General features: G+C 36.6%; 21 protein-coding genes and 4 long non-coding RNA genes across 41 annotated transcripts; 10 read left to right on the top strand and 15 right to left on the bottom strand.

Moving 5' to 3' along the window:
* Nucleotides 1-57,661: 57,661 nt before the first annotated feature.
* On the top strand, nucleotides 57,662-64,960 carry LOC128218480 (uncharacterized). Its single transcript, XR_008258384.1, has 4 exons — nucleotides 57,662-57,785; nucleotides 60,737-60,804; nucleotides 60,945-61,042; nucleotides 63,368-64,960. It is a non-coding gene; the product is annotated as an uncharacterized LOC128218480 (long non-coding RNA).
* Nucleotides 64,961-82,457: 17,497 nt separating this feature from the next.
* On the top strand, nucleotides 82,458-88,775 carry LOC128218441 (uncharacterized). The gene is made up of 4 exons (XR_008258378.1): nucleotides 82,458-82,579; nucleotides 84,569-84,636; nucleotides 84,777-84,873; nucleotides 87,183-88,775. It is a non-coding gene; the product is annotated as an uncharacterized LOC128218441 (long non-coding RNA).
* A 7,114-nt stretch (nucleotides 88,776-95,889) lies between these two features.
* LOC128217485 (cyclic AMP receptor 4-like) lies at nucleotides 95,890-96,873 on the bottom strand. The gene has a single exon (XM_052924641.1). It carries the CDS (start codon nucleotides 96,871-96,873, stop codon nucleotides 95,890-95,892), a length of 984 nt encoding a protein of 327 aa, XP_052780601.1.
* Nucleotides 96,874-100,813: 3,940 nt separating this feature from the next.
* LOC128218287 (cyclic AMP receptor 4-like) lies at nucleotides 100,814-102,758 on the bottom strand. Its single transcript, XM_052925926.1, has one exon. The coding sequence runs from the start codon at nucleotides 102,662-102,664 to the stop codon at nucleotides 101,675-101,677; it is 990 nt and encodes a 329-aa protein (XP_052781886.1). The 5' UTR covers nucleotides 102,665-102,758; the 3' UTR covers nucleotides 100,814-101,674.
* Nucleotides 102,759-108,103: 5,345 nt separating this feature from the next.
* LOC128215806 (leukocyte surface antigen CD53-like) lies at nucleotides 108,104-120,593 on the bottom strand. Of its 2 annotated transcripts, none has more exons than XM_052922409.1 (9): nucleotides 120,303-120,593; nucleotides 119,498-119,585; nucleotides 115,795-115,995; nucleotides 115,382-115,456; nucleotides 114,952-115,056; nucleotides 110,587-110,677; nucleotides 110,087-110,262; nucleotides 109,221-109,304; nucleotides 108,104-108,849 (listed from the first exon to the last, which is right to left on the bottom strand). In XM_052922409.1, the coding sequence occupies exons 2-9, from the start codon at nucleotides 119,561-119,563 to the stop codon at nucleotides 108,778-108,780; spliced, it is 870 nt and encodes a 289-aa protein (XP_052778369.1). In that variant the 5' UTR covers nucleotides 119,564-119,585; nucleotides 120,303-120,593; the 3' UTR covers nucleotides 108,104-108,777. The 2 variants fall into 2 exon arrangements, with proteins under 2 accessions (XP_052778369.1, XP_052778370.1); XM_052922410.1 differs by lacking the exon at nucleotides 120,303-120,593 and adding an exon at nucleotides 119,857-120,006.
* Nucleotides 120,594-126,558: 5,965 nt separating this feature from the next.
* LOC128217686 (uncharacterized) lies at nucleotides 126,559-135,513 on the top strand. 2 transcript variants are annotated; one of them, XM_052924999.1, is made up of 5 exons: nucleotides 126,559-126,578; nucleotides 127,013-127,082; nucleotides 128,165-128,326; nucleotides 129,303-129,395; nucleotides 130,320-135,513. In XM_052924999.1, the coding sequence occupies exons 2-5, from the start codon at nucleotides 127,049-127,051 to the stop codon at nucleotides 135,017-135,019; spliced, it is 4,989 nt and encodes a 1,662-aa protein (XP_052780959.1). In that variant the 5' UTR covers nucleotides 126,559-126,578; nucleotides 127,013-127,048; the 3' UTR covers nucleotides 135,020-135,513. The 2 variants fall into 2 exon arrangements, with proteins under 2 accessions (XP_052780959.1, XP_052780958.1); XM_052924998.1 differs by lacking the exon at nucleotides 126,559-126,578 and adding an exon at nucleotides 126,676-126,841.
* A 9,604-nt stretch (nucleotides 135,514-145,117) lies between these two features.
* LOC128217717 (Krueppel-like factor 15) lies at nucleotides 145,118-155,540 on the bottom strand. 6 transcript variants are annotated; one of them, XM_052925061.1, is made up of 3 exons: nucleotides 155,318-155,540; nucleotides 153,010-153,200; nucleotides 145,118-147,426 (listed from the first exon to the last, which is right to left on the bottom strand). In XM_052925061.1, exons 2-3 carry the CDS (start codon nucleotides 153,043-153,045, stop codon nucleotides 146,410-146,412), a joined length of 1,053 nt encoding a protein of 350 aa, XP_052781021.1. In that variant the 5' UTR covers nucleotides 153,046-153,200; nucleotides 155,318-155,540; the 3' UTR covers nucleotides 145,118-146,409. The 6 variants fall into 6 exon arrangements, with proteins under 6 accessions (XP_052781021.1, XP_052781020.1, XP_052781018.1 ...); XM_052925060.1 differs by having other exon boundaries at nucleotides 155,314-155,334; XM_052925058.1 differs by lacking the exon at nucleotides 155,318-155,540 and adding an exon at nucleotides 155,042-155,295.
* A 3,627-nt stretch (nucleotides 155,541-159,167) lies between these two features.
* On the bottom strand, nucleotides 159,168-178,987 carry LOC128218540 (protein DD3-3-like). 2 transcript variants are annotated; one of them, XM_052926228.1, is made up of 14 exons: nucleotides 178,856-178,987; nucleotides 177,963-178,125; nucleotides 176,274-176,354; nucleotides 175,621-175,792; nucleotides 175,059-175,238; nucleotides 173,604-173,793; nucleotides 168,624-168,787; nucleotides 168,001-168,148; nucleotides 167,181-167,288; nucleotides 166,417-166,582; nucleotides 165,878-166,061; nucleotides 164,531-164,602; nucleotides 163,911-164,082; nucleotides 159,168-162,537 (listed from the first exon to the last, which is right to left on the bottom strand). In XM_052926228.1, exons 2-14 carry the CDS (start codon nucleotides 178,113-178,115, stop codon nucleotides 162,330-162,332), a joined length of 1,998 nt encoding a protein of 665 aa, XP_052782188.1. In that variant the 5' UTR covers nucleotides 178,116-178,125; nucleotides 178,856-178,987; the 3' UTR covers nucleotides 159,168-162,329. The 2 variants fall into 2 exon arrangements, with proteins under 2 accessions (XP_052782188.1, XP_052782189.1); XM_052926229.1 differs by having other exon boundaries at nucleotides 178,775-178,896.
* On the top strand, nucleotides 178,878-192,336 carry LOC128218539 (protein DD3-3-like). The gene is made up of 14 exons (XM_052926227.1): nucleotides 178,878-179,265; nucleotides 181,506-181,559; nucleotides 182,494-182,586; nucleotides 183,440-183,535; nucleotides 185,146-185,284; nucleotides 185,494-185,622; nucleotides 186,147-186,308; nucleotides 187,018-187,220; nucleotides 187,457-187,699; nucleotides 188,175-188,345; nucleotides 188,632-188,867; nucleotides 189,342-189,555; nucleotides 189,863-189,980; nucleotides 190,369-192,336. The coding sequence occupies exons 1-14, from the start codon at nucleotides 179,186-179,188 to the stop codon at nucleotides 190,762-190,764; spliced, it is 2,334 nt and encodes a 777-aa protein (XP_052782187.1). The 5' UTR covers nucleotides 178,878-179,185; the 3' UTR covers nucleotides 190,765-192,336.
* Nucleotides 192,337-193,667: 1,331 nt separating this feature from the next.
* LOC128218538 (acylamino-acid-releasing enzyme-like) lies at nucleotides 193,668-212,268 on the bottom strand. Of its 2 annotated transcripts, XM_052926225.1 has the most exons (23): nucleotides 212,141-212,247; nucleotides 211,852-211,932; nucleotides 209,034-209,285; nucleotides 208,783-208,873; nucleotides 207,599-207,677; nucleotides 207,105-207,232; nucleotides 206,740-206,877; nucleotides 206,194-206,285; nucleotides 205,965-206,005; nucleotides 205,617-205,738; nucleotides 204,918-204,975; nucleotides 204,321-204,473; nucleotides 203,038-203,123; nucleotides 202,650-202,791; nucleotides 201,732-201,815; nucleotides 201,222-201,302; nucleotides 200,864-200,952; nucleotides 199,977-200,087; nucleotides 199,688-199,736; nucleotides 199,487-199,517; nucleotides 196,992-197,097; nucleotides 196,324-196,430; nucleotides 193,668-194,822 (listed from the first exon to the last, which is right to left on the bottom strand). In XM_052926225.1, exons 3-23 carry the CDS (start codon nucleotides 209,261-209,263, stop codon nucleotides 194,720-194,722), a joined length of 2,121 nt encoding a protein of 706 aa, XP_052782185.1. In that variant the 5' UTR covers nucleotides 209,264-209,285; nucleotides 211,852-211,932; nucleotides 212,141-212,247; the 3' UTR covers nucleotides 193,668-194,719. The 2 variants fall into 2 exon arrangements, with proteins under 2 accessions (XP_052782185.1, XP_052782186.1); XM_052926226.1 differs by lacking the exon at nucleotides 211,852-211,932 and having other exon boundaries at nucleotides 212,141-212,268.
* A 211-nt stretch (nucleotides 212,269-212,479) lies between these two features.
* LOC128217630 (actin-related protein 8-like) lies at nucleotides 212,480-243,316 on the top strand. The gene is made up of 13 exons (XM_052924897.1): nucleotides 212,480-212,583; nucleotides 212,792-212,959; nucleotides 213,716-213,826; nucleotides 215,523-215,627; nucleotides 215,936-216,109; nucleotides 219,573-219,683; nucleotides 237,378-237,493; nucleotides 238,117-238,267; nucleotides 238,834-238,972; nucleotides 240,340-240,437; nucleotides 240,630-240,888; nucleotides 241,385-241,548; nucleotides 242,620-243,316. The coding sequence occupies exons 1-13, from the start codon at nucleotides 212,524-212,526 to the stop codon at nucleotides 242,761-242,763; spliced, it is 1,800 nt and encodes a 599-aa protein (XP_052780857.1). The 5' UTR covers nucleotides 212,480-212,523; the 3' UTR covers nucleotides 242,764-243,316.
* A 2,586-nt stretch (nucleotides 243,317-245,902) lies between these two features.
* On the bottom strand, nucleotides 245,903-258,878 carry LOC128216537 (coiled-coil domain-containing protein 146-like). Its single transcript, XM_052923131.1, has 20 exons — nucleotides 258,773-258,878; nucleotides 257,199-257,358; nucleotides 256,910-256,992; nucleotides 256,355-256,564; nucleotides 255,817-255,874; nucleotides 255,205-255,381; nucleotides 254,695-254,768; nucleotides 253,622-253,849; nucleotides 252,937-253,123; nucleotides 252,284-252,379; nucleotides 250,647-250,772; nucleotides 250,165-250,298; nucleotides 249,662-249,826; nucleotides 249,322-249,546; nucleotides 248,998-249,062; nucleotides 248,611-248,774; nucleotides 248,101-248,229; nucleotides 247,679-247,816; nucleotides 247,139-247,387; nucleotides 245,903-246,641 (listed from the first exon to the last, which is right to left on the bottom strand). Exons 2-20 carry the CDS (start codon nucleotides 257,349-257,351, stop codon nucleotides 246,438-246,440), a joined length of 2,865 nt encoding a protein of 954 aa, XP_052779091.1. The 5' UTR covers nucleotides 257,352-257,358; nucleotides 258,773-258,878; the 3' UTR covers nucleotides 245,903-246,437.
* A 179-nt stretch (nucleotides 258,879-259,057) lies between these two features.
* Nucleotides 259,058-272,136, top strand: LOC128216442 (ruvB-like 1). The gene is made up of 10 exons (XM_052923007.1): nucleotides 259,058-259,279; nucleotides 263,042-263,128; nucleotides 265,102-265,318; nucleotides 268,085-268,242; nucleotides 268,452-268,601; nucleotides 269,048-269,111; nucleotides 269,660-269,858; nucleotides 270,491-270,593; nucleotides 270,780-270,871; nucleotides 271,611-272,136. Exons 1-10 carry the CDS (start codon nucleotides 259,139-259,141, stop codon nucleotides 271,768-271,770), a joined length of 1,371 nt encoding a protein of 456 aa, XP_052778967.1. The 5' UTR covers nucleotides 259,058-259,138; the 3' UTR covers nucleotides 271,771-272,136.
* Nucleotides 272,137-274,317: 2,181 nt separating this feature from the next.
* On the bottom strand, nucleotides 274,318-332,274 carry LOC128217628 (uncharacterized). Its single transcript, XM_052924894.1, has 43 exons — nucleotides 330,132-332,274; nucleotides 329,779-329,915; nucleotides 329,124-329,304; nucleotides 328,585-328,665; nucleotides 326,971-327,170; nucleotides 324,431-325,041; nucleotides 324,014-324,203; nucleotides 322,948-323,704; nucleotides 322,152-322,463; nucleotides 321,627-321,890; nucleotides 321,135-321,314; nucleotides 320,254-320,395; nucleotides 318,974-319,680; nucleotides 318,150-318,271; nucleotides 317,432-317,609; nucleotides 316,944-317,102; nucleotides 315,610-315,759; nucleotides 314,087-314,173; nucleotides 313,598-313,835; nucleotides 312,349-312,983; nucleotides 311,474-311,662; nucleotides 310,329-310,567; nucleotides 309,814-310,099; nucleotides 309,412-309,576; nucleotides 308,947-309,155; nucleotides 308,685-308,742; nucleotides 308,008-308,157; nucleotides 307,400-307,588; nucleotides 304,067-304,186; nucleotides 303,508-303,799; nucleotides 303,176-303,296; nucleotides 302,714-302,948; nucleotides 302,140-302,294; nucleotides 293,254-301,170; nucleotides 292,094-292,528; nucleotides 291,714-291,810; nucleotides 290,099-290,546; nucleotides 289,768-289,883; nucleotides 286,645-286,933; nucleotides 280,965-286,204; nucleotides 278,437-280,683; nucleotides 276,993-278,114; nucleotides 274,318-275,324 (listed from the first exon to the last, which is right to left on the bottom strand). Exons 1-43 carry the CDS (start codon nucleotides 332,134-332,136, stop codon nucleotides 275,011-275,013), a joined length of 27,969 nt encoding a protein of 9,322 aa, XP_052780854.1. The 5' UTR covers nucleotides 332,137-332,274; the 3' UTR covers nucleotides 274,318-275,010.
* LOC128217484 (uncharacterized) lies at nucleotides 332,142-414,829 on the bottom strand. The gene is made up of 95 exons (XM_052924640.1): nucleotides 414,812-414,829; nucleotides 414,566-414,770; nucleotides 414,111-414,375; nucleotides 413,500-413,697; nucleotides 413,101-413,305; nucleotides 412,628-412,787; nucleotides 412,236-412,507; nucleotides 411,608-411,806; nucleotides 411,301-411,450; nucleotides 410,386-411,075; nucleotides 405,717-410,240; nucleotides 405,307-405,468; nucleotides 402,446-402,592; nucleotides 401,861-402,080; nucleotides 401,223-401,364; nucleotides 400,715-400,957; nucleotides 400,213-400,430; nucleotides 396,619-396,794; nucleotides 396,332-396,480; nucleotides 395,852-396,043; nucleotides 395,398-395,545; nucleotides 394,932-395,072; nucleotides 394,482-394,646; nucleotides 394,041-394,278; nucleotides 393,415-393,780; nucleotides 391,789-392,117; nucleotides 391,344-391,571; nucleotides 390,878-391,045; nucleotides 390,056-390,596; nucleotides 389,614-389,782; nucleotides 389,136-389,300; nucleotides 388,700-388,928; nucleotides 387,532-387,722; nucleotides 387,140-387,242; nucleotides 386,145-386,890; nucleotides 385,782-385,911; nucleotides 384,917-385,057; nucleotides 384,553-384,698; nucleotides 384,158-384,269; nucleotides 383,800-383,979; nucleotides 382,670-382,833; nucleotides 382,344-382,547; nucleotides 382,038-382,055; nucleotides 381,234-381,383; nucleotides 379,583-379,690; nucleotides 378,854-379,006; nucleotides 378,306-378,465; nucleotides 377,883-378,073; nucleotides 377,398-377,587; nucleotides 375,711-375,856; nucleotides 374,747-375,248; nucleotides 374,353-374,462; nucleotides 373,425-373,583; nucleotides 372,942-373,115; nucleotides 372,531-372,666; nucleotides 372,018-372,136; nucleotides 371,296-371,416; nucleotides 370,408-370,730; nucleotides 370,064-370,181; nucleotides 365,976-366,168; nucleotides 365,402-365,618; nucleotides 364,672-364,921; nucleotides 364,342-364,464; nucleotides 363,333-363,526; nucleotides 362,867-363,129; nucleotides 362,388-362,565; nucleotides 361,555-361,783; nucleotides 360,728-360,929; nucleotides 360,285-360,388; nucleotides 359,770-359,954; nucleotides 359,499-359,588; nucleotides 358,065-359,226; nucleotides 355,589-355,822; nucleotides 352,671-355,115; nucleotides 350,955-351,313; nucleotides 350,464-350,662; nucleotides 349,430-349,613; nucleotides 348,785-349,017; nucleotides 345,293-348,628; nucleotides 344,878-345,020; nucleotides 344,613-344,710; nucleotides 344,216-344,413; nucleotides 343,718-343,949; nucleotides 343,146-343,315; nucleotides 342,641-342,818; nucleotides 342,055-342,226; nucleotides 341,370-341,591; nucleotides 340,896-341,115; nucleotides 340,034-340,172; nucleotides 339,524-339,760; nucleotides 339,095-339,215; nucleotides 337,441-337,620; nucleotides 336,722-336,853; nucleotides 332,239-336,371; nucleotides 332,142-332,195 (listed from the first exon to the last, which is right to left on the bottom strand). The coding sequence occupies exons 1-95, from the start codon at nucleotides 414,827-414,829 to the stop codon at nucleotides 332,142-332,144; spliced, it is 33,426 nt and encodes an 11,141-aa protein (XP_052780600.1).
* On the bottom strand, nucleotides 366,474-369,671 carry LOC128216782 (uncharacterized). Its single transcript, XR_008258136.1, has 4 exons — nucleotides 369,512-369,671; nucleotides 368,400-368,494; nucleotides 368,054-368,179; nucleotides 366,474-367,874 (listed from the first exon to the last, which is right to left on the bottom strand). It is a non-coding gene; the product is annotated as an uncharacterized LOC128216782 (long non-coding RNA).
* Nucleotides 413,177-417,184, bottom strand: LOC128216566 (uncharacterized). The gene is made up of 10 exons (XM_052923161.1): nucleotides 417,092-417,184; nucleotides 416,805-416,908; nucleotides 416,438-416,498; nucleotides 415,891-416,075; nucleotides 415,396-415,621; nucleotides 415,008-415,134; nucleotides 414,566-414,770; nucleotides 413,854-414,461; nucleotides 413,500-413,697; nucleotides 413,177-413,305 (listed from the first exon to the last, which is right to left on the bottom strand). Exons 1-6 carry the CDS (start codon nucleotides 417,171-417,173, stop codon nucleotides 415,079-415,081), a joined length of 714 nt encoding a protein of 237 aa, XP_052779121.1. The 5' UTR covers nucleotides 417,174-417,184; the 3' UTR covers nucleotides 413,177-413,305; nucleotides 413,500-413,697; nucleotides 413,854-414,461; nucleotides 414,566-414,770; nucleotides 415,008-415,078.
* A 511-nt stretch (nucleotides 417,185-417,695) lies between these two features.
* LOC128217483 (uncharacterized) lies at nucleotides 417,696-432,066 on the bottom strand. The gene is made up of 8 exons (XM_052924639.1): nucleotides 431,685-432,066; nucleotides 428,459-428,863; nucleotides 427,942-428,198; nucleotides 427,450-427,624; nucleotides 426,319-426,366; nucleotides 420,575-420,727; nucleotides 418,370-420,379; nucleotides 417,696-418,048 (listed from the first exon to the last, which is right to left on the bottom strand). The coding sequence occupies exons 1-8, from the start codon at nucleotides 431,983-431,985 to the stop codon at nucleotides 417,696-417,698; spliced, it is 3,702 nt and encodes a 1,233-aa protein (XP_052780599.1). The 5' UTR covers nucleotides 431,986-432,066.
* A 10,120-nt stretch (nucleotides 432,067-442,186) lies between these two features.
* On the bottom strand, nucleotides 442,187-508,995 carry LOC128217004 (retinoic acid receptor gamma-like). 2 transcript variants are annotated; one of them, XM_052923796.1, is made up of 10 exons: nucleotides 508,708-508,995; nucleotides 504,471-504,712; nucleotides 466,332-466,464; nucleotides 460,635-460,776; nucleotides 448,696-449,430; nucleotides 448,090-448,316; nucleotides 447,567-447,675; nucleotides 446,723-446,864; nucleotides 446,105-446,235; nucleotides 442,187-445,650 (listed from the first exon to the last, which is right to left on the bottom strand). In XM_052923796.1, the coding sequence occupies exons 2-10, from the start codon at nucleotides 504,668-504,670 to the stop codon at nucleotides 445,391-445,393; spliced, it is 2,079 nt and encodes a 692-aa protein (XP_052779756.1). In that variant the 5' UTR covers nucleotides 504,671-504,712; nucleotides 508,708-508,995; the 3' UTR covers nucleotides 442,187-445,390. The 2 variants fall into 2 exon arrangements, with proteins under 2 accessions (XP_052779756.1, XP_052779757.1); XM_052923797.1 differs by lacking the exons at nucleotides 504,471-504,712; nucleotides 508,708-508,995 and adding an exon at nucleotides 475,340-475,454.
* Nucleotides 467,257-468,321, top strand: LOC128217005 (uncharacterized). The gene is made up of 2 exons (XR_008258170.1): nucleotides 467,257-467,791; nucleotides 468,033-468,321. It is a non-coding gene; the product is annotated as an uncharacterized LOC128217005 (long non-coding RNA).
* Nucleotides 508,996-509,797: 802 nt separating the features above from the next.
* LOC128218179 (protocadherin Fat 4-like) lies at nucleotides 509,798-518,322 on the bottom strand. Its single transcript, XM_052925759.1, has 12 exons — nucleotides 518,182-518,322; nucleotides 517,826-517,996; nucleotides 515,704-515,868; nucleotides 514,479-514,637; nucleotides 514,164-514,289; nucleotides 513,727-513,903; nucleotides 512,886-513,082; nucleotides 512,510-512,610; nucleotides 511,556-512,227; nucleotides 511,071-511,211; nucleotides 510,332-510,573; nucleotides 509,798-509,911 (listed from the first exon to the last, which is right to left on the bottom strand). Exons 1-12 carry the CDS (start codon nucleotides 518,240-518,242, stop codon nucleotides 509,865-509,867), a joined length of 2,259 nt encoding a protein of 752 aa, XP_052781719.1. The 5' UTR covers nucleotides 518,243-518,322; the 3' UTR covers nucleotides 509,798-509,864.
* A 2,534-nt stretch (nucleotides 518,323-520,856) lies between these two features.
* On the top strand, nucleotides 520,857-530,658 carry LOC128217482 (uncharacterized). The gene is made up of 13 exons (XM_052924638.1): nucleotides 520,857-520,879; nucleotides 522,354-522,445; nucleotides 522,878-523,032; nucleotides 523,337-523,522; nucleotides 523,807-523,922; nucleotides 524,431-524,713; nucleotides 527,250-527,462; nucleotides 527,694-528,114; nucleotides 528,255-528,392; nucleotides 528,975-529,073; nucleotides 529,300-529,391; nucleotides 529,656-529,809; nucleotides 530,504-530,658. Exons 1-13 carry the CDS (start codon nucleotides 520,857-520,859, stop codon nucleotides 530,656-530,658), a joined length of 2,127 nt encoding a protein of 708 aa, XP_052780598.1.
* Nucleotides 530,659-531,351: 693 nt separating this feature from the next.
* On the bottom strand, nucleotides 531,352-543,765 carry LOC128217931 (BLOC-1-related complex subunit 6-like). Of its 6 annotated transcripts, none has more exons than XM_052925393.1 (7): nucleotides 543,335-543,593; nucleotides 542,960-543,063; nucleotides 537,768-538,579; nucleotides 537,065-537,303; nucleotides 536,282-536,365; nucleotides 534,663-534,739; nucleotides 531,352-533,912 (listed from the first exon to the last, which is right to left on the bottom strand). In XM_052925393.1, exons 3-7 carry the CDS (start codon nucleotides 538,444-538,446, stop codon nucleotides 533,846-533,848), a joined length of 1,146 nt encoding a protein of 381 aa, XP_052781353.1. In that variant the 5' UTR covers nucleotides 538,447-538,579; nucleotides 542,960-543,063; nucleotides 543,335-543,593; the 3' UTR covers nucleotides 531,352-533,845. The 6 variants fall into 6 exon arrangements, with proteins under 6 accessions (XP_052781353.1, XP_052781355.1, XP_052781356.1 ...); XM_052925395.1 differs by having other exon boundaries at nucleotides 543,400-543,593; XM_052925396.1 differs by lacking the exons at nucleotides 542,960-543,063; nucleotides 543,335-543,593 and adding an exon at nucleotides 543,679-543,765.
* On the top strand, nucleotides 539,794-567,102 carry LOC128217930 (uncharacterized). Of its 2 annotated transcripts, none has more exons than XM_052925391.1 (5): nucleotides 539,794-540,026; nucleotides 562,465-562,605; nucleotides 562,827-562,953; nucleotides 563,255-563,265; nucleotides 564,177-567,102. In XM_052925391.1, the coding sequence occupies exon 5, from the start codon at nucleotides 564,393-564,395 to the stop codon at nucleotides 566,994-566,996; it is 2,604 nt and encodes an 867-aa protein (XP_052781351.1). In that variant the 5' UTR covers nucleotides 539,794-540,026; nucleotides 562,465-562,605; nucleotides 562,827-562,953; nucleotides 563,255-563,265; nucleotides 564,177-564,392; the 3' UTR covers nucleotides 566,997-567,102. The 2 variants fall into 2 exon arrangements, with proteins under 2 accessions (XP_052781351.1, XP_052781350.1); XM_052925390.1 differs by lacking the exon at nucleotides 539,794-540,026 and adding an exon at nucleotides 561,963-562,090.
* A 400-nt stretch (nucleotides 567,103-567,502) lies between these two features.
* On the top strand, nucleotides 567,503-573,684 carry LOC128217481 (postacrosomal sheath WW domain-binding protein-like). Its single transcript, XM_052924637.1, has 3 exons — nucleotides 567,503-567,739; nucleotides 572,241-572,369; nucleotides 573,238-573,684. The coding sequence occupies exons 1-3, from the start codon at nucleotides 567,503-567,505 to the stop codon at nucleotides 573,682-573,684; spliced, it is 813 nt and encodes a 270-aa protein (XP_052780597.1).
* Nucleotides 573,685-576,716: the final 3,032 nt, after the last annotated feature.

The raw sequence follows: 576,716 nt of genomic DNA, 5'->3' as shown, positions 1-576,716 counted from the left end.
GCTCCCTAGTCCTTTCAAAAGGGCTACCGAGGGACATGCAGAGGTAGAGGCATGCTTTCTAACGAAGCATGGGAAACAACACAGGATTGCGAGGGAAAGTGTATTGTACCTTTGAGACTGTAACCGCAAAGTCGTCTGCTTTTCTGTGGGAATACATGCACCTACATACTGGTTTCTTACAGTTCACTGAAGTCTTTTGATAATTTAATTTAGTAAACAAATGTCTTGAAATGAAAAGAGCTGAGTATATAACATAGAATAAGACAAGCTTCTGAAGCCGTCAGTGGAACACTAGTTTTGTATGACGTCATTAGCTGTAATATCACTCTAAATATTCTAAGACACCCCCAAACTAAAAACAAAACATTGTAAAATAATGTCGGACATTTATATGCTGAAATATACATTGCCGATGTTTTCTGTTTCATTTATGAGTATAATCATATGTCATAATACTAATACACACACAATTTATTTTCTATAAGTCCCTAGTAGATTCGGGTTCCAGTAAACCCTTGTTTCACTGACCGTTCCCAGGCGGTTATCTTATCATTAATCGGTATTTTTAAAGCATTTTTTTATGAATGTGTGGTGTGCTTGCGGTGTTTGGTTTGTGTGTTAATATGTGTGTGTCTCTATAGTTCATTGTCGTTCAGGCCCTTGCTTTGTGCATCTGAACAGGGTTTAATTTTGAACTTTCGACTTCTGGGCTGGTCCCTGTAATTGCAATTGTGTTATTTGCAGAAACGAACATACGTCACAAGCCCGGCCAGAAACGTAACCCCGCATAGTTTTAATTGAATGTCATCAAAACAAATGGCGATCAATCATAGAGGAATCCAACATGAACCGAAAAAGACAGCAGACCAACACTTGTATCTACCATTATCTGAACATGTTATCATAAAACATGATGTAAAATACCTACTTTTGACAATACAAATCGCAACCTTTCTGCTCGTAGAGTTCCAGACGATTAATGGTCGTGCGCAGACTACTGTGTCCACCCTGGCCTTCTGGTTGCCACCGTAACGTACGTAATGGCGGTGATTTACAAGCACTCATTTCTCAAATTCAGAGAAATTAATTGGTACGAGAGGTGTTAATCATACCCTTGCGAAATGCAATAATTCATGTAATGAATGGTTACTGGTTTTTAACCAGTCATTTTACGCTAATTACGTAACTGATGGTTATTCGTATATTAAACAAAACGCCAACGTGACCCAAATTTGTGTTTGGATATTCAATTATTGCACGTGTATTCAATATGTGTCCTTATTAATCAACACGTTTTTGTTCGAAGAAGAATTTGTAAAGTACTCGAAATAATTAAAGGAAGATTGGGAACATATATAGATTGCATTGTGAAGTTGTGAGAATTGTAACTCTGGAGTACATTTTTGCCAAGTTATCTCCCCTTTTGGTTTGTTTTTACAATATGAAAAAAATGTCCAATCCATTACTCGACAACTTTTCGTAAGAAGTAATTAAAACTGTGAACATTCAACGATGCCATTGTGAAGTTGTGCACAACTGCAATAATTGGAACTCTTGCTCATATTGCTGCAGAGTTATTCCACGTCGATTTTCTTCCATCACGTTTGTAAAAACATAATATTATGGAAATGAATGAAACTCTGATACGAGGTACTGTGTAGTTGCTACACATGACAAGAATTCTAACTTGTTCGAACTTTCGTGCAATGTTATCTCCGCTTGTACTTTTTTGATTTTCTTGAAGCAAACTTTGTCGGATGAAATACTCAGAAACTGCTGAAAGGAATAGAAATATACTTTTGAAATTGATAGAATTTAACGGCGCAGGAATTGTAAGCAGTTGGCACTTTCTTGCAAAGTTCCCCTTTTACTTTTATTTTTATGTCTTCAAACATATTGTATCAAAAGACTTACAACCGAATTTAATTCAATTAAACTTAGCAGTTGCTAGATAACAGTTTGTTTTTATTTTTAATTAGTAGATGTTGCCTAAATGGACTAATATCATACATGAAGGTGTTTACTGTGTGTGCTGTCCTGGTGCTTCTTGTTGCCCTATGGTATTGTGGCATGGCAGTTTTACTCTCTGATATTTGCCTCTTGAGCTGTAGTTCATTTACACTTTCTTTATATTTTTCATAAAAACTGGAGTTTTCCAACTTCGGATCAGAAATTAAAGACAGCTCTTTGCCAATATCTAATGATCCTAAACGTTTCTCCCACAGAAATAGAATGATTGTGAGCCAACACAGAAAACAAATAAAGCACGTCTCATTCCGACGTGTTGTGGCAACAATGACAAGAAAATCATATATATTTTATTGAAAATCGAGCATTTTTATCAGCTTTGATAAAGATGAAGCCGTGCTATCAGGAACCGCACACGTATTTATAGCTCTTCAGAGCAATAAAGGGGTAACACCTAAACATACATGTTATTTAATACGTTTCTTATCACCAGAAACAAAATTATGGAAGTGAATACATGGATATTACTCATAAAGAATGGCTGAAACATCACTCAGGGTGCACAGAAAGAAGACAGTGAGTCTAACCAGAGAGAATTTATTGTGTTCGGGATCCATCTTAACAGGTGGGTAGCTAAAACTGCCTGAATGGAAAAAACACAACGTACGCAAATGATTTGTTTGTATTATGTCCGGATAGGATGGAATATGATTATTGCTCTAGATAAACTAATAAAAGTATATAGATTTACAATGTTCCCTGTAGTTTTGGACTGAAAATTATGTATTCCGTTGTTTGAAAAACAAGTTCAATTTTTTGTTAATTACTTCCCTTGTTTGTGCAATGTTTCAATTTTCTCATCACTTTATGAAGTCAGCTACGACGGATTGATTAAGACTTACCAGAGATTCAGGATATTACTACCTGAACACCTTGGTAGAAGAGAGCAGTTCATAAGAACAACAAACTGAGACAAAAAAGAAGGCACTCCGCTTACAAAAGTCTGGATATAATGTGATTATGAAAGGGGTTTAAAACTGTTTATTTATACGTCAATGCAATACATTCAGGACGTCATACTACGTCCAGGTAATACGTCGCGGTCAATATGGATGGTGATATCATTGTTACCTATTCAAACATTCAATGGCGATTTGGCACAACTCGGTAAACAATAGACAGCAATATTCCTGTAGTGTGGTTTTGTTGTCTACATTAGTTACAAATATACATCATTACATTATGCAATATGATGGCCATGGCAGTGTTCCTTAAGCAGTTTGATTCTAAAACGCTTGGTTTGTTAGAGAGCATTATAACCGGTAACTTAGTTTGTTATTCATTGTTCAGCCATGTGTCGCTTAATTTCTTTGTAGAATTTGTGAGGACGTTGCACTTTGTTTTGTTCAAGCAACCGTTGCGTCTGACTATTCTTACATTTTGGGTTAAAATCGGTAAATGAAGGGATAAGTGTGACGTCCGAAGCCCCAGTTGAAATCCCAATGGTTTAACTGGCCTTGCCAATGCAGTAACACAATGGCCCAATTTCTCGAAACTTCTTAAGTTTCTTATAACAGGATTAAGCTAAACTCACTAATTTTGTTTTCCTAAAAGTTGTGTTATATTTACTTCTTTAAGATTGTTGAGCCTTAAATAGGAATGATCTTTATGATAATTACAATAAACCATCTTTCATTTATCAAAATCAAATTTAAGTTTGCATTTTGGCTTATTGAAATAAGCTACTTAAGCCTGTTAAACTTAAAAAGTTTCGGGAAATCGGGGCATGGGCCCAATATCACAAAAATACTCCAGTCAAATCTCAGTCTCAGTCTCTACTCAGTTTATCACATAAAAGCATGATTCAAAAGCTCGTATGTTTTTAGTCTTTTTAAAACATATTTTCTCATAGAATGTTTTGATGAACACTTTATGTCAATATTTCGAAGAAAATTTATACTTGAGCAGAAACAAAATTGAGTAATTGTGAAAAAAACACATTGAGTTCTACTCGATTAATTTTTATGCTGTATAATATTTTTTCTTTACAATCTTGACCAATGTTTTCAATACACCTATTTTATGATAGAATGCGCTTAACACGTGCAAAACAAACGGTTGTTATTAACTTTTGATGTTATGTAGTAAACTGAATTGAGTCTGAGATTGAAATTTCACTTAAGTATTTTTGTGATGAGGCAAGACGGACCAATGCGTCGCTGTTTAATATAAATGTGTTGTCCTTTATACGTGTGTTGACATAAAACTAAATATAAAAGTAACATTCTGCTGCACATCACCCTGTTTTATCAATCTTAATTATTGACGAATAATTGCAAGACTGCCCTTTATTACTATGACAGTGCAATGAAATATACATAGACTCAGCTTTACAATCATGCTGTTTTAATAGGAATATACACAACCAACAAGAGGCACGAAGGACAACACCTTATATTGTTAACCTTTAACCTTAAACTAGCGTAAGAGTATACCAAGAATGTCTGGGTTATAGTCTTGGAACAGTTTGTAAAAAACAGGGCTTCCATGATTTGGGTTTAAGCTGTTTATAATGTGACATTGTCTCTATACATTGTGCCTTTCTGGTCTTGGTGCCGAAAAACAAGACCTTGGATTTCGTTCATTTTTATTTCTCTGCTTGTTTTTGTCGTGGGGAACAAAAGTAGTTCCGTATACATGTATGTTGTACTGTATGCCAGAACTATATAGAATGAATGTTATGTACGTCCATGGCGGCCAGACGACTGTAAACCTTTTTGAACAGCTTTTATAACCATCGTAACCTCTATAAACGAAGGCCTAAATTAATAAATTTAATGATGGCGAGCAAAAACGTATTTGAATATAGTTCATATTAAAATGATTTAGTAGCTCATTTAATAGGAAACGTCTCATGTTCGGTCAAAATAGTTCGTAATGCATCAACATCCCTTGGCGAAAACGGGTATGTTAGCTTCTTTAGCATTTGGGACAATTGCGAACGCATTTAATTATAGTTTTATAGGTGTAAGAGGGTACGTTTTATATTTTGTACGTGAAATCCGAGTACATGTTTAAATATTTTATAGAAATGGACTTCGAGGTGTTAAACCGATGACAAAGGACGGGACCTCAGCTTCCGACTATCCCTGGATAAATTTGGTGAACTGTTTATTGTGAATGCTATGTCCTGTACATGTCTAGTTTGGGTTGTCCGTTTCTAAAGTCCACACGTGATCTCCTGGGGACGTAAAACTATTTGCTACCATTTGTTTCCTTGCAGTTACTGTGAAAGTTGCCTTTGTTTCTTTAAACATTAAATAACTATGTTTTTTTTTGCTTTATCTGTTGTCGTTTTAGTTGCAATATGTTCAGTTCTAATATACACGTGCACTGGTATATGGACACAATTATAGACTACTACTTATTGTGCGTTACGTCATCCAGGTATGTATACACTGTACAAGTTGAAAAAGTACGTCAACGTCGCGATTTATGGGAGTATCAGTAAGCATACAAGTAAATATTTAAAGTTAAATTTCGCAAACAATCTTTAAATACAACTGTAAGTTGTCCATTAACGTGTAGCCATATGTACAAGTACATGTGCCACATTGTGACCTTCCACAATCATTATTGCTTCTTTCGAGAAATAAGCCATCGGTATCATATCAATCGAAATTCAAGATAGACCAAATGATATTACTCTATTGGGGTCAAAGAATCGGTGTGACCCAAGTATGCAAAGATACCAGAGAAAAGAAATAACAATGAGGTGCATCTTACAATAATTCAAAGATATAAATGAATGTCTTCATTGATTAAGTTGTTGTCTTATCATATATTTCAAAGAGCTCCCTGGGAAGGCTTGTTGCTTCTTCAATGTACCGTTACATTTGCACAAATTAAATATTTCTCAGCAAGTACGGACGCTGCTCCCAGTAGGAACATGGTAGAAGCTGATGACTTTAGGGCCATAAAGCTCGGGGAGGCTGATGTTATCGTGCAGCGTTCGGACAGGTATGACCGATGCTTTCAAAATTCATACATACTGAAGCATGATCAAAGCATGGTTATTATCACCGGTGAAGTTTATTATAAAGCCGCGAGAAATGTATCGAAATTAATGAGGTGCGTTTGCAAATAGAGAAACATGTGCAAGATGCGTTGAAAGACATCTCTGCTGTGGACGCTAGATTTATAGCCCGATGAGAACTTATTAATTCGAGAAATAAAAGAAATAATGGACACTACAAAGGTAAGGATGAACCTTGATTTTGCTTAATGACAGGAACATTGACTGCGGTTAAAATAATATAAAACGACTCTCGTTAAGGCCTAATTGTATTTACTATTTTGTTTCTGTTTCCATTTTATCAAAGCGATATTCTTCTGACGCCTATTTAATCTCCGATCTGATCACTAGAAAACAAACACACGCCTTGTTTGTTTCATTTGTGTCAATGAATTGTAAACAATGTTTCAAATATAAAATTGTTATTGTTTTAAACTTCATTATTGTTGGGAAAAAATGCTTGACATCGACTTTGGCAGCTAAGCTATTGAAACCGAAGCACGTTCAATATAGAACCACCCGCATAGAACTGATTTCTCATAAAACCATCTTGATTTCTTTACCAGATAGGGACCGGACTGGCGGTCTGCGGGCAGATGACATGCTTTTCTGTTCTCTAAGGCCCACATATACAGCAAGCCGATGACAGCTCCCAATTTCACACCTGCATCGTTTTGCAGATTGTCATCTTCCCCAGGTTGACTCTCATAAACCTGGGCTCCACCTAGGTAGATGTCGTCTGCACGCAATATGCATATTCATTCATGGCGTTTATAGTTGGGTTGCTGAATGGTAATCCAACTAGATGAAATATAGCATTTTGCCTTAAGAAACAGTTCAAATGTTTATACGTTTTTATATAATTTATTTCCTAACGTTTTTGTTTTATTTAACATTTCTTTCGATCAGTTCGTTTAATTTTAAAAAGGTTGTGTGTTCTTTACCATTATGAATGTTTTAGACAAAACTGAACAATTTGTTTTAATCTTAAGCATACCTTAAATCTCGTTTAGTTGTTGCTGTTTTTCTGTTGTTATTTATAATGTGTTCATCGATGTTAACTTTGATGTCATTTTAAAACTTACTTCTGAGTATTTTAAATTTGGTCGTACTTGTCCAATCAGAGCGCAGCTGTAAATGAACAATGACGTCATAAATCCGACCAGATCATGTAAAATAGTTTTTTCTCTACAGAAAACACTAGGTCAATGCAAAAACACTTGTATATATTATAGTTTGACTCTTGTGATAACTACTAATTCAACGAGACTCATGTTTTAATGTGTTCATCTGTTATTAATTTGCTGGGTACCTCGAAGTCTTAAAGTAGTGGGATTAAAAACAGACCCATTTTAAATGTTGCCATGGTGCTGTTGCTCTACATCTCGTACTTTTACAATGTAATTTACACTTCGTTTCTATTTTAGGATTTAAGTTTCATTTAATAAACCTGACCATTTGTCAGTGATCAGTAGAACCTGCAATAATCATTCCATCTCGATGTTCTAGTGGTTTGAGCCCGACGCTATCTGTACTTGAACAATATGATCGAGATACCCTCAACATGTTACCACCGCGAGATAACTTCCAAATGGCGGAAAATCCAGACAATGTTGAGTTTGATGGTTTCGATAAATTTTTATCACTTTAAATAAATGCACAGGTATTTTCTATTTTTTCGCATTCATGTATGGATGGTGAAACTTGTGTCCGCGATTGAGTGTATTGTGTTGCCTATTTGTTTTACTTTTTAAAGTGATAAAAATACAAATGGATATTGTTCCATTCAAAACTGTTGGCAAATTGAACAGAGCAAGTTAAACTTACCATTTGTTTTCCCGAAAGTGGATATGTTGAAGTGCTTTGATAATAAAAAAACAGGATAGTTTGCAGAATTTATTAATATAATTTGTCTTTTAAAAAACTATTTGTTCCAAAGAGAAATTCTTCAAATAAACGTTTCTTTGTTCACTTTTTATTTAAATATAAATACAACTAACAATGTGTGTACAGTATGATAACAGAAAACGTCACGTTCAAGAACTGATTCCAGTTTACAAGTATTTTGGATTCAATTTATCAAATTAAGTTTAATTATACTTATTTTACAACGACGGTAAAACAATTTATTAAAATATTATATTAATCACTGTTGTTTGTCCGAGAGAGTGTGGTCTTGTGTTGTGGGTGACTTTGCAGTGTCCGTAGTAAACGCACTTGACCGGTTTGGTGACCACAAACCAAACTAACATGCGTCCAGGCTAGGAATCGACCCGGGTCGCCTAGATGAGAAGCGAGTGCACTAACCACTGCGCTAATTTGTCAATATTAGACAAATATGTCAATATAAGTTCAAAATAACTAGTGTATAAATGCTTCAAACCTATTAACATTTGCTAGCCCTGAACATTTTTGCGGTATTATATAGACGTGTATATGCGTTCTTCTTGTTTTGTACGTTATTTTGTTCTTGCTTCATTTATCACGTATCTTATCGCTACTCTGTCATTATGCATTAAACATCCCTAACTTTCGCCATTTAGTGATACCATTGCATAACGTATTTTGTCTGGGTATTAATCTCAAATATCAACGTGTCAAAAAGCTGCTATTCTGTTAAATCTCAAAATGCTAAGGTTAACAGGTTATGCAATGTTTGTTATGGGACTGTTTCATTTCAAAATCTGAAATGTAAGTATGGTTGTTATAATATATGTATGTATGTCACATTGCGGAATATCAGTTGTTTTCAAGAATATTTATCCTTCTGGTTAGCATGATTTAGCTTTGGACACTAATGGACTACACGTTTTAGAGTGATCAATTTTTCATTTCAGATGTCAAATGTCGGCTCATTTACCCATGTTTTATATATCCAGGCAGTTCTTTTTCTGCTGAAGTAGTTGCAATAAGAAACAGCTAAAGTGAACATGTGTCAGAATGAAACAGTAATTGAAAAGGTGACTGATCAAAACCTCTACTATTTCCGTATTATGACTCTAGCCGATTTACCAGTTCTTGTGTCTACTAATTTCCATGTAAATTGTTTTCTGTCACCTCACCTTTCAGTTTATTAAAATAAACATGGTTTGGTTGTTTTTGCAAATATTTGAACCAGAAACGACCTTTTTTCCACTCTGGTTTGTGAAATATTTTCGATAAACTCATGTGTTCTATATTTGTTTCCAATTTACTTTATTTTCCATTTTTTGTCTTTGACATTTCTTTTCTAAATCATATTTATCTTTTCTAAGATCACATTGTACTGAATTATCATGTTATTTAGCTTATTTAAACTAAGTAACATTTTTTTATGTTTCTTTTCCACCTTTTTGTGGGGGTGGGGTGGGGTGGGGTGGGTTGAGGGGGGGCATAATCCATATTTAACAATTTTGTTGAAAAGGGCTCTAGCGGATAATTGTACATATAGGTAAAAAATAGACTTCTCTAGATAGTGGCACTGCGATCCAATCGGAATGACAAATATATGCACAGTAGCTGCAGAATATAAAATATATTATATAGCTTGAGTTATACATGGTCACATGAATTGGTGTTAGTAGTTTTATAACAATTAAAAAAAGTCAAGGTGTGATTCTTCTATGTATTTACCATTTTCTTATAAGCATGTCCAATGGGTTTTTTGCGTTGTATTTTTCTGTTTTGCTTCTATGATTATTTTTGTTAATCTGAAAGAATAGTCATTATAATGTCATTAATATTGTTCAACTCCGGAGCAAAAGGTCTGCCCAACCATGTAAGGCCATTCGTAGGAGAAGAAATCAATTCTATGTTATTGTGTAAATCATAGATCGCCTGTCATAACCAAATGTTCCTTTCATTGAGATAAAAGTTAATTTCATTCCTTTCTTTATGGATGTGTACAAGTTGCATGGAATCAAAGTGTAAGAAATGACTCCAGCCGATTTACCAAAGTTCTTGGGTCAACAGATAACGTGACGTCTGCAGCAAAACGGTTGTTGCGATAGCGGAAATGAGACATATCACTACGCGGTTGTCAATCAAGGACTACTTACAGTTCTGACCTATGAACAATAAATCAGAAATTCTCATTCAATCGAAAACAGTTCCGATATCAGTTTGAAAGGCGTTCAAACGGTGACATTATACAATATAGCTAATAGATTTGCACCGAAATCTGTGTGTAATCTGTAATCATAAAAATAGAACATGTCTTTATTTACTATGAAATATGACCACCTTGAAACAGTGCAGTGAACCTCGAGTTATGTTCCTGCTATTTTGCTTTGTCTTGTTTTGAATGTTTGTGCTTGGTTTGAATTGAAATCAGACAATGGGCGAGCATAAGTATGATAATATTGTGCAGCGCAGTCAGTAATTCTGCATATACTGACACTATTAAATTACAGAATATAAAAAAGAAAATATATTCAATAGAAAATTACAATTAGCGCTTATGCTTATTAAAGAAGACAGGACAAACATAGAAACCAACCTTTGGCACTGAACAAGGCTAAGGCAATCAGTCAATGACAAACTACGCCCCAATACAACATTCAGCCTGGTCGATGTTTTTTATTTAATTTTTTATTTATTTATTTTTATTTTAGTATAGTATTATTAATTTCAAGATATAAGCGCTTTACGAAATAGGAGTTTTGGTCTTAATATTGATGACAAAAGTTTGTTGTTGTTTTTTTGCAAGAGAATACATAAAAGAATAAACAAAACCGACGGTGCACTCACTCACTTTTCACTACTAAGTTGAACTATTATTGTGCTCAAAATTGTATGTTTAATGTGAAAAAACGTCGTATCAAATATAGCACCACCTATTTTTCCATTCCCCATTATGTTTTTGCCAATTGCGTGTTTAATAAATCTTAATTAGCAATCTGGATGAAAGCATTTATATGCTGTTTATTTTCTTCGTTGATAAATATACGATCTTAAGATTAATAACATAAATGAAATTATATTCATCACGGAAACATTGGTTTTGGTTCACATAATCACGGCTAATAAGTTTTGGTCCATGGGCACCCAAAATATATCAAGAAACTAATAAGAGTATAATTAACCATTATTGTGCTAATCACCTTTTGTAAAAAAATAAACAAATTACTTTGTTCGTGAACAAATTTGAAAGAAGGTGTGTTTATATATCGTGTGTTTATATTTGAAACATTATTCGTTATTTGTGGATACAGAAATGGTTCACGCGATGTTCAGCATGCAATCAAATTCACTTCCAATGAGTAATTCTTGGTCACCGACATGTCATACGTTGTGTTCTACACGCATGTATAATAATATTTGTCATGTCTTAGGTGTTCTTGAACGACTACATATTTAGCGTCGTATACAAATAATTGCCATAGAGAGAAACACTGTACATGCAAAAACAAGCTATTTGATCAAAAGCAATTTACAGTGTATAAATCAATTTGTTTGTTAAAAACAACTTGATATCTGACTGACCATTGACTATGTATCATCTGTGTTACATGGGTATTTTGCCTATTGTATTTGAAATGAACTCTAAATTGTATCAAATAATGTGTTAATCACGTCAAAGGATACAAAAAATAGATTCCTTAAAATGGTACATACTATTGTCACTCACATAACAGTAAAGGGCAACCAATTTAAAGCAACCTTTGGTTACCATTGTACACAATTATGTAGTTGACATGAATATCAAACACTTGAATTCTATATTTCCTTCAGATGCAGGAACACAAACATGGTAAATATGATGTTCATCCCGACAGATGCAGGAACACAAACATGGTAAATATGATGTTCCTCCCGACATTTTATGTATCCCAAAGTACAACTTTAATTTTCAACAAATCATGACTTCCACAATTATTGTTATGGCATTTGATACATTAAGAAGCCCAAGAGGGACAAGAGCAATGTAATTAATTTTGCGTTATTGTTCGAATAATTAGATAGAGGCCAAACTATGGGGTATGATTCATTTGGTAGAGATAAGGGAACTATTATGTTGTTATCATGATGCCGCTGTCTTCTCTCAACGAATTTGGTGCTGTCAATATTTGGTGCGTACGATGTCTGTAAACAGTGCTGAGGTCACCTCTGCAATGGAATACTTCTGTTTATGCCTAACATATCTACAAATCAACTTGATTTGTTACAAAATAACATTTGTATTGGTAGGTTTTAATTGTATGACAGAGAAAATATAAGGAATGTCCGTACTGTATGCTGAACTTTGAAATGATTATTTTGGCTATGCTATAATTAATCCGCCAACTCCATGTTCCGCCATTAGCAGGAAATTGTGTGTAACAATCAAACTCTTATAAATACTCATTACATGATGATAATTCGGATAATTATATGATATTTATTCGGTGTTTGGTGCAATGAGGCATTAAAAAGGTAAAATTGATGAATAATTTTCCACATTTGAGAAATTACTTACTTTCAGGTAAACAGAAGTGACAATAAGACTGGCTTGCGTTCAACAATTACATAAATATCAAATATTCCTTATTTTACACGCAGATTTTGTTTACAATCCGACATGATCCAAGTGTATTGCTCGTTTTAATTTTACTTAATTTTGTTGATATTCCGCACGAAATATGTTATAACATATCAAATATGTCATTAATGTAAGTGACAAGCCTATAAAACGATCATCGTTTCGCTCAACATATTTGCAAACCCCTCTCGTCAATTTTAGTACAAATTAATGTATATTTTTCCTGCTCTTGCTTTTTCAGACTGCCAATTTACGAGGCGTTATTTACATAATATAATATCCATTAAAGGACATTTTCATTCACATGTAACACGTAAATAATTACGGGCTAAGAATATTTGTTCGGTATATACCAAAATTAATGACTATTTATATTACTTTTCGACGCCAATGGTGTACACTTTTATACAAAATTTGGGAATAAATTTTACCTCACGACTCGTCTTTGGTCATGAAATTTGATTACCGAAATTGAAAACTTCAGACTTGAAAATTAATGTCAAATTTGAACTTTTTAAAGCAAAATAAACGTTTTTGTTTGTAGAACTACCGTTTGGTAGAAGGTGGCCAAACAATTCCCATATCAACCAATGGTTGATCGTTAGGGGTTTCGTTAACTTTGCTGAACAAACATAAAATAATCGTAATGCTGAGAATTATTTTATCAATTGGTCAGATGATTGCTGTGATATATCTATTGTGCATTTTTTAGTATCATTCAAAAATAATTTAAATATTATTAATATATTAAAAACAGTTACTTTGTTCAAATATTCCAGTTAGAATACTGCTGATAAAACAACTGTTACATTTAAAAGCATTGGGTGTTAAACATTAGCTCGGAAAAAAGGTTTCTCTACATTCTTAAACAACATGTATAATTTTTTTTGAAATATTGCACTCAAAAATAAATGAGAAATCACTAGCTAAATCAAATCAGAAAATATCTAGTTCTTCTTTGGCTCCCTTTGTGTGTGGTATAAGTTGTAAGAACATATTTTGTTCGCAATATTTTTTAATAAAGTCATTAATTTTATTTTGATTTTTTTGTGTTAATAAAATCGTTCCTTCATCATTTTGTTTGAATATTAACTGTGCATACATTACCATATATTTCAAGTTTGTTTCTTCTTTGTTGGCTTTGGGTTTTATGTTTGTCATTGTATAATACTAATGTCTTGTAGTATTGGAAACACTATATTTCTGTATGAAGAGACATATGGTACAAGTCAGTTAAATTAATAGCAAAATGTATTCATTCAGTTATGATGCTGTTTTTGTGTCGGCTTTGTGGATGTATTGAATGCGAAGAATATTGCGTACGGGAAACTTAAAACGACACAGAACACGTGTCCGAGCAAGAGCAAGCTGTGTTTTTTGAGGACACAGGCACATGGCCAAAGAAGAGCAAGCAGTTTGTGAGGACACAAACTTAGATCCGAATAAGAGCAAGCAGCTTGTTTTGTAAGGAGTGAAGCATTGGTCTGAAGAAGAGCCCAGCAAGTTGTTTTGTGAGGATACAAGAGACGGTAGTTTATTTTGTATAGACACTAATACGTATCCAAAGAAGAGACAGAGTTTAGTTTTGAGGATTCAAGTGGGCAAACATATACCTATTTTAAATGATATAATTACGTCCTCAAAAATGAGGAAGCAGCATATGTTTTAAAAATAAATGTGGATATGCCTATGCCACCATTAAATGTAAAGGAGGAAATGACACTTATCGGAAAAGCAGCCATGTTTTGTATGGTGAAAATATGCTTACACATTACACATGGAAATGGCATTTTAAACGACGCATTTGTCTAAATAAAGGCATTACATATTTGACCAACAAAAGTAGGTTACAATTGCAAATAATATGGCATTCGAAGCTACGCAAAAATGTCCAAAGAAGAAGGGTAGTCGTCCCATATTGAACTCGTCATTGGACCCGCGGAAGTAGGTTTCAGATGACCTCATTTAAACGAGGCAAACAACTTGTCCGAGGAATAGGAGTAGATATCAGACTCCCAGCCATGTGTTTTGTGAGGTCTCCAACATCTTTGTAAGACTGACACAGCTCTCTGGAACAATAAACCAATAGGCTCAATCATAATTCAGTCTCATTTACATAACATTGCTCGGCGCGCTGGCTTATCGGAAATTCATCTTGAAATGGGCCATCAATTTTCATTTGCAGCGTAGGGTTATCTTTAAAACACATGATAAAAATGCGAGTATTCGATTGCTTGAGTGGATATGTTGCAACTTCATTATTTGTAACCGGCTCCATTCCGGGTTTCTATTGCCATTAATGTTTTCGAGGATTTAATTTGTAGCAAGTAGTGGTATCCATTAACGATGGAAAAATATGGCCAAAGAATTATCCTGGTTGATTGTTTTTATTACTCTTCCCTTTTAATTTTTCAGTAAAAATAACTACTGAACAATATACAAAAAATAAATTAAAAAAATGAAGTTCAAGTTCACTACTTGTTATATGTATTTGCTATAATGATAAGATGTCTTAAAAAGAAATAGTATCGATATATGTTTCAATTGATATATTATGAGCATGTTGGTTGAATAGTATCATACCTTCTTGCGTATAACAGTGTATCCATTTTATTATGTATATACTGTAAAAATATTTGTTGAAAAATATTTGTTGATTAATGTCATTTCATTTTACACATGACTGACATTTTCACGTATTTTCTCCAAATGTGATTCTTAAATGTTTGCATATGTCAAGCGCAGGTACAGCCGTGCGCATGCGTGTCTCACAGGAGGTCTTTGGTGTGACGGAGCATGGAAACATGTCAAAAGAAACTGTGGAAAACTCATCTGAAACTTTTAGCATCTTTGACACAAGCTTGCATTGCTGTGTTCAATGAATGGCGGCAACAATGAAAGGAACGCTACAAAGAGGAAGCTGCTGGGTTAGGCGTTTAAAGTCGACGTCGCGGAGTCTAGAACTGTGTGCATTATGTCACTACCGCTTAGACAGGCGGCATGGTTACTGTCGTGTAACGCGTTCCGGTCGGAGATTGATAGTTTAGTATCAAAGTATAAATGTGTATGTTATAGAAATGAAACTGAATGAAAACAGCTTTTTAATTGTAATGAATTAACCGATTGATTGGTTTTTATATGCGCTTTTGTATACATTTTTCAGACCACCCCTAATTGAGATTGGACTATAACTTAATTTGCACATAATTATGCACATCGTTAAAATCACACTCAACTCAGACACAAAAGAATACACTAGAGATACATTTTAAGATTGCAAATATAAGTTTGATAATTAAATAAAGAAAAAAAAATGGAAAGATAAACGGTTACGAAACATATAACTTATTATCATCTTAACCCAGCTGCGATGCATCTGATTTCCTGCAATAAAAAGATAACTATTAAAATAGACCAATAAATAAAAAAAAGAAAGTACCGGTTAAAATTGATAATTTTATAAAATCACGAAAGATATTACCGTTATATTTGCATTAAAAACTCATGATAATGCTCTTTTATCGAAGCCAAAATCAAACCAAAAATTACTTCATTGCAAATTGTAGATAAAGACGCCTTTGAAATTACAAAGAATTCAAGCTTAGTTTGAGGAAACACAATTAAGATATACGCTTGTATGTGGGGTTTTATGTCGGAATATTTCATCAATGGTGTATTAATACTCGGATAAGGATCTATTTTCTTTCATCGTAGCTGTATTTTCAAGTGGGCAAGAGGAACCGCCGAAGTCTTGGAGTGAAAGAGAGATAACCATTTATTACACGTTTTGATCTATCGATAAACAGAAAAGATAAAGTAATAACTTGCTCCATGTAATGATACTTTAAATATGTGTTTCCATGTAATGTTTACTCGTAGACGTCGGTTATAAGCGTGCATAATTGAGTACCTTTTTATTTTAAAAAATATTGTTGTTGTTTATTTCTTTTTCAGAGCGAATGAGGAGACTGGAACACATGCAAATAGTGGGAAAAAAAGACAAAACATATCTTCTTACAAGCTAAATTGTCTTCATGTTCATGTCCCCCCCCCCGACTATGTTCAAGCTGTAACAGGGATGACGCTGAGCGACTTAATTACATATTAATCTAAAGAATGTCCACTCCGATCTCATTGACCGTATCAACGCGGTGGTATGCCGCCAACATTAATTTTACATACATGTTGATGTTCTTTACGCGAGCTGTACGCGGCGTTCTTCTTGTTCGTGTGTCCAATTTTACCCTTATATTATTAAGCCAGATCCGGACAGGACCTTCGAAAGGGGATACATTTAAAATGTAGACCACAGATATTCGTTATCGTAGTTGAATTACATAGCACTACATTGTTTACATTTGCTTACTGACATCCCACTCCAATGTAGTTAAATTGGTTCAGTCAAATATTAATATACTTCAATGCATTTTAGCTATACAGAGCAAATAAAATAAACGAGAGTTGTCTAACTGTATTCAACTCGAATTTACGTCTATGCACCAAAATATTACCGCTCGTGCGCGACTAATAAGTGTTCGACTCCTGTTTGACAAACTGTCACAGACCCAACCAGACGCCGGATTGGCGACATTCATAGCAATGATGTGTTCTTTGAATCCCCTTAAATACCATGTACATATGTCCCCACTTCGAGTCAGCGTCTGCGGCTGAAAAACTCCCATAAACATTTTCATCAGTTTTATGATCAATTTTGTGACTATCTCGATCATGATCTTTTCTTATCGATCAATCGTTCGGATTATTCTATAACAAATCTTTTAATATTTCAATTGACGCTGTATAATTCCATATCATAAACTAAAGAAAACAAGAATAATTTCGATAAATGGATGAAATGGTGTGTGTAAAATCGAGCTACTAAACTGAACATCAAAAGTATCGATATTTGAGTCGATCATTTAACAAAAGCATAAATACAGATTGAACGTTGGCTGGCGGCAGGTCTAGAGTATAAAACTTTATTTCTACTATCCAAATGATTTTTTTACACTTTTGACGCGTTTTTATCAAAATAAGCGATTTTAACAATATTTATGTGACTGGTAATAGGAGACAAACGCATTGATGTACACTTGAAAATTTTGCTAATGCATAGTAAAATTGCTGTAAAACAAGAAAACAAGTGTTGCGATTAAGTGTTTCCCTAATTTTTGAAGATTGTGCCAATTTCAGTATAAACAAATACATTGAATGGCCACAAACATTTCGAAATACTTAAAGTAATATTTTCCAAGATGTTATCTTGAAGGAAATAAAATAAGAACTCAATCAAAGACGAGTGGTACTTAACGAAAAGTGAAGATGTTTCGGTTTTGGAATGTCTAAGGACATTAAAAGGACTTGTAATTTCTTTTCCAATGGTTAGCTCGAAGGAACAGGTGCAGTTTCGGATCCCGCCTTCAATATAGATGTAATCGGCGGAGATATCAATATAGATACACAACCATCAAGGGGTTTTGGGCGAATCCAAACGTTTGATTCCAGCTTCCTTTAGTAAATTGGCAAACCATTTTAAAGAGCCTTTGCGCACAGAATTATAGCAATTACAAAACAAGTTCTAGATGATATTTGTATCAAGTAGTACGTATACATTCAAACCTTTGTTTTTGAGGTCGTGAGTTGAATCGCAAAAGTTTAATTAGACCCAATATTCTCATTAAAAGAACTTATTTTAACTAATCAACGTTTACAAAAATAATTGATTGGAGAGCACTAGAACCAACTAGAAGTTCCCCGACATTTTAGAGAATTTGGTTTACTAATTACACAAGAAGTAATCGGATCGAAGCTCCACCTGTACAATAGGGGATAGTGCTGTGGACATTCTCGGCTCGAGGAAGTCAGGACCTCTCTTAAAAAAACACTTATCAACTGAAACATAATGTACAAATTCTTTTCACTTATGAAAAAGGACAAACGACCTAACATGACGTTGATTAATGACTAGCTATATTATTTCCCTCGCAAAAAGTCGGTCTCACAATTGGCACCACATTTGACTTCTAGTACATTTGTTCTCTTTTTGTTATAACCTTCATACTCGGTGTTTTTGTTTATTACTGCCTATTGTTTTAATTCAGAAACCTGTTACAACGACGTAAAAATGTTTTAGTGCTAACAATAGCGATAAAATGCGATTTTCGTATAGATAAGAGCGATACAGATCGAAACTTCAGAGCTAAATGACCCATGGTTTCGAGAGGCATTGTTTTATCGCTAATCGTCATTAACACTAAGCTCCGTGTTTACCGTCAGTTATAACGCCTTGTTGAATTCTAGTCCTGCTTGGACGCTCCTGAATGAGGCAAGGTTAAGTCCTGTACACGGCAATAAGTAGAATTTGTAATTCTACACCCTCCTTTGCATAATTGTCGCATGAAGTTGTCTCATAAAGACCATCGAATAATGTAAAAAAGGTTTTTCCTCAAAGCTTGGAATTTACAGGTTCATGCAAGAGGCCAACGCCTTATTTAGTTGATTCTTTAACAAATTGCGCCATTTCAAAATCTGGCTTTTAGCTTACGAAATATAGTTAGCCATATCTTAACGAAGGTTACTGGCATTTCTATGATGCTTTCTTCTGCAATGTTTCCATCAATACACGAACGACCTTAGTTCACTTCCATGAAAAATAATGCAGTAGTTTTTCACAAAACAAAATTGCAATAATTGCATAAGTGAAATGAAAATTGAGGTAGTTACCTCTGTCAACGGGTATAAAGAAATTGTAATTATCTGTCTACGGGCTTTGTCAAGGTTTTCGGCATTTTATACTCTGAATTCGCTGGTTCCTGAGAGTACAAGGCACAGAGAATTAGTCATAAATCTCTGTGACACGAACCAGGGACTATTTTCTTTGACGACAACTCCGCCTTACTCCTAAATTGCCTGCATTCCCGTTTAGGCACTACAAGGGAAGTTGTATATCATGCATATTGTATTCAAATATTTTTTTTATTATGAATGTTATGACAAGTTATTATTTAGATAGCACTGTTCGGTTGGTACCCAAAAGTACCAATAACATTGGTACCATTGTAGAAACAAAAACTTTTACCTCCGAAGAGCATGAATTGGTTGTTGTAAATATGTTTTTCCTCAGTCACGGCATTTGTTAATTAATCAAAATAGTTTTTAAAACTACATGTAGGTACATTTTAGTTAAGCTAGTTCAAAATAAGACACAAAATTGCTATCAAAACATGTTTACGTTCTTATTCCTTTGTTTTAGCGTTTGCATGCACATTCACCATGATCGTATATTTGTTAAAATGCGGCATGCTTTTCTCTGGACGGTGAAAGGAAACGCCTGGTTCTGTGTGTATCATATTTGTATTTAATTGCGCAACTACGGGTGCGCCTTGAACAAATATATCACTTTCCAATCATGATTTTATACCTTCTAATTATGTGTATGTTTGCATTTATCTACCTTTCAGATTAAGCATTGATATATGATTTACAGCAAAGCGGTGCGTAATTATAAACATGTTCAGCTTTATCAGTTTAGTTTTGAGTGACATTTTTATCTTCAAGACTTTTAATATTATCTCTGAGTACCGTCCTGCTATTGGACATTGTTTGCTGTTTAGAATACGATCATTGATATACCAATAAAGGTCTTACTAACAAGTTAAAAGTCTTTTGCAGTATCTATGAAATCTTCATAATCTTGACTGTGTATGTGTGAAATTGTCAAAAAGACATTTAGACTGAACAATGGGAAAGTGGTATTTTAGAAGCCATGATCAGCAATATATCACGCCGTATCGGCACAATCACGCGGCATGGCCATAATAGAAATTAAAGGGCCATTGTCGGCTTTGGAAAGTCCAGTTGTGTATATTTCGGAATGAAACCATTACAAGATTAAACTATACTTCTTCAGTGTATGTACCACGTGATCAATTGCGTCATAAATGCAACGTCGGATGGCAATATTTTGCTTTGAATGAAGACTAAATACAGATAACTTTTCTTTTTCTTCACCATTTAAAATAAAACATAACGCAGTCTACGCCGCTTACAGAGCCCCACCCTCGTTTTTTTACCAGAGTTTGATAAAAAGTTTAGTTTCTGAAAACACTTTGACACCCCTTCTCACAAAACGCCGCCTGGTGAAGCATTGTCAAAACAAACAGTTTGGGAACAGGTTTGTTGAAACATTTAAGCGAACTCATCACCAGTCGTAATCAAACTACGTAAAAAAAAGCAAAGGCAGGGCTCTTTAAGCGACATTGAATGCCCTTAGTGAAGAAAAATAAAATTTATCTTTTTTTAAAGTCATTATAAGCAATATGTTGCCTTCCAACGTAGCATATATGACGTAATTTATCACATGGGATACAATATGTTGCCTTCCAACGTAGCAGATATGACGTAATTTATCACATGGAATACAATATGTTCCCTTCCAACGTAGCATATATGACGTAATTTATCACATGGGATACAATAAGCATCATATGTTTACAACTTTCGTTTTTACAGATGACAAGTTTTGTTACACGTTACAACATATCATTGTGAATGATGCTCGACTACACAACTAGAGAACACGGGTTCCACAACTACACAACTAGAGAACACGGGTTCCACAACTACACAACTAGAGAACACGGGTTCCACAACTACACAACTAGAGAACACGGGTTCCACAACTACACAACTAGAGAACACGGGTTCCACAACTACACAACTAGAGAACACGGGTTCCACAACTACACAACTAGAGAACACGGGTTCCACAACTACATAACTAGAGAACACGGGTCCCACAACTTCACAACTAGAGAACACGGGTCCCACAACTTCACAACTAGAGAACACGGGTCCCACAACTTCACAACTAGAGACCATAGGTTCCACCACTACTAGTGCCGCCGAAATAAAATTAAACGTTTTATTGTTATATTAAAAAAACTATTTTTATGTCTTAACTTTACACATTAATTTGTTTTACCAAATTTCCAGAAAAGGGTTTTATTTGGTTGCATAAAAAAGCAGCTAATGGGCCTTTATATGATGATTTTGTCCAATTATCTGCCACCACGACTTAATTAGGCGTAAGATTGTGAACTACTCACTTTTCATTTGTCTACAGGGGGCTACAACAGGCATTGTGCATGTATTGTCTTTGGGTAGGATTCATTTCACTTTAATATTTTTGACTTTAAGAAGACAAAGTATTAAGTTTAGTTCCCTTGAACTTTAAAACCATTAAAATTAGAAGGTCACCGAGATTCATTAGTACAGGACAATACTCTTCTTTTATTATACGCTTTGTGGTATAAATACAAATACAGGTTATTGTGTAATTCTTCTGACCTTTCATACCAAAACTTATATTTTCGTCGGATAACTCTTGAACATTTTTATAATGAAACGCAATACACTGTGAAAAAGTAGTTTGAAACATTTAGACCATTGCAAAAATTCCTGTAGTACTATTTTTACACTTTAATTATTGTATATGTATACCGGGTACTTGTGTACGCTTGTCCTTATTTGATAACCGTATGTTTTCCATTTATTTTGAAATTAGGTCATTGAAAAAATTAAAACATTCCTGCAGTCCTATTTTTACACTTTAATTATTGTAAATGCACACCGGGTACTTGTATACGCTAGTACTCATTTGATTATTATTTCCGTATAAAACTTAAATTGAACTAATTGTTATTTGTATAAGTATCATTGTAATGTAAGTTAATAAAACGATTGGAAAATCAGCTTGGAAAAATATTTACCTTAGATAATTAAAGATCAATCCGGAGTTATTAATATATAAATTTATTAAATTAATAGTATCGCTCAGAGGATTATGACTAAAATATCCCCTTCATAATTGATGAACACGCGAAAGTACTTCAAAACAGTACTTCTGTGACAGTTTCATTTTAATCTAAAGATTGATTTTGATATTTATTTGATCGTTTGATGTTTAAAAATGAAATAATATATCAGATATACTACTATTAATTTATATATTACTTTCAAGTATTTTGCTTCGGTAATATTAATAATACATTTTGACATTAAAATGACACATTGTAAGCTAAAGTTACTTTGATGTCGATTCTTCGTTGAATTGCATGGCGTGTTAGACTTAGAGAAAATCAAAATATGCAATTAGAATATTATTGATCAATTACCGTACCGCCCAACTTCAAAGACATAATTTCCAAGTTGTCTGACGAATTTCACCGATTGTTTTACAGATAAATAAGAGATAAAGATGCCTCATGATTACTTCCGAAGTAAAGTCGCCTGCATCACGGAAACGCTTGAAGATTTTAGCGTTCCTAATATCGTCTGCGTAAGAGCAAACGGACGCTATTTAAACGAGAGTCCATATTTGCCATGCCCTTCGACAGCTCCAAAACATGTATTCTAAATGAAACGACTTCGCGGTTTTAGAAATGACAATTAGCAACAACCGTCAAATTAGTAGCAGCATTTCTAAAAGTGCTGGTGCCATCTGCAAATAAAATAAAATCGTCCAAAATTGAACAAAATATCAAACAAGTCACTTCCCCCACCAAATAAGTTTATTGTATAATATGGCATCCGGAACTGCAATAAAAAATAAAATGGCAATAATACAATGGAAACTACAGATCAAATGCATAAGTAAAATCCCAGTTTAGAGGCGCAATGCTCAAAATAAACTGAAAGCGACAAACACGTAGAAACCAAACTAAGTAGCCAAGTAACCAGTAGTACCTACTTGTATGCTTAATACCTTCTTGTATCCACATGGAACGAGTAAAACATACGACAGTCACAAAATATCGCATATATTACGTTTACACAAAGTCTAAATATAGATTGTTTACCAATAAATGTTTAAGTTGCTGCCTCCGAATTATCAGGGCATAACACTGGCAATATCCAACAAAACACTGAAAACTGACAACAAGACACTGGCAACTGAGTATCAGTTTTGCTTCCCTGGAACATCTTAATCAAACGAAAACTACACGGACAAGACGAACAAAAAAGCACATATGTAGGCCTAGTTTTATGGAACCTGATGTTTCGATATTATGATCGTCCATGCAATAAAGGTAATTGTTGTTGTTGTTTTTGTTAACTCAATAAGTTTGGCGATGGGTACAGTAACTATTACTAGTTTCACTCTACCAAACCGGTTGAGGTTTCAGAAATGCAATTGTCATTCACAAAATGTTGTTACATTTACATAAAACCAACATACGACATCCTGAATGAAATTGATTAATGATATTTGTCATATTTTCACAAATTAACAAGTTTTGTTAAAATACCCAATTATTCCTTGCCGGTCCTTCCTTGCAACCAGCTTCGAGGCCCGACCCAGAGACGCTGGGCTAGTAAATAACCGACGTTATCTCGACAGCAAAAATGATTGATTATAATTATATTCACGAAATATAAACCAGAGCGCAGTCTTTCATGAAAATTAACTTTCAAAACTAATAAAGAGTAAACATGGCTGTTTAAGGGAAATCGTTTAAAGACATCCGCGCTATTCCGAAGGTAACACATCGTCTTAATAATTCATATTCGTCCAAAATCTAAAAGCAGTTAGTTATCAGCCAATCTTAAATCGTGCGGTAGGTTTTCTTTCACAAAATTTTGAAAATATTTTGTCGAACACGATTTGATATCTGTCTATCAGCACACTTTTGCCCCCAATCTGAATAAGCTCAAATCAGATATACCCTCATAATATAAGTAGAATTTTATGATTGCACTAATTCCATTTCTATCGGCGCAATCATCAAGATAGTCTTGTTGGGGAGAAGATAAACAGAGATTTTAACGATACTGATGATTTCCTTATTGACAATACAGGCAAAAGGTTACTATGATAGGATACATTTAATGACAGAATAATATTCGCAGTTCATGAGCTTTTTCAATTAATATATTTTTGTGCACGCGGTCTTTCAGTAGGTGGGACGGACTGCCTTTTTTAGGGCAGAAATTACCTTATATCTGATATAAATATTGTATTTAATATTGTGATTGTATCCTCTATGAAAATGAATTGAAAAAGGACTACTTATTCCAATATATTTATTCTGAAACAATTGTAAAAACTGCCGACAGAAACTATACATATCGTATATAAACAACTTCGCAACACACATAAGCCTTTTCTAAGATACCAGATTGCGTCATAATGCGGCCCGGTGCCGACTTCATTGTTGAGTCCAACTTTCTTCGTGATGAGCACGAAATGCCTCTGTTCAAGGCAGCACGCATGCGCGAGCTTGTAAACAACCAGTGATTAGCACGAACTGCCTCTATTCAAGGCAGCACGCATAGCACGCATGCGCGAGCTTCTAAACAACATGTGATGAACACGAAATGCCTCTTTTCAAGGCAGAACGCATAGCACGCATGCGCGAGCTTCTAAACAACAAGTGATAAGCACGAAATGTCTCTATTCAAGGCAGCGCGCATGCGCGAGCTTCTAAACAACACACTTAAGAAAAGGAATTAAAGAATAAGTTTAGACGTGTCGGATCATTTTCTTCTGAGGCTTTCTAAATGATTGAGTGTGGATCTGTCCGTCGAAACAAACGAAGCGAGCTAGAGCCTAAACACCAAACACATTTAATGGCGAAAATTTGTAGGTTAACTATGATGCAAAACATTAAATAACATATTTTTAAATGTATTTCAATTTTGCCAAATTTCCAAACAAGAAATATGTTTAAAAACATCCTCGATCGTGGTAAACCAGCGGTTGACAAGTAATCGAATGTGGTTTGAATATTTGACCACACCAGAGATTGTTCCTGGTTTAACTGTTGATCGGTTATGGATATTTTGGCATTGTTTACGCAGGGAATAGAAGAACAATTCTATTCAGTATTTGACAAAGAAGAAATAATTTCAATAACTTGCATACCGAACTGGTTTCACGTTGAGACTCTTTAACTGACCTTGGCCTATGATAATCGGTCAGCCAGATCTACCTCGAAATTGTTACATATTTTTAGCATTTTTCTCGTGGAGTTTAGCCTTAAACTATCATCTATCTTTCTTTTCATGGGAAATAGGTCGCGAAAAATAAATATTTTCAACTTTAAAACAGTGTTCAAACGATCGTATTCGATACCTTTCGATAATCTTTGATTTTATTCGACTTTCGTTGCAATGGTCAATACTATTTCTAGTTTCATTTTACAATATTTGCATTTCTAGTTTTATTTTTTAATGACCAATGAAAATTGTTCATTGCACAGGAAGTCATGATGAATTGTTATTATTTCTCTTGATTGCAGTAGCTTTCCTTGTATTCAGTTGATGCAAAGGTGCCATTCCTTTAACACTGGCGAACCTTAATAAGAAAATGCATATACATGTATGTAGATACAATCAACCCTACGTCTTTTTTGCTTCTCTCTGGACATCGATCCACTTGGTAATATGCAGGCGCGGGTCCAGGTTTCGACATTAGAGGGGGCGTAACTAAGGGGCGTGACCTTTTGACTTGCGCCCCACCCTCAGAAACGAAATGTATTTGGTTTAAAATGTTGGAAGGGGGTTTGGGGGTCCTCACCCCGAAGAAATGTTTTTACAATTTCTTGTCGTAAAAGGTGCATTTTGTGCCTATTTTATTACCTTTGTTCTCCTATATTGAAATAAGAAGTACCTGCCGTCCACGCCCCCCCCCCCTGAGTCCGCTAGTGACTCGTTCCAGGTGACTGTGAGGCGATGTCACTAACAAGTATATGCGCCTGTACATGTCAGTATGGCAGACCGGTAGAAAGAGAACGGCGGAGGAGAATGTCCGCCGGTTGTCAGGGCAACGTTGGAGCTTGTAATGCCACATGACCAGGTATGATGTGGTACACATTGAAGAGCTTTACGTCTTAGAGTGACCAACAAAGAGTGGCTAAAAAGAGGGATGCTACTTCTTGGTGTTGTGTTTTGTTTCAAACTTGCCATTTAGGACTGACGCAATGGTGTCTTGGAGCGCAGTTAGCGATGAACCTCCTAATAACATTAAATCTTTGCATACTTTCGGGTGATGGCCAAGGTCATACTATGTTAAAAAATCATCACGTATAACATTATTGTGTTATCGAATTTATTAAATTTAACATGTCGCGGGAAAACATTTGACAAGTGAAAGACAAGGTCACATTCAATTGTAATCCTGGTTCCTCCGTGGCAGCCTGAACATTGTTTGATTTTGTTTTTAACACATACTTGAATTCAATGTAATAAAAATCAGCACAAGTCTGAGTAAATTTTAACAAAAATGTACTTAAATTGTAATCCAACGGTGCAGTTTGTAAAAAGACCATGGTTTCAGTAAAAATAAAATATATTTGCTAGACCATACAAGGACAAGCCTTGTAACTTAAACTCTAATGCGTAAAATACTATTTGTTTCAACAAACCTGATGTTTTCACAGATGCTTTTCAATCTGTGTTGCAAGGCACTAGGTGTCGGTGGTTTTATTTATTTGGTTCATTAACCTTCTTAGGTATATGACTTTTACCGAAATTCTCTTCCATTTTAGCACGCGTCATCGTTAAAATAAAACATAATAGCACACAGTGCTTGGACGAGAAATCAATTACGGCATTTCTGGTATGACGTCATTTGGATATTATTTTTACGCGATTTTCCGTTGAAATATCAGTTGGTGAACTAAATGTTTTGATGAATTATAAGCATGAAATCAAAAAAAAAAAATCAGTACAACATTGCAATATTTTACCTAGTGAACACTAAAGGTACAAATTTCACTCGTGACAAAGCCACTCTCGGTGAAATATATCTTACACTGAAACAAACAATTATCTTCTATATAACTTCTACTGTCAGTAAAATTTGACGTTGTCTTCAAAAACAGTTTAAACAAAATAAATACTCCCCCCTCTTGCTGCTGAAGGCCCTTGGTCGATGGTTTGACGCCAGACGTCTATCAAATTCAGGAACAAAACGACAAAAAGCTTTTGACAAGAACCATTAGAACATTCCTTCCATAAAACAATACCGTTGCCATTGTTTCTTATCTATTCCTTCCATAAAATATTATGGTTGCCATTGTTATTTATCGCAAAATCGGTATAAGAAACGGGTCTTTCTCTGAGGCAGAACGAATTTATTTCGAAGTTCACTTTAATGTTTATCGTTTGTGTCCAATATTTTACTACATTAACGTTTAAAATGCCAATTGATTTTACTTGTATACAACATCGGAGACATCTTACATAACATTTGAGAAATTCCTATTCTTTATGCGCCATTTTAAAGAAACATTTTGAGTAGCAAGAACGAAAATGAATGCAAGAAGTGTAGTTATTTAGCACATTCATGTCATTTCAAGTACTTCCACTTTGTATGCACTTATTACGGTGCTAACACACACATAAAGAGCTACTCAGAATAATCGAGAAAGTGAATATAATTACCCCACCCACTTGAACGAACGAGGTTCTGAACGAGTCAACAGGTGATATAATAAATCTATTTATTAGTGTCAGGAGTGATTACCTGGTTAGATGTGACAGGGGAAATATTGAATATGTCTGCAAATGACCGCTAGGACGCTATTTGCCTGAATGTTTACTTCAGTTATGGTCCTTTAATTGTCTAGGAAATGAAAAAAGGACGATGACAGGTTAATTGCAACTATTAAAATAACGGGAAGGCATAGGAAGAATGATGAACAATATGTACATTAAGCATTTAATTACACGCGGTCAAAAAACGCCCAATATGTTTAATTATAAAAATGTTATGTAGTTGTTGGATATTGAATTATTTCTTCAAGAATATGACAAATAAAGTAATAGCAAGCGAAACAATCAGGCGTTTTTCATTTTGTTTTCAAAGAATGTTAATACACTGAACAGTGTAAAAGGGTTTTAAACGGATCTGTACATCTATAATCATACTTCTATATTCATAATCCGCATTTTACAGGTTTTACAGGGTATCATTAACTTAGTCATATGTATTTATATATAACAATTGATATCAAAGGGCTGGCGGGATTATATATATATAATGCATAATATATTATTTGTATGAGGGATTTGCCATTAGTTGCAAATTTAGGGCAACTGTTTTGTCATAGGTATTTTATTTGAAAATCTGGTAGATGGGAATTGGTCTCAAGCATTCAAATCGAGATAAGCTCTGTATATAACGGTTTGATATTTTATGGCCGCCTCCTCGGGGCATGCACGTGAATCCAAAAGCGTCATGGGGCGATGTCGATGAACACCACTTACAAGAAATGCTTCTGCACAGTAATAAAGCGGTCCAATGAAACAATTTACAGCACACCAAACATGAGCACTTTGCAGCCATTAATATTCGGAGTACTTCTTATCTTGTCATAAATTCGTTCGGATTGTTTCTCATCTTTTCCCCCACCTGTCCCGTGGTAACCCCCTTCCATGCGGTTTCCAAAGACTCTTTTTGAACTATTAAGGAACCTTTAATGTGTTCGAAAACGCTCATTGCCCCAGTGTTAATACCTTTAATCAATCAGCGATCCCTGTTTGATTTCGCCGGAACTTTTACCGTTAGATACGTATCTGTCATTAAAGTAAGGTGCTTCGTCGGGACGGAATTAAGAATGTTCTATTCTCTTAATTAACTCTGCCTCACAAATGATATCTTGGTCCGAATCAAGATTGGAACTGGTCTTATCAGATGGACAACGGTAATGGCTCATCATTTAAACACTTGAAGCTTTTCTGAAGAAGCCAGGATTTAGTTATTTTACTGTTGCTTTGCATTTCCTGTGGTGGTGGGGAAAGGTTATTTCAGGGTCCAACTTTTAAATTCTCCGGAATCTATAAGGCCGGTGAGTTATGATGAAGGAATAAACGAACGACAACAAACGAACGAACGAAAGAAAGAAAGAAACGAACGCACACTCGAAAGACGAACGAACAAACGATCGAACGAATGAATAAATGAATGAAAAATAATGAGAAAATAAATCATAAAGCTAAGTAAATGAACTAATAGACGCAAACCGATGACGAATTTCTGGCATATGCAAACACAGCTTAATCATGAGGGTAAAAAGATTTTTTTTTATCTTATTTATAAACTTAAGTTTATCAGTATAGCATTATTAATATGTTTGGTGTGCTGTAATTCTGATAAGATATCTGTCATGTAAATTACATGACATTAATAAATGAATGTAGAGATTTGTTTTATAAATAAATAAATTAAAGCAAATATCTCTGAGCTATCTAAGTGTGTTATTATTTTTAGCCTTGGAGTTCATTCATTTCCCCTTGGTTATAAATTACATAATTTCAGACAAATGAGATGAGGTCATATAAATATGACATTTTTATTCATATTGAACAATATTGCTAAAATTACCAACTATTAAAATGCAATCAGTGTAACGGAAGCAATGCTCTGCTTGCTTGAAGAGTACCAAATAAACTCACAAGGTTTTGTGGATTAAAATATTTTGGTAATTAGGGAAAATTTACGACAAAATTAAGAAAAACGTCATAATTAGTATTTCCATTCCTGTTTCACGTAATAAAAGAACTAACAGGACCAAATCACGGCATAATGATAATATAACTACCATTAACAATACAAAGTATTTATTATAAAAGACAATTTAAGAAAACTGTGAGAGTATGAAAATTTGAATTGAGCATAATTGTGATCGGCCAGTAATTTATCTAAATCTCCTGTCAATCAATCGTGTCACTTTCTTTATTTTAACGTGTGTGCGGAAAAATATCTGCACCAACTATCTGGGTGGCGCGTCATTATATTTTCATTACAAATGAATTAAGTTACGTGCTAGAATTTCTTTATGCACTGCCTGCCTTGCAGTAGGATAAAGAAAAGTATTACAAAGTCTGCATATTTGAAATGCAATACTGGTCGAAAACCACGATCAGATAAGTAAAATACTATATGGCAATTTTAACTGACATATTTTACATGTCGGGGTCATTAATTGACTGAATTATGAAAAAGACGATCAAATACATAACATCAATTGTATCAATGTTTTGTTTGATTTTGAAGTTTGTAAATTAAATGTGTGATTGATTGTTTTGTTTGAAATATGTATTAAACATCAGTATTTTTGCCGGTGATATTCTCCATCTTTTAACAAGTTTTTCATAACATTAATTTTATAAAGACTAAAACATTTCTCTTTTGATCAATATACATGTAACGTTCGATACAAAACAACACTTTATTTAATCGTAAATATTTTTAACAATGTCAATAACTGACAATAGCTGTGAAGCTTTTGAACATTTTGGCTCACGGTTGATACAGCGGCGATGGACACGAATACCATTGAAAGGTATAAGGGAGGTAACTATGACTTGCACAACTTACATCCTTATATTTTAAACATGAATACTGCAACTCGAATTCCAATAAAACACAGAAAACTAGAGACTAACCAAGTAGCCTAAACTTTTACTAAGATCATACTAAAAGGCAATACATTACAAGGTTAAATGAACACTAATACATAGACACAGCGTCACAACACATACTACAAGATAACACATAGACACAGCGTCACAGCACATACTACAAGATAACACATAGACACAGCGTCACAACACATACTACAAGATAACACATAGACACAGCGTCACAACACATACTACAAGATAACACATAGACACATCGTCACAACACACACTACAAGATAACACATAGACACAGCGTCACAAAACATACTACAAGATAACACATAGACACAGCGCCACAGCACATACTACAAGATAACACATAGACACAGCGTCACAGCACATACTGTAAGACAACACATAGACACAGAGTCACAGCACATACTACATGATAACACATAGACACAGCGTTACAACACATACTACAAGATAACACATAGACACAGCGTCACAACACATACTACAAGATAACACATAGACACAGCGTCACAACACATACTACAAGATAACACATAGACACAGCGTCACAACACAAACTACATGATAACACATAGACACAGCGTCACAACACATACTACAAGATAACACATAGACACAGCGTCACAACACATACTACAAGATAACACATAGACACAGCGTCACAACACATACTACAAGATAACACATAGACACAGCGTCACAGCACATACTGTAAGACAACACATAGACACAGCGTCACAGCACATACTACAAGATAACACATAGACACAGCGTCACAACACATACTACAAGATAACACATAGACACATCGTTACAACACATACTACAAGATAACACATAGACACATCGTTACAACACATACTACAAGATAACACATAGACACAGCGTCACAACACATACTACAAGATAACACATAGACACAGCGTCACAACACATACTACAAGATAACACATAGACACAGCGTCACAGCACATACTGTAAGACAACACATAGACACAGCGTCACAGCACATACTACATGATAACACATAGACACATCGTTACAACACATACTACAAGATAACACATAGATACAGCGTCACAGCACATACAACAAGATAACACATAGACACCGCGTCACAGCACATACTACATGACAAGACATAGACACATCGTCACAACACATACTACATGATAACACATAGACACAGCGTCACAGCACATACTGTAAGACAACACATAGACACAGCTTCACACACATACTTTATGATAACACATAGACACAACACCACAGGACATACTGAAAGATAACACATAGACACGGCGTCACACCACATACTACATGATAACACATAGACACAGCGCCACAGCACATACTGCAATACAACACATAGACACAGCGTCTCAGCACATACATCATGATAACACATAGATACAGCACCACAGGACATAATGCAAGATAACACATAGACACAGTGTCACAGCACATACTACAGGATAACACATAGACACAGCACCACAGGACATACTGCAAGCGACACAGACACAGTGTCACAGCACATGCTACAAGATAACACATAGACACAGTGTCACAGCATATACTACAATATAACTCATAGACAAAGTGTCACAGCACATACTACAAGATAACACATAGACACAGCGCCACAGCAAATACTGCAAGACACCACATAGACACAGCGTCTCAGCACATACTACAAGATAACACATAGACACAGTGTCACAGCACATACTACAAGATAACACATAGACACAGCGCCACAGCACATACTGCAAGACACCACATAGACACAGCGTCTCAGCACATACTACAAGATAACACATAAACACAGTGTCACAGCACATACTACAGGATAACACATAGACACAGCGCCACAGCACATACTGCAAGACACCACATAGACACAGCGTCTCAGCACATACTACAAGATAACACATAGACACAGTGTAACAGTACATACTACAAGATAACACATAGACACAGCGCCACAGCACATACTGCAAGACACCACATAGACACAGCGTCTCAGCACATACTACAAGATAACACATAGACACAGTGTCACAGCACATACTACAAGATAACACATAGACACAGCGCCACAGCACATACTGCAATACAACACATAGACACAGCGTCTCAGCACAAACATCATGATAATACATAGATACAGCACCACAGGACATAATGCAAGATAACACATAGACACAGCGTCACAGCACATACTACAAGATAACACATATAGACAGCACAACAACACATACTACAAGATAACACATAGACACAGCACCACAGGACATAATGCAAGATAACGAATAGACACGGTGTCACAGTAAATACTACAAGATAACACATAGACACAGGGCCACAACACATACTGCAAGCTAAAAATACACGCAGCGCCACAACACATACTACAAGACAACACATAGACACAGCGCTACAACACATACTATAAGACAATGCATAGACATAGTGCCAAAACACATATTACAAGCTAACACACCCACACTGCGCCACAACACATATGACAAGCTATCGCATAGACACAGCACCATACATACAGCGCCACAACACATATCACAAGCCATCATGTAGACACAGCGCGACAGCACATACTACAACACACCACATTTTCAAGCTAACACATACACACAGCGCCACAACACATATTACAAGCTATCACATAGAAACAACGCCACAACACATACTACACCACACCACATATGACAATACAACACATAGACACGGCACCACAACATATACAACAACACACCACGCACTACAAGACAACACATAGACACAGCGCATAAACACATACTAAAACACACCACATATTACAAGACAACACATAGACACATCACCACAACACATACTACAAGACACCAAACATTTCAAGACAACACAAAGACACAGCGCCACAACATATACAACACACACCACACACTACAAGACAACACATAGACACATCGCCACAACACATAACTACAACACACCACATATTACAAGGCACCACAAAGACACAGCGCAACAACACACATTTCAACACAACACATATTGCAAGACAACACATAGACACAGCGCCACAACACATCCTACAACACACCACATACTACAAGACAACACATATATACAGCTCTGCAACACATACTACAAGAAAACACATGGATACAGCTCCGCAACGCATACTACAAGAAAACACATGGGTACAGCTCCGCAACGCATACTACAAGAAAACACATGGATACAGCTCCGCAACGCATACTACAAGAAAACACATGGATACAGCTCCGCAACGCATACTACAAGACACCACATGGATACAGCTCCGCGACACATACTACAAGACAACACATATACACAGCTCCGCAACGCATACTACAAGACACCACATGGATACAGCTCCGCAACGCATACTACAAGACACCACATGGATACAGCTCCGCAACACATACTACAAGACAGCACATGTTGCAAAATTATACAATACCGTACTTGAAAATTTAACATGTATGGTCCAACTCCAAAAAAATGTCGTTTACAATTATTTTATAGAAATGCTGTTTAAGATCGTAAACATGACGCCCAGTAAGGTATCTCCCCATACCTGGTACACCTTAAGATCAAAGGGTATCGATCAAGGAAACCTAGACAAGAAGTCTACAACATACTCTGTGCTATTGATCCCTACATACAATATATTAATTTACAAAATAATGAATTTTTATTAATTATCTGACAGAAATAATTAAAACTTCAGACAAAAATAATTTTGATTGATTGGATTTGTAATCGAAATCGAAATTGTGATCGAAATATGTTGTCTTTTAAGTCATAATGAGAGTGAGTTCGTGTGGTAAAATTACTTCAAATGATTATACGTCTCGCCTCATACAGAAACAAATTTGTCCATGGTATGAGTGTCTGCTTAATACAGGGATTGAGTTTGTGTAGTGAAATGAATGTCCGCCATATACAGAGAGTGAGGTTGTGTAGTGAAATGGATGCCCGCCTCAAACAGGGATTGAGTTTGTTTAGTGAAATAAATGCCCGCCTTATGCAGAGAGTGAGGTTGTGTAGTGAAATGGATGTCCGCCTTATACAGAGAGTGAGGTTGTGTAGTGAAATGGATGTCCGCCTTATACAGAGCGTGAGGTTGTGTAGTGAAATTAATGTCCGCCTTAAACAGAGAGTGAGTTTGTTTAGTGAAATAAATGCCCGCCTTATACAGAGAGTGAGGTTGTGTTGTGAGAGAGTGAGTTCGTGTTGTAAAATGAATGTCCGCTTTAAACAGTGAAATAAATGCCCGCCTTATACAGAGAGTGAGTTTCTGTAGTGAAATGAATGTCCGCCTTAAACAGAGAGTGAGTTTGTGTAGTGAAATGAATGTCCGCCTGATACAGAGAGTGAGGTTGTGTAGTGAAACGAGTATCCACCTTAAACAAAGGGTGAGGCTGTGTAGTGAAACGAATATCCACCTTAAACAAAGGGTGAGTCTGTGTAGTCAAACGAATATCCACCTTAAACAAAGGGTGAGTTTGTGTAGTGAAACGAATGTCCGCGTGATACAGAGAGTGAGTTTGTGTAGTGAAACGAATGTCCGCCTTAAACAGAGAGTGAGTTTGTGTAGTGAAACAAATGTCCGCGTGATACAGAGAGTGAGGCTGTGTAGTGAAACGAATGTCCGCGTGATACAGAGAGTGAGTTTGTGTAGTGAAACAAATGTCCGCGTGATACAGAGAGTGAGTTTGTGTAGTGAAACGAATGTCCGCCTTAAACAGAGAGTGAGTTTGTGTAGTGAAACAAATGTCCCCGTGATACAGAGAGTGAGTTTGTTTAGTGAAATGAATGTCCGCGTGATACAGAGAGCGAGATTGTGTAATGAAATGAATGTCCGCCTAAAGAGAGAGTGAGGTTGTTCAGCGAAATGAATGTCCGCCTGATACCACCTGAGTGTGAGTTTCTTAGCCAACCAATTACAGTTTCAATAAATATCGCAACAATGCTTTTCGTCAATGTAATGTTTCAATCCGAATGCTCAAAATATTGTTAGGACAATTATTGGACCTTATTGCTGGTTCGACCTTCAAGGAAAAGTCATATGAATATCAAGAATATGTATAACCGAGTATCTTCGTTCTGGCTATAGAGCAGCATTACAATTGTACTAATGGTTTAAGAGGTCCGGACAAAGTTGTGAAATCCAGACATCCATCCATCCAGAGAGCACAACATCAGACCTTTGTCATGTGGAGGGAAAATGTGTCGTGACATATTCTGACAGTCAATGGAAACTGACCACAAAATGATCCTATGTCATATCGCAGTACTTTTATTTTGCTAGTGTTATTAGTTTCTATTTTGAGTCGTCGATGAAGACAATTTCTTTATGTTTACATGTAATCATAATACAACAACACAAACATACATTATATAAGCATCATCTTTGACAGTTGCTGAAGATATAATGATTCAACATTTTGGTAAAGTTAAGTCCCTATTTTACGTGCAAACACAGCCAGTGATTTTTTTGTTTTTTGTCTACCTCAACCTCAAAGTAGTAAATTTAAAAAACACACACGCCAGGAATCTATTTCGTGAAAAGGCATTGCAAGAGTTTGTATAATTGTCCACGAAAACGTCAAGCTATTAAGACAGAAGCGTAGCAGAGAAAACGTTATCGTATAGAGACAAAAATGGCAACTGCCTTTTGATAGGACATCCAATGGCTCGAGCCAGTCCGACACAGACTTGCAGACTTCGACGGAGCATGAAAGGTTTGTTTTCCATATCTTAACACATTTTTGTGAGTTTTACTTCGTTATTGTGTTTGGCCCTAAGACTCTCATCGACTTCATTTTTGTGTTAAGAAACGATTTACTATTGGTGATTCCTTTGAACAATAGTTGAACTTGTTCATTTAGGCAAACATGTAACACCTTACCATGGACATCATTTTTCATATTTTAAGTTGTGTGCTTTCTTTGAATGTCATTATACCATTAAAGCATTAATTATTTATGTGAAAGTGAAGCCATTTAATTTGTATGATACTGTTGACTGTGACCTTGACCTTGATCGAATGACATCCGACTCAACATAATGTCTTAGGTCAAACGGTACATTATATTGCGAATAACGTTTTTTTTGCAAGGACCTTCAACTTTGCCCTCAAAACTAACAGGGGCCATATAACGATCAAGGGCAACTTACCTTTCAATTTCATAGTCCAAGGTCGAACCGTTCTCGAGTCATTGTGCGTACAATGTTTTCATATGACTGTTGACCATGGCCTTGACCTTTGACATACTCCTGTCAAAACAATAGGGATCATCGAGCTGCCCTTGGAGTTTCAAAGTCTTAGGTCAAAATATCGATGTAAATTGACGAACTGGCCGACCAACTGACCAATCGACCTTTGCAAACCTGTATGCCAGCTTTTCAAAACTATAATGCTCGAGTCGATCCCGAATTGCCTTTCTAAAGATAAGTATGCTTTGCAACACCTTTGACATCATTGGTGAATTCTAAAAATCGTGTTTCTTCATTAATTATTTTAAAGCTTTATCAGGTTCCTCTTCATTGCGTGCTAGTAATGGCGTCAACCACACACGGAAAGCCATAAGCAGGGATTCGTCAATTTGTATTAAAACAAATTTGAAAAAACCATGATACCATCTTATGATGATTTCATTTACTACGTTTTGAAAGTCATTACTTCGGTTTTGATTCCAATCTGAATGCTCGAAGGCCGCTTATCTGCACCAATTAGGGTAGGTCCAATTAGATCTCAACCATCTTTGTCTATAATAGTTTAATGAAAAGAGTATTATTGGCAGTTTCTAATGATCTGTCGGGATTTTCCTGGCTCTTGTGTTCTGTATTATATGTGTCAATTTAGTTGAATTGTCTTTGAAGTAGCGGCGGATTTAAAAACTTAATGCTCCCTAAGAGATGTCACCATTTCTGAATACTACATAATTCTGTACTTGGAAATGGTTTTTCAATGAATTATATTAATTATTTGGTGCACATATTTGTCAAGTCTATCGTAAATTTACGATCTTGTGGTTTTATCTCAGCATATATTCATTTACTACTTTCAAGTCAATGCAACATGTCTGCCATTTACGATACTTACAACATGGTCAATTGCATAATTCAGATCTTACGCCATAAAGGTATAACATGACAGTTTGCACGTATTATTGTTCTGGTTTCTCGGTATTGACTCAGGCATGACTATGACATGAATGACTGCACGTGTTTATGTTCTGGTTTCTCGGAAGCACTGAACATGCCGTAATGATTCTTGCAAATTGAATAACGCTGAATCTTGTCGGAGCGAGGGGTGGGGGGTGGGGGGGGGGTGACAGTGATGCACTCATCATTGCTGCTAACGAACAGTTCCAATTGAAGCGCGACGGCTATTTTCATAATTTGAATGTACTTTATTAGTTCGAAGGATCTCTCCATCAGAATGCTGTCACATATTCACGACTTTCCCCTGCCGTATAGCATGGCCCTTGATGTATCCAAACCGTCAAACACACTGTATGTGTTCGCTGGAACTTAATATTGTATTTCAATATGCCCATGTTCGTCGATTGGAATGACAACTTGTCTTGTCACTGAAGATTTCAAAGAAGCGTTTGGAAACTTGTCTTAAGTCCTCCATGCGTCATAGTAGGCTTCAGCAATTTGACTTGTACCTTCAGGTTTCATAGTAGTGTTGGCAACATGGTTTATCCCTTTAAGTTTCATGGTAGGTTTTAGCAACTAGGCTAGTCCCTGTAGATTTTAAAGTGCAGTTTGGCAACTTGTCTTTGTCATCAGGTTTCGTAGTAGATTTTGGCAACTTGGTTTGTCCTTCAGGTTTCAGGGTAGTTTTTGCAACTAGGTATGTCCATAAAAATACATCACTTAAAAGGTTTGACATAATCTTCTCCCTCTGCTTGGCTTCTGGTAAATCTTTGCCACCAAGCACATGCACAAGGTCATGTTTGCTTGTAATTATCGAAAGGAGAGGGCGAAAACCTTCTTATATACAATTAATGAAGAACATTTTAAAACCTTTTCGCTTTCACATCACGCTATGAGCAAAGAGAAAACACGAAACACGGGTAACCCACATTCGTGAAGTCCATATCAGTAAATTCAATCTATGCAGCGACCTCCCACAACTTTATGGACATTGTCTGTTCGGCCATTGTTGAAGTGTTTACATACATCACAGGGCCATGATTTACTGTACCCAGGGGAGTCTGGTCGCGGCGTCACCTAGACCAACCCATTGTCACTTTTTTACTTCTAATTACACCCACAGTCTCCAAGCAAAAAATAAATTCTCGAAAACCAGAGGATGATTCTATCAAAACCTCGTTTGATCTATGTCTTGATGACATGAAAAATAGATGCATTGTTTTAATTAGAGGTATTTCTTGATCTAAATTTGTTTTACATTATCACAAACGAGATCAAATGCTGTTTCATTATCGGGCCGCAACATCACATATTCCTATTCCAAGATGGCAAGTTGATACTTTGATTATTTTCGATCAAAGCGGTATTAATAATGCATTGTTTATTTCATTTCACAAATGCTCGTAGACAATAATGCACTGATTCCATGAAAGACCGGGTGACATTGCTACAGTCGGTAAAGAGAATTAATACCATGTAGTCAGATTGCTATTTAAATATATTCAAATGTATTCCATTCCATAATGGACAGAGTAATCGAGCGGAAAACAACTAAACCATTTGCCGAGTAAAACATGGTAGCCACACCAGGGAAAGTTTCTATAAAAGCAATACCAGGACAGATTCCTGAGTCTGTTACAGTCAAATAATGTGGGCGGAATGCGATAGAACAAGGGGGTGTTTAAATCTTAATAAATTGCTGTAACTGTGAACAGAGGCTTTTTCCGCTTTATTGGTCGCTCGTACAGGAACAGAACCCTTGTGAATGAATAGAAATTGGGAGACCTCTTGGCACCATTATTTCGCAAGAATGATTCCAAGCAAAATTATGTCTTCTTAACAAACCCGAGGGAATTCCCAAATACATGGAATGGGCAAGTACCCGGCTTAGAGCGTTTCTAAAATGACGTCTGTGGATATTTAAGAAATTAGCTGAATTAAAACATAATTTAAAGTTAATCAGATGGATTGTATTGTCGGAAGCTATAAAAGAAAGAATGGGACGTTGTCATTTCTTGAATTTTCAACCAGCCATATAATTTCTCTGAACAAAGGGCAAACATTTGCAAACATTGAACGTTGATGTTTAATTATTTGTACTTGGTTCTTTTTTTATTAGCTTATAAGTACGTGTACATCGATTATGGCTAAGTGTTTAACTAATTGGTATTCCCTTTTTATGATTTTCTTAATTGTCCAAATATCATTTAAACATATAATAAAATATATATTTATGTTCTTTTAATTAAAACAATCAAAATAACCCGTGTCAAGGCATTTTCTGTATATTGTTGAAACACAGTTCAACTTAACAGGGAGTACTTTTTTATTATTAAGCGTGTCTGTGGCGCATCATTCTAATATCAAACAATGCCATCTGACAAAACGATTTCCAAACGAAATCTGGCGTTTGTGGAAATATGGAATACAAATTATCATGCGTCCAATATTCTAATATAAGATCATAGATAGAATGTTTTTCCCCGAGATTGCCATGATAACAGTCTCATCGGTTCCATGATCAAGACAATGTCGTTGGGTTTAGCGGTTCATCAAAATGTATTTCTTGGCAATCTGACTGCTTTACAAAATTGGAGCAAGACAATGCCAGCCTTTTACAATGTATATTGTAAACATATGTAAATATGATTTGTGAATGATTTGGTCCGACATATACAATCAGAATGTGTTTCTGTTCCAGATAATACTCATACAAATATATTTACGATTATTGAAATTTATAATTATTTTAACAATTATTGAAATTTATAATTATTTTAAAGCTGCACTCCCACAGATATACCATTTTTACAACTTTTTTTATTTTCTGTCTTGGAAAGAGCAATGTTTTGCGTAAATATCTGCTAACCAATGATAAAAGATTGCTGACAAAAGATCAGATCGCAGATTTTCCTATTTCCGTTCAAAAAATAATGTTTAAGGCTTAAACCGTTACTACCGGTTTAAGAAATATGCATAAAACATCAATTTTTTAACGTACATATAAAAATCTGCGATCTATTTTTTGTCAGCAATCTTATATAACTGGTTTCCATGGAATTTCGCAAAAATTGGCTCGTTCCCAGACAAAAAATAAAAAAAAGTTGTCAAAACGTTCGATCTGTGAGAGTGCAGCTTTAACGATAATTATTTTAACTGTTATTGAAACTTTATAATTATATTAACGATTATTGAAATTTATAATTATTTTAACAATTATTGAAACTTATAATTATATTAACGGTTATTGAAACTTGTAATTATGTTAACGGTTATTGAAATTTTTAATTGTGTTAACGGTTATTGAAACTTGTAATTATTTTAAATAGCTATTTTAACGATTATTAAAATTTATAATTATTTTAACGATTATTTAAACTTTTAATCATTTTCATTATTATTTAAAATTATAAGTATTTAAACGATTTTTGAAACTTATGGGAGACTATGTCAACCTGGCCATTGTTTCTCCAAACACCGTTAAACCTAATCCAATTGAATTATTTTCTGTTCATGTGAAAAGTGTTGATTTGTGATAATCATTATATAATTTCTGGTCATTTAGAATCATTGAAGCGGTATTGCTGATTCTTGGAAATAGCTTGGAGCTGACCTTGTTGCGTCCGATGCATCTCTGTTCTAGAATGCATTTACATTCTAGGCTTTTAACATCTGTTCACACGTAATTAACATCTAGGAAGCCTGTGCCACAGTTTCTTCTCAATTGTCACAGTGTCAGTCTATTATATCGTTTGATATCAATCATTGTTTTTATCTCAGAACTGTTTTCTTTTTTAATGGCACTAAATGACAATAAAGTTTCGATGATGAATCATTCTCACCATAGAGATAAGAGAGAGGACGGGAACCATCTCCATAACTATAAGGATTCAATTAACCTGTTGAAAGTGATGCAAAATGTTGACAATTATTATGGTTATAAATCATTTTTCATCGTTAATATTGAGAACTAATAAACAATTCCAAGATGATTGTTATATATTGGTGTCGAACTGTGTGTGCCTTTCAAGGGCTTTATACATTTTATTTGAAGGTTAACATATTCTGTGAATTTTCGTGAGAGTCGTCGAGTAGCACCTTCGTAATTTATTCAAAGAAAAGTTGAATTGTTTTATCATATGTAATGTCAATGGCCTCTTTCCCATTTTGCATGCAAGTAGAAGTGTTTTATCATATGTAATGTGAATGGTTACTTTTCCATTTTGCAGGCAAACAGAATTATCTGGTCATGAAGTGTGTATGGTTACTTTTCCATTTTGCAGGCATACAGAATTATCTGGTCATGAAGTGTGTAAGGCTACTTTTCCATTTTGCAGGCATACAGAATTATCTGGCCATGAAGTGTGTATGGTTACTTTTCCATTTTGCAGGCATACAGAATTTGTCTTGTTATGTAGTGTGTATGATCACTTTCCTATTTTGCAGGCATACAGAATTGTCTTATCATGTAATGCGTATGGTCACTTTCTCATTTTGCAGTCATACAGAAATGGAGAATTGTTTTATCATATGTTATGTTATGTAATGTAATTGGTCTTCCTTATTTCACAGGCATACTTCAACTGCATTAGTTACACTCACAGTCACAGCGGTTATTCTGGACACGTGTGACAGCGTGTAATTATTTTGACTGATTTTGAATCTGTTTGTGGCCAAATCCAAACTTCCGTTTTGATGGTTTTGTTTTATTAAACTCGTATATTTTTTGCTCTGTTACATGTGCATCTAATGGAGCATCAACCAGCGACGTTCGTCGGGGATTTAAAAGGTTACTCTAATGAAGTCGTAATTACAGACTTGAGGTTGATGTTTTCTCAAACTACCAGGGGCAGTTTCCAGCGAAAGTCTGTCGTCATATGTGTGGTTTTCAGAACGCATAAAGTTGTTACACCCCAGAAGCAAGATGTCGTCTGCTCTCTCCCAAGATTAAAAACAAAATCAAAGTTAATTTGAATTTGAAAAGATATTGTATGGCTCGTGCTTGGTTTCTGCTTCATCATAATCAATAGTCCTTTCACTTTAAAACGTGTTTTTTAAAACGAAAGACGTCGAAAGAGAGCTATTTATTTATTTTTATAATCTGCCGATTCTTTCATGATTTAGTAAATATGTACTGTGTATAGTATGATAATACACAATTGACGCATCGCAAAGGAAACCTTCTGCATCTAAAGCAAACAAGACCAGTGCCTTGTGAATGTTTAGTCTCGTGACTTACCACCATCAATATGAACTTTGTGTATTTGCTTTCCCTATTGTGAACATATGATGTCTTTGTTTCTCTCATGACTGCCTTTACACCTAACAAAGAACTACTTTGTAACTATTTTATATGTACTCATATATATATATATATATATTTTAAACGCGATCATGTCAAACACCAATTTCATTACTTGGCCCTTCCTGAAAAACATACACCAGTATTAAATTAATTTACTTACATTATAGCATATCATGTGTATTCTATATATTTATATTTAAGTGTATATTTGAATGATTAAGATACAAAACGCCTGGACATACAAGCCGTGACACGATTAATTGCCTGGCCATGGAACTCAAAGGTCCAAAATCCCATTGTCTGTGCTTAGCGTATGTTAATGTTTTTGATGTTATGGTCACTATCAAAATAAGTGAAAATAGTTGCAGGCTAAATAGATGAATATTGTTGTTTTTAAGATTGATTTCGAAACTCTGAATGTTTGTTTAGAAATGTCCCACATATTTGTATGCACACTATTTACAAGTTAATTAACGGAAAAGGGCAAACGCAATTAAGTATGAAATTTCGCCATCTAAAGCGCCTTTTGCATTGTTTAAATGTAAAAGGATAATCATTTATATATCCGAATGTCAAGGGCTTGATTTCATCACACACTATTAGGTCGCTGGGATGCCACAAATGTATTGGACGAGTATTTTGAGGATTTTTTTTTTAAATCTCACTTTTTGTGGGATTTGTGATTACTCTTTCCGAGTTCAGTGGGATACCAATGCGTTCTCAATCAGAAAGAACTTTTTTTTCTGTGAATTCAAATCAGTTGTCAAATGTGTCTTTGTTTGTGGCATTGGTTGTGTCTTTGTTTGTAGCATTGTTTGTGGCATTGTTTGTGTCTTTGTTTGTGGCATTGGTTGTGGCATTGTTTGTCTCTTTGTTTTTGGCATTGTTTGTGGCATTGGTTGTGGCATTGTTTCTGGTATTGTTTGTGGCATCGGTTGTGTCTTTGTTTACGGCATTTTTGTGGCATTGTTTTCTGGCATTGGTTGTGGCATTGGTTGTGGTGGTATTGTGTGTGGCATTGTTTGTGTCTATGTTTTTGGTGGTATTGTGTGTGGCATTGTGTGTGGCATTGTTTGTGTCTATGTTTTTGGTGGTATTAAGTGTGGTATTGTGTGTGTCATTGTGTGTGGCATTGTGTGTGGCATTGTGTGTGTCTATATTTTTGGTGGCATTGTGTGTGGCATTGTGTGTGGCATTGTTTGTGTCTATGTTTTTGGTGGTATTGTGTGTGGTATTGTGTGTGGTATTGTGTGTGGTATTGTGTGTGGCATTGTGTGTGGCATTGTGGGTGGCATCGTTTGTGTCTATGTTTTTAGTGGTATTGTGTGTGGTTTTGTGTGTGCCATTGTGTGTGGCATTGTGTGTGGCATTGTGTGTGGCATTGTTTGTGTCTATGTTTTTGGTGGTATTGTGTGTGGTATTGTGTGTGCCATTGTGTGTGGCATTGTGTGTGGCATTGTTTGTGGTATTGTGTGTAGTATTGTTTGTGGCATTGTTTGTGTCTATGTTTTTGGTGGTATTGTGTGTGGCATTGTTTGTGGCATTGGCTGTGGCTTTGTTTGCAATGATGCGGGTTTGTTTTTGGCATTTTTTTTGTTACAATGAGGCACTGCCTATCACATGGTTTGTTTCTTGTTTCGTGTCTACAGGGCCATACTCTTGTGTCTCTAAACAGGGTCTTCGTTAAATCTTTGACCACTTTGCTTGTGGTTGTGGTGTACATCTGATGGCTTTCTCTGCAATAATACCACGGGACGTTCCAATTTGATAACCACGATGGTCAATGATAAACGATTAAACAATAAAAACAGCTTGCTTTGTGCGTTGCCTTGTGTTTCGTCCGGGGGCGGGCATTTACATTCTCACCATAAAACACATTTGAGCTACTTTAATTTTTATTTCCATATCCTTGAAAAGGCATCCTTCATTATCAAGTTGTGTCCACTTGTTAAGTGACATATATTGACGTATCAACAATGACCACTTCATCTATTGACGTAGGTGGCCAAAAAAAACATAATAAACATGATTGTTTTATCTTCACCTATTTTATAACAACTCATCGAGTCACGTACAAAATAGTAATAATAATAATGTACAAATCAAGAACAAATTATAAGTTCATAAAATAAAGATATAAAATGTTTGCGACTCTATACTACCTTTATATATAAAAAAAACATCCTTTTTAAACTTTTAAAAATGTTCATATAATAATGACTTTGTTTAAACTAAGGTTATGAGTTCTGTTAAAATATTTCAAAAATAATATAAAAAAAAATGTCAATTGTTTTTGACGTGATTTAATTTTGGACATGTTCACCATTTTGCTGTGCTTTGATATCCGAATAAAAAGAACCATACAACATCATTGAATCATTGATTATATCAATTTAAGAATGGTTTATATTAAATTGTTCGGAGTTGGCTCAACGTAAAGAACATAAAAAAAAATATGTTGCATTTTGAGGACCAGGCAATATTAAAAAAAATCGTATTGTTGTTTTAAATGACAGATGAAACACCCGTCCTGATTCGACGTACTGTCAACGTGTCTATATTACAATGCCGTTTTACTTTTCGGATACGGCTTGACAGTTAATAATCTTATATACAGTTTGTGCGAACACAGTAAAGTAACAAAGTGTATTAAAAATCATAGTCGAACACATCATCTCCCCTTATCGTCTTGCATAAGCATATAGAAAATGCAAAGCCGAGTTTCTGAAATACAGAAAAATGGAATTTGTTTGTTAAGAAGCGCTGACTTAATTAAAACAAATACATACGTACTTTATAAATACAATAACTAAACATAGTATTTTATGGTTAAAACTAAGAATGTGAAAATTATAGAAGCGAAACAACAAACGTATCGCAATCTGTGTCGTTCCTACAAATTATATTGCGTTTCCAAGTCGACTAAGATACTGTAATGAAACGGTAGCCGGCATCCTACCATTGTTACTACAATCCCTCCACCAACTCCAATGTAATACGATGGAAGGGAAGTAACTACTATACAACATACCATAGTTAGTGTAAAGCAGTGTCGACCCTTGAAACTCTTATATAGACAAGGCGTTTTAGAAGTGAGTATTCATGCATATCACGTATGCCACATAACGATTATTTAGTCAATTACAGTCACGTTAGTTTAATTCAAAAAGAAACTCATGGATAATAATATATAAATGTTCACGTATTTCTACACACACGTACCTTGGTAACAAGTTGGCGGACGAGTTCGTTGGGACGCTGGTTTGCAGTCTATAGGGATACCCTTAGTAACAATAGTTGTTCTTTATGTCCCAATTTCTCAAAACATCTTAAGTCCCTTGCAACAGGATAAATAAGCTAAGCTCACTATTTCCATTTTGATATAATGCCACAAATGTAATGGCCGTCTATCAGAGTATTTTGAAGATATTTTTTTTGAAAATTTCACTATTTGTGGAACTTGTGATTACTCTTGCGATGCTCAGTGGGATAGCAATGCGTTCTCAACCAGAGAGAACATTCTTTTTCTGTGACGCTATTTTTAGTGAATGCCTATTGTTGAGACACGAGTTAATTATTTTGAATTACAGTCAAACGGCATCTTGGAATCGTTCTAAAACTCCAAGCGATTTTACTGTCAGTAGAAATTCAACATTTCATGATGTATTATCCTACTTTTGAAACTAAAATAGCCTGTGTTCACTAGATAGTTTGTGTTGGATTCGTATTGTATGTTCATTAGTTTGGCTTACATATTTTTTTTTAATTTGATCGTTTTTATTCTTTATTTAAATATTGCTGTTTTGAACAAGTGTTATCTGATTTACTACTTTGAAATCGGTTTCAAGGATTTATTAAACAAGATAAGATATTCTATGTATGGGTAGTCTGTCTTTGTCTGTGAAATTGTTTGTTGAATTGTTTGTGTGGAATTGTTTGTGGAATTGTTTGTGTGAAATTGTTTGTTTTGCATGGATTGAGTGGCTTTGTTTGTTGTTTTTGGCATTGTTTGTGGAATTGTTTGTGTTGCATGGATTGATTGGCGTTGTTTGTGGTTTTTGGTATTGTTTGTAGAATTGTTTGTGGTCTGTGGAATTGTTTGTGTTGCATGGATTGAGTGGCATTGTTTGTAGTTTTTGGCATTGTTTGTGGAATTGTTTGTGGTCTGTGGAATTGTTTGTGTGGAATTGTTTGTGCTGCATGGATTGAGTGGCATTGTTTTTTGGTTGTGGCATTGTTTGTTGGTTGTGGCATTGTTTGTGTGGAATTGTTTGTGTTACAAGGATTGAGTGGCGTTGTTTGTGGTTTTTGGCATTGTTTGTGGAACTGTTTGTGGTCTGTGGAATTGTTTGTGTGGAATTGTTTGTGCTGCATGGATTGAGTGGCCTTGTTTTTTTGGTTGTGGCATTGTTTGTTGGTTGTGGCATTGTTTGTGTGGAATTGTTTGTGTTGCATGGATTGAGTGGCGTTGTTTGTGGTTTTTGGCATTGTTTGTGGAACTGTTTGTGGACTGTGAAATTGTGTGTGTGGAATTGTTTGTGTGGAATTGTTTGTGGTCTGGAATTGTTTGTGTGGAATTGTTTGTGCTGTATGGATTGAGTGGCATTGTTTGTTGGTTGTGGCATTGTTTGTGCCTGTAAGGTAATGATCTTGTGCCTCTAAACAGGGTCTCCGTTTCGCTAAATTGTTGGTGGGTGTGGTGTACATCTGATGGCTTTCTCTGTAATACAACGGACCGTGCCAAGGTGGAAACCCTAATAGTCAATGATAAACAATTAAACAATAATAATTATGAAATGGTACTTGCTTTGCGCTTTGTCTTGTGTGTTTTCGTGGGTGCTTGGGGGTGGGGCGTACCGTCTCACCATTAAACAAGTTTGAGCTTCTTTAATTTTCGTTTTTTTATGTCCTTGCAAACGCATCCTCCCGCATCATATTTTGTCTCAGTGACATGTATTGACGCATGAACATGTCCTTGGCCAATCATCACGTTGTGTCCACTGTTAAATGGCATGTATTGACGCATGAACATTGACCATTTTGACCAATAGTCGTAAGTGGCAAAAAGAAATAATTATAAACATGTTAAAATATTCACCTTTTAAATTACAACTTATCGAGTAAAGTACAAAATAATAATAATTCTTAACAATACGAATACACATCCAAACAAGCATCAAATAACACATGTATGCCACTCTATTCTACCATTTTATATGATAAAATCCTTATTTTCCTTTTTTAAACTTTTGAAATCGTTTTAATAATATTGACCTATACTTTGTTAACACTAAAGTTAAAGGCACATTTATTAAAAAGTGCAGCTAAACAATATATATATATGGCGTAAATTGATAATGGATTTATTATCATTTTGCTCTGCACTGATATCCGAATTAAAAAGATATCGAACAAAATCATTGAATCATTGATTATATAAATCAAGAATGGTTATATTCAATTATTTGGAGTTGGTTTAGCGTTCAGAACGTAAAAGCAAATAAATATTAGTTGCATTTTGAGGACCAGGCAATGTAAAAACGTGTTTGAATGACAAAGGAAACACCCGTCATGTTTCTATGTACTGTCAACGTGTCCATGTTACAAAGCCATATTTCTTTTCGGTTTCAGCTGAAAGTTAATTGCACTACCTCCAGTTTGTACGAACACAGCAAAGAAACATAGTGTATTAAAATTTCAGTCACCTTCCTAAGTTCGTAGTCCTTGTCAAATAGAAAGTGCCATTCCGAGTATCAGAAATACAGATAAATGGAATTGACATGATAAGAGGACAAACGAGAACATGTCGCCATCCGTGATGTACCTACAAAATACCTTTTTGGTCGACTAGGATACTAAAATGAAAATGTCGCCGGCATCCTACCATTGTAACCACAGTCCGTCCACCAACTCCAATGTAATAAAATATAAGGGAAGTAACTATCACACAACATACCATAGTTTGTGTAAAGCAGTATCATCCCTTGGAACTCTTATTAGAAGTGTGTATTCATGCATGTCACCCATGTCACTCATGCATGCCACATTAATATAATTCGGTCCCTTACAGGCACGTAAGAAAGTCAGAGACAAGACCAATTTATGTACATGTATACGCATTTCTTCAATACACACACGTACCTCGGCACTAGTTGGCTGACGGGCGGGTCCACCGTTAGTACGATGGCTTGTCCAGAGACACCCTTAATGGCAGTATCTCCTTCTGACCTACACGCTTTTTTCCATACATTATACCAAAGTAAACAGTCAGTTATTCTTTATGTCCCAATTCCTCGATACATCTTAAGTCCCCACTATAACAGGAAAAAGCTAAGCTCACTACTTTTGTTTCCCTATAATTTCAGGGGGTCGAAGGTAATTTATTTTTGCGGAAATTTATATGCGGAACAAAATGGCGGTTGCACTTACCATGGGCACTGTATGGACATTTTTTGTATGTTTTAACACATTTTATGTCTGGCGTGGACGTTTTTTGCAGTTTTTGTTTTATGCAGAAACCACATAAGCGTGCTTCAATATAGGCGTTATTAAGACACAAGCTGTAAGACATGATACTATTTATAACAAAAGGCAATTTGTTTGTGTTATGCAAAATTACCTACCAGGATACACTTGTATACTATTCTAGCAATTCATACATATGCTAATTAAATCATTACTCTTTATATCAATGTATGAACTCTTGATGTAACACGAACGTCTCGCAATACGTCAAATTTAATAAGATGCAGACATTATCAGTCTGATTATGAACATATCAGTGAGTATCCCTCAGAGAAACTGATCAGATCATGTATGTATTTATATACAAACACAAGCAATCAATCGTTGGTCACACATATATTATATGAATGAAAACTTCAAGTGAATGCATAATACATATATTAAAAACAAATATTCCTTATTATAATATCCCCTTCAGGACATGTTCATCTTTATATTATAAATGTATTTAAGTACAAATATGTACGTATGTTCATGCGTGCTGTTACATTCCGTACAAACGTCTTCAAATCACTATTTGATATAAAGTCTGAATATACCGTTTAACTTCTTTTTCATGTATGATGTTGACTTACTTTTAAATAACAAGTATGACAACTGCGTTGCTTCAACTTTATTCCTAAAGCAAGGTATAATAGTATATGCATGTAACTTGCACATGAAACGGATACACATTTGTAAACAAAACAAATCAACTACAGTTTAAAAATATTATACATAAGTGAATCATGAAACAAAGTGGTAAGTTTTTTTTAAGAATTTGGTATTTCTAAGCATATGTTAGGGAGAATGAAGTTAATTAAATTTGGCCAAAATAATATTACAAAAAGTGCTATTTTTACAAGTACTGATCTATCTTTCGAGTTCATCAACATTTCAAATTTGTATACACGTGGGTGCTTAACATAGAAATGGTTAATATATTTTTTTCTGTCATTGTTAAAGTAATTACATTCCATTATGATATTCGTCACCAAACGAGCTATTATTACATAAACTACAAATACGTTGATTTCTCTCAATATTTAAAAATCGTCCTTCTCCTATTGGTAATATATGGTTCATAGTTCTGAATTGACATAAAATTAAAGCTTAAGTTAAAGGAATAATGTCAAGAATTCCTAAAATATATGTTGTGTTTTATATAATCTATAAACTAAACACTTAGGTGAATTTAGAATGGTGTTGTTTCAGTTTTGTAAAAACTGATCATTATTTCTAGACTTAAATAACAATGATTTAAAATGCGGTAAACTGACAATATTTTGAGACGTAAAGTATTCTGACATACCAAGAATATCAAGTGAGGATTTGAAATTGTCAAGTGCTACGAAAAAGTCTCTGCCTTTCGCCTATAAATAATGAGCAGCTAAAGAAGTAGTGTTCGGCATTTTCTTCAGTATTACAGTGACCACATAACGGAGATTCTCTAAGGTGATTATTAAACAAGTCTGAATTGAGATCACTGCAGTTAGTTTTTATGCATACATTTATAAATGCAATATCAATATCAAGAAATTGCTTTTAATTGTTCATACAATACTTATGATCAGTGACATGAAGATCTACAGTATGACTAGAAGTATTAACATTTGGGCTGTCCACTAAAGTACAGCTTTCAACATCAAACATATGTTTATTAACACTATGGGAATGATCAACACTTATTTCATCTGAAAAAAAGTGTCATTATGAAATGTTTGAGCATTTTCAATATAAGCAGTTGCATTGATATCATTATGAATAACATCTTGGGTAGAAATAGGACATTTGTCATAAGCATGACTAGAAACAGGAGATATATCATCATGGATATTTATGAACAAACTATCTGGGCTGAGATCATTAGTATGACATGGAGAAACAACAACAAAATTACTCCTAATCCATTACATTGTCTAATATTCAATTAACAAGTATTTGTAGAGCAAAATGGCTTAACGTTCAGACTATTTAAAGATATTGAACGTAAACAAACATTTTCATTTACAACAGATTTTGAATAAATATGTACACCAGAATCCTAAAATTATGTTTAGACTTAGGACTTTCTACATAATCAACATTGTTATTCAATGAACAAGTATTATCAGAGCAAAATGACTTAACAGAATGGTAAAGACTATTTAAACATATTGATCTTCTTCAACCGCAACCGTATGGAATAACATTATCCGTGATGTACGCAGCTTTGTAGACAGGAATGAGAGAGGACTTAAGCTTCCTTTTATGTTGGTAAATTCTCCTGATTACCTGTGCTATAAATATGTCTTAAGGCAAATAGATACGTGAAATTGACTTTCTAAAATAAAAACAATACACAAAGAAAGATAACTGATAAACCACTCATACAATGTACATCAAATTAATGAATAACAAGAGCGACGCCTGGTAATGGTAAATTTCTCTAATCAATGAATACCATTATATATAAGCTATCGCGTTAAAAAATGCACAAAAAAGATAAATCATATACAATGTACACCAGATTAATGGAAAAACAAGAGCGACGACTGGTTATGGCAAATTTCTCTAATCAGAGAATACCATTATATAGAAGCTATCGCGTTAATAAAAAAAATAAAAAAAAATAAACAATACATAAATAAAGATAAATTATATACAATGTACACCAGATTAATGGAAAAACAAGAGCGGCGACTGGTTATGGTAAATTTCTCTAATCAAAGTATTCCATTACTAGTATATTGAAGCTATCGCGTTAATAATAAAATAAAAAAAATAAAACAATGTACAAAGAAAGATAAATCATATACAATGTACATCAGATTAATGGAAAAACAAGAGCCACGACTGGTCATGGTAAAATTATCTAATCAAAGAATACCATTATATAGAAGCTATCGCATTAATAGTAAAATACAAAGATGCCATATACACACACACACGCACGCACGCACGCACGTGGAACACCCTTATGACTAGTGAAGTCGATCGCTTCATGGTGCCTGGATTTTCACGCTCCTCAACATACGCAAGAGGCAATGTATCAACTAGTTATCTCTGATCTTCGATTTTGGCTGTGAATCGTTCATTTTGCGATACATGACTCGAAATATGTGACTTTAATTCATTAATGGTACAGATACACAGTCTTCAGTTTGTGTCTTTGCTACAGATGTGTTCAAGTCCGAGGACCGTACAGAAACGCGATACTCACTTACATCCGTCTGTTTTGATCGCCGTCGTCTTAAAGCATCTGTAATGCCAGCTTTGTTCAGCCTGCTCCTCGTAGTTTCATCAAGGACATACGCAAGAGACAGTGTCACACCTAACAAAGGGTCGAAGAGTGTTTGAAGAAGCAACAGTGTAAAGCTGTATCCTGTTTGATCGTGCACTTGAACTGCTGCGTTTTGGATGCGATCTATGATAGGGAAAATGTTCACAATGAAATACAGGATTGGATATATTCGAAGTGTTTTTATTTCTGACTCCATCGCCGTCAAACTTGTTATAGAAGTTGAATAAGATCCCCTCCGACGTTTGCGAATTGTAATTTCTGTATGAATCATTGTATAGCCAAATAACACAATGGATAAAATTCTCCAAAAGTACCACAATCCAAACCGCCATCCATTGTCATTCCGCAACCAACACCAAACTCCAGCAGGCTGATACGCATTTTCAGAAAAGGGTAGCGCCATTGTGATAAAAGGCAACGCCCATAATAGGAATGTCAATATCTTTTCATATTGTTGTATGTTGATATCGTAGACAACACGAAAGTAGATTCCAAAGGCAATGTTCATAATCCAAAGTAAACATGCCCAAACGGAGAATTGCAATATCGATGCTTGGACCGTGCAAATTGCATTATCTTCAGACGGAATTCCTTGTATCACATACGCAACTCCATAGACAAGTGCTGCCAGTGATAGATGCATAATCATTCTTTGTGAATGTTCATTATATTTTTTGAACAGTACAACTAATCCTAATGTTAGAACTGAACCTAAAATAGATAAAGAAGCTGTTACTGTTTTAGCATACAGCAATGCTCGGCACTTCACTCTGTCAGTTGGAAACAGAGAGCATTCTGGCACTCCTGTCTGATTAAAATAGTTACTATCATTGGTAGACTCCATTTTGTTTATTCCATATATATAACTTTTCGTCTATATTATCTACTGAAAATCGGAACCGTTTGAAATGTTATGTAATCTTAAACAAGGAAGTAAAAATGATTATCCGAATTACAGCCAATGTCTGCATATGAGAAATGATTCGCAATGGTAATGCTATATTTAAGCTATTTTTCATCATCAAGTGGTACGGCGGGCAACCTTCACCTTATTACTGCTACTGCCAGGTCGATATAAAACGCAGCGATTTGCGCAGGCTGCGTTATGCAGGCTGCGTTTATAGGGTATAAAACGCAGCCGCGCAGCCAATATATAAGTGTAGGGAAAACACAGCTTTGTTAAAATACATTCTTACTGCTTAAAAAAGCAATAATATATTGATTTTCTCGACATCATATATTAAAAAATGGCGTATGGGTAGTATTGACCAAACACAGAAGTATGTGTATTGCCAATTAGGTTAGTTTAATTTTGGAAATATAAGATAACTAATTGTTCCTTATAGAAATATGAAAAAACGAAAAAGAACAGAAAAAAATATCAATGTTGTGCAACACTCGAAAAAAACTGCAAATCTCTCCAAATGCAAAAAGAAAAAAAAAAGAAGATAAGCTTTTGGACCGTAAATTATTGCGCGATATTCTTGTCTTCTATGGAATCCTAGAAGCAAGTTCCGGTCAAACAGAGCACGTTGATGTACTTTATTTTATGCAATTTGGCATATCCAGGTCTCCGTGTGGATAGGAAATGTATGTATATAAAGACCAGTCGATCCCGTCAGGGTTGAGCAAGCTTTTCTTTAAAGAAATCTATTGCGTCTTAGGCTTTGCGAGTTACAATTGGTGGCAGCGGTAGTGCGTTCGTACTACGTTGATGTACTTGATTATATGCAAACTGGCATATCCAGGTCGCCGTGTGGATGGAGAATATATGTATATATAAAGACCAGACGACCCCTTCAGAGTTGAGCATGCTTTTCTCAGAAGGGATCTGTTGGCCTTGTTGTTTGGCGCCACACGGTACACAGTTATGCTATTATATGCCTTTTTCCCAATGTTCACACTGATTTCTTTAAGTTATTATGAAACAATAACTTCTTATTGATAGACAGATCTAGATCGTTTTATCTCTGGATTTTCATAAAGATTTCAAATAATCTTCTCATGTTATGACACTTCATATGGCTCATTATATGTACTCATGTTTTGACATCACATAAAATAACATTAAATTTATTCTGATGTAAGCATGTACGGCATGTTATCAGTTACACCTTTTCTTCAAACATGCATGTATGTAAATGGTATACACCCTTTCAATTAATCGCTAAATTGACTTATAAGAGTTGCGCCCCTTACCGGAAATGACGTCGTTTGATGATTAAAAACTTCCCGATACGGTGATTTCTGCTTTGATTATCGCTGTACATTACAGGAAATCAATTATTTGCGCTGTATATATTGTCGAATTTGGTAACTTACTTTTAGTTTGCTAGTATGTTATTCTAACAATGAACGTCTCCAAATAAAACCAATACTGTATTTTATCAGAAATCCCGTCATCGATGGTGGTTGTGGATTTCGGATAGTTAATCGACTATTTCTTTTCCATTTGGATTTTAACGAAATAAATTGAATAATTTTGAGTGAAGCGGGAGTTGATTTTGGAGTAATATGTTTAAACACATTTGTTATATGTACCAAACAGTGCCATTCACTACCTTAAGCAATTTTATATTTTACAGCCATGATGCTAGCCTGATACATGTAGCAACGCAGAACCACAGCGCTGCATGTGGAATATGACAAAAATTATTGTCACACTGAATAATTGATTATGCACCGTGATGTAACCCAGATTTTGCATTAAATCTAGAACCATGACAGATGCATGCATATGAGAAAATACACTTGCTCAAATCAGCTATTCTGGCGAATAAATTACTTATATAGTATATTATTTTTAATGAATAGCTGGTTAAAAATTAGCCCTTCTGATGTTCTGGTTTAACAATGTTTGATCTGTGTGTGCTATAAAAAGTTCGCTGTAATCTAATGTACTGTTTTTATTTTACTTGAATGTCTAAGTGTGGTTATTATTTTACTGAAATTGTATATTCTGTAGTTGTTTCTCTGAAATCTGTATTTTCGATTACTATTTTACTGTCAGTGCTGCTGTCTGCTCATTAAATTGTCTTATTTTTTGGAGTTAAAAGTTTATGATCCTGGATTTAAAATACATAGTTGTGTATATGGTTTATGGTACCAATTATAATAATTTTCAACATATTCATAATAAACTCATATTCATATACCTTTTTTTAAAGTTCTTGCTAAACATCATTTTTCGCTTAAAAAGGCTGTGTTGCCAAAGTTCTTTGATACAAGTTCCATTTAAAGTGTTTGTTTTTTGTTTATTTTTAATTTGTTTTTAATTTATTTCCAATCGGTTTAATTCATAAATACATTGGCTATGCATATTGTTTATATGAATTAATGAGAACATACGATCACTTCTCGAAAAGTGTCAACGCTAAATGGCCGGGTGCCAATAAAGAAACACAAATGAAATGGCCCCTTCTATGACACCAGTGCAATAAACAGGAGATGCACACCAGGGGAGTATCCTGTTCAACATTCTTTAAACTAGGCCTTAAAATTTATTAGTTGCTTTTTCCACATGATTTATTTCAGCTGCAATACGTTGGGCCCTTTTCCCTTCAATATTAGTCATTTTGGCAGGTATTTCATCCTAGCACGCTCATGGCTTTCAGGAAAACGACATATATTCTGACTGCAAACAAAAGACAAAAATAAAAAAAAACTTTATCGGCTATCCTCAAATGACGTCATCAAAGAGCAGATAATTTTAAACACGGTATAATTGAAAGGGTGTATACAGTCAAACAATAACATAGATAACGACACAAACACAGGAAGCAAAAAAAATAAGTTAATTGACATGAGATTGTATAATAAAAATGTAACATATCACACATCTTAAAAGAATCCAAAGTCAGTTTGTTTAATTAATTATGCAATTTTATAAATACCCCGTTTTTTGTTAATAAATAGTGTACATTTCTTAATTATCTTTGTCATTATGTTAATTTTGTTACGAATGCCACTTAATAAATGAATCTAAAGTTTGTTTGTTTAATTAATGACACATTTATAGGCTGCACAAGTCGCTGCGATTTCCCTATATGTCTCTGTTGGCTGCGCAATTCGCTGCATTTGCCCTATATATTTATGTATTGCTCAACGTCAAGGTACTAAGTCACAGGCCGGGTCGAACTCGTATGGATGAAGGGAAAACATAACACAAGCTTTGAATGAAAATAGGGCATTTATTAATGCCATAAAAGTGTTTTCACGAAATATCGTAAAATAAAACCTAAGTGTCAATAGCAAGTGTATAATAACATTTCCCGAAATACATATCTGGGTGGAAAAACCGCCACAAGGAGAATCCTCCGCCGCCACCCATATTTATATTGGCTGCGTTAATCGCTGCGTTTTATACCGTGCTACTGCCTGAAAAGGGGTACTGTTTTTTGGATTTAACGATCGAATAAGCTTAATACTTTGTTCACGAGTTAACTGAATAGTATACAGTTCAGTACCTGTAAGGAAAAATGAATTAATATGCACGTTCCAGGTGATTATTTTTCAAAATTGTTAATATTACCCATTTTCGCGGCAAGCTGTTTTCTCGGTACATGTATTGTTTAGCAGTAGCACTTAGTCACCCCTACCTATTATCCACCAAACCTTTAGTGTAATACCCTGGTTAACACATTCTGCAAAATCAATGGATTTTTTATCCAAATAATAGTCGAACAAGGTGTTCAAATGAAGTTTTGACTTCAAAATGTGTAAACTAATGGACCAGCTAATTGTAACCATGGCCCCCAATGTCCGGGGGTATACCTAGAATAGTCGGGAAGATGAGCCATAATTTTACATTTCATGTGGCCCCGCTTGCCGAGTGAATGTGGTGGTTTTGTTTCGCGCCAAAAATAGTGTGGAATGGGCTTTACCTGGGAAATTTCCGGGGTGCTGGGGCATTTGGTAGGGATTTAACCAGCAGTTTGGAGGGGGGGGGGGGGAGGCACTTGCGAAATTTCATCTTGTTTCGTTTAGCATTTTTCTAAAAAAACAATCAATGTTTCTATATGCTTTAAGATCAAAATGTAGCACGCAAGGGAATCACGTCACAGGGTACTTGGGCACCTTTGCGGCCTCGCATTCATGTTGACCTACATTCAAGATATTTACAAATAGAAATTAAGCTTTACATTTGCGAATCAAATGTTTTGAATAACAGCGAAAACAAAATATAACTTTGCAGCTAAGTGTTTATTAAGATAGCATACTTATTAATCATTATTTCATATACATATTTTTTTCGCAAGGTTGACTTTTGGCAGGTTTTAACCAATCAAATTTTTTATGTTACTCTTTTTTTCAATTTGTCTTCAATTCAATTCAGGCTGAAAGCATTTATGTGTTTCTACATCCTTTCGTCAAAATTTAGCGACACATTTTAAGAATAGTGTATCAATACTTTTTAAGTGTTCAGTATTTGTGCCCTTCATACCATGAATAGACGGGAATCGTCCATAAAATGAACGATTTTTGACATAAAATAAATAGGATTGTGAACCTGTCCTTTGACAGATGTTAAATTTTTATCCAACAATATGTCATACAAAATGTTGGCTTCGAAAATTTAAAATTCTTTATTTATTTGCTATAAGTTGTTGCGATACTACGATTATCGAGTAAAATCGATATATCATCGCTATGTCGGCGACAATCGACAGTGGTTGTTCAATATCGATTTCGCTAATGTTACCTCCGGTAACAACGTATTTTTTGTTTTGTGGTAAAAGTAGAGTCAATGTCAGTTTTCCAGTGGGTCCGGCCTTACCTGCAATACCATGGATCCCGGCTCGATGCAATCTGTTTTTGAAACCTTGTTTGGTATCGTTTGTAATTAACTAATTTACTTTTTTGTGAAGTTTTATGAAACCAAGATATTCTAATGAAAAGTTCAATATATCAGGTTATTAAATGTTAAGGTTCACAAATATTCAATATTCTTTTACATAAATAAAATGCTAAGATAACTTATCTTATGCGGTGTGGCTCGTTTTGCAATTGATGTGCAATTATTAAGTATATGTTGTGTTGATATGTCTTTTCGTTAAGTTATTAAAGACATAAAAAGCATGACTATAGCGCCACATGTACTGATTCCAGGTTTAACAATTTAAATGATCATGATGATAAATATGTATAAAGAATGTATTCCTTACTGATAGTATGAACTTTCGATTATTGTCCGATAGTAAACCGAGATGCTTGGTCCGATTCGATTCGATTATCGATAGCAAATGGAGTCCGATTTTCAATCACTATTAAATAAGTTCTGAGTAGTACGAGGGGTGTCCGGAAAGTTTTGAGACTGCGTTCATACAAAAATTACCACTCATAGGATGCATTAAAAATTTTATCAGCTGTCAATTGTATCTAATATAAACAAATCCTGATAGTTTCAACAACATACTGTGAAGTGAACGTATAAAACAAACAATGCAAAAAATATAGGTTACAAGCCACGGAGCACTTCGTTGTCTCATTTCGTCACGTCATTTACAGTTTTTCAAAATACGTTCCTTCTGCACGTACACACTTACGGTGACAATCAACCCATTGCTTGAATATCTGTTCTAACCACCCTTTTATGATATTATGAACAACTGTTCTTTTTAGCTGAACGGATCCGCCAATTTCCCTCACTGTCCTCCGCCGGTCTTCTTGTAACATGTCTAGCACTGACTTTCACTCTGACTCAAGACTGGCGTTCTTCCACTCAACTTGAAATCGCACGGCATTGAAACGTATATGCCAGCGAAAAAGAAAAAGCCCTTGAACATGTTGGCTTTGATTTATACCGTGTTAGAAACGTATAAGTATTTGTAGGAGTTATTCCGCTGCCAACTCAGTGTTATCTTCGAAATACCTCTCTACTTCCGCTGATCGTTACAATCATGTCTACAGTTAGACTGCGTCAATAATTTACACAGTGATGCAGCTGACGTCATTCTGTCGTCATATGTTTTGACGTGACGTTTTGGCGTCTATTATTCAGACGAAGTAGTATATATGAATTTTGAATAGTTTTCAGAAAACGTCAATTTCAAAGTGCTCCGTGAAGCGCTAGATGGGCTGACTTCACAATCATTTCCTTCCTTATCATGAGATCATTTAATTTTATTTTTCAAAAGGAATCGCGTGAATAGTCTATATACACAGCTGTTTATTGTTTGTTGATTTATATTAAAAACATTTTGAAATATAGACACAGTCTCAAAACTTTCCGGACAACCCTCGAATTTACATTAAACTTTTGTTGAAATATGTCTTCACTTTTTGTTTTCATAATTGTCGAGGTCTTTCTAAAAATATATACAACAATCAAAAGCAGAATGCCATAACTCTATCTTGAATGATAGATTGGTTCTACCACATTGGCTTGACTCGTAAACCCTGTTGGCATATTTTTATTAAAGTTTTTCATGTTTCATGTGATATCCGTTTAAGATCCATTGATGTTGATGAAGTACTGCTGATGGGTATTGGTCTGCTGTAACGTTTGGATAAGGGGACAGGTATTACTTTCTTGTAATTTTCTAACTGCAGCAACCCTTAATAGCACTGAATAAAACTTGATTAATTATTGTTAAAGGAAAGTTATTAACTATTGCAGACAGTAAAAATATCTTAATTAAACAAATAATCTTAATTTTAGAAGTGTGAATGAAAAAAAAAACTGAGTATTGGACAAAGCAAAAAAAATGGAAACAACAGGGACAAGCAATGGGGCCAATGCCAGTAAATATTTAAAGGGTAAGTTGAATGTATCTTACTGCTATAGTTTCCTTCACTTTTCTACATGTACCGTATACTAAACAAAAATTAAAAGTACTTTGGCAACCTTTTTCTCTGTAACTTTGTTTTGGCGGGTATGTTTTACGGACTTTGAAACAAAATAAGAGAAGACAAAACTGAAAAATAGACTCATGTAATGTATTCATTTAAACAATTTAAAATATAATAATTATGCGTTTCCTAAACTGTTATCAACCGAGCTTGCATTAACATCATCTAATGCATTTTCCTTTGGGGTTTTTAAATATCGTGTATGCTTACTGTTTGCACGAAAAATAGTAACAATGTGTCACCAATTCCTTGACTAATGTAATTTGGAAAGTAGTTTTTAGGAATATTTATCCATTTCATGACACGTCTCAGTCGGATCTCATGTAAATTGTGAAGTGGATTAGCTTATTCAAACGTTCGGTTCTCCTGTACATTGCTAGCTGTACTGCGATAGCCCTCATCTGTACACCCCATCCTTCCTGCTACCTTCAAACGAAAATGAATTATGATTGGTTCAAATAATTAATTTAGAGATATTTAAACAAATGTTATCGTCTTATTTTTGCAATGCAATGTGCTAAAAGTTACTTCAAAATGGGAAATGTCTGTCTACTATACAAACGCCTATACCCTTTTCTGCAATTATTAATTATCAACCCAGTTTTTGATTTTCAAGTGTGACTTGATTTTCAAGTGTGACTAAAAATGGACTATCAAATTTCAATTGTTTAACTTATTTGAAATGTCACACAATTTGAACTTACAGCTTACCTTAGTTCTAGCTTTTTCAGAGTACAATAGCTAGATAATTAAAAAAGTGGTTAGTAAATACCACAGATATTTATCTTAAATGACCATGTGGAAAGAATCACAGTGATTCAATTCAATAAATTTCAACGAAATTTTGATGGTGAACTTAAATGTTTTGTCTTGAGTATTTGTGAAGAATTAGCTACTCTTGCCCACAGCGGTCATAACCTGGCTCAGGGAGAGCAATTTTTGATAAGCATACTAAGTGCGGATTTTTCTACCTTCTGTACCCTGTGCGTAGGAGCTTTCCTCTTTAAAAGCCACAAATATCAAGGGTAAACAGACACTGAATGAGAGGCTGATATCAGTGCCACAAGAAATTAAAAATTCCACAAGAAATTTAAATTCTGAAACAACAGAAGTTGTCATTAGTAAAGTTTGGGGTAACTACCCAAAAGTAAGAGACCACTGCGTGTTTAACTTTACAAGTAGTATATCCGTGAAGAAAGTATTGTTTTCAACATTGTCTGATGTACCGAAAATCATGTATGAGTCCCAATCAAATTATTTTGCAGACTGTACCGTTGTTTAATAAGGAAAACTATCACCATATAGTTCTATACCTTTGGTGAAATGAAATGGTGCCCATCTTATCAAAGTGCTATACTAATGTCAAAAATCGTGGCATAATCCCCGGCTGTTCATTTAAATTATCCTATGCAATAACATTTTCGTTCAAATAGTTTGAGTAATACAAAGTCATATTCATTTTGATATTGAACCAGTGAGCCTGATTCAGATATTGTTTTATTACTGGTATGAGATACAAGGTGGTTTGTAGAGATTTGTTCAAATTCTGGGTTTCAAACTGCAGGGCTTGTTCAAAAAAGTAATGCCTAGCAGCAGTATAAGAATTCGAAATTGTTCATCCAAAAGGCTTATTTCGATGACTTATATCTAACAGTATAATGATGTGATTTTTAGCTTCAAAGGTAAATGAAGAATTGCAATTGATTGTCACTCTTTATCCTTTTAAGGCATTAAAGAAAAAAAGAAATTGTGTGTTTCAGTGTAAGATTGCGGTTAATTTCACCTTGTCAACCCTAAAAGCAACTTATTAATTTGTGCTCACTTGTGATAAATATATTGCCATCTTTCACGGAAACAAACAATTATTGTGTATTTATATCATAAATAATCTTTCCATTATGTATTTACATCATTTATTATTGCTGTTGAAAGCAGATCTCTAAAGCAACGTTTTAAGTATTTAACTTTCTTTCTTTCATCACCAAATAAAAAGTTATTATCACATTGATGGTCATTAAATACTACATTTGTTAAATTTGTTGCTAAAATTGATAAAAGGCTAGCCTTGGGCAATTTAAGAAAACTCATTTCATAAATTATGTATTGCATTTGCACTCTTGTAATATCCTCCACATAATAACTTGTTTCACAATGTTGTAAAATAACAACTTGAAATGAAACTGGACAATTTGTTTCAATAATTGCAGTGTGACCTCAACTTTTTCTCTTCAGCATGTCCTGGAAGAAAGACACTGTAACACTTTATGGATACCTTGAACTGCTGCCCTTATTCTGGATTTTGTCTTTGAACTTCAAGAAACCATCATTTCCATTTGATACTTTTAAGGACTTTGGTATTCTCCTTGAGGCTGCCATGAGATAGTCGCCCAACTTCAGCATGCCATGATAAGACAATCATCCATCTGCAGTCTGCCACAAGATGGTCATCAAATCTGCAGTCTGCCACGAAATGATCATCCACCTGCAGCCAGCCATAAGTGTTTTGATTAACACATTACATCTGTTTTCTACCAGCAATTGTTATTTATTGAGTAGCCTTGTGAGAAAAAAAATGTAATGCAAAGCGTCGTACTCCATATCATTGGTAAGATACAGAATGGAAGTATAAGATTCAGTGCTTGAGATTTGTTCAATTTTATTGAATTGAAAACTAGGCTACCTGTCCTGGTCAACAAGTTTGTATTGTCTTGAATAAGGATCAACTATAAAGGCTACTACTTATATGCTATAATATGGTGTTCAACTGTGGAGCAATCATGAAATTATGTTAGGATACAAAAAGAATTCCTATTTGTGCATGTAAAGCAAACAAATAATACAGGAAATAATAAATACAAAGCTTCAATGCCATTTTTATTTTTTGTCACGTTTATATCTGAAAAGCTATTTAAAAAAACTGTTGTTTTTTTAATGGTTGAATTAGGAACTTTTGATATTTACCTTAACATCATTTTGAAGGTTCACATGGTACAAAATAATCCCAATAAATGTCTTATTGATAATGTATAAGTTTTAAAATAATAACAGATTACTTTACGCAGAATTTGTCAGGTATACTTTATACCATAGTTCCACCATGTTTTCATATATATACCTGTACTAACGTATATAGTAATGAAATTTATGAATGATTTCACCATCAAGAAATAATATCTTTTGTGATTTTTTTTTTTTTATATACAACTAGGGTAATATCTTTTGATGTGACATCCTGAATGAAAAGCTTTGGAAATGTGCAAGTTGTATAGCGACATTTTATGTATTGATACATATAAATAATGGAAGTCATACTATAAAGAAAATAACATTCCTGGTCATTAAATTTAATTTAAGTAGAAAATTACATTCCTTGTCATTCAATTTGATTAAAATAGAACATTACATTTGTGATGATGCTATTATTTTAAGAAGAATGCCATGTTGGTGAATTGTATTTGATTAGTAAAGTATATAACTTTGCATTTCTGAAATCAGATCTGAAAATTTGTCGTTGCACACATTATATTATGCAACAAGATTAAAGAGAATACAATCAATGCATTGTAATGTTGTTTAAGTTGAGTTCATGAAACGATGTAACAATATTGTATGTTATGTTCATTATTATGAGTTTGATTGTTAACTACCATATCATATATTTGTATGTAAAATTATATGCAATCACTAGAATGTAACGGTCAAGCCTTCTGGATGTTATTAAAATAAATTTTAAATATATTCTATTAGTTGCCCTACTTGACACTATATTTGCATAGTTGCCCTACTCGACACTGTTTGAATAGTTGCGTAACTGTTGAATACTCACACTAAACTTGCAAAGTTGCCCTTCTCAACACCATAAATACACAACTCGACTCTATAGCTGCCCAACTCTAGTATAAATTTGCATAGTTGCCTCGCCCTTCTCGACTTAACATTCGAATATTATTCGTGCATGGACCAACAACAAAATTAATTTAAATTTTCGAAATGAATAAATTGACATGGACAGATTGTGTTATTCAGAACATTTTTTTTTCGAGATTTCCAAAATACATATTTAAGCCATATTTAATTGTATTTATAATGAGCTGAATGCAACATTGTATGAAACCCGACAGCTTCCAACAAATGGAAAAAATGTTTCTTCAGATTTAAATATTATGATTCTTCTAAAAGAAGAGGAAATAAGATGTACGATATTTTGAAAATAAAAAAGAAAGAACTGAATGTGAAACTGTTGACTGCTACTCTTAAATACAATGCATATTAAAGACAATGTATATTCAAAGAACAAAATACAACGATTTATACAAAATATCAGGATAACAAATTTGTTATATGCTTTAAAATATGAATTCGGGCATTAATTACAAAACAGAAGGATAATGTGTACAGCAGTATGCCAAAACTCAATTTCATTGAATGATCTAAAGTCCGGATCGCGAAGTATTGTAATTAGAACCACGGTACCCTGAAATTACATGAGCAGTACAAAACAATTTTAATACTTTCCAAATTGCCAAATCTGACACAAACATACATTTATTAAAACACTTGTATTAATTATAGCTTAAATTAAGACGAAACATATGAACTGAAATATAAAAAGTGTATTTTATGTCAAATGTGCCGCTAGCTTAAATTGCTCTTTCAAAATTGTGGTAGATCTGACTTGTTGCGATTCTTTCTATCAGGTGCGAACCAAGAAACAGAAGAGAGCGATTGCTCGGCATGACTTGTAGTAACATGTGTGAGCAAGCTATACTTCATTTGCGTTTTTTTTTTTGTGTGTGGAAGAAACATAGTTTCCCATTCTTTTGTAAAACCGATAATTCTAACGCGTTTTTGGACTAACTTAGCATGATCCGGGGATAAGACAACCTTGTTCAATACATTAATTTAAAGGGGTTTTAAAACCCTACTATTTGCACTTTATTTGGTGATTTTATCTTTTAAGATCACAGTTTACGTCAAATAAATAGACTGGGGGCATTAAGACATGCTAACTCTAACAAAGTCCATCATACAAAAACACAAACATTTGGTAGCGGCTGACTCTGAGATCATCATATATCAAGAGTGTCCGTCCGTCCGCAACATTTGGTACCAAGATAGCCTTATTTGGTCAACAAATAATTTTTCAGTGAACAAACCTCAAATGAAGTCGAGTTCTTGGGACAGAAGCATGCCCTTGGAAGGGGAGTGAAAGGGAATAAAATATCCCTGAGCTGAAAACCTATGGTAGTTGGTCAGGGTCATTGATCAGGTCATGGTCATGTGATATTAACCTTAAAACATGTTCATAGAAGTTCCGCACCACCTTGATTGTTTATTTTTTAATGGCACAGGGTCCGTCAAAGTTGCCCCAAACATAATGTATATATGTATAGGGAATTTAACCAAACTGCGGTTAGGCGACAATTTAGGGTAAAAGGACATCGAGACCCACCGCCCTACCAAATTTAAAAGGATTGTTTTGTCAGCTCTCCGTTTTGGAGCTGAGTCTGAGACCATCCGCAAATGTTTGCCACACATACCGCACTACATGGCCGATTTCGAGCGATGGTCTTAAGACTGTTTTAGTTAAAAGTTATTTTAATGGGTTTAGTTTTGGTATTTTTTTTGTACCAATAGCATTTCAGTCAAAAGGCATATCATTCGCGTAAGTGCGTTCATCCGTTCATAGGTATCAAAAATTAGGTCCGCATTAAGGTTAAGAGGGCGCCTTTTTAGTATGTTATGTCTTTTCCGATTTTATTTTAAAAGATATATTAATGCGATTCATTTTATAAAACAATTATACTAGAATTTGATATATACAGTAAATGTGTCTTCTTTTGTTTGCCTGTACGTTGCCAATGTAACTATTCCATAATATATATGCGATTTTGCATAGACTTCCAAAGCTTTAAATCAGTTATATCTTGTTTACTATTTGGTGAATCGGCGAAAAGTCCTTGGGCAAAACTATTTGAATGCATTTTTTAAGTAATGCGAAGGTTGACGACGATACACGACATGTACAATATACATATTACTGGTTACTTTCCTTAGCAAAGCAATCGCACTCACAGCATCGTTTAAATATAAGAAGACGAAGTTCAAAGTCAGTGTTTATTTTTCAAAGAATTCAATAGTGATCACAAAAAGAAATGTTTTGATATTGACAATACTGTGACTTTGATACAACATAACATAACATAACGTTTATTTTCGATGTAAGCATATACAGCTTATTATTATACGCAAAATATTATTACAAACATGCATGAAAGATACAAGTCAATATATAATTATAACATTCATAATTCAGTGAATGACAAAATCGATATATCCAACATTTATCATTCATCATTTTATGAATACAAACAACTTTATGAGTAATCAACATTTTCAAAAACGTTTCAAATACAATTTTAGTATTAGAGAATGAACTAGTTTTGATGGTTTGCCTCCTCCATCCCCTTACAGCCAACTGTTTTCTTCCTTGTAAAGTCACTAGTTACAACACAAATATATCCGAACTCTAAATTAAAAATGTGTAACCCCCCCCCCCCCACCCAAACAGTTTGATGTTAACACTATCACTGTTAATTCAAATCTTTTTTTAGAAGCAAAAATGGCATTGACTCATCTTGCGTGTTGACTTTTTTATGCACTGAACAAAGATATAAAATAACTCGCAAATTTCAGAATTAATAATGCCAAAGCCATGACCGGAATGTAATAGAGCACTTGTGGGCCCATGAAACTTGTTAGGAAAAATCCATCATTTTTAAAGTAACCACTCTCACAATTTAAAAAATACTCCCGAATATTACATGCTAAGTCATAAAATACATCAGGTCTTTTACCAGGTAAGTGAAGCTGCTTGGTCTTTTCTTCATTGTGTCCTTGTCATATGAAACTCAAAGCAGTGACTACAGTCTGCACGAAACCATAAAAAATAAAGTACTTGTTCCCGTGGCTGAGCAGCATCATCATAGTCAGCATTCCTTCTGATTACCTGTTCTCCTTATCCTTGCACACTGAGAGAATGAATGCAGGAAAATTTCAAAGCCCTGTTTCTCCTTTTAAAATATTGTAAACCAATTATACTACTACCACTACCACAACGGTAAGCGCACTGGCTTCCCACCAAGGCGATAGTTTGATGGGTACTCAACAAGCCTGAGAAGTCGGCTTCCACCGGGTTCTTCTATTTCCCCCACAATCAAAGATCACACTCTCCTGCAACATCGTGCAAACGAACATGACATTGTATAATTTAATGAATTTTTCTTCACAAATGTAAAATAAATAACCTTTAAACTAAAAACTAACTTACGCTTTAACTTTATGACAATCATCATTAAAAAATGCGACTGGAGATATTTGATATCTGTATATTCTCCATTGCCATCCTTTAAAGGTTCCTCCTAGAGAACATCCCGCCAGCTCCGATTGTGATTTTTGAACATGAAGTTCTTAACAAACCTTGCCAACATATTCCAGCCTTGCACAGGTCACCGTCACAAGGCACTATGTAGTTCCTTTTAGTATAGGCATACCATACCATAACCGGCAAGCTGTCCTCACCAGCTTAATCAAAATACTTCAGCAAGTCCTTACCTTTGTATATTTCAACAACCGAGTTACTCACATATCCTTATCCTTTTTGAACAAACATGTTTCGATCATTATTTCCCATTGCCTTGCCTTTTTTCTATGAAACGACCATCACTTTCGCGAATTGCATTGTATTCATGTAACACAATTTGCTTCCTGGATATCTAAATCCACACATTCATTTGCAAATAAATTACAATCGTGAACATTCAACAAATAATTTTGTATTTGTTGACACTGTCAGTAATCTGAACCTTCTTCTTGTTTTTGGGAGCTGGTTCATGCCTGGTTCATGTCCAGGATCAGAAAGACTAGTAGTTTCTCCTCAAGCTCATTTCAACAGACTCAGGGAAAAAAACTTCCTTGGTAATTCCCACCAAGTGAGAGATTTATTTCTAATAGCGGTTGTGAATCAAGTCTTCTATTACAAATATGAATCAAACCTAGTTTTAACTTCAAACACCAGTAAATGATTTCGTCCCATGATAACACCTGTCATGCAATTTACAAATAATGACTGCTGTTGAACAGTACCACACACCTGTGATGGTGGTTGCATCTTGAATATGGAAAAGAAAAAGTGAGTTACCTATTGAGCGAAAATTCTACTATGTGTTTTATATAATAGTATAGTATAATAGTATATATATATAATTTATTTACATGTTAGCTCATATATGTGATTATGATAATAATATTATATATTATATTAACACATTGGCATATAGGTCGTGGCACGATCAGATGCGTAGCCATGGAGTCAAAAAGTTACTTTGATTAAAACGTCTATAATCGCATTCTGACAGAGTCTTTGACAAAAAATTAATGATAGTCTTTGACATAAAATTGATCACAAAGTATTTGACATTTACTTGATGACAGAGTCTTTGACAAATCTACCACTCCTCAGTGAACAATTGATCATTACCCTGGTCTTTTATGCGAACGGGTAAGTCCGTGAATGGGATGGTGATTGGTCGAGTGAGACCATGTCATTAGTAGTATTAAAACAACGAATATTGGCCAACAATATATACTCTACTTCGGGAAACTATTTGTCATTTGAGTGGTCTGCACGGAAGGGTGGTCTGCACGGAAGGGTGGGCCGTACCGGAGAGACCATGTTGCTAGTCTTATGGCACCAATACATGATGGTCACCAATGTATACTCTACCTTAACTGTTGAGCAATGGCCTGGTCTTCTATACGCACGGGTAGGCCAGTAACGGGGAAAAAGATTGGTCGAGAGAGAGAGACCCTGTCACTAGTGTTATGGCAACAAGACATGGTCGTCAACAATGTATACTCTACCTCAGGAAACAATTGTTCATTGGCCTGGTCTTCTCAGACGAGTAGGTCCGTAACAAGGATTACGGTCGGTTGAGAGAGACCGGGTCCTTAGTGTTATGGCAACAACGAAAGATGGCCTGCAAGGTATACTCTACCTAAGCAAATCAATTGGTAATTGGTATGGCGCTCGCGGGTAGGTCCGTAGCGGAGATGATGGTTGGTCGAGAGAGACCCTGTCACTATTATAATGGTAACAACACTTAATGACCATCAGTGTCTATTCTACCATATCTCAGTAAACAATGGGCATTGGTCTTGTCTTCACTAACAGGTAGGTCTGTTATGGGGAAGATGGTTGGCCGATACTGAGCTTATTACTAGCGTTATGGCATTAACACATATTGACCAATACTGTATACTTTTCCTGAGTAAACAATAGGTCGATGGTAGTATCTTCACGAACGGGTGGGTCCGTAACTAGGATGATGGCTGGTCATGAGAGACCGTACCACTAGTGTTATGCAACAACACATAATGGCCAATAATGTATACTCTACCCAAGTGAACAATTGATAAATGACCTGTTTTTCACGAACACCTGATTGATTTAGCTATAAATGAAATCAAACAAAAAGCATAATTAAAAAGACAGTAATGCCTTTTGTAACGTATCTATATAACTTATCCTATGTTGTTTTCCTATAAGAAATACAGTTTGGATAAAGATACGGTACAAACCATTATTGTCAAACACTTGCCCGACAACGATTTCCATTAACATTGTGTGCATTTCTATAATATGCTGTAAAGTTAATCGGCCATATTTTCAGTTTCAAAGGTCATCGAGCGACATAGGCTATTTTTTCTTATAAGTTCAATGGGAAATACACCGGCTAGGGTTTTATACAGCTTATATACCAGTCATTATTGTAGATTTTGTGATACATTTAAAGCGTTGTTTGTTTGATTTGTCTTATGTGAATCGAACATATATAAGCAGAAAGCTACCCTTTTCATGACAACTTTTGTTATTAGCTATCTGGGTAATAGTGCACAAGAGGCCTAACTAAAGAGGTAATCTGTTTTTATCCTGAATACAAAATACTATTTATAAATTCACAAGCCTCAAGCAATCAATCGTTGGTCACATGTATATGAATGAAGTCTACACATTAAAAACAAATGCATAAAACATTATATTTAGAACAAATATTTCTGATTATAATAACACGTTGAGGAGGAAACGTTCGTTTTTATATAAAAAATATTACAGTACAAATATGAGCACTTAATGTATGTGTAATATATAATGTCCAAGCAAGCAATTACAATCCGTGCACAGGCCACCAAATCATTATTTCATACAAAGTAATAATTTACCGTTTAACTTCGTCATGTATGATGTTGACATACTTTTAGATAACATTTTGAAATAACAAGTTGTGACCACCGCGTTGCTAGAGATATGTCTTAACTCAAAAAGATACGTGAACTTTACTTCGTAACATAAAGACAATAGACAAAGAAAGACAATTCATATGCAATGTCCACCAAATATATGGTAAAAAAGAGCGACGACCGATTATGGTTAATTTCTCTAATCAATTAACATCATTATATAGAAGCTATCGCGTAAAAAACAAAACAAAATGCAAGACACACACACACACACGTGCGCACACACACACACACACACACACACACACACACACACACACACACACACACACACACACAACTAATACACCAACACACAATTACACATCTGATCAATTTTTCTGAGTGATATCGTTCACTGTTACATTCAGGTCTAGGGCACCGAATGGAAACGTGGAACACCATTATATTCGGTGGCTTCGATCACTTCATGGTGCCTGGTTTATCATATTCCTCAACATACGCAATATATAAACTAGAAAGGAACCGATCGAAAAAGACATGCAAGTGCAACAATATGAAATTATCTCTGATCGTTGGCTATGGGTCGTTCATTTTGCGATACATGACTCGAAATATGTGTCTATAATGTGTTTATGGTACAAATATACAGTGTTAAGTTTATGTCTTTATTACAGATATTTTCATGTGCGGGGCCTGTTCAGGAACGCGGTACACACTTACATCCGTTGGTTTTGATCGCCATCGTCTTAAAGCATCAGTAATACCAGCTTTGTTGAGCCTGCTCCTTGTCGTTCCATCAAGAACATACGCAAGAGACAGTGTCACACCAAACAATGGGTCAAAGAGTGTTTGAAGAAGCAACAGTGTAAAAGTGTAACCTCTTTGATCGTGCACTTGAACTGCTGCGTTTTGGATGCGATTTATGATAGGGAAAATGTTCACAATGAAATACAGGATTGGATATATTCGAAGTGTTTTTATTTCTGACTCCATCGCTGTCAAACTTGTGATAGAAGTTGAATAAGTTCCCCTCCGACGTCTACGAATTGTAATTTCTGTATGAATCATTGTATAGCCAAATAACACAATGGATAAAATTCTCCAACAGTACCACAATCCAAACCGCCATCCATTGTCATTCCGCAGCCAACACCAAACTCCAGCGGGTTGATACGCATTTTCCGAAAAGGGTAGCGCCATTGTGATCAAAGGCAACGCCCATAATAGGAATGTCAATATCTTTTCATATTGTTGTATGTTGATATCGTAAACAACACGAAAGTAGATTCCAAAGGCAATGTTCATAATCCAGAGTAAACATGCCCAAACGGAGAATTGCAATATCGATGCTTGGACCTTGCAAATTGCATTATTTTCAGACGGAATTCCTTGTATCACATATGTAACTCCAAAAACAAGTGTTGCCAGTGATAGATGTATAATCATTCTTTGTGAATGTTCATTATATTTTTTGAACAGTACAACTAATCCTAATGTTAGAACTGAACCTAAAATAGATAAAGAAGCTGTTCCTGTTTTAACATACAGCAATGCTCGGCACTTCACTCTGTCAGTTGGAAACAGAGAGCATTCTGGCACTTCTGTCTGATTAAAATAGTTACTATCATTGGTAAACTCCATTTTGTTTAATTAAAATATATAATTTTTCGTCTATATTTTTTACTGAAAATCGGATCCGTATGAAATGTTTGCTTATCTTGAATCAGGAAGTAAAAATGATTAGCCGAGTTACAGTCAATATCAGATAAAATGCAATTTCAGATTATACGTCAATCCAAACAGTTGCGTTATCATTCATTATTTTGTGACATTCCTTTTATTTCCTTAATCACTAGGAGCTCATGGTTTATTTTCTATACTTGTTTGCTCTTGTTTTTTTAATTCTAAATAATCTAACCGACGTTACGTCAAGTCAAGACGATCGGCCCGACGTCAAGGTTTTTAACATATTTTTATATGGAAAAAAAGCAGCATTAAATGATACAGCGCCAATCTATGGTGGCACAGAGAGATGATATATATTAGAATTTTATTATATAATGGCAACAACTTACTCATTCCCACAACTTAGTTATATGCAAGTCGTGACCACGGCAGATTTAGTCGTGGAAACAGTTTGTAAGACAAAATTATGTTGTATCCACGATATAACAAGGTCATAGGAACAAGATTATAAGACGTTGCCATGGAATAAACAGTTTAGTATTGTTGCGAGAGATCATAAAATATTTTGGTCATTTAAATATACTGATATGATGTAAGCATCGAGAAGATACCCAGTTTTACAACCAAATAATGATAATAAAAAAATCACTAGTAACCAAAAACAAACGGATTTTAAATGAAATATTTGTACGTTTGAATCCAATTTTGCACAGGCACATCTTCTGTAGAAGGATGAAATTAATTCCATTATGTATATAGATGTTCTTTTCAATGCAGTTATAAGAACTCATTTAGTGTCTTTTTTGTATAAATGTTAGAATAGGTTTCGGAACGGACTTTCAAAATCCCCAAGGTAACTCTTTTAATTATCTTTGGATTTAACAAAAATATATTTTATTACTTCTTTAGTTCAAAAACAAAAATAATGATTGTTTCCATCGTGGGGTATCAATTTAAATTGGTTTACCTTAAGTGGTTTAAATTGATTTAGTAAAAAATCGCTTTCATACAGTAGACAAACTGAAGAAAATTATCGGTTTTCCGATTCAAGTGCTTGAATATACGTATCATTATACTAAATCGTGCCTTTTTAGAAAATTATACAATTTTGAGCAAAATAGTGCACATACTGATGAACTTTCACGAAAATACTGTTAGTAACTCGTGATTATTTTATAAGTGAAATAAACTGTAACAAACGCCAGCTCTTAAACATATCATTTTATTGAGTTGCAACTTTTTGAACAGAGAAAATATCGTGGATGACACCGCAATATATAACATCAATGTACTACGTACTTATTGTAATAAAATTCAAAACAAAAAATGGACGTATGTGGACATATGCGGCGGCAAAAAACGGAACTGCAAGGGTTCGCTTTAAGGCGCCAAGCAGTCCGTTAAAAATACAACCAGCCGAGATAAGGGCAGATAATTTGTATTTTTACCCCCCCCCCCCTTTGCTAAATATTTAAAGTTAAACTTAACGCAATGTTTGTACGCAATACACACCCTGCTGACACGCAATTAAAACGCAAAGCAAACTGTTTCCACAGCGTTTAAAGGTTAAACGCAAAAATTACTGGACACAACACGCAAGAACCTGCTGACACGCAATCAAAACGCAAAGCAAACTGTTTCCACAGCGTTTAAAGGTTAAACGCACAAATTACTAGACACAACACGCAAGAACCTGCAGGGTTACAAAACATAGGTGTTACCATAACACAAGAGCAACAACCTAAGGACTTGTATATTATATTGCGTTAAATTATCGTCTTAACATGTTTTTGCCCGTTTGTCTGTAACCACCAATTCACCGATGGGTATGGGGCTTAGCCCCGCCATCAAGTTTCAAGTTGGGAACAAACATAAAAAATATTGGATTTAACCAAAAAGATTATTGACTGATATAGTGATCATGTAGATTAAATGTTGCCCTACTCTCAGCTGGCTGAATTTTTCTTTGCGACTTGTAATAAAAAGAAGACATGTGAATGAGTATAACAACTTATGTTAAAAGACTGGCACTATATAAGATATAAACGAATCTCCCAGTCTTATCCTTGGCGCATATTGTAGTAATAGGTCCCGTTGTCTGTGTGTCACTCGAGGGGACAACGATCAAACACAGCGACGCCGTTTGTGCTCCTGGCAAGTTTTTTCATCTCCACGAACAATTCTCTCAATCATTATTACAACACCGAGCGCACTGAAAATACACAAGCAGAAAAAGGACAGCAAGAACACCGTTTAATGCCTTGATGCTGTAAGAAACTTTACTGTTTACTCTACATGTGAAAAACAATGGGGAGTGGGAGGGCGGGTGTAAATTTTTGTATGCTATCCTACAGACGACGAAAACGGAAAGGAAGAGCTATGACAGACTGGTTAATAATTTCAGCCTTAAATCTTGATATCTGATTACATTCGATCCCAGAATCGAAAGCAGTATATAAAAATTAATTGCACTTCCGACTGTCAGAAAGTGTAAACAAACGACCACAATGCGTCAAAATTACGAAGTTGTGTATTACTTCGACTACATAAACAATTCTTACAGGACTTAAATAGAGCGGTTTATTTCCTAAAAATAAATGTCGTTATGCCTATAAAGTCATAACGAATATTGTTTTATCGCCGATGCAACATAAATGACCATTTTATGGCGATTTGATATATTTTCAATATAACCATTTTATCTGGCTTTAGACACGGAAGCTTATGTATTGTCGACGTCAATATTTGTTTTCCTTTGTGTAATCGATCTCGCACAACCGTTTTCTGCACACATTGAAATAAATGGGCAAAACCAAATGGTTCCAAATAACAATTATTATGGAGACAGATATACACGTTTTTAAAAGTAATTATGCATTGTTGAACACCTCTCCTATGGTATAAAATCGCTTGGTGGACCATTCGCTAAAACACATTACCTACCAACCTTTTTTCCTGAAGGCATACAACATGATACCTCCGACCATGAAAACAAATAAGAGGAGCAGCATCAGTATAGAGAACTGAAACACATCAGTATTTGCAATAAAGCCAGTTATCCCGCCTTCAAGAATATAATACGATCCCGTGTAATCATACGAATGGTTCAGGTGTTCTCTTAAGTTGGAAATTATAACAGGATTAATGTAGGTACAATCAGTTCAAACATATCATTCTAACTTGAATTTCATTTACAAAAAGTTCCAATATTTATGCAAAAAGCTACAAAAACAAGCTCAGTTGCAAAAAGTTTAATCATAAACCCTTGTGTTCATCAAAAGTATTCTTTTTGTTGACCTGTGTCCTTCTTGACCTTAAACTGACGTGCATCAAAAGTTTTCATATTCCTATTTTCCTATTATGTGTTATTATTTTCATTCAGAAGAAAAAAAGCGAACTAGAGTGTGTGGATTATTAATATAAAAGGTTATATGTTTGTTTTCTTCTTACAATGAGAAGAACATATTTGACTTTTTTGATGGCCCAACAACATGGAAATATATAACCACACTTGGACCTCGTCTGAACTGCTGGTCCTCGTGTTGATACCTACCGCCTGGAATAGCACGTTTATTTTTACATTTGTACTTGCATTCAATAGGTATGGCGCTCGCGGTTGGGTCCGTAGCGAAGATGTTGGTTGGTCGAGAGAGACCCTGTCACTATTATTATGGCAACAACACTTAATGTCCAACAGTGTATATTTTACCATTCCTCAGTAAACAATGATCATTGGTCACGTCTTCACTAACAGGTAGGTCTGTTATGGGGGAGATGATTGACCGAGATTGAACATATTACTAGCGTTATGGCGTTTGTTTGTTTTGTCTCACGTGAATCGAACACACTTTAGAACAAAGCTAATAGTATTAAGTGTTAAACTTAGAAATAGAAAGTGCACAAGAGGCCTAACTCAACAGGTTATTTGATGTTTATTCCTGAATGCAAATGATATACTTTCAAACGAACACAAGCCTCAAGCAATTAATCGTTGTTCACATGTATATAAATGATGTCTACAAATTAATAATAAAATATTATTTATAAATATGTTAAGACCAAATACTCCTAATTATAATATCACATTGAGGACATTTTCGTTTTAATATAATGCATGTTTTACAGTACAAATATGAGCACTAAATGCGTGAATGATGTATGATGTCCATAATTTGATACAACGTAGTAAATGACTGTTAAACTTTATCATGTATAATGTTGACATACTTTTAACTAACGCCTTGAATCACAAGTAATGACAACCACATTTTTCTTAATATGCCTTAAGCTAAAATGATTCGTGAACTTTACTTTGTAAAAAAAAAAAAATACACAAAGAAAAATAAATCACATTAAATGTACACCAAAATAATGAAAAACATCATCAAGAGAAACGACCAGTCATGGTATTTTATTTTCTGTGAATACCATTATAGAGAAGCTATCGCTTTAATAATAAATTTCAAAAAAATGTTGCAAGACAACCTTAACACACACAGTTACGCATCTGATCAGTTTCTCTGAGTGATATCGTTAACTGTTACATTCAGGTCTAGGAAACGTGAAACACCCTAATATTCGTTGGCTTCGATTGCTTCATGGTGCCTGGTTGATCATGTTCCTCAACATACGCAATGTATCAACTAGAAAGGAACCGCTCGAAAAGGCATGCAAGTGCAGCAATATGACGTTATCTCTGATCTTTGGCTATGGTCGTTCATTTTGCGATACATGGCTTGAAATATGTGTCTGTAATTTGTTTATGGTACAAATTTACAGTGTTAAGAGTGTGTGTTTATTACAGATATGTTCATGTCCGGGGACGGTACAGGCACGCGGTACACACTTACATGCGCCGGTTTTGATCGCCATCGTCTTAAAGCATCTGTAATGTCAGCTTTGTTCAGTCTGCTCCTTGTCGTTCCATCAAGAACATACGCAAGAGACAGTGTCACACCAAACAACGGGTCGAAGAGTGTTTGAAGAAGCAATAGTGTAAAGCTGTATCCTGTTTGCTCGCGCAACTGGACTGCTGCGTTTTGGATGCGATTTATGATAGGGAAAATGTTCACAATGAAATACAGGATTGGATATATTCGAAGTGTTTTTATTTCTGACTCCATCGCTGTCAAACTTGTGATAGAAGTAGAAAAAGTTCCCCTCCGACGTCTGCGAATTGTAATTTCTGTATGAATCATTGTATAGCCAAATAACACAATGGATAAAATTCTCCAACAGTACCACAATCCAAACCGCCATGCATCGTCATTCCGCAGCCAACACCAAACTCCAGCGGGCTGATACGCATTATCCGAAAAGGGTAGCGCCGTTATGATCAAAGACAACGTCCATAATAGGAATGTCAATATCTTTTCATAACGTTTTATGTTGATATCGTAAACAACACGAAAGTAGATTCCGAAGGCAATGTTCATAATCCAAAGTAAACATGCACAAACGGAGAATTGCAATATCGATGCTTGGACCGTGCAAATTGCATTATCTTCAGACGGAATTCCTTGTATCACATACGCAACTCCATAAACAAGTGCTGCCAGTGATAGATGCATAATCATTCTTTGTGAATGTTCATTATATTTTTTGAACAGTACAACTAATCCCAATGTTAGAACTGAACCTAAAATAGATAAAGAAGCTGTTACTGTTTTAGCATACAGCAATGCTCGGCACTTCACTCTGTCAGTTGGAAACAGAGAGCATTCTGGCACTCCTGTCCGATTAAAATAGTTACTATCATTGGTAGACTCCATTTTGTTTATTCCATATATATAACTTTTCGTCTATATTATCTACTGAAAATCGGAAATGATTCGCAATGGTAATGCTATTTTTAGGCTATTTTTCATCATCAAGTGGTACGGCGGGCAACCTTCACCTTATTACTGCTACTGCCAGGTCGATATAAAACGCAGCGATTTGCGCAGGCTGCGTTATGCAGGCTGCGTTTATAGGGTATAAAACGCTGCCGCGCAGCCAATATATATGTATAGGGAAAACACAGCTTTGTTAAAATACATTCTTACTGCTTAAAAAATCAATAATATATTGATTTTCTCGACATCATATATTAAAAAATGGCGTATTGGTAGTATTGACCAGACACAGAAGTATGTGTATTGCCAATTAGGTTAGTTTAATTTTGGAAATATAAGATAACTAATTGTTCCTTATAGAAATATGAAAAACGAAAAAGAACAGAAAAAATATCAATGTTGTGCAACACTCGAAAAAAACTGCAAATCTCTCCAAATGCAAAAAGAAAAAAAAGAAGATAAGCTTTTGGACCGTAAATTATTGCGCGATATTCTTGTCTTCTATGGAATCCTAGAAGCAAGTTCCGGTCAAACAGAGCACGTTGATGTACTTGATTTTATGCAATTTGGCATATCCAGGTCTCCGTGTGGATAGGAAATGTATGTATATAAAGACCAGTCGATCCCGTCAGGGTTGAGCAAGCTTTTCTTTAAAGGGATCTGTTGCGTCTTAGGCTTTGCGAGTTACAATTGGTGGCAGCGGTAGTGCGTTCGTACTACGTTGATGTACTTGATTATATGCAAACTGGCATATCCAGGTCGCCGTGTGGATGGAGAATATATGTATATATAAAGACCAGACGACCCCTTCAGAGTTGAGCATGCTTTTCTCAGAAGGGATCTGTTGGCCTTGTTGTTTGGCTCCACACGGTACACAGTTATGCTATTATATGCTTTTTTCCCAATGTTCACACTGATTTCTTTAAGTTATTATGAAACAATAACTTCTTATTGATAGACAGATCTAGATCGTTTTATCTCTGGATTTTCATACAGATTTCAAATAATCTTCTCATGTTATGACACTTCATATGGCTCATTATATGTACTCATGTTTTGGCATCACATAAAATAACATTAAATTTATTCTGATGTAAGCATGTACGACATGTTATCAGTTACACTTTTTCTTCAAACATGCATGTATGTAAATGGTATACACCCTTTCAATTAATCGCTAAATTGACATATAAGAGTTGCACCCCTTACCGGAAATGACGTAGTTTGATGATTAAAAACTTCCCGATACGGTGATTTCTGCTTTGATTATCGCTGTACATTACAGGAAATCAATTATATGCGCTGTATATATTGTCGAATTTGGTAAGTGTGTTACTTTTAGTTTGCTAGTATATTATTCTAACAATGAACCACGTCTCCAAATAAAACCAATACTGTATTTTATCAGAAATCCCGTCATCGATGGTGGTTGTGGATTTCGGATAGTTTATCGACTATTTCTTTCCCATTTGGATTATAACGAAATAAATTGAATAATTTTGAGTGAAGCGGGATTTGATTTTTAAGTAATATGTTTAAACACATTTGTTATATGTACCAAACAGTGCCATTCACTACCTTAAGCAATTTTATATTTTACAGCCATGATGCTAGCCTGATACATAGCAACGCAGAACCACAGCGCTGCATGTGGAATATGACAAAAATTATTGTCACACTGAATAATTACATAATGCACCGTGATGTAACCCAGATTTTGCATTAAATCTAGAACTATGACAGATGCATGTATATGAGAAAATACACTTGCTCAAATTAGCTATTCCGGCGAATAAATTACTTATATAGAATATTATTTTTAATGAATAGCTGGTTAAAAATTAGCCCTTCTGGTGTTCTGGTTTAACAATGTTTGATCTGTGTGTGCTATAAAAAGTTCGCTGTAATCTAATGTACTGTTTTTATTTTACTTGAATGTCTAAGTGTGGTATTATTTTACTGAAATTGTATATTCTGTAGTTGTTTCTCTGAAATCTGTATTTTCGATTACTATTTTACTGTCAGTGCTCCTGTCTGCTCATTAAATTGTCTTATTTTTTGGAGTTTAAAGTTTATGATCCTGGATTTAAAATATATAGTTATGTGTATGTGGTTTATGGTACCAATTTTTTTTTTTCAACATATTCATAATAAACTCATATTCATATACCTTTTATTTAAGTTCTTGCTAAACATCATTTTTCGCTTAAAAAGGCTGTGTTGCCAAAGTTCTTTGATACAAGTTCCATTTAAAGTGTTTGTTTTTTGTTTATTTTTAATTTGTTTTTAATTTATTTCCAATCGGTTTAATTAATAAATACATTGGCTATGCATATTGTTTATATGAATTAATGAGAACATAAGATCACTTCTCGAAAAGTGTCAACGCTAAATGGCCCTGTGCCAATAAAGAAACACAAATGAAATGGCCCCTTCTATGACACCAGTGCAATAAACAGGAGATGAACACCAGGGGATTATCCTGTTCAACATTCTTTAAAGAAGGCCTTAAAATTTATTAGTTGCTCTTTCCACATGATTTATTTCAGCTGCAATACTTTGGGCCCTTTTCCCTTCAATGTCAGTCATTTTGACAGGTATTTCATCCTCGCACGCTCATGGCTTTCAGGAAAACGACATATATTCTGACTGCAAACAAAAGACAAAAATGAAAAAAAATCTTTTATTAAGATAAATGTCACATTTCAAATAAAACAAAAAAATATGATGATGTGATAACACATATTCGCGATTTGGATTGATCAATGTTTATGACAAAACAATCAAAGAACTCGCAAATATGTGACATACCGATTATTTGCTTCAATGTGCGGCTATTTATGTTAATTAATACATGAAACGTTTTCTTCTTCATTTAATTAACGTATTTCAAAAGACATCAAATCTTTTATATACCTTATATCGCATTCCACAACTGAAAATTGATCATCTTGATTCTCGCATAAATAGCGTTCTGGTATCGGCTATCCTCAAATGACGTCATCAAAGGGCAGATAGTTTTAAACACGGTATAATTGAAAGGGTGTATACAGTCAAACAATAACATAGATAACGATACAAACACAGGAAGCAAAAAAAAATAAGTGAATTGACATGAGAGTGTATAATGAAAATGTAACATATCACACATCTTAAAAGAATCCAAAGTCAGTTTGTTTAATTAATTATGCAATTTCATAAATACCCCGTTTTTTGTTAATATTTTCTTCAATAAATAGTGTACATTTCTTAATTATCTTTGTCATTATGTTAATTTTGTTACGAATGCCACTTAATAAATGAATCTAAAGTTTGTTTGTTTAATTAATGACACTTGAACTCCCGCAATAGGGCCATTAACACCTTTTCCCTATATGTCTTTATAGGCTGCACAAGTCGCTGCGTTTTCCCTATATGTCTCTATTGGCTGCGCAATTCGCTGCATTTTCCTATATGTTTATATTGGCTGCGTTAATCGCTGCGTTTTATACCGCGCTACTGCCTGAAAAGGGGTACTGTATTCTGGATTTAACGATCGAATAAGCTTAATACTTCACGAGTTAACTGAATAGTATACAGTTCAGTACCTGTTAGGAAAAATGAATTAATATGCACGTTCCAGGTGATTATTTTTCAAAATTGTTAATATTACCCATTTTCGCGGCAAGCCTTTTTCTCAGTACATGTATTGTTTAGCAGTAGCAATTAGTCACCCCTATCTATTATCCACCAACCCTTTAGTGTAATACCCTGGTTAACACATTCTGCAAAATTAATGGGGGTTTTATCCAAATAATAGTCGAACAAGGTGTTCAAATGAAGTTTTGACTTCAAAATGTGTAAACTAATGGACCAGCTAATTGTAACCATGGCCCCCAATGTCCGGGGGTATACCTAGAATAGTCGGGGAGATGAGCCATGTTTTTACATTCCATGTGGACCCGCTTGCCGAGTGAATGTGGTGGTTTTGTTTCGCGCCAAAAATAGTGTGGAATGGGCTTTACCTGGGAAATTTCCGGGGTGCTGGGGCATTTGGTAGGGATTTTACCAGCAGTTTGGAGGGGGGGGGGGGCACTTGCGAAATTTCATCTTGTTTCGTTTAGCATTTTTCTAAAAAAACAATCAATGTTTATATATGCTTTAAGATCAAAATGTAGCACGTAAGGGAATCACGTCACAGGGTACTTGGGCACCTTTGCGGCCTCGCATTCATGTTGACCTACATTCAAGATATTTACAAATATAAATTAAGCTTTACATTTGCGAATCAAATGTTTTGAATAACAGCGAAAACAAAATATAACTTTGCAGCTAAGTGTTTATTAAGATAGCATACTTATTAATCATTATTGCATATACATATTTTTTCGCAAGGTTGACTTTTGGCAGGTTATAACCAATCAAATTTTTTATGTTACTCTTTTTTTCAATTTGTCTTCAATTCAATTCAGGCTGAAAGCATTTATGTGTTTCTACATCCTTTCGTCAAAATTTAGCGACACATTTTAAGAATAGTGTATCAATACTTTTTAAGTGTTCAGTATTTGTGCCCTTCATACCATGAATAGACGGGAATCGTCCATAAAATGAACGATTTTCGACATAAAATAAATAAGATTGTGAACCTGTCCTTTGACAGATGTTAAATTTTTATCCAACAATGTGTCATACAAAATGTTGGCTTCGAAAATTTAAAATTCTTTATTTATTTGCTATAAGTTGTTGCGATACTACGATTATCGAGTAAAATCGATATATCATCGCTATGTCGGCGACAATCGACAGTGGTTGTTCAAAATCGATTTCGCTAATGTTACCTCCGGTAACAACGTATTTTTTGTTTTGTGGTAAAAGTAGAGTCAATGTCAGTTTTCCAGTGGGTCCGGCCTTACCTGCAATACCATGGATCCCGGCTCGATGCAATCTGTTTTTGAAACCTTGTTTGGTATCGTTTGTAATTAACTAATTTACTTTTTTGTGAAGTTTTATGAAACCAAGATATTCTAATGAAAAGTTCAATATATCAGGTTATTAAATGTTAAGGTTCACAAATATTCAATATTCTTTTACATTAATAAAATGCTAAGATAACTTATCTTATGCGGTGTGCATCGTTTTGCAATTGATGTGCAATTATTAAGTATATGTTGTGTTGATATGTCTTTTCGTTAAGTTATTAAAGACATAAAAAGCATGACTATAGCACCACATGTACTGATTCCAGGTTTAACAATTTAAATGATCATGATGATAAATATGTATAAAGAATGTATTCCTTACTGATAGTATGAACTTTCGATTATTGTCCGATAGTAAACCGAGATGCTTGGTCCGATTCGATTCGATTATCGATAGCAAATGGAGTCCGATTTTCAATCACTATTAAATAAGTTCTGAGTAGTATTTGCATTAAACTTTTGTTGAAATATGTCTTCACTTTTTGTTTTCATAATTGTCGAGGTCTTTCTAAAAATATATACAACAATCAAAAGCAGAATGCCATAACTCTATCTTGAATGATAGATTGGTTCTACCACATTGGCTTGACTCGTAAACCCTGTTGGCATATTTTTATTAAAGTTTTTCATGTTTCATGTGATATCCGTTTAAGATCCATTGATGTTGATGAAGTACTGCTGATGGGTATTGGTCTGCTGTAACGTTTGGATAAGGGGACAGGTATTACTTTCTTGTAATTTTCTAACTGCAGCAACCCTTAATAGCACTGAATAAAACTTGATTAATTATTGTTAAAGGAAAGTTATTAACTATTGCAGACAGTAAAAATATCTGAATTAAATAAATAATCTTAATTTTAGAAGTGTGAATGAAAAAAATAACTAAGTATTGGACAAAGCAAAAAAATGGAAACAACAGGGACAAGCAATGGGGCCAATGCCAGTAAATATTTAACGGGTAAGTTGAATGTATCTTACTGCTATAGTTTCCTTCATTTTTCTACATGTACCGTATACTAAACAAAAATTAAAAGTACTTTGGCAACCTTTTTCTCTGTAACTTTGTTTTGGCGGGTATGTTTTACGGACTTTGAAACAAAATAAGAGAAGACAAAACTGAAAAATAGACTCATGTAATGTATTCATTTAAACAATTTAAAATATAATAATTATGCGTTTCCTAAACTGTTATCAACCGAGCTTGCATTAACATCATCTAATGCATTTTCCTTTGGGTTTTTTAAATATCGTGTATGCTTACTGTTTGCACGAAAAATAGTAACAATGTGTCACCAATTCCTTGACTAATGTAATTTGGAAAGTAGTTTTTAGGAATATTTATCCATTTCATGACACGTCTCAGTCGGATCTCATGCAAATTGTGAAGTGGATTAGCTTATTCAAACGTTCGGTTCTCCTGTACATTGCTAGCTGTACTGCGATAGTCCTCATCTGTACACCCCATCCTTCCTGCTACCTTCAAACGAAAATGAATTATGATTGGTTCAATTAATTAATTTAGAGCTATTTAAACAAATGTTATCGTCTTATTTTTGCAATGCAATGTGCTAAAAGTTACTTCAAAATGGGAAATGTCTGTCTACTATACAAACGCCTATACCCTTTTCTGCAATTATTAATTATCAACCCAGTTTTTGATTTTCAAGTGTGACTAAAAATGGACTATCAAATTTCAATTGTTTAACTTATTTGAAATGTCACACAATTTGAACTTACAGCTTACCTTAGTTCTAGCTTTTTCAGAGTACAATAGCTAGATAATTAAAAAAGTGGTTAGTAAATACCACAGATATTTATCTAAAATGACCATGTGGAAAGAATCACAGTGATTCAATTCAATACATTTCAACGAAATTTTAATGGTGAACTTTAATGTTTTGTCTTGGGTATTTGTGAAGAATTAGCTACTCTTGCCCACAGCGGTCATAACCTGACTCAGGGAGAGCAATTTTTGATAAGCATACTAAGTGCTGATTTTTCTACCTTCTGTACCCTGTGCGTAGGAGCTTTCCTCTTTAAAAGCCACAAATATCAAGGGTAAACAGACACTGAATGAGAGGCTGATATCAGTGCCACAAGAAATTAAAAATTCCACAAGAAATTTAAATTCTGAAACAACAGAAGTTGTCATTAGTAAAGTTTGGGGTAACTACCCAAAAGTAAGAGATCACTGCGTGTTTAACTTTACAAGTAGTATATCCGTGAAGAAAGTATTGTTTTCAACATTGTCTGATGTACCGAAAATCATGTATGAGTCCCAATCAAATTATTTTGCAGACTGTACCGTTGTTTAATAAGGAAAACTATCACCATATAGTTCTATACCTTTGGTGAAATGAAATGGTGCCCATCTTATCAAAGTGCTATACTAATGTCAAAAATCGTGGCATAATCCCCGGCTGTTCATTTAAATTATCCTATGCAATAACATTTTCGTTCAAATAGTTTGAGTAATACAAAGTCATATTCATTTTGATATTGAACCAGTGAGCCTGATTCAGATATTGTTTTATTACTGGTATGAGATACAAGGTGGTTTGTAGAGATTTGTTCAAATTCTGGGTTTCAAACTGCAGGGCTTGTTCAAAAAAGTAATGCCTAGCAGCAGTATAAGAATTCGAAATTGTTCATCCAAAAGGCTTATTTCGATGACTTATATCTAACAGTATAATGATGTGATTTTTAGCTTCAAAGGTAAATGAAGAATTGCAATTGATTGTCACTCTATATCCTTTTAAGGCATTAAAGAAAAAAAGAAATTGTGTGTTTCAGTGTAAGATTGCGGTTAATTTCACCTTGTCAACCCTAAAAGCAACTTATTAATTTGTGCTCACTTGTGATAAATATATTGCCATCTTTCACGGAAACAAACAATTATTGTGTATTTATATCATAAATAATCTTTCCATTATGTATTTACATCATTTATTATTGCTGTTGAAAGAGCAGATCTCTAAAGCAACGTTTTAAGTATTTAACTTTCTTTCTTTCATCACCAAATAAAAAGTTATTATCACATTGATGGTCATTAAATACTACATTTGTTAAATTTGTTGCTAAAATTGATAAAAGGCTAGCCTTGGGCAATTTAAGAAAACTCATTTCATAAATTATGTATTGCATTTGCACTCTTGTAATATCCTCCACATAATAACTTGTTTCACAATGTTGTAAAATAACAACTTGAAATGAAACTGGACAATTTGTTTCAATAATTGCAGTGTGACCTCAACTTTTTCTCTTCAGCATGTCCTGGAAGAAAGACACTGTAACACTTTATGGATACCTTGAACTGCTGCCCTTATTCTGGATTTTGTCTTTGAACTTCAAGAAACCATCATTTCCATTTGATACTTTTAAGGACTTTGGTATTCTCCTTGAGGCTGCCATGAGATAGTCGCCCAACTTCAGCATGCCATGATAAGACAATCATCCATCTGCAGTCTGCCACAAGATGGTCATCAAATCTGCAGTCTGCCACGAAATGATCATCCACCTGCAGCCAGCCATAAGTGTTTTGATTAACACATTACATCTGTTTTCTACCAGCAATTGTTATTTATTGAGTAGCCTTGTGAGAAAAAAAATGTAATGCAAAGCGTCGTACTCCATATCATTGGTAAGATACAGAATGGAAGTATAAGATTCAGTGCTTGAGATTTGTTCAATTTTATTGAATTGAAAACTAGGCTACCTGTCCTGGTCAACAAGTTTGTATTGTCTTGAATAAGGATCAACTATAAAGGCTACTACTTATATGCTATAATATGGTGTTCAACTGTGGAGCAATCATGAAATTATGTTAGGATACAAAAAGAATTCCTATTTGTGCATGTAAAGCAAACAAATAATACAGGAAATAATAAATACAAAGCTTCAATGCCATTTTTATTTTTTGTCACGTTTATATCTGAAAAGCTATTTAAAAAAACTGTTGTTTTTTTAATGGTTGAATTAGGAACTTTTGATATTTACCTTAACATCATTTTGAAGGTTCACATGGTACAAAATAATCCCAATAAATGTCTTATTGATAATGTATAAGTTTTAAAATAATAACAGATTACTTTACGCAGAATTTGTCAGGTATACTTTATACCATAGTTCCACCATGTTTTCATATATATACCTGTACTAACGTATATAGTAATGAAATTTATGAATGATTTCACCATCAAGAAATAATATCTTTTGTGATTTTTTTTTTTTTATATACAACTAGGGTAATATCTTTTGATGTGACATCCTGAATGAAAAGCTTTGGAAATGTGCAAGTTGTATAGCGACATTTTATGTATTGATACATATAAATAATGGAAGTCATACTATAAAGAAAATAACATTCCTGGTCATTAAATTTAATTTAAGTAGAAAATTACATTCCTTGTCATTCAATTTGATTAAAATAGAACATTACATTTGTGATGATGCTATTATTTTAAGAAGAATGCCATGTTGGTGAATTGTATTTGATTAGTAAAGTATATAACTTTGCATTTCTGAAATCAGATCTGAAAATTTGTCGTTGCACACATTATATTATGCAACAAGATTAAAGAGAATACAATCAATGCATTGTAATGTTGTTTAAGTTGAGTTCATGAAACGATGTAACAATATTGTATGTTATGTTCATTATTATGAGTTTGATTGTTAACTACCATATCATATATTTGTATGTAAAATTATATGCAATCACTAGAATGTAACGGTCAAGCCTTCTGGATGTTATTAAAATAAATTTTAAATATATTCTATTAGTTGCCCTACTTGACACTATATTTGCATAGTTGCCCTACTCGACACTGTTTGAATAGTTGCGTAACTGTTGAATACTCACACTAAACTTGCAAAGTTGCCCTTCTCAACACCATAAATACACAACTCGACTCTATAGCTGCCCAACTCTAGTATAAATTTGCATAGTTGCCTCGCCCTTCTCGACTTAACATTCGAATATTATTCGTGCATGGACCAACAACAAAATTAATTTAAATTTTCGAAATGAATAAATTGACATGGACAGATTGTGTTATTCAGAACATTTTTTTTTCGAGATTTCCAAAATACATATTTAAGCCATATTTAATTGTATTTATAATGAGCTGAATGCAACATTGTATGAAACCCGACAGCTTCCAACAAATGGAAAAAATGTTTCTTCAGATTTAAATATTATGATTCTTCTAAAAGAAGAGGAAATAAGATGTACGATATTTTGAAAATAAAAAAGAAAGAACTGAATGTGAAACTGTTGACTGCTACTCTTAAATACAATGCATATTAAAGACAATGTATATTCAAAGAACAAAATACAACGATTTATACAAAATATCAGGATAACAAATTTGTTATATGCTTTAAAATATGAATTCGGGCATTAATTACAAAACAGAAGGATAATGTGTACAGCAGTATGCCAAAACTCAATTTCATTGAATGATCTAAAGTCCGGATCGCGAAGTATTGTAATTAGAACCACGGTACCCTGAAATTACATGAGCAGTACAAAACAATTTTAATACTTTCCAAATTGCCAAATCTGACACAAACATACATTTATTAAAACACTTGTATTAATTATAGCTTAAATTAAGACGAAACATATGAACTGAAATATAAAAAGTGTATTTTATGTCAAATGTGCCGCTAGCTTAAATTGCTCTTTCAAAATTGTGGTAGATCTGACTTGTTGCGATTCTTTCTATCAGGTGCGAACCAAGAAACAGAAGAGAGCGATTGCTCGGCATGACTTGTAGTAACATGTGTGAGCAAGCTATACTTCATTTGCGTTTTTTTTGTGTGTGGAAGAAACATAGTTTCCCATTCTTTTGTAAAACCGATAATTCTAACGCGTTTTTGGACTAACTTAGCATGATCCGGGGATAAGACAACCTTGTTCAATACATTAATTTAAAGGGGTTTCAAAACCCTACTATTTGCACTTTATTTGGTGATTTTATCTTTTAAGATCACAGTTTACGTCAAATAAATAGACTGGGGGCATTAAGACATGCTAACTCTAACAAAGTCCATCATACAAAAACACAAACATTTGGTAGCGGCTGACTCTGAGATCATCATATATCAAGAGTGTCCGTCCGTCCGCAACATTTGGTACCAAGATAGCCTTATTTGGTCAACAAATAATTTTTCAGTGAACAAACCTCAAATGAAGTCGAGTTCTTGGGACAGAAGCATGCCCTTGGAAGGGGAGTGAAAGGGAATAAAATATCCCTGAGCTGAAAACCTATGGTAGTTGGTCAGGGTCATTGATCAGGTCATGGTCATGTGATATTAACCTTAAAACATGTTCATAGAAGTTCCGCACCACCTTGATTGTTTATTTTTTAATGGCACAGGGTCCGTCAAAGTTGCCCCAAACATAATGTATATATGTATAGGGAATTTAACCAAACTGCGGTTAGGCGACAATTTAGGGTAAAAGGACATCGAGACCCACCGCCCTACCAAATTTAAAAGGATTGTTTTGTCAGCTCTCCGTTTTGGAGCTGAGTCTGAGACCATCCGCAAATGTTTGCCACACATACCGCACTACATGGCCGATTTCGAGCGATGGTCTTAAGACTGTTTTAGTTAAAAGTTATTTTAATGGGTTTAGTTTTGGTATTTTTTTTGTACCAATAGCATTTCAGTCAAAAGGCATATCATTCGCGTAAGTGCGTTCATCCGTTCATAGGTATCAAAAATTAGGTCCGCATTAAGGTTAAGAGGGCGCCTTTTTAGTATGTTATGTCTTTTCCGATTCTATTTTAAAAGATATATTAATGCGATTCATTTTATAAAACAATTATACTAGAATTTGATATATACAGTAAATGTGTCTTCTTTTGTTTGCCTGTACGTTGCCAATGTAACTATTCCATAATATATATGCGATTTTGCATAGACTTCCAAAGCTTTAAATCAGTTATATCTTGTTTACTATTTGGTGAATCGGCGAAAAGTCCTTGGGCAAAACTATTTGAATGCATTTTTTAAGTAATGCGAAGGTTGACGACGATACACGACATGTACAATATACATATTACTGGTTACTTTCCTTAGCAAAGCAATCGCACTCACAGCATCGTTTAAATATAAGAAGACGAAGTTCAAAGTCAGTGTTTATTTTTCAAAGAATTCAATAGTGATCACAAAAAGAAATGTTTTGATATTGACAATACTGTGACTTTGATACAACATAACATAACATAACGTTTATTTTCGATGTAAGCATATACAGCTTATTATTATACGCAAAATATTATTACAAACATGCATGAAAGATACAAGTCAATATATAATTATAACATTCATAATTCAGTGAATGACAAAATCGATATATCCAACATTTATCATTCATCATTTTATGAATACAAACAACTTTATGAGTAATCAACATTTTCAAAAACGTTTCAAATACAATTTTAGTATTAGAGAATGAACTAGTTTTGATGGTTTGCCTCCTCCATCCCCTTACAGCCAACTGTTTTCTTCCTTGTAAAGTCACTAGTTACAACACAAATATATCCGAACTCTAAATTAAAAATGTGTAACCCCCCCCCCACCCAAACAGTTTGATGTTAACACTATCACTGTTAATTCAAATCTTTTTTTAGAAGCAAAAATGGCATTGACTCATCTTGCGTGTTGACTTTTTTATGCACTGAACAAAGATATAAAATAACTCGCAAATTTCAGAATTAATAATGCCAAAGCCATGACCGGAATGTAATAGAGCACTTGTGGGCCCATGAAACTTGTTAGGAAAAATCCATCATTTTTAAAGTAACCACTCTCACAATTTAAAAAATACTCCCGAATATTACATGCTAAGTCATAAAATACATCAGGTCTTTTACCAGGTAAGTGAAGCTGCTTGGTCTTTTCTTCATTGTGTCCTTGTCATATGAAACTCAAAGCAGTGACTACAGTCTGCACGAAACCATAAAAAATAAAGTACTTGTTCCCGTGGCTGAGCAGCATCATCATAGTCAGCATTCCTTCTGATTACCTGTTCTCCTTATCCTTGCACACTGAGAGAATGAATGCAGGAAAATTTCAAAGCCCTGTTTCTCCTTTTAAAATATTGTAAACCAATTATACTACTACCACTACCACAACGGTAAGCGCACTGGCTTCCCACCAAGGCGATAGTTTGATGGGTACTCAACAAGCCTGAGAAGTCGGCTTCCACCGGGTTCTTCTATTTCCCCCACAATCAAAGATCACACTCTCCTGCAACATCGTGCAAACGAACATGACATTGTATAATTTAATGAATTTTTCTTCACAAATGTAAAATAAATAACCTTTAAACTAAAAACTAACTTACGCTTTAACTTTATGACAATCATCATTAAAAAATGCGACTGGAGATATTTGATATCTGTATATTCTCCATTGCCATCCTTTAAAGGTTCCTCCTAGAGAACATCCCGCCAGCTCCGATTGTGATTTTTGAACATGAAGTTCTTAACAAACCTTGCCAACATATTCCAGCCTTGCACAGGTCACCGTCACAAGGCACTATGTAGTTCCTTTTAGTATAGGCATACCATACCATAACCGGCAAGCTGTCCTCACCAGCTTAATCAAAATACTTCAGCAAGTCCTTACCTTTGTATATTTCAACAACCGAGTAACTCACATATCCTTATCCTTTTTGAACAAACATGTTTCGATCATTATTTCCCATTGCCTTGCCTTTTTTCTATGAAACGACCATCACTTTCGCGAATTGCATTGTATTCATGTAACACAATTTGCTTCCTGGATATCTAAAACCACACATTCATTTGCAAATAAATTACAATCGTGAACATTCAACAAATAATTTTGTATTTGTTGACACTGTCAGTAATCTGAACCTTCTTCTTGTTTTTGGGAGCTGGTTCATGCCTGGTTCATGTCCAGGATCAGAAAGACTAGTAGTTTCTCCTCAAGCTCATTTCAACAGACTCAGGGAAAAAAACTTCCATGGTAATTCCCACCAAGTGAGAGATTTATTTCTAATAGCGGTTGTGAATCAAGTCTTCTATTACAAATATGAATCAAACCTAGTTTTAACTTCAAACACCAGTAAATGATTTCGTCCCATGATAACACCTGTCATGCAATTTACAAATAATGACTGCTGTTGAACAGTACCACACACCTGTGATGGTGGTTGCATCTTGAATATGGAAAAGAAAAAGTGAGTTACCTATTGAGCGAAAATTCTACTATGTGTTTTATATAATAGTATAGTATAATAGTATATATATATAATTTATTTACATGTTAGCTCATATATGTGATTATGATAAATTAACACATTGGCATATAGGTCGTGGCACGATCAGATGCGTAGCCATGGAGTCAAAAAGTTACTTTGAATAAAACGTCTATAATCGCATTCTGACAGAGTCTTTGACAAAAAATTAATGATAGTCTTTGACATAAAATTGATCACAAAGTATTTGACATTTACTTGATGACAGAGTCTTTGACAAATCTACCACTCCTCAGTGAACAATTGATCATTACCCTGGTCTTTTATGCGAACGGGTAAGTCCGTGAATGGGATGGTGATTGGTCGAGTGAGACCATGTCATTAGTAGTATTAAAACAACGAATATTGGCCAACAATATATACTCTACTTCGGGAAACTATTTGTCATTTGAGTGGTCTGCACGGAAGGGTGGTCTGCACGGAAGGGTGGGCCGTACCGGAGAGACCATGTTGCTAGTCTTATGGCACCAATACATGATGGTCACCAATGTATACTCTACCTTAACTGTTGAGCAATGGCCTGGTCTTCTATACGCACGGGTAGGCCAGTAACGGGGAAAAAGATTGGTCGAGAGAGAGAGACCCTGTCACTAGTGTTATGGCAACAAGACATGGTCGTCAACAATGTATACTCTACCTCAGGAAACAATTGTTCATTGGCCTGGTCTTCTCAGACGAGTAGGTCCGTAACAAGGATTACGGTCGGTTGAGAGAGACCGGGTCCTTAGTGTTATGGCAACAACGAAAGATGGCCTGCAAGGTATACTCTACCTAAGCAAATCAATTGGTAATTGGTATGGCGCTCGCGGGTAGGTCCGTAGCGGAGATGATGGTTGGTCGAGAGAGACCCTGTCACTATTATAATGGTAACAACACTTAATGACCATCAGTGTCTATTCTACCATATCTCAGTAAACAATGGGCATTGGTCTTGTCTTCACTAACAGGTAGGTCTGTTATGGGGAAGATGGTTGGCGGATACTGAGCTTATTACTAGCGTTATGGCATTAACACATATTGACCAATACTGTATACTTTTCCTGAGTAAACAATAGGTCGATGGTAGTATCTTCACGAACGGGTGGGTCCGTAACTAGGATGATGGCTGGTCATGAGAGACCGTACCACTAGTGTTATGCAACAACACATAATGGCCAATAATGTATACTCTACCCAAGTGAACAATTGATAAATGACCTGTTTTTCACGAACACCTGATTGATTTAGCTATAAATGAAATCAAACAAAAAGCATAATTAAAAAGACAGTAATGCCTTTTGTAACGTATCTATATAACTTATCCTATGTTGTTTTCCTATAAGAAATACAGTTTGGATAAAGATACGGTACAAACCATTATTGTCAAACACTTGCCCGACAACGATTTCCATTAACATTGTGTGCATTTCTATAATATGCTGTAAAGTTAATCGGCCATATTTTCAGTTTCAAAGGTCATCGAGCGACATAGGCTATTTTTTCTTATAAGTTCAATGGGAAATACACCGGCTAGGGTTTTATACAGCTTATATACCAGTCATTATTGTAGATTTTGTGATACATTTAAAGCGTTGTTTGTTTGATTTGTCTTATGTGAATCGAACATATATAAGCAGAAAGCTACCCTTTTCATGACAACTTTTGTTATTAGCTATCTGGGTAATAGTGCACAAGAGGCCTAACTAAAGAGGTAATCTGTTTTTATCCTGAATACAAAATACTATTTATAAATTCACAAGCCTCAAGCAATCAATCGTTGGTCACATGTATATGAATGAAGTCTACACATTAAAAACAAATGCATAAAACATTATATTTAGAACAAATATTTCTGATTATAATAACACGTTGAGGAGGAAACGTTCGTTTTTATATAAAAAATATTACAGTACAAATATGAGCACTTAATGTATGTGTAATATATAATGTCCAAGCAAGCAATTACAATCCGTGCACAGGCCACCAAATCATTATTTCATACAAAGTAATAATTTACCGTTTAACTTCGTCATGTATGATGTTGACATACTTTTAGATAACATTTTGAAATAACAAGTTGTGACCACCGCGTTGCTAGAGATATGTCTTAACTCAAAAAGATACGTGAACTTTACTTCGTAACATAAAGACAATAGACAAAGAAAGACAATTCATATGCAATGTCCACCAAATATATGGTAAAAAAGAGCGACGACCGATTATGGTTAATTTCTCTAATCAATTAACATCATTATATAGAAGCTATCGCGTAAAAAACAAAACAAAATGCAAGACACACACACACACACACACACGTGCGCACACACACACACACACACACACACACACACACACACACACACACACGCACACACAACTAATACACCAACACACAATTACACATCTGATCAATTTTTCTGAGTGATATCGTTCACTGTTACATTCAGGTCTAGGGCACCGAATGGAAACGTGGAACACCATTATATTCGGTGGCTTCGATCACTTCATGGTGCCTGGTTTATCATATTCCTCAACATACGCAATATATAAACTAGAAAGGAACCGATCGAAAAAGACATGCAAGTGCAACAATATGAAATTATCTCTGATCGTTGGCTATGGGTCGTTCATTTTGCGATACATGACTCGAAATATGTGTCTATAATGTGTTTATGGTACAAATATACAGTGTTAAGTTTATGTCTTTATTACAGATATTTTCATGTGCGGGGCCTGTTCAGGAACGCGGTACACACTTACATCCGTTGGTTTTGATCGCCATCGTCTTAAAGCATCAGTAATACCAGCTTTGTTGAGCCTGCTCCTTGTCGTTCCATCAAGAACATACGCAAGAGACAGTGTCACACCAAACAATGGGTCAAAGAGTGTTTGAAGAAGCAACAGTGTAAAAGTGTAACCTCTTTGATCGTGCACTTGAACTGCTGCGTTTTGGATGCGATTTATGATAGGGAAAATGTTCACAATGAAATACAGGATTGGATATATTCGAAGTGTTTTTATTTCTGACTCCATCGCTGTCAAACTTGTGATAGAAGTTGAATAAGTTCCCCTCCGACGTCTACGAATTGTAATTTCTGTATGAATCATTGTATAGCCAAATAACACAATGGATAAAATTCTCCAACAGTACCACAATCCAAACCGCCATCCATTGTCATTCCGCAGCCAACACCAAACTCCAGCGGGTTGATACGCATTTTCCGAAAAGGGTAGCGCCATTGTGATCAAAGGCAACGCCCATAATAGGAATGTCAATATCTTTTCATATTGTTGTATGTTGATATCGTAAACAACACGAAAGTAGATTCCAAAGGCAATGTTCATAATCCAGAGTAAACATGCCCAAACGGAGAATTGCAATATCGATGCTTGGACCTTGCAAATTGCATTATTTTCAGACGGAATTCCTTGTATCACATATGTAACTCCAAAAACAAGTGTTGCCAGTGATAGATGTATAATCATTCTTTGTGAATGTTCATTATATTTTTTGAACAGTACAACTAATCCTAATGTTAGAACTGAACCTAAAATAGATAAAGAAGCTGTTCCTGTTTTAACATACAGCAATGCTCGGCACTTCACTCTGTCAGTTGGAAACAGAGAGCATTCTGGCACTTCTGTCTGATTAAAATAGTTACTATCATTGGTAAACTCCATTTTGTTTAATTAAAATATATAATTTTTCGTCTATATTTTTTACTGAAAATCGGATCCGTATGAAATGTTTGCTTATCTTGAATCAGGAAGTAAAAATGATTAGCCGAGTTACAGTCAATATCAGATAAAATGCAATTTCAGATTATACGTCAATCCAAACAGTTGCGTTATCATTCATTATTTTGTGACATTCCTTTTATTTCCTTAATCACTAGGAGCTCATGGTTTATTTTCTATACTTGTTTGCTCTTGTTTTTTTAATTCTAAATAATCTAACCGACGTTACGTCAAGTCAAGACGATCGGCCCGACGTCAAGGTTTTTAACATATTTTTATATGGAAAAAAAGCAGCATTAAATGATACAGCGCCAATCTATGGTGGCACAGAGAGATGATATATATTAGAATTTTATTATATAATGGCAACAACTTACTCATTCCCACAACTTAGTTATATGCAAGTCGTGACCACGGCAGATTTAGTCGTGGAAACAGTTTGTAAGACAAAATTATGTTGTATCCACGATATAACAAGGTCATAGGAACAAGATTATAAGACGTTGCCATGGAATAAACAGTTTAGTATTGTTGCGAGAGATCATAAAATATTTTGGTCATTTAAATATACTGATATGATGTAAGCATCGAGAAGATACCCAGTTTTACAACCAAATAATGATAATAAAAAAATCACTAGTAACCAAAAACAAACGGATTTTAAATGAAATATTTGTAAGTTTGAATCCAATTTTGCACAGGCACATCTTCTGTAGAAGGATGAAATTAATTCCATTATGTATATAGATGTTCTTTTCAATGCAGTTATAAGAACTCATTTAGTGTCTTTTTTGTATAAATGTTAGAATAGGTTTCGGAACGGACTTTCAAAATCCCCAAGGTAACTCTTTTAATTATCTTTGGATTTAACAAAAATATATTTTATTACTTCTTTAGTTCAAAAACAAAAATAATGATTGTTTCCATCGTGGGGTATCAATTTAAATTGGTTTACCTTAAGTGGTTTAAATTGATTTAGTAAAAAATCGCTTTCATACAGTAGACAAACTGAAGAAAATTATCGGTTTTCCGATTCAAGTGCTTGAATATACGTATCATTATACTAAATCGTGCCTTTTTAGAAAATTATACAATTTTGAGCAAAATAGTGCACATACTGATGAACTTTCACGAAAATACTGTTAGTAACTCGTGATTATTTTATAAGTGAAATAAACTGTAACAAACGCCAGCTCTTAAACATATCATTTTATTGAGTTGCAACTTTTTGAACAGAGAAAATATCGTGGATGACACCGCAATATATAACATCAATGTACTACGTACTTATTGTAATAAAATTCAAAACAAAAAATGGACGTATGTGGACATATGCGGCGGCAAAAAACGGAACTGCAAGGGTTCGCTTTAAGGCGCCAAGCAGTCCGTTAAAAATACAACCAGCCGAGATAAGGGCAGATAATTTGTATTTTTACCCCCCCCCCTTTGCTAAATATTTAAAGTTAAACTTAACGCAATGTTTGTACGCAATACACACCCTGCTGACACGCAATTAAAACGCAAAGCAAACTGTTTCCACAGCGTTTAAAGGTTAAACGCAAAAATTACTGGACACAACACGCAAGAACCTGCTGACACGCAATCAAAACGCAAAGCAAACTGTTTCCACAGCGTTTAAAGGTTAAACGCACAAATTACTAGACACAACACGCAAGAACCTGCAGGGTTACAAAACATAGGTGTTACCATAACACAAGAGCAACAACCTAAGGACTTATCGTCTTAACATGTTTTTGCCCGTTTGTCTGTAACCACCAATTCACCGATGGGTATGGGGCTTAGCCCCGCCATCAAGTTTCAAGTTGGGAACAAACATAAAAAATATTGGATTTAACCAAAAAGATTATTGACTGATATAGTGATCATGTAGATTAAATGTTGCCCTACTCTCAGCTGGCTGAATTTTTCTTTGCGACTTGTAATAAAAAGAAGACATGTGAATGAGTATAACAACTTATGTTAAAAGACTGGCACTATATAAGATATAAACGAATCTCCCAGTCTTATCCTTGGCGCATATTGTAGTAATAGGTCCCGTTGTCTGTGTGTCACTCGAGGGGACAACGATCAAACACAGCGACGCCGTTTGTGCTCCTGGCAAGTTTTTTCATCTCCACGAACAATTCTCTCAATCATTATTACAACACCGAGCGCACTGAAAATACACAAGCAGAAAAAGGACAGCAAGAACACCGTTTAATGCCTTGATGCTGTAAGAAACTTTACTGTTTACTCTACATGTGAAAAACAATGGGGAGTGGGAGGGCGGGTGTAAATTTTTGTATGCTATCCTACAGACGACGAAAACGGAAAGGAAGAGCTATGACAGACTGGTTAATAATTTCAGCCTTAAATCTTGATATCTGATTACATTCGATCCCAGAATCGAAAGCAGTATATAAAAATTAATTGCACTTCCGACTGTCAGAAAGTGTAAACAAACGACCACAATGCGTCAAAATTACGAAGTTGTGTATTACTGCGACTACATAAACAATTCTTACAGGACTTAAATAGAGCGGTTTATTTCCTAAAAATAAATGTCGTTATGCCTATAAAGTCATAACGAATATTGTTTTATCGCCGATGCAACATAAATGACCATTTTATGGCGATTTGATATATTTTCAATATAACCATTTTATCCAGCTTTAGACACGGAAGCTTATGTATTGTCGACGTCAATATTTGTTTTCCTTTGTGTAATCGATCTCGCACAACCGTTTTGTGCACACATTGAAATAAATGGGCAAAACCAAATGGTTCCAAATAACAATTATTATGGAGACAGATATACACGTTTTTAAAAGTAATTATGCATTGTTGAACACCTCTCCTATGGTATAAAATCGCTTGGTGGACCATTCGCTAAAACACATTACCTACCAACCTTTTTTCCTGAAGGCATACAACATGATACCTCCGACCATGAAAACAAATAAGAGGAGCAGCATCAGTATAGAGAACTGAAACACATCAGTATTTGCAATAAAGCCAGTTATCCCGCCTTCAAGAATATAATACGATCCCGTGTAATCATACGAATGGTTCAGGTGTTCTCTTAAGTTGGAAATTATAACAGGATTAATGTAGGTACAATCAGTTCAAACATATCATTCTAACTTGAATTTCATTTACAAAAAGTTCCAATATTTATGCAAAAAGCTACAAAAACAAGCTCAGTTGCAAAAAGTTTAATCATAAACCCTTGTGTTCATCAAAAGTATTCTTTTTGTTGACCTGTGTCCTTCTTGACCTTAAACTGACGTGCATCAAAAGTTTTCATATTCCTATTTTCCTATTATGTGTTATTATTTTCATTCAGAAGAAAAAAAGCGAACTAGAGTGTGTGGATTATTAATATAAAAGGTTATATGTTTGTTTTCTTCTTACAATGAGAAGAACATATTTGACTTTTTTGATGGCCCAACAACATGGAAATATATAACCACACTTGGACCTCGTCTGAACTGCTGGTCCTCGTGTTGATACCTACCGCCTGGAATAGCACGTTTATTTTTACATTTGTACTTGCATTCAATAGGTATGGCGCTCGCGGTTGGGTCCGTAGCGAAGATGTTGGTTGGTCGAGAGAGACCCTGTCACTATTATTATGGCAACAACACTTAATGTCCAACAGTGTATATTTTACCATTCCTCAGTAAACAATGATCATTGGTCACGTCTTCACTAACAGGTAGGTCTGTTATGGGGGAGATGATTGACCGAGATTGAACATATTACTAGCGTTATGGCGTTTGTTTGTTTTGTCTCACGTGAATCGAACACACTTTAGAACAAAGCTAATAGTATTAAGTGTTAAACTTAGAAATAGAAAGTGCACAAGAGGCCTAACTCAACAGGTTATTTGATGTTTATTCCTGAATGCAAATGATATACTTTCAAACGAACACAAGCCTCAAGCAATTAATCGTTGTTCACATGTATATAAATGATGTCTACAAATTAATAATAAAATATTATTTATAAATATGTTAAGACCAAATACTCCTAATTATAATATCACATTGAGGACATTTTCGTTTTAATATAATACATGTTTTACAGTACAAATATGAGCACTAAATGCGTGAATGATGTATGATGTCCATAATTTGATACAACGTAGTAAATGACTGTTAAACTTTATCATGTATAATGTTGACATACTTTTAACTAACGCCTTGAATCACAAGTAATGACAACCACATTTTTCTTAATATGCCTTAAGCTAAAATGATTCGTGAACTTTACTTTGTAAAAAAAAATAATACACAAAGAAAAATAAATCACATTAAATGTACACCAAAATAATGAAAAACATCATCAAGAGAAACGACCAGTCATGGTATTTTATTTTCTGTGAATACCATTATAGAGAAGCTATCGCTTTAATAATAAATTTCAAAAAAATGTTGCAAGACAACCTTAACACACACAGTTACGCATCTGATCAGTTTCTCTGAGTGATATCGTTAACTGTTACATTCAGGTCTAGGAAACGTGAAACACCCTAATATTCGTTGGCTTCGATTGCTTCATGGTGCCTGGTTGATCATGTTCCTCAACATACGCAATGTATCAACTAGAAAGGAACCGCTCGAAAAGGCATGCAAGTGCAGCAATATGACGTTATCTCTGATCTTTGGCTATGGTCGTTCATTTTGCGATACATGGCTTGAAATATGTGTCTGTAATTTGTTTATGGTACAAATTTACAGTGTTAAGAGTGTGTGTTTATTACAGATATGTTCATGTCCGGGGACGGTACAGGCACGCGGTACACACTTACATGCGCCGGTTTTGATCGCCATCGTCTTAAAGCATCTGTAATTTCAGCTTTGTTCAGTCTGCTCCTTGTCGTTCCATCAAGAACATACGCAAGAGACAGTGTCACACCAAACAACGGGTCGAAGAGTGTTTGAAGAAGCAATAGTGTAAAGCTGTATCCTGTTTGCTCGCGCAACTGGACTGCTGCGTTTTGGATGCGATTTATGATAGGGAAAATGTTCACAATGAAATACAGGATTGGATATATTCGAAGTGTTTTTATTTCTGACTCCATCGCTGTCAAACTTGTGATAGAAGTAGAAAAAGTTCCCCTCCGACGTCTGCGAATTGTAATTTCTGTATGAATCATTGTATAGCCAAATAACACAATGGATAAAATTCTCCAACAGTACCACAATCCAAACCGCCATGCATCGTCATTCCGCAGCCAACACCAAACTCCAGCGGGCTGATACGCATTATCCGAAAAGGGTAGCGCCGTTATGATCAAAGACAACGTCCATAATAGGAATGTCAATATCTTTTCATAACGTTTTATGTTGATATCGTAAACAACACGAAAGTAGATTCCGAAGGCAATGTTCATAATCCAAAGTAAACATGCACAAACGGAGAATTGCAATATCGATGCTTGGACCTTGCAAATTGCATTATTTTCAGACGGAATTCCTTGTATCACATAAGCAACTCCAAAAACAAGTGCTGCCAGTGACAGATGTATAATCATTCTTTGTGAATGTTCATTATATTTTTTGAACAGTACAACTAATCCCAATGTTAGAACTGAACCTAAAATAGATAAAGAAGCTGTTACTGTTTTAGCATACAGCAATGCTCGGCACTTCACTCTGTCAGTTGGAAACAGAGAGCATTCTGGCACTCCTGTATGATTAAAATAGTTACTTTCATTGGTAAACTCCATTTTGTTTTATTCCAATATATAACTTTTATTCTATATTTTCTTCTGAAAATAGGATCCGTATGAAATGTTTTGTAATGTAAAATCAGGAAGTTAAAATGAGTATTCGAGTTACACAGTGAATGGATGATGAAAAGTACAATGCATCAAATTATACATCAACCAAAACAGTTTTGGCAGATTCATTTTTTGTGACATTCCATATATTTCCTTATTCACTATGAGATCATGGTTTGTTTTCTATACTTATTTGCTGGATTATTTTACATTATAAATTATCTAACCGACATTACGTGAAATCAAGACGATCGGCCAGTCGTCGTCAAGGTAACACATATTTTACTCTTGCAACTAGCGGTAGAAAAGCAGATTTAATAACAGAGCATCTGCGGTGGCACAGAAGTGATATGTGTTAAAATGTTATTAACTCGTTCCCACGACTTGGTTATATCTATGTCGTGGCCACGGCATATTTAGTCGTGAAACAGTTTGCTAGTCGTGACCACGAGATAACTAAGACATGGGAGCGAGATAGTAAGTCGTGGCCGTCCCATAAAAACTATCATACAGGTCATCTCTATTCCACCGTAGCAATCGTTATTTGCCACATAAACAATTTAAGATTCTAGCCGTACACAGTTTTGTTTTTTTTTCAAAGTATTTTCTACACTCTACTTTTGCGTCCTGAAACGACCTCCCTCATGAGATTCGCTACTCAGAAAGCGTATCAGTATTCAAATCAAAAATCAGCGTTCTCGAAATTGAGACAACTGCACATTTCCTTATGTATTGTCCTCACTTCGCTGAACAAAGAAGATCTGAAATGGTTGAGAACCTTCAAGCTTTTATTTTCACTGACCGTCTTATGTACGGTAATTCCAGTCTTGACGAGCAGTCAAACTTGGCTATTTGCAACGAAGTGCATCGTTTTATTAAAGCAACTGATCGTTTCACTCCATATGTTGCGACCTTACTACCTTACTTTCTATCTTCTTCTCACTTTCCTTTAATACCTAATGTCTCAATAGTTTACTATAATAGCAAACAGAGCCCCTTCATGTTGCTTCAGCTCGAAATACTTCAGCAGCTCGCTACAGTACATTTGTAATGCAATCAGATACATTTTGTATAATAAATTGTGTATCATGAGTATCCGACTTCAATTGCACTAGTAACCTTCAGTATCCGCAACTATCTTTGTCAATGGATTAGCTTCTTAAATTTTACTTATTATTTCTCCAACCAGATTTATACTGACAAATATAGTTTCTCATATGTTAAAAATATTTGATAATTAATTATTTTATTTTCTCTATTAAACTATCGATAAACCAAATTACACAGTATATGCGTGTTTTGCTTTTCTATATATCATATGTTTATGTTGTAAATGTATATTTGTTATAAAAATAAATACTGTTTAAACCAAGATTCTAGCAATAGATCACAAAGTATTCTGGTCGTTGAAATATAGGGGCATGATGTAAGTGAAACATCGACAAGATGCCCACTTTTACAAACAAGAACAGATAAAATGCTTAAGCAAATCCATTAGGATTTCAAATTATTCTGTTTGTTTTCCTTTATAATTATGAAATTATGATTATTGGGTTAAGATATGTTCTTTTCAATGCAATTGTTAGAACTCATTTTGTGTATCACGTCTGTATTCTATTGATGTTGATAAGTTCCAGCGTGGACTTCCCATTTTCACTATCTTTTATTACTTCTTTTGTGCAGAAACAATAATAATGTTGTTGTTTTTTGTTTTGTTTTCAAAATATTTCCATCGTGTGGCATCAATTTAAATTTGTTTACCCTACGTGATTTAAAATACGACCTCGTATAAACCTAGGAATGGTTCAGGTGTTATTTTAAGTCGGAAATTATGTTAAAAGTTAAATGTAGGTACAAACAGTTCAAACATATAACTCTAACTTGAATTGCATTTACAAATAGTTTCAAAATTATTAAGAATTTTGGTTCTTGTTTCCTGTACTTGTGAACATCAAAAGTACCCATTAGCTTGACCTGTGTCAGTACATCGTTTTAACATCTGCCTTGTTCGACTGTTAACGGTTTTAAAGATGCCGTTTAAATTAACAGAAAATATGTTTACACATCACGCTCATACAATGGAATAATTCTCAGAAAAGATTAATATTGTGTAAGCAACAGGCCAGTACGAAGTTAAGTATAACAATGCCTATTATCTGAAACATCCCACTATCAGATTCGATCAACGGACAAATGTCTTCCGATGATACTAACTGTAGGAAACCACACGAGTCTGATGTTGGCGTTTATATGTAGTCTAATGGTATTATATACAATCCTGAAGCAATACGAAAGTGTATTACAATGAAATACAAAAATAATGGTTATTTACCGTCATAATAAGCATTCCTGCCCATGCACTACAGGAGTGTTATGTCCACGTATTTGATATATATTAACGATAAAAGAACAGGCAAAATCATATAAAGCCGATGAGTCGATTAGCGAAAACGTAAACGTAACACAGTTTTCCGTCTTCATTAGTAGTTATTTAATAAGTGAAAGATAAAAACACTGTACCATTTGAGTTGAATTGGCAGCTGTGTTGGTTTAATGCTTTGAATCGAATTGTGAAACTTCTCTGGAAATTACATCATGTATATTGATTTAATGGCACCGTGAATGAATCTGTAACTACTCATGGCCGCTGTAGAGTAATGAGCAAACATGGTCAGTGCATTGTGGCGTTTTCGTCTTAAGTCACATTTTTAACATTGGGAATGTGCCTACCTTATTGTAAACATTTGCTGTATCTTGACTGCCTTCAACCCCAACAAAAAAACTGATAAATGGTAACCTATTTTACACGTAACGTTATCATCGGGATGAACAAAAAGTCCGTTGGCCACAAATGCAAACGCAAGTAGTATTTTTGCTCGATTGATCGTCAATCCAGGTAAGTTTCTTATCGAAATTTTTGTTTTACGCGAGAGTTCGTAGAAGTGACATAGCGCAAAAAAGAATGCATTGTTTCAAGTGTGTGTGTGCGTGCGTGCGTGCGTGTGTGCGCATGCGCGTGTGTGTGCATGTACGTGCGCGTGTGTGTGTTTGTGTGTCTGTCTGTGTGTGTTCTTGCTTTTATTTCAGTGTAAGTACATCTTTGAATCGTTCTGAAATATACTGCATTTATTTTACAAAAAAGTATTTACAAACATGCAATCCTCAGAAAAAGTGAAGTCCCTATGGCTACCGTTTAATAACACCCGTCCCATAGTGTTTTTGCTAAGCAACCCGTAACAAACTATGCTGCACTGTAACACAAACGCATAACGTGATTCCGTGACGTCATGTTAAATTCTGACGTCATTTCACTGTTTGGTGGCCATTTGCTTTGAACGGTGCGGGAAAATGAACTTTGAACAAAGATCAGCTTTTAATTTGGGTGTGCAAAATGGGAAAGCTAACAAAGAAATAACGCTTTAAAGGGACTGTACACCAGATTGGCACCAATTTTTTTTTCTGCAACGAATCTCAGTACAATTATTTAATAGAATGTGTTACGCTTTGATATCATAATTAAAAAAAAATGTGTCGGAGACCGGGTTCGAACCCGTGTCGCCAAAATAGCAATCCAGCGCCGTATCCACTGAGCTACGACGGCTTACTCTAATACATAATTAAGCTATACACCTAACTCGGTTATATCACGTGATAACACCGACTAGCCAATCACGCATACGGAATGAATTCTACTAGGTAGACATACCCAGTAATCTTTTATAATGGATAAATACGAAATAACTGTTGAACTTAAATAAATTGTAAACTATGTGGTACTTCAGTTAGTAAGTTTCAATGCAATGTACACATTAACACCAAGTTTATGACAGTTTTCGACAATTTTCTTATTTTCTTGCAAATTGATCATCTGGTGCACAGTTGCTTTAAAGAAAACGGCAGGAAAGTGTTACCGACGATACACGGAGTGGTCGCCCAAAGTCGAAAACATCAAGTAACTGCTTGAAATGTACCACCGTATCACAATTCATGAAATTAGACACAGAGTTGACTGTAATGTTTGGACTTTTTACAACATCATTCATGATAAACTTCATATGAGATGAGTGTAAAAGATTGATCCTAGAAATGCTTTCGGATATTCAAAAGAAACAGAGAGTCGAGTGTTGTGAGCGTTTTGTTTGGCGATTGGATTGGGGAGTAGAGGCATTCCTAAGGCGCATAGTTACCATTGATGAGACCTGGATATGTCTTTACTGGCCAGAAACCAATGAACAATAAACCATGTGGAAAACACCAGGTTCCCTATCACTCAAGAAGGTTTAAGAAGAAATACATGTTCATGTTAACGAAGTGATATCCAGCCATGCAGTACCGAAAGGGCAAATAGTGACAGCGCAGTATAAGTTATTAAAGGATAAAAAATATTATTTCAATCATTTTTAAAACTTATAGGTTATTCTAAATTAAATATGTTGTATGTTAAAGAATCATTGTTTCCACCAGCCAAATTTAAACATGTTCACTCAAACCAATTTGTTGAATAAACAACAACAAATATTGTAAGATTAATTAATAGATCGTTAATCGGTATTGCATAAGGGCAATGCGAAAGAATCGAGCTGCGGAACTGTCGACTTTGCTTTTGCATCACGACAATGCACCCGTGCACAGCGTGCAGTAGTAACTCAGTAAATGATCGCCAAACTTTCCCAAAATGTACTAGAGTATCGTTTGTACAGCCCTGGTTTAGCATCATGTGATTTCTTCCTCGGAATACCTGAAATGACAGCAATTCGATGACATTGCGGAATATCCCGGTGCAGTTCAGTCGGCAATATTTTTCCTTCCACCTGACTTGTATGTGAATAGTTACTATGGGTGGGTGAAAAAATGTAAAACGTGCATCGTGTTTCGCGGAAAGAATTGAAAACTACTGAGAAATAAAAAAAACTGTCAATATTGAAGGACATGATATCAATGACGTTAGGCCTCAAAATTCCCGACACTTTTGTTTGAAAAAAAGATATTTTGAAAAAAGATCAATTTCTCAAACGTCTGTTTTAAATTTTAACATCATGTATATAGAATTTAAACAGCTTTTTTAATGAAAAAGCGATGTGAAATAAAGAAATGAGACCAGTTTCCCGCGACATTTTAAACACCCCTCGTATGTGTAGTCTTTATGACATAGTTTATCTCTCGTTAATTGTCGTTTATGACATAACCTTGTATCTCTGTACTGAGTCTACGCTCTGGAGTGTCCATTGTATCATTCATTTCGGATGGCCTACTCTTTGATTTCACCGTTCCAAGGCGATCATTTAGTTCACTTCACCATCACGCTTTGTTCACTGCTAAGTGACATGTATCGACGTATGAACGTATTGACCACGTTATACATTTTGTAAGTAACAAAAGAAGAAATACATATTAACATGTTTTATCTTCACCTATTATATCACAACACATCGAGTCACGTACAAAATAGTAATAATAATAATGTACAATTCAAGAACAAATTAAAACGTGCATAAAAACATGTAACTGACTAAACTACCATTTTATATTCAAAAACGTCCTTTTTAAACTTTTGATATCGTTTTAAATAGTATTTAACTCTATTTCTTATGTATGTTTAGACAAAAATGATATGAAAATGTCAATTGATGATAACGTTTTTGGTCGTTCATTAATTATGGACGTGTATATACATGTACATGTTTAGACCACTTACTTATATTCAATTAGCCTTCTTGGCGTAAATTAAATATGGACGTGTTTATCATTAGCTGTCCTTTGATATCCGAATAAACAGTACCAAACAACATCATTGGATCATTTTCAAGATCATTTATTTGTTCAATTGCAGTTTTTTTTTCAAAGTAAAGAACGTAAAAGCAAATAAATATTAGTTGCATTTTGAGGACCAGACAATGTAAAAACGTGTTTAAATGACAAATGAAACACCCGTCATGTTTCGATGTACTGTCAACATGTCAATGTTTCAAAGCCATATTTCTGTTCGAATTCGGCTGACAGTTAATTGTATTATTTACAGTTTGTACGAACACAGTAAAGGAATAAATTGTTTTAAAAACTCAGTCACATTCGTAGTCATCGTCTTCCCTTATCTTCTTGCATAAGCATATAGAAAATGCCATTCCGAGTATCTGAAATGTAGAAAAGTGGAATTAGTATGTAAAAAGACTGACTAAAATCAAAAGTAGTTCTTCATAAATATAATAACTTACTGCAGTGTTGAAAGGTTAAAATTGAGGCTTGAGGTGAGAGTGGTGATGTGGTATAGGCGAACGCCTCTCACCCAAGGGGCTGTGGCTTCAACCCCCCGCCCTCTCCCTTTAGGGGTACTTTCTCACGTACTCATATAGGACATAAGTACGGCGAAGGAAACGGACTCGAGGGTGATTTTCTTCACAACCGAACTAATAGAAATATGTATAACCTAAACCTGAGAATATGTAAAAACATTTATTTTTAAGAAGACTATGATCTTTTAATAAAAGTGCCGCCAGCATCTTACCATTGCTACTGCAATCCCTCCGCTGACTCCAATTAAGACTTTCAAGTTGTCTTTCAGCATATTGTTCAAAGATGTGTAGCACCCCTGTAAATTGAGAGAAAAAATGATGTACGGGAACTAAGTATTACACAACAAATGTTATTCTGAGAAAAGCAGTGTCATCCCTTTGAACTTTTTTTTTAAATCAATGTATCCAGATTTGCATTGTGGCGAAAACCTCAAATAGAAACTCAAGGACAAACCCAGTCTAAGTATACGCATCTCTTAAATACAACACATTCCTACGTAACCAGTTGACCGTCTTTGCGGACGGTCGTTGGAACAATAAACACTTAATGAAAATATCACCTACTGACCAACATGCTTTCTACAATACAGTATAGCTCAGTTAAGTAAACCGCCGGTCTGGTTGAGTTCCAGTAAAGCATTTAAGTCGTAGCTACAAAATATAAAAATATAAAGAAATATATAACAATTTGTGATATGTTGATTTTGTTTCATGCTCCAACTTTATCTTCAATCTTAATACTCAGTAAAAAATTTAGGTAATGACTAAATGATATTAAGAAAAATGCGATTGTACGACTAAAAACTTTATTGAAACAGGTGTGTACTGGAAGTGGTTCAATGGAAGCTAAACTGTATTCCAAATATAAGTTTTACTATATCACATTTAACATTTTGTAATTGGTCTGGTTTTCACGAACGGATAGGAATGTAACGGCGATGATAATTGGTCGAGAGATGCTGTCACTAACAAATATTGGCCAACAGTGGTATACTCTTTCTCAGCTATCTTTGGTTGGTCGGGAGAGTCTCTGTCACTAGAGCAACAACACATAATGGACAACAATTGATTATTATACCTCAGTAAATAATTGGTCATTGGTCTGATCTTCACCGACAGGTGGGCCCGTAACGGGGATGATTGTTGGTCGAGATAAGCCCTGACACTGGGTCACGTTGGGCGTATTTTCCGGGTCCACACAGCAGCTCAATGGTACGTATTCAAGTTGCAGCTTCCGAGATTTCTTTGCCAGTTCTGTTGGAAAGGGTTTTTTAATTAACTTTCGAAAGGTTTTAGATTGTACTATATGTATGAAATTATTCAGTTAAATATATTATTTTTTCCCCTGTATAATCCATTAAACGTTCTGCCTATTGATGAAATAACTTAAAAACAAATGATACTTTCTTTTCTTGATTTATACCTTTAGTGACATTTTCACTTTAACTACGAAGTTGGTATTTTCCTTTTAGAAATAGAAAGCTATAACTTCTACTTTTGAAGATACAAGCAAAACAAAACAAACCAACAAGATAGGGTTTGCGAAATCGACAAACCTTCCGTGTGTGTTTCGTATACCTGTGTTGTTGTGAAACCAGTCTGTATACGTTTTGTAATATGCCCAAGACTCTGTTGAATTGACTTCGCCTGTGATACCGCAACACTGGAACTAAAATATGAAAGCAGAAATAATGGCAAACTGGTGAATCTCAAAAGCTCACTCCGATTTCAATGCTAAGTATGCATAGCTGAATGAAAAAGTAACGCCGTTCGGCCAATACCATCATCTACAACCACATGCTTGACCACACCTAATCAGCGCGAAATGCTTGTCTTGACTTTATGTGCACTGGCGCAGTCTTATGTTCTTATTCCATTTCCATAACAAACTGTCAAGTTGTTTTAACAACTCTTGAAGGGCCATACGCTACATTTCCTCGACTGAGCCACTCGGGCCATGCGGTCTTATATAGCACATAGATTGCGACAGAATCTGTGAACAATTTAAAGTTTTTTGTTTGATTTTGTCTTCTGTGAGTTCAACTAACAAATCTTCCCTTTTCTTGACAGTTTTTGTTATCAGCTAGCTGAGTAATGAGAAGTTTTCAAGAGGCCTCATTCAACGCGTAATTATTATTAACAAACGATCTCGATAAAGCCGAAAATGTCCCTTAAAGCTGCACTCTCACAGATTTACCGTTTTTACAACTTTTTATTTTTTTTTGTCTTGGAAAGAGCAAATTTTTCAAACCAATGATATAAGATTGCTGACAAAGATGTTTTATGGCTTAAACCGTTACTAACGGTTTAAGAAAAATTCATAAAACATCGATTTTTGAACTTAAATATAAAAATCTGCGATCTCAATTTTGGTCAGCAGTCTTATATAACTGGTTTCCAGGGATTTTTGCAAAATTTGGCTCGCTCCAAGATAAAAAATAAACAAGTTGTCAAAATGTTCAATCTGTGAGAGTGCAGCTTTAACTCCATATGTTTAGTGTATGCCTGAGACGAAGTATAAACAAACTGAAACTGACATTATCATCTTTATTTGAGCGTAGTCGAATCCGTGATTTGTCATAGTAATATCAAATCAGTATGATGTTCCGTACAAAACTGAGCAGTATATGTAAGAAAGTCAAGATAACTATACATGGACGGATTTTTACTACACACGTGCTTTTACATTTCACTCGAATGCCAGAAAACCATTATTCAATACAGTGTATAAATTAATCACTAAACTACATAATGTATTCCGGTTTTGTTTTTAAACCGCTTTGAAAATAACATATTTATGACACCAGTGTTTTGTTCAGTCTTTGACATCAATCAATAAATCATAGACCAAAACTATATTGAACTGCATAAAAAAAAATAGTATGTGCAAAAAAATAGATAACATATATCAAAGTTAAGGACAACACAAGAACGACAATCGGTATTGGCTTAAAAAATCCTCAACAAAACGAAAAAAAATCGATAAATACCTTTATATAGAAAGTATTGCAAAATTAACAAAATGCAATAAAATATTACATGGAATGTATAACAAGTCATGGTCACATGCTCCACGCACACGACTACGTATCTGATCAGTTTCTCTTAAAGTATTATTCACTGAAACATTCAGGTCTAGACACCGTATCGAAACATGGAACACCCTGTATCCGTTGACTTTGATCGCCATTGTCTTCTGGCGTCTGCAACACCAATCTCTATAACATTCGCTAGATAAAGTGTAACACATAGCTTTAGGAGAAACTTTCTAGAATTTATACTGATCTATGACTTGGGCTGTTCAAATTGCGAAACATGACTGTGTGAAAAATATTTGTCGATGGTACAAATAAACACTGTTAAGGGTGTGTTTTTTCCACAGATATGTTTAAGTCCGGGAACTGTACAGAAACGTGGAAAACCCTTACATCCGTCCGTTTTGATCGCCATCGTCTTAAAGCATCTGTAATGCCAGCTTTGTTCAGCTTGCTCCTTGTCTTTCCATCAAGAACATACGCAAGAGACAGTGTCACACCTAACAAAGGGTCGAAGAGGGATTGAAGAAGCAACAGTGTAAAGCTGTATCCTGTTTGATCGTGCACTTGAACTGCTGCGTTTTGGATGCGATTTATGATAGGGAAAATGTTCACGATAAAATACAGGATTGGATATATTCGAAGTGTTTTCATTTCTGACTCCATCGTTGTCAAACTTGTTATAGAAGTTGAATAACGTCCCCTCCGTCGTCTGCGAATGGCAATTTCTGTATGAATCGTTATATAGCCAAATAACACAATGGATACAATTCTCCAACAGTACCACAATCCAAACCGCCATGCATGGTCATTCCTTAACCAACACCAAACTCCAGCGGGCTGATACGCATCATCCAAAAACGGCAGCCCCATTGTGACAAAAGGAAACGCCCAAAATATGACTGTCAATGCCTTTTCATGTCGTTTTATGTCGATATCGTAAACAACACGAAAGTAGATTCCGAAGGCAATGTTCATAATCCAAAGTAAACATGCCCAAACTGAAAACTGCAATATCGATGCTTGGACCTTGCAAATTGTATTATTTTCCGATGGAATTCCTTGTATCACATACGCAACGCTTAACGTAAGAGTTGCCAGAGACAGATGTATAATCGTTCTCTGTGGATGCTCATTATATTTCTTGAAAAGTACAATTAATCCCAATGAAATAATCGAACCTAAAATAGACAGACAAGCTGTTGCTGTTTTAACATACAACAAAGCTTGACACTTCACCTTTTCATTTAAAAACAGAAAGCACACTGGCACCCCTGTCTGATTAAAAGAGTTACTATCATTGCTAAAAGTCATTTTGTTTCATAAAGATATATGTTATAATCGCCAATGTTTTGAAATGAAACCCTTAAGAAAATGAAATGTTTCAGCAATAAGCTTATCTTAAATCAGGAAGTTAAATGGTTACAGAAATATAAAAACAATGCAATATCAGATTTTACATCAACTCAAAAAGTTTCGTTATTACTGTATTATTTTGTTATTTTAGTTTAATTTCCTCGATCGATAAAAGGGCAAGGCTTACTCTTCTTGGTTGCTCGGTTATTTAACTTCCTAAATAATGCAGCCGACGATGTGGGCAAACAACAGCGCCCAGGAGTGGAATTCAGCATATACCTTAAGTCATACTTAAGATCAAACATGATAGTCTTCATTCATGGTATAGTTCCGTTATTCAAATCACGCAATCCGATTAGCTACATCTTCTATGATCTAATTTAAATCAATAATAAATACCACCCCATCTGTTGAAAGTAGCATTTTAATTAGATTTTTTTTATATATCATACGAAGAGATATGTCTGTGAAACTGACTGTTATTGTTATACAACCATTTGGTTTTATCAAATATATCTAGTAGAATGTTTAATTCAGTAACAAAAAGTAGGACATTTCAAGATCATTCCCAGTGTGCGGAAAATCATTATCCATTTCAATCGGTTTACGCAACGTGATTTAAATTGATTAATTAAAAGATGCTCTCAAACTGTAGATAACTCTTTAAAATTTCCAAGTTCCTGTGGAGAAAATAACTGGTAATCAGATAAAAGTGCTGCCAGAGATGTATTTATTTTATCACATGCTATACCTTGTTCCCGGTTATAACTATTATATTATTTTTCTGTATTACACATGTGTCATTTAGAAATACTATTCCGTTGGTTTATAAGCTAAATTGAAAACAATTATTGCTTAATATTTCAGCAAGTCTGTGTGTACACTTAAAGCATCAGAAGCCTTTGGGGTGCATAAACAATCGGCTAGAAAATTGGAACAATCGAGTGATAAAAAATCAAGCTTGGAAAATAGGTTTTTGTATGAATCCATGGCAAGCGCAGAAATGCAATATTTGAAGAGAAAATAAGTAAGATTGTGCTTTATGACACATACTGGTGACATACATTTTTTAAAAATAAAGGAGAAGTATTACCAAGCAACGGTACATATTCATATAAACTGCATTTTGTTTGCTATCGATAACTTTTCTCACTTAATGTCTGTATCAAATCAAATAACGTCCTCCCCGATTACACCACTAAATCGTTTACCATTTTCTGCAGCAATGTAACTACACTAATAGCAATGTTCGTAAACAAATAAAACGTCACATTGTTTATTCATCGTTTATATTGGAAGGGAAACTAACAAAACAGTTTCATATATGTATCTAAACAAAACATCCCCCTACACCTACCAGTTTCTGCATTGAGTCCCATGCTTCTGTGACATCCCCAACACCTACCAGTTTCTGCATTGAGTCCCATGCCTCTGTGACATCCCCCTACACCTACCAGTTTCTGCATTGAGTCCCATGCCTCTGTGACATCCCCCTACACCTACCAGTTTCTGCATTGAGTCCCATGCCTCTGTGACATCCCCCTACACCTACCAGTTTCTGCATTGAGTCCCATGCCTCTGTGACCTGCTCGTCACTTGATCGGCCATAAGAATGGTTCAGCTGCCGTCTCAACTGGTCTAGTGTCATGTCTTCAATCTAGAAGTATCAGCAATCAACTTAATAACGGAATTATATTTTTCAGGTTTCAGTCTCAACCTTGATAAACAAATACTAACAAAAATAAGTTAACTTGCACCGTTTTCGTCAATGTGTAAAGGGCATATAGCTACCGTAGCAAAAACAGTATCCGTCTTGTTGCACAATTCGAACACACCAGAGGACGTTAAAACAATTTTAAGGGCAAAATAGTAGCATTCAATTAAGAAGTAGATCTTTCCGCTTTCATCGTTCGAATGATGCATTGAAATAAAGTATAGTTTGGAGATGAAATACAAAAATACGGATCACATTATCTACCAACCTTTTCTCTGAAGGCATACAGCATGATACCTCCGACCAGAAAAGCAATAAAGAAGAGCAGCATCAGTACAAAGAACTGAAACACAAAAATGATGGTCATAAAACATATCCTATGGCATAGAATACGGCCCATGGGATGCCTAAGAGTCTTAGTTGTTTTTTAATTGAAAAATGCTTTGTGTCGGTACAAACAGTTCAAACATATATGTTTGTAAAGGAATTCCGTAGACTTATAGTTTCAAAACTTATGTGCACTTCTCTGCGAATATAATGCTGTCTCCTATATCTATCTAAACAAATTGCAAGCACAATGCTAGACATTTGTTCTTTTTCTTTACTTAGGTTATTCAATAGTTTTTTTCTGTTTTTATAATGTATTTTTTATAATGAGTAATTGCAAACAATTATTCTCACCATAACAAGCATACATTTGACCTCTTTAATGGCCCCACAACAACCCAGAAAAGAAATGACCACAATGACCACCCCGGTGACAATGAGGACAAGTGATACAGTTGGTAGAAGGTTGCTCCCCAAGATGGAAGAGAACTTGGTTACGCCTGAACTGCTGGTCCGTGTGTAGATACCAAACCCGACCAGAGCACATCCGGCCACCTGGAATAACACGTTTTGTTTTCAATTAAGGAAAAAGATGAAATGAATGTATGTAACAGAATGGTCAACAAAGAATCATTTGTAAACATGCGATGCGGCTGGTAAACTCAACAATTTTATTTGCTAAGTTGACCTTGTTTTAATTATTGTTTATTATAAGACGCTGGAATAATTCTCAGGAAAGATGTATATCTTGTAAGCAACAGGCCAATATGAATGATAACACTGCCAATCATCTGAAACAGCTTATTATCTGGTCCGATCAATGGCCAAATGGCTTCCGATGTTTTAAGTGTATCTCAGTTGTGAACGATGCTTATATAGTATCAGACACTACAGGAATTGGATGTTTGCGTTGATATATGGTGTAACAAATGTGAAATACCAGTTATGATATACAAACCTGAGGCAATACGGTTGCGTATTACAAAATGCAAAACGAAAACACTGAACATGTTTCCATTGCCAGTTGTTGTCATAATAGGCAAACCTTTCAATATAGATAATAAATCGTCGTTATTTGCATGTTTTTATCTTGTTACCGGAGAAATACAAGTTGAAGTGTGTATAATTGTTTATAATTAAAACGATTGATGCTAATTTTAGGACACTTAAAGCATGCCATAATGTTTTTTTGTTATAACATATAAACGATAGCGCAGATAAAATGCCAAACTTTTCGATGTATTGGTAACAAGGATTTTAATTGTTTTCTATCCTCTGTGTATTTTTTAGACTCAGATTATATATAGATAGATCGAAGTCACGTGTTAACATGCTTGTGCCTTTTATATGTGTAAGTTTACTAAGTGTCTCCAACTCTGATATTCATAAGTTCAGTCAGTCAGTGGCGCTTTCGTCACAATATTTATGAGTTCATTTTACTCACTGTACTTCTGTCCAGTGTCTCACAGTTCTCAATTATTGTCAAATTTCAGATAAAACCATCATATCAGGCCCGCACAGTGGTATAGAAACGAAGGTGAACACAATTTCAAAGAGCTCATAATTAATGTAATGTCGGTATGTTATGTTCTGAGAAAAATAATTACATAGAACATATCTTCCTCCCTCTGACGATATATCTCCAAATATTAATGTTAAAAACTACAGAAACAAGCTCAGTAGCCCAAAATTTATACATAAACCCCGTTTAATGGCACAGGGTAAACGCCAAAGACATAATACATAAAACAAAAAATCACAAACAAGAAACATGGAACAACAGCATAAGACTTCGCAAACAACACAGTGCATATATATTATATAAAAAAAACTAGGCATGTTTATCAAGGATTGTTAGGTACCGCCTTAGAACGGTCAGTAAATCTTGAATTTACTGGGGGTTTAGACCAGTTTACGTGCACAAACCTCACTCCAATACCTATTAAACAGCCATTTTTGATTCTTTGACGTGGTTTTCTTTTACTTCATTTGACTATATTGTCCAGATGCCATAAATCAAAGAGATTGTTTGTATTGTTAGTGCATTGTTAGTCTCTTGTTCATTGTCTGGTTGGCCTTAACCTTTATATAGGGGATGTGTTAATTGTTTGGCTACTGGGCGTGTCCCCGTATCTTCCGTTGTTCTTGGCTTGTTAACACACTAAATCAATGTCGTCTGCAATGTTTATGCTGTGATTGTGCTTTGTGATTACGAGGAATCCTTCTGCCAGAACATCCATGACGTCATGATCATAAGTAGCAGAACTATAAATCTCTGGTATGCGTAATTAACTGTAAATTGTGTTTATAGGAGAATAATAAATATAGTATATGATCATGTACTTAGACTATGATGCTTAAACATCTGCAAATCTGGTCCCTTAATGTTCTAACCACAGAGATCCGAGAAAACACAATGAGATTTTGCATCCCTTTTCATTTTGAAAGAGATATAAGCTCCACTTAGAGTATACGACAAATATTCTGTTATAACACTGGCACTTGTTGATGTCTTAATAACAAAAATTGCTGTGGGTGCCACTTGGGTGTTTTGACCTAGGTTGGCAGTGCATGTGAAAACTTGCAGGCTGCTGTAACAATTAATGGCTTTAACGTTACTGTTTTGATTGATGATGTAAGTGAAAAATCAAATATTGCCGTTATGCCATTGAGTGAAATACTAAGCGTAACGCAGTTTTCCTTCTTAATTAGTGGTTATTTGGGGAAGTGAAAGATGAAAAGGTTGAACGATTGAGCAGATGCTAGATGAATCGACAGCTCTTGGGAGGAGGGGGGATATTTGAAACGAGTTGTTTCAAATTTAATTTAACTACTTCGAAAAGGGTATCGTATTATACATGCATTGGTAAGATTCCCCGGTGGTCGTTACTTCCAAAATATTAAATCATAAGAAACCTCATGAATGGTAACAAGAAGATAACATTATATTTCATTATCTAATCTTCGTGGTCGTCTTTAATACTGACCCAAATTCAATTCATGCAAATATGTAACAACAGCAAAAAAGTAACATTAAGGTATTTTTCAATTTCAACAGAGATCGACTCTGACAGATCATAACTGAAACGTGGTCCCTCGTCGAAACAATGTTTCTCAATGTTTCTAAATATTTAATATGGAATAAAAGTTAACTTTTTTTACTGACCTATGTTATATTCGGATTCTCTGATATCATAGCCCAATATGGTTGAGAGCATGATTAAGTGCTTTTAACTGGAGTGCCATTTCCTTTAGCCTGTGTGTGGTCTGTTGGTGGTATTGTTGTATGATTCCTTGCCTTTTTGTTAATAAGTGCGGTAACAAAAGTGGTTATATAACCCTCTTGAGCATCATCTTATGCGTGCACTCGCCGTCAAACAATGGGAAAATGTTCTGCTATTAGAGTATATTATATAATAATATCACTTCCTATTTGCGTATCAAGAATAAAATTGATAATTAAACAGCATCTATGAATATTTCATCACAAATATTTATGATTGGTTTCCGAGTTCTCTAAACACAATGATAAACGTAACTGTGATTTACTTATTAAATGTGAGATGTAGACATTATACTAGCATGTTTGCCATGTGATTGCTATAATAGCCGTTCAGCATAGCACCCAGATGTAGTCTTATCTTTACTGTTTGTTTTGTTGTTGTTTTTGTTGCTGCTTTTGTTGATGTTGTTTTATCTAGTTAACACACTAGTGTGTTCTCATACACTTATACAACAGCATAATATATGTATATACATAAGAGTAAGTATGTCCTTGCGTGACTATTTTGTTTTGTGCATATATCACTTGTTTATTTTTCACGTGTATTTTTAACACGGTATGTTTTTTGATTATACCATTCCTTTTAAAATGTTTCATTGAAATAAATAATGTTTAATCTAACACATGCCTAGTGTTTGACCCCTTCCATTCATTGACAATGTTTAGAAGGCCATGTGATCACACATAACTCTTATTGATATCGTATACATTATCTGACCTTGTTTGTTTATTTAACAGGTATCGTAAACTATTGTAATGTGAAAACTGTCTTACCAAAATAACAGCATTAAAGAGAAACAGGAAGTATTTTATAAAGCCTCCGATGCCTCGCAACCCCATCTTGATGTATAGTCTATATAATCTGAAAGGAAAAGGAAAGCGATAAGCTTATACATACATGTGTATGCATTAATATAGACGAGTCAAAAGTTACCGACAATATAACATACCGTTTAAATATATGGATAATAATTATAAATAGCAGTCATACTTAATGTAAATGCTATAAACATTGTGTTTCAAGACGTTTATGCATTTATGCATGGTACATGGTCCTGAAATGTTCGACAGAACGTACCAGATGTGCAAATTAATGTCCAATTAATCAAAAACTTCCTATTGGATTGACATACCAGAAGCAGACTATATCTGAAACTCTAGCATAGATATGGAACATTCACATAGTTATTTATCCTTTTTGACAGATTTTCAACAGCATCGATGAATGGCTGTATCCCAAACACACACGTCTCTCACAATGATCCATCACTTGAAACTTACTGGCAGAGAGCAGGGAATTCAGACATACACAACTCTTGCACAAGATAATTAGTTCCATATGCAACTACTTGAACGACGATAATTAAACAACATACCGAGGTACATTTGTCTGAAGTGTTACTGGAAATAGCATGTTGGAAAATGTGTACAATTAATATTGAGGAAACGAGGAGCATAAGCATTTCGATATTTACATCATATATACAAACATATAATACCCAGGATATAACAGTTATCTGTCATATTTGGTATTAGTAACTTATGATTAGTGACTTATAATTTAGAAAAGTCTACCTACCTCTTATTGTTGTCAAACTCAAGTTTTTAGCGTTCACAAAGCGTTTATCTCCATTCTGTTTAATCAATTAATATCCCATTACTGAAGTGAGCCTCATGGAACCTGGCCCAAGAAAAAATACAGATACAATCCACTAGGTGAGCAATATATGTATGAACTTCTCACATCTCTCATACAAATTGTACCCACAGAAACATGTGTATCTTTACAGAGTATCTCGCGCGTAAATCAAAATATCTATTTTGTATCAAGATTTTCCAAAGAAACGTTGCTATGGGAACACGTACGCACCGGGACGATTCAACAATCTGGATCGTGTTTATAAATATTGAGGGTTGCTCTTTCTTAGCAAGGATTTACCGATAGCTACGAAAATTTAAACTGTAATGAGTACAAACAAGACGTCTGAACTACTCGTAGTTACATAAAACCAGCTTCTAAGCTTCTTATGTTAATGCAAAGTTATGTTTGCAGTGTGTGTGAGTAATGCTCTTTAGAAAATGCGGCTTACTCAGTATGTGATTTATTGTAATGACATTGTTCTACTGCCAACTGCAGGCCTATTGCTAATAGCAATGACTTTGCAGTTCTTTCGAAATGCATTTATGAATAAGTCCCTTTTATAAATTCACATAAAACACCATTTACAGTATTTATATAAACTAAAAATAATGGTAAAGGTTATCTAATGCAATATGAATGTGGAAGTTTTCATTGTAAATATTGGCTGATGTCAATTTAACAAGAAAATAATGAGTTGCAATTCATATGCATGAATCCAAAACTCAAACTGAACGTGTTCGTGAAAATTGCTTCAGCTTATAACAATAGGGACTGAGGAATATCATATAATTCTGTATGCAAATCTCTTTTTGCAAGATCTTCCAAATCAGGGTTAAGCTAATATGAAAGGACGTATGAAAACAATGACAGTAAATCAAGCAGTATATCGATACTTATACATTTCGCCATGAGATTTCAGAAAAAGATATGGAACTTATAAAATCCGGTAAAATACAGAAAAAAATTATGCCACGCAGCACACTGCTATGCTGTGTAAAACATTATTGGAAAGATCGAGATGATTTGAAAGCAAAAAATACAGATTATCATGATAGCATTCTAGCTCGGTTTATTCCAAGACTGTAATCCAATTATGTACTAGTCAAGCTTTTTTGATGATGTGTGTTTGGTCTGTTTGTGGTGTTTGTATTCGTGTTTGTGATGTTTGTATTCGTGTATGTGGTGTTTGTATTCGTGTTAGTGGTGTTTGTATTCGTGTTTGTGGTGTTTGTATTCGTGTTCGTGGTGTTTGTATTCGTGTTTATGGTATTTATACGTCTGTGGCTCTGTTTCATTTTCGTTTTGGCCCTTGCGATGTGCCTCTCAGAGTCTGTTTTTGAACTTTCGACTACTGGGTTTGTCCCTGTAGTTTTCATTGTATTATTGATTGATACCAACGTTTCTTTTAAAACAATGAAAGGTATCACACTGTCAACTCTCTATAGCAACTTTCTTTTTCAAGAATAACTTATATGCATAAGATCCCTCAGAACCACAAAGAAAACAATTGAAGTGTTCGAATTACCGGCCGACCTTACGGTTGCCAAATAAAACTTAACGCCAGCTTTAGTGAAAGATAACTACGTTTTAAAGATACATCAAGGAATAGTCATTTTTCTCCTACAAAGTATGCCTTCTAATGAAAAACATATACGACGAGTTTATTAAGCGATATATCATGATGCAGAGAGTACTGTTAACATCAAATTGAATTGTTGAATGTATTTACATAAACAAGTTTGGGGACTCGCTACTAAACGTATCAAAACCATATGTTGATTTGGCATACGTGTTCATTCCATTCATTTTATTCAGGTATTTGAAGTTAACAATGAAAATGTATAAGTACATGAATGTTTGACTCTTCAATAGTTCTTAAACGTAAGACTTAGACAATTGGCAAATATTTGTAATATAGTTTGTCATACATGGGAACTTATATTGAGTTTGACGTAAAAGCTAGTGTACTGAATTCAAAATATATAACGAAATAAGATCAAAGTATGACAATGAAGTCTGCCATATACAGTACTAATAATAGGTATTTGAACATTAGTATAGCTTGTTTACTTGCGGACAACTACACAAGGCCGCTTACCAATATCTTAATTGAAATGTTAAAATCTGTTATTTATTACCTATAAATACGGATAGTTTCCGTGAGTCGAAACTGCGATCAGGGTAATATTGCATGAGATTGGGTATTTTATGCTCATAATTATATCTCATATATATATATTCATAAATTAGATCAGTTTCCGTTTTGGTTCCGAGTTTTTTTTTCTTCTTCTTCGTAACCAAATTCGTTCGCGAATGAAAAAGGGAACCAATTTGTTGAGATGTATTTGTCAAAAACTTATACTACTGATTTCTTCATTCAATTAAGAGAATTTTTTTTTGACTGACCTACAGATGAAGAACATGGTAAGGGTGCTAGTGGCAGCATTGTATATTTTTGAATCGCAAACGTTAGAAACATGGCAAAAGAGAGGCCATGAAAAGTGAAACTCATTCGCTACCTTTTGTAATCTAAAATGTGACCAGACTGAAAAAAAACATTTTATACATTAAACTCGAATAGGAGCAGAGCAACAAACTGCCTTTTTTGCAAGGCATGTTAATCAGTTGATGTAAACAGTGATATGGAAAGAGCAGTCAACGTAAGATAGACAAAATACAAGACGTATTCATTCAGACGAAAACGAACACTAGAACATTTTGTAAGAATTCTGATAGAAGGATTGTATTATTACTTTAGTGCCCTCTCATGTCAAATTCATGGAGAACCTTAGAAGGTCACAAGCGGGAGTCCATTGGTACAAAAACAGCAAACAGACAGACAGATGGTTATTCTGAGTATTAGAGGGACCATATTATAGATTTTCCAAGGTATCGGTTCCATCACATTGGGAGAGACACAGACTCGTTTCAGAACTGAGCAAAGACAGGCAGTGAGTAAAGTTAATTATAAAAATGCTTGTTATGAAGACATCAAATACTTTTTCAAAAATATGATAAATACAACACATGTGATATGCTTTTGAAATATAAAACTTGTCATCTGTAACATGTGTAGTAATGTTTTCTATTAATGCAATAAAAATAATAGTTTACATGGACGCAGAGCATGTACATGTACAATGTGAACGAAAGCTATATCCATGAGAAACCCCAACAGGACATTAGTGAAAGTAACTAAGCATATGACACACTGACGTCTTACAAAAATGTGTCCAACGGCAAATATGTTTGAAGACATGAGCACGGGAGTTGTCTTTAACAAGCAACTTCTGGTACATTGGTCTGTATGTTTGTTTTAAATCGTGGCGATTAAACGCCATTGTTATCGTGGTATGAAGCTCTAGCCCTCAAGTCGAGCCAAAGCATTTCTTTTTTGAAGTACTTGACAATAAACTTTCTGAATGACAATTGCTCTATGTGGATGCATGTGTTGAAAGTTACAAGCTTCGAAACAGTATACACTTATTTCACTTCGTTTTACCACGACTTCGGGCAACGGTTTTGACTGTTGACCGACCTGTCATGTAACAACTGTTTCATTGCACGACATTAAAAAAGGATTCATAATGAATTTATGCCATAAAAAACAAATGCTGCAAGTGCACGTCGCACTTGCAATCAGTACTGTTCATTATAATTCCGAGTGACTTCCCTTTGTTCTAGACAGAATTGAAATGAACACGCTGTCGAACGAACCGCGTAATTTAAAGCTCATTTCAAACTGAAACTTGAATGTTTAAAAGCTAAAAGTTATTGATACAATTGCACGTGCTCATGCCTTCTATAACAACAAATTCCTTCATATATCACCGGTTCCATGGTGTAATGGCATGAAGAAATTTTCCGATCATTCTTTTTATTATTATTGTTTCAATAAATTAAAAATTGATCAGATGTGAACCAAACTTTAATACTTCTTAATTTTATTTAATTGCTTTTGCAAAATGTTTGTTACAAAAGGCATGGTCACATCGATCCAACGGCGCATCTGTCATTACACGACAAAAAATGGGCAAATCGTGGGTAATCGGGGGCGGATAATACCACTATCCAATTAATAAATCTTCTTTGCATATCATAAATTTTATTCCATAATCTGTGTATGTGTCTTGTTTAGTTTCATTCTCAACTCAATCTATCCCCTTTATTAAGAGCTGGGTGAACATGAGTCAATCTTAAAAGGGTCAGTATGGAGCTACGTGCGACCACAGCTGAACATGAATAAACAAACAGGGGGAAGAGGGTCAGTGTGGAGCTACGAGCCATGGCAACATTAAAAGGGGGCTTAACATGAAACATTCTAAACAGGGGGGCATGTTGAGCTTTGGTCGAAGAAAGGAGTCACTGTCACATTCAGAGCGGGATGAACTTGAACCAGGGATGAATGAAGAAGACCATGACAACATTGAGAGGGGGATTAACATGAACACGTCTCAATAGGGGGACATTATTGAACTAGGGATGAATGAAGAAGACCACGACAACATTTGGGGCGGACTCAACATATACAAATCTTAACAGGAAATCAAACAGATTGGTGCTACGGATGAAAAAAGAAAAGCCCACTGTAACATTGAGAGCGTGAAGAGCATAGAAGTTTAAATAGCTGGAAAGTGTTGAGTTACGGATTAAAGACGGGAAAAACAGGTCTAAAAAGGTGGATAATGATGAGCAAGAATAAGCCCACTGTCACATAAATTAACCGGCAGATAATGAACAGTTCTAAACTGAAAGACAGTGTTGAGCTACGGAAGAAGAAAGGAGCCAATGGTAAAATTGAGGGCGTGGTGAACACAAGCAAAACTAAACAAGGGGCAAGTGTTTTGAGCGGCGGTTGAAGAAAGAGGCCAACTGTCATATAGAGAGCGGTGCGGATATAAACAGGTCTAGACAGGGGTCACTGTTGATTTAAACATAAAGAAAGGGTCCAACTGTTATTTTGAGAGTTTGCATAACATGAACAAATCTTAATAAAGAAAAAGTGTGGAGCTATGGGTGATGGAATCAGACCACTGTCAAAGTGAGAATTCGTGTTAGTTTCGCGAAACACTTTTGATCATTTTACCCCCCGAACAATGGTAGCATTGTTAAATGGATATTTTTGCTTCGGAACAGTTATTAAATTCCTGATTTTTGACTTACTATAACCTCTTATGATATGCGGTGTATGGAAGAACTACAGGAGATGTGCTCTAACTATACTCTGCATTCGTATATGGAAACAGTAGTTTATACTTTCAATGGTAAAGACTTTTTTATGGTGATAATGGTGGTGGCCGTCGTCGTCGTGGTAATGGTGCGGTTGAGGTTTTGAGGCCGTCCTGATAGCTTATTGGCCAATCGTCTGCTTCTAAGGCAAATGTTGTTGGCGCAAGTCCCGGTCGCTTTGTACTAAAGACGATATAAAGTGTTATTTGTGCTTTGATTGAAGAAGGGAGAAACTTAAGGTCTCATTACAGGATACACCTAAGAATTGTGACTCACATGAATTGGTGCCTGCCGTTTCTGGTGTATCCTCAACAATAAAGAAAGGTGACCCCACGGACCCCATTTGAAATACGTAAAGCGTACGTCCATGCTTTCAGCTTGTATTATTTCTAATTGTGATAATGATGTGTTTATTTGGCAGAGGGATCACTTAAGGTTGACGATAGCACGCAAAGGTTTTGATTGGTTCAGCTAGGTTTCGCTCACAGAGGTTAGGTAGTCAACGTTGTTTTAAAGATGTGTTTAAATTTAGTTATTTTACATATTTTTATGAACAAACATCTAACTGTGATATTACATTACAAATGCTTTACTGCAAGATAGAGCATTCGCTTTACTGCAAGGTAGAGCACTTTTGTAACATTCTTTAAATATAACAATAATCAAATTTATTTTAAATGTTAGAAGATGTTTTATTATTGAATCTTCGCATTTTTCACAAATTTATGTGTTCGATGTCTGACCCAATAGCGAGTCTTTTTAATTAAGCATGCATTTCTTATCCGTTCGATACATGTAAAAAATGTATGTATTGTCAAAGGTCATAATCAAACTCGTGTACATGGATTGAAGAAAACGAAACACATATTTTGTTTTAAATTTGTATGTTTTCAAACATGCAAGCATGCAGAACTAGTAAAATAACGAAATAACTGCAAGGCATACATTTTGCAACTTCTCATGTTGATGTTTTTGTATTAAAATGTACGCATAAAATTAAAGCATGTGATACATGAAGTACATTTCCTTCTGTGAAGTTTTGTATTTTCTGAAAACGGTTATCGATCATTACGTAGTCAGACAATAATTGTTTGGACGCCATGTTTAAAGTTTATTAACTTTGCATTGTTTGTTTTTGTTTAGTGGAACATTTGAAGTAATGAAACAATCGTTTTTAAATGAAAATGGAGTCTACATTATCCGTTTATATTATTAGGAATCAGATAAATGGATTATGTATACTATAGGTAAACAATTCAACTTAATTCCCTACTTTCGATTTCACTACTGTGAAATAATGATCAAACTATACGTCCACTGAATAGAATAGCTGTATTTCTGACTTGTTTAGTTTTAAAAAAAATGTTGTTTATTGTCGCGACCAAATTTTTTATACATAAAATGCTCTGTGCTTTTAGATGCAAAGCTGAAGACTGAACACATTTCAACAGACAATGGCAGAAAGCCAGGAACTCTCTTCCATACCAGGTAGACTAACAACGAATAACAGTAAAATATTGTAGAATTATAAACTTATCATTTTATGGGTAAAACATTTAATGTTAAGACAATGTGCTAATCAAAAGTCATCAGTAACTTAAAGATCAAAGTCGTAAAAATCACGGTTAATGACCTTCCACAAGGCAAAAAGTGGGTGGGGAATGCTTAAAATTAAAATATTTTAAAACAATCTTTTTCAAGAGTATATCTTATAACCATTACAAAATGTTTTGGTGTGATAAGGAATTGTGAAATTTTACGAAAAAGATTTTATCAGATTTTGCTCATAAAACATTTGCTGTGTTTACATTAAAGCTGCACTCTCACAAATGTACTGTTTTTACTTTCTTTTTTTGTCTTGGAATGATCCGATTTTTGCGTAAATATCTGCAAACCAGCGATATTAGACTGCTGACAAAAGATCAGATCGCAGATTATTTGTATACACTATTAAAATCCTGTGTACTTATGATACTATATGAATAATACTTTTTAAGCAATTTGCAGTTGGTACTAGTATATCACTTGCACTTGCATTCACTTATAATTGCAAATTGTTCTTGCCCGGCCTATCTGTATTATACAACTTGTTTAAATGGATAAACCATTGCTCTCTAGAAATATGTGATTATTTTTACTGTTACTGCGTGCTCGGCTTTTAACTGTTTTCAAAATCGCTTTGAATTTTTGAAACGCCGACCAGCTTATGAATACATCATGTATTGGTAGAACTTTTGGTGTAACATGTATTTTATATGACATCTTCACTGTTAAATAATTATTAAACATATCATATTATATTACAATATGTGAATCGCACATATTCAATGGAAACAAGCCTGTAAAAACCAACATTAACTTCCAACATTTATTTTTATCAATATATCAACATCTGACTCAAAATATTCGATATTTTTTGTTAGAAAGGTATGTTTTACCTTTTATGAACATGTTATAAACAACCAGTTTTATCACCACTTCCACAACTAAACCTCTGATTAGCATGATGTCTAAAACCTATGCTTTCATATCAAAAACGTTTTACTTAAACAAAAATTGCGATATTTCAGAACACCTTGACCTTTCAACGGAAAGCGAAATGCTCGAAATGGAATCATTATATAGGATTACGCAAAATGCAGATGCGGTTCTGAAACATGTTGATGCTGAGCTCAACGTAAGAAAACAGAAATGGGCATCGGAATTGGAAGACAGTCATCAAGCAAAAATAGGTATTCGAAACTTGATACGTAATTGTTAATACATGAATTCAATGAATTACAAAAAGATTAAGTGGCTGGGTACTGCATGTTTATAATTTATTATACGCGGGCAATCATTGGAGCCACAAGATTTTGTGATCCGTTGCAAATGCTCCAACGCGTCTTCCGTTGAACTACCATGTGTAAAAAAATGTACAAAAGGTGAGATATTTACGTTGTCAACATTAAACTCGAGCAAGTTATGAATGTTCTGGACGACCAGATTTTGATAATTGTTCAGAAACTTTCCGTTTAACACAACACATATCAATTCTATGTGAAACTTCGTTCCGCCATTATTATTTTTATATTTTACTCGTAACAAGCTCTGAAAAAAAGAGACCTTGCTAACCGTTGATGTCCATTTTCCACTCATTGGCTTTAACTCTTACTCGTTGGAGCATTTTCAATGCATAGCCAAATGTCGTTCTTCTAATGAATGTCCGCCGTATGATAGTAATGCTTGGACTCGTGCTTGATTTAAACATAAAATAAGGAAACCAGAAATAAATATGTATTGCACACCGGGTTTTTTTATTCCTTATCACATCATATCCTAGTGCGCATGCGCATGCGCATGCGCATGCGCAAATCTCTTTCCGCAATACGAAAATACGTTTTTTCGTCGATTTTAAATGCTTTAGTGAAGAAAACTTGTAAAAGCTTTGTTTAAAAAAAAATACTTTAGGTAAGGAAATAAAAGAAAAACCTATGTTAGGGATTGGATCACTTCTCGTTGCATGCGGGTCGAGTCGGTCTTGTGCGATATGGACTTATATTTCCTATTTTTTCCAGATGAATGTTTTATATTCATGCTGATTTAAAAAAAGGCCGTCAATCAACAATATTGTTTCATCAGTGCATCATGTATACACAATTACCCTTGCTTTATGCCTACAGATTTTGTATAGAAAGTATAAACTATTTTTAAACTGGTAATTTACAGGATCGAAGACGGTCATAATGGACTGTAGCAGTGTTGTGATTGGTCACTCAAACATTATCGTTCAAAACCAAGACAACTCAAGTGAGAAGAGAGGTAAGAATTCTCATACAAGGGCTGCTCAAGAAGTTCGTGGACTGTTTACATTTACGTAAAGTCTCTATGTATAGCATTCGACCTTCCATAGAATTATTATTTTTTCAATAACTGAGCTGGAGGGGAAGCAATTATTTTTTAATAAATAAGTATCAAAATTTAAAGAAGAAAATTTAACTTGCCCAACTCACAGTCATCAGTTCGTTCCATTTACAAAATAGTTCAATTTTGGCACCTCACTGAAAAAACACTGTGTTGAACTTCTTCGAAAAACCAATATCACTTTGTTTATATGATGTCTAATACTCAAATAGGTTATTTTTCTGAAATTGATTAGTTTGGAATAATACTTGCATATTAAAGCTTTTTATATTGCATATTATATATTCATTATATAAGATACTTTTTGCAAAAGGAGCAAAACTGGATGTTAAAGGGAATTTGGACATCATTAAATTCGTAGCATAGACTCATATTTCAATCAATGTTTGACATTTTTCATCAGGTCTGCCATTTTACTGGAATATCATATAGGCAGCATATCAGGGGACAAAACAAGGAAAATCTGACAGAAAATAAGAATACTTTAAGCATTTTGCTCAATCTAGACGATGTTGAACACCTCCTGGCCAAATACTATATAAATACGTCATATGATTTGAAAACTGACTAAACATGTCTACAAACTTCTCGAACCGCGCCTGTGTATGTATAGTGAAAGCTTTAACAGCAAATCCTTTCAGATGAAATAAAACAAAACATGTTGCAGTGATTGTTTAATTTGTCATGACTCAGCATCTTATTTGTACAGTGTATGTAAATGTGCATATTAACTTATTGTATATATCAAGATAAAGTATTTCAGCAGATATGTCAGAAATCGGACGGTGCATATTAAGGTGTATTTTGTGTGTGTGTTTTCAGAAAGACATGTCGATGATATGACGAAGAAACTAGCTGGTCTTCAAATTGTTTCAACTATTCTAGAAAGAGGTAATGGCACACTAGGGTTTTCAGAACTCGAAGAGGAGGTGGGAAAAGAACTAAAAATGCTAGGTTTAGAGTACTTTTCAAAAGTTAGCGGTTGGACTTTGCTAGACTTCTTGACTTTAGAAAAAGACAGATACAAATTACACAGGAACAAAAAGAAACGAATCAATGCGGTAACGCTTAGGGAGATTTATAGAAAGGTTCCAACATCAAAGATGCAATCTCGTTCGTTAGAAAAGCCGTCGTTTTCCGAATACGAAAGCACACACAAAACGGAGTCCGCTAATAACTCCGCGTCACGAAATACCACTGAATATATGAAATCTCTAGATGATAAGGAAGAGTGGACCGTGGTAAATACACAGCGATCTGGAAAACGTTCAGCAAAACCAGTTTCAGAGAAGAGAAATCCAGATGTTACAAACGATGAAGCTGATCTGTTTGATTCGACGTTTCTCCAACTCCCTTTTGAAGATTTCGACCCAGAATTATTCAAAACATTGATTTCTAGAGGTGAAGATGAAAGAACTATATACGTCGAGTCACTTAACACATACGAAACCGATCCTTTGACATTCTGTGTTGATATAGTAAGTTTGTGGAATACGCCTGTAGATGGACTTTCATATATTGTTGTTGGTATTGATACAGACTCTAAGCCTCACGGGGTAAAAAGGTGCATTGACAAAGACTTCTTCAAACGGCTTTTCCATCCTGAGTATTTTACAACGATGCCTTCGTTCACAACGAAGAAAATACTGTACAACTCAAAATCGTATTACATAGTTTCAATAAATGACAGCAAAGGTTTGGACAGCCCATGTGTTATCAAACTGCCTCTAGAAACCAAACGTATTGCTTTAAACAAAAATGAAATTGTAACTAGACAGCTTAAACATCCTGTGGCTTTAGAGGCATCTTCAAAAGAATTTCATACTATTTTCCAATGGTTCTCACGAACAATTAAGCAAGAAATTACTTGTCACAAAAATGAGAACAAAGAAGAGGTTCTTGTAGAAGATAAAGAAGAAGAAAACGAAGAGGAATTGTCTAACTTTTGGAAAGAAGTAAGTGGGTTCAAAAAAGGCAGTTTTCTTCTCTTAACCGGTGATGTACAAGACTCGCGACATACACACGCCCTTGGACTTCTTCCATGGATAGCGGTGTATGATTTCGATACCAACAGTCCCGAGACCGGGCTATTTAATAAATGTGAAGTATCGTTAGGAAACAGAAGATGTCTAAAGGTTTTAAGTTGGAATGACGATATCAATGATCCTTTAACAGAATATAGTACCAGGTGGTGTTTCCTCAGGGGACGGAAGGAAATAAAAGAATCGAGAACAGATCTGGAAAAAGATGAAACCGAAGAAAGCAACGCCTGGTTCAAGAAGGTGAAAGAGACAATCAAGACAAACGCCAAAAATCTGGACACGTTTTTGGAGTACCGAACATTAACAGTTATCATCCTTTGGCCGGAAAATGAGAAATTTGTGCAGTTTATGAACAAATTCTTAACCTGTCTCCAGTATGAGCTGACAGACTCCCCAAAAGTGTTACTTGTGAAAGATCGAAACGTTCCTAAAACAGATGAAGGACTGACTCCATTGAAAGCTATGGCAAATGACTTCGGTGACAATTTCCATTCGTTTGATATACCGTTTGGAGAATTTTGTGCTCAAATTGCGAGAATGATGAAAACCTATGGACCAGAAAACGGGTTTACCTTAGAACTACCATGTGCACCTGACACTAGACAAGTGAACACCAGAGTTGCAATTCAAGAAGAAAAAGCAGCTTGGTTAGCTGAAAACCTTGAAGTACTTTACCTTAACGCTCCATTTGGAAGTAACATTCCGGATGACAAAAAGCTTTCCGAGGAGCTAACGCTGTTTCGCAAGGGTGGAACAATTAACTGGTCTACAATGTACAATGTAAACTTCGAGAAAGCTGTAATAGAAAGGGACGCCCAAAGCCAACTGAAGAGACAAGTCCAAAAACGTCTTCAAGAGTTCAAATTGTCCGATGTGAGACTATTTCATTCACCAGGTGCCGGTGGAACAACGTTGGCCAGGGATGTAGTGTGGAGAATGCATTTTCATTATCCATGCGCCCAGTTGAAAAGCAGAATGGTTTTAAATGATGATGACACTCTTGAAAAGCGAGTTCAATACATTCACGATCAAACAGGTTTGCCACTTTTGCTTTTAGTGGACTCGGACGGTGGGCCTGAGGACTTTTATCTGAAGAAAAGATTAAGCAACACAATCACTTTATACGTTAGACGGTATTCACATGAACCTGGTAAAACATGCGATGGGCTAGTATTTCTACCAAATAAAGTGTCAGAAAGCGAGGCAACACAGCTAGTCCAAAGTCTTTCTCCTTGTTGTGACACAGAAAAGCAAAGAAGGCAATTGCAACGTTATCAACAAAAGGCCCGAGAGGGAAGAGCCCATTTGTACGACTTTGGTCTGACTGTCTACATGCATGAATATCGTGGAGTTGTAAGCTACGTCAGAAATTGCTTGCAACTAAATGGGAAATCTATTATTGAGCTCAAACCTGATCAAAAGTGCTTGGCATTTCTGTCGCTTGTCCTGTACTACGGCCATACTGGTATCCCCTGCCAGTTTTTCGCTCCACTGATCGGTTTTCCTCCAAATACTGCTTTGGATCTTGGCGACTTCCCTTCGAATGTTTTAGAATTTGCGGTTGGCGATAAAAACGCTTATCGAAAAGATAATATTCGGATATGCCACAGCATCATTGCCAAGGAAATATTGGAGCAAACACTGACATCAGTAATGAAGGAGAACGCAGAGGAGAGAAATGAGATGATAAGCGATGCTGCCTGCGAAAAGCTTTTTGATTTATGTACAGAGTTTATCAAGTATACCGGTAAAAGAAACAGCACCCTCAGCAGCTGCGTGCGAGATATCTTGACGAAAACATTTATTGTAAGAGCACGAAGCTTCAAAACAGATGGCGAAAGAACAAAGAAAAGAACAAAATTGTCTCGACTTTTAGAAGACATTCCACCTAGGCCACCGCTGTTTACTCAAAGAATGGAATTGCTGAACACTCTGAAGAAAACGTTTCCGAAAAGTCCGAGTTTTCACGCTCATCTTGGTCGCTTTTACGCGTACAGTAGGCTCGATGGGGAACAGCAAGCCGAGAAACTCTTTCGCGAAGCAGTGCGCTTGTGCGAAGAACAAAAACAAACCTGTATATCAACAACACCACTGGACAGAGACCGAGCATTTCTAGAAGCAGCCCATGTATACCACATGTTTGGTGTCATGAAGAAAAGTTCGGCTTCCAAAAAGACCTTCAGTGTAAATCTTGCTAAACTAAACAAAGTTATTCGGTGTGCAAATGAAGCAAGCGACTATTTCCATAAGAGTAGGATAAACACCCCTCCAACGCATGAAATTTACATATATGCTTTCACCGAAGACATAGAGATACGTCTTCAAGTTTGCGAAGCAATTCGAAATGTAATGGGGGAAAACTGGGCAAGCAAAGTCAGAAAAAATTTGATATTAAAATGTTTGCTAGAAACAAATATGGTGACCATAAGAAGGCTTGTTCACGAATGCTTTCTTAATCAATGGATGAAAGAAGAAGATGTGAAATCACTGATGATGATGATCGGAAGATACAACGCCATATTTTGTCATTTTATTGATGCAATGGACTTTTCCGGTCGAGTTTCTCCCGCGACAATGTCACTCTGTGATCGGAGGCTGAAAATAGCGGCAATGACTGTAAAAAATGGAAAACGCGACATCTTTGACTATTTGGATGCAGAAACCGACAGCAGCAAAATTGATGAGCTTGTTGATATGTACGAGCACAACTTCAGCGAAATGTTCAGACCTGGTTTGAAAGAAGAAGAGAAAATGGAACTTGAAAATGAAATGATTGCATGGTTGCAAACAATACGGCACACGAAATTTACAAGACATTATTCGATAGAAGAGGTCCTTCTTCAAGTACAAAAATGGGAAAAGTATTTAAAGACCGCCACGGCTTTGTATTACACATTCATATGTAATGCTCTCCTTGGCCTTGGTTATGATGGGATTTCACCAAACAAAGAATTCTTAGAAATTGCAGATGAAGTATGCTGTAATTTACGAAAAAAGCACGCAACGGTGATCAAGTCATCAATACCTCGTGAATGGCTGGGGAAAATAAACCAAGGCTTCAAAAGGTTAGTTTCGGCTGACCCGAGAATGGGACTCCCCGCAGACACTGTCTTTCAAATGTCAACCGATCTTGCTCTTTGTGTTGGTGTCATTGCAAAGCCGAAAACAGCAAGTGAAACGACCACAAATGCAGTGATTATTTATCCTGTCCGCACAAAGCGTGGGCAATATGATATACACGTCAGATTTGAACCCAAAGCTGCAAAACTTCAGGTTAGTACATGTTGTGAAAGGAAAGTTGAATTTAATTTGGCTTTCACGATCAAGAATGGATACGAGGCTTTTAACGTCAAACTTCTTAAGAGGTATGCATGCCTCGGATGTGGAACGTGGATTAGTTTCACAAGCGAAGAAAGATGTCGCCCTTGCTACAACTGCAACATTGATGTGTTCAAATTTGATTTGAACAAGCAAAGATAGACTAAGACATGATCTGTAAGGCTGTGGAATAGATGGAATAAGAAATATGAGCAAATATTTTAAAAGCCTTCACAATTAATGTAGCACGCATACAAGAAAGTAATTGTGCTGCACAAAATAAGATACTTAAACATCTGTATTTTATGAAATTATGGAGTGATTGCATGCATTCAAATTAATTTAACATGTTATGCAGTTGCCTTAAGTAGCCATATTTTACTGGTATTTGTTTCAATAAAATATGGCAATATATATGTATTCAACTACTGAACATCAAGAGTAAATATGTAACTAGTGGCAACGCCAATCATGAAATGTAGTTTTTGATGCTCACTTTGTGAAATACTTTGCTATCGTACTCTGAAACAACCAGTTATTATCTATACTGGTATAGTCAAGAAAATGGTGTTATCATGTTATTATAGATGCTTCCATTGTAATAAAACTATTGTTTTATAGTACGTGTACATAAAAATAAAAAGACTGTGATGTTACTGTTTCGTGTCTTTGTTTCACATGCTGCAGATTTGAGGTTTTTCTCATGTTTTCCATTATTTTTTCATTAAATTATTGATTTTTCCTTGCATTCGGTTTGATTCAAGTCAAATTAAAATTGAGTAAGTTATTGAATACATCTACACTATATACAGTCCTGATACTACTCAACTGTTTGTACAAAGTATAATGCCATAAATGAGTGCATAGAAATATTGTCTTGCATATTCACAATAGTTAAGCAATATTCGAGGTGCAGTCATTCTTTTCATCATATCTCAGTTATTCCAACAAGCGTACTATACAAAGTAAAGCCATCTTGTCAATGCACGTAGTTTCGACCGCTTTTTCGACTGATATTATTGAGTAATTTTGGTATCAATTTCGAAACTATAAATAAAAGCTTTAAGGGTCAGTCTAGGCATGATTTTATTTTTCAAATATATATTTTAGTTTTGATTGTGACATTCATGTCACGTAAACCTGACCGTCTTGATTTTAATATGTATTGTTTTTTCTACGCTCGAGGATAAGATGGTCCAAAAAAAGTTCAACCGTGTGGAAGTTTTTTTAAAGTATGAAAATATGCATCAATTTGCTCATATATTTGCACATGAAGTTGTCGTCAATATTTAGACTTAGATTCAGACATAGTCAAGTTTTGTATCAGCTTTTTTTTAAAAACAACAGGCCATTGAGGTCTATGATCAGTTTTAAGGGGCTATAACCCAGTCATGCATTCGGGTATCTGGCTGGTTTGCGAAATGAATCGTGATTACGCCAACATATACTGATTAAGTAAAGTAATCATCGGATTATAAATGGAAGTCCTTTTCTGTTTACAATTTAATTTATATCGATTTTGACAATTTCAAGAGTCAAAATCCAGTTATTAAATGTGGGTGTGGCTGGTTTTCGAAAGGGACCAAGGTCTCAGCAATATTTAATAATTGCGCTAGTTTGGTGAAATTCAGAGAATACGTTGAAGCCACGTTGTGTTCAGAAGCAGTATTATAGTAATTTCAATGCCCATAATCTATGCATGCAAGGGCGGGTGTGGCTGGTTTTCGAAAGAACCCTCATTAAGTCAATATATAAATTAAATGAAAATCAATCAACCCTCTTTAACAAAAACAATATGGAACACCAACTGACAAATCCATATCTGAGTACAGATTGTTTCTCTTAAACTGTATTTTCAACGGTGTGCTCCCACTTTCCTAACCGCTAATTTATCTTCCGGGCGAGGGAGATAAAACAAAACAAAAAATGCACTCTCTGAAATCAGGTTGTCTCTCTTGAATTTGAATATTAATGATAAAAAGGGACACAATCCAGTCATGGCTGGTTTTAAAAAAAAACGAAGCACTCATGGATATCTAACTAGTAGATAACTTTGATTTAATAAGACGATCAAAATGAATACTTTAATTGCTTTTACAAGCAATTGTTTACAGACGGACGCACGGATGACGGACACCGCGTCATTGCATAAATTCTTCAGGCTTATGGCCAGCAGAACTAAAATGTATTGTATATTCAATCAGATGTGGATTTATTCATTAATATCACCGGCTATTTCAAATGAATTTCTTGTCCTAGACTTGCAAGCAATTGCAGAACTCCGATATAATCATTTGCACACACGATTTACCTCCGAAAATAATACTGTGGAGTGTTAGTTATTATACACCGTCTTCATGGAAAAGACTGGTTAATCTCCCAAGTGCAGTAAACATCTTGAGCTTACCACTAGGTATGAGCTTTCAGAATGTATATAACCTATATGCAATGTTTGGAAGTAAGTAAACGAGCCGCCGATTTGACTATTTGACGTCACCATTGACCTAAAATTACTACTTGACATGAAGTGAACAACATCGCACGCAATATTTCGTGAAATGTACAAAAGCACGTTTTCTTAGTCAAAATGTACAGAAATTGAAAATAAAAGGTATGCAAGAAAAAAGAAGAAAAAACGACCATCTTACACACTTCCTTTCTCTGAAAATCATCTTTAAATGGAGTATTTATATATTGCAATCTTCTCTCTTTTTTTCAAAAATATATTTTCAATCGATAAAACTATACAATGACAGAACTAACAATATGCGCGTTTTTGCACGTGACGAGCGTACGGGCAATATGGAATTTTCCAGCACGGCCAACATCACCAGAAATGGCGCTATTCAATTTACGTTGACATACACAGTCATAGAGCCTTTATCGAGCAATGTCATTGCAGTCAGCCACATTGTTTATGCACTACTAAATTGTAACCACGCCCCCCCCCCCCCCTGGTCCGGGGGTATACCGTGTTTTTACCTTCCAGGTGGCCCCGCAGTGCCGGGTGAATGCGTCGGTTTTGTATTTGCGCAAATTATAGCGAGGAATGGGCCTTACATAGGGTCCCTGGAGTGCGGGGGGCATTTGGCGGGGATTTTACCAGCAAAGCGGGGACTTTATCCGGGGTTGGCTGGACCGAAAGTCAAAGTCCTAAACGTTAACAATGTCAACATTTTCTTTCCGTTAAATTTAAAACGCGTTGACTAATATGTTGTTCAAATCCACTCAGAAGATATTTGTTGTTTTCATTGAAGCCTTTGGAATAAAAATAAAATATCAACGCTATTAAATGTGTTTTGGTTTGTTCAAAAAATAGTCTTGTCCCGAGATAAACATACGCAAATGGAACCATGATACTTTTAAAAGCGGTTCACTACGTATACAATACAACATAATTAAAACAGTCGTCAAATTACAAACATCACACGCTAAATGGATGAATGCAACATGATCAAGGCTGAGGGCCAGATCAAATGTAGGTGATATTCATTTAGTTGGAAGATGATAAACACAAAATGAAGGAAGAAATGTTTACTTAATATCTTCCAAGTTATAGTTTCGGCAGTGAAACAGTATTTAAACAGATGAAAATTCACAATAACACAAACTGGTAGTCGATGTTTTTAAGTGTTGTAATCGTCATATTGATATTGCCGACCTAATCACATAAAGAGCTTTACATTATTTAAAAAACAAATTCAAACGTTTACCTTAGAAAACAAAGTAAATGTATCCGACTACAATTATGTCTTTTTGATTCCTGGTGACCCAATATTATTTTAATATCATTTGAAAGGGCTGTGAATGCAGAAAAAAAAGTCAAAATTGGACAGACAATAAAATAACAGACAAGATCTTTTGGCCTTGAGAAAAATCAACTCGGTAATTTCACATACGATTCAAGTTGACAAAGAGAGAAAAAACTACACACTTCAATTACATTTTGTTTAATGAAGGTTAAGTCATTCAGTTTACGCATTTGAAATCAGCAACTACCAGACATCAAAATCATACATTATATTTAATTGAAAACTAGCTTATTAGTGCATCGGATTCTGAAAACATACTTTACTGTTTTTAGAAAAAGATGAAAGATAAACATTTAGTATGAGATGACTCGCGGTGAATCGAGTTTAAAACATGCTGCTTTCACGTATAGTATTAACAGAAAAATTTCACTTAGATAGGAGTCAACATCGAGTAGAGATAAAATATTTATAGTGCAGGCATCTAGAAGATTCGTTAATGTTACTGTACCAATCTTGTTTTAAACTATCTGATAAAAGTCATTTGAACGTTTCAATGAATATCTTAACATCGCCAACTATCTGACTAACCCATACGAAGCCAAACCCAAATTTAAACAAGGTTTCATTAACCTCAGGAGCCAAAGTTCGCCTCCCTATAGCGTCTAGCCGTTTTAGCATACAATAACAATTTTGGGGATATCGATAATTCGGCATGATAAGTAATTTACACAAATACTTTAAAACTCTGCATGTATAGTCTAGAAAACGAGATGAACGGCCACATTCCCAACGAGCAACATCAGTATTGACAGACTAATTCTCTCCTAAAAACCTTTCACAATATTGATTTTAAACGCATTCTATTACAGGAGAATATTGTATACCCTATATTTCGGATCCATGAAGCAATACTGGTTTCACCATAGAATCAAATATTTTAAAGTTTTTACCATAGTTAAGACATCCAAATTTACGTTGAAAACCTTGGATAAAATTACCCGTCTTGGTAACTTCCATGGCTAACTTATTTAAGGCTTTGGACCATGACAACTTCGGCGTAAATATCAACCCCATATTCTAATAAAATGAAGCAAACATCAATTGGCGTGACACCGAGTGTTTCCTTGAATTCATAGTTTTTCAACATTCTTCTGTCAAACTGTTCACCAGAACATGCCACAATGTTCTCACAGCTCTATCGGTGTGTTGATTTGCGGCGTTTGATTTGCTTCTAAATAAGGTTGGACATCTTAAAGTACAACAACTTTTCTTCTTATCATAAACGTTATTATAGTATATCATCATATATCAACTAATTTGTACTATTTTAGCTGTAAAATATTTCTAGACATCATAAAAGAATTTTAATGGTAACACATTTTCATTTTAGTGAACATTTTAGTCGTAGAAGCATTTTAGTTATAGAACGACGGGATTTAGCTGCAGTTTTAAAAGCATTTTAGAAACAGGGCAGAGCCATTCAAAATTTAGAATCAGTTCAAATGCATAACCGCTTAAGCTTTGGACATTTCAGTTCTTGATACAGCTTACCATTCATTTCAGTTGTAAAAAGCATTGTGGTATCATTGTACTTGCACACTTATTAAGTTGTATAATTATTTGACATACAGAATAGTTTTAGTTGTATACTTACTTAAGTTGTAGATGAAATAAGGAGCCTCTCTTTGGTAAAAAACGAATCGTATAACCGCGTAAAAGCAAACTCTATATATTGACAATAAGAAATTCGGAAAAGCCATTTTAACGGTAAACAATTGCATTAGCCATAAACAAGACAAACTTGCTGCAGATGTATCTTGTTCTCTTGATTACATTATTACATTCAAACAACCTGGAGGAGCTAGCCTTGTACCAGGCAGTGGTAATATCAAATTAACTAGCCTACTTATGTATCCAGACAAGATATCACTATACCAAGTTACCTCTCGGTGCATGTAATCTAGGATGATCTTTGTTTATTTGTGACTCGATTAGGTTAGATTGTGTATAATAAAATAACGACGAAGTTCATAACAAAGGCCTTGAGCTTTTAAGGAAGGGTTTGTTTTTATAAAATGGGAACAATAAAATTACCAGGAGATGCATTGGTTTTTAATGTGACATTTTTCCAAGCTGCAGCACTATTATATTTCCGTTTACCGAGTGTGCAGGTTACCATATACTACTATGTTATCAAAATGTTAATTAGACACTGCCAATTGTCCATGACCTACATTTCATTCATTTGAAGTCGAAGACCGTTGAACAAAATGGGTGAGTCGAGATGTTTGATTTTAGAGTATAAATGTTAACCGATATCATGGCCATTTTCATGGTCGTCACTTCTGTAGAAACTATAATAGAATGCGTCCAAATATAATATTAAGATACTGTCGCTCAGGTCAAGATTAAAGTCGCTGTTGGTTGCTTGTATGTTAATTCCTACAAAACATATTTGAGGTTTGTTGTTTATAAATATGCATATCATGCGTTTGAATGTACTTTTGTAAAACAACTGGACCAGAAACCAAGATATGATTTCAAAATACTCGCTGATACAAAGACAAGTCAAACTTGATGAGTTCCAAGCATTGATAAACACATTTAATGTGTGTGGTGTTCCAAGAAGTGCGTGTTTTGCGCGTTCGTTTAATGTCGCAGCTTCTTTTATGTTTTTTCGCGCAGATTTTTATAATTCTGCGTATTTCATTGTATCATTAATTTCGATCAAATTCTTTGTGGTTAAGACGCCCATATTTCTCGTTACAGTTTTTTAATGTCATGACACTATTTCATTCATTAACCGATATGCCTTTAAATCTTTCTTCAATGTAAGGTACACATGCACGTTGATTTTCTTATCCTATAATTCTGATATAAACACTTAACACTGTCAGGTAACCACTTGTCGTATTAAATCATGAGTTTCGTCTGATAATGCACTAGTTAATTTGATGGGGGCACCTATACTATTACCTTTGGCATTTTAGCTGCTATATTTACGCTGTTGGGCTTCTAACGTTATCAACCTGCTAAATCACGCTGCTAAGCTATTAAATTGGTAACTTCATGTTATCAAGCTGCTAACTTTATAATGCTAAGCTGTCAAACTGGAAACTTCATGTTATCAACGAAGCTGCTAACTTCAAGTTGTTAAGCTGCTTACTTCATGGTGGTAAGCTGCCTGACTGGTAGCTTCATGTTATCAGGCTGCTTACTTCATGGTGCTAAGCTGCCAGACTGGTACCTTCATGTTATCAGGATGCTTACTTCATGGTGTTAAGCTACAATACTGGTAACTTCATGTTATCAGGATGCTAACTTCATGGTGCTAAGCTGCCAGACTGGTACCTTCATGTTATCAGGCTGCTTACTTCATGGTGCTAAGCTGCCAGACTGGTAATTTTATGTTATCAGGCTGCTTACTTCATGGTGCAAAGCTGCCCGACTGGTAATTTCATGTTATCAGGCTGCTTACTTCATGGTGCTAAGCTGCCAGACTGGTAACTTCATGTTATCTGGCTGCTTACTTCATGGTGCTAAGCTGCCATACTGGTAACTTCATGTTATCAGGCTGCTTACTTCATGGTGCTAAGCTGCCAGACTGGTAACTTCATGTTATCAGGCTGCTAATTGCATGGTGCTAAGCTGCCTGACTAGTTAGACAACTGCTCACTTCACGTTGCTAATCTGCCACACTGGTAACTTCATGATTATGATTATTAGGCTGCTAACTTCATGATGCTTAGCTGCCAATCTGGTAATTTCATGTTATCAGGCTGCTAACTTCATGGTGTTAAGCTACCTGACTAGAAAGGCAACTGCTAACTTCACGCTGCTAAGCTTCCATACTGGTAGCTTCATTTTTATCAAGCTGTTAACTTCACGCTGCTAAGCTGCCACACAGGTAAGGTAGCTTCATGTTATCAAGCTGCTAACTTCACGCTGCTAAGCTACCATACTGGTTGCTTCATGTCATCAAGCTGCTAACTTCACGCTCCTAAGCTGCCACACAGGTAGCTTCGTGTTATCAAGCTGCTAACTTCACGCTGCTAAGCTGCCATACTGGTAGCTTCATGTGCATGGTTCATTTATTCAAAGTAGCTGAACAAAGTTATGTGGTGTTTACATTTGGAATGCGAGACCTTGGGCTTTTAAATGTCGTTTTCGCTCAAATATATTGTATTTTGCAATATTCTCTCATACAATGTTTGTAAAATGTTCGTTTTTATTTTTCAGATTCACCTTAAGTGTATACACCCGCCACCCAACCCCCCTGTAAACGCTTCCATACTAAACTGTTCAATATATCATTCTTAATGCATTATTTCTTGTTTCAAACCATGCTTCACGGTGCAAGATTGATTATATTGTGCAAATTAACGTCATGTCATATCGAAATATTTAATGCGGTGTTGGCTGTGGGCGTTGAATAATTTTAAAAAACTCGTTGACGTATGTTTGGTAAAGACTCACTTATCGTGTAATCTTCTGCCAATATGTTCTCTAGTTCTATGCATTTTTACCGTTGAACTATTGTTTCTATTGATTTTACTTTTTGATCAGTGTTGCACCTGAAGCCATCCTGCAGGCTGTCATTTGTTGAAATTCCGTTTGCGAAATTGTCTTTCTACAATATGAATATGTTGCTTTTTGTGCCAAAATGTTTCAGACGCCACAATCTACAATGTCGTTTTGCTTCTTTAAGATATGTGTTCAAATATGAAATGGTATTGAATCAAATAGCGAAAAGAAGTGACTTATATTCACCTTTTGGCTACAAAAATGCCAACATCTCCCTTAGAAATTCCCTGTTAACTGTTGAAAGATAAACTATTTCGTAAAATTCGCTTTGATCTAAGAAAAAACACCAACAAACACGTGTATGAAAGGACACATATCGGTTATGCTTGCTTAAAACTGATCCAACATTCAAATTGACTACTAGTACTGTTTAATCTCAGGTTTAAACCTATGCTATTGCATTGTTGTGAAGTATGTGGTCAAATCAAATCAAATCAAATCAAAATCTTTACATATTAGATTTGTAAAATATATTTTAGGTGTTATAAACAAACTCTTAACTATGCCGTGTATGGAAAACACGGCAGATTTCCTTTATCTGTTTTACGTGTGAAAGGTTAGTCAAATTGTGTTTAAAACAAGTAGTCATTATAAGCAGATATAAAGTCTTGATTAAGAGATACTTGGTTCAGGCCTCAATATCTCCTAATTACGAGATATTGTCATATAAATAGGATTTAATTTCTCATAATCTCAAAATAACGAGATAGTTTCTCCTAATTAGGATTTAGCTTCTCATAATTAGGTATTAATTCATTCAAACATACAAACATACTATCTACTGTGACACTAGGACACTAATAAACCATACGTCACAACCGTCATTGCACTGTAAAAGTTGGGAATATTTTCTTTCGAAAATTATTAAGTGCAGATTAAAGATGATAATTTGACAACATATGTGTTTAAGATTATCTGCGCATATTAAAAATATAGTCCATAGGAAACGCACATAGTCTTCTTCAGATATGATAGAAGATCACGTTTTGTTATGTTGTATACTTAACAACAAGCTGAGATCTAACTATGTATTAAATACATCCTGCTCTGTCATCAATTAATATGCTGAAGTCGTTCAACAAGAAACTTGTTAAATGTAGCTAGATTCATCAAACTTAAGAATGCATCTTTTTCTTACAGTAGTTTTTTCTCAGTTGCCAAGGGAGATAGCTCGATATTTTTTCAGAGAGAGTAATGGCCACTTGGTGTCGTGTGCATATCTTCAATACTTTGTTTTCACGTGCAAAAGTCAGGTTTTTTTTTTTTGTTTCCGATTTGCATTATTTCGCTTATCTTATTTTTTAATAGTGAGGCTTTAATGTTGAAAAATTCTTGACTAACTTTTTAATTTTGATAAATTTGTGGTTGGTATATCGGGTCATGTTGCCTCTAAACATTACAATGATGTCAGTTTATTTGTTAAGAACATGCATGTCATTTTAAAAAAACCATAAATGTAGGTGTATTGCTAGAAGTTTTGTTTTCTGAATACCATTTAAAGTACATCAACTTCACATCTGAAATAGTATATGATGCTGTTCCAATGTTAACACTATAACGCATTCAGGTTGAAGTGGTATATAAAATATCTAATTTATAACATTTGCGAATATGCAATTACACATCTCAAAGTCCATGATATACTATCAATGATAATTTAGTCACTATATAAATGCGAGGAAGATATTGGCGTACAGACAGACACAAACTTTATCAAAATAAACCTGGTCAACTTGAATTAGTCAGATTCTGATTATCTCGATGTACATGATGTACCGGGTTTTAATCTCTGTACTCGATACAAGTACTAATTCCACGAACAATCAGTTAAGTTTGACAAAAATATTATTAAATTTATGATCTCTTAAACGTGTACCCAATTCAAGTACCAATGTCATTCACAGTCTTTGATTTAACAATAAAATATGTTGTTTTTTTTATTTCAAATTTACGTACGTAATACATAAACTCATTCCACGAACAGTCAGTTTGGTTTGACAGTTAGTTTTTCTCAAACAATGATATACACTTGTATGGAAATATACCTTTATCCTTCAAACGCATACCCCTTATATTTTTCGGATATTCGAAAACTATAACTAAAATGGTAATTTATAGCAATTTGACTTTATTTTGATCTTGTTAAGTCTTGAAATACGAACCGTACAGTTATTAATTTTCAGAACCAAGCTATACATTATATTGATGTCTAACCGCTTACAGCTTAGAGTTTAGAAAACGCAAAATAACACTTTTGTGGTAGAGAGGAGAATCAAAACTCTCAAACCAAAGATAATGTAATAATCTGTATCTTACACCACTACAGTGATACAGGAAAAGGAAACACACGTTACTACAAAGGGGAATGCTGTTCCGGAGACTTTCTAAGATTTCGACAGCAAAATAACAATTTTAACCAATTTTCAAACATTTCATGAACTTTACTGCGAGTGCATCATAATGAAAGACGGAAATGTGCGTTCAAGGGAAGTTGGAAACCATCTCTCTGTAATCCAAGAAAATTGATATCAGATATGTACGTGTGACTACAAACCATCACAATTATATGTAAACGTTCCGCACGCCTTTCTGCTCGGCACTGTTTTATTTGCTGGTATAAAAGACGAGCTGTCGCAACAAGCAGACTTTTCACTGTTTAATTGCACTTAAATTTGCGGCGGAAGAAGGTCTTAAGGGCCCCCGCAAGAAGTGCGCGTTTCCGGTTTGTTGTAAATATGTACCACTGGTGTCTTGGGTCTTTAATTGCCACACAATTACAGCAACATGCTAATTAGGCATTGTTGTGATATTTAATCCATGGCTTTATTTACATATATTCAAATAAGTGCTCCATCAATTAGTGCTCCGTGAATGTATGTTAACTATCATAATACGTACGATGTGTGTCATTAACAAAGAAGTTAGAACACGTATAAATTTACATGTGGATAAGTTCTTTCTATGAAGTTTAAAACATAAACACAAAGTTGCACACACTTTTAACGAAGCAATTGTAAAATATTAAAAAAGGTTTTAAATAAATTAATGTCAGTAATGAAAAATCATCAATTCATGGCACTGAATTACAAGTCTAATGCTGAAAGACCGTACATACACACACGCTACGCGTTAGAACTGAACTCAATAAATTTATCACAACAATTCAGTCAATCTGGAATGCCTCTTCAAATAATTTAGATATGAATATGAACAACGCTACAGGCCATTGCGTTTTCGATGAACTTTTAAATGCTTCGAAAGATGGTCCGATCTTGAGAACTTCTTTTCGCAAATTTTACACTGGTAGGGTTTTATTCCGGAATGAGAACGTTTATGGCGCGCAAGTTCATCCGAGCGTGAAAATCTCCATCCACATCCAGGCCACGTGCACGAGAAAGGCTTCTCCCCCGTGTGACGTCGTAGATGAGCCTTTAGGTGCGAGGATTTACTGTAAACTTTCGTACAACCGGCGTACGTACAATGGAATATTTTGTCGTCTGCTGCAGCCTTGGTGGCAATTGGATTCGCACGTTGCGATTGAGTTTTCATCGCTCTGACTTTGTTAACAGCATTTAAAATTGAGGCATTAGTTAACAATGAGTTAGCGTTCGTAAATGAGTATTGTTGGTTACTATGGTGATGAAGTTGTGCACGTGGTACGTTGTTTGGTGCGGGAGGACGGGGGAATTGGTCTATAGCTAGGTCTTGTGTGTTAGGGTTGTTAGGAGCAGGACCTTTGGCGGCGTAGGAATGCATTAAGCTTTGGAGACCCACTCCTAAAACAACAAAGTCTTTAGTCTCAGTCGGAAATACGTCACTATAGTCAGAATCAGAGTCACTACTTGTTCCGGTGGAGAGGCTTTCCCGTGGGAAATCTGCCAGCAAAGTGTTACAATAACTATCACAAAACGTGGTCACTTTTTCACTACTCTTGTTCACTATTAGTGGGCTCACACTGCTTGGTTTTTCAATGGAGTCCGCCAGACCTTGTGAAAACAGGTACTCTAGGTACATCTCATCATCCATCGACTCAGTGCCCCACATACCGGAAATGGGGCTGCTGTTGCGGAGGTCCTCCAGTTGAGCATCCATGTCTTCCCCAGCGGAGTTGAGCCGCTGCAGCGTGTACTGCTCGCGCTCTAGGCTCGCGCACAGCGGCAGGAAGTCCTCCATACGCTCCTGAACTGGAAACTCGCTGTGTTGGATTCGCACCGCCCGCATTAGGATGCCCGCCTGTAAAAGCAAATAGTTTGTGCTTTATAACAGTTTCGCCTGTAAGAATAGCAAAAACAACTTCACTATCCGACTCTTAACTTTTATAAATGTTCCACAAAGCCATACGTAGGAGCCGTGATTACGAACAATTACAAAGAATCATCTTTATGCCATTCTATTATTATTTTTTTAATTTATGATTTATGGTACAGTTTTGAATAATAATAATACGATTCAGAAAATATCATCATCAAAACTCACGGAGAAGTAAAAATACAATGAAAAGCAGATTTGCAGTTTTGCCCCTTCAGTCTGAACTCAGATTTCAGACTGTTCGTAATTATGGCCCCTGGCCTACTCCCTTCGAAATGAATCTAATAAGCCCATGAACTTACTATAGCAAAAAAGGGCATACATTTTGATTTCATTCTAAATACAATGTTATGATTCAACGCATTTAAAAGTAAACATATTCAGTACGTTATACAGACATCGCTAATGAGATGCAATCGTTTGTCAAACTGCATAAAAAGTGAAACTGTTATTGAGTCGTCTCTTTTTGCCTATTATCATAATTTGCACAATTTCAAATATGTTTTAAAGAATTGAAACGGGCTTAAGGGCTCAACGCGGTACAAAATGAAAATAATGCATATGCATTTCGTTGTTGTATAAATTGACATGAAATACAGCTATAAATGACCGTCGCTTTCTTCCAAATAAATAGCATATGCATGCTTAAAGAATGATTCTGCATGTGATATATATCTTTTGAAACACATAAACCATTAAAATGCAAAACCGAAAACAACATAGATAATGTTCTAAATAGGGAATGGGGAAAAATAACACACAAACCTCTGCAGTTATCCATCAGTTACATGTATAATACAGAATAAACGTTCATACTGATAAAATGAAACCTTTTTGTTTTAGCTGATGTCAATATAAACGGTATGATATATCTACCAGTAGTGTTGTATACGTTCGGTGATCAATGTTATACAGTAGTAGTGAAAACTTAATCTGTAAATCATTTGTATGTGCCGTTTAGTGTCACACGCGAAAAATCACAACTCCTCCAGCGAAAGTCTATTTTGCGAGTAAGAAGTATGAGAAAATAGCCAGCTTACCCCTCTCTCAAAACCCCCTTGATACAAACAATTAAGGAATTAACGAACGTCAAATACGTACTGATTGTTTTAGTACTTTAACTACTCGTAATAGTATTATCAATGAAATTGTAAGCGGCTGCTTTTGCAGCTCTAGCTACTATCAAGTGTGAGCCAAGTGGTTTATCGCATGTGAACCGGTCCCCACACGGAGCAAGCGAGCAGTACTACCATGTGACAGCACGACCAGAGTCCGGACCTGATTTGCATAGACCTATCTCAAATATCTACCTACATACATATATCCTCTCACATATCTAACCCACTGATAAGCTGATAGGCTCACAAGGTCTGACCCATAATGTATCATATCAAGTTTCAAATCATCAAATTCACATGACATGTGAGTGCCGTTACTGTGTTTCTACAGACTTTCAAAAATCTATCAAACATTGCCACCTAGCTAAACTTTGTTTAGTGTACAACTGGTTTTAAAAGTCAAGGACGAAAACTAACCAATAGCCCACAATGTTCATTAATTAAAAAAAATGTATTTAACAGTCACGCGAGTCTGACAAAATTGCATGTAAAGAAGTGAGCCATAAGAAACCGCTAATTAGAAAGATGTCATTTAGAATTTGCATTCTTTTCGTATCAACATTGCAATTGATCGACATAACTGAACGTGCGGTTAAAGGGACTCTCTAATAGTTCGCAGTTCTAAAATGCAGTTTTCATTAAATCAACAGCATGCTTATAAATTAATTTATTTAACGATTTTAGTTCAGAATAATGTTGATTTTAGCCGGAATATACCGGAAGGGGGGGGGGGGGGTAATTGGCTGCTCATGGCTTGACCCGAATCCCCTTGAAAAAAATGAAGGAGCCGAAATGGATCAGGGGGGGGGGGGACTTGGTTCGGTTGCAATGTTTTATCTTCCAAGGCAGGCTCAGAGCCTCAACTAAAACTTTTATCAGGCAGATCATAATCATAGCAGTATTTTGATAATGGCAGAATAAACCAGTCGTCCAGCAAATCTTATCAGTTCTAATTGGGAAAGCCGTTTTAAATTCAGCGTGAGGTCATACCTTTGCCCTTACCGCCCCGACTCAGCGGTAGAGCGTTCGCTTCGGGTGCGGAGTTAAGCGGTTCAAAACTCGGTCGCGCCTGACCGAACGACGTTTATATATGCTACCGGTAGCGTCCTTGTTAGGCGGTCGGCATTTAAGGGGAAGTACTTAGAAAATGGTGTACTCAGTACTGGTTCAACCCAGGAAAGTTGTATCCCGTGTATCGGTGCTTTACACCGAGCACGTTAAAGAACCAAGAGGCCTCTTCGCAAAGAGCTAGGGTATCGCACCCGGATTTCTTGTATCTCACTCTGTTTCTTCAAGTCTTCCAATGTCTGAATTTGACTGCGAATAACTGTCACTTCTATCTCATGTCACTTATGGCATTTAAACACACGTCATGGAGGGGTCAGGCCATAATGCAGCCATTAGGCGCGGGTAGACCTAAAATAAACAAACGACTTTGCGCTTTTGTATTGATGCGTGGCCTTCTATCCCATCTCAACTGCATTTCTTATGCAGTTAAAAAGACAAGAGTTGAACATGTACTGTAGAGACACTCCATGCAAACTTTCAGTAACGTAGGCTTATATTACTAGAAATTAGCAAGAAGTCATTTGCCAATCTATGAGAGAGTCCCTTTAAAGCATTTAACCTACTTGTGTTAGACAATTTTTACTACCTATCTTTAACTTACTTTGTATTTTTTGAGTGTCAATTTACTTGTAAAAAAAGTAAGATGATATCTTAACACACAACGCAATCATATGACGGCTATGGGCAACGTGATCTTGTGACTAAAGCTTTTTGCTACATAAGCACATTATTATGTTATTAACCAAGCGATATACTTGTATTCACATACCTATTCCATTACGCATACAGCAACATATCCGTTTCTGATCTAGTATTTTCTTTATGTTATATGAGGAAAATATAAAAGCACTTTTATAAAGGCTGTTCACATATGGTTGTGCAGTCTGGAAGGAACAGACCCAAAAACAGCTGATAAAATACAGTTCTTGCGAAGTTCTTGTTCTTCATCGTATATTCTACCTGACCGGGCCACACAATATAAGACATTCAGATGTCCATGGTCAAGTGTTCATCTGTACCTGCTATGCAACCACGAGGTGCCGTTTAGGTTAAAGGTCATCGAATCAAGAATATAATCTTAATTCTGAATGCAGCCTTAATTCGTGAAATAAATCTAAATTTAATTCTACGACCTGCTTCGGATAAAACTCAGGTATAAGGGTTTGTATGGTAAAGGTTGGTTTAACCCAAACAAATGATTCTGTTTTGAGTTGACAAGACCAGAATACTATACCTTTGCCACCGCTATGTTTGCGAGATTGTGGATCTACATGCAGCTACCACGTTTTAGCCTAAAATGTTATAATTATGGGAACTACCTTGTACGATCAATCACCCATAGTCGCTAATGTGTCAATCCGATCTTGTTCAGTTTAACTTCGTCTCGTCTAGACGTACAGTTTTCAACTTCAAAACAGTGTTGTAAAGGGGTGGTCGTAGCAATCTTTTGGCATAAATAACAGCTTTTCAAACGTCAAGGTCACTTGCGTTGACCTCAACTTTTATAATCGTTTTCCAGGCACTTGGCACTAAACACGGTTGCCTAGTTTAAAGACTAGTCATTTTGTGCCATTTAAAATTGCGTGCGTTGAAGCTAAAGATCAGTGTTCAAAACATAGTTTTTTTCGGGGGGGGGGGGGGACGATCATTGTTTTCTCAATTTATATTGAATCATTTTTTTTTAATATTAATTATATAATCAGTTAACCAAGTAAACAGAAATCAAGCAAGCCTTGTTTGAACTGCGTGCTACGTCGACCAAGAGAGTATGTGCGAATTAATAGGTCAGTTACATTGACCTTGTCCTTGACAGTGTTTAAAAACCATACTAGATATCGGGTTTAAACTCGAATCTTGCATACATGAATTAAGTGTCATTTAGACGAAAGCAACGTATGCAGTTTTGCATTTCATGTATCTAATTGAATCAATTAATTACTAAGTAATACTAGTACATCAATATAGTTAGTTTTTTCCGTAAACGTTATGTAAATAAAAATCAAGTGCAAACATTACTTTTTATGCAATGAGGCGTTTTATACAAAACCTGATTATGAAAAGCAAACAAGGAACTTCTCAACAAGATTCATTGGATATTTGAAATATTTTCCTGCACTTTGTCATGTACATATGAAGCATTCGTTATCCGCTGCCCCGGATATTATCAAGTTTCATTTACACCCTATCGTATCTATATCTGCACCTCACCATGAAAGATACATCACTAATAAAGGTAAATAGGTCAGCGCAACGGTGACATTCTTGAACATTTTAATTATCATATGAAAAATACTATAGTAAGTATCTGTATGATACAAAAAAAAATCAAAAGATTACTGATTTTGCTTGCGTGAAGAATTGTGTATAGTAAGAACTGACCAACAGGTTAGGCCAATTTCGATAAGAATGAAATGCTTATAATAAGTATAACTTGAATTGACTTAGAAATAAATCTCTCTTTTTTTAAAAAGTTGTTAAACCAATTATGTTGTATGGATGTGAAGTGTGGGGCTCTTTAAACAAAGGTAATACAAGTGCACCACAAGCGGATATCAATGCTTAGCCGTTTTTTCACAGTTGTTTAATGGCATAACACGACATATATTTTGGGTCACGTATTGTCAGTGATAACATGAGTACTTCTCTTTTTATGAATATATTGAACAGTCATTCTTTTCAGTTATTCAAAAGGTCAAAGTTGCATAATTCCATCGCCCACGACGATGATGACAATGTAACAGCATGAAAGCTTTTTTCATACAGACCCCACGTGAGAGCTATGCGGCGCACCGTAACGTGTATACTCTATAGTTCACGTGAGCTTTGTGCGTGAGATTTTCTTTGAAACCAATCCCCCCCCCCCCCACGAAATAGTTACCATCAATGAAAGAACAGGAAAAAGGGAGATAATTTCACTGGTGCAATTTCAAGGGAGGCAAATAGGGAATTATGAGCCACACGTTTCTTGTATCGTTACACGTAACGCATATAGCTCACACGTTACTCATATAGCTCACACGTAACGCATATAGCTCACACGTAACGCATATAGCTAACACGTAACGCAAAAAGCAGACACGTAACGCATATAGCTCACATTTAACGCATAAAGCTCACACGTAACTTATTTAGCCCGCACGTAACACCTTTAGCTCACGCGGAATGAGGTTAACAGTGTTACAAATATGACAATACATCGATCTGGTTTAGACATACATTAGCTGTATGCGGAATAAGTATGGCTTGTATACATTGATGTTTTGTTTAAAATGAAAAGCAGACTATAAATAAAAAAAAACACAAACATGATGTACGTTCTTACCTTAGTGGGCATGTCTCTCCTAATGATGATGGTCATCTACCCGGCGTCCACCCCGCCAAATAGGTGTGACACCACTAAAAATTCCTCAAGACGTGCGGCTGACCAGAATCCCGTGGTCTTAGTACTTGGTCTTGACCTTGAAACGTCACAGACTGATGTTGGCCTTGAACATGTCTGGCATACAGGTTAGGCTGAAATGATTGACATAAACAATACGTTATAAGCACGGATGAATGAAGTTTTAAGAGCTCATTTCAGGAAGTCGATAGAGAAATAAACATCACAGTATCCATTGAATGTTATTCTTTTTATCTTCCTTTTTCTTCCTTATCGTGTTTAGTTGAAATAGATTATTTGGATACGCCTTGCATACATGAACATGTATATAACATAAAAAAAAATTCAGATATAATATACTTTGTATATATACGTATAAAACATTACTTCCTCAATGTTACAAGTGTTTTTTCTACATGATATTATACTGAGATGGTACCTACCTCCTGCGATATCCTTATGACAGAAACTTAAGTACTTATTCATCCCGATTAGTTGCCTATTGTTTGAAACGCGGATGAAAAGACCACAAAGTTTCGCATGCTAGAAAGCATTACATTCCTTATGTTTAGCACAGATCAGTGTCACTGTGTTGTCATATGTTCTCTTCAAAGTTATACTTAATTAATCGTATTTCTTTATATCCCTGAATGCATTTCTAAACCGCTAATTAATGGAAATGAAGACCGACGTTAACTTATATACCACATCATTTCGCAAGACGCGGCGTCATGCACACCCTATAAGCTGGTCGAAAGCTAAACGTATTATTCTAGACAATATCTTCAACAAAATATTCCTCGTATAAGGAGAATGTAACAACACGTTTATTATTCAAATCATACAATCATGAAATGAGAGATCGTTGAAAGTTAATTAAAAAGGGAATACCAGAACTTCGCGAAATCACGTGCACCGATATTTGTAAAAAAATGAGACCTTAGATGTATTTTTTTTTTGGAGTTTGCATCACTCAAATCATATACGTCAACAAAACCCAACAAACCACAATTGTAACGTGCAAAAACACATTCCTTCTTATTAAGGCAAAAACAATATCTTCATTGAGAATAGTGGTTTATAAGCAAACCAACAGTTGAAAACAGTTTGAAACCAATGGAAGACATCCACAATCAACAGTAACCCAAACTTAATATGTACAGAAGTTGTACCTCTTTGTGTAATCGCCGTATAACTGGGAAAACGTGAATCCGGGTCCAAGCAATAATTGATGAACATGTTATCATTTAAACAAGAACAAAACTTTCACGACTCAGTAGTCAACAAATTTAAAAATAAAATCTTACCTATATTTCATAACGAGTCAGCAAAATATATACTTTTGATCCTCCAGTGCACATATTTGATATAACTAGACATAGATAGTCCCACTATTTACATCTTATTGTTTATTAACTGGATACCATTTAACGCTTGGTTGTTAAATTTGTATGTACTTTTGAAAGCACTAGGTTGCACACGCCAACATTAAACCTTACTAAATTAAACCACCCAATTGAAGAAGAGGCGATACATGTGATGCAGCATCAGAAACAATTATGTCCAATAATTATAAAGCCATCTTCATTACATTTCACACATAATTTCCTTAATCGTGACCAAGTTGTACAAAGGAGATAGAAAGTATTTCAAGAACAAGCATTGACAGTGTTTATATGAATGAGCCTTTCAGAATTCACAATTATGAAATTGTGAATCCCCATGTATCGTATAGCAGCAATGCCAGTGCACGATCATTCATTGCACATGATCTTACTATATACATGTACATCAAGTAGATGATGATATATTCAATACCGTGTTCAACAAGTATAAAGACGTTATAGCCATTAACTAACTGCAAGTGTTAATTAAATATCCGAGTCGATCTATATATACAATACTGAGTTAGGTAGAAAACGCTATATAGTCCAGTATAAATGAATCATTAATGTCTTACGATCGTATGACTCACATTCACATGGTAGACGACGATATTCCACATCTAGACGTGACCATGCTTCTAAATATACAGTGCTTAAACAATTTATCTACTTCACGAAACTTCACTCCTTTTTCTGCTCTTTCCTTGTATACATTTTAAACCATGATTGATATATACATGTATGTGAATTTCGAAATATTGAGAAAAAATAATCCGGTTATGTTGTAAACAATTCTTTTGTCACAGCATTCAATTAACATATTCTAATTATTATATTTCTGTAATGAATTGCTATCTCTTACGTACACAATCCTGATAAATCCATCATACTTATAACATCACTGCTTAACATATAGTGGATTTCAACATATTGTTTTAATAACGTTTCTACTTCGCTGATGTTTGTAATGAATTTGTATATAATTACATAAAATAAATTGCGACTTCACGCAATACAGGCTTTATAGCTTTCAATCAATCAACTAGTGTTTCCCGTTATATAATTATACCGTCCATGCTCACATTTCTCCGAAGAGAGAGCCACAAAACCCAATATTCACTTTGCATCGCCCCAGCCAATATATAAAGAGAATTGATCATTGCTATGATGGTGAAATGACCTTGACATTTGGCGCGGTGGAATATTTGCTTCCTTTCAATAAATACCACTTGGGGAAATGAGACTGTTTCGTTTCTCTGAGATGTTTCCTAGACATTTGATTGCATAGAATCACAGATCGAAAAAGGCCATGAATATTGAAGAGATAATCTACAGACGTGTTTTACACACATCACATCTATTATTGTTTGTTTAAGGACAGAGTGAACATTCAGATTACGTTTTTTTTTTACTATGAAACCTTTTTTGGTAAAAACAAATTTTGGTGTGCAATAGTCCAAAATTAAATATGAGCCATCTTAAATATTTAAACGTGAGTTCAAAATGAAGCTCACTTCGTCACGGCTATTTAATGTATGTTACGTTTACACACTTGGCATGTTACATTTCAGTATAAGATTTAAGTATTAGTCGTATAGAGGCAGCAAGTGCAGACTATCTATAATGTCAAGTATCCTACGTAACACACTCGTACCATGCACACAGGAACATAATTGTGACAGCATGCTTCAGTAGTGTAACAAACACATATAAGTATGTAGTATATACCGCCACACAACACTGACAGCCTGCCATTCATTTTCTGAAGTTCCTCTCGAAAATTCAAGTGGCTATTATGCTGGTTACAATATAATTGGCTATTAATACAACAATTATTGTCTGTTTATATATCATTAAAATAAAGAAGTTTTGGGTTCATTTAGAGAGCATTGGTACTATGTGCATCGGGTGAAATGTTCAGAAACATGGCCCACTAGTACCACGGGTCAATAACCTATGAACTACTTACTTATTGACTACGACCAGTAAAGTCTGAGAAAATAAATGTATGCAAGAGCGCCAACTGTCGCAAAATACGCTCGTCCTAACTTTAGGACACCGAGTTTGGTGATAATTGGTTCTACGATAGCCAAATTTAGGGAGCGGACACCGTCAATATAGTTTGTTTGCAATTTCGGTCATACCTGGAGTGACTATGATCGAAACTAACCGAAATATTCTGCCAATTAAGATATTGTCAGACTTTGGTGATGATCCCACAAAAGCTGCCAAAGTAATTGATCGAACAAGACCGATTTTAGGTAGTTTCCCTAATTAAAGGAGGCCGATACCTCTCGAGTAGATTGAGCAATATGGCTGTTATATTATGCCCATACACATTCGTACCAAATTTGGTGATGATTGGACCAATTCTTATTCAAGTTATTGATCAGACAATATCAATTGAGGTGAATTCGATGATTCAAGTGCGATGACTCTCGTATGATTCGAATGTTATGGCTGAATATCGATCTTGTACGAGATATTATGCCAATACACATGTTTCTACAGTTATTGATAGGATTAGTTCGATTTTAGGTAATTTCTAGAATTAAAAGGCGATAAATTTGATGATGTTGTTGAGTTTATAAAGGTCTGCATGCGCCCTATCGTGGCTGCATTATGGCTTAACCCCGCCACATCCCCAAGTGTGAATGAAACATATTTTTGATGCGAATGGGAACATTTGATGAAGATTGGACAAATGTCTTTAAAGTCATTGATTGGACAACATACTGGACACTACCGGCCCGCACACTCCATGTGAAACTATAATACGTCCCGTTCTATGAACAGGCGTTTAAAAGTGAGACAAACAAACTAAATGTAGGTGTAATTGAAAAAAATACCAGCTGATAACATTTTATCATTATTCAAACTTCTCATTGCAAAACGAAAATTAAATAATATATGTAACAATCTATAGGCCAAAGTCGGCATGTAGCAGAGCGGACCTATAAACCAGGGTGCCGTTTCAATAAAGACCGTAGGATTAAGATCGTGACATTTGAGGTCTAACTCCGTTTTTGGCGTACCAGGGTAACCTACGTTTCAATAAAAAAAATCGTAAGGACATTATCGCATAGATTCCGCCCGTAACTTTACGGTTAAAACCGGCGGACTGTTAAAGCTGCACTCTCACAGATATACCGTTTTTACAACTTTTTTTTTTAATTTTTGTCTTGGAAAGAGCAATTTTTTGCGTAAATGTCTGCACACGAATGATAAAAGATTGCTGACAAAAGATCAAATCGCAGATTTTCATATTTTCGTTCGAAAATTAATGTTTTATGTAAACCGTTCCTAAACATCATTTTTTGAACTTAAATACAAAAATCTGCGATCTAATTTTTTTATCAGCAATCTTTTATCATTGGTTTGCAGATATTGACGCGAAAATTTGCTCTTTCCAAGACAAAAAATGTTATAAAAACGGTATATCTGTGAGAGTGCAGCTTAAAGAAGCGTAAGTTTTAAGACTAATTAAGATATCTTATTTATATGGGCCCCTGGTCCTCGGTAGCAGGAATCGGCAGTTGGTATTGCTATTTCATCATTGTTTAAGACTGACGATATCAAACAGTTTTGAGATTAATCTGAAAACGGGCTGCACTACCAATTAAATTCATTAAATGGTCAAGATAAACTATGAACCGTTTATATTGTAACGAGACTGATAGCCAAATGGCCGTCTTTGATGTTGCCCATCCCTGGCTGTATATCTATTAACAATGTAAGTGAATTCTCTAGATAGGGTAACATGGACAGAATTGATAAAACATCGCTTGTATGCATTGTCACTGATAGTGATCAATATCCAGTCTAGAAACTGATTAGTCGACACAACAGTTAAACATCTACATTTATATAAAGAATTAACGATTTTACATTTTTCCACGCCCATGCGACAGTTTGATTGGACCTACGTCAAATAGATGTCTCTGGAGTTGAATCTAATTGAAACAGTGAAAAACATCTAGAATAATACAATGATACGAACATTAAAATTGTTACAAGAAGAGCACTGCAAGTGTATGCAAGTACTCGTCGGCCGATTTTATGTAATTTCTACAATTTAAGGTCGATAACTCTCCAGTGACTCTTGCGATATGACTAGATAATTAACTTGTTCAAGATAGTATGCCCATTCACATTCTGACAAAAGTTTGAGATGACTGGGCAAAGGCTTTTAACGTAAATGATCGGACAAAACTGATTTAAGGTAATTTCTGTGATTAAAGGGGAATAACACTCGAATGATTTGAGTGACATGGTCAGTTATCAAATTGTCCAAAATAGGCCCATACACATTTTGACTTAATTTGGTTATTGGGTAAATACTTCTCTAAGTTTTTGATCGGAAAACATACTGGACACGGAACGTCCGCCCACACGCACGCCACAAGTGAATATTCAATGATACCTCCCATTGTACGAACATTAAACTATTGACAACAAGACCACCTCAAGTGAAAACCAACACTTGAAAACATGTCGATGTTGGTCCAGGAGCAAAGCTCAATAGTTAACAAACTAGTGTTACGAACATTTCTGCATGCATGCATTAACAGTTTCGTTGATAACATGAGCACCAGGTCAAACTGCTATTGAGCTTGACCAATGTTTGAAAGACATCAAGCGGACACCAGCGCTATGACAATACCTAAAACAAGTCTCTGTAAACCAGACAGTAGTAAAATAACATAAGAAATAGTGTACAATAACACATTTATTGTAAAACTCAAGAATGGTTACATATTTCTGAGCCAGCAGAAGTGAATACATTGTTTAATTAAATAGAACGAAGATGAATCAACAAACGGAATGCTGGTGACATGTACTGGTGACATGTACGGAATGCTGGTGACATGTACTGGTGACATGTACGGAATGCTGGTGACATGCACTGGTGACATGTACTGGTGACATGTGCTGGTGACATGTACTGGTGACATGCACTGGTGACATGTACTGGTGACATGTACTGGTGACATGTACTGGTGACATGCACTGGTGACATGTACTGGTGACATGTGCTGGTGACATGTACTGGTGGCATGTACTGGTGACATGTACGGAATGCTGGTGACATGTACTGGTGACATGCACTGGTGACATGTACTGGTGACATGTACTGGTGACATGTACTGGTGACATGCACTGGTGACATGTACTGGTGACATGTGCTGGTGACATGTACTGGTGACATGTACTGGTGACATGTACGGAATGCTGGTGACATGTACTGGTGACATGTACGGAATGCTGGTGACATGTACTGGTGACATGTACTGGTGACATGCACTGGTGACATGTACTGGTGACATGTACTGGTGACATGTAATGGTGACATGTACTGGTGACATGTACTGGTGACATGCACTGGTGACATGTACTGGTGACATGTACTGGTGACATGTAATGGTGACATGTACTGGTGACATGTACTGGTGACATGCACTGGTGACATGTACGTACAGTCGAACCCCGGTGGCTGGAACTCCCTTGGCTCAAATTCCTTATTGGCTCCAACTGGATGTTATGGACCGAATTCTTACACTGAATGTAAGCATTCCCACTTGGCTGGATTTTTCCAAGACTCAAGGTATTTTTACTGGACCTTGGGAGCTCAAGTCAACAGAGTTTGACTGTACATCATTAATATCACTAATGCTTGATAAAGTTTGATGGATAAAATTTATACTGTTAAGATAAGTGAGAAGTATTAAAAAATGAAAAGGTTCTAACAAAAATGACAATGGTTGCATAAAATAACATTTTGTATACCACTTGATAAAACATTTCAGCATAAATGTCAAGATAAAAAACACCATCGTATCACAAATGATACAACTGATATGAGCAATCAACTCTTAAGATTACAAATGACAAACTATTATATGAATTTGCAAAGATATGAGATAAAAGAAATATTCAGTTTCACCAAAATTTAAAAACTCTCAAATTGAGTAGCTCTAAATGATATTCAGGGTTAGTTGTATCTCCAGTTCATATACAGTATATAAAGTATGTCTTTAATTGAATTTCTACTTGACAAAAAGAAAAAACATCCTGTTTGTATTAACAACATCAAAACTTTCATTCAACTTAACATTCACCATGCAAATTATTTGTAAAAATAGCAATAAAAAAACATATTTAAAAGCAAACAAGTTGTAAAGCAGGAACATAATTTAAAGTGAATTGCAAATGGTATAAGGTAATACATTGATTTCTTCATATGTTTTTTGGAATAATAAATTAATTTTATGACTAGAGTATATAATACAAGAAGGTTAAAATACACTTTGATATATATCTTTGTAAAGAAAACAAAATATTGTAAGGGATATCTTTAAACAAGTAAAATGAAATTAACTTATAATAAACAAGAGCGCAAAGGAGTGAAAATGCTTGTATAATTTCAGGCAATGAAGTGGCGTAACTCAGCAATTATTTAAGTCAGAGTTATAGTCCTTGGTTAACATGGGCCTATCATCGCTGGTAACATGTGCACCAAGTTTCATTTGCCAGTTTTCAAGTTATTGCCGAGTTTAAAGCTATTTAACGCTGCCGCGGCCAACAACAACACATACAGTTAAGCTAATAAACTCAATCTCTCTTGAAAAGTTGCTTATCTGTAATTTTGTGGAGAAATGTCATTCAACATGAAAGTCAAAAAAAATAAAAAATGCAACAGCGGCTGGCTATGAATTGCATTCAGAATGCATAAACTGATGCCAGTTTAAAGTGATTTCAGTTTAATAACACACATACTTGTATACCTGCCAACAATGTGGCAAAAAGGCATTGGCTCCATTATGGCAAAACAACATGCATAAATAACAACATGCAGCAGAAAAATACTTATTACTCATAAAAAAACTTGCAAATCAGAGTAACGAATGTTACTATTACTAACAAGTTGGTAATGACAATTTTAAGCACACCATGTCTGCAATAAAAAAATCAAGAGGAAGAAAAACAACATAGTCATATGATGGTGGGTGAAAATTATCAAATTATGATTTTGATTTGTAATGATATGTACAGTTTTGTTATTGTTCTCAATAATATTAAATTTCAATTATGCACATTTTGAGTACTATATATATGTCAGTTTAAGGTATCCTTTTTACAAAAACGTGAGGTTTGGATACATGGCAACATCATATTAACTTGGCACCATTTGATGTGTAAAGAAAGAATATCAAAAAATCATTTGGATTTTTTTTACATACAATCTTTTTTGGCATTCAAAGTTTGCAAAATCGGCTTTTTTTCATTCGATTTTAGTCAAATTAAAGAACAAAAAACTAAAAAAAAATTTTTTAACTGCAAAGTATGTTGGTCATTTGATTTTGGTAATTCATTGAACATATTAGCTATTGGCAAGCATAAACCTTTCAAAGGCATATAAGTTTAGCATTATTATCAATGACTTAAAAGAATGCCAAGCATATTTTGTATATTAGGTATCTTAACGAACAAAGTTATCACAAAAGCAATATCTATATGCAAAACTTAAGAAAAGTTAGGAATCTCATAGAATAGAATAAAGCATACAAAGAATATTCTTTGTAATATCTTTAACAACATGGCACATACAATTATTGGAGTATTGCACAAAAAATATTATGTGGTTAAAGTACAGAAATCGTAGGAACATCTCAGTTTCAGAATATATGAATTGTTTTGTTTAGTTGGAATACTCCTAATAACAGGAATATTTGGTCCTTCATGTTGGTACATTACATAGTTACACATGAGCAATTATTTTCAAATTGCATAGAAATCAACAATGAGAATGTTTAACTGATAGTTTCAATGCCCTTTTTCTTATATAATACATAGCTCCAATCACCATCTCCAAGCCTACTACATGACATGTATTGTCCCTTTGTTTGACCTGTTGGTAAAGTTATTATTCCGGGTACACATGTAATGGTATGTCCCAGAGCGGAACCTCAGTACGGCCCCAGGGTATGAGGCCGGGGCATTGTCTAGCGTCTTCTGGAGTTGGGTCTTTGTTTCCACGATATAGTCCTTGTGTTCTGACTCTGGGCATGAAGACTTTTTGAAGCACCTGGAATGAAAAGTTTGTAAGTTAGACACTTAAATATTCTAATGAGATGTTAGTTATGACAAATAATTATTTTAGTTCCATGTTTCAAGTCTTCTTTAGTACAGGCATACATCTCAAATGCATCTGAGTAATAAAATTAACATAAACTAGACCAATCATAGGAGTGATAAGGGCCAACAAATGATAACATATTTGAAAGGGGTTCATCTGAAGGCATGTTATTAAGAAAATATAAATATGTACTTTATGAAGATATTCATGTTACTTAAATTCATGAAGAAATGTCACATGCTTGAATGATATACCTGATATCAATCAAGAATTTCTGAGTACACAAAGGGCCAAAAATGTGACAATATTTTGGCATATGTTTCATAACTTGTCACAAAAGAGCGTACAATTACGGTGAGCAAGTCATGAAAGTTGAACTTATTATCTTGACTGGTTATTAAAAACCCATTAAATTTGTCAAAATTTTTAAGTATACAAAGGGCAATAATCCGACAACATTAAAACATAAGATACATAACTTGTCACAAAACAAGAGCTGTCACAGGGACAGTGCGCTCGACTATTCCGCCGCTTTTCAGTGTATGGATTAAAAAGTTTTGGGGAAACATGCATGGATCTCTGTTGTATTAGATTTCAATGCAATACATGATGTGCTGAGATATTTACATAAATTGAATTGGAAAATATTTGAGGTGGTACGCAAACTTTAACGTAAATTCTAAGTCCAAAAAGGGGCATTATTTTGTCAAAATGCTTTATAAAGTAACCTCCTCCTGTATATTTATGTGTGTTTTTTTCAATAGAAAACATAACCAAATAAACTATTAATAAACCTAATGAATTTACCGCCTAAACACCCCCCTGTCAGGACAGACTGCGGACAGACAAAGGTACAGACAGGGTGAGCACTATAGGGCCCCACTAAATTTGTTCAGGCCCTAATAATTCTGCAACAACAAAATGCGAATGCATAATTTTCATTTTATACCGCGTTGAGCACTTCAGTCCATTTCAATGTCTTTAAAACATATTTGAAATTGTGCAAATTATGATTATAGGCAAAAAGAGACGACTCAATAACAGTTTCACTTTTTATGCAGTTTGACAAACGATTGCATCTCATTAGCAATGTCTATATGATGTACTGAATATGTTTACTTTTGAAATTCAACCATAGCATTATATTTAGAATGAAACCAAAAAGTAGGTCTCTGTTCTGCTATAGTCAGTTCAGTGTCTTTACATGCATAAATACATGTATATGGTAAGTAGCATGCATCCTGATCAACCCCTAAATCCCTTTAAACAACATTTGAATGATCAGCACTTTACGGTTTCAAGGAATGGAAGTTCATTGATACCTATAATATCCTGAAGCTGACATTTCTAAAGCCAAATCTTTTGAGGAGATGTCAGTTTTCTTATGGTGAATCCAAACAATGTCGGCATTTTTCCACATGGTTGTCTGTTCGTATGGGAGGGGGAAATTGTCTTTCAAGTCCCCTATCTGAACCATGTTGAGTCTGTCAGTACCTGAAATAGAAGTGTTGCAGATTTATGACTGTGTTGTTTTAATTTTCTATCATGTTTTTAAGAAATATTTAAACTTAGAAAAGGTCTCACTTAATTCAGGATCTTATTCATTAAAAAAAAAACACATCTACATTTTAAACCTCTGGAACATCAATCTCATGAGATAAAGGATATAAAGAATACAGTGTATTTCATGAGTGGTCACAGAAAAAATATTTTCATGAGTGGCATAGTTGTCTGCAGAGTGAATTTAGCAAATGTTTTCAATTCACTCAAGCCAGAGTGAAATGATCAAGATATGAGATAGCTTAGTTTTGCCCCAAACCAGTTGTACCTGTTATTCCTTCCCTGTCACTTTTCCCCTGCCCCTTTCTTACAATATTGCAATACTGAGTCTTCTATATTATAATTCCCATATGAGATAGCACAGTATTGCTCCCAGGTATACCTGCTTTCCCCTCCCCATCATTCCCTGCTTGGCCATCCCCTGCTGGGTTACCATTCAGGTGAGTGTTGGACCCTGCAAATACATATGCATTTTATATACTAAGAACACAATGTAATATTTCTCTTTCCAGTGAACTATGTAATTTTATAACTAAAATATACTTTTGAGGTGGAAATTTTTAAAACTGGAGGTCTCACAGAATGTGATTAATACTCCCACACATCCAAGTGCCAAAATACCGGAACATGTTTCACTGCAGGTAAAAGTGTCACAGACTTGTCAATAATGTAGAGACATGAGGAAGATTGGAAAGCATTGTTTTGTAATACTTCTGGCATCTTCTGCCATTTTATAAAATAGAATCCAAACAAAAAACAAAGGTATGGACTGGACACAAATTATTATCAGAAAGGCTGATATAGCAAAACATACTAAGTTCAGCAAGTTGCTTTGACCTTGACCTCAAAGGTATGGACACAGGTCTTGTGCGCCATACATCCTTATACAAAGTTGGTCACTTCAGCTAAATAGATTTAAAATCTGACCATGCATGACAACAATATGAACAAGACACAAACTATCATCAGTCAGAATTATACATGCTAAACATACTCAGATCAAATTGTTGCTGTGACCTTGACCTCAAAGGTATGAACATGGGTTTTGTGCAACAACTGTCCTCATACTATGGTGGTCACTTCTGCCATTTTATTTAAAATCTGACAATGTATAACAAAGATATGGACCAGACACAAACTATCACCAGAAAGGCTTATATATCAAAACATACTAAGTTCAGAAGCTGTGAGCTTTATCTTGAAGGTCTGAAGTGTGACACATCCTCATAGTATGGTGGTCACTTCTGCCGATTCATTTTAAAATCAGACCATGAATGCTAAAGATATGTACCAGACAAAAATGGGACAGACTGACACATGGGCGTGACCATGCGAGTGATTCCAATTTACACCCCACTTCATTTGTAATACAATTACAATTTAATGTACTTATAATAGACTTGTTTCTGTTTTATATAATATCAGTTACCTTATTTTCACTAAGACTGGGTTTAAATTTGTAAATTAACAACAATGTTCCTGTTCCTGTATTTACCCTCATCAGTTTTCTATTACAGTCAATTTATTAATCTTCATTGCAATATTGAGCACAAATGTATTTAACTTGTAATTACAGGCATATTATTTCACTAAGATCTGAGCCCCTATGCTGAAGAATGATTGTCCGGAACACTCGCTCAAATACACTTTTCTCTCATATCAAGATCATCAAAATTTGATACGTCACTATTCCTTTAATTATTCCCTTTTCTAGTATTATTGAACCCACCTGTCCACTGTATATGCACCAAATCACTGGCTGTAATATGTAGATGGTTGGGTGTGAAATCATATTCTACTGCTGGGTACACCTGTACAATATTCCCGCGCTTTCCTCTAACATTTAGATTCACAATTTTTTCATTCTCCCATCCACTGGGTCGTGGCATAAGGTGAAACACATGGCTTCTGTCCTGAAATTGAATTTAAAACATGCTGGTTTGAAATTACAAATCTGGTAAAACTGTACGTAAATGTATAAATTGCATGGCAGCAGAAGTTTACAAGCTAACTTTCAATTTGCCCCCAAGAACAAACTAATTCTCATGAATTAATAATAGGTTTAAGTTAATTTAAGCAGTATTTCAAAGCAATTCAAAAGATTATCATTTTCTGTAAAATGTATTTGTTTCAAAAGTTCAATTCATATTTCTAAAATAACTAAACTATGTATGGGTGGAATTGCTGTTGATAGAGCAAACCACACCACAAACTAGGGTATGCCATGTAATAATCAATGTTCTTCAAATCAAACAAAAATGATCCTACCTGGAATACTCTGCCAGTCTGGTCAGTGTTCAGGGCCATCTGTAGTTTGACCGGTCCTCCTATATCTAGTTCGATGTTATCCTGGACTGGTGAGATTACTCCATTATCATTGTTGTGTTTCAAGTCCGTGTTGTATGGGTCATAGTCATCTGTACTTATGTTGTACCTGTGAAATAAATTACTTTTTTTTGGTGTACACAATTATGCCGGGGCCTGTTTCAATAAAGATCTTAGTTGTATAAATACATTATCACAGGGTAACAGTGTCATTATTGTATATATATTTTATGAAAAACCGAACTCATGCCAGTATCAAAGTGGAAAACAGAGCTGAGGAAATATTTTTTTTAACTTGTTGCAAACTGTGATGTTCCTATGGATTTAAGATTTCTGAAGTTACCACTAAAAGTACTTGACTTTAAAAGGAAATTATCTTAATGATAATCACGCTAAACTAGATTTAATTTAGTAAAATCATGATTAATTAAAAGATTAAGCTTAATGAAATAAGCTACTGAAGCTTGTTACACTTAAGAACTCATCAAATATATGTTTAAAACAGTTGATACCAATGCCATTCAATCAGAAAATAAAGCTGAGAAAACATCCAATCATGGGTTGTCTTATACAATTCTGCCACATTAGTGCCAATGGCTATCAGCAGTAGAAAGCCTGAGATCATTTTAATCAAATTCATAGCACAAATGACTGACAAAATACTGCATTATATTGTACTATAAGATTTATTGGTAACATTTACCCACCTCATTCTCAGCACACACTTGTGTTCATGTCCGGATGGGAAATATGGAAGAGTCCATGTATATGTTAATGGTTGACCATCCCCGCGGCCATTTCCTAGATGGTTCGACCTGAAATAGAACATCATGTAAAGATGATTGAAAGGAGAAAAGAAGAAGACACAAGTGCATGACAAAGTTACAGTCTGGACATGGATACTCTATGTGCATAAATACAGCATTCCATCATGATTATACTCTAAAAATGACCTTGAACTTTGCAGTAAATTTATGGGTAAAAAAATTCCATGCATGTTAAAGTTACAACCCAGACATGTTCAACTATACTGTATATGCATATACCGGTACGCAGAATTCAATAACGATAAGTGTGACCTCGACCTTTGAGGTAGAGTTGTAGGTCTTGCACGCGGCACATCGCCATTATGTACCGAACATATGTACTAATTTACTTTAAAATCCCTCAATGCATGACAAAGTTAAAGCCCGGACAACTCTATGTAAAAGTGTAACATTGGACTTTTAAAAAGGGTAAATATGTATTGCCACATTGCTTTATGTATCAAACACATGTGCCAATTTATTTTTAAATCTTTCTGTGCATGACAAAGTTACAGCCCCGACTTGACAAGCTATTATGTATATGAATATATGAAGCATTCCATGCGCCAGTTAATTAATTGTAATTATAAAATCACTCCCTGCATGATAAAGTTACAACGGACATATAGACACATGTACGGAAGATTTTAAGTTTACCGACCTTAGGGGTCATAAAAATACTGGAACATAACATATTGCTGTTCGATCGAATCTTTCAAACCTGGACCAGGGTGCTGCTGAACACTCCAGTTCTGGCAAGGCCACCAGGCATTCTGGCTTGTCCACATTGTCTGCATCATACGGCACTGACCACATGTAACGAGTACTACTAGAACTAGCACTCAAGCAAAACGCTTCTGATGTGAATGCTGAAAAAGAGAATATGTCCAATATGTTTAAACCTCATTTATATTTACTATAATACTCTGCTTTACCATTCAAATTTAAACATTTCAGCAAAATTGCCAAACTTTTTAGCGCTTTGAAATCTGAAATTTGCTCTGTCAAAGAAAATAGCAGTAAACTCTGAAAAAGCATCATTTTCTGCAAAATCTCCTCTTTTGGAATATCCTACAACATGATTTCATTAACTGAATTTTCAGCAAGCCATCTTATGATTTCCCTTGCCTCGGCAAGGGAAATCAAGGGATTTCCCTTCCAACAGCTTATCAGTCAGTCTCTATCATTTCTCATACCAGTAGCATTAATGTCTGTTTAAAGTTGATTTTGAGTTTTGCCAGATAAATGCCATAAGTTCCTGACAATTATTTAGCAAGATTGAAGCATTTACCCTACATATCATTTCAAAATAAATCCTTTCAATAAATCAAACCATCCACAAACCTGGTGCCTTTTCCAGATAATTTGACAGCTCCACCCACTTGCCACTGTTCTGTGTGCACTCAGCCTCATTGTTCCACCGCGAAGAAGACTTCCTATTACCGCTGGGCCATGTCTCGACACACTGGTGATATGAGCGTGTGTTGAAGCTTTTCGATTTGTAGTGGCTGGAGTTCAATAGTCAAGATTGTTTAGAACTGATTTTGTCATAAAAGACAAACAGAAAACAAGGACATGACATATGCGCCCAAAAGGTCATGTTTGACAGATAGCAATTAGTAATTGGGCCTATATGGACAAATAGCTTTGAGTATGTAACTTATTTTCATGATGACCTACCCTAACTACCCATGAATAATTGACCCGAAACATTTTTAAAAGACAAAGTGTGTACATGTAAAGTCGTCTCTGGCCCTTAGTATTCTTTATTTATCGATTGGAAACTGATTTTCTGCATAAGATCACAACAACCTATACCTTTGACCCACAGACATCTACATAAAAAAGGATTCATCTGCTGTGCATTACCAACATGCCTTCCAAGTCTGAAGTCCCTTAGCATACTATAAGCATTCTTCAGTTATTGATTGGAAAGATATTTTCAGCTTGAGGTCGCAATGAAATTGACCTTTGATTCATTGATCTAAAAATCAATAGGGTTTCTCTGCTGGTCATTACCATTTTGACAAGGCCTAAAAAAATAAATTGTGTGGTTAGGGTAACATGGCCCCAAAGAATAGGTAGATTTTTTAAGTTTTTAGTTTGGTACAGGTTTGTTTGCTTTGTTTTTGTGCCTTTTCAACAGTATTTCAGTTACATTAGGACATAGCTGGGGCTAAACATTCGGTAACAATGATTCATTCGGTAACAATGATTTTCCTGGATAAACAAACCCTCGGATTATTTGACCGGCGCTTTCCCAACTGAGTAGTCGAGTTTCGTTGTCATTTGTTACACACCTTTCAAAAGCAAAACATATTGATAATTAAATGACAATACTGACCTGCTTCAGCATCTCAAAAACATTTCTCTGCCATTCTCCAAGAAGTAAAGTTAGGAATATTTTATAAACTGTACAAATGGCAACAGACCCAAGTTTCAGTCCAAGTTTAAAATAAAGTCACATTTTGTCTGGCACCAGCCTGTGTCAGAACTCTCAGAATTTTATATTTCCTTTCTATACTAGTAGTATGTTTGCCCTGCTGCTATTTTATTTAAACTATTTTTTTATGATTGCATCATTTGATAAAAACATGACAAGTGAAAAGGGTCATGTCTTGTCATGTAGTGGTGGGTGGGGTATATTAATTTATTTTGCGACGCACCGAGCATAACGCCCGTACAGTACCGTACAGGGCACAAAATGGTGATTTTTTTTTTCAAAAATCCCACAAAAAAACCCAGTAGGGTTGGCAGTATTTTCCAGGTAGGGTCGGGTGACCCGAACCACACTATTTTTTTAGGCCCGACCAAATTGAACGTCCCTAGGCCATAGTATTATTTCTAGCTTGAGGTCAACACAACCTTGAACTTCTACCTGACCACAAAATTATTATAATTCCTTTGCTGGTCATTTCCAACCTGCTTATCAAGATTGAGGTTCTTGGCCCATAGTGTTCTTCAGTTATTGATTGCAAACAAATTTTCAGATTGAGGTCACCATGACCTTGTCATGACCTTAAACCCATTAACTTCCAAATCAATAGGGTTCCTCTACTGGTCATCACCATCTTGCCTGTAATGTTTGAGGTCCCTGTGTCATAGCATTCTTCAAATATTTATCAGAAAAGGATTTTCACCTCAAGGTCACCACAAACTTGACCTTTGACCCACTTATCTAAAAATTAGGGATGCAAACGAATGGCAAAATTGATATTCGAATATTCGGTAATTCTTTCGATCGAATATTCGAATATTTGATTACCGAAATACATATTTTTGAAGATGTAGTAAACTACTATTATTATTCGCTTAAGTAATAGCCGGGGCAAATTGACCCTATTTGTCGTAGCGGCGGACCCCGATTTTCCTCAAATAAGCCTTTGAAATTCGCAATTTTCAGGAAGAAAAAAAACAATACATTATAAACAAACAACACAATCGGATAATTTCAATTCCGCTGCCTTTATATGTGTAAACAATGTGAAATTAGATGGATTCCTAGCCAAATAGCGTTTTGCGCCAACGGAAGGTCTTTCCGTAGCACAAGCAGCCTCGTTCTGAGATTAACCTCTAAATTGACTAAATATAACTATGCAAAACCCAAACCAACTCGGCAACTAGTAAAATAATAAAATGAAAACATATCTGGATTTGACTCATCCAGTGTTCAACAATAGAGAAAGTATATCCTAAAACGCTATACTATACATTTACATTTTAAAGCGCGAACATTGTATCGAAACATGGAAAACAATTTAAAGCACATATATGTTACAACATTATTGTAGCACATGGCATTCATATCATCACTGCGATTTGAGCTATGTTGCCCAGCTTAATTTGCAGCCAAGACAAAACATTGGTGTTAAAGCCGATTCCTAGTCAGTTATTGTAAAAGTAAGGGTACTTTTTACAGTACCCGACGGTATGTCCCTTAATGACATATATGACACGTGTTTAGTGTATTGTCATCACATTCACACCTCTGGCATTTGGGGCCAGTCGTTGTAAAAACAAAACAAACGATCTTTATAAACAAAAGCAGTGTTGTAAGCAAAAGGTTTTTAATTTTCTGTATTGAGAATTAGTATTATTACTCTTTTTTCCGAATATTCGAATACCGATTTTGACATTCGAATATCAAACGTTTGATCGAATATTCGAATATTCGTTTGCATCCCTACTAAAAATCATTGGGTTGCTCTGCTGGTCTATAGAAATGCTGGTCTATAGGCAAAAAAAAGTTGGTTAGGGTTGAATCCTTTTCAAAAACAAGTAGGGTTACCTAGGTAGGCTTCTTTCTTTTTTTGTTGGCTTTATATAAAAATATAATTTTCATTTTTAGAATGGTGTTAAAGTAATATTCTGAATAAAGCGTTTAAGGTTTTAAACTACATATCAAAACACAGACTTATATATATATATATATATATATCAATGATATATATACGAGGGCATAGCCAGAAGTTCGTGGAAAAGCTTGATAAAATGAAAAAAATATGCAGCATATCTTTAAAACTTTCATACATTAATAATCAGGTAATTTGAATTCAGGAATGCGAGTTATTTCGACAACGTAGTGATCACTATGGAAAGAGGTGGTCGCGCATTCCTCCGCAGTTGCTAAAATAAATCATGACAATATCTTGTTTTGTTTACTAATCTCATTGAAACCAATAAAATGGCGCGAAAGTTTGCACATTTGACGTGACGTCAATATCGTGTGATGACGTGAAGTTTTAAGTCAGTGCGTTTGTTTGTTTATTTCAAAGGAAGCATTTTAGACTGAACGGTATAGTTAAATTTTGTTTAAAATGACGCAAGAAGACAGATTGAAAAAACGGGCAGTGATACAGTTCTGTGTGAACCTAGGAAAAACTCCATCGCAAACACTTAAACTGATGAATGAAGCATCGAGTGAAACTCCAGTGAAGCGAATGCTCGTGTACAAGTGGCACAAGCGGTTCAGTGAGGGGCGGGACAGCATCTGTGACGACGTGAGGTCTGGGCGACTGGTTTCACAAACTACGGAGAGTGACGTCGATGCCGTGAAAAACATCGTTGATGCTGATCATCGAGTCACTCTTCATGAAATATGCAAGATGTTGGACATGAATCATTGGTTGGTACAGAGGATAATGAAAGACAGTTTGAAAATGAGTCGAGTGAGTGTGTGTTGGGTTCCACGGCTGCTGACAGAAGATGAGATGAGCAAAAGAGTACGGGAATCACGCTGATTCTTAGCTCGGTACAAAAAGGAAGGAAACCGTTTTCCTGAGAAGATAGTCACTTGCGATGAAACCTGGCTGTTTTATTACGACCCTGAGACAAAACAGCAAAGCAGTCAATGGAAGACTAGAGGTTCCCCGCCTCAATAGAAGGCACGATCATTCCGCTCGATAGGAAAACCTATGTTCATTGTCTTCTTTGATGTGCACGGTGTTATTCTACTCCATGCAGTTCCGCAGGGCCAATCTGTGACGGGTGCTTACTATTCTAAGGTAAAGTGATACATGACAAAATTCATTTTTTACAAAATTTAGTTCTTGATTAAATCTGCATAAAACAATGTTTAAAAAGTTTATGATTAAAAATATTGGATTGAATTTGAAAAGTGTTAGTTTTAATTATGATATTTGATGAAGTACGCAAAACGCGACAAATGCATTATGTTATAAGCCTCAGTTATGTTCTCCATTTAAGGTCTTGAGGCGTGACTTGTACAGGGCAATGGCATTAAAGAGACCACAGGCGTTGCATGATGGGTGGATTCTTCACCAGGATAATGCACCAGCACATAGATCGGAGGAGGCCCAGGCTACTGCGACAATCCAGCTTGAAGCGGAGATCTTTCACCACCCCCCTTATTCGCCGGACCTAGCACCATGAGATTTTGCCATATTTCCGAAACTTAAATGTGAACTGAAAGGTAAACGCTTCAATGTCTTTCAGGAACTACAGAGTAAAGCTCAGATACGCCTGTATTCTTACAAGTCAGAGTGGTTCAGTGACATTTATCGGCAGTGGGTAGCGAGACATGGACATTGTATTGCGGCGAACGGCTCTTTAACTTTGAAAAGTAATGACGTTGACGTCAGATTAGCGAGCTGACATTCGTTGAAAAATGTTAAAATGTGTTGATTTTATTAAGCAATTCCACGAACTTCTGGCTATACCCTCGTATATTATTATTTTTCACCAATTGACTATAAAAACAAGTAGGCGATTTTTCATAGTTAGGGTCAGGTTACCCAAACCAAATGGATTTTTTTGAATGATTTTTCTTGATGATCATGTACACATTCATGATTTTAAATTCACCTGCAAATGGAACTATTTTCTGCAAGGACGGCAATATCCTTCCACTGTGAAGGATGCCAGTATGGAAAATAGTCCCTCTCTTCTGGGCATTCATATCCACGGCGATTACCGTTTGGGTTTTGTCTAGTATGTATGGCACTGCTGTAGCCTTTGTTGTTTTTCTTTAGCTTTTGATCTGCTGTAAAAAGCCCTGAAACAATGCGTAAATATTTGTTTACATGGTTATAGAAATGAGAAGAAACCCTTGATAAAAATTCACAATTTTACAGTGTACCCAAATAATTAAAGTTTACAATGCAAAACTGAGCCTACATGTAAATGATATCTAGGCATCTTTAAAACTGGCTACAATTTGTAAATAATATTTTAAGTATCACTATGTATGGCATACCTTATAACATCTATAGGTTATATTTGCTGTTAAAAGGCAGCTTTAAATAGTGTGAGACAGTAGGTGCTTATTCATTAAATAATCATCCTCTTGTCAAAGTACTGGTTGGGAGCAGTTTCCGAACAAAACAGTTTCTGACAAATTGCCTTTTGTGTACTTTCTTTAGATCTTCATATTTTCAAATGACAATATCAGAGAACTTGACTCTAGGGGCCCCAAACGCAATCCCATGAAAGGTCTCCATGAAATCTTCCTATAAACTAAGTTTGGTCAAAATATGTCAACCCTAACTGCAGTTATTCAGTACCAACCATTTTTCAGTACTAACCATTTTTAGTGACCTTGACCGTGACCATGACTCTTGGAGCCCCAAATACAATCCCATGAAAGGTCTCTATAAACTCTTCCTACATACCAAGTTTGGTTGCAATTTGTCAACCCTAAATTAAGTTATTCAGTACCAACCATTTTTCTATTATAACAGTGATATTAACCTTAGGGGCCCCAACGCAATCCCATGCAAGGTCTCTATAAACTTTTCCTATATACCAAGTTTGGTCAAAACATGTTAACCCTAACAAAAATTTTGACACGGCTCTCATGCCCCAAAACTGGCATACATAATTCTAATAATCAGGTTTTACTTTGGTTAAAAATATGAAAAATGTTCAGCAATAAAAAAAATAACAATACAAGTCAATCAAGGGCCATAGTTTGTATTTAAGGTTAATACTGGGTTATGTGAACCAAATTTTCTGATGGCCATAACAAACTGTGTGAAGTATTAAGTCAAATGAATGAAGGGTATTTAAGTAATTAGTGAAAATCCCAACTTGCCTTTAAACTTTAACCGGACACAATATGCCTTATAACTTTAACCTAAGTTCCTAAGTTAATCATGGGTCATAATATGTATTTAGGATAAAATGGGGCTATGTAACCGAATTGTTACATGATCGGCAATAATAGTATAAAATTTTAAGTAGTAAGTAGTAAAACCTCCTTATTCTTGGAATAGACAAGCTGAAAGTGAATTCATTGAAGCAATGTTTTTTACTTCATACCCGCATTTCTCTCCCTTATGTAACAGTTATCATAACTCTCCCAGCTCTCTTGAAGTCCCTTCTTTGGGTCAAGATTCTCGTCCTTCCGTGATTTCGCCTTCTCCTCCGTCTCTGTATTTGGGGGTGGTGTGTACGCCATCTGCTGTGTGTTCACACCATCTCTGAGCTGCGTCTTTAAGGCTGTAAATCATACTTGTACAAGATAACAATTATTTGAAGAAAACAATTCAACTCAAATTATAGGGCAAGGAAATAAAATAGACTTTGATTAAAGTAATGTCTATATTATGAATCAAAACAATTAAATAAGAGAACCCTCTATGGACTCTTTATACTTATTGGAGTTGTTACTTTTGACAGTAAACATGAGCTCCAAGTTTGAACATAACAGGCTGGATAATTATTTAGAAGGTTTCCTTAAACACATTTTGTTTTGTTTATCCTGCCACCAGCATCTCACATTTGCAAAACTAACATTACTGAACAATTACAATTTAAAATAAAGTTCACACTATTAAATGAGATGATTATTTAAAAAGACTAAAAAACAAAATCAACCAACAGCTGTCAAAGGTGTCTTCACACATGTACTGTATGACAAGGTTACAGTTTTGTTTCTGTGGGTCGGAGTCCTCGTTTCCACCACATCCATGCTGATTGGTCCATTCCAGGGTCAACTGACTGCCACCTGTCCCTGACGCAGTGAAGACAAATGGACCACTCTGAAAATAGTTCTGAAAACAAGATACAGTAGGAATTTTACATTTAAGTTACATGTACTTAACTTCCTTAACAACCAGAAAATTTCAGGTACTAGGATCTAGCATTTATGTTTTTGTTCATCCTGCACACATTCCATTCTTGTCTTTTTCATTCAAACAAGGGGCATAACTCAATAATTATTACAGTGAGAGTAATGCCCTTGCTACACATGTGTTTATGAAGTAGACCAATTTTCATTTGAATATCTCAAAGGGTTTTTGATTTATGGCTTAGATTTCAGTTTTTTAACAATGATTCCAATGTCGCTGCCCTGATGACAACAAGGCTATCACAATACCCTGACTTTTTTTTATCGACTAATTTTGTTAATTCTTTTAACACCAAGCTTTTTTGTAAAAATTCCTTGAGGAACGACACAGGTGTTCCACTATCAAAAGAAACCATATGTGATGTCTAATTGGTCTCACAGGAATGACTTTGTGAATAGCGTACCATGTTGTACTGGTTTTCAGCGTTGTCTCCGGCTGGTTCTGATGTCTTGTCCCCAACATTGTAACCACCCCTGTCATTGTTCTGGAAAAAACAACATTCCTGTAATAAATATTTACTCGGACACAAGTCATTTGGAGTGGCCTGCATGGGATTTTCTTGTTAGTTATATGCAGTTGTTCAGTTCATGGGAAAGAATAATCGGCATCCATGGTACACTTACACAATAATTGTGGGATAATTAAGTGAAAAAGATTATTTTTTTTCAGTGAATGGAATGGATAAAAGTATGTGGTTAGGTGAAATTTGAGCCTGCAAGACAATATAATTGGGTTCCAAATGTTCGAGCAATAAAATAATAATGATAATGATAATTAAAATAATAATAAAAATGAAATAAATTGATTTCATGAAAATAACACATTAAGGCACACCAGTGTGTCATTTACAGTATGGTCTTAAACTATGACAAAATATAGAATATATAAAATTTAATACAGGAAATTAAAAATAATATATCAAAATAAATCATCAATCCTTACACATACACACAAATTATGCAGACACTTGTCAGCAATTCTTATAATGCAACAGACATTCATATTAGATAGACAAGTATTCATATTCAATTATTGAAATTTCAAAAATTATGATTTTGCAAAGTTATGTTTGGTACCAAATATTTTTTTCACCATAATGCATCGGAAAAGAACTACCGTATATTATAATTATTTTAGTCTTTGATATTGAAATTGCAGAAAATTGCAGAAAAAAAATACATTTAGAGTATAAAAAAACACCTGGTTGTAGTGTGGAGCAGACCCCCGCCAGTACAAGAAAACCTGATACCATTATCCACTCACCCATAGGGACTCAGCTGATGGATATTTAAATCTTATTGATAAAATTGGTAGCATCGTGTGATAATGTCAATCAACCAATCAAGCTACAGTTTGTTGAATCGTGTTAGAAATGCATTTCAAAATTGCTGATTTCAAAAATAGCATTTGAGCATATATGAACATTTGTTGAAGGTTTCAAGCCATCAGTTAATTTTGACCTGTCTTAGTTATAATACTTATACCTAAGGAATTGCCCCACTTTATTTCGTCATAAAAAACAATGTAAAAAGTGCATTTTACACACCATGAAGCATTATTTTGAGAGTCTGTTTTAATGTAAAGACTTGCCAAATAAGAACTGGAGTATAATTCCATCACCCTGGGCTAAGTAAAATGTTTGTTCCCTTAACATAACTGGTTTTGTAGCAAAGTTGACTTATATCTTTGTGGGTTGTAGACCTATTTGAGTATTTTGTATAGATTGTAAATGAAATTTCTTCATTAGCCAAAGCAAATATTAAATGATAGTAACACTAACATGGAAATTACATCTGTTATCAAAAGATAACCAACCCAGTTCTTTGAATAAAGGACCAGACAAAGTAAGACGAGCTTTGTGAAGAATTATTTTTTTTCTGAATTGTGGATATTTTGATGGTGTGTGATTTTATATGACTCTACAGTACGTTATTCAGCACAAGTCCATTATAGATCAAACATAAGCATTTAAATAAAGCTTCTAAGTTTTTATGTCATAATTAACTCAGATTCCAAGATTAATCATGAACTTCAGAACAAAAGTACAGAAACTGGAATTAACTCATAATTTTATAATGTCATGTCTTCTGACCTGTGAGTCAAACAGCCTGTTGGCATTAGCCCTGTTGGCAGACTTCTCATTTAAACGGTTGTTGGATCCTCTTGGATTGTGCATGTACAGATCACCGCTGACCACACCCACTAGCAGAAGTATAAGCGCTGTTGCTTTGGTGGTAGTTGTCATATTTATCTATCTGCAAGAGAAAAAATAATTTTAATTCAAACTACTGTGCACTAGCTAAAGAACTTCAGCAAACATGTTATATATTACCTTTTGGGACCTTGTTAATGTGTATAATGTGTAGTAAACATAAAAAAATATCAACACTAAAGTTATGGAAGCCAGAATTAACTGTGTACCAGCTGGGATGTGATTGGTCCCAGGCACTAGCCAGAATCACTAACAGACAAAAACCCTTCCACCTATGCCAAGCAATAACAGTGACAACTGCCAAGTAATCTTATGTAAATACTAAATCAGTATAAACATATAAAAGACAAAAATGTATTTATAATTACCGAAAAAAGTTGTTTGGCTATAATTACCATGTGAAGGTACATTAAGCATTATAAATCATTACTGTACTTATCACTGTGCCAATTTACATATAACTAAACATTGACAACATTCTTGATATTTTATACACATTCTCACAACATAACAATAGCTTTAGATGCTTAAGTCGAATGTTTTGTTCTGTTCTTTTATGTAATAATTATAAACCAATTAAATCACCAATTAAATTACTTCCATGGACTAATCGCAAGAGAAACAATTTCAATAACACCGCTTACAATGTTTACAAAAAATGCTTCAAAACATACATGTAATAATAACCTCACCTGGACCTAAGATTTAATCGATTTATCAGCAAATGCACTGAAACTGATATACATATGTATAATATGGAAAAAAATAAGCACCTCTAAATCCCTGTGTCTGTAAAGTCTAAAGATGGCGAAACAGTGACTCACAGTATTGTGATCAACAGTAAAGTATGTAGTACTTCAACTGTGACGGTAGAGTAATGGGACGTCGCTATTTGCACACCGATCTACACACTTTCAATTGTCTCCGTTGATTAAAATCACGATAATTACTCTTTGTTATCTTACCATATAAGGATGACCTAATATAACCGGATAATAAGTTGAGAGTTACAGGATGGTGTGATTAAGTCAATAAGTGATACCAAAGTGGTCGGTCAACATATATCTGAAATGTACTGTTGTCAAAAGCGTTGACATTTCAAAATGTTTTCGAAGACTTTCGCAGCAGTATTGGGATTATGCTTATATTCAGCTAATTGTGATGTTTATTTTCATACACCAAGGTACAGAACTTTAAATCATATTATATTTTTTGTAACAGAGAACGACACTGGTAACATACATTATGTTACCTGATTATATTTATGTTTCATTATTTGATTATATGACATTGTCTCTCATAAATCTGAATAAAAAATTAACTGTCTGTACTCAACAAACACCTGACATCTCTGGTAGGACATCGCTGGACGTGGGATTCTTGTCTAGTCCACCTAAATGGCCGCCAACGAGTCTTTTGACGCTTTTTTTACTAAAATTGGCGGACTCGTCATCCAAACGTCCACCATTAAAGCAAAAAGTAGCGAATGGTCCTTGCAAAGAGAATCATCGTGGCCACAGTTTTGAAATTATCCTTGTTTTGAAATTATCTCTGTTATAAATTCAAATTTCTACGAAAATATTATTGCCTACTATTAAACATTTATTTATTTATATCATTATGCCAAAAAACATGTACAGATATCGTAAGACACTTGTGTCGATTGTTTATCAAGTATCCTGATATCTGTAAATCTGGGACAAATCTGACAGCTTGTGTACATGTAAAAAATGATATTTGTGACCCAGAATATATTTATGTGAAAAAAAGTGACTTTTCTGGCAAATTAAATTCAGTTTAGATCACTGTCGGGTATATTGAACAATTTTGTCAATATTATTCAAGATGCATAATATTAAACTATAATATTCTTTTGCCCGGTGTTAAATGGTAGAGAGTTGTAGTGTTACAGGGATACATAAGAAATGTCAAAATAATTAAAAAAGTATCCCTGATCGCTCATTATTGTAGCTAGATTTTGGTCATGACATGGCTGACCAAAATCCCATTGCTATGCGATGTTGAATTACGACTTCGTCTCATCATGGGATATTCCTCTGGTGCCTGTCCTAATGAATTTTCATCTAATATATGGTTTCCATAAAATTGAAAGGCACTTAATACATGTAATTTGTAGATTAACAATGCAAAATACATTTGGTGTTCCATAACCAGAAAGGAAATATTGGGAGTATCATATAACCTGCATTTTTATTATAAAAAAAAAATATGCACCATTTTTTATATTACGAAATGAAGTGTGGCAAATCATTAGGAGTGTTGAAACTGATATACCAGAAGCTGGAACCCGTCAGCAAATGTTGATATATTTGCTCAAATATCGTCTTTTAAGGCCACAATTTCCATCAACGGTAATAATGGCTTTTTTTAAAGCGTGATTGGTTGACTGATATCACATGATGAACCTTAATCATTGTATTAAGAGGTAAAAATATCCATAAATTTTGTATAAGTTCTGGTGGCCTAGTGGTTAATGTGTCGGTTTTATCATTTTTCTTGACTTTACCGGCATGGATGCGCACCCCACTAAAACTTAAATACTTTTTAAACTATTAATGTTTTTTTTTTCTAGAAATTCATGTGCCTTTAATAGATATTGAATACGTAATGAATGCATTTGAATGGATCGGAAAATAAAGTCCCATATCTTACGGTTATATATTTTCTAAACATTTATTTAGATCAATACCAAAAATGCAATAGGACTGATATCCTACAGTTGGTGAAAGTCTTTTTCCTTAAACATATTTATTACCGTCCTTGATTTAAATTAATTTATTTGATTTTTCATTTTAGTTAGATTGAATATAATCAAATAAAGTAATTGACGAAAACAAATATTAAAACTGCAAATAAGTTACTTTTATAAATATTTTCATACATGTTAAAAGGCACTATAATTAATTTTAAAGTTTCTCTGAGCTTTAACACGTGGGTTAGGCATGAAGCCTGCACCTGTGTGTTTGGCACTGTGTATCAAGTCCACTAGGGTAACAGTAGGGGAAAATTTATTACATTGTTTTAAATCGCTTAATAAAGAAAAAATAAATCTAAATATAACATTTATGGAAATGGATTTTCATCAAAAATGGTCGTGATTGCGACGTCAGGTTTTGACGTCAGACCACTTTGCAAAACCCACCAAAATCCCACCTTGGAGTCTGACCTTAAGGTGATGTTGAATGTTTGCTGGGTACAGACTGGTAGCTATTCATTGATAACATTTATATTCATTTATCATACATTTGAAATGTTGGACATGCAACATTGTAAGGTTATATGTAATTATGTTATTTATGAATGTTTTCTAAGAGTTGTTTTAAAAGCTCTGGATCCGAATGTGATTGTTGTACAAAATGTAAGTGTAAATCAAGAACCATTCAATATCGTCTTATTTTTCAGAGGATCCAATGATCGACTTAATGAAAATACCAGGAACAGGAAAAACGACAAAAGGTTAAAAAATTATGCATCTATCTATCGATCGATGTTTTCCCCCATTTGGGGCAGTGGGCATAAATGGGATGTTATACAGTTGGTGATTTTAACAGTCTCTGTGAGACCGCCACCTGGTCACGGATGTGGCTAGCCAAATTATATTTTTCAACTGGTTTTTGATGCCTGGAACACCATCGACCCCAGGGATTCTGACAAATGTCCCTGCTTCATGGGTGGAATTGAGAGAACAAAATTTGCAGTTTGTCTTAAACTCTGGATGTGCCCATGTGAGGCCAGAGAAATAGAATAATTGTCAACTTTGGTGTTGACGTCATTGCTGTCTGCATTGTACAAAAATTCAGCTTTGTAATTGGTTGTAACTGAAACACTGGGAAGATTATAAATATTTGATATGAAATTTGGTTCACACATAAAATAATAAAAATTTATACTTGCATGCTATGCAAGTCACTTTACTCGGACTAGAAAGTAAAATGTTTTTGAATTTATGCCTAATGGTAATCTTTGAAATTCTGACAAGGATATGTGGTATCCTCTTGTGTTCCTGTTGTAAAAAATTCTGTGTTTGAAAAGTATTTTTGATTTTTGTCCAAAACATTTCAGTACAATTCAGTTGTCTTTACTTGTATTATATATTATAGGCAACTCCTTCTCTGACAATAAAATAAAATGCTGTATTCAAATAAAAAAAAATCCCTTCTATGATAGTTGTGGATCCTGTTGTTTTTTTTTTAAACATAGAATCAAAAAATATAGGCCTGAGTGTAAAAATACTTATTTCAATTTGGCTGTTTTGCATAAAGAATTAAAATGTTCATGTAAAATTGCTAGCACACTATTTCAATGTACCAAACAATAAAAAGTTTTAACCTTAAATTGATTCGGAACAATTGATTGGCTAAATTAGATTTTTAATGCTTATTTATTTCAGGCTGTTCGATTCTCAGAACAATAATCGAGGGGGCTATAATGTTGGACCACAGCCCATGAGTTACTATGCTGGCTCAAAACTACAGATAGAATGGTATGTGACCAAAACAGGCCATAAATTGACACACTCTGACCCAGTACCAAGTTTTTCAACATACAAGAATCGTATGATGTTTTGTCATAGATAGTGATGAGTTAAAGGCGGTTACCCCAGTTTCAGATACGTATACGCTAAAATGTTGATTACGCTATGTTTAACTTGATTCATTTATGAGATTATTCTGCATCAGTGTTGTTTAAAATAATTACATCAGACTGCAGCTTGAACTATGATTCATACCTAACATTTCTCAAACAATGATCTGTAACACCCGGCAACATCTGTGCTCTATGTCCTCTTGTAACAGCCGTCAATATAATATGTCACTTCATCAGTCAAAGCCTTCTTAGGATTGAAATCATTTACATTCAATGGTTCTTTGAATGAAGTTTTAAGCTCACCTGATATTTTGAATATTAGAGCTATTTGCAATAATGAAATAGATTTGAGGGATATCAAATGCCAGTATTAGTTCTTACTGGTCAAAAGACTGTCAAGAATTTAATCAAATCATATTTTTATTTGAAGTCAACTTTCTTATAAACTAGCCATATATATCTAGATATTAATAGACATTATTATTATTAGTCAGTATCATTTGTAAGATTTAAATTAAGCCATGGGAAAATTACTCTCCTTTTAGAAAGTGGTTAGTTAAATGACGCACTTATGACCGCTTCTCATGAAAACTAATTGAAGCTTAATGACAACTTGAAATTTTGATGTACAGTTAAATAATTCACATCCGTGTGAATGCATGGTTTATTTGTCTAATATGATAGAAACACTTTGTCCACTTATTGCTTAACACCACAAATCATTACTTTTTAATTTTATTACATTCCAGGACCAATCAGCATTCATGTTCTAATGAGAACAACAATTGTGAGTTGGTGCTACAGTACATGTGTGGTCCAAATGTCCGGGATGGTACCACAACAGAGTAAGTCAGGAACCGTGGAGAGGGGGTGTCCTTTTTCTTTTGATTCCCATAGAAGGTATTTTAAAATGAACCAGTATTCCAGTAAATTCCTGGCAATAGGTGTCAGCGCACCCTGCTTCTTTTTTTTTCCCCTTTGATATCTTATGTAGGAGGTCCTATAAATATCTGGCCCACTTCCTGATTTAGTTTATACCAGTTAATTTTAGCTTAACTGTGAAGACAGCTGTTTAAAGCTGATATGAATCACGATTGAATCACGATTGAGTCAGTTTCCTGTGTAGAAAACAGTAATGGGTGTCCATTGAGGATATGGGAGATTCAATAAAGTGTACTTGACAATATGAGAGGTAAGAGACGTCCCTCTAGTTTGACTTGAACCCAGAATCTTTTTGTAGAGGGGCGGACACCTGTTACACTAAATCACTCTCACAAATATTTAGCTTGTTTTATGACAGTTTAACCTGACCAATTAGAAAATTTGATTTTATCATAGGTTTCTTACTCCACAACATTTAGACAGGTGGCAATACATAGAGGATAATTGTTCCTTCAGTGTAAGATCGTAATATATTGCTCCGAATGAGCATCAAAAGATATATTACCTTTTGGTGTTCACCAAGTGAAAAATAATGCTATCTTAAACTGAAACAAACAATTTTTCTTTGCATTATATGCCTTCAAAATGGAGTTAAAAGTCATTTAGTTACACTTTTGTAGTAGAAAGCTTCAATTTGTATGGGCCTGTAACATCATTTCAGAAATGACATTGTTGAAATTGTTTCCCAGTCCTATGTGCGCTGACGTTTGATTTGGAACTGAGAGCGGGCTAAAATTTCAAAGCAGTGAAAAATATCAATTTTATATTTTCACTGTTTAAAACAGTGAAATATCAATTTTATGTCACTGAAAGCATATAACATGTTTTGTATAACTGGTAAAAATTGTGTCAAACAGATGCAATAAAAATGCAATGTCATAGCAGTAACTCACTTTCCCTCTCATTTTTCATATGTATTTTTAAGTGATGAAATAAGATACCAGCACACTTAAATTGGTTTAAGGGTAGAGTATTTTAAATTGTTTGATTTGAAACTGATCAGGCTGTTTCTTTTACATTCATGTAAACACATACCAAATTATATTTTAATAAAAACTGATATGTATATGTTTTGAAATTTTGCAATAGTAAGAACAATATAATTTTCTGATGAGAAAGATGCAGTTTAAAAATATGTTTGATTAAAGAAAAAGAACAGAACACAAGTTTATTTAACATGCATACCTTCTTCAATTAAGGTTGATATAACCCATTTTTATTTACTTACCATTTGCTTGGTGAATAAGCAATTGTACTCCATTTTACAAAAGATATAATTAGATACAACAAGCAATGCAGTTTTAGTATTATTAGTAATAATTATTATTTTTTAATGATTCAGGAAAAAGCATTTTTCACAGTAGTTATCTTAATAATGCAAATTCTCTTTACTATATCCTAACAATTCTTGAACTACAAACTTCTTTTTCTTAGTAAATGCTTTGTACTGGAAACCAGCTTAGACTGATTTTGTATCTCATCCTAATTAGTTGTGGTTTCTTTCCTGTTTCAGTACAATCAAGCTGAACCCTGCTGATTGTGCCAACAAAGACTGCAATACAGACACCCAGTATGGGATGCACGAGGACTTCGATTACTACGCACAATGCTTAATGAGGCAACGAAACATGGGGCTGTTTACTGCTGACCAGGTTTTAATACTGTTAATTTGCTTTGTTTTAGTATTTCAGTTGTTTGAAAATTAATCTCAGCTCTGATTTAAAACTTTGGAAATTATGAATTTACTGATATTTTTTATAAATATTTGTGGTGTGAATTTTACACTTTGCTTCATTGGTAAAATACACCAAAATAAATAATGATTTTAGAGTTTTTTATTTGCATTCATCTTCATATATAGAATATGAATGGGAACAGAAAGACAGCAGTTAGCACTCGCCAGGACAACAACGGGCGTAACAATCGCTATGGTTACGAGTGTACAGAGGAACGAGACTACTATCCATACTGGCACACCTCTCCTTGGAAGGTAGTTATTGGCTTCAGTACCAATGATCATACAGGATTAGGGGCAATAGCTATTGATGCTGACATACACATGTGTTTAACATTAGTTCCAACAGTGACCTGTTTTTTTTGGGCCAAACTATACCTAAATGGTAGATATTGGAGGTTTGACCCTGATTTCATTGCCAGTGTGTAACCAAATTGTTCTAGATACTGCACCTAGGGACATATTTTATTCATTTTTTTGCATTTAATTTTAACACCAAATGTATTTATTATAGATATCCAAATTGTGAATGACTTTTGATACTTACCTTTTAACAAGAATGTAATTCTGTTGAATTTGGACTTACTGCAGTGAACTAATCAAGTTTTATAAACCATCACCCTTTTTGTCACGTGACATTTTGGTGTTAATGAACAATGTGGACATGTAGGGGTTCTACAAGGCAGAGTATGTGCTTGCCATGTTCTAATGGTAGTGCTAGATTTAAATTAAACATACTAGTTAGCCTCTATACTTGGACCTGAATTATCTTCTTCCAGGATATTGCAATATTGACCAACAATGTAGACCGATGTCAGTTCTACAAGTCTGAGAGCGCGAATGTGAAGTCCCGCTGGCAGTGCATGTTCCAGACAGATAAACTACAGGAGATGTACAAGAACAATGTGCCGTACATACCCAATAACAAGGAGGAATGTGAGGTGGGGAGATAAGAACTGATAAATTGTAAATGTATTTGGTTTGATAGTATTTTAGCATGCTGAAGGTCATATTGTAGGCATGTACTGGGCTTTTTTTTCTGAGTCATGGGGAAAGTGTAACCTTCTATGTTCAGTGTCTAGAAACAGTTGGCTGTGAGCTTGTTGTAATGCATGTACATCCTATTAATAATGATAATTAAAGGTGAGCTGCACCTGTTTCTGGCTCTGGCATCATTATGCAAAAACCTGGCACACAGGTTGCCAGATACAATAAGCACGTTTACAGCAAGTCCGGCTTTAATAACACTGGCTTTAATAATTAAGTAATGTCCTAGATAATTTGAAAATATAAACCAAAAGATATAACATGGTCATTACTTAATAGCCATTCATAATGTTCACATACACTTTGTATGCATGTTACTGGTGATAATGTGATCATGTGTAGCAATGCCCATAACTTTTGTTTCAATATGTGTCAAGTTATACCCTTATAAGAACATACGGGCATTGGGGATAGCTATGTGGAGCTCTTGTTTAAATATATATGCACATCTATAAATAGTTTACCTTGAAAATTTACAAAGTTTTAAACAAACAGCCCAGTGTATAGATTGCTTATTTCACGATACTAAAACTTGATTGATATTTATGAGAGTAAATTAAACTTTATTGAAACAGCATCTTGATTTCCTGTGTATACTTTCAGTCATTCACATACCCTCCTAATGACCCAAATGGTGTCCGTGGAGAATGGAAGGAGCTCCCTGCCCATGGGTTACCTGCACCTGAATGTCGAGAGACCCAGTTTACACGTGACAACCACCTGGGGAATGGTCTTGATGGCAACCCTAACAGATTCAACTGGACGTTGCCAAATATTGATGAGGAGAAATGTGTACTCCGGATCAGGTATATAACAAATAAAGGAGGTGAACTGCCGGTTTTACTATTTAATAAATAATAGCAGAATTGAATTTTAAAGTATGTTCTTATAGATGCTTTTCCATAACCAAAGTAATACCATTTAATATTGATCTAATTAATTCTTAGACAGTTAGTAAAAATGAAAAGACATATATGCATAACGATATAATAATGTTTTACACACTTTTATACAGCACCGTCATATTAAATTACCTATTCAGATACAACATATCTACCAAAGACTACGATGGCTGGAGTACCGATGCCAGCAAGAACTCAGACAAACCTGGAGAAGCCACGAAACTCGACCTCTCACAAAAATATGGCTTTCAGAACTCTGAACAGGCTCAAGGCCGTGGTTATGTGTTCAATGGAAACCCTAATGTTAAGATTTTTGATGAGGGAGATTTCGCATTTCAGCTCGCAATTGATACGTCACAGTTTGGAAGAACATTTCAAGATAGGTAAAGTGCATGCAGCTGGTTGCTGAAGACTTGCCGGCTGTCAAGCTTATATTTCATAAATGATTTGAAAATTATGTGTACTGGAATCTTGTAAACAGTAGGGTATTATTCATTTTCTTGATGCAGTGATTTCAAACGTTTTATGGTATAGAAAAAAAACTTGATGAAACTAAAGGCTGTTAATTACAAAAAACTAGCCTCTCTTTGCATATAAAAGCAAGAACATGTTAATAAGAGTGTGATGGTCAAGGTAACCACGTCTCAGGTAAATGCGCCTGTGCTCAAGCCCCACAAGACCACATTCTCATGGCCTGGCATAATGGACACCAGTTCTGGTTTCTGTTTAAGAAATAGGGTGTCGCATTAACCAGTTTAATAGTTATCATTTAAGCTAAATTAAAACAGTATACCAAAGTGTGATTTTGAATAATGAAAATACATGTAAGGATTAGACAAAACTGACTCCTTGTTACAGGTCCCATGTGTTTTCCATCAAGAAGCGTTCTGCTGAACTTGCAGGGGTCAATATACACAATGTGAATGTTCGTGGCAAGCGGGGCAATATAGTGCAGGTGTATCCAGCGGTAGAGTATGACTTTGTCCCAAATGTTCTGGAGATACCACAAGGAGACTTTGTACACTTCCAGTAAGTACAAATGTAGAACAAATTATTAGTGTGGTGATACGGTACTTACTAACTGTACTTAATATCTGTCATCAAATTTTGGAAATGATGGAAAAAGTTAGTCATACATAATTAGTTTAATATACAAGTACATGAAGATAATTACAAGGTCCATATCAAATAAGTAGTGAAGAAAAGTCATAGTTATAAATTTATATTTTCATATTCATTACCAATACCATACTTTGCAGAACTTCATTATCAAAACTGAAAGAATGTTAAAATCAAAATACATTTATGTCTGCAGATGGAATGGAGCAGACACTAATCCCCAGAATAACGATGGTCAAGGACAGAAGGGCACTGATCGCAATAATGCCTTAAGTCTACGTGACAAGAACTACCCGGAGGGAACCGGTGTGCAGTATGGCCCTGCCCTCACACATGGTCACTATGGCAACAACTACCCAGCCAACATCAGCCAATCACAGTTCCTGGGTCTGTCACAGGAGGATCTGCTGAAACTAGCTTTCCTTGATCCTGGTAATTGCATAGTTAAACTTTGTTTGCCTTTATCTTGACAATAGTTCTATGAGCAGATACAAGTCATAATTGACAGTATATGAAAGAATCATAGTAAGATAATGATGATTCATATTCTATATAGTTACATGACATTTCTCTAAAATAAGCAAAGGATGATATGAAGGAAATCTCTTAAGAATTCAATTTAGGTTGTCTATAGTGTTCATGGTGAAGATATTTCAATATACAACTTTCTTACAGGGTTATTTCATTTGAACATAACCCTCGGGGGGGGGGAAGGCACTTAAAACAATAAACCACCCCCGTACAGAAACAAATTTACCCTTTTGGGGTCCAATAAGTGAAAAAAGACACCCTCCCATATACTATTTAAATAATTGTCTTACCCCATGGAATATATGTTTTACTGGAACAGCCCACAGGAGAAACTGTAGGTTTTTAAGTACCGATAAATTGAAATTTATACCTCAGGAAATGGTGAGCTTGACAAGGACTTGAACAAAGCATCTCCATACTTTGACCTTGGTCCAAGGAAGGTAACACAGCTAGGAACGTACCACTATGTGTCCACAAGGAATAATGACTTCAGTAATCGTGACCAGAAGGCCCGCATCATGGTCACCGATATGGCATTTACGGAGAATGCTGTAGGGACACTTGGAGGGGACATTGTGTTGCCACATGGGTGAGCTTTATTTACATAGCATTATAATATCATATTGTCAGTCCCATTAAAAATAGCATTTTATTGTGATGTTTCATTTTATTTTATTAATGTATGCAGCATAATGTCGCGAAGAGATTACCAAGAATCTGATTTCAACAAATAAGCTACTATAAGTTGTATACCTAAAGATTTCATAATTTAAATCCCAACGTATACTAAAAGAGCACAAAGCATACATTGTTTCTTTCAATACTTTGATTACTATCAGAAATACATGCACATTAATTTCTAAGGCCATTGATTCAGAAATAAAATCATGTTTCAGCCTTGGTACAGTTCACATTGATGAAGGTGTGTTCGATGGGCTTCACATGATGAGGTTAGAGGTGTGGCCTAGAGGTCAGGGAGGGGTCAAGGTCACAGCTGCTAGAAATAATCTCCAGGTAAGTTTTTACAGCAGAGTAGCTTAAAGCGCAATTTGTGTTACTGTTTTGTTGGGGCTTTTACAAATAACACTGCTGGAGCTGTGGTCTAGGTCAGAAAGGTGTCAAGGTCACTGCTGTTTGATACAAATTCCAGGCAAATTTACAAAACTGCATTAATAACCATAATTTACTTCGTTAAAGTTTATATTTGTAGGAAAGTTATTTTTACTCAAAATGTGTAGTGCATGGTAGCTTTAATAGCCATTGGGGTCAGAATCAGCAGCATGGATGACCCTTGTATAAAAGTTTCAAAGTGTGAAGGTATAGATCTTAAATTTTGATATTTTTCCCACTGTTTAGTTTAGGATTAAAATCATATCTCAAGATGCTTTTTCCAAATTTCTAGGCTGGAGAAGACTTTGCCAGTGATTTCTTAGTGTTGTATCCCGAATCTAAACTTGCTCAAGCGGAGAAATACATGACTGTGTCACTGAAGATCGATGGCGATGCTAGCAATGTTGGCATGTACCATACTTCCTCCAAAAATGGTTTCACCACCTGGACCAAAGTACATTCCAATATCGATGGAGATTTTGCTCATTTTAAAGCCAGCTCAGGTGGAGTGTATGTGGCAAAATCACACAGCCATACTGTACTTATTGTAGCACTGGTGGTCTCCATTTCAGTTATGCTAGGTATTGTGTTCGGTGGGGTGTTGTATTTTAGAAAGAACCCAACAAAATGGAAGAAACTTAAAAGTGAAACCCAAAACTTGAAAAAGAATTTTAATGATAATATTTAATGATTATATTCTTAATACTTTCCATCTATTTAAAAAGAATTATTTTTGTCAGCATTACCACAATCAGTGTAAAACACCAACAATTTTGGGAAAGGAGTCCACCACACTACCAAGTTACAAGTGTTAGGGGTCTTAAAGTCTAAATCCAGGAATCCAGCATTTTAAGATGAAATTTAATGTCATAGAGAAAACAAAAGTATTGATTTATTAATGTTTTTTTTTTTATCTAATCAGAACTTAGTAAAGTTCTGAACTTTATTAAGATTGAAGAAACTGACATGAATACCAAAAGATCTAAAATAGTGTTAATTTCTACTGTCTTCCATGAACAGCATGTTGTGGTCTGACGTACTGCCAAAATTTAAAAAAAATATAGACACTTGGACACTCCACGAGTTCCAAACTCTGCCGCAATAAACTAATAAAATTCAATTGTTTGTTTCACAAGGATGATATATTGTATTGTTTGAAATGATTCATTGTTAATCTACATAACACAGGTATGTCCAATTTTACCATACAATTTTATTCCTTGAACTCAGGATATGATTGTATTGACATTCCTGACATGATCATGTCCCGATTCTTACTGTAGTGTTTATTTTATGTGGATAATTACCAAAGTAGACTTTAGCACAAACCGACGTACTCATGTCCCGATTCATACTGTAGTGTTTATTGTACAAGAATAATGACCTAAGTAGATGTCCCGATTCATACTGTAGTGTTTATTGTATGAGAATAATGACCTAAGTAGATGTCCCGATTCATACTGTAGTGTTTATTGTACAAGAATAATGACCTAAGTAGATGTCCCGATTCATACTGTAGTGTTTATTGTATGAGAATAATGACTAAAGAAGATTTTAAAATTAACTGACATGATCATGTTCCAATTCATATACATTTATGTTCCGATTGATACTGTAGTGTTTATAGTATGAGAATAATGATCAAAGAAGATATAAGCACAAACCGACATACTCATGTCCCGATTCATACTGTAGTGTTTTTTGTATGAGGATAATGACCAAAGGAGATTTTAAAATAAACCAACATGATCATGTCCCGATTCATATATAGTACATGTATGTCCCGATTCATATATAGTACATGTATGTCCCGATTCATATATAGTACATGTATGTCCCGATTCCTACTGTAGTGTTTACTGTTTGAGGATAATGACCAACGATGACATAAGTATAAACCAACATGATCATGTCACAATTCATACTGTAGTGTTAATGGCTTGAGGATATTGACCAAACAAGACTTTAGCATAAAAACGACATTGTCATGTCCTGTTTCATACTGTAGTGTTTTTATTGTTTGAGGATAATGACCAACACAGATTTTAGCATTTACTGGAGTGTTCGAGTATTTGCTCACTTATGTCTTATTGTTTGTTAGCTTTTTGTCATTTTCTTATATTTCAAAATGTTTGTTTTTATACTACATTTTTTTAATACTCCACACTCTTGCCATGATGTATCTTTTGTTGCATACTTGTATGTAAAATGTATGTATCTGCTGGTCAGTATACTCTTTGGAAATAAAGAATGAAATCTGTTTCTGTTTTTTTGGTTGTGGAGCCCAATATGAATATGAATATATAACCTAAATAGCATTAAAATTAACTTGTCTACCAAACACTCTTACCAGTAGACCATTATGCATGATTTTTTTATCAGCTATATAGGCATTTCTTGCATTAGTTGATTAATTGTCTCAGTATGCATATTATGCAGTATCCAAAGTCACTTAGAGAAGTTCTCCTTGCTGTGGCATGTCTGTGGCCTAGTGGTAAAATGTCATTTCAGGAGTCTCAGGTCAAGCCCGGTAACACCAAGAAGAGTACAAGAACATGTACATTGCCATAAATGACTGGGTATTAGACACACTTTTTTCCCTCGGAATTTCGGAAAATAATCCTGCGTCTTATAACCAGTAACAAGCTTTTGAACTTTTTTTCTGAGGTCGATTTCAGGCCGAGCGCAAAGCAAAGTTGTGTACTATCAAATATTTTTTGTCAGTTGTACGATAAGGTGTGAAAAACTCGCACTGCCTTTAAAGCTGTTTAACATATCAATACTACAACTGTTGTGATAATGGTCTTGTTTTTTCGCACTTTGCCACATTCATTTTTTTCTTTGTTGACATTTTGAGAACAAACCCGTACAATATAAGGTTTTTGCATTACTAAACTTTTCATTCTCGACAGGTTATCGTTTACGATATACTGTCAGAAAGAAATCTTGTCATAAAAGGTACTTTTCAGTGCCATCCAGCTACAATTTTAAATAATTTATGTTTTATATAACATGAAATGAATAAACAATGAAACAAATTTTGCTTTGTATAAGTATTGTATGGTTTTAAAAATAACCATCGCCATTTCACAAACAATTTTTTTTTCGTCATGATCAAACATGGTGGCCAAATGCGGCAAACGATTTTGACATTTTTTCTATGCATCCTATAACCCAAAACATAGATTAAAAGGTTTTTCTCGGATTCTTTTACCTGCGTCTTATACCCCCTATCGTCTTATACCTAATCATTTCGGTATATATATATATTCTGGCAGAGACAAACAAAGGCGATTCTTTCTTTGTTTCAGAGTTATTTTCTTGAGATTATTAAAATACAGTGGAATGTTTCTAGCCAAGTCTACATCCCGTGTCCACTAAGCTTTGCAAAATAAATGCTTGACCAAGTCTCGATGGCCATATTGATAGTCCCATGCTGTTTTTAAAGTCTTGCAACCATGCTCAATAAGTAATTTCAATGCCCATTTTGGGAGCCTGCAGATTTGACCTTCCGTCTTGTGACTGACTTTCAATATGGATAGTTAATATACTTTTCAAAACAAACAGGTAAAAGAAATAAAAGGAACAAAATGCAGTTTCACTTTTTTAATAAGCATCCGATTGTTAAATAAATACTGTCAGAGTTGTGGAAATATGATTTTTTCTGACTAGATGAAAATCCATGAGTAAAGCTATTGAAGCAGGCATTATAAATAGGTAATTGACTGGCTTTTGTATGATTGAAATTGCACAGAACTTTAAGGACAGATGTGGTTGAGAGTAAGACACAATCTCATAATAAAGCCATCATAATATAGCTATCATTTGAGTGTTGAAAATCCCGAGATGCTTGCAGTAATATAACATAATTCCAATAAGGGGCATAACTCCTGGAATGGTTAATTTAGCTCGTGAGTAACATTTTTTTTTTGGTCTATCATGTAGTACCCATATGTAAAGTTTCATAAACTTTCTTAACAATCCTTCAAGATATTTAACAATGATGAAAAAAGCCTGACGGGATAAGTTGTACCTAGAGTTATGACAACATGTAAAATTAATTAGTATGCATAGCTAACAAATTCTTCAATTCAACTGGTTTATCAAAGTAACCGACAGACAATGATACATTTCTTATTTTTAAACACTACTGCATAGCCTCAATTAAGGCAAAATACTACAATAAAATGATAAATGATTGTTTCAAACATTGAACAGGTTAACTTGACAACTCATACATGACTTGTAGCTGATTAATATAAACACTGGTTAAATATTTAGGTTTAGCCTTTAACTTTTTTTCAAGGAGATTACCTGTTCCCACTTCCCATTAAATATTTAAACATTTGTTGAATCATTTTTAAATACTACATACATAAAAAACATATTCAAATCATATTTATGCATGTCCATAATATTATATATTACAGGATTTCAAATAATCACAGAAAGTCAGTTGTACCCTGATCTGAATTTCTGGTTGATGGGTAAATGGCACAGTAAATACATGTATTATGACGCACTGGTTGATGGAAAAATTGCACAGTAAATACATGTATTATGACGCACTGGTCGATGGAAAAATGGCACAGTAAATATATATATTATGATGCATTTGAAAACAGGTGGCATTGTTAGGTGGGCTAGACGAGGTGTTCTGTGAACCACTTGTAGATGTTGATACAGGCATCTGCCTCAGAATCCACCTTCACAATTGGGTGTCCATTGTCCGGGTATGCTATATAACTGGAATTACACACAATTTATTGAAAGTGACAAGCCAGAATCTATGTACCATATATTGTTAATAACCAAGAGCACACAAAAGCAACTAAAGAGTTCATAGGTTAGTTCTGTTTGAAACATAATACCTGCACATGACTGCATTAATTAATTAATGAATTAATCTTATTCATAGACTAGGATTCCATCATTTGAATGTGTTGCCTGTCAGAGCACCCATCATTGCTGAATTTAATACCAACTTGAATGAAAAAAGGGTTTACTAGGACCTTGATCTCTGACTGAACATGACCAATGTGCATACAAAGTATTTTGGACTCTCCAAAAAGTCATTTAAGAGGTATTGATCTGAAACAAAAGTGTGTGACAATAACGGGAACAAAGCAGACACTGCCACAGAACAAATTGATCCTATGTGTGTAGCAGGGCTTCTAAAAGTTGTGTAGCATGATTTGTTGGCAACACATTAATACCGATAATGCCACAAAAAAGCATTTTCAGATAAGTTTTTAATGCAAACTAGAGATTGCTTTTTTGAAAAAGCTTGTCTCCCCTATTGTATGGTCGTAGCTGAGAAAAAATAAACCATGGACATGAAATTTGTAATTTTGGACTGGACACGAAACGACAGTGAATATTGGTTTATTCACCCGTATTCAATAGTGAAGAGAAAAAAGTGTTGTTGATTAATCTTGGAAAATGTAAAAAAAAATTGCATTGTATGAAGTTTCTGGGCGCAAGCGTTATTCATTTATTGATCGGAAACTATTTTTCAGCTCAAGGTCATTGTGACATTGACCTTTGACCTTCCGATCACAAAATCAAGAGGGATCATCTACATGACCAACTTTGCAAGTATTCTTTAGTTACTGAGTGGTAACTGTTCTTCACCTCCTCAAGGTCACGGCAACCTTGACCTTTGACCTACTGATCTCAAAATCAATAGGGGTCATGTACTAGTCATGACTGACTAGCATACCAAGTATGAAGTTCCTGGGTCTATGCGTTCTATATTTATTGAGAGGAAACGAAGTGTGACGTAGTGACTGACTGACGGACTGACAGACTGACTGACAGACAGGGCAAAAGCAATATGTCTCCCCATGAATGGGGGAGACATAATAAGCACTTGATGTATGGTTACAAGAAATTAAAATCAGTTTCAATGTAATGTTTGCTTAACTCTACATTATCGTTACAAGTACAATAGGGTTTTAGCCAAAAAGTTATAGACAGGGGCTTCACCCTGTCCTTTTTGGAAGCACCTCTCTGCCCTCATGGAAACCAACCTGTGAATCCTGCCTGCCTGAATCCTCTTTTTACTTCAGTTAACCACAAAAAATTCCTAGCATTTTCTGTGGAATTCATTATGTTTGAATTCTTCGCAGCCGGACACAATGTGCCCTTTTCTACCCTGTCCCTTTCCTGCAGCACCCTGTCCTTTTTAAAACCTGGCTTAAACCCAATGTACATGTACATGTACACTGAAATGTTCCTACTGTACCTGACAGTCTTGTTTCTAGACTTGAGTGCCTTGTAGAGCTCATAACTCTGTTTAGTAGGTACTCGTAGATCATCCTTGCCGATCATTATCATCACAGGCGCCTTGATCTGAAATCATTTTGAACATTACTTACTACATCACTCGCTTAAAATACTTGTATGCAAATTAAGTTAAGCAAAACCGAACACCAATAACATGTATGATAATAATTTCTATATAATTAAATTTTGTGTCCTATAAATAGACATTTGCTTTATAACTTCAAGTGTAAGCCTGGGTCCGTATTCACTAACATCTTGAGTACGATTTTGACATGAAACTCAAAACTTTATATCTTTATTTTACTCGGCAATTGTTATGAGCAATAATGGTAAAACTGGTTATATGTGTTGCAAATACCATGTTTGACAATAATTTACACATTTTCTGTAAAAAATACTGAATTAAAGATAAAATACTGAATTAAAGATGATTCATGACATTTAAAAATTCTCATGACATTTAAAAATTCCGCTTGTCTGAAACACAAAATCAGACTTAAGCCGTTAATAACATGGAAGAAGAAAAATATATAGTATCCGATACAGAGTCTTCCTCCAACTAAATGTAAAAGGCTTTTATATAAACATTCCATAAATCCAATTTTTACAGAGGATTTATTCTCTTACCTGGTCAACATACTGGAGTGGAGAACATGTCCACATAGCTTCCAGGGTCTTAGGGTTTGGAATGGTTGAATGGTCAAAGTTCTTGATGCCACTCTCAACATGGCTCCTGCAAGGAAATAACTCAACTTTCACACATGTGTGACCTAATGTTTGAAGCTCAAGAATTCTATAAAGATGAAAGGCTTTCTGGGGATTAAGGGCTATTCCATTTTAACATATAACCCCCAGGGGGAAGGCACTTTTAAAATATACCACCCCCCTACAGAAGCAAATATACCCTTTGGGAGTCCAAATTAGCAAAAAAAGTCACCCACCCATATACTATCTAAATAATTGCCTTCCCCCTGTGGGTTATATGTTTTACTGGAATAGCCCTAAGATACAAGAATCTTTATTTAAAGTATATATTGTAAAATACTCTGCCAACTACTTAGTGTGAGTGGAGGATCATCAGGATGACGAACGAAACAAAAGACACTGACAGTTTAAATAGACTTTAATATTCCCGTTTAGAATATATACTGGTATGTTGATATATTTAATGATTGTCACTTTACAACAGATCGTGTAATATTACTGACACACAGTCATGTAAAATAAGAATCACAAAGATTCAAAACACACCACTTACTGTGTTTAGTGGACTGAGACTTGAGTCTCAAAAGTGACAGAGACAGCGTTATGTTAAGCTCAAAGTTCCAAGTTCTTAGTTCTAAAAGAGCTCAAGTTCAGTTCAAAGTCTTGCCAAAATTTCAAAGCTAAAAGTTCATGCAGCGGACGCGCTTTTTATAAAGTATGTCCAGATGTACCACGTGACCCAAACTAGCCAATGGCTTTCTGCCCCGAGAGCACATATCCAACGAGAAGAGGACTGCTTAGGCGCCAACCAATCAGTGGCTGACCGCCTGGGTGCCAACCAATCAGTGGCTGACTGGAGGTCCAAGGATGCATTCCTGGCAGGCAGCCATGACAGATTGGGTAACGACCAAAATGTAAACAAACAAACAAACAAGTAAACAAACAACAAATTTATGAAGTGGCTCTTTTGGAATGATGGAAGACAAATGAGATAATTATGAATTAAATATTAGTTATAGTTCTAACAATGGAGTAAACATATTCTAAGGAATTACCATTATGATATAGAATAAAAGTATTGTAGGGTGGGGATTTTACCTACTTTGCATATTTGAATGAACATCTCATCGTGTATCAACTAATGGATGATGAGGTAAGAAATTTTACTTGAATCATGTATGTTCCATATTATTATTAAATATGTTAAGTTATTAAGTGAAAGTCCCATGGCTCCAAAAGTGTCTAATGTATCAACAGGTAAGTGTCAAAGGTATCAACAGGTAAGTGTCCAATCTATCAACAGGTAAGTGTCCAAGGTATCAACAGGTAAGTGTCCAAGGTATCAACAGGTAAATCCTTAATATTTAATTCAACATGTCCTGTAATGACAGGGTCATTACAATATGATAACAAGAAACATTCGCTCAATGAGCTATTTTCTGACATGAATAACAAACATACAGAACATCAAAGCATAACAATGAGCTTGTGACATGGAAATAAAAGCATGTAGTTTAAAACAGGTATAAATATTGGAACAAGTATTTACAAAAGCTGTTGCTTATTATATTCATGCATACAATTACAAAAAGTAAGATGGATAAGAGCACTGAAAACAGTGATAACATCAATTAGTTTTCCCAGTAAATTTCTAACAAACCTTTCGTGATTCCTTTTTCATATGTATTGCTGAATTCATTCCAAATCAAGCAGGAATCACAAATTGTGAAGGCTTTTCAGAGAACAGTGATGTGACTTTTCCATGGTAATCCATGTTAATCAGATTGTGTTTTTACTTAAACCGAAAAAAATTGAAGTCACCACAGGGCTTTTTCACCTTCTTAGCTAAGGGCCGAAATTAGGCTACTTCACAATTGGGAAAAACGTCATATTTTCCCAAATTTCCAGATATTTTTTCACAATTCCCAGATATTTTTCCCAAAAAGGAAGATCTTTCTTCAAAAATTTACAATAAAAATGTATTCTATTTGTGCAAATTATTCTGTTTATCTTTTAAGTTAACATAAGAAGAATGCTGTATAATTAAAACATTATTTGAGGACCATTTAGTCCATATATATATTGTTATCAATTCTTCCCCTCAATTAAGAATCAACTCTATGAAGATTAAAACTAATCTCTCTCCCTCTCTTTTCATTGCATCATGTTGAAAAAGGGATGTCACAGACATGATTTCTCCCCCAATAAGATCTACATGTGTATTAATTGGAAGTCCATACGTTTTTTAAGTGTTTAAAAGGTGTCGTCAATCCTCATATGTGGAATTTCCCACTTTGAGAACTTTACCCATTTGAATTTCACAATTTGCAGAATTTCACGCGTTTAAATTTCTCAAAATGAAAAGGCTAGGCCTCTTCACAATTTTTGGTGAAAAAGCCCTGCATCATTACACTTACCAATCTGGAATGTCAGAGCTGCCAACCATAGCTGAAATGACAATAATTTGCATTATAAATAGTAATCTGCCATGTCATGGTAGAGTAGTGCTTGGAAAAAAATCACACCTAGTATCTTTTAATTGGCAGAAGTCTATATAGTATACATATCTATTATGTCAGTTGAAAATGATGCTAAATATTAAAATTACAGAAACTCACTGGCGATGTCTATCACCGGATTTCTGCATACTGCTGCTTTATAGAAGTCCTGCAAAGCAAACAATACAACAAGACTTACAACTAAATCTACAATTTAAAATATTGTCTAATATGTGATTTCAATGAAATATATGATAAACCTTACATCAAACAAACTCTATACAACATCTATATACAGTTATGTATTTAGTTGCACCAAGAACATGGTTAAGGAAAATGGCTCGTTAAAGAATATCAAAACATCTGCTCATTGTTCTATAAATTATGGAAGAAAGTCTGTAGAACTAACTGGATACTGTCCCACGAGATGACAGGTCAGGAATCCCCCATGGGAGCCTCCCCAAATGACCACTCTGTTCTCAGGGAAGTTCTCCTTTTTGATAACTTCTTCTGCTGCACTCTGAAAATACATAAAGTAGTACATTACATGCTTGTGAAATATGCATGTAGTATACTCTTCAGTGACTTGTGAAATATGCATGTAGTACTAACTTGTGAAATATAAATGTAGTACACACTTGTAAAATTTAAATGTAGTACATACTTGTGATTAATTCAAGTAGTACACACTGGCAAAGTAGTCATATAGTACTCAATTGTATTATATATGTGAAACACTCATGAAATAAACATGAAGTACACACTTTTGTAATTAACATGTAATACATACCAATCAAATATACAAGTACTACACACTTGCAGAATCAACATGTAGTACATACCCATGAAATATACAAGTACTACACACTTGCAGAATCAACATGTAATACATACCAATCAAATATACAAGTACTACACACTTGCAGAATCAACATGTAGTACATACTCATGAAATATACAAGTACTACACACTTGCAGAATCAACATGTAGTACATACCCATGAAATATACAAGTACTACACACTTGCAGAATCAACATGTAGTACATACCCATGAAATACATATGTAGCACACAATTTGTGAAATCCATGCTTAGAACATATTCATGAAGTATACATGTAGTGAACACTTTGTTAAAACAACATGTAGTACGTACTTGTGAAATATACATGTAGTATGCACTTGCAGAATCAACATGTAGTACATGCTCATAAATTAAACATGTAGTTCAAACATTGTGAAATCAAGATGAGGTATACACTTGTTAAATAAAGATGTTGGATACTTTTTATTTACCTGCACATCTTTGACATCCTGATCACCACAGAGTCCTGGGAGACAGTAGATGGAGTCATTCCCATAACCACAGGAGCCGCGGTAGTTCACTGGAAGAAAATGGTACATGGTCAGGGAGCTACTACGCCAAAAGTGTAAATACATACAATTAGAAATTGTCATAATTATAAATTATAATCTCAATTTTTAATCTCAATTTTTAAAAAAAAAAAATTTTATATGCCTTTTTAAATGAAAGTGTATTACATCATAAACATGTAATTGTTGTTGATTTATATCTTTGTTGAGAAACTGAAGAACTTCAAATATTTCCATCAACTCTTAAGTCTGAATTTATCTACTATCAATATATACCTACCCATCAGTATAGAAAAGCCTAATTTGCAGAGAAATGTTGATGCTATCTGAAATGCTGTTGTGAAGGCTGAATGTGGACCGCCTGAAAAAAATACAGACTCACAGCCAGTTGCTTTTACTTGGAAGAATGTTCACATGTAATATTCAACCTTTTCACACAGAAACAATGAAAATGTGAAAAAAATCACTGAAAAATGACTTTACAAAGGTCAAGCATTTAAAGTATTTTATTTACAGCAAACAGCTGCCAAATGAATAAACTTAGACTTGATTTAAACTTGTCAACTGGTTATCATAAATCTAGTTTGTACATTTGAATGATATAATTGGTAATAAATAATGTTTGGATGAATATCAAGACCAGTCAATTAACATTTTGGCATTTGGGCAATCTTTGACCAAACCAAACAAAGTTTAACCAGATTTATTCACTTGGTTGCAGAAGAATACCTTTATGTAGCAGAATGAGAACTTTAAATAGCAACTTGACAAAGAAACATGAGTTTCTTACCATGTGGAAATACCAGCAACTTTTTCTCATCAAAGCTCTGGTCAAAAGTGGGGTACATCAGGATACTGGAATACTTTAATGTGCCTGCAATTATAATATGAGCACAGTTTTACAGAGCTCGGTATTCAAATTAAGGACTATTGTGTGATAAGACTTGGTTTGTTTTTATAAGCATCTTAAGTTCTTAAACAAAAACAAAGTCAACACTGATCCGAATTCACAAAGTATGAAATAAAACTTCAGTACACGAGAGCATAACGCACCAATGCTAGTCTGTTTATTTTTCAGTTCATCAAGGGGAATAACTCCATAAGTATTTAAGCCCGAGTTAGAGACCTTACCACACAAGTGAATCATTTTGGTATACGTCATCCTCGCCAACCCAGCATATTATTTTATGATACGCTGGTTATGATACGCTGGGGTGCCGAGGATGGGTAAACATGAGTACCCAGTGATTACCTTACCATTAGCCAATTGTATAAAACCGTTTAATTCTTTGGTTCAGTTAAAAAAGGAAATCAAAATATTGATTGGTAATAATGACCAATTTAACTGCTTCCATATGCGAACTTTTCAAAAGATAAAGTGCGTATAATATATCCAGTTTTACTGGTATACAATTCGCTGCACTATGTCAAGGCCAAAAAACTGCCACCAAAGACATTAAGGCTTCAAATAGCTTAACCCTTTTCTTTGAAAAGAGACCATCTTAATTTGTTCAAATGGGTCTTGAATTATGGTCATTAAAATACAAACTTTCCAATATATTTGGTTCTGTATTGCAGACTATAAAAATATGTCCAAAGGAACAAAGAAAGTACTGTATGTAAAACCAAATTAAATTATCTCAATCAGTTGGTTGATCAACTTGTTTTAGCCTATTAAGATGTGAACATTATTTAAAAAGGTCCTCACTGTTTCTAGCATTTTGTCTCTCTGCTGTAGGGACATGCTCGATAACTTTCCAGTCTACATCTTCGAACTTTCCAGAGTTAGTTCCCAGTTCACACCACACCATAGTTTCCTCTTTTCCAGCAGCTGGGAAACAGCCAACAACCTTTATGTTAGAAAGATATTCTACTATTACTTATATAATTCACTTTTCTTAAAGTCAGAATTCTTAAAGTCAGATTTCTTAAAGTCAGAATTCTTTATGGCTAATTTTATGCCCAAAATCAGAAATATCCATGTAAACCATCGAAACAATGGCAATTACATATTTTTAACTTCAATGATTACAAGTTCATAGTTGAATTAAAGCTGAAAAAACGTCCATTCAAAAGCAAGCATTTTATATACCAACCAGGAAGTTTCTACGTGCTGGGGAGGAGCACTCTGCCACAACGACATTGCCTTGGACATTCTGTACAGTCAGGGAGCATCCATCCACTTAAGGAAACAGATCATAAAATGTTGGTGTTTAAGTAAATTATTTGGTAAGCTTTGGTCAAATACCAAGAATAAGAAATCAACATAACTTACAAAAAAATGTGCATCATTAAACTGATTAATATCCTGCAATTGATAATCAGTCTGACTAATAATTTTCCTGACACTGTTTTACAAAGTCTTGAGCCATTGCTCTTGTAATATGAAGTCACAAACACAGAAATGTCACACAAATTACAGATGCACCATTTCTTTGTGCTGACCAACATCCCTGAAGATTCCTGTGCGTTGATGCAATCATTTTGAAGCTAAATGTGACACTACATCTTTCAGACTATTTTTTCCTTATTACTCTGTCCTCCATTCTGTATTAATCAGTTACACCTATTAAATCCTCATACCAGAACTCAGCAATTAAACCCTACATAGTTGTACCTGAAGGCAGCTTGGTCATATTGCCAGCTTGGGTGTCTACTATAATGGCTGTGTTACTTGTTGTCAATACTGTGGTATATTGGAGACACTACGGGCTTTTCCATTAAAAAATATAAACCCTTTGGGGGAGGCTCTTTTAAGTTATATCACCTCCCACAGAAGCAAATTTACCATTTTGGGGTCCAAATTAGCGAAAAAGACACCCACCTGTATACTAAGAAAATAATTGCCTCCCCCCCTTGGGGTATATGTTTACTGAAATAGCCCTAAGCATAATAACTCTACACTTTCATACCAGGGCAGCTGCTGATATTGTAAACTAATGTGTCTACTATAATAGCTGAGTCACATGTTCTCCATACCATGTTAAAGTGACACTCTTATTCAAAATCAATACATACACATGTATAGCAAACTTTGAGTGATAAACCTTTAGCTAATTACTAAATAATGCATTTATGGAAAATAGTAATTACTGATAACAAGATTGTAGCCGTGTATTTAATGGCTGAAAAAAAAAAAATACATGATTGGTGAGTCCTTAAAGAATTTTAATACTGTAATCAACTATTGTCTCATAAGGTAAAAATACCCCATTTTCTGCACCTTTCTTTCAAATAAACTTGGTATCCTTCATAAAACAATGGTATGAATTGTTGTAAATCTTATTTGGGAGTAAGAGTGCATCTTTAATTGCAACCCTCTGTCTGTCTCAAATAAATCCTTTCATCATGACTCCGCAAATAACCTTCACAGTTATACCTGTTGGCAGCCTGGTGACATTGCCAGTCTGTGTGTCCACAACAATGGCTGAGTCCTTAGTCCTCCAAACAGTATTCATCACAACTCTCCGTCCGTCTGCACACCAGCAATTTTCTGGCAGGGTCACTGTGTAGATGCCAGGAAAGTCATCATCTAAAAAGGAACATAAAAACTGATATACACATGCTCATATTTGCATATAGACATACATTTAAGAATCAAATAGTTTCTTGATGGGAATTTTTACTTAAGAAGCTTACTTATAGCAACAAAATGATTACATGTACAGTAAAACTGATTTCTCAGAACTGTGGATTGATAGAGGCTGAGGTCCCAGCCTTTATTTTTAAACCAATATAAAAATGGTATAAAACTACTTGACAACTTTTAAACTTTGAACATAAGTCAGTTCATTAAGGACAAAAATGGAAACTAAGGTAACTTAAAACATCAGATAACTCAAAATTTTAGTACGGGCCCGGGTGTCCTTGAATAATCACAGCTTTACTGTATTCTTATAAGAAATATCTAATCGATCAAGTTCACAAACATTACTTGTACAGTTTTATATATGTAAAATTATTAAGAGTTTCTTACTTGGTGCATCTTTTACCACCTCAACTACTGTTGTATTTTCTCCTGCCTTCCAATCAAACTGAAAGTGTATGATAATACATTGAAATTAGGGAAAGAAACATCCTGAAAAATATATCAGCATTAAATGTTTTTAAGTTTAATCCCAATGCCTCCAAAAAGGAAATAAAGATTACCTTTATTACCATGATAACCTTTCAAACCTATCAACATAATATTTATACATATATGTGTATGGAATATAATGTGAGTTGTCTAATTTTTCAAGGTGCTTTTTTATTGATTTTAGGTTTGGGAAATTTTCACAATGTTTAAAATCTGCTACATTATTAAAACAATTAAAACCACATGATTAGTTAAATAGTCAGCTAGGTTTTAATTTGCAAACTGGCATGCAAAAAATTTAACCAAATCACAGTACACAACCTTGAGTTAACCGTAAAATTCATTGTAACAAAAACAGAAGACATGTGAAATATCCGATAAAATTCATTGTAACAAAACAGAAAGGAAATATCAGAGAAAATTCATTGTAACTAAAAAAGAAGTGAAATATTAGTGAAAATTTATTGTAACAAAAACAGAAGTGAAATATCAGAGAAAAATCATTGTAACAAAAACAGAAGAGAAATATCAGAAAAAAATTCATTTTAACAAAAACAGAAGTGAATTATCAGAGAAAACACAGTAGAAAAATGTAACCTTCATGAGAGAGCTACACTGCATGTGTGGGCCCCCAATCTTGTTCTGAAGGTACACGAAACTGTCGTCGTCGGGGGAAAATACCGGGTACCTTGACGACATCTCTGCATCACTCAACAACACTGCAAAAGACAGATTTTGGAAATGTTATTAATTGAAAGCCTAAATGGATTTTGTTTTTTAAGAAAGTTGTTTCCAGTTTTCATATCTAGCCTGCATTAAAATTATACACCAATTACAAGTCAAACCCTGCCCAGACTTAAAAATGTTTACATCTAGAATCTTTCATGAATTTTACTATTTTGGCAATTCAATGCCTGTTAAAAATATGCTTAATATCTTACATACCACACTCTGTTGTCTCAAAGTTCAAATAAAATATGCTGCTCCTGAAACAGAAGCAGACAATGACAATGAGGATGTTTGAATGCATCATGTTGGACATTGTATACTAAGTTATCACAAACAATCATTTATTTTACGAAAATATCACGAAAATTTCAATAATTATTCTCTATAGATATATTCAATGAAAAACATGGTTGTATGGTGTGAGTAAGCTTTTAACCAATCATACTTTCTCATGGGGCAGTATATAAGCCCGAGTCTGTAGGGGTCCTCGTGCCAGCCCGTGAACACAATCCCTTTATCATCAGGGGCCCAGCGTGCCTGGAATATTATTGATAAATAATTTATCAATCATGAGCCCTATCTTCCTAAATGGGCAATATATAAGCCCGAGTTTGTAAACATAATGCCTTTAGGGGACCAGCGTGCCTGGAATATTATTGATAAATAATTTATCAATCATGAGCCCCATCTTCCTCAATGGGCAATATATAAGCCCGAAAACATAATGCCTTTATGGTCAGGAAACCAGCATGCCTGGAATATCATTGATAGGTAATAGGTAATCAATAGTGAGCCTTTACTTCCTCATGGAGCAATACATAGTCTTGAGTCTGTAGGGGTTCTCATGCCAGCAATTAAAACTGATCCCTTTGTCGTCAGGGGCCCATTCTGCTTAGAACAATATTCACTTAAATCAAGAGATTATACCCACAAGGCCCTCAAAATCCTCCCTCACACTTTGTTAGGACTAAAATTATTTTTAACAACTTACATAGGCCACTGATACATTATACAGCATACTTTCTAGCACAGTGACTTCTTGGGTGTCAAGGTCAAGGACGCACAGTTGGGCGTGGTGTTTACCCACAAGCCCCTCCCCCCACTCCTCCCGGAACAAGTACTCTTCGCCCTGCAGACAGAAAACATTGCATTTCATATTGGTGGAAATTGGAAAATAAGATATATCCCATTATTCCTGATTTGGATGAAAATATGAACCTGTATATCACACATGACCAATCTTTTCTTTTTATAATCAAGTGTAAGGTATTCAAGTCTTGCAGGTGAAACAGAAGGGAAATAGAAAACAATTTTTCAATCAAGCAAATGTAGATATTCCTTATCAAAGTGACTTACCTTCACAATTTCCTCCTTGTCTCCGGCTTTTTTCTCCTTGGCAAAGTAGGAGACAGACTTGTACTTTTTCTCAGCTATATACAAAATCTTATCTTCTTTTCTTGACCACTCAAGGCACCCAAAGGAGCCTAAAATCACCAGTAAATTGCATCAAGTATTTTTGGCATTATGTCGTTTGAAGAAATATGTTTGTTATTTTCTTCAAAATTTGACATCCTAAGATTTCAAAATAACATTTATAGTAATGGAACTGAAACAGTAATTGAAAAGCAAAAATATCGAAAAATAAAATGGACAATAGAATCAGATGCAAATGCTTGTCAAGTTTTATCAATTGACCAAGGGTGTAATTCTAACAAAATATTAGCCAGAGTGATGCGACTATATATGGACTCAACTTGTGCTGCAAACAAACATAAAGGCTATGTCAATACAGTGACTTTATTTCATTAAAAGTAAGTTAAAGAGCAATATGATAAAAAATATACACCTACCATCTTTATCATAGACTTTGCCGTGTTTTTCTGATGCCAGTAGATCTACATTCAATGTTTTACATGACTGGTTCCACACCTGAAAGGAAAATAGAACATTTTTTAACTTTATTACATAGTTCTTCCATACCAAAAACAGTTTTGGGGCACTTTTTTGTGAAGATGTTTTAATTTGTTTACAAAAACACAGAAACTGGTAACTTTGTTTTCATATTTAGGGAAAAGTATGTTTTAACATTGGAAATGGGGACTTACTGAACTAAACCAAATTAGTTTAAAAAATGAAATTGCTAGAACAGTCAGTGTATTCTTTAGGTAGCTTTACTGCATTTTTAAATCTTTTATGTCTATTTTTAAAGGGAATTTGCTCATTTCACGGCTAAATTGGAATTCCAAATTTTAGTCAATATGACACCTTTTTATCATTGTGAAAGGCTCTTGCCCAATTCTCATAAATTGTGGAAAAAACACTGCTTTAACAGAAAGCCTGTCTGTTTTCCTTTTATATCAAGAGGATCTATAAACAACCAGATCTTTATAACAAAAGCTGTAACAGAGACAGCGTGCTCGACTATTCTGCTCCTTTTCAGTGTAAGAATTGAAGTTTTGGCAAAACATGCATAGATCACTGTAAATTTAGATAAGAATGATGGAAATAGCATGCAATACATTAAAGGATTATAGGTTGTGTACAATAATGCAGGAGTAACCATGTTTTCCTCAATTACAGTGGAGCAGAATTTCTAAGATGAATAATAAAGGGCCATAATTTGAATTTAATGCAAACTAGAGTTATCTTACTTGATTATTTAAGTAGATTGAATGGTTGAGTATAATAGTATAAAGATTCAATGCAATACATCAAGTAGTTGCTGAGATATTAACCGATGTGTGCTTACATGCAAAACCTTAACCAGAATTTCTAAGTCAAATAATAAAGGCCCATTATTTGCATTATATTCAAATAAGTCTTATCTAACTTCATTAATTTAGTAGGTTAGATAGTTGGGAATACAAGTCCAAAGATTCAATGCAATAAGTGATGTTTTTACTGAGATAATGACTTAAAGGTGCTTACATGCAAAACCTTAACCAAAGTGTGACGCCGACGCTAGGGCGAGTAGTATAGCTCTCCTTATTCTTCGAATAGTCGAGCTAACAAGTTCCAAACCCTGTATATATACCTCGAGAAAGTACTTGTCTTCTTTCTTCTTGTCTGTGACCTTCCTCATCACGGCCCGGTACTTGCCCGAGGGGGACTCTTTATTCCAAATTCTAAAATAGTAACAGGTCAACAGAAACAGGTGTTGCAGATGAAAACAAGTTTCCCAAACCAAATTGTCTGGCTTGATGACTATCATCAAACTCACTCAACTGAATAAATTGCAACAGTTCTATATGTGTGAACATGCTAACATGCTCTAAAAAAACTCACTCATTACTAAGTTCTTCAGGACTGGATTCATATACCACATCACACACATCCCCATTGGTCTTGACCATATATGACCTTGCAAACTTGACCTTTTCTGCTCTCTCAAGGTCACGCTGTGTCTGTCCAGCACGAATCTTGATGCTGCCAGCAGAGTCTGGCTTACTGATACCAATGTAGCTGGTAGAAGCATACTGTACAAGGTCTCGATATAAAGTCACAGCCTTTTCCATTTTGCTGAGAATCAAGATTTTTCTGAAAGTCCAAAGAAAGGTTATTAGATACTGGATCTACATGTAAATATTCAAGGAAAAAGGACATCAAAGCATGTTTTTAAATTGGTGTGTTTACAAACTGTTTGATTGTTTGATCAGAATTAATACAGAAGTTTTCAAAAGAAAAACACTATGATCAGTAAAAGCCGCTTTAAAGATAAAATAAAAAGATAAGATTAATTGGAGTTGGCAAAATTGTAACAAATACAAAATAAGCTCGTTTGAGTGTTTTAACCAACTTTCTGAACACTGCTGAAGCCTTGAAAAAACCTTAAACACATAATGCAACAGTCATTAAAAAAGTGTTAAAGAAATAAAATACCTGTACATACAAAGTCATACTTAGATTAACAGAACCATTACTTTTAATTCACAAATTTCAGTAAGCATTTACTGTTTTACATGCAAATCAATCAGTTAACATGTGTTAAGATTGGTACTAAATATAGTACATTTGCAACAGGTTTTTAGAAAAGCCTACAATTTTCACAGATATTTTGTGCTTTTATTAGTTTAAAGACATTATTTCTGCAAACTTTGACCGATTCAGAACATGACCTATCCAGCTAGCTTGCCTCAGACATAGTTAGACTAGACCATATTTCAACTAGTGAATGTCATTTGGTCAGGCCTAAATGTCAAACCCTGAACTGATGAATGCATTATTGAAACAATACTAATAAGTTCCCTCAATGCTCATTATTGTCAGTAGGTTCACACTAATGTAATAACTAATTACATTTCTATATACAAATATCTGAGACAATGGCAAAAGACGTCATATCAATTATTCATAAAACAAGAGCTGTCACAGAGACAGCGCGCTCAACTATTCCGCCGCTTTTCAGTGTAAGGATTGAAAAGTTTGGGCGAAACATGCATGGATCACTGTTAGATTAGATTTCAATGCAATACATGATGTGCTGAGATATTAACATAAATTTGGTAACATGCAAAATTTAAACCAGAATTTTTAAGTCTAATAATAAAGGGCCATTATTTGCAAAATACGGTTATCTAACTTGGTTATTCAATTAGGCTGGGTGGTTGAATACCATTGTATAAAGTCCCACAGGTTCAGATCATGATGGTGAACAAGTGTGCAAAGTTTGAAAGGCATATATCTGAGGTAGTACGCAAACTTTAACGTAAGTTCTAAGTAAAAGAAGGGGATTAATATTGTAAAAAAGCTTGATACAGTGACCTCCTCCTGTACACAGATTGAGATCATGATGGTGAACAAGTGTGCAAAGTTTCAAAGCCATTTATTGATGGACTTTGAAATTATCTGAGGTAGTACACAAACTTTAACATAAATTCTAAAAGGCTTGATAGAGTTACCTCCTCCTGTGTACAGGTTGGGGCATGATGGTGAACAAGCGTGCAAAGTTTCAAAGCCAGATGTCAATGGACTTTGAAAATATTTTAGATTGATGCAAACTTTAACGTTAATTCTAAGTAGAAAAAGGGGCATAATTTTGTCAAAATGCTTGATAGAGTTACATCCTCATGTGTACAGGTTGGGGCATGATGGTGAACAAGTGTGCAAAGTTTCAAAGCCAGATGTCAATGGTCTTTGAAAATATTTGAGGTGGTACGCAAACTTTAACGTAAATTCTAAGTAGAAAAAGGGGCATAATTTTGTCAAAATGCTTGACAGAGTTACCTCCTCCTGTGTACAGGTTGGAGGCATGATTGTGAACAAGTGTGCAAAGTTTCAAAGCCATATGTCAATGGACTTTGAAAATATTTGAGGTGGTACGCAAACTTTAACGTTATTTCTAAGTCAAATGGGGGCATAATTTTGTCAAAATGCTTGATAGAGTTACCTCCTCCTGTGTACAGGTTGGGGGCATGATGGTGAACAAGTGTGCAAAGTTTCAAAGCCATATGTCAATGGACTTCGAAAATATCTGAGGTAGTACACAAACTTTAACGAAAGTTCTAAGTAAAAGAAGGGGAATAATATTCAGTGACCTCCTCCTGTACACAGATTGAGATCATGATGGTGAACAAGTGTGCAAAGTTTCAAAGCCATATATCGATGAACTTTGAAATTATCTGAGGTGGTACGCAAACTTTAACATAAATTCTAAAAGGCTTGATAGAGTTACATCCTCCTGTGTACAGGTTGGGGCATGATGGTGAACAAGCGTGCAAAGTTTCAAAGACAGATGTCAATGGACTTTGAAAATATTTGAGGTGGATGCAAACTTTAACGTAAATTCTAAGTAGAAAAAGGGGTGTAATTTTGTCAAAATGCTTGATAGAGTTACCTCCTCCTGTGTATAGGTTGGGGCATGATGGTGAACAAGTGTGCAAAGTTTCAAAGCCATATGTCAATGGACTTTGAAAATATTTGAGGTGGTACGCAAACTTTAACGTTATTTCTAAGTCAAATGGGGGCATAATTTTGTCAAAATGCTTGATAGAGTTACCTCCTCTTGTGTACAGGTTGGGGGCATGATGATGAACAAGTGTGCAAAGTTTCAAAGCCATATCTCAATGGACTTTGAAAATATTTGAGGTGGTACACAAACACTTACTAAAACTTTAACGTAAGTGGCTACGCCGACGCCAACGCTCGGGTGACTAAGATAGCTCTCCTTATTCTTCGAATAGTCGAGCTAAAAAGTAAAAACATGGACTAAGCCTTAACATGATTCTCAAATGTATCGATATGGTTCTAAAAGTATCCGGATCTAGGCTGGATGTATTGGTACGAACTAATTAGGTTACGAAGCGTCTTTCAGTTAAAGCAACTGATTACCACAACTTCGTCATGTCATTCCATGACTTCCTTAAAGATTTAAATAAACTTGTTAATTTTTATACCTGCTGTAATGTTACTTTAAAATATAGCAGGAAGCAGGAACAACGTTATTTACGTAAAATAAATCTTGACAGGTCGATTGTTTTCCTCCTTCTCCGTATAAATTCGATATAAGGGTTATATTATATTCACCGTACAATATCGTACCGCCCTCTTTGTATGGTATATCCATTTATTATTATAACTAACTTACAATCGCTCAATCACCACTTTTAAAATGTATCTTAAAAAAATAATCACTACGTTTACTATGATATTATAAATAATGGCGTATTTCAGACGAAATGTACAAGGGGTATTCTGTACAAGTACCGTTTATGGTTCGAATATGTTTGTGTACAAAAATATTTTCCGATAGTATTTCATTTCCATTAAAAAAAAAAGAATGCCAGTTAACGCATCTAAGAGGTTATATACACAAGCAGCAAGTGACTGCATCAATGAGGTTTATTGATCCATTACAATTTAGTACTTAACTATGAAGTTAATTCAAATTCATAGAGAAAATCTGAAAATTCAAGTAAAATCATATATTTTCGCGACCAATATTCCACTGAAATATTTACTTTTTTGGTGACTGTCAAAACGTTACCGATATGTCTTTAAAGTTTTGATGTTGGTTCTCACATATTTTACATATTTGATATTTCCAGCCGGTTCAAGTAAACACAGTGGTGGTAATCCATCCTGGTTCGTTAAATTTGCGGATTGGAAGAGCATCAGATCCTTTCCCAGTCACTGTTCACCACTGCATAGCCAGAAGGCTAAAACCTAATGCAACAGAGGAGAAATCAACATGGATGCTTAGGAAAGAAAGACAGGTAACAACTGGAAGGATTGCACGTATGTCAAGTGTATAGGTATCGTATATAGGCTATTTGTGTTTGATTTCGCCATTTTAAAATTTGCAATATTTGGCCATATATTTACACATGTTTGCAATTTTAAAACCTAGCCAAACATAAAATTACCTTTGTTTATCAGTGTTAACATGAGTCAAACATATGTGATATTGACTTAAGGCTAAAAAAATCTTGAAAGAGATTCTACTAAATTTAATCTACAGTTTATAAATATAGATTTGAAGTTCATGATTGATTGAATCTTATAAGAATAAAAACAGATGTAAAATTATAGATTACCAAGGAACAAATTTTCATGCTTGTTTAACTTTCAGATCTTTTGGGCCATGTATAAAGCTGATATTTATTTTTTTCCCAATGCCAAAAAGAATGTTTTGTCCCCCCAAAATACCCAATAAAAATATGGTATATTAATTAAATTTATTGATGTTCAGTTATAAAAGACCCCACTCCCCCCCCCCCCCAAAAAAAAAAAAAAATGGTTTAAAAGAGTATTTCATTATATTCATTTTGCTTAAGTAATTATAAAAAATTCTCAATTATGTGAGAAATGACACAAAAATTCTCAATTCCAAGAGTTTAAGACATTCCCAAAACACTGAAAAAAAACACCCCTCTTTTGTATTTTTTTAATCAAATATCTTTATATTACATAATGATTTATTTTCACTTATTAAAAACATATTGTTTCTCATGTTGAAATTCTGTTTAAAGCATCAGGGGCATAAGCACCAGAAGGACAGAGGGCTGAAAGCAGCCAACAATGCTGTGGAGATGAAACCAATGGATTCTGGTGAGGTTCGACCACCATCCTCTGTCAGACAGGTAGTAACTGTGGTCTTTGATAGCTGTCTGTTTATATCGTCTATATAGCAAAACAATGAAGTTGTTGCCATAGCCTTGGTGCCATGTATACAGTAATTGTCAGCAAACACCTGAATAAGTTATTCTTCCAGGCCTATTGATCACTTCTTTGTGCAGTGCTGCCCTTTGACTCCCAAAGTGAGCCGTACTGCCTTATCTAAGGCTTCCAATTAAAATTATTTTTAGCTCGACTATTTGAAGAATAAGGAGAGCTATACTACTCAACGGGCGTCGGCTTCACACCTTGGTTAAGGTTTTTCATGTAAGCACTTTTAAGTCATTATCTCAGTAAATGCATCATGTATTGCATTGAAACTTTGGATATGTATTTCCAACTATGTAACCTACTAAATTAATGAAGTTATATAACACTTATTTCAATATAATGCAAATAATGGGCCTTTATTATTTGACTTAGAAATTCTGGTTAAGGTTTTGCATGTTAGCACACATAGGTAAATATCTCAGCAACTACTTGATGTATTGCATTGAGACTTTATACAATGGTACTCAACCATCCAAACTACTTAATTAACCTAGTTAGATAACTCTAGTTTGCATTTAATTCAAAATAATTGCCCTTAATTATTTGACTTTAACAATTCTGTTTAAGGTTTTGCATGTAACCACATTTACTTGATATGCTAATTGATGTATTGCATTGAGACTTTATACAATCTACTTCAATATAGTAAGGTAACTCTAGTTTGCATTAAATTCAAATAATGGCATCATTCTAATCTAATTTTAAATGTGATCTATGCATGTTTCGCAAAAACTTTTCAATCCTTACACTGAAAAGTGGCGGAATAGTCGAGCGCGCTGTCTCTGTGACAGCTCTTGTTGTTGTTTTTTAAAGTTATAAAGGTTAAGATCATATTCCTGAAATACCAGGAAAAAAACCCTGATAACTGACTTGTTTGACATCATTGTCTGGGTGCAGGGTTTGATTGCACACTCAGTTTAAGAAATATTATGTATTACATACAGTTGCCAGGTGAGCTTGTAGAAGATAAAATGTCAGATGTTCTAGGGTGCTGTTTTAGGAAAGGGTAAATAGTGTTTTGTAACGGTCATGCCTTTTAGAGAACTTTAAATATCACGCCCTTTTTCAATTCATGAAGAAATGCTATGAATGTTGGAAATAAATATCAGTATTCCATTTGCGATTATCTTGTCTCAAATGTTACCAATAACAGCTTAAAGTAAATTGTAGCAATTTCTGTCGTTCTTGCTATTTTATAAGATATTTTCTTGATATATTACTATTGTCGGTATTGACAGTTAAAAAAATAAATTGCATGTACATGTATTGAAGAAAACATAAATACCCTTTAATGTTACCCCTTAAGAGTTTAGAATTCTCTTTAAAGCTGAATGTCAGGGGGTACAGTAGCTTTTGACCAGAATGGTCATTGGGTACATTACTATTTATCCTGAAAAATATCTGGAGCTCTGGTTGAAATATATATGTAATATCCATGATAATCAACAGTTTTTACTGTCTTCAGTAAATTCATTATTTTAATAAACAATATTTTCACCATATGCTGAGAAGATATATGAGAAGAAATATACTATTGTACACTATGATCTTAAATAAATAAATTAAATAGAATTTGAATGATAATCTCACTATTACTGTCCTTTATAACAGCTATACAGCCATAATGTACGCGTGAAGGGGGAGCGTACTGATGTGCCGTGTCCATTACGCTGGACAAACACAGACCATAAACCGGAGTTTGTTGTTGGAGAAGAGGTACTTTTAACTCTTTCACATTTTCTTATTTCCTATTATGTTAATAATAGTTTAACTTTTAAATTGCAGATTTACTTGCCCCTAATGTACTAATTTAATTGTTGCATGATTTCTAATGATTTACAAAGAATTTGAAATATTTTGGGGATGTATTTTTTCCTCCCTCAAATGGCAAGGTTAGTTAAGCTTCAAAGCAAGTTAGAAATACTGGTAAATGCAGACAAGGCAATTAAATGTCAAAAGACAATAATGTGTGCTGAGGTTTAGATTGTAGCAAGGTCTTTGAGTGAGGTGCATCTATTTTGCAGGCCCTATACGTACAGCCAGGGACTGGATACAACATCCAGTGGCCAATGGCACGGGGTCACCTGAACGTACATCCCGGCCCATCTGGCACACTGACCTCAATAATGGCTGACCTCCAGGACATCTGGGGAACTGTTATGCAGGACATGCTCGATATCCCTCTCAAAGATCTCAAAGTAAACTTAATGGCATCATTATCTTTGGATATGAAGGGTTTGCTAATTGTTTGGAGAAGAAATTGTACGACTTAAATGCCTGTTTCAAACCACTCTGTGCTTTGGTACCTTTTGACATTATGTCCACAAAGTTTCCGAAACAATTGTTAAACCACTTAAGATCAGTTTATTGTCTTTTTATAGATTTTGGGAGAGAATGATAATTGTCTAATGGTATGGGCAATTTCTTCCTTGTGTGACTAAGTTAACTTGACTCTTCAAGCTTCCTTGTGTGACCAAGTAAACTTGATCTTTAATTAGCTTGGGCAGACCTTATCATGCCCCTTAGCGGGTATTTTGGAGTTAAGCTGTGGTGGCTCTGTGGTCTGTCCCTTGAAATTTCCTTGTCCAAAGCATAACTTGAAAAACACTTGTTTGAATTTAATTAAACTTCAAACAATGATAAGCACAATCAGTGTGTGTATAGCACGTGACAAATTGGGTCATAAATGCTACGTCGGAAGGCAATATTTTTTATTTGAATGAAGACTTAAAATAAAGATAACTTTCCTATTTATTCACCATTTTAAATGAAACATAGCACAGTCTAAAATGACTGAAAAATGAAAAAAATAATTAAAATGGTGTAGTAAAAGAAAAGTTATCTTTGATTTAAGTCTTTACTTTAAGCAAAATGTTGCCTTCTGAAGTAGCATATATGACGTAATTTATCACACAGTATACACACACTAACAATATGCCAAGCAGAGTACAAGCATAACTATTTCAGCTAATTACAGAGTTATTGCCCTTTGTAACTTATTCTTGTCTAGAGCTTGGAAACTACTGGTAGAATTTTATTAAACTTTATACAATGATTAAGCACAATGAGAGGAAGCATGAACCATAACCGTATCCACAGCATTGCCATTTTTATGTGGGATTTCTGAATATTTTACTGATTCGGCTTTTTGGGGTAATTCATCTCATTTAGTGATAGCTCTAAATTGAAAGTTTAAAATAAGGCTAAGAGATATAAGAGAGGTCTAGTTTAACATACACTTACAAGTTGTGGTTGATTTATAAATTGTTAATGAAATTCAATTTAAAGGGACTAGACACCAGATGATACAAGTGCAAGAAAAAAAGAAAATGTCAAAAACTTACATTAAATTGAACAATGCATTGTAACTTACCTAGTTACCAATGTATCACATCGCTTAAAACACATGCATCTTTCAAAGACATTGCAGAAAACTGCTGCGAAACACAGATCTGTCATCATAAATGCTGAAATTGATTGATGGAAACTTTCGAAACTCTGCTTAAAATGACAGCGAGTTGCTAAAACGCTTATTTTTGATTCTTTTATTCATGTAAAAGGAGCTATTATTTTCCTCATATTTTAGCTCCACTATTCGAAGAAGAGCTATACTACTCACCCTGGCGTCACACCTTGGTTAAGGTTTTGCATGTAAGTCATTATCTCAGTATCTTTATTGCATTGAAACTTCGGATATTTGTTCCTAACTATGTAACCTACTAAATTAATGAAGTTAGATAACACTTATTTGAATAAAATGCAAATAATGGGCCTTTATTATTTGACTTAGAAATTCTGGTTATGGTTTAGCATGTAAGCACACATAGGTTAAGCAACTACTTGATGTATTGCATTTATACTTTATGCAATGGTACTCAACCACCCAACCTTCTTAATTAATCAAGTTAGATAACTCTATCTTGCATATAATATAATGGGTCAAGGTATCCATATGAAACTTATGTTACAAAAAACAGGCTCATATTTTGCATGTATGTGAGTCTACTTCTAGCTGAATATTTTTCAATTATGACCTTTTTAATATGAATTGTGTACAAACACTCCACAGGGTCAAGCTTGAAAAGTCTTAAATGTATGGACTTCCAATTGATACACATGTAGATCTTATTTGGGGAGAAATCATGTCTTTGACTTCGCTTTTTTAACATGACGCAATGACAAAAGAGGGAGAGAGATCAGTTTTATTCTTCATAGAGTTGATTCTAAATCGAGGGAAAGAATTGATAACAATATATGGACTAATTGGTCCTCGAATAACATTTAAATTATACAGCATTCTTCTGTTGTTAACTTAAAAGATTACGAAAGAATAATTTGCTAAAACAGAACAAATTTTTATTGTAAATTTTTGAAGTAAGATCTTCCTTGTTGGGAAAAATATCTGGGAATTGTGAAAAAAATATCTGGAAATTGTGAAAATATTCAATTTTTCTCAATTGTGAAGTAGCCTAATTTCGGCCCCAAGCAAAGAAAGTGAAAAAGCCCTGGTACAATCGGTTTTTAAAATACTAGATAGTACCTGAGTTGTAGTTTTATTCATGTACAGTATTATATGCATATACCTTATGTCTATGATTGAAGTTATTAAGTGTTGTTGTATAAAAAATAGTTCATTTTCTTGCTCATTGTGGCTTTCATCAGCCATTTTGTTAAAGATAACATCTGAACACTAACTAATATAAAAAAAAATCTTTTTCGATAATCGATTATAACTAAATACTATCGATTGTCGCCGATTTCAGGCCCAACCAATCGATTTTCGATTATAATCGATCATCGGAACATCACTAGCTCTTGTTATTGTTTTATTCATGTAAAAGGATGTAGTATCGTCCTCATACTGCCTTGAATGGCAATTCCATGCTTTACAGTATATGTTGATTTTGGGACCATCTGGTTTCCAGTCTGTTTAAACTTGTATTTAAAGATATTTTAATTAATCTCAATTCATCTTGATATTGTGGATGTCATTTCAAACTTTTACAATATATACTCATATCTGGATGAAAAATGTCTCAAAAAATAGCTATATGTGCACCTCCAATGTATACTTACCTGAGTGACAAGGTGCTGAAAAAGTAGCCCATACATACACCATTAACGAATACAAACCTGGATGACATAGTGCTCAAAAAGTAGCCCATACATACACCATTAACGAACACAAACCTGGATGACATAGTGTTCAAAAAGCAGCCCAAAAGTACACCTCCAATGTACACTTATCTAAGTAACATAGTGCTCAAAAAGTAGCCCATACATACACCTCCAATGTACACAAACATGGATGACATAGTGCTAAAAAAAGTAGCCTATACGTACACCTCCAACGTACACAAACCTGGATGACATAGTGCTCAAAAAGTTGCCCATACGCAACCTCCAATGTTCACATACCAGATAGACATAGTGCTCAAAAAGTGGCCCATACATTCACCTCCAACATACACTTACCTGGATGACATAAGGCTCAAAAAGTAGCTTATATGTACATCTCCACGTACAAGTAGTGTTTCAATTTTGTTTACTCCCCAAATTATTTTAAACATCTTCTTTACTTTGTATATCTATGGCATGCATACTGTTATTTCTTGCAAAAGTTCTCACTTTTACTTAAAACCTCCCTCCTTGTTTGTTCAGCTCTACAAGGCAGTACTGCTGGTCCCAGATGTGTTCATCCACATTCATGTTCGTGAGATGATGAACATGATGCTCAATGGCCTTGGCTTTGGAGCTGTAGTAGTGCACCAGGTAAGTGATGGTAGTGTAGCAGTTCATCAGTTATGTGATGGTAGTGTAGCAGTTCATCAGGTATGTGATGGTAGTGTAGCAGTTCATCAGTTATGTGATGGTAGTGTAGTAGTACATCAGGTATGTGATGGTAGTGTAGTAGTACATCAGTTATGTGATGATAGTGTAGCAGTTCATCAGTTGTGTGATGGTAGTGTAGTAGTACATCAGGTATGTGATGGTAGTGTAGTAGTACATCAGTTATGTGATGGTAGTGTAGCAGTTCATCAGTTATGTGATGGTAGTGTAGTAGTACATCAGGTATGTGATGGTAGTGTAGTAGTACATCAGGTATGTGATGGTAGTGTAGTAGTACATCAGGTATGTGATGGTAGTGTAGTAGTACATCAGGTATGTGATGGTAGTGTAGTAGTACATCAGGTATGTGATGGTAGTGTAGTAGTGCATCAGTTATGTGATGGTAGTGTAGCAGTTCATCAGTTATGTGATGGTAGTGTAGTAGTACATCAGGTATGTGTTGGTAGTGTAGTAGTACATCAGGTATGTGTTGATAGTGTAGTACTACATCAGGTATGTGATGGTAGTGTAGTAGTACATCAGGTATGTGATGGTAGTGTAGTAGTACATCAGGTATGTGATGGTAGTGTAGCAGTTCATCAGTTATGTGATGGTAGTGTAGTAGTACATCAGGTATGTGATGGTAGTGTAGTAGTGCATCAGTTATGTGATGGTAGTGTAGCAGTTCATCAGGTATGTGTTGATAGTGTAGTAGTACATCAGTTATGTGATGGTAGTGTAGTAGTACATCAGGTATGTGTTGGTAGTGTAGTAGTATATCAGGTATGTGTTGATAGTGTAGTAGTACATCAGGTATGTGATGGTAGTGTAGTAGTACATCAGGTATGTGATGGTAGTGTAGTAGTACATCAGGTATGTGATGGTAGTGTAGCAGTTCATCAGGTATGTGATGGTAGTGTAGTAGTACATCAGGTATGTGATGGTAGTGTAGCAGTTCATCAGTTATGTGTTGGTAGTGTAGCAGTACATCAGGTATGTGATGGTAGTGTAGTGGTACATCAGGTATGTGATGGTAGTGTAGTGGTACATCAGGTATGTGATGGTAGTGTAGTAGTACATCAGGTATGTGATGGTAGTGTAGTAGTTCATCAGTTATGTGATGGTAGTGTAGTGGTACATCAGGTATGTGATGGTAGTGTAGTGGTACATCAGTTATGTGATGGTAGTGTAGCAGTTCATCAGTTATGTGATGGTAGTGTAGCAGTTCATCAGTTATGTGATGGTAGTGTAGCAGTTCATCAGTTATGTGATGGTAGTGTAGCAGTTCATCAGTTATGTGATGGTAGTGTAGCAGTTCATCAGTTATGTGATGGTAGTGTAGCAGTTCATCAGTTATGTGATGGTAGTGTAGCAGTTCATCAGTTATGTGATGGTAGTGTAGCAGTTCATCAGTTATGTGATGGTAGTGTAGCAGTTCATCAGTTATGTGATGGTAGTGTAGTAGTTCATCAGTTATGTGATGGTAGTGTAGCAGTGCATCAGTTATGTGATGGTAGTGTAGCAGTTCATCAGTTATGTGATGGTAGTGTAGCAGTTCATCAGTTATGTGATGGTAGTGTAGTAGTGCATCAGTTATGTGATGGTAGTGTAGTAGTGCATCAGGTATGTGATGGTAGTGTAGCAGTTCATCAGTTATGTGATGGTAGTGTAGCAGTTCATCAGGTATGTGATGGTAGTGTAGTAGTGCATCAGGTATGTGATGGTAGTGTAGTGGTACATCAGGTATGTGATGGTAGTGTAGTGGTACATCAGGTATGTGATGGTAGTGTAGTAGTACATCAGGTATGTGATGGTAGTGTAGTGGTACATCAGGTATGTGTTGATAGTGTAGTAGTACATCAGGTATGTGTTGATAGTGTAGTAGTACATCAGGTATGTGTTGGTAGTGTAGTAGTACATCAGGTATGTGTTGGTAGTGTAGTAGTACATCAGGTATGTGTTGATAGTGTAGTAGTACATCAGGTATGTGTTGGTAGTGTAGTAGTACATCAGGTATGTGATGGTAGTGTAGTAGTACATCAGGTATGTGTTGATAGTGTAGTAGTACATCAGGTATGTGTTGGTAGTGTAGTAGTACATCAGGTATGTGATGGTAGTGTAGTAGTACATCAGGTATGTGATGGTAGTGTAGTAGTACATCAGGTATGTGATGGTAGTGTAGTGGTACATCAGGTATGTGATGGTAGTGTAGTAGTACATCAGGTATGTGTTGATAGTGTAGTACTACATCAGGTATGTGATGGTAGTGTAGTAGTACATCAGGTATGTGATGGTAGTGTAGTAGTACATCAGGTATGTGATGGTAGTGTAGTAGTACATCAGGTATGTGATGGTAGTGTAGTAGTACATCAGGTATGTGATGGTAGTGTAGTAGTGCATCAGTTATGTGATGGTAGTGTAGCAGTTCATCAGTTATGTGATGGTAGTGTAGTAGTACATCAGGTATGTGTTGGTAGTGTAGTAGTACATCAGGTATGTGTTGATAGTGTAGTACTACATCAGGTATGTGATGGTAGTGTAGTAGTACATCAGGTATGTGATGGTAGTGTAGCAGTTCATCAGTTATGTGATGGTAGTGTAGTAGTACATCAGGTATGTGATGGTAGTGTAGTAGTGCATCAGTTATGTGATGGTAGTGTAGCAGTTCATCAGGTATGTGTTGATAGTGTAGTAGTACATCAGTTATGTGATGGTAGTGTAGTAGTACATCAGGTATGTGTTGGTAGTGTAGTAGTATATCAGGTATGTGTTGATAGTGTAGTAGTACATCAGGTATGTGATGGTAGTGTAGTAGTACATCAGGTATGTGATGGTAGTGTAGTAGTACATCAGGTATGTGATGGTAGTGTAGCAGTTCATCAGTTATGTGATGGTAGTGTAGTAGTACATCAGGTATGTGATGGTAGTGTAGTGGTACATCAGGTATGTGTTGGTAGTGTAGTAGTACATCAGGTATGTGTTGATAGTGTAGTACTACATCAGGTATGTGATGGTAGTGTAGTAGTACATCAGGTATGTGATGGTAGTGTAGTAGTACATCAGGTATGTGATGGTAGTGTAGCAGTTCATCAGTTATGTGATGGTAGTGTAGTAGTACATCAGGTATGTGATGGTAGTGTAGTAGTGCATCAGTTATGTGATGGTAGTGTAGTAGTACATCAGTTATGTGTTGATAGTGTAGTAGTACATCAGGTATGTGTTGGTAGTGTAGTAGTATATCAGGTATGTGTTGATAGTGTAGTAGTACATCAGGTATGTGATGGTAGTGTAGTAGTACATCAGGTATGTGATGGTAGTGTAGTAGTACATCAGGTATGTGATGGTAGTGTAGCAGTTCATCAGTTATGTGTTGGTAGTGTAGCAGTACATCAGGTATGTGATGGTAGTGTAGTGGTACATCAGGTATGTGATGGTAGTGTAGTGGTACATCAGGTATGTGATGGTAGTGTAGTAGTACATCAGGTATGTGATGGTAGTGTAGTAGTTCATCAGTTATGTGATGGTAGTGTAGCAGTTCATCAGTTATGTGATGGTAGTGTAGCAGTTCATCAGTTATGTGATGGTAGTGTAGCAGTTCATCAGTTATGTGATGGTAGTGTAGCAGTTCATCAGTTATGTGATGGTAGTGTAGTAGTTCATCAGTTATGTGATGGTAGTGTAGCAGTTCATCAGTTATGTGATGGTAGTGTAGCAGTTCATCAGTTATGTGATGGTAGTGTAGCAGTTCATCAGTTATGTGATGGTAGTGTAGCAGTTCATCAGTTATGTGATGGTAGTGTAGTAGTTCATCAGTTATGTGATGGTAGTGTAGTAGTACATCAGGTATGTGATGGTAGTGTAGTAGTACATCAGGTATGTGATGGTAGTGTAGTAGTACATCAGGTATGTGATGGTAGTGTAGTAGTTCATCAGTTATGTGATGGTAGTGTAGCAGTTCATCAGTTATGTGATGGTAGTGTAGCAGTTCATCAGTTATGTGATGGTAGTGTAGCAGTTCATCAGTTATGTGATGGTAGTGTAGCAGTTCATCAGTTATGTGATGGTAGTGTAGCAGTTCATCAGTTATGTGATGGTAGTGTAGCAGTTCATCAGTTATGTGATGGTAGTGTAGCAGTTCATCAGTTATGTGATGGTAGTGTAGCAGTTCATCAGTTATGTGATGGTAGTGTAGCAGTTCATCAGTTATGTGATGGTAGTGTAGCAGTTCATCAGTTATGTGATGGTAGTGTAGCAGTGCATCAGTTATGTGATGGTAGTGTAGTAGTTCATCAGTTATGTGATGGTAGTGTAGCAGTGCATCAGTTATGTGATGGTAGTGTAGCAGTTCATCAGTTATGTGATGGTAGTGTAGCAGTTCATCAGTTATGTGATGGTAGTGTAGTAGTGCATCAGTTATGTGATGGTAGTGTAGTAGTGCATCAGGTATGTGATGGTAGTGTAGCAGTTCATCAGTTATGTGATGGTAGTGTAGCAGTTCATCAGGTATGTGATGGTAGTGTAGTAGTGCATCAGGTATGTGATGGTAGTGTAGTGGTACATCAGGTATGTGATGGTAGTGTAGTGGTACATCAGGTATGTGATGGTAGTGTAGTAGTACATCAGGTATGTGATGGTAGTGTAGTGGTACATCAGGTATGTGTTGATAGTGTAGTAGTACATCAGGTATGTGTTGATAGTGTAGTAGTACATCAGGTATGTGTTGGTAGTGTAGTAGTACATCAGGTATGTGTTGGTAGTGTAGTAGTACATCAGGTATGTGTTGATAGTGTAGTAGTACATCAGGTATGTGTTGGTAGTGTAGTAGTACATCAGGTATGTGATGGTAGTGTAGTAGTACATCAGGTATGTGTTGATAGTGTAGTAGTACATCAGGTATGTGTTGGTAGTGTAGTAGTACATCAGGTATGTGATGGTAGTGTAGTAGTACATCAGGTATGTGATGGTAGTGTAGTAGTACATCAGGTATGTGATGGTAGTGTAGTGGTACATCAGGTATGTGATGGTAGTGTAGCAGTTCATCAGTTATGTGTTGGTAGTGTAGTAGTACATCAGGTATGTGATGGTAGTGTAATAGTACATCAGGTATGTGATGGTAGTGTAGTAGTACATCAGGTATGTGTTGATAGTGTAGTAGTACATCAGGTATGTGATGGTAGTGTAGTAGTACATCAGGTATGTGATGGTAGTGTAGTAGTACATCAGGTATGTGATGGTAGTGTAGTAGTACATCAGGTATGTGATGGTAGTGTAGCAGTTCATCAGTTATGTGATGGTAGTGTAGTAGTACATCAGGTATGTGATGGTAGTGTAGCAGTTCATCAGTTATGTGTTGGTAGTGTAGTAGTACATCAGGTATGTGTTGATAGTGTAGTAGTTCATCAGTTATGTGTTGGTAGTGTAGTAGTACATCAGGTATGTGTTGATAGTGTAGTAGTTCATCAGTTATGTGATGGTAGTGTAGCAGTTCATCAGTTATGTGATGGTAGTGTAGCAGTTCATCAGTTATGTGATGGTAGTGTAGTAGTACATCAGGTATGTGATGGTAGTGTAGTGGTACATCAGGTATGTGTTGGTAGTGTAGTAGTGCATCAGGTATGTGTTGATAGTGTAGTAGTACATCAGGTATGTGATGGTAGTGTAGTAGTACATCAGTTATGTGATGGTAGTGTAGTAGTACATCAGGTATGTGATGGTAGTGTAGTAGTACATCAGTTATGTGATGGTAGTGTAGTGGTACATCAGGTATGTGATGGTAGTGTAGTAGTACATCAGGTATGTGATGGTAGTGTAGTAGTACATCAGGTATGTGTTGATAGTGTAGTAGTACATCAGGTATGTGTTGATAGTGTAGTAGTACATCAGGTATGTGTTGGTAGTGTAGTAGTACATCAGGTATGTGTTGGTAGTGTAGTAGTACATCAGGTATGTGTTGGTAGTGTAGTAGTACATCAGGTATGTGATGGTAGTGTAGTAGTACATCAGGTATGTGTTGATAGTGTAGTGGTACATCAGGTATGTGATGGTAGTGTAGTGGTACATCAGGTATGTGATGGTAGTGTAGTAGTACATCAGGTATGTGATGGTAGTGTAGTAGTACATCAGGTATGTGTTGGTAGTGTAGTAGTACATCAGGTATGTGTTGGTAGTGTAGTGGTACATCAGGTATGTGTTGGTAGTGTAGTAGTACATCAGGTATGTGTTGGTAGTGTAGTAGTACATCAGGTATGTGATGGTAGTGTAGTAGTACATCAGGTATGTGATGGTAGTGTAGTAGTACATCAGGTATGTGATGGTAGTGTAGTGGTACATCAGGTATGTGATGGTAGTGTAGTGGTACATCAGGTATGTGATGGTAGTGTAGTAGTACATCAGGTATGTGTTGATAGTGTAGTAGTACATCAGGTATGTGATGGTAGTGTAGTAGTACATCAGGTATGTGATGGTAGTGTAGTAGTACATCAGGTATGTGTTGGTAGTGTAGTGGTACATCAGGTATGTGTTGGTAGTGTAGTGGTACATCAGGTATGTGATGGTAGTGTAGTGGTACATCAGGTATGTGTTGGTAGTGTAGTGGTACATCAGGTATGTGTTGGTAGTGTAGTGGTACATCAGGTATGTGATGGTAGTGTAGTGGTACATCAGGTATGTGATGGTAGTGTAGTAGTACATCAGGTATGTGATGGTAGTGTAGTCGTACATCAGGTATGTGTTGATAGTGTAGTCGTACATCAGGTATGTGTTGATAGTGTAGTAGTACATCAGGTATGTGATGGTAGTGTAGTAGTACATCAGGTATGTGTTGATAGTGTAATAGTACATCAGGTATGTGATGGTAGTGTAGTAGTACATCAGGTATGTGATGGTAGTGTAATAGTACATCAGGTATGTGATGGTAGTGTAGTAGTACATCAGGTATGTGTTGATAGTGTAGTAGTACATCAGGTATGTGATGGTAGTGTAGTAGTACATCAGGTATGTGATGGTAGTGTAGTAGTACATCAGGTATGTGATGGTAGTGTAGTAGTACATCAGGTATGTGATGGTAGTGTAGCAGTTCATCAGTTATGTGATGGTAGTGTAGTAGTACATCAGGTATGTGATGGTAGTGTAGTAGTACATCAGTTATGTGATGGTAGTGTAGCAGTTCATCAGTTATGTGATGGTAGTGTAGTAGTGCATCAGTTATGTGTTGGTAGTGTAGTAGTACATCAGGTATGTGTTGGTAGTGTAGTAGTACATCAGGTATGTGATGGTAGTGTAGTAGTACATCAGGTATGTGTTGGTAGTGTAGTGGTACATCAGGTATGTGTTGATAGTGTAGTAGTACATCAGGTATGTGATGGTAGTGTAGTGGTACATCAGGTATGTGTTGATAGTGTAGTAGTACATCAGGTATGTGATGGTAGTGTAGTAGTGCATCAGGTATGTGTTGATAGTGTAGTAGTACATCAGGTATGTGATGGTAGTGTAGTGGTACATCAGGTATGTGTTGATAGTGTAGTAGTACATCAGGTATGTGATGGTAGTGTAGTAGTACATCAGGTATGTGTTGATAGTGTAGTAGTACATCAGGTATGTGTTGGTAGTGTAGTAGTACATCAGGTATGTGATGGTAGTTTAGTGGTACATCAGGTATGTGATAGTAGTGTAGTAGTGCATCAGGTATGTGATGGTAGTGTAGTAGTGCATCAGGTATGTGATGGTAGTGTAGTAGTGCATCAGTTATGTGTTGGTAGTGTAGTAGTACATCAGGTATGTGATGGTAGTGTAGTGGTACATCAGGTATGTGTTGGTAGTGTAGTAGTGCATCAGGTATGTGTTGGTAGTGTAGTAGTACATCAGGTATGTGTTGGTAGTGTAGTAGTGCATCAGGTATGTGATGGTAGTGTAGCAGTACATCAGGTATGTGATGGTAGTGTAGCAGTACATCAGGTATGTGATGGTAGTGTAGTAGTACATCAGGTATGTGATGGTAGTGTAGTAGTACATCAGGTATGTGATGGTAGTGTAGTAGTACATCAGGTATGTGATGGTAGTGTAGTAGTACATCAGGTATGTGTTGGTAGTGTAGTAGTACATCAGGTATGTGATGGTAGTGTAGTAGTGCATCAGGTATGTGATGGTAGTGTAGTAGTGCATCAGGTATGTGTTGGTAGTGTAGTAGTGCATCAGGTATGTGTTGGTAGTGTAGTAGTGCATCAGGTATGTGTTGGTAGTGTAGTAGTACATCAGGTATGTGATGGTAGTGTAGTAGTACATCAGGTATGTGTTGGTAGTGTAGTAGTGCATCAGGTATGTGTTGGTAGTGTAGTAGTGCATCAGGTATGTGATGGTAGTGTAGTAGTACATCAGGTATGTGTTGGTAGTGTAGTAGTACATCAGGTATGTGTTGGTAGTGTAGTAGTACATCAGGTATGTGTTGGTAGTGTAGTAGTGCATCAGGTATGTGTTGGTAGTGTAGTAGTGCATCAGGTATGTGTTGGTAGTGTAGTAGTGCATCAGGTATGTGATGGTAGTGTAGTAGTGCATCAGGTATGTGATGGTAGTGTAGTAGTACATCAGGTATGTGATGGTAGTGTAGTAGTACATCAGGTATGTGATGGTAGTGTAGTAGTGCATCAGTTATGTGTTGGTAGTGTAGTAGTACATCAGGTATGTGTTGGTAGTGTAGTAGTACATCAGGTATGTGTTGGTAGTGTAGTAGTACATCAGGTATGTGATGGTAGTGTAGTAGTACATCAGGTATGTGTTGGTAGTGTAGTAGTACATCAGGTATGTGTTGGTAGTGTAGTAGTGCATCAGGTATGTGATGGTAGTGTAGTAGTACATCAGGTATGTGTTGGTAGTGTAGTAGTACATCAGGTATGTGATGGTAGTGTAGTAGTACATCAGGTATGTGATGGTAGTGTAGTAGTACATCAGGTATGTGATGGTAGTGTAGTAGTACATCAGGTATGTGTTGGTAGTGTAGTAGTACATCAAGTATGTGATGGTAGTGTAGTAGTACATCAGGTATGTGTTGGTAGTGTAGTGGTACATCAGGTATGTGATGGAGGTGTAGTAGTGCATCAGGTATGTGTTGGTAGTGTAGTGGTACATCAGGTATGTGTTGATAGTGTAGTAGTACATCAGGTATGTGTTGGTAGTGTAGTAGTACACTAGGTATGTGTTGGTAGTGTAGTAGTACATCAGGTATGTGTTGGTAGTGTAGTAGTACATCAGGTATGTGTTGGTAGTGTAGTAGTACATCAGGTATGTGATGGTAGTGTAGTAGTACATCAGGTATGTGATGGTAGTGTAGTAGTACATCAGGTATGTGTTGATAGTGTAGTAGTGCATCAGGTATGTGATGGTAGTGTAGTAGTACATCAGGTATGTGATGGTAGTGTAGTAGTACATCAGGTATGTGATGGTAGTGTAGTAGTACATCAGGTATGTGATGGTAGTGTAGTAGTACATCAGGTATGTGATGGTAGTGTAGTAGTGCATCAGGTATGTGATGGTAGTGTAGTAGTGCATCAGGTATGTGCTGATGGTAGTGTAGTGGTACATCAGGTATGTGATGGTAGTGTAGTGGTACATCAGGTATGTGTTGGTAGTGTAGTGGTACATCAGGTATGTGATGGTAGTGTAGTGGTACATCAGGTATGTGATGGTAGTGTAGTGGTACATCAGGTATGTGTTGGTAGTGTAGTGGTACATCAGGTATGTGTTGGTAGTGTAGTAGTACATCAGGTATGTGTTGGTAGTGTAGTAGTACATCAGGTATGTGATGGTAGTGTAGTGGTACATCAGGTATGTGATGGTAGTGTAGTGGTACATCAGGTATGTGTTGGTAGTGTAGTGGTACATCAGGTATGTGTTGATAGTGTAGTAGTACATCAGGTATGTGTTGGTAGTGTAGTGGTACATCAGGTATGTGATGGTAGTGTAGTGGTACATCAGGTATGTGATGGTAGTGTAGTGGTACATCAGGTATGTGTTGATAGTGTAGTAGTACATCAGGTATGTGATGGTAGTGTAGTAGTACATCAGGTATGTGTTGGTAGTGTAGTGGTACATCAGGTATGTGATGGTAGTGTAGTGGTACATCAGGTATGTGTTGGTAGTGTAGTGGTACATCAGGTATGTGTTGGTAGTGTAGTGGTACATCAGGTATGTGTTGGTAGTGTAGTAGTACATCAGGTATGTGTTGGTAGTGTAGTAGTACATCAGGTATGTGTTGGTAGTGTAGTAGTACATCAGGTATGTGTTGGTAGTGTAGTAGTACATCAGGTATGTGTTGGTAGTGTAGTGGTACATCAGGTATGTGTTGGTAGTGTAGTGGTACATCAGGTATGTGTTGATAGTGTAGTGGTACATCAGGTATGTGATGGTAGTGTAGTAGTACATCAGGTATGTGATGGTAGTGTAGTGGTACATCAGGTATGTGATGATAGTGTAGTAGTGCATCAGGTATGTGATGGTAGTGTAGTGGTACATCAGGTATGTGTTGGTAGTGTAGTGGTACATCAGGTATGTGTTGGTAGTGTAGTGGTACATCAGGTATGTGATGGTAGTGTAGTGGTACATCAGGTATGTGTTGGTAGTGTAGTGGTACATCAGGTATGTGATGGTAGTGTAGTGGTACATCAGGTATGTGTTGGTAGTGTAGTAGTGCATCAGGTATGTGATGGTAGTGTAGTAGTACATCAGGTATGTGTTGGTAGTGTAGTAGTTCATCAGGTATGTGTTGGTAGTGTAGTAGTACATCAGGTATGTGTTGGTAGTGTAGTAGTACATCAGGTATGTGTTGGTAGTGTAGTAGTACATCAGGTATGTGTTGGTAGTGTAGTAGTACATCAGGTATGTGTTGGTAGTGTAGTAGTACATCAGGTATGTGTTGGTAGTGTAGTAGTACATCAGGTATGTGTTGGTAGTGTAGTAGTACATCAGGTATGTGTTGGTAGTGTAGTAGTACATCAGGTATGTGTTGGTAGTGTAGTAGTACATCAGGTATGTGTTGGTAGTGTAGTAGTACATCAGGTATGTGATGGTAGTGTAGTAGTACATCAGGTATGTGTTGGTAGTGTAGTAGTACATCAGGTATGTGTTGGTAGTGTAGTAGTACATCAGGTATGTGTTGGTAGTGTAGTAGTACATCAGGTATGTGATGGTAGTGTAGTGGTACATCAGGTATGTGATGGTAGTGTAGTGGTACATCAGGTATGTGTTGGTAGTGTAGTGGTACATCAGGTATGTGATGGTAGTGTAGTGGTACATCAGGTATGTGTTGGTAGTGTAGTAGTGCATCAGGAATGTGTTGGTAGTGTAGTAGTGCATCAGGTATGTGATGGTAGTGTAGTAGTACATCAGGTATGTGTTGGTAGTGTAGTAGTACATCAGGTATGTGTTGGTAGTGTAGTAGTGCATCAGGTATGTGTTGGTAGTGTAGTAGTACATCAGGTATGTGTTGATAGTGTAGTAGTACATCAGGTATGTGTTGATAGTGTAGTAGTGCATCAGGTATGTGTTGATAGTGTAGTAGTACATCAGGTATGTGATGGTAGTGTAGTAGTACATCAGGTATGTGATGGTAGTGTAGTAGTACATCAGGTATGTGATGGTAGTGTAGTAGTACATCAGGTATGTGATGGTAGTGTAGTAGTGCATCAGTTATGTGTTGATAGTGTAGTAGTACATCAGTTATGTGTTGGTAGTGTAGTAGTACATCAGGTATGTGTTGGTAGTGTAGTAGTACATCAGGTATGTGTTGGTAGTGTAGTAGTACATCAGGTATGTGATGGTAGTGTAGTAGTAAATCAGGTATGTGATGGTAGTGTAGTAGTACATCAGGTATGTGATGGTAGTGAAGTGGTACATCAGGTATGTGATGGTAGTGAAGTGGTGAATCAGGTATGTGATGGTAATGTAGTAGTACATCAGGTATGTGATGGTAGTGTAGTAGTGCATCAGGTATGTGTTGATAGTGTAGTAGTACATCAGGTATGTGTTGATAGTGTAGTAGTACATCAGGTATGTGTTGATAGTGTAGTAGTACATCAGGTATGTGATGGTAGTGTAGTAGTACATCAGGTATGTGTTGATAGTGTAGTAGTACATCAGGTATGTGATGGTAGTGTAGTAGTGCATCAGGTATGTGTTGATAGTGTAGTAGTACATCAGGTATGTGTTGATAGTGTAGTAGTACATCAGGTATGTGTTGATAGTGTAGTAGTACATCAGGTATGTGATGGTAGTGTAGTGGTACATCAGGTATGTGTTGATAGTGTAGTGGTACATCAGGTATGTGTTGATAGTGTAGTAGTACATCAGGTATGTGTTGGTAGTGTAGTAGTACATCAGGTATGTGATGGTAGTGTAGTAGTACATCAGGTATGTTTTGATAGTGTAGTAGTACATCAGGTATGTGATGATAGTGTAGTGGTACATCAGGTATGTGTTGATAGTGTAGTAGTACATCAGGTATGTGTTGATAGTGTAGTAGTACATCAGGTATGTGTTGGTAGTGTAGTAGTACATCAGGTATGTGTTGGTAGTGTAGTAGTACATCAGGTATGTGTTGGTAGTGTAGTAGTACATCAGGTATGTGATGGTAGTGTAGTAGTGCATCAGGTATGTGATGGTAGTGTAGTAGTACATCAGGTATGTGTTGGTAGTGTAGTAGTGCATCAGGTATGTGATGGTAGTGTAGTAGTGCATCAGTTATGTGTTGGTAGTGTAGTAGTACATCAGGTATGTGATGGTAGTGTAGTAGTACATCAGGTATGTGTTGGTAGTGTAGTAGTACATCAGGTATGTGTTGGTAGTGTAGTAGTACATCAGGTATGTGTTGATAGTGTAGTAGTACATCAGGTATGTGTTGATAGTGTAGTAGTACATCAGGTATGTGTTGATAGTGTAGTAGTACATCAGGTATGTGTTGATAGTGTAGTAGTACATCAGGTATGTGTTGATAGTGTAGTAGTACATCAGGTATGTGTTGATAGTGTAGTAGTACATCAGGTATGTGTTGATAGTGTAGTAGTACATCAGGTATGTGATGGTAGTGTAGTGGTACATCAGGTATGTGTTGGTAGTGTAGTAGTGCATCAGGTATGTGTTGATAGTGTAGTAGTACATCAGGTATGTGATGGTAGTGTAGTAGTACATCAGGTATGTGTTGATAGTGTAGTAGTGCATCAGGTATGTGATGGTAGTGTAGTAGTACATCAGGTATGTGATGGTAGTGTAGTAGTACATCAGGTATGTGTTGATAGTGTAGTAGTGCATCAGGTATGTGATGGTAGTGTAATAGTACATCAGGTATGTGATGGTAGTGTAGTAGTACATCAGGTATGTGTTGATAGTGTAGTAGTGCATCAGGTATGTGATGGTAGTGTAGTAGTGCATCAGGTATGTGTTGGTAGTGTAGTAGTGCATCAGGTATGTGTTGATAGTGTAGTAGTACATCAGGTATGTGTTGGTAGTGTAGTAGTACATCAGGTATGTGTTGGTAGTGTAGTGGTACATCAGGTATGTGTTGATAGTGTAGTAGTACATCAGGTATGTGTTGGTAGTGTAGTGGTACATCAGGTATGTGATGGTAGTGTAGTAGTACATCAGGTATGTGATGGTAGTGTAGTGGTACATCAGGTATGTGTTGGTAGTGTAGTAGTGCATCAGGTATGTGTTGGTAGTGTAGTAGTACATCAGGTATGTGATGGTAGTGTAGTGGTACATCAGGTATGTGATGGTAGTGTAGTAGTACATCAGGTATGTGTTGGTAGTGTAGTAGTGCATCAGGTATGTGTTGTTAGTGTAGTAGTGCATCAGGTATGTGTTGATAGTGTAGTAGTACATCAGTTATGTGTTGATAGTGTAGTAGTGCATCAGGTATGTGTTGGTAGTGTAGTAGTACATCAGGTATGTGTTGATAGTGTAGTAGTACATCAGGTATGTGTTGATAGTGTAGTAGTACATCAGGTATGTGTTGATAGTGTAGTAGTACATCAGGTATGTGATGGTAGTGTAGTAGTACATCAGGTATGTGATGGTAGTGAAGTGGTACATCAGGTATGTGATGGTAGTGAAGTGGTGAATCAGGTATGTGATGGTAATGTAGTAGTACATCAGGTATGTGATGGTAGTGTAGTAGTGCATCAGGTATGTGATGGTAGTGTAGTAGTGCATCAGGTATGTGATGGTAGTGTAGTGGTACATCAGTTATGTGTTGGTAGTGTAGTGGTACATCAGGTATGTGTTGATAGTGTAGTAGTGCATCAGGTATGTGTTGATAGTGTAGTAGTGCATCAGGTATGTGTTGATAGTGTAGTAGTACATCAGGTATGTGATGGTAGTGTAGTAGTACATCAGGTATGTGATGGTAGTGTAGTAGTGCATCAGGTATGTGATGGTAGTGTAGTAGTACATCAGGTATGTGTTGGTAGTGTAGTAGTGCATCAGTTATGTGTTGGTAGTGTAGTAGTACATCAGGTATGTGATGGGAGTGTAGTAGTACATCAGGTATGTGTTGATAGTGTAGTAGTGCATCAGGTATGTGTTGATAGTGTAGTAGTGCATCAGGTATGTGTTGGTAGTGTAGTAGTACATCAGGTATGTGATGGTAGTGTAGTAGTACATCAGGTATGTGATGGTAGTGTAGTAGTGCATCAGGTATGTGATGGTAGTGTAGTAGTACATCAGGTATGTGATGGTAGTGTAGTAGTACATCAGGTATGTGATGGTAGTGTAGTAGTACATCAGGTATGTGTTGATAGTGTAGTAGTACATCAGGTATGTGTTGATAGTGTAGTAGTACATCAGGTATGTGTTGGTAGTGTAGTAGTACATCAGGTATGTGATGGTAGTGTAGTAGTACATCAGGTATGTGTTGATAGTGTAGTAGTACATCAGGTATGTGATGGTAGTGTAGTGGTACATCAGGTATGTGATGGTAGTGTAGTGGTACATCAGGTATGTGTTGATAGTGTAGTAGTACATCAGGTATGTGATGGTAGTGTAGTAGTACATCAGGTATGTGATGATAGTGTAGTAGTACATCAGGTATGTGTTGATAGTGTAGTAGTACATCAGGTATGTGATGGTAGTGTAGTAGTACATCAGGTATGTGTTGATAGTGTAGTAGTACATCAGGTATGTGATGGTAGTGTAGTAGTACATCAGGTATGTGATGGTAGTGTAGTGGTACATCAGGTATGTGATGGTAGTGTAGTAGTACATCAGGTATGTGATGGTAGTGTAGTAGTACATCAGGTATGTGATGGAGGTGCAGTAGTACATCAGGTATGTGATGGTAGTGTAGTAGTACATCAGGTATGTGTTGGTAGTGTAGTGGTACATCAGGTATGTGATGGAGGTGCAGTAGTACATCAGGTATGTGATGGTAGTGTAGTGGTACATCAGGTATGTGATGGTAGTGTAGTAGTGCATCAGTTATGTGTTGGTAGTGTAGTAGTACATCAGGTATGTGATGGTAGTGTAGTGGTACATCAGGTATGTGTTGGTAGTGTAGTAGTACATCAGGTATGTGTTGGTAGTGTAGTAGTACATCAGGTATGTGATGGTAGTGTAGTGGTACATCAGGTATGTGATGGTAGTGCAGTAGTACATCAGGTATGTGTTGGTAGTGTAGTAGTACATCAGGTATGTGATGGTAGTGTAGTGGTACATCAGGTATGTGTTGGTAGTGTAGTAGTACATCAGGTATGTGTTGGTAGTGTAGTAGTACATCAGGTATGTGATGGTAGTGTAGTAGTACATCAGGTATGTGTTGATAGTGTAGTAGTACATCAGGTATGTGTTGGTAGTGTAGTAGTACATCAGGTATGTGTTGATAGTGTAGTAGTACATCAGGTATGTGTTGGTAGTGTAGTAGTACATCAGGTATGTGTTGGTAGTGTAGTAGTACATCAGGTATGTGATGGTAGTGTAGTAGTACATCAGGTATGTGTTGGTAGTGTAGTAGTACATCAGGTATGTGATGGTAGTGTAGTAGTACATCAGGTATGTGATGGTAGTGTAGTAGTACATCAGGTATGTGATGGTAGGTTAGTAGTGCATAAGGTATGTGTTGGTAGTGTAGCAGTTCATCAGTTATGTGATGGTAGTGTAGTAGTACATCAGGTATGTGTTGATAGTGTAGTAGTACATCAGGTATGTGTTGATAGTGTAGTAGTACATCAGGTATGTGTTGATAGTGTAGTAGTACATCAGGTATGTGTTGGTAGTGTAGTGGTATATCAGGTATGTGATGGTAGTGTAGTGGTACATCAGGTATGTGTTGGTAGTGTAGTAGTACATCAAGTATGTGATGGTAGTGTAGTGGTACATCAGTTATGTGTTGATAGTGTAGTAGTACATCAGGTATGTGTTGGTAGTGTAGTGGTACATCAGGTATGTGATGGTAGTGTAGTGGTACATCAGGTATGTGTTGGTAGTGTAGTGGTACATCAGGTATGTGTTGGTAGTGTAGTGGTACATCAGGTATGTGATGGTAGTGTAGTGGTACATCAGGTATGTGTTGGTAGTGTAGTGGTACATCAGGTATGTGTTGGTAGTGTAGTAGTACATCAGGTATGTGTTTGTAGTGTAGTAGTACATCAGGTATGTGTTGGTAGTGTAGTGGTACATCAGGTATGTGTTGGTAGTGTAGTGGTACATCAGGTATGTGTTGGTAGTGTAGTAGTACATCAGGTATGTGTTGGTAGTGTAGTAGTGCATCAGGTATGTGATGGTAGTGTAGTGGTACATCAGGTATGTGTTGATAGTGTAGTGGTACATCAGGTATGTGATGGTAGTGTAGTAGTACATCAGGTATGTGTTGATAGTGTAGTAGTACATCAGGTATGTGTTGGTAGTGTAGTGGTACATCAGGTATGTGTTGGTAGTGTAGTAGTACATCAGGTATGTGATGGTAGTGTAGTAGTACATCAGGTATGTGATGGTAGTGTAGTGGTGCATCAGGTATGTGTTGGTAGTGTAGTAGTACATCAGGTATGTGATGGTAGTGTAGTAGTACATCAGACATGTGATGGTAGTGTAGTAGTACATCAGGTATGTGATGGTAGTGTAATAGTACATCAGGAACCGTAAATGACAAGTTATAACATGCAGTTTTTTTCCTGTGATTTTGATCTAAAAAATGCCTGTCTTACAAGCAGTAACAAGCTTTTGACATTTTTTTCTTAAGTTGATTTCATGCCCAATTTGGCTTTTCAGATAATAATAATAAATGGTTTCTTAACGTTTGAAGAAAGGGATATAACTCACATCAACTTGATGGTGTTAAACCAATTTAAAATGGCAGTTAAAGATTGGGATACGGTGTATCATAAAACACTTATTTTAAATTTTCATTATTGTACGAGTAAAATTATTCAATATTATTTTGTATAAAACAATAATTAAATAATTATAGATGTTAGAATTTCATACTCCCTTCAAGAAAATATTACTGTTTATCCATTAAATATTGAAAATGTGGTTAATTTTCAAAAAAGGATGTTATGCAATTGACATATTTTCACTTACATACATGTTGGTCATAGTTCATACACTCCTGGTTTCAACCACTCTTTGTCCGCTCACTTTAGCATATATACTTTTTCTATTCAGGAGTCAGTGTGTGCATTGTTTGGTGCAGGCGTACCCAGTGGCTGTCTCGTCGATGTTGGGGACCAGAAAACTAGCATCTCTTGTATCGAGGATGGCATATCACACAGAAATACAAGGTCAGACAGTTAATCATCATGCTGCTTTGATTTGCGAGCTGATTTTATTCTGTAATTCTTGCAGCATAAATGCAACGATATAACAATGTTATGTTTGCCATAATTATTAACATCATGAAAGATTTTCATTCATAAATTATGTTTCCCCTCATAAATGGGTAGACATATTGTTTTTGGTCTAGATGTCCGTCTGTCTGTCCGTCACAAATGCTGTCCATTATATATCTCTTGAACTGCTTGAAGGATTTTGGTAAAACTAACCCCAAATGTTCACCATATTGAGGAGCGCATGTTACAGCTAGCACAGTTCAAGGTCTTTTTGTGTATGTCCTGCTGTTTAAGTTTCAAGTGTCGAGTTTATGTTCATTCTTCGTTATATCTTGCATGAATGCAGAGCAAGGGATATAACTCTTGTGTTGTGTCCATTAATAACCATACAAATAACTCCAGGACAAAAGAGATGAATTGTGCAATGGTAAAATGATTGCCTGCCTGTGAAGTTTAAGCCAAGTTGTGATATAAGGACTTGGCTTAAAAGGTCCAAAAGTACAAGTTTAATTACTCTTTCTTTACATGAGCAATGTGTTCCTTGTGGTTATCATAAATTTCGTTTATTCTTTCAGACTGACAATGGAGGTTGGTGGGAGTGACATTACACGCATGTTCAAGGATTTATTAGCCACTCTAGGCTTCAACCCTAGCCTGAACATGGCCTTCTACCCAGATATTCTCATGTGTCAGGATCTCAAGGAGAGACTTTGCCATTTTGATCATGTATGTGGAAAATATTTCTATTACAATCTATATTTCAACCCCAGCGTACACCTGGGCCAGTATTCAATATTGATCTTATCCTTATCCTTAGATATGCCTCAGTGATTCCATTCAGCCAATTTGTCAACTTAAAGTTTCTAATCTTAAACTTAAGTTCAATCTAAGTTTCCTATTGAATATGGCCCCCTCATGTGTCACAACCTGAAGGATAGATTATGCTGTTTTGATCATGTAAACCAATTATTCTATAAATTTCTGTGTTGATTGCCTTCAACTTTGATGAATCAAAGTTTTGCATACAAAAGCTTCCACCTTAGCAATGAAATGATTACCTACTTATAGTCATATGACTCCAAAAACATGACATTACCAGTAACAATGATATGGATATGTGTACCAGGTCACATAACTCTGACTTTAATCATTGTTGAGTAAGCCCCTTAACAAACTGTTAGAGAAAAATAGTGTTCCCATTTGTTTATGGTACTCCAGTTTCACTATTTTAATTTAGCACAGAATGTATGATAAAGTTTTTAAACTTACTTTTTGTCCCTGTCTATTTGCAGAACAGATACGGCTACCTGGAAGAGTCTATACAGTTGAAGCGTCCAGGGGAGAACATCACCAAGTACCTGATACAGATAGGAGATGAGCTGGTCCTGGCACCCCTCAGTTTATACTTCCCAGACATGTACGGACTCCAGGGTAATGCAGGGCTGTCAGTGTTGACTTGCTGATTTTGTCCAGATTTATTGTTCAATGCCTGCTATCAAGAATCTGGTTCTTTTCAACCAAGTTACCATTTAAGCTCATTGACAAACTCCGCCATTTCGGCTCACTTTTCAGTAAATGGTATTTGTTAAAATACACAGGAAGAAAATAATAACATTTTATCGTTTTTAACCAATCTATTCACTATCAAAGACCTATTTATTTAAATCATAACATTGAATACTCCCACATGTTGATGGTAAATGTTTTATCTATCAAAGAACAAAATATGTACTGGTTGACAAGCAGTTTCCGACAGTTTTTAAACGTTTTTATTGAATTATTTATACATATTTAAATATCTACTGAAAGTGTTCACATTTTATATAACTACAGCTCAAGTTGCTATTGTCGATATATTTCTAACATGTGTGACGTCACATGTAGTGTATCTAATAGAGGCGCAAAGTGGGTACTTACGTTGTTCTGATTAGCTTGTGATGAGAAGCAATTTCCGACAATTTGAATGCGGGGCATATTTGAGGTGCCTGTTGTGTGTTTTTATTATCCGTTTATTTAATAAACTAAATATAAGACTGTAATAAGAGCAATGTTATTTAATTTTTCAGCATTTACAAAAAATTTAAACCTTAAAATTTACGACATTCAATTCATACTCGAAATCAGGCAGAGACTGAATATCAATGATTTTTTTATTCATTTCTGATGGAAACTTGTGTTTGTATACATTTAAGTGAATGTGGATGTGAAACAAGCATGACACCAGTGTTCACAAATATGTACACAATGATCGTCGTTTGTATAAGTCAATTAAGGAAAACCGTGTAGCTATTCATAGATATGCAAATTAGGTTCACACGCATGCGCAATACGCTGCGGGTGCAGATCCCCCACGTGCAAGTTTGTGTACAAAATGAAAAATAAACATTAAACATTAAATAATAATAAAAGTTTCTTACGTGTCTCGGTAAGAATTTCAACTTTTGATTGCCTAGTTACCATATAGCTGAATTGCAGTACATTCTTTATGAAGATCTAAGGAAGGTACGCGAAAAAGCGATTTGTTGGAAACTGCTTTCCGTCGGAAACTGCTTCTCAACCAGTACCAAATAATGAGAAGGTCGAGCCTAGTTTAATTTTTGTGTTATAAAGTGACAATCCTTGTGAAGTTTACAACTTTTATTCAACAAAACATATCTAAAAAAGTTAGCATTTTTTTCTTGTCTAAATTTTGTTGCTTTTCTTCTTGTTGTGCAAATGCTCTAGTTTGTTCATCATGTTTTTGATGTCACTTTGTATTTAGACAGTCATAATATATAGAATATGTCCACGCCTTATAGGTGAGAACCTGACCCATATTCAGAAACATAATGAGGGAGACCCAGCAGATCCCCATGATGACTTCTACCTGAAACAGGTCCAGACCAGACAGGAACCTGTAAGGACATACTTTGTTATGTAAATCTGCCATCTAGGATCAATAAGTTTACTCAGTGAGTGCATGTAGGGGTATGTTAGTGTATCCTGGCATTTAGACAATTTCTATATGATAGATATCTGTTAATCTGATTCACTTGGTTGTTTCAAATTTCACCATTAGTGTCTATTTAGTGTCTATCTCTCTAAAAAGGGTACCAAGATGTCAAAGAAGAAAGACAATGCAGACAATACTAGAGAAGGCCCAGACCTGACCATGGATGAATCTACCCTTAACATCCTGAATGACGATGACTCCAATGACATGCCGGATACCATGGCGACAACGGAAGGTGTTAAGGGGCGTGGTCGGGGGGCAGAGCTGGAGGAGGAGGCAGAGGAGGAGGAGCTGACTGTGGCCCCGCCTCTCATGGGCATTGACCAAGCTGTATTGTACAGCATAGAGAAATGTGGTACATGAACTTCATGAAGTCTTTTTTGTGTTTTTAATGTGAAACTGTTGTTACTTATAATGGCGGTTCAAAAATTTGTTTTGATGCATATGTTGTTTTGGAAATTGACTTTTGGGACTTTCATTATAGTTATACCTAACCTACTAGGTTCATGTACGAGTGTCAAAATAAAATATTTTTTTGCATTTCTGATACCTAAATTAAAATCTCATACATGGTATGTTTTGAATGTTCTATATTTTAATCAAACATGTTCCAAAAATGTATTCATTCAAAGATGTTTGAATCGTTTTAACACTCAGTGTCTGAAAATACATCATCAAGCTACAAATGTTTTTAAATGGTAGCCCGCTTGTCAACTGTCAAAGTTCGGTAATCCGGGATCTGAAGATAAAAGGTTCATGAGCCAGGTGCTCAATGGTTAAGAAAAACAATGTTTAAATCTATTGTTTCTGCATACAGTCATGTATTTCATATTTTTCCTCACACTTTTAAGGTTCAGATGAGATGAAGAAGAAGATGTACAGCTGTATCGTTGTTGTGGGAGGGGGCCTGAACTTTGAGAGTGCTCAGCCCTGGCTACAGTACTGTATCTGGAAATATATGCCATCACACATACGGCCTCTTCTGGATACCATGGATGTCATCACAAGACCTAAGGTGAGTGTAGCGATATGAGTATATTTGGTATTTTAATTTGCATGATGCTGAACCATTCTGATATTAATATTCATGACTGCTAAACAAATGGAAATAAAGCTTCATTAATTTTGAACCAAAAGAAGATCAGCCGTTAATTATTAATTTAAAACTAAGCTTTATATAAATGAAAAATTAATGAAGCTCACATTATCGCATTAAGGGGGATGGAGTGGTCTAGTGGTTGTGTTGTCCCCCTCACACCCAAAAGGTTGTTGGTTCAAGCCCTCTTGGGTGCATTTTCTTATGGCCTATCAAAAACTTTAACAGTACTTGTTTTTCAGAGGTAACTGACTTGAGAGTGATGCTATAAGCTATCAGCTTATGTCACCTGGAGCTAAAATAAAATAAAATTAATTAAAATTGCAAAAATGGAAGTTTATGGATACATGTAGTCATATTTAAAGATGCACTCTTACTCCCAAATAAAATTTACCACAATTAATACAACTGTTTTGATATACAAAAAGGATGAATAAATGTCGACAACAAAGGTTTTTATGAAGGGTACCTAGTTTAATTTGAAAGAAAGGTGCAGAAAACATGGTATATCTTCCTCATTAGACGATAATAGGCCACAGTAAATATTTTAGCATTCACCAATCATTTATTATTTTTGGCGTTTTCTGTTATTAAATACAGGGTTACAAACTTGTTATCAGTAATAAATATTTTCCATCAATGCATTATTTAGTGAGAAGTTCAAGGTTAATCAGTCAAAATTTATGTTTGTTATACATGTGTATGTATTGATTTTGAATAAGCGTGCCACTTAAAAGAAAAACAAATATGCCAATAACTAAAATATTTTGAAATGTTACTGCTGTAATGGTACTTCCTAACTTAATGATTTAATCTTTACAATCATATTTCACACAGATTTTTTTTTAGAGGTTGAAAGAAAACATAAGATCGATATTGTTTTTTTTAAACACTTTCAATTTCTTATGGGATATATATGGAGCAAGAGGTTTTCAGCTGAAAGGGAGCATGAAATATTGGGTTTTTTAAACCTCTTCCAATTTCTTACAGGATTTGGATCCAGAGATTGTTAGTTGGAAGGGAGCAGCTCTACTGGCTTGTCTGGACACCACCCAGGAGTTGTACATCAAACAGAAGGAGTGGAATACCTTTGACGTCCGCATGTTAAGGGAGCGGGCTCCTTTCGTCTGGTGAAAGGAAGAGAACTCCAGGAACAGGATTTTTCTGCTAAACAGCTGTAACATGGATTTCTAGAATTCTGATGGTGTCCTGTACTTTAAAATGCATTGTGTAGGACGGTCTGGATGTTGAATGCTTCCTGGAAAGGAGGGCTTCATTGCTGTGTCTGAGCTGGACTTTAAAATATGCTTCATGCTGCAACAATGGACCAGCACCGATTCTGACACATAGTTCAAGGAGTGGGGAAAATGCATCTTCTTAGAAGAATAACAAAGGGTATGCAGGATTATGAATGAAAACTAAGTGATTCAAAGAGACAGTGACATTTAGGTTGAAGACAGTGTAGTAAATTCTCAGATTTTTTATCCATTTATTGGAAAGAAATAAGAGATTGCCATTGGTTAAAAATAGAATAATCAGATTTGTTTTGTTAGAAAGAATAAAAACAGATGAGCTTAACTGATAGGAGTTTTACAAAATTTCTTGTTATTAGATATTTTAAAATGAATTACACATGTTAAATATCACTTTAAAAACATAATCATGTAAAATAAAATACAAAAAATAGTATCAACTTTTTCCCTGCAGTTTGTCTGAATGGATGAGATGCATGCTTCAATATTTACAAGTGATACAAAATGTTCGTTCATTGATGTGGATACGTCTGGGTTTTTTAGCCTTGATGTTGTTGGTGTAGAAAAAACTTTGGAAACTTAAAACCTTATAAGATTCACATAGTGCTTTGTACACATGTTGCAAGAGACAATATGCACATACTCAGCAAAATCTGTGTCTCTTGATTGTATCATTGTTGACTTATGCCCCTTTGATTGGCTGAAAAAATGGGTGAGGATTTTGCATTTGCTTGCGTTGCTTTAGTCTTGTTACTGGGAAGCTTTAAAATGCGAAGAATAAGGAATGCATACAAGGTTTTGTTTGAATATCTTAAATGGTTAATTATTTGTATAGAAAAGGTACATTTTTTGGCAATTTGCATGATGACGACAACGACATAGACACCAGCTTTACGACAATAGATTGACTTGTCTTCTTTGAAAAAAAATCAAACTTAATGCCCTAATTCCAAACAAGGAAGTCCATTACCAGGCTTCCAGCAATAACAACTATCAATGCTAAGTAAAGATGTAAACAAACATACAACAGTAGAATATTATTCGTTCATTCAAAGATATCTTTGTCTCAAAAGTCAACTTCAGAACTACAAGTTGTTTGAAACTACTCACAATCTTAGAGGATATTTGGTGATTTCAGTGCAAGATTTTATGTCACGAGTGTCATTTTTTCTGTGATCAAGAGAGAAATAAAAAAATTGTTACACTGAAATCAAAACATTTTCTGTTTCTTAAAGTTTATTTTTATTATTTTTCTAAAAGTACAGTTTTTGTTTTACCTTTTTGCTTCACAAGATGGGCCCCTTACGAGCAGTTTTTTACTATGCTGGCTTGTGGAGAAATAGTTCTACATGAAAATTTATTATACATTTGTGTTCCCGTACAAACATTTTATAAACGTTTATCATGAACTCTTATTAAAGCATTTATGTTCCAAATAGTAACTGTTAATGTGAAAATTAAATAAATTTAACCGGGCATGAATACGTGACCAAATAACATTGGTTCCTATTTACTGAATGAAATACACTCAACGAAACTGATAAGTGTGACACTACTAAATCTGCATTAGTTTTAATTTTTCTTAATTTTATTCAACCAAATTTGGAACACAGAATAAGTATAGAGATACCAATATAATACGATATTTAGGTATTATTTAATTATTTTGTCAATTAATTGCATCAGTGCTTTAAATAGCCAAACCCAAATGCACAAGGAAATTGCCTCGAAATAGAATTGCATATGGATGAATATACTGTTAACCCATGTGCCCAAATGAAAAACACAAAATGGCTCGGGATATGTCACTACAACAAAGGAGGGTAGCAGTTGGATTGATTTTGGCGGGTGCCTCCTATAGGGAGGTATGTTTAATTTTTTTACATTTACATATAAATGATTTGCTTTGAAATATTAAAATTGATATTGAACAATTGTGTTATAACTGTCTTACTACCTGGCATAGTTTTTGAATGCATAATATACCAATTAAGTACTTTTAACATAAGGTTTACCCATTCCAAAGTGATACCGTTTTATACATTGGATTTTAAAGTTTGTTTAACCGTATTCAATCTCTCCCAGTGTCCGAAATGTTTAAGCAACTGTTTCTTTTCGCTAGTAATGATTATGTTCTTCGTCAAATAAGAGCTAATGTTCCAGCTTTTAACTTCAAGAAAACCACTCTCCCCAGCGTTAGCGCCCATTTCAAGCTTTAGGGCAAGTTGGCATTTTTACTTATAATTACAATACCCTTCAATCGATTCACCTCATACTTCACAAAGTACCGGTAGTTCAGAACCATCATACAATTAGGTAACATAACGCCATATCATCCTTAATAGAAATTAACCCCTTAATTAACTTAGGAACTTAGGTTAACATTTAAGGACATTTTACCATATGTCCGCCATTTGGTTCAAGCTTTAGGGCAAATTGGGATTTTCATTAATAAATTTCATACTCTTAATTCAATTGACTTCATTCTCCACATAATTGTTAATGGCAATCAAACAATTACGTAACGTAACTCCACTTTACACAAAGTGCAAGTAATGGCCCTTGATTGAAAGATCTTAGTCCTAGTTGGGTTTTAACTCTGATATGAAATAGCCTTTAAATAAATGGACTTCACACTGTTGTTCATGGCCATCACAGAATTAGGTTAGATAACTCCATATTGCGGTATCCCAAAAAATTATGGCACTTACTTAATATTGATTTTGAAATTTTCATTTGAATTTTATTTTTTTTAATTGTTTTTGACAGGCACATACTACATCATTTATGCATTCATTTCTAAGACAAAGCGGTGTTAAGACTTAGTTGAGCACGCTGTCCTCTGTTGTTTAATATCAAATATTTTTTGTACATACTATTTTGCTGTTTGAGAGGTTAGGTACTCAATTTTGAACTAAGGAAAGTAACAACGATTGGTCTTAAAGGCAATTTTAAGTTGTTATTCCTTTGATAAAACTTAATATTTCACAGAAAAGCAGGAAAGAAAACTCAAATTATAAAATTTTAAATGTTCTTTATTAATGAAATGTAAACATCTCAAATGCATCTTCTAATGGGAAAATCAAAGATGAATACACTGATACACAATATATAACAGATGCTATTCATAAAAATAGAATAACAAAAACACAATTATATGACGATAATTTGTACCAACTGCATTGACATAAGCTAAATAAATAACTTACAAAGCATATATGTTTTCATTTGTTTAGACTTGAAATTTATCACAGAAGGCTTATTATTCAATTTAAATAAAAAACGTTCAAACTTTATTTCAATTTTGTATTTTAAGAATATTTATCAACAGAATTGTCATTTAAAGGGAATTCAAAACAACAATAGAAATTACATTGTTTGTTTCTTTAATGCAAAAAGAACACCATAAATTGAAAGTTTTCCTTTTTTTCTCCATTTAAACATCGTTCACAGTTGCACCATGCACCATGAATTTCAGTGAATTATACAATGTACCACACACACTTGTATTTCCACTGTCACAATTGAACCTCCATTCACACAAGTCTGGCAAGCCTATATCTCAATGGGCTTAGGCACAGGTTTCCTGATATGCCGCATGGTTGAGCCCTGCTCGTTGGGCTTGAAGGGGGCATGTTTGCCATACGGGCGCGGGATAGGAAGCTCGCTGTCATCATCAGGGATGTAGGCATTGGGTCGGGGCTCGGCAGTCGTCGTTACCCCACCAGCTATCTGGTACTGCTCCTCCTCTTCCTCTATCTGCAAGGGCGAGATAATCAGGTGAGAGGTCATATTCATTTTGAATGAAAAGAGCAGCTACATCATTATCAACACAAATGCACACCTGCCTTCTTCCTTTGTTTGTTTTTTACATTTTTACTGACAAGTATATAGATAGAATTGGGACACTGTCAAGGGCTTTTTTCTTGCATTGACCAGAAAGTTTAGTGTTCCTGATATTCAAAAAATATTTTAAATGTATGTCTATAGTATGGACTCCATACTATTACAAAATTCACAATGATTTAACTCCCTGAAGTACAAATCAATAATTGAACAAACCACCCAGCAATTAGGCCTGCCTTTTGTCATCAACAACATTATCATATCCAATTCAATCTCGACACAATCAAATTCCAAATACTTATAATGTTACGCTATTGGGATCTGAAGGCATTATTAATAATGCGGTTTGTGGGTCAGGACATCACTACATAATTCTAATAAGATTGTAACAAAATAGCTAAAGCACTTACCAGTCTCTTCTCCTCCTGATCAAAGATTCGCCTCTCTTCATCACGGAGCAACTTCAGCCACAACCTCTCGATCTCTTCACTCGGTGGTTCGCCCTTTTCCATGCGGATGTAGCACTGTTCAAGGTCTGACTCTCGCTCCTTCAGCGACTGTTGGAGCTTCATAGCATTTGCCTGGTTCATTGAGACCTCCGAAACCATTGCCATCATCTTACGGGTTGTGTCCTTGATCCGGGCTTGAAGCTCATTTACCTAAAAGATTGTGATAAACCAGTTTTAAGATCTTGGGCATTCTATTTAACTTATCCAAGTACTATACTTATTGAGTATTTAGATCATGTTGTAATTGTTTTATTGAATATTAATTCTAATGAACATAATACAGTTCTATTTATTAGGTTATTTAAGAACTGTAAACCTTACATAACATATTAATGTAAATATTCCCTTTTGAATAAAGTTATTCCTTTTTTTAACAATATGAACAATGATTACACAATAATTCTGATATATTTAATAATATCTACACAGTAAACTACCTACCTTCTTTGCGAGGTCTAATGTATCGTCTTTGCCAGTCTCCGCCCTGTTCCGTACCCGACCCACCAGCCGTGTGACTTGCTCAAACACAAGGTCCTTCTCCAGTAACTGCTCCTCCTTCTCTGACAGCCGAGTCTCCAACTGGAATCAGGAAAGAGAACTGTCATTAAGATTTTTAAAGCTATTAATATCTAGTACTTGTATTACCATTGTCATGAATCCAACAAAAAATGAATGTTGGATGCTCACAAAAGTGAGTGATTACTGCCTAAATCTTGCTGTTAAAAGCCTTCATATACATTTATTTTGTTTGGCGCTTGTCCATTTTCTTAAATGAATTACACCCAGCTTCTCTCTGTTCAGAAGTTGTACATTTTAAATTCTCACCCTCATATTCCCCATTTTGAAACAAGGCTTATACTCACATCTTCAATTTTCTCGTGCATCTCAGCAGGCGGTAGGTCTTTACCCTCGAGATATCTGACACGACTCTCGTCATACGGGTTTTCCAGCTGTTTCTCCAGCTCCAACATTCGGTCCTGGCACTGCTGCAGCTGTAACAAGGCAACAGGGGAGGTAAGTTGTGAGATAAAGAAGGATATTGATGCAATATCAAAAGGAAGTAGTAATCAACTTATTACATTTTTTAAATATTGAAGAGATACCTGTAAATCCATTTTTTTTATTATAAAAATATTAAATTATGAAATTAGCAAAAAATGATATAAAATAAAAAATCAGGTAAACTTCAAACTTCACTGATATCTTATACTGAAATATTCTAGAAATTGAAACAAACTTTAATATGATAAAACTATTTTTATGGCTTTATTGATAATACTTTGTGGGCATTTTGCCTTTGAGATTAAGGTTTCTGGTCATGTTATACTGTCAGACAAAGCTATATGACATCTGAAATAAGGAGTGCTTTATACCTGTATTTGTAGTGTGACTAGATCCTGTTCTAGGCTTGTCTTGTTGGGCAGCTGAGCACGGAGGACGGCGATGGATCGATTCTCCTCATTCTGCTGCATCTTAATGAAGCGGATCTCTTCCTCACGAGCCTGTAGTTCTACTGAGCCATTACGGATCATCTGGTCTGTAATGTTAATGGAAAATATGGGTGTAAATTCTAGGGAAGTAATTACAGATAACAATTACAGATAACAATTAGATACTATCTTAAAGGCTTGAAGAAGTGTAACTGGTTTTTCATCAGAAGTATTAAGTGTATAATAAACATTGATCCTTCTTTGATTAATGAAATCAACAACAACACAACAGAATTCATTGCAAATACAAAAACAAAAAGATTGACTGACCTTGAATGTTGACCTTTTCATAGAAAATGCAGACCTCTTCATTCCGTTCTATCAATTTAATGCCCCTGAAGTAAAATGAAAATATTTAAAGTTGCAGACTTATTATTTTGAACAAATAAATCTGTTTTATATCACACAAAAAATGTTTCATTAGAAGAACTTAAAAGGCAAAAAGCTTTAAAATGTTTCATTCTTTCATGGAAACCACTGGTGTAGCTCCATATAGGCACTATAGAACTATTCTTCGGAACCCCTATCCAGATAGGCCTTTACATTTGATTTGATATTGCTATTCCCCTAAATCTTCTTAAAAGAATTTCTAACCTTTCATTTCTGTGAGTAATGGCCTTCTCATATCGGTTTCTTAGCTTCGTCATCTGTTCTTCGGCCGAGTTGATCATCATGTTGAGCTTCCCGATGTCCATCTTCTGCTGATCTCGCTTGTCATGCATTTCTTCTTCTATTCTCTGTTGCTTTGCAACCTCATTCCGTAAACTGTCTCTCATAACAACGCTGTTCATGTGTTTCAACCTCTGTTTTTGTAAGTATCTGGAGGAGGGGTTTGCAAAATTATTCAAAGTAATCTGAATTAAATTAACTAGTTTCAAAACCTAAGGAGTAAAACTTGGAATATATATATAATTAACATGTTCCGCATATTTACCTATCTTTTTGTGTGACTGCAGTGCGTAGGATTTCAATCTCGTTCTGCAGGATCTTGATTTTCTCCCTCATCTCAGCAGCCTTCTGAGTACTTGTCTGGATTAGGTTCACACACTTGTTTCGCTCATTCTTTATAACATCATACAGCTTAGCAAAGTCCTTCAACCTGAGATACAATGCATACATATGTACAATTGTGACATTTTTTTATCAAATTTTAAGCCAAAACAGCTGAACTAGACATTTATAATGTTAAAAAAATAAAATATATTAAAGCAGCATAAAAATAGAAAGAGTGATGATAAAAAATAATTGTGCAAGAAAAGGCGGCTACTATATTATAATACTTTAATGAACAAATTCATGCTGATCAATTCTTGCTTCAAATATGCACACTTTTATAAATTACATTAGAAAACAAGCTCTTTTTCGAAATGTAAATCTTCCTCAAAAAAATAAATAATCAGAAATCACCCCTTAATTCATCAATAAAAAGACCCCTACTTGATCTGCATTTCTTTGTGTTTTTTCTCATGGTCCTGTATGAGGAGCTGTTTCGTTTTCAGGTCCTCTACGGCCTTGTGGTAACGCATCTCTGCACGCATAAAGTCACGAGCCTTCTGTTCACGCTCATCAGCCTGACAGGGTAAGGGTAAAGATGTTGTTTAATATTTTATTACTTGTTTCTCATTATAATGAACTACCAACACATTTTTTTTACAGATAATTGTTGAAAAATATCCAATCTGTTAATAATGTATAATCTGCAGCAGAACATAAAAGGCCACATAAACGAAAACTAATTTAACATAGGGTATGAGTTCTTACAGTAAGACAATTATTCCTCTCATTACTGCATTCTGACAGGGTGATACACTAATGTAAATAATTAATGTAATCTAATTTCTGTAGCCGTCTTTGCAAACAGGCTTAAGACATTTTTCCATCTTTATTAATCCCAAGAGACCCCTCCGCAGACCAAATACCTTGATAGCAGCAAGTCTGGTGAGTTCAACCACCTCAATACGGAGGTCAGATTGTTCATACAACAGATTCTGTTCTTCAGCTGCGCTAGCCTCCAGTTTTACATGCTCCACAGCAGTCAGAGAGTTCTGAAAAAAGCATGGATAACAGTGTTGCAAGCAGTTTATTTTATATTAATGTCACAAAAGAATGTAATGCACCATTTCAGTCCAACTCAACAAAGTGGATTCTTATCTTAAACAAGAGCCGTCGTAAGACAGGGTGCTCTACTTGGCCGCTTTGACATAGAAGTGAATACAATAACAATGTAATATTACCAAGTTTGGTCTATTTATGTCAAACCTAACAAAACATAAGGTGACTTTGATGCTGCCCTCCCACCACCCGAAAAATGACGCAAGTCATTCAATTAACTTGATTTCCCATTATGAAAATGTGGTAAAGAATATACAAATATGCCTTTCAAAAGAAATAAAAAAAAAAATAATAAAAAAAAAAAATAATAAAAATTCAATGGCCAAATAGTATAGCCCTCCTTGTTTTCCCTTGGTAAAAAACTGGTTAAGAATGTAAAAATGCGCCTGTCAAAAGAAATTTAAAAAATATATATATATGCAAGGGACATAATTTGTATTTAGGGTTAAAATGGAGTTATGTTTCTTGTTGTAAGATGGTCGTAAATAATTTTGAATTTCATTAAGAGCATTGAATGAAAGGTATACCAGGAGAAGTTTTTTTATTAAAATCCCAACTTGCCCTTAACTTTTACTTGCCTAAAACTTTAACCTAAGTCAATCAGGGGCCATAACTTTTATTAAGGATATGGAGTTATGTAACCTCATTGGGTGATGGTCCTGAACAATTGTGTGAAGTATTAAGTCAATTGAATGAAGGGTATAGAAGTTATTAATAAATATCCCAACCTGCCCTAAAACTTTAACCTAAGTCCAATAGTCAATCAAGGGCCATAAATTGTATAAAATATAATATGGAGTTATCTAACCTCATTATGTGATGGCTCTGAATAACTGTGTGAAGTATTAAGTCAATTGAATAAATGGTATTGGAGTTTTAAGTGAAAATTCCAACCTACCCTAAAACTTTAACCTAAGTCAATCAGGGGCCATAACTTGTATTAAGGATAATATGGAGTTATGTAACCTCATTCTGTGATGGTCCTGAACAACTGTGTGAAGTATTAAATCAATTGAACAAAGGGTATAGAAGTTATTTATAAATAATGTGTGAAGTATTTACTCAATTGAATGATAAGTATTTGAGTTTTAAGTGAAAATCCCAACTTGCCCTAAAACTTTAACCAGACGCCGACGCCGACGCCGACGCTGGGGCGAGTAGTATAGCCCACCTTTTCTTCGAATAGTCAAGCTAAAAAATGAGCCCAAAGACCATTTAAAGATAACATATTCAAGCTTTTTAAAGTGTATTTTACAAAAAGGTATTGGAAATTTTACAATTACAAGCAATGTTATGGACCAACTAAATGAATGTGTGTACAATAATGGGCCACTGTGGTGATGATTAGCTCAATTTCATTAACCATGAGGTAATGTAAGAATCTGGACTTGTTGGTCTGATAGATTTATTTCATCGATGGTAGTGACACAACATAAGCCATTACCTGTTGAGCGAGAGCCCTCTTTGTCTGTTCAACCTCCTTCTGCAGTTCTTCCCGCTTCTTTATGGCAGTCCCATCATCCTTTGGCAGTGAGTCAACCTGGTAAAAGAATAAAATATTTCAGAGTTATGTATCTTGGGTAAAAATTATCACCAGATGAGTCGCATCATAGGTCTTTTGCCCCAACGTTGCAAGCTTCGATTTTGACCAAATATCAATGTTTTGTTCTACTGGTAAATAATGGAAGTATTATTGTCAATATTTTCACCCGAAAAAGGTACTTTGGGACTTAAAATTCGGTGACAGGATACATTTATGACAGATCTAGGTAAATCATTGATTGTGATTACAACTTGTAAAGTTGCAAGTCAAAAATACTAAGTAAATGATTTCTGTTTTGCATGTACATGTTGTACCATGTTTGAAATTGTTTTCTTTGATTTTGTCTTCAATCCCATATCAGATGGCAACAAGTAGAATGGGCATAACTTTCTACTTGCTACCGCCAAGATAACTGACACAATGCTATTCAATTATACCACACACTCTTTATTGTACATTGTATGAAACAGTTATGTCACCTGCAACCAGCATGATATTAATTATACACACGCAGTAGAGCACTCATGTATAAACAGTGGTAATAAACCCCTTACCTGAGATTTCATTTTCTCATAAATCAATTTATTATGATTGAGATTTTCTTCTGCCACTCTAAGCTGAAGTTCTGCTTTCTTCATATTTCTGAGGTCGCGATCTTTTTCTCGCATTTTTCTTGAATGGATATCGTGGGCATTCTTCTTTTCTAGGTGTATGTGTCGTAGGTTCAAATCTAAGGTCGCCCTGGAATTATAATTTGATGTATTTGTTTTTATTATTTATTTAAATTTGGAAAAAGCTTAGTTAATCTATGTTTAATGGCATATATAGTTTGACCAGAAATTATTGAGAAGTTTATTAACAACTTTGATGTGGCAACATATTTGTATAATATATGGTGTATTCCACTGGTAACATCATAACATATCAAGAGATGGACTGTGAAACAAAAAAACTAATTCGTAAACTTATGGCAATTTTTAAACCTTTCAACAAAGTCTTATTTTTTTATTTGGGAAATAGCAAATGTATCAGTGTTGTAACAGTAACAGGCCACGCACAAAATGCATAAGTTGTTTGATTTATATGACAATAAATGCACAATGTAATATAGTGCATTACTGAGTAGTCAACAGAGTTTCTACATCCATTATCAACTGTTAAGACACCTGAATATGGAATATTTGTAAACAGAAACAGGGAATTAATGAAGCCCACATGTAAAAATATCTCATTCCCTACCTGTCTCCCATAAGCACCGCCTCCCGGTCTTTGGCGTACTCATAATCCTTCTGTAACACCTCCATCTCTCTATCCTTATCATTGAGTGCTTGTTTCTGTTTCTCCACCTCGTTGTCCATGTCATATTTCTCTTCCTCCAGCCCACGTAGCTTGTTTTCAACATTGCGCTTCTGTGCAACCATGTCCTGGAACTCCTTCTCATATTCTTGCAGTTGGGTCACCAGCTCACTAACAAGAGGGTAAGAATGATTTAAAAATCAGGTCCCTGAATTTCCATCAACAATCTTAAGTACCTTATAACAGAATAAAGCTTTCCACATTATTTTGTTTTGGTTTAAGTTGTGTAATAATCCCATTTAAATTTGAGGAGTTTCGAGACTTTAAATTAAAGGAAATTATCTTTGACATAATCACGATTAAAATATGTTTAATTTTGTAGAATCATATTTAAGTAAGTATTTTGCTATATGATATAAGATACTTAAGCTTGTTGGGCTTATGATTCTTCAAGAAATTGGGGCCTGGGATTTTATTTATGCCATTTCCATTGGGTTTGTGAAACCTGAATAAGTGAGCTTTAAAATTGCTATATTCTATGTTGTGTTTGTATAAAATTCCTTTGGATCTCGGAAATCAAACATGTTTCCCTGATTAGAATGTTTGAAACATCAATGGTTCATTCAGGTACTGCATATTGATCTGTGAAGTAAGATGGATTTCAAAGATATTTGCATACTATACTAGGCACCACCTAAAAAATCATTGGAAATTCCATTATCTAAAAGCAATACCAATTATCTTACTGCCATTTTTTTATGAAAACTATTCTGAAGAGATTTTATTGGCATGTTAACTAAAACTTTAATAACGCAAAATCTCTTTTCATGCTGACATTCTTATAGAACGTAAAACATCAATGACAGGAGGGAATACAGGGGGATTAAACATTGTGCAACACCAAGTTTATGAAGTTTATATACTATACATATAAGATAAGGACATTTATTACATCTGTACATATGGATGCAAATTCATATTAAAGTCTGAAGTGAATATAATATGGCTTCACTTACTTATTCTTTCTGTTGATTTTGTCTGCCTCTTTTGCAATTTGGTTTGGAACTGTGTTTACTTGGACCAGCTCGCCCTAGAAAAGGCAAACAACCACACTATAAATGGCAGTTTATTGAAAACTTTTAACATTGGAGTACAGGGATAAAGGCTTTACTGTTGTGTTGGTTTGCGGAGCAAAGGTTTCCATGACATGACATGACGCATGCTCTCTCATTTAGTTACTTTAAGATGCAATCTAGTACTAAAAACAACTATAAAACTGTTTGGACACGTACACAGACAGTAAATGAATGATTGAAATTAGTTAATGTCAGTCAACCATTTATAGACATGCTATCGGTGATATAAAAATTCTTTATCCACAAGAAGAACGCTTTAATAATATAACTTTCAAACCGACTAAAACATGACAATCCCAGTTACTTTGATAAAGAATAAAATCACAACCAATAAAGCTGCACATTTATACTAACAGAAGCTGTGATAAAACTTGCTTTACAAACACAAACCTTAAGATTCTCCATTTTCTCCTGTTCCTTCTCATATTCCTGCTGGTCCTTTTTCACCTGGCGCGTGGAGTTGTCAAGGTCCTCACGTAATGTCTTAGTCTCGAGTTGACGCTGCACAATCTCCTTCTTCATGTCATCACATGCCGCTTGAAGTTCCTTCATCTTCTTCTCAATCTCCTTTGGTTAAAAATATTACTATATTGTAATCTGTTGTGGATCAGATGGTTTTTCTATCCCTTTTTAAATCATGTTTATTTAATTAGTTATTACATGTAAAAACTACATGAACTTAACTTTAAAAGTAATGAAATAATTTGTGTTAGCTCAGAGTTTAGACATCAAGCTTTTATTCTGATTTTCAATACAATACAATATATTGTACATTTATATAAGCATGGTACATTCTAGGAAAGTGGATATTTTTAGGAATGTTGATTAAAATGCTTCTGCATGTTAAGTCCTGTTAGCCATTTTGAACATTTCCACAGGGATTTAAAGTGATTGATACTAAATTTTTGAATAATGTTTGCTTACAATATAAATGAGATGGTTTGAATTTAAACATGCATTAACTAAGCTTGAAAATATCATAGAAAAGCATTTATTCCTTACCCCTGCCTTGGGCATTCTTGCATATTCTCTTTCCATAAGTTTCTTTTCCTCTGTAGAACTGAAAATAATAAATCATAACTCTTTATTGACTTCTGAACTTCCATTGCTCCTTAATAATACATTATCAAATGTCGAGTCTTACAAGCATCCCAGTTGAATATCATATTGAGAGATTACATCTAGTAATAGGACAACTATTCTGAGTTATTGAAATAAAACTTAAAATTATCTGCATCTGCACGCTACTTATTGCATGGCTAGTCTGCTCTGCCTACTGTTTACCATTCTAATATAAGAAAATGCTTTCCAATATGATACAAACAAAAAATATGAAAAAGTTATTTAACAATTGAGTTTTGGATCTAATACAGCTGTTGAAAAATTAATTTTACACAAAGCACATTTTGTTGGTTAAATGCTAGATCAGGTAATGTAGCACTACCATGTATACTTTTATGCTGCATGGTACCATATGACATTTACCCAAATTTTTATCTAGTCTTCAATCACAAATTATAGAGCCAAATTTCCTCCTTACATCTCAATCTGGTATTCCTGCTGATACTGCCTCTCCTGTGCCTGTTTCAGGTCATTGTTGTACTTCAGTAGCTGCTGTCGGAGCTTTGAGACTTCTGTGTTAGAGCTGTCAGGGAAGTTATCTGCCCTTTCAAGCTCAGAGCGTTGACGTTCCAACTCTGCCGCACACTCCTTAGCCTGCTTAAGTAAACTGGCTTCACTGTCACGAGTGCTGAAATTGATGAAATAATTTTTATATTAAATCATTTTGAGATTTCACAAGGTAATAAAAAGACTGAGAGCCAAAAGTATAAAGAACACAAGCAGAACTATCAAACATGAACATTTTGAATAAAGTTATCCTCCCAGCTCCCACTGTCTTGAGTGTGATTTTCAGTTCCATAACTCTTAATCCACTCGCAAGCTGTCTCATATTGTCACTGTGCACATTAAATAATTAAGTTTTAAAGCGAATGAAAGTGTTTGGTTCATGTTGACATACATGAATTAAAAAACAACAACAGACAAGTCATAAATCAATAAACTGCTCTGACAAGTTAAACACACTAAAAGTTACCTTTTGAGCATCTCATGAAGCTCTGTGTATTTTGCTTTTAGATAGGCCACCTTTGTTCCTGTGAGCTTTCCTTCGTGAAATAGCTGAAATGATTGTAAATTGCTTATACTGCTATTTTTCTTTACAACATTGTTATGATCCATTTTCTTATTTCAGAAATGAACATACCAAAAAAACACAACAATCTACAGAGTCTACACTTCAATGATAAGCAATGTAATTAATCATGCCGTGATTCTAATAAATGGAATCATTAAAACACTTAATAGTATGCATAAAATTAACCAACCTCATCAAGACTCTGGAAGGCGGGGCTGGCTGAGACCTCAACCTGGCTCTCCTCCTGGTGGACAACTTTAGGGGGCTGGGCAGAAATAGGGGCCGCATACTCAAGCACGTCAGGGGACCCTTCCCCCCTCTCCCCCGCCCCAGGATCACTCATTTTTGATCTAAAATCATAACATGCTTAAATAAGCTATTTGAATTATGGAAATTATGATATATGTATGCTGAATTTTATAAGGGCAGAAAAACTAAAGATAAAAAAATATTATTTTTAAATATTTTAATAATATATTTTGTATAAAAGACTGAAACAAATAAATAAAAAAAAATGTTTCAATTTACAAAGTAAGAAAATAGTATGAAGAAAAATCTTTTGACACTGAATAACACACAAACAAGATATAGATATCATTTTGTGAATATGCTATGCATAAGTGGACATACAGTCCTGACGATGTATTTGCAGGCTACTTACAGATCCTTAAACCAATGCTTTATCTCACAACTGATATCATTCTTTTGACTGCGAAACATAAATTCAAATATCTTATGGTCAAATTCCGATAATAACTCCATGTTTTCTTGCAAGTAAACCAATTTTGGATTTTTTTTATTTTTTCTCTTACGCCACTCCATTTTGTAATTATTTAAATGATAAGTATTATGATAGTAAATTATGATTGTATAATATCGCAATGCCTGAATATACAGAAATTAAGATGAGAATGTAAAAGCTGCAGATTTCTCTTCTCTTTTAGTGTGAAAAAGGAATAACATTATTTATTCAAAAGCTATAAATTGCAGACCATGTGATTAGTTAAAACAATTAATTTTATTGATGTCTGACACGCTCTTTACTCAGATTTAAAGAAATCTAATAAAGGTAAAAAAAAATTGGCAAATAAATGTACTGTGGTGATTAAAGTGAATAAAAACTTAAGGTCCCATAGGTTTTAATCTTATTGTTCATTCAACATATGATATTGGCATATTTTATATCAGTTTATATTATGAAAATGTTAAAAAAAAGCAACTGTTATTAAACTATTGGTGAAATATGCATTTTAATTTACTATAAGGCTGTGTGTAGAGAATCTATAAACTAAAATCTATGATGGCATCATACAGTGAAAGCAGTCCACTTCATGGGTAAAAACTTAAGGTTATACTGGTGTCCCTTTTGAGAGGGTTAGACTCATTAGAATCGGCTTTTGTGGCAAACAAATAATTAAAAAAATAATTGCCAGAACCTTGAGAGTGGACAACAAAGTGACCGACACATAGGTGGACAAAAGCATATATCATAAATGGCTGGGCATAAATTAAAGTGACAGAAAAAATATTTTCATAAAAGCTAACTACCCACCTGAGCAACTACCCTAGGCTGATAAAAATGTTTTGAGAATCATTTTTATTTTTGAAATACTACTGTATTAAGTAAAGTACACTGTTACTGTATCGTTGATTGTCAATATTTTTAAAATTACGAAATAAGACTTTCAAAATAAACAATAAAGGCAATTGATGTCACACCAAATTAATTGCATGGAATTATCTATTTGCTCTAAAAGTATCAACCTGTTTGATTGTCGCGTGCAAGAAACTCTTTATTACGCCAAAATCATTGTTCTCATTAATTTTTCATCCAAGTCCGCCATGACATGTAAACACGGAAACTGTTGCTAAGCATGTGCGCATGCGTACGTGGACAGCGGGTGTCGTAATTTTGATAAAGTTATTTCATTTTCAGTCGTATTGAAATAAATGTTTTTAATCCAATTCAAAGTCAAAATGAACTTCAAATAGCTGGTTTGAACAAGTTGTATCAGTCAAGTTTTGATATATGATATTGTCGCAAAATATATTTACAGACTGTTTTACGGCAAGCGTGAAGTTGCCGCAAGTTTCAACGCGAAGTGTTTGTTTATACAGATTTCCACAAAAATGAAGATCGAAGAAGTCAAAAGTACCACTAAAACGCAAAGAATCGCCACTCATAGTCACATCAAAGGACTAGGTTTAGATGAAAATGGGTGTGCTATTCAGAGTGCCGCCGGTTTGGTTGGTCAGGAACTGGCTAGAGAGGTTTGTGTCAAAAATGTTCTGGAAACTTCTAAAATACACAGTCATTAGTTAAGTTGTCCATGTGGTTGTAGAGACCAATGCATCATAACATCGTAGTCTAAAATAATAGACGTGTTATACGGGATTCTTCCAATCCCTAACGTCTAAACGGGAATGTGCAAAAAACGGGGGTGTTTTAAAAATATTGAAATTGTTTTAAGTGAAGTATTTTATGGTTGAAATTGATCATAAAGAGTTATATTCATACTTTACCATGTAAGTGAAATGTTATTTTGCACTAAACAAGCATTTAATTCATTAAAACAAGTTGTTTACCTTTCCAATAAAACGAAAGTTGACTGACACAAACAACAATTATGCGAAGGGGAACAACTCGATACAATCGTAATAGCTCGGCCTCCTCCGACAAAGCTTCGTGATAGACCTCGTTATACAATCGTAACAACTCGGCCATGGCCAAAATGTTCCGAGCGATTTAAAACTGTGCCCTAAAGCCTTGCAGGTGCGCTTCATGTATATATCGTTATGTTTTGACAGAATGAAATGAAGAAAAGTCGTCAAACTCATAATTATAAGTTGGATATTTATTTTTTTTGTATGGAACTGATATAAAATAACATTATCTGGTAATCTTTCTTGTTTTTATGATATTTTATAGACGCTATATGCTTTAACCCGGAATCCTGATCGGAACAACTACCCACTTTTGATACTAAACAATTTGTACGTGAAGGATTTGCCATATCAAAAATCTAAAAAAAATCCGTCAACGTACAATTATTTGGACTACATAACATCGATGCATAAACAATTTCTGCTTCTTAGATCAATTCAGTTTATTTCTTTGCAATTTCAGTATTAGCCACAATCTAGTCCAAATAATTGTACGTTGACGTTTTTTTTTTAGATTTTTGATATGGATGTGATATGGATGCATTGAGTCGCCACAAAATTTGTCAAAGACTCTGAAGCGGCTGTTTATACAGACTATTTCAGTATTTGTTCAAGTCTAAGTCATATTCATAATTCAAGACGCCACTTTTATCAAATCACTTATCTAAAATATTGTTAACCTGTTTAAATAAAATGGTTTCCAGCAAAGTTTCTTTTAAAATGTATGCGTTGAGACATTTAAAGTATTTGACATTCACCTTTGAAGCAATCTATCCGATTAGTTATTGAAGCCTTACTTGTTGGTTTTTCATTTTTTTGGGAGTTTGCTCAGACACAGTCAAATGACTACATCAGTAAGTTTCTTTTTTGGGGGGAACCACCTTGCTGCATCGTGAAGTTTTGTGACATTCAGATGGAGGAAAAAGTGTGACAGAATTCTGTGGTCATACTGAAGTACACATGAATCTGTTAGTTTGTTTTGAAAATTTCATTATTCATCATGCATGCCATATCTCCCGGGGAGGGGTAAATATACAGAAATTTTTGTCCATTCTCTGGTTTACCAAGGAAGGCAATATCTGTCGTAGTTACCACTAAAAAAAACAAATAATCATAAAATCAGGACCTTAACCAGAAAATAATTAATTTGCAACTCTTTGAGTGGTTGAGTGGTTTTGTTTTTACATTTCCACTACCAGTGATTTTTATTTTAATTTTCAAAACCACCTGTGGCTTTACAATTGGGGAAAATAAGCGTGTTAATTCCCAAAATTGGGAAAATACAATGAACATTAAAATGGTCATTTAAAATAACCAGTAACAAAGAAACCTATTAAAACTGTTTCAACTCTCTGTAAAACATGATTTTTGTGCCAAATGATCCCTATCAATGTTGGGAAATTATTCATAAATATTAACAAAGGATATAATTTATATAATACTTTAATGAATTACATTGGTATTTTCATCATAATATGCACTGACTCTGTTAACACCTTACATTGTTTAATCCCTTGTTTTAACTCTTTGAAATAAACAATTTCTTAATTCCTCTTAAATTGGATACAAAATCTCCAGTTTAATAAAAATGATGACTTTCACACTCATAGAGAGAATGGAATTAATATATCAATATTTTTATTTTTTTCCAATTTCCAAATAGTCTTGTTTGCAATTGATCAAAACACAAATGAATGAATTTTGTAAAATCTCATCAACATGTTTCCTTCGGCATTCATCAAAAAGTAAATACACCATCATTATAATAAATAAATACTTTGTCATTTCACCCAGTTGTCTACTTTCAGTTTCATTTCTCAGTTCTGTCATTTTCCGATATTGGCAATGAAGGTCAATGTCATGTATGTAAACATGTAGGTAAGGCATGACAAAGAACAGCATTGTCTATTTAATTAGTTATTTTAATCCTCTCCTGCACCGAATAATTTACTGTCACTTTTGAATTATAAATCCTTTTGTTGACAATGACACATGTTTTAACACAATGTTTTTAACTCTTAATTTGTTACATACTCTCTGAATGGATAAAAAAATATATTTCAACCGATGAAAATCCACATTTCACCATGACGCGGATGTTACATCATTGTATGTCTCTTTGAATAGACGCTTGCATGTAAGGGAAATAACTGTTTTGTTTACATTTCCATCGTCTTTTATTCTTATTATTTTTAGTTTGAGAACTCCAGATTTGGAATTTGTATTCAGTAATGGGGAAAAAAAGGATACTTTATGACATGAATACCGGCTATAAATATTGCTGAAAAAAAAACCCTGACAATTCATAATTGTATTTTTTATTCATTTCTGAGGGGAATTGATAACCTTTTTTTGGGAAAATATGACTATTTTTTTGGGAAAATTGGACGATTTTCGGCGAGGGGAAACAGCCATTATTCGGCAGTAAATTTCACGAAAAAATATCACTGACTACCAACTGGCACATTTTAGTGTACTTTTAGAGATGATTTCTTTAATAAGGAAAAGGAAGCAATCATTGCTATCATGTAAATTTTATTAAGAAATATTGATAAAAACTTATGTTTTAATATGAATGAATATAATATATATCAATCAACATGCGTTAAAAAATCTCCCCCCTTTGATTATAGAAATTACCTAAAAGTGGTCTTCTCCAATAAACTACCTTTGTCCAATCATCACCAAATTTGGTCAGGAGGTGACCGGGATTAAATATATCAATCAACATGCGTTAAAAAATCTCCCCCCTTTGATTATAGAAATTACCTAAAAGTGGTCTTCTCCAATAAACTACCTTTGTCCAATCATCACCAAATTTGGTCAGGAGGTGACCGGGATTAATATCTTAAACATGTTTGTTAACCAGCCATATCTCTCGAGTCACCCGAATGTTATCACCCTTCAGTTATAGAAATTACCTATAATTGGTCTTGTCCAATCAATAACTTCAGAGGCATTTGTCCAATAATCCCCAAATTTGATCTGAATGTGTATTGGCAGAATATCTGTCAGGTTTTATAACCAGCCATGTCGCTTCTGTCACTCATGAGTTATTACCCACTGATTGGTGTACTCCGTGTATGATACAAGCCAGATTGAAAGACATTATGGCACATATTCAAAGACTGACCATATGGATCACTTCAGATCTGAATCTTTTTGGGCCTTATTGTCAGTCAAATGTGTCTGTATCTCCCATTGATCTAGTTCTATCATCTGCCAAACAAGGCCAATAATCTTTTAAACCATGGATGTATGGTGTCCAGATCTTAGCCTTTTCGGCAATAGGCTGTAGTTTCTTTATATTGCTATGAGTAGCTATCAATGATTCATATTTCCACAACCATTATTTTATTGTGTTTACAGGCTGCTGGAGTGGTAGTGGAGATGATCAGATCCAAGAAGATGGCCGGAAGAGCTGTGCTTCTTGCTGGGCCTCCTGGTACAGGAAAGGTATTATTGGACATTCCTTTTAGTAACTGGTGTTAATTTTGTATTTTGTGTTTTCTTTGATTATTGAATTTATAGAACAGTTAAACCTCCGAATGACATACATGCAAGCTATATATTATAAGCTGTTGGTTCTTTATCTTTATAGCTGCACCTTCACAGATTGACCAGTTTGACAACTTTTTCATTTTTTGTCTCCATATCAACTGATTTTGGCATCAGTGTCTGTCATAAAGGATTACACACAATATAACAGATCTCAATAGTTCGGAAAACTGCCGAAAAAAATCAACTAGTACAGTATTTAGATACCCATTAGAACTCGGTTCTTTTGAAAACCAGCCAGATCTGCCCATTCATGCCTGGATTATGGGTCTTGGAATAATAAAAAAATGCTATTTTAAACTTAGTCTATTTTTAGCCAAGTCTACATGAGCGAAGTCTATTTTTAGCCAAGTGTACATGTAAAATCACAATTGCTTGCAATGTGAAGGTTTGTTCAAATTATGCTATTTTGAACAAGGCTTTATTTAGTGGTCCACTACCATGGTTGTTCAAATTATGCCCCTTGGGTTAAAACTGGCACTGCCCTGGGTGTCACAATTTTCCTAGAGACTTATTTAAGAAATATTTTCAAAATCTTCTTGTTCAAACCACAAGGCCCATACCTTTGATATTTGTTGTGGAGCATCATATGATGCATATGAAAACATTTGAAATAATGCCCCTTGGGCAAAAGCTGGCCCCACCCCTTTTGACTTAATTTTTAAAGCTACAGTAATGAAATTTTGACCATGTGAACAGTTTTGCAAACAAGCATTAATGTTGTCCTCGGATGTCCGTGACATTGACCTTTGACTGACTTTATTTTTAGAGCTACAGAAATGAAATTTTGACCATGAGTACAGTTTTTAAAGCAAATATTTTTTACCCTCAGATTACCTTTACTTGGCACATATTAAAATAGTTCATGCAACCAATCTGCTTTCAACACTTCCTGTCCTCAGACGTTGAACGTGCAGCGTTTTCAGCTAACCCTAACACAAAAAGTGAACTATATATTTGTTGCCTATTACTCAGACGTACATGCTCTGGATTGAAAATGACCACAAAAGCCATGCCAATAGAGCATAGGCCCTTTTGGGCCTCTTGTTTCTTAAAGCATTAGTAACACTTATAGCAATAAAACATCAAATTTTTAGAGTAAATATAAAAAACTGCGATCTGATCTTTTATCAGCAGTCTTAAATCACCGATTTTCAGAAATTTATGTAAAACTTACGGTCAATCTGTGAGAGTGCAGCTTTAATTGCAGCTTTAATGCTGTTTCAAGTGTTAGTTTAATCAATCTGTATAATAGTCAGAACTAGTTTCCTATACAATAAATGTGGGTATGAATTGTTTGTGGATTTATAAAAAAAACTTTTTATTTGTTTACATATTTTTATGCCCCCACAAAGTGGCGGCATATAGGGTTGCCCTTGTCCGTACGTACGTCTGTCCGTACGTACGTACGTACGTACGTCCCGAAGATTGTTTCCGATCTAATTCTTGAAAACCGTTTGTCCAATCCTCACCAAACTTTAAACACATGTTTGTGACCATAATATCTTGATCAAGTTTGATAGTCATGGAAATCGCTTTAGTCATTTAGGAGTTACGGCCCTTTTTTGCCAAAAATACTTCAAAAATATATGTTTCCAATCTAATTCTTGAAAAGTATGTGTCCAATCCTCACCAAACTTTACATACATGATTGTGACCATAATATCTTGATTAAGTTCGATAGCCATGGAAATCGCTTTTGTCATTTAGGAGTTACGGCCCTTTATTTGCAAAAAAAGACTTGAAAAATACGTCCCGAAGATTGTTTCCGATCTAATTCTTGTTTTCAAATGCTTGTTATGGTGTTGTTTTAAAATCTTAATAACAGCCAATATTTTACTTATAAAAAAAATTTGCTGTTTACTTTTCAGACTGCCATAGCCCTTGCCATAGCACAGGAGCTTGGTAACAAGGTGCCATTCTGTCCCATGGTGGGGAGTGAAGTGTACTCTTCTGAGATTAAGAAGACAGAGGTACTCATGGAGAACTTCAGACGAGCCATCGGCCTCCGTATAAAAGAGACGAAAGAGGTGTATGAGGGTGAGGTGACAGAACTGACACCAGTTGAAACAGAGAATCCTATGGGTGGTAAGTTTCTTTATAAAACATAGCAGTTTATAAAACATAGCAGTTTATAAAACATAGCAGTTGTAATGAATAACTTTTGGATAAATGTTAAACACCATTCTGACTCTTCCCTCATGGCTAAAAATGAAGCGTTGTTCTCTGATTTTTATGCCCCCGAAGGTGGGCATATTAAAATCGCACCGTCCGTCCGGCTCTGTAACTTTCCCTTGTATGGACAGATTTTAAAATAACTTGCCACATAGGTTTCACATACCAAGACAACGTGTGGCGTGCAAGACTCGTGTCCCTACCTCAAAGGTTAAGGTCACACTTAGTGTTTATTCACAATGGAGTGCTGCATATAAGGACATAGAGTATAGGTTGTCGTGTCCGGGCTGTAACTTTCTCTTGTATGGACAGATTTTAAAATAACTTGCCACATGTGTACCACATACCAAGACGACGTGTCGCGTGCAAGACCCGTATCCCTACCTCAAAGGTCAAGGTCACAGTGTTTATTCACAATGGAGTGCTGCATATAAGGACATAGAGTATAGGTTGTCGTGTCCGGGCTGTAACTTTCCCTTGTATGGACAGATTTTAAAATAACTTGCCACATGTGTTTCACATACCAAGACGACGTGTCACGTGCAAGACCCGTGTCCCTACCTCAAAGGTCAAGGTCACACTTAGTGTTTATTCACAATGGAGTGCTGCATATAAGGACATAGAGTATAGGTTGTCGTGTCCGGGCTGTATCTTTCCCTTGTATGGACATATTTTAAAATAACTTGCCAAATGTGTTCCACATACCAAGACGACGTGTCGTGTGCAAGACCCGTGTCCCTACCTCTAAGGTCAAGGTCACACTTTGTGTTTATTCGCAATGGAATGCTGCATATAAGGACATAGAGTATAGGTTGTCGTGTCCGGGCTGTAACTTTCTCTTGTATGGAAAGATTTTAAAATAACTTGCCACATGTGTTCCACATACCAAGACAACGTGTCGCGTGCAAGACCCATGTCCCTACCTCAAAGGTCAAGGTCACACTTAGTGCTTATTTACAATGGAGTGCTGCATATAAGGACATTGAGTATAGGTTGTCGTGTCCGGGCTGTAACTTTTCCTTGTATGGACAGATTTTAAAATAACTTGCCACATGTGTTCCACATACCAAGACGACGTGTCGCGTGCAAGACCCGTGTCCCTACCTCAAAGGTCATGGTCACACTTAGTGTTTATTCACAATGGAGTGCTGCATATAAGGACATAGAGTATAGGTTGTCGTGTCCGGGCTGTAACTTTCTCTTGTGTGGACAGATTTTAAAGTAACTTGCCACATGTGTTCCACATACCAAGACGACGTGTCGCGTGCAAGACCCGTGTCTCTGCCTCAAAAAGGTCAAGGTCACACATAGTGTTTATTCACAATGGAGTGCTGCATATAAGGACATAGAGTATAGGTTGTCGTGTCCGAGCTGTAACTTTCCCTTGTATGGACAGATTTTAAAATAACTTGCCACATGTGTTCCACATACCAAGACGACGTGTCGCGTGCAAGACCCGTGTCCCTACCTCAAAGGTCAGGGTCACACTTAGTGGTTATTCACAATGGAGTGCTGTATATAAGGACATAGAGTATAGGTTGTCGTGTCCGGGCTGTAACTTTCTCTTGTATGGACAGATTTTAAAATAACTTGCCACATGTGTTCCACATACCAAGACGACGTGTCGCGTGCAAGACCTGTGTCCCTACCTCAAAGGTCAAGGTCACACATAGTGTTTATTCACAATGGAGTGCTGCATATAAGGACATAGAGTATAGGTTGTCGTGTCCGAGCTGTAACTTTCCCTTGTATGGACAGATTTTAAAATAACTTGCCACATGTGTTCCACATACCAAGACGACGTGTCGCGTGCAAGACCCGTGTCCCTACCTCAAAGGTCAGGGTCACACTTAGTGGTTATTCACAATGGAGTGCTGCATATAAGGACATAGAGTATAGGTTGTCGTGTCCGGGCTGTAACTTTCTCTTGTATGGACAGATTTTAAAATAACTTGCCACATGTGTTCCACATACCAAGACGACGTGTCGCGTGCAAGACCCGTATCCCTACCTCAAAGGTCAAGGTCACACATAGTGTTTATTCACAATGGAGTGCTGCATATAAGGACATAGAGTATAGGTTGTCGTGTCCGGGCTGTAACTTTCCCTTGTATGGACAGATTTTAAAATAACTTGCCACATGTGTTCCACATACCAAGACGACGTGTCGCGTGCAAGACCCGTGTCCCTGCCTCAAAGGTCAAGGTCACACTTAGTGTTTATTCACAATGGAGTGCTGCATATAAGGACATAGAGTATAGGTTGTCGTGTCAGGGCTGTTACTTTTCCTTGTATGGACAGATTTTAAAATCACTTGCTACATGTGTTCCACATACGAAGACGACGTGTCGTGTGCAAGACCCATGTCCCTACCTCTAAGGTGAAAGATACACTAAGTGTTTATTCACAAGGGAATTCTGAATATAAGGACGTAACAGTGTCGGTTGTCAAGTATGGGTGGTATTTTTTTATGTTCAGATGCAATTTAAAATAACTTGCCATATGTATTTGACACGTAAAGGCAAGATCAACTTTTCATGTACTGACCTTGTTCGTAGGTCAATGTCACATTCGGGGGCATTCGTCACATACTGTGACAGCTCTTGTTAAATTTTTAATTTATAGTCTTTGTACTAGGCAGAAATATACATGGATCCTGTACAATTTATGTGATTGCAGGTTATGGTAAGACAGTGAGCCATGTGATAATTGGTTTAAAGACAGCCAAGGGCACAAAGCAGTTGAAGTTGGACCCATCCATCTATGAGAGTCTACAGAAGGAGAAAGTGGAGACTGGGGATGTGATCTATATTGAGGCCAACAGTGGCGCGGTCAAGGTGGGTGCAATCAATGGCTTTGTTCTATTCTATACATGATAGACAAGGCTGTCTCAAAATTCTTGGGAAATGAGGCCAGGCCAAACCAAACAGGCAATTTCGCTGACAAAAGAGATTTAATACATGTTTAATAATCTAATTGAATTCTAGTGACAGCATAATGCAAAAGAAAAATGTCCATGTATACAACAATGTTCATTACATTGCAGAGACAAGGCAGATCTGACAGTTTTGCAACTGAGTTTGACTTGGAAGCTGAAGAGTATGTACCACTACCAAAGGGAGACGTTCACAAGAAGAAAGAAATCATACAGGATGTTACGCTTCATGATCTCGATGTTGCTAATGCAAGACCACAGGTTTGTAGTAAATGGTGTAAACATACATGTTGTTCTTAATGTTAGTGTTGTTTCTGTATTGAAATAACAATCAGTAATTGATACATTAATTTGGTTAATACATGTACCTGTACATTTTGGACTATTAAAGGGTCGTAAAGTAGTGTGTATGGTCTGCTTATATATATATCATTCAGTCACATTACTTATATACAAACACACTGTTTGGCCTGTGACCCGCCTTATTAATACACTTAACATACAATCATGTTTTCAAATCCATATTTCTGATTGCCAGTACTTAGTTATAATATCTATTTTAAGACTGGTAGCTTTTTAATTATTAGTCAGTTTTAGTTAAAAAGAATCTTGAATCCTGATCTTACAATATTATGTTGTATTCTTGTTGATTATATGACCCCTGTATGTTTATAGTTGTTTGAATGATTGACTGCTTTATCTCGCAGGGAGGACAGGACATAATGTCAATGATGGGTCAGTTAATGAAACCAAAGAAAACAGAAATCACAGGTAAATATATTTCAGACATCTTAAAAGTTAATCAAATTTATTTGCATCTTGCACCCAAAAGTAACCTAATTTGTGCAAAATCCTCCAAAGGAACCATGTTTAGTTGACAATGTTAAACAATCATCTGTTATAAATGGGTAGTCTCGTTCTATATAACTGACTTCCTTAGTAGTCAGGTTTTGCTTAAGCACACTTTTCATAGAAGTTGACAGTAAGCAAAGCTTTGCTCAGTAACCTGTGTAACTGTGAATCAGAAGCAATTTGCTTTTAAAAATTCACTTTAACAGGCTTTAATAGCTGGTTTGTTTAAAATAAATATGATAATGCAGATATTGTTATGCCTTGGACTGTCTTGGTTTTACTGTTGGTGTCTTCATAGAAAATCTTTGTGTTTTCTTGAATTATTTGAAATATTAAACTTGCAGTGACAGTGCCCGTGTGTAGTAAGTCATCACTCTAGCTGAAATACTTGTTGAGTCATGACCATTTGTTTACTTACGAGCAATGGACACGATTTAAAAACTGTTTTTCATTTTTCACTTCCACAGACAAGCTGCGTAAGGAGATCAACAAAGTTGTTAACAAGTACATAGACCAGGGTATCGCTGAGCTTGTCCCCGGGGTTCTCTTCATCGACGAGGTGCACATGCTGGACATTGAGTGCTTCACCTACCTCCACAGAGCCCTCGAGTCGGCACTGTCACCCATTGTTATCTTTGCCACCAACAGGGGAAAATGCAGGATCAAGTAAGGGGCTGTTAATAACTTGTGTTGATTTTATGGTGAAATTTATAAGGTTATAATTGTACATATCCAAGCTTGTTTTTCAATTTTTAAAGCCAATATATAGCAAAGCAAAGATTCAATTTGTGGTTTAGAATTATAATTTTCCGCTGTAATAAAATAAAAATTGTAAACAAGAAGCCTTGCAATCAATGAGTAGAACTGTTTTTTAGGCTTTTTAGGAGTTACATATACATTGTCTTGCATTTAAAGGCTTTCAACGCAAATGCTTCTATACACCTTATGACATGCAGATTAGTGAGGTACTTCTTGTAATGTACAATTGATAGCATAATCTGAGGTTGAAAAAGAAACAAAAAATGGACACATTAGGAAGAGTTTAACTCCATAGAGAATGCCAAGTTATATATTTAGAATAGAAATATGATATATAAACTGTATACACTAGTACAAAATGCATAAAAAATAAATTCTTTTAATCTTGGCCGGAAATTAAAAAACCCAAGTCCTTTATTTGCTGAATGAGTGGAACTTCGACTATTTAGAATTTGACTTTATTGAAACCCAAGTTACAAATCTGCCTAAAAGATTCCATAGACCCTTCTATTATCATCATCTTCCTTTTCATTTCCCAGGGGAGCAGAAGACATAATGTCGCCCCACGGTATGCCACTGGATCTGCTGGACCGCATGATGATCATCAGAACTCTCCCTTACTCACAGGAGGAAATGACACAGGTAGGAAGAAATCTTTGTTTGCCTAATAGTTACTTGTTTAGTAAAGCCGTCATTTTGTAATTTCTCTAAAATAGAGTATTGTTCTGCCAAGGGGCGTCTTCAAGAAGCATATTAATGATGATAGAATTATGATGTTCAGGCTCATATTTGTTCATAATAATTACCAATCTTGCATTGTTTTGCCAGATATTAAAACTGCGTGCCCAGACAGAGGGACTATCAGTGGAGGATGATTCGCTTGCACAGCTGGGAGAAATTGGCACAAAAACCACACTCCGGTAGGTTGAGCGGAGTCACTAGATTATCTGTATCTCAAAGAAAAAAGAAAATACATGCTATATTAAGGGGAAACAATAGGGGATATAGTGTGCATCTTTCATACATTTGTCATTGGCGGCGGTGAGGTTGTGTTAAATGACAAAAAATATATTCTCATGAAACTTTGTATTTATAACGTAACCTATCACAATGAATTTGCATTTGTGTTGCAATGCTATTCACTCTGACTAAAGCAATTATTGAGTTGAACCCCTAGGCAAACTATGAACACTGGACAAGTGATAGAACCCGCTTGCCATCCTCGCTGATTATATCGATGTTTCAGGTTGTAGTTTCTGGTTTTCATAGGTAGTCACCAATTTCTAAATGTAGACATGATTGGCCTTCTTGCTGTTCTCTCTAGGGAGATGAAAGACAAATTCTACCCTTTATTTAGAACTTTTTTAACACATTATATCACTATTTAAATGAAAGTTGGATACATGAATAAACACCTCCTTGGTGGTTGAGGCACCTATGTATGGAGCAGGATGTCTAAGGTTCAAGTCCCACTTCTTGCTTTTTCTGATTTGACTGGTTGCTGACCCAACAGCTGGTAACAATTGCCTTCCTGCCAGGCACCCAGCATATGGGATGGGAAGCTGATGATTTCAATCATTTAATGCCCATGTAAACTCACATTGAATGCTCTACATACTAGAATGTTTTCATACAAAGACATGTTTTCCCTGATTTCAGATATGCAGTACAACTTCTTACACCAGCCAGCCTTCTGTCTAAAATCAACGGCAAGGATGTGATCGGTAAAGATGAAATTGAGGAAACAAATAAACTTTTCTTTGATGCAAAATCCTCTGCAAAGATCTTGGCAGAACAAGAGGATAAATACATGAAATGAGACTTTGGATATAGATCTGTGGTGTTCATTTGTTAAAAATTATTGAAATAATCATTGTTTATTCAATGGTGAATCGAGTGAATAATTTGAACATGAATGTACTTTACATGACATTGTTAAAGAATAGTTAACTGAAAAAACTCTGAAAATTCCTGCATCAATTTAATAACATTTTGAACAAAGTTGTATTGTATTAAAGTTATCAATGGTGATGCCAAAACTTAAGACTCACTGCTTACAGTTTAAGACTATAAAAACTGTTTTAAGTTTTATTTTCACGTGTTTCAAAATCATTGTCTCATTATGATGATTGTAAATATGCATTTTATTTCAAAAAAATAAATAAAAATAAACTAATTTGTGTAATGTTTGACTTTTTTTTATTCGAATGACATTTTCATATTCATGTTCATTTAGAACTGGTCCTATTCATGCATGGTTTCAGTACGATATACGACAGAAAATTAACAAAGGCACCATCTTATCAACAAACTTATTATACGATCACTTTTTTTCTTAAATGATATTTCAAAAAAGTAATATCGATTTCAAAAGTAGTAGTTTGATTAGTCAATTTAGGGCTTTACAAAGTGAAACATTGTTTATTTTGTGACATTGACCTAATAATTTACATACATTATCGTGTTGCAATATTTTGTATTAATTTTGTTGGTAAGATGACATCAATGCCTTTTATGGTCAATGTGGTAACCAATGTTTTAAGCCCATGGTTATTTGCTCATTGTCCAACAACTACATTATGCCCATTTCAATTGAAGTGAGGCTTATTGAGATAATTAGCCAAAGTAGACAGTTACCAATCTTCATGAAACTTGGTATTTTGGAACAGAATATCTAGGCCAGATATGACAAATTCTCTTTTCTGAGTTATTCCCCTTCTATTTACACAGTCGAGAGAATACAAGTGCATGTCTTTGTTCAGTCGTATCTTAATTTGAAAAGAACATAATATATATTCACCGTGATAAGATGTCACACTGTTAATGGTCAAATTTACTTTCAATTTAGGTTTTCTTAACATATATTGATTGACATTAAAATAAATAGGCACTCAAGTTCACACATTATGTCACAGTTTAGTCCAAGGTTTTTAAGACATGGTCACCTTGGAGTTAAAATTACTCTGACTGGACACTTGCCTTTCAGGCAATAAAGGTTTTTAAGTGGTCGATTGCTGCATAGTAAATTTCTTTCATTTTCAATCATTATTGGCAGGTCTTGGTCAGTTGGCAGTGATATGCTTTTTTAAACAGGATTATACCCCTTTGGCATTTGAAATACACCTTTGCTAGTAAAGTTCAGCAGATATTTAAGGATTGATCACATTTTTTCTTGCATTAAAGCTGTATGAATGCAATTGTAGCATAAACGCAAGAAAATTTTTGATGAATATTTATATTTTAAATAATCATTTGTAGCGTTTATGAGCAGTTCCTTCTGATTTACCTCAGAAATGATAACAAAATTTAAGATACTATTTAGTCTGCAAAATTTTAGCAATATTTGATACCATACGACAATTGTTTGTTTGCCGATTTTGTCCAAATTGTAGCAAGCAATTCAAACTTATTTTGAATCCTCCCCAAAGGAAGAGCACATTATGGCCACTACGTCCATCTGTCTGTCACATTCTTTGCTGGAGAATAACTTAAAATCTACTAATGGGATTTCAAAAAATGCAATTTGAAAAATAGACAGGGCAATAGGCACAAGTACACAAGTGATTTATTTCCCCTTTCACTTTTACAGTATGCATGAATATGGATGTTTGTCCGGACCATTTCACAAAAAGTTGCAAAGGGATTTAAATGGTATTGACCTCAAACTTCATAAACAGATAGATCTAATTGAGAAGGAACCATAACACTGTCTTTGTTATTTTAAGCCAACAGGTAACTGCCCTTTGTTTATTTTTATATGCCCATTCATAGACAGGTAGGCGCATCCAGAATGTTGTCCGATCAATAACTTGAGAAGCATTTGTCCAATCATCACCAAATTTGATCAGATTGTGTATGGGCATAATATATTACACAAAGTTGAGAACCAGACATTTCACTCAAGTCATTCTAGTGTTAGGGCTCTTTAATAAGAAATTACCCATAATTGGTCTTTTCCGATCAATAACATTAGAAGCCTTTGTCTAATCATCACCAAATATGGTCAAAATGTGTGACAGTCTGGGTGGAATATCTAGGTCAGATTGGATAACCAGCCATGTTCCCTCAGTCACTCCAGAGTTATGACCTTTGAATTGGCAAAAACTCCAAAACAGATCTTAATTAGGAGTGCAGTGCACAAGAACCATAGACTGAAGTATTATAGCAATAATTGCCCATTGTTAATTTTCATACTTATTTTTTGTCTGTACCATATTCTGCTTCTTTTTCAATTTGCGCTTCTCTTCCAAATGGTTTGTGCCTGCTCCTTTTTTCCACAAATGATATAAATTATTTCAAAACAATTTGACAACACAAATCAAGTCTGTGAGCAACCATCGTTTCCAACAATAGCTTTGTGTTTTTTTCAAAGAATTTATTTTAGGAAAATAGAAAAATAAGTTTTAACATGAAATTCAATAGAAATGATCTGATATGTATATACAACATGGTATACAATTCTGATAGTATTAACAACAGTTACCGATAAATATAAAATGAATTAGTAATAAGTATATTGAAAGACATGGAGACATATTTAAAGAAACAGCAGTCAATTGTTTAAAACAATTTAATTCTTCAGTTTGGTTAAAATTAGCCAAGATGTTAATTTATTGGCCACTATTTATCCAATTATACATTTGGCTGCAGCTGAAAAATAAAGATAACGAAAACAATGCTACCAGCAGCTTATATATATGTCTAAAGGTCCTGGATATCAGAATAAATATGCATAATGCAGATAGAAACAGTGTTCAAATTATTTACACAAACTTTTAAGTACCAAAACACTTTTTTTAAAATATCACAGGTGGAATTTAGATTTATCACAGTCTTCGGATGGAATGGTTAGTTGATTACTGTATCAAAATTGGCACAACAAAATGTCTTCTCATCATTACAGCAACATTACTACTGGTTATACAAAAGAATGAGAAATGTAAATTAAGTACAAGATCATTATGAATGCTTTATGTATATATTAATTTAAACAAAACTGTCATATATTGTCAAACACTTATAAAAATAAAAAAAATGATGGCCCACTGCATTTTTGTGTTTATTTGTCATCTTTTCTTTGTTTACGAGACGCCAAGTTCATTGGTGGAGGTAGCCGGGGTATAGATACCGACTTCTTCCAGGGGTTTGCAGTCTCTCCACCAAATGACAATTGTCCCTCATTACTGAAGAACTTAGGCTGAGGTGTTTCCCTGGTCCCTGTGATGGTTGTTGGGGCATCTGTCCCAAATCTGGGCTTGGGCGTCTCGCGGGCACCGTTTCCACCAAAAATGCTTGCAGGTGCCGTGGGTTGGGAGCGAGGTATGTGGGCTGGAGTGATCTTTGGTGTCTTGCTTGTACTGCTGCTTACTGAGCCTTAAAGTAAATATTCTTGTCTGTTAAACATTGATGTGTAACTATTAAATTTCATTAAATAAACTGGGAAAGCATAGAAATCTAACATTATAAACTGTACAAACATGTACTGAGTTAGTTTCTACTGTCTGAACAAACCGGTGCAACATTAAAAGATATTTTGTTCAAAATTTGGTCCATATGAGATACTGACTTGAAGGGGCACAATATTAGGTTGATGAAAAACATTGTTGGTTTTTTTCAATTTTAATGCATTATTAGGCTTAACTTATTTTACTTGAATGATCAAAACAATAAGGAGGCGAGCTTAAGATTTGTTCACAGATAAACAAAAATATATAGCGATAAATTGCTCTTTTTAACTGGTGGCCACATAGCTTTTCATTTATATAAAAAACATATATAAAGGTTAATGCGTGTTTTTTATCTGTACACAAATCACAATATATTTCGGTTTTATCATTAAAGTCAAAGGAGTTAAACATAATAAATTAATAATGCATTCAAATTAAAAATGTATGAGGGAATAATGGCCAAAGCAGGGTATGTGGGCAAGACCCTTTCCGAAACTATGATGAGTCGTAAATATTCATTTTAAGGTACTAGATACTTTTTTTGATACATGCATCTGGGAAAAAAACAATCTTTACAGTTGCACAATAGTCTGAATTTATAAGGTCACACTCTTGATTTCAGGATTAATCCTGAACTTTAGAACCCCTGTTTATAAGTCTGTGTAAGTTTTTCAAAAGTCAAGGTTAGAGTGGTGTGAAAATTTTGGAGCAATTAAAGCACATCTATCTAACAAATTTGAGACAGTGATGGCAGGTAGGTTAATAAAGTAACTTTCATTTTTAGCTCGACTATTCGAAGAATATGGAGAGCTATACTACTCACCCAAGCGTCGGCGTCACACCTTGGTTAAGGTTTTGCATGCAAGCACACATAGGTTAATATCTCAGCAACTACTTGAGGTATTGCATTAAGACTTGATACAATGGTACTCAACCATCCAACCTACTTAATTAACCAAGTGAGATAACTTTTGTTTGCATTTAATGCAAATACTTGCCCTTTATTATTCGACTTAGAAATTCTGGTTAAGGTTTTGCGTGCAAGCACACATAGGTTAATATCTCAGCATCTACTTGAGGTATTGCGTTGAGACTTGATACAATGGTATTCAACCATCCAACCTACTTAATTAACAAAGTTAGATAACTCTAGTTTGCATTAAATTCAAATAATGGTCCCTTTTTTGACGTAGAAATTCTGGTTAAGGATTTGGATGTAACCACTTTTAAGTCAATACCTCAGCAATACATCATGTATTACATTTAAACTTTACACACAGGCTCCCAACCATTTAACCTTCTTCTTTAATCAAGTAAGATAACTCTATCTTTCATATTATATAATTTTTGCCCCTTTATTATTAGACTTAAAAATTCTGGTTAAAATTTTCCATGTAACCACATTTATGTTAATATCTCAGCACATCATGTATTGCATTGAAATCTAATCTAACAGTGATCCATGCATGATTCGCCAACACTTTTCAATCCTTACATTGAAAAGCGGCGGAATAGTCGAGCGTGCTGTCTCTGTGACAGCTCTTGTTGAATATGAATTTGTCTAAAAAAGTAGTAATTTTTTCTTATCGTGTACCTGTAGGACTCATTGGTGGCGAGCTTCCTCTGCGATACCAGAGGCGGCTTCCTGTGGGGCTTTCCAGTGGGCTGTTGACGGGAGAGGACGGGGCAGAAGTCTTGGCTTGAAACAAGGAGCTCCTCCTTGATGGACCTTTGGTAATTTCCCCTTGCTCGGGCTCAGGGTGAGGGGACTCTGCTACTGCATCCTTGCGCGCTTTGTTGATGAGTTTTGACACAGCCGAGAATGTTGACTTGCCTTCCGTTTTCACATTTGAGAGGTCTTCCTGCTTCTTGAATTTTTCAGGAACTTTACCTACAGGACCCACAGTGATGCTCTCCGGTTTGACTTCTTTCTTTTTCTTGAGCCAGTTGAAAGGTGAACTAGTCCTACTTCCTGCAGATTCTGCCCTGGTGCCAAAGGTGCTACTTGGGGCCGCGCTCATGAACATGATTGGAGACTCAAAGAACCTGGTGCCGATAGATGCCTGCGAAGCGCGTCCAGACTCAAAAGAGAGGGCGGATTCCCTGCCATCATCCCATTGAGAGTCTCTGCCACTCATGAATGATGTCTCCTTATCCCTTCTGTTGTACCCAAGGCGTGATTTGTTGAACCTTGTATTAGTTACTCTGTTTTGCAGTACAGCGTAGTCACCATTTTCTCCTAAATCTTGCTCTTCCTTTCTCTTCTTGTATTTTTTGTAAAGAAGTGCACCAACTACAGCCACTATTACTAACAACAATACACCAGCAACAACTCCGATTATCCATACTGGGAACGCTGCACTGTCTTCCTCAATTTCGTCACAGAAGTAGAAATAATCTTTAAAGTTGCATTCTGATACGCTCATGGCAGTTGCACAATAAAAGATCAAAGACTTGAGCATAATGGCCTGTGATTCCGTTGCCCCGATTCTGCTGTACTCCCTTATACATGCCTCCAGGAAGTGATCTTTAATTCCGGATGGCAGAGTGTCACAGTGTTCAGTAATGTTTTCATTCTCCAATACTTCAAGGCATTCTATGGCAGCTGCTGTGTAGTTGACTGAATCGACTCTGCTGAAGGTCGTCAGGGTTCGAGGTGAGTTGATGTTGTCTACTGGGATTGAGGAGGGTTTCCATATGTCGCTTAAGTCAGAGCCTGCAACAAAAATAAAAAATGATGTTCATTTTCGCATGACTTTTAGAATATTAAAATCACTTCATTATTTTTAGTAAAAGACAGGTCTTTACTGAGAAATATAATTTCACTCAATGGTATCTAATACTAAAATAAGTTCCTCATATCTAGCAATGAATTAACACACAATGTGATATGTTCATATAAACACTTTTACTTGTTTGTGATAAAAAATTGTATAACATTCATTTTAAAGTATTCTTGTATGGTGCTACTAGTTCTAGGTTACCATTTTAATTTTCTCTATATAAAGTGATCAAAAGAGTAAACTGTATTGACTTACCTGTAACAGTGACTGTTGTGTTTCCAACAGCTGATCCATACACTGCTCCAGTGGCAGGGTTGTATGTGCTCATGGAAGATGTGGTCCCATTACCCTCATCAAAGGTCATGACCAGCATCAGTTTGTCTCCAGCCTTAGTGGTCCCACAGTACTGTTTGCTGGCTTCACTAGAATCATCAACCGACTTGGTCTCTTTCCATGTTCTCACACAATCCACAGTAAGTGAATCAGACCCAGCAGCAATCATGGTGATACTCTCCATGTCAATGGTCTGTCCTTGCTTCACAGTTGCACTGATTGGGCTTTTGGCCTGGATGGTTGTGTCCGAGATGAGGAATACTGAAACTGAGCCAGTGTCTGAGGCCCAGGTCCAGACAAGGTAGTACCATTCACCTGAACTGAATGTTATGCCTGTTGTATATGCTGTATCCCAGTCAAACACTAGAGTGCCCGAGTCAACACGAACAACTACTGAGCTTGCTCCCATGTCTACTGTCATGACATTGAACGATGCTGTAGATCGCTTACTTGATGTTGAGTCATGTTTCACCCATAATGCCATGGTTATGTCTGAAATCCCTTGTTCCACATCAAACCCTGTGGCTGTAAATTGTGTGTCACCTTTCAAATGTAGACTGAATCCCCCTGATGTTAACTGTTCAGTGCCATCTTCATGGTCAATAAGGCTTGTTTGTGGCATATACCTTTCTTTGACACAATCCCCAACATAGTCTGTAGTCATATCGCTCTCTGTGATGGAAGCAGTTTCTCCTTGGCATTTGACGTCGCTGACCCAGTCAGTTCCTGAGCTTCCTAGGAGCCCTTGGTTGGATTCTGCATGACCTGATACTATCTTGGCATTTGTAATGAGTCCTATTGCTGAATCATAAGCAACAAACGATGAGCCACCACTTGTTAATTCTATGAATGGATCTTGATTCCATTTGATAGAGATACTTCCAAATGTCTTTTCTTCAGGGTACAAAAGTGTTTCAGGTTGGGACCCACTTTCTTTCACAAGTACTGTCAAATTGCCGCCATCAGGGTTATGTTGTACGTGAACAGATGTTGATCCATCTGATATGGCAAGCTCAGTCATCTTACGGCAGGTGTTGTCCCCTACACAAGGGCTGTACTGAGCCTGGACCTCAAGTGAATCAGTCTTGAGTAGTGTGTATGTTCCTGGAGTTGCATGGGAGAATGACATTCCACCCACAGTTGTGATGAAAGACCCATATGCCAAGGCACCAGCAGTGCCTGTTGAAGTTGGTGTGGCAATTGAAAATTCACATTCTTTTCCTACCCAGTCTCCTGAGCAGGTTTCACAGGCATAATCAGTTGGCATGCTCATGTCGGTTCCACTGATGTAGTTTTTCCAAAATAATTCGGCCGAACTTTCACTAGTGTAATGTTTTGGATGGCAGCTGCACTGGCCAGAGTAGCACACTCCAGAGGAGCTACATGGCTCCTTATTCTCAACAGATGGACAAGCCTGATCACAACCCTCTCCTGAACGGCTGTCCAGACAAACACATCCATCACTTACGTCTAGCCTCTTAAAAATGCACAAAGAGCATGTTCCATTATCATCTTGAGATCCTATGAAAGCAGCTATGGAAGTCACAGTACATAGGTCTACTAACGGGTTTGATTCATTTGTCTGTGCCATATAGACATCTGCCAAGCTGGCAGTTATTGCTGCTGCCTGGTCCTCATTATCTGCTGAAATCATTTCTTGTACACACAGAGCTTTATATACAGCAAGCAGTAAATCAATATCTGAGCTAACAGCATTGAATGAGAATGAGTCTATTAGGTTAGTGCATGTGGTTTGGGCTGCTGTCACTAATTCAGCATTTTGTTCGTCTTGTGAGGTCAGTTTGGGAACATCTAGAGCATCTTCAGTAGAAAGGTCAAGGTCAGATTTCACCCACTTAGGAGCATTGGCAGTGTCCACTGGCATCATGTTCTGTCCTGATATCTTCTCATACGCTGTGAGACCAGTGCCTTCATTGAAATTCCACATGTGGGTTACGCCTGATGTTGTCGTAGTTGCTGTAACACGGAAGTTATCTGTAATCACATTTGGATTATGGTCTCTGGACCAGATACGGACTTCATCTATCTTTCCTGAGAAGTCTCCTGTTGCGATGGCAGTTGTAAGACCTGGTGTCAATTGGCCAAGGGTCATTGTTCCTGGAGCCTCAAATATGTCAGTGATTGGACAAGCAAAGGAAGAAAATGTACCTGAAATAAAATAACCAAATTAAAGGTTATACCACAAACTTATTTCTATACATGTTATAAACACAATGATTTGTTTACATTATAAGGTTCATTTAATTATTTATTTTACAAACATAAAATTAAAAAATGATTATCAGTTTATTACATGCTCACCTAAATCTTTGGTAGTGGTTCATGAAAAAAAAGAAGCAATCCTTAATACTACCAAGAAAAAAATTGATTGTAAAGAAACACTTAAACACACTTGTTTGTTTTTTCAGGTTTCAGTTTATTTTTTTTACCTGTATCATCTGCCATGTAGACCTCTAAGGTGTCATCCTCATCTCTCCAAGCCAGGTTGATCTGGTTCCACTTGTTGTTATCCAGTGTTAGACCCGTGAAGAAGTTCTTGGTAGGTGTGTGAAGTACCAGCTGATCCGTGACGTCATGGTTCAAAAGTACCACATAGTCTCCAGCATTGTCATATGTCATGAGAATCCCACCTTTCTTGTCTGGTTTCACATGCATTTCAATGTTGAAATCTGAGCTCGGCATGCTGATTCCTGATGTTGTTATTCCACTTCCTTCAGAGATTGATAGGCAGTTTGGTGCTAGAGGAGAAAGGTATCTTTCTTCAACTATGTCCATAAATTCAGAGTTTGTATAAGCCTTATTGGAGATGTACTGGGAGAGAGCATCTTGCGTTTGAGAGAGGGCACATTCTGGTGCTATCGTGTGAGTGTTGGTGCATATTTTCTCTCTGGTGACATCACTACAGTTGGATGCAGTTATTGCTACTTGAGTATCACAGGAAGTCACTACACCATCTAGGTTGCTTTGCAACGTATCCCATTCAGTTCTTGGCAAGGACATTGTTGCTAGAAGTCTGTCACTGATTGAGGATATTTTCACTTCCATGTTGGAGCCCGCCATTGTCATCTTCAGTGTTGTGGGAGATTCAAGCTCTAGTGTAATGTCACCTAATATCATTTTAGTATATAAGGTCAAGTTTGAATCTTTTGTCATTATTTCTATGCTGGATAGCTGGTCATAAGCTTCATGACTTATGTAATACTCCTTCCCTTGATGTTCAATCACAAATCCAATCAGACAGTTATAGAGTATTGATGATGATGAACACACTCCAAATCTACCATACATAGCAACATTCAGACTGTCTACTGACATTAGCTCAAAGTACCCTCTCTTTGATGTGTCAACAATCGTACCATCAAACATGGACAGCTGACCAATTAGGTTGACCTGAGAGACAAGAGTCTCTGCATTGTTTCCTATGGGATTGTAAACTGCATCTTTCATGACTGTACACTCATCACCCGTCCAACTAGTCTGACAACTGCTACAATCGGCACCACTAAATCTTCCAGAACACTGACATAGTCCACTCTTGTCACACACTCCATGTCCATTGCAAGGACTTGCTGCTCCACCCGGGCAGACTGAGTCACACTGTGTTCCATAGTAACCGTAGTAACACATGCATGCGCCATTATAATCATATCCAAACGCGCAGTTGGAACATTTCTGCACCAGCCATCCCGGTTTTGTCACATTGAGATTGCATATAACATCAAACAGTTGTGTGGTTGTGTCGCCTACCACAGAACACAATGAGGTGAAGTCAACCATGGCCATTGTCACATCCGAGATGTTGCCTGAAAGTGTAGCAGAAATCATACAGTTCTGTTTGTACCACCACCTGATGAAAGTTGATACAGAGGCACAGTTTGAAGATACAGCGGTATCATCAAAGAATTCAGCACATAGTGTCTCAACATCTGAGTCAATATTATCAGTCTGGGATCGGATGTTTTCCACCACTCTAAGATTTTTCAGACCGAGATCTGAGACCAGCCATTCTGGTGATTTCCATGGAGCTTTTGGAAGTATGAGGTTGTTGCCATATATATCGTCAAATCCCACTGTCCCAACTCCCTCTGAGAAGGAGATCAGCTGACTGAGTTCTGAAGAGAAACCAGATACTTTGGTGCTCAACAAGTGTGCCTGATATACAAGATTGTTTGGTATCGGATTCTTCCAGATGGAAACTTCATCTATTACCCCTGAGTAGTGGTCTGTGGTATAAGTGTGTTTGGTCTCCTTTGCAGGCAAATACTCTCCAAGCATTATTGTTCCACCAACTTCAAATATAGTGGGACAACTGAAACTCAGAATCTCATGAGTTACTTGAGATGTAGCACTAAAGAAGTATAAGTCTATTGTATCACTGTCTCTATTGAATGTTAATACAAGTTGGTTCCAGGAATTCAATTCAGGATTAACTGATGTTTCAAGAGTAGTTGTCTCATATTGTAATTTCAGAGGGGCTGAGTTCAGGATGGTAAAAGCAATGTCTTTTCCATATGAAACAATGTATCCTCCATATGAATAGGGTTTCCAGTAAATTGAGAGACTGAAGTTTTGATTATTTAAACTAACACCATTTGGATAATCTAATGGCTTCGTCATAACTGAATTATGGTCAAATTTGAGCGAATATCCTGTTATATTTGACCCATCCCCAACAGGTGCATTTAGAGAACTTAAAATAATGCTGCTAGCTAGCCGATAGTTGGTCACAATATATTCATTGATCTCAGTTTCAGTCATTGACGAATAATCCGTTCCCGATCCACATGCACCAAAGATGCCTGTGGCTGACTGGCACACTGTTGTTTGTGTGTATACAGAGGCCTGGAGGAATTCTTCTTGCACAACTATCTTCATGGTTATTGAACCAAGAGTGATACCCTCAACTGTTATTTCTGTTAGGGAGTCTTGTGTGATTGTGATGGAACTATCAATAACTACAGTGGTATCCTCAAGAGTAATGAGCTCTCCATTTTTGTACACAATTGGAGCATAGCCCTGTCCTGGTGGAGCAATAACAACACTTGCATTGGCTGTTTCTAATGACACAGCTGCTACACAGGAGCCATAGTGACAGCTGACCTGGTAAACATGGACATCAATTCCCAGATTTGCAGAGCTGAGAAGCAGGAATGCACCAGTCTCACCAATAAATGATATCTGTTGGCCATCGAATGTCATAAAGTACCCATTGCTTGATACTGCACCAATCTTGTTAGAGGCAGCTGACAAAGAAGTGGTGTCTAGTGTAAGACAATCTGGACCAACCATGAAGCCTGCCCCATCTGAAGAGCAGCTGGAACAGGTGGAATCTCCATTCCAGTTCCACCAACACTGGCACGTCCCATCAGCTTGACACTCTCCATGGCTGTTACATGGGCTGTCAGAACTTCCTGGGCACACGTTGTCACACTGGGTTCCATAGTAACCCTGGAAACAGACGCAGGTTCCGTTGGAGTAGGCCATGCCATATGGGCAGTCAGTGGTGCAGGTAGAGGCATTCTTGTGTTCATCACTTATTGAGTCACAGTAAGAGTCTATTTCTGTCGCATTGAAAATGTTCTGTGATGAACATATTTTGTAGACGTCAAGTACAATGTTGTATCCAGATGTCAAGTCATTTGTAGCTGCTATTGCCTGCCTACAGTTAACAAAGAAGAATTCCATTGTTGCATTGTTGATTCCTGAGCATGTGGATGAGAAAAGACCAGCTGTACAAAGCTCGTTGGCTGCGTGAGCCAGAGAGGAATCTTTGAAATATACAAATGCAAGGTAGGTTAGATCACCGCTGGAGTATGTTAGGTCTGATATTTTCCATTTTGGGGCATTCCATGGGTAGTCAGGTAGTGAAACCTCTGTGTTGTAAATGCTGTCATAGGTCATTCCGCCATCTCCTTCGTTGAATTCAAGAGCATAGATCAATGTTGCTGATGCAAGGGATGGGTTCATCTGGTGAAGTTGTGTAACTTGACTGTCGTCAACAATTACATTCCAAATCATGAAATTTTCTATTTCCCCAGTAAAGCTACTGTGTAAGCTGTATTCTTTGGAATTTGACGGGCTTTTCCATTGGCCGATGGACAAAGTTCCCGTTTGACTGAATATGGTACTTTCAATTGTAAATGAGCCAGTTGTAGATGAAGAACCATCTGCATAGATAATGTACAAGTAGCATTCACCAGATGTTGTGTCATAAGTTAGGACCACTTTATTCCATTCATCAGCATCCACAGACAGTGCTGAGTCATACATAGTAGTGTTGGTATTGGTGTATGTGTGAATCTGTATAGATGTTTCCTGACTGACCAAAGCGAAGGCTATACTATCAGATGTAAATCCAAACAAGACTCCACTGCTATTGCCAGTTGGTGTTTTGACAAGCATTTCAAAAGTAAGGGAGGGGTAGACAGACGTGTCAATGGAGAAGTATTGGTGTAAACTGGACTGGCTGAAGGACAAACTGTAACCGCCTTGCGTCTGTGCTCGGTAATCTTCACTTGGGTAATGGATGATGCTATCACATGTTGATACTGAATATCTGGCCATGTAAAGACTTGATTCATTGCCATATAGTTGAGTATATGGAGAGAGTGTCAGGACTGTAGAACTCTCACTTAAGGCTTTAGTCTGTGTGGAAGATAGATCACTGCAGATTTCAAAAGAAGTAAGATTGCTGCTGTATAGATGGTCTAGTTTATCTGCTGTTATACTGTTCAAACTACCACTAAGGATGCCCGATGTTTTGCTTACAAATTGGTTGTTAATTTCAGTGCTGAAGTGGAGGTACTGGCCAACAGTTCTCACTTTGAATGTCATCAGGTCTTTAACTTCAAATGTTAGTTCAAAGATGGTTGATCTGTGGAGTTTGAATCCATTGAAGTATGTTGTTGTGTCAACTGAGTCAGAAACACCATTTATATATACGAGCGGTTTGGAATTGTATGTTCTCTGCGATTGGATAGTTATTGTAGCAAAGCCATTAGCACTGTCTCCAATTCTTGTTGCAATGAATGATGTGCAGGAATAGTTTGTATAACATGTGATGAATTTCCCATGGATAACAATATTTTCTGAAACTGCTAGCAGTAAGATTTCCCCTTGAGATTTTATTGAGTAAGTTAAACCATCTAATGTGTAGATGCTACCAAGCTGGCCCAGTATTGCCATTGAGTTGGAGACACCACTTATTTCCTCATTGTCTGAGATATCACAGTTGTCACCATACCATCCACCAGAGCAGACACTACAGTCAGCGCTGCCCATCCTGTTGATGGGGCAGTTACACTCTCCCGTACTCTGTTCACATGACCCAAATCCATTGCATGGATTGGTTGCACCACCTGGGCATATGGAACTGCACATGGAATCCCAGAAGCCACTGTCACATTCGCAGGAGCTGGAAGAACTTGTAAGAGCACCATTCAAGCAGTCGGGACTGCAGACTTCGGACAGATACGGATACAGGTTGAAGTCATTTTCAAACTCACGGCAGGTCTGGGAAGCAGGATTTGAGCTCAAATTTAGGTCAGTTTCACAAGCAGAGGCAAAACTTTCAATGGCGTCTGCTATTGCCTCAGAGTCGCCGTTGGCATCATAACATTCCCATAGATAGGTACTCCTTGTCGGCAGCATTGAGGTTACACTGCAGGTCCTGAAACAAGAAACATAGTTTTAGAATTGCACAGTGCACACAAAAATAACTGTTGATATATAATAACTATTGCTATCACTGGATGTTATAACTACCCTGACAACTCCACCTCCTTGTAATAAGTAGTATCACTGGGAGTGATATACGGTATGCACAATGCTCTATAGGATGAAACAAGGTGATTCCTACATGTATATAGCTTCCACCACTACCACGTGGTGGGGGTATAATTATCACATTTCAAGTACATTGCTATTTAAATCTGAAGTTCAATCTAAAAATATATATATTGTTCAATTAGTCACCATATTTCTTAACTTAGCTATTAAAACTACTGCACAAGAAATTGATATGAAATGTTCGTTAAATATTGGGTCTAGAACAATTGACATTAAACACTCATACAAAAGCTAACAATCATACAAACTGTTACCACTTACTGAGATAGTGAGCTTGAAGAGGAATCAAACACGCGGTCGCAAAATGCATCAAAGTCGTAGCCAATGGTTGCCCTCTTTTGTCTGACTGTAGGCTCCTTCCATGCAGAGTATTGCACATGTGGGGTCAATCTGGTCTTCTCCATGTCCACTGATCGTCTCCGACGTTTGTTAGCTGTAGATTCCTCAGCTATTGGTGCATCTGAGGTCTTGAGGTAGCAGTTTTTAAGTGGTGCCTTGTTTTCAATCTTCAGTGAATCTGTGGCTTTATTGTTTTCGAGATACCCGTCGGCTAAAATATAAGATTCACCATTATTGTACTTCATGAAGCTTTCAATAACAATTCATAAGCGTATTTAAAATGAAAATAGAGTGAAATAAGCCACGAATTGAATAGACACATCTCTAGAAAATTACACTATGACAAAGATTTTAATTCTTTAATTTTTATCCAAGACTGCTTTCACGGTCACTGTTTGATTTCAAAATATAAAACGTACTACTACTAGTAGATTACAAACACTAATTGCAAAGGTTAAAAACAGAAACGTTCTTAGTGACATACAATATAGAAGCTTCCAAGTACTGACATACAAAATAGAAGTTTTCTTCATGACATACAAAATAGACAGTGTTCTTATTTACATACAAAATATAACCTTTATAAGTGACATACACTATAGAAGTGTTCTTAGTGACATACACTATAGAAGTTCTCAGTGACATACACTATCAAATGTTCTTAGTGACATACACAAGTGAAGCGTTCTTCGTGACATACACAATAGAAGCGTTCTTAGTGACATACACAATAGAAGCGTTCTTAGTGACATACACTGTATAAGCATTCTCAGTGACATAGAAATAGAAGTGTTCTTTGTGACATACACAATAGAAGTTTTAAGTGACATACACAATAAAAGTGTTCTAAGTGACATACATATATATAGAAGTCTTCTAAGTGACATACACTATAGAAGTGTTCTTAGTGACAAACACTATAGAAGCTTTCTTAGTAACATACACAATAGAAGCATTCTCAGTGACATACACTATAGAAGTGTTCTTAGTGACATACACTGTATAAGCATTCTCAGTGACATAGAAATAGAAGTGTTCTTTGTGACCTACACAATAGAAGCGTTCTTAGTGACAAACACTATAGAAGCTTTCTTAGTAACATACACAATAGAAGTGTTCTTAGTGACATACAAGTCTTCTTAGTGACATACACTGTATAAGCATTCTCAGTGACATAGAAATAGAAGTGTTCTTTGTGACATACACAATAGAAGCGTTCTAAGTGACATACACAATAGAAGTGTTCTAAGTGACATACATATCTAGAAGTGTTCTAAGTGACATACACTATAGAAGCATTCTTAGTGACAAACACTATTGAAGCTTTCTTAGTCAAAAACACTATAGAAGCTTGTTTAGTGACATATACTATAGAAGTGTTCTAAGTGACATACAAAATAGAAGCGTTCTTAGTGACATACAAAATAGAAGCGTTCTTAGTGACATACAAAATAGAAGCGTTCTTAGTGACATACACTATAGAAGTGTTCTAAGTGACATACACTATAGAAGTGTTCTTAGTGACATACACTATAGAAGTGTTCTAAGTGACATACACTATAGAAGCCTTCTTAGTGACATACGCTATAGAAGTGTTCTAAGTGACATACACTATAGAAGTGTTCTTAGTGACATACACTATAGAACTGTTCTAAGTGACATACACTATAGAAGCGTTCTTAGTGACATACACTATAGAAGTGTTCTTAGTGACATACACTATTGAAGCGTTCTTAGTGACATACACTATAGAAGTGTTCTTAGTGACATACACTATTGAAGTGTTCTTAGTGACATACACTATTGAAGCGTTCTTAGTGACATACACTATAGAAGTGTTCTTAGTGACATACACTATTGAAGTGTTCTTAGTGACATACACTATTGAAGCGTTCTTAGTGACATACACTATAGAAGTGTTCTTAGTGACATACACTATAGAAGCGTTCTCAGTGACATACACTATAGAAGCATTCTTAGTGACATACACTATAGAAGTGTTCTTAGTGACATACACTATTGAAGCGTTCTTAGTGACATACACTACTGAAGCGTTCTCAGTGACATACACTATAGAAGTGTTCTAAGTGACATACACTAAAGAAGTGTTCTTAGTGACATACACTATAGAAGTGTTCTAAGTGACATACACTATAGAAGTGTTCTAAGTGACATACACTATAGAAGTGTTCTTAGTGACATACACTATTGAAGCGTTCTTAGTGACATACACTAAAGAAGTGTTCTTAGTGACATACAAAATAGAAGCGATCTTAGTGACATACAAAATAGAAGTGATCTTAGTGACATATAAAATAGGAGTGTTTTTGGTGACATACAAGATAGCAGTGTTCTAAGTGACATACACTATAGAAGTGTTCTTAGTGACATACACTATATAAGTGTTCTAAGTGACATACACTATAGAAGTGTTCTTAGTGACATACACTATATAAGTGTTCTTAGTGACATACACTATTGAAGCGTTCTTAGTGACATACACTATAGAAGCGTTCTTAGTGACATACACTATAGAAGTATTCTTAGTGACATACACTATAGAAGTGTTCTTAGTGACATACAAAATAGAAGCAATCTTAGTGACATACAAAATAGGAGTGTTTTTGGTGACATACAAGATAGCAGTTTTCTTATGGACAAACAAAATAGAAGCATTCTAAGTGACATCTAGTTTAAAATAATTCTTGGTGACCAGTAAATTTGATCTGGATTTGACTCATAATGTAAGGTTTTGGTCGGTCAGTTATAGCTATTTGTTTACTATCCCTTTGTTGTATTTGGCAGAGTGTAGATGAAGGAATGTGTTTCGCTCTAGTCAAACATCATGCAAAGTTGACCACCCTTTGCATTACAATACCAAGTTACCACTGTTGCACTGACATATTTTCTTTTTAACTGACAAAATTTAAAAGTTTGTCCCTATGAATGACTGACACTTGATTTTAATTTTCATGATGTGTGCATTGCATACAATACAGAAGCACTTTGAACATTCATTCACCCATACAATTTTACACTACTTACTGTCAGCAGGGTCTTCATCAAAGTCATAGTAGAAGAAGTCAGTCTGGTCAAGGTAGGCCTCTATTTCACTAGGGGTCTTGGAGTAAAGGTTCTGGATTACAGTAGGTTCCAGTGCTCTGGGTAAAGATAAAGATACAAAAGTGCTACACATTAAACAATTTCTCAAATCATTTTTATCCAATATCATATAAGACAATAAGAAAAACAATAACATTGTAATATTTGCTAAATTTATATTTCAATATTGATAATACTGCAGTTCATGATATCTTGAATGTAATTAGTGGAAAAACTCAAACTTCTAGTGAAAACTACACAATATAGTACTTACTTGTATGCAAATGCCAAGGAGTCATAGCATCCCACAAATGAGTCAGTTTTCTTCCACTTGCTCTCTCTCTGGCTGATCTGGAACTTGCCAATAGACAGAGCTCCACCTGCAGAGAACACCGCTTGCCTAAATTTCTTCTGCTTAAATGTCTGCAAGGTGCTACCAGTCTTTGAACTTAGCACATACAGGTTTATTTCCTTCAACTTCTTGCTCCAAGTCATGGCAATGAAATGCCAGACGTTATCCTCGAGAGGAATGCCAGTTGTGTAGGTTGTCTTCTTTCCATAGGAGAGTTGTAATTCATCGTTCATGTAGTCCAGACTGAGAGGCCTCCTTCCTTTGCGTTTGTAGGAGAAGATTACTCCATGACAGTCTGTGCACGTTTTCAGGTAGAACATGATCGTTGTTTCTATGCCGTTAAAGAGTTGGAAGTTGTTCACACTTAAGCCTGTAAAAATAGTAGCTGATGAACCTTCTGGATTGGAACATCATGAGCATTTTCAAGTAACAATTTGAGTCCAGAGATATCAAGCTGTGATAGCAGTATACTCAAGTAATTTGATTAAGAATGGTGTAAGTACATGTAATTTTATTAAGAATGGTGTAACTGTGTTGAACATGAGTGTGTAAATATAATAAGAGGACCAAGATGGCTCAATATCGCTCACCCAAGTAAAACTTTAAGGGTGCTCAAGATGTTTCAATAATCAAAGGGCAATTACTTTGGGTGACAGCAGTGATTTTGCCAATACACATTCTGACCAAATTTGTTCATGATTGGACAAAGGTTTTATGGTTATTGATTGGACAACAAACTGGACGCCACCCACCAAAATGCCTGCCAGCCTGTATGCACGTGAAACTATAATATGTCTCGTTTTCTTTTAATTGGGCATATAAAAACATGAAAAATATGTATTTGTTTCAAAGGGACATAACTGCAATATTTAAGTTGGAGTTAAATAACTTACTGTAAATAAGTTCATGAAGTTTGAAGTCGATATCTTCAATGATTGTCAACAATAATAATAATAATAATAATAATAATAATAATAATAATAATAATAATAAATGATTTTTTTGAAAATGTGTCAAAAGTTTCTAAAGAGAAGATTTTCAAAGTTTTCCATATAGACATGAAACAAAGACCTGGTGACCATGTTTTCTTGAATTTGATCAACGATGGGTGAAGGAGTTTGATACAGCTCACCTAAGGAGCATTTCTGTGAAATTATGGAACCATTTCTATTGAAGGAATCTGAGATAGGACCACCCGAGGAACATTCCTGTAAAATTTGTCCCAGTGGGTAAGGAGCAGAAGTTGTTTGAAAGAAATTATGACAAGGGATGACAGACAGGCAATCACCCTATCACAATAGCTCATGCTAAGCATTTTGTGCTCAGCTGAGCTGTAAAAGAGGCAAAAGTAAATCAAAACCTTAATGTATGACTTTATATGTATCAATGAAATATGGGCAATGCTTTTTTTTCAGCTCACACAAAAATATGCATATCATAAAAACAAAGAACTGTATATGTTGATATCAAAAGGATTTGTGATATTCTGTACATAAAATCTTGATTTGTGATCAATAAAAATGAACAATCAACTCACTTGCACTGCTACAGCATGCTGCCGAGCCTGCGACCTTGCCGGAGACTGCTGTGTTATCAAAGTAACTCTTGAAGCTGAAGTCCACACCCGCATAGCACTAAAACAATTGGGGAAAATTGTGTTTTTACTGGTTATATGAAACCTGCATACCACAGCTTCTTTCATTTCAAAATCATACCAATGTCGTGTTTGTTATGTGCAGAAATAGATATAGTAAGAATCTATAGCATGCTTTTTACTATAATATAGATTTCTTTTTTTAAAACGTTTAAAATTTCAGATATATATTACTTCCATTGTATGTTTGAGAACAGTTTTTCTGAAATCTGGTCATGTTGTGTATAAGATTACTGCTATATATCAAAATTTAAACAAACTACCTTTGTTCCTGTTTCTTTAATTAGCACTACATTAGATGAGGCGTATGTCTGGTATTCACTGGTGATGATGTTCCCTGCATCCTTACACAGACCCACATGATTCCTCTTGTTGTTATCAAGAACGACATTAAGCCTGAAGAAACGACCACCGCGAACGACTTTCATCTTAAACCCGAGATGGTCTACTCGTAGTTGTGTGGTTTTTGCATTTAATGTTCGCATGCTGAGTTGTCCAAGTGTTATATCTTCTTGATTCCATTCTGTGAGTTTCTCATCACCAATTGTGATTTTTGACTTGGCCTTTCTGCTTCTTTTCTTTCTGTTTCTTGAGCCAAACATCAGCTCAAAGTTGACTGATTGGTTATCATAGGTTATGTAAACTTTGTCAATGACTGTAACCTTTCTCCTCCGAATTTTCAATTTGATTTGTCGAATCTAAAAAGGAAATATACACACATAATTTTTATTATGGTATGAAGACATTAATCCCATTGATGTATTACTATTAGCAAACATTAAAGTAAATATTGGTATCATAATCTTAACTCAATATTGCGTTGCTGGTTTAATCTAAAAAAAAATAAGGCCAAAAAAAAACTTGGTTTGGTTAGGGATATATCTCTTTCAAAAGCAGGTAGGGTAAGTTTCAAAAGCAGGTAGGGTAAGTAAGTTTTTTGTTATTTTAGGCTTTGTGTAAGAATGCTATTTTCATAATTGGGGAATGGTGTTAAGGTAATCTTCTGTATAAAGGTTTGAGACTACATCTTAATTTTTTTATTTTTTTTTTTAAATATAGAGGATAATTGTTTGTTTCAGTGGAAGATCATAATATATTTCACTGAATAAGCACCAAGATATATATTTCAAGAGTGGCGAAGCGATGAGTTTGGAGTTTGCATATAACAAATTTATGTATATATTATTTTTTTTCAATTATTTTTTTTTTTACCAATAGACTAAAAAAAGGTAGGGTTGGTGCCTATTCACAGGTTGGGTCAATTAACCGAACAAAAAGTGTGGTTTTTTAGGTCTAAGTATGAATATCTACCTAAAAAAATACATAAAATGTGATGCAATGTTTCTATCGGCATGCTTTAATCATACAAATATATACATACATGTACGAGTATAAAAGAAAATTATGAAAAGCTTCAACTTACCAGAATCCTGAGGTTGGACATCTCAAGAAGAACAGCTTTGTCTAACGTAGTTTTGACTCTTTTCATATAAGTATTAAACATCCTTATCTTGCCTCTTTTTCCCCTGGCCGTGCACTTCACCCGTTTTCCAGTTGGTATCACTGTAATCACCTCCCCTCCCGATATGGTGGTTTCCACAGGGCCTTGTGTGGTAGTAGTTGTCACTTCGCCCACATTGGGATCTGTGTAGAGAGTGTCACAGTTCTCTCCTCCGTAGTACTGAGAGCATGTGCTGCACATGGTGTCTCCATTCCATTCTTCCTCGCAAGCACACTTCCCAGTGGTGGTGTTACATGTGCCGTGCTGGCTACAGATATCCGCATGACCTCCAGGACATTCATGCTGGCATTCGCTGCCCCAGTAGCCGTCAAAACACACACAGGCATCATTCTCTACTTTTCCAAATGGACACTGGATATTGCAGTTCTCTCCACCCATTCCTGCATATAACCTGTCTCCAAAGCTGTTACAAAGAGAGTCAGTGGGCAGGGCATTGAGATTTTCTTCCATCTTGCATAGTGTTGCTGCATTGAGAACAGAGTCAAGTGCATTGTCTACTGATCCACTTATTATAGAATCATATAAACAGCTTTTGTACATTAATTCTACCAAAATAGCATTGCAGGATCCAACAAGTGCTTGTTTCATAGTGCCACAATTTTCGACAATGGCTGGATCTGTTGTGTCTGGGACCACTTCATTGGCATTTTGATCTGTAACTCCTGCAAGGAGTATTGGTGGATCACTTTCTTGGTAGGAGTAAGTTCCCTCAAAGCCTATTTGACCAGTTTGACCTGTTATGAACTCTATTGGGGCTGAGGTTCCATCGTCAAAGTTGAGTCCCATGATTGGAATTGTCACTCCTGTGGTTGTTGTTCCAGAGAGAATAGCTGTAGAAGTTGTGCTCTCTGTATCATCATCTGTTTCTTCATCTGTTTCGTCAATTGTTCCATCTGTAGTGTCTGTGGTTGAAGTTGTGTTTATTGTGTTAGTGGTTGCCATTGTTAAAAAAGTTGCATAATCTACATTGGTCATAAAGCTTGCCTCATAGTCAGTTATATTGTTGTAAGCAGGAGTAATCAACACTCTATCGACAATCATGGTTGGTGGGTCACTGCCTTCAGGTGGGTCTGTGGGTTCAGACTGTCCAATGTTTTGCCACTGTCCTACTACTGGAGATACACCTTCTTGAATTGGTTCACCATATACAGCAATGGCTTCAGAAATGTTCAGCTGCTTGAATATTGTATTCCCACTCTCATGGATTTCGTGGAACAGTGCTTTACCGGTTTCTTGGTCAAAAGATAGACCAACATTGGTCCATTCACTTAAAGTGACTGGAACATTAGTTAGATACTCATAGGTGCCATATTTTACAGTGTAGAATCCTCCTTTACAAATTATTCCAAGTGTACTATTATCATTTGCTACACTTATGAGTGTTCCATCAGTCTTAGTTTCCATTTTTAATCTCATTTCAATTGAATATTGTGTTGAATTGGTAACAAGCATATCTTCACTTATCTTAGGCAGGGCAACTGATCCTCCATCAGATATTTTCAGAGCAGAGCCTGCTGTGACTTGTGTCTCCCCTGAATATTTGAAGATTGAATCTTGGTACGATTTGCTAATATTGACAAAGTAGTTGGTTAGATCATCAGTTGTTATCTCATAGTTGGGATTTGTTACAGCACTGGTAAGACCTTCAGCTTTAATCACACAAACCATGTCACCTTCTGGACAACTGGACACAGTGCCTTCCTTCTTGAGACCAAAGAGGCCTGTAGCTAATTGGCTTGCTGACTTTGAAATTTCCATTTGAACATTGAGGCTATCACCACTCACTGGAACGCTCAAGGAGAAGCTGTTTGGTCCTGTTATAGAAATGACCTCTTGACTTGTCTTGGTCACCTCATATCGGCCTGCCAGAGTAAGTGTTCCTAGTGCAATTTCTGCCCCATTCAGCTTGACAGTACCAGAGTCAGTTGGGTAAATGCTGACATTTTGCCCTGCAATTGAGAGAGCAACTGCTTTAAGAGCACTAGCATATAGTTCGGTTGGGCCAGTTTGTGCTTCTATTATCAAATTTCCATCATTATACAACTCTGTTAGTAGACCCTTGTTGTTCACCTGCAAGTATGCACCATCTGATGTTTTCAAATTACTTGAACTACTGAAAGAGGCAGTCACAGTTGATCCACTTGCACTATTAGGCTGGACTATTACTGTGCAGTTTTCTCCATAGTATGAGCTTGAGCATTGTGAGCAATCAGTTCCAGTGAAGATCAAGGAGCAATGGCATTCTCCAGATGTCTTGTCACATATGCCATGGTTGTTGCAAGGAGTATCCACACCCCCTGGGCAGATCTCATCACACTTCTCACCAAAGTAGCCATCAGCACAGGTACACTTTGTTGTGTCTGCAGGATCTGGGTTCACACAGGGAATGTCACAAGTTTCGCCCACAAAGCCTGCTATTGTTGGATCTTCGACACATAACAATTTGGTTGGGTTCTGGTCTAGTTCAAGAGTTGCTGGGTTTAATGGATCTTCAATTAGCTGGAGGTAACACAGTTGTGTATATGATTCTAGTTGTTCAGTTATGCTGTCTATGCCATTTCTTGCCACATAATCCATGCATTCGAAAATAAATACTGATTGTGCCCCAGATCCAAGACCATTACATGCATCTTGAATTGTCTGAATATTGTATGCAGCAATACAAGATTCATTAGCTTGCATTAGGCTAGTTTCAGTAGTGAATTCTCCAGTAAGCTGAGTTTCTAGCTCGGGAGCAGGGAATGTTGAGACTGCAAAGCCGGTATTTCCCATTCCAAATGGATCATGTATGACTGCATCAAAACCATGGCCAGATACATCAGTTATTGTTTGTCCTGATCCTTCATCGAATGTGTATTTAGCAGATGGTACAGTGCTTCCTTCTACATATACAGAAACATCTTCAATTTGTCCAGAGAATGAGCCAGTTGTTGCAGTGGTGACTGAGGCATCTTGAGGACCTGCTGGTTTTCCAAACACAATTCTACCTGCATCGGCAAAGCAATTATTTGGGACAATGAAACTCGTTGTTTGTTCGCTTCCAGGAACATCTGGATTTTCCACAGTTAATGTCATTTTCTCTGTGTCAGTATCTTGATTAAATGTCATTTTGCACCACTGCTCATCAGGACAAATAATTCCAGTATCTATTACAGTTGTATCAGCTTTCACCTTCACTTTGTTGTTATCTAAAAACACTTCAAATGTAGTTTGTGTAACATACTGGAATACGTTCCCAGTACTGGTATCTCCTTTAGGTAAAATGCTCATTTCAATTGTTGTTTGCTTAGTTTGGTCAAATACACCGTTAATGATGACTGAAGACACTTGAGTATAGGAATCACCAGAAGCAGTCAGTGTTGTTAATGAGGTAGTTGAACCATCGGATGTTCCAGAGTTACTTCCAGAGTCTGAGCCGGTGCCTGAACTCTCTCCTGATGTTGAAGAACTTGATCCTGATCCAAAAGATGTTGTTGTAGTGCCAGATCCAAGAGATCCATAGGTTCCTGAACTTGTTGATCCAAATGACAGAGATGTTAATGCTTCTGTTGACGGTTCAACTGCTGCATCAGAAAGGGTTTGTTCTTCAGTAGGGACTAGTATGGTGAGGTATGTAGATGAATCCTTGGCATTGTATGTGCTCTCTAACCCAGGTGGCATTTTACACATTGTGTAGTCAGAGCATTCAGTACAGTTGGTCTTCAATACAAGGGAATTTATGTACCCTTTTGACGAGAATGTTACTGCCAATGTAAGTGTATCTGTTACTAAACCAGCTTTTCTTGAAAGTATATGTGAATTAGTTGCTGTCTGCGTGTGGTTAAAATATTGTAAATAAGTCAAATCATACACTCCATTTACTTGAATGCGATTTTTTACTGCTAAAGATGTTCCATCAATTACGATGGTTTCTGTAAGGAATTTAATTTGAATTGATTTCAAGCATATGGCTGTTCCACATTTGACAGATTGTGCAGTCATGGCTGGATATTTATCAATAACAGTTGGAAGAGGTTTTAGAATAAAGAACTCATTAGCAGCACCGATGGAGAATCCAAATGTATTAAATGACAGAACTTTCAATGAGCCAGATAAAGAGCAAGTTTTTCCAATGTTAGTACCGCTTCCACTTGGGGTAGATGGTGTTCCTGTAGGAGGGGACGCAGTAGTTGGTGCTTGTGTTGGTGGTGATGCTGTTGATGATCCGGGAGCTGCAGTTGTAGTTGTTATTGGAATGAGGGGCCCTGAACCACTTGCAAGTGGAAGAGTTACATTGTATTTTGAACAGTCATCTCCGTAGTAAGGTGAAATGCAAGTCTCACAATTAGTTGCTGAATCAAAACCTGTCTTGCACAAGCATTTCCCATTTTCTACTTCACAAGCACCATTTCCAAAGCAAGGGAGGCCATTAGCATTTCTATTAGGGCATTCCTGAGCACAATTCCAATCCCAGAATCCTGTGTAGCAAATACAACCATCAGCTGTTGGCTCACCTTGCATACACCTGTGTCCACAGAAGGTGTCATAGTGTTCACTGGTGTGGTCTTTGCAAAGGTCCTCTGTAGGACTAGTTGCTGGGTTAAGGATCTCTTCACACAGATCAATATAGGCATTCAGGGCAGATACGTAACTGTCATCATTCTTACAGGCATCGAGGAAAGTGGAAGATGTGTCAGTGCCAAGTCCATCACATGAACTGATTACTGATTCTGTAGCAAATATTGTCTTACATTCCTCTATTCTAGTTTCATCTATGGAAATTGTGCAAGGAAGGGTTGATATCGAAACACCTGATTTATCAGATATTATCCAAGCTACCTTTCCTTGACTGGAGAACTTCATGCTTATGCCCTTGTTCGAATCATATGTGGTTGTGCCTGTGCCTTCGGGGAACCTGTACTGAAGCACAAGGCCATCTACACCAGTTATACCAGGGTCAGTCACCAGTGTGTAGATTTTCTTGTTATCTAGGAAGATATTCCAGACCCTGAGCTCACCGACGAGACCTAGGAAGTTACCAAAGTTCAAGTGCGGATCCATTTCCCATATTCCCAGCAGAAAGTGGCCTTGTGAAGGAAAAGACACAGCTGAATGGCTGTACTGTTTGAAGAAAGCTTTGGTAGTTTCCTGATACACTGATACATCAAACTTGTTGTTTTTCAGATCAAATGCTAGCAAAATGTGATACCATGTGTTGTATGTAAGAGTGAAGTCAGTTCCGAAAGTTGTATTGTACAGGAAAATCGTAAGTTTACTATCTACTAGGTACAGACTGAACTTATTATCTGAATTTGCTTTGTAGTATCCAACAATTAAACCATTATTTCCAAGTGTTTTCACTCTCACCTCCACTGATACATTGAAAGCTGTTGTTTCATAAAAGGAATCTGTTGGCATTCTTGGTGTCATTGCTCCACTCCCATTTATGAAGATGCTGTATCCTTTCATCATGTCTTGTGGCTCAGTAAAATCAACGTCTGGATATGTGTACACAAAGCTATTCTCAGGTTCAGTATTTCGGAGGTTTGTTAGGTAGACAGAAAACTGGTCGTCAATTATTTCATTGCTCACATCACTGTATTGAACATTGCTGCCATCCTCTAATTTGAAATCATCATCTTTGTTTCTATTACAGTTTCCGAGTAAGCCTGAGATGTCATTTGATGCACAATTTGTGCTTATCTTGACTGACAAATAGGATGAGCCCTCAATGAATGATACATCAATAACCAATGATCCTTTGACAAATTGTAGAGTCACTTTATCTATCCATGTAATGGTAGTCTCAGAGTCTATTGTATGAGTTGCAAGACTTAGGATGGTAACCAGCATTCCATCTTGCTCCAAGATAAGTGGATCATTCAAAATGAGAGGTGTCTTTATGATAAAGTTGTTGCTAGCAAGTCTAAACCATATTTGCTGAGTGCATGTTTTACATGATGCACATGGCCTCATTCTTGCATAAACCTGGATTGCTGCTGAGCTTGACTTGAAGAGAAGATATTCCCCAGGTGTAGTCATGTCAAACATCTGTCCATCAAACATTTGACAGTGACCTTGACCATAGCATGTGGCAGTGTATTGGCTCAGGCCTGAGGGAATGACAGCGCCCACAGATGAACAATCAACTCCGACATAGCCACTAGAGCAGGTCTCACAGCCTGTATCAGGATCAAATTTTTCAGATGAGCATATACAAAGTCCAGTATCAGGCTGACATGTTCCCCCTCCGCACACTTCACCCCTGGCGTAGGGGCACTGCTTCGAACAACCATATCCATAGTAAACCGCTCTGCAGTTACAAACACCATCATTGGCATTGTAGTCCCCTGCTCCAGTTACACAGTACACATTGCAGTTTTCACCGTAATAATCAGAATTTTCTGGTTTTTCATTGCAAAGGAGCGTTCCTGGGTAGGTCTCAGATGTTCTATTGGGTTCAAGCGTGTCATAGATTGGCTTCAAAACAGCGTCTCCAGCTGTTTTGTCATTTGTTAGGATTGTTGCAGTTAAACACTCAGTGTAAAATTCATAAAGAGCTGCATCTCCTAGGTCCCCACCATTTGGTATGCTGTATACCGTTTCATTACAATACTTCTCAAATTCTATTGGAGGATTTTCAATTATTTTGTCAATGACATCCGTTGCAGAGGGATAATCCATCTTGTACGTACATACAGACCACTTAATGTTGGCCCAGTTTCCACTTTCCCAGTTGAATGGGATCTTATACACACTACTGTCTGATGATGTGTATCCACTACCCTCATTGAAGCGCCAAATGTATGACAAGTTAGGCTGATCTGAAGAGATAAGGTAAACAAATGCTCTGGTAATTATGTCATCATTAATCTCAGCTGTTTTCCACACTATAAAGTTGTCAAGATATCCGTTGAATGGGAAATCATTGTTGTCATATGTCATACCGAGCATAAAGGAGCCACCAGGGGCAAAGATACCCTTAACGTTTGTGTCAATATTGAATGCATCATTACTAGCTTTAGTGTCGGCAACAAGTATAACTCGGACTTTTGTTTCAGCGCTCGACCAAACAAAAGAGAGTTGGTACCATTTCTGTAGCTCTACAGGAATTGTTTCAACTGTGTATGTTGTTTCTGATGGGTTAAAGATGGAATATGCAACATAAAGGTCACTAGTCACCATAGCAGAGATAATGTGTCCATTGTGATTCTTGTAAGACCACAGTGTAGCTGAATTGCCTGTGACAACTTCTAAGTAGAATATTATTTCAACAGTGATGGCATTCTCTGTGAAGTATTTAATAGAATAGCTTTCCATTGAGCTGGCAATGACTTGGATACAAGTGTCTCCTCCTTCACTGTTGAATTCTGGGATAACATCAGTGAATACACCATCATCAATTGTCCAGGAGGATACGAATACATTCTCAATGTTGTCTGTTGTGAGAGAGAAGGATGAATCGCCTGAAGTCAATGTGTTTCCGTTGCTTGTTGTAAAATCATCGGTATTATCATTGTCACAGGACCCTAACAAAGCCAGAGCACTGGAGCAAATTGATTGCTTGGCGTTCACTGTGACATCAATGTAGCTTTTCTGCATGTCAATGTTGATGTAGAAGTCTGTGAAAGAAGTCAGCTGGTACTGATTGTCCGAAACCTTTTTCAGAGTGCATTCTGGAGCCAGGGTGAGGCCACTTCCCACAGTGGTCAGTTTACCATTTATGTACACAGTACCTGCCCCGCCCTGGTCATCTGCCCTTATGACCACCTTCTGACCATTGATGGAGAATCCAATAGCACTTGTCATGGAAACTGGAACCTCGTTTGATCCGGACATCTGAAATGAGAACAGTTACAGTTTAAGACTTTTTACATTTGCAGCTTTTTTTATCTACAACAAAGAGATTTATCACTCGTAGCTCATACATAGTTTATTACTGCAAAAACAATTTGGTGAATTCAATTATTAAAATGTTTTAATCATAGGTCACTTCACATAGATTTAAATTCCAAAGGATGGAAAAAAAACTATGCAATTTTAAAATTGTTCATTTCTTAAATTTTACGTAAGTTTTAAATATGAAACAACCTGATTTCTCAAACCATATAATAAGCCTGTTATAGAAGCTAAACTTATTAATAACAACATAAAAGTAATCATACTATTTGTTTTTACTTTTACTGTATTGTTAACCTTTTGAGAGTCACCACTTTCTAAGTGAACTAATTGAAACTATAATTGTAACCTTAATCCTCTTTTGTGAAATCTGGTCCCAATATCACAAAATACTTAAGTCAAATCTCAAACTCAATCTCATCTCATTTTACCTTATAACATCAAAAATTATTGAAAAAATATATGTTTTTGCACATTTTTTAAACCGCATTCTATCATTGAGTATGTTGATTGAAACCTTTGGTCTAGATACCAATGGAAAAATATTCTAGTCTACAGCCCAAAATGTGCTTCGAGTACAATTCATTAACAATTACTCAACTTTTTTTTTTTGCTCTCGAACAAGTTTTCTTCGAAATATTGTCAAAATCTCTCTATAACACATTCTATGAGAAAATACATTCTCAAAAAGTATATAAACATTCTAGATTTTTAAAAATACTATGCTTTTATGTGGTAAAATGAGTTGAGATTGAGACTTGACTTAAGTATTTTCCTGATATTGGGGCCTGGTTTAAACAAGGGAATCAGCTATAATATTTTGTTTAGGTTTTAAACTCGTTTTATAGTAATTAATACTTTTGAGAAATGAGTTCCAGTAGTTTAACCTTATAACAATTAACAACCCACCCTGACAATGTGAACATCCAGTTGTTGTGATGAAGCTGTTGTGACCCTGGTCAGTAGATACTGACCAACCTTGTTACTCATGTACTTAGAACCATCATATGTCTGGAAATTGCCCAGCCCATAAACCATGCCTGTGTACCACTCTGCATTGGAGTCTGCAAAGAAGATAGGGGTTTTAGCCATAACATTGTTGTTGACAAAATAAGTCATTTTTATTCAAACATATATAATTAACTGAACTTGGTGGCATAATAAGTTAAACACATTAACTAAAACCTCCGAACAGAAATAGACTGTAATAGTTTGTAAGTGAAGGAAGGTACATAATATGATAACATTATAGAAAAAAACATTTATTTATCTTCAATTTGTATCAAATGACACAATAATTTTGTAATTTCACTGCAACAAAGCAACTTGGTATATTTTAAAAAAAATCAAAAAATCAAATAAATACTAGTACTGATTTCTATAAAGGAAACATAATCGAGCAGATCCATATCAGTTGACAGCTATCTCCACAATAAATCATTATTAGTATAAACTAATCAAAACCTGGTTAACACAAACTTACTCTCTCTGTTGGTGGACACCAGGGAGCAGTCATCTCCGTACCACCCACTGAGACAAGTCTCACAGTTGTCATTAGGGTTTGCCGCCTTGATGCATGAGCAATGACCTGTTCCTGTGTCACATGTTCCCTTCCCAAAACAGGGATTGTTGCCATTGCCCGGGCATTCCATCTCGCAGGCAGGGCCCCAGTAACCATGGTGACACACACAGGTGCCTTGGACCACCGGCAAAGGAGTCTAGTTAATAAAGACAAAAGTAGCTGCCATTTAATATGCCTGTTAAACTGTTAAGGGTTATTCTTTTTGAGATTCTTCATGAATGTTCTATTTGATAACAGAAATCAGAAACTTCATGTATTGATTTGTAAGATCTCATCTTAGACCAGATGTTTATTCATAACATACCTAAACACATCTTTCCAATCCCTAATTATCAGAAGTTGTTTAAACTAATGTTTTCATACCAGTGTGGGTGTGTCTGAGCAAATGGTGTTGACATCGATGTCAGCAGACAGTGGAGTGTCACTCAAGGACAGTGTAAATACTCTCCATCTATATGTGCCTATTGCTGTCATATTGATGGGCCTATAAAGATGAACACAAGGTTATTTACACACTGCTCGCAGAATGGGTCTAATGTGAAGGCTATGGTAACAAAAGCATCGCTGCTGTAAATGGCAGCAATACCAAGGCTATTACAATAGTGAATACCTTTACTTCCTTTCTTTGAAAAACTAATGAACTAATATATTTTCAACAATTTTGAATCTCTACCATGCACATCAATCCCACTTACCCAACAGTTAGAGCATACTGCACAGTCTGAGGAATGAACTTGGTTAGAGGAGAGAATTCCATATCCACATCATTGTCAGTGTAGAAGGCATTCTCCCCTATGGAGGTGATGTAAACATTGTTTGGGTTTGAGTTGATATAGCCAAACCAGGCAGTGTAGAGACCATCCCCGTTGTCTTGGACACATTGGAACACTGGAGTGATGGGGGTTTCAATGATGGAACCATCATCGTTGTTGAGGAAGTAGCCTTTGTCGTCCATACAGCTTATGTCACAGTCAGGGCCAACCCAGTCTGTAGAAAATACAGTAAATGAAACTGAGAAACCAAATAAGCAGCTATGTGGATTATTTTAATTCCATTTTAGTTTTAATAAAATGTAGTTAAATTATATCTCATAAATAATTAGACTGCATTGCAAATTGTATCATACTAAATCTGACAGTATTTTACATGAAATCAAACAGCGGCATAATGCAATCCTTTAACTGCTTAGCAGGGACTGTCAATTATCATGTCATAGATTAAAAAAATAACCAGAGAGAAGTTTATGTGACATACTGGCAGCACACTCGGTACAGTGTGGGAGGTTCCATCCCTGGAGACAGACCACACAGCCATCCTCTGGGTTGATCCAGTGCCCATCCACGTTATTGTCATTACATTCACACACATCACCGCCTGCAGGGTAAACAAATATTTACAAAATGATAACTATTTCAATTTGTTGCTAAGAATTATGTTTGAATATCAGGTTATTGGTACAAAACACATATAAAAATGTGTAACTGTGCTACTAAGGCCACAACAAATTGATCATTTGTTCGTCGGATTTGCCGCACCTAAAATTCGAAAAACGAAAAAAAAATAAAAAAACTTTTTTTTTGCGCCTGCACTTACTATTTGGCCGCGCATATTATTATTTTTTTTTACTTCTGAATTTCCTCTACTTTCTGAATTTCTTTTACTAAGAATTTAATCCTTCAACGTCAACTTCGCCTTTTTTGAAGGTATTTCCATGCTTTACATTCTTCGCGAGCAAAATTTCCTCGTGTCAGGACAAAATCAGGTCCGGGTAACCGCAAAACAGCCGATATTTGTTGACAGTTTTTTTTGTCGGGAATATTTTGCAGGACGCACCGTTGTTATTTATTTCCGGTATTAATTTTCGGGTTACTTTCAGTTTTCGTAATGTAAAATACACGTTTTAAATGAAAATCAGTGTCAAAGTCAATGGATTACAGTCTTCAGTAAACAACAACAGTTTCACAGCGTCGAAGGCAATAATTATCTATGTGTGTTTTAAATAATTAATTGTTTTGTACTCAAAATTTTGTGTTAAATAATAACTAAATCGGATTTTGAGTGCAAAACTTATATTAAAATACACGGACACACGACTTAACACAATTGAACATGTTTTGGTGAGTTATTTTTTAAATTTTCTAAAATGCGTTTCTCAGTTTTCATATAATCATAATGGTTATAAACAGATAAAAATAGTAGGACTTGTAAATGTTTTAGAACAGCCTGTACATTGATTTATGAACCAGTCAATCCACGCCCCCATCCCCCCCAGGTCCTGGGGTATACCAGGGATAGTCGGGGAAATGGGCCAAGTTTTTACCTTCCAGTGGATATACCCAGGGTTGGCTGGACTGAAAATCAAAGTCCCCGCTATTCCCCGGACCTTGGGGCGTGGTTACAATTGACTAGTGCATTACATACACATGGACAGTATAAAAAAAACATCAGTAAAGTCAGAAAATAAAACCTTTTATAAGTAAAATGACTGTTTTAATTTTCTCAATTCTACGTTTTTATCCACTTGTTTTCTTTGATCCATTTGTATAAAATGGCCTGTAATTAAAGTGGCCTGTTTCTTATGGGCATTGAAGCTATGGAGGCCGACATGATATTCTTTTTCAAGGCACGGACCTATAAACCATAGGTTCGGGTTAAAGGCGGGTTCTTTAAAGGGAAATATCTTTATTCCACCACCTGCTCTAATATAATGACTGGTGCCACATTTGCAGATTTGTTTGATACTGCTTCATTTATGTTGTCCCGCAATTTAATCCATAGTGTCTTTTTTAGATATGTTCTCTGTGTTATTTACATTTTCAATCTTCTGAAATGTCAAAGTCACTAGTAGTTGACACCAATTTAATCATGTGCTTCAAGAGGTTCAAATTTAGACCTGACCCAATATTTAGAAATACTCAAATCATGAATAACTCTTACAAGTCTAAAATGTTGTTTTTTTTGTAATAGTAAGTTATGGAATGAATACAATAGTTTTCTTTTTGGTCTTCGAATAATTGTATGTTACTATGAGGAATGTTGTCTTTACAATAATCCACGTTTAAATTAAAATTAATAGTAAAGCACTGGACCTTATTGCCATTTGTTAAATATTGAGACAGATTTACATGTCACTGTGATACAATCAAAACCTTTTCATTAATAACTGAACATATGTTTGCAATTAAAAAGCATTTCTTGACATAATTGTATGATAAATTTGGTAACAAATATACTTTTTATTTTTTTTTAATTTTTCGCCTTGCGCTCGCCTCTGATTTGCCTTAACCCTTTAGCACATAGACAAGTGGCCAGATTACACCTCCCAGTCAATAGCCATCTTACTGATAAGCAGTCCTTATCTGCATAGGTACTTTTCTGGATATTTGAAAATGAGAAAATGAATACAGCAGTATGACCTTAAAATCAATGTTACTCCAAATAATTGTGTCCAAATCTTTTTTATGTGAATTCATTTTTTTATAGATAATTAAATTATCTAATAAATGGTGTCAATGATGAAATATTAAATTATTTTATTTCAGCTGTGAATGTATTTTCAAGATGGATTTGTAACATTTCTTTGAAATGTCATAATTGCATTAAATCAAAGGGTAATAAAATGCTGAGATCGATCTAATTTTTATTACCCCTATCATAAAAAAAACCCATCTGGATTAAAAAGCCGACAATTTATGTTCTTGTGTATTAATACACAGAAATATGTCAAGAATATCCGGTGTCATCCAGCTGAGAGATCCAGTCCAATGTGTCTGTTTAACTTTATTACCCCCTCATAAAATTGTTTACAAAAAAAGAAAGCCGATAAATGATTTTCCGGTATGAGTAAAAAGATCTAGATCAAACAAAACGCTTGCACATGACCTATTTTACAGCCAAAACTATGATGGACATTATATAAGCTTCACAGAAAATTTACCCATCATTTTCTCATTTACTAATTGTTTCTTTTGTTTGTAAACAAAATATTACCTTTAAGTAAATATAATCTCAATTGATTTTAATGGTAAACTGAACTGACGTAATATATTTAATGATTTACGCATCAATGAATTTGGGGGAAATTCCATACAGTACTTAGCTCGTGGTCTTATTACGTCACAATGGGATATCACACCTGCGATTGGGAGTATAAACACCTTCTCAATTAAGCAGACGATATTTTCAAGGGAAAATCAATACACAAAAGGTTAAACTTTAATTTTATAAACATCCGGGATATTGTTTACAAAAAGAAAGATGCAAAATTGAAATATTGAAATGACCCTATTGAAATATGCGGGCCATGCGTTTACATCCAGTAATGGATACGGTCGGCCAAATGCGTATACATCTGGTAATGAGCTATGTCGGCCTATCTCGTATACATGCGCTAAAGGGTTAAATTAAAAAAAAAGTATTTTTATTTTTTTTTCGCTCGCTCGCTCCTACTTTTTTTGGGCAAAATCCGTAGAACAAATGATCAATTTGTTGTGGCCTAATATATTGTAAGGAAACCATACAAAACATAAGAATCAATTATAAGTTCATATAAATGTATAGTTTTTAACAGTATGGACTTCCACCTACCATACTCAGTGGCATAACCATTCACACAGAGCGTGTCACATGTGGTGTTGTAGCCAATGTAGAAGTCCTGACAGCGCTCACACTGGGTGCCCACAAAGTTGGCTGTGCACTGGTCACATGCCAGACCTGTGAAACCATGGTAACACTCGCATGATGGGGCACTAGCTCCGGACATGAGCAGGCAGTCACCTGTAAGAAAATTAGTTGAGTTACATATAAAACATGTTTCATAGCAAAAAACAAAACTGACCGTATTTGACAATATTATGACACTTTACAAAGGATTGCTTAAACTTTGATTGCTTAAAGGAAGGCATTGCATTCAAATCAACAAAGTGCACATGTATACTTATTGTCACTACTTTTACCTTTGGTGCAATCAATGTGACTGAGTCTAATCCAATTAGAGCATAATTCAAATACAAACAATGAAGTCAAAACCTGTTGCCAATTCGGTAAATTAATGCAATATTTTCTTTATAGAATACAATAGGAAAATGTAAATATACTGTTTAGACACCTCAAGAATCATACCATGTAAAATCAAACTACCGGACTATTTACATAGTAGTTTACAGATATTTCCCCAAAAGCCTTTATAGGTTTACCATTGTTGTTGCAAGGAGTGCCAGCTGCAGAGCCGGGACAGAGTAGTGTGGAACAATCATCCCCTCCAAACCCTCCATTACACACACACCCTATCACACCATTGTTGATGGAACAAGTCCCGTGGAGGTCGCTCGTACAGTCTGGTTCACCTGAAGAAAAGGCATGTCATGATATATGCCTGTTACAATAAATTATGGACTTCAAATATGAGAACATCAAAATATTTCTTAATTGTATGATACCAACACATCTTAAATACTTGCAGTGTCTACAGCATATATTAATTTTCTAGGTACATAATAGCTTGAATTGAATAATTTCTAGTTGAGAGAAGTGTTTTACACAGAGTAACATGTAAGTACTGTTGATAAATATAATAAGTAAAGAAATTCATATCAAAAAGCATTATAAGTAATTTAAATCCCAGATTTGATGTTAAGGGCATGTTTTTATTGAGCCTTTTATCTTTGCAACAGTAAATAATATATTCTTAATAAAATGTTTTGGTGGGTAAGAATGCTTCAAAAAATGTATTAAGCTTGCCAAAATTGATCCTTAAAAAGAAATAAATCTTGAATTTTCTCACATCTTGTGTTCTAACATGTTGTGTTTGGGTATTTCATACTAACTTTTGCATAAATTGTTGAGTTCTTGATAAATAAAACAGTGTATATACCTGGACAGTCAAGCTGTTCACAGAAGTCTCCTTTGTATCCTGCTGAACAGTTGCAAAACTGAAAATATTCACATCATTGTGTAAATTCTTCAGCTTCTTACTAACTTAGATCATTTAACTTATGGCTCCATTTAGATTAATGTATAGAAATGTAAGACACAAAGGTTTATTTTTTGTTACATGTAAACCAAATGTTCATGAAGCATCATTAGATTATCAATATTTAAATACATGTACTACAATGCATATCACACAACCATACCTCACTGCCAGATTTGTCCACAGCACATTCTCCATTTGTGCTACACTCGACATCACAGGAGAAGCCAGAGAAGCATGTGTTACATGTGCACACGGCAGAGAACAGCTCCACCTCCTGTCCGTTAATGCAGTCATACTGGCATGAGTCTCCCATGGACAATGTGCAGTTCAAACACTTGGGTGGCCAGTAAGTGTCACCCTCACATTCACCTAATAAAAAATGGAACAATAATGGTGATAATATCACAAAACTGGTGAAGTTTCATACACAAAAATATCTAAGCAAGATCTTCCTTACCAATGTATAAATCAAAGTTCTCACATCATCATATGTACTTTATTACTTTTATCATCTAACCTAACACCTTTTTGATCACTTATTATCCTCGAAAAAATGTTATTTGTTACCTGATGAGCAGCTCTCTACCTACTCAACCACCAAAATATACAACATTACCCCACCCACCTCTGTTGTTGCAGTCATCAGGGTCCCCAGGGCAGTCCCAGGAGTTACAGTCATCACCTGTCCAGTAGGAGTCACATTGACACACTTGGTCCACCTGGTTACACAGACCATGGCCTGAGCAACTCTCTCCCACACCAAGACAGCCCTTGACTTCACACATAGTGCCTGAATTTAGATACATATGTAGATCTATGTTACATCCCATCTTAATTTGCTAGAAGAATTCTGAGAAACATTTCTGAAAGGTCAAGATAATTCCATGCTAAATGAAGGAATTTAGGAAATATAAAAACATTATGCGTGCCAATCTCGATTGGCTTTGACTCTAATTCTAATGTGAATATTACTGTTTCCCAATAATGTCTGGGCTAAATAAGACAAAATAGAAGTAAGCAACCTTACCCCAGTATTTTGGATTGCAGTCACATGTCCCATTGTTGTCACAGGAGCCGTGCGCATTGCAGAGCTCATCACATGCTCCCCCGGTGTAACAAGGGTCACAGACACAGATGTCATTCTGGGAGGTACCATGCACACACCGGTACTGGCACTCGGAGCCCATGTAGCCTTCATAACATGCACAGACTGGGATAGCACCAGTGATGTCACATTGACCATTTCCACTACAGTCTACAGGGCTTCCCGGGCAGTCTGCCACATGGCAGTAGGTCCTGTTTAGGCCCCAGCCCTAAAAAAATAATATTTTGTACAAGATAATGTTTGTTTTGTGAGTTGCAATTATAAACAATAACAACCTTTTACATACATGATCTGAAAAAAGGAAATATTTAGAACTTTAAAATAGTATTTTTATAGTTTGAAATTATGTGCAACTCCATGTACAATGTAAATGATTCCAAGTTACAATACATAATAACTTGAAATAAAAAAAAAAAATTAAAGCTAAAGCCACATACAGTGTTACATTGGCAATTCCCTTGGATGCACAACCCATGGCCACTGCACTCTATGTTAAATCCTGGACAACCTCGCTCCTCACACAGGTCACCCCAGTAGCCATTGACATTGAGCCCACTACCATCATCACACACGCAGAAGTCTGTACCCGTATCGTTATTACATGTGCCGTGTCCACTGCATATAGCCTCACAGTTGTCATCCTCGCTTCTACAGTTACTCTGGCACACACAGGTACCTGCATGATTATAAGAAGTTTGATCGTAGATAATGCGTTAGTTAAGTAAAAAGTAAATGGAATATTTCATGTATCTTTTTAATGACCACAGAAACTTAATCCAGTTTATTCATCCTTTATCTATAAAAAAAAGATTTCACTGTTTTCAATGATGACTTGATGGACATGCTGCCAAACCACCCTAATATAAATATTCATATATAACTTAAAATAATGGAGAAATTTACTAGTCACATAGAACCCTGGACAAACAAATATACATGGACTTAAAGCTGCACTCTCACAGATATACCATTTTTACAACTTTTTTTTTGTCTTGGAAAGAGCAATTTTTTGCATAAATATCTGCAAACCAATGAAATAAGATTGCTGACAAAAAATTAGATCATAGATTATCATATTTCCGTTCGAAAATTAATGTTTTATGAAAAATGCATAAATCATCAATTTTTGAACTTAAATATAAAAAAAAACATTTTTGTCAGCAGTCTTATATAACTGGTTTCCATGGATTTCGCAAAAAATGGCTTGTTCCAAGACAAAAAATAAATTAGTTGTCAAGACATTCAACCTGTGAGAGAGCAGCTTTCATGTACACTTCCTCACCTGTTTGGACAAAGAGTTAAACAGTTATTAATCGTACAACATACTAGACGTCCCCTGCCGTACAACAGGCATATTAAAACATGCAAGTATGTATTTGGCAACCATGTTTTTTAATAAATCAACATGGGGTGAAGGAATTTATAGTGGGTCACCCTAGAAATATTTCCGTGATATTATTTTGAAATTGAGCCTATAGATTCTGAATAGAAGATTTTCAAAGTTTTCCATAAAGAAATATTGTGCATCAGGCCCCACATTCAAAAATCAGATAAAGATGCACATGTATATCATTTTTCTCACCGCTGTCCATAGGTTCTTGTATGCCATGGCATGGTGTGCTGCAGTCGGCCCCCATCCAGCCCTGGTCACAGTGGGTACAGAAGGGCACTTCCACTGTGCTGTTACAAGTGCCACGCCCTGTGCAGTTGTTGAGACATTCTGCTGTCCAGCAACCTTCACCCACCCAGTATGTCTGGCATTGACAAGTTCCTGAAATGGGAAAGGGATATTGATGAGATTGACTTCTTAACCTTGAATTGTTTTGTTTTCTCTGATATCTCCATTTGCACAATCTTAAATGTTGATGTCTGGCTACACCATGTATTTTCAAATTTAAAAGGGTATTGATTGCTTATTGTGTAAAATAAATGACAACTACATTATACACACAGTTATTGAAGTTTATGATTTCGCTCATTATTTCAACTGAAACCAGATATGAAATTCACTACTTCGCAAGGCCATTGAAAACTTGTGTGTTATACTATTTTCTTCCAAAAAATAACTTTTTTCTGCACATAAACCGTTTCAAATAAAACCAAAAAAATATTGGATTATCAGGCATCCACAATTAACATATTTATGTATTGGTTACCTTAAACAATATTTATTCAAAACATTTAAGCAAATATACAATAAAATTATAATGTCTAAGAGTCTTAGGGTGGAATTAAATAATTTTCTTTGAACATCACGCTAATCATTCTTATTGTTACCTAGCTAAATTTTAAGAACCAAAACCTACAAAGCTCTTGAATTAGAAGTAACAAGTTTAGCCATAAAAATAATTAATTTCAGAGGTTTGATTTCTACAATGTGCTTTTTTTTATGAAACCGAGGGAAAATAACAGAAACAATTTTCCTTACAAAATTTATAAAACAAAAAGAAAACTAACCAATTTCTTCAGCAGATGATGTGATACAGTCTCCATGCCCAGAGCAGTCTGTGCCAGCCAACCCAGGACACCCAGCTTTCTCGCAGTTATCTCCCCTCCATCCTGCCGTCCCACAGTCACACTGGCCACTGGCATCACACGAACCCCGTCCGGAACACTCAAGGTTACAGGTCTCCCCTGTATAACAGGCATCACACTCACAGTACCAGGTGGAGAGATCCTCGGTTTCTGGCTTGATTACAGTTCCATGGTCACAGAAATTGCTGCAGTCAGTTTTGAAGTAGCCCTCATTGCATTGGCACCTTGGAGTTTCTGGTGGCTCCAAGGGCAGGCAGTTTCCTTGGCCGCTACAATTATTCTGGCATTGTACGGTATGACAGCCGTTGCCAGTCCATCCTGTGTAACAGTTACATTCTCCAGTTGGAATACAGTCACCATGACCTGTGCATGAGATGTCATAGCCGGGACACTCCTCGTTTTCACAGAACTCTCCCCTCCAGCCATGAAAGCCACAATCACAGGTTCCGTTATTGCAGGATCCCTGTCCATTACAAAGAGAGTCACACTCAGCTCCACTGTAGCACGCATCACAGATACACTCAAAGGTTGTTGGGTTTTCAACTCCATCGACACATCTGAAAAAGAATGACAGCATACATGTAGTTCAAAATGTATTATGTCTTGCCAATACATTTAGGCAAAGATTTTCATATTTCTACATAAGGCCAAAAAAAAAAATTGTTTGTTTAGGGTAACCTTCCCAAAATTTTTAGGTAGGGTAGGTAGGGAATTTTTTTTTTTTTTTTCCCCAAAAAATTTGTCTTAAGTTCAGAATGTTTCCATGCAAATGACAGTCTTTCCTACATTACTGTCATTGCCTGACTTTGTTTTATCATATAAACAATAATTCTGATCACCCAATTCACATTTATCTGCCCTTCGTTACTCTCTATTTGCTAACAAATTTTTTTTTTGCTCAGACACGGAAAAAAATAGTTAGGGTCGGCGCATTTTTATAGGTAGGGTCGGGTTACCCGAAACAGACAAATTTTTTTTTAGGCCTAATTATCTTTTCAGATGCAATTCCATTACAAATAACCCAAAACAAGCTATAAATGTTATTGGAATTATACAACAGCAGAAAGGTGGCAAATGTTAATCTTTTTATAATTTCAGTCTGATGTTTTTATTGATCTAATTTTTAAACATAAATCAGTGTAATATATTATAAACAAAACAATTTTCTTACCTAAACTGGCATTTGTCTCCAATGTAAGGGGCCTCACAATCATAACACCGGGGCTTTTCATCGCCATCTCTCATCTCGCACGTGGCATTTACCCCATTACAGTTGCAGTCCGCAATATGGCACGCATTCCCCTTCCAGCCTTGTTCACACTCACATTCCCCACTGGCCGCGTTACATGTACCATGTTTCATGCAGTTGTCTGGCCAGCCCGGGCAACCATCTATTGTGCATTTCTCGCCTAAAACAAGGACAGTAATAAACACATTTGAAATACATGGTTTAGTGTTTGAACTAAAGTTCCATACAATTATTAAATAGAATCATGCTGGTATTTCTACATGAACTGGCTTAACAGAATTTCAGCCCTGCCTTTTTAAATGTTTATACAGTAACATAATTATGTTGTTACATGCTATCAAGAACAAATTAAAATGCACTAATTAATACAGTTTATACAAGACTTTTTTGTAGTCATGGTCAAATACATACCTTTAAACCCAAGGTCAAAGTCACAAACACAGTCCCCTTCACTGTTACATTCACCATTACCACTGCAGATGCCATCACATGACAGGCCTGTTAAAATAAAACGATTTTTTTTACTCCTATTACACATATAGCAACACACTTATCAGTTTCTAGACATTGACAGTTTTTGCAGAAACTGATGTCATTTTAAGAATCTCTCTTGCAAGTTTTCAAACCAAGAACCCATTTGATATGAAGCATTCATTTACATGGTATACACAGTAAACCAGCTCACAGTAAATACAGTAAACCAGCTCACAGTATATACAGTCAACCAGAAGCTCATAGTATATACAGTTATCCAGCTAATGGTATAAACAGTGAACCAGCTAATGGTATATACAGTAAACCAGCGCACGGTTTATACAGTGATCCAGCCCACGGTATATACAATAAACCAGCCCACAGTATGTACAGTAAACCAGCTCACCGTATGTACAGTTAATCAGCCCAAGGTATATACAGTGAACCAGCCCATGGTATATACAGTAAACCAGCCAACGGTATGTACATAAAACCAGCCCATGGTATGTACAGTAAACCAGCTCAGGGTATGTACAGTAAACCAGCTCACGGTATAAACAGTTAACTATCTCACGGTATAAAAGTAAACCAGTAACAGTAAATACAGTGAACCAGCTCATGTTATATACCGTAAACTAGCTCATGGTATAAACAGTAAACCAGCTAACAGTAAATTCAGTAAATCAGCTCACGGTATGTACAGTAAATCAGCTCACGGTATGGACAGTAAACCAACCCATGGTATATACAGTAAACCAGCCCACGGTATATACAGTAAACCAACCCATGGTATATACAGTAAACTAGCCCACGGTATATACAGTAAACCAACCCATGGTATATACAGTAAACCAGCTCAAGGTATATACAGTAAACCAGCGCACAGTTTATACAGTAAACCAGCTCATGGCATATACAGTAAACAAGTTTATGGTTTATACAGTAAACCAGCTCACAGTATGTACAGTAAACCAGCTCAAGGTATATACAGGAAACCAGCTGACTGTTGTGAGTGGTAAAATTGTAAAACACCATAAATTAAAAAAAACTTTAGGTGATATGAATAGTGCTTAAATCAATGCATGAATGACATACCCGATTTCTATTATGAGAAGCAACTAAGCCTCTTTAGTAAGAATTAAACATGGAACCTGTTCAGTGAGAGGCATTTATAATTAGTTCTTTTTAAAGATATCACCTGTTGCCATTTTCTGAACTGAGTAGAATTGCCTAAATAAATCAACTCCTCAATAAAACAATAAAATCGTGATTCAAACTACCATATTAGTAAAAGCATAACCTTTTTAAAATCCAGTCACATAACGAAAAAGTCCAACCACCGCACCTATTTATTATCTTCAGTTGAGAACTGTAACCTTTCTTATTTGTATTACAGATCATGTACACTGGAAGCTGCCATGACTTATGTTGGTTCTATTTAAATAAGGTACTAGTCTTACCTGTATTACATGTGAATGTACACTGGCAGACCCCATCACCATTGTTGGTTCCATTTACACAGGGTACAGAGCAGTCATTTCCAATCCAGGACTCGTTACACATACATTCCCCTGCCTCTATCTCTGTGTTGTACACACACTCTCCGCGATCTAAAAAGATATAGTGGCAATGTGTACCAATTTTCAAAAAAATCACTCATGGAGAAACTGTTAATTCAATTCATGGAAACTTTTTTTGCATTATTTTACTTTTCAGTGAGATTAGTGTTTAGAACGTCATGATGTGATTCGTGATGTTAATCACTTACCTAAAACAAAACAAAATGTTTTCTATGGAGAAAGCCATATTATATTTGTGACATAATGGGAAAAATATCCAATATTAGCAAACAGTAATATTCTGCAAATGGTATGAGTGGACTGTCGGGAGTGCCCATTAATACTTCAGTTAAGCCAAGGCCATTGACCCCCAAAATCAAGGAGTCATCTACTGACCTTGAACAATGTGCATTAGAAGTTCTAAAATGCTGATTTAATCCCTTTGTAGATAACAGGCTTTTTGTTGAAATTAAAGCATTCTACAGTGACTGCATGATTTATATATCGATTTCAACCTCTACATTCCAAACAGTACTGTGCTCTAGAAAATTCAATAAAACAATTTAAAGTTGAAGAAATACCTTTTAACGTTCCATGCTTCTATTTTTGCAATAATTGATGATTTTTATGGCAGAAGTCATACAGCACATCTGATACTTGTACAGAGTTATCTCTAAGATTCCCTATACAAGTAATTTCAACCAAACAACCTCAACTTGGAATGTATAACTACACTGTTACAATCATTGGGGCACTCAGGGACACTACAGTCACCTGGGTAGGAGATTCACACCATACAGTCACAATTCCCCATACAAGTTACCAAACTCCTCACTGTTACAATCATTGGGGCATTCAGGGACACTACAGTCACCTGGGTAGGAGATTCACACCATACAGTCACAATTCCCCATACAAGTTACCAAACTCCTCACTGTTACAATCATTGGGGCACTCAGGGACACTACAGTCACCTGGGTAGGAGATTCACACCATACAGTCACAATCCCCCATACAAGTTACCAAACTACTCACTGTTACAATCATTGGGGCACTCAGGGACACTACAGTCACCTGGGTAGGAAATTCACACCATACAGTCACAATCCCCCATACAAGTTACCAAACTCCTCACTGTTACAATCATTGGGGCACTCAGGGACACTACAGTCACCTGGGTAGGAAATTCACACCATACAGTCACAATCCCCCATACAAGTTACCAAACTACTCACTGTTACAATCATTGGGGCACTCAGGGACACTACAGTCATCTGACTGCCAGCCGGGGTAGCAGTTGCACACCATGTTGATACAGTCACCATTCCCTGTACACTTCCCCTCCTCACCTGGACAGCCTTCTGTCTCGCATAGGGTACCGACATACGCATTGTCTGCAATATGTAACTTGAAGTTGTCAAATGTTTATTCAACAAAACATAATTTAAATTCCTTCACTTTGAAAGTCAAAAGTTAAAATCTGGTGGTCAATTACTTGTTCCAACTTTTCATTAAAAATGAGAAATTACAATCAAAATTAACAATCAAGGAACAGTATTGTTACAGACCAATTAAACTATTTTTTCAACATAAAATAAAATAAAATCAATATTTGGTAATGAACTCAAAATGATATTACTTTTACTTAAGCTCAAAGAGCTAGAACCAAGACTTAGCATTTTATTCAGGTATGGGTTTAATAACTTCTTCAATCTGAACTTACGTGGTTCTCTGAAGCAATCGCAGGTACCGTTCTCATTACAGACCCCGTTTGTGGAACACTCAAGTTGACACCTGTCTCCATTATAACAAGGGTCACACACACACTCTCCACCCACATTGTTCGTCATTTCCACCGTGCCATTCTCACACTTTTTGTCACAGTCAAGTCCGTACCAGCCCTAGGAATGCAAATTAAATGTACTCGGTCAATATTTCTTAAACTCAAACTATGAATTTTCTTCTGGAAATTTCATTGCCCTTTTATGTTCCATTTAACCCAAAAATTAAGGGCTTAAACCCGATTGTCATTTCAACTCTTTCTGTTGCATTTTTTTAAGTCACAAGGTAGCCAGTTTGGGCTCATATTTGGGACATCCCATTACGATTGAGCATACCGGGCTACTGTTATACCTTACTACCCTGATGTGACCAGTTTGTCACTTTGACAGGTACAATCATGTATTTAGTAATGAAAATAAGAGAATGAGGACTCGAAGAATCTGTGGAGCTAGACCTGTATATTCAGTTAAAAGTTATGAAATATATAATGACTTTAAATTCAGCTCACTAGTATTTGAATTATTTTGATATCATCCTTTAATCTAATGGGATATCATGGTCATATTTTAGGTACAATGCAATAATTATGTGAGTGACACAAATCATTTATTGACTATTCGGACATTAATAAAATGGTAATAAGACAGCTGTATACTCACATCAGGAATATTGCAGATGCACTCTGGGATGCCAGAAGAGCCATCACACAGGCCGCGACCCTCGTCCACATAACATGCACCATCTCCACAGTCCGGGGTCGCACAGTCATCTCCCATCCAACCTGCATGGAAGAATTAATGAATTTCTCACTATGGGTATTTGATCACCACATTTATCTGAGTAGCAATATAATTATTGACATTTATCAGAATAGTTTGGCCTTTTCTATCTATTCAACATAAGAGACTGATTAAAAAGTTTTATTTCAGTTGTTTATTTTAAATATTATCACGAGTTCTAACAGCTGATAATTGCCAATCATGTAAAATAGCCAGGGTCTGTTTGAGTGTGAGGGATTCATGCCAAAAGCAGTGTAAAGGAGCTTAGACCACTTTTAGAATTGTTTCCATAATCTTTGATATTCATTCCAAGGTACTTCCTACTGTTTATGATGCAAATCTCTAGTTAAAAGCTCTCAATCCTGATTTCAGGATTTAGTTTAAACTTTATTTAATTTTACAACGATTCTGAAACAAGCTATAGCAACTTATATTAATCACTCTCGTTGGCACGATGTTGTGCGAGAGTGTGGTCTTGTGTTGTGGGGGAAACCGGAGAACCCGGAGAAAACCCACTTGTCCGGCTTGGTGACCACTAACCAAACTCACATGCGCCCAGGCCGGGAATCGAACCCGGGTCGCCTTGGTGAAAAGCAAGTGCGCTAACCACTGCGCTAACCGGACAACCAACCGTGTATTATAAAAGGTATTTCAAAACACGATTACTTACTATTTAAGAGCACTAGTAACAAATTATCTTTTACCTGGAGTACATGTGCACTTATGTATAGCTGTATTGCAGACGCCATGGAGGGTACAGTCAGTCACGTTACCCGGGCAACCGGGAACCTCACACTTTGTTCCACGCCATCCCACCCCGCATACACATTTTCCTTCAGTACAAGTTCCATGCCCGTCACACTCAACATTGCAGCCTTTCCCAGTGTAGCAGCTATCACATTCACAGAAACCACTGTTCATAGGGCTTTGAGCGCCATGGTCTGCATCACAGATTTCCTCACAAGCAGCGCCCATCCAGCCAGAATTGCAGTCAACACATTTGGGAGTTGTGTATGAATCATCACAAGTGCCCTGGGCATTACAATCAGGACTACCAGGACAATCTGGAACGTCACAGGCATTCAACATTGGGTCAAGAACACCCGCTCCATCCACCTCCCCGGTCCAGCCGCTGAAGCATGTGCACTCGTGCAATTCTGTGTTACAGTTCCCATGTCCAGTGCAGTCCTTGTTAACTCCAGGGCAGCCGGGGATATCACATACCCCTCCACGCCAGCCAATATCACACTGACACATGTTGTTGACAATGGTTCCATGGTGTGAGCACTCCACATCACAGTTGATGCCTACCCAGCCTGGGTCACAAACACAATCATCAGAACCCAAGGGGCTCACCAAGCCGTTAACACACTCCTCCTCACAGGCATCGCCAAACCAACCCTGTTGGCACCTGGGAATAAAGTTCACACAGTTTTATGTAATAGTAATGCTTACATATGGAATTTATCCATGAAGAAAATATTTACCATGATCTGTATTTAACTAGATGCCAATGGGGACATGACAAGCCCATTTAAAGAGCCTTCACACAAACACAATGCTCTTCCTTGCAATTGCAAGACAATATAACAAGGAGTTGAACAATACATGAAGCCTGTGACAATATGTCTCATGAAAATGAACCTACATTGCATGTTTTTTAAAAGCCTATACTGCATGGTAAAGAAAAATCCCTGATAAGGTTTGGTCCAGACCAGTCCTATCAACAGTGATCATTTCAACCTTCGACCTCTAACCTTGACCATAACCTTTGATGAACAGACCTTGGTCTTGTGCGCAATATGCCAACTCATCATGGTGAACCTTCATGGCAAGTTTTTTTTAAATCCTTAAATTCATGGTCAAGATAGAGCCCTTAAAAATTCAGCCCGAACAAAAGGACCCACGCCACAAACTTACTGTGACCATGCCAATAAACAAGGCAGTAATGGCTCAAGGATAAAAAGCCCAGGCAAATACTTACAAGCATTCAGGTGGGTCAAAAGTGTCCACACATGTTCCCCTGTTGTTACAGTCAGGGTCGCCAGGGCAGTCTGCGTCCTCACAACCAATGTTCTGCCAGCCCTTGTTACATGTGCATGTCGCTGAGGTACTGTCACATCCACCTGGAATAAGGTTGAAATATTGGCTGATTGTCATTAAAGTTATCATTTGGATAAACAAGCCTAAATCCTTACTATTGTGATTGTCTTGTTTAAAGTGACACTCTTATTCAAAGTTAATACATTCACATGTATAACAAACATAAATTTTGAGTGATAAACCTTTAACTTCTAACTAAATAATGCATTTATCGAAAAAATTTAATTACTGATAGGAAGTTTATAACCGTGTATTTAATACCTGAAAACGCAAAAATATTAAATGATTGGTGAATGCTAAAAGATTTACTGTGATCCACTATTGTCTCATAAGGTTGAAATACCATGTTTTCTGCACCTTTTTTTCAAATTAAATACGGTATCTTTCATAAGAACCATTGTTTTTGACATTTAATCCTTTTTTGCAAATTAAAACAACTGTATTAAATATGATAAATCTTATTTGGGATTAATAGTGCATCTTTAAATACTCTGGAGTGTAAAATCAGACTTTTGAACAAGCCAATCATCCACAATCTATCAGTACTGAGTAATGCTAACTTTGATCATACGACCAATAATTCAGAGTAATGTTTACTTTTTGAGCCCAATAAAATGTTGGATAATCAGATTCCCCTTTTGATTTCTATTGGCATGCTGCCCTGGCATTATTAATATTTGCAACTTAAACTTTCTTCTGTAGCTTCATTGAAATATTACCTCTTCTAGTGTCAATTCATCACAATGTAAACTTCCCACATACCTCTTCCACTGCAGTCTGTGTTGTTAAGTCCAGGACAGCCAGGTATGTTACACACCTCTCCCTTCCAGCCCAGCTCGTACGTACACACACACATGTTAGTTCCTGGATCGATACTGCCATGTTCCGAGCACTCAGAGTCACATCCCACACCTGTCCATCCGGAGTCACACTCACAGATACCTGAAAGGAAAACACATGTGAATAACTATAGGAATTACTATACATATAAATATATATTTGGTTCTTTTTTTCAAGTAGCAAATACTGAGCATTTCAAACATTATTATGAATATCGCTGAAATTTCACCTTTTTTCCAAAATTAGTTTCAACAATTATTGTTTAATAAGCACTATTTACATGTAATCATTTTTTCATATAAGCCAGAATATCCTTGTACATGAAAATTTGAATCTCAAATCAATATTTAAATGCTATGGATATTTTATCAAAACCTGTATTTCAAAGTTATATCACATTTGGTATTAGCTCACCACTGTCCATTGGTGTCTGAGTTCCATGCAGACAAGGGTCATTACAGGCTTCACCCATCCAGTTGGCGTCACAAGACACACACTTCGGTGGGCTCGTAGACTCATCACACGTGCCACGCTCATAACAATTGGTTGGCCCGGGGCAGTCGGCAATGTGGCAGGCAACACCATCCCATCCAGCATCACACTCACACTGCATTCGCTCAGAGTCACAGTTGCCTCTATTGCTGCATTGAACATTGGTCACTGGGTGTCTTGGACAGCCTGTGGTCAAGGGTTGAATGGTTTTTTAACATGATAAGTGATCAACAGAATTATATCGAAAGAACCATCAATTTTAAATTTCAAAGTTATCAATTAAAAATGATACCATCTTATGCAACACTGTTTAATCTTTCAATTTTTACTACATATATTCACTGTCACACTTAAAGACTAACACAGCAATTGTATTTTCAATAATAATTTATAAATAGCAATTATTATATAAATATTAAATTAAATGCAGAAAAAAGGTAAAAATACCTCGAATTTCACAGTAAGTTCCATCCCAGCCAACAAGCGGATCACAGAAGCATTCTCCAGAGCCATTTGGAGCACAGATCCCATTTCCAGAGCACTCTATGTTACATCCAGCCCCGTGGAAACAGGTCTGAGAGCAATTACAGAATGTCCCATTCTCATTGGGCGTTCCATAAACGCAGGGGTCATTGCAAGCGGGACCCATCCATTCACTATCACAGTTGGTACATTTAGGTGGGTCGTAGTTGATGTTACAGTGTCCTTGGTCATTGCAGTTGGGTTCCCCTGGACAGTCTGGGGTACCACAGTCGTCACCTGCAGGAAATCAATTAGGTTTACAGGTTAGTTAACATCAATAAATATATTAGTTACTTTGCATGCAAAAAAACCTCAAGTTCTTAAATAACTCTAGAAACAGCAACTTTATACAAGAAGGTATTAGAAAGTAACCATTTTAAGTAACTTGAATTTATCTCTTGAATTTATCTAGTGTGTATCTTTTAATCAACTGAGGTGAGCAACAAGGAATTGCTAAATTGAAGCTTTATAAAAATTTGAGCAAATATCTTATCATTCACAGTTTCTTTTTTTCAACTGGTCTATTATTGTCCAGTTCATATCATTTTCCATAAAGACAAGTATCACAAGGGGGCGCCTTATTTTTTTTATTTTGTGAAGCTATTTTAGAAATAAATTTATGGTATTTAACATGAATATAAATAAGGAAAATGAAATATGTGCCTTTTATTATGGCAATTTGCTTCAATATATGTTTAACTGATAATACGTTAACACTTGCCTTCCCAGCCAATTCTGCAGAAGCAGGTGCTTGTTCCAGAGTTGCATTCTCCATGTCCATTACAGCTGAGGTCTGGCCCCGGGCATCCTTTTCTGGTGCACTTGAAGTCTCCCCAGTTGTTGTCACATGTACATGTTCCTGTACCGGAATCACATGACCCATGGTTGTTGCATTCAGACTCACATTGCACTCCAAGGTGGCAGGCATCACAGACACACTGGTTAGCTGAGCATGAACCAAACCCGCTACATTCAATGGAGCAATTTGGGCCGGAGAAACATGGGTCACAGACACAGAGGCCGCAGGTTGAGCATTCACCATTTCCATTACAGTCAATGTCACGGTGGCATTGGCTAGTACAGTGGGTACCAACATAGCCTGTATTGCACTCACACTGGCCTTTGTCATTGCAGACACCATTTTCTGAGCATGTTGAGATACTATCACACTGGAACTGACAGTCATAGCCAACAAAACCTGCATCACATTCACACAGTAGAGAAGATTCATTGAACAGTCCTCTCCCACTGCACACATTCCCACTCTCTCTATATAGGGTTCCACTATTCCCATTGCGATACCCAGTACCAGGCAAGACTGTTCTCTGATGCAGAAGGAGCTTACTGGTAAAATCGCTCCCCCAGGTTCGTATACTACCCCCTCCTCCTCCCCCGCCCTGGTGGCTACTGTAAGTGCCGCACGAGTCACTGCTGCCTGAACCACCATTAGCTCCCAGTGTGCCCCAGCCATGCATTATCTAGGAAACATTATAAGAATAATGATTTTATTCTGTAAGTAGGAATAACAACTACTTACATGTACATGTATAATGCACTTTAACATATTTCAGACATTTTTCTCAGTTGACCAAGGGGCACATAATTCAAAAAACATTTTAGCTGTGTACTGAACCCATGTACATATATACAGACATAGTCAAAATTGGTAACCAAGTTTGATGCTAATATTTTTAATTAATATTAAGTTATTGTCAAACAATCAAAACCAGAGTGCTATGATAACTTTTTTTTCTTCCTAAAGACACACTAAAACATAAAGGCCCTACCATGCTGTCTAGCCAGATCGAACCCCCTGCTCCACCACCTCCTCCACCTTTACTTGATTCACCATCCATCACAATGTTACCATCTACTGCCGTGAAGGTGTTCACGAGCCGGACAGCTGAACCACCCATTCCACCATGACCGTGAGAACATGTACCACCTCCACTGCCTGACAGAGAAGGCAGGACATTGCTGGAAAGAAAGAAGATAAGTTTTTCAATTGTTTTTCCATTTGTTTTTTTGGTCAATTTCAATGTCATATGTTAAGTTAAATTGCAAAAAAGACTTTCATTGCACATTGTTGAGATCATAACTTGCCCTAGACAGAAAAATATAATTTTTAACCAGATGGCCAAACATGTTGCATGGATTGATTAATGAATTTGGTTATTTTGCTGAACATTTAAATATGTCCTCACCTGTCATATGCCAATCCACCTGCACAGCTGCCACAGCCAGAACACTGGCCCCCTGCTCCACCATGTCCACCTCCTGAGCCACAACCGCTGGTACATCCATTCCCGGGGCCATCATTGGTAATGTAGCCCCGCCCCATCCCATCAAGCAAGGACTGCTTTTCAATCTCAAGGACTCTGCTGATCACTGTGCAGGAACTGTTAATGTAGCCATGGGACAGGCCTTCCATGTGTAGTGTGTCCAAAAATATGGTTAGTCCTTCACTGACATTGTAGGTTGTATCAGAGAATGTGAATTCCCCTTCACTTAGGGCTGTAAATGTGGAAAAGTAGTATTCGCCAGCATGTTCAACTCCATCTGTGCATTTTGATTGTCCTGTTGCCATTAGTTTTGTATTACCTCGGCTGTACCAGTGTTCTACACCTATAATGTTACCCACGCTTGTCACTGTCTGTTCAGCAGTAACTGTTGCTGGGAAGCTTACATTGCCATCAATGTAGAGAGAAGATTGGACATAAGTGCGGGTAAACTTCTGGGCGAGTTCCATGGTGATTCCAGTGTCTATGTACACTGTTCCCATTCCATCTCCTCCAATATGGTCTACTGACAGGTCCTGGAAAATGGAAGAACATGAGAATAATCAATGGAGGAAATCAATGATGATTACAATAATATCATAAGTTATAACTAGTAAGACTCGAAGAAAAATGGGATGGCAACAAGGGTAAAACTAAAAAAATCTTCCAATCATGTACTGGAGTATTCAGAAAACTGTTCATATACCCTGTACGTGGGTAATTGTCATATTGGCCATTTCCATCTCTGTTTTTCATCCTTAAATAAGTGTTGATTAATGTGCTATATCAGAAATTTTAATAAAAAGAAAAACAAAATGTGGTTTCATTCATTTAATTTTTGGTTTGCACTTTTCATTTCATTTTATATTAACTTATCACACTACAAATAAAGTTCATCTGAAATAATAAAAAATATGAAAAAATTAGGACGTCATGAAATCAACATTAAAACAACACTCACTGATATTAAAGTGATCAAAAAAACAGAAGCTTTCGTCTGAAAAGAAACGGTTACCGGTATCTTATGCTAGGGCTGTTGGAGTTGTTTCGGATTCATGTTTCAATCGCATATGGTTGAGCATGCTTGTAGTGCCAACATTTTTGGTTAACTCTTCACCAGGCATACTTTTTTTTACATGTCTTGCCATAGGCTGCTCGTTTGAAGAAAAATATTGACTTGACTCTATGAAGACTATTTAAAAGTGAAATTTCTCCATACTGAATCTAGATAATTCTCCATTAAAGACATTCACCAATCAACAGTGATGATCTTTGCAAAACTACGCCCATCAACCAATCAATTTTGTTCATTATTTAAGCTTCAATGTGTATTATTTGTTAACAGTCGAAGCCACGAGTGAAAATGTAGTTTTTTTATGATCACGAGTGAAATTAAATACGATCTTACACTGAAATAAACAAATTTTCTGTTTCTTTTATGCTTATTTTCGGAGTTTTATTTGTTTTTTATTTATTTCTGAATTACCCCCTTTTTTGAAAAGGGTGGGCTTTACGGCGCTACCCGTGGGGCGCCCCTCATACATAATTATTATTTAACATTTGAACGATGCTATAAAATTTTATTTATGTTCGAACAGTTGTTTTTGTCTGTAATTTGTTTGGAATGAAAGCAAATGTTCGAACATTCAGCTTCAAAGATCAGTAAAATGTTTGATAAACGGGATAACCGGTAATAAACGGTTAGTTGTTATTTTCCAATTATATATTTATTTAAATTTATAAAATATTTCTTTATTTTTTTAAACATTTTTTGACATAATTTACTGAAGTCCAGTGTTCTGTTTTGACCAAGGCAAGTACATGTAACAACAAAGGATTTTAAAAGTAGTTCTGAAAATTGATATTTTCACTCCTTATTTTGCAGTGAAAATATCAAATTGATATTTTCACTGTTGTTATTTCACTGTTAAAACCCCATATTTCATCGTAAAGCATGAAAGAAATAACGCTATTAAAACTTTGCTAATTGACATTATTGCTAACTGAAAATTATGGCTCTTAGTTGACAGTTTGTATAATCTCACAATTACTGTCATTTATTTTAATTGGGTCAATAATGTACCTAGCACAGATAAGATGGCCAATATATTGTGACTTGTTGGCAATGCCCTGTACATCGTCTATATGTTGTCTCAGTATATCATGCTATAAAGGAAATTTAAAATAGTACTGCTTTTAGGGGGGTTTCTTTATCCATTAATTTGAGTTTATTAGCAAATTAGTTATTAAGTAAATTAGTATTCGAATACTCGGGCACTCATTGCCATCCCTAGTTTTTTTATTGTTGTTTCTTGTCAAATATATTACATGTTATTTGAAAAATTCTGGCAAGGTAAGCATTAAAAAAAAAGATGCTCTTTACTGCAATGTAATTTTTCTCTTTTAAACTAATGCATGAATATTTAAAAATTCTAACAGTCACATTACTGTTTTGCAAGCAATACCTGTGTTGGATGTATGCAAGCATCTCGCAGGGGATGCATATAGGTCACATCTTGTACATCCACATATACCGCATGTTTCTCACACCCCCAGGCCTGGTTTCTGTGGTCAGCCCAAAGGTGAGTGGTCACATCACTGCCCACTGTATTTACCAGCCACACTGTTCCTGGTGAACCATGGTAACCATCATGGGAATGACCACCTGGTATAATGAAAATTAATATTATGGTATATCATCTGGTTCAGGTGAGAGGTCAAATTATTACCTACTGTAGTGACCAGCCACTGTCCCTGGTGACCCATGGTAATCATCATGGTAGTGACCACATGGTTTACGGTAATGAAAATATAGAATAAAATGATCTGGTTTTTGTGGTCAGCCCAGAGGTGAATGGTCAAATCACTACCCACTGTACTGACCAGCCATATTGTCCCTAGTGACCCATGGTAGCTATCATAGGAGTGCCCATCGGAAATATAGAACATAATCATCTGGTCCCAATTTCTTGAAACTTCTTAAGAATAACAGGCTTAAGTTGCTTATTTCAATTACATATAAAAAATACTTAGATTAGATTTTGGTTTATTGTGATTTTCATCAAGATAGTTCCTGTCTTAAGTATAAAAACACTCAAAGAAGTAGATATTTAGAAATTTATTGAATATCAAAAATAGTGAGCTTAGCTTAATCCTGTTATCATGGACTTATGAGGAAGATTGACAGTTTTGACATTTTTAAATTTTACGCTCAGAATGAGCTGATTTTGGCATCAATGCCTTGAATTTATTCATAATAGATAACTCACAAAATAACATATATATCATCTACTGGTCACCCCCCAATCTAAATGTCAAGTTTGAGGGCCATGGGTGCAAGCATTGTTGATTATCAAACTGACAAGCTTTTTGCGTTCTAGGTCACTGTGACCCAATGAGCCCTAAAATCTATAGTTGTCATCTTCTGGTCAGGCTCAACCTCCAAGTCAAGTTTGAGGGCAATGGGTACAGGCATTGTAGAGTTATCACTGAAACAACCTTTTGCATTGAGGGTCACCTAACCCTGACCTTTGACCCAATGACCCCTAAAATCAACATGGGTCATCTACTTGTCAGGCCTAGCCTCCATGTCAAGTTTGAAAGGTCCAGGCATTGTTGAGTTATCACTTGGACAAGCTTTGACAACCTTTTTGCTGTGACCTTGACCTGATGACCCCTAAAATCAATAGGGGTCATCTACTGGTCAGGCCCAACCTTCATGTCAAGTCTGATGACCATAGGTCCAGGAATTGTCGAGTTATCACTTGGACAAGCTTTGGTTTACCAACGAACGTACTGGCCGACGGACCAACCGACAGACATGTGCGAATAAATATACCCCCTCTTCTCCAAAGGGGGGCATAACAAAGGAATTTGGCTTAATAAAATAAGCTAATTATGCTTATCATGCTTAAGATCATTTGAGAAATTGGGGCCCGGTCACACATAAACAAAATCAATGAAATAAATAATAAATCTACATCAAGATGTTTTAACAAAAGCATGAGTTTTTGTGTCATTGAATGTTGTTGAGTAACATCCCTCAACATGTTCCACACATAAAATTAAAGATCACTCACCAATGGCTGTGAGAGTTCCCAAAAATCTGTAGTTTTCAGACAAGTTGATGCAAATCCTTCCCCCAGACCCACCTCCGTTACCTGAAAGCATGACAAACAGTTTTGTTACTTAGCCATATCATGCAATTCATTGCTATCATTCATGTCATTCTATTAAAATTTCTATTTTGAGTTATAAGGCACAAAAGGTGGGGAATGATGAAATTTTTATTTTCTGAAACAAGACATTTAAAAAATGGACATTGACAGTGTAACACCAGAGTACAGCAAGCAGTTGCCATTGCAGATCCTATTCTCATCTGTGGGGTTTTGGCAACTGATAAAGGGCAATAACTATACTGATATCAAAACTACAGTTATGGGCCCTGATACACATGATGATGGTGTGTATAGCCACTGACAACATGGGTACTAAGTTTCATGTGAATTTTCTAAACATTTTAGTTACGGCAATGGCATCAGACATTGATGCCAAGGCTACGACAATTTTTCCATTAAAAATCAGACAACCTAACAACAAGTGGAAGTGTCAAACATACCAATGATGTTTCCATTGATGTCAGTATAGAAGGTAGCACCACCCCCATGTGCAGTGAATGTACCGCGACCTTGAAGTGCGGTGGCTGTGACCTTGAGAGTGCCGCCACTCCCACCTCCACTTTTGTATGTAGACAGTCCATCCACACCATTGGAAGATATGGTTCCATAGTTTTTAAGGAGCTGAAAATGAAGCAGATACACATGTTAATGCTTGATGGCAATTACTATCAATAAGTATCTTATATCTGTAATATGGTAGCATGAATAATGAATAAAGATTTCACTTAAAGATAATATTACAAAGAAAAAACACTGCTGTCATATAAAATGTACTTTGAGTAAGACACTATAAATCAACAATCCATGTCCCTGTTATATCACAAGCAAGACTTGACACCAGTAAGTGGACATTATTAAGGTTTGACTCAACAAAGTCATACAGGTTCTGGACAGGTTTCTTCCATTAGTACCATTTAGTGCCAAGATTTTATTTTTATTTGTCAGTGATTTTACAGCTTAGTACAGTATCAGTTTATAGAATCCCACAATGCCAGAAAAAAAATGTATGAGGGATCCAGCGGCCCCACCATTTTCCAAATTCCAACAACTATTTATCCAACATAAATCTATAATTAAATATGTATAACGAATCACCTTTCCAGCAACAATGTGTATGTAGGATCCCCCAGCTCCACCATTCTCCCCACCACCTCCACTACCAAACACCTCATCTGAACAGTTTGTCACACCATAGGCTGTACTTCTTGTCCCTCCATGGTAGCTAGGTCCACCTAGTTGGGGGAATGAAACAAGTTTTGATTGCAGTATTAAGCGAGTCAAAAAGTAATAATTAGATGAAAATGATATTTTGGAAAAAAATGTTCAAAAACAACTCCTGTGAAACATGGGAATATATGTTCAAATAAAATATATGCAATTAGAATTAATTCATATGGATAATCTCTGACCAAAAAATTATCCTGTAATTAATAACACAATCATATCACCTGCACTGGCTAGACTGCCACCACTGGCATCGTGAGTGTTGGCAATTCCTTTCCCTGGTCCATCCTGTAGATCATAACCCTCGCCTGTCCCGTCGATCAACCCTCCCTTCTCAACTGTCATAGCGCTTGTCTCAAATGTGGCCTGCTGTGTAGCAGATATCACTGTCCCACCATTGCGGACTGTAAAGGTACCAGCTGCTATTGTTGGATGCTGTGGGTTCATGTCCAGTGTAAAAAGGCCTAGATTATTGACAGAGATTGATGAAAAGTCAACAACTCCTGGGTTTAATGAGGTTTGTAGTGTTCCCATTGTAATTTCATCAACAAGGATTGTACTTGCATTATTGTCAACAACTAGTTCTGCATTGCGTTCAATAATAAGTTCTTCAACTCCAATGAGCACACCTCCAATAATGGCTTTCTCAGTCAACATGACATAGGTTGAGGGCAAAATGAGTTCCCCTTCAGGGTCCACATGGAACCCACATGGTGAGTCCAGGTAAGTATGAGTGGCCTCCACAAAGTTGACCATGACTTGTTGGTGGCTCTGCACTCTTACCATGCCTTTCTTGTTTCCTGTCAGTTCATTGATCTTCACTTGCACCACATTTGCAGTGTCTGGGTGGTAGAAGTGCACATAGCTGTACCCTTCAACCTGGACTTCCTCAAACTCGTAGTAGCTTTTGTTCTCTTCCATAAGCACAGCTGGATTGGTGGTCTGAAGGTCACCATTTTCAATTAACAATTTCCTGTGCTCAGGCATGATCATTGTTTCTCCAAGCCTAGGGTTGTATTTAAGCTCCCTGTACTGAGGCCCTCTAGCAGACTCGTACTTGTAGATGGTACCCGGACCTCCAATTTTTGTGGCATTCCCATCCCCACTTTGACCACCTTTACACATGTAATTGCCAGCAAAGAGATTTGTGCTCTCAATGTGGGCTGCAATTCTGCCTCCACTACCACCATGGCCTGTCCCACTTCCATCTCCACCAGAGGCATCAATTATTCCATTACCTGACATGTTGTAAGCCTTAATTAGGATAGAACCTCCACTTCCTCCTCCACTGTTCCCAATGGCATCTAAGCCATAAGCATCAATGACGCCATCGATGTGGAAAGATTTGCCAATTGTGAACATGACAAATCCTCCCCCTGCTCCACCTGTACTGCCACCCCCACCACTTCCAAGATGGGTTGGGTCAAACAATGAGCCATATGCATCGTCATCTGTTGCCCCTCCGCCCACACCACCATAACTTCCTCCGTTCTGACCTGTTCCTGCCCCCTCACCCATCATTGCTGGGTGACCTCGCCCTTCTAGGCTGAACTTTCCAGTGGATTCAATGTCAACATCACCTGCATCAACAAAGCCATGGTTCATATAAATGATGCCTCCATATTTTACCTCCAAGAATGCAGCACTCACAGTAAAGTCTGTTTCTATTTTTCTGAACTGAAGGACACCATCTCTCATGACATTTATGGTAGGAATTGTGAAATTTCCAGGATCTGTTTTGTCTACATACTCCTCATTTTCTAGCTGGGCTGTCTGAGCAGTGTCTTCAACAACCAGAGTACAGCCATCCTGAATGTACATGTGATGCATGCCTGTGAGCAGGCCTCCAAGAGTTGTGTTGATTCCCTGCATGTGGACTTCAGTTGGAAACACAACCTCTGAGCCATTGTCAATGATGTAGCTTACTGGAGCCTCTGTTCTGTTGGATACAGATTCCACATATTCCACATAGATGAGCTGGTTAATTCTGATGTGGACCTGACCTGAGCGATCGCCGAGGAAAAAGTGAATTATGACTGTTATCTGAGAAGCATCAGCAGGGTGGTAGAATAGTACTCTAGTTTTGCCATCAACCTGGGTTTCATTGAATTCATACAAGTGTGTGTTTTCTTCCATTATCATTGTTGCTACGGGTGAAGCTACTCCTTTGTTGTCCATGTGAATGTATCTGTGATCCACCTCAAAGTATTTGATGCTAGATGCTTCCATGTATTTCACAATCCTGTACTCCAGTGGCCTCTGATTATTCTTGACAAAGGTTGTACCAGCTGCAGCAGCATGGTTCTCATAGGTTGCCACAGATCCACCTACTCCTCCATTGTTAACAAATGTTCCCCCGAAGGAGTATCTCCATTCACAGTGGATGGCTGCCCTACCCCCAGCTCCTCCACCCCCTGTGCCTGTCCCAGCCCCTCCAGCTGTGTCAATCACACCATGGCCTGTGAAGTTCATGGATTCTATCAATACTGAGCCACCACTGCCTCCTCCCGTGTTGGTCCCTTGCCCATCTTCTCCTTGCAAAGCCAGTAATCCATGCAGTTCAAAGTAGTGACTTGTAATCCAGTGTAAAACACCACCTCCTGCACCTCCGACACCACCGCCATTTCCACCTCCACTTCCAAACTCATGCGGGGAAAAAATGCTTCCATATGGCTCAGTTGCATTTAAAGGGTCAGGTCCTCCGCCATATCCACCATGTGCAGCACCATAGCCTTCTCCATTCACAGAGAACCCAGCACCAGGGCCGAGTTCTGCTTTGTGACCATGTCCATCAAGGTGGAACTCTCCTTCACTCTCAATCCAGGAATAGGTGCTGTTAATTGTGGCCTTGTTCATGTACAGGTTCCCTTGATATTTCACCCTTATTTCGCTGGTTTCAACTTTCAGCTCGTTTGCGACATCCAAGAATCCTGCAGTGCCTCTTCTTTTCATATGGAGCTCATTCCAGATGAAGTGACCAGCAACAGTTTCCCTGTAGTATGCACCATTTTCAAGCAGAGCAGTTTTACCAGTACTCTTGAATTCTGCTACACTGCTGTCTTCAATGTACATATTGTGCACCCCTGTGACAAGTCCAGCAAATGTACTGTTTGTGCCATGAATGTGAACCTCAGACGGGAAAACCACTTCAGCCCCATCATCAATGATATAGCTCACTGGTGCCTCTGTGATGTTGCTTACAGACTCAATGAATTCTACCCATACTCTCTGTCTATCTCTGATATGAAGCTGTCCTGTTTTGTCTCCAATGAAACTGTGGGCAATCACTTCTACAAGAGCAACACCATCTGGATGGTAAATCCACACATAGGAAGATCCTGTTATCTCCATTTCATCAAACTCATAGAGCTCTCTTGGTGGATCTTGAATAAGAGTCGGTGCTGGGCTGTACTTGAGTCTATTATCAGTGTGAATCATGTGGTGATCCACATCAAAGAAGGTTGAGTTGGTCACTGGGTCATACTTGGTTTCTCTGTACTGCAGAGCCCGCTTGTTCTCTTCCTTGAATGTTGTACCTGATGCTCCAGCATGGGAGTTGGTGACTGTGCTGCTGTGGCCATCTCCACCATAGTTATGGTATTCTCCTCCATAGGAGTAGCGGAACCTGCAGTTGACTGAAACTCTTCCACCAGACCCTCCACCACCATAACCAGCACCATCACCACCAGGCACAGCAATCACACCATGTCCTGTGATATTGGTGGAATACAAGAGCACACTTCCGCCACTTCCACCACCTGCATTGCCACCTTTGCCATCAGAGCCAGCTAGTGTCAACAGGCCATTCATTTCAATGAGGTCTCCATTGTACCACTCCAGGTAGCCTCCTCCAGAACCACCTATTCCATTGCTGTTACCACCACCGCTCCCTGCCTCCTCAGGTTTGTAGATGGTGTTATAGGGAACTCCTCCGTATGATGGCCCTGGTCCTCCTCCGTATCCGCCATGACCTGCCCCTGTGCCGGTTAGTATAGAGTCTGTTATTGTAGAACCTGCCCCAGGGCCTGTCTCTGGTCCATACCCTACTCCATCCATGTTAAGTTGTCCTTGACTTTCAATGTGAGCATAGGATGAGTCAATTCTGACGAAGTTCATTAACAGCAGTGCTAGGTACTTGACATAAAATTCATTGACTGTTACAACACATAGGCCAGTCACATCCCTGAATTCTGCCTGGGCACCAGCCATGATGCGTAGAAATGCAAAAGAGAAATTACCAGGAGTGGTAACCATGGTGTATTGCCTGTTCTCCATCAGAGCAGTGGTAGCTGTTGATAGGAAGAGAACTGAGCCCTGTCGAATCAACATGTCTTCTACTCCTGTTATCTGACCTGCAAGCACTGTCCTGGACCCTCGCAGGTTTGTTGTTGTTGGAAAGAAAGCCTCAGCACCGTCATCAATTCTAAAGCTGCAAGGAGCAATGGTCTCGTTGGACACAGATTCAATGACTTCAACATACAGTCTCTGGCTGTCTCTGATTCTGAATACCCCAGTTCTGTCTCCCAGAAAGATATGAATTTGCACTTCCACGGTCCAGGATCCCAGGCCAGGGGTGGTGCCTGTGGGGTATTCTATCATCAGATTGGAGTGACCCTCAAGCATGGCTTCATCAAATTCATACTCTGTTTGTTCGTCTTCAAACAGCATGGTGTAGAGCCATGGTTCTGCATGGCCGACATACAAATGTTTGTCAATATCGTCATTGTTAACCTCCAGTCTTCTGTGTGTTGCCGTGTTTTTGTCACCAGTAACAGGGTCATACTTAATGTCTGCATACTGCGGGCCTCTTTCATTTTCCTGAATGTATGCGGTCCCAGCAGCTCCTGATGGATACAGTCCATGACCATGTCCACCAACAACATTCAGGCGACCAATGTAAGTGTTCTTGAAGTTAACATGGCCAGATATTCTCCCTCCTGAGCCCCCTCCACCATTTCCAATGCCATCCCCACCATGACAATCAACATGACCCCAGCCTGTAAAGTTTGTAGTCTCTATGAAGATTCCACCTCCACTCCCTCCACCAGCATTTCCACTTTGGCCTGCCTCACCCTCTAGTGTGACTTCTCCATCAATCCAAAGAACCTCTCCCACGATCAAGTTTAGATGACCTCCTCCTCGCCCAGCAAGACCATCCCCATTACCCCCACCACTACCAGGGTGTGTTGACTTGTACACCGAGTCATAGGGGGTCCCACCTGTTAGGGGCCTTGGTGCCCCTCCATGTCCCCCATGGGCCCCTCCAAATCCAAAAGTACCATTTGATCCGCCAGCACCTGGCCCAGTTTCTTCAGCATGGCCCATAAAGTCAACATTCAGGATACCCAAGCTTTCAATTATGGCATTAGCTGAGTTTATTGTACCTTTGTTCATCCACATGAGACCTTCATATTTGACACTCAGTTTCACAAGGTCAAGGACAAGGTCATTTCCTGGTTTCTCGGTGAATGTTGCCTCTGAGCCTCTTTGGATTGTCAGATGACTAAGGCTGATGTTTCCAGGTGCAGTCAGATCTACATACTGGCCTGCTTCAATCTGAGCCGTTTGGGCTGTGGAGGAGAAGACAACATTGGCTCCCTCAGCGACTGTAAGGTTCTGGACCATTGTCAATAGGCCGTTCATGTCACTTCTTGTACCAAGGAGGATTGTGGTCGACGGAAGAATGATCTCAGCTCCGTAGTCTATCTTGTAGCTTACAGGAGCGACCGTGTAGCCACTTGTTGACTCAACATACTCAGAGTACACTTTCTGATTTCCCTGAAGATACATGAGCCCGGTCCGGTCACCATTAAATATGTGGACTATAAGTATAGAATCATGCCCTTCAATCAAGAGCACTGCATGATTGTTTGCCTCCAGTTCATCAAATTCAAACTCATATGGTGTTGATCCTGAGTCACTCATCACCATTGTGCCGAGGACCTTGTTCCTATTATCGTTGTCAATGACGAGCTTCACAAAACCATCAACATAGACAATCTGGCCATCAATTTCAATTGTTTCTTTTTTCTCAAGCCCTATGGAGTTGGAATCAGTGGTGTAGACGGTACCGCCTGCTCCATTCTTAGTCTCATCAGAATCCCATGCATCTCTTCCAGCAAATCCTCCATAACTGATAAAATCCCCGGAGTATTCCTTAAACCACTGAACATGCACCGCAATTCTCCCTCCTGCACCACCATACCCATAACCGAACCCGTTCCCGCCAGTGGATTCTATTAAGCCATGTCCAGAAAAGTTCTGAGTGACAACGTACACACTGCCACCACTGCCTCCTCCACTGTTGGAGCCCAAGGCATTGCCACCCACAGTGTAGATGTTACCGTCTAGATGAAGCCCTCGAGACACTGTGACGTCAATCCTGCCTGCGCCCATCCCGGCCTCACTGCCTCCTCCCTTACTGCCTGTGTGCTGGGGGATCTTAAAGGAGCCATAGGGGCCACCTAAAAAAGAATATTTTAGACTGTAAAATTATCTCAGACTTGTGCTTTCAACATTAAAACAGAACAGTTGAATTTCAACATCAAAATAAGAATGGTTCCATGATTGGTTGTCCAACACTATATAAAGTCAATTTAACACTCCTTATGAGAAATAATTAAACAATTTAGTTCTTTTTCTCTATAAGTTTATTTAGTTTTCTATAAGCTTATTTAGTTTTAACTGGAAGAAACATATATTCCTCAGTAGTTACAGAAAGGTCTTGAACAGGCAATAAGTAACTTTATTAATGCCAGGAAAGTTAGACAGTCAAAATGAACTGAAGTTCCCATTAACTGTGTCAAAGCCATACCTGAGTTGAGCCCAGCATAGTTGGCCCCACCACCATATCCTCCATGACCACCACCCACTCCAGCACTGACATTAGCTTTTCCAATGACATAGTCACCCCAGCCAGAGGACAGGCTACCCTCACCCCCACGGCCTAAAAAAATATGCAAAAATATATTCAAGGATACAGGTTAATTATTTATATGAGAACTGCTTCTCACTTGTATTCAGACAATATATCCTTTCTTACCCCTATGGTCTGTATAATCATAGAAATACAATGCTAACATTTATTTATGTATGAGACCATCATCTTGTAATGGAAACAAAAATGTAACACAAGAATACACTCCCTACATGTATGTGTCGTCTTTGTTCATTTAGAAACACAACTGTACTTATATTTCATCTTGCAAAAATTGGTAAATTCAAAGTATTATCATTGTTAAGCGGTGAACCAAGTTGAATAATAATATCTTGTACAGTGGCAGTTATGGCTTCCTTCTGAGCTTTTAAACCACTTCATAAGCTTTTAAAACAGCAAGCTTATAAAATCTTTCAGGATTTTATTATGCAGAAATGTTATATAATAAAGTACCTTTTATTGAACTAACACGTGCAAAAAGAGACATTAATTTCTTAAATAGACACATTTTGAACCAAACCCATAAATAATCTAAAATTTGTTACCAATGTTTATGTAACTTTCAATTAGGTTTTCAAATAAAAACTCCTTTCTACCTGACACATCAAATGCAGCCTCCCCTTCCATGAGTATTTCCCCTGCAGTGACGGTGATCTGGTTTCCTGTGATAAGGGAGTCGTAGCGCATGTGGACATTAGACACCTCCAGGTTGAAGTGGTCTTCATGATTAATGATGGAGCCAGCCTGCATGGCTAGACGACCTATGCCCAGGACTCCTGGAAGAACATAATATTGAGATGTTAAATGGTTGTATATAGCCTATGTGGACATAAGACACCTCAAAATTAATTTGGTCCTCATGGTCAATGGTAGAGCAAGCTTGTATGGCGAGACAACGTATGTTCAGGAGTCTTAGAGCATCATGTTTTTAGTTGTCTTAGAACATTACTATCTTTAGAAGATTTATGCCCTCTGCATGCAAGGCTATTATCAGAATAATTATCCATGGAAAAAGTGCACAGACAGCATTACATCACTTCCACTATTCAAAGTTGCTGCTCGCCAACAAACTCATGTATCTGAATGGTAAAATCAACTAAAAAAAACTTGCACAATCCTGTCAGATTTATAGAACCGACAGTCAGCTTTTATGCTTTTTCAACAATAAAAGTGTACATGTACATGTGAGGTCATTCAAGGACACGAAAGAAAGTGCTTTTTGTAAAAATATATGTTTTGACTGATATTTTTTTAGATTATTGTTGATTATTCATGCAAAATGGCCAGGATCATTCAAACATAGAATCTGGTGAAACTGTTTCGATTCCAGCTAGACATTGGCTGAATATCAAAATCAGTGTAAACAAAACACAACACTTCGAAAAAAAGTGTGTTAAAAGTAACTTCAAAGGTAAGACACATACTTATTTTACAGGACAATAAATGAATGATACATATTTGCTCCCACTGTCACCTTTATTATGTCAATACCAGGAGAAGATCAATCAGTGCCACTGCTCACCCATTCATAATTCTCAAGTTTAGAATTGAAAATTTGTTAAATGGGATTTACCAGCACAACACTCTAAAATGAAATGGTTGTAGGTCACAAAAAAGAATTGCCAGGCACTACAACCCACCATGGTGGTAATGTCTATCCAGTATCACAGTGATACCTCTGAAACTGTGTGTGTAATTAACTTCTTAAGTTCCAATAAAGTCAAACATGTAATAATGATATTCAAGAGCTTATAAATTTAAGACACAATGGTTGTAAGTCACTAAAAGTATGCATCGCACTACTATCATGTATCATGGTTATTATGTGCACAAAGATACAGCGTGAAACCTCTTACACTGTGGAAGAAGTTTGCTCCACAAACACAAATATAGCCATAATTGTCAAAATCTTATTTCTGGGTACATAACTCTAAGACAAAATGGCCTTACATGTAGGTCAGGAAAGAACATGACAGGCCCTATGACCCATCTTGGTGTACCAATTATCAGAGTGATACCTGTATAAGTAGTTTGCCTCACAAACTTTTGCAAACAAACCAACCAATCGACCATATGGTGACTCCAATACACCTCCTTCAAACTCTTAAGTGGGTGAATAAATATCATTATACATGTATAAAATGATTACGGTACTCAGAGTTGTGAAATCTTAAAAATGAGAGCACCATTTTTTTTCTATTTTTTGTATTTACATATTTCATCATTTATTGTTAACATGTCATATCTCACCATCAGGATATGTCTGCAGAGCTCCTGTGACCAACCGGCTGTTAGTCGCAGTGTCAGAGATGTACATAGAGACATCTTCCTCCAGGGTCAGGTTCATGACACCGATCATGTGACCATCAAGCTACGGAAATAAATTGTAAACAATTGTAATAAATTGTTCAGATCTACTTTTTGACCCTTGTGGGAAAAATAAAAAATAAACAGTAACAACAAATAAATAATTCTGGCTTTCAATTTATGACACATGCTGAGAACAATAAAGATGTACCATGTTGGTTAATAGGTACATTAGAAAATCAGAGACATATAAGTTTGAATATAAAAACATATTCTTCTATACATTCATTAACACAAAAAACAACATGTATAAGTTTATTACAGTAAATAAAATTGCATTTGCTTGTTCTTTTTTACAAATAATTATTTCACCTGCATGGCTGGTGTCTGTAGACCTGTCAGCTTGAAGTCAGCTGAGAGCCAAATGTTGGAACCCTCATCAATCCTGAAGTTGGTTGGTGGGGAGGAGCGCAGGGTGGTGTGTGCCAAATACTCAAGATAGATGTCCTCGCCATATTTACCATGCAAGTAACCAGTCCAGTCTCCCATCAAATAGTCAATGTTCAAGGAAGTTATTGTGTCGGCACCTGAGCCAATCTCCAGCATTGCCTAGAAAAACAGGTTTCAAATGAATCTTTGAACAACAAAAAAAATGAATGAATAATCTGTTTTTAATATTTCTGATCTGAACCAAAGATCATTCACAATATGTAGCATAGTCCTTGATACAACAGTGTGGAAGACAGATGCCAATGATTTTGATTTCCTCAGTTTATAGAGGATAATGACTTTAAACAGCAATGGTACTTATAAACAGATGAAATAAAAATTGTCATTGTAAAATGTTGATATTACAGTAAGTTTTGATAGGACTTAACTAACATCTTTGTTGAGCATGAGGTGTTCAAAGTCCAGGTCCGCGTTGTTTGTATTGGATGTGGTCTGTGTCTTGTGACGAGGGTTGATTTCATTGATCACTATTGGCTTTGGAATGGCCAGGTTTCGACCATCCAGGTACAGTCTGAAATGTTCATGTACAAATATCAGATTGAGTCTGAAATGTTTATGTACAAATATCAGCTTGGTAATGACTTCAAAATACATGTACAAATATCAAAGTTTGTGTATGAATTATCAAAACAAGTTTTTATTTGGCAATGATATTTCAAATAACAAAGATATTTGTAATCTGTCAAATATACCTTTCAAGTTTCAAGAAAATATTTTTTCAACTGAATATCATGAGCAAATTGTTAAGAGTATGCATGTAGAGTACTCTTTGCTGATATTTGTTTCTTTTCCCTCAGTTTTTTTTTTTTAATATTAATCAACATTTCATTTCTCTGTAACATATCTATGGTATTTCACCAATTTTGTCTTTAAGAGAACATTGTGAGATTGAAGGAGTAATGCTACACTAGTGACAAAGTTTTGAAGAAACTAGTCTAACAAAAGGTCACTTGTCTTACCTAGACTGGTATGTAAAGTCACTAATCTTGTGTGGACTGGTATGTAAGCTCAATTGTTTTACCTAGACTGGTATGTAATTTCACAAGTCTTATGAAGACTGGTTAAGTCATTAGTCTTATATAAACAGGTATGTAAAGTCACTATTCTTACCTAGACTGGTGTAAAAATTCACTAGTCTTTCCTAGACAGATATGTAAATTCAATAGTCTTACCTAAACAGGTATGTAAAGTCACCAGTTTTACCTAGACTGGTATGTTAATTCAATTTGCTTACCTAGACTGGTATGTAAATTCACTAATCTTGTCTTCAATGAACACTGTCCCAGGCCCTCCAAGGTCACCCCTGCTGGAGGCTCCAGTGTAAGCAAGCAACTCTCCCTTGTAGTAGTTGAAGTCCCAGGTGTGGATGCCTATACGACCACCTCCACCCGCCCCTGATGTATCCCAGCCATCTCCACCATTGACTGAGATCTTGCCATGGCCTGAGAACTGACCTGAATATATCATGGCACAGTTTTTTTGAGAACTACTTTAATGATGCTTCTTTGCCCAGACATTTACTGGGTGTGTTCATCTAAAGAATGTAAAACTGCTGAGTTTGGTGTCAGAATGTTTTATATCCAGATTATGATTAACTAATAAAGAAATATTCTGGCATTGATCTTAAATATACCATTATAGAAATGATGCAGGAAATAACTTTTTGTCACATCTGAATAATAATGACTGGCTCATTACTTGTACGCACCAGATTCAATGAGAACAGAGCCTCCACTGCCACCTCCGCTGTCAGTTCCACCATTGGCACCATCCGCCCGAATGATACCATCAAGCAGGAACTCTGCAGGCACCCTGATGTACAGATTACCACCCCCTAGACCTCCGTGAGTGCCCCCGCCCCGACTGCCAGGAAGGTCAGGCTTGTACACAGAGCCATATGCTAAACCACCACCTGTTGGTCCTCCTGGGGCTGAAGAATACAGGTAGGTTGAAAACACAATTCTATTGATAATAAACAATAAAGGCTGATAATTAATTTACAAGTTACAAAAACATTTAAGACACAAACCAATTTAGGGCTATTCCATTTAAACATATAACCCCTGGGGGGGAAGGCATTTTTAAAATATACCAACCCCCCTACAGAAGCAAATTTACCTTTTCGGGATTCAAATTAGCGAAAACAGACACCCAGCAATATACTATTTAAATAATAGATAATAATAAATAGCCCTTAGATCGTAGTGCAGCGATTTTCACTTATGTGTTACTTATAAATGTAAATTCACCATGACAGTCACATTTACATTATTTCTAAATAGACAAAAAACAAACAATGCAAACCAAGAAAACCCCCATCCAAATTCCATTTACCTTTCACACATTTACCTGCCCCCAAAATCACCACCACCGCCCAACTCCTGAATACTCACCACCGCCTCCTTGAGAAGCGTGCCCTCCTCCTGCCCCAGGGGTGGAGGAATCACCAGGCTGAACTACACGACTGGTCCCCACACATACAAACTCTGCCTTGGGCTCAAAGAAGAAATCTGTGGCCAAAATCTGCATTGAGTCAGCGTAGAATCGAGATTCATACTTAATGTCCTAAAATAAACATAAAAAAATAAAATGATGATACACAAAAATAATTTCAAAATCAACATCTCAATACTAATGACCAGTAGCTCAGCTGGTTGTTATCAATTCTACATTTTAACTACAATAGCTAACAGTAAAATCATAATGGGTGCAATCTGTTTTTATCCTACAAACTTAGGGAAGTTTTACAATTGGCCATAGGAATCACCATAATGTACTTCGGAGCAATAAAACTGACTGACTAAAAAATAAGAAGTTATTGTAAAAATGATTATCTTATTTGATTAATATACACCATTGTTTTTTTTCAAAACCTAGACATTTCAAATGCCTCTTGGTTGCGAAAATGTATATGTATAGAAAACTCTCGTCCAGCCTTTGTCCACACTCAAAGTGAAACGTCCCTAATCAATCTCTTACCAGGATGCCAACTGTAAGGACAAGCGGCATGGGAGGGGGAAGCTCCAACACAGCTTGAGCCCCTAGCTCCATGGTAGCAAAGGAGAAGGCACCTGGTGTTCCTGACACATACACCCCATCTTCTGTGTAGCTGGTCATCGCCTCACTCTTAATGTTGATAACTCGCCCTGGCACAATCCTGTATACATTTTGCAGTCTGTTAGTCTAATCATTGAGAAAGATGTATTGCTTTGATGTGTAAAGTCAGTGCTACAGTTCAAACATATTTCATTCAATTAATTTCATTACCAAAGGGTACACATTTAGTGGTATGAGCAAATGATAGGAATGTTAAATTTTCACAAATACAATAAATACTTCATGGCTTAGTATACTTTTTATAAATATCTCGCATTAAGACATAAACACAAAAAGGATTAATTATTGAATTCGGAGTACCAGTTATGATAAAATCTACACTATTAATGTTAAGCAGGAATAACATAGCTCATCAAGTCGAGAATACCTAATATGTCTGACACCAATCAACTCGCCATTCCACTTCAGGGCGATCTCTCCAAGCCCCAGAATGTAAATAAGGGGAGAGAGATATGCTCGTGAGGCATCGTCAATCCATAGGTTGAAGGGTAACTTCGATTGTGGCTGGTATTCTTCAAAGTAGCCAGTCTGGTTGGCCTGCAAGGTGGAAAGTATGCAGAACATAAAGATGACTGTTAAATCTGGTCAGCTGTTACTGCAGTTTATCAGAAAAGCTACACATGTCCATGTCTTACAATTTAACTGCAAGGGGATCCAATTTTTTAACTCTTTTTCAGTCAAACAAGGAGGACAACTCAATAATAATAATCAAAGCTAGGGTAATGGATCTTGCTACACATGTTCGTATTGTCACAGGTAATAGGTAAAAAGAATTTTTTACGGCCAAGCTTTTGCACAACAACGCTGACACCAAGGTTATCACAATAACAATACTTTCTTGTTTTCTTTATTTAAAAATTGGACAAAATACAAATCGTCAAACTTCTTTTTCAACAGTCAAACATCTGTATCAAGCAAAAGAAAAGGTCCTTTGCTTACCAGAAGTAAAATCCTGGCTGTTAAATCTCCAAAGGTCTTGTCACAGGTTAGGCTACGAAGTATACCATCTCCCGTCTTCAACTGTAGGGATGCATTCCGGGTGAGGTGGACCTCATCAAAGTAGAAGTCTGTCTTAGTGCCCCCAGATTCCAGGATTTCGTCAAGAACATACTGGTGGTCCCAGGATCGTGCCAAGTTGTCCAGATGTAGCTGCTCATATTGACGAGAGTTCCTGTGACATAGGGAGAGTAGTTGAAGTGAAACTAAAATCATTGCTGACAGTTGAATAGTACATTTATTTTAAAATTACAATTACACTGTAGTCAATATCATCAATGCATACAAATAATGTGGATAAAGCATAATATTAATTGTGCACATATGCAAGCTAAGATAAAATTTGCTAAATGTATTATTAATACCATAAAAGTGAAGTAAAGTGAGTAAACATCATGAAAAAAGAACCTCATATCAGAGCAGCACATTAAGTGAACCTACCTTATGTCATAGATGTAGACGGATCCAGGCCCTCCTGCAGTCAAGTAGTTACCCTTTCCGCTTCCCCCCAGGAAGTCAAAAGATCCAAAATAGTAAATCTGCTCTTTAAGGTATGTGGCAACACGGCCACCTGCACCACCATGGTAACCATCGCCACCTAGCGACTGGATCAGGCCATGACCTTCCAGGTTCTTGGAGCTAGGAGAAAAATATGGTGATACCAAAAATATTTTATTTCCATTTAAAGTATTTTTTATGAATCTAAAACATTTGGGAGGTGGGAGCATTTTAGCTGATGTATACACCTTCAAAATCCAATTTACAGTCCCAACGATAAGAATTTTTTGAAAGCTAATAATTGGGCAATATTCTTTGCACACTTTCATGCAGAACTTACTCAATATAGATGGTGCCACCACTGCCACCACCTGCATCTCTTCCTCCTGGGGCTCCATCAGACGAGATGGTACCATCCACAAGCAGGTCAGTGGTCACCTGGGAATGAGGACAGAGATTAATTCCAATGTGTTTTAGCTTTGTGATAGCTATTGAAGCTGTATAAACTGGTCATGAGTTATGCACAATGTTAACATTTGTTATATAATATGGACAGATAACAAAGCAGTTAACCAAAAAAAGGCTTAAAAAAATTGAAACTCTACCTTAAGTTTAACATAGCCTCCCCCATTTCCTCCATCTTCAAACTGTCCATTGCCTCCTCGACTACCACGATGGGATGGTTTGTACAGGCTCCCATAGTAGTTACCTCCCCGCACACGCAGGCTGAGGTCTGATGCATAGTCACCTGTAGGGAATGTGAACAGGATTTTGAATTATATGAACTTATTTTAGCTTGAATGTGAAGAAAGCTGAAAGCTGATATTAATCACACTCCAGTCAGCTATAAATTATAAGGGATTAAACCTCGAACCTCTGGGCTGAGAGGCCATCAACAAACTCAGATAACCATATTTTATAGCAGTTCATCCAATAGACCACTCCCATCCTAATTTCAATCTCTATACATGTTTAAGGCTCTTAATGCCGTGACAAAGAAAAAAGCATAATTTCTCTTACCTCCCCCATTAGATGCATGGCCTCCACCAGTTCCAAAGTAGAGGCTTGGTATAACCGGTGTCTCAGTTGTTGTAGTTGTGGTGAAAGGCAGACCAATTGTAGTTGTTACATTTTCGGTTGTTGTGATATTAACTGGTTGACATACTTCTATGAATGTGTACAGATTTGTTGAATTTGTGTCAGTCTCATTCATGTTTGTAGAGTTGGAATCATCCATTTCAGTGTCAGTGAGGTTAACAACAGTCCCATTTCCATCAACAGTGACATTTCTGCACTCCATGAGAGGAGGGGTGGTTGTGGTTGTGCTAGTGGTGGTTGTTGTTGTAGTTGGCGGGAGTGATCCTCTATGAGCGGCATCAACACCGCTTCCTAGTGTCTCATCCAGGGAATCGTTTGGTCTGTATGTGGCTGATGCTGTCAGCATTGCTCCTGCCTCTAGTTGGAAGATGTTGGCACTGATTGTGATACTTTCAGCAGAAATCACCGACTGGAATCTGCAGTCAAGGCGGGAAATCTGTTGTATAACCGTCTGGTCTGGGGCATACTTTATTTCAGAGTAGCTTCTGAGGTCAACTGTACCGAACGTCACTGTACCTGCAGCATTGATGGATTTGTGAGTTCCATCTTGGTTGATTGATGCAGTATGGGCATACTGACCAAAGTAGAGCAATGTTTCAAAGCCAAGTACAAGGTCAGATATTCCTGTCATGCGACCATTCATGGAGACAGATCTGGATTCAGTTTGTCCTTCTAAGAAAACCCCTGTGCCATAAACATACATGATGGATGGAAAGATAACTTCAGAATTTTGATCTATGATGAAGTTTACTCCAGTGATGAAGGCGTTTCTGACTGAAGGTCTGTATTCAGCGTAAGCTTTGTGGTTGCCATGGAGATGTATCAAACCACTGCCATCACCAACAATTTTGTTGATTTCAATAATGCTACTTCTTCCATCGTCTGCCATGTGAACTGAAGCCTGCTCTAGCAAGTGCATTTCATCAAAGTAGTGGTAGGTAAAATCCTCATCAATGGTTGCATACTTGTCATGAGGCCTGTTCTGATTGTTCAACAGTAGTCTTTTGTATTCCTTGCTGTTTCTTATGTCCAAGAGGTAGACAGTGCCACCTCCTGCACTCTGGGTGTCATCTGATCCAGCCCCTCCATATACAGTGTACGAGCCTTCATAGACAATCTGCTGCAGACAGTGAACAGCTACACGGCCGGCTGCTCCTCCACCATTTTCATATGTACCATCCCCACCTTTGGCTGAGATGTCACCGTAGCCCTCAAAGTCATAAACCTCAACAAGGACACTCCCTCCACTGCCACCACCTCCATTGCTGGAGCCTGAAGCCCCACCATTGGCTGCAATAGTGCCATCATTTATCAGTTTATTACCAAGGCGCAGGTGAATGTAGCCACCCCCATGACCACCAGTCTTGATACCAGTATTGGGATCATATGTTCCCCTGCTCCCAGCCTTTGTTGGTGTGTACAATGAATTGTAAGATGTTCCTGTTACGGATGCCCCATTGGCGTCTAAGCCACCGCCCCCTACACCACCATGTGCAGCCCCTCCAGCAGACCCCACACCAGGTAGACCGGAGCCAATGGTTATATCTATCTGTTCTGAATCTGGACGATGTCCACTGGAGCAGCTCATCACACTTTCAAGCTCTAGGTCAACATTTGTGGCGGACACATTGAAGAAGTCAGCATAAATTTTTGATGCAAATTTGAAGTTAATGTTACTTGCTTTAATTAATGCTCCCGTATTAGCATCATACTCAATCTTGCTACCCGGTTCAAGCTGTAGTTTTCCAAAGGTGACATGGGTGATATCATCCAGGTTGGTTGCTGTGAGTGACACTATCTTAGCATTGGATCCAATTCTCATGTTTCTGTTTGGTCCAAGGTACAAGTTAGACACACCTCGCATAACACCATCTAGATCAAAAGCCACTTCTCCAAGACCAAGGATTGTGACTGTTTCAGACAAGATGAATTCACCTCCATCGTGCAGTTCGATATTTACTTGAAGTTTTGAGTTTGCTCTTGTATCAGTCTGTGATCTCTCAAGGGTTCCCTTTTGATTTGTTTGGATTCTAACCAAACCAGTTCCGTCGCTATTGATTTTGAGAATGTTCAGCTCTCTTGGTTGTCCATCCTTAACTAACTGTAGCTGGGCATAATTATAGATATCCACTTCATCAAAGTTGAGAACGAGGTCAGATTCATCAAGAGTGGTATAGTAGTCTGTTTGACCATTGGTGTTGTCACAGACCAATTTTTCCCCATAAGTATTGGACAGTGTATATATAGAACCAGGCCCAGCATTTCCATGTGGTGCAGGGGATGTACCTCCACCTGCACTGTAAGAGCCCTCATAGAAATCAGCCTTCATGTGAACAGCAATATGACCACCACTACCTGCTCCAGCATCAGACTCAGTTGTAGATCCACCAATGGCCTCCATTGAGCCCAATCCTTTAAGGGCAACACTGCAGATAACATAGATACTTCCACCAGCTCCACCTCCTCCTGTCGATGAGTCTGCCCCAGATGATCTCAGGATTCCGTCTAAAATAAGCTCATTAGTCTGAATGTATATGTACCCTCCACCCTTTCCACCTTGTCCTCCTGAGGCTCCTGGGGTTTGAGGAGTGTAGATTGTACCAAAGGGCACAGAAGCATCTTCTACTGAGTAGTTACCGCCCACGCCTCCAGCTGCTGTGTTGGCCCCACCATTCTTGCTGATACCATGAGCAGTTATTGGGACCAGAGGGTCATCTATTGCTGCTTTGCCATTGGTGCTTAAGGCTGCTTCACGTTCTAGAATCAGATTCACTGCCACCAGGTTGACAAACTCTGCTTCCATGACGACAAACCGTTTCAGTTCAAGGGTCCCTATGATCAACTTAAGACCACCAGCAGGTATCAGGAACTGTGATCCTGCCTTGAGCTTGATAGAGACCAGTGTGTAACTGCCTGGCTCACTTGTGGGTGTATATTCTCCATTGGCATATGAGGAGGTGAAGGTCGTCAGGTGACCTTGAATAGTGCCTCCATTTTCCACAACCAGGTTGTTAAATGTACATGTCCCCTTGATGTTCAGTGTCACTCCATCCACATAGAGAGTATCAGGCACATGAAGGATGGCTTCTTCACCTATGTCAAAGTTGATGGTTGTAATGAACTCCCCAATGACCCCTTCCACCACTGCAGCCCTGACCGTCTGTTGGTCAGTCACAAAAAGAGTGCCGGTCTTGTCTCCAGTGATGTCAGCCAATCTGAGCTCTGTGTCGGCATCTCCGAATATGGCATTGGCATACCCTGAAAACATTGAAATAGTATATAATCTTAAAACATCACAAAAGCTCATTAATATCACTTTTATTTTTATTCAGAAAACAAGAAATTGCACATGACTTTCTACAACTAATAACATATCAAAAAAGACGAAATATTCTTATATATTTAAGCCCTCACCAGAGAGTGTGAGCATGTTGTATGTGAATTCGTTATTAGCAGGGTCTCCATTTATGTTTGTGTATGTCTGTTCCTGTACGGAGCTGTCTACATTTCCTTTAATGGTCAGTGAGTGGGACTGCCGCGGGGACTGACCAGTCAGCAGGTAGGTGGTGCCAGGTCCAGCCTTTACTGTGTCCAGGTTGTGGTCATTGCCTCCACCATAGGCAGTTGTCTCCCCAGTGAAGGAATTTCTTCAAAGGTAATATGATATATTTGGTAAATGCTATGTTTGTTTGAAATCTTAATGAGTACTTATAACAAAATGACAAATGAAGTACCAAATTTATCATTTTTATAAATATTAAATTATGTCTGATGCAATTTATATTATTTCATTTTAGTCTAAAAAAACATCAATTCATTTCAATAAAAAACTACCAAAAATAGAACCATTTTATTACTCAACTGCTTAATTGTTGATGAAAGGACTGAATTTTTGCAACATAACTCCTTCCTTAATGAGAGGCTCAATTGTTAGCAAGGGAACAAAAAGCTTGACCAATATTTTGCAAATAAACCTCTTCCTTACTCAGAGGCTCAAGTGTTTGTATGAGAACAAAATGTTTTTTTTTTATAAAACGATAGAGAATCCCCTCAACTCACTGTGATGTTACAATGATGGAGATTCTTCCGCCAGCTCCTCCCCCTCCATATCCAAGGCCAGCCCCTCCATTAGCCTGAAACTTCCCATTACCACTCATTGTTGGAGTTGAAATCACAATGGTGCCTGCACTGCCACCACCAGCATTTGTTCCTGAACCTGGGTTGCCATTTACTTGTATGGTGCCTAGAAATGACAGTTTTAAGTACAAATAAAAGAAATAGATTAGGCAATGGTTTAACCATTGAGGCTTTACATATTGATTATTAAGTTGCATGATTCTTAAAGATGCACTCTTACTCCCACATAAGATTTACCACAATTAATACGATTGTTTTAATATTCCAAAACAGATGAAATAATGTTGAAGAAAACAATGGTTCTCATGAGGTACCAAGTTTAATTTGACAGAAATGTGCATAAAACATGGTATTTCTACCTATGAGTCTATAGTCAATCACAGTAATTATTTTAGCATTCACCAATCATTAAATATTTTTGCATTTTCAGCTATTAAATACATGGTCACAATCTAATTATCAGTAATTAATATATTCCATAAATGCATTATTTAGTACATAGTTAAAAGTTTATCAGTTAAATTTTATGTTTGTTATATATGTGTATGTATTGATTTTGAATAAGAGTGTCACTTTAACTAAACATCAATGGCTGTATTCAATAAATAGATTGATCTTAATCTAAGAAGCAAAATCTAAGTGTTTTAAATGGCCAGTTAATCTTATAATCCAATCAAAACAGCCAGATTTCATTTTGATCTTAAAGTTCAATCCAAGATGTTTATTGAATATGGTCCCAGACCCATCAAAAAACAGAAAGTAGGCTTTGTTTTGTTTATTTGTATTCAAAAAGTATTTAGAGTTAAATCTGAATCAACAAAACAGAACAGCAGTTAAAATTTGAGTTTTGATCAATGGTGTTGGTTTAATAATGACAAAACCAAAACCATGGCTATCACAATACCTCAACTTTTTTTCTTCACAAATCAAGCAAGCTTACAATTTGAACAACTTACCATCCACAGTGAGAGCAGAGAACAAGTTAAGCCTGAGGTATCCGCCACCTGCCCCACCCGTTCCGTTGAGGGAGTTACCACCCCCACTTCCTGGCTCCATTGGCAGTCGAGTGTTGTCATACGGGTATCCGCCATATACGCTAGCACTGTGGGTGCCACCTGATGCCCCATGGCCCGCACCGAGGCCAATGTCACCATCCTGTGGGGAGGGGAGATCATAGCTAGTATCCACAACATAGCAAACTCAAATTCCATTTTCTAAGCAATAATATTATTTATAGAAGGGAATTAGAATAAAAGGAATATTTTTTGGTCCCACAATTTTTTGGTGTTCACAAAATATGTCAAATATAGAAACAGCAAATTTCATTTCTAAAAATACATATATTAGAATGGCATTATATATAAATTGGAATAAATTCGCATTCATTACTAAATTCTGAAAACTGATGACTTCACTTCAGAGATAACTAGGACAAAACATAGCATACCATATGACCAGCCCCAGGCCCAGACTCTGCATCATACCCTCCTCCCTGAAGTGACAGTGTGGAGCCAGAGTGAAGGGTCACTTTAGTGGCCGTAATGTCCAAACTTTCACCGGTCAGTTTTGACCCATACTGCAGCTCAAGCTCCACAAACTGGATACCCTTCAACTCAGTTGGGTCTTTCTTGAAAATCACCTCAGCGTAGCTCTCTAGTGTGAATTTTGAAAAACTATATCGGCCCTGCTCTGTTAGAGATGTGTGGTCTCCATTTGCATCACAGCAGACACCAGTTCTGGCATTGGCTGATAGGGTTACCTTCTGGTATGATGAGATGATCAGGTTCTGAATGTTGGACAGTATGCCTGGAATAAAGACAAAATATGACAAATTACAGCTTTAAATGAAGAAATTTAGCATAATAAGGCTTTAAAACCAATCCCATTACCGAGAATGTAAAGTTATGACAATAGTATCATAGTGTCAAATTCTGTAAGTCAGTCAAAGTATACATAGTCAAACTTCACAAAAGTCATCCATACAAGTATAATCTTGCACATATGACAAGCAAGTCCAGTGAAAGGAGGGTGTGTGACACGAAACAAAGTACATATTTCATGAAAATGAAATGGTGTTATTGAAGAGAGTGAGATTCAATTTAAAGATGTTTCATATGAACTATTTGATGTCATTATTGAACTAATTACTATGTGCAAGATGTCAGTCAGCAGCCTTGCGTGCACTATTTGATGAAATGTACAAAAAAATAATACAAGAAAGGGAATCCATCAAGTATTTCTTGTGCAGATTGAAGAATCCTACCCATGACAAACAGGCTTCTGCATTTTCCCTTTGGTAGGATTTTATGATCCTGACTGGTAGTGTTGTGCCGATGATCGATTATAATCGACAATTGATTGGAAAGGCCTACATCAGCAACAATCGATAGAGAAAATTGAACAATCGATTATATAAACAAGGGACGTAACCACTACCCACTACCAGTAAAAAAATGTCATGAAAATATGTTTTGTTTCTGGTTAGTGCTAGTTAATGTTAAAATGTTCATGTGTTACTATGTTGAGTTATCTAGTCATATTATCAAGTCAGTAAGTCACTACAGTACCTTATGACAAATTTTCTTTGTAATCTAACTGCTTAAGGATTGGTTCTCAACTTCTCATGTTTGTGGTTTAAAAGTGATTTTTATAACATGTTACCATTTACTTCTTACCATGTAAGAATTTAGTTTTCTCAGTTTTCTGTAAGAAAATGTTATTGTAAAACATTCAGAATATTCAACTGCTTGTTGTACTTGTTACTGACTGATTATTAAAACAATTTTTTTTTTCTTTGTGTTTATTTTACACATGTATACAATACTGTACGACAAAATTTAGAGCCTGTGGTCCCATGTTCTGTAATAGTAACTTGTAAACACTAAAGGATAGTTCTGAATAAATAATGTAATTAATACAAAGAAATGTACAAATGGTATTGTAAGGGAACATTTGTTCTTAAACTGGTTCATGTAGTGTATTTATATGCCTTAAATTTGATGACCAAAGATAATTTAATAATGATTAAATCGATTAATAATCAATCATTGATCGGTTTCATTAACTGATTATCGATAGCAATTTTTCTGTCCGATTCCCAACACTTCTGACTGGAAACACATAATACATCTATATAATTAATTTAACTCCTCAATATACTCACCCTCTAAAGAGCTGGCCTCTCCTTTAAGCTCCACAGACTTGGGAAGTCTCAGCTCTCCGTCTGGTTTCAGGTCAAAGCTACAGGTGATTGCACTGTATGTCAGCTCATAGTCTGGACTGAAGATAGTCTTGTCCCCAACCACAAGCGTACTTCCCGTACCACACTCCAAGGTCTTGGCCTTAAAGTGGAGTCCCTCAGTGTACAGCCACACCTTGGTGTTTTCACCTATGTTTAGTCTGTTCACTGAGTAGAGGTTTCCCAGCGTGACATCAATGTATGATACACCATCAGTTACTCCAGTTGCACATCCATTGTCAAAGTAGAAGTTCTCAACATATCCCGGTGACCCTGCCTCTTGCACAACCGCATAAGCTGTCCCTGATCCACCTGTCTGAGCCTGTGTTGATGATCCACCACAGAGCTTATATTCACCAAGATAGTGGAAATCTCCATCAACTTTGATGTGAATCCTTCCTCCCCCACCACCACCACCTAACACAGCATTGCCTCCCCTTACAGATATTTGTCCTGAGCCTGTCATGTCTTTTATGACTGCAATGTCAATGGCACCACCACTGCCACCACCAGCATCATCTATACTGTCATCACCATCAGCGCTGATCGTGCCTTCAACATCGAGGAGAGTGTTCACTTCTAGCATCAAGTATCCACCACCAAGAGCTCCGGGTTCATTTTTACCTGCTCCACCCGCCGAACCCAAATTTTGAGCCTGATTGAAGTTTCCAGTGAAATTTTTGACTGGAGTTAAACCATCTATAGAGTCACCACCTTTTCCTCCATTTGTGCCACCTGCTCCTGTTGTACCATTGCTTCCTGCAGCTATTCCAGTGTCCAAGTTTCCTCCATTCACACTTAGCTGACCTCCGTAGGCTACTTCTAATTTTGGGGAACTAACAAGCAGGTGTCTTCCTTTAGCATGACCTCCGTATTTGACATTCAGTTCTTTCACCATTGAGATTTCATACCTGTCCATACTGTCAAGGGCAATTTCTAACACCCCATCTGTAGTCACATCAATGACATTGAAACTGAGTGTTCCAACTGGTCTTAGATTTGAGGTATCAATTCCAGATCTGCTTTTTGAATGGATCAATACTTTACCACCAGATGAGACTGTCATTTCTCTCACACCAATAACTGTTCCATACACTTCCAGATTATACCAGTCAATACCAGTTGAGTCATCATCTGTGAGAAGAATCTTTGATGGAATTGTGGCTTGGCCTCCCTCCTCAATAATTGTCTTGCACTCCAGTGCATATGGGGTCAGTGTACCATAGCTAGTGGCAATGTCATAGAACTGACCGTATATTATTGTAAGAGTTCCTGTGTAATCACCTGAAATTTTGTCTATTGTTATTGCATATGTGCCATCAAATTTCACTTGAGCATATCCATTGATGATCAGGTCAGTGACGTAGGTCAAACCTGATACATGGGTGTATGAGTCAGATTTTTGGGCATTGTTATTAACAGTGATCGTCTTAAACTCAGTTCCTCCAGACTGTTGGTACTGTTTGTAGACTGTTCCTGCTGCGCCATGAGAACCATTTCCATAACCACCCACTGCTTTCACGTTACCAAGGAAACTGGACAATGTTGTGGCAACAATAGCTATTCTCCCAGCACCACCTCCTCCACCGCCAGCAGCTTTACTGTTTCCACCGTTGACTGACACAACAGCATGGCCCTGTAATGTAGAAGCCTTGATGTAGACACTACCCCCACTTGCTCCTCCTGTTATTTCAGATGATTCTCCTTCAGCTGTTAAAGTGCCATCCAACTCAATCGTTCCTGTGAAGACTAACTCCAGAATGCCACCTCCTCTTGCATCAGATGAGCCACTCCCATAGCTGGCAGGTAGACTGGTAGAACCGTATGTAGCAGCTGAACTGTTTCCCCCTACTCCACCGAAACTTGCCCCAGTAAGTCCAGTAACTGACCCAGTGCCAGTATCTAGGTCACCGCCACCATTTACATTAATTAATGCACCATCTTGGATAGTTAAGTCAGTGCCAGTAAGAGAGAGTTTCTTCTTTGTTCCCCCTAGATCAAACCTTGATAGGGCATCCATTTTGAAAGCGGTACTCTCTACTGTCAGCTCACTGTGAGCAAATGAGACATTGGCTTTGTATCCAATCTCAAAGTTGTCAACCGTTATTTTGGTCAGGTCATTTCCGAAGACAGCTGTTTCAGCAACAGTTGTTGTTGACCATGCTGAGAGTACCAATGTGTTTGTGAACACTTTACCAGTGGGTGCCACAGTGAATGTTCCATGGTTGTCAATTGTGAGGGCATCAGCAGTAACAGAGCCCTGAAGGTCAAGGACAGGGGAATCCCCAGTCACAATAAGGCCACCACTAACTATCAAGGCCCCTTCATCTGCTATGTTGATTTTGCAAGCAAAGCCTTTGTCTGGATCACCTGAAAATATTATCAAATACACTGATAATATGTCAATGGTCGAAATTAGCACAAGACCACAAGCCATGCACTGGTAAAATGTCTTCCGGGCTTGCTCAAATTCTGAATTTTATATAGCAGGGCTTGTTAAAAAAATTTGATGCCAAGCAATAGTATAAGACTTCGGGCTTGTTCATCCAAAAGTCTAATTTCGATGACTGATATGTTATAAATCATGGTCGAATATTGGTTACTTGATATTGAAAACATTTTGGAGAAAAAGAATTAAATTGTAAAAAGAAGAATTCAAAAAGACTTTAACAGCCATTAAATTCATTTAGCTTTAAGATTTAGTGGAAATATAACACTTAAGATAATGCTTAGTCACTAAATTGTACAACATGTAAAACAATAAGATATATCTCCAGAAATATGTTTTCTCATTTTTATCAACAACATTCCTGAAAGCCTAGGGCAATCAGAGAATTACATACCCATAGTGGTAACAGTCAGAGTGACAGATGCTGGGATTTTCAGTTCACACATGTTAGTAGTTTCGCCATCCTCATGTGACACAAGTTCCTTAATGGTCACACTGCTGTCAATAATGACAAAGGACCCATTGGAGATAGTCAGTTTGTCCAAGTCACTGTCGATACTGGTCACTGCATCACCCTTACCATCCACAATACAGTCACTGGAGCCCGGACTCTCAAGGAAAACAGTTCCTGCAAAAGTAGTATGAGAAAGTGGTGAAAGCAAGAAATAAAGACAGAGGCCCCATTGGAATTGATCAGTTTGGCAATATCACTGTTGATACTTGTTTTATCTCTCAAATTATTATATACAAATAAAATAATGGGGACATTGTGTCAATGTTTGGGTAATCAGTGATATTTCAAATTCGTGGAAGTAGCTCCCTCAACAAAATACAGTCTATGAAGTCAAAATTAAATTAAAGGCACATAACTGTTCAACCATTTGGCCTCAACTGACCAATGATAAGTAAGGCACTAAAACACTATATGGTGATATTGTCTATTAACTTTTTAAACAATTTCTCCTAACCTTAGGAAGTATATTTGCTCCGCAAACTTACATTATGGCAATAAGTATTAAACATAAGTTCAGGGGAATGTACCTCTTAAACCACATTGCCAGAATGGACAAAAATATGTTAAACATTAGTAAACTTAATGGTGATGTGTGACAAGTTTCAGAACAATCCATATTGAACTGAGTAAAAAGATTGCTCCACAAACCCCCTAATGGCTGACAGTTATCATTCTTGAAAAGTTTCATCAAGATCCCATTTATCAGTGTTGGAGATTTCATGCAGATAAACATTATGCTCCATGTGCACTATACTAAAACAAGACGCCAATGTGGCAACGCCGCATTGAAGCCGGATTTTTATTTGACGATGAAATTTTGCAAACCGAGGATTTGAGCTAGTGACCTAGTACTTTTAGTTTTTGATCTGAGGTGACCCATATTCACAAATGCTCAAGACAACAAGTAGACAAATATTCTGAGCAAGTTTCATAAAGATTTGACAAAAATTAATGAATTTTTATGGCCGTGAAATTCTTTCTCCTAAGGCAGTAACTCTGCAATTAGCTAAAATAGAATTGCAATTCCTGTACACTGCACTCTCTCTCATTATGATCTATCACTGTATGAAGTTTTATTAAATCCCATCCAATAGTTTTCAAGTTATCCTCTGGACAAGAAAAAGGTAACAAAGGGCAATAACTCTGTAATTGGCTGAAAAAGAATTGTGGTTCCTGTACATTACACTTCCTCTCATTATGATCTATCACTGCATGAAGTTTTATTAAATTCCATCCAATAGTTTTCAAGTTATGCTCCGGACAAGAAAAAGGTAACAAAGGGCAATAACTCTGTAATTGGCTGAAAAAGAATTGTGGTTCCTGTACATTACACTTCCTCTCATTAGGATCTATCACTGTATGAAGTTTTATTAAATTCCATCTCATAGTTTTTAAGTTATGCTCCAGACAAGAAAAAGTAACAAAGGGCAATAACTATGTAATAAGCTAAAAAAGAATTGCGGTTCCTGTACACTGCACTCCCTTTCATTATGATCTATCACTGTATGAAGTTTTATTAAATTCCATCTCATAGTTTTCAAGTTATGCTCCGGACAAGAAAAAGTAACAAAGGGCAATAACTATGTATTAAGCTGAAATAGAATTGAGGTTCCTGTACACTGCACTCTCTCTCATTATGATCTATCACTGTATGAAGTTTTACTAAATCCCATCCTATAGTTTTTAAGTTATGCTCCGGACAAGAAAAAAGTAACAAAGGGCAGTAACTCTGTAATTAGCTGAAATAGAGTTATGGTTCTTGTGCACTTCACTTCCTCTCATTGTGCTTTACCATTGTATGAAGTTTTAATAAATTCCATTTAGTAGTTTGCAAGTTAATGTCTGGAAAAAAAATTGACAGCAAAAAAAACAAATAATGGGCAATAACTCAGTAATTAGTTTAGGTAGAGTTATGGTTCTTGAACACTGCACCTCCTCTCACTGTGCTTTACCATTGTATGAAGTTCCAATGAATTCCATCCAGTACTTTTCAAGTTATACTCCGGACAAAAAAAGTAACAAGGGGCAATAACTCAGTAATAAGCAAGAATAGAGTTATGGTTATTGTACACTGCACTTCCTCTCACTGTGCTTTACCATTGCATGAAGTTCCAATGAATTCCATCCAGTACTTTTCAAGTTATACTCTGGGCAATAAAAGAAACAAGGGGCAATAACTCAATAATAAGCAAGAATAGAGTTATGGTTATTGTACACTGTACTTCCTCTCATTATGCTCTACCATTGTATGAAGTTTGATTACCATTGGATAAAAACTTTTGATTTTATTACATAAAATGAAAACTTCAACGGAAAATTGTTAACACCCTCTGTATCATCTGTTCCCAAGTCTTACCTGAGCTTCCTATGTTTCCATGATCATTCTCTCCACCTTTAGCTGAGGCTGTGCCAGTAAAGCTGTTTTTTGTTGAGGCAATAGCTGCAATCCTTCCTCCACCACCACCCTGACTCCCCTCAGCCTTCATATAGCCATTCCCACTGATTGTTTTAGCCTGTGCCCAAATTGACCCTCCACTTCCTGCTCCTCCAGAGTCCGCGCTCATGTCAATACTGCCATCTATGGTCAATGTGTTGGTCACCTGGAGTTTGATCTGACCACCACCCCTGCCGGAGCTGGACGTTGCACCATTTCCGTTGCTGCCATATGATGTTGGATTCTTGATGTTTCCATAAGCTGCTTTGCTGTTCTCATATCCTTTCCCTCCATGAGTAGCACCTTGTCCAGATGAAGCTGCCCCAGGTCCTGATGACTTATAACCTGCACCCACCCCAGTAATCAACCCACCAAACATGATGTTCAGATTAGTGGCCGATATTGTAGTGGTGCCTGAACCAGTTTCGCTCCCTTCAACTCTTATCTCAGCTCCTGGGTTGATTGTGAGTGTTGTGAATGAATAAGAGGTGCCTGTCTTCACTGTGCAGTGTTGGTTTCTCTTCAAGGTCAGAGCTCCAGTTTGAGCACAGTATGTGTCTTCTAAGGCAGAGCCAGTTGGTGACACAGTGCCCGGGGTTCCTTTACTCAGTGTGTACTTGGAGGTATCCAGTGAGAACTCTGATGTTTTGTTGAAGTATGTCAGGGACATTACCACTGGTGCTGTTGAAGTGGTGCAGTACTGTGAGCGGTCCATAATTCCTTCATAGTCGACCACCACAGTATGAATTGCAAGGTCAGCGGCAGGCTTCGACATTTTCAGTTCACCCTTTTCCCTTATAGTGAGTACATTGGTACTAGCAGAAACTGTTCCACAAACATCCAGCCACCAGCCTTTATCAATGATCACATTCTTGGGCATGTCAATCTTGCCGCCTTCAGCCACATGTATATTTGCCCGAATACTCAGGTCATTCACTATACCGACCCTAGTGGCCAAGTAGAGAACCACATTCTCCTGTACAGTGAACACAGAGTAAGGGTTTCCCTTTATTGTGCCCACATTGGCAGTAAGGGATGGTAGAGTGGTCCTTCCTTGGAACGCTGCTGTGGCTGGACCTATCACCTGAGGGTTAGAAGGCTGTCTTATTATCAGCACCATACATTTCTAAATCTTACTCAAAATTGAATTAAGTTATTATTTCCTCAAATCCATTATTGTAAAATCACATCTGTGCATAAGAGAAAGATCTACTTATTATAATTACATATGTATGCTTTGAGCAATAAAGGTAACAGCAACTCAATTTTAGAGGTCTGCGGAGTTTGTGCTGGAAAAAGAAATTATTGCAACAATAATCAGTTCTACAGAACAAATAAATGTATAATTGGATTTACCTCCAAAAGGTCAAGGTTTGCACTGAGGACGGTGTTTGGAACTCCCAATGTAGAAGAACAGGGTGTTGACACCAGACTTTTCACAAGGGCCTGTAAATGATTTTAGAATAGCAATATACATCAATGGCAAAATTGAGTAGTCTTCTTGATATTTAAGAAATAACAGAATGTTTGCAAGTCTCTCCATATTTTTAACTCATTCTCCTCCAAAAGTGTTTCTCTCTGTCCAGTTTCATAAACCATCACAGTACTAATATTTACTTAAATTTACCCTTCTATATCCATTCTCCTGTATGTAGATGACCCCGGAGGCCCCATCTTCCCCATTTGTAGAAGTTCCTCCATACGCTGTCATGTCCCTGTCATCCAAATATCCATCAGTGAAGTAGACAGCGATATATCCTCCACCGCCTGCACCAGAGCTGGTTGCAGAACCACCATGCGCATGGATTTGACCTTGAAAAGAATGTGCACAATTATGTTTTATTTGTAAAAGACCGATTGGCAAAATGATTGAGAAATGTGCGAAAACAACAGTAATTCGACAGCACCTCAGACATGCTAAAGAGGGGAGTTTAACCAGAACTTTATATGCTTATTTTGCTATCTTACTTTAATATGCATTATTTACCTATGTATGACCAAAATAAATGGAGGAGAGAATAAAATGGAATCCCAAAAAGAGAATTTGGAGAAAATATGTGTACATGTTTCAATAGCCATGCTGTACTCAAGACTGCTTTCACCAAAGTACCTTTGCCTGAAATTAGTGACCTGACTACTCACCACTGATCTTGGCAGTCTGACAAGTTATCCAGATACTTCCTCCAGAAGCACCACCATAGTTGCCTGTTATACCATCCACATTTAGGGAGGTGGCACTGCCCCCACTGCAAACAGAAGTTGTTAAGTTAAAGTTAGTACTAATTTCTTTTAGCTTGATTATGAGGAATGCTGATAGCTTATAAAATATTGCTCAAGTCATGCTTATGACTAGAAATTAATACTGGTGTCCAAATTGGAAATGTCATTAGAAAATATACCTCCTGGTGGGGATCAAAGCCACAACCTCTCGACAACATGTGCCTACCAATACTATTAGCTTAATACTATTAACAACATTCTCACTCTTTTTATTGTTAATTAAGACAACATAGTTTGTGTACTCATTACGAACAATATCAACAATAGAAACAACATGTCTGCTTTCATAACAAATACAAACATACTCTGCATTGATTTCACCATCAATCTCAATAGTTCCTGTGGCCTCCAGTTTGATGGCTCCTCCGCCATATGTTGTGTCTCCTCCAGACCCCTTCAGGGTGGGCTGCAGGAAATTGTCATATACGAGCCCTCGTGTGACCCCGGAGGAGTTGCGATTACCCCCACCTTCGCCGCTGTGACTAGCTCCGTAGTGGGGCAGGTAGCCTACAAGGGCAAATTTAACTACAGCTATTACCAGATGTGATTTATACCCCCACTACAACACCTTCTTGAAGTTAGAAGTATTACTTGGAGTGTGTTTATGTTTCTGTTTATGAATCTAGAAGTAAATACCTCAAAGCCTTTTTGTGCTCTAAACCAATAATAAGTTTTCAACTTAACAAAGGCAGTCATCGAAATTAGACTTTTGGATGAACAAGCCCGAACTCTTGTTTTATTGCATGGAATCATATTTATGAACAAGCCCTGCTAAATAAAATTCAGAATTTGAGCAAGGCCGGGAGACATTTTACCAGAGCAGGGCTTGCGGGCTTGTGCTAATTTCGACCACTGCAAAGGGCAACAAAAAAAAACTGCAGCCAGAGTTATGGTGGAGTCTTAGTCGCAACTGAGCTGGGCCTCTTAGCTTAATATTTTTCTAAGTTTCTTTTAAACTTGCAAGCAAATAATTACACAAGCAAACAAACAAAAAGATACAGACTATTATCAAATGGTTGTAAAATTTTACTTGAAAATTGATGCTTTGGAACATTTTATTTCATTATTGAAAAAAGCAAGCTTTAGTTAAAGAATTATTCTAATGAAAACAAAGCTTAAATCTCCAACCCACCATCTCCGTTCATTATCTCCCCCCTCTCAGCAAGGTTGATCTGTCCCCCCTCCTCTATAGTGGCACTGTCTGTACTAATGTATAGTTCTGAAGCCTCAATGGTACCGGAAGGGGCTATGTAAAGTGAACTCAGGTAAAGCTGGTACCGAACATCCTTTGTCATGTCTAGGACACCCTCAGCCATGATGTTCACTGTGGAGATGGTGAACTTGGCAGCCTCTTTGCTACCCTGTGTAAAAATACTAGATACTATTCATCACATTTTTAATATACAGTTACATCAAGAATAAAAACAGAGGACAGTGGGAACTTTTCCCATTGAATTCAAAATGCCCCCATTTAAATCCCATCCTCGGGGCACTTAGTGTGCTGCAAACTTCAATTAACAGCTTTGCCCGAATTGGGCCATGAATGTGTTGAGTTTCAAACAGTATCAGTATAGATTCAATGGCAGCTTAATGACCAAAGAAACGTTGAAGAAGCTTTGACAACCAAGAATGTTGGCAACAATTTCCATGATACTGTTTTTGTGAAGATTAATTTAAATTAATTCAGAATAATTGTTTATCATAGTAACTATTTGTTCTACATCGCTAGGTGCTTTTAAGTGATTTTTTTTAATTGTAGGTGCACTAATTCAATCTTTCTGTCCTTGTTTTATCATAAGTTTAGTTTGGCAACTTATCCAAATGGCTGTAGTGAAACAAATCCATAACCCTATTTCGGGATCTCAAGACCGAAAATGCTTTGAACAATGTCTAGAGCCCAAATATGGAATCCAGTCTTCAATTACTTTCTCTCAACATATTCCAATACTATTATCAGTCTCAAACCTGTGATTTGCTTGTAGAAGTCAGTGTAAGCGTTGACTTGGCCAGGGTGAGCTCAGTGATTCCTCCGAGTGTGCCATGAACAGTACTGTTACTGTTGATCAATTTCACCTTTGATGGCATGGACAGTTGGCCACCAACATATACCTCTGCATTGGCTGGGAAGTACAGGTCTATGGCTCTGGAAAAAAACAGCAATTTCTTAAGATATATTCATATATGCCACACATACAATCATACAGCATTGAGGAATATATAAATGGAGCTGCTAAATTGAATATTTTTATACCAAGTAATTTTATTAATCATTACTTTCATTTCATCAAATAATTTAAAGACGTAAAGTGCCATTGACAAAAAAATGAATAAAAAAATTAGTATTTCTCAGACAAAACCTTACCACAAGTTCAGTTTAATTAAACTTCATGAGAACAAAGACTACAAATCAACAACAAAGAAAAAACAAGCCAAACTACACCTACTTGACATTAAATGTCTGATAAGGTCCAACATGGATGGTCCCAAGGTTCTCTTTATTAGTCACAAAGCCCTCTCCAAAGAAGCCCTCAGTCTGGAAATTGAACCCAGGAGAATCGGGGCTGTCTACAGGCTCCAGGGCTAGATGTGCTCCATTCAAAAGGTACAGTTTATCCACAATCAGAGAGCCTGAACTTGGGAACACGATCCAGGTTCGTCCAAAGTCCCTGTTTGCCACTCCTGATGAGGTGTAGGTCTCAATGGCTTGCTGAAATGCAACATTTAATATATAGGCTATACATGCTTAAAATGCATTTACTTACTTCATGTTAAAAACATTACTACACTACATCAAAGTATTCCACTCCTCCATATATTTTGTTTTAAATTGACTTGTTTCACTTGAACTATCCTATATGAAACCATGGAAGAACAATCATTGTATTAAATGAATATTCCTGACAAGCTTACTTGTCCAGTGTATGGCTCCTTGTTATCCACATAGAGAAGTGTCTTGGTAAGTGCAGCAACCAACACTGTGCCCGCTCCACCTGGGCAGTGGCTAGACCTGCCCCCGTAAGCTTTCCATTTGCCGGTAAACTGAGAGGAGGTAGTGTAGGTAATGGCAACACGCCCACCTCCACCCCCACCTGTTGTTGATGTGCCTGAAAATAGCAGATATATATCACCACAGAGCAGTTTCTAGCTTGAAAATAGCAGATATATATCACCACAGAGAAGTTTCTGGCCTGAAAATAGCAGATATATTACCACAGGACATTTTCTAAACTGAAAATAGCAGATATATATCATCACAGAGAAGTTTCTGGCCTGAAAATAGCAGATATATATCACCACAGGAGATTTTCTAAACTGAAAATAACAGATATATATCATCAGAGAGTAGTTTCTGGCCTGAAAATAGCTGATATATATCATCACAGAGCAGTTTCTGGTCTGAAAATAGCAGATATATATCATCACAGAGAAGTTTCTGGCCTGAAAATAGCAGATATATATCACCACAGGAGATTTTCTAAACTGAAAATAACAGATATATATCATTAGAGAGTAGTTTCTGGCCTGAAAATAGCTGATATATATCATCACAGAGCAGTTTCTGGTCTGAAAATAGCAGATACATATAATCACAGAGCAGTTTCTGGCCTGAAAATAGAAGACATCTATCATCACAAACCAGTTTCTTGGCAAGTTCCCCCAAAAAATACAAATCTTTGGCATTAAAGTTTGGTCAAAAATAAAATTCAGTCTTCAGCCACACCAATCTTGTTTATTTCCATTAGTTGATCACAATATACAAATTTAATAAATCAAATGGAACTTTCTACACTTTCTTAAATGGTGTCAAGTTAATTGCTGGTTAAAATACAATCTTTTTTACAAAGGACCGTGACACATATGCCAGCATAATGAATCAACTTTTTTCTTAATGAGGAGACAAGCTAAAAACAACACCTACCATCTCCCCCATTAGCAGTGACCTTGCCCTTGCCGTTGAAATGTTGAGTGTTGAGTATGATGCTCCCACCGCTGGCTCCTCCAGCTTGGTCAGTGCCTCTCTCTCCATTACTGCTTATCACACCTGGTGTAGAAAGTATGATGTTCAGATATCAATTATCCAAAACAATAAGGGGTATTGGATGAAAGTAAACTTAGCCATCTTCAAATTATTTTGCTGAGTTTTTAATAGGCTAGACAAGGAAACAGGTATCAATATGGAATAATGTTGAACTGTATTGAGACATCACCAAAGGCTGACACCATGAGAACACAAGGGCATCAAGCTTACCATCCACATAGGCAGTACCAGAGATGTCCAATCTGATTACACCACCGCCCTTGGTCACTACTGTAGAGACAAAGTCTTCAAAGTATCCATTACTGCCGGCCTGGGCAGGGACCTCTACATTCCCATAAAACATGCCACCCCCAGAAGCTATTGTCTCGTCTGTGTAGTTTGTGGCCTTCCCTCCCTGGCCTCCATGTCCAGCTCCTCGCCCAGAAAGACCTACACCAGGGCCTCCATCAGAGTGAACAGCCTGGCAGTAAAATACATATTTACACATAAGTAAGATAAGAATATGATGGTTTATGCAAGATCTTTTATGTGCTGAATTAAACATCAGCAGTGGTGTTTTTCTGGCTATTTTATCCCAAATTTGACCCCATTCCCTCTTAAACGTTTTGTTTTCCCCAAATGTGAAAATGAAATTTCATATGTAATATTTTGAAAAAGTGAACAAAAACAAAATGTATATTTAATATGGACCAACAACCCATCTTTGTTTGTAAAAGTTGTATTCTAGACAACATTGTTATTTTCAGTTGTAGTTGTCAAATGACACGCTTTTCCAAAACAGAAAGGTTGTCCCCTTCCCCCCAAAGAAACTGGTAAAAACTTAATTACAAAATATCCGACACATATGATAGACCTAGAGAAAATCATCTACACAATAAGGTGGTGATCAATATTTAACCAGATTTAATAAAATCCCTGAGCAATTGACAAACACATAAACCTGTGCATCTGCAGAGAAGTAAGCAGAGTCTTCAATCTTGAGTGTGGTAGCTTCAATGATCACATTGTCAACCTCAACCAGTCCCCCGCTCTCCACTATGAATTCTGTCCCTACAAGTTTCATGCCACGCCCCTCTGTCTCTATCTTTAGGGTCCCACCCCCCTTCACTGTCACACTGATGAAACTGATCTCAGGAATGGACGATGATGTGTCTGGTCTGAAATGAAAGAATGGTCTGATTTGATGTTTGTAAAATATGGATGTTACTTCATGCCCCCACCCATCTGTCTCAATTGTCCGGGTCCAGGCCCTCCTCACTTTCACACTTCAAAACTAATCTAGGGAATATAGGGGAATGTATCTGGTCTGAAAACATCAATATTTTGTCATTACTTTTCTTAGCAATGCAAAGACATAGTAGGTAATAATCGTATTGGAAGTCACCTTATGTTTGATGTGTCATCATAATCAACAGGCTTCCACATCATTAAACCCTTCCTTAGTCAACATAGTTATTAAAGTATGCTCGTAAACAACCAAAAGAAAAACAACCAAGTAGGAGCAAAATGTGTACCTTAGAATCATGACACCATTGGGTCCAATGACGAGGTGCTCCACCCCACTAAGGATTCCCTCATTCTCGATAGTGATACCCTTAACATTAAGGGTCTGTTCAGCCAACATGGTCCCCAGATCATATACAAAGATACCAAACTCAAGCTCGGGGCTGTCTTGTGGTAGGCTGGTCGATATCCGCTGGTACGGACCTGATACAGAAAATATGTTGATTTATACATGTCTAATAGAAAATTTGTTAAACAGCTCAGCATATGTGACCAGTCACGGGATTTTTGGCCCGAAACCACTTTTTGGGCGAAAATGAGATATGAGTAATTTCTGACTGTACTATTCTTTAGGATAAAAATACTGAAAAGAAAATTCAAAAATTCCTATTTTTAACGAAATTATGACAAAAACTAGAAGGGCACTTGGTTAAGAAACAGCTGGAAATTCGGTAAAGTTCAAAAATTTATTGAAACATTTGTATTCACAGATGCAATAAATATTCATCACTACAATATAAACATTTCCCACATTATAACGACAACAATATATTTTCAAAACCATTCTAAATTATTATTGAGAAAATAAATGAAAATTAATTGGTTACCATGGCAACCTTTATTGAAAAGGGCGTTTTGGGGTTAAATTTGCATTTAAATATACAATAAATGCCATATGAAGCATTCAATAATAATTGATCTGTTAATTGATATCCTCAAACCTTACTGTAAATGGTGTATGTATTTGACATAAAAAAATCCGAATAAATAAAAACTGTTCGCCAAGTACCGTAGTTTATTGGCAATTTTTCACAATAAATTGACATTAGGTTGGAACTTGCACCTAATACAAACCAATGTATATCTAGAAGTTAAAGTATGTTACCCCTGTAATTTACTATAATTTATCTTATTTGAATGGTATTTAAGAGTTTGTTTTTTATCCTGGTTACCATGGCAACAGGCCACAAACATGATTATAATCACACCAACTTTACCAATTTACCTCAAATGTGATTTTTTGTATAGTCATTCATTGCTCATAAACCATGAAATGGTAGTATAGATACTCTTAATTTAATAAACATAACAATCCTACACAATTTACACTATTGTAAAATTAGATCAGTTAATAAATGGGCACATTTACATTTTACAAAAATGAAAACAATTTATGTAACATACTAACTACTTAGCATGTACACGTCATTATGTAGTTTCAAGAGGTATGCAATTGGTCACATTAGTACATGACAAATTATATTTTCGATGCTTATTCATAGGTAAACGTTAAAGCTGAATTTTTTATAGGGTTCAGGAAGGTTTTAAAAATAAAGATATTGAAGAAAAACTGAAAGGTTGCTAAGGTACATTTTATCAGGCTGTGAAGTAACTAATATTGACAAACTATACTATAAATGTCTTCAACTCAAGCATTTATAGGCTTCAACTGCCAGATTGTTTTAAGTTTGTATTAATAATAAACATATAGTGGTCTACATTATGGCAAAGGGCTCTACCAACAAAAGACAGGGTGTAGCACCCTTCTATCAATCATTTGCTAAAACCACAGTTTTTCACTCAAAATCACTGGTAGCTTCATTTCACATGAACATGTTTCTATTGAATTAATAACTGTCAATAAAATATTGATGCACGTTTTCATCAGCTCAGTAACGGGCTCATTCTTAAATCTTATATTTAGTTTATAAATATCACATATCAGTATATTAGTGTTTTCACTTATTTAAAGGATCAGAGCCTTTTTGCATTAAGTCCTTTTAGTTGGATGCGTTCAGGGTACTCCCCAAGGAAAAGCCATTGTTGTGGGCTTGTCAATTTTAACTTCAATCTCACTGTCCTTGGCATGCTCTCTCATGAATGCACTCACTGGGTTGTTAGCTGAAGTTCTGCAAAATAATGTTCATATATGTACATTACTTAGTGTTTGGAATAAATTATGCAAATTAACTTGAACATCAAAACTCACATCTGAATAAAATGGACAAAATATCTAAAATTGTTTTTGACTTATTTCATAGATATACATACACAGGCAGTGATACAGTCTATAATACTTTTGTTATACCTGAAGTGATGATATTTCCTCAAGTTTGGAATGGACTTCAGGGGTCACTTGGTGTACTCCAACCAGTCAAAGAATATAACCAGTTTGCCAAGGTCATCAATCCACAAAGTGCTGCCTCCATTTGGTCTGAATAAATAAACATGTTGTTTATATTATGATATAATACCTATTGTTTTAACACAAGCTTTCTTTTACATAATAAGGTATTATAACCAACTTCAGTGTTTAAAAAAAGTACCAAATGTCAATATTTATATACACAAAATCCTTTAATTTGGCTTTAAATCAACATTTAAAGCACCAAAATTTAATACAAAACAAAAACAACAACATTCTTACAACTTACCTTCCACAGACCAAATCTCACACAAGACTGAACTTTATGTCACCTGCTTCCATTTAAGTAAATGCTGTGTCTCTCCCTTCAGAATACATCAGACCCTTAAACATAGAATTAAATACAATTTATTGAATTGATTGCCTTCAATCCATGACATTTAGAGAATAAAGAGAACAGATTTAAGCCCAACTATTTTTATAAGACTAATGCATATTTTGAGATTTCTGATTACTTGTATTGAAAAAATAATAAATGTTACATTGTTATGTCATTCTAATGTTCTCATGTGTCAATATGCATTCCAAGCAGGGCACTCCTGCTGTGCCTAGTATAGGTAGAAGACCTGCTCGGCATAGTCAAAGCTGTAATGGATTGTTGTTCTATGTACAGCAGGTGCTTGACCTAAAATTCACATTTGATCATAATGTTCTAAAAATATGTATTTACAGAAATACAAATCTTTAACTGTTTATAGTTGGGGTGATGCCCCGGCAGATCAACATGTACACAATATTGCATGCCAAAGAAATTTCCTGTTAGTCTGAATGTCATGCATACTCAAAAAGCAGCTTGCAGCTACAGTCATTAATATTGGTCCTGGCTTTTAGAGTATTGTGCTCTTATTCTATATAAACATTTCCCCCATCTGCATTAGTCTATTATTTTCATAATCATCATGATCATCTTCATCATAACAGAAATTTATTTCAAAGTACCTGAACCTCATGAGATTGTATGTTATGCACATAAATCAACATTGCAAAAAAAAAGTTCATCTACAACTTTAAATTCATCAACATAGCTAAAAAGACAGTTAAACTGCAACTCAAAATTAATTCGTAAAATCCATCAATAATTGTATTGATAGTTGGCCGCGGTAAGATGATGAAAAATTGATTATGTCCTTTTTCAGTCATCATAAGTATGCAAAAAGAGAATATCTGCTGGATTTTGATCTGTTGACATTTTCAATGTCAGACTGTCAAATTTCACTTCCGCTTTCTTTTCCTGCGATCAATTTCCATTCATTTGACCGAATTTAGAATATATTGCATTGCATTAAAGATATACACATTTGTGAAATTAAATGCTCAAACAATGAAACTAATTTTACTTACCAACAAATTCCTAATTTGATGTAAATGCCTTTGGTTCAGCTTGATCTACATCCTCAAATTTGGGTCAAAAAATAGCTCATGACAACTACGGGAGATAACACCAAAAGTAATAAACAATACGAAAGAAAGTGGTTAAAAAACACTATTTCTATGAACATTACATTGTAAAGAATATATTTGACTGAACAATCTAGGGTGACAAATTGTTTAATGGTTGTTTTTACGATAAAAACTTTATTACTTTCTTATTTTTTACGCTTTAACTTTGCGCACGTTTTTCTCGAAATCGAGGCTATCGGTTTCGGGCCAAAAGTCTCATGACGCGTCACATATGTCAAGATATTGGGCTGTCTGTAGTAAGACTGGTCACCGTTTGCTTGTAACCACTTAACAAACAATATGGGTGATGCTGTGTATTGGTATAGGGATAGGCAACTGACGTAAAGGGGCCAGAAATCATCAAGGTCAATCTTGAAATTTGGTTACACAAATATCTAATGGAGCAATCGCTTCAAGTCAGTGGTAAAACTCTTCTTTGACTGGTGTACCTACCAACATGCCACTTTCCAGACTTATTCCCAAGGGATTTTTTCACTGTGACAGTCTGTGTGTAAGCCTCATTGTTGAGTCGGTAAAGGGCCAGCTGGGCTTGTCCACTCAATGTCACCTCCTTTAATAAGCAAAAATCAGGCAGTTTTACCATCTCATAGATAAATCAGGAAGGTATTTGCTGTACTTTACAAAAATATAGCCAATTTCGGAATTATTTCTTCCTATTAATACTTCTTCATGAAAATGACAGTATGATTCTGAAAGCAGAATAAACAAAACATTCTTAATGAGTATTTTTTAAAATAATTATAAAAATCACAGTACTAAATACATCAACCACTCACATCAAAGACATGTTCATGTGAGTCCCCTTCGTCAAACAGCCAAGTGTGGAAACTGAGCTGCCCCTTGTGAGTCCTGGTCAGCAGGTCCCAATCAATGGTGGGATCCAGTGGAGTACAAACGTCCTCGTTATCTACAAACAGCTTCTTTGTGCCATCATCTAAGTCTTGTTTGAGGAGTATTCCTGCTCCGCCACACTCGTAGCCTCTTCCTCCATAGACTTTAGCCACGCCGGAGAATGCAGAGTCATCATTGAAGTTGAGAGAGACACGCCCTCCTGCCCCACCACCTCCCAAACAGTTGGAATCTGAGGTGTTTGCTGAATCTGAAATGGAGATGCTCATAACTATCAGTTAAAAGCTTTTAAATAGTGCTCTGATTTTTTAAAGTATTTGTTACTGGAATCTTTTATAACAATTTATTTTATGAACATTAAAATTAAAAAAAACAAAGAACAAAGAAACAAGTAACATAAAACATGAAGAAATATAGGATGTTTTAGGAGTTGCCATTAAATAATAAAAAAAAACACAAGCAAGCTTTGAAAAACTTATAAAGCAATTGTTTGATGAAAGTTTGCATATATGTAGAATTCTCTTTATTACCGGGGTACATAAAACACCATAAAAAATGACAAACTTCTGTTAACAAACTGAAAGCTAAATTGTTCTGCTGAAATTATTCAATTTAAGTTATATTACATTAGTGTAATACAAAAAATATGTAAAGTGTTATGTGATAAAAAGATATTTAAAAACAGAAATTTCATAAAAATCTGTATGGTTAATGAACCATTTATTAATATCTCAAGTCTGCCCTGACCAATGACTGGATGTGAGTCTCACTTGCTTTAATGTAACTTGACAAACTGGTAGTCCAAAAGCACTAACCTGATGCATTAGATGATAAGGAAGACTCATTTAAGCTGGGAGACACTCCGGATGTATCAAAACTGCTGCCCGCTGATCCTCCATTGGCATATATGGTTCCATCTCCTGACAGGGTGTTCACCTGCATGGGGTGAATAATTCAACATTTGCAATCGGAATGATTTTTGAAATTGAAAAATTGCAAACAGTGTTACATACAGACTTTTAAATTAACAAAATAAGTTTAAACAATCATTTCGTCAAGCAGGCTTTTAACCCCTATTACTTTTAACCTTGACAATGTTTTGGGTTATGTTAAAAAGTAGGGATATGCAGCAATGCCTAAGCAACAATGGCTTCAATAAAACAAAGGCAAATGCAACACCTGGACTTCTTTTAAACCAACATAACACATGATCAATGCAGAATTGAATCCTTTATACTTTGAAGGTAAAAATTAATGTTGTTAATGCTACATCTTACCCCCGCCCCCGCCCCCACCACCTTACTCTGGGAAAGCATCAGGCTCTCTGCTAGCATGCTGGCAGCACTTTTGCCTTTTGCTCCATCTACACTACACTAAACAGATCTAGTACCTACCACAATGTTGACACTGCCAGCCACCCCTCCCTCACTCACACTCGAGAGAGCATCTCCATCAGTACCTAACAGCTTTATTACTCTATCAAAATTTCACGAGAGAAAAAAGGCACCTTCAACATCTACACTTAACTAGCACCTACCACAATGTAGACACTGCCAGCCGCCCCTCCCCCACCCCGGGGACCGAGAGCATCTCCGCCTGTAACTCTTAGTTCTCCATCAAGCATCAGGTTGTCTGCTAGCAGCTCTATTACTCCACCTGTACAATATAATATAGATTGAGCTACTTTTTTGATAACAGCTAGACGTTCATGCTCACTGCAGGTGGTAATGCAAGATAAAATGTGGTATGTGTATCAAGTTCATGGATTGAACTAATACATGTTCAACTTTTACCCAAGAAATCATACTTTTATAAATGAATGACATTCAAACACATTTTCACCTTAAAACACAGCATTAATTTTCTTTTATTTAAAAAATCAATTTTAAATTCCTTTTTCTTAAAACTCAAACTTAGTTCACTTAATTTTCATCCCAGTACCAATTAACAGCTGGGCTAGTAAACAACTGGCGGTTTATCCTGATAGGATCGAGGCGGAGTCACCTAAACTAGGCCTTGAAATTTACATTTGTAAAGTTGAAATACTCACCTCCCTTCCCTCCCAGCTGTATGGGGCTGATGGAACATCGGTGATCTGACAAGGACCCTCCCCCTGATCCTCCGCTTCCTCCATACTGACGGGGCTCGTAGATGGAGCCCTCGGATGGTGGTGGGCCCACATAATCCTGTACGATAAGGGTGAAATATATATGATTTGAATTCATTTTGTTCCCAATCATAGCAGCACATAGGTCATTTAAGATAAATTACCTTCCGCACTGACCTTACGCTTCCTCCCAACTGATGGTCCTGCAGATGTGGGAAACCATCACCAATAGAATGAATGCACACTGTAATTGACAGTTCACATGTGTGGCATATTATACATTCATTGACAAGACATCTCTTGGTCTAGATTATGCTGCACTAGAGGAGAGTATCAGAGAAACCAAATACCCACCTGTATTGAGCCTTGACCCCCTGCGGCCCCGCTTCCTCCTCCTGACCCTCCCCCTGCGTCTGTGGACACTCCGTCTTGGTCTAGATTGACAGGGGCAGAGAAACTTGAGTTGATCATGCTGGCGGACTCAATCTGGATTGTGGCCCCTGTTGCATCTATCTTAACCCAGGAGGCCTGCAAGAGTTAATTCAACAGAATCTACTGGAGTGTTCAGAAATCTCACAAGCCGTTCACTTATTTATCAAAAGAAATACAGTGCCTCTTCTCAAGGATGAGAAAGGCAGAAGGTATTATCAAAGAGTGCATAAGATTTTAAAAGAAAATCATTTGTAGGAATACATTAGGAACACAGAACTGGTTGATACATATTAGTAAAAAAATATTTAAGTTCGCCATTTGTAGAACTGTGAGCAGCACTCAACTCCAAACTAACACATCTTAAACTTAAGTGTGAATTAGCCTGTTTATACATTGAATCATTACCTCAATAGTTGCACCTGCATTAAGCCTGATGTTGGACCCGATCTTGAGTATAAGTGACGGAGAATGTTCGTCGATATATGCTGAGGAGATCTTACCGTCTGCAAACACCTCAACTGTGTCAAAGGCTAATGTCTGCTTGCTGTACCCACTTGTGTAGCCCTGGATAGTTAAGGAAGGCATGTAATTAACATAAACGTTATTCAAGGTAAGCATACAGTGTAACTAGAGAGTGCTTTTTTGAGAAAGTGCTCGTCTACCCACTGTGCAATCATTGCTGAGAAATTATCAATGATGGACATAAAATTGTACTTTTGGATTGGAGACGAAACAACAAGGAACTATTCACCTGTATACAATAGTGATCCTAGATTGTTTTTCACCTGAAGGTCATTGTGACTTGACCTACTGACCTTAAAATCAATATGGTCATCTACTAATCATGACCAACTTGCATACAAGTATGCAGTTCCTTGGCCAAAGGGTTCTTAAGTTATTGCGCGGAAACCATTGTTTCACCTTTTTTCACATTTGAACTTTAGATCTAAAAATCATTTATTAGTCATGACCAACTGGCATACCAAGTATGAACTTCCTGGGTCAAAGTAATTCTAAAGCTATTAAGCAGAAACGAAATGTTACATACAAACAGACTGACTAACTTGAGGGACAAGGCACAAGCAATATGGTTTACCATGAATGGGGGAGACATTAAACACTGCAATATATAGCAAAATCAGCATTAACCAACTGCTTCTAGAATTACATTTTAAGTATATTTCTCTAACTTATAAAAAGAACAACTTTTCTATCTAGCATTTCTTCCTATTTCTTTTTTATTTTCTTTATCAAAGCTCAGTTTCAGTTGTAAATGATTTCAACAGATTTAACTCTAAAAAGTCAAACAAAGCTTAAAAATACAATTTCTCACATTTTCTCCAATCAGGAAGTTAACTCCTTGTCCCAAACTGAGTTTCTGCACACCTTCTATCTGACCATCAATGTAGATGTCCGTATACTTCAGGTCTTGGAAGTAAAGGTCTGAAACACAATTACAAACTGCATGGTCAAAATCAAGTATTTCATACCATACAAAGACAAAAGCTTATTTCGTTGTAAATGTTCTCTAAATAGAGCATCACAGAGCAAATGCCAAGGTTTGTTATGTTAATGTTTATCTTTTTAATAAAAAAGGGGCATAACATGATAACTTGACAATTATTAAAGTCAGAGGCCCTTTAAACTCTTTAAACTTTAATGAAATGCTTATAATCAAGTTGATCAAGGTTCCACTTTATACAATCTGTTGGTAATGATTATCTAACCCTGTGGCAGTTCTATGGTAGCAGCATCATACACCCTGAACGATGCTGGTATTGGGCTGTCACTGTTCACAATCTGCACCTTCTGGTCTACAGATGTGTGCACCATGCCACTTAAGTCTCCGTGAAGGTAAAGGATTTTAACATCAACATCAGCTGAGTCGGATGTCTTTTTAAAGGCTAGGTGGCCATCGCCATTGATATACACATGATCAAATGTCATATCTTCAGCGTCATCGCCAGACTGGGTGATGACATAAGACCGGCAGCTATCAGCAGTTTTGTTTGTGATGTAGATATCTTTTGGCACTGCATTATCATTGTCAATTGTGAGAGAAGATTCCAGCAATCCTTCACTGTTGGGTGCCCGTACAAAGACAGTACCCGATCCGCCACTCTCCGAGAAGCTCTTTCCTCCCTGTATCTTATATTGTCCGCGGTAGTTGTTTGTGGAGTTTGAGACCCAAATCCCGACACGACCACCGCCACCACCACCTCCAGCTCTCTGTTAATGGTAGGGACAAACATGAAAGGTAAGTATGATATCAGAATAATAACTTACTTAACTTGAAAGTATAAGTCAAGGACAGACTACGATTGAAAAACAACACCGCCAGGAGTTTCAACCTCACTTCATGCAATGTTTCTTTGATGACTTGCTCATTAATAATTTATGAGGCCACACCCAATTGATGTTTTGTTCTATTGATTTACTGCATCTATATTACTATTGAATATAAAAATAATATATTTTTATTGGGCTCCTCCTTTTTTCTATCCCAAATAGGAGAAAAAAATGCTAAAAATAGTTTGCGAAGTCATGTTACATTCTGTTACAACTTCCAAACGACTGAAAAAGGAATAGAAAATGAATATTTCGTGGGTTGAAACCTCCAACTTCGCCTAATCCTGTGCTTTTTTCAGCCAAAATAATTAACTTAAATGAAATTGTTGTTGCCAAATTTACCTCTTCAAAAATGTAGTCGTTCTTGCAAACAAATTCCATCCAGGTGTACCCAGCTTGACACTGGAGACATCGTCGACTGGAGTCACAATTGGCACAGCCGGGTACACATGCACCGGCTCCACCCTTGACTGATATCAGACCAGTACCTGTTAAACAAAGTCCAACACTTGTAAAACTGTCATAAATTTTGTCAAAATTAACACTGGATACAGTTAGAATATCCCAAACCCATTATACATGCATGAGCCCCTACTTTGGCTGATTTGCAGTGCCTAGTGAAGAGAATGAGACCCTCATTGCTTTTGTCAACATTACGGAGACTTGTTTGTCTTGAACCACACAGGTCGAAATAAACACAAGCCAACAAGCCCTGCACTTGTAAAATGTCCTCCAGGCTTGCTCAAATTCTGAATTTTATATAGCAGGGCTTGTTAAAAAATTTGATGCCAAGCAATAGTATAAGAATTTGGGCTTGTTCATCCAAAAATCTAATTTCAATGACTGGAATCACAGTAAACACACTCCAAGTGGGAAACATACAACAAACCAGCTCCTGGGGAAGAAATTAAAGAGTGTGAGGATAAACATAGCCTAACTACACTTGAGATTTCATCAATCAGAGTCACACTTACCACTTACTGAGCATCTTACCCAGCTTTGACTAACATGCAACCCATACTTTGGAATGCATATTGCATAGATAGATTTGAACAACCATCTTGCATATTGCATAGACAAATTTGAACAACCAGCTTGATGAAAATTTCTTTTTCAATAGAAAGTGCTTACTTTCCTTACTTCAAACTTTTGTGAAAAAAATTGTATTTGAAATTTGTTTACATATATTTTTTGGCATATGTTTTACTACCATTAAACAATGTTAAGCCAAAGTTGTCAGGACCCAGATAAATGATACTACATAATGATATTTTGGATTAAAAATTATTCAAAAAATTAGAGCATTCGCAAAAAAATTGTGGCATTTAACATTTTGTCCTGACGATTGCAATGTCAGCTACACATTACCAATATATTACATCATTCAGTATACATGCACTGAAAATAAATGTAACTAAGTATCATTTGTGTTATTGTTTAAAGAATGATGTAATGTCTCGCTGCACTTTGTTTCTCCAGGAAAGTTTTTTTTTTGTTGCGCCACTTTACACCCTTCCCTTTCACTTCAGATCCATAAGATCCTCCTGGGTTGGTTACCAGGCCCTTCTCCGGATCGTTCAGCAGAGTTTAGACAGACAGTTCCACTGATGTTTAGATTGTGTTAATCAGCCATTATCATTATAACTACACCACTCAAAATAAATCGCTTATTACCTGACAATGATGTTGTTACATACGTGTGCTCAATGTCATTCTTTAACAAACGCTAAATGTGCTTCATTATCACTTCAATCTGATGCCTGTGTGCTATCACCGTATACTCTGGTATGAAATACCAAATCAGGACAGTAATTGTAACTTCTAAATAGTGATAATTTTGATAAAGTGATTTTGGATTATTGATAAAAAATTAAACAAGAAGGAAAGGAAATGGGGACCAAAAAATAAATTTGAATTAGCGATTATTTGGATAAACAAGTTCAGATTAACAACGTTAAAATGTATGTCAAAGAAACAAATCTTCTACATTCTTTGAAAACTGAGGTATGAATGATTGATCAAATCTTACCAGTAAAGTGAGCAGTAGTGAGGAGGATGGAGCCACCAGCCCCACCACCTGTATAGAGATCACTGGTGTCCTCCCCATTTGCCTCAATGGTACCATCCACCTCTGTGTAACCGGTGGCAACCAGTTCCAGAATACCTCCTCCATAGCCGGTGCTAGCTGAACCATCAGTGCCTCCTCCACTACCATATGACTGCAAGAACACACAAATTTGAGGTGTGGTGAAAATGGTGAATATCTCAATATCCCTAAATACAAGTTGTTTGCTTTGTCTTCTTGAAGAAGCTACTCATAATTAATGAATGTAGAGAGCTGACACATTTCTCAACAAATAAAAATACAATTACAGTTTTCCAAAAACCTTGAAATAATTACTCAGCAAGCAAAGCAACATCAGATAAAAATTTATTTGTAAAAAGTTTACATCTACATGTCCACAGACTCGAAAACTGTGTTAATTTTGACAACAAATTATCAATATATCCTACAAATGGTGTATGAGTACTGCCATGTGCCTGTCCTGCATACGATGTCCCAGATCCAACACCTCCAAGTCCTCCATGTGACCCCCCGGAACTTCCTTGGGTGTTGCTTATCCCTGCCCCCGCACCCTGCCCTGGGGCAAACCCTCCTGCACTCGCACTGAGTAAGCCTTCTGAATCTACTGTGATGTTCACAGCTGAAAAAAGGAAATAAAATTCTATCAATTGCTTTCAAAAGTCAAACTGAAGAAAAACTACAAACATTTTATTTCCTTTTCTCATACATTTTCATCTTATTTGGTTGAAAGAATCATATTCCACATGCTATGAAAATAATCAGTGTATAGAATAATATAGTTTTATCTTGTTTGTAAAAAAAAAAAATCTAAAAAGGTTGAAAATAAAAATAAATGGAAATGAGCTCCTTACATGTGAGCTTCAAATGGTTGACGTTCATTTCCCCACCACCTCGTATCATCAGGTCTCCAGCTAGGTTGACAGTGAGGAAGTCATCATTCTCTGCCTTCCCGTAGTAGCTGAAAGTCCCGCCATCCAGGATACTGATGGTGTTCAGGTCGTACACAATGGACTAAAAAGAAATTATATGCTTCAGGTCATCATGTCAATAAAATTTCACTATTCATCATCTAAAATGTTTTATGGTTAAACAAGATGCCTCCATTTATATAACCACTGACTCAGTATGGGGGTAGGTCTTGACAGCCCCGCCCTGTGAGTGCTTAAGCATTCCTTCATAGTCAAACACTGTCACATGAACTTTGGATTCAAATTTATAATAAAAATACATAAGTTAACCAACCCTGAACTGTTGATTGGAGGTCTGGGTTCTTGGTGTTAAATCTTGAAAGCCCCTTCCCATAAAATGTTGAATGTTTTAAGGCCCTTCAGGCTGCCTATTAGCTCAAAATAGTAACAGGGGCTCAATCTGAATTTATCATCAAAATGTCTTATCCTACCTTAAAGTGTGGATTGGACGCTTCTAACGGGTAAATCTTGACGGCTCCACCACGAGATATGTTGAATGTCTCAATGCCCTTTAGGGTGCCTCCATAGTCAAACACAGTCACATCCTTGAGGTATGTGTCTGATGGCAAGTTTACTTCAGCATCCTGCAAGATTTAAAAAGGCAATTAATGTGCTACCTGTTAAGATTTATGATGGTATTTGTTTGCTCTCTGAGATACCTTGGTATTGGCATACATTTGATATGAGAAGGAAAATGTGTTCAAGTAAGACATGAACAAATAAAAACTCCCTTATGCAAAACAAAAAAATAAAACTCAAGGCTATCAAAAGAAAACCATTTTTATCTTGAGCTGTCATGGAAATGACTCATATCCCCACAAGCTGCCTGGACACAGGAATGATAAACTTTTTTAAAAGGGGCCATAACTCCATCAAACATTGGTTGGTTGATTGTAACCAAAGTCAATATAGACCTGAATATTATGGTGTTTAACATTTGTATCAAAACTTTTATAAGTCAAATCAACCTTTTCAAAAGTGATCTCTGCACAAGACAGACTATCAGGCCAACAAGCTCACTCCGAACTTTTTTTTGTTTGATGGGGGTATAATTCATATAAATTTAACAATCATTGACTTATCAGTTATATATTCAACACAAAATTACATTTACCCGGAATATATAAATGCACTTGCCATGCACACAAAACTACACTTACTGGGTAGACAGCAATGCTGAATGAGAGGATGGCAGAGTTTTGGAAGTCAATATTGAGCCACATGCCCTCCTCTATGTGAACTGTGGCCGTGTAGTCACCCTCCACTAACTGAAAACATGGCACCGAAAATTTAACAAACATGAAAGTCTTTTAAATAGCAATACTTTCTGTCCAGTCAAGACAGGGGCCATATTCACTAATGTCTTGCTCAGGGCTTCTAAAACTTTGGAACCTCAATCGGTCCCGACCCGGCGACACCCCCCCCCCCAAAAAAAAAAGAAAGACCTGTTTAAAAGTCTGATTACTTAGAAATGTCACACATTTTCGCGACGTCTTTTCTGTCAATATTTTTTCGCGATGTCGCAATTACTAAGAGGGTTCTAGAGCCGCATAGCTGATTCAGATAGTCATTGATACAAGCTTAATTCAAATGAGATTCTCATCGAGTTCTGCGGCATTTCTAGTAAGAATGACTGCGATCATAAATAACTGTGGCTGTCGAAAAGTGGTCAGACGACAAAAGTGAAACAGTATTAAGATTTATTTGCTTAATGCATCTTCAGTGGGTCAACATTCAACTGATACTCTTGAATAATAATATATATCTAGATTTATAATCGGGGCTTCAAGCTATAAGTGTGATATCGACAACGATTTTTTCATTACTGCGAATTAAAATGACGTAAGCGGTGCACTCAGCTTCCAGACTATGTAGTTAATCAAGCGTGTCGCTGTTGATATCCTATATATGACTAGGTTCGGATTAACAATGACATATGCACATTTAAAAGAACAATTTAAATTTAACAGTTTGGTAATCAACAAACGGATATATCATGTAATGATCGACGACGACATAGCATATTCATATTGCCATGTGAAAAAATGGACCGATTTTAACACTTAATCAGGATAGCTGCAAGCACACAATTAACATATAGCTTGTTTAATTGTGTCTTCTGTGACCTCCCAATACACGTGATTGGACCCATTGCAAGCGTCTGCTAATTAACAGATAGGCTATAGAGTGATCAGTGTTGCGGAAAAAGCAGCTGGTCGCATTAGTCACATGGTAACTAAGACACTTTAATGACCTATTGGGGGTAGTTTTGAATGTGTGAATGACCCATGAATATTTGTGTATTACAATTTCTGCAACTTTTACTGGCCTAGTTGTTTTGGACCGAAATTATAAAAAAATGAAAAAATTTCGGACCAATTCTTTTTACATTTTTTTAAACTGAAATCGGTCTGGCCTGGTCAAAATCAGTCCAGACTGGCAAATTGCCGGTTTTTAGAAGCCCTGGTCTTGCTCCAAGAACTGAATTCTTGAATGTTTAAAATACCTATAATGTAACTTATTTTGACAGAGGATGTGTTCCTGTTTGTAGAACAGACTGTTTGTGACAGTGAGCAATTTTTACCATCTTTGTTCTCGCCATAACATTTTTACGACAAAAATTTAATCTTCTTTTTCTGAGTCTGAGTCTTAAACTTAGACTCTAGATGTTTGTGAATATAGACCCTGGCTTTCTCTCATTTTAGTCAAAAATACAAATACAAAAATTTACAAGCACTACGCTAAACATGCTACTTGTTTATGTATGTACTTTATAATAATGAGGTCAAACAATTCAAGACAGCACTATACCTGCAGGTAGAGATTTCTTCGACCTATTACAGCATTTCCTTCATTGTCGGTTGCTAGGAGTCCAACCTGGGCATAGTCTCCAAGGTCAAGCGTGTCGATGTCATGGTCTTCCGTCTTGGACTCCGGGATAGAAATACGGGTACGTCGAGACTAAAGGATAACATAAGGTGACTAAGGTCAAACTGATCTTTTTAAGCTAATCTAAAAAAATTGTGACAAACTTAACATTTATAATATCAGTTAGCAAGATGTGGAGCGAAAATGTGGCCTTATGTTTAACATATTCAGTCACAATAAAAATATAAATTCAGTTTCAAATTTAGTGTGGTTTTCAAATATAAACTTGACATGTTGTGATGACATGAGAACAGAGAATATTTTCCCTATCTCAGAGTTTTATTCAACTTGGTTTTCTTATGAACATGCATGCTGCTTAGTGACTAGCAAAAAAAACATAAGCCATGATCTTTTTAGAGAAATGTGATATATCGTACATGTTCAGTTAGAGCAGTAACATTTTGTATGGTACAGATGATGAAAAAATATAATTTCCATGTAAGCAAGATATAATAAATCAGTCGATGTAGCATTAAATGGACAATTCTTATAAATTAACTAAGTCTCCTGGTCAGATAAACATATATGAAACATACTGAGCATAATAAGCTGATAATACTGGAAGCATTCACATTACTAGCAATATAAGCACTGTAGACATTGAATGCCAAATCAGTCATATTCATATAAGCAGAGTTAAGCATGTTTACACAGTTATATGTAGTATACTTCTTTATGCAATATTACCTTTGCTGCTTGCTCAAACTTAAAACAAGAAAACTGAATTGATAAGAAGTGAAATATAGTGAGAAACATACACACTGACATGTTATATTTTAGCCATTGTGTACCAAATTTCATTAAATATTACTTTTATATGAAACATATATAGTATTTATAAATTCTGTCTGTATGTACTCTACTACATCTGACAAATCAAGTAATTTCCAGTGTAATTCCAAAATACATCTTCCTGACTTATGACTGTGTGCAAATTGTTAGCTTTTTTCACCAAAATATAGCCTACAATATCCAACAAGTTAACTCTCTTACCCCCTCTCCTTTCCTGTTGTAGATCTTTACTGTTTTCTTCCCATCAGTAGCTGTATCCTTGGTGAACACTGTTCCAGATGCTCCAGTCTCTCCACCGGAAGGATCCCCACCGCTGGATTGGAACGTGCCGATATAGTTAGAGTAGTCGTAGATGGTGCTCATTCTACCGCCTGCGCCTCCGTTGTAACCACTGCCTCCCTTCACCTGAAGAAAATCAGAAGAGTTGGAATGCGATGGGATTTCATTTAGAAACCAACACATAAATGTCTTTTTCAGTAACACAAGTCAGTAGTAAATGCATTTCACATCATCAATTGTACCAATACCTGTATTTCCCCAGAGCCATCAAAGTGGTCTGTTGTGATGAATATACTGCCACCAGCGCCACCGCCAGCTCTTGACCCACCATCGGCTCCGTTTGCAGATAATGTGCCATCCACACGAATCTCGGTACTGGCATTCAGGATCAGGATACCACCGCCACACCCGCCTAATTATCAGAAAAAAAAGTTTAATCATTTACAAAAGAGTTTCAGATTATATTGAAATGATAAATGATAGTTAAGTATTTGCAGTTTCAACAAACTGTACATGTAAAATTTCATGTGTGAAACAAAATTCATCAAAGTTTAAAAATAATCTTAAATCTAAAATTACACTGCTCTGCTACCAGGGCTTTTCACCTTCTTTGCTAGGGGCCGAAATAAGGCTACTTCACAATTGGGAAAAAATGACATATTTTCCCAATTTCCAGATACTTTTTTCACAAATCCAGATATTTTCCCAAAAAAGGAAGATCTCACTTCAAAAATTTCCCATTTTGAGACGTTTACGCATTTAAATTTCCCAATTTGCAGAATTTCACGCGTTTAAATTTTTCAAAATGAAAAGGCTAGGCCTCTCCACAATTTTTGGTGAAAAAGCCCTGGCTACTTACGTATTTTTTTAAATATTGTAGTTATCATTTAAATTTTCTTATTTACACAAGTCACAATTAAAACAACACCAGCAACAAATTGAAAGCAATGCAAAATCAAAGTCATTAAAATCAGTGTTCTGTGCTTCATATGCAAACAAGCCGATTTATTAAAAAAGGGACAGTAGTGTAAATTGCAATGATTATGTTGCTGAAACTTATAAGTCAAAATATTTTAGGAAAATAGAGAAAAATGGTTTTATAATAATTTCAAAGCTGTCTTGCTCTACCTCTTGTAATTCGTATATAATAATTTATTCAATGCACCTTCATTAAATTCTGCAAAGTAAAAGAAAAGATTCCCACTATTTCAATGATATTCATAAATATAATTATTACCTCTCTTAAACATTTCATGAACAGTCTACATATTTTTGATGGCCCTCGTAATATGCTCCAACAATCACAATCCATGTAGAACATATAGTCTTAATAAGTTTTTTAAAGATTTTTGAAATCATAAACCATTAAAAGCATTACCTCTCGAGGAAGAGCCATCCCCACCAGCACTGCCAAATCTGTCTGGGAAGATAAAGTTGCCATACGCAGTGGGTGTTTCCATACTGGAGTTACCTGCCCCTCCTTCACCCCCGTGACTTCCGCCAGTTCCAAAATTAAGCCCATAATCACCAGCATAGGTGTAGCCCGACCCAGGGCCCACTGAAATGAAGGGAAATAGTTTTAATTACATTTTCATCTTTACTTTATGATGAATCTCCAAGTTTCCCATGAAATTTAGTTCTTGGGCAAAATTTCTTTTATTAAGACCTGTAGTTATCTGTTGCAACAGATGCTATTCTCATCCCTTGTGAAAAAATGATGTTGGAAATGAACTTACTCATGTTACAGAAGCCTGTCCCATCAGCAGTAAACGTGCCCATCACATCTACATACAGGGAGGTAATTTCCACATACAGGTACTTGGCCGAGAATGAGCCACCTGGGAACACCTGTAATGTAATGCAATGACAGTTTACAACTCACAGAAGACTATGCCCCACACAACAGGAACTTCGTGTGGTTTTATACCAAATGTCACAGACACCATTGTTAATATATGTTGATCAGCAGTGATAATGTTGAAAAAAAGTAAACAAAATGTTTGACAACATCATAAAATAGATGCTATCAAGCAATACAAGGTACAAAAGTTTAATAAGTTTTGTAAATGGGACAACTGCCATAAAATTGCAATCATCACTTACTGACAATATCTTCAATAAGGAAACCTACCTGCATGATATCTCCATACATCATGTGCTTGAAGATGTCATTGTTCATGACGATGGAGCCACCGTTGCGAACAAAGAAGGCTGTGAACCTGATGACATCAATGCGTTGGAAATCCAGATCCATCATGTAGTTTATCTTCAAAATTCCTGTAAGAGAAACAATTAAACGTGATAGTAGGTTTTTGCTTACATTTCCCCAGTTCAAGGAGTGGGATTCAGGCAACAAAACTTACTAAATTACCTGAGTGTGCCATCCCACTGATCCCAAGGAGAGCAAAACTTTGTTAGGTGAATTAGTATCAATAAACATAACTATGATGGCTTGCTATGAAACCTCTTAAGCATCAATTAATAAAACTCTGTACCGCTATCCACAATGGTCATGTTCTCCACACCAGCGACGATGCCTTCAATCATGACAGTGACGCCCGCCACAAAGAGTTCACCTTGTAGAGTTGTTGTACTACCATGGTAAAGGGACATATGGAGAGGCAGTTGTCCCGTGCCTGAAAAAAACAGGGGAAATTAGGATTTAAGTTTAAATATGAAAAATGGTATGAGACTCTGAAATGAAGTATGAAAATGTGTGCAATAAAAAACATGTAGCAATAATGGTTCAGATTCTTAACACATTACATTTAATTTCATGTATTAAAATTTGATTCCAGTCATTGAATTAAACAAGATATTTGCACACCAAATATTACATGGGTTGTTTGCAAGATATATTCTTAAATCTGTCCAATAATATTATACAATTATTTACTTCTTAACTATAAAATATGCTGATGCATTGACAAAAAAATCCTTATTAACCGAGGCAATAACTGAGCTCAATAATAGTTTTGAGGTCAATATGAAAATCATCAGTTTGCTGGCCCTAAACTGTTAAAAAACAAAGGCAAGACCTCTGCAGTTTTGACATAATACAATCATAATAACAAGACATCAGTCATTATGAAAATCATCAGTTTGCTGGCCCTAAACAAAGGCAAGACCTCTATAAAATGTTTAAGTTTACCCACTAGCCTGTTTATTTCAAATAATGACAAAAAATATACATACACCTGGTAAATGAAAAAAATGAACAAATTCTGAAACATGATACATTAAACATACATGGCATATTACATGTAAAGTTTAAACATAACTGAAATGATAGGCTTGTACCTAAATGTGAAAAATTAATGGTAAATGTAAATGTGACCAGTATTAAAATCTTCTCCATACCTATGAAGAGTGTCTCATTGTAGCCGACATGTAGATGTCCTGACCGGTCGCCCTCTGTGTAACCGATGATGAGATCGATCAGGTCTGTGTAGATTGGCCGAACCATTGCAACCTGGGCTTTCTCATACACCTGGGAAGACAGGTTTCGTAACATTGTTTTGTTACCATTTACACTGTTTTTAAAATGAATATGAACTAAGTGTCTAAAACATTGTTAAACTCACCATTCCTAGACAACTGAATTGATAAAATAATATAATGGTAGTTTTGTAATGCACCATAGGCTGATATTATCAAAGTAAGGGATGGTTTTGAGTATATACAAAACACTTTTGTAACAGCTAGACCATTTTCCCATCTTACCTTGAGATAGTCTAATGTAATATCACTGTCCGGATTCACTGTATTGTTGAAAACATTGACCAGTGGTGGGTATTCCCCGGGCCAGATCCAGGCCACACCGCTAGCTGCAGGGTAGTCTATGTAGGTGTCTGTCAGGTTACGGTAGGGGTCCAGGGGCTCGTAGCCCTTGTTGTTCAGGTACAGGGTCCTGTTGTCAGTGAAGCCTGCTGGAGGCTGTCCATCTATCATGTCTGGTAGATGGTGGAGATACACCGTCCCAGGCCCTCCAGGTTCAGAGTTGCTGCCTGCTGCACCACCATGGTTGATAAAGTCACCAACATAGAAGTTATACATGTAGTAGAGGGCTATTTTACCTCCACCACCGCCTCCTCCATGTGGAGCCCAATTCCCTGCATAACCACTGCCACCAGAAGCATCTATCTGTCCATTTCCATCAATTGTATAAGTCTCAATGTGGATGCTCCCACCACTGCCACCTCCTGAAGCCACAGACCTCCATTTTCCTCCTAGAGCCACAAGGAATCCATCCACAGTGAGTGTGTGGTTGATTTTCAAGTACAGTCTCCCGCCACCGATGCCAGCCCTGTGGGGGAACAAAGCATAGCCCCCATTGTTGCCAAAATCAGTAGGGTAGAGGAAAGAGCCATGTGCCCCTCCTGCGTAAGCCTCTGCTTGACCCCGACCTCCATTACCACCATGACCTCCTCCAGAACTTCCGCCTACATTTCCATGGCCGGCTCCAACACCTGAAGAATAGTCATCTGCACTTCATTTCAATGTGACGAATGTTGTAATTACAATTTAAGTATATCAAACATAACAAGAGCACTGCAAGCAGATGCAAACACTCTTTTGATGTATAAGCCAAGTGCTGTTACTCAAAAAAAATATCAAGCAAAAGTAGCCCTTTTTTTGTGTGTTGTCAATGGAACATGCGTACAGCATGAAAGTTTCATGGGATTGTGTCGAATCAATTGAATGTTTTTTATATTTACCTGTGTGTTGCCAGTTGTATGGACATCCCTCAGAGACAGACAGCAGGCCATAGGGTTCAAGGGTTACATTGTAGTAAACCAGCTTCAGGTCATTCGATGTCAGCTGTTAATTATACCAATATACAAATACATGTGCTTAATTATGCATACCATTTTAAAAGCTTGAAACTGTTGTGTAACACGTTGGAATCTGTCATATATCTTCTGCTCATTCTTGAAGTAAAAAGATACAAGTATTTAAAGTAAGTCATTAGAGACTCAAATATTTGACCTTAAATCTTTGTATGTACAGTATTCATTATTATATACCTAAGCAAGTGCTTTCAAAAAAAAACTGAAAAAAAGCTGAAATTTAATTTCCTTCAAAATACTGCACATCTTTTGCTACTGACCCTGGCCCCGGATCTGACTGTAAGACTGGTTCCCTGCAGTGTGGTGAGGGCCTCATCCTCTGTGAACACATTCACAGAACCGAACGTCTTGATATCCAGGTTTTCTATGATATTTGTTGTCTGCACATGATGGTCAATTGTCAGATTGCATCTGGCATTTACTGTGATATTCTCCATGGACCGGAAGTGACCTATAATAATTTGACATATTTTAAACACTACAGCATATGTAAAACAAGAGAGCCAGAGAGCAAACTCCACAGCTTGTCTGTTGCTTTTCTAGAGAGGTAGAGGCATAACTAAGCCAGCCACTGTTATGGACTTTGCTTCAAATGATAGTATTGTTTAAAGTAAAATGTTTTATATTTTAAATTCATGTAAATATCTTAAACAGTTTTTGAGTTATAGCCAAGAAAAGGGTTTTTGCGAAAGATGCTGATGACCCCCCAAAAAAAGACGATTGAAATAACTGTTTACATTGAAAATCAGACAAACCAAAAATTACTCACATGTAAATATTATGTAAACTTACTATTCTCGGTACTGTCGATTTCCGTGAATAGGACACACCCATTGATAAGACAAATAAAAAAAAAAAACATGGAAAATCGAGAAAAAAATACTCCACCATGAAAATTGTCAAATCAGAAAAACACTATGTTATTGACTGTGCCGATTTTTTTATAGATCCTGAAAACGGCAATGGTTATTGTAAACAATGCAATATTAAATACGAAAGCATGTTTCTTCGTTTATAAAGATGTCAACACCTTCCCAAAAGTATAAAATAACTGGCATGGTGCAGAACAAAAACCCTATTATTGAAACAGTTTGTTCTATTGAAATGAATAAAAAATAAAATATAACGTTAACTCAGCATATTCTGATTTTTCACTGCCTATATAACTAAATCGAGGCGATGTGAGTTATGTTTCTTTGAAATTAAGTAAACAAAACCTTTTTCCCTATTTATTTCTCTGATGAGCCAAATTTTGCCTCAAATAGACTTTGAAAAAAACCCTCAGAAGCCTGATACCATTTTCTTGGAAATTCTAGGGGAAAAGAGTGTACTATACACGGACATGAACGGAAAATGTATAACAATTGGACCATCTCCAACCACTTTTCAAAATGCATAAGACCTCTAAACTGCAATTTAATCACTCACCTTTGATGTACATGTCAATGCCCCTGCAGTCCAGCTCAGGGGGTAGGTTGACAGTGGACTCGCGTCGTGAGAGGATGCCAATGGTCTGCAGGACGCGGGCTTGAGTGTTCTCATACCGCTGGGTGCTGCGGGCGGTCACTCGCCCCGTGTCATCTCCCTCAATCTCGTGGGCGGTCAAGGTCATGTCCTCACCATCCAGATTCAAGGAAGCTCCGCCAAGGATGTCCAGCTGAAAACATTGAATCACATGTAATCTTATTAATATTTTTAAGGAGACAAAAAACAACTAAACAGTGTATGTAACACTCATAACAATATATTAAATAATTCTACATGTGTTTATTATTCATTTTCAAATCAAACAGGTCAATTAGTGTCCCACCATATATGTTTTTATATATAATACATCCAGGCAGTATAAATCTTGGACACCTACCTTATCAAACTCAAAGTCCTTCATGTCACCCTCTGGCATGATATAGCTTGTGCCATTATCGTTACTGTACAGCGTCTGGGAGGTGGCTGTCGGGTCCTCTCGAACATAAATCTCAACTTCGCTCAGGGCAACGTAACTTCCCATGGCCTTCAAGCTTACAATGATCTGTAGTAGAAGTGTAAAATTTGTGAAGTCTTCTATTTCCCTCCCATCATAAGTAACATAGTTTGTGTTACTCTATATATTGGCAAACGTTACAACTCATTATAAATAAAGTTCTTGCATGACCAAGATTCTTCCAACAAAAAATGACATCAAAGGCATTCTGACTTCATTTATTCCATACACAGACATAGTAAATGAATGTTTTTCAAGGTATGGTCAATATAAAAAATTTCCAACAACATCTAGATGCGTCTGAACCTCAAGACTATGGCAATTAATACTTGACAATACACACAAGCTTAGAAAGCCAAACCTGGTCAATGTTATCCCTGATCTCAACAATGCCATACTGGTCATCCTCTGACTGTGTCTGGCAGTAGTCTGTAGTCACAAAACCATCAGTCCTGTTAGAGCCTGCACCTCCGGACAGTGAAGTCTCGACAGAGTAGTATGTCACCAGAGAGCCATAATGCCTCTCAGTTCTACAAATGGAAATATTCATTGAAGACTGAATTATATCAATTATATACCTTAGAGACTTACAAATACAAATCATAATATTATATGCTAATCTGATACGTTACTTGTAATTTCTTTGTTTGAATTCATGTAAGAAAAATCATCTTGCCTTGCTTTGAAGTATCAAGACATGATTTTCCAATTTATGTTTTATAAAGTCTGAAACGATATTCATTTTGCAACTAAATTAATGCAGAAGATGAGTTATTTAACATATAAGATACACTCTTACTTACATTGATGTTTTCCAGTAGTCAGTGCTACAGAATGGATAAACCCTGAGATATTCCACGTAGGTCTTAAAAGGAAGGTCGAAGGTCAAGGTTGCTTTTTGGGCAGGTGCCATGAAAAATGTCTGCACATTGGCTTTTTTGTCATTAAACAGGTGGCTTAGAGGCCACACAGTGTAGTATAGGTAATGATAGTGGTAGTAATAGTATGGGTAGTATGTGGCAGGGCGTACATCAGAGGTGATGTTAATACCACTGTGGGTTTGGAAATATGTGTCGGGCCAGCCGTTGGTGGAGAGGTAGTTCCCTGTGAGGTTAAGTCTCTCAACTTCATAGATGCGGTTACTGGTGGTTCGTCCATCATTGTCAACGCGTAGATGCCTGTAGGCAGGGGAGACACTGCGGTCCTCAATGTAGACAGTCCCAGACCCACCATAGTGGTATGGGCCCTTACCGCCATATATAATGTAGTCTCCGGTGAAGTGGTTTTCTATGGTGTGGTAGATAGCCATCCTACCACCGCCACCACCTCCGCCATAGGTACCTCCTGAGGGAGAAGAAATTTACATTTTGAATACAAGTACTTTTCTACATCTAAGCTACTTACAATTTCCAAAATCTGGTTGCAACTAAGTAAAATAAACTTTATAACCATGCAATTCATACACTATATAAAACCAAATCACACTACCTAAAATTTATGAAGATCATTTTCACAGCAAACAGTTTTTTTTTATATATTTCCTTCATTCAAGGGATAATAAACAAAAATCAATAAGTTAACTATGTTACTGCAACTAAGACTTGTACCTGACAAATCTGACTTACCATCACCACCAGTAGCCTCAATAGATCCTGTGCCATCCAAGTGGTTCACACTGAGATAGAGGGAGCCACCTGCCCCACCACCGGATTGGCTGTTCTGACCATTCTCTCCGTTACTATGGAGACGACCCTCGACCCGCAGTTCGTCGACAATGTACAGGTACATAATGCCTGGGAATAACATATCATTTGTTATGGATGAAACATGTTTGTTTTTCAATAGCAATAAATAAATCTGATTAAAATCCAAAAAGATAACATGACCTTATTTCAAATTCATTTCAACAATTACAGTAGATCCAACACCCTAAACCAGCTTATGAAAAATACATTATACATGCATTTCTATCAAATCTCCATGGAAACAAAACAGAAAAAATACATTGCAGTCATATCAATCTTACTATTTGCTATTAACTAATACCTTTTAAAAGTAAACAAAGATAATAACAAAGAATTGTCATCTCACCTCCACCGCGACCACCGCCACCATGAGGTGGATTCCCACCGCCACTGCCCATCTCGGCTGGATTGTAGATGGAGTCATAGGCATACGCTGTGTGGTATCCAGACTTCGCCCTGCCGCCCCGACCCCCATGACCTCCACCAGAACCGCCAGACTCGTTTATGTGGATGTTCCTACCGGAACCAGGTCCCTCACCACCAGGGTAACCAGTGAAGTCAGCATGGAATTCACCTGTAGGGAGTAATAGCAAGAAATAGGCAGTTTGTTTAAACAATGTGTGCTCATAATATCTGTTACCTGTGTACAACTTTCAACTTCAAACTGAAAAAGAATCAGGGTTTGTTCATCAAATTTTAGCAATTGATAAGAAAATCAGTTTTAAATTTCTTAAATTATACATTTGAGAAACTGAATGACAACAAAGGCAGCATATTTAATGAAATCTCACCTGATAGGTCGATAGTCACATTTGTAGCATTCAGCTGTAGATTGTTAGTTCTCACATAACCATTTCCATTGATAACGAGCAGAGTCACATACACTTTCATCTGTTTGCCATTGACGGCAGCCAGAGGCTCAAACTTTCCTCCTGCCCGTACCGAGATGTTGGTAGCCTTGATCTCTCCAATATTGTAGCCGTCGGAGTTGGCGTGTGACCAGATGTACAGCTCTCCCTGATTTTCCACAGTGATCACGTCCATACCTTCTATTGTTCCATTGATTTCAGCCCATACTTCTCTTATATTCACTTTGTTGGGAACCTCAATCCTGCTGTACCTATTTTACGTATAAATTGCTGGTAGAAATGTGGGGCTTCAATCTTTATGTTAAAACTCTCAATATCTGAGATCAACCTAGTTAAAACAAACCTGACATAGTTATGGGTAACCATGAAATTAGTCAAACAAATTCAATGTTAAATGAAACTGATTTTCTAAAAAAAAAGAGGCCAAACTGACTTACTTGAGTACATTTGTTAAATAGTCCCAAAAAAGCCAAAACATAGTCAAACCTGGCTAAAAGGGCTATCTGCTTTTAAAGGCCATCTGCCTTATTGGGCCACTCCAAATTCCCATTAAGAAATCATATTTATAACACATTGGTAAATGTTTTGACACAATAAATGAATATATAGTTAAAAAATAATTATTAATTCCAAAGTTTATGATCTAAAACCGACAAAGAACAACAGTTATTTTGAATTCACAGTTTGCATTGTCACTTGAAGGGATGAAAGGAGTTACAATTTGTATTCATTTTCCATTTTAATTTTGAAAGTGCACGGATTACTGTATTTATGAACGACTATTTTATACATTGCATTGTTCCTGAATTTCTTGTTTATTTTGATAATGGGAGACAGTAAGACAAATCGCAAATGTTTGACTTTGAATGTGTCAAGTGTATTAAATTATTAGAAAACAGCCGTAGTGCAAGAAATACTGCAAAGGAATTTAACTGTGGACGGACAAGTTTCAATTTCTTGCTTAAGCATAAACATGAAATTGTGAAAAGCAATGGTAATCTAAATGCTAAAAGACAGAAAAGCTACCGGGAATGAGGTTTTTGGACGCTTGATACTAAAAGGAAGATCTTACTTCAAAAATTTACAATAAAAATTAATCTGTTTGAGCAAATTATTATATCAAAAGTTCATGTACTTATGTTCATTAATTCCGACAGTATTTTAAGAAAACTTCAAAATTGATCCGGAATTAGGCAACTGCCCAGTAATTTAAACATTATTTGAGGACCAATTAGTCCATAAAATAAAATGAAGGAATTGTTATCAATTTCCCATTTTGAGACGAATACGCATTTAAATTTCCCAATTTGCAGAATTTCACGCGTTTAAATTTCCCAAAAGGAAAAGGCTAGGCCTCTTTACAATTTTTGGTGAAAAAGCCCGGATTTCTAACCTGCATTAAGTGGCCACCTGTCTTAAGCAGCCAATTTGACCTTTTCCCAATGGTGGTCACTTAATAAAGGTTTGACTGTATTTGTCAAAAGCCAAAAAGTATATCGTACGTACACAATTTTCTAAGGTAATGATTATTAACACTAAACAACAAACCTGTACGAGGCCAAATTGGCTGGAAGGTAGGTGTCCACTTCTATGACCCCGAGCGTCTGGTTCTTGCCTGCATGTAACACTGCAGTCCTGTCTCCCCACACAAATTCTACTCGTACATCAATCACCTCATTATCTGTGTCACTCAGAATGGCAACATGGGCATTTCCGCGTACATCAAGCTCTTTGAAGCGGTACTGTAACTCTTCATGATAAAGCCATGTTACACCGCCGGCATATGTAATGTCCCCGTATTCACCATTGAGCAGGCTGCGAAGGTCACCTTGGCTGTATATGGAGGCGTGGGGGTAAGCGTGGCCATTGTTGTCCACTAACATCTTCTGTTTTTTCAGAGTGCCATTGCTATAGCTGAATAACAAAATTAAAAAAAAAAAAAATTGCAATTGTGTCCAATAAAGGTATAAGGTAATCATGTTTATCTAAGAAGTACGGATGTGCTAGATTCCAAAACAAGAACATAACAGTAATTGGATTATCATTTTTAACATGTACAATATTAGGACACTAAGCTTCTTTAACCTTGTTTTCTATTTATGCAAAAACTTTGAAGATATAAACCAAAATCTTGGTTGTGCCATTTGTACAATTGACCAGCCCTACATCTATACCTGGACTCCAGGTAGGAAGTGCCTGCTCCGCCCGTCTCGCTGTTGCTTACACCGCCGTATGCCCTCATGGAGATGTTAAACTTGAGGACGTTGTCACACTGTACAGAGATTCTTCCGCCCGCACCACCGCCTCCTGCTGCCCCTTCTGGGCCTCCTCCATCCCCGCCATTAGATGTTATTGTGCCGTGACCCACTATCTCCTCACACACAATCCAGATTGAGCCACCAGATCCACCACCTGGAGGGTACAGAATTCTGAGTTACATATGTTAACAAAATAATCTCTTGAATTTTTGTTATTAAAACAAAGCTAATAAAACTTATGAATTCAATTAAATGTCATGAAAAATAACTTCTGGGAATTGTCAATAAAATAAAAGCTATCATTAACCATTGGTAATATTCTGTTTTAAACATAACATAAATCATTCAGTATTTTACCAGATCCTCTGTCAAATCTTGTGTCAGGAGCCTTGCCATTGGCCGCCACAAGCCCATCAATGTCCACATGTCGGCTTTTTATCTCCAGGTAGCCACCACCAGCACCACCTAGTGTCTTGAAGATCATCTGGTTGCCATGAGGATGGTCTCCAAAGTACAGGTCACCTGTTAAAAAAGGATCAGTTTTTTATACCATTGGGTTGTGGCTGATCTGTGGTGTAGTGGTAACACAAATGGGCCTTGCCTGAGTGCCAGTATAAATAAACTCTAAAACCAGTACCATACAAAGGGAGACAAGTGTAACCATTTGTTGATAAAACATGCATGACTAAAAGAAATAGCGTAGAACATAGTATAATAAGGTGTGTTTTTAATAACATGACCGTCAGCATTATTTACTACTTTGTAGTGTCCCATTTATGTCACATAAAAATAAGAAATATGAACTACCGAAATAGTGTCCATATCCTCCAGCTGAGCCATGTCCATTAGGGTTGTACATGGAGTCATACCCAGTGCCAACCTTGCCAAGACTAGAGCCTCGGCCTCCACTGCCACCATGACCAGCTCCACTTCCACCAGCAGTAGAACCTGTGTGAAATAATGTGTACTAGATGAACAGTATTGCGCCGTACATGACTAGTGCAGCAGCATGACATATTAACAAAAGTAAATTTTACTAAAACATTCCCATAATATTTTGGCATATTTTTCTCATCGATATAAAAATTAATTAATCTGCTATACAGTCTGGTACCTGTTTCACCAATGCAAGCTAATCTATTCCCTCCAGTATTGTGTATGGATTCTACCCAGCACCATTGAGGTCAAGCTTGCCTACATTTATGTAGTACAACCTTATCATATACTCAAGGTAAATATTGATAGTACAAAATGACAAAGTGATCCTACTCACCAATGCCTGCTCCAGGTCCCCCCAGCCCTGAGTTAGGCTGGTATCCTGCACCACTCAGGTCGATCTTACCACCCGAGTACACAGCCAGAAGGTGGTGGACTGTCATATTAAGCCCAGTGTTGATCAAGAAATGGCCACCGCCATAAACCTGCATGGCAGATAAGTAAGAATCATTATAAACAACTTTAACAGAAATATTAAGTTCCAACTATCTTAATGTCCAAGCATACCAGTTGTTATAATGCCTTGCACAATCGCTAGATTTTCATATCTGTTGGGTTTTTCAAAATGCAATTATGTTTTTACTGGTAATAATTAATGAGCAGAAACTTAATATTGTTTTACAAAAGTATTAATAAGAATATTGTTTTGTTACAATATAGAAGTCTAATAACTAATGTTTTCCTACTTAATTGAATCTTATCATGTACAACAACCATAAAACAATACTTACAGAGATGTTTGTGGCATCAATGATAAATCCTATGGTTGGTGTGTCAGAGGACATTTCAAATGTTCCACCCTCTTGAACATGCAGGGATTTGAGGGACACAGTCGCCGGAGAGTGGCTGGTTGCTAGGCTACCATTCCTATCTATTGCAACATGGCCTTCCTTGAACACATACAGATCCTCGATACCTGACACCTGAAATATTTGTTGTATAAAGGAGTTTGTCAATACACATGTAGCTATGTTTATAGCAACAAGATGCATAGCTTTTACAATGTTCAGTTCCAATCTGACTTTACAATAATCAATCAGGGACTAGTCATTGCAACTCAATCCCTTACAGTATAAACTGATACATCCTTATTGCCAAGAAGTCTTTACAAAGGATATATCACTAAGATTATGAGGTCAAATGAACCAAATACAGAACATAGTAAAATATTATTACTAACAGATAATATATAAAAGGTATATATTTTATACCTTTCCTGAGGAAAGCAATTTTGTCTTGTAGAAGAAGTTTCTTGGTGGATAGGTGATATGTCCCTTCTCATATACATGTGTGTTGAAGGGGACGTCATAGTCTGTGGAGTTCACCGTCACATCCTGGTTGTACCCAATATGAAAATAGCCTGAAATAATGGTTCACATGAATTGTTTTAATCAAATTTCAGTCATTTGAATGTGTCTTTTATTTTCATTTATATGTTTGCTGTTTACGATTCAGTTTTTAAAATAGGATATAAGTCTACCAAAAAAGCAAAACTGACCAGTTTTATCACCGACAACCTTGCCAGCAAACATGGACACAGCATCAGTGTAGCTGTTTTTCGGTCTGAAGCCCAGGTGGGCATGTCCCTGTATGTAAACCTCACTGAAGTCAAATGACTGACCGGAATCTGCCAGGATCCATGTGGAGGCTCCATGAAGGCTGATGTGCTTGTACCTAGAGACAATACCAACATGCAAAATTTGGGATACAGACAAAATCCCCTTGACAAAATTCGATCCCAACAATCTTTTCATGGGTAGACAAAATCCCCCATTCTAAAATATTCATCTTTTCTTTTCATATTTTGAATTTGTTTCCCATAAATATTTTATAAGTGAGGGCTATTCCAGTAAAACATATGTCCCACCCCAGGAAGGCACTTTCAAAATGGACCATCCCCCTTCAGAAGTTTATTTGATGAGAAAAGAACCCCCTTTAGAATATTTTTTGAGCAAATTCGGACCCCCTTGAGAAGTTTATTTTTTTATACGTCTATATGCAAAGATTATTTGCAATTACTCTTTTGTAACTCTTTGATCAGGTGAGCTATATAGGACCTTAGAGCTCACCCTAGTTTCTAAGCCAATCATCACCCAGAGATTTTCAAATCTTTGCTCGAATAGGTTTCATATAAGATCACATCTGCATCCAATAAGTTAATTATTATAACTAGGTCAACAGACATGGCGCGCGCCAAATGAACTTCGAGCAGCCAATGGGCACGCTGTATACGGCCTTGTTCGATGATTGGCTTAGAAACTAGGGTGAACTATAAGTCGGTTACAGCTCATGTAATGGAAAATAACAAAACTTATTACTGGGCTTCGCTTGTAATAAATTTTGTTATTTTCCATTAATAAATTTGGTTATTTTCCATTATATGGACTATAACCTACACACCACGGTTCTCTTGTTTCTTCATATGTTGCTATAAGTGCATATTAAGCCACATGAGGCTGAAACTTTCACCCATGTAATTATATACAACCTTAAAATAACTTGTGGTCGAAATGTTAAGGGGACGAAACATTCGGATTTATAACATTTACGCAATACGTACACATTATGATTTCTAATAAAATTCTAGACAACTGTTGTCAATTTCAGGGGTCGACACTAACCATTTTTCCAAGGGATCCCGAAGGGACACCAACATTTGAAATCAGGTGTCCCTTCCTGAAATTAGGAGTCCCTTCCACTTTTTACATTTTTTCATTGTTGAGCCTGTTTTAATATTAAATTCAACATCCTTTTACTTTTCAATTTGTAATGCAAGTATAAACCACCATAATTATTATACATGTTTTCAGCAGCATGTAATGACAGGTTAGTAGCACTGAATGGCAGTGAGGTATATTTTGGTCTCTAAGTTGGTAGATTGGGTTCAAAAGCGGGAGAATGTCTAAGTCCCTTCTGTTTTCAGTCAAAAACAGAGATTGATACAATGTAAACAAAAACTTGATGTTGTTACTATTTTTAGATTTTTGGAAAATACGCATAAAATACATCATGGTTCAGGGTCTTGTCAAATGTCGGTGCTTTTCATTAAGAAACTGTAGGAATATTACATCTGGCTTGTGAAAACTCCAATCAATATTTAGTAGAGCTGTTGATAAATCAATCAGACTGCCCAACAGTCGTAGTGCATACTGGAAGAGCAGACGACCAAAAATTGTGTATACATGTTAATTTTCGCGCCAAAAAGTCATAAAATTTTATAAATTTATTGAATTAATGAATAAAACCCTGCAAATTTTATTTCTATTATTTTTTATCAAGGCATAAAATATATGTCTTTAAAATTAACAAAGAATATTGATAAGTTGAATGCCAATTAACAAAGAATGCTGAATGTAGGATGCAGTTCTTTTGTGTCGTAAATGTTACTGTAAATACTCAAATTTCGTATCATATTATATAAAAGGTATCATCAGAGTTGGCATCTTTTTGGGCGGTTCTGACACATAAGCAAAACAATTCCACATAAGTATTTTACCGATAATAAATCTCTGTCAGCTCTGACCTTGTTTAAAATGTAAACAACAAAACGGAAGCGTTAACCTGCATGCGCCTGTGAAATGACCTGTTTATTTATAGATTCATGACGTAACTATAGTCAAATAGTCAGCTATACTTTCGCTTTGATGAGTCCGATAATGATAATTAATAATATTGTTTTGACATGTGCTGTCAAGAAATTTAGGGAGCCCGAATTTAGGTAATAAATTAATAAAATGCTACTTATTTATTGATATTTAGCGTTTATCAGTCAGAAATTTAAAGTGTCCCGACGAAATACCGGACTTCGAAGTTCAGGTGTCCCTCCTGAAAAACTGGTGTCCTCGGGATCCCGGGACCCCGTTAGTGTCGAACACTGCAATTTGGTATACTTACCACGAAACGTATCCACACATGCGGCGCAACTATTGCTTTCTAGCCAATTTTGTAGGTTGGTCTTCGACCACGACTTTACAAATTCTGGCGCCTCCGCCATCTTGTTGTCAAGGGACGCAACTTCTTCTGATTTCCGGTACCGCGGAACCGACTCGTAATATCGCGAAAATTTGTATCCAAACCAATTCTGTACACGACGTTCGGTAAAATATGTTATATGGATTAAAAAAACCGGTATTTCACCATCGGGCAGTGAATATAAATGAGCAGATACGGTCAGAAGCAAAAAAGAAAATGACGCCCCCCTATAGAAGCGAAATTGGACTTATCACCACCCCCTACAGTAGCAAATTAAGAAAAAGACCTACCCCCTACAGAATTTCTTTATTTTGCCGTCCTGGGGTGGGACATATGTTTAACTGGAATAGCCCTGATATAATATTTCACTTTATTTCCTTTTAAAAAATTTTACTCAACAACAACATACAGTAAGATATATTTTAAAACACTGAGGATAGAAGTTTTTGCTCATAGTGGGGGGGTATTTTATCAAGTGGGATTTTGTCCTACAATCACAAAATTTATATGTTTATTTAAATCAACTAGATATTTGCAGTCTAAATGCCAACAATGTCAAGCCCTCCAATGTCACAATCATAAAACAGCTGCGTGAAAAATTGTTCTATGAAGTTGACGATTATTGTTGGAAAGTTGACAGCTTTGCAACAAAATGATGTCAAACAAGGCAAAAACAAATTCCAAACAATACCTGAGTGTAACTTTGATATAGAGATATGGGTCGTGCATGCGATGTGGCACCTTCTCATGGTCAACATTTGTGCCAAGTTACTTAAAATTCTCGAATGCATGGCCATATTACAATCCATACAAGCCAAAATCAGACGGACCGGTTAACACTGTGAACCGACATTATGATAACTTTGTTGAGCTTACCGCAAGCAGGTTTGACAAAAAAAAATGAAGAAATGAGAATGTGTATCCAACATCAGAGTTTGAAACAATATCTGTACATCCTACGGTTCCTCAATTTAAAAACAACAGCACTGATTCTAAGAAATAACATTCCATTCATGAAGTTACTTAGTATACGCTTGCTTTATTTACTTTTAAAACTATGTGCTTTTATAATACATCTCATCAATTTTAAAAAGTGAAGAATGACCCAACATATTTGTACCTCAATTCTTCAGGTGACTCCTCTTCAAAGATTTCAATCTCAGACAAAGCTGCATATGAGTAAATATTGTTCTCATGGCCAGATAGAAGGAACTCAAACTTGGCAGCTATCTTGCCAACTGGAAGGTCCACGTAGGCCCCTTGAATGGGGCTTGAACTGGGTACAATGTAGTTTGGGGTCACATCAAATGCCTCACCAGCAGTATTATAGCCCAGTACCTGGACAATAAAACATGTAAGTGTTGGTAAAATGTTTATACCTGCAAACCTATTTCTTTTATGCCATGAGAATATATATTGTTAGAGTTATTTTAAATTACAAGTATCATGGTCATTTTTTCATATTATATACTGTTGGCAGTGTTCAAGTTTTCGCAAAATATAAAACTAAACTCATTTTTTTTTTTCATTAAATAGATCAATTTGCAAAACAAGTTTCTCCAGCAAAAAAAAAGAAGAAAAATGTAGCTCCTGCTTCGGAACTTAAAAATAAAATAATGTACCTTAAACTTGGTATAGTGTGCAGCCACAGTGTAGACCTTGATTTTGTTGATGTAGGTAGGTGCAGCAAGGGTAATAGTAACTGTTGCAGAGCGAGCCCAGGCCATGTAGTAGTCATCAGCGTGGGAATGCAATGTCTGGTCAAACAGGTGGTGTAGGCGGTAGTAAGTTGGGGCGTTTGAGTACGGGCATCTCCAGTTACAGTAGTGGCAGTAACAGTCATAAATGGGCTCGCTACTCTCCACCTAAAAATCAAATTGAAGGTGTGATTTTATAAAAAGTGTAACTTACAATAAAAGTGTGAATTATAATTCTAAGGACAGTTTACAGATGCAATATAATGATTTTATAATCATCAGGATCTGTCTATGTAATATTCTTACAAAACATGAATACTTAGAGCACAATTTACATCAGGTATTTGGCTACGCTAGTATCATATGATGTCATAGTTTATGATCATAAATCCATCAAAATAAACAAAAAGATGAATTTGGAACATCCTCCTACTGTGTGTCCCTGAGTGGTTGTGTAGGAGGTGGTCTTGCTGTACTCAGAGCTGTAAGAGGTGAGGTCAATTCTGTCACCCTCATTCCATATTTCTGTTTCTTCTGAAATCTGCTGCTGACCATTGTTGTCAACTTTCAGCATGCTAAAGGAGGTTTAAGTAAAGCATTTAAGGCAAACATTAATGAGAACAGAAACCTCAAATAACTGCCATTTTTACCAGGCTGAAAGGTAACTTTGCATACATATGTTTTTTGTAAATGTCAACATTTCACACCAAACTCACTCAAAATTAAGACATTCTAAATTTTCATCGATCCACTGGTGGGTCAGACAATTTCCAAAAGTTCCTGACTTCTCTGAGCTGATGTACTTTATTTCCTAACACATTGTAAGGGGTACGTTTCTAAGACTTCATCATTTTCAGTAGAACAATCTTAATTTCAAGTTTAATGTCCATACAAAATGCTATCACTGGTAAGTTTTCAACGCCTAACAACAAATACTTTTAGAAAAACAAATACCACAAGATTGTAGAAAAAGGAATATAAAAGTACAAACGTATCTGAAAAAGAAAAGTTTTTTCAACAATGTTTCGCCAAATCTGTCATGATTCAAAATATATAAATAGGTCTGCTTACTTATAGCTCCTCTCATCATCCTGAACGTAGGCTGTACCAGAAGATCCTGCTTCTGCATGTGTCCCAGGGGATCCCCCATATACGTCAAAGTATCCCCTATATTTGGGGATTGTGTGGTGTCGACTATGGTACAGTGCAATACGTCCCCCTGACCCACCACCTCCTCCATGAATAAGATCCGCTGATCCACCGATAGCCTGGATGTGGCCTGTGTGACTTCCTGTTATGTCAAAATACTTATTAACAAAAAATGATAAACTATTTGCTCCTCCTCTTTTAGATATAGTCTTTATTGAACATTTAGTGTGTTTTTTTTCAAATTTTTAATGAAATTATTTCCATTTATTGGTGTTTTCTTTTTCATCCTCTGATTTTTTTAATAATATTCTAAAACATGCAAACACACATTACATCGGAAATATCAGTACGCAGTTAACTATCCATAATACATGTATATAAAACAGACATTTAAAAATCAAACATGCAAGGGGCCACCAGCGTTACCAACACTCGGAGTACATGTGCAATTTTGTAAGTGAGTATGTGCAACACCATTTTGCTTTTTATCAATTGCACATGACATACCAGTAAAATTGTATGTCTGTATGTGGAGACTTCCTCCACTGCCGCCACTCGCAGCCCCGGTGTTACTTCCAGTGTCATAGCTGTTTGCCTTGATGTAGCCATCCACCGTCAGTGTGTGGGCAACCTCCATGTGTAACACACCACCACCTGAGAGAGAAGTCACAATCATTAACTTTTAGTTAAGTTCATGAATTATAAACCGTAAGTTCATTATCAAAACTTGTATTGTTTTAATTTAAAACATTTCTTGATTTGTTTCCGGATGCAAGCAGTAACAAGAGATGTCACATAAATGTGACAAATGCCCCCAGATAGCCATGTTTGACAGATAGCCATTTGGTCTGTCTGTACACAAAGCCTTCAGTATCTGACATATTTTCATGTTGACCCATCCTACCTTCCCATGAAGTTTGTAAATATTTATAAGACAATAAAGAGTCATAATTGCATTTATTATAAGGCGCACATTATAGGTTGATGCAATAAAGTTTTCTTAATTATTTTCCATTATCATGGTTTTAACTCATTTGAATTAATTCAACAAAAGAAGTCATATGATTTAGGTGCAGATAAAAAAAAATCTTAGCAATGTTTTGACTGGGGAGTTTGTGGCTTCATTATAGCTATTCATTAGAAAACAAAACATTTATAGATTAAGCCTTTAAGATTAAGATTAAAATTTAAATATAAAGATTGTGAGTTAAAATCACAACTTGAACTAGAACATTAACAAAATGCCAACATCCGTGTGTTAACTGAGATATGTATTAAATAATCAGAAATTATGCAAAAATGCAGTCAATATGATTTTTAAATCTTATTATCAAATTAGAATGAAATTAAATTCTATGAAACATACATTTAAATACACAATAATAATATTAAAAAAACATTTACCCCAAATTTAAGTTTCAATATCATTTTCAAGATTTTTGCACAAACTAAAGTATTCATGAACAATTCGTAGTTTTTCAAAATTTCAAACTGAATCATATACTAAATTTACTCCATGACATAGCTTTCTTTGATAAAAGTATCAAAGAAAGATTCTAGCTGCTAGAATCTTCCTTTGGTACTTTTATCTAGCATGCATTTTTTTTATAAATTGATAATTTGTATAAATTGCCAAAATACAGGGTGATGACATTATTATAAAGAACACAATTATTCAAAGAAACTGGATACAATTAATGTTTGCCAAGCCCACTATAGACTACAATATACAGCAGACTCACACCACTGATAAACCTGAGCATATAGATATAAGCTTAAAGGCCTAGTTTATGGAAAGTTTGGCATGATAATCCCCTGCTGTGCATCTCCTGCTAATTGCACTAGTGTCACAGTAGGGGCCAATTTTCTGTGTATTCGCTTATTGGCTCAGGGCCATTTAACTCCGATTTGGCAGCTGTCAACATCCCACTGCTGCCACCATACCGTGCGACGTCAAACAAGCCCAACAGATCCCTTCAGAGAAGAGCATGATTTTCTCTGAAGAGATCTGCTGGCCTTGTTTGACGTCGCACGTTACACTAGTCAGCAGTGGTCGAGAAGCCTGTAAGCTCCGCACTGGTAAAATGTCTTTCAGGCTTGCTCAAATTCTGAATTTTATATAGCAGGGCTTGTTCAAAAATTTGATGCCAAGCAATAGTATTAGAATTCGGGCTTGTTCATCCAAAAGTCTAATTTCGATGACTTAGTCAGTTGTAATCACTGCAAGCCCAGATCCGGGGAATAGCGGGGACTTTCAGTCCAGACAATCCCAGGTAAAATTCTCGCCCTGCAGAAAAAAAATGCTGGTAAAATCCCCACCAAATGCCTCTAGCCCATTCCCAGCTGTTTTCAGTGCGAAAACAAAACCGCTGCATTCACTCAGCACTGCCAGGCCAGGAAGGTAAAAACATGGCCCATTTTCCCTGCTATCCCAGAATTACCCCAGATCTTGGGTGTGTCGGGGGGGGGGGGGTTACAATTGACTAGTGCATTTCTATACAGTATGCCTCCCTTGGGGGACTTAAAAACCCTAATGGTTTGTCTTTTGCATTTTGGATACAAACGACATCAAAACGTCTGAAATGCTAAGCCGGAGACAACCATACTACCGGTACATCAGGTTTTCCTTTTTACTTGTCCTAATGCACCAGTCATTTGTAACCACGACCACCCCCCCCCCCAGGTCCCGGGGAATAGTGGGGACTTTTGACTTTCAGTCCAGCCAAGACTGGGCAAAGTCCCCGTCTTGCGGAGACGAACTGCTCGTGAAACCCCCGCAAAATGCCCCCGCACCCAAGGGACTCAAGGTAAGCCCCATTCCCCGCTATATTTGGTTAGAAGACAAAACCACCGCACTCACCCCGTCACTGCGGGGCCATCTGGAAGGTAAAAACACGGCCCATTTCCCTGGCTATCCCCGGTATACCCCCGGACCGGGGGGCGTGGTTAACCAGTGCATAACTGGCAAACATATTTATCTTACAGTACTGCTAGAATAAAATAATAAATCCGAAGCAGAAATGACGCATACATTGCCCTGTCTCTCGTCATTTTTATTACTTGTTTGTTGTTGTGTACCAACATCTTCATCTACATAAAAACTTGCTATGAAAACAGCAGACGACCGGAAGTATTAAAGAGAATAAAAATATTCAAGAAACAGAGACTGAAGAAACACAACTTTTACTTATCTAGACTGGTACCCTACCTTATTTTCCTAAAAATAATTCGGAGAAAAGATAATGAGGGTACCAGTCTATACTTATCTGTGTAAAGTCTATATATACTTATCTGTTTAAAGTAATTTATACCCTCTTGCTGTTTAAAAATATGTGCTAAACGATTTATGTTAAAACAAAACGTTTTACCGGTTCCTCCATTGGAAATCCCTCCGCCTGATCCGTGCTCCACTGGGGTGTAGAGATCACCGTACGGCATGTTCCGGTGGAGGCGGCACGTCGTGTAGCCGTCACAGCCGCCACGTCCACCCAGACCGGCATGTGAGCCACCGCTGGAGTCGATACCCGCTCCTACGATAAGGCAATTATAAATATATGAAAGTGTATACTCCGATGATTTGTTGCACATGGAATTTTAAATGTACTGCAGCTGGCAAATACTGCGAGAAGATCACGTTCTACATACAAATGTACATGTACACAATTATGTACCGTGGGAAGAAATATGCATACCCTTCTTCAAAACAGTTTTAATACGTTAATGAAATTTAGAAATGAGAAAAGGGTGTACATAACAGAACATATAAAATAAAGCTTACCAGGTCCTTCATTCGGTCTATAACCGCCATCGCTGACGTCAACGGAACCCCCATCGTCGATGGTGAAATCAGTCGCCATCACGTGAATATTTCCTCCTCGCAGCAGTCCACCCCCTTCAACGATCGTCCAACCGAACGTCAGCTGATATGCGTCAGAGTCGGCGTTGGGGTTTGAACAGTTGATGTAGGACTCCGCCTTGATGACGGTCAGTCCGAGAATTTTGTACGTTAGGGGAGAAAGGTTGTTGGTGGAGCCGGTCTTGAACAGGCGCAGTCCACCGCCTTGAACGAGGGTCAGGTTGTGAATGTGGTCCACGGTCCCCTCGATGTGCGCGAACACTTTCTCCATGAAGGTGTCTGGTGCCAGCCCGAGGTAGCCGCCGTCATACACATAAGAACTGAACGGCGTGTCCAGGAACGGCCGGTTGAGGTCCATATCCTGAAACGGACCGATGTGGATGTAGCCGGTCCGATCACCAATCATGTGGATGAAGTGCAGGTTACAGCCTCCAGTGTAGGGTTCAGGCAGTAGAGCTAGGTGAGCATTTCCAAATATTTGAAGCTCGTTAAAGCTGTAGTCGCTTTGGTTGCCAGCTAAACGATGGTCCGAGGATTCAGGCATCACCCATGCTTTGAATCTGTCTTGTGAAATGTCTTCGTAGTTTCTAATCAGATTAACTTCTGTCGGTGTTTCTAGGTTGTCATTATTGATGTACAGGGTGCTGTGCTCTTCTTTGACATTATAGATAAACACCGGCCCTGGACCACCAGGTTCAGCCAATCCGGTTGAAAAACCACCATGACACTGGAAACTTCCCCAATACGTCACGTTTTCCCGGAAGTAAAGGGCGATGCGCCCACCGGACCCTCCACTGCCATATCCAGCCTTGTACCGACCACCACCATTAGCCGTTATGTTTCCCATACCTCGGAACTGGAATGTATCGATGAAAATCGTTCCTCCTGAACCGCCACCACCTGAAGCGTTTCGACCGTTAGCCCCATCAGCGCGAATTTCTCCATCAACCATGAACATATTGGATACCTCTACAATTATTTTCCCTCCACCCTGACCTCCAGATTGAAAACCACCTCCTCCCGCGCTGCCAATGTGATGCGGCTGAAACAAATGTCCGTGTGGCTGACCAGTTAGCACGGTTCCGGCGCCCTTGCCGCTTGTTCCCCCGTAACCGCCACCAGAGGACCCATCGACGCTTGATGCGCCGATGCCAATGTTGATTGATGACGTCTGTGGGTCATCAGCGCGGTAACCGGTGCCATCAGCATGCAAAGACGCACCGTAGTCGATGACTATGTCTGTTGCTGTTATCTTCGAATTTGTGACAACAAAATTTGACCCGCCCTCCATGGAAATTTCGTTTGCAACTTGGAAATCAGATTGTGGATCGGCAACGGGATCGGTTAGAATGCTAATGGTAGCATTGTCCTGAATTCGCACCCACAAAAAGTCAAATCCGTCTGAGGGATTCCCCGTGGTAAATCCTCCCGTCTCTAGAGAAAGATGGCCGTCATGGTGAAGAGTAAGATTTTCAACGTGGTCCATTTCCCCGTGCAGCCAGATGGTAATGCCGTGCATGATAGTGACAGGTGCGAGTCCGATGAATGCGCCTGTGTAAACACGGCAGTTGAAAGGCAGGTCGATTTCCGGTCGCTCTAAGTCCATAACCTGGAAATCACCGAGATGCACTGTCCCTGACCTGTCTCCGATCATGTTGGTGAAAAAAACATCAACTTCCGCACCAACCGGTTCCGGAAGAATCGCTAAGTGAGCCGCGCCGTAAATTTGAATCTCTTCAAAGTGGAATGAGAATTTACCATTTGCAAAATCGTTGTATCCCGACTCTGGCAGGATCCATGCCCGGGAGGAGTCGTAGGTAAGATCGTGGTAACTGTCTATGACGTTGTGCTCGTGTCGTGGATGCTTACCACCATTGTCCATTATGATCGCTCTGTGCTGTTCCAGCTTATGAAACACAAACGCAGTTCCTGGCCCTCCATTTTCAGAGTTTGGCCCACCCTTCGCACCGCCAATGGTCTGGTACCTGAACTCCGACATCGTTTTGTTGATGTTGAAGTACACAGATACACGACCTCCTGCACCACCACTTCCAGTGTCTGCTGTGTAGTTGGATCCATCGCCACCGTGAGCCACGATCTTCCCATAGCCCTTAATTATATTGCAGTGCATCCATATTGAGCCACCTGAACCGCCACCGGAACCATTAACTCCAGCAGCTCCATTGGTACTGACCAGACCATCAATGAAAATAGTGTCCGAGACGTTAAACCATAGTCGACCGCCACCACTGCCACCCGGGGCACCGTGGACGCCAGTGCCACCAGAGGAACCCATTTTCTGCGGTTCATAGATATCTCCATAGGCAAAACCCGCTCTGGATGTGATGGACGCTTCCTTCCCACCTGATCCACCATGACCACCGCCTCCACCGACGCCATTGATGACATCAGGTGCCCCTGGGTTTACAACTCCATGAACTGAGCCTGATCCGTGTTCAGCATGCGAATGCTCAGACCGGTAACCTAGTCCGTCAGCTGATAGATGACCGCCAGCATCAATTGTGACGTTTTGAGCGTTGATCGTCACGTAAGTTCCGTGCATTACGCCGCCTCCCTCAATAATGATGCCATCTACGTAAAATGTTATGCCTTCAGAAGTTATAGGATCTGTTGTAGCGTTGAGAACGGAGTCATCTTGAATTTTCAGATAGTCGAATTTGTAGCTGCTCTCAGGTTCATGTGTTGTGTGACCGCCATGTTTTAACCAAAGATACCCACCCAGCCTCATTGTTACGTTGTTCACGTTAGCTAAGTACCCAGCCAGATGCAATTCAACCCCATGGACATACGTCATAGGAGCCAGTCCCAGGTAAGACCCATAGTACGTGTACGTATTGAAAGGCAGGTCCATCTCTTCACGCTGCGTGTTCGCCAGCAGGTCCATGGCCTGTTTATTTCCAGCGTGAACGGATCCCGTACGGTCACCGATCATATACTTGAAGAAGATGAAGATGTTGTAGTCGTTCATGTTGACGCCACCGCCGAGAGCATTATCATCGTCATTCCCTACGTTGATGTTGATGACCGTTGGAGGCATTACCGCAAGATGGCCATTACCGTTAATCTGGAGTTCTTCAAACTCGTAAGCAAATCCCCCTCCTGTGCCTTGAGCGAATGCATGATAACCTGAAATTGGAAGAATCCATGCTCTGCCACCGTCTTGATTGAGGTTGTCCCAATTCACGTACTTTTCACGGGGCCCCGGTGCACCGTCGTTGTCAACGATGAGTGTCCGATGTTCTTCAACCACGTGGTACAAGAACGCTGTCCCCGGTCCTCCGGCCTCACATTCGTCGCACTCACGGCCCGGCCACCCCCCGTTAGCCAAAAATCGGAACTCACTGAAGGTCATATTTACACGGAAGTACATGGCGATTCTACCACCACCGCCGCCACCGCCTGAAGACTCCACGACTTCTGACACAAATGAAAACGTCCGCGCAGATGGCGTTGTTGAGGGCAGTTGTGTGGTCGTTGACATGGTTGTTGTTGAAAAGGCTGTGTTGGTAACGGTATCATTGTCGGTGCCATTGTTAGTCGTTGGAATTAATGTAGTAGTTGTCGTAGTTGTCCATGACGTGAGTTCGTGTGTACTGCAGTAGCTATCATTGTCACAGCATGTTTGTTTTCTGATGCACGTTGCCAAGCTACAGTCAACAGTTTGGTAGCAGCAGAGCTGTTGCTTGGTCCAGTCTGTCCCATTGAGAACGTTACCATCATGACAACAAACTTCTCCAAATTGTTTCGTATCATCATCATGGCAACACATGTACATGTTTGACAACAAAACTTCGGATTTTCGATCGTAAACCGGGTCCAACGACGTGTAGCAGCACTCAGAAAGGTCCTCGCTACAACATACTTCCCTGGTTTCACACGTAGTGCCGTCGTAGGAGCATCTCTCGTGGTTGTTACATAGGTTGGCGCACTCCTGTCCATCTGCTGTGTCATAACACCTCATGTCGGAAAGCGGAAGTGAGTCTACCACCGTTTCTGTACAGGTTGCTCCGGCGCCATTCGAATCACAGATTGTTTTCTTACAGGTGACCTCATTATGGCAGGCGCCGTTTGCACATTTTCGCTGCGTTTCGCAAGAAACCGTTTCCAGTCCGTCAGTACTGACTAGCTGCTGAACGTTGATGTCGCCGTAGGAACCTTTTCCACCGCCCGCCTGGACCAGCCCAAAGCCATTGACAGTATCACAATGAATCCAAATGCTGCCGCCACTTCCGCCTCCCGCCAGCCGCCCATTTAAGGTGTCGCCGTCTTTGCCATTTGCCGACAAAGTGCCGTCAATGTGAATGGTGTCGGTGACGTTCAGCCAGATCCGTCCGCCGCCGCGGCCCCCTCCCGCTCCACCTCCAGCGGAACCAAAAGCCGTTGGCTCGTAGATGTCTCCGTATGCATTGCAACCAGTTATTTCGTCTAAAAGGAAAATAATCAAAACATTTTTATTGATATACTTATTGTACACTTGTATAAACATTGAACGATTGTATTAGGTATGATTGAAGGAGGTCTTTCATTAAAATTGTTGAAGCAAAACAATATATGACCAAAGGGAACATACCCTCTCCTCGGCCTGCGCTGCCTCCGTGGCAACCACCAGATGCCGATACTGTTCCTGTGTGTCCAAGGCCAGGATTGATTTTTCCGTACACACCAAATACACTTGTGTCTGTGTCCGACACTCGGTATCCAAGTCCGTCTGCGTTCAGACTCCCGCCGTTGTCTATCGTGATATTGGTGGATTGGAAGTAAAGGTGAGTGCCACGGATGAGGCCGCCGCCGTCGATGTGCGTAGAAATTGTCTTGAAGTTGATTCCATTGTCCGTTACAGGATCAGTGATCATGTGAATGTACCCGCCTGTTTTGACGTGCACGAAGTCGAAGTCATAGTATCCTGCGTCCTCGCCGTCTGTCTTGCCTTCCTGGTAAAGCCAGAGGTTCCCATCATGATGCAGTGTCAGGTTATCGATGTAGGCAAGTGTCCCGTTGAGGAAGATGTCGATGTCCTGGACGTACGTGTCCGGTGCCAACCCGAGGAAGCCGCCCGGGTACACGTGCACATTGAAGGGGAGGTCAATCTTGAGCCGCTTGAGGTCCAGGTTCAGGCCGTCACTTACGTGAACCGCACCCGTGCGGTCCCCGATCATGTTAGCGAAGTACATGGTGGCCGTGTCACCAACAGGATCTGTCAACACCGCCAGATGCCCGTTACCGAACATCTGCAGCTCGTCGAATGTGAACGTGTTGGTCACTGAAATTTAATAAAATATTATCTCCCTTTCCTTTCGATCTATTGTGTTTGATCATGATTCTCTCCTATACGGATGTCAATCTGACACTAAAGATAATTTTGTTCTTAGAAGGTGGGTCCAATTGATATTTTAAGTGGAAATGAGCTAAACACTTGTGATACAAACAAAATGGTAAAGGAATTCCGTACATCTACAACTATTTTATAATGAATGTGGCTCATTACTTGTTGGTAGCCTGGAGTTGGTTCCCGTGTCCGGCAGGAACCAGGTGTGAGCCGTGTCCTTGCTCAGATCGGAGTAATCAGCTATGGCTCCCTGCTCGCCCGGCACACCGCGACCATTGTTGTTTACCAGGAGCGTAGAATGATTGTTCACTGTGAAATGCAATGTGTTTTCTTTTCATTCTGGTGATAAAGGGGCATATGCTTTCTCTAAAATAACACTGGTCATGTTTTCATTGTTTCATGCAACCGTTTTTGTTTCGATTTAGAAAGCTATAACTCGTACATTTCACACAGAATTTACTCTTACCGTTGTGGTAGAAAAACGCGGTACCGGAAGCACCGTCACATTCTGGAGCGGGTGTGTCCCCGCCGTATACGTCCCATGCACCGGAAAAAGTGTAGTTCCGGTTAAAGTACATGGCGATCCGGCCGCCGGAACCCCCGCAGCCCTGTTGGTTGTTGTATGCCGAGCCGTCTCCACCGATCACTTGAAACTCGCCGTAACCCTATACAGCAATGGAGTTGAAAATATTTTCCTTTTTAATAAACAATAATTAATTGAGCACTCTCTTGAGAGAAATTTGAAGAAACACCTTGGGGCGGTATTCATAAAACTTCGTACAGTCATTTCCTAACTTAGGTCGATTTCTTAACAATTTCATAGCCAAATTAAAAGAAATGTATAAGTGTTTTTAACATTTATATATGGGTTTTTTAATAAAGTCATTGAGAATAATGTATTTTGGAAATTCTTTATTTTTTATATCATATGACTAAAGGGATACTAAAAATAGGACAGTGACTTGAGTTAGGAAATGACTAAAGGAGTTATATGAATACCGTCCCTGGTCTCAAGTTACAACTGTTTCTGTTGCATTCGTATAATAAACTAATGAGCGCCAAAATGAGAGATTTTTCTGAATTTATTCATGTACCTTGATATTATTAACGTCTATTAGAATGGATCCGCCACTACCACCGCCACCAGCGCGGGTTCCCATCTCTCCGTTACAACTGATCTCGCCGTCGTTCTGCAGGAAGTCGTGCACGTTCAGGTAGATAATTCCTCCGCCGCGTCCGCCTGCTCCGTTTACAGACGAAGAGCCGCCCCGGCACCCATTGTCCACGGGCTCTAATAGCTGGCCATATGGTGCTCCGGTGACGGGATTTCCGGAGTTGCCACCGCCGCGTCCACCGTGCCCCGCGCCTGTATAGGAGTCAAACGAAGATAGAAGATTCTCATACACTTATTGGATTGTTTAATATGCAACAATATACTCAAAAACAAAACGAAACAAACAGATGCCTACAACATGGGTCAGCCTACCAGATCCGGCAGTTCCTTGGACGCCCTCCCCAACGCTGCATGTGATGTTATGAAAGTCTCCGATGATCTCCCCTAAATCGTCGACGATCAACTGCTGCGCCTCAATGTTCACGTGTATTGCGTGTACGATACCGCCGCCCTGGATGTTCAGCCTCGTAGCCTGCAAGGAGAGTGTGGAATGAATGTAAATTTTATTTTATATACTATTATTTATACGTTTGTACTTTTAGGGACAGTAAAACGTTACTGTTACGTCAACGGTAAGTGTAACGTTGACCACACAATACGTTCTGCACAAACAAGTGAACACATCTTCAATTTTCGCGGTATGCCTTGGTTACAATAATGTAAAACACAACTTTGCGCACATGAACCCTCGAAACCATTTACACACTAATCTTTATCGGTTTTGGTGTTGCTATTAAACTGATTACAGTGTAACTGATTACACAGTGTAAATATGTTAATTGTACATGTAAGTACCCGATGTTTATCCTGTTTTCCCTTCCGGTTAAGTCGTGCGTGGCGGTGATCTCGCCACCGGCCGATACGGTGAGGGAATCCATGTCGAAGGTCCCTGGGTTGGGCGGCACGTCAGTCCGCGTGCTCGTACCTGAACTGCCCAGATACAGGGAGCAGCCTTCGCCTACAGTCATGTCGATGGCTCCTAGCGTACCCCTGAAAAAAGAAACTAGACATAAGGCTACTATTTTGGATAACAATTATTTGAGTTGTGTTGAAAGGGTTGTCAATGAATGTTTTCGAAAATGTTGTTGTCGAAAATTATTATTGGACGACATCATACTCTTAATCACATCTTCGTATGCACATGTCGCCTTAGCACGTAGACAAACACTAAAATCCCGTATTACCAGACGTAAATGCTGACATCGTGGCATATGAAGTCCGTGGGGAAGACGAGCTTGCCACCCTCGTACACGTAGACGTTCACCAGGAACTCCAGGTCTTCCGGGTGCTGAACGATAACCAACTGGTCCGGTCCTATATGCAGGCTTGCGCTAGAGTCGCCATCGAAAATGTAAGCCTGCAGGGTGAAGCCCACACTAGATCTGAAAGTTAATATCAAATAATTTTAGTACAGTTCTATTACGCTCATTTTTTATGTAAAAATATGCGGAATAACAAACCTGAGATAAATAAGATGTGTGCAAATATTAGATAATTAAAAAAGAAATTTGTTTTAAACATTGATACAGTCAACATACTGGGCCAAATCCGGGTGCAGGGCAAGATGGGCGTTTCTCACGATCCTTATAGTGTTTCATTTCCCCGAGGGTGCTATCAGCTATCCATGTCAGCCCATCTTCACTGTTGTATCCAGAGTAAGTGTGGTCCGCTATTTCCGGAGTCTGAACGGCAGTACCAAAGTTATCAATAATCAGGGTTTGATTCTGAGCGTCTGTTGTCATGTCCTTAAGATAAATAGTTCCGGCGCCGCCGACACCATAGCTGCCGGACCCACCCCTGGCATCTAGCGTCCCAAACCAGTAGTCGGCATTTTGTAATAGACGGCGAGGCGACCACCGCCACCAGCGCCCGAGCCGGTACTTCCGTCGCCACCCGCCACCCTGATACTTCAGAGCCCGCAAATTCGCGTGTATTTGCTAAAATGGAGCCGCCGCTGCCACCCCCGATGGCGCTTGAACCGGATTTTTCGCTGGCTTCTATGGTCCCTTCCACCAGCAGTATCTGTGCGATTTCGAGTTCAATTGCACCACCGCCCGTCCCTGAAGTTGTTGAAGCACTGGAGCCGCCGGACCAAATAGGCAGCTGGAAATTACCACCTCACCATACGTATTTCCTGACACTCCGCCTGAAAGATAATTCAAGTTATGAAATCAGATGTTACGGGGGGTCTCAGTTCATATTAATCTTAAAAAGCACAATCAATACATAATTATGGTCTTTGTGTCATACCGTTTCCGTTACCGCCTCGTCCACCAAAACTGCCGCCACCAGTATTAGCCCCAGCGCCGTCACCGTCCGTCTTTCCGGAACCGGAAGCAGTCAAAATACCCAACGCGTCCACTTTGATGATGTCAGTTTGGACCAAAAGGTTCCGTGCCTTTAGAACCCCACCCGCTTCAATGGTCAGCTGTCCGTTATTTGATCCACGTCGAACCTGTTTTTTTTACAAACAAATTGTTAAAATTTATACTTAGCCTCGTCCTCTTTATCCATCGCTTTGACCATATGTCTGCTTATCAAAGTTGCGCTCATGGAGAACATTAAGACTTTTTTAAAGTTCTTATTTTAGGGAAATCAAAGGTGGGGTGTAGATCCGCTAGATCCAAAACAACACCTCAACATTAATTAAGCTCACATTAATATCGAGGACGATAACATTTGTATAACATACGATGAGTGTCCACTTGTCTGTGATGCTGCCGTAGCCTGATAGGAGCTCAAGGGTACCCTCGTCCTGTATGGTTAGGTTGCGAACTGGTTACTGCGCGTCCCCGCCGCTCCTAGCTTCAACGTCGCGCCTATAGGAGGAAAAGCCATTTACCAGTCAAGAAATTTGTTCCACGAAAACGAGATCAGAAGCGTGAACTATTGCTTATTTATCATACTTTTTCGTGCATTCTCTATTGATGTAATATTAAATAATCGTAGAAATAATGTAAAACATATGAATATGTTCTTGCTGTTAAAAGGTTGGTCTATTTTTTATTAGATAGACAAGAACGGTTATTTTAATATGGCACATGTTCAAATATGAGAAACACTTATACACAAAAGCGCACCTGTCGAAACAAGGAGATGCGACTTCGTTCCGTCGATATTTCCCCAGATTCGGCCAGAGGTGGTCCTTAAGATACTTGAAGAACAGGAAGTTGCGCCCGTGTCCATACCAAGCGCCCGCTGGTCAAGCGTCCTACGGAACTCGACTGTAGAATCCGGCCAAACCCAGGTGGCGCCCTCGTAGAGGAACACCTCATATGAGATGTTCGTACGTCTGTACTGAGACACCTGGGAATATTCAACGCAGAAATTAATTCACAATTCATAACGCGTCTTCTACATACGGTGGTGAATTAAGATGCGGACGGATTCAATTTCATCCTGTTTCAATTGCCAAAGCTACATCGCTCTTCTTAATGGTTAATTCTAATGAAACTATTGCCATTACATTAGAATAACACTTTTTAAATACGCTTCATATATAACTTTTTAATGTGTATAGAGCAAAAGTGCTAACGGATGCCTCTAACGTGTCCAACAGTTAAAAGATTTCGTACCTCAGTTTGTTCCAACTTATGTCCGGGTCCCAGGTGCAGATGTGCACTGTCATCCCCGTACAAGAAATCCGTTTTCAGTGTTATTCCAGTTCCGTTGAGCGTCAGGTGCGCGCCTCCATACAGTTCCACGTGCGTGAATTCAAACACGTAGTTGTCTGATGGCGGCTGCAGGTGGACTATCGCACCTGCGATACAAAATAAGCTGAGCATTTAACGGCCCAATCATATATCTGATTGTTATAGGAATCAGCATGACTAAAAGCTTCCACATTGGTGCGGAATGGACTTGTTCTATACTGCATGTTTAAGAGTACACTTGAAAAGAGATAGAGGTTGTGAGTTCGAGCCCCACCAAGCCCACGTTTTCATGGCCACTACAAATCATCCGGTGATATCATTATTGGTTTCAACTCCGGAATATATTTAGGAATTGATTCAACTCGTTCAACAGATTAAATCAGATAGGCCCTTCTTAATTTTGCCTAATGAATATATTCATGTTTATCTCAGAATGAGGCTATGCATATAGTTGGAGAGAGGCCTATACCTGTATCGATGTAAGCTGCATACTCCGCATCCCCTGCAGTATCGCCCGACGGTTCCACCACCTTTATGTATGAGAACATTTTCCAGCATTTAAGTTTAAAATAGACTGATAATACATGCATAAATGTTTAAATACAAAAGTAAAAAAAACTCCTCGTGACATTTACTTTTTATAGATTTATCCTTTGTTTTAACATATTTCTTTATATTTTGTTTAGTTTTGTTGGTGGTCACCAATCTGAACAAGTGGTTTACCGCCGGTTAGACTAGTTTCGCAACACATTATCATACCGGCATAGCCGACGAGCTTAATTTATGTTGCTTTGTGATTACTTGTTAAACTAAATATGTTCAACAGAAACCACAACCTCTGGCTGCTGGCATCCATTGTCCACTCTGAGATTCCGGATGGTAGTTCCCTCGAGGTAAGAGACGCCAGGGCCGCCCGCCTCACCGCTTCCGGAACTGCCTCCTTCGTGAAAAACAACGCCAACGGTGTAAATTATACCACTGCCACCATACTACTGTATGAAGATATCTTATAGGACTTTCGAATCTGCCTATTTAAAGGAAAACTCTACCTTGCGCAAGCATATGTACAATATGTTGTTTTTATTTTAGTTTGATGTAAAATGTCTTGTCTAATGAACCATACCTTTGGCCTGAATTAAACCGGAATGGAAGTCGCCATGTTGGAAGAAGGCGTGCACGCGACCTCCAGCTCCACCACCACCCATGCTGCTCGATACACCGCCATTACAATATATGTTTCCGGTGAGCTTGAAGTGTACGTCGCTCCGAAGGAAGATGTTCCCTCCGGCACCACCGCCAGCATGTTCGTACTGAAAATTGTTTAAAAGATACTTTACAGCTTCTTAATTGGTATACAATCGAACCCAGTTGGCTCGAACACCATGGGACCGTCGAAAATACCTCGAGCCTCGGAAAATTCGAGCCAAGCGGGAATGCTTACCTTCAGTAAAAAGAAATCAGTCCATTACAATCCAATTCGAGCCAACAAGAAAATTCCAGCCAAGAGTGTTCGAGACAACGGGGTTCGACTCTAATACACTTGTGAGTTTTGTACAACACTCGCTAGCTGGAAACTTTTCATAGTCGTATTATTATTAAATGACGCTCTTTTAAAAAAATCAAGTATTTTCCAAACGCAAGCTTATATAGAAGCATTGCACACTATTGTTTTCATACCCCGATAATGACATCATTCACGCAATTCATTCTTTGAATAATATCGTTTGTCATACAAATGATATCGTTTGACGTTCAATAGTGACCTTCAAAGCAACACAGCTTGTTGCTTCATAAATGTGTATCGAAGACAAAAACAACAGTTTGTATACCGAGGAAGCCTTTCCGTCGGCGCGAACGGTGCCGCTGATGATGATATCCTCGGTGGCGTACATGTGGATGTATCCGCCTCCTATACCGCCGTTGTTCCCGCCGACGGTGTAGCTTCCGCCGCCAGAGCCCCACGTGCTCTCCTCGAAGATGTTGCCGTACTGGAAGGTCGCTTTCATGCTTCCGGATCCCTTGCCGCCTCGTCCACCGTGACTGGCGCCGCTACCGCCGGAAGATGATACTTTGCCAGCACCTTACAAACACCATTATCGTTTTAAGTTTATATTTATGTAACACAACGGCAAACTCTCGCTAACTTAAATATATTTATTCGGAAGAAATCTTTAAAAAAAAAAAAAAAAAAAAAAAAAAAAAAAAAAAACAGACGAAATACTACGTGCAAAAAATCGATTGCGTTTAAATCGGAACAGTACTGTCATTTCATGCTCGAAGCGAAAGTCATATTTCCTTAAACTATACTCCAAATTGATAGAAATGTAATGTTAAGTTCATCAAGTTTTTATTAATTTCTGTCTTCTATTTGCATATTAATTTATTTATAGTTTAGTATCACCTGGGCCCTTGTCGGGGAGATATCCTCCCCCAGTGACGTCCAGTGTCCCGGAAACCTCAACCTTCTGACAGAACTGTGAGCCGTCACCCAGGTCCCCTATATACATGGAACCGGCGCGCGCCGTTCCTTGGATCGTGACCGTCTTGTAGAGGAGTTTCGTCGCCTCGCAGCCTTCGTCCACATTCTCCGGTGTATGCTGGTAGAACATATCCATTACACCACCCGATAAAACGATGTAATCAAATCCTTTGATTGTGTTCGGACGCGAAAAATCAACTTTTCCACCATCTCTCACAGTTAGATACACGATGGTAGAATCATTGCGGGGATGGCAATATAAACTTCCGGAAGTAGCTAACTTCACGACGTCCCAGACTGTATTACCCGAGCTCCAGTATGACCCTAACTCCATTACGATTTTCGAGGCGGTCACTGCAGACTCTGACACCCAGTTCTCGGTCACGAGAGAATCAAACTTAATTTTACCTTTAGTATCAACGTAAACTTCAAGAGACGAATCGTCCGAAGACATGTTTATCGCACCATAGGCTTCAAAATGGCCATCGACGTAAAGATAGTCTACGATAAATGGACCATTTGGTAGAAAATAGAACGAACCGTTAACTTTTATATCAAGTTTATCCCATCCTTCGTTGTTAACCACAAAATTGTGTAGCTCGCCGGCACGAAATTCGCCATCGAGGTCAAAGTCATGGACTCCAAGAACAGAAACCCCTGTCCAGGCCTTTGTTGGTTGCGCAAGAGAATCAAACGTCAGTGTAGCGCCGTATTCAAGTTTCATGGAATTTATTTTGTCTGATGTGATTCCCTGCAATGTGATCGGAGACGTTGACGTCACCGTACCGTTTGAGTAAAAGTTATCAACGCGGAAGACATCATACGGCGTAAACGTCCAAGTTCCGTTTGTTTGTATCGTTATGTCGTCCATACCGATTCCTATATTGATATTTCCCGCCATGAACTGTTTATTCAGAATAAGCTCTTTTACGTTCAAGGAGCTACAGTTACTTGCAATGATTTCTCCATTGGCTTGTTCGGGTAAATTATTTTTGTTCAACTGAAGTAGGCCATTTGGATGGGTGATCTCGATAATCTCCATCCTATTGTCGGGATCGCTGGAGTTTGATCTGATAGTAGCAAGGTTGTGAACGTACATTTTCCCGTGAAGTACAGCTGAGTTGATCAAGATCGGTCCATCAGCTGTAAACGTAAAAACGCCGTTTGTTCCTACTGACAAGCGGTTGACACCCATACCAAAAGACAAATTCCCCGGTGAAAAGTTAGCATCGATTTCCACTGTCCCGCATTCCATAGTGACGATTTCACCCGTTGACGGCCACGTCAACGTACCACCCATGGTAAAGTGGTTACACGGCGAGGTAAACGACACATGTGTAGCTAGGGTCACCGTCCCTTGGATGTTTATAGTGTCACCAACGTACATGTCAGTTGAAAAAGGCTCGAATTCCACCGTCGCTTCTGTACCGACGGAAAACGATGATATGACAGGGTCGATGTGAAGTAGTCCGGCTATCGTGAATAGTCCGTTTATTTCAAGATGTGTACAGTTCAGATCAAATGGTTCGGTGTTGAGAATGGACAATTCAGCGTTTACACCAACTGTGAGCGAATTCATTGATACGGATACCATCTCGTCGGAGTTTATAGTAAGTTTTGCAGGCTCTTCGAGTGTCAACTTTTGTTCCGCTGTAGAGTTAAAAAACACCGTTCCTTGTACGTAAACACTGCCAACCAACGTCATCGTCTCGTCGGGATCGAACATCACGTGTGAGAAGGAATACACGTACATGTGTGACGTCATCGTTTTGACTGCGGTGATGGTGGCGTTTTGAGCCACGTGAACCACGGACCGACCGTCCCCGTAGATGTTTTCTATCTCCAGGTCTGCGGCAAGTACGAGATGGGAGCCGTCGTATACGACCACCTCACGTAAATCCGCTGCCGAATCTAACACCCACGCAGCGCCTCCTATAATAAACATGTAAAAAAAACAGGTTCATAATAAATTATATTCAGGTTTTACGGGTTATTTCTTTAAGCCATGTTTTGAGTAGTCGGTAGTTTAATGACTACACAATTGCTTTATTCACGGCCGCTTTAGAGCGACGAACAGTATACGTGTTTCGATGCTTATTTTAGATTAAATGGTTTCGAGAACAGTACCTTGGGAGATCACGTCCATTGCCTCAGTCTCAGAACACGTTGCACCGTCAGCAACCTTTTTGACGTAAGTGCTCTTCCCGAGGTTGTCCACCACGAGTGTTGATGCGTTTCCGACATGCCAGTGGTAGATTGTGCCCGGGCCCCCGGGGCCGCCTGCAGAGGTAGAGAAACGTGTGTCAGAGTTCTATCAACTCTTTAATAATATGATGTTAAGCATGAATGAGGTATATAATTATATATATATATATAATTATATATATATATATATATATATATATATATATATATATATATATATATATATATATATATATATATATATGAGGTAAAGTAGTGTTTTAGGTAAGGTGGTTTTACTGGTTTATGCGAAACAGATGGCCGGGTGGTGCTGTTGTAAGTAGGGTGGGGTGTGGTCGTAAAACTCATACAGGAGAGGTAGTACAGATGCGAAGGTTGTGTGATCCGGTGATACACGTCAGATGGTGTGGTGGTTTAGGTGATGTGAGGTAGGGGTACAGGTGAGGTGGTGGTATATGTGTGTTGGTGTGGTGGTGTAAGTAAGGTGTAGGTATAATATACCTACACCTTAACTACACCACCACACCAACACACATATTATGTGAGTTGGTGTAGTGGTATAGGTCAGGTGGTGGTATATGTGAGTTGGTGTGGTGGCATAGGTAATGCGGTGGTATATGTGTGGTGGTGTAGGTAAGCTGGTGGTATATGTGTGTTGGTGTAGGTAAGTTGGTGGTATATGTGTGGTTGTGTAGGTAAGGTGGTGTTATATGTGTGGTGGTATAGGTTAGGTGGTGGTATATGTGTGGTGGTGTAGGTAAGCTGGTGGTATATGTGTGTTGGTGTAGGTAATTTGGTGGTATATGTGTGGTGGTATAGGTTAGGTGGTGGTATATGTGTGGTGGTGTAGGTAAGCTGGTGGTATATGTGTGTTGGTGTAGGTAATTTGGTGGTATATGTGTGGTGGTATAGGTTAGGTGGTGGTATATGTGTGTTGGTGTAGGTAATATGGTGGTATATGTGTGGTGGTATAGGTTAGGTGGTGGTATATGTGTGGTGGTGTAGGTAAGCTGGTGGCATATGTGTGTTGGTGTAGGTAAGTTGGTTGTATATGTGTGGTTGTGTAGGTCAGGTGGTGGTATATGTGTGGTGGTGTAGGTCAGGTGGTGGTATATGTGTGGTGGTGAAGGTAAGCTGGTGGTATATGTGTAGTGGTGTTGGTAAGGTTGTGGTTTATGTGTGGTGGTGTAAGTAAGTTGGTGGTATATGTGTGGTGGTGTAGGTAAGGTGGCGGTATATGGGTGGTGGTATAGGTCAGGTGGTGGTATATGTGTGGTGGTGAAGGTAAGCTGGTGGTATATGTGTAGTGGTATTGGTAAGGTTGTGGTATATGTGTGGTGGTGTAAGTAAGTTGGTGGTATATGTGTGCTGGTGTAGGTAAGGTGGCGGTATATGTGTGGTGGTGTAGGTCAGGTGGTGGTATATGTGCGGCGGTGAAGGGTAGCTGGTGGTATATGTGTAGTGGTGTTGGTAAGGTTGTGGTATATGTGTGCTGGTGTAAGTAAGTTGGTGGTATATGTGTGGTGGTGTAGGTAAGGTGGCGGTATATGTATGGTGGTGTAGGTCAGGTGGTGGAATATGTATGGTGGTGTGGTGGTGTAGGTCAGGTGGTGGTATATGTGTGGCGGTGAAGGTAAGCTGGTGGTATATGTGTAGTGGTGTTGGTAAAGTTGTGGTATATGTGTGGTGGTGTAAGTAAGTTGGTGGTATATGTGTGGTGGTGTAGGTAAGGTGGCGGTATATGTATGGTGGTGTAGGTCAGGTGGTGGAATATGTGTGGTGGTGTGGTGGTGAAGGTCAGGTGGTGGTATATGTGTGTTGGTGTAGGTAAGCTTGTGGTATATGTGTAGTGGTGTTGGTAAGGTGGTTGTATGTGTGTGGTGGTGTAAGTAAGTTGGTGGTATATGTGTGGTGGTGTAGGTAAGGTGGCGGTATATGTGTGGTGGTGTAGGTCAGGTGTTGGTATATGTGTGGTGGTGTAGGTCAGGTGGTGGTATATGTGTGGTGGTGGTTAGGTAAGCTGGTTGTATATGTGTGTTGGTGTAGGTAAATTGGTGGTATATGTGTGGTTGTGTAGGTAAGGTGGTGGCATATGTGTGGTGGTGTAGGTAAGGTGGTGGTATATGTGTGGTGGTGTCGGTCAGGTGGTGGTATATATGTGGTGGTGTGGTGGTGTAGGTCAGGTGGTGGTATATGTGTTGTAGTGTAGGTAAGCTGGTGGTATATGTGTGTTGGTGTAGGTAAATTGGTGGTTTATGTATGGTTGTGTAGGTAAGGTTGTGGTATATGTGTGGTGGTGTAGGTAAGGTGGTGGCATATGTGCGGTGGGGTAAGTAAGTTTGTGGTATATGTGTGGTGGTGTAGTAAGGTGGTGGTATATGTGTGGTGATGTAGGTAAGGTGGTGGTACATGTGTGGTGGTGTAGGTCAGGTGGTGGTATATGTGTGTTTGTGTGGTGGTGTAGGTTAGGTGGTGGTATATGTGTGTTGGTGTGGTGGTGTAGGTAAGGTGTTGGTATATGTGTGGTGGTATACGTCAGGTGGTGGTATATGTGTGTTGGTGTGGTGGTGTATGTTAGGTGGTGGTATATATGTGTGTTGGTGTGGTGGTGTAGGTTAGGTGGTGGTATATGTGTGGTGGTGTGGTGGTGTAGGTAAGGTGGTGGTTTATGTGTGTTGGTGTTATGGTTTTCGTGAAGTGGTGGTTTAGCTGCACGATGAGGTTGTATGGTGCTTTGTATGGAGTGGTGGCATCGTATAAGTGATGTGGTGGTGTAAGTGGTGTTGTGGTATAGGTGAGGTGGTGGTGCTAGTGATGTTGTCGTATACTTGATGTGTTAGTTAAGGTGGTGTGGTGTTGTGGTATAGAGGTTGTGGTGGTTAAGTTGAAGTAATATGGTGGTATAAATGTTGAGGTGGTAGTTTAGGTGATGTAGTTGGGTGGTGGAATGGTATAAGTTGTGCACGGTGATGAAGGTGATTGTGTTGTATAGGTGAGGTAGTTGTATATGTGTGGTGGTGTGGTAAAGGTGTTGAGATAGTGGTATAGGTCAGTTTATGTGGTTGTATAGTAGAGTTCGTATAATGGTTTAGATATGGTGTGGTATATGTAGTGTGATGGTATAATTGGAATGGTTGCATAATTCGTGTGGTGGTTAAGTTAGCGTGGAGCTGTGTTTAAGGTGCTGTAGTGGTATAGACCAGGTGGTGGTATATGTGGTGTTATGGTGAGGTTGAAGTGATGAGGTGGTAGTTAAGATATTTGTTGTATATGTGGTGTGTTAATGTGGTGGCATGGGTGATTAGGTGTTGTGGTTGCAATAGTGGTATGTGGTGTGATAGTATAGGTGGCGTGGTAAAGGGGGGCAGATGTGGTTGTATATATGTGTGTGGTTATAAAGTAAAAGTGGTGCTCCGATATACGTGAAGTAGTATGGTGGTATGGTTGATGTCGTGTATGTGTTGTTGAGGTATGGGTGGTATGGAGTGGTTGCAAAGGTGAGGTGGTTTGGTGAAATGGGTGACGTGGTGTGGCGGTATAGGCAAGGTATTGTGGTGGTGTCGGTGGTGTGTAGGTATGGATGGTGTGGGGCTGTGGTTTGTATAAGTGAGGTGGAGCAGGTGCTTTTTGGATTCACCGTCTATTGGTCTCACGAAATTAACAGAAGTACAGACTAGTTGCAAACGAAGAAACTGACGTGATATTGTGGGGTTCATTTAACCATAATTATTTCGTAGATCCTACTGTTATATTCAGTTACCTTGATTAATATTTTATTTTAACGCTTTTACTCTTTTATATATGTCACGATTGTAAATTTTAGAGAGCTCGTTGGTTCGGGTAAATAAAAAAAACTATTAAACAAAACCAAACCTTGAACTCCTTACAACCAATGAAATGCTGGCCAAAATTGCAAAATCATAGTTATGGTGACCCGACGAAAATAGAAAGCTTTGACACATTTTAAATACTGGCATAACAATGCGATGTTCCATTAAAAAGCTACTGGTTATTTATAATTGGCATGTGACACAGAAAGATTTTGGAATCACGACAAAAAGTTACAGTTGAGGACTTTTCACACAGAGTTCTAATTGCAATTGTCTAATAATGTATTTGATTACTGATCAATTATCTATACAATGAAATCGAAATTATATTCGATAATCGCGTAGAAACTTTTAACGCGACCTCTCTAGGTTCCGTTCTATTTGCGTTGATTGCCAATGTAAGTGGAAGTTTTGTGTTCTCTTAAATTGTAAGCCGAACTATTATGTTGAATAATTTTTTAAAGGTTATTGACTTAATTGTTTGAACTGTAATAAGCACATAAATGTCTGTATACTGTATATATCCTTTCTGCATGATGAAACAATCTAGATAATATTACAGTGCTCCAGCTAGGCCTCAATAGCAAGGTGCACTCTGCTGCCAATTAACTTCACCTCTTTGTGCAAATTTTGTTTGACAGAGTAAATTTTCAGAAACAAGTATAAAAAGAAATATATGGTTTTGACACTAAAGTAAAGATAACATCTAAAGAATTCACAATAAACGATAAGTATTAAAAAGCTGTTACAACACACACAATTGAACATTGTCCCTAGCATGTGCCTCCATTAATGTCTCAGTCACATTTGCGACGGCGACCGTTGGGTCTAAAATATTTACGGCCAATAGCAGCTGTATGGTTGGGTAGCCGCACGGAGTAATTTGATTTTTTAAGACGGCTGTCGTAATGTCTTTTAAGTTATGACGCGACGCACGGTCGCCTTACAGCGTCCCTGCGGCGGCCATAGGTTTTTAATAAATATGAAAAGCCGCCGCACGGGCACCGTATGGCCGCGCCGAGGCTGCCTAGCAAATAGCTTTGGGTGCTGGACTAGGAAAGAATGATGGTTACGGAACTAGCACAGAGCTCTGGGTGCTGTTCTAGCAGATACAGTTACAAAAAAGTGGTTAGCACTGTACTAGCAGAGGTATTTACTGAATTAGCAGAGTGCTGGGTACTAAATCAGCAAAGAATTTGAGTACTGAACTAACAGAGAGTGCTGGATAAAGAATGTTTAAAGAGTTTTGGTCCGAATGACCAAGTCATGCAAGTAACAGTATGCTTATAAATGTTGATAATGGGGGACTATTTGATTTATTGCCGATGGTTTTATCATAAATATTTGATGACCAGATTTCACAAAATGAAATTGATTAAAAGGCATTCTTTTTTGTCTTTCTTGTAAGTTCCGTTGCGCCAACAAAACAAAGATAAAACGACAGATATAAAGCGTCAATACGCCAAATGCATTATTTGTCTTTTTGGAGTGCTATTGGGGCGCTGATATAAAAACACACCAGAAGTAAATGGAAGAAATCAGTAATCGTAAACAGATCCTACCCAACCATCTTTCTTTCTCTTTTCCCATCCACCCAGATTGGTACAAGGACAATACCCTACGGGAAATTATATTGAGTTCTGCACTTATCAACATGTTGCGTCACCGGCGGAAAGGGTGTGTACCGGTTTGGGGTGACGCACCCAGTAAGACCGACACTTTGGGAAAAAGAGCCTAAAGTTTCAGCTTTGTGCCTAAATTCCCCGGTACCACCTTCCTACTGGTTGGACAATACCTTGATTCATTTGGTATGTTACAATCTTATAGTAAGATCACCTTTTGAAGCCGGAGAACAGAGACCGGTCGGTTCCAGCGACGATGTTCCTGAAATGTAGTATAGTACATATTAACAAACGGCAGTGTTTTCAAATAAAAAAATCTATGGTAGTTATACATGTAATTATGAAAATAAATTTTGGTGACACTTTCATTCGTTTACGACACTCCGGAGTGTTATGTTTAGGTTAGATCATTATTTGTTTCGTGACTAAGTAACCTAAGGGGAATGGAGGGCCGTGTTAGTGTTAGGCTCTCCCACATTGAATTAACTTTAAACTTATGTCAACAAAACCTGTAAAAACCTGGACGACCCCGCACTCAAATCAGCGTTGACACTGAAATTGCGCCTTTGCATATGGAAACAGTAGGCATGGCTAAATGCGCATGCCCATGCAGTTATAGCAATTTACTTAATCATGAGGAGTTCACAAAAAAGTAACTAAACATTTTTGTTTAATCTAGCGCCCCTGATTGGCTAAAAATGTAGGACAAACAGTTAGATTTTTTTTAAAACTGTGAATACTATCACGAGGTCATTAACATAAAATATGCCCAAAATAGGGAATAGTTCAGATCTGATATTTATTTCGATATACTACAAAGTAATAGGATCTTGTCGGAAACGGAAGAGATTTCGTAAATTGATACTAAGACAAAAGGATAAAAAGAAGTGCTTGGACGAACAAAATTTGTTGTTTAGCTCAATACCTTTGCAGACTCTTAAATTAAGTTTAATAATATAACATAGCTTTGAAAGCATGACTAAGGGTGGACATATATCTGTAAATTATTGTTTGTGTACTGATAGTTTTCCCCAATTGAAGGAAAACTTAAATGCGCAGAATGATTTAGATTCAACAAAAAAAAATGCATTCAATGAAAACAGTTGGCGGCCTACTTCATGTGAGATCACATTCTTCACACATGTGATAAGAATGATTCAATTCGCAACATTTTCAAGTTGAAACATGTGTATGCCCGAAAAGGACAAGAAAATCACCCTTTTCAAATATGTGACTTATGTGACGTGGTTTGATGAACAATGAGACATTGGTATTAAAATGCGGAGAATGCGAGTTCGTGTTAATTCAAAAACCTGCATCTATCACAAGTTTAGCAGTTACCCACCCTGTGCGTATCCATTGAGGGCCATGGCGAGCTCTATGTTTTCGGACCACGTCTTGGGGTAGAGGCGAATGTTGCTCGTGTACACGGGGTAGGGCAACTTCCGGGTGACCTTAGAGGCACCGTCACTGTTTCCGGTGAACACATACTCCTCATTGTCCTTAAGGCCGTACAGATACTGCGATCGAGAAATAAAACGAATAAAAGACGAATAAACGGCGTTTGCATTAAAGCTTTTTTGTTATACATTTGTATAACCTATATGCCATCCCATGTGTTTGTTTATTTATTACTTATTATTAAGATGATGTACGTTGTACAAGTCTTAATAAAATATCTACTCTGTTCTGTTCTGTTCTGTTCTATATAACTTTTAATCCATTATATTTTTGTATGTACATGTATTACGGAAAAGAGAACCGTTTCGTATTCAGTGGCATTCTTTATTCCAGAAGGAACGTGTCTTAATATTAAGTATAAATATATGAAACTTACCCAACTTCCGGACGTAGTGTTATAGTACTGGATAGAGTAGCTTTTTACATGATAACCAGAATTTCCGCCTCCCTTCGTCTGGACGGCCGTAACGTAGTAGTCGGCATCCAGGCGCATCTCCAGGTAGGCATCCTTAGATGATGTTGGACGCCACGACTTTGAGCTTGAGTGATCAAGCTTTCCGTAATTGTTTGGGTATGATGAATCGGCGCTGCTAGATGCCATTGAGGAAGTCTCCAATCTCACTTCCGTGCCGCCTGGAAAAAAGTTATAAGCTGAATAGTTTTAGTGCGTTGATATAAATACGTTTTGCAGCGTGTTAATTTGCACAGAGGTAGATTTTTCTATGATGATTTTTGTCGGAATTTGACTCATAGTTGTGTTGAACTGGTGTAAAATGTGTCTATTTCTGTAAAATAAATATATGATATCCAAAAGATGAATAGATAAATGTTTGTAGATGCTTGTCATGACATATAATATAACCATTTAAAAAAAAAAGGGAACGAATCGTTACCTCCCAAACCTCCATCGGCCTTTGTTCTTCCTTGAAACGTGAACGTGTTATCTTTCTGCTTAAGCGTTATTTTTCCACCTCCACCGCCACCTCCGTCCGTCGCGCCATTACCGCCTCGGGTGGATATAGTTCCGTAGCCTTTAATGGTGTTCGCGTCTATAAAAGCGGAACCTCCACTGCCACCGCCTCCCCCGGATGTCGCGTCACCGCCATCCGCGGAGAGAATGCCGTCTATGATTACGTCCGTCGAGGCTGTGATTCGGATAGCGCCTCCACCCTTACCGGCGCCGTTTCCACCACCAGGGCTTCCTGGGTCCGTCGGCGCTTCCAAACTTCCATACGCAACGGAGTCGGTTGACGATAGAAAGCGGTCGGCTGGACTGCCTCCTCGGCCTCCATACCCACCTAGAATATGAACAACGCACAATAACGACCGTTTTAATTTAATTAATATATAATTCTAAACTGTCTGATAATTGATAAATTATTATCTTCAAGTTTAGAGTATCCGCGTTACAAGCGCGATGTTACTAGTGCTGCTACTGGTACTAGTGTTGTTGTTGTTGTTGCTACTGCTCTATTTACTACTACATTTTCAACTGTCTTAAATTCTGTTAACTGATCGTCAGGTCCCACAAAGCCGAAACTTAAATGGAATAAAATGTTGACGGGGGGATGTACTACTAAATTATTTTTTGGCAATTGCTAGTCTATTAAATTATATTTGAAATATTTTACGGGGCGCGGCCAGGTACCCCTGAATCTGTTAGTGCAGATAGTGCATAAGATAAAGTATTGCATTTAGAATTATGCTTCGAATAAAACAAACAAGAACATTTAAGTTTTTCACTTATTTGTTCTTGAAGAACATTTCTATTACTTTTTCTTAAAAGGTCGATCAAACTTCGTTTGGACTTGTTTTGTCCAAAATTCGGTACAGCACTCCTAGACAAAACAGTAATTTAATACTTCTTGATGTTATTTTCCCAAAACTGATATTTTGCTTATAAATTTACATTTAATGAATACAATGTCGAAAAGGCAAGAGGTATCACGTTACCGTCTTTTTCAGCGGAAAAAAACCCGCATATCGTCGCTGATCAATAGGTTTATTCAGTTTTGATAATTATGTTCTCAATAAAAGAGAATTTTACGTGATGATACTTCCAAACCCCCATAGTCGAATAAAACAGAGAGCTCATCCTTTTTTCTCTCTGCGAACGTGACATGTAAGCAATCGATATAAAGCAAGTAAACATATCAATTAATAAAATATAATTTAACCACAAAAACAAACGTGATTTGTAAAGATTTTATGTGCCGATAGTTATTTCGGTAGAATATGGCGGAATTGTTCTTGATAAAAGATAAAGGTCCAACGACGAACATTCACTATAGAAATTAGAGGACACTTTTTATATTTACTTATTATAATATAATATACGTTGACGAAATACAGAATATTTGCCCGGTTAGCGCAGTGGTTATAACAATCGCTTACCCGGGTTCGATACCTGACTGGGTAATACATGTATTCCTCCCAATAAAGGGCCAGTCTGCTGGACTGCTGAGACACCTTCATTGAAGGACATATTGACTCTTATATATCACAGAAGCATCTTAAGTTAAAATTTTACCATTTCCTCTAATTCAACAATTTTCATACCTGTTTTTACACAGGTAGAAAATGTTATGCTAAGTGTTGATTCTGCAATTAACGTATGGACACTTAAGTTTTTTTAAAAAAATAGGTTGGTTTAAACCTTTGAAGAGCACCAGTTTAGCTCTGATTCATATTCATATTAATCGTAATGGATCGGGAAAATATTTTTTATATGGATTAAGTTATTTTTTCGTACAAATGCTGACGATAATGATAAGATCCTTTAACTACTAACTAAAGAATGCATTTATTAATGGAAAATATTAATTAGAAATAACAGGATTGTCACCGTGATTTTAATAGCTGAAAATGCACAAATATTAAATGATTAGTGAGGGCTTAAATATTTACTATGATCTACGATCATCTCATAAGGTAGAATACCGTGTTTTCTGCACATTTCTTTCAAATTAAACTCAGTTTCATTTATAAGAACCATTGTTTACCTCATTTATTCATCCTTTATGGTATATTTAAACAAATGTAATTATTTTTGGTAAATTGAATTTGGGAGTAAGAGTGCGTCTTTAATCATCACGATTTTCTTTATGGTGGGCAAGCTATAGCAAAAATATAAATCTAAAATTCTTCGACTGATGGTATTTGGTCATAGTCTCGTTGATACAGACATAAAATTGTTAAGAAACATTCTTAAATATCCGATTTTTGTCGAAAATAAAAGTTTAAGAAAAGTCACAGCCTGTTAAAAAAAATCTCTTTTTGAAAATGCTATTTTATGGACAATAAAGCAATGATATCTGGCATTTTGAACAGGTCAAAGCCAATGAAACAAACACCAAGGCATACAATAAGAGATGAAGCCATATGTTCAACCTAAAGGAAAATACACACTCACTTCTGTGAGCGAGTGACCATACATTTATACTCATTTTCAGCTTGAATTACCAGATTTGACCGATTATTTTTTTTGTATAGTTTTTTTTGGTATAGCTTTTTTTCTCCGCTGATGATTTTTTTTCCATATGCAATTAATCAAACTATGATTAAGTATTGTCCTAAACCGAGATTGAATAAACACGTCTTAAACAGTTACGCGAATATTTAAATAAGAGCGGCACCATTGAAATAAGTCATGAAGTGTTAAATTAACATTCTCTTTTCAACACTGAAAAAACAAGTGTTTGTCCTAAATGAAATGCTTACTTTAAACTTTATTGAAATATATTAAATTGAACAGAAGCCCCAAGATCGTCAAATGCACGCCATTGCGCTTGTTTGTTTTTCAAACCCTTTAACGTCAAGTGATGTGAAGTGGGTTTCAGTGCTCAATCGGAAATAAATCTTCATAAATATTGGTTTGCATGATGCTGATTACCATTTTAATAATCTTAAATTTTGTTTACTTTCACATTTAGAATATCAATTAAATAATTTAAGACTGCACTTAGAACACTCATAATAATAACAATTATTATGTTCTTTAAAATAAAGTTTGTTTCGTTTTCATATCAAATTAACACAAATTGTTTATGTTGAACAAGCAGCTCGCATATTTTTTTTACATATTGACAAAACTTGTGCTTGGATAAAGTGTGATTTTACCTCCCGAGCCATCGTTATTTCCGGTGCCCTGACCGGACGTCGCCAGCGGCTGAACGACCACTTTCCCACCTGCCTTGATTTCGAAGGATTTGCACGTGATCGTTATTGACGTAACCGCAACGTTAATCGTCCCACCAACGGTGATTATTAACTCTGTTGACGTAACATCTGCCGACAGATCGCATTCCGTTTCCGCCGTGACGTTAAGTTCGTCCCCGGAAAAGCTGCACACTGCCGCCAAGCTCACTTCGGCGGTAAATAGAAATACAAGTAGCAATGTTCCGACGCCCGTCGGCGTCATGTTTGCTAGTGACCTAAAATTAACAAAATGTTCAAAATGCAATGATAGTTTACAAAATTACGAACTGAAGCAAGAGCATTGATCTAGGGCTTCCACCGCTTTCCAATGAACTGTGGCGCGCATGTCGAACCAATAAATATATTGTAAAGGACCGTCAACTACGCATGTGCGATAACATCTTAAAGTTCGTTATGCTCATTATTTACAATAGATAAATATATTGGCAGCAAACAATCGAAACTATCCATTCGATAATCGTGATCTTGAAATTCTATCCGATTTTTCGAAATTTATATGTTAGAGCTTAAGTTATTTTTATTTTCTTTGTGAACAGGAAGTCTTTTAAATATTATATTCGGTCGTATCTTCACACTAAGTGGAGTGGTTTAGAGAATGGAAAGTACCGACTTTGTAGAATCAGTATCACTGTTACTGTATGAATGGTCAGTACCAATATGAATAGGCATTAACAATATGCATGGTCAGTAACAATATAAATGGTCAGTATCAACATGAATGGTCAGTATCAATATAAATGGTCAGAACCAATATGAATGGTTAGTACCAATATGAATGGTTAGTACCAAAATGAAAGGTCATTATCAATATAAATGGTCAGTACCAATATGAATGGTCAGTAACAATATAAATGGTCAGTATCAATATAAATGGTCAGTACCAATATAAATGGTCAGTAACAATATAAATGGTCAGTATCAATATGAATGGTCAGTAACAATATAAATGGTCAGTATCAATATGAATGGTCAGTACCAATATGAATGGTCAGTATCAATATGAATGGTCAGTACCATTATGAATGGTCAGTGCAAATATGAATGGTCAGTTACAATATGAATGGTCAGTTACAATATGAATAATCAGAATCGATTCCAATGGTTAGTAACAAAATGAATGGTCTGCAACAATATGAATGGTCAGTATCAGTACGAATGGTCAATATCATTATGAATAATCAGTACCAATATGAATGGTCAGTTACAGTATGAATGGTCAGTATCAATATGAGTGTTCAGTACCAATATCAATGGTCAGTATCAATATGAATGGTCAGTATACAAATGCATGTTCAGTACCAATACGAATAATCAGTACCAATATGAATGGGCAGTGACAATATGAATGGTCAGTAACAATATGAATGGTCAGTAACAATGTGAGTAGTCGGTACAAATATGAGAGACGGGTATTCTGGGTTCTGACAATGGCTACCACGGGCGTATCTTATTCTTTAGTTGCTTCTTTCTGTGTATTACTATACTGACCTCTACAAAATTATGCATATTTGGTAGACGCAAATGTTCCAGTCAATAAGGCAATTGTACTAGCCATAGATTTTGCAGTGAGAAATATCCTAGTCGTTTATATTGTAGAGAAAATTTTCCTAGTCGTTTATATTATAGAGACAAATGTCCTAGTCGTTTATATTGTAGAGACAAATGTCCTAGTCGTCTACATTATAGAGGCAAATGTCCTAGTCGTCTACATTATAGAGGCAAATGTCCTAGTCGTTTATATTTCAGAGACAAATAATGTCCCAGCCGTTTACATTTTAGAGGCAAATGTCCTAATCGTTTATATTGTAGAGACAAATGTCCTAGTCGTTTATATTATAGAGACAAATGTCCTAGTCGTTTATATTGTAGAGACAAATGTCCTAGTCGTCTACATTATAGAGGCAAATGTCCTAGTCGTCTACATTATAGAGGCAAATGTCCTAGTCGTTTATATTTCAGAGACAAATAATGTCCCAGCCGTTTACATTTTAGAGGCAAATGTCCTAATCGTTTATATTGTAGATGCACATGTCCTAGTCGTTTATATTGTAGAGGCAAATGTCCTAGTCGTTTATATTGTATAGGCAAATGTCCTAGTCGTTTATATTGTATAGGCAAACGTCCTAGTCGTTTATATTGTAGAGGCAAATGTCCTAGTCGTTTATATTGTAGATGCAAACGTCCTAGTCGTTTATATTGCAGAGACAAATGCCCTAGTCGTTTATATTGTAGAGACAAATGTCCTAGTCGTTTATATTGTATAGGCAAACGTCCTAGTCGTTAATATTGTAGAAGCAAATGTCCTAGTCGTTTATATTGTAGATGCAAACGTCCTAGTCGTTTATATTGCAGAGACAAATGTCCTAGTCGTTTATATTGCAGAGACAAATGTCCTAGTCGTTTATATTGCAGAGACAAATGTCCTAGTCGTTTATATTGCAGAGACAAATGTCCTAGTCGTTTATATTGCAGAGACAAATGTCCTAGTCGTTTATATTGCAGAGACAAATGTCCTAGTCGTTTATATTGCAGAGACAAATGTCCTAGTCGTTTATATTGTAGAGGCAAATGTCCTAGTCGTTTATATTGCAGAGACAAATGTCCTAGTCGTTTATATTGTAGAGACAAATGTCCTAGTCGTTTATATTGTAGAGGCAAATGTCCTAGTCGTTTATATTGTAGATGCAAATGTCCTAGTTGTTTATATTGCAGAGACGAATGTCCTAGTCGTTTACATTGTAGAGGCAAATATCCTAGTCATATATTTTTCGAGGCAATTGCCCAAGTCGTTTATATTACGGAGATAAATGTCCTAATCATATATTTTAGAGGCAATTGTCCTAGTGCGTTTATATTGTAGAAGCAAATACCCTAGTCGTTTATAATAATAATAATAATAATAATAATAATAATAATAATAATAATAATAATAATAATAATAATAATAATAATAATAACAACTTTAGGTTACATACTAAGTGTACAATCATTACAGACATACTACTTATTTCCAGCATGGCCTTCACACAAAAAGTATTATAAAAAACCATATACTAACTTACATATTAAGCAACATACAAAACATACAATCACACTATCACTATCATACTTTTCTCATGTAATTCAACATAATTATACATGTATTCAACATTTCTTCGACAAACACAACTCAGTTTGATATGATGATTATAAATTACAATAATTTCATCCTGTAAATAATGTAGATATATTCAGTAAAAACCCACATTCAATCAATATATTTTCAACATTTACACATTTGGTAGTATCCATTACAAGTTGTTGCAAGAATGTCATATACGTACATTAACACAATTCATGTAAACAATGAACTATTTATTATAATGTGAATTAAATAAAGTGTCAAGATCTTTTTTCTTTTCTTTTTTCATAAGTGATAATATTATTCTGCCAATAAGTGGCCTTTTAATGCATGTTTAAAGGCTGGTAGCTTATCTTGACATTTAATGTATGTAGGAAGAGAATTCCAATTTTTCATTGCTTTATAGGCAAATGTATTTTTGATATAGTTTGTTCTAGGTTTTACAACAAAAAGATCCTTGTTTTCTGAAAAACGCAAGCTATAGTGCTCGTTTTTGGCAAATGTTAACAACTCTATGAAGTACAAAGGAGTCAAACATTTCATGCTTTTGAAAACAAGTAATGAAATATGATAATAGCACATGTCTTCAAAAGATAGCAACCCTGACTGTTGGAATATGTTTCCACAGGTGCTAGTTCCCGACTTCATTATTAGCTTAATAGCTCTTTTCTGAATATAAGTGATTTTTGTGGTATCTGAGGAATGTGTAAGTCCCCAGACACTACAACAGTACTTCATGTTTGACATGATATATGCATTATAATACAATAATTTCATCTCGTCTGTAAGATAATATTCTTCTTAGAGTGCCAATTTTGAATTAAGCTTATTCACTACAGTATTAACATGTAGATGCCGTGACAATGTCTGATCAACATGCACCCCGAGAACCTTTTGACATTTCACGTTTTCTACTGACAATCCATCTATTGATAGTTCAAGTTGCATTGCATGTTTTGCCTTATAATTAGTACATAGAATCATACATTTGCTTTTTGATGGATGGATTGACATATTATTTGTCTTACACCAACAGTTCACACTATTAAGACTTTTTTGTAGATCTGATTGAATGCTCAATATACTTGGACCTATTTTGTATAACGTGGAATCATCTGCATATAAGTCAATACATGAGTTGGAAGAAACTAAAGGCATATCATTGATGTATATTAGAAAAAGTAAGGGTCCGAGTATTGATCCTTGAGGGACACCCGACAAAGTTTTCAATTTCTCAGAATTAATGTTGTTCCCTTTCACAAATTGCATCCTGTTAGTCAGATAGTACCTAAAAAATTGCATAGACCTTTCTTTGAAGTGATAAAGTTTAAGTTTGTGTAAGAATATTTCATGGTCAACTAAGTCAAATGCTTTTCGGAGATCGAGATAAATAGCCCCTACATAATCACCACTGTCTATACCCTTCAACCATGTATCTATAAGATGGGTTAATGCAGTCTGACAAGAGTGATTTGGACGGAAACCCGACTGATTTTTGTGTATAATATCCGTTCTCTTAAAAAACATTTGCAACTGAGAATATGTCGTTCAAATATCTTTGATAAAGAATTGAGAATGGATATAGGGCGATAGTTTCCCGGTTCGTACTTATTTCCTGATTTGTGTAACGGGACAACAGAAGCTTCTTTCAATTTGTCAGGAAATATACCGCTTTCTATACTGCTATTGATGATAGAAACTATTGCAGATGTTATGTAATCGCCACAATAGCGTAAAATGTTTGGTCCGATTCCATCAGGACCAGTTGACTTTGAAATGTCAAGTTTGCCAATGATGTGCTTTACACCAAGAGCTGTAATATTTTCCACATTTAATTGATGATGTCGCATTTTTTCATCCAGATATTTCTGCAGAGTAGAAAAATGTTCCTTAGCAAATGGTTTTCTCTTAATTATATTAGGTATATTGGTTAAGTGAGAATTCAAAGCTTCCAATATTTCCACTGTACCCTCAATATCTTTTTCATTAATTATAAGTTTATTTGGAATACTTATATCGCAAAGACAAATATCCATGTATTTTTGGAAGCAATTATCCTAGTCGTTTATTTTGTAGAGGCAATTGTCCTAGTCATGGATTATTTGGAGTTAAATCACCTCGTCGTTTATTTTGAGAGACAAATGTCCAAGTCCTTTATTATGTAGAGGCAAATGTCTCAGCGGTTTATTTGGTCCATGTAGATGCGAATATCCTATTCGTTTACTATGTAAGTGCAAATGTTCTAGTTATAGATTTTGACCGATGTCTTTCTGAAAAGAAAGAAAAGATATCTACCGTAAATATCGAATGTCTTCGAGTTGGTATAGCAAGACAATTATCGGCCCAAAAAGGTAGTAAAAAAGAACAGCTAGGCCTATATGTCCAGCGACCGAAAACTGGAAGGTATTCCGCCCAAACATATGTACGATATAATACAAGTATTTAGGAAAATCGCTTTCTTTTTTTATTTGTTCCTTTAAAAATGATGTGTCTTTGATTAATTCTGTGTTTTAAAGATACTACGTTTTATATAACATAACATAACATAACATAACATAACATAACATAACATAACATAACATAACATAACATAACATAACATAACATATAACATAACATAACATAACATAACATAACATTTATTCAGTATTAAACGTTTATACATTCATAGCCAACATAAATTATAGTTTTATATTACGTATGTTTTCAGCATGTTTATTCTTAATTATATCGTAATTAAATTACATGGTAATTATAAATAATTGTCGATGTGAACGCCGAGGATTTTCTGACAATTGACAGTTTCAACAGGAGTATCGTTAAAAGGTGATTTTGTTCAGCCGATTGTTTGTAATGATAAGCATACATGTTGTTTTGATTTAATTTAATGTTATATCATTTCAAATAAAAGTATGTTTCATTTAGTACAACTAATACAATACCATTTAAATGTCTCACTTTCGTTTTTTTTTTTTTGGTACTTTACTTTTCTCTAACCAAAATGAAGGACGTCTTAAATTATTGACAACATAATAGCCGTTGATAATGTCACATATTATTGTGGGGTATATACCAGAAGGTCCTAAGCGACATTGAAATGTAAACAGTGTTGGTTCCTTAGTGTATTAACTTCACGTAATATGAAATTGTAAACATAATATTTTTTCATAAAAGATCGGTTAAAAATCCAAACAAAGGCCTTTATGAAGATAATAACTATAATTTCACGACATAACAACGTATCACTACAAAACAATGTATCAATCTTGTCTTCAAGCCAACTGCTTGTACTTTGTAAAATAACCAGATATTTTAAATAATGTACTTTTCGTGTATCATTTAAATTGTTCGACGATAAATGGTATCCATTTCCCTTGTCCTTGTACGATACTCACTCAAAGATTTTTTCTTCAAGTCACGTTCATTCATATCTATGGTTCTTGACTTAGTTTCAATAAGGATTGCATTTAATGGCATTTTAAAAGCACACCGATACCAGACAATAAATAAAATTATAATGTATTTCGACGGTCCCAGCAATATGACAGTTTGAACGGATAAAAATAACTTACCTTCAAGGGCGGGCCCAGGATTTGACGTTAGATGGGATGTCACTTAGGGCATAACCTTTTGAGGTGCACCCTTCCATCAGAACCGAAATTTATTTGATTGGAAGGGTTGGCTTGGACGGGGGATGAGAGTGGGGTACTGGAGAGGGGGTACTCCCCCAAGAAAGTTCATCAATTTCTAGTCCGACGCGGTAAACTTGGACAATTTAAGAGGGGAGGGGGCGCCAGGCGCAACCGCAGGTTGGACCGCTAGTGACCGACCTTGGTGCAGTTCAACTGATATAGGCAATATGTGTGTTTATTGTAAATAAAACTGCATCGGGGGACAATACATACTAGCACTGGCCTAAATATTTTTGTAAACTGATTTGCAACCAAAAACCACTTGAACGGCATTGTCAATGTTGAAATACAGTTTAATATGCAGGTAAATATATAAGATTTCAAATAAGTGAAATAACACTTCGCGTGGGCTTTTTTAGACTGAAACTGAAGATACAGTTTATGAACTAAATAAATCAAACCTGCACCGATGTGAAAGCTTATACGATGGTTTTCTCTCTTGTTTATAAAGGAGAATAACTTTGTTTTGAACTGTTTCAGCTTTAATCACACAAAAGTAATTTCTTTAAAACACACACATTCTTGTGATTTTTTTCTGAGTCTGTACCCGGTATCTTATTTTGTTGAGTTCCTGTAACAAGTTGCACCGCAAGGATTTATATATATTAGGTGAGAATATAACCTCAAAAATTAATGAGATGAGTCCTACGAGTCTTTTTTATATCTATGGATGCATCACTTCCGACATGTACTTGCATCTGCAGAAACCTAGTATCAGAAGCCTTTCAAAGAATGTCTTCTTTACTAGCTGATATTGCCAATCTGTGTATTATTTGCAAATAAAAATGCATCATGGGACACTACACGCTGGTACTGGTATTTGATTGGAGATAATTCTACAAAATGATATATGCCACTTGAACAGCAAGGCCAATGATCAAAAACTGTTTCGTGTGTTACTTAATACAGACGCATTTAAAATAACAATTTACCATATTTTTTCGAGTAGGCTTTTTCAGACTGACAGTATGCGCTTTGTTTCAAATATACAAGCTCTGAACTATGTAAATAAAACCTGTATCAAGGTGATTCATCATCATAATTTATGACATAGTCTTACCAGTCTTTTTTACATCTTCAGAAACTAGGCCAAATAAATTGGATAACAAGTACTTGAATATACAAAAACCTAACCTGATGTATTTCATTACATGTAAAAACATCTCAAAAACTTAGATTAGCCTGATGTATTGCATTACATGTACATACACCTTCAGAAACCTAGTCTGGTGTATCACATTACAAGTACTCACATCATCAGATACCTAGTCTGATGTATTGCATTACATGTACTCACACCTTCAGAAACCTAGTCTGGTGTATCACATTACATGTACTCACATCTTCAGAAACCTAGTCTGATGTAGTGCATTACATGTACTCACATCTTCAGAAACCTAGTCTGGTGTATCACATTACATGTACTCACATCTTCAGAAACCTAGTCTGATGTATTGCATTACATGTACTCACATCTTCAGAAACCTAGTCTGATGTATTGCATTACATGTACTCACATCTTCAGAAACCTAGTCTGATGTATTGCATTACATGTACTCACATCTTCAGAAACCTAGTCTGATGTACTGCATTACATGTACATACATCTTCAGAAACCTTGTCTGATGTATTGCATTACATGTACTCACATCTTCAGAAACCTAGTCTGATGTAGTGCATTACATGTACTCACATCTTCAGAAACCTAGTCTGATGTATTGCATTACATGTACTCACATCTTCAGAAACCTAGTCTGATGTATTGCATTACATGTACTCACATCTTCAGAAACCTAGTCTGATGTATTGCATTACATGTACTCACATCTTCAGAAACCTAGTCTGATGTATTGCATTACATGTACTCACATCTTCAGAAACCTAGTCTGATGTATTGCATTACATGTACTCACATCTTCAGAAACCTAGCCTGATGTATTGCATTACATGAACATACATCTTCAGAAACCTAGTCTGATGTATTGCATTACATGTACATACATCTTCAGAAACCTAGTCTGATGTATTGCATTACATGTAAATTCCTCTTCAGAAACCTAGTCTGATGTATTGCATTACATGTACTCACATCTTCAGAAACCTAGTCTGATGTATTGCATTACATGTAGTTACATCTTCAGAAACCTAGTCTGATGTATTGCATTACATGTACTCACATCTTCAGAAACCTAGTCTAATGTATTGCATTACATGTAGTTACATCTTCAGAAACCTAGTCTGATGTATTGCATTACATGTCCTTACATTTTTAGAAACCTAGTCCGATGTATTGCATTACATGTCCTTACATCTTCAGAAACCTAGTCTGATGTATTGCATTACATGTACTCAGGTTTTCAGAAACCTAGTCTGATGTATTGCATTACATGTACATACATTCTCAGAAACCTAGTCTGATGTATTGCATTACATGTCCTTACATCTTTAGAAACCTAGTCTGATGTATTGCATTACATGTCCTTACATCATTAGGAACCTAGTCTGATGTATTGCATTACATGTACTTACATCTTCAGAAACAAAGTCCGATGTATTGCAGTACATGAACTCAACATCTTCAGAAACCTTGTTTGATGTATTGCATTACATGTACATACATCTTCAGAAACCTAGTCTGATGTATTGCATTACTTGAACTCACATCTACAGAAACCTAGACTGATGTATTGCATTACATATGTTACATCTTCAGAAACCTTGTCTGATGAATTGCATTACATATGTTTCATCTTGAGAAACCTAGTCTGATGTAGTGCATTACATGTACTCGCATCTACAGAAACCTAGTCTGATGTATTGCATTACATGTACTCACATCTACAGAAACCTAGTCTGATGTATTGCATTACATGTACTCACATCTACAGAAACCTAGTCTGATGTAGTGCATTACATGTACTCACATCTACAGAAACCTAGTCTGATGTATTGCATTACATGTACCCAGGTCTTCAGGAACCTTGTCTGATGTATTGCATTACATGTACTCACATCTTCAGAAACCTAGTCTGATGTATTGCATTTCATGTACTCACATCTTCAGAAACCTAGTCTGATGTATTGCATTACATGTACTCACATCTTCAGAAACCTTATCTGATGTATTGCATTACATGTACTCACATCTTCAGAAACCTTGTCTGATGTATTGCATTCGATGTACTCACATCTTCAGGAACCTTGTCTGATGTATTGCATTACATATGTTACATCTTCAGGAACCTAGTCTGATGTATTGCATTACATATGTTACATCTTCAGAAACCTAGTCTGATGTATTGCATTACATGTACTCACATCTTCAGAAACCTAGTCTGATGTATTGCATTACATGTACTCACATCTTCAGAAACCTAGTCTGATGTATTGCATTACATGTAGTTACATCTTCAGAAACCTAGTCTGATGTATTGCATTACATAAATTTGGATCGACTAAAACCTAGTCTGATGTATTGCATAACTCATATGGATATGGGGGGTGGGGGGGGTGGGTGGGGGGGGGGGATTACTGCACAAAGATGCTTGAAAGACTGCCGATTTTGATTATGAATGAACTAGAAACAAGAATTTCAGATTTCATTTTAATGCATTTTCATAAACACACAATTACATATACCGTACATTTTTAAAATGCTGTAGTACACAACTTATACCATAAAATAATATCACAAAGTAACAAGGGCATTCACCATCTATATACTATAATTTTATAACATTTACAATTATTATACTATAGTTAGTCACTTTCCATTCAGATTTTAAAAATGAAAGGCAAAAATTGGCATCACCTTGGAAGTTATCTCACTTTTTTATACAATTAGTTTGGCAAAATGATGTCACTTTATCTAATAGTGTGCTAATCTGTGCATATAAAATTACAGTAAAATTTCAGTTTTATTTGCAGGGTTTTTTTTAATAGTAGAAACGCTCATGGCATTACCAATGGAATCACCAGACGGATTCACATCTATTTATTAAGAAGAGCACTGACAACCATAAAATCCATTAAGCAAATTACAACCACCAAATTTCCGTTTGTTAACAAAAACAACCACCAATTTTCCATTTAGTAATTCATTGGTTTTATTTAGCAAGTTATGTAGAATCTTGCACAAGTGCACTGGCTAGCATGGACACATTTCATCCTGAACAATAAGTTAGCACATCTTAATGATAAGTCGGCCAAAATAAAACACTAGTAATTTTTCTTTCCAATTTAAACCATGAATTTCAGTTTATGACACCATGATTGTTTGATGACAAGATGGCAATGAAAATGGGCGAATATAAAACCATTTATCTGTACTAGGATGGTCAGCGTCTGAAGAAAAATGGACTAAAGCTTTAAACCTGAGGTAGATGTTAAGCTACGATAGTTGTTAACAATTTCCAAATGTAGCTTTTACAGTACGATCTCAGCAGCTCTATGATATATTCATTGTACAACAAGACTTAGTAATTCTAAAGAACTTGATTCAGCAGCACAATTTCAAGCACAAACAAAGCAACCTTATTGTTATCTGCAAAGAAAATTGGGAAATATAGTGCACATTTCTTGGTTCACTAGTTTATATTGATTCATGACATAATTTGCAGTCCTATCTAGTTCTATGTTTTAAGGCAAGTAAACTAAGTGGTTGTGGTATTTTGAATGATATTAATTCAATTGAAAAACTGCATATGCATTGAATGCAGGGCAACCTTTGAAGCAACTTCCTGTCATAAGTGAAGTAAGCCAAACAACAAAAACTGACTTAAGTGCTGGTAAAAAGGAACAAAAAAAAATCACTAAAAAAAAGCTTTTTCCATCAGCCACACAGCCAATAGAAAACCTGTGCAATTTGAACAACTGTGATATCTTGCTGTGAATTTTGTCCCTTCATTTAACATGCTTAAATGACCTCTAAAACTGAAACATTTTTATTTTTTGAGACAATTACACATTTCCTTTCGTTTTGTAAAAATGTAATAATGGAACTTGTTACATCTGGATGGTAAGAATGAAATCAGATGAGCACCAACCGGAGTGGTAAAAATGGCTCAAAAATGAAATGAAATCATCAAACGATTGTTAACAGCAAATAAATCCCAATGTTATTTTATGTACATTTGAATATTGGTACTTTTTTCTTAATCTAAACTACTCTGAAATCACAGAAATTGGCCCTATTGTAATATTTGTAACAACAGTTTAAAAAAATTATCAAAAGTGAGCAAAACATGCACTGTATAAAATAGAACTTAAATCTTTTAATTATAAAATACGGTTGGCTAAAATTCTTGCAAGAAAAAACATTTTAAAATATTTTCATAACAAATTCATTTTCATTAATAAAATTGCACTTAAAATTCATAAACAAGAGTGTCCCAGAGAGCATGAGAATGCTCGTCTGTTTATACAAAATTAAAAGGATCATACCTCAGAATATAAAAGTTAGAATTATGGACCTTGCTGCACGTGTGGGTATTGTCCTGGCTACATGATTAACAAGATTCATTTGAATATCTTTAAAGGTTTTTGATGATGGCCATGGTTTAATATCTTCATCATCCAATATATAAAAAGCAAAAATTGCGATAAAACTAATAACTCACAAGAAAGATGCTTTTACAGCGAGCAGTCAATAAAACACAACTTTATCACACAAACAAAGCAAAAAACAATCTCAACATGTATTCTTCAATGACTCATAAACATGAAGCTTTTTATAAAAGAAAAAGAAGTAGCACTTTTGTTTGCATCCTCGAGGGCACATCATTTGTACCTGGTTGTGTAAAATGCAAAAGCCAGAGAGAAAACGGGCCGTCTCTGCTGATGTTTACCTGTCAAACGCTTTCCTAACCAGCGGAAAAACTCCTACACATTAAACAAGCAAGCAATGATGTTGGTGTAAATGAGATGACAATGTTTGCTAACACAACATAAGGATTATCTTGTTCTTCCTAAAACTGTCTCCAACAAATTGTGTTACAAAACCCTTGATAAAAATTGGATGCAAAATAACGTATTGCTATGAATTCAGACTTAAATGATCATTTCTCAGTTGTACCTTATACTGCTTGCAAATGGTAAATAAAGCAGATTGTTACAGGTTAAAACTGGAGACACTTTTGTAAAGAACAAAATAACTTGACTATCTGGTAAAATATATAGAGTACATGATAATTAATCTTCAAAACAACACAATCCAGTATATACAAGAGATCCAACTAAACGGTCCTGGTGAGTCAATGCTTTTGGACCAACCCTCGCATTTTCAGTCTCTGGCAAATTGATGCTTGTGGACCAACCTTCACAAGTCTCTCAATATCTTCTATAGCCCTCACAAGCTGATCTCAGAAGGTTACAGTATAACTGCATACAATGTTTGTTTATACCTAATACATCAACCAAATTGCCACTTTGAAATATCATTTCCTTATAGCAAGGTTAATTCATTATAACAGCATTTGACTTGTATGTGACATGAATAATATGTTCACACATAGCATTTTTAAGTGTTGTTGTAGAACGTTCTAAGAAAACTTCTACAAAAGTTAACAACATTCAGATTGCTTCAATTGTCTTTGTTTTTCAGAAAAACAGTGTGAGTGACAATAATGTACTGGTACTAGGTATTTAGTTGTCAGCAGTCTATTGCAGTATCATTGTTCCAGAGGAGACAAAAGAATTTATTTGCAGAGATCATGCTACCCAGTGGTCCAATTCTGGACAGAGTATACACTTATATCTGGTGCTGTACTTAGTAAAACACCCAGGCTTAATGTTTTTTATGCTTTGTCATCAATGTCATAAATCTCCTTGGACAGTGGTGGATACTCGTTAATAACGGGGTCCTTCTGCATCTTCATGGCATTCAAAACTGCTGAATGCTTCTGGTTAATCTGCTTGAACACCGGGAGTATGCCGAGTAATCGGGCAAACTTGTTTTCAAAGTCATTGTGGTTCTTACGAATCTCAAAGAACAGCGACTGTAGGAAGAGGGTGTGCAGCTTCTCTACAGCCAACACATTGTCCAGGTTTTCTCGCTCTGTAACAAAAAAAGACAATCAAGTCTAGTTTCTACCTAAACAAAATTCCAGCTTAACTGTGACTAAAATTTATTTCTGACAGAAATATGCTAGTTTGGTTCTTTTATAGCAACTAGAACTTGTGACATTTTGAGGGGTCATCTAAGAGTTTCCCAGGAAGGGCTTAAACCCATAACCTCTGGACAACTACATTAATTTACCCTTGGCAATAATGTTTCATTGCCAGTGTGAGAAATTGTCTCCCTTTGGTAACATATTTTCCAGCTTAGTTAAGCAACAAAGAATAATGCAATTTTGATATCATGACAATGTATTTCCAAAATATTAATTGGTCTTCGATTCATTTGATAGAAAAACATCTTCTCTATGAGTGATGTCACTCTTAATATCACTTGAATTATTAAGTAATCATAACTCAAAGACATCCAACTCAAATATTGTAGCAGACCGTACCTGGACACATAATAAGGCAAGCTGAGAAAAGTCCGATCTCCTCATCAGTCAGTTTTAGGGGGTTCATCTGGGCGGCAACATTGAAGAACTCCATAATAAACATGCCCATCGGCATTTGCTGTACCATTTCCCTGAAACATTACACAAGATCATGAGCATTGCTAACAAACATTTAATTAAAATTGTTTATCAAATTGGAATGTCCATTCGGTTAAATAGAAAGTGACTTTTTGATGTTAAAACAAACACTCTCACAAAAACAGCAGATATGACGATGGAAAGGAATTAGACAAATTGTTACCAGTGCTTATTTCCTTATAATGGCAAGATTCCAACCAACCTAAGTTTAGCTGAAGTCATTTTAAATGAGTAACATAAAAGAAATGTGCAATAGAGTGAACACAAACACTCATCTGCTTGTGATTTTAATACTAGCATCCATATGGTGATTCATGAGAGACTTATGATGTGGGACTTTCAATATAAGGACATCGATCTGATTAAATCTTTGTACAATACCTACCTAGGACACCTTATACCACGCAGAGTTGCACCTCATACATGCTTTTAATTGTTTATTACTGAAAACAAAACCCAAATAATCTCTTCCATACTTACTTGGGACATTTCATTTCCATGCCGGGGTCGAACATCTCCAATTTCTCATGGTCCACCAGAAGACACATGCGGTTCAACAGGATCTCAAAGGAGCCCTTCTTGATCAACACAATCTGATCTTCCTGGTGAATCTCACTGAATCCTGCAATAAAGATCATGTAAACATTTAGTTTACCATGTAGGCATGCTGCATACAAAATGGCCGTTGGTACGATGTTTACAGAGAAATGGGCTCTTTGCAGTTTTTCACATGAGCGCTTCACAGTGAAGGTAAATGCTTGTCTGTTTTTTATCCCCAGTTGAACAAGGGTATAAATCCACAATTATTAACGCAATTAAAGTCATAGGTCTTTTTATTTGCTATACACGTTCATATTGTCTCTAGGAACAGGTGTACAAAGATTCATTTGAAGATCTTGAATGTTTTTTTAAGTTATGGCCAACGTTAAAGATTTTGCATAAGGATGCCGACAACTGCAAAGCTGACAATACCTCAAGTTTTTTTCTTAAATAGCAACAATAACAGACAAACTAAAATTAAGTTTTGGGTCAAGTAAAGCATTGTTTAGTTCCAGAATCAGTCAACTACCCACATCAAGACCCCTTCAACGTCACTTTGCCATTATTAGGGCATGTCCATCTACATTGACATATGCTATACAAAAATCATCTATCTATATTTTGTAAACATTTATGAACTTATATTAATCTTCCAATTGTTTTACCTAGGCAGAAAGTGCTACAAAGGTAGAAGTTCTTTCATTAACAATTGGCATAATTATCCAAGCTATTAGAACGAAGCAATTTCACAGGCATCCAAAAACAAATCAATGCTTATGTTTACCTGGCAATTTTTTGCAGAAGCGAACAACCTGTGTCACTTCAAAGACCATGTTACTGACAAACTTCTGCCAGATTTGCCTGGGATTTATTGACAACCTCGCAAAGTCGGGCTGTAAAAGAGATATATAACAATATTTGAAAAGCATCAAAATGGCAACAACAACACTCCTATCAACAGTTTTTATCCCGTAAAGTTTGTCAAGACTAGCAATAAATCATAAAACCATTATAAAATACTTGTAACATTTCTTGTTTAAAACTGAAGATATTTATATAGAATACCCAGTTTTTATTTAGTCTTCTATTAGAAATGAAAATTTTAAGATCAATAAGCCTTCATTCTTCCACAAATATCTGGTAAATAAAACCCTCGCAACAATTCCTGCTATGAGCATAATGAAGGAGTATAAACAAAATAATCGAACGTTAGAAACATGTTACCATGCAATGCATGCAGCCTTGCACTCATTTCCACGCTATTCGTTTAAAATATAATTTTACAAATAATTTTCAAATTCACTTACGATGAGTCCTTCAATCATCTTCCTCCTGAAGCTTTCTTCGGCTTCCGCCACCTTCTCACGGGTGGGCGTGACCGTCTCCATGTGTGCCTTGCTCACCTGGTCGATCACTGTCTCAATAAGCTGTTGCCGTAGGGCTGAGGGCACCTGCTTCACTTCCTCTAAGATTCGTTCGACGTTAATCTCGTTGGCGTTCGGGTCCGGCTCAGGGAACACCATCATGCTCGGATCTGTGAAATAAAAAGTTTTAAGCTTTTTAAAATATCTTTATTGCCTGCCTTGATGATAATTTAAAGGCATGCTTAAGCCCCAGGGTTTTCAGTTCATTTAAATTTGCTTAAAGATACTTCAGAACTAGTCCTTAATTTTCATTACCGTATTATCCCTCGAACAAAGTATTATGTATAACAATGCAAAGTTGTTTTCTGTGTTTGATTATTAGAAGAAAAGTAAGATATTATCCTGGGAATTTCTTGTTCGAGGAATCAATCTGCATGAGTTTTGAGAAAATCTGCCTAATTTAATTAAATATTCATGAGAAGGAAATGTTAATTAGACATCCTTGCTATAAAGCCTAAAAAGTCAATACAATAGGAAACATGCCCTTACCTGGCATTGGCGGCATGCCTCCCTCCATCATCATCATCTGCGGATCCATGTCCTTCATCATCTCCATCATGTCTGGCATCATCATCATCGTCTCTGGTGACAATTCTGGCATTTGGAACATTGGGGATGCGCAACCGGATGGGGGGAACGATGGCATCATGTTGGAGTTCTCCGTCATGGGCGCGTATTGGCTGTTGTCCAACGGCCTCTCTGTTTTGATTTCCGACATGGAGTATAAAGATGTTGGAGAGGTCACATTTTCAGTCTTAATGTCTTCTGTTGTAAAAGTTGGAGTAGTGGTGCCAGAACATAACTTGAAGTTGTCTAAACCGCTTTCAATGATTCCCACTTTTGAGTCAATACTTTTTCTATTGTTTTCATTTAAGACATCACTTTGTTCGAGTGGAGAAGAAACCGAGCCTGGTGTCAAAGCCGAACTCTGACTTGACTCAGAGCCAGACTTAAAAGCAGCATTTTTCTTATTTTTCTGATTGTCATTTGTGTTATTGTTCCGCTGGTGTTCACGGAAGCTATGCTGAGCGGCCTGGAGGAAGGCCTGCATCAGTTCTGACTTGAACTGTCCATTCTGCTGGAGGAGTTTCTGTAGTTCGGCCATTCTCAGCTTATAGAGTTCGGCTGGGGAGGTCGGATATGGGGCAATAGGCACGTTTGTCTCACGCTTCTGTTCACCGCTTGAGTCTTTCAACCGCTTTGGACGACGGCCTAGCCTTGAAGCTGAAATTAGTGTACAACAGCTATTGTCAAACAGTCTTATGCAATTCAAAGTTTTAACAATTGTTATGAAAATGACTTTGAAAATGATGAGACCCACCTAATGATTTCATTAAGAGAAAATTCCATTACTTATTATTCATAACAACAGTTGCTCACACATTCAACAGATTGAAATGCAACAGAAGAAAATCACCTCTGCAAAAGAAAAGAATAAACAACCATATAAAAACAAACAAACAGCAATAATCATAAAAGAATAGTAACTTGAAAGAGTACTTACTAAATAAGCCTTAAGGTATCCTTAAATTTTCAAAGAAGATTTTCAGATGTCAAACTTCAACCTTGCTCGAAGCCTCAGGAAAGAACAGAAAGAAAGGAGACTTGCCTAGTCTTATATATACCCAGGTGAAAATTCGAGCAACCGACTTACTTTATGGGAAAATGGGGTAAATTTGCTTAGCCATCAAAAATCGAGTGTAAAGCCCATGTTTTCATTAGACTGGTAGCTGGCTAAACACATGACCTAACATGTGAAGGCCAAGGCTTTATATAATAACCTACTACTGATTTTAAATTACACTCTGGACACTTAACACAGGCCCCAACTTCTGGAACAAGTCCCTTAAAAAAAGGATCAAGCTAGGTTCATTTTTAGTTTTTAGACTTTTAAAGTAAATAACTTTGAGAAGAATCATGATAAACTGCTTTTTTGTTATGAAAAACTTAAGTATATGCACCTCATTTAATTAAATGTAGTACGATACTTAAACCTGTTTATCTGAAGATGTTATAAGAATGTTATAAGAATGTTCTGGCCAGAGCTGAGTTAATGGGTTTAAACCAAAATGAACTGAAAACATTCAGCATATTAATTTCTTCATTGAAGAACTATTTGCCAATGGGTACATTACTTAATTACATACATACTAATTAGGCAAATAGTTGAATGCCAAGTCATGGAGATATTTAACAGTACTGTTTGCCAAAATAAGTATAAAATTATTCTTTGACAGAATCTAACAATTGTGTATGTACATTTTGATAAAAAACCAGCCAGTTACAAGATTATTCTATATGACCTTTGTCACAATTAACCTATTTCTCACAGCTTTGTAGAATACCAGTAGCTGTTAAATCGGTCAGAAATGAATGCCTGACCGCCAGATAAGTACTTTCTTTTCTCATTGTAAGATTTTGTTGCTAACCATGCATAAGGATTGTCTAAAGTTGGAACTCACAGAGAGTCCCTGGGATTCGGGTACCAGATTCTTCCTTCATTATTCCTGGCCATTTCTAAACAATGTAGGTGAGCCGAAATTTTCTAATATTAGAAAAATCATTCAATGTCTGCATGGAGAGTTCATGAAAATAAAACAAAAACTGAATGGGTACCAAGAAAGAAATCAGGGCAATAGCCGAGATTAATCTTTACTTGAGGATAAATTTCCCAGAATTCACATCTGGATTATTTATCAAGACATTCATTGGATAATTCCAAGGTTTGAAGTCTAAAAATCAGTATCGCTGGGGAATGATTTGAAACTTTTTAATGTACCTGAACTCATACTGTTGTCTTTCAAAACTTCAGTTTTTCTTGGCACATTCTGATTACAAGGTTGTTGTTTTTAAGAAACTAAATTGACTGAATTATCTGACGGGTGTTTTCACATTATAAAGATAACTGCTATATATTATATTTAAAACCATAAGAAAGGAAACATGCAGTCGAGATCTTAGACTAAACAAAAACCAGGCACAGAACTTAACAGATGCCAGCATAAATTCACAACAAATACACGATTTCAAATGAAGGAAAAAGCTGATATTCATGACGTGACCATGCTTTTACCAGCTGATCAATGTAAGCACCACTTAGTGAGAAGGTGGTCAACATTTATGTCATCCTTGTTAACCTTGCTGGTTAAGAAAACATTTCTTCTCTCAAACTCAGGATAATGGTCAATAATAGCCTCTGGCATTTCTGCTCTCTATTTAAGGTACAATAACAAGCTCAAATTCAACAGGTCAACAAAAGTTGAAAATTACTTCGGCCTTGCTTGGTCCATATCTATTCTCTTGATTCTTATTTTCATACAAGCTCTCAAGCTAGAACATTGCTATCAATGTTTTGATGAATTGAAAAATAAACTTATACATAATTATATGACCAATTATTACAAAACTAATTAACAGATGACCAAATTACATTTTGTCACTGGGATAAGTATATAATTATACAACTTTTCTCAGATGTTTTCCTAATTATGATTCACCTTGAATTTATAGCACAAAGTTGCGGCACAAAGTTGCGGCACAAACAATGCTGCTAACAACATAACATATTGACATAACCTTGACCATGACCTTCCATCATTGAAAAACAGATTTGAAGACATGCTCAATGCAATACAATATTTCCTAAACAAACTATTAATATTGGGTTCTGGGTTCAAACTCCTTACAATTTACGAATTACTACTTCAAGGTAAGAATTATAATGCAACAGTCTAGCTTCTTCAGATCTGTCATGATCTTGGTTCTTGAACATATAGCCCTAAAGAAAGCAATGATCTTGGTTCTTGAACATATAGCCCTAAAGAAAGCAATGATCTTGGTTCTTGAACATATAGCCCTAAAGAAAGGAATGAACTAATGAACTACCTTGGTTCTTGAACATATAGCCCTAAAGAAAGGAATGAACTAATGAACTACCTTGGTTCTTGGAACATATAGCCCTAAAGAAAGGAATGAACTAATGAACTACCTTGGTCCTTGAACATACAGCCCTAAAGAAAGGAATGAACTCATAAACTATCTTGATTCTTGAACATATAGCCCTAAAGAAAAGAATGAACTGATGAATTATCTTGGTTCTTGAACAAATAGCCCTAAAGAAAGGAATGAACTCATGAACTATCTTGGTCCTTGAACATATAGCCCTAAAGAAAGGAATGAACTCATGAAATATCTTGGTCCTTGAACATAAAGCCCTAAAGAAAGGAATGAACTAATGAACTATCTTGGTTCTTGAACATATAGCCCTAAAGAAAGGAATGAACTAATGAACTTAATTGTATCTTAAATTTGTCCATGATTGAAGGCATGAAATATAATCAAAGCAAGTTCTGTTTAACATTTTGTTCACATATAAATGGTGTGGTCTATATGTATTGTAATCTCTCTTATAATAGGTGGTGTGACTTTGTCATTACATTTACCCTTTCCTCTCATCAACAATATCAGACACCCACTATAATATACACCCACAAGTTTTTATTTCTCTCGCAATTAATAACTGCTGGTCCTAATTTAGATCACCAAATGACCATGAACATTAGCTTGTTAAATGACCATGAATGTTGTTATATTACCAAGAACTTTAGGTTGTTAAATGACCATGGACTTTAGCTTGTTCAATGACCATGAACATAAGGTTGTTGAATGACTATGAACATTAGGTTGTTAGATGACCATGAACATTAGCTTTAATAAATGACCATGATCATAAGGTTGTTGAATGACTATGAACATTAGGTTGTTAGATGACCATGAACATTAGCTTTATTAAATGACCATGAACATAAGGTTGTTGAATGACTATGAACATTAGGTTGTTAGATGACCATGAACATTAGCTTTAATAAATGACCATGAACATTAGGTTGTTGAATGACTATGAACATTAGGTTGTTAGATGACCATGAACATTAGCTATTAAATGACCATGAACATAAGGTTGTTGAATGACTATGAACATTAGGTTGTTAGATGACCATGAACATTAGCTTTATTAAATGACCATGAACATAATTGTTGAATGACTATAACCATTAACTTGTTAAATGACCATGAACATTAGGTTGTTGAATGACTATGAATATTAGGTTGTTAGATGACCATGAACATTAGCTTTATTAAATGACCATGAACATAAGGTTGTTGAATGACTATGAACATTATGTTGTTAGATGACCATGAACATTAGCTTTATTAAATGACCATGAACATAAGGTTGTTGAATGACTATGAACATTAGGTTGTTAGATGACCATGAACATTAGCTTTAATAAATGACCATGAACATAAGGTTGTTGAATGACTATGAACATTAGGTTGTTAGATGACCATGAACATTAACTTTATTAAATGACCATGAACATTAGGTTGTTGAATGACTATGAACATTAGGTTGTTAGATGACCATGAACATTAGCTTTAATAAATGACCATGGACGTAATTGTTGAATGACTATAACCATTAACTTGTTAAATGATGATGAACGTAAGGTTTTAAATGATTGTTAGATGACCATGAACATTAGGTTGTTGAATGACTATGAATATTAGGTTGTTAGATGACCATGAACATTAGCTATTAAATGACCATGAACATAAGGTTGTTGAATGACTATGAACATTAGGTTGTTAGATGACCATGAACATTAGCTTTATTAAATGACCATGGACATAATTGTTGAATGACTATAACCATTAACTTGTTAAATGATGATGAACGTAAGGTTTTAAATGATTGTTAGATGACCATGAACATTAGCTTTATTAAATGACTATGAACATTAGGTTGTTAAATGACCATGAACATAAGCTTTATTAAATGACCATGAACATTAGGTTGTTAAATGACCATGAACATTAGGTTTTAAATGATTGCTAAATGACCATGAATTAAATGACCCTGAACGTCAGCTTGTTAAATGACCATGAACATTAGGTTGTTAAATGACCAAGTTTGTAAACTTGCTGAAAAGAAAAAATGTTAAACACAACACCAGCAATAAATGAAGAAAGAGGCTAAACTGGCTAAGGTAAGAACACTGGGCAGAGAACATAACAGATCTAGGAAAGAACGTTATGATTGGCAAAAACAATGTTTTTATACAACAGATGCCAGCATCTATCAGACAAAATCAGCCATTTTCTATACCTATATTGCAGCCAATCAGAGAGAGAAGACTGAGAAAGCTAGATAGTGCAAGATGATTCAACTTTTGAACTTTCAATTTCGTTACCTTTCAAATCTTTTATCCACTTGAGAAAATTTGGTCAATTTATTCAAAAAATGCCGACCTTGCTTGATCACAGAAACAAAATGTTGTTGCGCAAATTATTTTTTATTTAATTCTAATAAACATTATAAACATAACAACACACGTTATATCGGTGAACCATAAGCTTCTCATAGCATTCACACCTGTCCAACTCCTTTTCGTTGTTGAAATGATATTTTATATTCTATTATGTTTTAAACAGGTCTTGGTCATCTATTGACATTCACAATGTTTGAATCCCTAAGGTGTTATTGCTATTCAAGGGCTATAACTCCTTTTGAAAGTTAATTCATAACAAGAGCTGTCATCCAGTTCAATGAATTAAGCAGTTATTAATATGCTTACATTAGGAACAGCTATCATGACTGAACACAGGTGCCATTTTTTTTTTTTTAATCTCTTGATCTGTGCGTAACAAAGTCGGACAGCTCGGACACAACCGACAATGCATATTTATGCATCATTCCATAATGATTAAACTCCCAAGAGTAACCTTGATCTTTGTGGTGGTAGGGTAGTGGTTCTTGCACGCGACACTTGTCTTTACTTACCTTACACCACATCAATTTTAAAATCCCTCTCTGCATGACAAAATTACAGCTCAGGCACGACCAACTTTGCTCTATATGCATATATTAAGCATTCCATATTGATTCAACTTCAGGTGTGGACTTGACCTTTGAGGTAGGGTTGCGGGTCTTGCACACAACACATCATCTTTATGTAATGAACACATGTGCCAAGTAAGTTTAAAATCCCTCTATGCAATGATAAAGTTTAAACCTGGACATAAAAGCAGCATTCCAGAATGATTAAACTATAAGTGTGACCATGACCTTCAGGTAGGGATTGGGGTTTTGCACCAACAAGTTGTCTTTATGTACCAAACACACGGGCAAAGTAATTTTAAAATCCTTTTTTGATTGACAAAGTAACAGCCTGGGCACAACCAACTATACTCCAGATGCATATATAATAAAACTAGAGCTATCACTGAAGTTGATTAATACCCCTGAATGCCGCCTCTCATTATGATTTATCATTGTATAAAACTTTTACGAAATCCCATCTTGTAGTTTTCAAGTTACTGTGCGGACCAAAGTTTGACAAAAAAAAAACACAGAAAAAGGCAATAACTCTGTTATTTGCTAAAATAGTGTAATGATTCATGTACACTGAACTCCTTTTCATTGTGCTGTACCATTTTATAAAGTTTTATTACATTCCATCTGGTAGTTTTCAAGTTATGCTCCAGACAAGAAATAAGTAACAAATGGCAATAACTCTTTAATTGGCTGAAAAGAATTGCAGTTCCTGTACACTGCACTTCCTCTCATTATGATCTATCACTGTGTGAAGTTTAATTAAATTCCATCCAATAGTTTTCAAGTTATGCTCCAGACAAGAAAAAGTAACAAAGGGCAGTAACTCTGTAATTGGCTGAAATAGAATTGCAGTTCCTGTACACTGCACTTCCTCTTATTATGATCTATCACTGTATGAAGTTTTATTAAATTCCATCCAATAGATTTCAAGTTATGCTCCGGACAAGAAAAAGTAACAAAGGGCAGTAACTCTTTAATTGGCTGAAAAAAAATTGCAGTTCCTGTACACTGCACTTCCTCTCATTATGATCTATCACTGTATGAAGTTTTATTAAATTCCATCCAATAGTTTTCAAATTATGCTATGGACAAGAAAAAGTAACAAAGGGCAGTTACTCTGTAATGAGCTGGAATAGAATTGCGGTTCCTGTACACTGCACTCCCTCTCATTATGATCTATCACTGTATGAAGTTTTATTAAATTCCATCCAATAGTTTTCAAGTTATGCTCTGGACAAGGTAAATTGCAACGGACCGACCAACAAACCGACGGATCGACCGACCAACCGACCGACGGACCGACCACAGGGTGATTCCAATATATCCCCTTCAAACTTTGTTTGTTGGGGGTATAATTATGAACTGATATCATAAACTCAAGGTATGACCTTGAACGTACTGGCAGGGTCATGGGTCTTGCATGAGACATGTTGTCAAACACATGCAATTATATATTTTAAAATCCCTTTATGTATGCATATACGGTAAGCTGCTTTTTATGATTAAAAAACCTGCAAGTGTGACCTTGAACTTTGAGGTAGGGATGTTGGTCTTGCACATGACAAGCTGTCTTTATGTACCATTTACATGTACCAAGTAATTTTAAAATCCCTCCCTGCATGACAAAGTTACAGTCTGGACATGAAAACCTTACCGACAGAAGGAGGCAAGGTGCGTTTTAAATATGCCCTCCATAAAAACACTTTGTACTTTATTGCTCAATTCATTCATTATGAACTAAAGGTTTGATTATAGCAAGGTTCGAATTTAACCTTGAAGAGCACTCGCAAAATTTTGCGAGTGCTTTTTGAGGCAACTCGCAAAATTAAAAATCAAGTCGCAATTTTATTATTTGCTTGATTCATTTCCCTTATTATAATGTATGTTTACAAAGCATGCAGGTCATGCAGTTAACCATGCCTTTCTCGATCGTAAGCTCCAAATCTATATTTAGGTCGAGCATCCACTTTCGTACAAATTTTTCACTGGCGGCATATTTACTAGGAGCATTAGTGACTACTACTAGAACTTGTGGATGGCTTATTCTTTTTGGGGGGTTTGGATGACTAATCGGATGCGGCTGGCCGCTTTTTGATAACAAAGCTGTCCATTGACATTGTTTACTTTGACAGTTGGGCGGAAATATTAAAAAGTTGATGCGGTTTACATATTGTGCGCGAAAGCGCTAAATTTAGCCAATGACTGAGCTAGGTGATTACGTCATTTGTACTTACTTTGTATTTGGCACGCCTCGGAGCATCCCGGCAAGATTCGAGATTATACTCACTTTTCCATATTCGTTCTATTTTTGAAATCATTATTAGAGCGTGACTCCGTACTGCCTACTATACTGGTAGTGTAAACATGCCATTTATAAGCTGTTTACTCTCGACTAAGTAGGGGAGTTAAGTTCATGTTTATTCTTCTTTTGTTTGAACATTTTGTCATCTAGAAAAAGCCGCTCGCAGAATTTTGCGAGCTTGAATAAAAGTCACTCGCAATTTGCAAATGTCGCTCGCATTTTGCGAGTATGCGAGTCTAAATTCGAACCCTGTATAGTATAACATTACTGTTGTCAGAGTTGATATCATTGACAAGTTGGGTTGTTTGCTGTTGTATGGTCCATTTCTATAGCCTATATTCATCCCTAGCTCATATTCATCAAAGATCCAAATGCCAAAAAGTATGTCTATTTCTGCCTAATAAAAGGTCCCCATCACAAATTCAAATCTTATTAAAAAACAATAATTTATTGCTATTTGTTATTTTTTTCTTATTTTTTTCAGTTTGAAAAACTTCTGTGTATTGTTGTTATTTGAACAATGTGCAAATTACCAATTCCAGGGGATGTGGTATGACACAAGGTAACCATAGAACATTGAACCCATTGTAAACATTTTGATTGCTTAAACAAACAGTGCATAACCTTGAACATTCCTGATTTATACAATAAACAACTATAATTGAAACACCAGGTGAAGTACCAAAACTATTACATATTGACTACTACACAAAACTGTATTGCAAGATTATTTTTTTATATCATTATTTCTGAAGTGCAATGTCAATAAGAGTAAGAAGTTTTCATAACCAATATTTGCTGGTCAGAAAAATCCAAATAGGCATGGCATATCTTTCAATATTATTAGAAGAAAATGTTCTTCAAGCTCCAGATTGTTGACAATTGGAAATAGATGGAAGCATTAAATCAGTCGGTTTGTAAGGTTATAATCAATAACACTAGGAATACACCAACAATGGCTCATTTAAAAGGCACTTGATCATCAGCTGATCAGCAACACGTTCTGGAAAAAATCTCAGACAAAAAACAGCAGGGTTGGAAATAGGCTAAGCGATAACGCCCATGTCTTGATTATTTACGCTAGAAGAACACCATTTAAACGGCTGATCTGAGTTCATTTAGACCACTCAAACAGCTGATGGGTGTCAAGGTGAATGGAAAACCATGCTGACTCAGCAATCAGCTGTTTCCATTAAACAGTCCTGTGAATTTATTATTATATATCCTATATAATCATTTCCTGAAGGACATAAGGGCTTTACTGGTAGGGATTTTTTTTAAAGTAGAACTTGTTTGAATGAAAAGCTGGAAACAGTTACGCAGCAGGTTCGTGATTGGGAATCAACCATTGCACATACAACAAAATCGTTATTATAAGAAATTTGAGACAGAACCCCTCCCATTATGCATACTTTTACCATAATAAACATCATACGGTATAAACATCAGGAAACAGAAGCTGGAATAAAAAACACTAGCCATGATGAAGGATCTGCTAAAAATGTACCTCTCTCATGTAAAAAGCCCTTTAAAACCCTTGAATATTACCTGCCATAAAAAATCTAACCTATGAGCCCTGACCATGTATGGAAATAGGAGTTACTAACATAATGCACTTTATAAATAAAATATTTTTTTCAGAATATAAAATATTTCTCAGAATACAAATTTTTTTTTTTATATTTCTCAGAATATAAAATATTTCTCAGAATATAATGGTTTTAACATTCTCAAACTTGATAACCTAAGTGAACTTTCTTCCAGCATGTGTTCGAAAATCCTCAAGGATACTGTGACCTAGATCGTAATACCGGTAGATTTAAGATGGTAGACGGGGAAATTTTCAAAATAAATCTAACGCATGCTGCGCTTATATCATATGCTCAAAGGCTGACATAAGCATGTTACACCCAAAGGTACTATTCATGTCTTGTAAGTCTCTAAAATGGTGATCATTACGTATAAACTCTGCATTTTGCGGTTAACCTCAACCTATATTTCCGATGAAAATATTAGTCACTCATAGGCTGACTTATTGGATTATCACACAAACTCCATCCTACTTGCTTCATTTAGAACCAAGCTGAATTGTTCGAATTGCAGCCAATAAAATATGACATCATACTTCAGCACTCAGTCTACTGAACACATGTTTATGTCAATAAGAACATATTGTGTAAAAAACCTTCATGAATTATAGAACATATTATGAAAAACCTTAATGACTTATTTAACATCTTATGCTTTCATGATTTAAAGAACATATTACATAAAGCTTTAATAACTTATAGAAAGTTTTAGAACAAATTAGGTTAAATCTTAATGATTAAGAAAGAAGGAGCCTGCAAAGCTAGCTGTTCTTGGTCATTTAGAGTTTACATAATGGATTCCATCTGACATATATGACATATTTATGAGACCACACAACAAATGAGGTCATGTCTGATGTTTTTAAATTGCAATTCTGATTCTGAATGATTAAGTGTGGTACTTATTGAAAGTTGATAGGAAAATTTCATTGGCTGGAAGTGTAGCTTATACTCTGCGTGGGGCTTCATAGCTACACCTGCACTGCCCTCCTGTATCATTAAGACTTTATATAATTGGTTCCTTTATTTAAAATGTGCTAAGCCTCTGATAATAACAACCTTGAAAATCCATTGTCAGAAAATGAGATTTTAAAAGGGTTAATTAGAAGTCAGGTGTATTGGCTAGTACGACACATTCCAGCCAATACCAACAGTCAGTATTTCTGCCCCAATACAATTCAAGTGGGCCGCCACATGCTGAGCATAGCATAATTGCACCCAAGGGTAATAACTGCTTAATTTTCACACATTTTATCAACCTAATAACCTCCCTTTTATTGTCAAAGGAGAGTAACAAATTGTTCTTCTCCCATAAGTCAAATATGAAGTTACCTCCCTGTATAAATGTTGGCGGGTGTTTTAGATTTGTGCATTTTTTTTCTCCAGCCCAGACTTATGTATTTGTCACAAAAAGTGATATCTCAGACGTTTAGCTCTGGCAATCTTGGAACAAATATTTGCACCTAAATTGTGAAGAAAATATATGGGAAAACTAGAAATGACATTCCAGGTGCAACTTGTCGACATTGGAAATTCTGCCTAATTTTGAAGATTTTTTCTTTTGAATATATGTCAGAACATCCAACTCTGGGATACCTAGAAAAGAGCCTGTAATCACACACGAAAAAGTTAATTATACCTTCTCTGGACATGCCAACAGCGAAGCATTTCTTTAACCGGCAATACTGGCAGGAATTTCTGGTGAATGGAGTTATTTCACACTTTTCTTCATTTGAGCATTTATGTGTCATTCCCTGGGTTATACATCTTCTGAAAAATCCCTGAAATTGAAAACAAAATCAATGTCAGATTACACTAACATGAATATGAACATATTTACTATATATGCATCATAAATCTTGAGGTCATATATATTGCAACATATGCTTGTCCATATGTGTATTTTGGTGTGTATTATGGCCAAAAAAGAAAATAGTTTGTTATAAAAATGCACTTCATCATGTTATAACATGTCTTCTCAGAGGTTAAACAAATACTGTACATAATAAAAGGGTTATAAATACCCCGTTTTGATCGGGAAGGTTTATTCAACTCGAATGGATTTTTGTCCTCAAGTCAAATACGATCAAGAGTGGTCCACACTTAATCGCATATCTATTTCAGAATATTTCTGCATTTTGATACTGATATGAACAATAGCCAAAATAATGGGCATTCAGAAAGAAACACTTCATAATTTGGACATTTTCATGTTTTCCTGTAATGCCCGACTCTCAACTGAAAATCCCCTGACAAAAAATATCAAGTTATATTTAAGCTTAAATACCATACTAAAATAGTTTAAACATGATTATTTATAAATTGATTGTGAAGAGTTATTACAACATTATATTAATCACTCTCGTTAGCATGATTTTTCACGTGTGTGGTCTTGTGTTGTGGGTCCAACGGGAGAACACAGAGGAAACCTACTTGTCTAGCTTGGTGACAATAACCAAACTCACAATCAAACCCAGGTCACCTAGATGAGAAGCGAGTGGGTTAACCACTGCACTATTACCAGACAACCATTCTTGATTCAGAAACAGTAAAGAATTATTTTAATATACATATAAACAATTATTATATAACCTAGCCAATAATACCGTCTATTTTTAAAAACAATGTCCGTTTTGTTTAATCCATAACTACACACAAGTGTCTATCCAACTTCTCATGCCTATTAAACATTAGACTATGATTTTGATTTCAATGGGCTTTCTTGAAGAAACATATAGTCAAAATCTGTCCGGTGATTCCATTCCATTGTCAAAGGCAATTTAGTGTCTACTTGGAAACTATGTAATCCTTCCAAATTGGTTACTCTTGTGTTCTGTTGGTTTTTTGCCTATTATTTGCCTATGGGATTTATAATATTTTATGATTATATGGTAATAGAGAAAATATTTTTGATAAAACAACAATACAGTAGTTTATGTTGAAAGTACATTAGACATAATTATACAGCTAACATTGTTACTGTAAATTACTGTATGTACTTCTACCCACAGGCATCTGTATCATTGTTTGTCACTTAAATGTTGTTTAAAACCATTTTGGGTACATACAATGAGATAAACAACACATCTGAAGATATTTAGTGTCTTTGATATACAAAAAAGAAACAAGGTATGTAACTCAAACTTACCCGATTTCACGGTAGAGTCCAGTTTTATGCAAATTTCTCAACCAACATATAAACAATCCATTTTTAAATAAGTGACATGGAAAGAAGAGTCAATTACCTTTAAAATGGTGTGCGATATGTTGGTATATCTATAATGTCTTTAGACAAACAAGCATAATTCAATGTCCAATTCTCGTGTTTTTCTTTAGTCGGAAAGAGTACAGCAAATTCAAATCTTCAATTTTCCCCGTGTAAACAGTACTAATGACAGTCCTATTGAAGTTATTTTATGCTTCAGTGTACAGATAAATTAATTCCATTCCTTAATATCACCATAAGACTAACACCACAGTTTAAGAAACAACCGTATCAGTCTTCAAATTAAATCCACTTTAAATTTCGTAGGCAGCCTGCCATTTTACCAACAAGCTCCCAGATGATGTCATTGACATGTACATTTAACATCTTTGTACCGGCTTGAATGTGAGCCACACAAGCTTGGATGGGCCAAATACTCTTCTTTGGAGGTTAATCAGAAACATCTGAGCGCTGTCAGGAAAATGTCCGCCTCAAACAAAATTTCAAACTCCGCGCAGTGTTACTTCCCTTGCAGTACAGTAATCACTGCCTTCACAAATATCACGTGATGATAGAAACGGCACGTGATTGCAATTTACAAAATGGACGGAACACCTTTAAAAGAAATTCCAGCAACATGTTTCATTTGTTTAGAAAATAAACGATTTTATTCAATAAAAGGAAAAAATGCAAAACGTTCGATACATGTCAAAATAGCTAACAACACATCCATGTTGATATTGTAATTTGTAAATCCTACTTTCAATTTGAAAAAAGACCGAACATTTCCGAATGTTTTTTTTAATTGTTATTTTTTTATAAAACATATTATGCCTATCAACTGGCGTAAGGTAATTATTTAAGAAAGGATATAAGAATAAATATATATGATTAAAAAAAATGCCATTAAAAGTTTTCATCCAATTTTGGATGAAAATCTTGTGGTGGCAGTGATTACTGTACTGCAAGGGAAGTAACACTGCGCGGAGTTTGACAAAATTTTAAAGTGGATTTAATTTGAAGATTGATACGGTTGTTTCTTAAACTGTGGTGTTAGTCTTATGGTGATATTAAGGAATGGAATTAATTTATCTGTACACTGAAGCATAAAATAACTTCAATAGGACTGTCATTAGTACTGTTTACATGGGGAAAATTGAAGATTTGAATTTGCTGTACTCTTTCCGACTAAAGAAAAACACGAGAATTGGACATTGAATTATGCTTGTTTGTCTAAAGACATTATAGATATACCAACATATCGCACACCATTTTAAAGGTAATTGACTCTTCTTTCCATGTCACTTATTTAAAAATGGATTGTTTATATGTTGGTTGAGAAATTTGCATAAAACTGGACTCTACCGTGAAATCGGGTAAGTTTGAGTTACATACCTTGTTTCTTTTTTGTATATCAAAGACACTAAATATCTTCAGATGTGTTGTTTATCTCATTGTATGTACCCAAAATGGTTTTAAACAACATTTAAGTGACAAACAATGATACAGATGCCTGTGCTTCTACCACTCTTTTTCTGACACTTAGTAAAATTATGTTGCAGTCATTTCAGAAAAATAAGGAGATCTATGCCTTTCAGAATGAAAATTAAATGTCATTCTGTCAGAAAACATTTAAACTGTCTGTGTTTGTTTTTGGTTTCAATCTAAAAACATATCAGGGATATCAAGAATGTATTTCCACAGTATCAGTGACAGCTTTAATTTCAATGTTTTTAAAGGTTTAGCACTCCATTTTGGTAGCATTTGAATCTCAGAGAAAGGCCAAATAGCCAAACTTGAACATGAAATAGATAAATCAGACATAAACATGGTATTTCAAACGCTTCAGTTCTTTGTAGAAAACAATGATAAAAAAGTAATATTAAAAGTTGTTTCAATTTCCTTACTTTATTTTGTTAATTTGTAAACTATTTACTGCTAAACCTTGCCAGAACCAAAATACCTCTGGGGGTGGGGGTGGAGGATGCGTGGTAATGGTAAATCCAATCAACAAATTATAGGCATATTGACTTCAAAATTGCCCACCAAAGAAAAATTTCTCTCGAGGGTTATTGCTTTGTTTGCAAAAATATCTGCTGAGTCATTTTTTACCCACGGTTTCATTCAAATGTTTTACCATTTATTTAGTACATTGACTACTTTGAATCTTAAAAAGAAGAAATATTACAATCCACAAATGATGTAACAAATGCTCCTATAAACCCTTGAGAAATATGGGCCTTCTTGTTACCTAACAATCCACCCATGATGTAACAAATGCTCCTTACCATACAGAAATATGGGCCATCTTGTAACCTAACAATCCACCCATGATGTAACAAATGCTCCTAACCCTACAGAAATATGGGCCATCTTTTAACCTTACAATCCACCCATATGTAACAAATGCTCCTAACCCTACAGAAATATGGGCCATCTTGTAACCTAACAATCCACCCATGATGTAAAAAACGTTCCTTATCATACAGAAATATGGGCCATCTTGTAACCTTACAAACCTCCAATGAGGTAACAAATGCTCATAACCCTACAGAAAACAACACATAACAACCAATACTCTGTATCCTTATATACAGCACTCCATTGTGAATAAACACCTAAGTATGACCTTGACCTCAGAGGTAGGGACACGGTTCTTGCACGCGACATGTCGTCATGGTATGTCGAACACATGTGGCAAGTTATTTTAAATTCTATCCATACAAGGGAAAGTTACAGCCCGGACACGACAACCTATACTCTATGTCCTTATATGCAGCACTCCATTGTGAATAAACACTAAGTGTGACCTTGACCTAAGAGGTAGGGACACGGATTTTGCACCTGACACGTCGTCTTGTTATGTCAAACACATGTGGAAAGTTATTTTATTATCTGTCTATACAAGGGTAAGTTACAGCCCAGACACGACAACCTATACTCTATGACGTTATATGCAGCATTCCATTGTTAATAAACACTAAGTGTGACCTTGACCTAAGAAATAGGGACACGGGTCTTGCACGCGACACATCGTCTTGGTATGTCGAACACATGTGGCAAGTTATTTTAAATCAATCCATACAAGGGAAAGTTACAGTCCGGACACGATAATCTATACTCTATGACGTTATATGCAGCATTCCATTGTGAATAAACACTAAGTGTGACCTTGACCTAAGAAATTGGGACACGGGTCTTGCACGCGACACATCGTCTTGGTATGTCGAACACATGTGGCAAGTTATTTTAAATCCGTCCATACAAGGGAAAGTTACAGCCCGGACACGATAATCTATACTCTATGTCATTATATGCAGCATTCCATTGTGAATAAACACTAAGTGTGACCTTGACCTTAGAGGTAGGGACACGGGTCTTGCACGCAACACGTCGTCATGGTATGTCGAACACATGTGACAAGTTATTTTAAAATCTGTCCATACAAGGGAAAGTAACAGCCCGGACATGACAACCTATACTCTACGTCCTTATATGCAGCATTCCATTGTGAATAAACACTAAGTGTGACCTTGACCTAAGAGGTAGGGACACGGGTCTTGCACGAGACACGTTGTATTGGTATGCCGAACACATGTGGCAACTTATTTTAAAATCTGTCCATACAAGGGAAAGTTACAGCCCAGACACGATAACCTATACTCTATGTCCTTATATGCAGCACTCCATTGTGAATAAAAACCTAAGTGTGACCTTGACCTTAAAGGTAGGGACACGGTTCTTGCACGCGACACATCGTCTTGGTATGCTGAACACATGTGGCAAGTTATTTTAAAATCTGTCCATACAAGGGAAAGTTACAGTCCGGACACGACAACCTAAACTCTATGTCCTTATATGCAGCATTCCATTGTGAATAAACACTAAGTGTGACCTTGACCTTAGAGGTAGGGACACGGTTCTTGCACACGACACGTCGTCTGTGTATGCCGAACACATGTGGCAAGTTATTTTAAAATCTGTCCATACAAGGGAAAGTTACAGCCCGGACACGAGTTATTGAGCCGGACACACGGACGGACGGAAGGACGGACGGACGGACCCTCGGGGGCATAAAAATAAATAAATCTGTCATTCAAAGCCATAAAATTAAGTGGTAACTTTCCTCACCTTGCACCCTTCACATGAGTCCACTCCGTAATGGTAGCCCGAGGATTCATCCCCGCATACTTTACACGTTGGTGTCTTCCCGCTAGCCAACTTTGACCGCATGCCACCGTTAGCAATCATCCCATTGTCACACCTGAAATTAATACAGACTTTGAGATGCGGAAATTTTTAACCTAGATCAGTAAATAATTATATCCTTAGCATGTAGAATGCCTACTGCTTGTCTTTCTTCATTCTGAACCAGCAGCAATGTCAAACAAATCCTTGTACCCAAATAAGGGATATACACAAGATAAATTGCATGAATTAGTTATACCTTTTATCCGAAGCTAAAGTTAGTAGTGTACACTTTTCAGTAACAAAGTACAGTCTAGTTCCAGTGTAGTCTATGTTCTTGTTAACATTATTTTTTTTTTTTTTAAAATGCCCAGACATTTAATTTCCAGGTTGGCATTCTTTTATACGTCATCCTGACAATATTTTGTTTATTTCTGATATATAGGGAGTGCCTGTCTTTCCAGAAATAAAATCATGAGGAATAATACTGTCTCTGAGAGTATTCGCTGAAAATGATTTTATATGTCTGATTATACAACATATACCTGCTAGGTGTTTACAATAATCTTACGTCCGACAGTTGAAGACTTTTTTGTAACTCAACTGTAGTAGACTGAATCTAACCGTGGAAACAGTCATTTTTATTTGTAGAGCAAAGCATAACTAAACCTCTATTTATTGTTTATCGCTATGCTGTTCGTACATACCCTGGGTGTCCTTTAATGACAGCTGAGTGTTCATGGTGCACCTGAACTTTAACTTTCAAGGTTTAAATTCAAGCGCAAATAGTTACGATGTTTACTCCTCCCAAAATCAAATGCCAGTAATGGGTATAAATGCAACATCGAAAGACTGCCAGTAATGGGTATAAAAGTATTACATAAAAAATTTCAACTACAAGTGCAGACTTCCCGAAAGTCGTCGGTCCGACGGACATGACCGGCAAATTTTGATCCGGTCCGACGATTTCTGAACAAAAATCGTTCCGACTGTCCGCCTATTTTTTATTCCCGGTGACCATATTTTAGCATAAAATTCCGGTAACCGGGTTTTAGCATGAGGGCCTTAGAAAAACGTTACACAAGTTTTCATTGGTCACTTTCGGCACAGTGCCCGTAGAAGAACCAATCGGTGCGCATGTTACTTAATGTCAGTCATTTGCGCATCAAACATGGCTTCTCTAACATTTTACGAATGCTAGTTAAATAAAGATAAAATTTTCAATCAATGAATGCTCTGAAAGGAAAATGAATATGAAACGAAATGTCATGAAATAATTATTTTGTGAAATGGCAAAGAAATAGGAAATGACTCATTATTGACAAAGAAAAGCAAGTAATAACCTGCGATGATGATGGTGAAACTCAAACCTCCAGAAACAGAAAGTTATGGACACTTTGCTGGTAGGAAATTATTACTTCTATCTTAAAAAATAGCTCTACCTTTATAAATTTAAAAAATAATTTATTCTGTACAAAAGAAACTAAATCCATAATAAGGTATAAAAATGTAATCTAAATTCACCACTGTAATATAATATTTGGCATGTTGTGAAAGGCATTTTATTTGTGAAAAAAAAACATTATTTTATTGATAAAAGTTTATTTGTACATCCACTGTCCATGATATATTTTGTACTTTTAGGCAGAGTCTAGATGTGCCTGCATATAATTGAACATACTACACCAGAACCATTGGCATCACAGGAGGTTGTCACCCTGTCCAACACTGAAAAAGTCCTTACATCAGGCTCTTGAAATGGAGATTTAACACTCTCTGTGACAAACAGGGCTTAAACCTTGATTATAATTAGGAGTGTTTTGAATATCAATATGAACTTGAATTTTGACAGAGTGATGATTTTCATAAGAGACATACTATAAAGCCTTTATAAAGAAATAAGCTGCTATTGATGAATAAAGCAATGTTATTACTTCGTTTTTTGTTCCTTTTGTTTCAGTCTGACAGATTTTCGAAAGTTGAAAAAAACCGGCAGACATTCGGTCTGACAAGACATAAAAATCTGTCAGACCGAATGTCTGCCGTTTTTTTTCAACTTTCGGGATTTGCAAGTGGTGTTATTACTATTTGCCCACCCATTTGTGGGGGGAGCATAATGAATACACATGTATCAACTAAGTAACAGTAAAATTAATTGCTTATTATTGCCTTTACTAAACAATTAATTTGGCAATAATAAGGCCAGAGTTTTTTTATCTTTAGATTTACGGGAGATCTTTCAAAAAGTTGGGTAAGGAGGAGGAAATAAAAATAAAATGCATAAAATGTCCCAAAGGAGAAATAAATAAAAATAAAACGGATTTTTCTCTGATTTTTTTTATTTTTTAAATCTTCTTATATCATAAAGACAAAACACACTTTACTTGTGTCAGCTATTTCATAGGCTGAAAAAGGGTGATAGATCACCATAAAGTTTCAAAAGCATAATTAAAAGACCTTTTTAATGACTGAAAATATTGACCTCAACACTGCGAGTTCAAGTGCTCATTGAAATTAATTGTATATATTTGTTCAAATGCATCTATGCATATGAGGTGCATATATTATCCACCCATGGATTTTATGAAACATGTCAGTGTAATAAAGAAGTTTAAATGGCCAATTCTAACCTTTTGCCCACAATATAAGCATATCCTTTCCATTGTGAAGTAATCAAACATTGAACACAGTTTCAGACACGGTATAATAAGGAGGTCAAAGGTGTTTTTCTGTCTTTAACGAAATAGCACCGTGACTATTTACCGTGATGTGGTTTTTATATAGAAAATATAACCAAAAAAAGTAGAAGCCCTGATGGAAATTCCTCTTCACTTCAAAGTTTGACAGGGCTTACGGATACACAGACAGTCAAAATCTACATTTATGTACTTCACCAAAGAAAATTCGGGAGCATTAAGATAAATTTTACAAGTGTTATATGTTTCAAAAAACCAGGTCTAAGAACTGATTTTAGAATCAGTCCTGAAAAATATCCTTCTAATTCCAGCTATGCCCGTTGGCAATAAGCAACAGATAAGTTTGACTTCTTGCACTGACTGCCAGATATCTTATGTTCAGATTTTTTCTGTTTTATCGGAAACACACACTATGTTATTATTACATCATTTTCAGTATTCTATAACGATTTAAATTCTAAATCATTATTAAACTAATTAACAACTACGAATATCACGATACCTTGTGTTTTTCTCTTCAAATATGTGATCGTGAAGCAGTGTGTTCAATGCTCCCCAGAGTCAAATTCAGAAAAAAATATCCATTTTGACTATGATGAACACGATATCATTTTGCAGTTTGTGTTTGTCAGAAGCTATACATTTTTGCCCTGTAATCCAATTCATCCTTGTTAATATACGACGTGCGCCAACGACTTTTAATAGACAATACAACCCACGAATTTCTGTCTCCTTATTTTGACCGGAAGTTTCGCAATCATTCCACGAAACGCGAACAACATACTGAATCTACAAAAAAATCACAATAAACACGCTTTAAGTTCACCACGGTTTGATTTAAATAATGAAACATAAACATCGGAACGTTTTTTGTAGTAAAACATTTCTATATAGCTGCAGAAATTGCGAGAAATAAGGGGTATGACAAAAAGTACTTTCACTTTTGACAGGACGTTGTTATGGTAACGGGTACCTGTTCTGTTTCCCCGCGTATTTCCGACTGGTTTACGTGGTTTGTGCAGTAAAAAGACCGATAATGAATGACAATTGGTACACCAGTTGGTTCTGAGATATGGGTTATAGAACACTTATTTTATTTTGTTCTTAACATTGGAGCAACGTTCGTCGGAAAAAATAAAAATAAAACTACGAAAATGAATTTTATTTTTATTTGGGTTTTGCAATATTTAGGTACGGCGCTCCCGTAAATCTAAAGATATAAAAACTCTGGCCTAACTTTAATACTTAAGTGTGACAACAAATGCCTCTTTACTAGCCTGAACTGATACTATATGCTAGTGCCCCCCCAGGTCCGGGGGTATACCGGCAATAGCCGCGGAAATGGGCCGTGTTTTTACCATCCAGATGGCCCCGCAGTGCCACAAAACATAAACATAACATTCTGGCGTCATTTATTAAGCAAGCCTGATATATATAAAATATAGACTTTGACACTTAATTCAAAATAAAAAAGGTCACTAGTTTTCATGATGTTAAAGGTCATGTGAGCTGCCAACAGTGTCCGGAGTTTTTCTTCAAATATAGACCAAAAACATAAAACAGCTCTCATAAAATAGCGATTAAAATGCACAAAAAATATGTTTGCTAATAATGAATCTTACTCTTTTACGAGTACCACACACAGTATGGTTTAGTAATAGAAGCAACCTTGAACTTTCCCCCAACACATATATCTAATGACTTCAAACAAGGAAAAAATATAAAAATTACCATAGGAGAGACTGAGACTTTTTCAGATCTCCAGAACATCTCACAATGACATAAGACCCCAATAAAACATCACGTGCGGTTAGGTCAACCTTCAGTTATATAAAGCTGTTATAAAACTTGGTGTTTGCACTTATATCCCCACTTTATATGGGATTCTGATTCAATTATTAAGAGTCTTCAACAGAAAAAAATACTGTGAAGGAGCAAAATAAACACATGTTTCCACAAGTTTAAACAACCACAATGAAAACTAGAGCTATCACTGAAGGTGATTAATACCCCTGAACGCCGCCTCTCATTATGATTTATCATTGTATGAAGTTTTATGAAATTTCATCTAGTAGTTTTCAAGTTACTGTCCGGACAAAAGTTTGACAAAAAAACACACAGAAAAAGGCAATAACTCTGTAATTTGCTAAAATAGTGTAACGATTTATGAACACACTGAACTCCTTCTCATTGTGCTGTACCATTGTAAAAAGTTTTATTACATTCCATCCAGTAGTTTTGAAGTTATGCTCCGGACAAGAAAAAAGTAATAAAGGGCAATAACACTGTAATTGGCTGAAGTAGAATTGCGGTTGCTTTACACTGCACTTGCTCTCATTATGATCTATCACTGTATGAAGTTTTATTAAATTCCATCCAATAGTTTTCAAGTAATTCTCCGGACAAAAAAAAGTAACAAAGGGCAGTAACTCAGTAATAAGCTGAAATAGAATTGCGGTTCCTGTACACTGCACTCCCTCTCATTATGATCTACCACTGTATGAAGTTTTATTAAATTTCATCCAATAGTTTTAAAGTTATGCTCCGGACAAGAAAAAAGTAACAAAGGGCAGTAACTCTGTAATTAGCTGAAATAGAGTTATGGTTCTTGTGCACTGCACTTACTCTCATTTTGCTTTACCATTGTATGAAGTTTTAATAAATTCCATCTGGTAGTTTGCAAGTTAATGTCTGAAAAAAAGTTTGACAGCAAAAAAAACAAAGGGCAATTACTCAGTAATTAGCTAAAGTATAGTTATGGTTCTTGAACACTGCACTTCCTCTCATTGTGCTTTACCATTGTATGAAGTTCCAATGAATTCCATCCAGTACTTTTCAAGTTATACTGCGGACAAAAAAAGTCAAAAAGGGCAATAACTCAGTAATAAGCAAGAATAGAGTTGTGGTTATAGTACATTGCACTTCCTCTCATTATTAGGGCTGTAACGATTCATCGGTGCATCGTGAAATCGTGTTTCGGTACCGGACGATATACTGTATCGTATCGCATTGTACAAAATCGTGTGTATCGCGTATCGTTAGATTCGTTACCGAGACTTAAGATTTGTATGCTTAAAACACTTTCCAAACATCTTTGCACAATCCGGTCAATTTGTTAACTTTTTTAACTGTCGAAACAGCGAAAGCCACTTCAGCCGCATTTTGCAAACAGCAGGTAGAGCTAGCAAAATACATTACAATTAGTTATCTTACTTATCTACACCGTGTTTATTTTTCAAACTAAAATGAACTAGAAATGTGTCCATAGGACACGGATGCCCCCACTTCGATTTTTTGTCACAGAAAATAAGCCATAATGATTATTCAGGATAATCTGCACATATAGGATAAGTTGAGTTGAGTTGGGTTTTACGGCATCGCAAGACTGTATAGGTTATATGGCGCCATTCAGGCAGGAAAAAACTTGTTGGATCCACATTGGACACATACTTTTCAAGAATTAGATTGGAAACATATATTTTTGAAGTATTTTTGGCAAAAAAGGGCCGTAACTCCTAAATGACTAAAGCGATTTCCATGACTATCGAACTTAATCAAGATATTATGGTCACAAACATGTGTTTAAAGTTTGGTGAGGATTGGACAAACAGTTTTCAAGAATTAGATTGGAAACATATATTTTTGAAGTATTTTTGGCAAAAAAGGGCCGTAACTCCTAAATGACTAAAGCGATTTCCATGACTATCGAACTTGATCAAGATATTATGGTCACAAACATGTGTTTAAAGTTTGGTGAGGATTGGACAAACGGTTTTCAAGAATTAGATCGGAAACAATCTTCGGGACGTACGTACGTACAGACAGACGTACGTACGGACAAGGGCAACCCTATATGCCGCCACTTTGTGGGGGCATAAAAATGTAAATAAAATTTGATTTACAAAAGATATGGAAACTAACTGGAATCTGTGACCTAGCTGTATGTGAAAATGCGGCTGAAGTGGCTTTCGCTGTTTTAACAGTTTTCAGTCGTCTGCAAATTCAAGAATGGCGGAAGGAAATACTACCGGTAGTAAAGAGAACAAAAGACAAATAAATAATACTCATTTAATAACAATAATAGGCTCAACAATTAACATTTAAAAAAGAGGCAGAACTAAATGAACAATTTTCATTTAATAAAAATATGATCAATAATTAATGAAAATGGCAACATTAACAAATAATATTCATTGACTAATATAGCAAACAATTTACAAATAATAAAAACATTAAAAATATAGTTTTGGTAAGGATATGCTCAACAATTTACAAAACAGGCAAACATTAAAGTCCTACATAAAAAAAAATATATATGTACTCGGTATCGTGATATATCGTGAATCGCGTACTCCGTATCGTGATACGTATTGTATCGTGAGTTGAGTGACGATACACAGCCCTACTCATTATGCTCTATCATTGTATGAAGTTTAATACAATTCCATCAAGTAGTTTTTAAGTTATGCTCCGGACAAGGTAAATTGCAACGGACCGACCAACAAACCGACCGACCAACCGACCACAGTGTGACTCCAATATACCCCCTTCAAACTTCGTTTGTCGGGGGTATAAAAAATCTAACCGGTAATCAAATTAAAGAATTAAAATTAACAGAAGATTTTTCTTTCATCACCAATTGCCTTTGTTTTTAATATTTGTTCTAAACAAGTTCAACACCAAGAATGATGGTGGGCTTGTTTTTTTTAAACTTGATTACGAAAATCAATACCTGGCGTTTTGCTGTGTTAATTGTCATTCACATTACTGGTAAGGTTGTTTTTTATTTGCTCCCTTACAATAAAAAACCAACCCGAACTCTGTTTAACAATTATTGTAGGTTTGGAGTGTGTACATGTGCAATGCGTGGGGTGAATGCGAAAAGGTTCTATGTGACATTAATTAACCTTTTTGCTTTCACCCCTTGAAAGTAACGATTACTATGGCTAGTAATGAGACATTTGTACGAGCAGTCAGAGAGATGGTTCTGCGACCATGACCTTGACCTGGCTGGAGTTCAACATGAGTTCTGCATGTCGCCTATAACTTTCAAGCAAGCCAAACGTTTTTGATATAGGAAATACTGAGCGGATATAATATGGTGCAAGGCTGAACTTCTAGACATGAAATTGTCATCTTGACCTTTGGCCATCCCAGTTAAAAACATAGGATCTGCATGTCGCGTTGGCAAGTAACATATGACCATGCATATCACCTTCATGAGCAGAACATTGTACCAAAGCTTTATCATTTTCCATCTGTGCCTGAATAAGACACTGAGTGGGCTTAAACAAGTTACAAATAAAAAAAGCCTACTAAACGCAAGACCACCACTTATCTGTGGTGCAAAGAAAATGAGCTCTCAACAAATCTAGTACTCTGGAAGTCTGGGGGATGTTTCAATTAAGAGGTTAAAATTTCCAGGTGTAACCCTGTTTTGGGCATAAACTGCAGTTCAACTGAAATATCATTTATTGTATAGATAATGCCTATAACTTTATGAGTGACCCCCAGTATAACTAAGAAATTTTGAAACGGCCTCCTGAACACCAAGACTAACTTGTCAACATTTGAGTAAAAAAAAAACAAGATGAAAAAGTGTTCAATTCCCAAGAACTGTGGCAAAAAAGAATGAACAAGTCAGTACATTCAAACTAACTTTATGTTTACATTAAAATTATCTTTGTCAACTTCCAAAACGCACCAGCCATGATAACAAAGCCAAATATTACAGTACATAAGCAACAAAAACAACAAAATCCCAATGATTAAAAAAAAACACAAGCCGTAGAAGTATTTGTATAATCACTCACACAGCACAATGTATAGTAATTGTTATTTGTGGTGAAACTCAAACCTCATTCCCTTCAACATTATTTTAGTCGTTCATACATATGTTAGTACTTGGAGGGAAGTTACCCTATTTTCTCCGTTTTATTACGTTGCGAAATGCATGCATGATGATGATTTATATGAAAGTATGAGTGTACTTATTTATTTATTTACTTATTTAATTTATTCATCATACACCATACACAGGGCCTGTAACAAAACAACATATTGCTGTAGACAAAACAGCTCAAAGAAATCTTATGCAAATATATATGTGAGAAGAGATTTTGTTTGTGTTGTTGGAGATAGTCAAAAGCTTATGGCTGACCTACATTATCTAGTAAACACATACCAGTTTAAGGTGAACAATTTTAAACTACAAACTTACACCTAAAACACATTAACATCACACATATGAGTTACCTTTCGATCTGTAGCATCTTCCTGTTGTTTTTTCTTACAAATTGATCCCTTAATTTGGGTTTTCTACATAAAGTCCTTGTGGTGATTACAAGCCAATATACCTCGCCATTATGCACTGTTAACTATAAATAAAGCAGTGGTATAGTCTGTGCCAAAGATACACCAGACTTGATCTACTTCTTATTCCGTTCTTTTTACCTATCTGATATAAACGTTAATTCTTCAATTCAATGTCAAGAATTTAAAGTTTGATATCTTAAAAAAGATTTATTTTTTAGATACATGTAAGTTAACCATACTGATTAGGACCCCTAACTTATGCTAGTATCTTGTATGAGGAAGTCTCATTATTGAATTTAAAATACCTCCTAATTTAAAGAAACTGTAAATGCCAGTTCCATCTGAAATATCAATTCCATGTAAATCTGAGTATATTTAATCACTCAACATTGTTTTCCATAAGGCTTTCAGTCAGCATATGGAACAGCTTCTTTTTATCGACAGTGTATTTTGTTGACCTAACAAACAAGGGAAGTAACTGAAGTTTGACCTGGTATTTGGACAGCAGGCTCAATAGTTTAGAAATATGACGTATAGCACCAGCCATTAGTTATAAACATGATAGTATTACGTGAACCAGAAGCCCATGTCGTATGAGGGTTCAATATAATTATGTCATAATATATCGGAGTATCAAATAAATAACTGACATAATAATGCTCTAACAAGTATTAATACTTCAGAATTTTAGTCACCAAAGAAATATGCATAAATTAAGCTTCACAATAAAACAGATAGTAAATATTTGAAAATTTGTTTTGAAATAGCTGAAAAAATGAATTTTTGATTGAAGCTTTGTACACAAATCAAAGTCAGGAACACACTTTATGAATAATAGTAGAGAATTAAAATGTTGATTTTTGATAAGCTGAACCTGGTCTTACAACCAAATCTGATAAAGGAATAAGGAATAGTTACTATTGTTAATTTTTGGGTGTCTATAAATGGTAGTCTGGGTGCAGTCCTGCGCCGATTTATAAGACCAAATATAAATAATAGATATATTGTTTCGCATGACATGGGGTACATTTGGCAGGATGCATCGTTGATCTTTATTTCCTGTATTAATTTCAGTTTACTTTCAGTTTAAGTGAAAATCAGCGTCATAGTCAATGGATTATTGTCTTTAGTAAACAACAGCAGTTTCACAGAGTCAAAAGAAATAATTATTTATTGCAGTCTTTGCACTAATTTTTTTCAAGCACTAGCCCAGTCGGGCTAGCAGCCTGGAAAAAGCACTAGCCCGAATCAAGTTTCACTAGCCCGGACCAAAATAACTTTTTAACAGAGATATTTTAATGTATGTGTAAGGTAATAAAGCTATAACACTAGTAAACTGTTTTCTCATTTTAATCTCTACTGTATTCCATCAACAATGAAAACACAAGGTAGGTCTTCTGACATCTCGCATTCGGTTTCTCCGTCACTATTGTCTCCATCATACATCATCTTCTCTGGCACCAGCGATGTCCTAGTTGACTAAATGTAATGCATGAAATTGCATAAAATTTATTTGTCAAAATAACTGTTCAACCGAAAATAGTATTTAATAATTATTGTAAAATTCAGTACAAACAGTTATATTGTAACTGAGATCTTGTGTCTGTCACCTCGTCTGCCTGGTCCATCTCATCTGCCTTGTCGAGATCAGAGTCTGTAAGGGTGATGACCTCCTTGGGTCTGGCAGGCTGCTTTATACCCTCTCCTACTCGTCTCTTCTGGCCAGATGGTGTAGAGGTCTGAAATTGTTAACATGTACATTGTATTAAACATGTAGATTATTCAATTATTGTTTGTCATTCTTTTGAATTCATATAGTTTCATATACTTTTTAATAACTATATCAATTCTTGCTTTATTTAACCTACCATCCATTCAGTATGTTGTACCTTTGACGAAGGCATTGTCATTGGTTGGGGAGTACTGTTTACAAATGCCACAAGTCATAATACCCTCACTGTAACAAAGCCATGGCCTGTTCACAGTCCAAAATGACTGGAACTTTCGTTTTCTTGCCTGTTCATAAACCTTAGTTACCTCCTTTTTAGCATCAGGCCTGTCACCAGGAGCCTTTCTTTTCGGGGTAGCTCCTTCGAAATAACGTGAAGCGACATCGTTCAGTGTGAAGAAATGACAGCTACACGATTAGACTGTATCCCGTTCTCAATTTTTCAAGCGTCCCTCAAGTACACGAAATGTTACATTTTGAATAAGCGTTTATCAATCTGATGCGAATAGCGGTAAACCAGTCATAGTGCAAGCGTCTATTAAGCGCATTTCAATAAGCGTCTAGGTAGCCTGTTGTAACAGATACGGATACCGATAGGTAAAACATTTCGGATAATTATTTTTCGGGAAAAATCACTCGACAGGGCGGGCTAGTGACTTGATTTTTTCAGTCGACCGAGCGGAAAACAGCTCGACTCGGTCGATGGTCGAGTGGGTTACGTCGAAGACTGTTATTGTGTTCATGTGTTCTAAGTTATTAATTGTTTTGTACTCAAAATTTAGCGCTAAATAATAACTAAATCAGATTTTAAGTGCAAAACTTGTATTCAAATACACAAACACACGAGTGACAACCATTTGAAAATGTTTTCGGGAGTTATTTTTTAAATTCTAAAATGCACTTCTCAGTATTTGTATACTGATAAGTTACATAATAAAATAAATAAGATAAAAAAGTAAACGTTTAAGAAACAGACTGTATTTACACATATAAAGTAACATCAGAAAATTAAACCTTTTACAAGTAATTGACCATTTTAATTTTCTCAATTTTCATTCTTATTGCTCTTTAATTCGTTCTTATTGCTCTTTAATAATTGTGCATATTTACTTATTGATAAAAAATAAGTGGCCTCTTTCTTTGTTGTACTTTGGCAAGTATTCATAAAACAACATATGTCATTTCTTAACTTAAGTCAATTCCTTAAATTGTTCATAGTCAATTTAAAAGATAAGTATAAGTGTTTTTAATATGAAAGTATGTATTTTGAATCAAATCAATGATTATAAAACATTTCAAATATTATGAAGCCATTGAATCAAGTGAGATACTGAACTTAAGAAAAGGACTTAGTTTGGAAAAGATTTTTTATTGCAATAGAAAATCATTTCTTTCCATAATTGCATGATATATTTAGTAAGAAATATACAACTTTTTAACTTTCCCTTTCGCTCGCCTCTGATTTGCCTTAAATTAACATTTTTTTTAATATGTATATATAATATTTTTAAAAATATTTGCTCGCACGCTCCTACTTGCAAAATCTGTAGAACATCGCACATGTAGTGGCCTTATGACTAAATTGAATTTTGGGGGTAGTTTTAAACATGATTAAATCAAAATCTATTGGCAGAGTCATGAGAGTGAACACTGAAGTAAATAAGCAATTAATGAGCTAAACTTCAACATAATCATTTCACACAATCTGTCAAAAATAATACCTAAAATTTAAGAAACATTGCAAATAACCATAGTGCCAAAAATGTAGAGTTCTGCAACACTGTTTATTAAGACAATCACAACTTTAGATTCTTCTTACAAAATTAATGTCTTACCTATCTTTGACTAGTACTAACTTCTTAATCAACGGGTATTTTCCCATTTGCTTAAGGCATCTGTAACGATAATGATTCCAATCGAAGCATGCTCGGCAGTGGCATGGCACTGAGTAAGTCTGAACGTCTCTTTGAATGTCTCCGTACATCTTGAGAAATAAATATATGTTAACAACACGACAACTTGTCTTAGTTGTAATCTATAGTTCTGACTTCCTCCGACATCAATGCAAACAACACAACAAGTTGTCTTCTAGTAGTACTTTATAGATATAACTTCCACCTACACCAGTGCAAACAACACACAAGTTGTCTTTAAGTAGTAATCTATAGTTCTGACTTCCAACTATGTTTTGCAGCACACCTCATGGCACTAAGCTGTATGTGAATGACCATTTTCAGAGCCTACTGAGAACTCAAGTCTGAAGCAGTTCAAATGATCACAAGTCTTTTGGTGACACTCTGATCAAACATGCAGTGACTTTTGCAAAACAAGTGATAAGGAATTTATCTTTGTTATACACTGTAAACTGAATGACCTTCATGGCTTTAAATGGAACACAGATTATGGACAATGGTCATAGTAAAGGCCAAAACATATTGCACTTTATAATAATAACTTACAGTCCTTCCAGAAACATGACAAATTTGTGCAACATGAAACAAAGAAGTGTCTCCTTTCCTGGACAGCAGCTATTTAATGAAATGCATTATCCTTTGTGACAAATATACGATAATTGTTTGTTTTGGTGAAAATTATAATAATTTCACCGAGTGAACATCCAAAGCTATATTTCAAGAGTGACAAAGCCTTGAGTTAAATATTTACTTTTGTTGATAATTCATAATAGATTGTCAGATTTGACACTTTTTGTCTCAGAATCAGCTGATGTTGGCAGCAGTGCTTTCAATTCAGTGATATTAGATAACTCACAACAGAACAGATCTCATTTGTTTGTTAAATGCCAAAAATTGCAGCTTTCTTAAAGCGTTAACATAAAACACCAATTTTCGAACCCAAGTATTATCAGTGTGATCTGATCTTTTGTCAGCAGTCTTATATCACCGGTTTCCAAACAATTGGCACATTCAAAGACAAAAAGTTGTCAAAACATTCAGTCTGTGAGAGTACAGCTTTTAAGCTTTATAAAAATATCACATAAATCTGAACAAATTTGCATGTTTGGGACAAGGAACAATTTTTGTAATGAATATGGCCTTATCGATAATTAAAGTGTAAGGCATTGTACATGTCCAAAGAACAGACCAGCAGTCAAGTTTTGATATAATCATTTTATGGTAAAAAGTCAAATGCCTTGTTACAAGTAATATTACCTAAACATTAACCTGGTGAACTGTGTAAGTCTTTAAGTGCTTAATCTGAATGTAATGCAGTGAACCATAACGCATTTTTTAAAACAGTAGTTAATGTAGTACTGTTGGCAAATCATGAGTCATGAATTTTAAACATGCTTTAAATCTTGTTATTGTAAAGATTACAAAATGCGCACTTGAATTAAGAGATTAACTGACTATTACGTCAAATGGTGAAACTTATAAAAACGTAATTACTTTCAATCGGATGTTTGCAAGATTATTTGCAGGATAAATGTATTCATAATTCCCATTATTAAATTGATGCATGCCACAGAAATGAGCTAGATAAATGACAAGGTTTTTAGGTACATATATGACATGTTTCATGAGCTAGATATATGACATGGTTTTTAGCTAGATATATGACAAGGTTTTTAGCTAGATATATGACATGCTGCATGAGGAAGATATATGACAAGTTGCATGAGCAAGATATATGACAAGTTCTATGAGCTAGATATAATTTTAAATGACCAGTTCTATGAGTTAGATATATGACCAGTTCTATGAGCTAGATATATAACCAGTTCTATGAGTTAGATATATGACCAGTTCTATGAGCTAGATATATGACCAGTTCTATGAGCTAGATATATAACCAGTTCTATGAGTTAGATATATGACCAGTTCTATGAGCTAGATATATGACCAGTTCTATGAGCTAGATATATAACCAGTTCTATGAGTTAGATATATGACCAGTTCTATGGGCTAGATATATGACCAGTTCTATGAGCTAGATATATAACCAGTTCTATGAGTTAGATATATGACCAGTTCTATGAGCTAGATATATGACCAGTTCTATGAGCTAGATATATAACCAGTTCTATGAGTTAGATATATGACCAGTTCTATGAGCTAGATATATGACCAGTTCTATGAGTTAGATATATGACCAGTTCTATGGGCTAGATATATGACCAGTTCTATGAGTTAGATATATGACCAGTTCTATGAGTTAGATATATGACCAGTTCTATGGGCTAGATATATGACCAGTTCTATGGGCTAGATATATGACCAGTTCTATGAGTTAGATATATGACCAGTTCTATGGGCTAGATATATGACCAGTTCTATGGGCTAGATATATGACAAGTTGTTCACCAAGTCCTTAAAGTCATAGTGCTGCATACCAAGAATACAGTCACAATTCAGTGAGCTTATACTAAAACCACAATCTTATTAGTTTAGTGACTAAAAACCTAAAAACCTTGGTTCTTTAGTTTGTAAGACACAAAGTAAGGTTTTTCAACCAAAATAAATCTTATAAAAACAGGATCAAAGTCTTATTAAGACTAGAAATGTGTCCATAGGACACGGATGCCCCCACTTCGATTTTTTGTCACAGAAAATAAGCCATAATGATTATTCAGGATAATCTGCACATATAGGATAAGTTGAGTTGAGTTGGGTTTTACGGCATCGCAAGACTGTATAGGTTATATGGCGCCATTCAGGCAGGAAAAAACTTGTTGGATCCACATTGCACACATACTTTTCAATAATTAGATTGGAAACATATATTTTTGAAGTATTTTTGGCAAAAAAGGGCCGTAACTCCTAAATGACTAAAGCGATTTCCATGACTATCGAACTTGATCAAGATATTATGGTCACAAACATGTGTTTAAAGTTTGGTGAGGATTGGACAAACAGTTTTCAAGAATTAGATTGGAAACATATATTTTTGAAGTATTTTTGGCAAAAAAGGGCCGTAACTCCTAAATGACTAAAGCGATTTCCATGACTATCGAACTTGATCAAGATATTATGGTCACAAACATGTGTTTAAAGTTTGGTGAGGATTGGACAAACGGTTTTCAAGAATTAGATCGGAATATATTTTTGAAGTATTTTTGGCAAAAAAGGGCCGTAACTCCTAAATGACTAAAGCGATTTCCATGACTATCGAACTTGATCAAGATATTATGGTCACAAACATGTGTTTAAAGTTTGGTGAGGATTGGACAAACGGTTTTCAAGAATTAGATCGGAATATATTTTTGAAGTATTTTTGGCAAAAAAGGGCCGTAACTCCTAAATGACTAAAGCGATTTCCATGACTATCGAACTTGATCAAGATATTATGGTCACAAACATGTGTTTAAAGTTTGGTGAGGATTGGACAAACGGTTTTCAAGAATTAGATCAGAAACAATCTTCGGGACGTACGTACGTACAGACAGACAGACAGACAGACAGACAGACAGACGTACGGACAAGGGCAACCCTATATGCCGCCACTTTGTGGGGGCATAAAAATAGGCTTATTATGGAGAGGAACATAACTATGACGATATTTATAAACACCTATTTGTACCTGTATGATGCCTTCTCCTACCTGTATGACACCTACTTATAGCTGTATGACACCTATATCTACCTGTATGATGCCTTGTTCTACCTGTATGACACCTACTTATAGCTGTATGACACCTATATCTACCTGTATGATGCCTTGTTCTACCTGTTTGACACCTACTTATAGCTGTATGACACCTATATCTACCTGTATGATGCCTTCTCCTACCTGTATAACACCTACGTATAGCTGAATGACACCTCCTACCTGTATGATGCCTTCTCCTACCTGTATGACACCTACTTGTAGCTGTATGACACCTATATCTACCTGTATGATGCCTTCTCCTACCTGTATGACACCTACTTGTAGCTGTATGACACCTATATCTACCTGTCTGATGCCTTCTCCTACCTGTATGACACCTACTTGTAGCTGTATGACACCTATATCTACCTGTATGATGCCTTCTCCTACCTGAATGACCCCTACTTGTACCTGTATGGTGCCTTCTCCTACCTATATGACACATACTTATACCTGTATGATGCCTTTTCCTACCTGTTTGACACCTACTTTTACTTGTTTGATGCCTTCTTATACCTGAATGATGCCTAACTATTCCTGTAAGAAATCATTTTACACCTGTAAGAGGCCTTCTTGTACCTGTAAGATGCCTACTTATACAAGAATGACACATACTTTTACCTGTATGATGTATTCTTATTCCTGAATGAGGCCTACTTATTCCTGTAAGACTTCTGCTTACACCTGTAAGAGGTCTTCTTGTACCTGTTAGATGCCTACTTATACCTGTATGAGGCCTACTTATACCTGTATGAGGCCTACTTATACCTGTACGAGGCCTACTTACAGCTGTATGAGGCCTACTTATACCTGTATGAGGCCTACTTATACCTGTATGAGGCCTACTTATACCTGTATGAGGCCTACTTATACCTGTATGAGGCCTACTTATACCTGTATGAGGCCTACTTACACCTGTATGAGGCCTACTTATACCTGTATGAGGCCTACTTATACCTGTATGAGGCCTACTTACACCTGTATGAGGCCTACTTATACCTGTATGATGCCTACTTATTCCTGTATGAGGCCTACTTATACCTGTATGATGCCTTTTCCTACCTGTTTGACACCTACTTATACCTGTATGAGGCCTACTTATACCTGAATGATGCCTACCTATTCCTGTAAGAAATCATTTTACACCTGTAAGAGGCCTTCTTGTACCTGTAAGATGCCTACTTATACCAGAATGACACATACTTATACCTGTAAGATGCCTTCTTGTACCTGTATGAGGCCTACTTATTCCTGTAAGACTTCTTCTTGTACCTGTAAGAGGTCTTCTTGTACCTGTTAGATGCCTACTTATACCTGTATGAGGCCTACTTATACCTGTATGAGGCCTACTTACACCTGTATGAGGCCTACTTATACCTGTATGATGCCTACTTATTCCTGTATGAGGCCTACTTATACCTGTATGAGGCCAACTTATACCTGTATGAGGCCTACTTATACCTGTATGAGGCCTACTTATACCTGTATTAGGCCTACTTATTCCTGTATGAGGCCTACTTATACCTGTATGAGGCCTACTTATACCTGTATGAGGCCTACTTATACATGTACACTCATTTTGCCCATTCTTAATAATTAAACTGTTACTTCATGTCATCTTACTATTAAATAAAGAATGCAAGTCATGACTCAGTCCTGCAAAATACACTCAATTTCCCTGTAAACAAGATTTCCAATTATCAATTTGGCTACATACCACTTGCCAATCTAAACAATGACCTCCCCTGATGCCAGACAAGATAACTCTTTGCCATTACTGAAGAAAATTAGATAATTCCTTGTCATTCTTTGTTTTATCAATCTTTAAAACACATCTTTTTTTCAAAGTCTAAAAAAATATTAAGATTTAAAATGCAGTCACAACATTTGAAAACCACAACAATATGTGATCATCAGATCTTCATGCAATCCAGAAAGGTCAGATACTGTAGTCCGATTGTTACAAAGTTACTTACTAATTAGTTTGAAAAGAGAATCTACAAAGTAACCATCCATTAATGCTTAAGATTTATTTACCTGTACAGACAATATTAAACTTTTTTTGTCATGCCTCTACCCTTATTTTTACAATAGAAGGGAGACAATTCACTGAAAAACAGCATCAGTGCGACCTAAGGGAGACAACCATAACAGCATTTTATTACATGTCAGCCAATGAGATCCACAGACAGATTCACGTTAAATCATTTAGAAGAGCTCATTTAACTCAACATCCATTATGCATATTACAACATTACAAACTCAAAATATCAATTAAGTGCCTGCACACTGACAAGAAAAGAGGAACTCGATAGGCATTTCACACTAAAAGACCAAAAAATCATTCCGAATTTTAGATTCACAAAAAAATTGCAATCTGCAGTTTATACTAAGGAGTTAAGGTCTCCTGCACCTTTTATTGGTTGCATAAAGATATAATTATTCTATAATAATCAATAGAAAATCAATAGAAAATACAAGAAGAAAAGTACAGCAGCACTGTGACACACATTCCTGACCCTGGAATGCCAGGAGTGCAAAAACTCTCTCATCACGACTTTAGTTATTGATCTAAGGGAGAGAAGCAGTGCTGGACTGGGTTCAATGGCCTTCGAAACAGCTGATCTACAGCTGATCAAACAGCTATTAATAGATGTGTCCTATTTCGCGTACAAACCTATCAACTTCAATGGTTTAACAGTGAATCATGAACCCATGTATCATGGCTTGGAGACATTAGGTAACAATATCACATTTGTTGAGTACATGACAAAAATCATTAGCTGGCAGTAACTGTTATTTCAGTCCATGTTCATAGTGATAATGTGACATTGTCTGCAAAATGAGTTCTGCAGAGGTTAAAGTGGTATGTTTTTGTTTTTTTAAATAATGTGTCTCGTAAGCAGGTCCATCAGTGCTATTTTGATTTAATCAAATCGTAAATGATACCTTACAGAAATCTATTTTCATTACCCAATCACTTATGTTTACAATTGTTTTTTTATGATAATATGAATGTCTTCACAGGACTCATCTTTGAAGACAGTCACACAAGTTATTATAACCATCATATGAAGTCTGTTCGAAAAGAACACTATTTGGTATAAACCGTGAGATTATATCAACTGGCAGTAAACAATACCATTATCCAGCCTCATTGATTTTTTACTTTCTGGCCTTGCAATCAGGAGCTTTAATTCCTTAATTCAAGCAGAATGAAGGCATCAGGTGTAAGTAGGCATCATCCAGCCCCAAATTCTATTTAAAAACAAAAACAACCTCCAAATTAGGGCTGTGTATCGTCACTCAACTCACAATATGATACGTATCATGATACGGGGTATGCGATTCACATATATCACGATACGCTTATATATATATATATATATATATATATATATATTATTTTTTATGTAAGACTTTAATGTTTGCCTATTTTGTAAATTGTTTGCTATATTATTGAATAAATATTATTTGTTAATGTTTGCCATTTTCATTAATTGTTAAATTTTATTAAATGAAAATTGTTCATTTAGTTTTGCCTTTTTGTTAAATGTTAATTGTTGTGCCTATTATTGCTTTTAAATGAGTATTATTTATTTGTCTTTTGTTTACCTTTTGCATTGGTGTTTATTCTTGAAAAGAAAAAACAAAACAAACAAACAAAAACAATGTGTCTTATAGCTTAAGCATGAGATAAGTCAGGTGTCTACTAGCTAGTGTCTACTACTGTCTAGTCGCTTTGGACTAAAATTTTGCTGGAGCATTTCTATAGGGTTTCTCTTTACTACCGGTAGTATTTCCTTCCGCCATTCTTGACTTTGCAGACAACTGAAAACTGTCAAAACAACGAAAGCCACTTCAGCCGCATTGTCGCATACAGCTAGCTCACAGATTCCAGTTTTTTTCATAACTTTTGTAAATCATAATTTACAATAGAAAATGAAATTGCAATTTTTTTAATAATTTTAGTTTCATTTTTCATTTTAGTTGGAAAATTAACACAGTGTAGATAAGTAAGATAACTAGTTGAAACATATTTTGCTAGCTCTACCTGCTGTTTCGACAGTTAAAAATGAAAGTTAACAAATTGACCGGATCGTGCAAACATGTTTGAAAAGTGTTTTAAGCATACAAATCTTAAGTCGAGGTAACAAATTTTATTCAATCTAACGATACGCGATGTACACAATTTTTTACGATGCAATAAGATACAGTATATTGTTGGGTACCCAATCGCGATTTCATGATGCACCGATGAATCGTTACAGCCCTACTCCAAATTCCAACTTAGTAATTTATTGGTTTCATTAAGTGACTTATTTAGAAGCTTGCACAAGATTGGCTAGTGTAGAAGTATTTGAGAGCGATTTCATGTTGAACACCAAGAAAGTTAGTTTTTATTTGTTGTCTTTTGAATGATAAGTCGGCGCCTGCCAATAAAATCATTCAGAAAATCAAAATTAAACACTAACCTTTACCAGAATGAAAAATTCTACATTTAAAGTCCATATAAAACTTTTCGACACATTTTATTACCCTCTTTTTGTTTAAGGTTAGCATTGTTCAAGTTCTAGTAGAATAATCACAAAATAGACCCACAAAAAAGACCCCCTGAGCCTCTATAAGGGCATGCTTGTCTAAAAGGACAGTAAGGACAGAAATGGTAATTATGATATTGATATTGTTGACCAGAAATGTTTTAACATCAAAGCCTCCCTGAACTGTGATGGCCTGGTTTAGTGTATTAACATTACCACAACTGCTCCTATTACAGACCAGCATCATGCTTGGATGGACTGAAACTATTATGTATAATCACGTGACAGGTCAATGTGAATATTCTAAGAAAAGGCAAGGCTTACATTTAACATGCAATGGTATCATACATCAGACAATATCAGTTTATCCTCCAATACATCATGCTGTAATATGATTTTTTGCGAAAAAATGATTTGTCTTCTTTGTTTTTTTCAAGACAAGTATAATGTTTATATTTATTAGATCTGTACTTTGTGAAGGAATCTTGCCACTAAGTATTTACCTCCAATAAATCACCTTCAGTGAAATGAACAATACAGGGCTCATCCTTAAAGGCATTCCCAGCCTTACCAGATTCAATACAGGGCTCATCCTTGAAGGCATTTCCAGCCTTACCAGGTTCAATACAGGGCTCATCTTTGAAGGCATTTCCAGCCTTACCAGGTTCAATACAGGGCTCATCCTTGAAGGCATTTCCAGCCTTACCAGATTCAATACAGGGCTCATCCTTGAAGGCATTTCCAGCCTTACCAGGTTCAATACAGGGCTCATCCTTGAAGGCATTTCCAGCCTTACCAGATTCAATACAGGGCTCATCCTTGAAGGCATTTCCAGCCTTACCAGGTTCAATACAGGGCTCATCTTTGAAGGCATTTCCAGCCTTACCAGGTTCAATACAGGGCTCATCCTTGAAGGCATTTCCAGCCTTACCAGATTCAATACAGGGCTCATCCTTGAAGGCATTTCCAGCCTTACCAGATTCAATACAGGGCTCATCCTTGAAGGCATTCCCAGCCTTACCAGATTCAATACAGGGCTCATCCTTGAAGGCATTTCCAGCCTTACCTGGTCCAATACAGGGCTCATCCTTGAAGGCATTTCCAGCCTTACCTGGTTCAATACAGGGCTCATCCTTGAAGGCATTTCCAGCCTTACCAGATTCAATACAGGGCTCATCCTTGAAGGCATTTCCAGCCTTACCAGATTCAATACAAGGCTCATCCTTGAAGGCATTTCCAGCCTTACCATATTCAATACAGGGCTCATCCTTGAAGGCATTTCCAGCCTTACCTGATTCAATACAGGGCTCATCCTTGAAGGCATTTCCAGCCTTATCAGATTCAATACAGGGCTCATTTTTGAAGGCATTTCTAGCCTTACCTGATTCCAGGCCATTTCTTTTCCCATATCTTTTCTCTTTGTTCATTGACTTCACTGTCTGATTAAATCAAACAGAAGTCAACTTAATGGACTTATTCTCATGTTCACAATTGTCACACTTAAGCTCCTAAGAGCCATAAACATTGCAGGGTGTCACAATTAAAGCTGCACACTCACAGATTTACCAATTATGCAACTTTTTTATTTTTTGTCTTGGAAAGAGCAAATTTTTGCGTAAATATCTGCAAACTATTGATAAAAGATTGCTGACAAAAAGTCTGGTCGCAGATTTTCATATTTCCGTTCAAAAAATAATGTTTTATGGCTTAAACCGTTACAAATGGTTTAAGAAAATTGCATAAAACATCAATTTTTGAACTTAAAAATTAAAATCTGCAATTCATTTTTTTTGGTTAGCAGTCTTGTATAACTAGTTTCCATGGATTTTGCCAAGACAAAAAATAAAAAAGTTGTCAAAACGTTCAATCTGTGAGAGTGCAGCTTTAATCTGCGAAAGCCATTCAATTCTAAATTAATTAACCCCATCATGCTAGTTATCGGACATCAACAGTGACATGCTTGATTTATTGCAGTGACAGAATCGATTATCATGCAGCCCACTAATTGCGCAGCTTTAATACTTCAATTTAAAAAAAAGTATGAAGAAAATGTTGTCATCATAAAAATCACTAATTGTGATTTTGTCACAAATGGCTACAGTGTAAACGCTTTCGTATACAAGGTTGAAAAATATTAATGTATTAAAATGACTGATGTGTTGATGATTAAGATAGTGACTTACACATTAGGATGTTCACCATGTCAATTTGAACATGTAATGTTACTACATATTTTCAACAATAAATGTTTTGAACTATAAGCGTATAATATGCCTTTGAATTATTTATCATTTTTGTAAATAATAAAATTCAGAAAATTCACTGTTTTAACAAGAGATGTTTGTCAAACATTATGCCCCCCTTGAGCGCCATGTTGTCAGGATTATATGGACAATTGAATGAAATATGCATGGACCGAAATGACAGCTGATTTGTTGCTGTTTTAAGATTATGACCATTAAAGTGTGAGGATAAAGTGTGTTATGACCGTCATGACCTTTGACTCTATGAACTCAAAATCCAGAGTCATCAGCTGGTCACCAGAAACCTAAATGTCAAGTTTGAGTGCCATGGGTGCAGGCATTGTCAAGTTATCACAAGACAAGTTTTTTCGTTCAAGGTCACTGTGACCTTGACCTTTGACCCGATGACCCCTTAAATCATAAGGGGTCATCTACAAGTCAGATGCAACTCCAAGTCAAGTTTGAAGGCCATGGGTTAAGGCATTGTTGAGTTATCACTCGGACAACCTTTTACCATTCAAGATCACTGTGACCTTGACCTTTGGCTCTATGAATCCTAAAATCAATAAGGGTGATCTACTGGTCAGGCTTAACATCCATGTTAAGTTTAATGATCATAGGTTCAGGCATTGTTGAGATATCAGTGGGGGAAGATTTGTTAACTTTTTTGCGTTAAAGGTTACTGCGACATTGACCTTGGCCTGATGACCCCCAAAGTCGATAAGGGTCATCTACTGGGCAGGCCCAACCTTCATGTCAAGTTTGATGACCATAGGTCCAAGAATTGTCGAGTTTGCTTTCAAGGTCACTATGACCTTGACCTTTGACCCCTAAAATCAATAGGGGTCATCTACTGGTCAGGTCCAACCTCCATGTCAAGTTTGATGACCATAGGTCCAAGAATTGTCGAGTTTGCTTTCAAGGTCACTGTGACCTTAACCTTTGACCCCTAAAATCAATAGGGGTCATCTACTGGTCAGGCCCAACCTCCATGTCAAGTTTGAGGGCCATGGGTGCAGGCATTGTTGAGTTATCACTTGGACAACCTTTTATCATTCAAGGTCACTGTGACCTTGACCTTTGGCCCAATGACCCCTAAAATTAATAGGGACAATCTCCTGGCCAGGCTCAACCTCCATATCAAGTTTGAGGGCCTTGGGTGCAGCCATTGTCAAGTGATCACTCGGATAACCTTTTACCATTCCAGGTCACTGTGACCTTAACCTTTGGCCCTATGACCCCTTAAATCAATAGGGACCATCTTCTGGCCAGGCCCAACCTCCAAGTCAAGTTTGAGGGCCATGGGTGCAGGCATTGTCAAGTTATCACTCGGACAACCTTTTATCATTCCAGGTCACTGTGACCTTGACCTTTGGCCAGATGACCCCCAAAAACCATAGGGATCATCTCCTGGTCAGGCCAATTCTCCAAGTCAAGTTTGAGGGCCATGGGTGCAGGCATTGTTGAGTTATCAATCGGACAACCTTTTACCATTCAAGGTCACTGTGACCTTGACCTTTGGCCCAATGACCCCCCAAAACAATAGGGGTCATCTACTGGTCAGGCCCAACCTCCAAGTCAAGTTTGAGGGCCATGGGTGCAGGCATTGTCACGTTATCACTTGGACAACCTTTTACCATTCAAGGTCACTGTGACCTTGACCTTTGACCCATTGAGCTCAAAAAACAAAAGGGGTCAGCTACTGGTCAGGCCCAACCTCCAAGTCAAGTTTGAGGGCCATGGGTGCAGGCATTATCACGTTATCACTTGGACAACCTTTTACCATTCAAGGTCACTGTGACCTTGACCTTTGGCCCAATGACCCCTAAAATTAATAGGGACAATCTCCTGGCCAGGCTCAACCTCCATATCAAGTTTGAGGGCCTTGGGTGCAGCCATTGTCAAGTGATCACTCGGATAACCTTTTACCATTCCAGGTCACTGTGACCTTAACCTTTGGCCCTATGACCCCTTAAATCAATAGGGACCATCTTCTGGCCAGGCCCAACCTCCAAGTCAAGTTTGAGGGCCATGGGTGCAGGCATTGTCAAGTTATCACTCGGACAACCTTTTATCATTCCAGGTCACTGTGACCTTGACCTTTGGCCAGATGACCCCCAAAAACCATAGGGGTCATCTCCTGGTCAGGCCAATTCTCCAAGTCAAGTTTGAGGGCCATGGGTGCAGGCATTGTTGAGTTATCAATCGGACAACCTTTTACCATTCAAGGTCACTGTGACCTTGACCTTTGGCCCAATGACCCCCCAAAACAATAGGGGTCATCTACTGGTCAGGCCCAACCTCCAAGTCAAGTTTGAGGGCCATGGGTGCAGGCATTGTCACGTTATCACTTGGACAACCTTTTACCATTCAAGGTCACTGTGACCTTGACCTTTGACCCATTGAGCTCAAAAAACAAAAGGGGTCAGCTACTGGTCAGGCCCAACCTCCAAGTCAAGTTTGAGGGCCATGGGTGCAGGCATTATCACGTTATCACTTGGACAACCTTTTACCATTCAAGGTCACTGTGACCTTGACCTTTGGCCCAATGACCCCCCAAAACAATAGGGGTCATCTACTGGTCAGGCCCAACCTCCAAGTCAAGTTTGAGGGCCATGGGTGCAGGCATTGTCACGTTATCACTTGGACAACCTTTTACCATTCAAGGTCACTGTGACCTTGACCTTTGACCCATTGAGCTCAAAAAACAAAAGGGGTCAGCTACTGGTCAGGCCCAACCTCCAAGTCAAGTTTGAGGGCCATGGGTGCAGGCATTATCACGTTATCACTTGGACAACCTTTTACCATTCAAGTTCACTGTGACCTTGACCTTTGGTCTGATGACCCCCAAAAACAATAGGGGTCATCTACTGGTCAGGCCCAACCTCCATGTCAAGTTTGAGGGCCATGGGTGCAGGCATTGTTGAGTTATCACTCGGACAAGCTTTAAAATTATTTTACCATTAAAGGTCACTGTGACCTTGACCTTTGACCCGATGACCCCCAAAATCAATAGGGGTCATCTACTGGTCAGGCCCAACCTTCATGTGAAGTTTGATGACCATACGTCTAGGAATTGTTCAGTTATCACTCGGACAAGCTTTGGTCTACCGACGGACCGACCGACCGACCGACCGACCGACATACCGACATGCCTGTGCAAAGCAATATACCCCTCTTCTTCGAAGGGGGGCATAATAACAAATAATAACCACAAAGTTATTTCAATATCCTGAATGGAAGGCACAAGACAAATTCAACTGTAAATGTTCAATAATATACATATACACCTTATGAACATACTAGTCTCTGCTAAGTTTCACCTCAAACAAACTGATAAAAAAACATTATTTATGAATGAGGTAAAGATAAACAAATGTTAACCTTCATAAATGTTTTTTTAATGAGCAGCTACTTGTTCACAAATTCCCCAGTAAAAAAAAAATGCAAAACTTTTGCTAATATTTTTTATCTGTACCTTAATCATAACATTTACTTTGTTCTGATCAACAAGGTCAAATGAGATAAACATAATAATGCAAAAAAAAAAAAAATGCTTGTAACAGACAGAAACTAGAAAAATTTGTGTTACATAAGTGCACCAGTCAATTGTGACCATGCCCCCCCCCCCCCCCCAGTCCGGGGAATAGCAGGGACTTTGACTTTCTGTCCAGCCAACAGGGACAAACTGCTGGTAAAATCACTGCCAAATGCCCCGCAACTCGGGGACATCTTAGGTAAGGACCATTCCAAGCTATTTTTGACGCGAAAACAAAACCACCACATTAACTCGGCACTGCGGGTCAACCTGGCAGGAAAAAACACTGCCCATTTCCCCCGCTATCCCCATATACCCCTGGACCTGGGGGAGGGCGTGGTTACAATTGACTGATGCATTATACAATTTTTGAGCAGTTACATTACAAAACAGTACTCTATAATATTACATTGAATGTTTTCCTCTTTCCTCTTTACCATCATGATATATTAGCAAATGTTTGTGTGTGTAATTTCAAAAACTTGTGTAATGGGTGCACATACACTGTAGAAACTACATGCTTCGCATATTCCCTGAAATAGGTGTATTTAATCGGAAATTAACAGTTCATTGGTTTCATTACAAGTTGTGAGCATGCATACAATTTAATATCTTGTTTTTGATACCGAGGTAAAAGCTTCATACAGATATAATGTTTATCTATTATAATGTGAATGCTGTTAATGGAAGCAAATAAATTAGGAAAGTTGTAAATAACGACAGATACAAGGTCAACTTATCAAGAACTTAATACTACCACTAGACAAACTGTCAACAAAAAAATACTTTTTATTACTTCAGTTTAATTTTTTTCTAATCTACAGCATTCATGCATCATTATTTTTAAGAGAAATAATTATGAAGCCTTCACTCTTCCTGCGTATTTGTGCAATAACACGTGATATTGTGTCCTAAGCGGGCTGTTTTATTAATCAATTATTTTGTTTTTCTGCAGTGTGGAGGTAAATTAAACCATTTTAAGAAGTAATGGGAGTAGTATAAAGATATATATATAGTTTTTAAGAGTCTAATGATTTTGTGCAAACAAAAAGATAGACTGTAGGGAATACTAGCAAGGCTGTTAAAACATTGCCCTTCAAAAATGGGAACCAATCAGGCTATAACACGGACCAAGCTCCTGGAACATGCTTCAAGTGTGTGACACAAGTGCGTCATTCCCTTCAAGTCAATTGTTTCCTTTCTTGGCAACATTGGTAAGGTGATTATTTTCCACCTCTCAGTGCATGACATAGATAACATGGCATGACCTTAAAGCTCTGCAGATTTCCTTCTTAAGAGAGAAATCTTACTTTGAATGAATTCTGACTGCCTAAATGAAAGCAACAAATGATTAATCAAAAACAGTTCCCAGTGTTTAAAAACAGAAACTCAGTGGATTGATATCACTGAACAACAGCATTTCATTCATGTGACACAAAATGTGTTCAAAACATCACAACAAAGGAGACAGCCATATCATTTTCAAGGAGCACAATTGTCATAAATAAATGATATGTGATCAGAAAGACTTGAATATAGCAAACCCAATGTACACTGCCATCTTGACTTGGCTTCTATAGGTCTTATGTTGTGAGACTTGCATTGGCTGCCATCTTGACTTGCCTTCTCTAGGTCTTATATTATGAGACTTACATAGGCTGCCATCTTGACTTGCCTTCTATAGGTCTTATATTGTGAGACTTACATAGGCTGCCATCTTGACTTGCCTTCTATAGGTCTTATATTGTGAGACTTACATAGACTGCCATCTTGACTTGCCTTCTATAGGTCTTATATTGTGAGACTTGCATAGGCTGCCATCTTGACTTGCCTTCTATAGGTCTTATATTGTGAGACTTACATAGGCTGCCATCTTGACTTGGCTTCTATAGGTCTTATATTGTGAGCCTTACATAGGCTGCCATCTTGACTTGCCTTCTATAGGTCTTATATTGTGAGACTTACATAGGCTGCCATCTTGACTTGCCTTCTATAGGTCTTATATTGTGAGACTTACATAGGCTGCCATCTTGACTTGCCTTCTATAGGTCTTATGTTGTGAGACTTGCATAGGCTGCCATCTTGACTTGCCTTCTATAGGTCTTATATTATGAGACTTGCATAGGCTGCCATCTTGACTTGCCTTTTATAGGTCTTATGTTGTGAGACTTGCATAGGCTGCCATCTTGACTTGCCTTCTCTAGGTCTTATGTTGTGAGACTTACATAGGCTGCCATCTCAACTTGCCTTCTATAGGTCTTATGTTGTGAGACTTACATAGGCTGCCATCTCGACTTGCCTTCTATAGGTCTTATGTTGTGAGACTTGCATAGGCTGCCATCTCGACTTGCCTTCTATAGGTCTTATGTTGTGAGACTTGCATAGGCTGCCATCTTGACTTGCCTTCTATAGGTCTTATATTATGAGACTTGCATAAGCTGCCATCTTGATTTGGATTCTATAGGTTATTTTTTGTGAGACTTACATAGGCTGCCACCTTAACTTGCCTTCTGTAGGTCTTATGTTGTGAGAATTGCATAGGCTGCCATCTTGACTTGCCTTCTGTAGGTCTTATATTGTGAGACTTACATAGGCTGCCATCTCGACTTGCCTTCTATAGGTCTTATATTGTGAGACTTACATAGGCTGCCATCTCGACTTGCCTTCTATAGGTCTTATGTTGTGAGACTTGCATAGGCTGCCATCTTGATTTGGCTTCTATAGGTCTTATATTGTGAGACTTACATAGGCTGCCATCTCAACTTGCCTTCTATAGGTCTTATGTTGTGAGACTTACATAGGCTGCCATCTTGACTTGCCTTCTATAGGTCTTATATTATGAGACTTGCATAAGCCATCTTGATTTGGATTCTATAGGTTATTTTTTGTGAGACTTACATAGGCTGCCATCTTAAATTACCTTCTGTAGGTCTTATGTTGTGAGACTTACATAGGCTGCCATCATGATTTGGCTTCTATAGGTCCTTTATTGCGAGACTTACATAGGTCGCCACCTTGACTTGCCTTCTGTAGGTCTTATGTTGTGAGACTTACATAGGCTGCCATCTTGATTTGGCTTCTATAGGTCTTATATTGTGAGACTTGCATAGGCTGCCATCTTGACTTGCCTTCTGTAGGTCTTATATTGTGAGACTTACATAGGCTGCCATCTTAAATTACCTTCTGTAGGTCTTATGTTGTGAGACTACCATAGGCTGCCATCTTGAATTGCCTTCTATAGGTCTTATATTGTGAGACTTGCATAGGCTGCCATCTTGACTTGCCTTCTATAGGTCTTATATTGTGAGACTTACATAGGCTGCCACCTTGACTTGCCTTCTGTAGGTCTTATGTTGTGAGACTTACATAGGCTGCCACCTTGACTTGCCTTCTGTAGGTCTTATATTGTGAGACTTACATAGGCTGCCACCTTGACTTGCCTTCTATAGGTCTTATATTGTGAGACTTACATAGGCTGCAACCTTGACTTGCCTTCTGTAGGTCTTATGTTGTGAGACTTACATAGGCTGCCACCTTGACTTGCCTTCTATAGGTCTTATATTGTGAGACTTACATAGGCTGCCATCTTGACTTGCCTTCTATAGGTCTTATATTGTGAGACTTACATAGGCTGCCACCTTGACTTGCCTTCTATAGGTCTTATGTTGTGAGACTACCATAGGCTGCCATCTTGACTTGCCTTCTATAGGTCTTATGTTGTGAGACTTACATAGGCTGTCATCTTGACTTGCCTTCTATAGGTCTTATGTTGTGAGACTTACATAGGCTGCCATCTTGACTTGCCTTCTGTAGGTCTTATATTGTGAGACTTACATAGGCTGCCATCTTGACTTGCCTTCTCTAGGTCTTATATTGTGAGACTTACATAGGCTGCCATCTTGACTTGCCTTCTGTAGGTCTTATATTGTGAGACTTACATAGGCTGCCATCTTGACTTGCCTTCTGTAGGTCTTATATTGTGAGACTTACATAGGCTGCCATCTTGACTTGCCTTCTGTAGGTCTTATATTGTGAGACTTACATAGGCTGCCATCTTAAATTACCTTCTGTAGGTCTTATGTTGTGAGACTACCATAGGCTGCCATCTTGAATTGCCTTCTATAGGTCTTATATTGTGAAACTTACATACGCTGCCATCTTGACTTGCCTTCTATAGGTCTTATATTGTGAGACTTGCATAGGCTGCCATCTTGAATTGCCTTCTATAGGTCTTATATTGTGAGACTTACATACACTGCCATCTTGACTTGCCGTCTATAGGGTCTTATATTGTGAGACTTACATAGGCTGCCATCTTGAATTTCCTTCTATAGATCTTATGTTTTGAGACTTACATAGGCTGCCATCTTGATTATTGCATTCTATAGATCTTATATTGTGAGACTCAAATATGCTGCCATCTCGAAGTGCCTTCTATAGGTCTTATGTTGTGAGACTTGCAAAGGCTGCCATCTTGAATTGCCTTCTATAGGTCTTATATTATGAGACTAACATACACTGCCATCTTGACTTGCCTTCTATAGGTCTTATATTGTGAGACTTACATAGGCTGCCATCTTGAATTCCCATCTATAGGACTTATATTGTGAGACTTATATAGGCTGCCATCTTGAATTGCCTTCTATAGGTCTTATGTTTTGAGACTACCATAGGCTGCCATCTTGATTATTGCATTCTAAAGGTCTTATATTGCGAGACTTACATAGGCTGCCATCTTGAATTGCCTTTCATGGCCTATATAGCAACCCAACAGTATGCCGCCATCATCCCAACATACACCACCATCTTGAATTGACTTCCAGAGCCTCTGTTGTGAGTCTCAGATCTTATGTTGTGATATCTTGCAATCTAAGAATAACCTTCTAAGGTCTCTATTGCGAGATTTGTGCTAGCTGGAAGCTCTATTTAGCCTCAGCCTTGAAACTGACAAAATTGCAACAGCAACAACATAGTTTGTCAATGTTAAAGAAAACCAGGCACTGTTTATGCCACCAATCTGTTAAGAAGATTGAAAAGTTTCCAGGAATAGAGGCCAATAACTTCCTGTCATGATTAATGGCAATAAGATTAATATCTGACATGGCCTATATCCAGAACATGAAGCAATTGTTTGAATAGCAGCTGTTACTGCTGATACAGTTTATAAAAGGGTTTTTTAGATTCTGGTGTTTACTATAAACATAACATTTATGCCCTTAAAGCCTTACCACAGACTCTTTTCCCCCTGGATATGGAGGTTTTCTTGAATAACTCGCACGCTTAAGAAAATTGTTATTAGTTAAAAAATATCGAAACAGTATTCCTGATTGACAACAAATTACATAATTTCATTCCTTTTTCAAGTAGCTCTGTTTGAAGTACTGATTTTGGGGTGTAATATATTCTATTTAGTTCAGATGTTAAAATCGATAATACCCCACTGGAACAGGTATGGTGCAATTTTAATATTGTTGATAAATGGCTAATTTTAAGAGAAAAAAAAAATAGTTTTCCTATTTTTAAGCTTCATTTGAACACAAAGTATCATTTGTAAAAAAAATCATACTGGATTTGCTAATCAACAATTTTACAGGGTGGGTGAATAATTGGTGCTAACATGAAGGTGATCCCTAACAATTACAGGAATTTCAGGAATAGGTCAGTGTTTTAGCTTACTTGTTAAGACAGCCATATTAAGTCATCATGAAATCATGATGGGGTCCGTTTTGTGGGCGGCAAAGAGACCGTTTTATCAATAGAGTACTGAAAATGTTCCTGGGAAAATGCATAACACAAGATGTTAAAGAAACAAAAGTATTAAACTGTATATCAATCGGGACTCAGTCAACTTTTATTCCTCTGATATGAGTTATAAAAAGTGACTTGAGGTTGAGAATATATTAAAACAGCCGAACATTACCATCTTGATATAGACAGCACATAATCATTGTGGATATGTAGTATTTCTTCATAAATATTAATATCTGTGTGTGTGTGCTGTTGTTTTTAAATTCTTATACAACTTAGTTACATAATATTTTAGATTCTTTTGGTCAAAATATTTTTTTCATGTTTTCACAAATACATCATCCCCTCCTATTCCTTTTTAACTCATTCATTACTTATCTACCTCAAAAAAATCACAAATAAAATTAAATCATAACAAAGCTACTAAAGACTGAAAGATGTAAGCTGTTCCAGATTTTGAACAGGTAAGATCATTACTGTACAGTTTTTATGTGTATTTATCCAACAATGAGATCAAGGCTACCTTGTTTAAGTGTTTAAGTTGAAACCTTGATAAGCATATAGTGGGTCATGTATATACCAATGTTGAATACATGAAGTCAACAATGTGCTATATATGGCACAATGACCTTAAAAAGATGGATGGTATTTTGCAGATGAATATCATCGAAAATCTACAAGTGGGCACTTAATATCATTATTATGATTTGCTATATATGGCACAATGACCTTAAAAAGATGGATGGTATTTTGCACGATGAATATCATCGAAAATCTACAAGTGGGCACTTAATATCATTTTTATGATTAATATAAAAATAATCACTAATGTTCCATGATCTACAAGCTTGATGAGGAAAGGCTTAAAAAAGTCTATAGATTGATTCTTAGTTTATTTTAAAAGAATACATTTTTCAATTGTTTTTTGGCGAAATTTTGCGGGAGACCCTGTTTTTTTAAGGGGTCACCAATTTTGGGAGTAGGTGATCCAATGGGGTCACCCGAGAATAAAAAAATAGAGTTGCGCCCTGGGTAACTTATAACAAATAGCAAGCTATTTTACAACAAATAGCGAGGTAACTTACAACAAATAGTAAAGTAACTGACAACAAATAGTAATGTAACTCACACCAATTAGCAAGATAACTTACACCAATTAGCTAGGTAACTTACACCAATTAGCGAGGTAACTTACACCAATTAGCGAGGTAACTTACACCAAATAGCAAGGTATTTAACAACAAATGGTAAGGTAACTTACAACAATAAGCACGGAAACTTGCAACAGTAAGGAAATTCCTGCTATAATATGGAGAATTTGAGCAATCTGCCAAAAATTAAACCATTGATAGGCCTGCACGGTTATTTCGACCAATGCTTAAAAAATGTTACATTTAAACGACCAGATCACAAGAGCACTGCAGCACAGTACCAACACTCCTCTGTTGCGTGTCTTTAGTAAAAAAGGGACATAACTCAACCACTATTAAACCCAGAGACATGGGTCTTGCTTCACATCTACACACATATTATATTGTCACTATAATGTGTTTTCACTGTTTTGTCAGGAAGTATAGTTAATGCTTTCCCCATCACTGTAACACAGTGCAATAAGGAATAATTAAACTTTCTAATTACTCCTACAGAGATTTTAAACAACATTGCATACAGAAAACGATATAATAAAGAGAAAAAACACCAGATGATACCATTGCAAGAAAATGAAAATTGTAAAAAACTTACAAAATTTGACATCTTTGTGTACAATGCATAGAATCTTACTTAATTACATCACTTATGACACATGCATCTTTCACAGTTTTTACGCATTTTTCCAATTCGAAATTTACTGGGGTTGTCTGGGACGTAAATCCCTGTCAGTTTAAAAATAGCGTCGGTATATTTATCTGTACTCATAAACACATATGATTAAAACTGGAAAACCATAATGCGCTACTTTTAAACATGTAAAATGATGTATTAATGCCCTCCTTCTAGCTCACATTGACAATTCTAGGCTTGTTTTGAGGACATACAGCATTTGCCGATTTTCGAACCATCTGGTATCTAGCCCCAAGGATAGTTCGAAGTATCATAACCATTTATTCTGTGTAAGAAAATACTAACAATCTTTGTTTTTAATGGTTTATGTTAAATTGTGTAAACTACACACTAACTGGGTTTGCCACCGTTTATATCTACAGCTTCAACTGATTAAAATCAACAAGAGCTGTCACAGTATTCAGGGTTGTCAATAAGAACCAGCCGCCGGCCGAAATGGACGGTTCAAATGGAGTTTGGGCCGGTTCAAATTAATAAATGTTTGCGCCGGTAATAAATGTCTTTACCGCTTAAAACAGCCCTTTTCGCCTATAACATCTCTTTTCGAGCATCGCCTTGACTGGTTTTAAATTTTCCGATAATCGGAATCAATATCTTACGATTCGGCGTATTTGTTTATTCAACATTGCCAACATTTTGACACGATTTTGAACCACGACCTGTGACGTCAGGCTCGTGATCATTTAAATATAGTTGTATTATTGACAGTTAATTATAACTTGCAGCATTGTTTCCACGAGGAAAACGAGACAGGAATGCCCACAAACCTGCGCAGTCAACGTTTTACACATCTTTGATACCAATGACCTTATTTTGGCGATTTTCCAAAATTTTTAAAATAGTAACATAGTGTTGTTTTTAAGTGCATTGTATTTATCGATGTTAATACTTCATGGAAACAAATATATAGCAAATAAACAAGCAACATATATGAAAATAAATGACCCTACATTACAAGTACTTAAAATTACGTATCTATGAAGCGCTATCGATAAATCGTGGATTTCGGTATGTATGAAGCTATGGATAGATAAGTAAAATTGCGTATCTATGAAGTAAAGGGTTACATTAATTAAATACTCCCAAATTGCAGGAAATAAAGCGATGAATTTCAAAATTTTCCGGGGGGGGGGGGGGGGAGGGGGGGGGGGGATGCCCACGGATCCCCGTAGTTGGCCGCCTACTTTTCTGTTTCAGTCACTTCAACGAAAACTTATTGACAACCCTGAGTATTTGATGAATGCCCCAATTGCGACATTTACCAATGAACAAGGTCAGTTCATGAAAAAGTTAAAGCCCTGACATGACCTTCTACACTAATGTGCTGGTCTTGAGGGCCACATGTTGTCTTGGTATGTCAAACACATGTGTCAATGTTTTTAAAATCTGTCTTGCCAAGATACATCTGCCACAGAAGCCAAACTGGGTCTACAGAAGTCTTTTTGTAGGCTCTCATGGCTTTGACGCAAACTGGAGTTTCATCACTGAAGCAACAAAATAAGTAACAACCAAAAGCAAGCAGGTAATTTCTTTTGAGTGGTGAAAGGGTTGAGGTGTGAGGTTGAGTACCCCATGTTTAACCCCCAGTGAATGCTGGTATAGTGACCTTTCTAAGGCAAGTAACCCCAACAGTTATTAATACAGAGAACTTATAATGGATGTGTCATCTGTCTGTGTTGTTTTGTAGGTAGTTCATCTCCCCTTCAGTGTCAATCAGATCTTAACTTTTGTGCTTCTATACAAGGTCTTTGTTAAAATGCTTGCTAATGACCATTTTCCTTTGAAACTTGAATCTTTTTAAAAGCCACTGTCTCAACCAGCAGAAAGATCTGAGTATCATTTAGTCTGAAACCATCATAAAACATTTTGCTTTGACAGCATCAAGAAGTGTAAACAAGAGCTTCACAGGAAATTAGCAAAACATCTTCTAGTCATGTTAGTTGTTCAGAAAAAAATTGCCAAGAAAAAATATGTCCGAATGAAATTAGTTTCAGATCAATAAATAGTTCATGATATAAACTAACTATGGTGAACCAATCCAGAAAATACCCAACATATACTGTACAGCATGCACACACTAAACAAATGCTAACACAATCAACTTTTATATCATCATTCACAGTGCTCATCAATAATTATTGAAAATAACAGTACCGTAATATGGTCATAAAAAAAAAATAATAATAATAATATTTATATAATCCATGTAGAACTATTAATTATAAAAGCTGATAAAGTTTACATGTATTTGTGTTACATTTTCGGCGACACTTATTTCAGAATGTGTATGTAAGTAAATGATTCATATTATCAGACAACGTGAAAACTTTTTTTCTTCACAGGACACTGAGACAGGTAAACACTAAAAGTTTGGAAATATACCAGACATGTCCGACGGACATTTGCATTGACTGATATATAAAATAAAATAAAATGGATGTCCAAAATAATATATTTTCCCTATCTACCAAGACTGTTCTTGAACGATCTAATAGGAACCCGACATTTTTGGGGTTTGGGCCTTTAACTCGAGTGTTAAAAGTACTAATGGTGAACAACACTAGTTTACCGTGAGACTATATATTTGAACTCTACAGTAAATCAATAGTGCCGCTGTTGTGATATATCCTATAATTTGAACATGCAGTCATGGCTGGGTTAATTACTTCAAAATCAGAATTTCATTCCTCCCAACCCAGGTAAGTACATCCAAACATTTGGCAATGCTGGAAATCTTTAACTTGCCCATGGGCAAAGATTAAAAAGTACCCGTACTTGAAAATTATAATACATTTTTACTATATTTTGTTTACTGAGGTGGAAGAAAAAGCATCTACCTTGAGGGCGCATGTATAATAGGTTCATCCCAACCCTCACGCAAGGTGTTCTACAGAAACCTTGTTTCCCTACGCTAGGGTGTAGATGAACCTATCTCACGCACTCAGCCATGGAATATACTATATGTAGCAGATTTACAATCAAATCCTTAAATGATTATGGTTCTTAGTAGCAAAAGTGTGACAATTGTCTCAATCTTATAGCCAGATCAAATGCTTCTGATCTACGATAATTAAGATAAAAAAGGGCAGCAGCAGAGGCAGCAAAACAAATGTAAGTAGTTGTAGATCGTGAGTAGTGTTTTAGCAAGCCTCAACTAGGTTTGCGTTTTGACTATGTTTAAGGATGTACCTGTTTGAGTTTCCATTTATTAAGTTTAACTGTCATCAATTTACAATAAATAAATATTATTAAAATGAATTAAACAATAAAAATTTAGCAATGTTTCATTCTTAATCTTCTCTATTGCATTGTGAAATTTCAAGACACTTTTGTATAAGATCAACAATAGAATGAATACATGTATGTCTCTTTTTGCAATAATCCTACTTTTGATTCTTGTATTTATATACATACCCATATGTTTTGTCAATAAAGAAATGAAGATGTTATATGAAAATGTGCTAATATCAAAGGCTATTTAAACAATAACGTTTTAATGATGTTCTTACTTTTTGCTTAACCAAGTTGACTGTCTGTTTTCAACACCTTTCAAATGTTTAAATGCAATCTAAGGCTCTTAAAATGCTTTAACCCTTGGAGCCCCCTACACCTAAATAAAAACAGGCAACAAATTTTCAAAACACAGAGGGAACCCTTATTACCCAACTGATTCAGAAGATTATAAAATCTCTCCATAATAATCTATTTCTGTGGACAGTCTTAACTCACCTTTTCATGTCAGTCACTCAGCCATAAAACTAACCACCAATGCCATAATACTGTACAGATGAAGCATTACCATTATGTTATATTTCTAACTCACCTTCCATTTCCTCCAGTAGTTCCGCCCTCTGACTTGATGGCCAACGCCAGCTGCTGTACAGACGACGCATTTGAAACTTGCTGGGACAATACGGCCGACGTAATCGGAGATAGCTGCTGTGGAATATCCACACCCGTACTAGACGACACAGTGATTTCCATGACTATTCCAGACAATGATCTGTTAGTTCGACTTGGCATGCCACAGGGAAGACTGGAGTCACATTATGACAATGTGACCACCTGAAAAATAAAAAGAACAAATTATACATGATTATTATAAAAATCCCAATGGTTTATCATTTAAATAATTTTTCCCTTTAGTAAAATATGGGTATTCCTTAAATGCTCAATCAAATACATAAGTGTCCTGAATGTTTTAGCAGATAATGCAAAATTGCGTACTTTTTAAATTATTAGATCAGATGACAGGCATAATGTATTGACAAATTAAATTCCAATCAGACAGAAAAATGCACAATAATTTTGGTCCCAAATGGTGCAAGATCAGAAATAATTGTGTATTTACACATGCATTTCAGTAAAATAATCTACCTTCATCATGGTTGATTTTCCTAATGTTCACATGATATTGTAATAGTCTTGCCAACAAAAACTATGCTTGTGTTATTTCTAACAAAACTATTTTTATTTTTTTAAGTTAGAAGTTTATACTTTTTCATATCATAAATTACAAGATGAATAGTTATGTTTTTCCGTCGGGAATTTGATTTTAAAGGTAAAATGTGAATAACAAAGTAAATGTCCTATTAGATGTGCCCGGCTCGTGTCATTTTAAGAACCATGTGCATTTAATAAGAACCATTTTTCCCCATTCAGCAAACTTTTAAAAATATGCCAAATTTTATAATGTCATGCATAAAGTCATAAAATAATAAATACCGTCTACATCACAATTACCAATCACTAAATGGTAGGCAGAGCCATATAAAACCCCTGGTATGTCAGGCCTTTTCTATAGTTCCCACTGGCCTGATTATCCGACTCATCCCCCTAGAAAAATGTCTAGGGTCATTTTCCCAGAATGGGCAGAAAAGGCCTGTATGTAAATCAGTAAATTGGTTAAAAAATAGTAGTCCGTAATCTCCTTCTTGGAGAGTATTTATCAAACCGAAACTAATGCACTCATTGGTTGTTGACTCGAAAAATCGGGTCAAACGGAGCTCCTCTGACATTTTCATTAGAAACTACGATGGCGAAGACTGCCGAATATTTTCCGATAGAGCTCGAGTAATTCCGTCTAGATCCGTTGGCCAATCGCGTGAGCTGCACCAAACCCATCCAGTATAGCTAGCATTCCAGTTAATGCCCTCACAATGTACATAAATGGCGTTTTGACAGTCGACACTGTCAAGTTTTTTTAATGTTTCAAATGTAAAAGGCTAAGTCATCCGAGAAAAAGACCAGCTATGAAAAGAAACGAAAACGTCGCTGGGTCGAGTCGTGGGGAAACAATTTTCCTGGACTCAGACACAGCGAGAATGGTAATTTTGGCTATTTTTCGGACTGCTCCAATTTTTCAGATGCTCGGTTTTTGGAACTTTACGATTTCACTTTACATTGCGATAAATTGTAATTTACTTCAAAATAAATGTAAGATTACAAGGCTAAGATAATAAGATCTTGACTGTTCGTTCTCATAATTCAATTTTATTTCATCCTTAATAATTTGAATGTATGTGCTAAGTTACAAATTTCATGACAACTGATTTATTTCAAATACAGCAAGCCCTGATGTGCAGGTTGAATCTGGAAATGGGTTTTGATGTGAAGTATAACAACAAAATGAGCCCAAAAAAATTGGGCAAGTAAAAAATCCATTCGGGCAAGTGAAAATGGCTAGGTGGTTGCCCTTCGGGCAACCAAGTATTAGAATAAGCGTCAAACCCTGCTACTTTCAGCAAGATTGAGAATTGCTTTGCTCCGTTATGAACATATATGATAATTATAACCTAATTTATACAATATGATAGTGGTTTATATGCGTGATGTCAGCAGCCTGAGTAGGTGTACTTTTAACAAATAGCGCAGATGATATTGTTTAAGTCGCAGAATTAGAAAATAGACTCACAAAAATAACCCGTACAATGTCTACTAGGCCAGTAGGGCATGCACATCTAATACTACATGTACTGTGTTTCAAATTGCTTAACAGTTTATTTTAAAATTGTATCCAAAATGGTGTCTGTCTATTCTTTCTTAAATGTTATATATTTCTAAAACACATCTAAGGGACAATACTTCTAAAGTAGTTCTGTTGATGTGATGTACACGTCTGCATTGCTAGTGAAAACATGTAACTTCAGTCTCGCATTCAGGGAATTTTACCTGTTCTTCTAGCTGATATGCCACTTTATTTCCAATGCCAAAAGAGTTTATGTTTTCACCCGTTCCAATGTAAAAACTCCCATAAGAAAATTTAAAAAAATGGTCAAAATAATGAAGTAAGCTTCTCTTTTTAATATCTTGATTACCATGTCTATTGTATTTTGATTACTTTGTCTATTGTTTGTATAACATTATGAACAAAAACTGTCAGACATTTAATAGGTCTTTCCACTTCCGCAATTATTAATATCAAAATAATGACTTTCAATAGTCAAAGATGAGTAGATGACATCACAGGACAAATGGCATATAAAATAAACCTCGACAGAAAAGTGCACTCTTTGTTGCGTTTTTTTTCATTCCTTAGTTACTTTCAAAACATTATGATATATATATATATACATGAAGGGCACCTGCAGTTCACAATGATTTCTAACGTGGTAATTCCTCCTTTTTTTATTTTTCGTTTGTAGTATGTGTAGCTCATGAGACAAGTTAAAACCATTTTATATATTTAAATTTAACTTCAAATAAAATAACTGTAAAAATATCGAAACTAGTCACTGTTGAAATTTTAAGAACACACTGCTAGGATCCGTATTTTAACAAAAGTTTAATATGCGAATATTGTCTGTGACATTAAAAGCATTCATTACCTAAATTTGATGTGAGAGGTGAAGCCGTTTAATGCATTTGATGCTTATTTTGCGTAAAATACTTTTGCATTTACAAGGTAAAATATTAATACAACCTTTTACAATCTATTTCAAATATCATATACTTCCCTTAAGACAGTTGGAATTTTTCAATTTTCTACTTTTAGGGATAAGAAGAATCCTGTTTCGAAAGTCTGTTATTTAAACTACCGGAACACAGGCTCGGCAATACACTAGTCTAAAATAATAGACGTGTTATACCGGATTCTTCCAATCCCTAACGTCTAAACGGGAATGTGCAAAAAAACGGGGGTGTTTTAAAAATATTGAAATTGTTTTAAGTGAAGTATTTTATGGTTGAAATTGATCATAAAGAGTTATATTCATTTTTTACCATGTAAGTGAAATGTTATTTTGCACTAAACAAGCATTTAATGCATTAAAACAAGTTGTTTACCTTTCCAATAAAACGAAAGTTGACTGACACAGACAACAATTATGCAAAAGGGAACAACTCGATACAATCGTAATAGCTCGGCCTCCTCCGACAAAGCATCGAGATAGACCTCGTTATACAATCATAACAACTCGGCCATGGCCGAAATGTTCCGAGCGATTTAAAACTGTGCCCTAAAGCCTTGCAGGTGCCCTTCATGTATATATCGTTATGTTTGGAAAGAATGAAACGAAAAAAAGCCGTCTAACTCATAATTATAAGTTGGATATTTATTTTTTTGTGTAAGGAACTAATATAAAATAACATTATCTGGTAATATTTCTTGTTTTTATGATATTTTATATACGCTATATGCTTTAACCCGGAATCCTGATCGGAACAACTACCCACTTTTGATACTAAACAATTTGTACGTGAAGGATTTGCCATATCAAAAATCTAAAAAAAAAAAGGTCAACGTACAATTATTTGGACTAGGCAAAACACTAGCTGCACAACTGGTTTTCTCATACACACATGTCCCTACATATACTTACCATTGGTTTGAAAATATATATTTTTCACAGTTATAACATCAAAATCACAGCACATATTAAGCCTTTCAGAATAACCAAATGCCTTATTTTTTACACAAATAATGTTCAACTGCCATTGCTGAAGTGTATTTCACTGCAATGTATAATAAATGCAACAGAACCTGCCATGACAGTTATTGCACATCTTATAGGAAATCACAATTAACAGTTCTAGTAAATCAACCTTTACAATTTACTTACCGTTTTATGAAGAGTGAGAAAATCAACTACAATATTGCATTGATACACGCTTTTTCAACATGGAAACAATACGTAGCATCCGGGCACCTATCTCGTAACCGTGTCAAGGACGTATGCAGGCATTTCATGCGTGTTTATTTTGATCGTCAATACTGGAATAGGGGTTTTATAAGCAAATAATATGATTGGAAAAGAATCAATTGGTATTTCGAAATGTTGATTGTAGCTGACTAACGCAATACAGGGTTTATTCTTTCGTCTTTCGAACTATTAATTTTGCAGGCTATAATAAGGGAAGTAATTGCATCTTCCTGGAGAAAGTCATAACGTCTTCAATAGTTCGGTCATTTGACAGATCAAACTTACATCTAATAGTCTACACAGTGGCCGCCCCTGTTTATTGGGCAAATGAGCAAAAACGCTTTTACTGTACACTACAATTGAACAATTTTCGAAATAGTTCTCTGGCCGATTTCGAGTTTCCTAAACAAGTCATATGTTCATGCTCCAAATCTTTCACTGTCAGTTTTTAAACTTTATAACTAATGTTGATGTTCATGATCCGTGGAAGACGGTTGGTCGTGTACAAACTGATTCCAATCGATGGTCATAATCTGAAACTTGTCTGAGGTTACGTACTCGATTTAAAACACATGCTATTGACCGCGAGTTTTGGTTGGTTACGATATAACATTAATTTTATTGAGATAGAATGTCGCGTGAGGATGTTTCATATATTTGAGATATTGTGTATAGTTGTTGGTTGTTCAGTCTTCATGGCTATATAGCAGTGATGCCATTTAAGTTATATTGCATCATGGACTCGGCCGTTCGTGCATTTATGTTTGAGCTTGGTAAAGATAGTTAGCAAGAAACGGGAGATTTACCACTGTACCTATCAGTGATGACTGAAAACGTGAAATGGGAACGGTCTGCTTAGATATGATTTGCACTTACGTGATACCACACATACTGTTTCACCATGTGGTGACGGCATGTTGTTCGCCAGAATTAATCCGGCTTGGTTATACCGCTCATTTACAAGTTACTTGACCAGAAGGACAAATAAACTAAACATCATGATAAATATATTTTATAAAATCCAATAATATATCATTGTTCATAATTTTTCGAAATCGATTATAATAGCGATCGGGCTATTTTCTTCCCTGGAAGGCCCACACCATCCCGCTGGCTGCCTGTTCTGAAAAAAGTACAAAAAACACGTATGGTACTAGTCAGTGATGTGCGATGTGCTTTAATACATGGTAGAGATTCCACTGTAATGCACGGTATTTGTCCTGTTCGTTTCATCTTCATTAAACCTGAGTTTGAATTGTGCCGAATAGGTTCAAGTATGTTACCACGTCATATAATGTACGTAACAATATTTTGCCCCAACGTGTGGCAGCGGGCGAATAGGGGAGTTTAGACAGCGGATGATTCCGGATAGACGTGATTTTGGAAGGCCTGCTGAAACCACCTCCCGAAAAAAATCCCAAAAGAGTAAGAAATGCATTATTTTGGCAAGACTAAAATAATTGCACACGGACGTATACGAAAAAGCCCATTAATTTACATTACAGTCAGAAACAGGAGGCACAACCCGAAATAAGGATTGCACCTTTGTTGTGTTTGGCCGGATCGTTAGCGTTTTTCTTCATCGTTTGAAATTTCTCAAGTTGCTCTTTTTGGCTCGTGGTCAGGGGCTGTTGCATGGATCGGATGCCAATATCCGGTGTTTGGTCTCGCTCACGGCCAGTCAAACTCGTGCTAGCGGTGGCAGATGGACCAGCGACCGGGACTGGGCGCTTCTTTCGCATGGCTGGCTTCGTGGGGATCGATGATACGACAGTATCTTCCGGACTAAAATGCATACACGTGTTATGTGTTTTTTTTTTGTATTTAAAGGAGCTGCTTTAGATATTAATAACAGGGAACATGATAACGAACAGTCTAAAGTTCAGACACAATTTGCAAAACTGCAAAACTTACTAAATTTTATTACTGTTTGAAATTGTTAAATTCATTAATTCATTTTTGTAAAACGACTGGAATTAAGATAATTTACAAAACAATTTTTGTCCGAGTCTAGACTCGGACTTTCGACTAGCCGTAAAACAAAGACCCAGTACATTGGTATTACAACTTTCGGGCAAAACAAGGAAATACACCCCACCCTTATTTTTGCTCGCCGATTAGGTCTTACCTGAAGTCGAGAATAAATAGGCTCGTGACCCCAACCTTAGATACATAAAAAATATTAGCATATGCAAATCAAATACATCATATGTTTAAAGCAACACTTTCGTCCCAAGCCCACCTCGACGTTCCCAACCACCGCCGTCGTTTCCCACCCTTACCCCAGGCCGTCCTCTTCGGTGATGCCCATGAGCTGGTTGCGTGCCCGGATGTACTCCTCGTCTCGCCTACGGCGTGCCACCGCCTTCTCAGCTGTACGCTTCTCTCGCTCACTTGGACGGCAACACCCGAAACATCGCCAACTGGGAATGAAGATTATGCAAGCTATTTTGCGTAAGACATCATTGTGTAAATGCGCAGCTGACAGTTTAACCTGTTATTCGTATAGAACGCCTCTCCGGTTCCATCACCGGTAAGGGCGTTTTTCCTGGTCTATGACAATGACCAACCGGATCGGTTTTTGCTCAGAAAGTTATCAGTTTCCACTGTAATTTATATCATTATACCGTTATGAACAAAAATAAACAAACGCAATTTTCTGCATAAGCGTGCAAATATTGTACGGTACGTCAGTTATGTGTATCGTTTCATACATTATTACACAGGTTTTTCTGTTACAACAGTCTGTGAATATTTACAAATTTACCTTCTTTTCCTTTTCTTTGAAAACGCTTTCTTTATTTTCCATTGTTCATAATCATAACAACATTTCAATATGAGCAACACAACAAAACATGTTGTCACCATAAATCCAACCAAGCCGAATGCCGCCAAAATGGTTATCGCGCTTGTCGTGCAGGCAAAACAGTCTTCCACTTTGGAGTAAGTTATATTTAACGGCCGTTCAGTATACGTCACCGTCAACGTCACAGTAGTCGATAAAGGTGGCGTTCCTTTGTCATTAACCAAAATGTTCACGTAAAACGTTGTGTTGAAGTCCATTTGGAACGTCTGGGATATTGAAACGTTTCCAGTTGCGTCAACTTGAAAGTATGTGGTGCCGTATCCCATGGCGTGACCCAGAATACTGTATTCTAGTTCGGCGTTCACAGTGCTATCAATGTCTGTGCAATCAAGCGTTTGTATGGTCTCACTGACGTTCTGGTCGTACCGTAGGCTCAGTGACGTCGTGGAAGGAGAGCACGTGGGACTATTGTCATTGACATCGTTTACGGTCACGGTGAGATAGGTGTCATCGTAAAACCCACTGTTATCGAAGCAACGGATAGTCAGGTTAAACTCGTTGGCTAAGTTAACGTCATCGTAGTCAAACAAGACAGCAAAAGTTACGACCCCCGAGCTGTTGATAGCGAAATACCTGGAAACACAAGTGGGGTAATTATAATGCATTTGAATTTTCATTTTATCACAGTTAATTCAATAAAATAACTTTGTTTGAACAAAGAAAATAAAATATAATATAAATATGGAGCCCGTGACTCTATTACTAAGGTTACACGCCACAAAACATTCTAAAGGTAAAGGCTCTATATCATGGCGTGCACTGTTGCTTTTGTATGTACATTTTTGTACATTGACTTCTAGTTGATCATTGGTGACAGAAATGACGTTAACGCCGTTAATCAATTGAGGTACTCACGTATGTTCTGTGCTGAAGAGGAACTCATATGAGATAGTTTCCGGCGGGATCGTGTCCGGATCGGTGCAGTGAGTGGACAGGGTCTCCACCACGCTGCCTACCTGGGAGACGGGCAACATTTTTTAAGAGTTCTTGCAATGTGGACAGAAAACTTGAGCAACGCAGGCCAATTTTATGGCTTATAAGTTTGCTCAAAAATCAAGTATAGCTACTCTGCTCTATATGAATGTTTAGATAAAGTAGATAAAATGTTGATTTCAAAATGTTCATAAAGGTTTATCGTCAATCGATTTTTATAACGATAGACAGTAGTTGGTTTAAGTACAGTAGTATATTTATTTTGAATATGAAAAAAATACGATTCCCGAAGAGTTACCGCCTGGTTCTCGTCCACAGAGATGGCGGTGGGGATGCCGGTCCACGTTGGCGCCTCGTTGGTGTCGTTGACGATGACGGTCAACGTGAACGTGTTGTCGCCACTCTCTAGCGGGTCCTTTATCTTCGCCACCAGCGTGTACGTGGGCTGTGCCTCGTAGTCAAACGCATTGCCAGTCAGTAGGTACACCTCACCCGCTACATTGCCAAAAATGAAAATGGTGTAATTTTTATTGTTATTTAAATGTCAACCTGTCAACCACGCCTAGCTATATTGGCACCGCCTCCAAATATTATATGAGTTCACTTCTCTGCTGATAGCATCCAAGCATGCAATTTTAGAAGTATTAAAATATATATACACTTTGTATAGTCTTATAGCGTGCTGAATATTCATTCCGTAAAACCCTACGATGTTACAAATGGGCTGCCTTGACAACAAGCTTTGGCTTATCTCACAAAGTATCAGAAAGTTGAATAAATCCATCTTGTTCGTTTCAATGACATTGTACTGCAAACGTCATGTGTACAATCTAACATGTGCCACGGTACTCGATCTCACATGTCAGACCGTATGTCAGTTGTCCGGGCTGGTTAATTCGAATGGTAGAGCTCCTGACTCACGAGCAAGGTGGTCACGGGTTCAATCACGCACTTCTGGCTGAACCTACGATACTTGTAACACTTTTGCTTCGAGCATCGAAACTATTAAATTATACAGTAACTCGCTTTGGAAATGGGTAAAGGCTGTATCTGCGTGTATTGTTATTAAGTCATAAGTGACTTGACAAGATAAAATATCACACACTATTCATGCATAATTTGTAAAAAAAATCACTTACTCGATGGAACTAGGTCGAATATGGCGTTGTTTGCATCCTGGATGTCGTACTCGATCTGTACGGGGTCGCCATTACCATCCGAGTACCTTATGGTGTGGAGGAGCGTCCGCCCTGCCGTCCCTTCCGGAAACAACACGCTTAAAGCGTTGATAAGGAACTCCGGTTTCAGGTTAATGTCTGAAAGGTCAGATAGGGTGAGTTATTTCACCTTGAGGAATTTGACGTTACATCAAAAACACATTAACAAGAAAGTATCGAGGTATGATCTAACAGAAAGCCTCTGTTTTTATTTGTAAAAGGAATTAACCAGGCCATTTATCAATACTAAAGACACATTAAATTCATTTCTGGTTGTCTGAGCATAAAAAATAGAGAAGCCAGGGCACAACTCAGTTTTTATGTTATAATCCATTTCCATGTAAACGTTTGTTGGGTACCGTTGACGTTGACAGTGATGGTGAACGTCTGCGAGTTGGCGGGACGCTCGTTGTCACCGGCTACCACGGTGACGGTGTAGGAAGTGACCTTGACCAGCTTAATGTCAGATTCCAAGAACAATGCGTCTGAAAGTTAAATTCAAATACAGTATTGACAGTAAGAGAGGTCATCATTCGAGTAGCAACATCTTGGAACATTTATGTATATTATTGTGTACATGTAGTGAAGTGATATTTGTTACCGGTTGACACAGAAAACGGCAATATAGCACCATTACTGGTACTTATTGGTGTCACTATATTGGGGTGACTAACCGTTGGAGACATTAAACTCTGATGTTGCGTCGGCACCGGTACTGTCCACGGCGGAAAGCACGGATAAGTGGAGGGGGCGAGGGCTGTCAGTGTCAGTGTATGAGAATGTGTAGATGATCTGGCCCGGTCGTGTCGTTTTGGCAGATATGTCCACAGACGCTGAATGGAGTTGAACAAAGTGTAACTTAACAAGTAATACGAAATTATTTTGTATTCCTGTTACAGCGACACAATATTTGCTGTTTATTCTAAATAAAACACGAACACATGAATAATCTTCAAATTCATTTTCATGCCCAGAATCATCAATTATACAAGAAATAATAATATTAAAATCGCACAATCACGTAAATTTGATTTACCTTTTTAACGTATTCTTATACAACACAGAAATTCACATCCTTGTGTACTAGTATAAACAACGGAATGTTATTATGTGTAACGAGATTATGATTACAAAAAAACTTGTGATGACCCAAAATAAACGGTTTAAACTTAAAGAAAACCTAACAAATCATTTTGTACTATGTTTGAACATTTACTCTTCAAAAACATATGTTACTTTAAAACAACCAAATAACAAAACACACTATGTTTTCTACAAATCTTAAGAATTAGAATGGCAAACTGTAATGCAATGGCCATTTGTGCTTAAAATATTAAGTTTTGCTTTGAGCTTTCTGAGTGTAGGACAAGCCCCCCTTTGCTAACGCCTCGGCCCATTAACACATTCGTTGGCTGACTGGCCGTTCCTATTAATGTCATATGGTCCTCAGTAGTGTGCTATGTTTTTAAGTAGACTGTTTTGTGTAGATGCTTTGCTAACGCCTCGGCCCATAAACACATTCGTTGGCTGACTGGCCGTTCCTATTAATGTCGTATGGTCCTCAGTAGTGTGCTATGTTTTTAAGTAGACTGTTTTGTGTAGATGCTTTGCTAACGCCTCGGCCCATAAACACATTCGTTGGCTGACTGGCCGTTCCTATTAATGTCATATGGTCCTCAGTAGTGTGCTATGTTTTTAAGTAGACTGTTTTGTGTAGATGTAGTGCTCATGTGGACCTAGAGATCCAATCAAGTGTATCTGACTACTATAAAATTGTGACTACAACACGCATGTATATTTAGCTTCGGCCATCCTCGCTTCATTTGTTTATGTACCATTTACAACAATTTGTGCACGCGATTTTTTGGATGAACACAACGGAGCTACATTGTCACTTACGCGTGGTAGTGCTGAAGCTAGGTGGGACGTTCTGTTCCACGTTCACGGTCAGATCCTTGCTGTCAGACTTTACGTCGTACGTGCACTCTACCGTTAACGTCACAGGTGACGCCGTGTAGTCGAACGAAGGTGATGACGTCGTGGAGATCTCAAACTGTCCTGTCACTGGATAACAAACACCGTCGATCCAAATATCAGAGTAGCAAATACATGCAGATATAAATTTTGAAAACCTTTTCAATATTTATTGTATTTATATATTTGCGATACTGACATGGTCCCGATAGTTTACCCCCACCGAAAGGCATGGGGATATAGAAATGGAAGGCGAGTGTGCGTTAGTTCGTGTGTCCGTGAGTGCTTCCAGGCAATCTTGTCTAGAGCATTACTCGAAAAGTCTATGAGGTATTGACATCAAACTGCATATGCAGATGTATCTCATTCAGGATACGTGCAGTGCACACACAACTCTGACTGCAGTATTTTTTTAAGGAATTGCGCTTTGTTAATTTTCATGCTTCGCTTTTTGTCTAGAGCGTACTCAAATAGTTTTGAGGTATTGACATGGAGCTTCATAATTCTACAGATAAATCTCATTGGGGAGAAGTGCATTGTACGGGGTCCTTAACAATGGCTACACTAGTTGTTGAGTTATCGCCCTTTGTTGATGTTCGTACCTTATTAAGTTTTGACATATATTTTTTTCAGTTCAATGAAATACAAAAATAAATGCACATTGTACATTTAAGTAATATAAAAATATGTTTATAAATGGATCGGAAGACAATCATTTTAAATAACTAATTTGTGTCCGGAGCATAACTCGAAAAGTCTATGAGATATTGGCATCAATCTCAACATACCGATACATCTCTCATGTAAACGGTAAGACCATATGATATGGTTTAACTGCTTATATATCAGGGTAGGCTTTGAAAATAGTTTGTCATTAATTAGCATAAATAGAAAACAACAATTAAAGCCACAAACAATACTAACGGTCGATCATATTATAGTGTAAACGAATGTTCTGAAGAACCTAGTTCCTGCTGGTCACACAAATTAACGCCTTACTATAAATCTAATAATGAAGCACATGATGTGACTTTACCATTTCAGGGCTGAACACATTTCTGTATTGAAAAATAACATGTTTTAAGTCAAACATTGCAAACTCTGCAATACTGTGCATGGTTTAATATGATATTCCTTGCAGAAAGCTGCTCTGACTCAAGAATTATTCCAACAACAAGTAAACCCAAAAACATATCCATAACATGTCGAAAATATTAACCATTCGAACACTAGTCATCCCACTGGTTTACCACGGCCGAGTATCTTCTTCCTTTTTTTTTTTTTAGATATTTCTTGTTTTTTAGTTATTAAAATGTCCTTTCATTTTTCTATTCACCTCTAACTTAATATACAAAAACATCTCATGGAGTGGAAGTGCAGTGCATAGGAGCCATCAATCGGAAGTAAGCGGTGTTGGGGTGAGTACAACTTGGGGCACCCGTATCGCCACTGGTGTAGGCACAGAGCCACTGGAGTAGGCGTGGGCATTAAAGAACTGGAAGTGAGCGCTTCTCGTTCCGGAGAAGGAACAGCTCCTACGTAGCACCTCTGCCACCACTGGTATAGACGCGTAAGCTACTTTCCTTGTATGCTTTAATACCTTTGTCAGTTTCGGAGCGGTGTCGGAGAGAGTTTAGATCGGGTCACACTCCACTCGCATGAACATGGACGCTACTACGTTAACCAACTATTGTTACATATGTCAGTAAAGGAGAACTGGACGTCAGCGGTGTCTGAGAGAGTACAGCTGAGGAAACCCATGCCACCACTTGCATGAACATTGACGCTACTTGCGTTAACCAACAATTGTTACATAATGTCAGTAACCGGAGAACTGGAAGTTAGCGATGTCTGAGAGAGTACAGCTTGGGAAACCCGTGCCGCGACTTGCATGACTATTGGCGCTACTTGCGTTAACCAACAATTGTAACCTTTGTCAGTAGTGGAGAACTGGAAGTTAGCGATGTCAGAGAGAGTACAGCTTGGGAAACCCGTGCCGCGACTTGCATGACTATTGGCGCTACTTGCGTTAACCAACCATTGTTACCTGTGTCAGTAGCGGAGAACCGGAAGTTAGCGGTGTCTGAGAGAGTACAGCTTGGGAAACCCGTGCCGCCACTAGTGTAGACGCGGACACTGTAGAGATATACAGGCCACGTGTCCTCGTCCTCGTTTATCGCCACGCTGGCGGGCAGGTTTCCGATCTCTACGTACGCAGCTACAAACATTTGATGATACTAGTTTTGGTTATATATATAAAACAATAATTGTGTTCAATAGAAAGATTTTTCCGATGGCGTATTACGTTTAGATTTATATTGCATATATGTATTATAAAAGCTAAACAAAAAAGTGATTAATTAAGATATCCAAGAATGGAAATTAAGCATTTATCAATAATACCAGTTGTGTGGTGAAGCAAAGAACACCCCAGAAGAATCGGGAGCCACCTAGATATTTCCATTTATTCCATCATATGTTATTTACTTAAGTTATAATTCTATGTCAGTTAAAAAAAAATCAAAAAAGTCACCAAGGTCTGTCTTAATTGTGTGGTTTAATTAAGGGGTATAGTCTTTCAAATATGATTGTTTGTGTGCGCACATGCATGAGTCGTTTTTTCGATAGCGAAGTTTATGTGTAAAAGGTTTTCGTTCTCGCTCACCCGTTGTAATTACGATTTTGTATGGGGATATATATAATTGAAGATTATTCTGTCTTTCTAAAGCCTGTATTAGTTTAGTCCAAGTAGCAGCCTAATCACGATGATCTTTCGGCATCATAAACAATAAATTCATTTTGATAATTTGATAAAGCGTCGTGGTCAGTTTATGTACGATGTGACGCCCTAGGGGGTCGGGGGTATGCTCCCACGATATTTATAAAATAATTTTCGAGAATGCACGTAAGGTCGGTGTATGGTATCGGGTCAATTTAAGACTAGCGTGGCTACATTTTATAGCAGTATGTTCATGCATTACCTAATGGGATATTTATATAAAAGCCATTTGTTTTACGAACGTAGGTTATTTTCGTTTTTTTTTTTACATTTATAAATGGTAATACACAATATTGATCATGGACACACATAAAAAAGATTATCATGAATACATATATAGGCATTTGTAAATGTAATCAAATTCGAATTTTCAAATAACACTCAATGTATGTACTTTTCTTCCGGTTAATTCAACTCGACTTTGTTAACAGATATATGTACGAGCAAAAGCTTGTTTCACAGTTCATTCAAACGAGTCAAACACACAACGACGACGTTTCCTAGCATCTCTAAACTCATTATCCAACTGTTTGTGGTAAAGTGCATCAGTTCTGTTCTTATGAATGTGAAGCACCATCAAGTGTTTAAAGGGACTGTACACCAGATTGACACCAAAAAAGTTTTCTTCTGTAACGAATCTTAGGACAATTATTTAATAAAATGTTTTACTCTTTGATATCATAATTGTATTTTTTTTACCAAAATGTAAAAAAAATCTAGTCGGAGACCGGGTTCGAACCGGTGTCGCCAAAATTGCAATCCAGTGTCGTAACCACTGTGCAACAAAGGCTTACCTAGTAATCTGTTTTTATGAAGAAAAAAAAACTGCGAAAAAAATTAATTGTAAATTATGCGGTACTTCAGTTAGTAAGTTTCAATGCATTGTACACATCGGTACCAAGATTATGTCAGTTTTCGAAAATTTTCGTTTTTCCAGCTTTTTCATCATACGGAAAACAGCCCCTTTAAGACGTTCCTGTGTCATGGTGCTACCAGAGGTACGTTTGAATGCGTTGCACCACGAAGAAAGACCTTTCACTTGTGGCATTGGTCACGAAAGAAATAATGACAGGCTTGTAACAAAGACGACTGAAAGTGTATGTGGTTGTGCGGCTATACAATTGTGATTCTATGTGACATATTCTGCTAGTCACCACTTCAGAGAAAAGTACCCTAGCAGGAATTGCCAGCTGCCAGAGGTAGCTGAAATATCATATAGAATCACAGTTGTATGCCTGCTGGTGTTTGTGTTTCCTTAGCACAATCAGCTGTACATCCAGTCAGTCTTTGTCCAGGTCAGAAGAGGAGAACTCACACACGGCGTCAAGCTCCACATAACGTTCTTGTTGTTCTGGTTGTGCCGATTTGACGAGGAAATCTTCATCGTTGTGGAGAACTTGCTAACTTGGCTAATCAAACATAGCTTCACAAAACTACCTTTATCTGTAAAAAACTTCATCTGTAATAATGATTACATAAAACGTCTACATATCTAAAATAACACAAAAACCTAATTTTAGCATGGTTATTAAAGCAATTAAAATGATTTTATGTTATCATATAAGTCTGAGCAAAATTGTTCTAAGACATATTTTTTTCATATACATATGTGATGCTTGTTCCGAGACAACCGTCAAAGTAGTAGGGATGTTCCCTTATAAAGCATGATTTCATGAAATATAACTTCAAATTTAAAATATTTTTTATAGTTTCTGACAAATATATACATAACATTTTCAGACATTCAGTTTTCGTACACATATTATTTTTTTTTACATATAATGTACATGTGTTTATGTTTGTTTGACCATGAACGCGGTCACAATCGCACAATCATAAAACGATGAAAAATCGTTTGAAGACATTTATAGACCTAAGGAATATGATATGCTGATATATTGCAATACTCTGATATATTTTTTTTCATAATTTAGCTCTTCATTTTTGAGGGATAATAATTAATCATTGTTCGTGTTGGTTTTATATTTTAGTCATATTATTTCGGATGTTCACAGAGATACACGTATACCGTTATATAACCACAGGAAACTGTGAAGATACAACTCGATGGTTTCTTCGTAACCAAGGCTACCCATAAAGAAACGATAATTGCTATTTGAAGGAGCGTACAGCTTTTCGCTATTATTGATCTTGTGTAGATCTTCGTTTCCATGGAAACATTAGCACCAACAGCATCTTTGGTGAATTCGTAGATTTTGCGACACAATTGAAAGGAACAGTATGCGCGGTGAAGTATATTAAACGTTATATAGTTGTTGGGACACGATAAGCCACAGACATGGAGCAAATGACCGATTTGAAGTAAGTCTAGCATTTATAATTGTATTGAGTTAAGTTCTTATTTACCAAAGCATAGGTAAAAAATTGGTGCCGAAAATTAACTGATTTCATAACTTGTTCATTAATCTGCATTACATGTTTGGGAACATTTTGCTTGTTTAGTCCCCCTCCCCATATTCTATTAATTTAAAAAGAAATGTTCTTTGACAGCAACATAAAACTTTCCTGTCAAAGAAGACTCGACGGCAACGTTTGCTAAACTTTCTGACGCTATACAAACCGCAATGTGAACTATGTTTGCATTTGATTAGACGTAGTAGAATGTTTATTGTACCCGAGACCACGGTTATACCTGCCTGAGAACGCGGTATTACCTGCCTGAGACCACGGTATTACCCGACTGACACCACGGTTATACCTGCCTGATACCACGGTATAACCTGACTGAGACCACGCTTATACCTGCCTGCGACCACGGTTATACCTGCCTGAGGCCACGGTATAACTGACTGAGACCACGGTATTGCCTGACTGAGACCCGGGTTATACTGCCTGAGACAATGGTATTACCTGACTGAGACCCGGGTTATACTGCCTAAGACAATGGTATTACCTGACTGAGACCCGGGTTATACTACCTGAGTCAACGGTATTACCTGACTGAGACCACGCTTATACCTGCCTGAGATCACGGTATTACATGGCTGAGATCACGGTTATACCTGACTGAGATCACGGTAATACCTGACTGAGACCACGGTATTACATGACTGAGAACACGGCCATACCTGACTGAGGTCACGGTTATACCTGACTGAGACCACGATTATACCTGGGTGAGACCACGGTATTACCCGACTGAGACCACGCTTATACCTGACTGAGACCACAGTAATATCTGACTGAGACCACTATTATTCCTGACTGAGACCACGGTAATATCTGACTGAGACCACGGTTAAACCAAACTGAGACCATGGTGAAGCCTGACTGAGACCACGGTAAAACCTGACGGAGACCAAGGTAATATCTGACTGAGACAACGGTTAAACCAAACTGGGACCACGCTTATACCTGACTGAGACCACGGTAAAACCTGACTGAGACCACGGTTAAACCTGACAGAGACCATGGTAAAACCTGACAGAGACCACGGTCATACCCGACTTAGAACATGGTTATACCTGACTGAGACCAAGATAATATTTGACTGAGCTAAGAGTAATACGTAACTGAGATCAAGGTAATAAGTAATTACTGATTGCATGGTAATACGTGACTGAGCGTGACTGAGACCAGGATGATACCGGCCCAGAAAAAAGGATATACCTGGCTGAAACCATGGCAATACTAGATTGAGATCATGGTTATATCTGACTGGAACCATTGCAATGTTTAGCTGAAACCAGGGTTATACATGTATCTCACTCTGACTGGAACCATTGCTTTATCTGACTGAGACCAGGGTAATAGCTGCCGTATGATTGTGTTCTAGGACGGAGAACCTGAAGAAGGGGGCAGCTCCAGTCAACAATGACGACATCATTGATCTCATTCAGACCAACATGTTCGCAGAGATAGGATGTGGTGAGTAACTATTTGACCTTAGTGTGGTTTTGGTGGGAGTGGTACCACAGTTAATGAATACAATTAAATGGAAGTAAACTACGATTTATTTCCTAATTAAAATAAAACATTTATCTATACGTTGTGCATGTATACAACTAGCCATTCCATGAGGTTTTTATTCCATGATACTCCATGAGTTATTTATCAGGGACATTTAATAATCATTTTCAACAATGCAGGATTTCACAAATATCGCAATGTTAAATACTTAAAAAGATATATCATTCGATGTTATATAAGATACCGTGTAAAATAATTCCCATTTTTAATAAAAGAAAAATCGGCAATTAAAGTTCAAGTTATATCTGTGAAAGCCTATAATAACAATGTTAAATATAAACGCCCAGTTTGTAAACCTAAGCTAACGTTCCCTACTCACAATCTCTGCAGGGCCCCTGTGTCGCGTGAACCCACTTACAGACCGGGGCAAGCGGTTCCAACTGTTCAAGATCCTCTGTCTCACCGTCATCCCGATCCTCGGGGTGTGGGGTTTCACTATGTACTCGCTGTCCGACAGTGTCGAGAGCAAGACCGACATTGAAGTGGTAAGTGGTGGAAGGCATTACACTATTCAAATAAAATATATGCTCCTACATATATCTGTGTGTTTGTCCCACATGAGGTCACCTTTTCATGGCTTTCTAAACCACATGGTGGAATTTGATCAAGGCGGTTAAAAACTTCTAAAAAAAATAATAAGGTGTATTACACGTACATAGACACTCATTATTTATGACAAACTATAATTTGCTTTGACCATTAAGCCAAAACGCACTGTTGTCGAAAACAACAACCAAACACGTTATTCCCCACCGCAAGTTTTGAAAGACTTTTCATCAACTATTCAAGGCTAAGAACTCGATGTCGATCGTGGTGGTGCTGGGGCGGCTTATCCACCGGCTGCAGATGGAGCGTGACATGAGCGTCCTCTACTTGAGTGACCTGGGTCCGGGAACCAAGACATTCCTTCTCGCGGAGTACATGGCCACGGACGACGCACTGGCGAAACTCACCATCTGGCCTGGGGCGCTGCAGGTGGCGTATATAGCGTTGATTTGTAGGAGTCCATCGTCTTAATAGAAATAATGAATATTTTAAGAGCCTTTCTATGTATTTATAGAACTAAGTATACTTTTGAAAGGTTTTAAACTACTCTTAATCAAACATAAGTTGAAAAAAAAAACCATTTTGAATTATAAAATCTTTAAGTAAATGTATTCATATATTACACTTATAGAGATTCATGTTTACATATTAAAAAATAACCTTCCTCACCCGCATGCGAGTTAGATATATTAAGCATTTATCTTCTCCGCCAGAGAAACCCCCGAGAGCAGTTCCGGTCGAAGGTGAACCTGATGTCGTATATCGCCCAGCACCGTACCTCTCTCAACCCTAAGAAGGTTAACCTTTACGAGGAAATTAACTTCTACAGGTAATTACTCACTAGCGGTTGGGACCCCCACCCCTCCCCCAACCAAATATTGTTCTTGGGGTGGAAGACCTTAACCCTTCCATCAACATTTAAACCATAAATCTTTCGGTTCTGGAGGAGGGGGCGTCCTAAACTTGGGCACCTTTCTAACACCGAATCATGTCCCCGCCTCTGAATCTGACCACATGTACACTAGTTTTGCTTGCAAAGAGGGTTATCTATATAAACCATTGTTCTGTTATATGAATGATTGTCGTTTCGATGGCTGAAACCCCTACTAGTAAGGCGAAAGACAAGGTCAAAATAACCCACAGACCCACACTGCGGGCGTTGAAGAGTATAATGCGCATAATTACAAATATCTTTTTCAAGTGTTTAACATATAAACATATAACATACATGTTTACATACATACTTAATATTACATGCATGTCCTATATGAAAGTTTATACGTTTATGATGCTACAAATCCATATGTCACACACCTCCCCCTCCCTCATTAATACAGCGATATCACCCGTGAGTTTCTGGAGTGGCTTGTGGAGAATATCAAGGGTACGGGGTTCGGCTCCACCTGGAAGACGCTGGTTGCCTACCAGAAGATCACTCGGTGTAAGGAGGATATCGGGGTGGAGCGGGCGTATGGTGCCATGTTCTACACTATCGGCATGTTTCCCCGCTGGGTGGACTTTGAGTTCTACAACGACCAGGTGCATGACTTCAAGTACAACTACAAGACGGCTGTCTTCTACTCGGACATCGTGGTGCCCCTACTTATGGAGGAAGTTAAGGTACATGTATATGTTGTACTCGTGTGTACGTGGAATAATGTGACATTATACAAAACTAGAAGCGCCGCAATGCGACGAAACCAGGTTTTTGTTATGGGCAATCAGAAATTATAGCCAATTAATTTGTTGTATGAGCAAGTTTAATCTGCAGCTTCATATAAGCTATCTTCACACTAAGATTTATCACTATCCATCAATTCTAACTAAGTTGTTGGGCAGAAAAACATGTTTCTATTTATAGGAACAGTGACCTTGACCCCACCTACCAAGCTAGCTCTTCACATAAGCTACCTTCGCTCTAAGTTTCATCAATATCTATCAATGCTAACTAAACTTATTGGGCAGAAACCATTTTTTCTGTTTTTAGTAACAGTGACCTTGACCCCCCCCCCCCCTCAAAAGAAATTCCAAGCTTGCTCTTCACATAAGCTTCTAGTACCTACACACAAAATTTCGTCAATATCTATCAATCCTAACTAAAGTTATTGGGCAGAAACCATTTTTCTATTTTTAGTAACAGTGACCTTGACCTTAGCTCCACCCCCCTCAAAAGCAATCCCAAGCTAGCTCTGTACATAAGCTACCAACACACCAAGTTTTATCAATATCTATCAATGCTAACTAAAGTTATTGGGCGGACACCATTTTTTTAATTTTTAGTAACAGTGACCTTGACCTTAGCCCCCCCCCCCCCCCTCAAAAGCAATCCCAAGCTAGCTCTTCACATAAGCTGCCCACACACCAAGTTTAATCACTATATTTCAATGCTATCAAAAGTTATTCGGCAAAACACATTTTTCTATTTCAAGTAACAGTGACATTGACCGTAGCCCCTCCCCAATTAAAAGCAATCCCAAGCTAGCTCTTCACATGCTACCTACACACCAAGTTTCATCAATATCTGTCAATCCTAACTAAAGTTATTGGGCAGAAACCATTTTTTTCTATTTTTAGTAATAGTGACCTTGACCTTAGCCCCTCCTCACTCAAAAACAATTCCAAACTAGCTCTTCACATAAGCTACCTACAAACTAAGTTTTATCAATATCTATCAATCCTAACTTATGTTATTGGGCAGAAACCATTTTTCTATTTTTAGTATCAGGCGACCTTGACCTTAGCCCCACCCCCCTCAAAAGCAATCCCAAGCTAGCTCTGTACATAAGCTACCTACACACCAAGTTTCATCAATATCGGTCAATGCTAACTAAAGTTATTGGGCAGAAACCATTTTTCTATTTTTAGTAACAGTGACCTTGACCTTAGCCCCACCCCCCTCAATAGCAATCCCAAGCTAGCTCTTCACATAAGCTACCTACACACCAACGTTCGTCAATATCTATCAATCCTAACTAAAGTTATTGGGCAGAAACCATTTTTTCTATTTTTAGTAACAGGCGACCTTGACCTAAGCCCCAATCCCCTCAAAAGCAATCCTCAGCTAGCTCTTCACATAAGCTACCTACACACCAAGTTTCATCAATATCTGTCAATGCTAACTAAAGTTATTGGGCAGAAACCATTTTTCTATTTTTAGAAACATTTTTGCCCCGCCCGCCCAACGACAACCTCATTCTAATAACCCGGTTTTCGTTGAAAACCTGGTTAAAAATGTTACTAGGGATGATTTTTCCCGGTACGGATATTATCTTTCATGGAATTATGGCGTTTCAAATGAATTATGCAGCATGGAATGCTTAAACAAATACGTTGCATTGATTGTACATAATTATTATGTACGACTCATTACGTTCTGAAAGAAGTACTACACAATAACTATAATGCCAGTGTCGTATTCATAACATTATTTAAAGCTTATTTAAACCTCAAATAAAATCGTGCACGATACCATTATGCCCGGACGCTACGCCCAAAAGCCACATTGCTATAACCTTTGCCATGTGTGAACGTACATTCAGGGCAACGACCTGTCCCCTAAAATCGTGCACGATACCATTATGCCCGGACGCTACGTCCAAAAGCCACATAACTATTACCATTGTAATGTGAAAACGTGAGTTCAGGGCAACGACCAGTGCCCTAAAATCGTGCACAATACCATTATGCCCGGATGCTATGCCCCAAAGCCACATTGTTATTACCATTGCCATGTGTAAACTTGAATCCAGGGCGACGACCAGTCCCATAAAATCATGAACAATACCTTTATGCCAGGACGCTATGCCCCAAAGCCACATTGCTATTACCATTTCCAAGTGTAAACGTGAGTTCAGGGCAACGATCAGACCCCTAAAGTCGTGAACAATACCATTATGCCCGGACACTACTTCCCAAAGCCACATTGCTATTACCATTTCCAAGTGTAAACGTGAGTTCAGGGTAACGACCAGTCCCCTAAAGTCGTGAACAATACCATTATGCCCGGACACTATTTCCCAAAGCCTTATTGCTATTACCATTGCCATATGTGTACGTACGTTCAGGGCAACAACCAGTCCCCTAAAGTCGTGAACAATAGCATTATGCCCCAAAGCCTCATTGCTATTACCATTGTCGTGTGTGTACGTACGTGCAGGGCAACGACCAGTCGACGGGTGCCAATATTACAGTAACGATTAACGAATACCGGTCTGAGATTCAATATCACGACCTGAACGTCTCCTATAAGAGCGAGGAGAAAACCAAGTGGTTCTTCGACAACATGACCCAGTATCTGGACTCCTTACTCACCATCCAGGAGAAGGTGGCCAAGAGAATCACAGAGGAAGTGGATGAAGTCCTTAAACAGGTTTGTATTACGAAGTGAAGTATCGTAGATATATTATAAGTACTTTTATTGTTATTGTGGTTTTATATAGACTTGCCTGAAATCATTTGGAGTTTAAAAGAAAGCATTACATTCAAAGCGCGATCACATATTGTTGAACTACTCGTGTAGTATACATGCATACGATCAATTTTTTCCTCAAAAATGTGAATCAAATATTCGTGTAAGTTGACATTAAATTTAATGCTTTAGGTTGTAACAAAAGTGGTCATCTACGCGTCAATGGTAGTGGTTGTCATAGCGATGTGTCCCGTGATCATGTTCTCCTCCGAGGCACTGGCCAGCGACATCCAACGCTACACACAGACTCTAGTCGAGAAAACTAAGGAACTCAATCTCGAGAAACACAAAACCGACACTCTACTCTATCAGATGGTACCGAAGAGTATTGCCGAGCGTCTCAAGTGTTGTTCTTCGGTAGAGTCGGAGTTTTATCGTTCTGTCACGGTGTTCTTCTCGGGAATTTCCGGATTTAATCAAGTATGTTCAGAGTGTCCTCCAATGGAACTGGTAAAGATTTTGAACAGCTTCTACACATCAGTGGACGAACAGATTGGAAACTATGATGTCTACAAAGTAGAAACAATCAACGACTGTTATATGGTCGCCTCAGGTAAATCCCCATCGAACGTTATTTACATGTTGTATTATTATTGCTTATATTAATTGCTATTTATTAAGTATTCGAAAATGTACACACTCTATCGTATCAGAGAGATAAGACCCCCATCTCTCACATCCGTACATTTTCAGGCCTGCCAAGCCGGAACGGTGAAAAGCACGTGGCGGAGATAGCATCAATGGCGATAGACGCCCTGCACATGTCCCGGACCAAAAAGTTCACCGCCGACAACAGCACACCCATACAACTTCAGATTGGCATAAACACCGGTACTTACAATATGCGTTCGCTTAGCAGTGGATGATAATGTCCCTGTCATATGTATTTGCTTATGAATATATTTCTCTAAGGGGTTCATTACCAGCTGCCTTTCTTCTATTCTTCTTCAATAAATCATGCTAAGCTGTCTTCTCTACTAGCTACTGTGACTACTTTCTTAAAACTGTTCCTGTTGCCTGCCAATGTTTATGTGTGCATATAACGCAATTGTTGTCCAATTCTTTTAACACCGATTATTAAAGAGGCACAAAAATAGGTTTATGTTTTTAAATCATCATGATGTTAAATTCATTTCACTTTAATAATCCAAACAAAAAACATCTGTGAACAGCTAAAAATAAAAGAATTTTGCGGGATTTGTGCCAACGTAGTATTAAATGATTTTTTTATGAAGGCTAATAATCTTTTTCATCTGTGAACAAATCAGGTCATTGAAGGTCAAATGAGTTGAACATAATATTGCATTTAACCAAAAAAAATATGGTATTATGAATTGTTACCCGGAATATTGTCCATCACTCACTAAGAGCGGGGTTATGGTTTCCTCTAAATTCTTGTTTTACTGTTTCCAGGGTCAGTGTCGGCGGGGATTGTGGGGACAGTGATGTTGCGATACTGCTTGTTCGGAGACACCGTCAACATTGCGTCCAGGATGAAGAGCTATGGACTACGTAAGTCTGTTTCTCTGGGCCTCATTTCTAAACCTTTAAACTAAGATGAGTTGAAACGAAAATCGTTATAAGAGCAAACACATTTTATGGGTTGGGCTACAAATTATAGATTCATCTTTTATTATCAACGAGTAAGCTCTTGCATGATTATGTTTGTGAATGGTATTAAACAAGTATGAGTTTACATAAAATATGTGCATAATATAACACATCGATTTTCATTTAGCTAACCGCATCCACATTAGCGACAACACATACGCTTGCCTGCTGAAGACTGGCAAGTTCAAGATGAAGTTTCGCGCTAATATGGACATAAAGGTGATAATATAGTGTCGGTATCGATGTTTTTCGTGTACACGCGTATTTCCATGTGTTTTTGATTTTTCGGGAAACCGTAAACGCAGCAATGTTCATTTCTAACGAATAGAACATTTCAAGCAATCAAAGCTATCAGAAAAATATTATTAAACTAAACTTCACGACGGAGCTGCAACAAGTCGGAAACGTGTTGATTAGATCCCCAAGACAAAGAACTTGTATATGCCTTTTTAATAAACATGTTTCGCTATTCCTCTCCCCCAGGGCAAGGGTCGGATGGACACGTACTGGCTGATCGACCGCCTGTACGGGGGGACGGGCGGGCCCCACCAAGAAGACTACAGTAAGGACTCCCGCTTCCCTGAGGACCGGTACATACAAGAAGAGCCAAACGAAAGGCCAATGCCAGCGTTCAAAGGTACGCAGTTATCCAATCTTTCCAGAATCCGCTACAAACGGAAATGTAGTCATTTGGTACTGTTTTAGTGGTAGTGGGTTCGTTTTCGTGTATATTCAAAGACAAACAGCAATAGAGCAAGACCATTTTTTCCCTAAAAGTTGAGATAACATCCGCGCGCACCTATGTACCCACCACACATTTGTCAACCTTCGCGCTCATATATTGTATATTGTATCGATTTCCGTGCACATATCTATTGTATCAACCTCCGCTCACACCTCATTTTGAGTCAAACGCCGCTTACACATATTGTGTCTCCCCCCGATAAATCTATTGTGTCAACCTTCGCTCAAACCTATTCTAGCAATCTACGCGCACTGATTTTGTGTCAATTTCCGCGCACTATTTTTTGTCATTCTCCGCCCAAATCTTTTGTATAAATCCCCGCGCACACCTACCAGTTGTGTCAATCTTCGCGCACATCAACTGTTTTGCGCTCCTAAAAATAATTATAAGGAGAAGGACGACAATTGAAGTTTGGCACCTCAAATACTTCCCCATACATGTTCTTATAACAATTTAACAGCTGTAGCCATTGCGTGTTTGTTAATAAAATTGCCATCTAAAAAGAACACATTGTGGAAATATCTCATGCAAAAATTGACAATAATATGTATTTATAAAATTGCCACTGTAAGAACTTGACGTTCAGTTTCAGGAACTGACTCAAAAATGGCAGACGACGGTGACGTCAAACGTCCAGACGACATCAAGAATAAGCGCGCCTATGATCGACAGACGGAAAGTGAAGGGTATAGCCGTAACAGCTCCCTTGAAGCTAGCGGTAGAAGCTCCGTTGACAACTAATGGATTTTTTTCAAATGCAGCTCTCGTCAGAAATGTATATACGTGTGTTTATACTAACAGGATGGTGTACGTGTGTCTCTGTATAGCATGTGATTTAGGGGGACGGGACTTAAAAGTCTAAGCGAGTTACCGTAAATTTTGGCCCTAGCTGGACCTAGCATGGAATACATTTTTGACATAAAGGGTGAAAGCACACCATGGCTCTTAATGAGTTTCCATTTATGTTGATAATTATGAATATTATAGTCAGAAGGGGTTCCATTATTTTCGATAGTTGGTTTTCTTCTTATTTTTTTGGTAAGGGATGAGTGTCTGGATGTACATGTACAGATGTTCTTGTATATTTTGTTAATTATATATGTGATAAATACTTCTTAAACATTTCCAAATGTCAGTCCTCACAACCTCCAAGGCCCAAAGTCTGATGGTTTATGCTCACAGACCGGATTTCAGGAGTACTCCTGAACTGGAGAACCACCGCACATTTTATGTTAAAATGTTATCTTATGATATACAAAAGAAAATGTATTTTTGCTTAATTCCCCAAATCTTTTTATGTTCATGTATCTTGTTTAATTATTAATTTCTCCTATCACTTTATTACAATATCAATTATATCATAATGTACTTATTTCCATAAATGTATCATGATAGAAAACATATGGCTTAAAAATTGCAAAACATTAATGAGTATTATTTTTCATATTTTATTTCAATTAAAAATATATTAAATAACAATGTAACGATAAATAGTGAACATAAATTTATGATATAGTCTCATAATAATTGCAATGAAATGGCATGCAAATAAATGTTTCTGTCTTCTGTATATGCACGAATGCAAACACAGTTGAACTGACATTCCATTAATCGTAATGCAATGTTGAAAAATCTGTTTGATAATAAATAAAACATCACGCTATTGAAAATTAAACAATTTTAGGCTTGAATTTACCAAATTCTATTTTAATGAGTTTCTGCCAGTTGCTGATTGGTGTATATTCATAAAAAGCTAAATAATTTAATATCAACCAAGCTTAACAAAAACCCATTGCTGACATAAATTCTGTGGATGAGTCCCTTTTAAAGAAAAAGTAAAATGTTTTATGAAACAAATTTCTTTTCAAGCTGATCACATGACAATTATATAACACATTGTAAAATATATTGCACAATAAATTTCAATATACAAATCATTTTGTTTTTTCTTGAGTACAGCTCATATGAAAATGCTTAAAGGTGCACACTAATGGTTGATGCAAAATGCCATTTGTCTTAATGCAGTCATGTTTAACTCATTTGACCTTAATGTTAAAAAAAAGCATACGATTTGTGTAAAATCAAAACAAATATTAGTGATATTTTGGTGTTATTCTAACAGGAATTTGTGGCCACTAAGCTATATATTATATAAAAAAAGCATTCATAAAGGCTAGTATTTTTTTCATTTATACTCAAATCATACGTTTTTTTTTGTTTTTAGTATTCAAGTTAATTGATTTTTTGCATCAACCTTTACTGTGCGCTTTTAATGCATTGTTCATGTTGTATGCCATATGTCCCGTGAGTACCACATGAAACCATACACCCACAAACAAACCAGACACAAAATCTAATTCACTGGTTATATTTGTGAAAATACTCATCAGAATAAACACACTGCCTATCTGTTCTAGACAAAATAAAAAGAACAGCTTACCCAGTGAAATAACGAGCATGAAAATGCGATAGATTATATATTTTAACGGAGTATTTTTATTACAAAGTAATGAAAATTAATGTGAAAGCTAATTTCTATAGGTGCATGATGACTATTGATAGCAGTCTATGAGACAATGACATTGAATGAAATGTAATAGGATGAAATAAGAACACCTAAAACAAACATGTTAAACTAGTTTCATTAAGAATTGGCTGCAGATGACACTGTGTGGACAATCAACAGCGACCTATCACAATAGCTTACCATGACTATTTTGTGTTTAATGAGCAAATAAAAAAGGTCATCTGACAATCAATGTATATTTGTTTTGCAATAGACATTATCAGCACAATTTGTAACCCAAAATAAACAACACCAAAAAAAACTAATTTGAATCAATAATTTGTTCAATATAGTCCACAAAAAAAACAGTTCTATTGGCACTTCCCGACCCATTTTGAGAGTTGGGTTAGTAGTTTTTTTGCTTTTTTCCCTTCTTTTCCGCTTTCTTTCACTGACAAAAAAAGGATTTTTGGTTTATGACCACCGAAAAGGTGAAAAAGTATTAGGGGGACAAAGGTATTCTTGTAAATCAGTCTGCTAATGCCAGACAAATTCATTATTTTTTTGTGGCCTAGCAATGAAAAATTAGAACGATGAAATGATAATATATGGAAAATGACTCTCCAACTTTTGAGCCATTTCAGTGAAATTGAACTCAACAAGAAAGTAACCTTGACCTCAACAAGACCTAAGATATCTGGACAATACATAACTGTAACCTTGACCTTAGATATAGGGACTATACATATGTAGCCTTGACCTCAACAACAACTGAGATATCTGGATTCTGGACTATACATAATTAACCTTGACCTCACCAAAAGCTTAGATATCTGGACAATACATACGTAACTTTGACCTCAACAAAGAACTTAGATATATGGACTAGAAAAATGTAACCATGACCGCAACAAGAACTTTTGATATCTGGACTCGAAAAATGTAACCTTGAATTCAACAAGATTTTAGATATCTGGACTAGACAAATGTAACCTTGAACTCAACGAGAACTAAGCTATATCAACTACACATGTGGCACATCAGCACTATGAACTGTTGCACAATGTTATTTCTAAATCTTTCAAGCAATTCTACAGCAAGATCATATAGAACCAACATGAAATTCAAGAGGAGTAATGAAAATGCTGAAAGCCATTAGAGACGTGGGAGTTGACATGAATGGCGGAAAGAGAGGATGGATAATGTGGCAACTAAAGCATGCGCTCATCCATAGGGGAGCATAACAATTCTTATAATTATGTTTAGTGATAAAAAGCTAATTTTTCAATTACTCTATTAGACAATAAATCTAGGGTGTCTTCAATGACAAAGTTTAACATGTGTATGGAATGTCTTGGCTTTGTCCACAGTGATAATTGTCTATCAAGGAAGGTGGGTATATTGGTTCTGGTTTTAGGATCCTCATGATGGTTTTTCAGCTACGTGCAGCTTGTCTTCAAATCTGTCCAGAAGTCTCTTGATGTCTTTACTAGAACAAAAATGGAAATGTCAAGGTTTAAGATTAAAATAGTTATATAATAATTTGTTATATTATACTAGTAAAAGTGAACATCCGTCCTTGACAACATTTTGATTACTAGTTTTAAAATTAAGTATTTGGTTTTGAAAATTGAAAAAAAAATAAAAAATTTTGGAACAAGGGTGCAGACTATGGCAAAATATGCCCACCATAATCTAAAGGGACACCAAGTTTGCTGATAACTGGTTGTACAGTACAATAGCCAAAATTTGTAGAAAAAGACACTGTAAATACTGTTTTGCCAATTCAAGGGTATTACTCTGGAGTGACTGTGGCAACTTGGCTTGTTACCAGACCTAACCATGACATTGTTCCTATTATAGAAATCATACATATGCTGATCAAATGACTTCTAAAGTTAGTGATAAGAAAAGATCAATTTTAGGTAATTTCTATAATTAAAGGCCAATAACGCTTTGTTATTGAAATCGTTTGAGATTTTGTGCCAATACACATTCTGACTAAATTTGGTGATGATTGGACAAAGGCTTCGCAAGTTATTGATCAAACAACATATTGGACCCCCTATGCCCATACGCCAGAGGTGAAACTATATGTCCAGTTCTATGAACTTGAGTACAAATAGCTAATTGAGCATGTATGTAAATGAATTACTGGCTTAGAACCTTATTTGCATTTTGAAAGGCATTAATTTGTCTTAAAAAAACACAACTGAATTTTGTAATGAGTATACCATACATTTGGTCATTGAGCTTGTAGACAGGTAACATGGCAGAGGACAGTTCCTCACACTTGGCCATCATGGCATACATTGACTGAAAAATAGACAGATATATAATAAAGAAAGTTAGATTAATTTATTATTTTGTGATTCAAATCATTTCACTTTCAAGGAGAAACAACCACTTGATCAGCCACACTGTCACCTCGGAAACCACTGTAAAACCCTGTTTATGCAAGCCTGGGAGACATACACAAACTTTGAGTTATAGGGACTTTTGGTAAAAAGTTGAGCCGAATGATGTCAAAGTCCTAAAGATAAATAAACATAAAAAGAATGAATCTGATAAAAGAAAATTATTCAATGTCATTTCATCAAAACGAGACAGTTTGTTTAATAATTGCATTTCAAAAAGAAACTCTCTACATTTTCTTTATCAAATATTTGCTGACAGAAGCTTTATCTTCTTTGGAAAATACCTGTGATGACAAGTCTACCATTCCTCGGAAAAATTGCTTAACATCTTAGAATGCTTGACTAATTCAATAGTACTAGTCAAATTTTGGTTTTATTTTGCAATTTGAATTTGTGTCTGATTGACAACCTTCCCAAAACAACTAGGCATCAGAGGCAAAATTAGCTAGGCTGTATACATTTCAATGTTAAAGCAGTCTTTGACTACTTACATTTACTCAGACTTTGGCTACTAGCGATGGGCAATCAACTAATTATTATTACCATTACAAATGTATGTTTTGACTACCAATATTAGCAGCAGTCTCTGACTACCTTTAATACCGCAGTATTTAGCTTCAAATATTTACCCAGTCTCTGGCTACCAAAACTTACGCAGCAGTCCCTGACTACCAACGTTTCCAGTCTCTGACTACCAATGTCTCCAAAGTCCCTGACTACCAATATTTTCACAGTCTCTGACTACCAACTACCAATATATCCACAGTCTTTGACTTAAAATATATCCACAGTCCCTGACTACCAATATTTCCACAGTCCCTGACTACCAATATATCCACAGTCCCTGACTACTAATATATCCACAGTCTTTGACTAACAATATATCCACAGTCCCTGACTACCAATATATCCACAGTCCCTGACTACCAATATTTCCACAGTCCCTGACTACCAATATATCAACAGTCCCTGACTACTAATATATCCACAGTCCCTGTCTACCAATATTTCCACAGTCCCTGACTACCAATATATCCACAGTCCCTGTCTACCAATATTTCCACAGTCCCTGTCTACCAATATATGCACAGTCCCTGAGTACTAATATATCCACAGTCCCTGTCTACCAATATTTCCGCAGTCCCTGAGTACTAATATATCCACAGTCCCTGTCTACCAATATTTCCACAGTCCCTGAGTACTAATATATCCACAGTCCCTGACTACCAACAGTATCCACAGTCCCTGTCTACCAATACTTCCACAGTCACTGACTACCAATATATCCACAGTCCCTGACTACCAATATATCCACAGTCCCTGACTACAAATATATCCACAGTCCCTGACTACTAATATATCCACAGGCCCTGACTACCAATACTTTAACCCTGACAAGTGGTTTGGCTGTAGTATCTTACCCTGGTGCAGATGTACTAACCTTTATGCTTGAATCCACAGAGTCACAGGTGACGTCCACTGAAGTCTTGTATGCCTCCTCACATCCCACACTGATGGCGGACATCTGTAATGTACAAGAAGTAGTTAAACAAAAGTAAACACGGGTTGTACCATAGTATTAGTGCCACATTTAAATGTCACCATAAATTGACACCAATTGAGATGTGTCTTATTTTAAAATAACATTAAAGTCTATAAGCAATGTGTAAAAGTTCTGGAAGCAAATGAATATTCGAATATTCAATCAAACGTTTGGAGTTAGAATATATTATTATTAAACAAAATGGAATTGTTGTTTGTCAATTGATAATGTATTGTTTTTTCTTCCTGAAAATTGCGAAATTCAAAGGCTTATTTGGGGAAATCAGGGTCTGCCACGCGTACTGATTACAACAAAGTAGGGTAGAATTGCCAGCTATAACTTAAGCGAATAATAATACAAGTTTACTACATCTTCCAAAATATGTATTTCGGTAATCGAATATTCGATCGAAAGAATTACCGAATATTCAAATATCAATTTTGCCATTCGTTTGCATCCTTAGTAATAATACGACTGTTTAATAAAAATAAAAAAGTTATGATCTCTGACAGAATTCAGAATAAAATAAGTATTTAAAAGTTGGAAGAACATTTTTGTGATGAATAAGTAAAAAAGAATAAGTAAAAATAAATGACAAGTGCAAAGATTTTAAGATGACGATAAACTATGAGGAAATATATAGAATAATGATAGCTATAAAGTGTATACTAGTATATGAACCTTATGTAGGTTATTGTGAAGATTGCTCATCATCTGGTCGAGGTTTTCTGCCACAAGCCTGGCCTGGTTCTCGATTTCATGCACAGCAATGGGGTCAATTGGTGGGATGCAGTCAGGGCTCTGCGGAAAGGATGACCTTGACATTCCAGAGGTCATGGATGTAGCCATGGAGCTTGATGCCATACTCTCTACGCTTGTGATGCTGTAGTCACTGGAACGCCGACTACTCACTTCACTCGCTGTGGAAGAAGTTAAAAATTCTAGCATAATAAGTGATAAATTGTATGATTGATAAATTGTATGATTAAACTTGTATTTATATTATTGAAATCAAGAAAACCAAACACTTCTCACAATATGTATCTATCTTTTTTTTTAAGATGTTTTTGATTTTTTCCAATTTGTGTTAATGTATGTAGTAAATATGTTGTTTTAGTCAAATAAATGAAGTAATTTACATGTTTTACTTAGTAGCTCTGTCTGATTTCTGAGGATAATTAAACATAAGCTATTTTGTGAAGTATTTATAAAAATATGAATCTCTACTTCTAAGATGAACTACTCATGTACAATGTATCAAGTTTAAAATGAAATTTAGATCATGTAAAGAAATATATATGAGGCATTACCAAATGAAATTCCGATCAACTTGACAATAGAGAAATCAAAACATAAAAGGAAATCGTTATGAATAAACATTCACCAGTTTTGGAAATTGGACTGCTCATACGTATCATCTCCTGTAGGTCATCTGCAATAAACTCGATCATTCCCGTTTCCCTCTTTACAACCTTGCCATGGGGTAAACTTTTGGACAGTAGTTCTTCTGATATGAGCACACCTTCTTTCTGTTTTGGAATTGGGAATCCCGAACTTTTACTCCTTTTCCTGCCTTCAGAAGCATGGTCACTGTCCATTACACTTCCAGAGTGAATATCACTCTTGCTTCTACATTTGTTTGCACTGTTGTCTTTTTCTTTAATTGGCAAAGATTCCGGTCTGTTTAGACTAAAGTTTGATGTAAAGATTTCATCTATTGTCTTCAATTCATTGATATCTAAACTTGGTAAACTGTGTAGGTCACCATTTCTGTTACTTTCTTCACTACCTTCATAATTCTGACTTGTCCCATTACAAGACAAGTTTCCAGTTTCGGAATTCTGAGGACTTGCAGTACCACTTGAATCGCTAAAAGCCATTAGGTTTTCAGCACATGGAGTTATATCATTTTCTGAATTACTAGCTGGCTCTCCGGATGAATCTTGAAGGCCATTTTTTTCCTTCCCCATAATAAATGAGTCTGTGAGGTAGCCACTCTCAGTTCCAGAGACTTCCATTTTATTGCAGCTTGGGGTATTCATGTTTTCTGTTTCACTTGCCATGGTCTGCAAACAAATTTTACTGAATTTATGTATGACAGCTGAAGTCTTGTGCTGGAGATAAGTGTTTATTGTCTGTTCACATTCTGTGATAAGATGAAACAAAGCTCATCAGTAAAACTCCAAAAACTAAATCCTGAAAAATAAGATATAAATTCTTTATAAAATATTATTCATTTGTCAAGATTGTTAAGAATATTTAGAATTTTCTATTTATTCACATGTATAGAAATTGCAGAATGAACAAGATTCTTTTTTGATTTGAGAGAAAGATGTTTGCATTACGTTCTGGAGCATTCTTATTGGGAAAACTTCGTATTTGTTTAAAGTGTCTATAAAAAGATAATAAGTCTCTGGTTTATTCAATATTCAGTGTTCATAAAGTGTATTCAATATTTCATGTAAAATGAATTCTTTGACATTCAAAAATACCAGGACCAGTCAACCTTCTGACATAGCTACAATAATGAGGGATCAGGGATAGTTTTTTTTATTATTTTGACATTTCTTACGTATCCCTGTAACGCTACAACTCTCTACCATTTAACACTGGGCGAAAGAATGTATAGTAATATTATGCATTGATGTTGAATAATAATGTCAAAATAGTTTAATATATGCCTGACAGTGATCTAAATTGAATTTGTCATTATAGTCGCTATTTTCACATAATTATATTTTGCGTCGCGAATACCCTTTTATAAATTTATAAATGTGCATAACCTGTCAGATTTGTCCCAGATTTACAGGTATCGGGATACTAGATAAACAATCAACATATGAAAGTGTTTTATGATATAATGATACCTAACAAATATGTGTTTAATAGTAGGCAATAATATTTTCGTAGAAATTTGAATTTATAACGAAGACAATTCCAAAACTGTGGCCGCGAGGATTCTTTGTGCAAGGACCGTCGGCTACTTTTTGATGGGATGGTGGACGTCATGAGTCTGCCATAGTAAAAAGAATTGTCAAATGACTCGTTGACGGCCAATGTAGGTGGACTACCTTTTGACAATGCTTTTTTAGTCCATGCATTTAAATTGTCATATTTGATATATACATCATTAGTCTAAAAATAAAATTCATTAGCAAATAATGAATATAATGTAGCTTTGTTCATAAACAGATGAAGATTGCATTTAGTTGTTGTCCCTGTTGTCAACTTATTTCATGAAAAAAAACGTGTTCGGTGAGGTGACAACGACGGAACAATTCGTTAGACCTCTTCATTCAATATTTACCATTAATTTTCCTTTGAAATAGTATGTAATTTGCATAAAAATCAAGAAAATAAATAAAGAAATTAGTACAACCCAGACCTGTCAAAAATACGGTGCGCTTGATTGTTGAAAATGTTAATCGGTTAAAAACTGGCCTAACATTACATAATTTCAGTAAAAACGTCCTCAGCAATTTCCGGTAGTTGGGCGGTGAAATGGTATCCACTTTAATGTATTGATATTACAAAATATAATCATAATCTTGGTCAAATATTTGTTAGGGTTATCTGGCCTCATCACCTCACGATAATCAGTTCGGCTGCTGTGGTGGAAGCTGGGATGATATAAGCAGTAGAGGTAAAATAAAACAAGAAGGCCATATATGATGGCCCTAAAACGCTCACCTAAGCAAAGGGCCACAGCTCTGTGATAAAGCATTACTTAAATATTGGCAATTTCCTGTATATTTTCAGTGAATTTGGGCTGGTAGTTTCAGAGATGTTTTTTTTTAAAGCCATATGGTTGTTGGTGTTGATCAATCGTGACCGCTTGTTATATTTTTGTATAAAGTTACCTAAGGAAGCTTCCTGTAAAGTTTCATTGAATTTTGACTGGTAGTTTTAGAGATGTTTTTTAAAGCAAAACAGGAAGTTGGCCATTTTGTTGTTATTGTTGTTGATCAATCGTGACCCCTTGTTGTATTTTGTAGAGGGTTACCCAAGGAAGCTTCATAGCTACAATAATGAGGGATCAGGGATAGTTTATTTTATTATTATGACATTTCTTACGTATCCCTGTTAATGCTACAACTCTCTACCATTTCACACTGGGCGAAAGAATATATAGTACTATTATGCATTGATGTTGACTAATAATGACAAAATAGTTCAATATATGCCTGACAGTGATCTAAACTAAATTGAATTTGTCATTATAGTCACTATTTTCACATAAATATATTCTGGGTCGCAAATACCCTTTTATAAATTTATACATGTGCATAACCTGTCAGATTTGTCCCAAATTTACAGGTATCGGGATACTTGATAAAAAATCAACATATGAAAGTGTTTTATGATACCTGTTTTCTGTTGTTGCGGATCAATTGTGACACCTTGTTGTATTTTTGTAGAGGGTCACCCCAGGAATCTTCCTGTAAAGTTTCATTGAATTGGGAGTGGTAGTTTCAGAGATGTTTTTTTTAAAGCAAAACAGGTACTTTGCTGTTGTTGTTGATCAATCGTGACCCCTTGTTGTATTTTTGTAGAAAGCCACCCAAGGAAGCTTTCTGTAAAGTTTAATCGAATTTGGACTGGTAGTTTTAGAGATGTTTTTTAAAAGCAAAACCATAAGTCAGCCATTTTGTTGTTGTTGCTGTTGTTGTTGATCAATCGTGACCCCTTGTATTTTTGTAGAGGGTCACCTAAGGAAGCTACCTCTGACTTTCATTGAATTTGGCCAGATAGTTTCAGAGGTGATGTTTTTAAGCAATGGTTGACGGACTGACTGACGACGGACAAAGACCGATCAGAATCGCTCACATTGAGCACTTTGTGCTCTGGTGAGCTAAAAATGACAGAAACCACAACGCTGTCCTCAGATGCCCATTATTTTGACATTTTGAAATATCAATGTTGTGCTTGGATGACCTTGACTGTGTCCTTTTGACCTACTTTGTGATTTTTGAAGCTACATCAATGAAATTTGGACCATGTAGTTTGCAAAGAATACCAATGTTGTCCTCGGATAAGCTATACTGTGACCTTTTGACCTACTTTCTTATTTTGAAGCTACAGAAATTATATTTGGACTATATGTGTACAGTTTCAAACAAATATCAATGTTGTGCTCGTATGATCGTCACCACTACAGCATTTGACAATCATAATGAATTACTCATAGCTCGATACTAAGTTGCATTGCAATAAACCAATAACACTCATTCATATTCATAAAAAAAATAAAACTCACAGAGGTGGGTGATTTAGGGAAATCATTGTCCTCTAGTCTAAATGCTGTTTACAGATTTATTGTTTACAAAAATTGCGGTGGTATTTTTATATAAAAGGAGTACGTAATATATAAAAGCAAGGTTCAATTGAATTACGTACTGAATATATTAATTAACACATTAACACATATTAATTAAAAAAACAGTTCATTTATATCGATATTAATTAGTAAGTTAAAAAACAAGGGGGCGAGGAAAAGACATTAAGAAAAGTGGGGGTGAGGGGAGAAAAAGACGGTAAAAGACATCAGGAGGGATGGGGGCTTAGGAGAGAAAGAGGGGGGAGGATGAGGGGAAAAAGGATTTATAGGTATTGGCACAAATGTCCATCACATAGCTTGATCAAGAAAGTAACAATGGCCCTCCAGTCCTTTGATATTGTTTAAAAAACAACAACATTTTTTTGTTAAATATGGTCCTTCAGTCCCTTGATATTATTTAAAAATTAACAAATTCCCCGTGTCCATCCAGAAATTCCCATAACCACAGTTGCCCTTTAACACGGAGCCTTGTATGTGTGTGTATATATATATATATATATATATATATATATATATATATATATATATATATATATATATATATATATATTGACGTCAATACCTCATAAATGCATACGGAGATATGGAAGAAAGACTTATCCATATGTTCCAGGACGGACAGACAGAGAAAGGCGAATACTATATAACCCCACTTCCATGTGGTTTGGTTATAGCAAACCATTATTACTGGGTTGATTTTTTCTTTCATTTGACCTAGTGACTTTGTTCTTGACCAGATATGACCAAAATCACGGATTAAAAGCTGTCGTAGGATAGCGCGCTCGACTATACACTATTTCTTGGAAATTAATACAACAAATATGTAATATGTGCCTGTCAAAATCAATAATGAAAAAAGACAAATGAAAAAGCCAGCTCTTTACGACGAAACCAGCCACATTACGACGAAACCAGGTTTTCAATCAGCCACCGTTGTAAGGTTCAGTTTTGGCTGGTTTGTTTTCCATTTTAATTAACAGTAACCTTGGCCCCACCTATTTTAAATAGGGACCTCAAAAGAACTCCCATGAAAGGTCTCAATAAACTCTTCCTATATACCAAGTTTTGTCATTTGTTAAACCTAACAACGACGTACATCATGTTCCCCCACCGCCATTTTATCAAGAAGAATATTTGGACAATTGAAAGAAATATGCGTGGACCGAAATGACAGCTGATTTGTCATTGACTTTGGATGCCCTTTAGGCAGATTTAAGATAAAGACTATTCAAACTTACCATACAGTTATTAACCCTTTAGCACATAGACAAGTGGCCAGATTACACCTCCCAGTCAATAGCCATCTTACTGATAAGCAGTCCTTATCTGCATAGGTACTTTTCTGGATATTTGAAAATGAGAAAATGAATACAGCAGCATGACCTTAAAATCAATGTTACTCCAAATAATTGTGTCCAAATCTTTTTTATGTGAATTCATTTTTTATAGATAATTAAATTATCTAATAAATGGTGTCAATGATGAAATATTAAATTATTTTATTTCAGCTGTGAATGTATTTTCAAGATGGATTTGTAACATTTCTTTGAAATGTCATAATTGCATTAAATCAAAGGGTAATAAAATGCTGGGATCGATCTAATTTTTATTACCCCTATCATAAAAAAGACCCATCTGGATTAAAAAGCCGACAATTTATGTTCTTGTGTATTAATACATAGAAATATGTCAGGAATATCCGGTGTCATCCAGCTGAGAGATCCAGTCCAAGGTGTCTGTTTAACTTTATTACCCCCTCATAAAATTGTTTACAAAAAAAGAAAGCCGATAAATGATTTTCCGGTATGAATAAAAAGATCTAGATCAAACAAAACGCTTGCACATGACCTATTTTACAGCCAAAAACTATGATGGACATTATATAAGCTTCACAGAAAATTTACCCATCATTTTCTCATTTACTAAATGTTTCTTTTGTTTGTAAACAAAATATTACCTTTAAGTAAATATAATCTCAATTGATTTTAATGGTAAACTGAAATGACGTAATATATTTAATGATTTACGCATCAGTGAATTTGGGGGAAATTCCATACAGTACTTAGCTCGTGGTCTTATTACGTCACAATGGGATATCACACCTGCGATTGAGAGTATAAACACCTTCTCAATTTAGCAGACGATATTTTCAAGGGAAAATCAATACACAAAAGGTTAAACTTTAATTTTATAAACACCCGGGATATTGTTTACAAAAAGAAAGATGCAAAATTGAAATAATGAAATGACCCTTTTGAAATATGCGGGCCATGCGTTTACATCCAGTAATGGATACGGTCGGCCAAATGCGTATACATCTGGTAATGAGCTATGTCGGCCTATCTCGTATACATGCGCTAAAGGGTTAATCTTGTTCAAATGATGACCGATATTTGCAGATAAACATGCATCCTCTTACCCGCAGGAGATGATGCCCAATATGAGTTGTGACCTTGAACTTTGACCTCAAATTCCTTAAGTGTCATCTACTGGCCACCCCAAACTTAAATAATCCAGTTTGAGTTTGATGGCCATGGGTGTAGGCATTATCACACGGACAAGTTTATGTATTCAAGGTCACAATAAAAATAAAATCAATAGGGGTCATTTACTAGTCAGGCCCATCATCCACGCTATGTTCGATGACCATAGGCCCGGGCATCATTGAATTATCACTCAGACAACCTTTTCGCATTCAAGGTCACTGTGACTGACCTTGACCTTTGACCCCTCCAATCTTTGGAGGTCATCTACTGGTCAGGCCCAGCCTCCATGTAATGTTCGATGACCAGGCCCAGGCATCATCGAGTTATCACTTCGACAACCTTTATGCATATGAGGTCACGGTGAGCTTGACCTGATGACCCCTTAAATCAATAATGTTCATCTACAACTCATGGCTAGTCCCCATGTAATGTTTGATGACAATAGGTCTAGGGCATTGCTGTTTTATCACTGTTACAACCTATTTAAAGGTCACTGTGACCTTGAACCCCTTTAATCAAAAGGGGTCATCTTTTGGTCAGACCCAGCCTCCTTGTAATGCTTAATGACCATAGGTCCAGGCCTTGTTGTAAAAGGTCACTTTGACCTTGACCCCTAAAATTAATATGGGTCATCTACTGGTCAGGCCGAACCTTATAGTCAAGTTTGTAGTTCCAGGAATTGTCGAGTTTGTGTTCAATATCACTGTGACCTTGACCTTTGACTTCTAAAATCAAAAGGGGTCCTCTATTGGTCAGGCCCAACCTCCAAGTCAAGTTTGTAGAATATGGGTGCAGCTATGTCAATTTATCACTTGGAAAACCTTTTTTCATTCAAGGTCACTGTGACCTTGACCTTTGACACCTCAACTTTAATAATCATAGGTCCAGGCATTGTTATTACTCGGACAAGCTTTGATCTTTTCCCATTTAAGGTCATCTACCGGTCAGGCCCAACCTTCATGTCAAGTTTGATGACAATAGGTCCAGGATTTGTCAAGTTATTACTCTGATAAGCTTTGATTTACCACCAGATCGACCGACATGTGCAAAGGAACATACAACCTCTCTTCAAAGGGGTTTTCAATAAAAGATTCAAGAACTTAAGCTTTCTTTGCGAGATACAGTTTCAACCATTTTTACAACAATATTTAATTTCAACTGTTTTCCTTGTTTTAGTTACAGTGACTTGGACCCCTAACCCAAACCCATTCAAGGTTTCTCCAATAAATCTTCCTAAATATCAAGTTTAGTCAAGATAGGTCAACCCTGACAAGTTATTCAGTTTCAACCCCTAAATATCAAGTTAAGTCAAGATATGTCAACCCTGACAAGTTATTCAGTTTCAACCATTTCTTTCTATTCTAAGGAATTTAGACCTTGACCCTAGGGGCCCCAAACGCAAACACATGAAAGGTCTCCATAATCTCTTCCTATATGCAAAGTTTGTCAAGATGTGTCGACCCTTTTTATACAATTTAATAGGTAAGTTTGAACGTCATTCTATTAAACGAGTTTCACTATGTGGAAACCGGTCAATCAAAGGTCATGTATTTAGAATAACCATAACAAAATTTGTGAAGTTTTAAGTGAATGAATGGTATAGAAGTGATTTGTGAAATCCCAACTTGCCCCTTTAACTTGAATCAGACACAAAGTGCCTTGAAACTTTAACCCAAGTCAACAAGGGGCCATAATTTGTACTTAAGATAATATGGAGTATTGTAACCTCATAGGGTGATGGTCCTGAACAACTGAGTGAAGTAATAAGTGAATGGAATGGAGTATTGGAGTTTCAAGTGAATATGCCAACTTGCCCTAAAACTTGAACTGGACGCCAATGCAGGGCGAGTAGTAAAGCCTCGTTAATTTTTTCAAAAAGTCAAGTTAAAAACCATTCGGACCCAAATTCATGAAGATGATATGATAACAGTAGCTACTTGTGTTCAAGAACAAACACGCTTATATAGGATAGATTAATGAACAAACTCTTGATAATAAGACCTCTACCATAATCAAACTAGATCTAGATCTTTAATGGCTATAGATCTAAGTTTGAATAGGATTGCTCTAGAAATGTGAATGCTAGACTGTTCACAGCAAATTGTGGACAGATAGATGGAGATCCAATGGTTCTTATAGCTCATCATGAGCTTGTAGTGCTCTGATGCACTAACACTTGTAACGACTCAATGGCCAACCATATGGAATGGCCAACCCATCCCGATATCTCCCTACCTTTATGGTGGGAGATTATACTTTCATTTTATTCAACATAATAATCAATACAAAATACATTGTACATATAAATAACACTGTTCGTGGCTGATGCTTGAATCTGCTTGCAGACGAACCATTTCAACTCTGCAAATAAAATAAAACATAAATTATAACATTTTTTTATTAACTGTAACATTTTATTACTTTTCTTATTTGGAGAAGAAATCACAGTGTGGCAACTAGAGTTTATCAAAATATTAACAAGCAAAAGACTGGTGATTACGATTGTTCACCATTATATGTAATTTAGCAATAAGGCATATTTGAAATCCCTGACCAAGTCCTATTTCTCAGAAATTGGCGAGTTTAGCCTTCAAGGTCATAGTAAACTTGACCTTTGGGGCCATGGGTGCAGGCATTGTCAAGTTATCACTTGGACAACCTTTCATCATTCAAGGTCAGTGTGACCTTGACCTTTTGTCCAATGACCCCTGAAATCAATAGGACAACCTTTTATCATTCAAGGTCACTGTGACCTTTGACCTCATTACTCCTAAAAACAATAGGGGTCATCTACTGGTTTGATGACCATAGGTCTATGCATTGTTGATTAACACTCAGACAAGCTTTAAAATCCTAACACAATTCAAGGTCACTGTGACCTTGACCTTTGACCCAATCAACCCTATAATCAATAGGGGTCATCTTCTGGTCAGGCCCAACCTTCATGTCTAGTTTGAGGACCATACAAAGGACAGGCTTTAGTCTACTGACAGACGGACCGACATGTGCAAAGCAATATATCCACTTCTTCCAAGCAGGCCATAATTAATTACCTACTGTTTGGCCTACTACCAGATGAATTATTGATTGGACATAACCCATTACTATCTTTGACCTAGATTTCATTGAGATGTACAGAAAGGTTTACAAAGAAAGGATTGAAATTGTTTCTTTTAAAGGTGTAACAAATATTGAGGACCATTAGATCCTATATGCTTTAAAATCTAACCCGACAAAGTTGACGTTAATGCAGAGCAGGTACTATTTGATAACTTCACATTACAATAGCTCCCATGTTTCATATGCATCACTTTACATGTATTTTGTAGCTATCTTTTACTGTAATGTTTCACAGCAAACGAGGTGCCTCACTGGATGCTTTAGTCCACTTTTAAATAATTTCTGCCACCTTTTGCCCCTTGTATTTCATGTTTGTACAGCCTACTTCATTACCTAGTTGCCTGGAAAAAGTAGAAAAATACCATATAGATTTAGAAAAAACAACAAAAGAAGCCATAACCTGGTGATCTACTGTTTTACCTGATGACATGTATACTCAAACTTTACCTAGATTTCATAGATTTCTACTTGAAGGTTACTCAAATGTTTTTCTTTGACATGACCATTATTTATCCTAGGCCTAGATTATATGGAGATGCACACAAAGGTTTAAGAAACTTCATGAAGAAAGGTTAAAATTGTTTCCTTCAAAGGTGTAACAAGGTTTCTGCAACAATTGACCTAGATAACTAGCCACTTTATCACCCAACATAACCCATATTTGAAGTTGACCTTATACTCATAAAACAAAAATTTCATGAAGACTGAGGTAGACAGTAGAAAATATAACCTATACTCGAGTGTAAAAAAGCTTTTTAAACATTTCAACAAGTGACCAACATCATATTAATTGACCAAACATTACCTGTTAGCAGACTTGACCTAGCTTCAACAATGACACACATTCTTGAGTAAGTTTGAAGAAGATTGGAAATGAAATGTCGATATTAGTTTCTTGAAGAACACTAGCACCATCACAGAAGTGATGAATACTTCCCAAAGCCAAATGGTCACAGGAATGGTTCAAGTTTGAATTTTTAAACCATTATTTATAATGGTAAGTCAATGGCCATAATCATTTTAAAACAAGAGCTGTCACAGAGACAGCGCGCTCGACTATTCCGCCGCTTTTCAATGTAAGGATTGAAACGTTTTGGCGAAACATGCATGGATCACTGTTAGATTAGATTTCAATGCAATGCATGGTGTGCTGAGATATTAACATAAATGTGGTTCCATGCAAAATTTTAACCAGAATTTAAAGTCTAAAAATAAGGGGCCATTTTTTTGCAAAATACAGTTATCTAACTTGGTTATTCAATTAAGTTGGGTGGTTGAATACCATTGTATAACGTCTCAATGCAATACATCAAATAGTTGCCGAGATATTATCCTATGTGTGCTAACATGCAAGACCTTAACCAGAATTTCTAAGTCGCATAATAAAGGGACAAAGATTATATATTGTAAAAGATAGAGTTATCTTACTTGATTAAATAAGAAGGTTAAATAGATGAGAGCCTGTGTGTAAACTTTCAATGCAATACATGATGTATTCGCAGAGGTATTGACTTAAAAGTGGTTACATGCAAAACCTTAATCAGAATTTCTATGTCGAATAAAAAAGGGGCCATTATTTTAATTTAATGCAAACTGGAGTTATCTTACTTGGTTATTTAAGTAGACTGGATGGTTGAGTACCATTGTATTAAGTCTCAATGCAATCCATCAAGTAATTGCTGAGATATTAACCTATGTGTGCTTACATGCAAAACCTTAACCAAAATGTCTAAGTCAAATAATAAAGGCCCATAATTTGCATTACAAATGTATATTCAAAAAAGTGTTATCTGGGAATACATATCTAATGTTTCAATGCAATACATGATATATTTGCTGAGATATTGACTTGTGGTTACATGCAAAACCTTAACAAGAATTTCTAAGTCGAATAATAGAGGGCAATTATTTTGCATTAAATACAAACTGGAGTTATCTAACTTGGTTAATTAAGTAGGTTGGATAGTTGACTACCATTGTATAAAGTCTCAATGCAATACCTCAAGTAGTTGCTGAGATATTAACCTATGTGTGCTTACACGCAAAACCTTAACCAGAATTTCTAAGTCAAATAATAAAGGGCAATTATTTGCATTAAATGCAAACTAGAGTTGTCTAACTTGATTAATTTAGTAGGTTTGATGGTTGAGTACCATTGTATCAAGTATCAATGTAATACCTCAAGTATGTGTGCTTACATGCAAAACCTTAACAGAATTTTTAAGTCGAATAATAAAGGCCTATTATTTGCATTATATTCAAATAATTGTTATCTAACTTCATTAATTCGGTATGTAAGATAGTTGGGAATACATATCCAAAGTTTCAATGCAATAACTGATGTATTTACTGAGATAATGACTTAAAGGAGCTTACATGCAAAACCTTAACCAAGGTGTGATGCCGACGCCAGGGTTAGTAGTATAGCTCTCCTTATTCTTCGAATAGTTGAGCTAACAAGTGAAATTTTACGCAAATTGTGGTTGCAAAATTTGCCATGCTGATCAAAATTCCTATGCAGTTTAATATATGTATAATACTTAAGGAGCTACAATGTACACATGTATGAGCATCCCAAGACTTTTGTCAGACAAAGTTAAGTCAAACAATTCCCAGGTGCACAATTTCCCATCCTGAACAACATTCCTATGAAGTTTCATGAGTGTATGTGCAATACTTCTGTAGCTACATCAATCACAATACTTTTTCAGACCATTTTTTACTAAGTGAAGGGCCATTACTCTTTCAAGACAATGTTAAAGTCACACAAATTGCAGATACACAACTATCTATGATGTCCAACATTGCTAAGAAGTTTCATAATTGAATGGTGCAATACTTCAGAAGCAACATGCAGCACAATAAATTTCAGATAATTTATAACTTATTGAAGGGCCTGAACTCTTGTTAAACACAGTAAAATGCTACACAATTTGTGTATATGCAATACTTTTGGAGCTACATGCATCACAATATTTTGTGATATGACATGAAGGGACAGGACTTGCACAACTGGTATATATTTACTTGCTCTCTACTACAGTCTAAACAAACTGATTCAAACATTTCAACTACATGTAGTTACCTACTTTTTTACCAGACAAAGCCCACAATCAAATTTGACCTTAGCTTCAACAGTGACAAGTTCTGACCAATTTTTAAGAAGATTGAGAAGCATGTGGATCAGCTAAATGTTGACAAGGCATGACTGTACAAACAAACACAACAGCTCCCCTGTTACACGTATATGATCCATCATGTTCCTGTCTATTACTGTTATACTTCACAGAAAACAGGGTGCATACCTGCATGCTACAGTCTTCCCAGAGATTTGTTAATGACACCTTGGGCCCCATGACATCAAAGTCAGTACAGTGGTAGTTTTTTGCCTGCAAAAGGTAAGAAAATTATAATGCATGAGGTTAGGGACAAGAGTCTTGCACAAGACAGTGTCATACGTACAGAATAAAGTAGAATTAAAATGTCTCCATGCAAATCAAAGTAGCAGCCCAGATAACATCAACTAAACTCTATGTGCCTATATAATCATTCCATAATAAGTGTAATTAACCTGAAACTTTGAGGTAATGTCATTGGTCTTTCTTATGACACTTGGCTTTTATGTACCAAACATATTTGCCAATAAATATTATAATTCTAAAATGCATGAAAAATTTACACGCATTTACAGATAATCTATTCATATGCATATATGCAGCATTCAATAATTATTAAACTCTATGTTTGACCTTGAACTTTGAAGAAGGCTTGTGGGTATTTAATGCAAAATATCACCCTTATAATTGCCATGTGCCAATTTATAACAAAATCACAGCCCAGACAAGACCAACTATATGTATTATATGCATATATGAAGCATTCAATAATGATAAACCTGTATGTGTGACCTTGACCTTTGGTAAGGTAAGGCATGTGACATATCGTATTTATTTTATTTATTTTGTCTTGGCATGAACCAATATTTGCGTTATTTTTGCGTTAATATCTGGAAACCAGTGATGTTAGACTGTTGACAAAAGAGCACATTGCAGTTTTAATATTTACATTTGAAAATTGATGTCTTGTGGCTAAAAGTGTTACTAACGCTTTAAGAACAATTGAGATCTGTTCTATTGTGAATTATCTTATATGACTGAATTGAAGGCACTGATACCAAAACAAGCTGATTCTGAGACCAAAAATAAATAAATAAATAAAAACTGGCAATTTGTGAGAGATCAGCTTTAAACTAGAGATTGCTTTTTTGAAAAAGAACTGGTCTCCCAATGGCCATTGTGTGGTGAGAAATTATCAATGAACTGGAGTCGAACAAACAAAGGGGTCACCTTCTGGTCATGACAAACATGCATACCAAGTATGAAGTTCCTGGGTCCAAGTATGAAGTTCCCGGGTCCAAGCTTTCTTTAGTTATTGAGCAGAAAGAAGTGCGAGTACGGACTGGTGACCAACATTTTTTTTTTACCTGAAGGTAACTGTGACCTTGACCTACTGACCTCAAAATCAATAGGGGTCATCAACTAATCAAGTCCAACAAGCAAACCAAGTATGAAATTCCGTAGATTTTTAGGGTTCTTTAGATATTCAGTGGAAACTGTTATTTTACCTTAAGGTTTCCCTGACCTACTGGCTTGAAAATCAATACAGCTAGGTTAACTACTAGTCATGACCAACTGGCATACCAATTAACAAGGTCCTGGGTGCAAGCGTTCCTCAGTTATTGAGCAGAAACCATTTTTTTAGCTCAAAGTCACTGTGACCTATACGACTCCTTTGACCTTTGACTTATCCCAAAATCAATAGGGGTGATCAACAAGTCATGACCAACTGGCATAACAAGTATGAAGTTCCAGGGTGAAAGTGTTCTTTAGTTATTATTGGAAACTGTTTTTACCCTCAAGGTCACTGCGACCTTTACCTCTGACCTACTAATCCCTAAACCAATAGGGGTCATCTACTAGTCATGACCATTTGGCATATTAAGTATGAAGTTCATTTGTGCAAGCATTCTTTAGTTATGGAGCAGTAACCATTTTTCAGCTTTAAAGCAACACCAAAGAACCTCAAGTATTTGTTAAGTAGGGAAAGATATTAGTCAAAACATGATAAATTCCGGAGAAACCAGTGTCGCCAAGCACATCTTTGTAGATTTGCATGTGTCAGCTAACGAAAAACGAACATAAGTGGAACAGTAACAGAAAAGGCCTGAGACCAGTTATTTTTACTATATGTTTCATATAGACACTAACTTGGCTTTTCACTTTAAAACAGTCCCAATTGAAAAACAAGAGGGCCATGATGGCCCTTAAACGCTCACCTAAGCAAAGGGCCAAAACTCTGTGATAAAGCATTAATAAAATGTTGCAATTTATACATATCTTTAATGATGACGATGCCTTGTTTTATATTTGTAAAGGGTCATGCAATAAAGCTACCTGTAAAGTTTCATTGAATTTGGCCTGGTAGTTTCAGAGATTTTTTTAAAGCAAAACAGTAAGTCGGCCATTTTGTTGTTGTTGTTGTTGTTGATCAACCTCAATGCCTTGTTGTAATTTTGTAGAAGGTCATGCAATGAAGCTTCCTGTAAAGTTTCAGTGAATTTGGTCTGGTAGTTTCAGAGGAGATGTTTTTTTAACGCAAAGCAGGAAGTTGGCCAGATTGTTGTTGTTGTTAATCAATCGCGACCCCTTGTTGAATTTTTGTAGAAGGTTACCGAAGGAAGCTTCCTGTAAAGTTTCATTGAAGTTGGACTGGTTGTTTTAGAGGAGATGTTTATTTAAAGCAAAACAGGAAGTTGGCCATTTTGTTGTTGTTTTTGTTGATCAATCATGACCCCTTGTTGTATTTTTGTAGAGGGTCACCCAAGGAAGCTTTCTGTAAAATTTCATTGAATTTGGAGTGGTAGTTTTAGAGGAGATGTTTTTTAAAAGCAAAACAGGAAGTCAGCCATTTTGTTGTTGTTGCTGTTGTTGTTGTTGTTGATCAATCCTGATCCCTTGTTGTATTTTTGTAGAGGGTCACCCCAGGAAGCTTCCTGTTAAGTTTCATTCAATTTGGACAGGTAGTTTCAGAGGAGATGTTTTTTAAAGCAAACCTGGAAGTCTGCCATTTTGTTGTTGTTGTTGTTAATCAATCATGACCCCTTGTTGCATTTTTGTAGAGGGACACCCAAGGAAGCTTTCTGTAAAGTTTCATTGAATTTGGAGTGGTAGTTTTAGAGGAGATGTTTTTTTTTAAAAGCAAAACAGGAAGTCAGCCATTTTGTTGTTGTTGCTGTTGTTGTTGTTGTTAATCAATCGTGACCCCTTGTTGTATTTTTGTAGAGGGTCAGCCCAGGAACTTCCTGTTAAGTTTCATTGAATTTGGACAGGTAGTATCAGAGCAGATGTTTTATTAACGCAAAACAGGAAGTTGGCCAGATTGTAGTTGTTGTTAATCAATCGCGACCCCTTGTTGAATTTTTGTAGAAGGTTACCCAAAGGAAGCTTCCTGTAAAGTTTCATTGAAGTTGGACTGGTTGTTTTAGAGGAGATGTTTATTTAAAGCAAAACAGGAAGTTGGCCATTTTGTTGTTGTTTTTGTTGATCAATCGTCACGTGACCCCATGTTGTATTTTTGTAGAGGGTCACCCAAGGAAGCTTTCTGTAAAGTATCATTGAATTTGGAGTGGTAGTTTTAGAGGAGATGTTTTTTTAAAGCAAAACAAGAAGTCAGCCATTTTGTTGTTGTTGCGGTTGTTGTTGTTGTTAATCAATCGTGATCCCTTGTTGTATTTTTGTAGAGGGTCACCCCAGGAAGCTTCCTGTTAAGTTTCATAGAATTTGGACAGATAGTTTCAGAGGAGATGTTTTTTAAAGCAAAACAGGAAGTCGGCCATTTTGTTGTTGTTATTGTTGTTAATCAATCATGACCCCTTGTTGCATTTTTGTAGAGGGACAACCAAGGAAGCTTCCTGTGAAGTTTCATTGAATTTGGCCAGGTATTTTCAGAGGAGATGTTTTTTAAGCAATTGTTGATGGACAGACGGATGGACGACGGACTAAGACCGATCACAATAGCTCACCTTCAGCACTTCGTGCTCTGGTGAGCTAAGAAGTAACAAGCTGCTGTAGAACAATCCAAGACACCAGAGTTGACTTACATCTTCATTCTTCTGAAATATTGGATTCAGAGCTGCATTTCCTGGATTCAGATTGTAGGACTTCTGCCCGGGGGTAAAAGTCCCAGCTAACTGCAGCTTATTGGCACATCATAATCTGCAAGCAAGACACAAAAGCAAAGTTTTACACTGAATAAAACTATCTGCTTCTACTGTTAAAGTATGAGAAAGGCCTGTAAACACTCATTTGAGGCATACACAACCTTTCATGTAGTCATAAACATGATAAATATGCAGAAAAGTTCATGAATTCAAAGATTTTCAGGACAAATTTGATAAAATTTGGACATTTTGCAATCAGTTTTTAGCAACTTAAAGATTAATCTCAACTAATTGAGTACCCAGATGCATTTTGAAAGCGTTAAAACCAAACATGCTTAGATTTTCTTGTTACTTGGAGATGATATTCCTTGGAAATCCTTGCCGACAGCCGGTATGAAATTCCACACGAGACCATATTTTGACCAGCACTGGTTCTTGTCCTTGAAAATACCTCTGTGCATTCAGCAACCAGGCTGGCTATAGAAATAAACAATAAATTCGTGTTTTAAAGGCAGTTTGAATGTATTTAGGTTGTTTTTTTAATGCATGAAGGGAAAAGGTAATGAAGCCATTTTTTAATTCTTAATCTTGCCTTGAGGAATGTCAAGTTTTTCAATGTATAAACTGAATAAATGAATGAATAAATGAATATATATAAATGATTGATAGTATGAATTAATGAATTAATGAAAGGTAGCAATATTTCTTTAAAATAGGGATCTCATTGTGTTGCTGTGATTGTTGAAGTAGATGTTTTTTATTGTCCATCAGCTGAAAATCATATGCACACTAAATAAAACATCATTCTGCATCATATGTGTAGTATGTTTTGTTTTATTGCTTATAGAATTTGCAATCAATGTAATGTTTGCTTAAAAGAGCAAACAAAATGTGTGAATAGATGCACAATACAGACCAAAGACCAATACAAGTCAGCAGTTTCATTAAATGTTAGAAAATGATATTATCTCAAAGCCGCACCAGAAATGATTGACAAACAGCATGAAAGAAATTCATTTAGGAATGAAACAAAGAGTATAAATGAGCTTATATGACCAAACTTACTCACATTATGCTTCAGTTTGGATACAATTTTCCATTATATGATCTTGAAATACTAACAAATTACCTCATGTTGGCATGTTGGTATACACCAAGTACAGCTCGGTTGGGTGGGCAGCTTGGCGGGCGGGCTGGCCAGCTGGTTCTTCATCATTTCCTCCCAGACCTGTTAATAATAGTAAGAAATGAAAATAAATAAATGCTTAACACCTACCCAAACATACAATCATTGATGCCCTTATAGCCTATAAAAAAGACTCGATTAACACATGGCATACCATGGCAATTGATGGGTTCAACATCACTGCGACCAAAAGTGGCTCACGACAGGTGCGATGAAGCCAACACTTGGAGATGAACCCAGTATCACAACCGGTGAACATGTCAGTTATGTCACTTGCTTTCAGGAAACCCGAAATTTACAACCCCATACCTTATTGGACCGCGCATGAGAGAACCTAACCATATGCGGCAGCCATTAATGCCTGTTGGCGTTTGGCCGTGCTTTTTCATTGAGCAAATTTATGTTGCTGCCATTTTAAAAATCCACCCATTTATACTTTGTAATTGAAAGTGAGGCTTTCTTTCATTAGTTACCAGCCTTTGGAACTATTTCCAAACATTAATTTGAAAGTGAAAGTAGTTTTTTTTTAAAATGAAACAAACTCAAACACCAATATTCTATGGTTAAGCACTGCCAACTGGCCTAATTTCAACAAGATATCTGTATAAATTAAGAATCCATAACAATTTAAAATAGGCCACCCCTCCAAAAGCTTCTTCTATATCAGGCCTGAGACCACAGGTATTTTATATGTTTCATATAGACACTAACCTGGCTTTTCACTTTAAAACAGTCCCAATTGAAAAACAAGTAACTGGCTGCTGTAGAACAGTCCAAGACACAAAATTTAATCTCAAGAAAACATAGGGTTGACCAATGCGTTGTCTCACAAAATTCAGTAGTACTACATGACCTTGAACACAAGCACTCTTCTGTATTCACATCCTGTCAACTGGGGGCAGATAACTGTGGTCTGAATGGTAATTAGACTAGAGCTGTCACATGAGCGACGAATACCATGGAGTGCTGCCTAGACACAGGAATCACAAACTATTCCTTTGAAAAGAGGCCATGTGTTGTTTAAATGAAATTAATTGAGTAATTAAGAAGTTACACTGCTGACAAGAAAAAGTAAGATAGGGCATTGACTCTTATGTAGCTGAAATAAAGTTATGGTTTTTACTTACAGCACTTCCTCTCATTATATTCTATCATTGTATGAAGTTTTATTGAATTCCATCCCACACAGTAGTTTTAGTTATGCTCCTGACGAGAAAAAGTAACCAAGGGTAATAACTCTGTAACTAGCTGAAATAGATGTATGGTTCTTCTATACTCAACTTCCTCTCATTATTTTTTTATCCTCATATGCAGTTTCATTAAAGTTTCATTAAATTCCATATATTAGTTTCAAGTTTTCCTCCAGACAAGGAAAATTTCAACCAACCAACAGATTGACCATCTGACCACAGGGTGACTCCAATATATCCACTTCAAACTTTGTTTGTCAGGGTTATAAACATTGTGTCATAATGTTAGCTCCTAGATACAAACTATTATATGGGGATACAATCGCAAAAAAAATCCAGCAATTCAAATGTACATCAATCATTACCTTAGTCTAGTATTCGAAAGAAGTGCTGCACTGCCGAAGGAAGACCTGAAATGAAATAAAGTAGCTTAAAGGTCAATGTATCTAAATCTCTTATATCAATATCCAAACAGAGAAAATTTACATAAATAATACAACAACAGTTCAATAAACTTAATGAATGACTGGGATAATAATATGCAGGGGACAGTTGAGACATATTTCATATTACAATGGGTACTACCAGGTCTTCTGCAGGATACATAATGCAGGACCAGGAGGTATCCCCGTCCAAATGGACATCATCGCAAGAGGTATTTGTGACTCACTTTCTGGGACACCCATATGACGGACAAAAACAATTTGTTCAACAGATTGTTTAACAACTTCTGCGTGGACACCCACTTGCCCTGTGGTGGCCCCACATCCAAAGGGTCTCGTACATAGAAGATAAGAACCCCTTTGCAAACATGCCCTTAACTCCTAGTCCAGCAGCACTAAACACTCAATTTTCTACAATGGCATTAACTGAGATAATTGTGTCACCTTAACTGAGATTATAAGTATCTGCCATGACCGAGAGTGTTTGATAGGTTCATTCCTACCCGAGCGTAGGGTGTTTTGTGGAAACAAGGTTTACCGAGGATCGGGAATGAACCTATCGTTCATGAGCGGCTATGGAAGATACTTTTTCTCCCATTTCAGTTAAACAAAATTAAGTAAACATGTATTTTTTTGCTGGAACTCTTTTGTGCTTTGGGAAAATAAATGCGTATGGATATGTGATACTTCATTATTGTCATGGATATGCGCGCAGTGATTCGGGTTATGTTAACAGTCAAATCGGTCTTTAAATAGTTCTGAGGAGAGTGAAGCAATATTTTTTGAAAGGTGCGTGAAAACTGTTTTATGGTGACATTTGAAGCGAGAAATAATTGATTAGCATTCTAAATATTGCCACAAGACAAGTTTTCCATGATGCTACAGATGACAATCTTCAACAAGGGAGGTAATTACAATGTGGCAACCATTAAAAAGGAGTTCCATACAGGCATTTTATCTTCGCCCATGGGCAAGATAAGAATTTCTAGCATGGTTAAATTATTGGATCTACTTATCTGAGGTGGAAGAAAATTGTGTCACCTTGGATGAAGAAGTACTCACTGTAACGGTATAATGGAAATGGCAAAAAAAACAAGAGCCGTCGTAAGACAGCGCGCTCGACTATGCTGTTTGACTTAGAATACAATAACGGTTTAATAATACCAAGTTTGGTCTCTTTATGTCAAACCTAACTAAAATTATTCGATATATAAGGTGACTTTGATGCTGCCCTCCCACCAGCCTGCCCAAACAATAAAGGAAATTAAAAAAAAATAATAATAATAAAAAAAAAAATTCAATAAAGGAAATTAAAAAAAAATAATAATAATAAAAAAAATAATTCAAGGGCCATAATTTGTATTAGGCTTAAAACGGAGTTATGTTTCTCCTTAGAAGGTCGTAAATAATTTTGAAATTTATTAAGTGCATTTAATGAACGATATAGAAGTTTTTTTTATTAAAATCCCAACTTGCCCTTAACTTTACTTGCCTAAAACTTTAACCTAAGTCAATCAGGGGCCATAACTTGTATTAAGGATATGGAGTTATGTAACTTCATTGGGTGATGGTCCTGAACAATTGTGTGAAGTATTAAGTCAATTGAATGAAGGGTATAGAAGTTATTAAACAAGTTCCATAGTCAATCAGGGGCCATAATTTGTATAAAATATAATATGGAGTTATCTAACCTCATTATGTGATGGCTCTGAACATCTGTGTGAAGTATTTAGTCAATTGAATGAATGGTATTGGAGTTTTAAATGAAAATCCCAACTTGCCCGAAAACTTTAACCTGCCCTAAGACTTTAACCTAAGTCAATCAGGGGTCATAACTTGTATTTAGGATAATATGGAGTTATGTAACCTCATTGTGTGATGGTCCTGAACAACTGCGTGAAGTATTAAGTCAATTGAACAAAGGATATAGAAGTTATTAATACATATTCCAACTTGCCCTAAAACTTTAACTAAGTTTCATAGTCAATCAGGGGCCATAATCTGTGTAAAGAATAATATGGAGTTATCTAACCTCATTATGTGATGGCTCTGAACATCTGTGTGACGTATTTAGTTAATTATATGAATGGTATTGGAGTTTTAAATGAAAATCCCAACTTGCCCGAAAACTTTAACCTGCCCTAAGACTTTAACCTAAGTCAATCAGGGGTCATAACTTGTATTTAGGATAATATGGAGTTATGTAACCTCATCATGTGATGGCCCTGAACAACTGTGTGAAGTATTTAGTCAATTGAATGTAGGGTATTGGACTTATAAGTGAAAATCCCAACTTGCCCTAAAACTTTAACCGGACGCCGACGCTGGGGCGAGTAGTATAGCCCACCTATTCTTCGAATAGTCGAGCTAAAAATGATTTACATATTTTCTTGTCAAAATATTTAGTATTAACAACTGTATTTAATTTGATATACATAAAATTCCACTTGATTTAATCCTTTAAAATTATTTTTTTGGTTACAAAAACTTACACTAGTTAAGTAAAATACTTAAAATCTTAGCACAAAAACTCAAGCAAGTGCACTTAATATACTTTTCTTTTCAACAGAAGATTTGCAATATCAATGATAAAATATGCTATGATTTTTATGCTTGTTTAATTTTGTTATAAAATATAAAATTAATAAATTGATCAACCGAAACAGGATTTTTTGCACAAAATATTTTTGAGAAAAAAATATACTAAGATAGCTTTTAAAATTTAGCAGGATTTTAAAATTAGTGATTCAAATAATATGATGTTTTTTTTGCTAAAAAATAAATGTAAGTTTCATGACTTTTTACACCAAGGTGACAATTGCCAGGTTCTTATATTAATTAAGCCTGACATTAGTTGTTTCACTAGTTTCATGACATTTTTTTAAGCGAATCTATCCACAACCATGCTGCCATGTTTGATTAGACTTGATCAAAACCTATAACATGTGTACACTGGTGCAACCTTGTGCCTGATAGATTCAACATTGGACAAGCCAATGATTAAGCTTTACAAAGAATCTGATTGAAGATCCAATTTTCTACTGCGAAAATCTGCAGATCAAAAATACATTGACACCAAGTTTTATATGCATTGGATTCAGTCTTGATTAACTTGCCTATCAGCCAGTATGCCATAAGTTATGAAGGGTGGAAAGTAGCCAATTCAGGGCAGTTGCAGTTATTCATTCTTTTTAGTTTATCAGGGGAGATCACTGTGTAGGATATTGTCATATCAATTTTAAAGCACCCAGTTTAGCACTTACCTTAACTGTAATTTTGAATTTGAATTTGAAATTTGAATGTCTTGAACATTTGTTTTAAGTATAGCCAGGGTTAAAGTTTGCACAACAAAAATTCCAAGAACATGACAATTCCTCAACAAACTAGAGCTGTCACAGGAGTGATGAATACCCCCAAATGCCGCCTGGACACAGGAATGGCAAACCATTCGTTTGAAAAGAGGCCATAACTCCAAGGTTACTGCACACTGCATCTTCTTTTATCATGCATGTAGTGTTTTATTTAAATCTGTTGAGTAATTTAGAAGTTACACGTACTGCTGACAAGAAAAACTAGCCTTTCATGAGTTATCGTCCGGAAACCGTTTTTCTATTTTTAGTAACAGTGACCTTGACCTTGGCCCCACCAGCCCCAATATCGAACTTGACCTGTATCTTCTGATGTTACACCTGTGTACCAAAAATTGTTCAAATCTGTCAAGCCTTTCATGAGTTATCGTCCGGAAACCATGAAAACCGACAGACCGACCGACAGACAGACTGACCGACAGACGAGTCGTTGAGGTCATCGTCAATCACCCGATAATTGATCTATTGGCCAATTGTTGTGCTTAACGAGTCGGGGAGGGTTCTTGTATACAAATTCATTGTTTTTATATGGATTTGTTTGGTCTTATGAATGATAGCTTTTAATTGATGAATTGATATTTTTCACACATTTTACCGACAAACGAGCATGAAGGTAAGTTCAAAGAAAGTGACAAAATGAGGAAAAAAAATAAAAATTAAAACATGGAAAACATCCCATATTCCATTCAAATTTCAAAGTTGATATGTTGTTATACTTTAAACAACTGACGCGTCCATAAGGAATTTTAGTGTTTTGAACTTTTTTTCGAACTATCGTTGTGTATATTAGGCCTAAAAAAAAAATACTTTTGGTTCGGGTTACCCGACCCTACCTACGAAATAGGGGCCGACCCTACCGTTTTTATTGCCCTGTAAAAAAAATAAATATATTTTCGCGCTTTTCACAACTTTTCGATCTTTGCGCTACTTTTCGTTCTTTAACATCTGCAGGTTCCCGCTCCGATACTGTGAACGCTTTTTAGTCAGTGAATCAATAAGCGCTTGTTCACCATGATCACTCACATGACGATTTTTACTCTGATTTAATAAGCGTTCGATAACCATGTAACAAGCATGTTTCGGACAGAGAGAAAGGCATGTCGATCGTAACAGTAATCAAAGCAAAATGCGACCATGGGCCCGTGGAGCGCGTTTTCAAAGTTATCTCATCCAAAATAACATTTGTTCAACTCGAGAATGAGTTTCGGTGCATGGATTTCGCGATGGAAATTTCTATGGCAGCTAAACCAGAGGGGCCATGGACAACTCTTGATGACTCTGATGAAAGTCTGATTTATCAGGCACCAATTCTACTGCTCCTGGAGAAATTCCCAGACAACAAATTCATTCAATTGAAGTAATTTTTCTAGTATATTTTTACAATTCTAAAGAGTTTAAAGTCCCTCAAAGTCAAACAAATAATCGATATAAAAATTGAAATAAATCTGAGGTATATATATATATATTATTTAGAATCTAGCATTGTCATTGAAAAATTCCAAAGCTTAATATCTGTGTGGCAGTTTTGGTAAATATGTGAAGGCTCAACCAGTATTTGAAACCTCAGTCCTTGTTATATAGTAACTTGCCATTGCCCTACCAATATAGCCCTGAAGTCAGGACCCGAACCTCTGATCTTCTGTGTGCCATGATGTCTATACTATTGAATTCATCTGTTTAGTTGAACAAATATAACAAAGTCAGTCATGTTTTATGTATCTATCTTTACAGATGTCTTCCAGCAGATGATGCAGGGTCTGAACAAGAGGCGGGGTGTTCAGATCCACCCAGCAAAGCGCAAGGCAATGCCTTTCAGGTTATGATGAGTGCCAGATCACAGTTGCTGTCATTGCCAAACAAAAAAACATCAAGGTGTATTTATTGATTGGTTTAAATTTCGTCTCAAAAAGCCAAATAAAACATTTAAATGTTCTTAATATTTTCAGTCTTCAATCTGCAGTGGAGACAATTATTAAAAATTATTCTTTAAGACTTAAAAAATATTCTTTAAGACTTAATCTTAATCTAAGATGTATAGTGCTATGATAAAAAAATATTTTCCTCATTTAACACAAATTTTGTATAATTTACAGTAGTGGTGTACCTTTCGAGATCGGGCTTTCGAGGAAAGATGAGATGTATAACAAAATCATAGATATGATGGCGGAGAGATCATTGAAGTTTCACGATGCGAATAAGGAAGGCAGTTATTTCACACAGGTATGCTTCAGGTTGTAGTAATGTTTTATGGTTTTCAAGTTAAATTTTAGTTGTTTAATTGAATATTTATTACAGTCTGTAGGACAAAAAAGTTTGTCATTAAATTTGAAACTGTATCTTGATTCCCTCAAAACTTTCCGGGACATTTTAAAATACTGGAAGAAAAGCTTTAATATCATTTACTGTCTCCCTTTCTTTAATAAGTCAAGAGGTCTTAAATTTAGTGTATTTTTATAAAACATTCTTTTTTATTATTTGTTTAATATTACATGTAAAAGTATCAATTGAATGTTTTGTACAGGCATTCACAAGGTTCAGTATACATGTATTTCCTCGTATTTATATATATTGTAGTATGCTACTTCCACTACTAACACTACCAACACAACCACTTCTACTGCTGCTGCTGCTGCTATTTACTGTTTCTATTACTACTGATACTTTAAAATGTTCAATGTGAGGTTTCACTTTTTCTGTTTAGAATGAAAGTATTTCTAAAAGAAGTATATGTATATTATATTAGTTATTAAATTCATATTATTAAATAACCAAACAACAGTCATAATTTCCGGACTGTAATATAACTTAAAATTTTACATGCAATCTTTAAATAGCAAAGGTGCTGCAAGCTCTTTCGACACTGTCAAACACTCATTATGTAATGCTTTCTCTTGGCTTGGTATTCTCCTGTAGTTGTAGAGTTATGAAATTGTCTTGCTTTTTGTGGGAAAGGGCTTAGTGTAATACTAGTTTGTCTGTCTCAAAGATAGTCTTCAACATGTTTTACAAATATATTCCTAACTTTTATTACATCTTAACATGCAAGTTTGTTATACAGGTATGTAAACAACATACTGTAGTCGAACCTTTATAGTATATAAAATACCACTGAAAGACCACTTCTAGAGTCCTATAAACTGCTTCCTTGAATGACAACTTTAGAAGACAGTTTCTACAATACACCAGCTTTAAATAGTATTAATAAAATTTAAATTGATTTAGAAAGATTTCACTTACCTTTATAAAGAGAAAGATTTTACTTAAAACCTTTAAACATTTTTTTATATTAAATAAAGACAGAAGGTGACACTATTAAACTATTTGTTTGATATCAGAAATATCTGTTTGAAATTTAACAATAAGTGTGTTTTTATATATAATATAATGTATTTTGTATGACAAAAGCTGCTTCTAATCAAATGGATCATCTGCTCTTTTTTCAGGTTCTATCCAACGCGCTGTGGTACATCACCAATCAGCACAGTGTGATTAATGACAGAAGCAAGAGAGAGGCATCTGTGTCATCAATACCAGTAGCATTTGATGACTTCCAGGGCTTTAATGATCACAGGCGTAAAAAACTAAAGGCTCAACCACTTGATTCTTTGGGCCTTAAAAGCCAAGCTGAAGTCCTTTACAGTTTATGTACAAAGCCAATAATGAGAACTTCAGCTGCCTGGGAGAAAATGTACACAGATGTTAAAGGACTTGCAGACAGCTTATGGTCATACCACAGATATTTGCTGAAGCAATTGGAAAAGTCTGAACACAACAGAAACCTTGATCATCCCGCACGTCCCCTTGCAGAAAACTGTAGTGTGTTTACAATTCTTAAGACAGGATCAGAAGTAAAGCCAAAATATAAGCCTCTTGACAAAGCAGTTAGCTTAGCAGACTACAATGAACCAGTCTTTTTTGATGAATCATTACATACTGATGTCCCATTTGATGAAAATATTCAGAGGCTGCGATATTTTGAAGGGCTTCAATTGTCAGTTGATGTTGATGTTATCAAGTATTGTCCAGGAGGAGCTATACTAACAACTTGGTGTTTTTTTAAAGCTCATGAAAATAGAAATGACATTCAAAAACAGACAGATGCAGCTACAAATATCCTAAAAATCACACCGAAACTCCCTGAATATCATACACGTATGATGAAACAAAACTTCAAAAGGGGAATCAAGAATATTGCAAATATTCAACCATCTGTTCTTGATATGATTTATAAAGACCTAACATTAGATGCAACAGCAGCTTCACATCCAGACACACAACTGAGGTTACAAATGATCGTCATGGGTGAAACTGGACTTCTCACTGATCTCAGGAAATTAAACCCAGGACGCCCAACTGGTACATTTGATGAGTTTTTTTCCAAGCTTGGAGAAATCATACATGAGAACACGGCAGCAGATGACAGACGACATAGCCAGGCTCACATGTCCCAATACATGTCAGTGAAAGATCTTATATCACAAGCCAAAGAGAGATGTCCAGCAGGCACAGATATTCCTTCTTCGTCACTTGTTCGACTGCAGTTTATGCCTAGAAACCCGTATGCCAAGACTGCTTTAAGTTTCACATCTAAATTGCCAATTCAATACAAAATACAGCGACGTCAGTTGAGAGTTTCTTATCCAGATGACCATTACACATCTGCTTTGTTCAAATACCTTCGGAGTTTTGCTGTTAGACTGGGTAATGACTGCGCATTGTTCTTTTGTGATGACAAAGCAAAGGTACCATTTGGAGAGCCAGATATGGTTTTATCGACTGGAGTGCGGGGAAAGAAGACTTTAACGCCTTCAACCAGTACCCTTGTAGCAGCTGATCATGATATGCACCATAAAGGCTCCTTGACTCCCTCGGTCTACATGAAATGTGATGTTCCGGATTCAGTTGAGAAATCATTCTACAGGGGGAAGGTGACAACTGTAATCAACGACTCCATCTTCCAGTCTTCGAATCCCATGCGGCATGCGGCTACCCTGGTCAGACTTGTTAAGAAAGAAGACAGCAAACCAAAGGTCCTGCTTAAATTTACTGATGGTGGAACTGATCATCGTAATACACTTGAGCACGTCAAATGTGCATCTATCTGCATGTTCAAGGAACTTGATCTCGATATGTTTGTAGCATGCAGATGTGCTCCCGGTCAAAGCTACACAAACCCTGCAGAGAGGATCATGTCAATTTTGAATATTGGTCTACAGAACTGTGCCCTTTCCCGTCAGAAATCGACTGATGAAGTTGAGAATTGCATACGCAAATGCAACTCGATGGATAGCATTCGCAAAGTTGCCGTTGACAAACCAGAGATCAAAGAGCAGTGGGAAGTAGCAATTGAACCATTAAGGGAAGTTATCGAGAACAGATTCAAACGGCTTTCCTTGAAAGATGAACCCATTGAAGCAATGTATCCAACAAGTGAGGAAGAAATGGATATTCTGAAACAACACCTTCACTATCTCTTTCCACAAATGAACACAGACAGGCTGGTAAAAGCTGAAACAAACAAGGTTGAGAAATATGCTGAGTGGCTGGACCTGCACTGCAAACAGAGTCAGTACTGCTTCCAAATTAGAAAGTGTGACAATCCCGAGTGTTGCGGCCCATCATCACTAGACCTTGAGTGGATTCCAGATCCTATGCTTGATGACAGCAAGAATCATTATCGTCCTTTCGATGAACTGTATGGTAGTGAAACAAGCGAGTGTGACCGCCCAACATTCCAAAAACCTACAGAAAGAAAGAAAGCAACAAAAGTTAAATCCAGTATTGCAATCAATCCACTTACAAAACTTATCCAAGAAGATGAAACTTTGTTAGGCGATGCTTCTGTCTACACTGCACAAAATGCAAGAACCAGCATTGAATGTGTTGAATGCAACAAGCCAAGACTTGTCTACTCAAAATCTAGACTTAATGAAAGAACAAAACTTCAACTGGCTTTAGCTCTGTCAGAAGGTGACTACACATGTGGTTCTCCACTGACTACACCTGAACACCCTCTTCATGGAAAAATGTTTGTCAGAATGAACATTGATTGTAGCAGCCCCATGGAGACATCATACTTCAGCTGTATTCATTACAGTTCTGATATAGCTCAAACTGATCGATGTTATTACTGTGGTGTCACCGGTGCTGATACTGATGAAACACTAAAGCTCCAATTTAAGACTGTCTATCCTATTTGTGTACTATGCAAGAACAAAAATTTTGAAACTGTTTGCATGAGACCCTTTGGTAAAAAGAAGTAAATTGAGACTGATTGCAAGTTTCTTGAAAAAAGAACATTAAAGAAAACTGATGCTGTTACTGATTTTATTGTTTTTCATAATACAGGCAAATAAATATAAGAACACATGTCAGCCAAAAGGCACCTTTAATCACTGAAAGGTATATTGTAGTTTATAGTGAAGGTTACCTTTTACATCGTTCCCCAATGATAACAATAACTTTCATATATAAAGCCTATAAAAAAAAAAAATAAAAAAAAAAAAAAATCCCTACCTACCCTACCTGTCTAAAAAATGGATGTAACCCTAACCAAACAATTTTTTTTTTTTGGCCTTATTCATATCTTGGATTATCATTGGCTTTGTGTGTGTATTCAAAAGTGGTGTTTAGTGTAGTGTGGACAAAGTTCAAGTGCGTCACCGTCAGCAAAAAGGGAACCGACAACGGCCGATGCACAGCATGTAACACAGATGTTTCCATCGGCAGCGGTGTTAGGAAAGACCTGACACGCCACCTCACCAGCAAGATGCACCTTGCGAAGGCCGAAGCAATGTCATCGACGCCAAGCATCCAGAACGCTTTCTTCAAACTGGCATCCCACAATCCCGTGGACAGGGCCGAAGTCTACTTCGCGACATTCATTGCCGAGCACAACCTGTCGTTCTTTATTGCAGGCCACTTAACAGACTTGGTGAAAGACATGTTCCCTGACAGCGAAATCGCCAAGAAGTTCCGCTGCCAATGGACCAAAGCGACAAACATAGTAACAAAGGCGCTTGCTCCCATCGCCGACACAAAGTCACCCGCCTGTGCCGGACAACAAATTTAGTATCATGATGGACGAGAGCAACGACCAGAGTGATAGTAAATGTGTTGCCATACTAGTTAGAATGTACGACAGTAAAGTGTGTAACTAGTGTTGTTAGTGTATGTTCTTGTAATAAAATAAGACACGTTCGTGATTTTGTATTACTGTATTATTTATTCACATGAATTCATTTACGTTGATATGATTATAAAACGAAATAAAATTGAGACATGTGTGTGGAGGCTTGTAAAGTGTGTAGTTGGTCCTGTTAGTGTATGTTCTTCAAATGAAATACATTTTACACATAGAAAATCTATTGTATTATTTATTCATTTTTATTAATTCATGCTGGTATGATTATAAAATGCAATAAAATTGAAATCCTTCACTTGATGTTCTTGTTCAAACCCACAAATATCACGCCCTGCAGAAACTGCGGGTCTTTCTCCTGACGTGACAGACACGTCTCTATCAAAATTATATGCATCTCCAAACGGAAAAAAGCTCATCGACTGGAAAATCTTCTTGATCGTCTGGTAAATAAATATTTCCTGTTTTGATGAAACCGAAAGTATATCCTTCTGGTTAGCACTTCATTTAAAGCCTGGGAAAATATCTGGTGGTTTTATTTTTTCAAGAAAATGCAGAAAAAAACAAATCAAGACAAGTAAAGAATACGTCTTGGCAGTCAAAATAGGTACATTTTCCTGACGTTATAAATGACTAAAATAGCCCCAGATATGCTCTAGAATGCACCACAGACGTTCCCCAATTAATTTTTTTTCCCTGTTATCCTTTATTTTGTTCACATGAGGATAAACCCTATAATGTTATTTGAGAAGAAAGCCTGTTTGCAAGACAGGATGTGGTTACCAATTGGGATTTCATTAATTAGAATAATGAAAAAATAAAGAAAATCCACAATCCCCCCCGACCCTATTTTTTCCTTCCGACCCTACAATTTTTATTGAGGATTTTTTACAGTGGTTCATGTTAAAATTTGACAACTTTATTTTTTCTACAATAGCACAGACCTTTAAGCCATGGATTGGATATTCGGGATACAATATCACGAACTCGGCAAGTATCAGGAATTCCGCCAGTTCTTTGATGGCGATATTCACCGATATCAGATTATTTCAATCAGCACTGCTGATAACCAGCACCGAAATGTTGCAAGTGTTAATTTCAATCAGCAACTGATCTGTTCATAGTTATTGTATGTTATCATGGGCCAATTATGTTTGACTTTAAATTAATATTAATTAATTAAAGGGGCTGTACTCCGTATGATGAAATAGCTAAAAAATGAAGAAAATTGTCGAAAACTGACATAAACTTGGTATTGATGTGTACAATGCATTGAAACTTACTAACTGAAGTACCACATATTTAATAATTGATTTATTTTTTGCAGTTTTCGCATATTTTTCCATTAAAAAAAAGATAACTAGGTATGCCTTCCTAGAAAAATTCATTCCTTATGTGTGATTGGCTAGTCGATGTTATCACATGATATTACCAAGTTAGGTATATAGCTTAAATATTCCAACCATTTAAGGTAAGCCCCGTAGCACAATGGATACGACACTAGACTGCAATTTTGGCGACACCGGTTCGAACCCGGTCTCTGACTGGATTTTTTTTACATTTTTTTTTTTTACAATTATGATTTCAAAGAGTAAAACAAACATTTTATTAATTAATTATCCTAAGATTCCCTACAGAAAAAAACTTTTTTTGGTGCAAATGTGGTGCACAGTCACAGATGTAAATTTTGATGATAGTGATTATAATTATGGTTCCAAAACAGAGGGGTTATATATTTGCCCACATTGTACGAAAGTTTTTAAAACTATTCGCAGTCTTAAGGGTAATGTCACCAATCAACACATGGACTTTTGGATCATGTCACCAAACAACACATAGACTTAGGGGTCAGGTCACCAAACAACACATGGACATAGGGGTCTAGTTACCAAACAACACATGGACTTAGGGGTCTAGTTACCAAACAACACATGGACTTAGGGGTCTAGTTACCAAACAACACATGGACTTAGGGGTCTAGTTACCAAACAACACATGGACTTAGGGGTCTAGTTACCAAACAACACATGGACTTAGGGGTCATGTCACCAAACAACACAGACTTAGGGGTCAGGTCACCAAACAACACATGGACTTAGGGGTCAGGTCACCAAACAACACATGGACTTAGGGGTCATGTCACCAAACAACACAGACTTAGGGGTCATGTCATCATACAACACATGGACATAGGGGTCAGGTCACCAAACAACACATGGACATAGGGGTCTAGTTACCAAACAACACATGGACTTAGGGGTCTAGTTACCAAACAACACATGGACTTAGGGGTCTAGTTACCAAACAACACATGGACTTAGGGGTCTAGTTACCAAACAACACATGGACTTAGGGGTCATGTCACCAAACAACACAGACTTAGGGGTCAGGTCACCAAACAACACATGGACTTAGGGGTCAGGTCACCAAACAACACATGGACTTAGGGGTCATGTCACCAAACAACACAGACTTAGGGGTCATGTCATCATACAACACATGGACTTAGGGGTCAGGTCACCAAACAACACATGGACTTAGGGGTCTAGTTACCAAACAACACATGGACTTAGGGGTCTAGTTACCAAACAACACATGGACTTAGGGATCTAGTTACCAAACAAACATGGACTTAGGGGTCATGTCACCAAACAACACATGAACTTAGGGGTCATGTCACCAAACAACACATGGACTTAGGGGTCATGTCACCAAACAACACATGGACTTAGGGGTCATGTCACCAAACAACACATGGACTTAGGGGTCATGTCACCAAACAACATATGGACTTAGGGATCATGTCACCAAACAACACATAGACTTAGGGGTCAGGTCACCAAACAACACATGGACATAGGGGTCTAGTTACCATACAACACATAGACTTAGGGGTCAGGTCACCAAACAACACATGGACATAGGGGTCTAGTTACCAAACAACACATGGACTTAGGGGTCTAGTTACCAAACAACACATGGACTTAGGGGTCTAGTTACCAAACAACACATGGACTTAGGGGTCTAGTTACCAAACAACACATGGACTTAGGGGTCATGTCACCAAACAACACAGACTTAGGGGTCAGGTCACCAAACAACACATGGACTTAGGGGTCAGGTCACCAAACAACACATGGACTTAGGGGTCATGTCACCAAACAACACAGACTTAGGGGTCATGTCATCATACAACACATGGACTTAGGGGTCAGGTCACCAAACAACACATGGACTTAGGGGTCTAGTTACCAAACAACACATGGACTTAGGGGTCTAGTTACCAAACAACACATGGACTTAGGGATCTAGTTACCAAACAAACATGGACTTAGGGGTCATGTCACCAAACAACACATGAACTTAGGGGTCATGTCACCAAACAACACATGGACTTAGGGGTCATGTCACCAAACAACACATGGACTTAGGGGTCATGTCACCAAACAACACATGGACTTAGGGGTCATGTCACCAAACAACACATGGACTTAGGGGTCTAGTTACCAAACAACACATGGACTTAGGGGTCTAGTTACCAAATAACACATGGACTTAGGGATCTAGTTACCAAATAACACATGGACTTAGGGGTCTAGTTACCAAATAACACATGGACTAAGGGGTCATGTCACCAAAAAACAACACATGGACTTAGGGGTCATGTCACCAAACAACACATGGACTTAGGGGTCATGTCATCAAACAACACAGGGACTTAGGGGTCATGTCACCAATCAACACATGGACTTAGGGGCAATGTCACCAAGCAACACATGGACTAAGGGGTCAAGTCATCAAACAACATATGGACTAAGGGATCATGCCATTGTCATCAAACAACACACGGACTTAGGGGTCACGTCACCAATCAACACATGGACTTAGGGGCAACAGCACCAAATAACACATGGACTCAGGGGTCAAGTCACCAAACAACATAATTTATGGACTTAGGGGTCATGTCATCAAACAACATATGGATCTAGGGGTCATGTCACCAAACACATGGACTTTGGGGTCATGTGTTTGTAGTCAGGCTAAAGTGAAATGTGAAAGCCTTTTCATCCAGACTGGTTGTGATCTCAAGGACAGTGTTAATACATTTGTAAAAAATATTCTCATTTGAAATAATTGGCATACTGATTTGAAAGTAAAATTATGTGCATTAAAAAGAAAGTAAGTGACCGTGGTCAAGAGATTCTTGATTACATTTGAGGATTTAACACAAAAACTCTGTTCTGTTTTGTTCTGTTCTGATCTGTTATTCAATTCACCATGATAACATAACATGAATGTGCTAGTTTGTGTTATTACATATGTTCTGATGTTTTTCTATACTGACGTTCCAGCAATGGAAATGTAGGACATCTTGGATAACCTGAGAGACCTGCTAGAATACATCAGTAAAGAAGATGAGAAGGGAGATGAGAAGGAAGATGAGAAGGAAGAAGAACAAGAAGCCACATCAATCACGCCATCAGAAACCACAGCAGCAACTGGAAGGCCCCCCTGACAATATTAGGTTAAAGATTTTCTAAAGGTCCCTGAAAATGATTTTCAACTGTAACAAATAACCTGTACATAGGGTTTAGTTTGTTAGCATAATTTGTGACTGAAATAAAATAGAAAAATGCTTTGCCGATTAATAAATACCACTGAGAAAAACAATGAATAACTTGACTGTAAAAGGGTAAGTACATGTAATTACCATTTAAGCCAGCAACATTAAATGAATATGGCTCATGGTTAAATTGCCATGCTCATTTAAAAAAACAACAACACTATCCGGTAGATCTAAAATGTCATCTTCATTTTGACAGGTGTTGAGGAAGATCATTGACACTGGAGGAAGCACAACTGGTAGATGCCTTCATAACAGACTTGGAAGAAGGTACTGTAGCTATCCAGAGACATGACAGCATCTACCATCACGTGCAGAAGCTTCTGACTCTTCCTTTCGTACCGCCAGAAGATATTCCATGATCGTTCCAAAAGCAGAAAGATCATCTGATGGCATATCTCAAATGCTGCCCGAACTGTTTGAGTTAAGGTTAGTGACCAGTGGCTTGGGAACTTATTGTTGGCCAACAGATGTGAGGTCAGTCTACAGAAAGAACGTCTTCATCAAAAACGAAACTGAAGATGAGTTTGTATATTAAAATATAGACAAAATAATAGTATATAACATAAAAGGGGTATGGTTTACTTATGCAGTGACTAAAGGATTGTATACATTTATAAATTGTAATCTAGGTTTAATTTGATGCATAAACACATGTCCTGTCAAAGTACTAACTTAACTTGTACATTGAGTCAATGCTTATCATAGTATGCTGAATTCATATTTTCATTATTTCTAGGAGGGCATCGTGGCAGGTACCCCAATTCCAGGCGCAGAAATGCCAATACTGGGCGCAGAAATGCCAATACTGGGCGCAGGAAAGCCAAGGTTGGGTGCAGGAATGCCAAGGCCAGGCGAAGGAAGGCCAAGGCCGGGCACAGAAATGCCAATACTGGGCGCAGGAAAGCCAAGGCTGGGAGCAGAAAAGCCAATACTGGGCGCAGAAATGCCAAGGCTTGGCACAGAAATACCAATACTGGGCGCAGGAATACCAAGCTTGGGTGCAGAAATGCCAGAACTGGGAGCAGAAATGCCAACACTGGGCGCAGGAATGCCAAGCTCGGGTGCAGAAATGCCAATACTGGCCACAGGAATGCCAAGCTCGGGTGCAGAAATGCCAATACTGGGAGCAGGAATGCCAAGGCCAGGCGCAGAAAACTTCCACTTTATGTTTTACTTGGACTGATGGAGAGGGAACCTTGCAAATCTTGTTCTGCTCCAGGCCCAGCTGGTAGGAGAGCAGATGGGGGGTAAACAGGCGGGGTGTCTACCTTGTATCCAGGAGTTGTGGGACATGCATGATCCCCATGATTTTCTGAGGGAGATAGGGGAGATTTATCATTGAGTCGGAGTCATTATCAATAGTCAAACCAGTACATGTAGTATATTTTTACATGTGTATGTTTTTTTCTCATGACTTTTGTGTTTATGTATTTGTACTCTATAATATATATCAACACTTCATTTTGCATGTATTTTGGAATATAATAACTGTTATGAGTTTCAAGAATGTCCATTTATCTATTTATTAAATAGCAATGGTTATTACTTATTCATATATAATCCCATCTGTGTATATATTGTATATTTGGTGTATATATTGTATATTTGTTACGTGTTTTCCTTATTTATCATTTTAATTGAACTGTCTCATTATTTTCATAATTCTTCATCTTGAAAATAAACTGAGATATAAATTGTTTATTATTTATTTGTAATCTTTCCAAAACGAAATCAAGGGGTTGGCAAGTCTTCATTTACTAAGAGTTGAATGTCTTTGATTAAGGTGGGATTGAAAAGTCTAAGTCAAAGGGGTTCAAAATTCTTTTATTTCCCAAATGACAAAAGGGGTTGGAAAGTCTTGGGAGTTGAAAATATCTGCTCCTGGTTCAGATGATCCATTAAGAAGCTCAGGCAAACGGTTAGGCTTTCAAATTGAAATGGTGCAGTAATTGTCATGTAGTAGAGTTATAAGATTTTCAGAGGACAGAGATAATCACAAAAGGTCCATGAAGACAACTTATTGCTCTCCTGAGTATCACAGCTTTAATTGTATTTTGTAATTGTATTAAGTGTTTGTGTTAGTGATCTCAGTGGAAAATGTTGCCGTAAAATTGGTATTAAAAATAAGGTTTGTGAAACATTTAACCTTAGTAGCAATCTACTTTAAGACATCAACAAAGCCTATAATAGATCTTGCCCTAAAATTTATAGAGATGATTATTATGGTTGTTGAACCATTCAACCTAGGGTCCTATGTATTGACCTTCACATGAGACATAACCACATCAACCTATTATATTAACATTCTGATAAAAGTTTAGTGAAGATTTGGCAGAAAATGTGGCCTCTTCAAAGATAAGGTTTTCAGAACTTAAATTTTAATATAATGACTTTTTTTAGTTTTTTTTACCCATTTTCAGTCATTTCCTTGACATTATACTGACTCACATTCTGATCATGTTTCATATAGATTGAGTAGAAGGTATGACCTCTATCGATAAGACAGATTTTAAAAAAGTAACCTTCATTATGAATACACATGACAAAAATAAGAACTTGACCATGATGTCATAATATATATATAAGACAAACATTCTAACCAAGAATCAAAAAGATTGCAATAAGGAAGGGAAAGCATTGAGTTTTTGGTTTCTTACGTTTTCAGATAAGACCCATTTGGCGTGCGAGTTGTTTGAGTTTATAGAACTAGACATACCATCTTTAGTTGTATCAAATATTCCTTACATCAAACTTACCAAGAAGTGTATACAGTTCATTAACTGGTTAAAATCTATATTAGTCTTGAATACAAAAAGCTAAAAGAACACCTGTGTAAAGAGAAACCACATTCTAGGCACAGTCTACTATTACAATAATATATATTTCCTTGGCAAACTACTCGAGACATATGAACACTCCTAACACACAGTGATATGAAAACAACTTAATTTGAAAATATATTTCTTATGCATACATTCATTTTTGAAACAGTCTAGAAAGTCCACTTTAGATACAGGCTAGATGAGGCTGCATGTGTAAAAGTCTGAAGTTGTTTGGTCTAATATGCACAATTTTTATTGTGGCTGACTCGGGGCAAGGGGCACTGTCATTCAGCCTTTCTCAGTCCAAATTGGCACTCTTACAGATGTTAGGAAAAGGCTAGATCAGGCTGCATGTGTAAGAGTCTGGTCGTCTTGTCTCTAGACACCCTTTTTATCATGGCTGATTTATGAGCAGGGGCAATACCTTTCAGCAGAGTCCTTTGAAATATTTTCAATGCACATCCAGACACTTTTCAGATGCTCAATACAGTCCAAGAAGGGCACTTCTAAAGTCATCCTTAGGTATAGAAAAATTCCAGGGCATCCGATGTTTTGAAATTGTGACCTCCGAGATGCTCCTCAAAACTTTGCTCATCCAAGATTCACATGGTGCTTATATATCAGTCTACATTATAAAGAATATGAAGTCTGTTGGGTTTTTTTTATTTTTGCAGGGTTGACTTGTTGGCACTGTAATTTCCATGCCAGGCTTCACTTACTATGTGCATTGATGGGCTGCTTTGTAGTGATGAACAACGAAAGGTTGCACATATGGCATAGTCAGCTCCAGTAACTGTTTGCACTTTTAGCACTGAAATCTAGGCCACCAATCCCTGTGTGTCCAACATCTTGACATGTTTTGCACAGCCTAAACACTGTAGTTTGATGATAACATCCCAGACAAGTGTCATCTTCAAGTCATGTTTCAATATTTATCATTCTTCATTTGCTGAGACTATCTTGTGTCACATTTTATAGTGTTTGCTTATAGCAAAACAGTGTTTGCACATAAACACATGCTTTTATAGCCAGAGTGTACACTTTGCCACACGCCCTAATAGCCAAATAGGGCCTTTATTTCGATACATGCTCTTAAAGCAAAACAGGGTCCATATTTCCATACATGCTCCGATAGCCAAACAGGGTTCGCATTCCAATACATGCTCTTATAGCCAAACAGGGTCCACATTTCCATACATTCTCTGATAGCCACACTGAGTCTGCATTTCCATACATTCTCTGATAGCCACACTGGGTCTGCATTTCCATACATTCTCTGATAGCCACACTGGGTCTGCATTTCCATATATTCTCTGATAGCCACACTGGGTCCGCATTTCCATAAAAGCTCTGATAGCCACACTGAGTCTGCATTTCCATACATTCTCTGATA

The sequence above is a fragment of the Mya arenaria genome, chromosome 14 (genome assembly GCF_026914265.1).
Source record: "Mya arenaria isolate MELC-2E11 chromosome 14, ASM2691426v1".
In the NCBI taxonomy this organism is placed as follows: Eukaryota; Metazoa; Mollusca; class Bivalvia; order Myida; family Myidae; genus Mya; species Mya arenaria.
Note: the sequence above shows the minus strand (reverse complement) of the source record. Positions and strands in the feature narration are given on the sequence as shown.

Bases quoted from the DNA above. Each gene is read 5' to 3' on its own strand.
- LOC128217485 (XM_052924641.1), bottom strand. From the start codon at position 96,873: ATGGAGTTTACCAATGATAGTAACTATTTTAATCAGACAGAAGTGCCA.
- LOC128218287 (XM_052925926.1), bottom strand. From the start codon at position 102,664: ATGGAGTTTACCAATGAAAGTAACTATTTTAATCATACAGGAGTGCCA.
- LOC128215806 (XM_052922409.1), bottom strand. From the start codon at position 119,563: ATGGGGTTGCGAGGCATCGGAGGCTTTATAAAATACTTCCTGTTTCTC. The intron at 115,457-115,794 runs GTGAGAATAATT...TTTGTGTTTCAG, and splicing joins TCAAATGTATGCTTGTTATG to TTCTTTGTACTGATGCTGCT. The intron at 108,850-109,220 runs GTAAGATGCTGG...TCTACATTTCAG, and splicing joins GAGGGATTGCAGTAGCAATG to ATACTCGGAATGGCATTTTC.
- LOC128217686 (XM_052924999.1), top strand. From the start codon at position 127,049: ATGGCAGAAAGCCAGGAACTCTCTTCCATACCAG. The intron at 127,083-128,164 runs GTAGACTAACAA...GCGATATTTCAG, and splicing joins GGAACTCTCTTCCATACCAG to AACACCTTGACCTTTCAACG. The intron at 129,396-130,319 runs GTAAGAATTCTC...GTGTGTTTTCAG, and splicing joins CAACTCAAGTGAGAAGAGAG to AAAGACATGTCGATGATATG.
- LOC128217717 (XM_052925061.1), bottom strand. From the start codon at position 153,045: ATGACCATCATCATTAGGAGAGACATGCCCACTAAG. The intron at 147,427-153,009 runs GTAAGAACGTAC...TTGCTTTTACAG, and splicing joins GGAGAGACATGCCCACTAAG to GCGGGCATCCTAATGCGGGC.
- LOC128218540 (XM_052926228.1), bottom strand. From the start codon at position 178,115: ATGACAACTACCACCAAAGCAACAGCGCTTATACTTCTGCTAGTGGGT. The intron at 175,793-176,273 runs GTACGCTATTCA...TCTTGTTTTCAG, and splicing joins CTGAAAACCAGTACAACATG to AACTATTTTCAGAGTGGTCC. The intron at 173,794-175,058 runs GTATGAAGTAAA...GCATTGTTTCAG, and splicing joins CATAAGGGAGAGAAATGCGG to GGCTTTTTACAGCAGATCAA.
- LOC128218539 (XM_052926227.1), top strand. From the start codon at position 179,186: ATGTTTTCGAAGACTTTCGCAGCAGTATTGGGATTATGCTTATATTCA. The intron at 185,285-185,493 runs GTTTTAATACTG...CTTCATATATAG, and splicing joins GGCTGTTTACTGCTGACCAG to AATATGAATGGGAACAGAAA. The intron at 186,309-187,017 runs GTGGGGAGATAA...GTATACTTTCAG, and splicing joins ATAACAAGGAGGAATGTGAG to TCATTCACATACCCTCCTAA.
- LOC128218538 (XM_052926226.1), bottom strand. From the start codon at position 209,263: ATGGAAAAGGCTGTGACTTTATATCGAGACCTTGTACAGTATGCTTCT. The intron at 206,286-206,739 runs GTAAGTTGTTAA...ATAATATTCCAG, and splicing joins ATAATGTATCAGTGGCCTAT to GCACGCTGGGCCCCTGATGA. The intron at 200,088-200,863 runs GTAAATAAAAAG...ATGTATTTTCAG, and splicing joins AGGATGTCAAAGATGTGCAG to AGTGCAGCAGAAGAAGTTAT.
- LOC128217630 (XM_052924897.1), top strand. From the start codon at position 212,524: ATGCCAGTTAACGCATCTAAGAGGTTATATACACAAGCAGCAAGTGAC. The intron at 212,584-212,791 runs GTTTATTGATCC...TGATATTTCCAG, and splicing joins CAAGTGACTGCATCAATGAG to CCGGTTCAAGTAAACACAGT. The intron at 215,628-215,935 runs GTACTTTTAACT...TCTATTTTGCAG, and splicing joins AGTTTGTTGTTGGAGAAGAG to GCCCTATACGTACAGCCAGG.
- LOC128216537 (XM_052923131.1), bottom strand. From the start codon at position 257,351: ATGAGTGATCCTGGGGCGGGGGAGAGGGGGGAAGGGTCCCCTGACGTG. The intron at 254,769-255,204 runs GTTTGTGTTTGT...TGCCTTTTCTAG, and splicing joins AGAAAATGGAGAATCTTAAG to GGCGAGCTGGTCCAAGTAAA. The intron at 247,388-247,678 runs GTAGGTAGTTTA...ACAATCTTTTAG, and splicing joins CATTAGACCTCGCAAAGAAG to GTAAATGAGCTTCAAGCCCG.
- LOC128216442 (XM_052923007.1), top strand. From the start codon at position 259,139: ATGAAGATCGAAGAAGTCAAAAGTACCACTAAAACGCAAAGAATCGCC. The intron at 259,280-263,041 runs GTTTGTGTCAAA...TTGTGTTTACAG, and splicing joins GTCAGGAACTGGCTAGAGAG to GCTGCTGGAGTGGTAGTGGA. The intron at 269,859-270,490 runs GTAAGGGGCTGT...TTCATTTCCCAG, and splicing joins AGGGGAAAATGCAGGATCAA to GGGAGCAGAAGACATAATGT.
- LOC128217628 (XM_052924894.1), bottom strand. From the start codon at position 332,136: ATGGAAGCATCTAGCATCAAATACTTTGAGGTGGATCACAGATACATT. The intron at 308,743-308,946 runs GTATGGTTGTGT...GAATATTTTCAG, and splicing joins TGGACAAATCTGGCAGTGAG to TTTTGCAACTGTTCAGCAGG. The intron at 307,589-308,007 runs GTAAACCTATAA...ATTTTCTTACAG, and splicing joins CACTCCTTGCAACAACAATG to GTGACTGCCTGCTCATGTCC.
- LOC128217484 (XM_052924640.1), bottom strand. The intron at 394,279-394,481 runs GTAAAATACTGA...TGTACCCTCCAG, and splicing joins AAGATTTGACAGAGGATCTG to GTGGTGGATCTGGTGGCTCA. The intron at 336,854-337,440 runs GTAGAAAGGAGT...ATATTTTTTTAG, and splicing joins GGCTGCATTTGATGTGTCAG to GCCGTGGGGGTGAGGGTAGC.
- LOC128216566 (XM_052923161.1), bottom strand. From the start codon at position 417,173: ATGGGTGGTGGTGGAGCTGGAGGTCGCGTGCACGCCTTCTTCCAACAT. The intron at 415,622-415,890 runs GTACGAAATCTT...GAATATTCCCAG, and splicing joins ATAAGTTGGAACAAACTGAG to GTGTCTCAGTACAGACGTAC. The intron at 415,135-415,395 runs GTGCGCTTTTGT...TTCCTCCTATAG, and splicing joins GCATCTCCTTGTTTCGACAG to GCGCGACGTTGAAGCTAGGA.
- LOC128217483 (XM_052924639.1), bottom strand. From the start codon at position 431,985: ATGACGCCGACGGGCGTCGGAACATTGCTACTTGTATTTCTATTTACC. The intron at 428,864-431,684 runs GTAAAATCACAC...TTCATATTCTAG, and splicing joins AAATAACGATGGCTCGGGAG to GTGGGTATGGAGGCCGAGGA. The intron at 420,380-420,574 runs GTACTGTTCTCG...TGTTTATTATAG, and splicing joins AATGGACGTGATCTCCCAAG to GAGGCGCTGCGTGGGTGTTA.
- LOC128217004 (XM_052923796.1), bottom strand. From the start codon at position 504,670: ATGCCAAGTCGAACTAACAGATCATTGTCTGGAATAGTCATGGAAATC. The intron at 466,465-504,470 runs GTGAGTTAGAAA...TATTAATTTCAG, and splicing joins ACTACTGGAGGAAATGGAAG to GTGTGACAATGGGATGATTG. The intron at 445,651-446,104 runs GTACGGTCTGCT...TTTTTGTTACAG, and splicing joins TTGCCTTATTATGTGTCCAG to AGCGAGAAAACCTGGACAAT.
- LOC128218179 (XM_052925759.1), bottom strand. From the start codon at position 518,242: ATGGAAATATCTAGGTGGCTCCCGATTCTTCTGGGGTGTTCTTTGCTT. The intron at 515,869-517,825 runs GTAACAATGGTT...TTTGTTATCCAG, and splicing joins GTTCTCCGCTACTGACACAG to TGACAGGACAGTTTGAGATC. The intron at 509,912-510,331 runs GTGCAATCCTTA...TACTTTTTTCAG, and splicing joins TCCGGCCAAACACAACAAAG to AACAGGCAGCCAGCGGGATG.
- LOC128217482 (XM_052924638.1), top strand. From the start codon at position 520,857: ATGGAGCAAATGACCGATTTGAA. The intron at 528,115-528,254 runs GTAAATCCCCAT...GTACATTTTCAG, and splicing joins CTGTTATATGGTCGCCTCAG to GCCTGCCAAGCCGGAACGGT. The intron at 529,810-530,503 runs GTACGCAGTTAT...CTTGACGTTCAG, and splicing joins GCCAATGCCAGCGTTCAAAG to TTTCAGGAACTGACTCAAAA.
- LOC128217931 (XM_052925396.1), bottom strand. From the start codon at position 538,446: ATGGCAAGTGAAACAGAAAACATGAATACCCCAAGCTGCAATAAAATG. The intron at 536,366-537,064 runs GTTCATATACTA...TGTACATTACAG, and splicing joins TTCACAATAACCTACATAAG to ATGTCCGCCATCAGTGTGGG. The intron at 533,913-534,662 runs GTATGGTATACT...TTTTTGTTCTAG, and splicing joins TACAAGCTCAATGACCAAAT to TAAAGACATCAAGAGACTTC.
- LOC128217930 (XM_052925391.1), top strand. From the start codon at position 564,393: ATGAGAACTTCAGCTGCCTGGGAGAAAATGTACACAGATGTTAAAGGA.
- LOC128217481 (XM_052924637.1), top strand. From the start codon at position 567,503: ATGCACCTTGCGAAGGCCGAAGCAATGTCATCGACGCCAAGCATCCAG. The intron at 567,740-572,240 runs GTAACAAAGGCG...ATGGAAATGTAG, and splicing joins GGACCAAAGCGACAAACATA to GACATCTTGGATAACCTGAG. The intron at 572,370-573,237 runs GCAACTGGAAGG...CATTATTTCTAG, and splicing joins CGCCATCAGAAACCACAGCA to GAGGGCATCGTGGCAGGTAC.